This window comes from Pipistrellus hanaki, assembly GCF_964339955.1.
Source record: "Pipistrellus hanaki genome assembly, chromosome: 1".
Taxonomy (NCBI): Eukaryota; Metazoa; Chordata; class Mammalia; order Chiroptera; family Vespertilionidae; genus Pipistrellus; species Pipistrellus hanaki.
This window is the reverse complement of record NC_140503.1, coordinates 156,553,985-157,022,151: the sequence shown is the minus strand read 5'-3', so window position 1 is coordinate 157,022,151 and position 468,167 is coordinate 156,553,985. Positions and strand designations below refer to the sequence as shown.

General features: G+C 40.4%; 4 protein-coding genes, 1 long non-coding RNA gene and 1 pseudogene across 12 annotated transcripts; 2 read left to right on the top strand and 4 right to left on the bottom strand.

Moving 5' to 3' along the window:
• Positions 1 to 13,750: 13,750 nt before the first annotated feature.
• LOC311611639 (transgelin-2-like) lies at positions 13,751 to 14,666 on the bottom strand (annotated as a pseudogene). The gene has a single exon. The product of its transcript is annotated as a transgelin-2-like (transcript).
• Positions 14,667 to 33,134: 18,468 nt separating this feature from the next.
• HERC3 (HECT and RLD domain containing E3 ubiquitin protein ligase 3) lies at positions 33,135 to 121,166 on the top strand. 3 transcript variants are annotated; one of them, XM_084881762.1, is made up of 26 exons: positions 33,139 to 33,254; positions 35,493 to 35,553; positions 40,071 to 40,325; positions 60,356 to 60,515; positions 64,605 to 64,681; positions 65,821 to 66,042; positions 66,937 to 67,028; positions 68,690 to 68,820; positions 69,630 to 69,790; positions 71,849 to 71,925; positions 78,184 to 78,308; positions 79,913 to 79,972; positions 82,848 to 82,959; positions 83,566 to 83,755; positions 85,803 to 85,966; positions 86,092 to 86,205; positions 93,809 to 93,832; positions 93,921 to 94,010; positions 95,270 to 95,440; positions 97,055 to 97,198; positions 98,806 to 98,972; positions 101,886 to 101,952; positions 102,411 to 102,493; positions 118,037 to 118,220; positions 118,410 to 118,512; positions 119,475 to 121,166. In XM_084881762.1, the coding sequence occupies exons 3-26, from the start codon at positions 40,100 to 40,102 to the stop codon at positions 119,681 to 119,683; spliced, it is 3,153 nt and encodes a 1,050-aa protein (XP_084737888.1). In that variant the 5' UTR covers positions 33,139 to 33,254; positions 35,493 to 35,553; positions 40,071 to 40,099; the 3' UTR covers positions 119,684 to 121,166. The 3 variants fall into 3 exon arrangements, 2 of the variants coding, with proteins under 2 accessions (XP_084737889.1, XP_084737888.1); XR_014794851.1 differs by lacking the exon at positions 93,809 to 93,832 and having other exon boundaries at positions 33,135 to 33,254; positions 93,876 to 94,010; XM_084881763.1 differs by lacking the exons at positions 93,809 to 93,832; positions 95,270 to 95,440; positions 97,055 to 97,198; ... (4 more) ...; positions 118,410 to 118,512; positions 119,475 to 121,166 and having other exon boundaries at positions 33,135 to 33,254; positions 93,873 to 93,962.
• On the bottom strand, positions 108,706 to 109,634 carry NAP1L5 (nucleosome assembly protein 1 like 5; the record flags this gene model as incomplete). Its single annotated transcript, XM_084865636.1, has 2 exons — positions 108,946 to 109,634; positions 108,706 to 108,858 (listed from the first exon to the last, which is right to left on the bottom strand). Exons 1-2 carry the CDS (start codon positions 109,243 to 109,245, stop codon positions 108,706 to 108,708), a joined length of 453 nt encoding a protein of 150 aa, XP_084721762.1. The 5' UTR covers positions 109,246 to 109,634.
• An 11,138-nt stretch (positions 121,167 to 132,304) lies between the features above and the next one.
• Positions 132,305 to 370,309, bottom strand: FAM13A (family with sequence similarity 13 member A). 5 transcript variants are annotated; one of them, XM_084881811.1, is made up of 24 exons: positions 370,079 to 370,309; positions 359,245 to 359,434; positions 344,997 to 345,206; positions 329,411 to 329,588; positions 300,718 to 300,871; positions 277,885 to 277,968; positions 257,157 to 257,317; positions 208,811 to 208,852; positions 197,561 to 197,602; positions 193,042 to 193,221; positions 187,807 to 187,993; positions 174,921 to 174,997; positions 174,494 to 174,533; positions 164,103 to 164,250; positions 155,470 to 155,683; positions 154,868 to 155,006; positions 153,699 to 153,780; positions 152,113 to 152,333; positions 151,281 to 151,364; positions 144,136 to 144,231; positions 142,256 to 142,339; positions 136,919 to 137,115; positions 136,185 to 136,286; positions 132,305 to 133,378 (listed from the first exon to the last, which is right to left on the bottom strand). In XM_084881811.1, exons 1-24 carry the CDS (start codon positions 370,103 to 370,105, stop codon positions 133,252 to 133,254), a joined length of 3,066 nt encoding a protein of 1,021 aa, XP_084737937.1. In that variant the 5' UTR covers positions 370,106 to 370,309; the 3' UTR covers positions 132,305 to 133,251. The 5 variants fall into 5 exon arrangements, with proteins under 5 accessions (XP_084737937.1, XP_084737938.1, XP_084737939.1 ...); XM_084881812.1 differs by lacking the exon at positions 208,811 to 208,852; XM_084881813.1 differs by lacking the exons at positions 257,157 to 257,317; positions 277,885 to 277,968; positions 300,718 to 300,871; ... (2 more) ...; positions 359,245 to 359,434; positions 370,079 to 370,309 and adding an exon at positions 225,976 to 226,335.
• Positions 370,310 to 386,010: 15,701 nt separating this feature from the next.
• Positions 386,011 to 396,888, bottom strand: LOC311621903. The gene is made up of 3 exons (XR_014794888.1): positions 396,529 to 396,888; positions 390,948 to 391,140; positions 386,011 to 387,617 (listed from the first exon to the last, which is right to left on the bottom strand). It is a non-coding gene; the product is annotated as an uncharacterized lncRNA (long non-coding RNA).
• A 369-nt stretch (positions 396,889 to 397,257) lies between these two features.
• TIGD2 (tigger transposable element derived 2) lies at positions 397,258 to 406,434 on the top strand. The gene is made up of 2 exons (XM_084882120.1): positions 397,258 to 397,627; positions 397,791 to 406,434. The coding sequence occupies exon 2, from the start codon at positions 398,715 to 398,717 to the stop codon at positions 400,293 to 400,295; it is 1,581 nt and encodes a 526-aa protein (XP_084738246.1). The 5' UTR covers positions 397,258 to 397,627; positions 397,791 to 398,714; the 3' UTR covers positions 400,296 to 406,434.
• Positions 406,435 to 468,167: the final 61,733 nt, after the last annotated feature.

The following is a 468,167-nucleotide window of genomic DNA, read 5'->3' as shown; positions in this document are numbered from 1 at the left end:
TTGGGGATTTGTGAAAATAACTTACTTAAATTACTATACCATGCAAAATCCTGATTTTATAAGTTAAGTTAAGGGGATAAAACTGATGTTACCTGGGGCTTCAGCAAATACTTTGGTGGTGCTCATTTTCCAAGGTATTCCTCCAGATCATGCGTCCTAGCTTAGCAAGTGACCATTTGAGAAGCAACATTACGAAAGTCTACCCCTCTCTCAGACCCAGCTGGTCACCAGTTCTTACAATTTGCTTCTTCATAAGCCCTCTAACATTCACCCACTTTGATCTTAATACTCATTGTTCTAATCTAGGCCTCAGTAATTCAAAACTGTGCTTAGCCACACCCGTGTGGCTCCATGGTTGAGAGTTAACCTACGAACCAGAAGTCACAGTTCAATTCCTGGTCAGGGCACCTGAAGGGGGTTCTAGCCGGATCCCCAGTAGGAGGCGTGCAGGAGGCAGCCTATCAATGATTCTCTATCATTGTTTCTCCCATCCTCTCTGAAATCAATAAAAATAAATAAGTAAAACTGTGCTTAACTTAATATAGCCCTAACTTCCTTGTCGTTAACTTTTTTCCTCCTTTAAATCCATTTGAAAAGTGTTGTTGTTTTTTTATCTTTCTCACTGACAACTTTGTCAAAAATTTCACTGAAAAAAAATATTATGCTTAATTTATTATTATTCTTAAAAGATTTAATTTTTAAGAGCAGTTTTAGATTCACAGCAAGAATGAGAGGAAAGTACAAAAATTTCCCATGTATCCTTTACATGCACAGCCTCCCTCACTATCAACTTCCGCAGCCAGAGTCCTACCTACATTTGTTGCAATTGATGAAGTTACAGGAATACATCAAAATCACCCCAAGAACCAAGTTTACATTAGGGACAAATGTATAATGGCAAATATCCACCATTATAATCACCATTATACAGTCATACAGAAGGGTAGTTTCACTGCCCTAAGAATCCTCTGTGTGCTACCAATTTTATGTTTGATTTTAAAGATCTGTGTGTTTTCAGTTTCAACCAAGTTTTTTTTTTTTTTTTTTTTTTTTTTTTAGCTTTTATCTCTTTTTTTTATTTCATCCCTTTTATCCCTCTTTCCACTCCCCACACTCTTTCTTCCCCATTCCTTCCTGCGGGTGGGTAAATATGATCCATATAATCTGGCAGCGCTTTTCAAACTTGAATGTACATTTGAGTCACCTGGGAATCTTGTAAAACTGCAAATTCTGACTCAGGACGCTGAATAGGTGCTGGGACTCCTCATTTCTTACAAGCTTCCAGCTGCTGTTGCTGAGTTTCAGACCATCCTCTCAAAGGGATGAGCTGGGACATTTGGCGAGGTGTGGACACATTGTGACAACTGGGTAAGTGCTACTGGTGGAGGCCAGGAATGTGGTTGAACATCTCTCCATGCACAGACAGGCCCTTATAACAATTATTTGGCCCAAATGTCAAGACTGAGAACCCTGCTCTAGAATAATCTTGAGCATTATAAATACCCAGTGGGTATCGCCTGTGAATATGACAGTTTTTGGTTTTTTTCTAGTAAAATTCTTCAGGTTGCTCCCAGTCCTTTTCCTTTTTCTTAGCCAGTTCCTGTGACTGAAAGGGTTCTTATACTTTTAAAAGTCTACCAGCCCTCAAGTTATATCCTCTTCCAATTTATTAAACGAAAATCATGAATAGAATTGTTCATAACATTGACATGCTTTGGGAAGCTGCATAATGCTGGAAAACGATTTAAAAAAATTAAGGCAGCAAGTTTACAGACTGGAAATGACTTTTGCATTACTTGTATTTAGGCTAGTGCAACAATTTTCAGGCTTTTTCATCTCATGGCACAAATAAACTAATTACTAAAATTCTGCAGCACACTAAAAAATATATTTTTTACTGATCTGACAAAAAAAAAAATAGGTATAATTTTGATTCATTCACACCAGACAGCTATTGTTGTGTTGGCCATTTGTCATTTTTTAATTTGACAACCTAAGGGAAAAGAGGTCAGTGCGGCACTGGCTGGGTTTCTCATCATCCTGATACTCTAAGGTTGTGGAAAACAATAAAATTTATATGATTACATATAAAAGAAATAAAATTTCTTTTGAGAGCCAAATTTTTAAAACTTAAACTTCTTCTAATGCCACTTCTTCAAAATACACTCGCCCAGGCCATGGTATTTTGTGGAAGAGCCACACTCAAGAGGCCAAAGAGCTGCATGTGGCTCACGAGCTGCAGTTTGCCGACCATGGGTCTATGCCATAGACTCTATGGTATAAAAGGAAATGAACCTTAAAAGGGAACTTTCCTTGTATTTATTTATTTATTTATTTATTTATTTATTTATAATATATTTTATTGATTTTTTACAGAGAGGAAGGGAGAGAGATAGAGAGCTAGAAACGTTGATGAGAGAGAAGCATCGACCAGCTGCCTTTTGCACACCCCCCACCGGGGATGTGCCCGCAACCAACGTACATGCCCTTGACCGGAATCGAACCTGGGACCTTTTAGTCCACTGACCGACGCTCTACCGCTGAGCCAAACCGGTTTCGGCCTTTCCTTGTATTTAGATGAAGAAAATAGAAAGTTCTTTACTCTGATTATAGAAAGCTGTGTTTTTCATGCTTGGAGAGATTGGGGAATTTGATAACTCTAACCTGATTTCACTCTCCAGTAACATAGTTTGCACAATAGAATTGAAAATATGATGATTTTACCAGAATCATGGTTAAATAAAAGGAAATGAAACGAAGGCCTGCATGTTTTTATTTAAGCTGTGGTCACAATTCTGAGTTTTTGAAAGTCTGTTTTTTCCTAATTGTCACAGCCTGTTTGGCATCTTTGGCTACTTCATAGCTCAACATTGAACTTCCTACCAAGCACTACCTGGCCTGCCAGCACCAGGGGCACAGCCCTGCGATTCATTCTGTTCTGGTTTCTTCTTGAATTTAAAGAAATTCAAAACTCAAAGTCTTTTCCGGTCTGATTATCATTTTGAGCATAATAGGTTAGGGTGGAGGTGCTGATTTAGATCTGTCTTCTAAATTCCTTTTTTGTATAAATTTATATTTTAAACGGATATAAAATTATAAAAATAGAACAAAGGATGATTCTTATCTAGATTCCCTAAGTTGACAGTTTTCTATAGCTAGACTTAAAAAAACTGTTTGTGCCCTAGCTGGTTTGGCTCAGTGGATAGAGTGTCAGCCTGTGGACTGACACTCTATCCCAGGTTTGATTCTGGTCAGGGGCACATGCCCAGGTTGTGGGCTAGATCTCCAGTAGAGGGCAGGCAGGAGGCAGCAGATCAATGATTCTCATCATGGATGTTTCCATCTCTCTCTCCCTCTCTCCCTTCCTCTCTGAAATCAATAAAAAAAAAATATTAAAAAAAAACAACTGTTTTCAAGTAAATTGCAGACATGAGGTTAAAGAACTTCAAAACGAAACAAAAAAAATGGTATTATATCACCATTGTACAATTATCAAAATCAGAAAGTTAATATTGTTACGATGTTATTGTAAAATCTACAGATTTAAATTTTATCAGTTGTTCCATTAATGTTCTTTTTTCCTTTTGCCTTTTATTTTAAAATTCAATTTATGGGGGTAATTTGTTAATAACATTACACATATTTCAGGTGTACACATTTATAATACAACATCTGTATACTCCTTGTGTACTCACCACCCCAAGCCTCCTCTTCTTCCATCCATTAATGTGGCAAAAGAAAAAGCGTTTCTTCTCCAGAATTCAACCAGGATCCAACATTGTTTATAGTTGTCATGTCTTATTTGTCTCTTTTAATATGAGTGGGTTTTTTTTTTTTTTTTTATGCATACAGGCCAGTTACATCACAGCAAGTTCATCACTCTGTTTCACTGTCTAATGTTTCCTCATGAAAAAAATACAGGTTATGCATTTTTGCTAGGAATATCAGAGTGTTGTTGTGTCCTTCTCAGTGCATCATACCAAGAAGAATTACTGGTGATGATAGCTCTAAACATTTTATTAATGTGGTGCCTGCAAGTTGTCTCCATTGTAAACCTCTATTTTTCTCTATGTAAATATTAAATATTGCATGGGTCTGAGGTTATATTTAAGGCTAAACAAAAGAGAGAGCAAGTCCACCTAAGTGATCTAAAGGGAAACTGTTTAGCTCTGCTTTTTGACTTTCCTAGAGATTACATATAAAAAACTAGTGCTTTAGCTGCAAAGTTATTAATGAAAACAAGATGTAACTCTAAATATTCAAGTAAATGGGAGGTCTTAATTCAGCAGTTCCTCAGAGGGAGAAAGCTTGAATAACATCAGAACGATTGTTACGATGCTCTATGTATTTGGCTCACTGTTGGATCATTCTTCAAAAACCCTCTGACAGGAAGGTAATATCCTATGCTATTAGTCATACTTTACAATCAAAAGAACAGGTTTATGTTTGTGTTAAAGCGATGAGTCCTAACTTCCAGTCTCTTCCTTCAACTCACATATGCTTTAAGAGAGAACTGTGCTGAAATTGTACAGGTGGTTTTATGCATGTTTATTTTTTTTCTGGAGTTATAAATCTAGTCCAATAAATAGAATGTTTGAAAACTATTCTTTCAAATGGTTCTATGTCATAGTAAAGGAATAATGCAGATTTTTTAGCTTAATTGCCTTTTTTCTTTTTCTTTACTGAGGTATAGTTGACAAATAAAAATGACATATGTTGCCCTCACAGGTTTGGCTCAGTGGATAGAGTGTCAGACTGCAACCTGGGTTCAATTCTGGTCAAGGGCATGTACTTCGGTTGCAGGCCCTAGTTGGGACCCATACAGAAGGCAGTCGATGTGTCTCTCTCACATCAGTGTTTCTCTCTGTCTCTCCCTTTCCTTTCCACTTTCTCTAAAAATCAATGGAAAAATATCCTCAAATGAGGGTTAACAACAAAAAATTGCATATATTTAAAGCATATAAAATGACTCAGCTGCAACATGGAACGAGACTGGAACCCCAGCTGCACCTTTCTCAGGACTGGATTAAGGAATATGGAACTTCACAATCTGAGGACTGTAACTCCATGCAAACAAAGCATTTTATCACATCTCAGCTCCTATGGGGGCTTCTGAAAATGCTTAGTTCAGTGGTCCCTCATGGTTCAGGGTTCGGGTTCTGGAGAAGGTCACACACAAATGAAAGAGACTAGAAAAGTATTAATTTGGAAATATTGGGGGCCAGGTGGGAGCCCACCTCTAGTGGGAGGACTACACCCCACACTGGCCTTGCTATCCCTTTTATTAAGACTATGGGATGCACCCATATCCTTTAGGCAGGAAATTCCAATAATAGCCAATCAGCAAGAATTTCCATAAGACTAACAGATGGATGCTGCTTCAGCTACCAATGTCTCAACTAAACAATGAGTGATTAGTTCCAGCCTTCAGAGCATTTAAGATTGACCAGCCTTCCAGATTCCCTGTCCACATCTCTCAATTAGTGGGACAATGCCAGCAAGCGGGGACCCAAGTACCCCACTCCCTCGAGCAATGGGGAAATGTGGCCCACTAATTTCTCCAGTAATGGATGGCTATACCATGTATATTTAAGCATTCAGCAGTTGATAGACATGGGATTGTTTTCAAGTTTGGGCTATTATGAATAATGTTCTCATAAACATTTGTGTTAAAATTTTATATACCTGCACATATGTTTTTATTTAGCTTGGGTATGTACCTAGAAATAGAATTGGTCTGTCATATGGTACCTCTGTGTTTAACCTTTGAGGAACTTTCACATTTTTTCTAAAGCTGTTCTGCCCTTTTAAAATCCCACCAGAAGTGTATGAGGGTTTCCATTTTCCCACTTCCTTTATTATCTTTCTCTTTGGTTATAGACATCCTAGTGAGTGTGATGTGGTATTTCCATGTGGTTTGATTTGCATTTTCCTCATAACTAATGATGTTGAGCATCTTTTTGTCATGTATTCATTGTGTAATCTTCTTTGGAGAACTATCTGTTTAAATTTTTGGGACATCTTTAAATTGGGTTCTTTTGTATTTTTATTATTGAGTTGTAGAGGGTTTTTTTATTTTTATTTATTATTATTATTTTTTTTAATATTCTGGATATATTAGAGGCCCAGTGCACAAAATTCAGGCACTGGGGGCAGGATGTGGGGGTTGGGGGGTCATCAGCCTGGCCTACATCCTCTTGCAGTCTGGGAGCCTCATGATTGACAGCCCTGCAGGGGGAGGCCCCGCCCACCCACCACAGCCTACTAGTCAGTGGCCTGGGCCTCCTTCTCCAGAGCAATCATGGAGCGATGGCAGGGGGACATGGACCCGCCTTGGTTTGCCTGGCACCAGTGGGTGTCATAGTATGGTCGTCCGGATTATTGTTCCCCTGTTCGGGCCTTCGGTCTATTTACATATTACACTTTTAATATTAATAGAAGATATGTGATTTGCAAATATTTTCTCTTTCTATGGGTTGTCTTTTCACTTTTTAAAAACGATATATATTTTATTGATTTTTTTTTTTTACAGAGAGGGAAGAAGAGGAATAAAGTTAGAAACATGGATGAGAAAGAAACAGATCAGCTGCCTCCTGCACACCCCCTACTGGGTATGTGCTCATAACCAAGGTACATGCCCTTGGCTGGATTTAAAACTGAGACCTTTCAGTCTGCAGGTCAATGCTCTATCCACTGAGCCAAACCAGTTAGGGCATGTCTTTTCAGTTTTAAATAATATGCTTTGGAGAACGAAATTTCTTCTATTTTCTTCTTTGGTTGATTATGTTTTTGGTCTCCTAATAAGAAACTATCACCTAATCCATGTTCACAAAAACTTACATCTATGTTTTCTGTTGAGTTTCATAGTTTTAGCTCTTACATTTAAGTCTTGGAACAATTTTAGTTAAAATTTTTTATATGGCGTCCAACTTTATTCCTTTGCAATTGAATATATGGTTGTTCCAATACCATTTGTTGAAAAGACTATCATTTACCCACATTGAACTGTCTTGAAATCCTAGTTGGAAGTCAATTGATTATAAATGTGAGGGTTTTGTTTTTTTTTCTGGACTCTCAATTCTACTTCATTGATCTACATGTATATACCTATGCCAGAACCACATTTGCCTTTGGGGATTGGACAACTCCGGATCAAGCAGGACTGTGCACGAGTCCAGGACTACAAAAGGAGGCGAAGGGCAAGGTAGGGAGGAAGGGTTTTCTTTTTCTTGTGTTTTCTTTGGTTCCTCTGTGGGTATTCTTGCTGCATCCCCAATTTCATTCTGAGTAGAAGGGAACATGTCTGTGTCCAGTACAGTTCCCACTTCTCCTTATTTTGTAGATGTTGTTTTTAACATTTCCATCTCTACAATCACACCTTTCCAGAGCAGCTGCTAGGCAGGGGAAAGGAGGCAAAACCGAAGCCTGGGCAGGTGGTTGCGAACCATTATGGCTTCTTTTCCCTTCCAGCCACTGGCATTCCTAAAGTGTTTCACGGGCATGCGCAGTGTGGGAAGTGGATAGAGAAATAATCAGTTTCAAGTTTCATGTATTTACGGTGGAATTGTATGCAGAGTTATTTTTTGTTTTCTCCAGACAGAAAACAACTCTGAGAAACAGCCTGACAAATGTGGATTTGAGTGAAGTGTTTCATGACCTTGTGGAAGAAAAACTAATTTCTTAGTAATGAAACAATCTCATTTTAAAAAATATATATATTTTATTGATTTTTTAACAGAGAGGAAAAGAGAGGGATAGAGAGTTAGAAACATCAATGAGAGAGACTCATCAATCAGTTGCCCCTTGCACACCCCCCAAAGGGGATGTGCCCACAACCAAGGTACATGCCCTTGACCAGAATCGAACCCGGGATCTTTCAGTCCACAGGCCGTCACTCTATCCACTGAGCCAAACCGGTTTCGGCTGAAACAATCTTTTTTTTTTTTTTTTTAAATATATTTTATTGATATTTTTACAGAGAGGAAGAGAGAGGGATAGAGAGCTGGAAACATCAATGAGAGGGAATCATCCATCAGCTGCCTCCTGCACACCCCCTACCAGGGACGTGCCCGCAACCAATACATATGCCCTTGACCGGAATCGAACCTGGGACCCTTCAGTCCGCAGGCGGATGCTCCATCTATTGAGCCAAACCAGCTTCGGCTGAAACAATCTCTTAAAGTCATAGGGCTATATATCTTATAAAATGTTTTAAAATGCACTGATATGATGGATTTTATTTAAAAATATGTATATAATATATGTATATAAAAAGCCAGTTACTGTAATGCCAAAATGACCATAATGATTGGTTGCTATAATGCCCACTAGGGCCAGCAAAATGCCCGGTCAGGGGGTGAGGCAGGGCTAACCTCCCATGGCTCCTCCCCCACAGCCAGCCCACTCCTGATTGGACTCTCCCATGCCATGGATCAGCCAGCCCCACCATGATAGGCCCACAGCCCCTCCACACACCTGACCCCACCCCCGATCAGCCTCCCCACACCAATCAGGGGCAGGGCCCACCAGCCAATTGCCCACAACCCCTCCCCACAGCTGGCCTGGCACTGATTGGGCCCTTATTAGGGTAGGCCAGCTGGCCAACTTCCTGCCATCTCCTCCTCCTGACAGGCCCAGCTCTGATCCACCCTGATTGGGGCCGGGCCAGCTGGACCCCACCCATGCATGAATTTATGCACTGGGCTTCTAGTATATATAATTGATTTCGGAGTAGAAGGGAGAGGAAGAGAGAAACAGAAACATCACTGGTGAGAGAGAATCATTGATTGGCTGCCTCCTGCACGCCCCACACTGGTGATAGAGCCTGAAACCCAGGCATGTGCCCTGACTGGGAATTGAACCATGACCTCTTCTTTCTTAGGTTCATGCTCAATCACTCATCCTCACTAGCTGGGATGATGGTTTTAATTTTACTATTTCTGGGTTTTTGACACTATTATGAGTTGAATTGTGTCCCTCCAAAATTCATATGTTGAAGACTTAACCCATAATACCTCTAGATGTGACTATATTTGGAAGTAGGATTAAAGAGACAATTAAGTTAAAAGTAGGTCATTAGAATGGGCACTAATCCAATGTGAATGGAATTTTTACAAGAAGAAATTAGGCCAGAAGCATGTACTGAGTGAGGACCATGTGAATAAACAGGGAGAAGACAGCCATCTACAGCCTCAGAAGAAACCAATTTCCCCAACACCTTGATTTCAGACTTCTAACCTCCAGAATTGTAAGAAAATAAATATTTGTTATTTAGGCTACTTGATCTTCAGTATTTTGTTATGGCAGCCCTAATACAATTGGCTTCAAAATATGTGCTAAAGGAATTTCCAATTGGATACACTTGATTTAGATAATATCATACAGCACCAAAGAAGAAATCCTCCAAAATGATCTATTTTGACAATGTAGCTTTCCTGATAATATCAATTATATTCTACGAAGGAATAGGAACTCAGAAATTGAGAGTTATGGCCCTTATTCAGTTGGTGGCAGTTAGTGAAGTGTATGTGGCCTTAAGCTATTGTCTAACTAAAAATTGGTTTGTCAATATGTAAAATTGTTATAATTATATTCTTTTCCTTCATGAAGCCTATAACTAAGTTACATAAGTGGGGAAATTTTAATCATAAACCCTTTATTCAAAATAAAGTTGGTAATTTGATTCTGTTATCCGAAAAATTATATTTTGGTGATACTTCTTCTTGGGTATCAGATGCCAAAAGTATGGGAAAATATTATATAGAGAGAAAAAGAACAGGAAGAGTATTCAGTGGATTGTAATTAAAATGTTATTTGTTGAGTGTTGCACTCTACCGGAGTGAAAGAAATGTGTATGTTATAAAAACTAATTAAGACTGCCTTTTGCTCACAGAGAGAAACAGCTGGGCTTTAGCATTTTCATGTATTCGAGTCAGTATTCACTGAGAAAAAGAAAATCCATGGCCAGTTGGAGAAGAAAATGAAAATTTAGCTTACCAGTCATTAAAAACATTCTTTATGTGCACATCTATATAATAAAAGCCTAAGCGACTGTTACAGCAGAACTGGTCCCTATGATGTACACTGACCACCAGAGGGCAAACACTCAATGCAGGAGCTGCCCCCTGGTGGTCAGTGTGCTCCCACAGTGGGAGCGCTGCTTAGCTGTTTGGGCTAATGGCTGGCAAGTGCAGGTAGCAGGAGCCTCTCCTGACTCCGCGGCAGCACTAAGAAGTGAGCTGAGCAGTAAGGAACAGCAAGCAAGCAGGTGGACATTCCCCAAGGGGTCCTGGACTGCTAGAGTGCACAGGCCAGGCTGAGGGACACCCTCCCCCGCTTCCAGTGCATGAATTTTGTGCACTGGGCCTCTAGTGGAAAATAAATTCATCAGGTTTATAATCCAGGCACTTCCAGTTTTTATAAAGCTTAATCTCTTGATTAGATGACATTTTTAGTTGGATATTTTAAACCTAAAATTAGAAAGTTGCGCAATGTAACCATTTATTCACACTGCTACCAGACAGTGTGAATAAATGGGAATCCATAAACGAAGGACATGTGCCTACTCTGACTTCTGAAATCCTGGAATTCTGGGATATGATGATAGGATGGTGACCCAAATAAATTAGAGCTATTTTCACCCCCATATCTTTGCATTGATTTGAAATTTAACAAGTCTGAGAATTTGAGAAAAGGAAAATCCTCACACCAGGTCCATTGATAACCCCAAAGGAAGTTGTCATGCCTTAATGTGCCCTTTCCAAAACAAATCGGCAGGAATAAGGAGAAAGTAATGATTTTAAAGGACACCTGATTTGCAGCCCTAACAGCCTTTTCTAGCTGCCAGTGAAAAGACCTATGATGTTCTAGAAAAGACAAATACCTCAAACTCCCCATAAAAAAATAGTAGGATTTCTGAGTCTACCACCAGGATCTAAAATGAAATTTCCACCACCTATGAAACAAGAAAACACAATTAGCAAATGAAAATAGCCCTAGCCGGTTTGGCTCAGGGGATAGAGCCTGCGAACTTAAGGGTCCCGGGTTCAATTCCACTCAAGGGCACATGCCTGGGTTGCAGCTCAATCCCCAGTAGGGGGTATGCAGGAGGCAACTGATCAATAATTCTCATCATTGATGTTTCTAGCTCTCTCTCCCTCTCCTTTCCTCTCCCTGAAATCAATAAAAGTATAGTTTTTAAAAAGAAAAGAAAATGAAAATAGTTGATAGACCACCTATATATCATATTTTCAGAAACAGAATGATACTTCCTAACTGAAAGTAGGAATAAAGATCTTTCATCTTCCTTCTCTGCCATGTCAGAATGCACAGGCACTACTTTTCTGAGGAGCCAGGTTACAGATTTCCCTATCCCCGCCTGCTCTACCCACCAAAATCAATCAATGTCTACCTGAGGATTGAAATTCCCTTAAAGTCACTGGGTAGGATCTCAGAAGGAACCAAAGTGGTCCATTGCATTCTGGGATGTGCAGAGTAGGTAAAAGTAGGTTTCCAGTTGTATGAGAAACACAGTTTATTCTGGTATTATTATTTATTATTGTATTATTTTCCATATAAACAACTGTAGACATATTTGTCCTCACCCTGTATAAATCCTACCACACCTCCAACTCCAGAGCTCAGTAAGAAGAAGGGACATGAATAACAAGGTCCTTGTGGCAGTGCCCACTGAGGGCTGCAGCTTTATGGACATTACATCTTCTCAGACTCTTAGGGCTCCGGAAACTGAGAGAAAGAGAACATACCATCTTATTCCTTCAGAGTTGCTGTAGATGAAATTCTTCTGGTTGCTTAGAAAGGAGTCCAAGTCAGGATTTCTGAACCTCGGCATTATTGACATTTGGGGTCAGGTAATTCTTCGTTGTGGGTTTCTGGCATGTTTGTTTAGCAGCATCTCTGTCACTCAGGAAGTTTTGTAGCTTCTCTGATAACTACTTATTAGATGCTGGGAATCCCCTTCTCCTCAAGTTGTTTGTGACCATCAAAAATGTCTCTCAGGATAAAGCAAATGTCCCTCAGGCCAAAGTCACTCCTGATTGAGAACCACTGAAAGAAGACAATCAAGCCATAGTTGAATAGAATGCTGTTGTTTTTGTTTGTTTTTATTGATTTCAGAGAGGAAGGGAGAGGCAGAGAGAGATAGAAACATCAATAATGAGACAGAATCATTGATTGATTACCTCCTGCATGCCCCACACTGGGAATTTAACCCTGACCTCCTGGTTCATAGGTCGATGCTTATCCAGTGAGCCATGCCAGCCAGGCTGAAGAAGAGATTGTAGAGCAGAGAAAAATGACTAAGTATATAGATCAAAATGAATCACTGAGCTCTAGGCAAAATCTGTAATCACTGACATTTATTGCAAGCTCATTATATGCCAGATACTGTTCTAAGTGCTTCACCGCATTATCTCATTTAACCTCAGGCCACCCTGTGAGGTAGGTACTATTATGGTCTCCATTTTACAATTGAAGACATGGAGACAGAAAGGTAAGACAGGGGCCCACTATGAAGGCAAATTAAATAAAATCTGATTCAATTCCAGAAAAATCTAACTCCAGAGGCAGCTTTCTAACCGTCAAGCAATAAACTTGTACACTTCTGTAGACATCTATAAATTACAGGGCACTTTCCCAAGTTCATTGTGCCTTTCATCCTGATTCGCCTATATCCCATGATGCTTTCTTCTACATGTGTAGCCCCAGGCAGGTGAAAAGTCCATTTTGACCAAAGCAGACAGTGCACTGCAGCACCAGACTTATCAGCTGGGGCCTGGTATTCATTTAATGCGTCCAGGCTAGAATATAAAATAACTAAGTTGAACCACAGCCTTCCTTTACGTCCCTTCACATTGGCCTATACCCCTGGCTTCTGCCTCATTTCCTTTGTTTAAAAAAATATTTTTATTGATTTCAGAGAGGAAGGAAGAGGGAGAGCCAGAAAAACATCAATGATGAAAAAGAATCATGGATGGGCTGCCTCCTGCACACCCCACACTGGGGATCTAGCCTGGGCAATGTGCCCTGACCAGGAATTGAATCTCAACTTCTGGTTCATAAGATGATGCTCAACCATTGAGCCATTTTCTTCTTAAGTGTTTTTGGATAACCTGAATCGCATCCATTTGGCTGAGATCTTCTTTTTTACTCAAAAAAAAAAAAAAAAAAAAAAAAAAAAAAAAAAAAAAAAGGGAGATTCTTTATTCAAAATCAGCACTCACATTCTTCCCCCCAGAGGGGGCAGCCCTCCATCCCCTCCCCCCTTGTCCCACCCCTTAGCCATAGCGAGGGGAATGGAAAATGAGAAGCCATGAGGGCCTCTGCCAGGGCAGGCTGCCTCCAGTGTGTGGTGAGCCCAGTCCAGCTGTGGCAGGGTGGCAGCTGCCACGGACCCCTCCCTATAAGTTAAGTCTCTGCAGCCACAGCTGTGGGAGGCATATCTGTGGAAGGAAGGCCCAAAGGCAGCATCGCTGTCTCCAGCCATGGAATGGATTGAGAGGTCAGGGCAGGAGAGGTATGAAGGAGGAGGAAGACGCCCTAAATGTTGGTCCTGGGGGGAAAAGAAGAGGCCAGTTGGTCCAGTTTCTGTGTGATTGGAGAAGCGAATGTATTAGTAAGCACATGGGGAGAGGCTGCCATTGGGCACCCCCAGAGGAGATACGCCAGGCCAGGCCCTCTCCCTGGCAGAGAGGAGCCTGAGGGCTGCAGGGGCTCTTGGGAATTTAATTTATATATATATATATATACCATCCAAGGAAGGACAGGTGCAGGGCTGGGAGCGGATCAGAGGATCTGGCGTGGCATCCCATAGCCGGTCATGCCAGCCTAAGACGCCCCACGGCTGGTGCCCATCTGCAACCCAACCACGTTCTTATCCTCTTGCGGTTACTTGTCTGAGAAGCTCCGGGGGTTCTCCTTGGATTTCCTAGGAAACCAGTTGGGATCCCCAGAGAAAAGGCCATCATCCTAGACTACTGCCAGCCCACCCAGGTTCACCAGCATCCGCTAGGCGCAGGCCATGCTCTTTCCTTCCCAGAGGCCCACCATCTGGAAGATGTCGGTGGTATTGATGCCCCGCTGCTTGCAGGAACGGAGAGATCTGCTCCATCTGCTTGAAGGCCACGGTGGAGGCCTGGATCTTCTTCACCGGGGCCTGCCCCTCCGGGTACAGCCCGTGAATGAGCTCACACAGCACCGTGCCCTCCTGAGCCAGTTCTGAAATTTCTCCCACCACATCCTGGCGGCACTGGGTGGTGATCCATTGGATCAGGATCTGCTCCAGGTCTGCATCGTACTGCTTCTCAGTCTTCTGCTGCACCTCCCAGCTCAGGCCGTGGGTGGGTCCCCTGTTGGCCATTGTGAAGGGTGGTGGAGGCTGTGGGGAGTGTCGAGTGGGCAGGAGAGCGGGGCTGCAGGGTGAATCTTGTCTGAGATCTTTTTTTTTTTTTTAAATATATTTTTTAGTTGATTTTTTTACAGAGAGGAATAGAGAGTTAGAAACATCGATGAGAGAGAATCATCGATCAGCTGCCTCCTGCACACCCCCTACTGGGGATGTGCCTGCAACCAAGGTACATGCCCTTGACCAGAATCGAACCTGGGACCTTTCAGTCCGCAGGCCAACGCTCTATCCACTGAGCCAAACCTGTTTTGACTTGGCTGAGATCTTGATCAAACTAGGAACACCTGCCCTGTGATTACTTTCTAATCCCTGTGCCCCCTTGCGATGTCTGATAGTGTCTCTCTTGTAGGACCACCTGCCATCTCTAGAACTCTGACTCGCGGAAAGCCTGAAATTGTTATGCCTCTTGGTACACAGTGTTTGGGGTTAATACTGCCTTACCCTCAAGGGAGAGCCCTGTAACACAGCCGGTTCCTCCGGTCCCTTCCACCCACCTTCTTGTTTTGTTTTTGTCATTTTAAAGTGTTATTTTGATCTTCCCAATAATTTATGTAGGAAGCGTGATACATATAATCCGATTTGAGCAAAGTAGCTAAATAACTTAATGCCACAGCACTAATAAGTGACAACGTGAGTACTTAAACCTACGTCGTGAAACCAGAGATCTTTAGGCCTTGAAAGGCCTTTAAAAGTCACCTAATCCGACCAAGTACATGGAACTTGGATCTCCTCCATCACATCGCGGGCAAGTAGCTCCCAGCCTGTGTTTGACTGCCTTTCCTCACAGAAGAGATCGGTTTCATCGTTGGCTAGTTTTAACAGTCACTTATTTAATAGTTCTCGCATTTTTTAATTCATTAAACAAGTATTTCAGGGCGTAATATATGTGCCAGCAGGTGCTAAGTGGATATGGAGGTAATTTCTCGGAGTAACTAAGTTAAAGATAGAAAGTGGAAAGTTTTACGAGAGAGATACTGATAAAGTGCTATGGAAACTGTCAGAAACTTCTTCCTTCTACTGACCCAAAACCTGTCTTACCGTGTAGCTTCTAAAATTTGGCCTCAATTCTATTCTTCCCAGTCATAAAGAACCAATTACTCCTTTTCCTTACAGTCAGGGTGTCATCTTTCAGTTACTTCTCATAAACAATTTCTCAGGTCCCTTTCTTCTTCTGATTACTCCTCTCTGAACCCATTTCAATTTGTTTATAGTTCCCTGAAAGGGTTTCCTGCAGCTGAATTGAACTCAATGTGGTATGGTCAGAAGAGAAGAGAGGTGGATTACTCTTTCCTCATTCTAGATAAAGTAATTCTATAGGACATTAAAACTCCATTTGCTTTTAGGTGACCACATTCATCACTCTATTGTCTCAAATTGACCTTACTATCCTATATCCTTTTTATATAATAAAAGTCTAATATGCTAAGTGTCTGGTCATCCATTCAACCAATCAAAGTATAATATGTTAATGATATGCTAAGGTTGCTCAACACTTGCTATGATATGCACTGACCACCAGGGGGCAGATGCTCTGACTGCTGGTTAGCTTGCTGCTGGGTCCAGCAGCTGAGATCGGAACTGAGAGAGACATGCCAGACATGCCCTGGAGCCCTCCCGTGACCCCTCTCCAGCTGGTCAACCTCCTGCGTCCCTCCCCAGGCCTGATCATGCACCAGTGGAGTCCCTCAGCCTGGCCTGTGCCCTCTTGCAATCTGGGCTGAGGGAACCCTCCTGAGTGCATGAATTTTGTGCACCAAGCCTTTAGTTAATTAACTGAAACCCATGTCCCAGACATTCAGAAGATAGTGTTGTGACAGGACCTCACTCTTCAATGTCTTATCCTGACAGATTATTATAATATTGCTCATATGGCAGACCACTTACTACTTAAAATTAATTATTATTCTAAAACTGTGGTAAAATAAACAAAATAAAATTAACCATTTAAAAATCTACAGTTCAATGGCATTAAATATATTTTACATTGTTGTGCAACCATCACCACCATCTATCTCCAGAATCTTTTCATCTTCCCAAACAAACTGTGCCAACTAAACACTGACTCCCCTGTGCAGCCCCTGGCAATCACCATTCTACTTGTGGTCCTTATGAATTTGACTACTGTAGGTACTTTATATAAGTGGGATCATATAATAATTGTCTTTTTTTAACTGTCTTATTTCACTTAATATAAATGTGTTCAAAGTTAATCCATGTTATCACATGTGTTAGAATTTCCTTCATTTTTAAGGCTGAATAATAAGATTCCATTATACATATAACCCACATTTAATTTATCCATTCATCAGAGGAACAGTTGGGTTACTTCTACCTTTTGCTATTGTACATAGTGTGCTAAGAACATGAATGTATACATGTCTTTTTGAGACTGCTTTCATTCTTTTGGGAATATACCAAGAAGTGGAATTGCTGGATCATATGGAATAATTATTTTTGATACTTAAATCATATTTTTAAAAATGTTTTGCTTGGCTATCCAATAGACTTTTTATTTGTTGGCTTGATTTAGTTTTAGATCTCAGTTGGACAAGACATAAAACTTCAGCTTGGGTACATTTAACTGAGTTTGAAGTCTTTCTGATCAAATCTGATTTACAATGATAGCTAGTGTCAAATTTTGAAAAGCCTTTATTGCAATGGTAAGGACACTGGATGCCAATTACCTGAAAGATAGTGAAGTCTAGATACTTTTTGGCAGAACACCAATGAAGATATACTTTTGTATTTCTTCTGTATAGGATTTCTCCTTGTTGCACACTAATCCATATTCTAGTAGAGTTGGGCATGCAAATAACAATGTGAGTATGCTAAAAACCATGTTGCCACCAAGTTTAAAAGCTGAATACTGATTTGGTCTCAATGGCATTTGAGGGCTGCTCCTGAGCTTGTTAGATCTGACGAGCATCAACAGCTGACACCCAGATGATGTCATTTGCTCTCTCGTTTGCTCCCCTGCCTACTAAAAGCCAGTGTTGCAAAGCTTCAGTGCCCTTAAGTGTCAATTCGCCAAAACAATAGAATTTAGGAGCCTTAAGCAATAGCAAAGAACCTCTATTTATGTGAACATCTTACAACTTCTCCTTCCTGGTGTACCAATTTACAGCACCAAACATTCTTTACATTAGACATTCAGTAAAACAGTTCTTTGTTTTATATAAGTCTCAGGTGTGTAGGAGACATTAACTTATCACTGTCACCTTATGCATAAATTTGAAGTGTGAATCTTTTAACTATATCTTCCATCTGTTTAATACATCATTTAAATTACTGAATATCCTTTTAAAAAATATTTTTATTGATTTCAGAGAGGAAGGAAGAGGAGAGAGAGAGATAGAAACATCAATGATGAGAGAGAATCAATGATTGGCTGCCTCCTGCACGACCCCCACTGGGGATCGAGCCCGAAACCCAGGCATGTGCCCTTGACTGGAATCGAACCTGGGACCCTTTAGTTTGCAGGCCCATGTTTTATCCACTGAGCCAAACTGGGTAGGGCTGAATATCCTTTTATAAGAGATAAATCACAAGGGTTTTTTGTTTGTTTGTTTGTTTGTTTGTTTTTCTGCCCTGGGCCCAGAAGGGTGATGTGGCTGGGTTTTCACAGGCCTTACTATGTCTGCCGTTTTTAATTCTCAGTCTGTTGACTATAATTTTGCTGCTTATATGTACCTGTGCTTATATCCGATCCTTGGCACCCAGCCTCCTGGACAGAAATAAAACTGGATTGTTGGGTATATTTTGAAAGTATGTCAGAACTGGTGAATGGGAGATCCTTATGCTGCAGCATGCTGTACAGCTTAATCTTAGCATCCTCATCTTACAGTAGTTTGGGAAAATACCTGAATTTAATTGCCAACAGACTTTACTATAAAAAGGGGACTTATCTGAGGACAATAAATGGAAAGAATGATTAACTTATCTTTCAACACTGAATGAGATAAACCCCTAGCTGCTGTTCTCTATTTTGTTATTGAATGTTCTATATAATTAGGATGTCATAATTTAATACTCAGAGTTTGTAATAATCAATTCCAGTACTGTCACTACAATATTACATTCTGCAAATGTCATTTTGTTGTGTCCAATACCAGTTTTTAGTAAGGTATATCCAAGACACATAGTAGAAAAAATTGGTAAATTATTCAAGTTCTTTTCACTGTGATTTTTGAAATGATATATCCTCATAGAATGAGACCATATATTGGAAGTAGCTTTTTTTTATTGAAAAAAAAAGGTTCAAGTTGTGTTGATAAAGATTGCATTCATATTTAATACTTGCTTTACCTCTGGAGATACCATTTTGAGCATTAACCAGAGCACCTCTACTCTTAATGAACTCTGTAGTTTATTACATATTTTTCAACTACTTAAAATAAGCCTATGCAGTTCTAAGGAGGAAGATAAATGAGATATGATATAAGAGCAATATTGGAAAAGTGTTTTATATATAAACACTTTCAGGAATTCTACCTGGAGACCAGTTCAATTGTTCGCTATGACATGTGCTGGGTCTCCCAAAGCTGCTGCTTGGCGCTGGAGCTCACAGGAAGTGGGACCATGTAAGAACTGCCTGGGGCTCCAGCAGCCTCTATGTCACTCAGCCACAATCCCCACTGTTTGTTTGTTTTTAAATTCTTTATTGTTGAAAGTATTACATATGTCCCCCACTGGTTTATACAGCCTGAAGTTATGGGGACTTTCCCCCAGCTCTGGAACCCTGGGCTAGGGTCTGGTGTCAGGCTGGGACCCTTTGGTTCTCACAGGAGACCTCTGAAGCCAAGGTATCCCTCCTGACTGAAAAACAGGCCACATATGGGTGTCGGACCAGCCTGTTCCCATGCCTCTGCCCCTCCTACCAGTCTTGATATTCTCTCTTCTTACTTATCTGGTTGTAGGACTTCCATTCAGCCAGATTTCAGGCAGTTCTGAATGATTGTTCTGTATTTTAGTTGTAATTTTGATGTGGTTGTGGGCAGTAGTGAGTACCTGTGTGTACCTATGCCTTAATCTAAGTTCTCAGTTGAGGTTAAATTTTCCTTTTTTTTTTTTTTTTTTTTTTTTTTTTTTTACTAATACATAGTAATTTATCACCATTAAGTATATTATCTCTCTGAGGGTGGGGAGGGGGGGAGAAAAACTGATTCACACTGCTCTCTAGACTATAATTTCAGTATATACCATACAAATATTTAATTAAATTATAGTTATTATAGAAATGCATGTCTTTAAATTATAGCATGTACATAAAGAAATGACTAGGGCATGATTAAAACATATTTACAAATAAACTACTTAATTTAAAAAAAAATTGTAAGTTTATTTGAGCCAGGGAGCAAGATCTCAAATGTTCCTGAATTTTTGAATGCTATCTGTCCTCTCCAAATTATGACTAACTAGGTTCAGAAAAGACTAGAAAGTCAACTGAAAAATTGCTCACATACTAGTAAAACTGTTTGGCTCTTTAAAGAACTGTGCATTAAATTTTGGACAGATTCTCTATTAAACTTTAATACATTTCTTATAGTATATACAGTAATACATTTCTAAATTAATTGCCATACTCCCATTTATTAAAAAATTTCACTCCACAGGAAAAGAAAAGTCTCACTAGATGTGAATTTTACACTAAGCTAGATCAATCCCAATACCAGTAAATGGATATTATTAAACTAGAGGCCCAGTGCACAAAATTTCATGCACTGTGGGTGGGCGGGGGGAGTCCCTCAGCCCGACCTGTGCCCTCTCTCAGCTGGGACCCCTTGGGGGATGTCTGACTGCCGGCTTAGGCCCACTTCCCACAGGGAGAAGGCCTAAGCCGGCAGTCAGACATCCCTCTTGCAGTCCAGAACCCCTTGCTCCTTACTGCCCGCCTGTAGTGGAAGTGAGAGAGGCTCTCCACCATCACCACTGTGCTCCTCAGCTATGAGCCCGTCTTCTGGCTGAGTGGTACTCCTCCTGTGGGAATGTACTGACCACCAGGAGGCAACTCCTGCATTGAGCATCCGCCCCCTGGTGGTCAGTGTGTATCACAGTGACAGGTTGTTCTGCCACTTAGTGGATTTGCATATTAGGGTTTTATTATATAGGAAAGCTTGGGGTAATGCAAACTGGGGAAAAAAACTTGTAGTGTGCTGCCTTTGAGCAGGCCTGGCTTGCATACTGTGACAGGGCAATTCTCAGCATGCTTTGTATGATGCCAATATGCAGGTTTTTATCTCTAGAAGCTATGACAACCAGGGTTTAACCAACAAGCAGTTAACATGGCATTGTCTGGTTATGTGATTGCCTTGTGTTAGGGAAAATATTTAGTAGAATGAAGATGCTTGTGGACATTTGTCAAACTGAATATAATTTAAACAGTTCAGTCATAATTGTTGTGTACTGCACCGTAGTGAGATACGCTGTTTTCCGCGTTCCTTGCACCGTAGTGAGATACGCTGTTTTCCGCGTTCCATTGCATTCCCGCATAAGTTAAGACTCCCTTGAGAACAGTAGGTCCTGATTGCTGTAGGTTTAGTGCAACATAGAAGTCCACATCTTACATCAGATCATCTGGGAAAGAAAATAGCAACGAATAGTTCTGAGTTCCTTCTCTTTGTGTTTGATTTGAACTATATTTGTATGAAATATAATGAACACAAGTTGATGTGAAAAGATACTTCTTTTTTATAAAATGTGTTCACAGGGTAAAATATAGATCAAAATATGCAGGTGAATTAATTTGTTTCTTATGATTGGACATAATTTTAGTTATTTGAGAATACTGATTTTTTAAATTTGCAACCACTGAAACATGTATTTGTGTCACCAATAGTGTACATAATTAAACACTGAGGAAATAATCGAGGTTCTCTGATGGAATGGTCTTGTTTTAACATTGCCTCACCCTATTGAAAATGAATAGAAGACAATCTACTATTTTAAATGATTAAAAGCTAACTAATATAATTTCAATCTTTTTAAAGAAAGGCTTTGTGGTTTTGTGTTTTTTTTTTTAACATATTTTATATTTTATTGATTTTTTACAAAGAGGAAGAGAGAGGGATGGAGAGTTAGAAACATCGATGAGAGAGAATCATCAATCAGCTGCCTCGTGCATACCTCCTACTGGGGATGTGCCCGCAACCAAGGTACATGTCCTTGACCGGAATCAAACCCAGGATCTTTCAGTCCACAGGCCGATGCTCTATCCAGAGTCAAACTGGTTTTGGCAAGGGTTTGTGTTTTTAAGATCATCTTATACCAAATATTTAATTTTAAAAATTTATCTTTATTGTTGAAAATATTACAGGTGTCCCTAACCCCAATTGATCATGTCCACCCTGCATCTGTGGCCGCCCCCCCCACCCCCACCCCACCCCCGCCTCTTCCAAGCTACTATACTATTGTCTGCATCCATGGGTTATGCATATAATGGTATAAGTTCCCTGGTTAATGTCTCCCTACCCACCCACCCCTGCCTTCCCTCTGAGATTCATCAATGTGTTCCATGCCTCTATGCCTTTGGATCTATTTTGTTCATCAATTTATTTTGTCCATTATATTCCAAATATGAGTGAGACCAAATGGTACTTGTCTTTCTCTGACTGGTTTATTTTTCTTAACATAATACTCCCCAGGTCCCTCCATTCGGTCTTAAAGGGTAAGAGATCCTTCTTTGTTACTGTTTCATAGTATTTCATGGTATAAATGTATCACAGCTTTTTTATCCATTCATCTATGGGCACTTGGGCTGTTTCCAGATCTTAGCTATTATAAATTGTGCTGTTATGAACATAGGGGTGCATATATTCTTTCTGATTTTGATTCAGGTTTCTTAGGATATGTTCCTAGAAGTGGGTCACTGGGTCAAATAGCAGTTCCATGTTTACTTTTTTGAGGAAACTCCACTGTTTTCCATAATGGTTGCACCAGTCTGGATTCCCACCAGCAGTGTAGTAGGATTCCTTTTTTCCACATCCTCGCCAGCACTTGTCATTTGTTAATGTGTTGATTGTAACCATTCTGACAGATGTGAGGTGATACCTCACTGTCATTTTAATTTGCATCTTTCTGAAAATTAGCAACTTTGAGCATATTTTCATGTCTCTTGGCCATCAGTATGTCCACTTTGGAGAAGTGTCTGTTTGGCCCATTTTTTAATTGAATTGTTTGTCTTCATCTGGTTAATTTCTGTGAGTTCCTTGTATATTTTGGAAATTAACTCCTTATTTTTCTCCTTTGTTTCCTTTGCTCTAGATGTTTTGACAAACATATTGCTATGAGAGATGTCTGAGATTTTGCTGCCTATGGTTTCTCCTAGGATTTTTGTGTTTTCACAATTTACATTAAAGTCTTTTATCCATTTTGAGTTTATTATTGTGCATGGTATAAATTGGTGGCCTAATTTCTTTCTTTCTTTCTTTTTTTTTTTTTTTTGCATGTACCTGTCCAATTTTCCCAAGACTATTTATTGAAGAGACTGCCTTGACTCCATTGTATGCTCTTGCCTGCTCTGTCAAATATTAATTGAGCATAAGGGATTGGGTTGATTTCTGGGGTCTGTGTTCTGTTCCATTTATCTATATGCCTGTTCTTGTGCCAGTACCAGGCTGTTTTGATTACAGTGGCTTTGTAGTATAACTTGATGTCTGGCATTGTGATCCCTCCAACTTTGTTCTTCTTTTTCAAGATTGCTGCAGCTATTACTGCAGAGATTTTTATTAGTTCCATACACATTTTTAGAGTGTTTAATCTAGTTCTGTGAAATATGCCGTTGGTATTTTAATAGGGATTGCATTGAACCTATAGATTGCTTTGGAAAGTATGGACATTTTAATGATATTAATCAACCCATATTGATTAGATCTTCCTCTATCTCCTTTTTGAACACCCTGTAGTTTCCTGAGTACAGGTTTTTAACCTTCTTGGTTAAGTTTATTCATAGGTATTTTAATTCTTTGTTGCAGTGGTAAATGGGATTGTTTAAGTTCTCTTTCTGAGAATTCATTATTGGTGTATAAAAATGCCATTAGATTCTTGGATTTGGTAAGTGTTTGAGGCAAAAATTCATAATAAAGAGGAGGAGGCGTGCAGAGGTTCATCCCTGGATAAAAGAGTTCATGACTGCTAAGACTTGTATTCAGACTTATGTGAGTACATGCTCCATTTTTGTGGAGACAACTTATAACTTTGGCCAAATTCTCAAAAGGATAGACGATTATAAGAGAAAGTTAAGAATTATGCCCAAATGGTATGGGGGTATCTGAGTGTGGAGGAGAAAAAGCAAAGGACAAGAGGTAGCAAGAAGAGTAACACATGGAAACTCCACTGCCATTATTTTGCTGCAGCTCAGTGCTGCTAATTCCTGCTTCTCTTTTCTTTTACTGGATCCATTTCAGAGCTTCTTCTGTTTTCAGAACCAGTCTGCAAAGATGCTGCAGAGTTTGTTCTGGTGGAGATTTATTTTATTTGCTGACATTGTGTTCTCTAAAAGATTTTGTTTTGGTGTTTAATTTATATTTATTTATATTTCATCAACATTTCTTAAAGGATTTTTCTAAATATTACAAATACTAATATCCCCACAAAGTAGATATTAAAACAACTCAGTAAATACTTATCATCAGTGATCTCTTTTCAAAGAATAGATGAGACTTAGGAAACTTAAGTAGCCTTTATTAGCAGTAACTATTTTGCAGTTTAGTTTCTTCTGGAGGCTCTGAGAGAGAAGATATTCTCTTGGCCTCTCCTTGCTCCTGATGGTTGCTTGGTACTCCATGGCTTGTAGATACATCACTCCAATCTCTGCTTCTGTCTTCCAAAGGCATTTCCTCTGTTTGTCTCTATGTATTCACATGGCTTTCTTATAAAGATATAAGTTGCTCAAATTTGGGCCCTCCTAGTCCAGTATGACCTCATCTTAATGAATCTATATCTATAAAGACCCTATTTCAAGTAAAACCATACAAGAGAACTCAAAGTGTGTGCCTCTCCTCCTCCTCCTTCTTCTTTGTTATTCCTTACCCGATTTTTTAGAGATACTGGAGAGATAGACGGAAAGAGAGAAAGAAACATCAATGTGAAAGAGACAGATACACTGGTTGCCTCCTGCACACACCCCGAATAAGATGCCCTTGACCAGGAATCAAACCTGTGACCCTTTGGTCCAAGGGTTGACGCTCTAGTCACCGAGTCAAACTGGCCATGGCTGGATGACACACATTCTGATACTCTGTCTGCTTTTTATTTTGCTAAAGAACTTGGTGAACTATCAACTCATTGTTATTGGCTATGCATATGTACTGAAGATGAATATGATTAACAACAGTTTCAGTTTGTACAGAACTTCCTTTCTGAAACTTTATTTTTGGCAGGTGTGTGGGAGGACTGGGGAAACACATGACATCAAACAGAGCTTCAGCAAAGGACCAACAACCCAAACCATGCATTTTTACTCACTTAGATATTTTTTGATGTGAATATTTAGAAACATCTTACCTAGGACTAATTTTTAGATGTGTGCCCCAGGGTTTTTTATTTTACTAGATTTTTTTGTTTTGTTTTATTTTTGTTTATATCCCACATGATCTAGTCATGATTTAAGTTGGCTTACAAAATTAAGCAACAGTAAAAAAGAAAAATGAAAACTAAAATAAAAAAACCTTGTAGAGAGCGCCTGGGAAGGCACATTGAGCATTTCTTTAATTATTATCAGCTGAGTCCAGTGGCACTGTCAGAGCCATGTCTTGGAAATGCACCGTGCCAGAGGCAGGTACATCGTCAGCCTGACCCTTAGCTCAGGTGCCAGGGGGTGGGTTTCATTATCTAAGTTCAGCCATGTGCAAGAAATGGACGCAATTATCTGGCCTTAGCCAGGAGTGATGATTACAAAGAAGCCACAAGAATGAAAAATTATAGCTTGATCTTTAACCATGACTATAGCTTGATCTTTAACCATGATTTCTCATAATTTCCTTTGTTTTAAACTCTAGTAAAACTTCCTGGAATTATACTGTATAAAATAAGCACGCTGCACCAGCTCTGGGTCACTGTCTCTCCATCAGAGGACAGCTATCCCACCCAGTCCTAGCTTTTCCTAATGTTTCTGTGCCTGTCTCTTTCATTTTCTCAATCCCCCGTTGCCCCTACTCCTGACTCATGCCTGCTCTCCAGTCGCAGTGGTTGCAGTCCAGACAGAAATACTTAATACAACCCCATTAAGGGGACGGTGTGTATATTTAACTGGTGCCATCTTTTGTTAAGGAAAACTGGCAACCCATCACAAAGCTTTAAGAGTCTGCATTTGGCCTGACCAAGCTATTCCAGTGTTGGGAATTTATCTTAAGGCAATAATCAAGGGTGAGGGAAAATATTTAGCTATGTTCATTATGTGTAGCTTTGTTGCATTATTGTTTATAATTGTAAAGAATGGAAATAATCTAACCATGCGATAGTGGGAGAATTGCTTAGATTATAGTATACTCATTTTGTGGGTACATGCAATTGCTTAAAATGATGTAGTACAGTATTTAATTCTATTGAAGATGTTTTACATATTCCTAAATCCTGAAAGCATCGTGTAAAAATACTATGTATAAAATGAGCCATCTTTGGAAATGCATAGACATGCAATGGGAAGTGCCAAAATATTAAAAACTAAAAAAGGGTGGTGAAAGAACAGGTCATTTTTCTTTTTGAGTTCTACGTATTTTATACTTTTAATGTAGCGTATATTTATTATGTTTGCAAAGAGAAACATGTTTTTTTTTTTTTAAGTAGGTAAGAAAATGAGTATAATGGAAAAATGATAGGAAAATGAAAATTAACTTTGAAATGAGGTTACTTCTCAAAAGGCATGCAGAAAGATTCTGTACAGATGGGACATACATTTTACTCTAGGCTTATCATACTCTCAACAATAACAATGGAAAGAGGGAAACAGAATCAGCAATGGTATCTATGATATAAGATAAGACACTGTAGTATCTCAAGTATCTATAAGATAAAAACAACATGTTGGTCAATACAATGGCCAATATCACTAGGCTTTTACCTGTGAGGAGGATGAAAACAAAATGCTGAAAGCCAAGGAAGTTAAATACCAATTACTTCCCCTTTATATAAATGGTAGCCATAAAGTTTGGAAATACAAACAATACTATTTTATTTTTTTACAGATTTATATTAAGTAATTTATGTTCCATTCTACACCAACTTTACAGATAGAACCCCCTTGACTACTTACTTCTTCTGGAGTATGCTGAAGATTGTGGATGGAAAATAAAAAGGTCCTATGGAAATAACCTCCCAGGGTAATCTGATCGTAAAGTCCTAGCTGGGCAGGTCAGGGTGGATAGTCACGCTCCACGCATATAACTTCTTTACTAAAAGGCTTATCTTTACCCTAACCAGCCCGGTCATTGTTTTTGTGCCCCTAGATTAGCACACCATTGAAATGCCCCCTTTCAGATTTCTCCTTCAAGTGTGCAAGATGTAATTGATCACTGCTCACTTTCTCAAACCTTCATTTATTTTTTTCTTACAGTCCCTCCCTAATCTTAAATGCATACAAGAAACTGCAAACTGTTATTCTCCAACGCACTTTCTCAGTCTGTTGAGATTTTGCTTTCAAGCATATCCTCTGTTTGATTAAAATAAGCTCTTATAATTGGGTTGATGAACACACAATACAGTGTATGGATGATCTGTTGTAGAATTGTGCACCTGAAATCTGTATAATTTTGTGAGCCAGTGTTACCCCAATAAATTCAATAAAAAGGGAAAAAGACAAGCTCATAAAAATTCTCTATAAGTTTGGCTGTTTCTTACATCAACAAGGTACAGATTTAGTAAAAGTGAGAGGAAGAAACCAACCAAGGCAGCATAATAAAAAGGCTTCTGCTAGAATTAAAGGAAATGGTATATTAATGTACCACACATTGCAACATGAACTATGCCTTGCTACAAGGGAAAACACATTTAACTAATATAATGTCATCCAACATATCATTTATTGCAGTGTTAAAACAACAAACCATTTATTATGCATGTTTTTCTAGAATTTATGGCCAACCTATAAAGCTGTCTAATATTGTTATATGTATGCCTTTTTGTTTGGGTGTGTTTTTGTTGTTTTAATCCTCACCAAAGGATATTTTTTCATTAAGTTATTTTAGAGAGAGTGAAAGGGAAGGAGGGCGAGAGACAAATCAATATGAGAGACACACATCAATTGATTGCCTCCTGCATGTGCCCCAAATCGGGCTGGGGATCGAACCTACAACTCAGAAACTCAGGTATATACCCTTGATTGGGAATATATCCCAAGACTCTTCAGTACGTGCGCTTGTGAAATCTGGCCAGGGCATGTATGCCCTTTTGAAACTCCATAGGCTCACTTTAGTTTTTCTATGTTATAATAAAACTAGAGGTCTGATGCATGAAATTCGTGCAAGAGACTCAGCCCTCGCAGCTGTGGTGGCTTGCCTTGGCCTTCGTCTGGAAGGTCTTCTGGAATGACATCTGGTCTAATTAGCGTATTGCCCTTTTATTATTATAGATTCCTTAAATTTCATTCGACCCAGACTTAATCAAACTTCAAAAAAAGGGTTTATTTTTCATTATGATTTTATTTTGATTTGACACAAGTAAACTAAAGAATTTGGTCTTTTTTACACCTAGAAAGGAAAAACCACTGCTTGATTTTTGGCAGTTAAAATACGGGCGTGCTGTGCAGCTACACAGAAGCAGACATGCTCTTTGCTGCATTCCCTGAGCATTGTTGTCAGTACAGTCACAGTGATAGGTTGGATGCTATTTACAAGAGTGTAAGTTTTGGGACCTTGTGAAAAGAGGAAGTTTCATGGAAGATGTCACTTCCCAAGGCTTTATTGTTTGCATTCTTCAGGGACAAACCAATGCTCACGCTAAAGGCTTTCTTAAGAAATGCCCAATCATCCAATCTTATTAACGTGAATTAATTTTAACTTATATTATTCTAGTGAGTTTCTTATACATAAGCATTTGTGCTTCAGTCAAATGACTTGAAAGAAAAAAAAAAAAGCAAACAAACAATGAATAGTTTCAAGAAAAACAAAGGAATAGTCAGAATAACTGTTAGCTCTTTACAGTCAGGAATGATGCTTCTTGTCCAGCAACACTACATATAGGAGACATTCAGTAAATACTTAATGGTCAGTTTATTGATGGCAATATTGATTTACCACATCTTTTTTCTAAGGTATGTTCTCATTATTAAGTTAATGGTGTGTACTATCGGACAGTTTTCAATAATCTTATGTCATTTAGCCTGGGTATATATAGGCCTCTTGGATAAACTGTATTAACCAAACATACAGAAAAATGTGAAAAAAAATGTTTTCAACCAATTTTTCCCTTGAGTACTGACTAGACTGACAAAGTGAATGTTTAGTTTGGGGGGCGGGTTCGGGAGTGACCAAGAAACAGCTTTGTCAATACATAGCTTCACAGGGTGCACACATGTTATCTGCCAAGTAATCAGTGTTTTCCCTTCCTAGAGCTGAGGACACTGATTGAAAAGTACACCTGAGAGACAGAAGCTGGCTTCCCTCTGGCACCTGGGACCCAGGCTTTCATTGCAGAGGGAGGCCCCGCTCACCCACTGCAGTCCACAGGTTGGTGGCCTGGGCCTCTCTCTGTGGGGCAATCATGGGGTGATGGCTGGGCCCCGACCAATTGCATTGCACCCACTCTTTCTGGCCTGGCACCAGTGGGTGTGATAGCGTGGTCCCGGATGGTCATCCCGATGGTCATCAGGATGGTTGTTCCACTGTTCAGCTGTTCGGTTGATTTGCATATTATGCTTTTATTATATAGAATGCATGTTTTTATTTCATAAAATTCATCATAATTAGCAACTATCAAGTCCTTGGTATGATTATTTGGTTAATGCTCCCCTCCCCCTTCAAGGTAACAGGAACTGTGTTTTGCTCACCAATGTATTGCAAGTCCTGGCATTATAACAGATAGTTAATACCGTGTTTCCCTGAAAATAAGACATCCTCCGAAAATAAGACCTACTTACAGGTTTCCTTCTGAGTGAAATATAAGGCATCCCCCCCGAAAATAAGACACACCCCCCCCCCCCCCCCCCACAGGCTAAACATGAGAGATTTGGTCCACTGATTCTGAAAGAAATGGAGTCACAAGAAATTCACCAGGAAATTCAGGAATTGGATTGTTATGATGATGTTCCAGAAGATGATGACATGACTGTCATTGAATAAATGAGTAAATTCTTGATACTATAGGATTCACAGTTTGTCTGGTTTGTGTTGACAACTACCGTACTACCGTATACAGGTAATAAATTTCCTTTATTTTCATTTAACAATAAATGTGTACCGTATTCTTCTTTATGGAAAAATAAGACATCCCCTGAAAATAAGACCTAGTGCATCCCAAAGATGCACTAGGTCTTATTTTCAGGGGATAATAATCTATGCAAAATTAATATAAAACACTGTCTTATTTTTTGGGAAACAGGGTATGTAGTATATTTGTTAGGGAACATAGGAAAAGTCAGAAAGAAATGGATGAAAGACAGTACTATAGAAATGGAAAGAAAAAGTAAACCATGGCCTTTTCAAAATAGTTTAAGTCTTTGCTATTGTGATTAGTATTGGTGCTGAGGCCATTTATAACTTTTTTAGTAAATGGAGAAGGATATGTTGCTGAGGAAATTGCCATTTTATGTTGGCTCGAGTAAAAAAATAAAGTACTGTAGGTATCTTCACTGATCAAATATAAGCAACTTCCCAGAGTTCTGGTTGTTTGGTAAGGAAGCTTATGGAACCTGACTTTGTAATTTAGACATCATTCTTACCTCACCTATCTCTGGGCTTGCGCCTTTGATAACCATCCTTTCCCTCAAGATGAAATTCCATTTGAGAAACACCTGATCTACGGGTCAGATATGTTTACCCAAATGCTGATTGATTACAAACCTCATATTGGACACATGAAAATAGAATCTACTTTTCTCCTTCTCAAGTTTCCCCTTCCTACCAAGACTTCTCTTTGGCTATTCCTCCAGATCTTTTTGGTGATACCAGCTTTATCTATCATCTATCTATCTATCTATCTATCTATCTATCTATCTATCTATCTATCATTTCCCATAAGTTACAACTGTTTATTATTAAGGTACATTCAGGGAAGTGGTCATACAACTGTATGCTGGGTAGATTTCTATCTACTGGAGTTGGTTTATGATTTATTCGGTATAAAATTGAGTCAGGGAGTAAAATGACTTGCAAAATGCTTTGTCCAGTCCTAAGATTCGATGACTTCAGGGATGAGACTCCATTTCTACTTAAAATGTTGATCCTGGAGATGTGTGGATGATACCAGCTTTAAACTGAGAGTATGTCTGTAAATCAAGATTAATTTTAGAATGTAATGAGTACAAAGCATTTATTTGAGCAAAAGGAGATGCAGCCTGTAAGACATAGGTTCAGACAGCAACCTAAACTGTGTTCCACTGAGACAAAGGGGAGGCCATCCTATATAATAAAGACTTAATATGCAAATTGTCCCCTTGACCAGTAGTTCCACCACTCACTATGATGTGTGCTGACCACCAGGGAACTTGGTGGGTATTGGCTATGCAGCGCTGGCAGCGGGCATCAGTGGAGGCACTGCCAGCCTTGATGGACCCCGATGAGAGCGGGACCACAGCAGGATGGTGGAACAGAAGGGTGGGTGGCGCCAAGCCAAGGTGGGTGCGTGTGAGCTGGGGTCCATTGCCCCACAGATGGTGACCAGTGGCAGTGGTAGGGGGTGGGGCTGTCAACTGGTTCGGAGGCACTAAGGGAGCTGGGCAGGGGGCCTGATGACTCAGGTGGAGGGGGGCACATGGGGGCCCAGGTGCTGCCTAGGGCCCAGAGGTCAACTGGGACCTGCCCTTCTGTGCCAGATGCTCACACTTAGATCGCTGGCCAGGCCTAGGGACTGCACTCGTGCACGGATTTCATGCATTGGGCCTCTAGTCTGTTACAAAGTTTCTGCCCAAGTCACAATTTTATGCAAATAAGACTTCCAACTTGTGCAGTTCTGATTGGTTGGTATAGCTGTCACCAAGGATCCCATTTGTATACTAGTTGTTCTGTTTAGATGAAGCAGGTCTTAACCCATTGGTATAAAGAGGAAACCAGGGTTTATCTACAGTGGTTGACTCAGGGTACAGGAGCAGAGTATATTGTGAGAAGCATAGAGTTCAGTATGAAGATCTTCCCACAGGGTGAGGAGCCTGTGTTAGTAAATGGCTAGACTCTTACTCATAAAATGTGGACCCTCAGGTGACCATGAGGAGTCCCATTAGTTCACATCACAAGAATCTTTCTTCTGAGGATCCACATGCCTGTGTGAGAGACCTGGGTCTTGTGAAACTGCCATCCTTCTGGAGTATAAGGAATTGTGGAATCTCGTCCCCAGTGTTTATAAAGGTGTCTAATGTGTTTAAAACTTCAAAAGCTGTAATTATTTTCTTAGATGACCTTAGCTACTTGATAACAGATTTTGCCCTCATCTTCCTTACCTCAGGAGCATTTGGTAACTTTATATCATTGAGAGTTCATATGCCAGCCAACAGTGCTCCAACCCCAAGATACACCATTCCTTAAAACCTTTTTCTGCTCAAAGCCAATTAGATTCTCAGAGCAGGTGACTGCTGACCTGACCTGATTTGAATATCTTTGTGAAGAGTCTGGCCTCAAAGGATCCGGTTCAAAAGCCAGGTTACAGAAATTCTTTCATTAAGAAAAGTCATTCCTTGGGGCTAAAGTAGTGCTTGTCCAGTGTTCTGCTTCTGTGTTTCAAATGGAATGGTTGCGGAGGATCAGCAGACACATCACCTTGGTGAGTCTTCACCCGCCCCCCCCCCCCCCGAAAAAAAGGGTTTCTGTGGCAGGGATCCCCCTAGGTTTCAGGACGAGAAGCTAGCTCTGAAATTCAGTGCCAGGAAGGCACTGAATGAGTGGGTTTTAGGCCACATTGGTGTCTTTATTTAAGATCTACTAAGTGACTTTTTTTGTGCTCCCCAGCGGCCACTCTCCACCCCTCCCTCCCAGATCCCTCCTTGCTTCTGCAGCACCTCTCTCCTCTTGGACCCTCAACCCTCCCGGAGGGCCCCCGAGGCTGCTCGCGACCTCCTTGCAGCCTTCCACAGCTCAACTCCGCGCTTGGGCTGCGCGCTTCCCTTCAGGCCCCCGAAGGCTAGTGAAACAGCAGCCTGCTGCCCCGCTGAATACAACACTCACTCAGCGGCTGCCCCTTAGCTTTCCCCGCGCCCACCTCTGCACCAACGAGACACGGACCGCAGATCTAAAAAAAAAAACACAAAAAAACACCGCTGATCAGCCAGCTCGTTCCCCTCCACTGACATGCAATCCTGTTCCCGCGCCAAAGCTGTGCGTCCAGCCATCGCGTCTTGGCCGACCCACGCCGCGGTCCCCCAAGCGGGCCCGCCGGTCCTGTCACCTCGGACCGCCCCGCCCCGCCTCCTCCCACCAGGGCCTGGGCCTCTTCCCCCCACCCCTCCGCCCGTCCTGCCCTCGGAGCTCCCCGCCCCGCCCTCGGCTCCGCGTCCGCGGTCGCCATTGGTGGCGGCCCCCGCCCCGAGGGCGCCCATTGGTCAGGCGGGATGTCACTCACCCGGCGCATTCCGCCACCCGCAGGCTCGCGGGGAAACTTCCTTATTATTGTGACGCCGGGAGCGGAGACACCCGGAGTCCGGCCGGAGGGACTGTCACAGTCGGAATCCCCGAGCGGCGGTGCAGCGCCTGCCAAGGTGCGCGGGGCGGGGGCCGGGGTTCCCGGGAGGAGGGCCCCGCGCCGCCGCCCCCGCGTTCCACGGGGCGCGTCTGTCAGCGCGCAGCGCCCGGCGGGGCTGCGGCGGCGGCAGCGGCGGAGCTTCCCCCGCGCCCCGGGGCCGGCCGGGCGCGCGGGCGGAGGGGCCGGGCGTCTGCAGGGCCCGCGGGGCGCCCCCTCGCCCTCTGATCCAAAGAACCCCCGCGCCCGGAGAGGCCGGAAGCTGCGCGATTAGAACCGGGAGCGCGCCCAACCCGGCCCCGACAGTTCGCGGGTCTGGGAGGCATTGCGACGCGGCAGGTCCAAGAGGAGGATCCTCCCCTTCCTCCTCGCCTGTCCCCCCGATTTAAATTCCGGGGCTCGGGAGACGGACGCTGCCCGGCCCGATGGCAGCGGGGGAGGCCTCCGCGTCGGAGGAGGGAACCCCCGCGGCCGGGAGGAGCTGGCGCCGGGGACGCGGGGCTCGGCGTCCGCGGTGACAGCGCCCGTGAGGCCGCGGCGCCCGCCCGGCACCTCCCACCTCGCGGGGGCCGTGCCCGCCTCCGGGGCGGGGTTGGGCGCGGGTGTGTGTGTGTGTGTGTGTGTGTGTGTGGACACGTGCGCGCGGGAGGGTGTGTGTGTGTGGACACGTACGTGTGCGGGGTGTGGGAGCCGGGAGGTCGGGGGCGGGGGCCGCTCTGAGTTATGGGCCGATGTGCTGCGAAGTGGGAGCATCCGGACGCAGAGCGGGGGTAGCCCCGAACCCGAGGAGCCCGGGGGTGCGGTGGGGACGGCACCCGGGCACCCACAGCACCTGTGCCTTGGTTTGGAGTCAATGCACCGTGTGCCCTGAGGAATATGCATTTGAACGTGGCTTTCCGCAGCTCGCCGTTTCTGGCTGCCTCCTGATTTTCATGCTACTGTAGCTTTGAGATCAGCTCCCGTGAGGAAGCCCCTTGAATTCGGAGCAAAGCCTCCCAGGATTCTGCTTGCAATCGTTCCACGCGAAACGCTTTCGGAAAGAGCTCTTGCATTGTGTGTGTGTGTGTGTGTGTGTGTGTGTGTGTGTGTGTTTTCTGGCTCTTTCCACAAATAGGAAGCTATTTCCGGAACCTTTCATTTGGTGATTTGATAACATCAAGTGAGCTGATTTTTAACTCCAGACGGAGAAGGAAGAAAAATGAAACAAAATGAGGATTAACAGTCTTTTTAAATGAAGTGACTAGATAGGGATCTTGTTTTAGCAATCAGACTACTGTGTCCCTCTCTCTTAGTACCTTCCTTTACTCTGGGGCTGGGGGGCTGGGGAATGTCATTAAAATAAGAAAAGGGGAGTAATCTAGGAACCCCCGCCCCCTTAGAGCAAAATAGATTAATTACACATCGTTGTTTGACCACATTGAGATAGGAACCTTCTGCAGGAAACTTCAGAAATCAGGGAGGAAGGTTTGAAACCTCTTTGGAAAAATACCTCTTTTGGCTTGGAGAAAAACCGGATTGATTAACATGCAGTTTTTGCTTATTCAAAAAGTATGCAGTTGGGCTTGTATTATTATTATTATTATTTTTTTAAACAAACACAATCTAAAATGTTCCAAATGGTGTGCTTGGAACCACTGGTTCTGGCATTTCATTCTGAGAAACAGACTTCTTAAGATTTGCATAATAATTTAAAATTTTTAATACATAGGGTTGCACCCCCCACTGGAGATATAAGATAGTTTTGCATCAGGTTAAGCAATAAAAGTAATATTCTCCAAAGGGAATGGAATTTTCTACTTACGATAGAAATAAAGTTATGATGACAGTATCTTAAAATCATGAGGGACTTTTTCTTTTGAGAGACTAAAGGTGCCCCCCAGTCTCATCCTGTTTTCTGTGAGAGAGGATGCCTGAAAGTCTTCAAAACCAGTTGTGCAAAATAAGCTATAATGTGTGTGGTACAGGGAAAACATGGGAGAAAATAGACAAAATTGAATTGTAGTTTCAGAATTTCTCTTTTTAACCTAAATGGGAGATTTAAAAATAATCTCATTTTTATTTTAGTATCTGCTACAAGTGCCAGGAATTTTTAAAGGTGCTACCTATGTCTCTAGTTCACTTTTAGAGATGATAGCTTCATAAGGCTCTTGTTCGTATTAAACAGTCTTGAGGTACCATGGGGAATATTTGTTTTCAATAACGTGAGGGTATTTTTGTAAAGTTTCATACTAATGCTTTTTATTTCCTTAACTTGCAGATCTGCAGGGTGAGGGGTAACCATCTGGCTCCTTGTCCAAATGCCAAGTGTGTGACCTGTGGTGAGTTACTTGATTCCTCTGACCCTCAGTTTCCTCATCTTGTACATTGAGATAATATCTACTTTATAGAATTAATAAGAGGATTCAAAAAGATCCTTATATAATAAAAATAATATGCAAATTGACCATCACTCCAACTCACAAAGATGGCTGCCCCCATGTGGACACAAGATGGCTGGCAGGGGCGGGCAGTTGTGGGTGATCAGGCCAGCAGGGGAGAGCAGTTGGGAGGGACCCAGACCTTCAAGGGAGAGCAGTTAGAAGTGTTAGGGCTAGCAGAAAAGAGTAGTTGGGGGAGACCAGGCCTACAAGGGAGGGCAGTTGGGGGGACCAGACTGGCATAGAAGAGCAGTTGGGGGGGACCAGGCCTATAGGGGAGGGAAGTTGGGGGACCAGGCCTGCAGGGGAGGGCAGTTGGGGGACCAGGCCTGCAGGGGAGGGTAGTTGGTAGGGACCAGGCCTACCGGAGTGGGCAGTTGGGGATGACCAGGTTGTCAGGGAGGGCAGTTAGGTCAACCAAGCCTGCAGGGGAGGCAGTTGTGGGGGACCAAGCCTGCTGGGGAGGGCAGTTGAGGGTGACCAGGCTGGTAGGGGAGGACAGTTGGGAGGGACCAGGCCTGCAAGGGAGGGCAGTTGGAGGTGACCAGGCCGGCAGAGAAGGGCAGTTAAGGGAACCAGGTTTGCAGTGGAGGTAAGTTAGGGCAACCAAGTCTGCAGGGGACATAAGTTGGGGGGACCAGACCTGCAGGGGAGGCAGTTGGAGGGAACAGGCCTTCAGGGGAGGGCAGTTGGGGGCAACCAGGCTGGCAGGGGAGGACAGTTGGGGGTAACCAGGTCCGCAGGGAAGAACAGTTAGAGGCAATTGGGCCAGCAGGGGAGCAGTTAGACGTCAATCAGGCTGGCAGGGGAGTGGTTAGGGGGTGATCAGGCTGGCAGGCAGAAGCCATTAGGGGCAGCAGGCAGGCAGGCAGGCAGGTGAGTGGTTGGGAGCCAGCAGTCCTGGATTGTGAGAGTGATATCCGACTGCCCGTTTAGGTCCAATTCCAGCAGGATTGGACCTAAACGGGCAGTCAGACATCCCTCAAGTCCCAGATTGGAGAGGGTGCAGGCTGTGCTAAGGGACACCCCCAGGCCCCCTTGCATGAATTTGGTGCACCAGGCCTCTAGTAATTTATATAAAGAACTAGAGTTACTAAAGTTGCCTAGAGAGGGACCTTAATAAATCCTTAATGACTTTCTTTTGCTGTGATGTGGTGAAGAGAACTGGGTGAGCCCAGGAGGTAGGAGACCTAGTTTCTAGTCTCTTCTTCATCCACTTATTTCTCAGAGGACCAAGGTTACTTGGCCATGGAAGGCCCCAGCTGCCATTAAAATAAAGTTCGGAATGTAAGTTTCTTACTTAAAGGTTAGGTTAAGTGGACACTTAAGGTATCCTTAATAAGGTGATCTCTTTGATGCTATCCCTCTGCCCTTTTTAGACATGTTCTACATTTAGAAATAGAACTTGCTGGGATATATGTTTTTGTGTGTGAACCAGTAAGTGAACTAGTTTTTTGTTTAAAATATATTCTTATTGATTTCAGAGAGGAAGGGAGAGGGAGAGAGAATGATGAGAGACAATCGTTGACTGGCTGCTTCCTGCATGCCCCACACTGGGGATTGAGCTCACAACCCGGGCATGTGGCCTGACTGGGAATTGAAGTGTGACCTCCTGGTTCATAGGTCAACGCTCAGTCACTGAGCCACTCTGGTTGGGCGTGAACTAGTTTTATTATAAGTCAGGGTAGACATGGGAAAAAGTCTGGCTAACTCTGTTGAGATTGCTTCAGTTACCCTTTCCATCTCTGGCTAGCTTAGGTCTAGTTACCTATAAGTTGGAATCCTACTTTTGTCTCTTAACTACTTGTTTACATGTTCTTGGGCAAGTGACCTAACCTTGCTAACCCTTGAGGTTATTGTAAAGGGTAAATTAAGTAATCTGTGTAAAGTTTTTAGCACAGACTTAGATGAACAGTAGGCTTGCAGTAATAATAGATATTTTTCTTTATTCAGCAACTGTTTATTGAGCTCTTACTATATGCTTAGTAGGCTCTATTCTAGACTTTAGGGATAGAGAAATGAACAAAAGTGAATGAGAAAAACATGGATGGGAATACCCAGGATAGCAAATGCCAGGTGAAGAACATTGCTAAAACCGGATTTTTAAATTTATGGACACCATTAGCTACTAGATATGGTGGTTTCTATCAGAGGGTACTTTTAGGTGAAAGCTGTGTTACTGGCTGGTTTCTCTTCGGTGCACTGAACTCTTCTCCTGAAGGATGATTTTCTTGCCTTCTGCTGTAGTTTTGGCAAAGTGTCTCAATGACCTAGACCAGATATTCTATTAGAATTAATAATCCATTTGTAGGAATACAGCTTATTTGTGGTTGTCGTTTAGCTACTTCTCTTAGTAAGCAATTTTTATTTGACTGCTTGACGATTCCCTTACTGTAACTCAGGTGGGAAGGATTTTGAACAATAGTCCTATTTGTCTTTTGTTATAAGTGGTTTCCATTAGTCAGTTAAAGGTGAGGCCATACTTCAGGCTTGCAATTGTCCAAAGCTCTCAGAGTGTAGCTGATCCTCAAGGGCTGATTCATGCTGAACAAATTTGTAAGAAGCTGATAGATCCAGGATGTTGAATTAATTATAAGAAGTAGAAATGCCAAGAAGCCTGAGATGCTGTGGTCATCTGGTCACGGTGTTCTTTCTACAGAGTAGGATCTGCCTTGGAAAACAAGTTATTTAATGTTGCTTAATTACTCATGGAATCTAAGCAAGGCAAGTGGCGAGGTGAATTTAATGACTATAGTACTTCAGTTCTGTGCTTGGGGTACATTTTATACAGCAAAGTTATCAGCAAAAAATATAAAAATGTGGAAAATGTGGCAGACAAAAAGACCACTTTTGAGAGTCAGAACAAGAACTCTGAGCATTATCTTATTTGACTTCAACTGGGAACATGTGCACAGGATGACTGAAATTTTTCATCTCTTTGCACATGTCTGGGAATGATTGCAAAAATGTTCTGAGCACGGATTTTGGGGTTACAAACCAATTTTAGTGAGTAGGCAAATTCACAAGAATGGGATTGCAAATAATGAAGAACAACTGTACTTAGAGCAAGTGAAGGAGGTGGTGCTGGACATTTTTGTTTAGTATGAATAAAGCTGCTGTGAGCATTGTTTATAGATTTTTTAAAAAATACATTTTTTATTGATTTCAGAGAGAAAGGAAGAGGGAGAGAGAGATGGAAACATCCATGATGAGAGAGAATCATGGATCGGATGCCTCCCACAAGTCCCCCACTGGGGATCGAGCCCACAACCCAGGCATGTGCCCTTGACCGGAATCAAATGTAGGAACCTTCAGTTCGCAGGCCAACACTCCATCCACTGAGCCAAACCAGCTAGGGCTATAGATTTTTATATTATTGATTTTTAGAGAGGAAGGGAGAGAGACAGATAAACATTGATATGAGAGAAACATGATTGGTTGTCTCCTGCATGTTTTTCAACTGATGATCGACCAAAGCCTGGGAATTGAACCCAACACCTTTTGGAGTATGGGACCACACTCCAACCAACTGAGCCACTCCTGGCTAGGGCTGTTAATAGATTTTTGTGTAGACAAATAATCATAGCTTCTTAATACCATATTTTTAGACACATTGTACTTGGCTGGTTAAGGGGATGGCTTCATGGTACTGCTGCCTAATCTCATTCGTTATCTCCTAATTCTGGTTGGTTTCCTTCTTAGAGGGTAACTTTATTTTCAGGTTTCCAGGAATCCTGTATTGTATACTGACCAATCTGCAAGTATTTTTGTGGTCTTTGCTCCTGTAGGTGACATATAAATCTACTTGGGTGGCATTGTAGCCCACTGGATAAGATTGTGGACATTGGCTTAAGATTCATAGCCTGGTTCTAGCTCCTTTTGGCTGTGTATCCTTAGGCATGCTTGTTAATCTCTCTGAACCTGGCTTTCTCTGAAAATGAGGCTAAAAATAATACTTATGGTACAGGGTTGGTGTGAAGGTGAAATTAGATAATGAAATAATATGCTTATTAGTACAGTGAATGATGTATAGTAAGTACTGTGATGTTACTTATATAACTACTAGAGGCCCAGGGCACAAAACACCCCCAATAGGGGGTGTGCAGGAGGCAGCTGATCGATGTTTCTCTCTCATCGATGTTTCTGACTCTCTATCCCTCTCCCTTCCTCTCTGTAAAAAATCAATAAAATATATTAAAAAAAATCTTACTAAAACACAAAAATAGCATTATTATTATTATTATTATTATTATTATTATAACATGACTATTTTTTAACACTATTAGTAACTGCTCTTCCAAGATGCAAGGTATCTGAAGAATATTAGAGGTTATTTTTAAAAATTGATTACATCTGTTACTCAATGCGATTTCCTCTGACCTATTTTCTAAAACCTTTTTTACAAAATGTTTTTCTAGGCTACATGAGTCCCTGAAGGATAAGAACAATGTTATGTTGGGGATATTGGTCTCTGGGCCAGCCTGGAATCAGCACTAACCTACAAGGCATTGTGGCCGAGCCGCAGGTGTGCGGGTTTATATCGGACAGAAGTGTCAAGGAGGTGGCCTGTGGAGGAAACCACTCCGTGTTCCTGCTGGAGGACGGGGAGGTGTACACCTGCGGCCTGAACACCAAGGGGCAGCTGGGCCATGAGAGGGAAGGGAACAAGCCAGGTGAGTGCGCCTTGTCTGCCGTGATGGCTGGCGAGGAAGGCTGGGAATGGGAGCGTGCTGGTGGGGGATTCTCAGGGAGGCTCTGAATGGTGTAGGACCGCTGTCGGCAAACTGCGGCTCTCGAGCCACATGCGGCTCTTTGGCCCCTTTACCCTGTTTCCCTGAAAATAAGACAGTGTCTTATATTAATTTTTGCTCCCAAAGATGCGCTAGGTCTTATTTTCAGGGGATGTCTTATTTTTCCATGAAGAAGAATACGGTACACATTTATTGTTAAATGGAAATAAAGGAAATTTATTACCTGTATACGGTACGGTAGTACGGTAGTTGTCAACACAAACCAGACAAACTGTGAATCCTACAGTATCAAGAATTTACTCATTTATTCAATGACAATCATGTCATCATCTTCTGGAACATCATCATAACAATCCAATTCCTGAATTTCCTGGTGAATTTCTTGTGACTCCATTTCTTTCAGAATCAGTGGACCAAATCTCTCATGTTTAGCCTGGAGGGGGGTCTTATTTTCGGGGGGACGCCTTATATTTCACTCAGAAGGAAACCTGTAAGTAGGTCTTATTTTCGGAGGATGTCTTATTTTCAGGGAAACACTGTAGTGTGGCTCTTCTACAAAATACCACAGTCTGGGTGAGTCTATTTTGAAGAAGTGGCGTTAGAAGAAGTTTAAGTTTAAAAAATTTGGCTCTCAAAGAAATTTCAATAGTTGTACTGTTGATATGTGGCTCTGTTGACTAATGTGTTTGCCGACCACTGGTGTAGGATTTTCTGTGTGGAACTTTTGTGTCTAATTCAAGCCTTTTGATGGAAAACCAGACATTTCCTTTCCGTCTTTTTGTTGTTGTTGATGTTAATCCTCACCCAAGGATATTTTTCCATGGATTTTTAGAGAGAGTGGAAGGGGAAAGGGAGAGACAGAGAGAGAAACATCAATGTGAAAAAGATAACATTGATTGGTTGCCTCCTGCGTGTGCCCTGACTAGGGCTGGGCATCTAGTTGCAATCGGTATGTGTCCTTGACTGGGATCAAACCCGGGACCCTTTAGTCCGCTGGCTGACACTCTACCCCTGAGCCAAACCAGCTAGGGCTCCTTTTCATCTTATTGGACAACCCATGTTGTTTCAGTTACCAGGGGAGGGAAGTTGACTAGTTCATTTAGAGTTAGAGAAATAGGTTTTTCTCCCATAATTGAATGCTAACACAATGTGATTGTTTTGTGAATAGGTAATCCTCATACAATCAATATCAGAAGCATTTCCCTCTAATTTTTCCTTCAAAGTGCCTATTCCTTTATTTATTTCTGCAACATGTTTTTGTTAAGCAATTTGGGCTAAGCACTATGCTTGGTGTTGTGAGTAGAAAGTGAATGAGAGAGTAATGATTTGGCTCCAGGAAGAATGTGTGAGGTAAGCTGGAGAACATGCTGGGGGGATTAAAGGAGAGGGATTCATTTCGCCTTCATAGGTCAATCAAATAGGAAGCAGGAGTAGGACTTCAGCAAGTGTGTGTATGTTTGTTGCACACACCTGGGTGTACCCAGCGATTAACGGCATGGGTATGAGGGTGCAGTCCTTGTTCAGGGAATGTTGAGTAGTTTGGTGAGACAGTTGGTGGAGGGTGAGAGAGGAGAAGTTGGGAAGGTAGAGGGCTGATTAGATTCCTTAAGTTTAAAGGTCTTTCATGTATTGATAACAGGTGCTATGTGTATTTGAAGTCCTTTCTCCTTCCACTTTTTCTGTCTAAAGGATCTAAGTTTGACCTTCAGTGTGTGCTTATATAGCATAGATCTGTCTATAAGGTACTTTCTTAGTCTTGGATTTCAGCTACATTTAGAGGAGTGGTGATACATGAATGAGTCTCCTTTTGGTGAGAAATTGTAAGATAGAGTCTTAAATTATGACCATGCTATATTTTTCATATTAGCATGGCATGTGTCATTTTCTTTGTTACTTGCTGATTTTTTTACTTACTCCAAATCAAATGAAGATACTGAAGCTTCACTAAAGGATAGTCTTACTGTTTTTTTTTTTCTAGATGATTTTACTCTTTTATGTTTATTTAGGCAAGTCATTTTGGTGTCAGGATGAGCTAATTTTTTCTGTAACACTGGCTCCCCCTTCTCTCATATTTATTTCCTCCCATAACAAGTGGCTACATTCTGCAGTTGCACTGCCCAAAGTCAGTGTTAACATTTCATCAGTTTCATGCTGCCCACTGGATAAAGACCCGCAGGGCTGCCCTTGGGTAGAATCATTAAGTATGTGAAGTATGATTTACGGGCTTTCCCCCCATTTTTGCCTCTCGGTTCCCTCTTGGGAACCCTCCCTGCCATGCACTACCGGGCCTGCTCACCTGCAGCAGCACCCCGTGTCCTAAACAGTGGTTTCTGGACTTGTGGCCCTTGGGCTTTTGGAATTTCCAGGAAGTGATTTGTAGCGAGGTCCATATGTAGAATTTTATATATACAGTGCACCTGATACTACAGTTTTTCAAATGTGAGTACATCTTGTTTTTAACTGAAATAAAAATTCAGTTAACAGTGTCACAAATTCATAAATTGAGTTAGTAATTCCTATTCATTTTGTTTTACCAATTAATATAATACCGAACTGTAATGTAGAATTATTATGGAGGTGGCAGGGAGGTTTTTTACTTTTAAAAATGTTTTTCGTATTAGAAGGAAGTAAATGCCAAGGCCACCTTTTCTCTCCTGTTAAAACTCTCCGGTGTCTTACCGTAATCTCCTGCCAGGTGAGAGTCAGGGTCTTAACAGCTCATGCTTACAGAGGGGTCAGTGGCAGGTCACAGCCCAACATCATGCTCCTTCTTTTGGAAATATCTACATTCCCTCAGGGCTTACAGATCCTTTCGGCCCATTTCACATCAGCCACCCCTGAAGGACTTGTGTTCACCCTGACCAGCCTTTGAAGGGAGTGTTTTGGGGACCGGGAGGAGATCTTCCCATTACTCCTATAGAGACAACATGGTGAGGGTAAATTCTGGAGTCAGACAGACCTGGTGGAGACATTACTGTGTTCTGATTCTGTATTTTAGAGCCTCAATTCCCTTTCCTATAAAAAAGGGAGACTGGGTTCTAGTGTAGCTCTTGAAGTAGTTTCACATGATTAAAGAAGATCCACAAAGCTAACTGTGGCCTGTGAAGTCTGCCCTCCTGCCTGTTTTCTCTGTGACCGTGCCTCCTGTCGGGCCGCGTCCCAGCAGAGCTGGTCGCTCAGGATGACTCATGGCACACCTTTGCCTTAGAGTCTGGGGTGAGAAGGTTCAGCTTGGGATGGCAGGTGAGAAAGGACACAAAATCCTGGTAACCCCACAATGGCAAAGATCTGTGGAAGGCACTGTGGAGAATACATCTGAGTGCAATGTGGCATTCTGCCAGAGGAGCCTCCTGCCACCTGCTTCATGGAGCGAGTGGTGGGTGGTTCGTGGGCCTCCGGGAGTGAGGAGCAGTCACTCTGCTTCTGCCCGTACGTTGGGTCAGGCCAGTTCTCTCTGCAGTGAAGGCTGAGTGATTTCAAGAGACTTGAGCAAGAGGTATGACAAGAAGGCTTTTGGATTCGACCAAAGAATCCAGCCAATGTTTATAATATAAATTTCAAATAAACAAGTTTCTAGTGTATATTACAATAGATCCCAGAAATTTCTGTCGTTGGCAAAGTTTGCCTGTTAATTATAAACTCCACAGCAGCTTCAGAATAGTTCCTCTTTGAATGGAAAGATGACGTGGGTGAGCACCTCCCCCCCTGCTCTTTTTTTTAAAATATATTTTTATTGATTTCAGAGGGGAAGGGAGAGGGAGAGAGAGTGAAACAGCAATGATGAGAGAGAATCATTGAGTGGCTACCTCCTGCATGTCCCCCACTGGGGATCGAGCCCACAACCCATCCATGTGGCCTTGACCGGAATTGAACCCAGGTAATAGAACCTTCAGTCTACAGGCCGACACTCTATCCACTGAGCCAAACTGGTTAAGGCCCTCTCTTATGACTTTTTCATTGGTAGGTATGTTCTAAATCTGGGTACCATTTGGGTTTATTTTTAACGAGTGGGAGAAGAGAAAGCTTGTATTCTATATGTGCTTATTGAGAAGTGTGACCTGGAAAGCTGCTAGGCGTTAAGGTGGTGACAGACAGAGACCCTGTTTCAGGTAGCCTGCGCTGGCCTTGGCCCACAGAAATGCTGCCCCCAGGTAACCACTGTGGTGTTTGGGGAGGGAACTTGGTAGAAGGCCACTTCCGAAGAGGGCATGTTTCTGGGGATAGTGGGCAAGTCTGAGATTTCAAGTTGACATCATTGCCCAGACTGGAGCACTCTGCAGTATGAAGGATTAAAAAGAGTGAGGGGAAGGAAAGTGATGATATAGGCAATGTACCAGGACGGAATTCTTCTATTTGAACATGTGTCTTGACTCAGTCCTGCCAACTGTCACGTATGAGTTTATACTTATATTTTAATTTTTAATATATTTTTATTGATTTCAGAGAGGAAGGGAGAGGGAGATAAAAACATCAGTGATGAGAGAGAATCATTGATTAGCTGTCTCTTGCATGCCCCCTACTGGGGATTGAGCCCGCAACCTGGGCTTGTGCCCTTGACTGGAATTGAACTTGGTACCTTTCAGTCTGCAGGCTGATGCTCTATCCACTGAGCAAAACCAGCTAGGGCTGTACCGACATTTTATACGTGTGTTTAACTGGCACAGTTGCAAGGTACACAAATTCGTTTTTTGGAGGCATCCTGTACCTGTGACAGAGCAGTGATACAAAGCACTCCACAGTGCTTGTATGGTTGTCTACTTTTTTTTTCTTCTTGAAAACATGTAATAGTTTCCAATTGCTTTTACTGCTCCTAAGGCAGCTGTGCTTTCCTTGTACTCTCATTTCTCTCCTCAGTACTGCCCCTAGGTGACCAGCTTCCCTGTGTGGAGGAGAGAAGGCGTTTTAAGGGCACGTCCAATACTAAAACTCCTGGTTATGCAGGCACATATATTTTTCCATTGTGTCAGGCCACTTACGGTTCTTGCTGAGGTGTCTCCATGACTCATTCATTTGTGCTTTGGCAAAGGGCAAAGATGCCTGTAATTCCCAGAAACATTTTTCGTGGGCAGAATGCCAAACCCCATTTACACTCAATGTCCAGCTTTAAAAAAAAAAAAAGTGTTAGATTATAATTATTTTGAATATTCTTCTTCCACGTGACTTTTCTATCTTTATGCTCTCCCTTGTGTTGTGATACATTCTTAACCCTCCTTCCAAAATCAGGGATGGTTTCAGTGATTAGGACATTGTGTCATTATTTCTAATTTCTTTATACTTTTGCTCATGATTCACCTAATAACTTCCTAAAACATATACCTTCAGAGTTGCATTATAGGAAGACTTATGTGCCTTCTTTTAAAAATAAAGCGTGCAAACAAAATGTGATTTTTTTTCTAAATGATGACATTTTATAAGGGATTAATCTATCTTGGAATATTTTATTAAACTAAAATAGGAACTGGTTGCCTAAAGAGAAAATTGAAAACTTCTACCTCAGTTTACTGTGCTTCTCTTATTCCTACCCAGCCACGTTGTCAGTACTAGTTTTCAGCTAAATGGACAGTTTTTCTTTCCCAATATTTACTCAACTAGAGGCCTGGTGCACGAAATTCATGCATAGATAGGTCCCTAGGCCTGGCTGGCTGCAATCAGGGCCGATCAGGTTCTCCAACTCACCACCTTCTCCTTCCCTCACTCCCTCAATGTCCTGCTGCCACCACTGGTTGCCTGCCATGTTATATGCTGTCCTAGTGGTTAGCATACATCAAAGCAAGCAATCAACTCCTGTTCTCCCAGTCAAAATGTACACATTTTGCATAGTGTACAAAAACTCCCGAGGGGACACTGCATATTAGCCTTTTATATATATAGATTTTTAATATTGGGATTAGCATAAACTAATCCTCTGAATTATTATAAACCTCCTAACCTTTCTTCCTATCTTGAGTAGACAAGCACTGTAGTAGCTGCAATTATTTAGTTTAACCTAATTTGACTATGTTAAATTTTAAAAAATTTTGCATAGACATCTTAGGAAGCCTTTTCATAGCAAACCCCAAATTATAAGTAGACTAACATTTCCGTGTTAACCCTTTTGGATTCATATCTATGATTGGTTCCTTTTACTTTCTTTTGAGTTAGTTTCTTTCTTCAGGTAATTTAATCCAATTCACATTCACATTTTGCAGTCAGTCTAATCATTTCCATAATGCCCATCACCATATGTAACAGCTCTTCTGCAGTTTTGATAAGTGAGGTGTATAAAGCAGAACATCTCAAAAGCCTTAATTCTCAGAGCTGTGTTTGCTGCTAACCCTGGTAGAAGTAATATTTTGAACTAGCTTATCAGTTTGCTCTCCTGTCACTGAAGGACTCAGTAACTTTGTTATGTTAATCAGCTTTCTGCCAAAAAGCAAACTAGCTGAGCTGAAAGGAAATAGAAGGAATTCTATAATGACTTCCTGTTATTGAAGTGCTTATTTCCGTAACTCTGATATGAAAGGCAGAAGGTGCCACAGGAAGTGTTCAGATCTCAACACTGCACTTGTTAGGGGCCCTGTTCCTTCTTCATTAGGAGTGGCAGGTGGCTTGGGAGATTGTATATCCTTTCTGATAATGATAATAATGGTGGGAATCAAACTGGTTGGCTTTTTTGATAGCTGAGAGGACAGCTTTCTGGTCCGGAGGCCTGGGGATCAGAAGCAAATGTCATTTAATAATTTTATTTTCTGGTGTGCTTAATCAAGAGTTATAAGGAATTCTATATATGGTACTCAGCCTATTTCTCTAAAGATATTAGAAAATAAATACTTACTAATGAACAACTCCAATGTGAGGTATTGTTTGTGACTTTAAAAAATTTGCTGTATTTTAAGTAATTAACACAGTGGTTTGTATTGTGATACATTTGTTAATTGTAAATGTGGTTAACTGCATATACACATTATAAACTTTGTCTTAATGTGCTTAGCTTTTTTTCTTTATTGTTGACACTATTACAAATGTGCTTAGCATTTTTAAGCTAATTAATCCTTATGATAGCCCTGTAAAATAGGTCAGTATTATTACCCCAGATTTAGGTAAGGAGAAAAGGAAAAGGAGTTGAATTTGAGTCTTGCTTGGGTACTGACAGTTTGGTTTTAAAATTCTAGAATTATGCCCACAGACATATTTTTAACCTCCGGTTGATCGGCAGAATTAATAGAATTTTTTCATTCTTTACCTTATTGGTCCCAAGCAAAGTAACTTATATATATTGGGCACTTTGGAAAAATGGATTATCCCTGTAAGACACGCATACATATATCTTATCTCAGCACCATAGTAACATTGCCTCCAGCATTCTTGACCCAAATCGCAAAGATGGGAGAAACAAACGTCATAGTATGTGCACTACATGCTACTCTATGATGCTCCTGGTAGACTTGAAGTGGTTCGACAACAGGTGATTTGAGCTTGCCGTAGTCCAGAACATAGAGTGCAATCTGATCCCACCTGAATTCTGTGAACAGTCATTTCAGGCTTCCAGTTAGCGCTGATGGGCGAATCTTTGGACAGAGATGTAAATAAAGAGGTTTTCCTTCTTGCATTCTGCAGTTGCTTAAGAAGAGCTCACTCTGAAGTCTGAACCTATCTGATACTTACTTTTTTGTTTTTAAATGGGCCTGTATTAGTCAGTATGCCTTCGGCAGCAAGTAACAGAATATAGTGCTAAGGTAAAGATGGAATAAATAAGGAGTAAAACTTAGGACCTGATAATAAGAGGCCTAGAGAGAGACATTTCTAGGACTGGTTAAATCAGGGGCACATCACGCACCCAGGGGCTTCCTATCTTTCTGTTCTGCCATCTTCATTTCCTTGGGTTTGTCCCCTCCCGGACTCCAGGTAACTGTCACGGCTTCAGTCCTCGCATCCTCACACAACTGGGTTCAAAGGCAGACAGAAAGGGGAGCTTTAAAATGGGGGAAATTTTTCCCCAGGAACCCCCAGCATACAGCCTCTTTTGTCTCAGTGGCCAGGTCTGGGTTACAGGCCAACAGAGAGCAATCACTTCCATGTGTAAGTGAAATAAGAATGATCTGATTGGCTTGTCTCCTAGGTTTGGGGAGGGGCCCAGCACCCCTGACGGTTCTGGTGCGGGGCAGAAGTGGGCGAGAGCTGATGGGCAAGCAATGCATAGTGTCTTCCGCAAGACCGAGTTTGTAATTGGGTGCAAATTTGGGTCTTTGACACCTTCAAGTGGAATTATGGAATCTTATTTTTGTTCCATGCTATGATCTTTAGTTTATTGTATGAATTCGACATCTTCACATCTGCTTTTAAAACAAAACCAATGGCTGTTATCTTGAGGCAATGGCTTTCTCTAGTGCTTATTATACGATACGTGATGTCAAATTGTGTATTTCCTAAGAGTTAGTGTATTACTCATGTGTATATCTTAGTTTTAAGTACAACGTGGTAGGTACATAGTGTACAGATGCGCTGCATAAATAAAATGTCTCACAGTTTTTATTATCTTGTTACTTTGCCATGTTCTGTATGAGTTTGGGAGATGGCTTGGGTTGGGTAAACACAGATCAGAGTGATTTGATGTTTTTAAAAATTGCTGAATTTTTAGGATGGAGAATAAAAGAGTGACTTGAATGGTAAAAATTGCCATTTATCAGGCTTCACAGAATGGATTTGGTGTCATGCAGCAGAACTTCTCCAAAGAGAGCTCTGGTAGACTCAGCAACTTCAGTTCAGTGAATTCTGTCATTTTACCCATTTTTAGAAAGACTGCAAAAATCATGAGTTGCCTGAAAACATTTTCTTTAACAAGTGGTATCACCTTGTCCATGAGTCAGTCACTTATTATTAGTGGTCCGCCCTCCTCTCTCCCCCCCTCTTCCCCTTGTCATTTAACTATCAATCTTAAAATCATAAAATGAAGCAGACTATAAAGTATACCCTTTACAGTACCTCTCATCCCTTACTACCATACCTTTCCTCAGTACATTTCCAGGCGAATGTGACTATCCGTTTCTTTCTTTCTATATATATTTTTAATATGATTGATACAGATACCTTCCAATGATAGGAGACTTAATGTTTTTGCAGAATGTGGGTATGAATTATGTTTGAGGCAGTGATGGATGGATAGGAGTGGAATTTTATAGTGATGTGGAGATTTATTCTTCTTGTCAATTCTCTAGCTCATTGATATATAGTTGTAAGATTTTTCTGGGCCCCATTTAAACCCTGCTTATGTTCCCCAAGTGCTTCCCAACAAGGTACAGCCATTATGCTGTGTTGGGTTTTTTGATGCCAGAATCAGCTTGTTGTATTGAAAGTTTTAGTGCTGGCCAGGTAAACTCAGTTGGTTAGAGCATCATCCTCATATGCACCAAGGCTGCAGGTTAGATCCCTGGTCAGCCAATGGATGCTTGAACAAGTGGAACAACAAATCAGTGCTCTCGCTTGTGCTTGCTCGCGCTCGCGCTTGCTTACTCTCTCTCTCTCTCTCTCTCTCTCTCTCTCTCTCTCTCTCTCTCCCTCCCTCCCTCCCTCCCTCTCTCTCTCTCCCCTCCTATCTCTCAAATCAAGCAATCAAATAAAAAATTAAAAAAGAAAAAAGCTTTATTTTTTCTTTTGCTACTGACAGCTATTGAAATGGAAACATTGGACTCAGAGATTACAAAAGGAATATGATTGACCTCATTAAAATTTGAGAACTTTCCATGAGGTCTAGTCACAATAGCATCTCAGCCTTTTAACTTTTTTTTGTGGGGGGTGGGAGGGCTTATTTATACTGCCAGGAAGAGTTTAAGGCTCTTTTTTCCCCTCTTTTCAAAGGGGAGCTTGCAGAAAACCCGGTTTCCCACTTTAGATCCTTTAATCTGCATACTTTATCACGTGAAAGGAATCTTTTATTGATTTGGAATTCGTCTAGTGCTGTATGAATAGCGCCAGTCATGGTTAAATAGGTTGTACTGATAAAGCAGCTCTACCTTCTGTCTATACAGAACTCAGAGACTATTTGGGCATAAAGTTAAAATAGCGAGTGCAGGAAGGTGGAGGGGGGGGTTGGGGGGAGGGGGGGAGAGGGGGAGGCGGAGACCATTATTCCCTGAGGCGGCAAGTCCTGAGTTTTTCTCCAAGGAGGTGTAGGCAACACTGATCTCCTCCAGGCTGGCTGGAAACAAGAATGTTGGGAACTAGGAGAGAAAGGAAAGCTAGGAAAAGTGGAGATAGTCATGCTGAGCTCACCATGAGGCACACATTACATGCTCTTTCTCCTTCCTATGCAGGAAAGAAGAGTGCAGTGATTATGGAGTGTTTTTATTCACTGTGAGGGAGCAGATGATAGGGGTACCTCAAACCAGAGAGGTTGGAAATCTTCTGTGATGTCTTTATGGGTGTTAGCCCATGCTTTACTTATCTTTCTGTTCTTTATCCTTCACCAAGAGTATCTTTTGAAGCAGAAAAGCTTTAATGAATACCTTTAGTATTTGTAATACAGCAACATTAGCGGTGAACAATGAATATACTATAGCCATTCTGGTTATTTCGTGCTCTCCCATTGGTCACTGAGGGTAAAACTTAGATTGACAAGATGCCTGTTTTCTTTCTTACTATTCTAATCTATACATCTAAAAGCCTAAGTGACCATTAAGGCGGAATGACTGGAACAACCGGTTGCTATGATGTGCACTGACCACCAGGGGGCAGATGCTCAACACAGGAGCTGCCCCCGGCTTGCTGATGGGGCCTGCCGACCAACCCCCCAGTTCCCTCCCACCCCCACCCCTCACCTGGCAGATCCCAATTGCCTGATTGGGGATACCCCCCCCCTTCCCTGGGGAGGGTAGGGCAGAGTAAGGGCTGGCTCCCTCCTCAGGGCTGGCAGCCAACTTCCCATATCCTTCCCTCCCTCCCCCTGAACAGGGAACTGGGGTGGATGGTGCGGGAAGGAGGAGGCGGTGGGGAGGTGGGGAACCTGATAGGCCCTGATCACCAGCCAGACCTAGGGACCCCACCCATGCACAAATTTTGTGCACCAGACCTCTAATTTGTTATAAAGCATCTGCTACCCTCTCATATGGTAGGGTGTTTGTTTTTAGGTTTTGTAAATAGCTGCTTTTTATATTTCTAAACTAACAAAATGTGATTAAGAATGGGAAGGGGTGGACCAGTGCCTAGAGAGCAATGAGTGATATTTCTCTTTCTTTGCCCCCTCCTTCTCTCTCTCTCACCTGTGCAGATATAGGTTGAATGTGGGGAGGGTGCTAGTACATTTCACCCATGGTTGGGCAGGGTCACTAGACCTATACATAATTTCTTTTCCTTATCATTTTATGAACTTAAGAAACAAAGTAAATTTCACTGCCATCCCTTAGCTAAGTCACTTTATGGATTACCATTTAATTGCCTTGATTTAGGTATTTTGGGTCAGCCCACTGTTTCAAGTTTGTTCAATTTAAATGAACCATTCAGTTTGGCAGTGTTCCAGCCAAAGGGAGGATTGATCATGAGTGTCCAGCCAGGAGAGCTTTAGGCTTTACTGCCTGGAACTGAAACAAAGCTCTGTGATAGGAAAGGCTGGAGGGAGCCAAAAACTTCAATATAATGAATCCTTTGCTGTTTTAGTTTAAGTGGCTACTCTCTGTCCCTTGTTTAGGCCTAGCCAAGAAGGCCAGACCCACTAGTCAAGAAGAAGCCATGCTTTGGGTTTCTTTCACTTTTACTGTTATTCTCCTCCTTAATACATTCTTGACTCTGAATTTTGCTCTGTGTAATTTGCATATTTATATAAAATACTAGGGCACTTTGACTTTTCTTAGGCTCTTATGCAGAACTTATTTCTGGTCAAGATTGCATGGCTGCCCAGGTGAGTCAGACATATGATAATGAGGTATTTCCATCCTAGCTGGTTTGGTTTAGTGGATGAAGAGTCGGCCTGGAGACTGAAGGGTCCTAGGTTCGATTCCCATCAGGGGCACATACCTTGGTTGCATTTTAATTTTAAAAATGAGATAATATTATAATACTTCTTTGTAACATTTATTTCCTCTCAATGTCCCATGAATATTTTTCTATGATGATCATATTCATACTGAGCTATATTAGCTTTTTAAAATAAAGCTATTTCAACTTGTAGTGTATAATCCCAATTTCTATTTTCCCCCCCTGTTAATAGCAGTACATTGTACAGTATTTCTTTATGATACGTTTGTTGAAATTCAACTGTTGTATCAAAGACCACGCAAAACTCTAAAGCTTATGGAATATTGTAGAAATGTCTGCCTTAAAGTTTTTACTGATGGGTAGTATACTAACATTAGGTGTCTACTAGTTATTTTGTTAGAAGGTAAAGGTAGGATTTGTATCATAATTTTAATTTTTCAGTCCTTTCTTCATTTTTACTTAAAAGCTAACAAATGTGTTATCTCTCTATCCTTTAGTTTAATAAAAAACAAATTTTCCCCCATTTACCACAGTTTAAATGGTTAATCAAAAGTAGGGACTTTTTACACAGCCTCTTTGAAAAGAAGTGGATTAGCAAGTATTTTGTTGTGATTGCACATCAGCTTCCAGTATATATTTTGTGATTTGGTATAGAGAACTTTTTATTATCTTTTGGGTCATTCCATGGGTTTTGGCTGCCTTCCAAGGAGGCCGAAGTTAAAAATATCTGAGCTCTAAGGAAGTAGAATACTGCTATTGGTTAACTGTAGTATGTGGTAAAAATTGTGAGGGTTTGGTTTTTATTCTGGATGAGAACAAATGGTTATGAGGTAAACATATATAAATTGGTCTCTGCTCCTAGTTCTGGCACAGAGCTCCATAAAAACCCTCATAATTTACTAAGTGATAAGAGCACTTTATACACGCTATCTCTTGTTCTAATATTTGTTTTTTTTTACCCCAGTCCTGGCACAACTTCCTAAAAAAAACTTGTAAATTTCCTAAGTGATAAGAGCACTAAAAGCATCTTTTGTTCTAATGAGGTGGTTGGGTGGGCTCCTAGATGGGGGCTGGTCACCAGGAAGACCAAGCACTCTGGTGCTGTCATTGTATAGGAAAGGAAAGTTCTGTGAAGGATGAAGCAGCTATGGTAATGTCTGAGCTGACCTTTGAGGTAGTGTTTTCTGCCTGAGCATTAAGATTTCAGTCTTATTGGAAGTGTTTTGAATTATCAACTAGAGGGCATTGCTATTTAAAATTATATATACCACTGTATCCCCACCACAGAGGCCCCTTCTGCTCTTAGGATTCCCTGTACCAGAGGTGTCAGGTAGTTTCCTAATTTACAGTCTTTCTCTTTTAAAATCCTTTTAAGGCATCAGACTATGCATGGTTGTCAAATCTGAGTTCCTGAAAATAACTGAGTCACCGCATCTGGTTTTATTCTGACTAGTGGTATGCTAATGACTCAAAAAACACACAGATATTTCTTCCCTCCCATTGCCTGTGACAGGCCTCCATATGTTCAAATTCAGTATATTTGGTTTCTTGCATCTAAAAGCATACATGGTAAGTTTAGACTTATGACTTGAAGAATAAAATATCCTAAACAGGATTTTAGGAATCTTTGCGACAAGAATATTCATATAATTGGTGCCCCAGCAGAAGAAGAGAAAGAATGTGGTGCTGAAAATAATAATGACTGAAACATTTTCAAATTTGGCAGAAGACATAAACCTATAGATTCAAGAAGTCCAGTAAACCCAAGCAAGATAAGGTCAAAGAAATCCATACCCAGGCAGGTCAAAATCAAACTTGAAAATTAAAGACAAAGAAAATATTTGAAAGCAGCCAGAAAAAAAAATAACATATTTACCTACAAGGGGATGATTATTGAAATGACTGTGAATTCCATTCCCGAAACTATGGAGGCCATAAGTGGTACAGCATGCATATATATATGTTAATCCTCACCCCAGGGTATTTTCCCATTGATTTTTTTAGAGAGAGTGGAAGGGAGAGGAGAGATAGAGAGAAACATTGATGTGAGAGAGAGACATCAATTAGCTGCCTCCTGCACAAACCCCAACCAGGGTCTGGGAAACGTGCTACCAAGGTACATGCCCTTGACCAGAATTGAACCTGGGACCCTTCAGTCCAATGGCCGAAGCGCTGTCCACTGAGCCAAATCAGCTAGGGCAGTGGTACAGCATTTTTAAATTGCTAAAAAAAAGTAGTCAACGCAGAATTCTGTGTCAAGCAAACATTAGCTTTCATGAATGTCTGTGAAATAAAGACATTCCCAGGTGAAGAAAAAGCTAGAAAATTCATAGCCAACAAATTTATTCTAAATAATAGCTAAAGGAAGTTCTTTGGACAGAAGAAAGATGATACCAGAAGGACTATATTGGAACATCAGGAATGAAGGAAGAGCAGTGGAAATAGTAGAAGTCTGGGTAAATATAATAGTCTATTCTCTTCTTGAGTTCTGTAAAATACATCTCTGGTTGAAAGCAAAAATTATATCATTGATATGGAGTTTGCAATGTATATAGATGTAATATTTAAGATCACTATAACTTAAAGGGGGAAGGGTAAAGAGATCTATATGGATCTATATGGTGGTAAGGTTTCTACATCTTACTTGAATTGGTAAAGTATTGATTCTAAGTAGACTCTGAAAATATAAATATTTAGATTGTAATTCCTAGAGCAATCACTTAAGTATATAAAAAGATATAGTAAAACAACAATAAATTAAACTGAAATACTAGTAAATGTTTAGTTATTGCAGAAGGTAGGAATGAGGAGAAGAACAATGGAACAGATAACATAATAAAAAGATAAGTAAAAACTCAAACACACCAATAATTACATTAAACATAGTCTAAACAATCATCAAAATACAGAGATTATCATATTAGATTTTAAAAAATAACCCAGACATATGGTGTGTATAAGAAACTGACTTCAATAATAATAATATAGAAAAGTTAAAATACTCACACCTGGATATTTACTCCAGAGAAATGAAAACTTATTCTCACACAATAATCTATACACAAATGTTTATTGAATCCCTATAATTGCTAGAAGCAATACTTTGTGGTACATCCATAATACGATGGAATACAAAGAAATAAGTTATTGATACATGCAACAAATTTGATGAATCTGAATTTAAGTGAAAGAATCTAGTCTTGAAAGGTTAGATTCCATTTATGTAACAGTATTGAAAGTACAAAATTATCGTGATAGAAAACAAATTAGTGGTCACCAGGAGTTAGGGATGAGGAGACTTTTTAGGGAGAAGGCACTGTTCTGTATCTGATGGTGGCAATGGTTACTTGTGCTTACATTCATAGAGTAAATTGACTGTAGGATAAATAAAATGTTTTTAGAAAGCTGATTCTGGTTTGAGTTCCTTGGCACAGGAGCAAGATTGGATTCCTCTGACAGAGAGAACTCTTTAATTGGGGTGGGAGAAGGGGTCACTTTAAAGTGTGAGTTGTTACAGAGTTGAGACCTCACCAACCATAGCCCAGATCCTCCAAAACGTGTAGACAAAAATAAGAAAGCAGTTAAAATATTCTTAAGAACAGGACCCTTCAGATATAGAAGCAAAGAAAATGAGGGAGTGAGAGTGAGAGCTAGTTGTAGACCAGGGAATACCAGGAGGAAGGCCAGACACTCAGAAATTCTTTGTTGGGATCTGCAAGGGAACTTGGTTGTAATCTGTTTGAGTGGTTTGCTGAGATAGTTTATTTTCATCACCCCAAAGCTGTACCCCTCAGTCTGGGTTGAAAGGTACTTTGGAGGAAAATTGCCAAGGGAGAGCAGAGTGTAATAGCAGGAGGCAAGATGTGCACTAGCGTGAGAGTTCAGTGGGCAACAGAAAGCAGGGTGGGGTGAATGCGAGGACTTAGAATCAACAGAATAGCAGGGGAAAGTGCTGGATTTCCCACAGTATGGCTCTGTCTTCTGTGTTCTACTATTAAAGAAAAGTGTAATCTTTAGAGTAGACAATTTGGGGAAACTCAGAAAGGAGACATCTAAGTGAGGAAAGTAATCCCTTTTGTCAAGCCAGCTGTTGAAATTCAATTTATTTTAGAGTTTTTTATTAAAAATATGTTTTTATTAATTTCAGAGAGAAGGAAAGGGAGAGATAGAAACATCAATGATGAGATGGAATTATCTATCTGCTGTCTCCTTCATGCTCCCTACTGGGGATGGAGCCCACAACCCCCGACTGTGAATCAAACTGTGACCTCCTGGTTCATGAGTTGACACTCAACGGCTGAGCCACAACAGCTGGGCTGTTACAGTTTTATTAATTAAAAATTTTAATACTAAATATTGATCACTGATTTTGTATATCCTTGTATACTTCCCACCGAACTGCTCATATTGATATTTGCAAACTATTGGCTATATATTCTTATCTGAATAGTTGATAGGGGGAAAGAGTCAATTTCCCATTATCCATAATTAGACTATTCAATTCATACTTTCATCAATTTAAAATATGCTTAGTCCATTTTCAGGAGGGAAGATGATATAGCCTAGTGGGCAAATAAGCTTTGAAGTCAGAGATCTGGATCCATTCCTAGCACATTAGTTGTGAACCTTGGCCAAGTTACATACTTTTCTGAGCTGGGGCTTATAGAGCCCTTGCCTCACAGGGTTGTTGCAAGGATTAAGTAAATATTGGCATCATCCATCTACCCTCTAGCCTATATTGTCCTTCTCTATTACCACACTTTAGTTTACTACTAATTTGAAAATACATTAAAAATTATGGTTCAAAAGCGAAATAGAAATAATCCTAATAATACAAGTCTGATTGAACTGCTGATCTGCTCTATGCAGTATTTCACATTTGTCACTCTTCTGCTCTGTTACCATGGCTCAGCCAGAGTCGATAACATTGCTAAAGACTTCCAAAGACTAAAATGTTGCTTTGAGAGGACTAGAGAGGAAATCTGCTTTTATTCTCAAAAAATTGCCAGATATTTCTTGTGTGTTTAATGTGTGGGTTGAAGTTCTGTCATGATCTGCAAAATATAGTGTATAGTTTTGACATAATGAATCAGAAGACACTGCATGTGAAAATGTACATCTCAGCCTGAATGTTCCTAACTGGGGCAGAGGTGTAATCAGTGAGAGGTTGAATGAAGCATTCAGTGGCACAATGGCCTGGTTTACGGAGTAGATTCCAGAAGAGGGATTATAATTTCACTGTAACAGATCCCCAGTCTGAAATAGATGAGCTCTGGTTTTTGGCTAGGAAAAATAAGTAAAAAATAGTACAACCAGTAGTTTAAAATTTTCCACAAAGATTTGCACTACTGAACAGTTTCTCTGCCTTGGGACTGCAGGTTTTGTTGTGATGGTGGTTTGATGTCTCTTCTGGTGGTTGATCGTGATGATGGAACAGTATTGGTTTGCATATGGCTTGACCATACTGGGAAAAAATGGTACATGAATTTAGACATGCTCTTTTGAGGTTGCTTAGCTTAAGTATGATAAACAAGATCAAGAGGGATGCTATTGATGGATTTTGAGGCAAGGAAATAGATGTTAGATCAGATAGAGTGTCCTGCCAGGCAGAGGAGAAACTTAGTATTGTCATGTTATCTGTTTGCTAATGTCCAGGCAGGAAAGGCTCATGGTTGGCATAGGAGATCAGGTTGTAGGGCAGTCCTCAGTCATGACCGAGGTATCACCCAGGCCTGGGAGGCCATACAAACTGCCCAAGTCCTGGAACTGTGGTAGGAGGTGGAAATGTGGTTAGAGGAATAGAGTTAGAATCACTTGAGCTATTATACTTCACTTCAGTAGGCGTATCTTATATTTTTCCAAGGTAAAGGCAGGACTGTTCTTAGAGCATAGGGCAAGGCTGAGATGAGAGGAAGATTCTAATACCAGAAAGAGGTAAAAGAGGATGGGCAATGGGAACAACAGGAGTTTCAGCATTTTTTAGGAGAGTTTTCTGACATGAGCATATTTTTTTAAAGGTGTTTTTTTCAAGTAATATATTTATACAAACTATGCCTACGTCAAATAGCAGCTCCCTATTTCATTATCCTCACCCTTGAGTCTCACTCACAGAAGCTATTACTTTGACATTTAACTTTATATTTCTAAATAACATGCTTATAATGTAATTTTTTATATTTTTTTCAATGTTGGACATAATCTGGACTCTTTCTCCTGGGGAAGATTAGCATTCTCTTATATTTTCAACCCAACCTTTCCTCTTCCCTCATCCATGGATGCTTGCTTGTTTTCAAATAGTTGAGTTTTTAAAATCAATTAAGTTTTTACATTATATAATATAAATTATATTTATTTGGTTATGCCTTCATGTACCATGATTCCTACTTTTTTAAAATTATTATTATTGTTTAAAGTATTACATATGTCTCCTTTTCCCCCCATCGACCCCTCTCCAACCCCACCCACCCCCCAGGACAAGCCCCCACAGCCTCAGTGTCTGTGTCCATTGGTTATGGTCATATGCACACATACAAGCCCTTTGATTGATTTCTTACCCATCCTCCCCTGCCTTTCCTCCGAGATTTGACGGTCTGTTCCGTGTTACTCTGTCTCTGGGTCCATTTTTGTTCACCAGTTTATGTTGTTCATTATATTCCACAAATGAGTGAAATCACCTGACACTTATTTTTCTCCAACTAGCTTATTTCGCTTAGCATAATGCTCTCCAGGTCCATTTATGCTGTTGCAAATGGTAACAGTATTCCATTGTGTAGATGTACCACAGTTTTTAATCCCACTCATCTGCACGTAGGCTGTTTCCAAATCTTAGCTATTGTAAATTGTGCTGCTATGAACATAGGGGTGCATGTATCCTTTCTTGTTGATGTTTCTGATTTCTCCATGATTGTTTTTGCTTCCTGTAAAACATTTAGTGTTTTCTGGAATTGATCCCCCCCCCCCCCCCCCAGCATAGTAACGTCTATATTGTCTGACAGAATTGTAAAACTTAATATAAAACTCATAAGATTGTGTTTCCTTTTTCACCTTGCGAGATATTCTCCAACTCTGCCTCATAGGTATGCTACATAGCTATCTTGGAAATGATCCTTACCTCGCCTGTGTAAAAATTTTTTTGTTTTTTTTTTAAGTTGAATTTATTAAGGTGACATTGGTTTGCAAACTATACAGATTTCAAGTGTACAACTCAATAAAACACCATCTGCACACTGCATGGTGCGCCCACTGCCCCAAGCAAGGTCTCTTTCTGTCCCATTTCCCCTTCTTTGTCCACCTCCACCTAGCTCCCACCCTGCTTTCCCTGTGGCTGTCACCACACTGTTGTCTGTGTCTATTATATCCTAGAGGTCCGGTGCACGAAATTCTTGAATGGGGAGCGGGGAGAGTCCCTCAGCCTGGCCTGCACCCTCTCCAATCCGGAACCCCTTGGGGGATGTCCGACTGCCTCTCACAATCCGGGACTGCTAGCTCCTAACTGCTCGCCTGCCTGCCTGATGGCCCCTAACCACCTCTGCCTGCCTGCCTGATCGTCCCTAAGTGCTCCCCTACCAGCCTGATTGCCTCTAACTGTTCCCTTGCTGGCCTGATTGTCCCTAACTGCCTCTGCCTGCCTTGCCCCACACCCAGGACCCAGGATTCTCAGGCCAGTCACAGGCACTCGGAACCTGGGCTTTCCTCCCTCTGGCCGGCTGCAGGGGACCGTGGAGGGGCTGCTTCGCCCGGGCCACAGCCTGGCTGGTCCTCAATCCTCTCTCCCCAGTGTTGAGTGTCTGAGCCATTAGGGAGTGACCGCAAGATGCAATTTACATATTAGCTCTTTATTATATAGCTAATTTCCTCCCCTAATCCCTTTACCTTTCATCCAGTGCCCCCTCCCCTCTGACAACTATCAGTCTGTTCCATGCATCCATGCCTGTATTTCTATTTTTTAAAACCTAATTCCTGTTTCTGGGCTGTACATTTTCCTCCTTTGGTTTGGTCTCTTTCAGAGCAAATTGGAGCGTTGGCAGATCAGCATATTGTCCATGTGGCATGTGGCGAGTCCCACAGCCTGGCCCTCAGTGACCGGGGCCAGCTATTTTCTTGGGGTGCAGGGAGTGATGGTCAGCTGGGACTCATGACTACTGAGGACTCAGTGGCAGTGCCCAGGTAAGAATGTCATGGAAAGAAACCTGAGTTTTCAAATGTCAATTGTTGTGAATAGTATTTCCGGAGTTGCTTTGTTAGACATCTTGTTTTAGTTTCTGCTTTCTTCATTTAATTGCTTCTCCCTCGTGCCACTGCTGTACCTTATATTGTTATAGAACTTGTCATAAAAATTGTAATTATTTACAGAAGTGTGTATCTCAGGTTAAAAAATGTGAGTAGTTGGGAATGTACTCTATTTATTCTAGTAGCCTAATTGCTAACAGTGCTTGGAACTCGATACATTTTTTGAATTTAAAAAAAGCATCTTTTCAAGTAACCTTTCACATAATATTGCAAATCAAATACTCAATTAAGCACTTTAAGCTAGAGTCACAAGGCTGACCTGTTAGTCTAATAATAGGCCAAATTACCCAAGCATTAAGAACAGCTAAAATACTAAATATGCATAAGCTGTTTAATATAATAATATTAATACAGTGGTTTTGAGTCTCATAAATATTTACTTCTAAATATTAGATGATTTAGCTAAATATCTAATAGATGTTTCACCACTAAAAAATAATGCAAAATATGAAGTTACTTTCAAGTGGACTTTTTGTGGGTGACATGCTGGCTTGTTGAGGGTTTTTTTTTTTGTTTTTTTTTTAAATATGTTTTTATTGACTTTAGAGAGAGAGAAAAGGGGAGGGAGAAAGAGTTAGAAATATCAATGCATCAACAATCATCGGCTGCCTTCTGCTAGGGATTGAGCCTGCAACCTGGGCATGTGTCCTCACTGGGAATTAAACTAGCGACCTGTTGGTACATGGGTCGAAGCTCAACCACTGAGCCACACCGGCCGGGCTGTTGAGGGTTCTTAATAATCAAAGAGGCCACCAATTTATGTCCACCATTTAATTCCGGTTCCTTTATACAAATGTACACATACCCCTTTTGGGGTACTTGTCAGGTTCTTTGTAATTATTTATTCAATGACTATTTCTAGTACAAAGCTGGGAGCTCTTGATGGCAGGAGACCTGGAGTGTCACTTTAGCACCAAATTTACTTTTTTTTTTTTTTAAAAAAAAATATATTTTATTGATTTTTTTTCAGAGAGGAAGTGAGAGGGATAGAGAGTTAGAAACATCGATGAGAGAGAATCATCGATCAGCTGCCTCTTGCACACCCCCCACTGGGGATGTGCCCGCAACCAAGGTACATGCCCTTCACCGGAATCGAACCTGGGACCTTTCAGTCTGCAGGCCGATGCTCTATCCACTGAGCCAAACCGGTTTCGGCAAGCACCACTTTTCTCACGGGTGCCTAGCACATCCATTGCTCAGCACAAAACTCTTTAATAAATGGCCTCTCTTCAGACCTTGCCCAGTTATCGCCCCCTTTAAAGGACAACATATTCCTTCTTTCTTTTTGCCCCTTTTAGATTTTTGTCTTTTTAATCAAAAGCTGTTTTAAGGAAAAGAGGAACATGGAGGTAAGAATGATTTGATTCACTTCCTGATTTAGAATAGGTAATGTCACAGATTCATTACTTCCAAAAATTAATTTAATTTTGGAGGAAGAGGGAGAGTGATATAAGAAAAAAAGGGTGTTATATTTTAATGAAGTTGTGGAAAAGACAACATTAATAACAAAAGTATTTCATTTGTTGAAGATAAAGAATCAAAGGCTTTATAACTCAAGTAAAATAAATTTATTAATAACAATATTGTGGAAAGTAACATAGCTTTGAAGTCTAATAGCCTCAGATACTAATACTGGTTCTATTATTTATTAGGGGAATGACCTTGGCAAATAAACTTTCCTAAGCTTCAATTTCTTGATTTAAAAATGTAGTTATGTATTGTGAACCTTTACAGATTTATTTGGAGGGTAGATGAGATGAGTAGATAAAACACAATAGCCCGGCCAGCATTGCTTAGTGGTTGAGTGTTGACCTGTGAACCAGGAGGTCATGGTTCGATTCCCAGTCAGGACATATGCCCGGCTTGTGGGCTCGATTTCCTGTGGGTGGTGTGCAGGAGACAGCCAATCAATATTCTTTCTTACCATTGACGTTTCTGTCTCTCTCTCTCTCTTTATATATGTCCTCTGCTCTCTACCTCAAGGATATAATTTCCCTATTTATTTTTGTCCTTTGATCTGCTTCCCTTCTGTAACTATGCCTGTGACAAGGGAAATGTTGATCCATAAAGGAAGAATTGTTGAGAATTTGAATGGAAACTGGTCGGAAAAGGGACTATTGCTGTATAAATTTCTGAAACATTGGTCTCCTAGTCAGTAACTAATGCTCCAGTTTTTAAAAAAATAGTGGAGTTATAACAACTATTGACACATGCAGCAATTTAGATGAGTGTCCAGGGAATTATTCTGAGTGGAAGAAAAACCAATCCCAGAGGGTTACCCAGTGTATGATTCTATTTATATAATATTCTTGGAATGACTAAATTTTAGAGATGGAGGATAGATTAGTGGTTGCCAGGATCTAGGAATGGGGGAGGGAAGGAGTCGTTATAAAAGTACATCATCAGAGAATCCTTGTGGTGTTGGGACTGTTCAGTATTTTGACTATGGTGGTGGATACATGAACATACACAGGTGATAAAATTAATACACCCTCAGAAATGAATACAAGTAACTGGGCAATTTGAATAAGATTGGTAGATTGTATTAATCCCAGTATTCTGATAATGACAGTTTTGTAAAATGCCACCATTGGGGAAAGCTAGACAAATATATAAGGGATCTCTCTATTATTATCACTGCATGTGAATCTACAATTAACTCAGTATAAAAAATAGTTGGGTACTATTTGCTACTAAATGCATATGTGAACTCTATTTTAACTTCTTTATATCTGAAAAAATAAAACATTAACAAAATTGATAGCTACCAAACTAATATCCGCCCCTATCTATTTCCTAAAATACCCCACTCCCAAAGGCATGTCCATCTGACTTTTATTTCTATGGCATCACTTAATGAAGAGGAGTGTGGCAACTTGTGAACATTAAAATAGAGAGCAGGAGATATTCCCAGGCTTCCCAACTCTCTTGGCAGTGCAAGGTACCTTACATGGTTTTGTTTTTTTTCACCATTTAATTCTTACCCCTGTAAAACAGGTACTGTTCTTATCTGTCACAAGCAAGCAGAGGAATGCGATTTGAAAAGTAACCATATGAAATCAGGGTTTTGGAGGCATTGTCCTTATTATTTTTAAAAAATTGTGGTAAAAAAAAAAACACACAACATAAAATTTCCCGTCTTCACCACTTTTAATGTTCAGTAGTGTTAAGTATATTCACATGTGGCCAAAATTAAGTTCTGTACCCATTCAACAACAATTCCCCTTTTCTCCTCCCCTGAGCCTCTGGCAACCACAATTTTACTTTGTTTCTATGAATGTGGCTGCATAAGGTGCCTCATAAGTGGAATCACATTATACAGTATTAGTCTTTTTGTGACTGGCTTATTATGTAAGTTAGCATATGTCTTCAAGTTTCATCCATGTTGTAGCATGTGTCAGAATTTTTTTTTTCTTTTTAAGGCTGGTTAATATTCCATTTATATGCCATATTTTGTTTATTCATTCATCTGTTTATGGACTCTTGAGTTACTTCTACCTTTTTTGGCCATTGTAAAAATGCTACTGTGAGCGTGGGTGTACAAACATATCTTTGGGATCCTGCTTTCGATTCTTTTGGCTATTTACTCACAAGTGGGATTGCTGGATCATGGCATTGCCCTCATTTTGAAAGTCATTCAGACACTAACCATATTTCTTAGGGAATTCGCTCTGTAGCTTTACTCCATTTTGGAGTCCCTGAATTGGAGATGGCAGGTGGGAATTAACAGAGGGTGTGGTAATGGGTTTATGTGCAGGAGGTTTTTTTTTTTTGTGTGTGTGTGTGTGTGTGTTTTGAGGCAGGAGATAAGTGAAAGACCTAATAGAATTATATCATGCAAGATCATATATTTGATTTTTAAAAGTCTTTTAGGAAAGATGATGTTATTTATTAAAGCTATTTTTTTTAAGGTGGGAATATTGTTTGTGGATGTCCTTCTTAAAAATGAAGTCTTTTCTGTTTTAGGTTAATACAAAAGCTGAACCAGCAGACAATCTTACAAGTTTCCTGTGGCAACTGGCATTGCTTGGCTCTTGCAGCTGGTAATGTAACATTGAAATATATGCTCATGTTAAGTTACGTTTGCGACCAATTCTCCTTGCATTTTTGTGTGATGGTATCTAACTGGAACCGTTTTATCAGCTGGTTAGTGTTTATGTGTTCCTGTTGGACGGTGGCCGTTCTCAGGCACCCTTACTTTTCCCAGGTGAGAATGATGAAAAAGGTGGTCATCACAGCTGCCCCAGGTCTCTCCAGGGGAAGAGGAGCAGTAGACAGGATTGTACCCAAGTGTTCTTGAGCATATGAGCCTACAGAACTTGGGTTTTTCTTAGCTTCGCCTCACTCTCAAGCTCTGTTCCACTATTGCAGCGTTTTTCAACCGCCTGGTGTGCCGTAGGTGCAGACAAGACAAGAATTTTATAATTTTTCACTATTTTGTTTACTTAATATTTCATAATAAAGTAATTATAAAATACTTTCTTTGTGTTTATTTGATTCCTATTCAAGAGAATTACTTTATATATAGTCAATATAGGCACCGAGTTAAATTTTTTAACATTTTCTAATGGTGGTGTGCCTCGTGATTTTTTTCATGAAACAAGTGTGCCTTTGCCCAAAAAAGGTTGAAAAACACTGCACTATTGGTACCCCAATAAAAGAAGAAGAAAAAGTTAGAGAAACCTAAGCCAGCAAATAATACTGTATTCTCTGTTAGAATAAATTTGTAGGAAGTCTACAGTAACATTTCCTGTTCTGATACTCTGTGGTGTAATTCAGTTCATGCCGAACCTCTTGGAATCCTGGGTCTCGTGGTCTTGGGGTAATCAGATGTAGTTCATCTTGCTTAGTGGCTTTAAGCCTGGTAATTGGCCTACCTATTCAAAACTGAATTGTCTTAAACATTTGATAATTTATTTGCATAAATGTTAATAGCCTTTGAAGAATAAGGCTTAGCTTATCTCTCTGTGGTTAAGACAAGTGGGAGTTTTGACTAGGACAGCCTGACATCATGAAGTGACTCTGCTCCCTTGCTCTTGGGCAGGTTTGATGTATGTATGGGATCAACTAACAAATGATCCTACTGTGCAACTGTATTGTTCTAATGAGATTTTTTTTTTTTTTTTTTTGGATAGAACTTGTATCATTTCTGGTAATACTAGTTATCCTGTTCTTATTTCAGATGGTCAGTTCTTCACCTGGGGAAAGAACAGCCATGGGCAGCTGGGCCTGGGGAAGGAGTTTCCCTCCCAGGCCAGCCCGCAGAGGGTGCGGTCCCTGGAGGGGATCCCGCTGGCTCAGGTGGCTGCAGGAGGGGCCCACAGCTTTGCCCTGTCTCTCTCAGGAGCCGTTTTTGGCTGGGGGATGAATAATGCAGGGCAACTAGGGCTCAGTGATGAAGAAGGTAGGTAAACTCTTCATACACACCTCTTTGCTCAAAAACACATTTGTTTAACACGTGTGTCCTGGGGATCTACTAAGGGTAGTGAACATAGCAGATAAGATCTTGGCTTAGTGAAGATTACATGTACTGGGCGGGCACAAACCAGTAAGTACATAGCATGTCAGGGATGTGAGAGGGAAATGTCCTGTTTACTTTGGTGGTCAGGGAGGGCATCTCTGGTGAGAGGATATTGGAGCAGAGCCCTGTAGGAAGTCAGTAAGAAAAGTGGCATATGGCTATCTGGGCAAGGGAACAGGATGAGCAAAGGCTGTGATGCAGGAAGATACGTGGTGAGCTCCAAGAGAGTGAGCTGGGGGAAGAATAGCAGAGCTGGAGGTCAGATGGACAGTGTAGGTCAGTCATGTAGGGCCTGACAGGGCAGGTTCAGGATTTTGGCTTCTCTCAGTGAGGGTTTTGAGGAGAGGAGTGATTTGTCTTGACTCTGGCTATCGTGGCCCCCTGGGGAAAGCTGGAAGAGCAGTATGGAGGTAGTGGGAGAAAAGTCAGATTTTGTATCGACTTTGAAGATGGGACCAGTTGGATGTATGGTTTTAAATAAAGAAAGGAAAGGTTGGAAGGATAAAGTTACCATTTATGAAAAGAGGAAACCTCTATGTGTGGTGGGTTATGGGCAGGAGGTGGGCAGGCAGAGTTGGGGAGTGTGGGGAAACTGTGAATTGCATTTTAGATATATTAAACATGAGATGCCTGTTGGACATTCAAACGAAAATGCAGGCAGGAAGATAAATATGTGAGTCAGACATCCAGGGGGACCCAAAATTCATACTAAGATAGGATGTATATTTCATCTCAAGGGCAAATGGCAGTGACATTCTGATGTTTATCTTACTCCAGATCGAGAGTCCCCTTGCCATGTGAAACTTTTACGAACGCAAAAAGTTGTCTATATTAGTTGTGGAGAAGAACACACAGCAGTCCTCACAAAAGTAAGGGACTCTGGAGTATTCTGGAATAATGTGGTACTGGGTATGACATGGATGATTATCATTGATTAATTATTTTATTATTTTTTATCTTTACCCAAGGATATTTTTCCCATTTATTTCTAGAGAGAGTGGAAAGGTGGGGGGAGGGAAAGAAGGGAGAGAGAGAGAGAAACATTGACATGAGAGAGAGAAACTTCGACAGGAGAGAGATTCATCAATTAATTGTCCCCCACAGGAGTTCCTATTGGGTCTGGGGATCCTGCAGCTGAGGTGTGTGCCCTTGACTGGAAACTGAGCTTGAGACCTTTCAGTCCATAGGCCAACGCTCTAACCACTAAGCAACTGGCCAGGGCTGACTAAATTAAAAAAAAAATTTTTTTTTATAGTGTTTAGAGAGAATGGTGATGGTGCTTAAAATAGTTTTATGTAAATAAACTTAAAATATAGTATATGTAGCAACATTCTGTGTTTCTTTAAAATAAGTCATTTAAATATAGGGTGGGTAAGAGTAGGTTTACAGTTGTTCATATGGCAAATAGTACGATCTCTATATATAAAAGTTTAAGCGATCATGCTATCGTCCAACTGTTCGATTAGCTGGTAGGTATGATGTTCACTGACCACCAGGGGCAGATGTTCAATGCAGGAGTTGCAGAGCTGTGGTGACTTGGCAGCGGTGGTTCTCGGGTGATGCACCCCGGAACCAGAGAGGGGGGAGCCGGATTCCTCGTAGGGCCACACAATTACACCTTTGACTGTGGGTTATGTTGTTGCTGGAACACTGCTGCCCCAAATCTGGTTTACTGCCGAGCTGTGGTCACCGCAGACGCCTTGGTGCTGGCCCAGGTGCAGCCTTCCTGGGAGGGACCACGGGAGGTTGGCTCTAAGGCGTGTCCAGCTGTCTCGCCCAGACCTTCCCCACCAGCCTCCTTCTAATTAATTTCCTTTCAATGTGCATGAATCTGTGCACTGGGCCACTAGTAATAAATAATGATACAAGCGTAAACTCTATTTTGGCTATTCACAACTGTAAACCTACTTTTGTTCTACCCTACATCTAGAAAAGAGTAATGTAATTAACATTTTAAAATTATCAACCTATTTCTTTTGCTTTTAAAACAATCACATCTAGAGAGAGTGAAAACTATTTTCATATTGGATAAATACTATTATAGATTCACTTCAATAAAATACCTTAGCAATTGATCAAGTGTAGCTTTTATTTTTTTTATTTTATTTTATTTTTTTCAAGTGTAGCTTTTAAAATATTTGGTAACTCCTTACTTACCAGGGAGTTTGTAGAGCATTTAATTTTTTTATACATGAAGGATCATGCATTCATTTCATCTTTTTATTTGTTTCTTTTTTTTGTTTTGCTTCCTAACACATCATTGTACTTTTAAACAATTTTTAGAGTTTACAATTGGTACACATTCCCTTGAGCAGTGCTGTCTTTGTTCCATAAAGATATCTTAAGTTCCTTTATTAATATTTTATTTAATGAACGTCCCATAGAAGTGATCTTGGCCCACTATAAAGTGAGCATAGTGGTTTTGTTCAGGCCATTTGTGATATGAATTTTGTGATATGCAGAGGGTTTGAGAGGAGTGTGCTCAAACTCAGCAGTGCAGTGCAGTCATGTGATGTTTGTTCCTTGTTAGAGTGGAGGTGTGTTTACCTTTGGTGCTGGTTCCTGCGGGCAACTTGGACATGATTCCATGAATGATGAGGTTAATCCAAGAAGAGTTCTAGAGCTGATGGGCAGTGAAGTAACTCAGATTGCTTGTGGCAGGTGAGTGCTCGCTCCCAAGAGCTTCCTAGTATCTATCCCATCTATTTATGTAAATATATTTTTCTTGATTTCAGAGAAGGAGAGAGAGAGAGAGAAACATCAATGATGAGAGAGAACCACTGATCCATTGCCTCCTGCATGCTCCCTACTGAGAATCAAGCCTGCAACCTGGGCATGTGTCCTTGACCAGAATCGAACCTGGGACCCTTCAGTCCATAGGCCAATACTCAATCCACTGAGCCAAACCAGCTAGGGCCCTAGTAGCTATTTACACCCAGAAATGGATCTTGTCTTGTAGTGATGGAGAATGTGGTTAGACCTAATCATTATTATTTGAAGAAGTCATAGCTGCTGCACATCTAATGGTGAAAGTTTGGAGAGTTGGTTCTGAGCAGGGTGTGGTAAGGAAGGGCTTTAGATAAGCAGAGCAACTTGGGGACATTAGGGTTCTTTGGGGATAAAGAGTAGCAGGATGTGGGGAAGACATGAAGAAAGGAAAGTGAGAGTCTCAGAGAACTTGTAGGAAATTCTGCCTGATCCACCCGCCTTCTTCCCTCTCATTCTAAAGGCCAAATGCAGCAGGACACCCAGCTTTTCCCAAGACTTGCCATCTTCCCCGTGGCCACGAGCATCAGAAGGATAGGAATATGGGAAGCCAGCCACTGTGAAAAGAGCCACCTAGAAATATGGGGAGGCTTTCTAGGGGCATGCCTAGGAATTGCTGTACTCAACATGTGGACATTCAAAGTCAGAGTCTGAATGTATATCTGTATTCAGTAATTAATTTTAATTTAATTCTGTTTCCCCAGACAACACACCCTTGCCTTTGTGCCTTCTTCTGGACTCATCTATGCATTTGGTTGTGGAGCAAGAGGTCAACTAGGAACTGGACACACTTGTAATGTGAAGTGCCCGTCTCCTGTGAAGGGTTACTGGGCCGCCCATAGTGGTCAGCTTTCAGCCACTGCTGGTAAGAGTGATTTTCATTAGAATTTAATGATATTTAAATGATAAAAACAATTTTTTAGAGAACATGTTTTATTTTTTTCCTTGAGATCTTTTGAAGGAATGAATATGAGGTTTTTTTCTTTTAATATCAATCAACAAGTATTTGAGTACTAACTATATAGGTGAGACCCTGAAGAATAAAGCAGAAAATGTTCTTTTGGCCCCAAGAACCTTGGTAAACATTTTAATTATTATGAAAGTTAATGCTTATTGAATGCTTAACCAAGTTGCGTTACCATGCTAAGCACTTGGGATAACTTTAAAAACTAGTGGTTGTTATCCTCATGCCAGTGACGAAGAGACTGACTCTTAAGGAAGTTAAGTAACAGAGATTCTGGGGCAGGATTTAAATTCAGCTCTGCCTCATTCTAAAGCTTTTGCTCTTAATACTTGCATTGTGTTACTTTCCTTTATTATTTTGGTCATAAAATGACACAGTTTTTTTTATGCTATTGTCTCCTTTCCTTAAAAAAAGTTAAATAGCATAGTGTCCAGAATAAGGCAGTCAGTCAGTGTGAATAAATTCAGAGGCTGCAATGGAGCTTAATTTAATAATTAATTTTGAAGACTAAAGTGACACTTTCAGGATTATGGGAAACTTTCAGGACAGGGACTGAATCTTGTCCTCTTTGTAAACCTGGCTCAAACTTCTCACTCAGTAAATATTTGTGGAATGAATATATGAGTGTCTAAAAATGTAGAACTTAAAATATAAAATAAACAGGATTCCCCCCCCCCGCCCCCCAATGTTCCAAAAAGTGAAAGAATGGCTTAGTGTCCTTTTTGTCATTTGTAAATATCTTTTTCTCAAAATATTGTATTTATTATGCTAGGAATGTATGTTTCAAAAATATACTAACTTTAAATACTCAAGTGTTTTATAGGTTGAAACCTATAGTCTTGAACTTTAATTACAACTAACTAAGGTGCCTTTTCCTTATGTGATCATAAATTTGTGTTATGATGTTTGCCAAAATGATTTTATAACATAAGTAGGTACATTTCAACTTATTATGGTAAATGCTGTGGTTTTAGGAACTTTCATGGTAATGTGGGAACACAGAGAAAGGCATCGAGGAGTATTCCAGTTAGAGGAAGTTTGAGCTGTGTCTTTTTTTTTATTTTATTTTTTATTTTATTGATTTTTTACAGAGAGGAAGGGAGAGGGATAGAGAACTAGAAACATTGATGAGAGAGAAACATCGACCAGCTGCCTCCTGCACACTCTCTACTGGGGATGTGCCTGCAACCAATGTACTGGAATCGAACCTGGGGCCTTTCAGTCCACAGACTGATGCTCTATCTCCACTAAGCCAAACATTTGGCTTGAGCTATGTGTTGGCTTGAGCTATGTCTTATAGGATGGTTTGGAGTTAGCCAGGTGGGGGACTGTGAGGAAATGGGTGCTGCGTACCGGAATGGCACAGTTTCAGGAGCACTGTTCCGATTATGTTCTAGAAGACACCATTCATGGAAACAGAGTGTGTGCTGGTGGCAGTAAAAGGAAAAGGCATGGAGTGGTACTGTATGAGAAATAAAAGCAGCATGATGGCATTAGAGTATGACCACAGACACAGTGTGATGAGATACAAAGCAGGGAGTAGGGCATGTAGGTTCTTACACTGCAAGCTTCATCCTGAAGGGGCTGGGAGCACCACACTCAGACGCTGAATTATTTGTTAGGCAGATGTTACTGTTCATAGTCCTGACCGTTTTAAGTTGCAGGTCAGTGGCATGACAGAATTAGAATGAACATTAGAAATGAGGTCAGCATTACCTGGCACTTGGGGAGGGGATGGAGACAGGGTTAGAGGTGGAGGCTACCATTTGATATATTTATTTTTAATTGAAGTAGAAACAGTCCTGGGCAGAGAGCCAGGAGACAGTTTTTTTTTTCACTTCTCTGACATAATTAAACTGGATAGGAAACCATTGTGAAGGATATTTTGGAATATTAGAAAAGGGATCAAGGAAAAACTTTAATTATTGAAAAATATGCTGTTGAAAATTTTTTTGACAGATCGCTTTAAATATCATATTGTTAAGCAGATCTTCTCTGGAGGAGACCAAACTTTTGTACTTTGCTCCAAATATGAGGTAAAATTTTCTTTTGACTATTACTTTGGGGGTTGAATGATGGTGAACCAGTATTTATTTTAATAAATAATTAAATGGAAAAATAAATAATTACACAAGAACAATGTTTCTCTTTGTTTCTACCAGTTTATCTTATTAAAATAAGCAGACTAAACCCTGAAGAGGTTAGCTTCATTTTGCTTCCTTGAAGTGCCAATATTTTTTTCGGGTATTTTAGTCATAGAGTTCTAATTTATAATTTAAAATTATTTGTATCTATATCTGTTCCAAAAGAGATTTAAGGAAACCTAGATAGTTCATACTTACTTTGGCATTATTAGAGTTCCTGTTTCTTTGCTTCCCCCTGAAGTAGAGAAAATATTAGGTGTTTGAGAACTTAGTGGGTTTCTTTTTTTTCTTTCTTTCTTTTTTTTTTTTTTTTTTACATGATTGAATATATATTAAATATAGAAGAGAGATCCCAGCATTTAACTATCCTTTCTCATTTATGATCTGCTCATTGCACCACACTCAAATTTTCCTCATATTGTCTCCTGCATCACATTCGTGTGTAAGTCAGGAAGAAGGAGGTTCCAGTATCTTTCGTGGTTGAAGGTAGGAGAATATGGCCTAGAGAAGTGGTCGGCAAACTCATTAGTCAACAGAGCCAAATATCAACAGTACAACGGTTGAAATTTCGAGAGCCAGATTTTTTAAACTTAAACTTCTAACGCCAGTTCTTCAAAATAGACTTGCCCTGGCCGTGGTATTTTGTGGAAGAGCCACACTCAAGAGGCCAAAGAGCTGCATGTGGCTTGCGAGCCGCAGTTTGCCAACCACAGGCCTAGGTATCTGCAACAGTGCTTTAATTCGTTGCCCTCTTCCTGGATGAGGAAAATCATTCTGCAACCAGCACCAAAGAATTGCCCTCCATCCTCTCTTCTACTCTTGTGCTTTCTCTCCTCTCCTCTCTCTTGCCCACCCTGCATTGATCCTTATCCTGTCCTAGAGGAGCAAGGAAGGGGCATTGGTGAAGATAAAGGATTCCAAATTGGAAATTTTCCCCATTGGTCTGATATTTTGCCGTCTATAAATATGAAATGTTCTTACCTTATAATTAGTATAATTCTATGCTTTTGGTAGAAAAGGTTGTGGTGGAGCCCGAGGCTGCAGGTTGGGCAGCTAAAACTGATAATTAGATATTTTCCAGGTCAGCAGCCTGAAGAAGGTTCTGTTTAGTGGCACCATCTGGGGTGATTGGGAACTCTGACTTTAGACCTATTTTAGACCCAGCTTCAGTGCTTCACAGAGAAATGTTGAGCAGATGAAATTATTCTGTGTCTTCAAGATGCCAATAAAGTGAAGTATGAAAAAACACTGAATCTCTGCAGATTAATAACTTTTTATCCACAAGTAGTAGAGTTCAAAGTACTCATATTCCAAAAAAATTTACTTGAATAATATTATTCGAAATATTCAAAAATAGTTTTCCTGTGCAATTCAACATAAAACTTAGTTTCCTTCTTTTATAAATGTTACTAGAGACCTGATGCACAAAATTCATTCACTGGGGGTTGTGGTCCCTCAGCCCATCCTTTACCCTGTCCAATCTGGGACCCATGGAGGGATGTCCAACTGCCCATTTAGGCCTGATCCCGGTGGGATCTGCCTGATTGCCTCTAACCACTTCTACTGCCAGCCTGATCACCCCCTAACCACTCCACTGCCAGCCTGATCAATGCCTAACTGCTCACTAGCCGACCCGATTGCCCCTAACTGTCCTCCCCTGCTGGCCTGGTCATCCCTAACTGCCCTCCCCTGCAAACCTGGTCCCTCCCAACTGCCTTCCCCTGCAGGCCTGGTCCCCCCCAACTGCCCTCCCCTTCTGGCCTGCCCCCCTCCCCAACTGCCCTCCCCTGCAGGCCTGGGTCCCCCCCACTGTCCTGCTGGCCTAGTGCCCCCAAACTGTCCTCCCTTGCTAGCCTGGTCTCCCCCAACTGCCCTCTTCTGCCAGCCTGGTCATCCCCAACTGCCCACAACTGCCCTTTCCTGCCGGCCATCTTGTGTCCACATGGGGGCAGCCATCTTTGACCACGTGGGGGTGGCCATATTGTGTCTTGGAATGATAGTCAATTTATTATATAGGATAGAATCCTATATAATAAAGAGGTAATATGCAAGTTGACCATCACTCCAACACACAGGATGGCCGCCACAAGATAGCCAGCAGGGGAGGGCAGTTGTGGATGATCAGTCCTGCAAGGGAGGACAGTTGGGGGTGATGAGGCCCAGGGGAGGGCAGTTAGGAGTGACCAGGACAGTTGGGAGTGATCAGGCCTGCTGGGGAGGACAGTTAGGGGCAACCAGGTCAGCAGGGGAAGGCAGTTAGGGGCAATTGGGCTGGCAGGGGAGCAGTTAGGCATTGATCAGGCTGGCAGAGGAGGGGTTAGGGGGTGATCAGGCTGGCAGGCAGGCGAGTGGTTGGAAGCCAGCAGTCCTGGATTATGAGAGGGGTCCCAGATTGGAGAGGTTGCAGGCTGGGCTTCGGAACACCTGCCCCTCGTGTACAAATTTCATGCACCGGGCCTCTAGTCTTATATAACACGGTGGGGCAAAAGTAGGTCTACAGTTGTTTGGTGAAGGCCTGGAGAGGAAGAGAGAGTGAGGTGAAGGGGGTCATTGGGGAAAGAAAGGAGGACATTTATTTTTCAATAATAAAGATAAATAGAAAATAAAATAATATAATCCTATATAATAAAGAGCTAATATGCTAATTTGACCGAACAGACAAACGACCTTCTGAATGTCCTTCCAGATGAAGCCAAGGCTGCTAGGGCTGCAAGGGCTGAGCCCCTTCCTTGCACAAATTTTGTGCATCATGCCTCTAGTAAATTAATAAGTTAATTAAAATTAATAATACAAGAATAAACTGTGTTTCAAGTACTCACAACTGTAAACATGCTTTTGCCCCACCCTGTAATGTCCCTGAAGAATCTTTGCTCCTTCTCTTGTCCAGTCTCCAGTTCACCTATGCCAGTACCAACATTGGCCTTTGCAGTCCCCTTTCTTTATTCTGTTCTGTGTTCTTTTGCTATTTGCTTCAGGTTTTCTCCTACAGACCAGGTCTTGCAAATCTTATGTTTAGGTTCATTTTTCTTTGCCTAATTCAAGGAATCATAAATCCTGCCAAAGCCAGTTGTCTCACCACCACCAAAATGGGTTCTGAATCCAATTGTAGAGATGACATCTGCTGGTCTTGTACATTTTGGTTAGTTTTCCTTGAATTTCTGTTTTTGGTACTGTTCCCTTCTAGGGATGTCGATGACCATTTGTTTCCAGCAACTTCCTGGTGTGGATAGTTACTGGGATGTTCGTGATGGCAGCCTATCCTTAAGCAGCCAAAGAGGAAAAAAAGCTGTAGTTGAATTTTAAATTTACTGTAATTAACACTGATGTGGCTAGCAAAGAAAACATGGACGAGAAGGAAGTGAAGTAGGCTAGTGTTTTGAAGTAGGCTAGTGTTAAAAAAACAGGGAAGGTTAAAGTGTAAACACCTGTTAAGAGTGGCATGCATTAAAAATGTAAGATTGCAAGGAAAAGAAGAAAATAAAAATAGAGTATTACTTGGTTAAGGTGTTGATCTTTTTTACAACCTGAAACCTATACACTTTTAAGCCATTAACCATAGGTTTCTTTTTTAGATATGGAAACTGATCAAATTGTGTTTATCTTGCTACCATTATCACATGAAGAATCACTTAAAGAACCAATAAAAAGCATCTGTGTAGTAACAGGCTCCATTTTTGTGAAATGCTGACTCATTCATTTATACCAGGCCTGAGGTGGAAGAAGGGAGGGGAGGAGTTTTTTTATTTGATTCTAAGTCTTGGCAATTTAGTGAGTGTAAACCATAGCCATTTTTCCTCTCATCTTGTTCCCCGGATAGGACTGGAGAGGGAATGTGGTTGGGATTGTGTTTTGTGCGTGTGTGTGTGTGTGTGTGTGTGTGTATTTGTCTGTCTGTCTAAAAGCCTGCTGTCCTATATAATAAAATGCTAATATGCAAATCGACTGAACAGCAGAGCTACTGGTCGCTATGACATGCACTGACCACCAGGGGGCAGATGCTCAGCACAGGAGTTGCATCCTGATGGTCAGTGCGCTCCCACAGGGGGAGCATCGCTCAGCCAGACGCTGGGCTCACGGCTGAAGACCACAATGGTGGTGGAGGGAGACTCTCCTGCCTCTGCAGTAGTGCTAAGGATGTCTGACTGCTCTGGGCTGAGGGATCCTCCCCCGTTCGCCCTTCCCACCCCGAAATGCACGAATTTCGTGCAACAGGCCTCTAGTGTGACATAATCCTCTTTTCTTAGAAGAGTTAATCTCAACCTAAGTTACTCATTGAAATCACCTGGGGCCTTAAAAAAAACATGCTGATGCCCCTAGGGATCTGATTGAATTGTTGTAATGTGACTTGGCCGCCAGGATTTGTAATTGCTCTGGTGACCCAAGAGTAGCCAAAGTTGAGAAACACTGTCCTAGACCAACTTTTTCATTTTGGCCTGTATGTAATTAGAAGACATTGATTAGAAGAAAATTGATGCTTTTTCTTAGATCTTTAGGTAATTCTGAAATTGGACTTTACTTATGGCATCTGTAGTTTATTGGGTGGACATGTAGGAAAGAATGAGAAAATAATTCCATATCTATATTTTATGTATAAGTATGTGTTCAGCTTCACCCTTCAGTAGGGGAAGTAATTAAAATTTACATAACAGCAGTAGTTTAAAATCAGAGTGTGTATGTGCTCAAATGTCTACTTTGTCTTATGATTTTTCTCTATATAATTCAAGATGACTTGTCTGTGGCCATTTTAGTAAAATAATTATCAAGAACCAGATGATCAAAAACTTTGGCAGGCATCTCTGATTCGTTACATGACCTTCTCTTTTTCCCTTTTAATAGTATCTTAACTCATAATTATGGGAAAAAACAAGAAAATTTACTTTGAAAGTTGTATTTTTATGTGTAGATGCAAACTAGAAAAAAAATGATCATTTTATGAATTGGTGGATGAATGTTCTAATATTATTTTTTGCTCTTTTTTTTTTAAATCTATATAGTTTGTTAATTTTAGAGAAGAAGGGAGAGGGAGAGATAGAAATATCAATGATGAGAGAGAATCATTGATTGGCTGCCTCCTGCACGCCCCCACTGGAGATCAAGCCCACAACCCCAGGTGCCCTTGACCCAAGTCGAACGCAGGACCCTTCAGTCCGCAGGCTGACGCTCCATCCACAGAGCCAATCAGCTAGGGCACTTTTTGTTCTTTTTTACTGACAAGTATAGGAGGCATAAAGCACTTTCAACTTTTTCATAGTTCTACATCAAGAACAGGATTTGGGGGAAATTAGTTGAAAAAGGGAAATTTTTGAAAATAAAACTGCTTTTTTAAAAAAAACAAAACACACACACACACACACACACACACACACACACACACACAAATACCCTCACTGAATAAAGGATGTACAGTCCTGGGCAACATTTGGAATTTTTAAGTCCACTATTGACATGTCCTTTTGCCACCTTTATAAATTTATAGCTATAAACTTGGAGCAAGAAATTAAGAGGCATTCTTTATAGATTATTTGCAATATACATTATAAGAACTTTTTATAATGTATTATGTTGGAATTCAGTGAATAGTTATGGCACATGATTTATACCTTAAAAACCTTGATATTTCAGTGATTCAAAGCCAAGGGGCAAGAAGTCTGGAAAACCTGTTTTAATTTCTCTGGGAAACGAACTCTAAGGCTGAGATTTATGTTCAGACAGTTGTTTGGGGGAGTGCAATATAGAACATTTACTTGGATGAAGGAGTCAGGATTGGGCAGAGGGAGAAGTTGAACTGCCATCAGTATAACTGAGTCCCCGGCCAATCCTTGGGGAGCTCTGAGGTTGGGGTGGCCCTTCAGCCATTCCTGAGTTGAGGCAAAGGGGCTGGGCCTTGCTGTCACACCTCTAACGGCCACTGGATGGGAAAGGAGTGAAGCAATTTCTGGAGAGCAGCCCAGCTGTCAGCTGTCAGGAGCTTACCCTCAGCAGCTGGGGGGAGTGAGTTCCCCCATTCTGAAGGGTGGGGGGCATCTGGGCAGTGCACCCCAGCTCCTGTAGTAAGTGAAACACAGAATGGAGAAAATGTCAGGAGAAGCAGAAGGGAAAAGATCCATCCTACATAATTTCTCATTTTTACTGTTATATTTCATCTTCCAGAATTCTTCTCCTGCTGTTGACTTCAGGATTATGAACCAAGCACATTATACCAGTTTAATAAACGATGAAACCATAGCAGCTTGGAAACAAAAACTCTCAGAACACAACAATGCAAATACAATCAAGTATGTGATTGTTTGTTCTCATTTTACTTTTTCCAACGTGTGGTGGAATCTTCTATCTTAGTGATTTTCCCCACTTCCATATTGAGATTGTGAATATTAATGGTGTTTTACATTTTAGGGAACCAGTTTTGCACATATTTATTCAGGATTTGTGTTCTTACCCAAATAACATACTAGGTTGTTCCTTCTTCATTCTTTCAGAGATTGTGTTCCTCAACCTGCCTTGTTCAGATCTTACAAAATCCTGTTAAAGGTCTGAGTTGGCCTTTCTGTTAAGAAAACTTATTGTTTGACCCCAGGAGTTTCTTCATATGCATGTTCCAAAGCATCCTAAGTCTAAGACAGCTACCTTACCTCATCTGAATATCTTAGGATTCACAAAGATTAGTTGAGATGGTAATTCAGTGTCAAGTAGGGAAAAAATATAGTAAAAAGTATTGAGGCCTTTTGTCAAGTTTATTTTATTCTTAAAGGAGGATTTTTTTAGTAAACATTTTTATACATTTTTCATCAGTTTCTTTAGCATTTCTATTTTTTTGCAGAGACTCTTCTTGGGAAAGAATGAATCACATTTGCTGTACTAAGCAGTGGTCATTCCCGGAAATGTGTCTTCATACACCTGGCTTTATGCCATGGATTGTAGTGGAGCAGATGACCAGGGTCTGAACTTAGAGCACACTGTGGGGTCAGTGGGCATGCTCTAGGGCAGTTCTTGGCTGTCCTCAGAATCGGTGTCTCACAGAGGAGTTCAGGCTGGAAGGTAGCAGAGGAAACGGGACTAGATTCACTGTTGAAGGGCTGGGTGAGGGGACTGTAGCCTCACTTGGCTGGAACCATGATACTTTTCTAGTTTTCAGATCATTACCAGGTACAATAAGTTTTTTGTTTTTGTTTTTTGATAGTTTTGATGCTTTGTTTTAATTTTAATACTAGAGGCCTGGTGCAAGAAATTTGGGCACAGGGGGAGGAAGTCCCCTCAGCCCAGCCTGCACCCTCCAATCTGGGACCCGTCGGGGGATGTCCGACTGCCAGTTTAGGCCCTATCCTCTCAAAATCTGGGACCACTGGCTCTTAGCTGCTCACCTGCCTGCCTGATGGTCCCTAACTGCCCCCCCTCCCCCCCGCCCTGCCAGCCTGGTTGCCCCTTACTGCCCCCCCTACTAGCCTAGTGGCCCCTAACTGCCCCACCCTGCTGGCCTGGTCACCCCTAACTTCCCCCCACTGGCCTGGTCGCCCTTAATGCCCCTCCTCTCCCCCCCACGGGCCTGATTACCCCACATAGCCTACTGCTTGGTTGTTTGGTCATCCCTCACTAAGCCCCCTGCTGGTCATCCCATGCAGCTTGTTCGGTCGTCCATGTGCTTAGTCTTTTATATATATAGATGACTTATGGATAACTTAAGCTCTTTTTTGTTTTTAGATGTGACGCAATGTTGTTGTTTTTTAAGCAAATTGTATGCACATTTTCCAAGGCTTCACCTGAAACCCTAGAAAAAGCTACTATTAATGAAACCCTAGAATATATGTCTAATCTATTGCTGATGCTTAAATAACCACCTATTTGTAATTATTAAAGGCTTTCATCCCTTTTTCTCTCTGAACAGTGGTGTTGTTCAGATATTATCTTCTGCAGCCTGTTGGAATGGAAGTTTTCTTGAAAAAAAGTAAGTGAGTGACTTAGAGTCTTAAAAAAAAATTTCCACATGTGATAAAGGTACTCACTCAGCAAAGGCTGTGAAACACTTCTGTTCTCTTTGATAGTGGTTGGGCTTAATTCAGTGGATAAGCTAATGATTTATGCAGAAACTGGAATGCTGTGATAATGAAGGAAAGGCAATGCTGACTCATGCCTGGTTGGCAAAGAGGCCAATTACCAAAGAGAGAGGCTGTGTCTCAGAAAGAGTTGATGTAATCAAAAGTAAGATTTTGGCCTGACCTGTTTGGCTCAATGGTTAGGGTGTCGGCCTGTGGTCTGAAGGGTCGCAGGTTCGATTCCAGGTCAAGGGCATATACCTTGGTTGCAGAGCAGGAGGCAACCAATCAATGTGTCTCTCTCACATCAGTGATTTCCTCTCTCCTTCCTTTCTCTCACTTTCTTCCCCCTCCCTCCACCTTCCGCATGTTCTAAAAATCAGTGGAAAAAATACCCTCATTCCTTGAATGAGGATTACATGTGTACAACATTTATTCTTGAATTACATGCATGTGTACAACATTTATTCTTGAATTCTTAATTCTCTAAGTAATCTTGATTTCGTATCCCATATGATTTTTTTTTTTCTCATCAAGAGTGAGCTTAGGAAAAGGTCCAAGGAGATTTCAGGGCTTTGTGGACTCAGGTCCAGCCCAGCTCACCAGGAAATTACATTTGGGCTGAACCCGCTGGTGGTAAATAGAGTGTGGGTTTTGTTTTTTGTGTTTTTTGTTGTTGTTTGTTTTTTGTTGTTGTTGTTGTTTTTTTTTTTGTTTTTGTTTTTTTTTTTTGTTTTTGTTTTTTTTGGCCATGTCCCTTCTGCAGATATTCCCTTTAGGAACCTGATGCAGCAGAAGGATTTGTCATGGGTTTTTATTTTTGGTGATCCCAAACCCTTTCCATCTCTTCGTACTTTTGCCAATGAGAATCTCAGGAAGACTTTGACATAATTTTCTGTGTATGAATCCCACTCCCTCATCCCACTCAAATTATGAACCAACTGAGTTACAAGAGGTCACTTCAGAAACTCTTCAGTGAATTAGAAATTGCTAAATGATTTATTTGTATCATTAAGGCAGTTAGAGTGAGCTCATCCAATTCATTTCAGACTCAATTCTTAGCCTTTTCCTCCAGGGAAAAGTATTCTGGATTGTGCTGATTTTGGTCTTTTTTAGAACAGTGGTTCTCAACCAGGCTGGCTGATTTTGCTTCCCTGGGGTATCTGGAAATGTCTGGTGACATTTTTTGTTACAATGGGGTAGGTACTAGTATTCTACTGGCACCCAGTAGGCAAAGGCCAGGGGTGCTGCTGAGTAGCTCACAATCCCACCCACTCAACGAAGACTTTTCTAAAGTTAATAGTATCAAGGCTGAGAAACCTTGTTCTAGAAGGACAGCCCTATGAAGGTTAGGAATGGCTCTCAGAGAGATTTGTCAGGATATTCATTCTTCATATCATGGGTTCCATCAGGTTTGGGGTGAAGCTTTTCTTTTTAACTGACAGCAGTGCCGTTTCAGGAGTCCTGCTCCTACAGTTTATACGGAGTGGATTGATGGGGACAATTAAAATGAAGATCAGTTTTACAAAGCATATATGTAAAATCTTTTGTCTTTATACATATATATTTAAAAAAAATTTTTTTTCTTAACAGTGTAGCAAAATTACATCTAAGCATGTGGAAAGTGACATATGCGACATCAGAATGAATTTTTATGGTTTGGGCAGGTTTTTTCTTTTTTAGAACACCAACAAAAGACCCAACAAAGCCCAACCATCTCCTCTTGATTTGACAGTTTAGGTTCTAACACATATAACTATGGCTTAAAAACAAATGTGAGAAATTCTGCTTATATGTTTTTATAAATTAAAACATTGCTGTCAGAGGGTGTTAAGACTTTCTGAATGTGTCCATTACTCATAAACAGAAGCCTGTTTGGCAAATAGCTAGTCTTTTTGTGACTAATAGATGTGGTATGTTCAAGAATGGACATTTAATAGAGACATTCTTTAAGTCTAAAAGACTGAAAACTTTATTCAGGCTACTTTAAAATGCTCTTTATTCAAGGTTGGAAAAAAGATAAGTTGCTGGGAAGTTAAAAAGAGTAGCAGTGAAATTTAGTCAGTCCCTGGGTGTATGTAATTGTATCTTTCTCTTTTTAAAAAACATGTTTTCATTGATTTTAGAGGGAGAGAGAGAAAAACATCAGTGAGAGAGAAACATTACGAGGTTGCCTCCTGCACGCCCCCTACTAGGGATTGAGCCTCAGCAATCTGGTCATGTGCCCTAACCAAGAATCCAACTGGTGACCTCTTGGTATATGGGACAGTGCTGAATCCACTGAGCCATCCTGGCCAAGCTGTAATTGTATCTCTTTTGTTAACTAATAGAAACATTAGTGTTGTATTTGTTGTAGGTCTGATTTTAAGAAAGGCTTTAAACAAGGAGGTTATTACTTGGCACTTGTTGATGAGTGGGCCAGTTTGCAGAGGGGACTTTTTTTGCATTGGGCACAGCATCCACAGCTTGTTCAGTGCACCAGTTACAGAAAAAGGCAAAAACACAAGAGTTAATCAGGGAAATAACACAGCTCATAAACTTTGAGACAGTATCAAATTGAAATGATGATCCTTGTGCTTAGACTGAAGGAAAAAATGCTTGCCAATTTTAATAATATCCTGAAAAAGGGATTCCAGAGAGGTTTATTCTGTCTGACTTTACTATATTGTCTGCCAGGTCAAATTAAATGTTATCAGTATTGATAAACTATTTGTTTATCTATTTATAATTCCTGTCAGAGTGTTTGCTTTGTGTTGCTTACACCCTCTTTTGTTTTTGTTTGTTTAGAATTGATGAACATTTTAAAACAAGTCCAAAAATCCCCGGGATTGACCTGAACTCAACGAGGGTATTATTTGAGAAGTTAATGAACTCGCAACATTCTGTGATTCTAGAACAGGTATGTTCTTTACATTTAAAAATGCACTTTTTTCCCCCGTTGCAATATTTTAATTTTCAAGAAAAAGATGAACAGGCAAAGGTCGTGTATAAATCTTAATTCTAAAATAGTCAGTTTGGGATTTTGACCTACCGTCCACTTTCTTTTTGGCCTAAGCCCGTGGTTGGCAAACTTCGGCTAGAGAGCCTCATGCAGCTCCTTGGTCCCTTGAGTGTGGCTCTTCCACAAGATTCCACAGCCTGGGCAAGTCTATTTTGAAGAAGTAGCGTTAAAGAAGTTTAAGTTTAAAAAATTTGGCTCTCAAAAGAAATTTTAATCGTTGTACTGTTGATATTTGGCTCTGTTGACTAATGAGTTCGCCGACCACTGGCCTAAACCTTCCTAAGGAAATGCCCCTCCAGCGTGTAAGGTCTGCATGGGCAGACTCTTCGGCTTTTCTTTTCACTGATATATTCTGAACACCTAGATCAGTGCCTGGCTCGTAGGAGGTCCTCCGTGATACAGTGCGTGAGAGTTGAGAATCTATTAAATAGCATACGAATTAGAGATGGGGTAACTAGATCTCATGTATGCTTGAATTGCTCAAAGCTCTTTTCTCTCGTACAGATCTTAAACAGCTTTGAAAGTTGCCTGATTCCCCAGTTGTCAAGTTCACCACCAGATGTTGAAGCCATGCGAATCTATTTAATACTACCTGAGTTCCCCCTGCTCCAGGATTCCAAGTATTATATAACGTTGACTATTCCCCTGGCTATGGCCATTCTGAGGCTGGATACAAACCCTAGCAAAGTATTAGGTGAATTTGCTATATTCAGTACTAATGGTTTTGTGCTTTTTATTTTATTGGTGTGACCACTGGCTCTCGGTGGACTGAGATCCAAGAAGCTATCTGTTGCCATTTAACATCCTTAACATTTTAACCTTTTTCCTTTGCTGTTAATTTCTAACTAGCCGTGTTGGCTGTTTGAACAAATTGAACCATTAATTTTGGATATTTGAAATAATCCACACCACACTAATATTGACTTTTAGATATCCAGAAAGTTAGATTATCGAGCTTTATTTTTCCTTATCCTGTTCTTGCTAGTAGTTAGTAGTGCCTCAACATTTAATGTCTACCATTGCTTTTACTCCTGTACCGAACTCAGGGGATGGGAGTGAAATGAACAGTTTTGGTGATTCACAGGTCTCCAGAAAAGGAGAGGAAGAAAATGACCTAGTGGAGACTTACCAAATGTTTGTTTTGTTTTTCTTTTTTAGGGCATTTGAGTCCTCACTGAGATTTTTGCAGGCTACGGACACTTTGCTGAGATAAGAACCTTCCGTTCCTCAGTGAATTGGAGAGTGTCTCTCATGGGAGTAGCACCTGAGATGTTTTTATTATTAATCAAGTGCAGAAAGTCTGTCTACGGGCTTTTTCCTTTTTATTCCCCCTGGTAAATTTTTTTTAGGTGTTCACTGCAGCTCAGTAACTTCTGCGTTCCCTGAGAAATAGGATGTTACTTGAGGGTGATCTCCCCATGAGTAAGGAGACCTGTGTTCCTCGAGGTGGAGTACTGGCGTATATTGCTTCCACCTTTGCAGAAGATAAAAACAGAAATAATGAAAGCACTAGTAGTAATATGTTAGCCCTTAGTTATTTTTTAAGATCAAAAGCCTTTTGGAGTGTATTTCTCAGATGTGCTAATAGACTGTGAGGTAGAGAGATGGCATCTTGTGAAGGAGTATAGTACCTGACTTTTAAATTTTGAAGGTTTTTAATTTTATTTTTTCCAGGTAGGATGGCACAAAGCGATTGAAATCATTCAGTTTTACACTGAATTTGTTTTTAACTTCTACTTATAGAAATTTAAACTTAAAAAAAAATACCCTAAAGTAGAGAGAATGCTACAGGAAATCATCAATTAGTGATTATCAGCATTTTGCCCATTTTGTTTTATCTATTCCCCTACCACAACCTTTATATTTTTTGCTGGAGTATTATTTTTAAGTCTCAGATATCATATTATTTAATCTTATACATATTTCAGTATGGCTGAATTTATTACTGACAAAATAGAAGTTACTGATATCATTTTCTTGTCAGGTTATGAGAGCATTGTTTGGTGAAAAGCAGAAATTGTAGTTTTTCAACTAATTATGTCTCTTGAAGGGAAGGAATGGTTGTCATACTGATGCTGTCCTGGAATGTGTGGTCATTGGCATCCCTGATCCAGGATTTAGATGTGGTGGATGAGAAGGGGGTTGAAAGGACTAAGATAGATGACTGCTCCTGCCCAAAATATGTACCTTAGCATCCTGTCCACATGTACCCTTGGGAGTGAAATTTTAGATTAGCCTTCTAATGAGTTTTTGAGGTGGAAAAAATCAGATCAAGCTTTACAAAAAAGGCTCTAGGGATTCTTGCATAGCTGCTGCTCACTCTAGAAGTGCTTTAGTGGATTCCTAAAAAAAAAAAAAAAAAAAAAACCCTACAAAAACCACATGTTTTTATTGATTTTAGAGAGAGAGGAAGGAAGAGGTAGAGAGAAACATTGATGAGAGAGAAACCTTGATCGGCAGCCTCTTGCATGCCCTCTACTGGAAATTGAGCCAGAAACCCAGTCTTGTGCCCTGACTGGGATTTGAATTGGTGACCTCTTGGTATATGGGCTGACGCTCAACCAACTGAGTCACACCAGTGATGACTAATGGATACTTTTAAAGTCAGTTTTAGGAAACTATTTTAGAATGATGTTCCCTTTCTAGCTGGACTGGTTTTTAGCTAGTAGGCAGAAGACGTAAACACTTAAGACATAAATATCAGATTATATGTTGAAATATGTTTTTTTTTCTTTCTAAAGATAACTGGTGGTCTCAGGTATGCCCGAAATATTTCAAGAAGCTGGTAAACCTCTATAAAGATGCAGTTGTTTATCTACTTCAAGGAAGAAAGACATTCTTAATTCCTGTACTGTTTAACAGTTATATTACAGCAGCTCTCAAGCTCTTGGAAAAGTTATATAAGGTAAATGTTGAGCGTGGGGATAAGGCTGAATACATGGGAGGGTCAAATGTCCTACTGAGATGTTCGGTGGGAAGCCACTGTCCACTTGTCTTGGTGTTAGTTGTCTTTATTTTGTTCTACGTCAGGTAAACCTTAAAGTGAAGCATGTGGAATATGATGCATTTTACATTCCTGAGATTTCCAGTCTTGTGGACATTCAGGAAGACTACCTCATGTGGTTCTTGCATCAAGCAGGCACGGTAAGAATTCATGTAAAGCATATCTTACAGCTTTAGTCTTTTCTCGGAGTACAAATAAGGCTAATGAAAGCATACCCGAGCCCTTTAAATGTGTCCTTGACTTTGGTGTTCCTGTCATACCTGTGTTTTATCCACTGACTTTTGCATTCTTGAAAGTTTGAAGTCCTTTGAGTAATCTCAAATGATCATAAAGAGTTATTGTTTGGGTAGTCACACAGAAATGGTATAAATTTTAATTAGTTGTCAACATGAAAAAATATATCAAGGTATCTAAAGTAGTCAGACTCATAGGATCAGAAAGTAGAATTGTGGGGAAGGGAAGTGGGTAGTTGTATTATAATGGGTATAGAGTTTCTGTTTTGCAAGTTGAAAGCATTTTGGAGATCATTGCTCAATAATGCAAATATAATTAATATTACTGAACTGTATATTTTAAAATGACACAGTAAACTTTGTTGTATGTATATATCACAATTTAAAAATGTCAAGAAATATTAAATGAATTTTTAGCTTTTCTTGGAACTCAGGAGATCTGGCAACATGACCTTCTTCCCAGATGGCACTAATTGGCTGGTGTTCAATAGTGATTCTTTAGACGAGGCTTCTGTGTGCCACAATCCCCACTGCAGCTTGGCTTTGACATTGAGTAAAGGACATTTGCTAATTATCATCTTCTAATAGCTATCCTACTTCTGTCATCTTACTCAGCTGCTTGAACCCTCTAGGCCACTCTGATTTAGGATTATGTGAATGAAAAGGTCACATATCCCTGACCCAGTGCTCACCATATGTTAGACATGCCACCCAAGGAACTTCGTTCAGGTTCCTGCCTGCCACCCTTGACGTGGCAAGAACTGCTTAGTTTTTTTGTGTGTGTTTTCTTTTTAATATATTTTATTGATTTTTTTACAGAGTGGAAGGGAGAGGGATAGAGAACTAGAACTAGAACTGATGAGAGAGAAATATCGACCAGCTGCCTCCTGCATACCCTCTACCGGGGATGTGCCCACAACCAAGGTACATGCCCTTGACCGGAATTGAACCTGGGACCTTTCAGTCCGCAGACCGACGCTCTATCCACTGAGCCAAACCGGTTTCGGCAAGAACTGCTGAGTTTGAATGTAATGTTTTGAGGTATATGCAAGGCTTTTTAGATCCCCCATCTGTGGTGTATGTGTAAATTTGAGTTATGTCAGAAAACAGAATGATAATTTAGTTATAATATTTAGTGAAGCCCTGCACAGCAGATACATTTGAGGTGAGTTCTTGCCAGTTTAACAGATTTATCACCAACATGTTGGCAATATTTTCCTAGTAGGGTTTTTGGAGGTCAATAATGGCCTCCAAAAGCAAGGTATTTAAGTAGGTTTAATTTACTAAGCAAGATTATTTTCCTTACCAAATAATAGATGATGAATGTTAGACGTATATTTTTAATAAGATTTTATAATTACCTTAAAAATACTTTTCAATAACAGTGGAGTAGAGTATCCTAAATAGGTTTACAAGAGGACTGTAACAGGGAGGCTAACAATGAGCTCTGCTTTCACCAATTTAGAAATTGTAAAAGGGTTAAATTTTTTGTTTCATCCATCTGTATCAGGTTATTATTCATTTAAAATGGAATGTTAAGAGATGAAAGAAGCCTTATGAGTTATTTAGATCAACTGCTTTGTTTTTAGGTGAGGAAATGGAGGAGACTCCTGAGAGTTAAAACAATTTTCCCAACAATTTAATTAGCCATAAAAGCCAATTCTTCTGACTTCTAATCTGTACCCTTTCTTGACTTAATGCTGAGTAGGATAATTCTAAAGAACCCTGATTTTTTTTTGCCACTGAAAAAAAAGTTACTGCTGTTAAATTCTAGATTATCATGATTGTGATCTCTGAATGGAAGTTAAATGAGCAACTTTATAACTTTTTAATAGTTTTTTCTCTTAACATTTAATAAGCAAATATAGTCTTGAATACCAAAAGCTCATCTCCTCTTCAGTAATTAAGGGAGTTATTATAGAAAGGCAGAAAATAAGGTGAAATTACTATGTGAACTTTTGTAACTTTTGTGGAATTTGAGAAAGCTGTATAAAGTGCAATAGTTTTAGAAATTGAAGTTTACATTCTTTTATATCTTGGGTTTTAACCTGAATTGCTAAAGCCATCCTATATAATAAAAGCCTACTATGCAGATTGACTGACCAGCAGAATAATGGGCAGAATGACCGGTTGCTCTGATGCGTACTGACCACCAGCAGTGGTGGCAGGGGGTGGGGTCAGCAAGTGGGCGACGGCAGGCCAGCCACGGTGGGTGCCAGCGGGGGGGCTCCCCTGATCGTCCTGCCCAGTTGCCCTCCAGAGGGAGGTGACTGGCGGTGGCAGCAGGGGACTGGGCCAACAAGTAGGTGGCACCAAGGCAGCCAAGATGGGTGCCATTGGGGCCTTCCCAATCACCCCACCAATCGCCCTGCAGATCGGCCCTGGTCACCAGCCAGGCCTAGGGACACTACCCCTGTACGAATTTCGTGTACCTGGCCTCTAGTTTTATATATAAAGTTACATGTTTTTTTACCACTGTTTTGGTATGTAATTGACATACGGTATTACATTAGTTGAGGTGTACAACATAATGGTTCATTGTGTGTATACACTATGAAATTATGACCATAAATCTAGTTACCGTCTGTCACCATGTACAGTTACAGATGTTTTTTTCTTGTGATGAGAACTTTTAAGATTTACCATTTTAGCAACTTTAAAATGTGTAGTATAGTAGTATTATTATGTAAGTCACCAGGCTATACATTAGCTCCTCAGAACTTATACCGTTTGACCTATATCTCCCATCTTCCCAATCCTTAGCTCCTGGAAACCACTCTTCTTTTTCTGTGAGATTGGCTATTTTTTTTTTTTTTTAATTCCTCATACAAGTGATACCATATAGTATTTGTCTTTCTCTGGCTTATTTCACTTAGCATAATGCCCTTCAAATTCACCCATGCTGCTACAAATGCCAAGATTTCCTTGTGTTTTTTTGTTTTTGTTTGTTTGTTTGTTTGTTTGTTGGTTTGTTTTTAATGGGGGAATAATAATCCATTGTATATATACACAATAACTATTTTTTTGTGTGTGTTAAATTTTTTTAGCTTAGTAGTAGCTGAGGCAGTAGAGCATGTAGTTCAGAGGACATACTTAGGTTGAAAACAGATGGGTTCTAGTCTCCACTCTGGCCCATTACTTATGCAACCTTAAGCACGTTACTTAATTTCTATAGGCCTACCATCCTCATTTGTAATGAGAATTATAACGGTAATGTGAGACTTAAATTGAGGAAAGCATGCATGGAAAAGCGTTATTTGGCAGTGCTTTACTTGGCCCTCAACTATTTTTTGGTAAGCTGTTCTTGGCACCTACAGTATACAGTGTGCTTGCTAGTCACCAGGGAGGGAGAGATGTACAGGACGTGGTAGCTGCCTCTATGGATGTTCAGTCCAGAGGCAACGGTGAAAAAGGGATTACAGAGGGATGTATAACACATGTGCACAAATGGACATTCTGAAGTGTCTGATTTTTGTTCATTTTAAAAGAGTTGGTAGTGGCTTGTTTATTTCCATTAATAAACTGCCATCATCCACTTGAAAAGTAAGTACCACAGAATGAGTGACTTTGTGGCACCCATAGAGGCAACACAGGTGAGAAAGTTAGTGATACGAAGTAAATGCTTCAAAAATAAAACTAGAGTCAACTTGACATCTTGCCATATGTGTTACAAGGAAGCAGTGTTTGTCTCTGAGTACCGGTATTATGCATGGTCAGACAAGGCAGATGTTTTCGCCTCAGCATCAGAGGTGGCAGGGTGCCAGATTTGCCCACGGTGGGTATGGAACCTGTGTTGCAGGCAGACCTCACAGCACAGGCTCCTGTGTTTCCGTCTTGGCACAACAGGTGTTTGTGCAATGTCTCCTGTCCCCAGTCACCATCACATTTGGGAAATGTTGGCTTGGAATTTAAAAAAATAAAAGAAAAAGATATTCCCAGTTCTTCAGTTCTGTACCATATACTTGTTCATTGCTCCTATTTCATATACTTGAAAAAGGTCACAATGCAACCCCATTTCAAGTTTAAACACTTGAAATGTGATTCGCTGGTACTTTGCTAGTTTTTCAGGTTTGTGAGGTTCATTTTGGGGGAGTAGACAGTCTAGGGCAGGCAACCCCTCAGAGGGGGTCACAAGTCAGTTCATATGTATCCTTCTAAATTAGGGAAAGTAGCCTTGAAGTTAAATCCTAACATGGCTGTTTCAGTATTTACTTCATGTCATATGGAAATGACAGCACTAATACCATTTCTAAAATATTCAGCATTCACATGTGAAATTATTATATTGCATATACTAACACTTATAGACTTATAAAAAGCTAGTAGATGTATAAAAGACCTTAATATAGGGCTGGTGCTTATGTAGACAGAATAGCCTTGCCTTCTTCACCTTCCTGAGAGTTGGCACTGTGGTCCTCTCCTGCGGGAGGGTCTTCTGAACCACTCCATGGCCTTAGCTCTGGTTCCTAACTGAGGAAGTGTTGGGTTTATTTCCAGCAGACCCACTCAACTGAGAGCATGGTGACCCTGCCCGAAATTTAACTCCTCTCCTTCTCCAGAACAGAGATCAGCCTCCTTCCAAATCTGGGCTCTGTCAGGGGGTGGGGAGGGGTCAGGCAAGAAGTGAAGGGAGGGAATAAGAGCTGCAGAAGCAGGGGCTTGTGGTGGGGCTTGCAGGGAGAGGGTGGTACAGAGTCAGAGAACTGGAGTGGGACTAGAGAGACAAGAAATGCTGACAAAGCTGTTGATTGATGAAACTGAGTGGGGGCAAAGGTAGGTTTACATTTTGTATGGAAAATAATAAATAATATAACAATTATGAACTGTGTTTCATGTACTCATAACTGTAAACCTATTGTTGTCCCACTAGTTTTTTTGCACTAGTATATTGCACTAGTTTTTAAAAATTCTAGGTATACTGGGGTGCTTTCATGCCACTGTTGCTACTGTTGCTTCTCCCATAGTCACTTTTACATTTGAAGTGTTCAAAACTTCATCTTGTTTTATAGACAAACACACATTAAAGGCCTTCCTTTTTTTTTTTTTTTTTTTGAATAAGCAAATCATGTTTCTGTTACCAATTGGGGTTACCAGTTGGGACCTCTGTTCTTTTCGTCAACACAGAAAAGATTTTAATGAAAATGAAAGTAAAGCAAAATGGGGTTTATTGAAGATAACAGGAGCAGGCCAGTCAAGAGAGCGAATGGCCCTGAACTCCTGGGTTAAAAGAGGGATTTTCTGAGTGGAGACTTCCATTTGCATTCAGGAATGGTTGACAGAAACTATATTTCTTCTGGGCCGGTCCTTATCCATAATTCATACAGAAAAACTCATGGGGGTGTGGGGTCAAAATTGAAATGCAGACTTGATTATAATTAGTCCAGGACCCTAGTAAGGCTGCATTGAGGTCATGTTGGTTTCTGAGCTTGTGCCAGGAGCTGCCTGGCTCTGAACCTTCCTGCTGGCTGGCTGCTGGGCCGCCCATGGACAGGCAGTATGGCTGGACCCCAGGGCAGGCCCCACCCCAGCTGCTCAGGTCTGACTTCCTGATTAACACTTAGAATAAAATAATCTTTCTGAGATAAAGATTCTAAAATTCTGAATATTGGCACCAATTTATTTTATTTTACTTTATTTTATTATTATTTTTAAAAATTATTTATTTTACTTTGTTTTATTTTTACTATATTTTATTATTATTTTTACTTTATTTTATTATTATTGATTTTTTACAGAGAGGAAGGGAGAGGGATAGAGAGTTAGAAACATTGGTCAGCTGCCTCCTGCACACTCCCTATTGGGTATGTGCCTGTAATCAACGTACATGCCCTCGACCGGAATCAAACCTGGGACCCTGAGTCCCTAGGCCGACGCTCTATCCACTGAGCCAAACTGGACAGGGCTATTGGCACCAGTTTAAAATCTGCTTCCCTGGATGCTTACACTTTTCATAGGTACTTAGAGTAATTTTTTAGAGTGCAGTTTTATTGTGTGTGTGTTTTTTTTATTTTAGTGATTTCAGTTCCTAAATTCAGAGTAATTAGATATGTAGGCATGAGAGTGAGTCAGTTGGCCTGGATTATGTATGCATGCTTTCATACCTGTCTCACTGGTATGAATTGTCTCTTCGATTAGTGTTCCTCAGTCTAGGGAAGTGTTCCAAGATTCATTAAGGGACCTGTTTCTAAAGGATTAACAGGATGGATTTTAATAAAATTGCTTTTAAATGATTTAATTGGAATATACACAAACACAAAAGGAAGTAGGTATACACTTCTTACTCATATAGCATTTAAATAAAACCTAATCAAATTTATGACGAATTAAATGCAAACAAACTCTAAAATGAATAAAACGTGGGTAGTCTAACTGAAACCACCCCCCAATGCAGTTGTTGGTGCTTGAGTTCTGAGATGTGTCCCATTCACCCGGGGTGACTCATCTCTCTGTCTTCCTTTTAGCTGCTATTAAACCTTCATCCACACAGAGAGCCAGGGAGGCTCTGGCACTTTCCTGGGTGCAAATGAATAACTTACCAAGGAAGACTGCTTTTCTTCTTTCTTATTATTCTTGGACAATTAAGAATAACATTGCACCATGCAATCATTAAAATAAATGTAAATTATATGGTGACACACCAATCTAAAGAAGTCATTAAGAATGTGTTTTCATTGATTTTGTTTAGGATATTATTTATAAAAAAAACTACAAAATTTAAAAAATCCATATGGCATTCTCAGATCTCTGAGAATAAATCCATAGTTTTCCGTTTGAGAAATACTACAGGTCAACATGATCAATATTGTTGATACTTTTGTTTGTTTCTGTTAAGTTTATGAATAATGTTTGTCATATAACCTAACGAAAATTTCCAGAAGAGATGCCTGCCCCCCATTAATAAACTAGCATACCTCTTAGATATGTTTGTGTGTTTAAGTTTACTGTTATTCCCCTGCTCAAAAGCTTATTAAAATTTTATTTACCTATTGATGGAGTGTCTTCTGTAGGCCAAGCATCAGTTTAAGTGCCGAGTCAGGGACAGCTTTAAATATTTGGTTACTCTTCAGAGTAACGGTGTGTGTGTGTGTGTGTGTGTGTGTGTGTGTGTATGTGTATGTGTGTGTGTAAGGAAGAGATGTAACATGCTTACAAATAAATGAAATTTGCATTAACTTTACCCAGTAAAAGTAACCTCTGATATCAAGGTTTTAAAATTAGATTTATTTTATGAAAGAAAATTCTATTAATGCTGTGAATTATGGAGTTAGTGAAATGGCCTGAAATGGTCCTTTAAAAAATTTTAAAGATTGTTTTTAGTTTCTCAGTTTGTGTCCATCAAAACATTTGGTCTGTTCTATTAAAATCCAGTCAGCCATTCAAATGGGGTTAGTTCCATGGTCAAATAGTCAGATAGTTTATATGTTTTGTTATTTGTATTTCACATTTGTAGGGGGCAAAAAGTTCAGGTTTTGCATTTCAAGTAAGAGTCTTTTTATTTTTCTTTACACAGAAGGCTAGACCATCTGTAATACAGGTAAATGATTCTTTTTAAATTTACTTGTATATTTTTCCAGCAGCATTCTCTGTGGATACTACAGTTTTGTCAATAATGTTTCATTTAGGATGCTGTAACACTTTGTTCCTACCCTTTCATCTTTGATGCCCAAGCCAAGACCAAAATGTTACAGACAGATGCTGAACTACAGATGCAGGTATCATATTTTAAAGATTATTTCCTCTTATTATGTGTTTCTTTCACCCTACACATTCTGTTGAAATTTTTACTAATAGGAGAAAGTATATTTGGATGCGTTCTATTCTAACTTTTAGCACTATTGGAATTTTTTTTTTTAGGAATTTTATTTTGAATACAACACATATAAGTGAGTACACATTTACATAGATCAGGGGTTTGCAAGTGTTTTCATAAAGGACCACATAGTAAATTAAATTTTTGATCTTTATAGACCATATTTTCTATCTCAGCTCTGTCACAGAACAAAAAGTAAACAAAAAAAAATTAGACACTATGTGAATGAATGAGCATGCAGTATTCCAGTAGATCTTCATGTACACTGAAACTTAAAATCTGTATAATTTTCACATGTGGTGAAGTATTCTTCAGATCTTTTTTCCAGAATTTAAAAATGTAGAAACCACTATGAGCTCAAGAGCTTTACAAAAACAGGCATCAGGCTGGACTTGGTCCAGTCGTCCACTGACCCCTGATAGAGATAGATAATTAATTTTCAAGTACACATATTTATTATAAAATATAATTGGTTTTGACATGCCTACCAAGTTGTTATTTGCAAATTAGAAATTCAAATCTACCAGTTTCTACTTGTCAGTAGATATCTAACTTCACTCATCTCTCCCTTCGTCTCTCAGTCTTTCTGTCTGTTTCTCTTCTAACCTTATTTTTTCTCCCTCCCTTCCTTCCTTCCTTCCTTTCCTTCCTTCCTTCCTTCCTTCCTTCCTTCCTTCCTTCCTTCCTTCCTTCCTTCTTTCCTTCCTTCCTTCCTTCCTTCCTTCCTTCCTTCCTTCCACAGTTGAAAGGTTTTCCAAAGAAAATGGACATTTTTTTCAAAGAATAAAAACTATTTAAAAGTGGTTACTAGGTTTCTTGTTCTGCCATTCTGAAAGTCATAGTTTTTACCCACTCTCCATCATGTTTCTTTTATTACAGTATAATTTCAGTCTTATTTAGGCCTAAATCATTTTCCTGGGACTGGGTACAGATTAAACTGTTTCAGTTAACCTTTCTGGGTTCAGATTAGAAAGATACGTGTGTTTTATAAACATAGTAACCTAGACAATTTAACTGGAAAAGTTAGTAAGAGGAAAGTAAAAAAGAACAAATGGAGATGCAGTCAGCATGCTTCCCATCTACTCCGGACAGAAAGGCACAGCTGGCTGCTGCCCCCACTCACAGGTGCTCTCTAACTGTGTTCTCGATGTGCCATTCCAGGTGGCGGTCAATGGAGCCAACCTGCAGAATGTCTTCATGCTTCTCACCTTGGAGCCTCTGCTGGCCAGAAGCCCCTTCCTGGTTCTTCACGTTCGCAGGAACAACCTCGTTGGCGATGCCCTGAGAGAGCTGAGCATTCATTCTGACATCGATCTGAAAAAGCCTCTCAAAGTGAGCCCTTCAATGTATTTCTCTAAATACCTTCCTAATTTTTCTTTCAACAGTCCTGAAGTAGCAATGGTCTTACTATTGATATTAAAATTGTGGACTGTAGCCATTCATTATTTCTTTCATTTATTTTACAAGAATTTAATCATCTCCTGTCAAGACACCACATAGCACATATCAGCATAACATCAGATAAAAATGCCGGTGGATTACTTGAGAGGTTGTAAGGCTTTATTTGTCTGCTGACTTCAGTGTGCCTGTTCCAGCTCTACTAAAAACAAGCAAACAACAGCAAAACTAAAAAAGCTTCAGCTAGGTATAAAACGATCAAGCCAGCATGTAGGAAGTCTGTGGGTATCAAGGATTTAAGAGAAAGAAGGTAAAAAGGAGAGTATAGAAAGGTGGTGAAATCATCTGGGAAGCTGTTGGCCTATTATAGGCACTGTTAGGACCCTAATATTACTGAATTAAGGAAATGTCTCTCCTCAAAGACTGTGCATGTTGGTGTTAGTACTTACTGTATTCCCAGGGCTTAGCATAGTGCTTGGTACATAATTTGTGTTAATAAGTATTTAGAAAATCATTTGAAATTTTAAGTAATTTGTCTTTTCCTTCAGAAGACTTCCCTATATCTATTAACAATCCTCTTGTAAACTCCCAGTTTTTGAAATACAGTAAGGAAGAAACTCACGGTCTTCATGATATTGTCACCCTTTCCAAAATGTCCAGTGAATAGTATCTGCCCCATCCATTTGCCTGGGAGTTATAGACCTTCTGGGTTAGATTTTTGATCTATCAGGAGCTTCTTTTTGCCCGCTGTTTCCCATCAGTAGTTCAGATAAGACACTTCTTGCTCTGTAGCATGCTTGAGTTGTCTTCTGCTGCCATCTGTCCCCACCTTTACTCTTGTCCTGTTGTAGGCAACCTTGAAGACAACCACAGGATAAGCTTTCTCAAATGCTGTTTTGGTTCTGTGCCTGAGCCCTTACCTATAAAATGGTGATGATAATAGTAATACTGATGCATAAGACTGTTCTGAGGATTAGGTTCATAGAGTTTAAGTGCTGGCATACAGTAACTCGCAATAACTCTCGCTCACCAGTTTGCTGTAGTTGTTACTATGGTGACCATTATGGGTCCAGCATCCCCCATGTGGGCCTGTTTGTAGACCCTCACAGAACTCAGTTCTGTACCACTTAGAATGCCCTTCTCCTTTCCATATTCAGCTTCTTCTTTTGCTCAGGTTAATCATTGCTTTTCTCTATGTGCCAGAACATTTACCTCTCAATGTATTTTACTCTTTGAAAATAAAGTATATTCTATAATGGATTCTTTTATGTTTACCTTACTTCCCTAAATAGATGGTAAACTTTCTGTGGACATATGGTGAACTTCTAACCTTTTTTGTATTCCTTGAAGTACCTAGTAAAAATTCTTTCTGTGTGTCTGCAAGTACCTTGAATAATCAGTGGATACACCTTGCAGTTTTCATTGCATCATTGTATTCTGTGTTATATCTTCCTTCCTTTGTCCTGACTTTGGAAAGAATTTGCTAAAAAAAAAAAAGTAGAATACCAAAGATTCTTTTAAGTATTAATTTGCTTTCATTGTTTTAAGGTAATCTTTGATGGTGAAGAAGCAGTGGATGCTGGTGGTGTCACAAAGGAGTTCTTTCTTTTACTGTTAAAAGAACTTTTGAATCCCATCTATGGAATGTTTACCTACTATCAAGATTCAAAACTCTTGTGGTTTTCAGATACAGTAAGTTAGTGATATTATAGTTAAACAGAAGGATGTAATTAAATGTTTATTTTAGTTGTGAGACCAGTTCCAATTAAAAAGGGAAGCATGACAAAATAATTTAAAATGTCTAAATAATGTATTTAGTCTTTATTTTTTTTACACATTGGCCCTATTTCCATTTCTAGTTTTTAGAGAGAGAGGGAGAGTGATAAAGAGAGAGAATCATCGATGAGAGAGGAACATCATCAATCGGTTGCCTTCTGCACATCCCCCCACTGGGGATTGAGTCTGTCACGTGGGCATGTGCCCTGACCAGGAATCAAACTGGCTCGATGCTCAGCTGCTGAGCCACACTGGTTGAGCCAAACGTGTCTTATTTTAATAACAGTGATAGTATGTGTATGAATACTATCATAATACACGTAGATACACTCACACACACACACACACGCACAAACACAACACACTCACACACACACACACACACACACACACACACTTTAATTTGAAAATTCAGTAAAAGAGCTAAGTTTTAAGGAGCATTTTAATTCCATCCAGGCTGTAATTGAGTTCTTTTTCTACCAGTTTTCTCCCTGGATCTGCACTGTCTTAAAAAGTAGCTATTAGCCACATGTGGCCATTGAAATTTAAGTTTTATTTAATTAAAATTAAATAGTACCAGAGATTAATTTTCTCAGTTGGAGTAGCCACATTTCCAGTGGCTACCACATTGGACAGTACAGAATAAACACTTTTCATCGTTGCAAAAAGTACTGTTGCACAGAATTGCTCTAAGTGAGTATAGTGATGCGCTGCATAATGACATTTCTGTCAGTGATGGATCACATATGTGACAGTGGCCCCCTAAGATTATAATGAAGCTAAAAAATTCCTATTGTCTATGACATCATAGCCATTGTAGTGTAGTACAACACATTGCTTACATTTGTGGTGATGCTGGGGTGAGCACACCTGTGCTGCAAACCCTATAAAAGTATAGCATATACAATCATGTACAGTGCATATTACTTGCTAACAATAATAAAAGATCATGTTATTGGTTTATGTAGTTCCTGCACTGTACATTTTATCATTATTTTAGAATGTACTCTTTCTACTTATAAAAAAATTTGCAGCAAAACAGTATGCTGTGTTCCTCAGGCAGCAGATTCATACATCTCATTTACTGTGTTTCTCGATTGCACACTACTTTCTCTTGTGATTGATTTAATTTCATGTTGTTTTGTATAGTAATTGGCTGTGCGGGCTTGTAGCCCAGATGTGTACTAGGCTCTGCCTTCTAGGTTTGTGTAAGTGCACGCTGTGGTGTCCACACAAGGACAGCATCACCTGAGGCATTTCTCAGAATGAATCTCCATCATTAAGTGGCGAAGGATGTATAAGCTGTTCTATCTCCAGATGAGCTGTAAATACTTACCTTTGTTTACATCGTATCTTTTGGGGATAATCAAATTTTTGTCAGGGGAGTTTTCTCTGCTCTAAAAGATAACTAAATATTAAGAAAGCCTTTATTCTTTTATACTGAAAATATTTTACAAATAGCAGATTGTTTTGAGGGCTGGAAACACTGAATTTCTTGTTAACATTTGCATATATTCTGAAAGTGTTTTGTAGAGCACAACTGGTTTCACCTGATTGGCATAACCTGCGGACTAGCCATCTATAACTCCACCGTGGTCGATCTCCACTTCCCACTGGCTCTCTATAAGAAGCTACTGAATGTAAATCCTGGCTTGGAGGACTTAAAGGAGCTTTCACCCACTGAAGGAAGGTACAGAGCTAAAAGACAGACAGATTGGTGTAGGAGACTGCTCTGGCTGCCTCTGGCTGCCTCTGGTTGCCTCTGGCAGTGTGGACTAAAGGTTGAAAATACCACAGGTGGCACAAGTGTGAGTGTGTGGAACTACCCTGTTTCCCCGAAAATAAAAAAGTGTCTTATATTAATTTTTGCTCCCAAAGATGCGCTAGGTCTTATTTTCAGGGGATGTCTTATTTTTCCATGAAGAAGAATACGGTACACATTTATTGTTAAATGAAAATAAAGGAAATTTATTACCTGTATATGGCACGGTAGTACGGTAGTTGTCAACACAAACCAGACAAACTGTGAATCCTACAGTATCAAGAATTTACTCATTTATTCAATGACAATCATGTCATCATCTTCTGGAACATCATCATAACAATCCAATTCCTGAATTTCTTGTGATTCCATTTCTTTCAGAATCAGTGGACCAAATCTCTCATGTTTAGCAATAGCATTCTGAGACAGAGCCTGGGGGGAGGGGGCTTATTTTGGGGGGATGCCTTATATTTCACTCAGAAGGAAACCTGTAAGTAGGTCTTATTTTCGGAGGATGTCTTATTTTTGGGGAAACACGGTATATGGTTGTGTGTCCTTTGTCTTAAGGTTTAGCTACACAGCTATTTGCTTACCGTCTATCACTCTATGGGCAAAGGAAAAAAATTTTTAAAAACCTGCAGTTCTTCCCTGCATAGGTTTCTCTTTCCTATGTGTCTCCTTTACTCTCACACTACTGGTCACCCCATATGTGGGGTTTTTCCTCCACACCACCGAACAGTTCTCCATGACACCAGCTGGGTGTCCTATAGTTTACGTGGGGATAGTGTCAGATCCCACAGGTTAAGGCAGTGGTTCTCAACCTTTCTAATGCCGCGACCCTTTAATACAGTTCCTCATGTTATGGTGACCCCCAACCATAACATTATTTTTGTTGCTACTTCACATCTGTAATTTTGCTACTGTTATGAATCATAATGTAAATATCTGTGTTTTCCTATGGTTTTAGGCGACCCTGCTAGCGATTTCCCTAACTGCCCTTCCCTGCTGGCCTAATCACCCCCAACTACCCTCCCCTGCTGTTGGTGGCCATCTTGTGGTGGCCATCTTGTGTCCAGATGGAGGCAGCCATCTTTGAACACATGGGGGCAGCCACCTTTGTATGTTGGAGTGATGGTCAATTTGTATATCACTCTTTTATTAGTAAGATTATCTCCTGGAGCCTTTAAAAAAGTTTGAGCTATAATTCACATGCCATATAATTCACTCAGAGTATACAATCCAGTGACTGTCACCACAATTGTAGAATATTTTCATCACCTAAAAAAAACAACTTCTACTTCTTACTCATCATCATCTCCAGTCTCCTCCTTCGAGACAATGATAATCTTTTTATTTCTGTAGGTTTACCTATTCTGGATATTTCATATAAATGGAATCATATAATTTATGGTTCTTTGTTCTGGCTTTTTTTCATACAGTATGTTTTCAGGGTTCATCCATATTGTAGTATATCAGTGTTTCATTTCTTTTCATTGCCAAATAATATTTCATTGTGTGAATATACTAATTTTGTTTATTCAGTTGATGAGACATTTGGCTTACTTCTATTTTTTGGATATTTTGGATAATGCTGCTTTGGACATTCTTGTCCAAGTTTTTATGTAGATATAAGTTTTTATTTCTCAGGTATATAACTAGGAGTTGAATTGTTGGGTCACAAGGCAGCTCTGTGTTTAGCTCTTTGAGGAACTGCCAGACAGTTTCTAAAGTAGTGGAGCCATGTTTTATGTTCTTTTCTTTCTGACTGTTAAAACTCCTTTATTCTGAGTTTCTCTGTTAATTTTAGGTAGCGTACAGTTAAGTATATAAAACAGCACCATAGCCTTAGCTTTCTGTAAGCAGTGCAATCCTTCTGGCATTATCAGGAAGGAGCACCCCTTCTACAGAGAAAGAGAACCGACTTGAAGATGGAGATGGGAGAAGGCAGTCTCTGAGGTACCCCTCTAAAATGAGACTGTCGTACCACCGGTCCAGGATACCAATAATGAGAATCCATAACCGATGGCAGGGGTGGATTCTCAGTATAGGCCACAGAGAGTGGAAAAGAAACTTTGGGAGGAATATGAAAAAATGACAGAGGAGAGCAAGGCAGGGTTAATTTTTAGTGACTGAAAGAGAAGGCTGGAGAGTGATAGAACTGTGTGCCATGATCTATACCAAATGCTGGGAATTTTCTTCCTGGCAACTCTTCATGGAACTGCCAGACTCAGAGCTCACTAAAGAAGAAAGTGTGAATGAGTTTTAGCTACAAGAATGTATTCTCTTGAAAACTAGGATATGACCATTGTTGGTATAAATGTATTTTTATGCATATTGGAGTGTGCTTTAGTGGCATATAGTAGAGTGTCTACCATACAGAGCCCCTTGCATTAACAAGTAAGACATTGAGATTCCTAATGGATGAGGTGACTTTGCAGCTATTTAAGAAAATTTAAGAAGGATTACTCTGCTAAAGAATGTGAACGAAAGGACCACTCAGCACCATCTCCCCCAGTCTCTACTTCCAAGCAATATCAGGGTTAAAAGAACCTACACAAGTGTCAGATATAATTCATTTGCATTTCTTCATTAATCGAGTAGTATTTGTCACTAGGAAAAGAGAACAATTAATGTTTTACAAGTCTATTGCCATAATTCTTTCAAGATATGGTAACATGATTTTCTGTTGGTCTGGATTTATGTTTATTCTAGAATCTTCTTTTATAGTTTTTTCTTACAAACAGTCTTCACATGTGATTGAGATAAAAACACTATTGCCTTGTCTGATTTTCCTCTATTGTTTTTTCTCTATTGATTTTTTTTCTCTATTGTTCTGATTAGGAGTCTTCAAGAACTTTTAGATTATCCTGGGGAAGATATTGAGGAGACTTTCTGCCTCAACTTTACAGTAAGGATCTCCAGCTTACTTATGAGTGTGTCTGTCTCTTTCATCATGCTTATACATCATAACTAACATTAGATTTTCCTCCAAATCAAATAACAATTCAGGGAGTTCTCTGTACCAAATTATTTAGTCATAGTATCTTAACTTCAGTAAATGTGTTAAATAAATGAATGAATAATTAAATCTCTGTCCTTAAAAAAATAACTGAAGCATTAATCCTCTTTATTTCAGATATATTTCTTTTCTAGAGTTCATATCATTTCTCTTTTATTGCATTTATTGGCAACTCCACGTCTTAAAAGAGACCTTTTAAGGTGCCAGTGTTTTCTGACTCAGGTTCTCTCTCCCCCAAGAATTTTCTGTGGTAAAAAGTAGTCACTAAGCTACATTTGTTCCTAAAGCTTCTTTCCCTTACAAGTGGTAAACAAAATTGAAACATTTCTTTTCCCCCTTAAATACAGATTTGTCGAGAAAGCTATGGAGTGATTGAACAGAAGAAGCTGATACCTGAGGGAGACAAAGTGACTGTGTGCAAGGATAACAGGTAAGTTCCACCTGGGACCTCTGCAGACGTTGCTGCTTTCCTTTTCTGCACTTAAAAAAAAAAATTTTATTTTATTGATTTTTTACAGAGAGGAAGGGAAAGGGATAGAGAGCTAGAAACATCGATGAGAGAGAAATATCGACCAGCTGCCTCCTGCACACCCCTTACTGGGATGTGCCCACAACCAAGGTACATGCCCTTGACCAGAATCGAACCTGGGACCTTTCAGTCCGCAGATGCTCTATCCACTGAGCCAAACCGGTTCCGGCGACTTTTCTGCACTTTTAAGACCAAGATTGAAGTAAAGTTTAATCCCTTTTTTTAGAAGAAGGGGAGAGAGCAAAAAATTGCAGATGTTAATGAATTTTTAATAATAGAGGAAGCACAGGACCTGAATTCAGGAGATACCTGTTTCAATTCTAGATCTCCATCTTACTAGCTTTGACCTTGAACAAATCATGTGAACTGTTTGATCTTAGTTTCTCATCTGAAAAATAGGGTTATAATAACTGCCCCTCCTATCTCATGGGATGCTTGTGAGGCTAAAGTGAGCTAATTGATAGGAAAACATTTTGGAATGAAGGAGCTCTCGGCATCTAGCGCAGGGTTCCAGTATCCAGCAGTGCTGGGCACACACACAAATGCTTGAAAAATGTGTATTGAATAAATGAATGTTAAGGAGATGCTTACTATTACTGTTGTTTTATTGCTGAAGAATTTGTATTATAGATTTTAAGTTAATTAATTTCCCCCCTTATAATAATTAAAGTACATAAAATTATTTTTCTGGGTGACTTACCATCTCTGTCTTATCTCTTTCAAGGAGAAAATTCTCAATTTTGTTTGTATTAGATTATGAGTGAGGTCACTGGCAGTCTGCATATTACTTTAGTTTACAAACTCTACTGTGTGCCAGGTATGTTGGTGGGTATAGGAAATAAGTAACTTTTATCTTTGAGAAGTTCAAGATCAGTCAAGAAGGGTCAATGTTAGTGAAGGATTGCAGTAGATTACTGTGCATGTGATCGGGTAATAGGCCACTTGCCACCGAAGCAGGGGGAGAGGCTACAACATTTACATTGAACGTTGAAGAATGTGAGTGGGGGGAAATATTTTAGGCATAGGGAATAATGTGAGTCAGGACTCAAGTTTGACACATGGTAGAGAATGATGAGAACTTACGTAGGGGATGGGATCTTATTGTGTGGATGGAGAGTGGGTGCTGCGATAGATTAGGAATTTGGACTGGGACATGGTCGGTCAGCTTTAGGAAAATATCATATTGAAATAGATCACATATATGGAAACCCATGAAGAGGCTGTTGAGGTAGCTCAGGTAAGGGGTAGTGAGGACCAGAGTGCAGGTACCCGGAGGACAGAGTCAGCTATGAGAGAGAAACATACAGAGTCGATGTTTCTAGCTCTCTATCTCTCTCCCTTCCTCTCTGTAAAAAAATCAATAAAATATATTTTTAAAAAAATAAAAAACTTCCTGGAAACAAATGAAAATGAATACACAACAACCCAAAATCTATGGGACACAGCAAAAGCAGTTCTGAGAGAGAAGTTCATAACACTATAGGCCTACTAAAAAAAAACCACACACACACACACACACACAAAACAAAACAGTTAATTACCTTTTGTGAATTTCTACCTTAATAAGAAAAAAGTGTCCACGTGTGTGAATGAGTAAATGCATCTGTGTACACATTGAATGTAAACTCTCAGGCAGGGAGAGCTGCTGTGCCCCATTAGGCCGTGAGCATCGGCATACTACCATTCTCTGCAGAATTCTCTTAGAGCCCGAGTTAAATGTGTGATGCACACTGCCTTTCTGCCGGTTATTTTGCGTGTCGTTTACTAATTTCAGCCTATAACAGATTAAAAAGGGTTGACGTATGGTAGTGTTTGACCTGCCTTAGGAGGGTATCCTGCTAGATGCTATCATGCACGTTTTATGGCTTTCTGAGGAACTATCCAATAGGCACTGCAGGAAACAGAGGGTAAAGAGCAACCCAGTTAGGAAGTGGTGGAAATTTCTGCCTGTGTAAAGGGGATTATAAACATGCCTGTGTCCTGGGGAAAGTGGCCAACAGTATTCATGTTTGGTAGTGAGAAAACCCTACAGCTGAAGCCCTGTAAGTGGAAGAAAGATTGCTCCCAGAGCACGCAGCTGGGAGTCCGAGTGCTCGACCTCCCTGGAGCCCTTCTTCACTTAGTGCTGCCCTTTTAGGACACGTTTTTCTGCCCCAAACCGGGTTGCAGTATTTCCCCTTTCTAAAGTAGTCCGCTATGTTCTTTATGCATTCGCGATTGAGACAAAATGATTTTCATTTGATTCATATGAACTCTATTATATTAAGACTATTAAACTCTTTGCCAGCCATATTTATTGCAGATTTTATTTCCGGTTTGTTGTTTGCTTTTGAAAATGTGTTGTTTTCAAGTCTTTTATAATTTATTAATTTTTGTGTCGTGAAGTCTTTCTTTCCCTGTCTAGAAACTGATAAAATACCTAATGTACTTTACTCAGTTAAAAATTTGTTTGAATTTATATTCTAAGGCAAAACCTGAATTGTATCCATATTGCTAGTTTTCTTAGCTGTTCTTACAGGTGAACATTCAGGTAATTATATTAATTTGCAAATCTAGTTTGGGTTTTCATTTGAAGTGTGATAAATTAAAAGTTAATTTGGGAAGAATGGACACTTCTGTGATATTTAATCTTACCATCCTGAGGCATATTCTGATCCTAGCTGGTGTTGCTCAGTGGTTAGAGGACTGAAGTGTCATGTGTTCGATTCTGGTCAAGGCATGTACCTAGGCTGTGGGCTCGATCCCCAGCCCAGGTCAGGGCGCATGCAGGAGGCAACTAATCAATGCGTCTCTCCCTGTATCTCTTCCCCCTCTTTTCCACACTTCTAAAAAGCAATGGAAAAAATATCCTCAGGTGAGGAATAACAATAACAAAAAGGCCCATTCTGTTTTTTTTTTCTTTTCATATAGGTTATACATATTTTTATTAGAGGTTTTTATAAACATTTGATTTCTTATTCTATTGTGAAAGAAAGCCTTTTCTATATATTTTGAGATTAGTGCCTAGAAATAGTTATTGATTTTTGTATATTTATCTGGTAACTGATCAGACTTACACACACACACACACACACACACACACACAATACCCCCCTCCCCCCACCCCTACTCGCTTGGACCGGCCCTAAAGGAGATTAATATTGCCTTAAGGTTTTACTCAACTATTGCCATTAGTATCAGGTCAGAGCTGCCTTCCCTTCTCTAAGGTAAAGCAGTCAAATTTTGCTTCTGTGTAATTTTATCCTTTATGGGATATGGCAGAAAGTGCATCTTGAGTTATAAAAATTTTTGTAAGGCTTTAAATTAGTTTTACTTCATTCAGAATGTTGAAATACCTTTTTTTATATATTCACTAGGTGCCCAGTGCACAAATTTGTGCACCTTGAAAGGAACTGTGGGCTATGAATCTGCAGTGGGCAAAGAGGCGGGCCTCGCCCATCCTCTGTGCCCCCACTCGGCCCCTCCCACCGTGGCCCCTGGTCCCCTGTCTGCCTGCAGCTCTGCTCCTGCTGCAGCTGCTCGTACCCGCTAACAGTTCAGAGCGATTTGGAGTGGCCCCAGCACCGGGTGCAAGCAGAGCTGGCACTGTCAGTGTGTGTGAGCGGTGACTGCTGTCCCAATTGCCCCTTAGGAGCAGGGGGGGGGTGAAGGCCTCAGGGATGATTGGGGCCAGCAGCTGCTGCTCACACCCACAGATGGCACCCAGTGGGCACAAACAGCAGCTCTGGTGCCGGCTGCAGGTGTGAGTGGGGCCATTGCTGGCAAGTGGGTGCGAGAGGCGGCTGCCAGCCCTGATAGCCCCTCAGGGGGAGGGGGAGATGGAGAAGCCCTGAGGGGCAATCAGGGCCTGCCAGCCCCCACTCGCACCCGCTGATGGCAGCAGGTGCTAGTGGCAGCTCCGGCGCTGGCAGCGGGTGCAAGTGGGGCTGGCATCGGCATCGGCATCAGGTGTGAGTGTCGGGCGGGACGGGCACGTGAGAGCAAAGAATTTTCAGAGGCTCTCCCCGATGGCAGTGACTAGTATCTGGCCTTGATCTGGTGCCCCCACTCCCCTTGCTCTACCATCCCGCTGCTGCCAATTCCCGCCATGTATCACACTTGCCCCTTGGTGGTCAGTGAACAATCGGTCATAGTGACCCGTTGTTCGGTTGTTCCACGGTTTGGTCTATTTGCATATTAGGGTTTTACATATATAGATAGATGTCACAGTCTTTTATCCTTTTTGGGAAGCAATCAAAACCTGATTTTATATTGTAAACCAAACTTGTATTGGATTTCTTGTGTTTCTGTATTAAAGACTAACCTTGTTTTCTAACAATAAGGAATCATAAACAAGAATGTAATGGTGTTCATTTCCTCTCCTTCTGTAACTAGAGAGAGAATGAGGATTGAATTTATAATCACGTCTCTGTCTTTTATATAATAATAATTGATATATCTTGGGTACTTTCAGACACTGGTCTGTGGGGGTTGTATGTATTAACTCATTGTTGTCCATAATAACCATGAGAGGGGGAGTATTGATATCCCCTTTTATAGATGAGAAGAAAATGAACACAGATTAAATGAGTTGCCCAAGGTTCATTGCTAAAAGGACTCAGAGCTGGGATTTGATGGCAGGCATTCAGAGTACCAAATCCTTTTCTTGTTTGAAAATACTGTTTTATTAACATCACAGTGGTAAACAACTTTATGCTTAAATTCAAATACACACAATTCAAAGCCACAAAAGAAGCTAAGAGTCTTTACATTGAATGTGTCCTTCTGAATGCACTCTATCCTCAAGCAGTAAACTTTGATTTTGCACCATTTTATATTTCATATGTCAGATTTACATACAAAATAATGAAGGCACAGCTAATATAAGCAAACGAACTTTTCTACTTTTGAGCTGAGGGTGGGGACACACATTTAGATTGGTACTTTAAGTATGTATGTTTTCCCAAACATCAGCTTCATTGAAGAGTTCTAAAAGCTACATTTTAAAAGCTACATGACAGCCCTAGCTGGTTTGGCTCAGTGAATGGAGCATTGGCCTGCGGATTGAAGGGCCCCAGCTTCGATTCTGATAAAGGGCACATGCCTGCGTTCAATCCCCGGTAGGGGACATGCAGGAGGCAACCAATCAATGATTCTCTCTTATCATTGATGTTTCTATCTCTCCCTCTCCCTCCCTGAAATCAATAAAAATATTAAAATAAATAAATAAAAGCTACATGACAAAAAGATTTCACAAGGATCAAACTATGTAACACTATATGCACGTGCTTTACAGAATTTGCTACATTCTGCATTTCTTCAAGTAAATATTTCTGAAATACTAGGTAGAGGATTTAGTACTTAAAACATTTTTTATACCGTTGTAAATAGACATTATCTATTTATAAATAGACATTATCATGTTTATGTGTTCCTTAATCAAGGAACACATAAACATGAGAATGCAAGTAGTGAACACATGTTGGCAGTATTACATACAGGTTATACACTCGCCTTCTCAGAACGATTTATTTCCCTAAATCCAAACATTCCGAACCTCTTTCAAATGTGAAGTGGCTGTTCCCAGGCCTCATTGGCAGTGCCATCACTGGTCTCCACCACAGGCTTCCTGGATGCCATCCCTCCTTTCTGACCTGGAAAGCTGAGGTCTGGGTTACAAAAACAAAGTCTTGTGGATGAGTGTTTTCCTTGGACTCTGCTTTTTTCTGCAGTGGAGGATTTCAGGACTAAGGAGATGGGAGAATTGAGCCCTGAGGACAGTTCCCTCTTGGCCGGGAGTCCCATGTGGAGTGTGATGAAGGGTGTGATGACTGGGGGTTTCCCAGTAGTTCTTCACATCCACTTGACACCCTCCATAAGCCTTTAGTTCCCGCCCTCACAAAAGAGATCATGAGAAGAATAATTTTTAATTGAACTCGTTTTCTCCAATGCCCTTTGAGTCATTTATTGGGTTCAAAATGAAAATCAAATTTGAAGCGGGCTGGACAGGATCAGATTGTTTTAATTTAATAGAGTTTTCGGAATGTCAGAATTGATTCATATTGTATTTTGGTCCCAAAACCTGAGCCTTTCCAAGTTCACCAATATTCCAAAGGAAAAAAATCAGGATTTCTTTAGCTGTCATTCTCCTCTGCCTGTTCCTGGGCGTCATGGGGCACCGTGGAGTTGGGAGCCTCATTTTTGGCCTCTATAGGTGGCTCCTCCTCTTCCTCCTCCTCCTCCTCCTCCTCCTCCTCCTCCTCCTCCTCCTCCTCCTCCTCCTCTTCCTCCTCCTCCTCCTCCTCCTCCTCCTCCTCCTCCTCCTCCTCCTCCTCCTCCGACGCCACCACCATCTCCTCCTCCTCGGACGCCGCCACCACCTCCTCCTCCTCCCTCGCCGCCTCTCCCTCCACGGTCCATGCATAGCCCTGCAGCTCACCACAAAGCTCTCGGATCTCGGCAAGCACAGGCTTGTAGATTTCCTTATACTTTTGTTCCAGGGCCTGGGATTCCTTATCAAATCTGGCCTTTATCTTATCGCAGCGCTTCTGCAGTTTTTTGAGGGCCAGGACTCTGCATTTCACCGCGTTAGGCAGGCTCTCCAGAGAAGCATGTGTAGGCTTTGGCGCATTCTGTGCAGGGGTCTCCGGCCCCTCTGCACCGCACTTGGCCATGACTCCGCGGCACGCAGCCGCCCCCCTTGCCGCGCCGCCGGGTCCTCCAGCCGCAGCCCCGCCGTCCGCACAGCGCGGGGCCCTGGACTGGCTCCCTGGCGTCAGCTGATGGTCGTCCCTCTTCCCCCAACGTTCTGCGACAGCTTTTTCCTGTTGCCAACGCTATTCTGTCTTCTCCCTGGTGTTAAAACTGACGTCAGATCCCGTTACCTGGTTACCCTGTCCCCGCAGTTTGCATCTCAGTCCCACTCAAATCCATCAGTCTGTCAATATGTTATCTTGGGCTTGCCTGATCTCCCTGTGGTTGGTGTGGGTCTGCCTTTTAGCTTCTCTTGGCTTACTCATGGAGTCGGCTTTGATTGGGGTTGCAGGCTTCATCCCTAGTTGGCGGCTTGCAGGAGGCAGCAGATCAGTGATTATTATTGTTGTTTCTCACCCTCTCTCCCTCTCCAAAATGAATAAAAATATATTTTAAAACAAAAGACCAAAAAAACCACACTGCTGCCAGAGAAAGGGGGTGGGGTGGGGGGAGAAGGGGGTTCTAATAAATTGTGACAAGATTTGACTTTGTTGAGCACACAGCGAGACATACAAATCTTGTAACATGGAAACCCATACCTGAAACCTATATGATCATATTGACCAGTGTCACCCCAGTAAATTGAATTTAAAAAACAAACCACATCACAGTACTCGTCTTCTGGTGCATGCATCTTTTTGTGTCACCCGCCTGGGTCAAAGGATGTTTATGTTTTTGGTTTTGTTTTCTTCCATTATTTTTTTTTATTAAATTATTATCTGTGTACATATCTTACCATTGCCCCCCTCCCCCCCCATACATACTCTCTCTCCCCAGAGTTTTGTGTCCATTGGTTGTACTTATATGCATGTATACAAGTCCTTTGGTTGATCTCTTATCTCCCCCAGACCTCCCTCCCCTCCCCACTGTAATTTGACAGTCTGCTTGTTGCTTTACTGTCTCTATATCTTTTGGTTCATCAATTTATAATGATCTTTATTATCCATAAATGAGTGAGGTCATGTGTTGTTTCTCTTTCATTGACTGGCTTATTTCACTCAGCATGATGTTCTCCAATTCCATCCAGGTTGCTGCAAATGATGAGAATTCCTTTTTTATGGCAGCATAGTATTCCATTGTGTAGATGTACCATTGTTTTTTTTATTCAATCATCTGCTGATGGGCACCTAGGCTGTTTCCAAATCCTAGCTATTGTAGATTGTGCTTCTATGAACATACGGGTGCATATATCCTTTCAGATTGTTGTTTCTAGATTCTTGGGATATATTCCTGCGAGTGGGATTACTGGGTCAAATGGGAGTTCCATTTTCAGTTTTTTGAGGAAACTCCATACTGTTCTCCACAGTGGCTGCACCAGTCTACATTCCCACCAGCAGTGCACGAGGGTTCCTTTTTCTCTGCAACCTCGCCAACACTTGTCTGTTGATTTGTTGATGTTAGCCATTCTGACAGGTGTGAGATGGTACCGCATTGTTGTTTTGATTTGCATCTCTTGGATAATTAGTGACTTTGAGCATGTTTTCATGTGCCTCTTGGCCTTCCTTCTGTCTTCTTTTGAAAATATTCTATTTAGGTCCATTGCCCATTTTTTAATGGGGTCATTTATCTTCCTTTTATTAAGTTGTATAAGCTGTCTGTAGATGTTGGAGATTAAACCTTTATCAGTGGTAACATTTGCAAATATGTTCTCCCATACAGTGGGCTTTCTTGTTATTTTGTTGATGGTTTCTTTTGCTGTAAAAAAGCTTTTTATTTTTATGTAGTCCCATTTTTTTATTTTCTCTTTAGCTTCTATTTCCTAGGGGTAGTATCAGTGAAGAAGTTCTTTTGGCATACGTCTGAGATTTTGCTGCCTGTGGATGCTTCTAGTATTTTTATGGTTTCCCGTCTGATGTTTAAGTCCTGTATCCATTTTGAGTTTATTTTGGTGAATGGTGTAAGTTGGTGATCAGTTTCATTCTTTTGCATGTATCTGTCCAATTTTCCCAACACCATTTATTGAAGAGACTGTCTTGACTCCATTGTATATTCGTGCCTCCTTTGTCAAATATTAATTGAGCATAGTGATTTGGGTTGATATCTGGGTTCTCGATTCTATTCCATTGATATATGTCTGTTCTTGTGCCAGTATCAGGCTGTTTTGAGAACAGTGGTTTTGTAATACAGCTTGAAGTCTGGTATTGAGATCCCTCCTACTTTACTCTTCTTTCTCAGGATTGCTCTGGCTATTCGGGGTCTTTTATTGTTCCAAATGAACTTTTGGAGAGTTCTTTCTAGGTCAGTGAAATATGCCATTGGTATTTTAATGGGGAGTGCATTGAACATATAGATTGCTTTGGGAAGTATGGACATTTTGATGATGTTGATTCTACCAATCCATGAACATGGTATGTTCTTCCATCTGTTTACATCTTCCTCTATCTCTTTTTTCAGTGTCGTGTAGTTTTCTGCATATAGATCCTTTACTTCCTTAGTTAAGTTTATTCCTAGGTATCTTAATTTTTTTGGTGCGATGGTAAATGGGATTGATTTTTCAGTCTCTGTTTCTGTAAGTTCACTATTGGTGTATAGAAATGCCATAGATTTCTTGGCATTAATTTTGTCTTCTGCTACATTGCCAAATTTATTTATTAAGTCAATTAGCTTTTGGATGGAGTCTTTTGTTTTTTTTATGTACAATATCATGTCATCTGCAAATAAAGATAACTTTACTTCTTCTTTTCCAATTTGGATGCCTTTTATTTCCTCTTCTTGTCTAATTGCAATGGCTAGCACTTCCAGTACTATGTCAAACAGGAGTGGTGAGAGTGGACATCCCTGTCTTGTTCCTGTTCTTAGAGGGAATGGTTTTAGTTTTTGCCCATTGAGTATGATGTTGGCTGTGGGCTTATCATATATAGCTTTTATTATGTTGAGGTATGATACTTGTACTCCCACCTTGTTGAGAGTTTTTATCAGGAAAGGGTGTTGGATTTTATCAAATGCTTTTTCTGCATCAATTGATATGACTATGATTTTTATCTTTCAATTTGTTTATGTGATGTATCACGTTTATTGATTTGCGGATATTATACCATCCTTGCATTCCTGGAATAAATCCTACTTGGTCATGGTGTATGATCTTTCTGATGTTCTGCTGGAGCCGATTTGCTAGAATTTTGTTGAGGATTTTGGCATCTATTTTCATGAAGGATATTGGCCTGTAATTCTCTTTTGTTGAGTTGTCTTTATCTGGTTTTGGTATTAGGGTGATGCTGGCTTCATAGAAGGAGTTTGGAAGTGTTCATTCCTCTTGAATTTTTTGGAATAGCCTGAGGAGGATAGGTTTTAATTCTTCCTTGAATGTTTGGTAAAACTCTCTTGTGAAGCCATCTGGTCCTGGGCTTTTGTTTGCTGGAAGCTTTTTGATGACTGTTTCAATTTCTTCCCAAGTCACTGGTCTATTGAGATTTTTAGATTCTTCCTGATTGAGTTTTGGAAGGTTGTATTTTTCTAGGAATATGTCCATTTCCTCCAGGTTGTTCAGTTTGTTGGAATAGAGTTGTTCGTAGTATTTTGTAACAATCCTTTGTATTTTGGCAGGGTCTGTTGTTATTTCACCTCTTTCATTTATGATTTTGTTTATTTGAGTCCTCTCTCTTTGTTTCTTGGTTAGCCTGGCTAGAGGTTCATCAATCTTGTTTATCCTTTCAAAGAACTAGCTCTTGGTTTTGTTGATCTTATGTATTGTTTCTTTGGTCTCTATGTTGTTTATCTCCGCTCTGATTTTTATTATTTCCTTCCTTCTGCTTATACTGGGCTTTCCTTGTTGCTCTTTTTCTAAATCTTTGAATTGTAGAGTTAGATAATTTGTTACCATCTTTTCTTGTTTTGTTTTTTTTTTTTTTTGTTTTGTTTTTTTGCAATAAGCTTGTAGGGATATGAACTTCCCTCTCAAAACTGCTTTTGCTGTGTCCCATAGATTTTGGATTGTTGTGTTTTCATTGTCATTTGTTTCCAGGATGTTTTTAATTTCTTCCTTGATTTCTCTGATACCCAGTCCTTGTTTAATAGCATGCTGTTTAGTCTCCATGTGTTTTATTTCTTTGGATTATTTTTATTGTAGTTAATTTCCAGTTTTATGCCACTATGATCTGAGAAGATGCTTGATATGATTACTATCTTCTTGAATTTGAAGAGACTTTGCCTATGTCCCAACATGTAGTCTATCTTTGAAAATGACCCATGTGCACTTGAGAAGAATGTATATTCTGTGGCTTTGGGGTGGAATGCTCTGAAGATGTCGATTAATTCCTTCTGGTCTAGTGAGTCATTTAGGATTGATATTTCTTTGCTGATTTTTTGTTTAGATGATTTGTCCAAAGGTGATAGTGGGGTATTAAAATCTCCTACTATGATTGTATTGCTATTAATCTCTCCCTTAATGTCCTCCAGCAGGTTTTATTTATTTATTTATTTATTTTTTATGTATTAGGGTGCTCCCATATTGGGTGCATATATATATTTACCAGGGTTATTTCTTCTTGTTGGATTGCTCCCTTTAATATTATGAGGTGACCTTCATTATCTCTTGTTATGTTCTTCACTCTGAGATATAATTTGTCAGATATAAGTATTGCTACCCCAGCTCTTTTTTCATTTCCATTCGCCTGGAAAACCTTTTCCCACCCCTTCACCCTCAGTCTGTGTGTGTCTACAAGTGGGTTTCTTGTAGACAGCAGATATATGGGTCTTGTTTTCTTATCAAATCTGTTACCCTATGTCTTTTGATTGGAGTATTTAATGCATTTACATTTAACATTATTGATAGGTACTCATTTGACGCCATTTTTATTCTATACCCCTGTGTTCCTTCTTTGCTTCATATTTCTTTATTTTTACAGTAGACCCTTTAACATTTCTTGCATTGTTGGTTTGGTGGAGATAAATTCCTTTAATCTTTTTTTTTGTCTGTGAAGCTCCTGATTTCACCTTTAATTTTGATTGATAGCCTTACTGGGTACAGTATTCTTGGATTCAGACCCTTCCTTTGCATGACTTTGTATATTTCATTCCATTCTCTTGACCTGATGAGTTTTTGTTGAGAAATTAGTTGCTAGTCTGATGGGGATTCCTTTATATGTAACTTTCTCTCTCTCTGGCTGCTTTTAAGATTCTTACTTTGTCGTTGGTGTTTGCCAATTTAATTATGATGTGCCTTGGCGTCGCTCTTTTGGGATTCATTTTGCTCGGGACTGCGAGCATCTTGGATTTGTGTGGGTTTTTTCTTCTCTATCTCAGGAAAGTTTTCTGTCATTATTTCTTGAAATACGTTTTCCATGTTTTCCTCAGTTTCCTTTCCTTCTGGAATCCCTATTATTCTAATATTGTTTTGTTTTGTATTGTTCCAAAGTTCCCTTAGGCTCTCCTCCTGCTTTTTAATTTTTTCCCCCCAGAAGCTGCTCTAATTGGGTATTTTTTTTTCCATCTTCTAGCTCACTAATGCGGTCCTCTGCTTCTTCTAGTCTACTCTTGATGCTTTCTATTAAGTTCTTTACAGTAGTGATGTCATTTTTCATTTCTTCTTGGTTCTTCTTCATTTCCTCTTTGTTCTTACTTTTATTGTCAAATTTGTCTTCCATTCTTTTTAGCCATCTTATGATCATTACTCTGAATTCTTGCTCTGGTAGGTTGCTTGCCTCTAACTCATTTACTTCCTTTTCTGGTGATGCCTGCTTTTCTTTCATATGCGAGCTGTTTCTTTGTCTCCCCATGATCTCTCTTTTCAGGATGTCTGGTTATGTAGTTCTCTCTCTTCTGCTTTGATTTAAAGATACAAAATACAACACAACCAGGTACAACACACAAGGCACTGAACAGAAATGTGCTTGCGATATTAATAACCTCCAATAAAGGTGACTAGAACCCAGCTAACAGAAACATACAATCAAACAAAAAGAATAAGCAAACCAATCTAACAAAAAAGCATAAAACTTCAACATTCAACTACAAAGGAATAGAGAGAGAGAGAGAGAGAGAAAGAGAGAGAGAGAGAGAGAGAGAGAGAGAGAGGGGGGGGGGAGACTGTTTTTTTGTTTGTTTGTGTTTTAGTACAGTGACAAGGGAGGTGTGAATGGGCTTGGAGCAGTGGGTTGGAATTTAGATATACACAAGTAGGGTGAAATTTTAGGAGGGGGTAAACAGAAAGAATAGGGAAAATCTGGAGCAGGAAAGGGTTAAGATAAACAAGACACCAAAGGGAAAAGGTTAGGAAGAGAGTGATGGCATAAAGGTAGGGTTGAGATAGAATAAAGCGTTGGAGAAGGAAAGATAAATATAGACTGTAGAACAGTAATCCTGAAGTTAAAAAAAAAAAAAAGCAAATAATATGACACTTAAAAAAATAAATAAATAAACAAAAGAAAATAAGATAAAAAAGGTAAAATAGTAGTAGTAATAATGTTGATTACATATAAAATGTAATAATTAAAAAGGTAAAATCAAGTGAGGAAAAAAGGAAAAAAATAGTTTCTTGAGTAAACGTTACAAATAATGAAAAAAAGAAAAAATTAGACAACAAAAATTAAACAATTAAAAAATAAAAATAAAAAATTAAATAAAATTTGCAGTAATGAAGGTCATTCACTTCCTCTATCGTTCTGTTTGGCTCGCCTGTTTCCCAGTCCGGGCAGTATTGCAGTTCCCTGCATTTCACTGCTCCTCAGTGTTGTAGGCCGGTCCTGATTTTTAAGCAGGTCTTGCTTTGATTTTTTTCATTACACTAGGGTCAGTTTGTGATTTAGCCTCTGGGTGGCACTGTTTCTGGGTTGACTTCCAGAGCTTTAAAGCCTTCTACTTGTAAACGCCGCACCTGTCCTCCTGTTTCTGCTCGCGGGCTTCTGTCTTCGCTGGGAGCACTCACCCTCTCCCTGTGAAGTCGACCTTTTCGCTGTGCGGTGGGGCGCTCTTGTGAGTCCAACTGTTCGTGCTGCTGGGGATCAGCATTCTGGGGCTCACAGCTGCTTGGTGGTCGCTGTGGCTGTGGATATCCAGGCCTCTGACACGATCCAAATTCCCTTCAAGATGGCGAAATTTCCCCCGCCCCAGCCCGTAGGTAGCTCCTGGAGGGGACCCAGCCCCGCTGCCATGGGTGCCTCCCTGTCAGGGGCACCCTGATCAGCGGCCCCCCAGTTTCTTCTGGTGTTCGGCTGTCTCTAGGCTTGCTAATAAACACTCACAGCACAGGACCTTCAGCTGCTCGCTCTTTCTGCTTCGGGACAAGGCTCAGAATCCGCCTATCTATTCTTCCGCCATTTTCCAAGGGTAGTCGGATGTTTATGTTTTAACTTATTTGGGCTATTGGCCACTTTTCCCCCTAGGTGTTTAGAGGCCTCATTTCACAGTGTACCTTCTCACTAGGGAGAGAAGGAAAGAACTCTCACCTGCCACCGCCTGCTCGGGAAAGCCAGCCCCTGGTCTGCATTAGCAGCCAGCTTGCCGTCTCTCAGTAACTCCTGGAACAGTCAGCCCCAAATGGCCAGCACTGGGCAGCTCCTTCCAACTTAGGACCAATCAGAAAAAAAGCAAAACGTTGCTAAGAGAGTAGATCTTACACATTTCTTATCCCAAGGGGAGAGACAATTTGTAACGATGTATGGCAGTGGATATTATCTAGAATGATTATGGAATCATCATGTTGTATATCTGAAGCTAAAGTTAAATGTTGATTATACCTTAACACCCCTCTTCCCCAAAACAAAGAAGAAGCAACACATGCTTCTCTGACCGATCATATAGGATGCCCGCTTCTAGTTAGCCCAGCACAGCCTCTCCATGCCGGCAGCCTCCGGCCAGGGCGCAGCTGAAGCCTCCTCTTTTTCCACTCTGAAGCTCTTCCACCTTCGGCCTGCTTTTGAGTCTCTGCCAAAACATAAATGACTCCTTTGCTATAGCAACTTCTGAATAAACTTGGCTTTTCACGATTTTTGTTTATTTCTATGTGCTTCCCATTGTTATTTCATACCTCTTCTTCCCACTAGCTGAGTATGAGGTTCCTGTTTCCCCACATCTTTACCCATCACAGCCATATTCTCTGTCTTTTCAGCTTATGCCGGTCCAGTGGGTGAAATGGGAATTCACTGTTGTTTATTCGCTTGACTGGTTATTATTAGTGAGATGGAGTCACTGTATGACAAGTTCTTTGCAGAGGTGATTAAGAGATTTATAGAAAGGAGTTACGATCTCATCTGTGAGCTTCTTGTGTATAGTAAAAGTGAGAAGAGAAATTTCTGGGGGCATTTTATATATGTCTGTGAAGGAAAAAAGGGAGTTATGACACTACCTTTAAGATATAAGAGGATACAAATATCAGACAGTTTAGCTTTGTTTTTGAAGAGGGGAAGCAGTGAGAACCATCATCCTAGATTTTTTTCTTTTAGCAGAAAATGTCTTTTTTTTTTTTTTCTAAAATAAATTTTAAGCATAAACAAGTTTTCTAAAATAAATTTTCACCATAAACAAGATGAAAACTGGAGTGAGTGCCTCAGGCAAAACGAAGTTAGTAGTATGGCTCCACCTACACGTCCTACCACCAGGTCACCTGACACTCGGGCGGAACCCTGGGGCTGGACACTCACCTTCCTCAGGAGCCTGCTGCTGTGAGAATCGAGAGGAACTCCGTTTTCATCACTCCCCACCTCCGTGTGAAAGGGGAACTGGGTAAGTCCTACAGACTTGGGGCTGACACATGCTGTTTCTGTGGCTTTCTGGCAGGCAGGAGTTTGTGGATGCTTACGTGAACTACATCTTCCAGCTCTCCGTTCACGAGTGGTACACAGCGTTTTCCAGTGGCTTCCTCAAGGTGTGTGGTGGCAAAGTGCTTGAGCTCTTCCAGCCTTCGGAACTAAGAGCCATGATGGTGGGGAACAGCAACTACAACTGGGAGGAGCTGGAGGAGGTGAGCATTTTCCTCTCCAGTGGCCGGGGGACTGTGCCCAGAGCTCGGTCTCCTTCCAGGGGCAGGGTTTGGAGGCCTCCTGTGTCTTAGAGGTTGGTTCTCACTCCTAAATGCATGTGGTACATACAGTGCCCACCACAACCTTCTCTTCTCTAAGATACAGTTTTTCCTTCTTGTCTTTTGGGGCAGACTGCCATCTACAAGGGAGATTACTCAGCCACACATCCCACTGTGAAACTATTTTGGGAAACTTTTCATGAGTTTCCACTGGAAAAGAAGAAGAAGTTTCTCTGTAAGTATCAGGGTTCTCAGTATGTTACTCGTCAGGTGTTAGTTTTGGGTGTGGTGTAGGACACACTCCCCAAGTAAGATTCTCTTTCAAATATGGCAAACAGTTAATAAATGTTTATACTTTTGTCTTGATATCTCAGGCACAATATATTAATTCCTAGTTGTTGCTCTGAAAACATTTGCTTTTCTTATATTAGTGATTCCTTTAAGTATCACGTTGATGAAATCGAATCGTTTGGATTAATTTGCCAAATCTGTCTAGCCGTTTGAAAATATTACAAAGTGTCTATTGCCTTTGTAACTCGGGAGGTGTGATGTATATTAGCTTTTCAATCGTGGTATAATTCACGTACCATACAATTCACCCATGCAAAGCGTACAACTCAGTGGTTCTTCAGTGTGTTCACTGGGTTGTGAAACGATCCATTTTAGAACATGTTCGTCACTGCAAGGGGGAACCCACGCTCAGTAGCAATCGCCCCCCATTTCCTCCTCTCCCTCCACCTCAGCCATCTGTTTCCTGTCTGTGGAGGTGGCTTTTCTGGACATCTCATGTAAAGGGAATGATACAGCCTATGGTCCTCTCTGACTTCCTGGCTGACCCTGGAGAAGGGGAATACATGTGGAAAGGAACATGAGCTCTGGTTTACGTGAACAAACGCAGCCTTTAAAAAATAGTTGACATCTTAGCGTCAATGTATAGTTAAGGACAGAAATTAGCCAGTGAATAGCATAGAATTCTTACTCATAGAAAACCAAAAAGGAGGATTTGAAAGGTCCTTTCTTTTGCTTTCTATGCATGAGCATTTGTTAATATTAGTGATGTGCACGTTGGCACATAAAAGCAGCGGTACTTCTCCCCCGAGCCACAGGGTGTCACTCTTTCCTCTCTGCTCCCTGGAGGGCGGCCGAGAGCGGCTCCCCGTTGGCGGAGCTAGTCACGCCGGTTCCCTTTCTCCGCAGTGTTCCTGACGGGCAGCGATCGGATCCCCATCTATGGCATGGCGAGCCTGCAGATCGTCATCCAGTCCACGGCCAGCGGGGAGGAGTACTTGCCTGTGGCCCACACTTGCTATAACCTCCTCGATCTCCCCAAATACAGCAGCAAAGAGATCCTGAGGGCGCGGCTGACCCAGGCCTTGGACAACTACGAGGGCTTCAGTTTGGCCTGAGGCCCCGGCTTGCCCCAGATCCCCCTCCTTCCTCAGTGTGCACATGGAGGCCTATACAGAAAACCATGGGGAGTGAGCTCTATTTTTTTATTGCATACGTGTGTGGGGACTTTTGAATCCTGAACCTGGTTGATGTGTTTCTGGGGTTGTATGCACTCAGAAACCTTCTTGAGAAGTCGGGGGTCGGGGGATGGGTGAAAAATTGGCTGTTGTATGAGAGGGTGTTTTTGTTTTTTAACCAGATGACGGAGTGCTCCTTGCACTCGTGAATATGTTGCACTCTGCTGGATGCAATGGCAGCGGTTCTTAAATTCTCATTCCCCAAATGTCTCTCTCAGCTCTGGTCTTTCCTTACAGTGCTTCCTCTTCCTTCTCTTAACGTCTCATTCCTTCGCACGAGTGATTTTAACTTATCTGTCCTTTCATACTGGCACACACAGACTGTCTCCGCTCCCTGGCTTGTCGCAGCCCTATTCTAAGGACTAGGAGGAAAGGGCTACTTCAGAAACTCCCACTTCCCACTCACTGAGTGCGGGTCCATTACTTGGCTGAACTCTTGAGAATTCAAGGGAGCCTTTATGAACACATTTTGCTTAAAAACAAAAAAAAAGTTTTTGAGGGATTAGCAATCTCCTCATGGCTCTCCCTGTCCTGGGCCTCCTTAAAGATGTGCAGAGTAGTTTAGAGTGGCAGCTGAGCTTAATTTATTTTGTTGCTCAGCCAAATTCCTTCTGACAGGAAGGTGAGGTGATTAAGTGTTTTTTTTTAGAGTATCTTCTCTAAGAAAAGTAAAAATAATGAATTCCTTGTTCTGTCCTCTACCACTGTCTATTTCCTCCCTCCTGTCTTTTTCCTTTTCCTACCCTTCCCTTACTACTTTTTCTTTCACTTCATCTCATTGTTACCCAACTTAATGCTCCCTTCCTCTCCTCTCCTAATGGATGCCTGTGGTCTATTTTTTTATTCCTATTTAAATTGCAAAATTTCTATTCAGATTTTTTTTTCCCCCTCTTCCCTAATTGCTAAGACTTAAGGATGTTCTTTATGCTGGAACTTTTGTTTATTGCATTCGAAATGTTTGTTTACAGTGGGATTGGGGGGACGATTGCGTTGAAAGCAGATATATGTATCTCAAACATCATGACATGTTCAACCTTCTTCCGTGTGGGACAGGAAAATTCTACATGGTCAAAGAATCCATGTGAACCTGATTTTAAATGCCTAATCACTAGAGAAAGACTTATTTATATAAAATGAAGTATTTATGAATCTTGATATAGCATCAAATCTCAATGAAGGATTGTAGATTTTTGATTTTGTTTTTCTGTTTTTAAAATGTATTCCAATTGCTAAATTGGTAGTTTTTTTCAGTCTTTATAATACAAGGTTAAAAAGAAGATATACAGTTATATGAAATGTTTATTTTCTATGTGTGTGCATATAGTTCAATATTATGCAATAAATTTGGTGTTTTAACTTAAAACTATTTCTTATTGTACTTGCAGAATGGGTGGCTTGCTTTCAGTAGAAACACTAAGTCATCTACCCAAATGATCTAATAGCAGGTGCCAGAGAAACAGAAAAAAGCAGTGCTGGGGCCAGGGTGGGCAGAGGACACTGAGGGCGAATAGCATTTCTGAGGGCTGGGAGGGATGAGAGCTCTCCCCATGCAGGGGAAGGCCTGCGCAAAGGCTTGTGTATGGGGCCGTGTCTAGGGAAGCACAGGAATAATCTGGAGACAGCATCGGAGGAAACAGGAAAACAACGGGAAGGAAGACTGGGGAGAAAGAAGGTATGTTCGGGGTCAAGGAACAGGGCTAAACATTGGAGCGTTAGTTGACAGTAAAGTAGGATTTGTTAAACTGTTCATCACCCTGGGGTGAGGCTGGAGGCAGTGACCTGACTTGAGCTTGATTTTAAGAAGAAAGATGTGGCAAGAGAGACAGTTAGGAAATGGAGTGGGAAGAGCAGGACAGAAAGAGCACCTGAGAGCAGTGAAGGTGGCGGCCGTGCAAACAACAGAAATGGGGATGTTCGGTAGATTTAGATTTAAAAACCAATTATACTGTATCATTTTGCCAGATTTAAGAGATGGTTTAAAGAGGTGGTCAAAAGAATAGTAGGTTCTCATTATTAAGTTCCATTCAACAAACATGTAATAGTATAAGTAACTGCTAATTTTGAGGGGCGCAAAAAGCCGGATGCATTTAATTTTGAATGGAACTAGCCAAGTTATTTTAAGTTTCTGGGCCTTGGAATCCTCAAACGTGAAGTAAGGGGATTGGACCAGATAATTTCTAAGGTCCCTTTGAGCTCTACATTTACAACCCGGAGAACAGTGCCTGCTCACAGAGATGCCCAATAAATAATCCTGAACATCTGTGGCGTGAGTGATGTTCTGTGCTGCTGCCAAAACACTGATTTTCCTGGGGTATTTTCTCTTTTCCCTTCATCATCTACTGTTTTAGAAGACTCTTCATCATCTCTGGATTCACCTGCCCACCTTCCTTCCCTCTGCAAATATTTTGGCGTTTCTTCACTGTTTCAGTCATCAACTAATTTAATGAAACTGCTTGGCAGCTGAACGTGTAACCCAGGCAGTTCAGTAAATTCTGATCACTGCATCTCCTCCCCATGCAAGCCTTCTCATGACATACTGCTTCTCTATGGATCCTGGAGATAAGGGGTTGGAAAACTATAGCCCATAAGCTATAGTTTAACATTATTTAAAGGGTTGACCATTTTTTTTTTTTAAAGGAAGGGTAGGGTCAAGGGCAGGGGTGGGCTAAAGGGGATTATGGGAGGGGGGCATATGTAATACAACAATAAGGATTATTAATTAAAATACATACATAAAAAGGACAGATATGTGACAAAACCAACAGGCAGCACAGCCGCTGTGGACACTGCAGATCTCACCAGCTTCCACCCCAAAGCTGTTAGTGTTCACGGCCATTGACCACCTGAGTCTCCCTTCCTACCTCAGCCCCCTCTGGCTCTTGCTGGATATCAGGAACTGCACCACCAGCCAGTCCAGACTTCTGCAGCTATGCATGTGTTAGAAGATATCAGCCTAGATTCCCACGCTGGCCCCACTGCCAAGCATGCCCGTGGGGCTGTCCCTCAGCTAGGTATCGCATGCCACCAACCTCACACCTGCTACTGGCCTCCATCGCCATGCACATCCCCCAAGGAGACTGTGTAGCAATGGGAGGGAGCCCTGTACCTGCTTTTGGATCGGGATCAGGCCCTGTCTTCTGTCACTGGCCTGTAACTTTGTGCTTACCCACAGCTAGTCCTTCCCGCTCACCCCTGGCCTGATCCCCATTACCAGCCCCAACTCCCAAGTGCCTGTGGCCACACCCGGCAGCCACAGTGGTGCACACCAACAGCCAGAGCCCCTGCAGCTGCTGGGGGCCCACAGTTGGCCTCAGCCCTGCACTGCTGTCCACTTCTGCGTGTGTCTCTGCTACTGGATGTTGCTACTTCATAGGCACCTGTAGCTGGCCCCACGGCTAAGTGTGTGCACGTCACTGGCTCTGGTCAGCCACCCCTTCTCCATTCTGGTCCCTAGCTGCTGGGCCTGGAAGTGCTGTTAAAGACCCCCAACAGCTAGTGCAGCCTCTAAGGACTCCTCACAGTGCTTATCAAGGAGCACATAGTTGATGTTGTACCCTCCAGCGACCTGAATCAGTGATGACATCCCTCCCACCCCGGTCCTGGCCCCATTGCTACCATATGTTCCTTCACTTGGTGCCGTTCACCACTAGGTCCGGGGTCCTGGGGAGCAGTGACAGTCTTCACTTACCAAGGTCAGTTCATAGAGCCTAGTGAGGTGACCCCTTCAAATGCACAGACACTTAGCACCGTGTACAGGAACCATGAAGAAGCAGAGCAACATTCCCACCCACGGAATAAAGGGAATCTCCAGGACTTGGCTCCAAAGAAATGGAGATCCGGGGATTTTCTGACAATAATTCAAAAATAATTGTTCTAAAGATGATCAGAGAACTAGTAGAGAATACGAACAATTTAATAGTACCTGGAAAATAATACAAGAACAGAATGAGAAATACAAAAAAAAAAACAAAAACAAAAAAAACACACAAAAGAGATGCAAACTTTGGAGCCAAAGGATACAATGGCTAAGCCGGCCTGTGTGTCTCAATGGTTGAGCTTTGACCCATGAACCAGGAGGTCCTGGTTCCGTTCCTGGTCAGAGCACATGGTGCAGGCTTGATTCCAGGTGGGGGCCTGTGGAAGGCAGACAATAATTCTCATCATTGACGTTTCTCTCGCTCTCCCCCTTCCTCTCTGAAATCAGTAGAAGTATACCTTAAAATAAAATTAAAATTAAAAACCTCTAGTTTGTGTTAAAAAAAAATACAATGATGGAAAAATTCAATGGAGAGCTTCACAAGACTTGAACAAGCAAAAGAATCAGTGAACTTTAAGATAGATCACTTGAAATTATCCACTTGGAGTGAAAAAAAAAATGAAAAGGAGAATAAAAAAGACCAACAGGACTTATGGGACACCATTAAGAAAAACAATGAGGAGATCATTGGAGTCACAGAGAAGCAAGGAGAAAGGGCTAGAAAGCTTATCTAAGTAAATAATGGCTGAGAACATCTCAAACCTGGGAGAGATTTGAGTATAAAAGGCACAAAGCCAAGGAGGAGCTGGTCATCGGGAGGAAGAGAGTAGGCCCGCGTGTCTTCAGAAAAGAGGGAAATTCTCCCGAGGATTAGTAGATGGAGGAGTTCCCTGAGGGAAGTGACATAGAAGTGACCGGGCTTTTGGTGAAGGGGTTAGTTAACAGCACGAGAGCAGAGCCTTGTGAAAGATGTGGCAACTGTTGGTTTTGGACCACAAGCCTCTGCTGTGGGATGCTAACCCAGGCTGGCTCAAACGTAGGTAGGACCTGAGTCAGGTGTGGGCCGGTGTTTCTATCTGGGCTGCCATTTGCCTGTGCCCAGAATATGCAACTGAAGAGCAACTAGAGGAGGGGGCCGCCCCATTGAGGGCAGACTCTTTGGATCTGCATTAATAACAGCCTGTCCCCCCGGTTAGCGAATCCTCCCGTAAGTAATGGAGCATGCCCTCCTGAATCTGTGGCTGGTGCAGAGAAAATCAGTCCAGACGTCACCTTTTATTTTTTTCGTTCGTGTGTGGCTGGATACTTGGCTGGGTGCACAGTCACATGGTCTTCGGAAGCTGATCTCCCGGTGCCTAATTCCAGGGGAGTTGGATGCAGTCTATGCTATTTATTGATTCAGATCCCACTGGTGGTGTTGAGCTTCCTGAAAAATGTAAGAATTAAAACACAGACACACTGCTCAGATGGAGGCGAACACCAACAGACTAGCCTCTCACCTTTTCTTTAGGGTTAGAAGAAAAAGAAAGCCAAATGACACCCCCAGCAATAACCTCCGTTCCCCACGGGGTCGTGAGGGGCCAGAGCTCTTGAGGGCAAAGGTCAACAGCAAGCGCCAACTAGGGACTGGCTCGCAGTCCCAGCAGGACACGTTGACATTGCCAAAGGCTTCTTGTTGTTAAAAACGGGTTTCCTGACCTTTCGTGCCTGGGCACCGGCACAGCTCAGATGTTTGTGCAGCAGGCTCAAGGACTCTCAAGTTCAAGTCCCTGGCAGACTGGAGAGGAGACCTGGGATTTCAGAATTTCTAAGGAAGGGGGCAGGGCCTCATTCAAGGAGACTCAAGTCATTGGAACCTGAAGCTTGCCCAGTAGCTGGCCTAAGCAGTGACACCTTCAGTCCCTGTTCCTCCTCCCCCCCATCCCTGGGGGGGAAGGGAGGGGAGAAGGGGACTAACGAGGGACCCCAGGTACTCTCCCAGTCTCAGCCTTGCCCACAAACTTGATGTGCTTTAGCATGCTAATTAGGAGCTTTGTAAAAGCAGAGCAAAGCTCTCCTCCCTAGGGTAAGCCTTGTTTTTAGTTGCTTAAAAATATAACCCGAGACAGAAATTTCAGGACACCAAGTGACCCAGAAATCAGCTCAGAGGTTATTCTGTTCCCTCACGCCCCAGAACACAGGCATTCCCACAGGGCCTCAGCGGCGGGTGCCGGTAGCTCGTTCTTGTTACGTGTGCGAGCAGATCTGGACCTCCCACGATGCTTTTGGGGAGAAGCAGAGGTCTTTCTGAGAAAGCTGCACACAGGTTTTGATGCAACCATTACTATTAATAGTCACCATTTCGCCACCCCCCCCCCCCCCCCACTCCCTGGAGAGAATGGGTCAGTGTTCTCATAAAGCCTTGCTTACCCTGTCAGCACTAATTTGTTCTTAAAATGTGGGAGGTGCATTCTGACTTACACAAAGAATTGAAAGGTGATGGTGAGGGAAACAAAGGGTTCAGCATTCTGGAGAAAGGGGCTGCACATAGATGATTTAAAAAAAAATGTATTTTATTGATTTTTTACAGAGGGGAAGAGAGAGGGACAGAGAGTTAGAAACATCGATGATGAAAGAGAATCATTGATTAGCTGCCTCTTGCACACCCCCTACTGGGGATGTGTCCGCAACCAAGGTACATGCCCTTGACCGGAATCGAACCTGGGACCTTTCAGTCCGCAGGCCGATGCTCTATCCACTGAGCCAAACCGGTTTCGGCTGATGATTAAAGAGTCCAAGGACGAAATATAATTTTGAAAGGCACTGGGGGTACGAGGAGCTTCAGCTAAAAGAAAATGAAGACTCTCCTCCTTCACTCAGGACCCTGCTTTTATTCACACGATTTATCCTAAGGCAAGGTGGAAATATACACTTCAAAGGGTAAGGTATCCAAGGGCAGAATACAGAAGCATTATCAGTTTGGGGAACAGCCTACAGCTGTTCAGGCGTTTGGCCAACAGGAGGCAATAAAATGCCCTGAGCTGTCTGGCAGCTAACAATCCTATTCAGGTTTGGGGGAAGTGCCGTTTCCAACAGGTAAACTACATACGTGTGGCTCAGCCACTGCTGAGCCCCCAAGCTTCACCAACCTCTTGGTGAAACTCTTGTAATTAATACATGCTGGAATTGGTTCTCAGCAAAAACACTTCCTTTTCTGCAGTCATTCAAAATGGCTTGTTGGACTTGGGTATAGAAAGAATCTTTTGTCTTAAAAACAGATACCAACCAGACTACTATCATTTATTGACTTATTCTGTGCTCACTTTATGCTCATCCAAGTAATAACCCCATAAGGTAGGGACTATCATTGCTTCCATATTTTTTCAGATAAACGGAGAGTTAGAGAGAGGCAGTAAGGTAGAACTTAGCCATCTGACTGCAGGCTGGACTTAGGCATCACCAGTATTTGGCCTCTGTTGGTGTTCTGTGGGCCTCTGGTAATTCAGGACTGGAGAGAAGCTCATTCCCACAGATACCCAGGATTCAGTCTGCACTGTCTACTGAGTGTGAGGTCCTTGACCAGCAGGAAGAAGACTGCCAGCCGCTTAGCCCCAAGGGCCACCTATCCATTCACAGCCATTTGCTACCAGACAGGTATATAGCCTTCACCCTCTCTTCCCCTTCCTTCCCTCCCTTTGTCTAATCTTGCCCAGTAATTTAAAAAATGTTTAAGAAGTAGCAATTACCAAACCATCAGCATGTCTTACCAGGGGGCACCACTGCTGTTGAACCAGCAGCACGAAAGGATTCCCAAGCATCTTTGAACGGCTTTTGAGAAATTAAATGAAAATGTAAACACACAATATTTTGATTTTCGAAATCCATAGTCAGATGTGATGACACACGTCGCAGGGGCCCCACGGAGACGCAGAGGGCTGAGCGGCCGGAGACTCAGTCCTGGAGGCTGCCCTGAGGGCTTCACTCGGGGCCGCACCGCCCACGGCAGGTGCCGCAAATGCAGTGTCACCCCGGGGAGCAGCCTTGTTGCTGGAGACGCGAGAACCAAGCTGTCAACAGCCCCGGCGCCTGCCAAACCCCGTTTCTCGGCCTGCCAACCAGGGTTCTAAAAAGGCATTTGGGAATTTTGGCTTCTGGCTTTTGCTGAATATGAAATTCCACCATGCATACAGAGCCTTGTTAAGCTGACCCAGCGTGGGGATAACGGATATATTCTGTCTGACAAGATTCAGAATCCATTAGAAGTGGTTATCGTGAGCCCCTTGAACGTAATAAAAAGCACTGCCTCTTCTCCCCCTCCCGAGCAGGCCCCATTCTGAAACTCCCACCAGGGAGTCCGCAGTCACAGACGATTAGAATCGGCAGCAGAGCCTGTGCTGGGGCTCCGGGGCTCCCTGGCTTTGTCCCGGGCTGTGGGGCGTCGTGAGGACCCTCCCAGGAGCAGGAGCAATGATGATCTATGAAAACGGAGGGTCGTGATAGGGTGGCTGCCACTTCTGCCTACATTTCATTCCTCTGGACCCAGTGTTTCAAGAGCGAAGTTTCTCAGATGCAGCAGGACGGCCCTGAGTTGCGCCATCATTCGCACCCCTGATTCCTGTACCCTGAAGTCAGGCATCCGTGTGGGTCCTGGTGGCAGTGAGAACGAGGTCCTTAGTCCAACCCTCTCAAACGTATTTCTAACACTTACTTGTGTCACCTCCGGCATAGGTAACGTGTGCAGTGTAAGGGACGCCTGCAGGCCTGCCGCCTCGGAGGCGCAGGGCCTTGGGTGAGGCGGACGGAGCTTCGGCTGCTCCAGGCTCTCCTGAGGGAGCCGGGCCGTGACAGCTGACGCGAAGGGTGAGTGGAGTGCTCCCGCCTCACACCTGCCAGGTGCCTTTTCTCCCGAGTGCCTGGTCCGGCGGCCTCATGGCGTCAGAGCAACGAATGGCTAATGACTCACCCCTGATGGCAGAACAGAGCACGCACAAAGCACTTGCATGCATATATGCATAACCACGGACACGGACAACAGGGTGCTGAAGGCCTGGGGGGGGGGGGTGAGCTAGAAGGGGACCAATGGGGAAGTGGGGGGCACGTACAACACTTTCAATAATAAGGATTTAAAACACAAATAATGCCGAAACTGGTTTGGCTCAGCGGATAGAGCGTCGGCCTGTGGACTGAAAGGTCCCAGGTTTGATTCCGGTCAAGGGCATGTACCTTGGTTTCGGGCACATCCCCAGTAGGGGGTGTGCAGGAGGCAGCTGATCAATGTTTCTCTCTTGTTGGTGTTTCTAACTATCTATCCCTCTCTTCCTCTCTGTGAAAAATCAATAAAGTATATTTTTTAAAAAAAAAACACCACAAATAAAAATAAACTGTGCAAATGTCCTTACACATTCTCCCCCCTCACTACCTGGGTTTCTGCACCTCTTCAGCTCCGTCCATGAAATTTTTTTCCAACTCTATTTTTATTGATTTCAGAAAGGAAGGGAGAGAGAGAAACATCAATGATGAGACAGAATCATTGATCGGCTGCCTCCTGCATGTCCCGATTGGGAATCAAGCCCACAACCCAGGCATGTGCCCTTGACCAGAATCGAACCGGGGACCCTTCCATTGCAGGCTGACACTCTATCCACTGAGCCAAACTGGCCAGGGCCTGTGAGTTCTTCTAAAGGCAGCTGAGCAGATGGCACAGCCCATTTTCCGACCTACGGCTACAGGCGTGCCCCGCCTGTACCCAGTCTGCCTCGCCTTCTGCTGCCCTCGCAGGAGACAGAACAGAGACTCCTCGGGAAGGTTCTGAGGAGCTCACAGGCGCAGCTCGATCCCTCCCCGAAGGGGAAGGTCAGACCCCACGGCAGGCTGTGCGTCACCTGTTCCAGAGGCCGTCAGAAACGCCAGGACGTTCACAGTTCAAAATATTTTATTTAAGTTCATACAAAATACAGTCGTGTACAAAAGCGTACCTCACATTTCCATCCAGCTTCCATTTTCAAAAAGGACAATTCCGATTTCCAATGCTTGCTACCTGCGTGTCCCCCGTGATGCAGGGCCAGTGCTCACAGCCTGACAGAATATGCTCTTCAGTGCGTTTGAGGGGCAGGTGGGGGAAACGAGGCCGGCGGGGAGTAAAAGGGGAGGGAAGCATGTTCTGGGTTTCGGGGAACACCTGGGCTTCAGAGGAAACACTGCTCCAGCATGTTAGCACAGCTCTGCCCCTCCCTACTGACTTACCAAACGGATCCTGGACAAGAACAGGGAGGGAGTGCCTGTGGGTCTTGGTGCAGAAGCCGCCGCTCCCACCTGGGAGAATGGGGGGATGGGGGTGGTGGTGGCGGGAGGGGGCACCAGGAGGCCGAGGGCAGGGAGACCCCTATTGGAGGCACACAGAATGTAGACCACAACCAGCTTCTCACAGAGCAGTTCAGTTTAGGGCACTCAGGTATTAACGCAGCATCAGAAGCAGGAAGGAGTAACCCTTACGAAAAATGGCATCTTCACTGTCAGATTAAGAAGCACTAAGAAATGTAGCAACACATTTAAAAATTAGATTTTCCTTGTAAATCTGTGAGCAGGTCTAGTTTTTGGGCCCAATTCTGTCTACTGAGAACTAGGCAGCCCCAGAAGGAACCAAAGTAATGGGCCCCGGGGCCACCCTTGGATTCTGATAAAAAACAAAACTTAATGTTCACCTCCTGATATTCAACCACAGGGACAAACGCCCAGCCCTCGCGGGCTCCACAATGCCGGCCTCGGGTCCCCTCGGTGCCACATGTCTGAGCGAGCACAGCCCCCGGCGTTCGTCCGTCTGTCCGTCCGTCCTGGGCTCTGACCGCCTCACCGCAGCAGCCGCCCCGGCCACAGGCTCTGCCCTGCGCCCCGGCGCACAGGCTGAGGCGAAGCAAAAGGCTGCAGAGAGCGGGGACCCTGCTGAGCCCTGCTCCGGCCCTGCTAACCCCGAGTGCCACCTCCTAACTACAATTTCCCTCTGGATCCGAGATCACAGACGCGGCCGGCTTTCTACCAGCTCAAGGAGACATGGTCCCGGCTGTCCCGACAACGCCTAAGCAGGCCCTTCAGACTAAACCTTGCACGTACATGACCGACGAGTGCAATCTGAACCGAGCGGTTCAAAGATGAAACGCAGTAATGAGTCCGTACTTCCCGTAAACACCCATCTCGGTGTTCACTCCAGGCTAAGCCCGATAAAAGCAAAGGCTTGTGAAAATTACAAGCCTCTTCCATCTCTGATTCTTACAACTGCGCAATCAAGTTTACTCATGCTTCACCTTCGCTCGCTGTTAATAAGTAACCCTTGACATTTGTTTTGTGGGCACGCAGTGCCAAGCACACACACTCGCAGGAGAGCAAAGAGAAAAAACATAGCCCCGGGTGGCCTGTGTGGAGCCAATTAAGATGCTGTCTCCAGGGCCCTGAGACCCGGGGCGGCCGAAGTGGTTGCTGTGGAAACAAGGTTCGCCTCAGCATCCCTGGCAGCTGGAACCTACTGACAGGACTTCAGATAGGATCTAGTGCAAACAGGGCTCACTCCCTCCCTCCCCCCTTTATTCTGGGTTCCATTCCACAAAGGATATCGATGATCGGAATCTTCAAAGGAAAACACGCCATTCCACACACAATTTATTTTACTATAACTTGGTGGTGTTTTTTTTTTTATTGAATCATACAAATCTGAATGGGGTTTCCTGAATAAATCTTTCACATAATTTACCTTTGGCAGAAACAATAGATTTTGATACATTTACAAGCTTCTCACGTATATAACATTTCCTCTTTATAAATTCCTTTCCACGCTAGTATTTTCAAAAACAATACTCTCAAACAGATGTGCTTTAACACTCAGCTGGCCACGATGTGATTTATATCATAGCTTATTTAAGAAGACAGTCATTTACAAAGGGCGGACTAGGCATATATTCATGTACTTCTCTTAAAAAATACAATTTTTGGTCATGTGAGAGTGATTCATTTTCTGATTTCAAAAATAGAAAACGTCCTAAAGTGCGTCATTTTATTCATAATATAACTCCTTGAAATTACAGCAATCTGCGATGTAAACAGTAGAGCGGGGAATACCAAACTATACTTTCCTTTGCATTTACATTTACAGGGTTAGGTACCGTCTTTAAGGGTGCGGATGGGACACATTGCTCACGCTATACATCCAATCAGACCAGTTTCTCAAGAACCCATTTCCTGAAACTGACAAGTGGCCAATGGAGTTTTATGATTTCTTCTTTTTAAAAACACACACACCACACACACGATGGTACCACACAGAAGTGAGCGGCCCGTGGTCCTGTTCAGCCTGTACCATCGTCTTCAAAAGGCAGAGCTCTGGAGCGCCCCCTCCCGGCGCCCAGCGGCAGCGGCTGTGTGCGGACCCCGCCCCCACTGCGGCCCACAGAGCGGACCCAGGACGCACAGAACCAGACAGAACCCACTTTCCCTGGTGCGGACAGGAAAGCGTAAAGAGAAACAACAAACCATCGGGGTGTCAGCACACTGGAGAGATGAATGACTGGGTGTCTGCAGCCCCCGGTCCCTCCGTGACGTCTAATATAGACAGCTTTGTGACACAGTCTGAAAAACATGATCATCGTAACCGGCTACACATCATCATCGGTTCTGTCAGACATGATCTTGAAATAGTGTGATTCAGAGTCTGCCGCGGGCTGAGGTCCAAGGGTTACATTTACCCCCGAGGGAGGGGATTTTAGTGCAGGTTTACTTAAAAAAAAAAAAAAAAAAAAATTAAACTGGTAAGTACTCAGGTGGCTGAGAACACGGGGGCGCGCTCTCTCTCTCTCTCTCTCTCTCTCTCGCCTCATGCACTGCAGCTAAGAATGAAACAAGGCCCTTTGCATTTGGATAACGCCCACACGATACCGAGCCCCGCAAGGGAGCCCCATACAGCACGCTGGCCGCGCTTCGCCTCTGAGGCTCCCACTGGAGACGGGTGAGTGCAGTCACCGTTCCGGAAAGGCTCCTCTAGGCTCCTCACCCTGTGACCGGATTTAAAGCGGGCCTCGGCTAGCTCCGGCTCTCCTCCCTCGGGACTCGGCGATGACCCAGCCCCTGGGCCGCGGGGGACGCCTCGAAGCCCACGGCCAGGGAGGCCTGCTCTGCAGACGCCGCTTCCCTCTCCCTGAGCGCGGAGAACAGTTCACAGGAGCAGGGAGGGCGCCGCGGGCGGAGGCGGCAGAGGGGGCGCCCGTGCACGGTGCTCACTTCCAGGGTCCGGGGAGCACAGGGGGCTGCCCAGCGAGTTCGCTCCAGGAAGTCCTGAGCTGGGTGGCGTCCCAGTGAGAGTTCGTTCTGTCGTCCATGGAAGGACAGGGCGCCTCCTCTGCGGATGCGGGTGCCTCCAGGTGGGGATGCATCCGGCTCCTGTGGGAAAAGCTCCCGCCACGGTGTCCGCGGGCGCGTGGACGCAGGGTCCTGACTTTCCCCCACAGAAGCCCCACGGCAGGACCAGGGCGGCCTTCTTCCGGCGGGTGGCTTCTGCGGCCGGCGATGGAGACCGGAGCCCATCCCAGGGCCTGGGGCAGAGGGCTCCGTGCTGTTCAGGTCCAGCTCCGAGGCGGCCGGGCCTCCCAATGTCTGCAGAGGTGCTCCTGACCCTGCGGGGGAGGCAGGCCCACCGGCCCCGCCAGCCCCGCAGCTCCAGGGGGCTGCCCCCTCACAGGGCCTTGGAGTCGGCGTCCCTCTTGCTGATGAGCACCTCCAGGAGCCTCAGTTTCGCCTTGATGTGCTTATACTCGCTGTACTCTTCGGCCATAGGAGTGCGGTCTTCCTTCTGGACGCTTCTAATGGGGACAAACGAAAGGGGGCTGAGGACCCGGGGCTGACCCCTGGAGGGCGCTGTTCGGCAGGTGCAGCATCAGTAGGTGGAAACGTGCAGTCTATCCACCCGCCCCCGGAATCCGTGTGGCCAAGGTCACCGGGGATCAAGCCTGGGGTTGGGCTTAGACAAGCAGAGAAGGACAAGAATCTGGTATTTTGCCGGAACCGGTTTGGCTCAGTGGACAGAGCGTCGGTCTGAGGACTGAAAGGTCCCGGGTTCGAATCCAGTTAAGGGCCTGTACATTGGTTGTGGGCACATCCCCAGTAGGGGGTGTGCAGGAGGCAGCTGGTCGATGTTTCTCTCTAGTTGATGTTTCTAGCTCTCTATCCCTCTCTCTTCCTCTCTGTAAAAAAAAAAATCAATAAAATATATATATATAAAAAAAAAAGAATCTGGCATTTTGTAGGGTGATACGAAGGACTAAGAAATCTCCTCTTTTCTGCTGCTGGTATTATGTATGGTATCCATACACTGAAATTTTTTATTTCTATGTAATGCTTTCTCACTTTTATATAGTTCATCGAATAAACCATTACATTCCCAATTAGCAATCGGTACATCCATAATTTATGCATTTATTTTTAACTAATTATTTTAATACTAGAGGCCCGATGCACGCAATTCGTGCAAGGGGCTTGGCCTTTGCAGCCATGGCGGCTGCCCCGGTCTTTAGAAGGTCACCCAGAAGCTCGTTCAGCTGTTCAGTCTAATTAGTATATGAGGCTTTTATTATTATAGGTTAAGTCTTGGAATTCAACAATTGAGTCATGTAATACTAAAAAGCCTTTACCGTTGACGAGTAATTCTGTATGCATTCTCTTATGTGCACAAGTGTTCCCGGGGAGCGTATTTGCACAGTTAGGCCTGTGCTGAGGGGCTCTGCCTCCAGGGTGTGATATAACCCGCAGGAGGCAGCGGTGCGGGCCCTCACCCACATCGCACACAGGCTGAGCGCGGGCGGGGGAGTCGGTCCCGAGGCACAGCCACAGCTCCCAGCCCCGGGCGGTGCCGCCCGCTTCTCAGTTCACCTGGAAATGCACGTGCCAGGCGTTCAAACACCAGGCTTCCTTCTCTTTTTATTAGAGAACACGGGAAAGGCAGTGGCATGGACCTTATTTTACTTTGTTCAATGGACTAAAAATAAACGTACTCGTCGCTGGCCCGCCTTGTTCAGGGAGATGGTTCTAGATGGCGTCATGGCACAGGGCGGTGACGGAACAGGGTGTGGGCAGAGCCCCGGCCGCTGGGCCCTCTGAGGGGCTTCCATCTCCTCAGACACAAAAGGAGGCACCAGATTTTATGACATCGGAAGTCCCTGAGAGTTCTCAACTTCCATGATGATCGTTTGTTTCCATCCATTATACTTCCTGGTTACTTGGGAAGTTTAAACAATTATATGTAGTTAGTGCCTCATGGATATTTGCACAAAATGTGACTATAATTATATGGGGGGGGGGGGGGAAGGAAACAGACAAACCAAAAATGTGCCTAGAAAGAAGATTGGGAAGAAACACATCAGAACATTAATCCTGGCTTGTCTTTGGGTATTAGTATTACTTCGGAGATGGTTTCTTTAATCTGATCACCTATATTTCCTAAATACCCTGCAACACACGGAGGAAGAAAAGCAAATATTTAGGTATAAAATTGATAAATCTCAAGAAAGTCATTACAGGGCAAATCCTAAACATAAACGTATACAGTGACCTGAATAGACGGGAACACAACACGTCCTAAAGGCCAGAGTTCATTTTTGTGGTCCTTTCACTTCCCAACACTTTTGAGAAGCCTGAAAGGGGACTTCATGAGAAACACCATCTATTCTGTTCAGATAATCTGGACGAAAATAAAATCAATTCCAAAGGATGAAGCTTCACTCCAGTGTCAGAGACGCAGATCCCTCCCCTGCCCTGGCCCTGCCGCCCGCCGTGGCCGGAGCCGCACCTGCTGTGCGCGGTCACTGGCACAGGGAGGACCCGCTGTGCGCGGTCACTGGCACAGGGAGGACCCGCTGTGCGCGGTCACTGGCACAGGGAGGACGGCGGCTCAGCTCGGCGCCACCTGCGGATCCCACGGGCCCGAAACTCGCTGGAGAGAAGCGCCCTGTCGATCAGGCGGGGGAACTGCTCCTTGGATATTTTTCCTTCACATTTTACTTTTAAAATGTGCTTTAAGCCAGCCAATCCTCCGTTCCCTATTTCTCCTTCTAGTTTTTTTTTTCTTTTTCTTTTCCTTTTTTAAAATATATTTTATTGATATTTTACAGAGAGGAAAAGAGAGATAGAGAGCTAGAAACGTCAATGAGAGGGAAACGTCAACCAGCTGCCTCTTGCACACCCCCTACCAGGGATGTGCCCGCAACCAATGTACATGCCCTTGACTGGAATTGAACCTGGGACCTTTCAGTCTGCAGACCGAAGCTCTACCGCTGAGCCACACCGGTTTTGGCTCCTTCTAGTTTCTTAAGAACAAAACACAAAAATGAGCCAGTGCTGCCAACTGGAAACGTGGCTCCCAGCGGCTCGGGCTAGATGACTGTGTGATGTGACAGGTTTGCTCTGGCTGCGGGAGCCTGGGCTCTCCCCAAGGAGCACTGCTCCCTTAAGCACCAGGCGAACCTCACCATCCCCCGGCCGACCCCAGAGGGGCCTGGGCACACTCCTCCCCGGACCGGGCTACAGGGAGACAGATGCGGAGAGGCCCGCAGCCCCGACAGGAAAGGAAGAGGACACGTGGGCAGGGGGTGGGGAGGGAAGCACATGCGCTACCTTCCATTCTGTCTGAAGAAATTGTCCTCAAATTCTCGAAGTTTCTTTCGGATCCTCTTCTTTTCTTCTCTCATTTCCTGAAGCTGTTCCAAGAGTTCTGGTCTGAGAGGGGGCAAAAAATTTAAGAAAATCGAGTTGAATCTAAATTGTCATAAATGCAATGAATGTGCAACTCGGTGTGGCGGGGGGTGGGGTGGGGGGGCGTTGTGGACACGGGGGGAAGCACATAGCACAAACACTGTTGAGGGAGCAGAGGGTCAGTGGGAATGGCTGCTTTCTATGCCCTGAAACACGGGCCACAGCTCTGGCTCCTGCTACTTATAAAACCCCAGGGTGCCTTGTCACATTTTGGTTTGAGAGAGGGAGAGGACTCATGTGCTCAGTGAGTGCACAGGATGGGCTGGGAGGACAGAGCTGTTTAGAGAGCCTGCCCGGTTGTGTAAGTAAGATCTCAGATGCTCCCTCAAATAACACAGGATAAAGCATCTGCAGAAACGGAGCCAGAAATTAAAAATAAAAAGCCACTGTTTTAGCCACACAGACCCCCCCCCCCCTCCAGGTGAGTCACTGGGGTTTTGTCGGCCAATGTCAGTATAAAGACTAGAATAATATTTAGAAAAATTATCTTCACCCAAATGTCTTACCAACCCCCCCCCCCCCAAAAAAAACAACAAAAAACAAAAAACAAAAAACAAAAAAAACCCACAAAAAAAACAAAAAAAATGACGACATACATCGAAGCAGCATGCAAGTTTGAAAGCCCGGAGTCCTGGCTGCATTTCGATGGCATTTTGTCATCCATCGGGGAAATAAACCCATCGGCGCCTTCTTCAAACTGGTCGAGGAAGCAATGAGCGCTGAACTCGGTGTTCAGAGTGACCGTGAAGTCTGGCTTGGCGTTGGCATCGTCTTCTGAACCCTCCTCTTCCTCCTGGAGACACACAGCAACCCAGCCAAAGTCTGGTTACTTTTCCTGGCACTCTTTCATCACAAGCATCACTGACCAGCCTGATCTATCCAGACACCATAAGGTTTCCTCTATATCTACCCTCAGCAGCACCTCCGCACCCTTACGTATGTGTTATCGAACAGCTATCAATATATGTACACGACCAGTAACACAAACTAAACACAGCTACTCGATAGGGAAAAAAACACTATAAAAATGAGTTTACACCACATTTAACATTTTAAGGCTGAGGTAGGAAGCAACAACCATCATACCTTATATCCTCAATCAAATGAAGCAAAATAATCTGAAGATTCTAAGACAATATAGGATAAAGCCCACCACTGGCAACCAGTTTTCAGAATTCTATTACTTGCATATCTCAGGACATATTGTTTATTAAGCGATGAACATTCTTAGAAATAGAACAATATAGCCTTTCTGTTTAAGGACTGGGATTATATGTATTTGTGGTTGCCTGGTACACAAAATCTTAGGGTGTGTTTGAGATCAAAACATTTATCTTCCACGATTTGAATCCTAAACCTCCTAAGTTCTTTCAAGGCATGTCCAAGAATCATGACTGTATTTTTTGGCATCCAAGATTCTAAGAAAAGTATCATATTCTCTGTCTGTCTTGATGATAATGCACTTAGAAAAACAATACAGTCATATTAGCATTTCTTAGTGTCAATTTTAAAGCTATGTTAAGCATAGGTAAGAAATTATATCATAATCTGAAAAAAAGACAAATTTTTTTTTTAATTACAGTTTACATTCAAATATTATTTTGTATTAGTTTCGTGTATAGCACAGTGAAAGAAAGATTTTAAAAAGAAGTAATTTACTGCCAAAATCTACAATCAGACCAGGAGAAAACATCCTAACATCTTAAAAAAGGAAACAATTGGTTAGGACTGTGGTCGGCAAACTGCGGCTCGCAAGCCACATGTGGCTCTTTGGCCTCTTGAGTGTGGCTCTTCCACAAAATACCACGGCCTGGGCGAGTCTGTTTTGAAGAAGTGGCGTTAGAAGAAGTTTAAGTTGAAAAAATTTGGCTCTCAAAAGAAATTTAAATCGTTGTACTGTTGATATTTGGCTCTGTTGACTAATGAGTTTGCTGACCACTGGCTTAGGAGTACAGCTTCATGAACAAAAGGAAGTACAACATCAGTTGTTCCAGTTAAAGCAGCAAATCTACCTCAGGAGGCAGGAACAGTTAGAAGGAATCAATACCCAGGTAATCTATGAGCAATAGATAGGCAGAGGTTGACCATGATTAGCACTGGCCCCTTACAAACAAATCATGGGAACTAACCATCTCATCTTACTTGGTGGGATTGGTGTAATGTCTGGATTTCAGTGAAGAACGAAGTGAGCTGGTTGTACAAGTGTGGAGAGTGATGACACAGTGGTGACGTGATTCTGGAGAGAGAGCCTGGAGCAGGCTCTTTACCTGACTCTGCCTGACTCAGCATTTCCCGTCCCGGGATAAAGACCCAAAAGGCTATTTACAAAATGTGTAGGTAACGCAAGGCAGGTGGGGACATCTGGTATGTTGGAATACAAACTCTATAGTCCATTTCGTAAGGCTGGAATAGAAGGACAAAAGTAGCTAACTGGAAAAATTCAAGATCCTGCAATCAGGTGAGGGGAAAAGCTGGACACACAGACAATACGGAGTCGGTGGGAAGGAAGCTGGGGTTGCATAAATCAACCGCAAGGCAGGCCTCCCCCAGGGCCTCTCTATTGGGCTGATCTTATCCCCTAGGGGCCCTTGGAAACGTCTGGAGACATTTATAGTGGTCACATGGGGATAGAGACGGAGACGGGGGGTCGGGGAGAGGGTTGTAGTGCACTATTGACGTTTAGTGAGGAGAGGACAGCCCCCCCACACAAACTTATCTGGCCCCAAATGTGTCCAGTGCTGAAGTCGAGAGAGCCTACTATTACAGTATCTTCCTGATACGGTGACAGTCACACCGTCACAGACGTGTGGAACCAAAGGGCCCATTGAGGTCATCCCCCCACAAAGGTCTGGGCTAGTCCTTCACCCTCTGCCTCGTGGTTAAACCATATCTAGAAGGGTGTGTAGCCCTGGGCATCAGCTTTTAGGAAGGATACATATAGACTGATGTGTGTGTGAAGGATACAGACTGATGTGTGTGTGAAGGAGACAGACTGATGTGTGTGTGAAGGAGACAGACTGATGTGTGTGTGAAGGAGACAGACTGATGTGTGTGTGAAGGAGACAGACTGATGTGTGTGTGAAGGAGACAGATTGATGTGTGTGAGGAGACAGATAGACTGATGTGTGTGTGAAGGAGACAGACTGATGTGTGTGTGAAGGAGACAGATTGATGTGTGTGAGGAGACAGATAGACTGATGTGTGTGTGAAGGAGACAGACTGATGTGTGTGTGAAGGAGACAGACTGATGTGTGTGTGAAGGAGACAGACTGATGTGAGTATGAAGGAGACAGACTGATGTGTGTGTGAAGGAGACAGACTGATGTGTGTGTGAAGGAGACAGGCTGATGTGTGTGTGAAGGAGACAGACTGATGTGTGTGTGAAGGAGACAGACTGATTTGTGTGTGAAGGAGACAGACTGATGTGTGTGTGAAGGAGACAGATTGATGTGTGTGAGAAGGAGACAGATAGACTGATGTGTGTATAGAGCAGAGCCACCAGGCTGCCGGCAGGTCTGGCACCCACGTCATATGAGAAACAGTAAGAAGCCCGTGGAGAGATGCTCACAGGTATGGGTGGGAGAGGGCAGGGAGGTGGCTAATGAGGAAGTGCTCTCACAAAGGAAGTGCCGTGCGTGCTCCATGTCGTTCCAGAGGGCACAGCCATGCCTCCTAAGTAGAAAGTGACACATCTATAATAACTATGGAGGCGACTTCTTGTTATAGTCACGAACTGTATTACTGTATAGTTATTAAGCTTATGGTACATTCTAAAATTATCTAATACATGTATTTTATAAGTAATACAAGACAGGACAAGTTTCAGTTACTATTGATGTTTAGCCCAGGAATGAGTGAGCTTCCTCTCCCTGCTGCTGCAAGCCTGTCAGGCTGGGAGGACTCTGCTCAGGGCCAGTGTCTCCATTCTGTCAGCTAAGTTTTAGAGGAGAGTTTTGTGTTGGACAGGAGAACGGACGAGATGCCCTCTAGGACTTGGGGCTGGAAGACTGAGGGCCTCAGAGCTTGAGTTGGCTCTATTTCATATACATTGGTTTCCTCCCGGAAACATGAAAACAAGGGATGGTTTAAAAAACAACAACAACGCTTATATACAATCTTCTTATTGGTACACATACCCAACTCTAAATTGTTTCAGAATTGTCAAGAATCCGGATACATGCTAACAAGCCTGGCCAGTTGGAACAAAAGACAGCACTATTTACAAAAGCAATGCGATCATTGCAAAATTATCTGAAATTCTGACCACCATGTGGCCCGGCAGAAGAGCCATGGCCAAAATATACTTGTGAAAAAAATTAACCAAGATAAACAGTAAGATCTGAAAGAATGTCCTCTTTTTAGGAAGAGCGTCATTAGTATGACTTCCAATTGTTTAACGAGGCAATTATTACCTGTCAGAGTTTGGATGTGTTGAAGAACACATTTTAATCTAGTAACAGTTCTATCACATGATTCTCAGAGAAATACATTAACTTTCGTACATATAATTGTCCAAATTTCTTCAATGATGGTGACTTAATTCTTGTGTGAGATTACCAGCTAGACAAAATGTGTCTTCTTTCTAGTCTTGTTGTAAGAAAATTGTCTAATTTTTAAGATACAATAGAGCATAGTCACCTAAATTTCACAGTTAGAGAATTTTTATAAAACACATTCCATCTAAAACAATATGAACAGTCAGCACCATCATTGCCTAATGAGGTGTGTGAAGCATTTAAGACCCTTAAAAGGTAAGAAAAGAAACAGAGTAGATAAAAGGGAGAATGTAGCTGGCACCTTACCTCCGCTTATAAAGGTGAGAATCAGGGAAGAGAAGGGAGCCGTTCTCAATTGGCATCCCTTTGTGGGAACGGGGCCCCATATTCTGAAATAATAATTCCTAAGGACAGTATATACATTACCACCCCAGGCTTGACAGAAATAGGACAAGTGAAACGCTTAAAACTCACTTCTACTTTGGGTTTTACTTCCCCTTCCAACTTTAACATTCACGGATGAAAAAAAAAAAAAAGGTTGGCATTGACTTTTCATCTCTAGATCCCTATATAGGGCCACCCGGTGTGTTCACTTATCTAGAAACAAGGACATGCAAGAGGCTGGTCCAAATGCGGGCCACTGAGGTCCTTACAGGGACACCGGTCTGAGCACAGATGGGACCTCCCATTCCTCAGAGGGAGCCCCTGAGAACAAGGATTATTTGTCCAAATCCATAATTGCTGGGGAAGTAAATCTGAACATATGTCCTAGCGACTGCTGGCCCCAGCACGACATTCCCTGATTAGGGAGAGATTATAAAATTAAGCCCAAGGACACAGTGTGGCAGGGGAGAGGGGAGAGGGAGAAAGAGTGGGTGGAAGTGAACCAGCAAATCTGCCATCGGCAACTGTGATATTCGCCTATAAAATGTTCATTTGTTGTATTGCATGCTACACATACTGTCTTCGCTAATTTTGGTTTTTCTAAAAACTCAGTAAATGAGATTTTAAAGAAAGTTATGCACTGAGCTAACGTAATATGATTTTGAACTCGGATCGCTGGATTCAAAGTCCAGAGTGCTAACCATTACACCATGGAACCAACTTGATTTTGAAATATAGAAAAACTATTCTTTAGGTAGGGGGAAAACCCAAAATGAAAAACAGCGTGCAAATGAAAGAATCATCCCTGAAAACACAACAACAACAAACAAACATCAATAAAAAGTGGGGGAATGAAATGAAACTAAGGAGATTGGCTATTACAGGATACAAAGGAGAAAAGGATTGCTCCAAGCGGGCTCTGTGCAGATGCTGAGGGAATGCCACCGGAACCCATCACCGGAGGCCCAACCACACCCCCTTCCATTCATTCGCAGGAGACAGGGAGGGAGCGGAGGCGGGTTTGGCAGGAGGTTAGCAGCTGGAGGTCCTCACCTTTGACTCCTTGAAGAAGAAAGCAGTCTCGCCCTCGATGATTGGCTGCAGCAAAGGGCTCCTCCGCTTGCTGGAAGGGGAGCCCTGCGACAGGCGTTGACAAGGAGGTTACATTGCGAACCCCTTCCCTTTCCCGCCAGCTCTCCACCTCCTCAGCCTCACCAGGATTCATTGCTGCCTTTTTTTTTTTAAATTAAATTATTGTATGTGTACAAATCTTACCATTGCTTCCCCCCCCCCCCCGACTCCCATATATGCCCTCCCTCCCCAGAGTTTTGTGTCCATTGGTTATACTTATATGCATGATGATTGGATCAAAAAACTATGGTACATCTACACAATGGAATACTATGCTGCCATAAAAAAGAAGGAATTCGTATCATTTGCAGTGACCTGGATGGAATTGGAGAACATCATCGCTGCCTTTAAATGATGTGCTCTAACTCCTTCCCACCAAAAATCCCCCCGGAAACCCAGCAACAACCAACGTTCTTTCCAAGTTGCTTCTTCACTCCAGAGCCCCACACCGCCCCCCCCCCCCCCCCCAAACCGAGGAGCTCCCGGGAGAGCAAGAACAGCGCTCAAGTACCTTAACCAAAGGCTCAGAGGAAACCCCAGCAGACCACCCACCTGCCTCCCCGCCCCCTTCCTCCCCATCCCACCTGCACTTAGCAGCTTCCCTAGAATAGCATCAGCTCCTGACGTGATACAAAGGTCCTCTGACGTCCCCACTGTCCACTCACCCTATTCAGACACTGAGGGTTCCTAACTGAAGGATGAAACCGATTCCTTAGATTTGATCCCTGGGTTGGTGAGCTAGTAAATCATTCTGCAGGGCATTCCTAGAAAAGGCGCTTTCTGCAAACACACCAGCCTGCAGCCTCTGGACCCGCCCTCACTCCCGGGAGCAGGTGCCCTGTGAAAAGGCACGAAGACCCCAGCTGGGGGGGGAGGGGGAAGGGGGGGCCCGGGGGGAAGGGGCCTGGAAACGCACAGGGGGCTGCGGCCGGAATGGGAGCGCAGCGGCCGGGGAGTATGCACTCCCACACCAGGAGGCAGTGTCTGCTGATTCAAAAGCCCAGAAGACGGCACAGGAAGCCTTCAGGTGCCTGGACAGAGGCAAGTGAAACAGAGGCAACCGAGTCCCCAGGAGGGGGACATGGGTTCACGGGGCACTCACAGGGGGAGGGGGGAAAGCCCAGACTGCAGGGTGGGGTGGCCAGCCTGAAAGGCTCTCCCAGAGCTGCTGCTCCCGCTCCAGACAAAACCAAAACTCAGAGGCAAAAGCGGCCAAGTCCACGGATGGTGGCGTCTGAGAGCACCTGCCGTCACTGGCCTCGCCCCCTTCCCGCCTCACACTTCTCCACGAGGGAGTCCTCAGAGAGAGAAGGCCCGCTGAGCGGAGTTCCTTAGCAGACTTCTCCTGGGCAGGAGCCCGGTATCCTCTGAGAGGGCAGAGCAGGCTGTTCATAGACGGCCCTGGGACCAGAGGCACTCCTGGTGCGGGGAGGCCTGAGAAAGCACAGCCTGTCCCCCTGGTGCTCAGTCTCGGGCAGGGTGTGTGTGTGTGGGGGGGAGTTGGCCCAGCACATGTTGTGGGGATATTCCTGGCCAAATCATGACTCTCAAAAGAAAAGAAAAAAATCTATCATCTTCAGGTTTGCTCATTTTTTAATTTTTATTTATTTATTTATTTTTTTACCAATGTAGTCTCAGAACTCTTTGACAAATTCTTCATTCCTCAAGCTTACAGGCCATCGATATTAATGGCACATTCAACCCTTAAAGCCTATTCTTTAATGAGAAGGCAGGCTAGGGCCCTCCGATTAGCCAGGGCCTGTCCAACCAGGTCACCCACAGCAGAGAGATAGTGGACTCACCATGATGGGCACGGTGTTGGCTCGGGACAGGATCTGTTTGACCAGCCGGTACCGGTCATAGAGAGGCTTCATGACCTGACGCTCGTTCTTGGTGACCTGCAGAGCAAGAACAAGAGCGCTGAGAAGCCAGGCTACCAGCTGTCCCAGCACGCTCTGGGCCTGGAGAAAGTACAGATGACTCACAGTACAGTTGGTTTGGCAGAACTCAGATCAAGAGCCACCTCCTCTCACAAAAGTTATTTAAACTGACAACATTATTCAGTTGGTGTTTAAAATAACCACTTTAGCTACAGATCACTCTGGAAATCACTGGTTGAAACGCCTGCCCCCTGGTGGTCAGTGCACATCATAGCGAGCTGTTAAGCAGCTTTAGCATATTATTAGCCTACTATGTTTTGATTGGTCGAACAGCTGACCAGTCAACCATTCACTTAGCATATTAGGCTTTTATTATGTAAGATAATAACTATAGTTTATTGACATTTCTGTTTCTTCTTTAAACTACAAGCTCCTTGAGAGCAGGAGCTTGTGTTTTCTGTCCCTGACAACTATTTCAGTGTATGTCATAATAGAAATAGTCCATAAATATTGAAGAATGAGTGAACAAATATTCCAAACATAATTAGTAAGCCCAATTCATTGATATGCATGCATTTCCCCTGTTTACTTAAATGGTGAATGAGATGAAGTATCTTTGTTTCAAGATTGCTATTTGTCTTCTGTGTTTTATTTCCATTGCACACATAGTAAGGAAAAGAGTCAGAGAGGTAAAGAAAGGCAAGTCGTATTAGCTTTGACCATTTCTTTTCTTGGCTTTTTGGCCTTTCAGCTTTGAATTATCCTTCCTTATTTTTCTTATTTGCCTTCTTCAAAGTGATCAACAATAAGTGAACTTTGGATAAACTTCACAAATAGGATAGGATCCTATCAGTATGCAATAGCATTTTATGGATTTATTTTCTATCATCAGCAACAAATTATTTTATCTCTTTCTATTATCACAGCATTAAGTTGAGATGATGGCATTTTCCTGCTTCAACCATATTAAAATAAGTTTTTAAAAAAAATATATTTTATTGATTTGTTACAGAGAGGAAGAGAGAGGGACAGAGAGCTAGAAACATCGATGAGAGAGAATCATCGATCAGCTGCCTTCTGCACACCCCCTACTGGGGATGTGCCCAAAGGTACATGCCCTTGACCGGAATCGAACCCGGGACCCTTCAGTCCGCAGGCTGACGCTCTATCCACTGAGCCAAACTGGATTCGGCAAAAGAAGTTTTTAAATTGCTATTAATTTTTTAAAAGGACTGTCAAAAGTAGAAGGAAATGCAGAAGTTATTTTGTAAAAAAAAAAAAAAAGAAAAGAAAAGAAAAGATAACAACCACACATTAAAAATCTGAGGATCAAACAACAGGCTTTACTACCATTATACGCCCACCACACGGCTAGAATGAAAAGACAGTGTCAAGCGCCAGCAAGAATGCTGGACAACTGGAAAGGGTAGGACACTTGGGGAACCATTTGGCAGTATCTACTGAAGCTGCACATATGACCCAATTCCATTCTAAGTACATACTAAACACATATGGCCATAAGTTCACCAAAAGACACACAGACAAGTGAGACTACATCAAACGAAAACCCGTATGCACCTCTTATTGTAACCTCCAAACTGGAAATCCTTCATATGTCCAACAACAGAAGAACAAATAAGGTATGTTTTCAAAATTGAATACCACACAGCAGTATGGATAAATGAACCACAGCTATATGCAACATCTTGGATTAACCTCACAAAAATAAAGCTGAGTAAAATAAGTCAGACACCAAAGACTACATACTGTCAGCTTCCACTTTTATGAAGTTCAAAAATAAGTGAATACAATCTACAGAGTTAAAAGTCAAGAGAGTTGTTTTCCTTGGGCAGGAAGGCAGGCTATGGACAGGAAGGGACATCAGGGACAGCTAATGGGAGGTTGGTAACATATTGTGTCTTAATCTGGATGCTGGTCACCCGGATTTGTTTACATCAAGACACATAATCTGGGCTCGTTTTGGTATTTATGTTATCCTTCAAGGGAACTTAAAATAACAGACACAAGGAAGCCTGAAGAACAGAAATGGAGTGACTAGTACAAATTTCACTTGCAAGATGACAAAATTTAGGACTGGACCACATGAAATCGTGTTTTTTGTTGTTTTCTTGATACGAGATGTATCCATTTAATGTGTTGCATGTAAGTTAAGGCTTATCTTCACTGTCAACACATGATGTGGTGTGATCTAATGTGCAAGATAAACAATAGATGGCTTAGTGACCAAAAGACACACCGAATATAAAAAGAAGCCAGCAGGTTCCCATTGTGGACTAGCTGCTGGCAGAAACATCTCTGATTTAAAGAATAAGGCTTAGCTGGTAAAATCAGACAGAGAGAGCAAATTGCACCAAGGCCAATTTCTGTTCTAATTCTTTGTTCAAAATCCAAATTTTCTAGTTTAGTAGATGAAGAGGCTCACCAACCTAATGCTTTGGCTCATGATGCTGACATTTAGATTTTCTATGAATTGCTCATGTTTAGAATTAATGACCCTCAGGAACTAATACCTATAAGTGATCTAATATAATTCAATTTTTGACTATGGAAAGCTGAAACTCATCATGACTCCACCAAAGTTAATACTGGCACATGATGAAAGTATCTGACCATCAAAAACATAAAAATCTTTAAGTTTGAGGTGTAGAAAACATACATACAACTTGAATTACACCAGAATTATTTTCAGAGTATATACCTGAAGCCACAGGGCTGTTCATACTAAAAGTTAATGCAGCTTTCACCTGTCACATGCGATTGTCTGTGCTGGATTTGTGAGCAGAGCCAAAGCCAACCGAGAGTCAGATAAACAAAGCAGGGCTTTGGCTGGACTGTCAATAAAGGCCCGGTGGATGTGAAGTGGGCCATGGGAAAACCGTTCGGAGGCCGACACTCTTACTCTTGAGTCATCAGTCATCAGGGATTCCCCTACTGACCAAGAATAGGCCTCTGAATGAGTGCATGGGTATTTCTGAGTCATAAAACTGCGAGCAGGAGAAGACACGAGTTGGATTCTTATGACTGCTGCATTCTTGGCCCGTGGATTGGAAAATGACAACTCTCTCTTCTTCACTGTCAGGTGAAGACAGTGGGCGAATTGTGCAAAGATCAGATAATCCCAAACAGCAAAGGAGAGTACGTATATATAGCTTTATAATGTGCATTTAATTTTGAACATGATGTTTGGTGTCCCAAGGTTTTAAAACATAAGATTAACATATACTGATGAGGAAGAGACTCCAGAACCCAGGAGCTCTGGGCAAGCGACCCGTTCTCTCCCTGTCCTCTGTCCCCACGCAGGGGTCTATGCATAAGGCAGAGCAGGGAGCTGCAGCCATCTGCCCTGCTTCCTTCTGTGACATCGCCTACCTGAGATCCTTCAATACTGAAAGGGCCACTTTCGTAATAATTTGTAGGGAATATGGTGTCAGTGGGTGAACGAGTGTGTTTTGTTACATGTCTGTCAGCCTACAGAGTGCCCCGTTTAAGCAAACAGCCTTCTTTACAATGTATAGAATTGGCAGGTAATTATTTTGGCCTGTGACTTGGAGTTAGTGTCCCTTTACTAGTAAATCAGAATCCGCAGACTTAGCACACACCCATGAACTAGGAGCACCTGCTTTTCTAAAAAATCCTAGAGTTTGGAATGATAGTTCAGCACTGGGAGTACATGCATTTTTTTTTAAAGAGCATTGCCCAAATGTTATTTACAATCCAGGGTCCATGGCAACACCACGGATCTGAGAATGAAAAGTTCCCTCTGATTTGTGGACTGGCCAGGCATCAAATGGACTCTGCCTCCGCTGAGGTCGGAGCACTGTGTTCCAGAGCGAGGCGGAGAGCCGGACCCTGGACCAGGAACAAGTGACAAACTCCCAGAGCACAGGCTCCTGCCTCAGGAGATGCTAGAATGTGACCCAGAACGGTGTTCTTCCTTCATCAGAGAGAATGATGAAAGAAAGGGAAACAGAAAGACAGGGCCAAACACTAGTATTTCAGCTGAAACCAGTTTGGCTCAGTGGATAGAGCGTCAGCCTGCAGACTAAAAGGTCCTAGGTTCGATTCCGGTCAAGGTCATGTACCTTGGTTGCAGGCACATCCCCAGTAGGGGGTGTGCAGGAGGCAGCTGATCGATGTTTCTAACTCTCTATCCCTCTCTTCCTCTCTCTATATATAAAAAAATCAATAAAATATATTAAAAAACAAATAAAATAAAATAAAAAACAAAAAAACCTAATAGTTCACATTGCCAATTATAAGAGTGCTAAAAATGTGCACTCTTTCTCCTCACTCAGTCACTAAGAAGTAGGCCACAGGGCGCGGAGCATGTAATTGTAACAGAAGTGAAAGCTATCTTTTACTGGGCAAGGCCCTCTCCCCCCAGCAGAGGCACTCTGCCCAACTTCCTCAGGGCCAGACACCCTACAGGTAAATGTGTGCCTGTCATGTCCCTTTGTCTGCTGACAGCCTGCTGCACAGACAGGGCCTCTGAGAAGTTACCTCCGTAGTCCGAAGTCACAGAGCTGGTCTCAGCAGGGCTGGGCTCTGAATCTCGGTCTGCTGAGCCTCAGAGCAACTCAGCAACAGGTGCCACGTCCGCCCACCCCCAACTCCAACCTCCTAAACTGGCTGAAGGTTAAGTTTAGAATGCAGCGGAGAGATCTCAGGGGCCCAGGGAAGGAAGTCTTTAGTCCATGCCACAACATGAATCCATGCAATGAAAAGAAGTAACACACACACACAAGTCTTGCCTCCTTCGCCCCTAGGGACTGCCTGGTGGCCAGGACAAGGCACTCAGAGGTTCGAGCCCATCGCTAGCGGTTCAGTTTCTGAATTCTCCAGAAGAGAAGGACAAAGATTCACCATGTATGTGAGCTCCGGTGCAGGTACTACTTGGCTCAGTGGCTTTTGAAGATCCAAAACAAAACTTGGCTTGGATAAAACACACACACAACCTGGCTGGAAACATGACCGTCATCCCAGAGCGCCAGTATTTTTCCACGGCAGGGCAGGCCAGCAAAATCAATCACCATCAGCCCAGCTTCTTTTCCAAACCTAAACCTGATAAATTCGGAACCTAAATACCACGGCAGATGCGTTTTACAGACAGCTTATTGGGCAAACGCTGTGGCAGGGCTTGTGCTACTGGCTGAGGATTGGCTTCACAAAACCCTGAGTCCCGGCCCTCACGGACCTCTACTGCATTATTCTGGAAGCTTCTTTTCTTAAAAGAACCTATCTCAGGTGAAAAGACTGACTCCATTATATAGCTATGCTGAAACTGGGAAAGAGATGCATGCTTTTTGGCTATATAAAAAGCCTTCTGAGAACATAAACTTCACTAGAGACCCGGTGCATGAAATTTGTGCAGGGGAGGGTCCCTCAGCTGAGCCTGCACCCTCTCTAATCCTGGAGCCCTCCGGGGATGTCTGATTGCAGTTTAAACTGCCAATTGGACATCACTCTCGCAATCTGGGATTGCAGCCTACTAACCACTCACCTGCCTGATCGCCCCTAACCACTCTACCTGCCAGCTTGATCACCCCTGCCTCTTCTTGCCGGCCTGGTCACTTCTAACTGCCCCCCTGCCAGCCTGATCGCCCCCTAATTGCCCCCTTCCCTGCCTGGACACCCCCTAAGTGCCCCCCCCCCCTTCTGCCGGCCTGCCTGATTGCTCTTAACCACTCTACTTGGCTACCTGATCACTAATTGCCTCTGCTTGCTGGCCTGATTGCTCCCCAACTGCCCCCCTGAGGGACTGGTCGCCCCCTAACTGGCATCCTACCAGCCTGGTTGTCCCTAACTGCCCCACCCCCCTGTGGGCCTGGTCACCACTAATTGCCCCCCTGCTGGCCTGGTTACCCCCTAACTGCTTTCCTGCTAGCCTGACAACCCCTCCCCTCATAAATGTCCCCCTGCTGGCCTGGTTGACCCTAACTTCCCCCTGCCTGCCTGGTCCCCTCCCTAAGTACTCTCCTGTTGGCTGGTCACCCCCTAATTATCCAGAAGGAAGTCGCACTTCTGGAAGATGTCTGGTCGACTCGGTCTAATTAGCATATTACCCTTTTACTAGTATAGATGCTTTTTCAAATAAGAGTTGATTTTACTGGGTTCTTTTTTTTTTTTTTTTTTAAATATATTTTATTGATTTTTTTACAGAGAGGAAGGAAGAGAGATAGAAAGCTAGAAACGTTGATGAGAGAGAAATATCGTCCAGCTGCCTCTTGCACACCCCCTACCGGGATGTGCCTGCAACTAAGGTACATGCCCTTGACCGGAATCGAACCTGAGACCTTTAAGTCCGCAGGCTGACGCTTTACCACTGAGCCAAACCGGCTTCGGCGATTTTACTGGGTTCTTGATGACATACTGAACAGGTTACTAAGAGTAACTGACATGGACACCTGACCACAGGTTCCCTAAGGAAGAGAGAAGCCTAGCACGCTCCTGTCTTCCCCGGACTAACGTGAACTCGTGCTGAAGAACACACGGCCTCACATGCTCCTTGTTACGAAAAGGCAGAGCCGTGCTTTGGATGCCTCACACTTTTTGGTTCTGGGTGGCAGCTGCAACTTCTCCATGGACAAACCCTGGTTGCAACTGCTCTGCCGAGAGATCAACTTTGAGGGCACATGATTCCAGTTTAGCCCACTGATTTATGGATAAGAATGCCCGGAGCCAGTACCAGCTCCTGGAGGCAGACCCCGGGACAGTGAAGCTTCCTCATCCCAGGGCTCTGTACACCAGTGCATACCTCCCCTCGCCTCCCCACCTTCTCCTCTTGAAGCATGACGCCATGGACTACATTTGAGTTGCAAACTAATTTTTCTTCGGAACGCAATTAAATTCAGCATCTACAAGGCAGTGAAACTCTTATCACAGGTTTAGCCTTTGGAAAGCTTGGTTCGGAAAGCTTGGTTCCGGTGAAAACAGAGGGAACCTCAACAGCAGGGGACCTCATTTGCAAAAGACCAAGCACGGAAGATCCGTGTCTAAAGCCAGAGGATCTAGCCCGGCCAGAAAGAGAAGTCCGGGCACACACATACCGGCCGTCCGTGAATGCTTTCATAATGCAGCAGAGCTTTCTGCAGGGCCACTTTCTCGTTAGCAATCTGGTCTTTGGTCATGTCCTGTTCAAACACAAGGAGATGTCAATGAGCAGGGGAAACATGTGTGAGTATTCCAACTTCTTGTTCTTCTTCTTCTTCAGTTCAACAATAAAAAAAAAAAAAAAAAAAAAAAAAGGAGGAGAAAAAAGAATCCTCACACAACAGGTCCTCCTTGCTCTATCCAAGCTCACTTAGGAATTAGCTATTCCTGACCTCTTGATAGAAATAAGATAGCACAACAGAAACGCCATCAACTTCCTTGTGGCAGCAGAGGCATGTTGAGTCCTGAACCAAGCAAGACAGTGAGGTACACGAGGCTTCACGGAATGGCCCAGGCGATGTCTACAGTGACAGACAACACACTCCCAAAGGGGTGATGATGCCTCAAATGCTCCTGAAGTGCTTCTACCTAAGGGTCACCAAATGGTGTAGGAACCTAAATAAGCTCCTTCTGCCATCTGTACAGTGGAGCTTTCTGCTTCCAATTTGAAGTCAAAAACCAAATTAGCTACAGTTAAAGCACTCGCGGTTGTGTCATCAGCTTCTCTAAACATCTAAGAGTGTGGAAGACGAGGGGGTGGGAGGTTTCAAAAGGTGTCCCACCACCACTCTTCCCCTGGGCTCTGTGTGGCCTGTCCTATGCTTCTACCATGCTGACTGGAACAGCTTGCTGGCCCGATTGCCCCCCGATGGCCTCCCCGAAGGCCTGGTCGCCCCCCAACTGCTTAGGGTGAGCAGTCAGCTCGGGGCCTTCCCCGAATCACTGCACCTTAATGTCCTCAGGACGGCTGCTCTCCGCCCGCTTCTCCTGCAGCTTCCGCTGGATGGAGTCCAGCGTGGCTTCCACGTTGGGCTTGATGGCTTTCTCTATCACCTCTTGCTTCTTCTCATCTTCTCTCTCCAGTTGGGAACCGAAACTCCTGGGGAGTGTGTTGCTTCGCTGCCGCAGCCTGGGGGTTAGGTCCTCTTCAGATATCTTCAGTTTTGACTCTGGTTGAAAAAAAATTGGGCGTGGAGATATATGAGATTTGATGTCTGTGATGTTAATAACTACTTAGCCCCGTCTCTCTCTCTCTCCTCACCCCCCACACACCCCGGCCAGAAAGTATATAATTATAACGTTAGTTGAAACCCCAAGGTTATTATATACAACCCGAGAAAAGGATGATGTCTTCCTGGGCGATCTGGAAAGCTTCCCTAACCTTCATTCCTGAGGAAGCCCTAGGTCTTCTATTGAATATCTGTGCTTCAGCCGCACCAACCTGCTGCTGTTCTCGGAATGGGGCAGGTGCTCTCCTACACTACTGCCTTAGTGTTTAAAGGTGCTTACAGATCCAGTGCCCAACCGCTGGCCAACTTTTTGTGTGTGACTCATGTCCCTCATTTTGGAATTATTTTTTATTTTGTATTGTATTTAGTTGTTATATGTCTGTCTCCTAAAGACACCAAGCTCCTTAAGGGACAGGGGCCATCCTTTTCATACTCATTTCTGTGTCTACGTCTTCTAATACCACAGCAAATAAAGCCTTGGATTAAACAGATACTTAATGAGTATTGAATTGAAACCATCACCGTTTTATTAGCGATTTGGGAAAATGAAGAAATGCTACAGAATTCACATCTTAGCAAACCTGGGATACCCTGTGATTAAGACCATGGGAAGACATGGAGAAGGTGTCTCCTAATTTCTTTCTTAAAAAAAAATAAAAATAAAAATAAATATATATATATATATATGTATATATATATATGTATATGTATACACACACACACATATATATGTGTGTATATATATATATATATATATATATATATATATATATATATATAATTCATTTTTTATAGAGAGAAAGGGAGAGGGATAGAGTTAGAAACATTGATCAGCTGTGTCCTGGACATCCCCCACTGGGGATGTGCCCACAACCAAGGTATATGCCCTTGACCAGAATCAAACCTGTGACCCTTCAGTCCGCAGGCCAACACTCTATCCACTAGGGCAAACCAGCTAGGGCAGTGTCCCCTGATTTCTGAGAGCACTGGAACTTGTCTTTCTGGCATATTTTATTTTAAAAAAATTTTTTAAATTAATTTCAGAGAGGAAGAGAGAGGGGGAGAGAGACAGAAACATCAATGATGAGAGAGAATTGTTGATCAGCAGCCGCCTACTGGGGATAGAGCCTGCAACCCTTGACGACAATCGAACCTGGAACCCTTCAGTCTGCAGGCCGATGCCCTAGCCACTGAGCCAAACAAGCTAGGTCTCTTTCTGGCATATTTAGCAGTGGCAGTAGGCATGCGGTTCTGTACCTGGCTTGTTTTATAGAAATCACGCCATAGGTCTAGAGCTTTACCTACCTTTTAGTTGTTTCCGGAATTTGGCAAGGTCGTTTGTCCACTTCAGAACCTCAGGATTTGCTGCTTTGTCGCTGTGGGAGGGCTGAGAAAAGGAAAACTATGGTGAAGGTCTTGGAATTGGAGCAGGAAAAAGAAGTGTTTGATGGTCAGTTTGTTTTCAGCAGGAAGGAAACATGAGTCTCATTGGAATAAGAAATTAACCAGGACCAAGCAGGGCAAACTTCACAAGCTTAATTCCAGCATCCTTCTTTACATCTGGTTATTTTTGATGCTTTTAAAGAATTCCTCAGAGGTCAAATGCTGACTATTTATGGTCACGGACTTGTATAAGGCCCATGGATGGCTCTGTTTCCATCACTTTTAGGCTAACAGAATAGAAAGCAAAGGAGTGTATGATATTTTACCCTGCAACCACCTTGAAAAATGCCTTTTTGATCTTCTTAAGGGAAATAACAAGAGCTTAGAGTAGAATGAGGAAAGTACTAATGAAATTTTAGAAGGTAATCTTGAATTATGTTATAGCCAAACAAAAGACACCATTTAACGATTTTTCCCATTCTGGCTAAATACTGGTAAGTTTACAGAACGTAAACTGAAGGGTTCAAGTTATCCTCTACAGTAAAAAAGTAATATGCAAATTGACCCTAATGGCAGAACGACTGGTCACTATGACTCCAACCGATCACCAGGAGACAGATGCTCAACGCAGGAGCTGCCCCCTGGTGGTCAGTGTGCTCCCACAGGGGAGCGCCGCTGCTCAGCCAGAAGCTGCGCTAACAGCTGTGAGCACAGAGGCAGTGGTGGGAGCCTCTCCCACCTCAGTGGCAGCGAGAGGGATGACTGACTGCCAACTTAGGCCTGTTCCCCTGGGGAGCAGGCCTACACTGGCAGGTGGACGTCTCTCTAGGGGTCCTGGACTGTGAGAGGGCGCAGGCTGGGCTGAGAGACCTCCTTCGTGCACGAATTTTCATGCATCGGGCCTCCAGTTTATAAGAATACATTTGTGTGACGAAAATGCTGATACATGAAGTTTGAGGTGTCTGAGAGCTCACTAGCTAGTCTCTGTTGCCTTTTTGCTTTGAGACTCCCTAGATGCCTCGCTTAACCTTTACCACTTCCCTGCATTGCTGACACGTTGGCATGTCACATCAGAGAGCGGAGGCACTTACTCTGTACTTCCTCTCTTCTTCGAATCTGTCCTCAAACTTCCGGATCTTCTTTTTAAGGCTCTGAATCCTTCGCGTGAGCTGGGCAGGTGTCAGGTCCTCGTGCTCATCATCGTAGGACCCCAGGGAGCAGCTCCGTTGCCTGTGAGGGGCACCTTGGGTCAGCTCCCCAGCAGTGAGTCACTGCCTGCTGGGAAGGGCTGGGGGGTGAGGAGGGGGCATGGAGGGGGAGGGTGTGAGCCGCCTCCGTGCTCTCTGATAAAATAAACCGGGCTACGAATTTATGTTGCGACTTTGGGCTCTCTATGTCCCACCTATTAAATGGGTCTAAACTCCTCTGATTCACATTAATAATTAGCAATGTTAGGACTTCCAAGTTAAATTTGAGAGAGCTTTGGAAAGGAGGGGCCAGCGGAAATTCAGTATGCGGTGTTGCAGCTGGGCCACAGTTCAACTGAGAAACCACGATGAAGCCTGTGTCCTGGGAGGGAGAATGTTAAATATACCCCTTCACAGACTTACAACGTAATGAAGAGAGATTACTGCCCATCCACCATGACTATCTTAATGATGGTGCGTTTGCCGGTCAACAAAAGGAAACCTACCTCATGAAAGAGTGGGAGTTTGGGGGAGAAGGAGGCACTTCCGTGTCGTCCAGGTATTCCCTACTCTGCCCATAATTGTAGAACCGGGGAGAGATCATGGGGTCGCTATCTTCGTCCAGAAGCTGACGAATGAGACGGCCGGCGGGTGGGGAGAGGGGCGCATCGTCAGAGTCCCCGTTCTCCTGCTGCCAGGAGGACAAAGCAGGCATGGGATCTGGAAAATAAGGAGGGTTAAGAGGTCAAAATCATTCTTAAAACACACACACACACACACACACACACACACACACACATTTTTATTGATTTCAGAGAGGAAGAGACAGGGAGAGATATAGAAACATCAGTGATGAGAGAATCATTGGTCAGCTGCCTCCTGCACACCCTCCATGGGGATCAAGCCCACAACCCAGGCATGTGCCCTGACCGGGAATCAAACCATGACGTCTAGGTTCATAGGTCGATACTCAATCACTGAGCCATGCCAGCTGGGCCCAAATCATTCTTTAAAGCACTACTGTTTGCCAAGTTTTCTGAAAGCATTAGGAGGCAATGAAGTTAGGAGGCACAGAATGGTTTCTCATTTTAGGTTTAAGGTTCTGACTAGACAAACTATATCCCAACCGGAATCACCCAATAGTCTGAGAGCCATCCAGACTATTATCTCCATTCCCCCTGGCTTTCCAAAGAGAATTTGCTAGGACTGCCCTTAGGGATAGCCTTAAAGGAGCAATGGTGTCTGTCCCAACTCCCCGCTGCAGGTCACTGGCGGGAACTTTCCACACGTTCTTACAGAAAAGAAATGCATCAGAGAGGAAGAGGCATCTTGGCTATCGTCTTTCTTTAATGTCCAGCTAAGGCATCACAGTGATTGTGAGCGAGCCCATGATTTAAGAGCTTGTGCCTTCCACTGAGGTTTAGGTAAGCTGTTTTGTGTGCTTCTGCTTTGTGGTTGGGGTAGCATGTTTAAGATGCATGTTTCAACTGCTTTTCAGTCGAAATTTCAGAAGCAGCTCAAGAATATAGTTAAAGTAGGATATACAAATTAATTTTTTTTTAAAGGAGAGAAAAGGATAAATCTGTACAAATTATCTTAGATGATCTTTAAGGAAAAGACATACTCAGTACAAAAATCCCGATTTACGATTTTGGGAGTGAACAGGATGACATTCATTTGTACTTAACTGCAAGATCCACCTCAATATATTTCTTTCCTTATTAAAAAAAAAAAACAATCCTATCTAACATATGTTAAAGGTAGATCTCAGATGATGTGGGGTATTTCGTTTCTAATACTCTAGTCTAGGCCTTAAAAAAAGTTATGCTTTAAATACATCTGTAGATCACTGTGATTTACACAAGGCTAGGATTTGGCCATGATTTTAGATTCTGGCACAGAATGGATTCCCACAGTCTGACTCATGGAACAATTGCTCCTTCAGCTATCAAAGTATTTATAACATCTACAAAATTATCTTCAACAAGTGCTACTCAGCATTTTATTTTGAAAGATCATATTATAATCATAGAACATTACAGCTTGTTGAAACTTCATCCATATCTACTCTAGAGATTATTCAACTGGCTGCACATTAGGGGCACACAGGGTGGTAGAAGTTAACTCCTAACACACAGGTCCTCACACCACACAATTAAACAGAATTTTTAGATGAGGGCCCAGATATGTAAGACACACACACACACACACACACACACACACACACACACACTTAAAAGCTGCACAAGTGACACCAAATGCAGTCAGTTTTGAGAATCACTGATTCAACCCAACAGATTACAGATAAGGAAACTGAAACCCAAAGAGGTTAAGAGCAAATACCTAATCAATGATAACAGCTGGGACTAGAAACTAAATCTCCTGACTCTAGGACAGTGCTTCAATTTAGAACGTGCCAGGTGCTTCAATAACAAGGATGCCTGTATGAAACTGTTGAAGACCCTACTGTGTCGTAAGAGAGATAAGCACATTACCGGAAAAAAAAAATAAATTAACCTCATGTGGAATGAGGTCCCTAGTTTTATCAAGATTTAAAGAGACCCAACTTATCTGGGAACTCAGATGATAATATAAATATTTGGGGGGGAAATGCAAGTGTTGAAGACAGACTTTTGCCTAGTGAGTCTTGAAAGGTGGCAGAGGATCTGTTGGTACATTTACTTGGCTGAAGCTGAGACACACAGACGTGGTTTCATCATTTGTACTAAAGCTATCAGCTGGCTCCTCTTCAGTGGCAGGGCTCAGATGGGAGCAGCTCAGAGCTGCCAACGTCAAAGTAAAAAATGGACTGAGAGGTCAGAGGGGGAGAGGGAGAGTGGAAAGTAATCCCTAAAAAATAATAAAAATGTAGTATTAAGGAAAATGGAACTATTAAGCTGACCAGACTGCATCTTTTCTTTCATGATAGGTCATAAACAGCAGTAATATCTGCAAGGCCTAAAATTGATGGAGCTGGGACAGGGAAAGAGTTAAGATGGCTGGAACAGCAACGAAGCAGACAATAACCTCTCTTCAGAAAGGCCAAGGAGCAAAACCGCCAGAGGGAGGCCAAGGTGGCTTAGCCGGACAGAGGGGGGCGGCAAACAAAGTCTGCTGTTGATATTGGCGTAGGGGTGTGCATTTCCACTCAGCAACACTTACGAGTAGTTTGAAAAGGCTAAGATCCCGAAGCCTTTTAAACTGTCTGAATCTTAGCAGAGTATCTCTTAAAAAGCGTTCTAGCTAATTTTTGATTTAAATTTTCAGGTATGCGGTCTCTGTTTGCAAAATGAGTGTGTGTAAACCATTAACCAAATATGTCTCCAGTAAGTGATATATTGTGATGCTGAATTAACTATAAATTACTAATCATGGAATGTAATTATGCTTATCTGATGCTTTGTGGCTCACATGGAGCCACATATCTTATTTCCTTTTGGTTAGCATGGCTGAGTTTTCTGGCTCCATTCTTTTTTTTTTTTTTTTTTTTTTAATTAGTTAGTGTTTATTTTATTTATTTATTTTGCTTGTTTATCCTCACTGGAGGACATTTTTTTCTATTGATTTTTAGGGAGAGTAGGAGAGAGAGAGGAAAAGACAGAGAGAAACATTGATGTGAGAGAAACATATCCATTGGTTGCCTCCTGCATGAGCCCTGACCAGGGCCTGAGTTGGGAAGGAGCCTGCAACTGAGGTACGTGCCCTTGACTAGAACCGAACCCAGGACGCTTTGGTCTTCAGGCTGATGCTCTATGCACTGAGCCAAACTGGCTAGGGCTGTGGCTCCATTCTTGACCAACCCACTTCACTAACAAGAAAACCAAATGTGTTATTTTCCTAAGGCCAACAGTGGTATATACGAAATTCACAGCTGAAGAAATTCTAGCTTATGGATGACATTTTCTCTTAAAGCATACAGTTAGGGTAGAAGAATTCATTTATTTCAAAATGAGAAATGGAAAAACCATTATGAGTTTCATCCTTAACAAAATAAAAAAGGGATTTTTAATCACTCGTCTGCATATAGAACAGGGGTGAAGTTTCTCACTTGTGTTTATATATCTCCTTTTTCTCTCTTTACTTTTATACTATACAGTCTTATAATTTAAGGCTCCTATTCAAAAGAGTTATATAATTACAGGTAATATACAGTACAATACATTCAATATAATGAAAGAATCTATAAAACCAACTGTTCCTGTTTTATTTTGAAATGATCTCAAAATACAAGGCTATCCCCATGTTTTGATCGTTGGCACTCACATATAAAAATGAGAAAGAAAAACACAAAACAAAACCTGAACAGTGTGGCACATGAGAGATTCGGTCCCGAGGACTCCCAACGGCTGGTTTGGGAAATGTTTTGCATCTTAATCGGTAATTTTAGAGCAACAACACAGACAAAGATATTGTAAGAAATACTGCAAGAAAACGGTTCAAGGAGAAAACAGAAAAGTTTTCAGGCTTCAAATTGGAAGTTCCTCCCGAAGGACGGCAGAAAACAAATAAACGTGTTTTCCTACCCATGTGGGGCAGTGGTTTTTATTTTAGCCGTGTGTCTTGTCGCAAAGAACTCTGGACATAAGTATCGCGTGTATCTCTATTAAAAATTAATCCACCAGGTCAGCTGACATCACGGCGGGTCAGAGATAAGGAGGGAAGAGCTGTATGCTTACTAGCTAAGTGGTAAAAAAGACGGGCTCCTGGGGAAATCCCAATTCAGACAGCACAGCACGCGCGGAAATAGAGGAAACCCAGTGCCCAGAGAGGAAACCGAGTGCTAACCTAATGTGGCCATTGGGGCATAGCTCCTCCCAGTGTAGCTGGCTGGATTCATTTATGATAATAAAGAAAACTGAGATGATTGACTTCTAGGAAATCTTCACAGAATTAAGGGAGCTGTTGTTCTCTACATCTAATTTCCAACGCTGTATTATTTGGAGTCATTACTACTTGGCATAGCGTTACCATATAACTTTCAAATGCCAGAAGGTATTGCACATCCCAGACACAGAGAGAGGTCAGCCCCAATGGAGGGGGATCTTTACTGGGGGAATTCTTTTGTAAAGTTTTCCTTGGCATTTCAAAATTTAATCTTCGAACATTGGTAGTTCTATTCCATTGTTCGAACAATCTAGCAAACTTTCAGAGTTAAAAGGGACCTTAGTCATCAACTTTATCAATCCAAATTTAATTCTTCAACTTCATATATCTACACTGCTCCTATTTGCCAATTTAATAAGCAGGCCTGCAATAGCTTCATTTAAATCATTAATGAAGGTGTGAACCAGAACAGGGCTGAGGACTTACTGACTTTGATTCATCCATCTGCACACTGAAGCAGAGTTGCTTCACCAGTTACTAATTGTCTATTCTACCTGACTGTCTTCTGTCCCTTCCACATTTCTGACAAGGCTGCCACTAGTCCCAGTTAAAGAAAGGACCAGCATTCTTCAAATGCCCCATTGCCCTAACACAAAAAAAGAAAGGAAGAAAGAAAAGAAGGAAGGAAGGACGAGAAAGGAAATAAGGAAGATAGAAAAAGATAGAAAGAGGAAGGAAGGAAGGAAGAAAAGAAAGAAGGAAGGAAGGAAGGAGGAAGGAAGGAAGAAGAAAGGAAGGAAAGAAGGAAAGAGGAAGGAAGGAAGGAAGGAGGAAAGGAAGGAAGTTGGTGTGACATAATTAGTCCCTGGTAAATCTGTGAGGGACCTAGTAATTACTGACTTCTGTGTTCAGAGCCATCCATGATTACTATGTAGAAATGGGCTCTGGTTTCAAAGAGGGCAAAGTTTAGCTGCTTTTTCCTAAAACTGAACTTGGAAATGTTTATGAAAGATAGTAATGATATCAGCTAACATTCACATAGTGCTTTCTAAGTGCCCACACTGTGATGAGCACTTTGCATATAATAGCTCACTTAACCCTTGAACAAACTTACTTAGTAGATACTATTATATCTATTATTTATTATTATTGACTGTTATAAGTATTTAAAGATGGAGGAGTTAGGCCAAAACTGAGGCATGTTTACTAACAACACTGGTTAAGTAGAGGAGCCAGGATTTGAACCCAGGATGAGCCTGGCTCTTCACTGTTATGGTCTACTGACTGCCAGGATACAATGCTTAGAAAGAGGGATCAGAGTGGAAGTCAGGAGACTTTGTTATCTTGAACCATCATTTTGATTCTTTTGGTCTCAACTTTCTTATCTATATAATGAGAAGGTTCAACTGGAAGGTCTTGAAGATCCCTTGCTGCTTTTATACCATTTTTTCAGATTTTTCTTTCCAAAGTTACTTTCGATAAGCAGTAGTGGTGAATAAGACATATGGCATATTCTATGCCCTTTAAAAATGTTCTTTTAAAATTAATTTCACCAGCACAAATCTAATAGAGTAGCTGAATATTCAGATTTCAATGCTTTCACAAATGGATTCCCTCAAATCCACATGAACTGGCTGATTAGGAGCATTCTAATTATGCAACTTTAATGAGCTTTAAACAACAACAACAAAATACTATATCTAATTTATGTACTTATTTAATTTTGGAGAGTGGAAATAATAATAGTGATGATGATGATGATGATATGTAGATAGATCAATTAATGTGCCCTAATACACAGCTGTATATGGGGAAAGGGGAAAGTATATATTATTTATCTGCCAACAACCACGATTAGACTCTGATCCTACCTTCCCTTTGAGAGGGTTCCACAATTCTACATGGAGGAGAGAGTGTGAGTTATGGTGTGGGGATGGGAAACAAGCAAACCAAACAGAGGGGTTACTCCAAGGGAGGCTTGAGGCTGGTGGTGGAGACTGATGGATGGATATTGGCTTATCTGATTTTGGTAGCTATTACTTCCGCTTCCATAATTTTGTTGCACTGATTTCACATTCATGGTTAAAATTAGTGCAAAGTTTATTCCTTACTGGAAAAATCACCATTTTGTTTGTTTCTTATTGAAGCTATAAGAAAGATGATATTTTAGTGATTGAACTTACTGCTCTCATCTTAACTATACTTCATGAAAAAAATCCTTTGCTTTAACTATAGTACTTATAACTATGTTACCGTTACTATATAACTTGAAATTTAAAATAAATATATGATTAAAATGGCCACTGAAAGCTGTTACCAAATGGTCAAAACAGCCTTGAAATGAGCCTATGTAGATTTTTAAGATATGCAAGTTCAATGATAAATGCAGGAAATGATTTTTTTTAAAAAGTTAAAGCATGTCATCTCATAAACTAATGAATAACACAATTTACATTCCTAAGCCTATTAAAAATTTTCCCCAATAAGCTTTTTCTTTATTTTATTTAGTTTTCCAATACAAAATAAAAATGTTGGGGCCTTCATATTACTATTGTTTATTTGGAACAAAGTTCTTAATATTAAGTTGTGAAATAATTTTGAGGAAACTATAAGTTAACTTTTAACCACTCTGGGGAACATTTTCAGCTTTTTATTTGCCTCTTAAACTATGTTGGAAGAGATTATAAATTTATGATTAACCAAGATAGAAATAATCAAACAGCCCATTTTAGGAGGAAGAGGAAGAACTTACCTGCCTCTTTACTGAGTAAATCATTGAGGCAATGTGGTTAATTTGAATTCTGAGCAAAATACTAGTTCTTATTAGAGCTTTATGTTAATGTTATGGGGAGACCATATTACTCAAACCCAAATACAGCATTTGTTTTGACTACTGCTTTTTTCTTTTATTTGGGCACAAGTGGCTATTATGGTACTATTTGGGGGCGGGGTGAGGGGAGAGAAGAGTGGTGTTTACAATGTCTGAATTAAAAACATACCAGGTTATTTCAAACCACACAAAACAAAAGAAGAACAACAAAATACTACCAGGAATGTATCACTTAAAAACAAAACAGAAATCCTGCATTTCGAAATTTCCCCACCAGTGAATGTATCATGAGCTGGGAAGATCTCACAAGAAATCTCGGTCCTACAGCCTAACTATGTGCAAACAACTAGAATGTGTTTTTTAGATTGAAAAAGAGGGAAAACTGGAATAAAAAACAGCTTTTGCTTCATTTAGCCCCGGGTGCCAGGAGCATAATGGAACTGCTATTGTTTACCTTGTGGCCTTTTTAAGTTCACCATTTGGTAGCTCATCTGAGATCATTACCACAACGAGTACTTTTTGGTTAAAAAAAACGAAATAAAATAAAAAAGGAGGGGAGGAGAAGAAGAAACAAGGAAACCCCGGCACTTTTAAAAAGGTCGCTTCCCCACAGCCCTGCTTCTCTGCTAGGTCACTGCGGGAAGGCGTGTGCTGCCCTGCGCATAACAGCCTGACTTCCCCCTCTGCAGCCTCACACGCATGCCTTCCGAGGCAGAGGGGCATCTGTTCCCGACACGCACGGATCTGTGTTTGGCTGCGAACACACGGAGAGCGAGAGAGAGCTGCAGCTTGGAACTGTGCCAGCATCCTTCCTGAAACACGGCTCTGACGCCGCGAGGACACCCTCTCCTTCCTTACGAGTACATCTCCAACGTTCTCACCAAAAACCTCTAGAGAAAACCGTCGGAAACACTGTACGAGAGGCATTCAAGAAGAAACGCTTTTATTCAGTTGTTCCAATTTGGAACACTAATACATTTTTAGATTTGCTAATCTGGATTTTAAAACGTCTATAATAACCAGCTCAGAAACGCAACAAAGCAAACCAAAGCAGCCCTGCAGAACGGGAAGGAGATTGCATGAAGAAGGTGGATGGCCGGCACGCAGTGGGGGGGACAAAGGGTGACCCCGAGATGAAATCCTAAATGCCTACCGGCTCCTTGGGGCTCTGCGTGGGACTCTCAGAGGGAAGACCGCCCACACAGCAGCACTCCAGGGAGCGGGGGAAAAAAACACACACGTAAGGGCTGCAGGGTGACACTGTGATAAAGGGCAAGCACATTTTCCTCCTTAGAGGGCAGCAACTCCGGGCAGCACCCAGCCCCACACATCCTATGCCAGGAAAGGATGTTTCTGTCCTTTAGACCCGCAGCCACTTACTTCTGCACGCCGCGCTGTCCCTCCCCCCCACAGGAGCCTCCCGTGTGCACTTATTCCATGTGCTTCTCCCTCCTTGAATCACCCAGGTGTCCCGCAGCGACCTACCTGCCCAGCTCTTGTCCTCACACAAGGCGGTCAGGTCCAGCTGGGGCCCTTCCAAGGCGAAGCTCTCCTGCGGGGCGTCGGCGTCGGGAGCCCTCTGCAGCTTGGTGTCGGGGATGCTGGGGTGCTCCTGGATCTTCATGGCGGGGCTCTGCAACAACAACACAGCGTCCGTCCCTCAGTCCCTTTGGCTCACCGAGACCCAGCAACGCCCGCTGCAGCAATCCCACTGGGTCCGGAGGGAACCTCTCAGGCCACGGCTGCTGCTGCCGCCGCGGAGGCACCTGGCGCAGAGACCAACATCACAGCCGGGAGCCCCTGGGGGGTGTTAGCCGGTCCCTCGCGAGCACAAAGCAGCCGTCCACCTGCCTGCGCTCCTGCAACTTTTCTTCTGCAGGAGAGACGAGCTCCTCTCCCGGGCTGCTCCTCCTGACAACTGCAGGCACGGCTGGCTGTCTGGAGGATCCCGGATTGGGGCCAGAAACCAGGGTGAGGAGTTTGTGTTTCCTTAAAGCAGCACGGCTCTGCAGACTGTAAACAACCACCCCCTACCGCAGCAGCTGCAGAGGCTGTGGGAGCTGCACGGTGGCTTCTGCCGGCAGGCTTCTTTGCCCTGTGGGTCAGCAGTCCCGAGAGGCCGGGGGGCGGCCAGGCTGTGGACACGGCCCGCCCCGCAGGCTCAGATCAGGTCAGCGGGGCGCGCGGCAAGCGTATCCCCCGGTTTCCTGCGGCTGCTTTCTCTGCGAGTGTGAGGAGGGCAGACTATTTATGGAGGAGCTCCGGGTAGTAAAGAATCATTGCGCAAAGGCAAACAGCACAGAGGTTTGGCACCTTATCTCAGCGAGCAGTGAGGAATATGGACTCTGGAAAGGAGCCAGAATTATTCAGGGAGCACAACTTTTTTTTTTTTTTTTTTTTTTTTAGCAAAAAGCCAAGAGCTGGCCAAGTCAGCGATGATGCATAATTTATAGCTGACAAATATGTAGCTGCCACTTGTTTTCCTTCTATTAATCTACTCTGAGTATTAAGTACTCGGCTACCCTTGGCTCTGCTTACTGGAAAGCAACTGTACCAGGCTGGACTATCTGGGGGAAGGGACACCCTCCCCCAGAGGCTGCTATTTCAGCTAAGAGATTTTTTATGTCCTGAAAAGTGCACTGAAATGAATTCTTTTTATTTTTTACCCTGATCTTTGGGTATCTTGCAAGCCCAAACAGTGTCCCTCTCCTCTCTTTCATAAAATTATAAACAGAAGTGTTTACCCACCAACATAGGTCTCAAGTAGCACTTAACCTGGACTGAAGATTTTCTTGGCAAAAAACTGGAAATACAATACTTTAGCAAATACGTATACCATCAATATATGAAAAAGACAACAAAAAACAAAAAACATCCACAAAAACAACAAAAAAACATCTGGAAGTCATAAATGATTCCATAATGAGAAATGTTCTTATGCTTAAAATAAAGTACCACTAACATTTCCAGCTCCTTTTAATAGCTATTCAACCTACTTTAATACCATCAGGGGAATAGCCAGAAGCTTTTACAACGACCATGGAATGATGCTCAAAGGACCGGCGTTCTCTTCACATTTGGGATAAAATGAAATCTCATCGCTCACTTTATGGTGAGCTACTGAAGTCCGATAGAAGTGCCAAGTGAACCTTGGACTTAAAGACACTTCAAAAATGCTGCCTGTGTAGTGTGTGTGTGTGGTGGTGATGGGGGAGGGAGGGGGTAAGAGAACCCAGATTATGCATTAATACTACAAGAATTACTTGTTCCTTGAGCTGCATCCTAAGTAACCAGGGCTGAGTGACTAATCTGGTGTTCAGCTTTTTCGAAGTTACAGGGCCCATCGGCCACCAATTGTGTGGTGTGCGTGTTAGAATCTGCACACAGCAAATAAATATTTTCTTGATTAAGATTTATGACAGCTGCTGCACTTAGAGTCATAAAAAGGTAGGACTACAGGAAGTGTGATTCTGTGCTGGAAGCCTGGCATTTTCTTCACATGCACAGTGACCGAGCCCCCCGGCTGGGCAGCAGGGAACAGACTGGGGCTCTGCTCTCGGCAGACCTGGGTTTGCCGGGTGACAGCCGGTCACTGGCTTGGTGCCTGGCAGGGCCACCTCACTTCCCTCAGCCTCCATTTCCTGATCTCTGCAACCTGGCCATCACCCCAATCTGGCCAGGCTCCTTTTCAGGTCTGAGAGGAGGTCTGACAGGCCTCCAGCAGGGAGCTGGGAGCACAAGACACACCAGTGGGAGCCATCATTCTTCATTACTCCTGGGCACCCTGTAGTAATGAAGGAGGAGGAGTAAAACATTGGCACGTCTCCAAGTGCCAGAGAGAGGAGCTGGGGAAGAGTCTACACCTCATGCTCTGAGATGACAGGTGCTTCAAGAAAGGGGGAGCAGAATTTTAGGTGCACTTTCAAAAAATTAGAGAACAGAACCACTTGTGTCCCCGCCAGGTGCCAGCACCAGGAGGGGTTGGGGAGGGGGGGCAGGTACAAAGGCAGGCGGGCAGCAGGGTAAACCTGCGCTCACAACCAAAGAGGTTCCTGGTGGCCAGCCCTGGGGATCAGAGGGGGACGGCAGATGCTGAAGGTGTTGGGTGAGCAGAGGGTGGACTAAGAAAGGCGTGTATACCAGGCTACGTTTGGGTTTTATGCTGTCGGAGATAATGGAGAGCCGTCGAAGGATTTTAAACACAGAGTAATGGTGGCAGAATGTGTGCTGCTCTGCGGATGGGAACAGATGCTGGTGGGGAGGGTCCAGGCCTGTGAGTGGGGCTGTGCAGGCCACCAGGGTTCCGTCTCCGAACGAGTCCCTGGCTTTGGTCCCCACAGGGCACTGTCGTGCTTGACATCATACAAGCAAAATCCTGAGATTCCACACATATACACATTAATGTGAAAATGCATCATTTTATGATTGCTACACCTGAATTAGCACCAAATTAAAAGTAAGAAAATTAAAATATTTTTCTTTATTTTCTTTTCCCAAAAACATATGAATTTTTATTCATTCCTTTCAGCAGCATGGTTTGGGGCACCCACTCTAGGCTGGGCTCTGTGTAAGACATGCAAGCTTCCTGCTCCGAGAGAGCTGGCATTCAGGGGAACAGGTTCAAGTACGTGCAGGCCATTTTGATGTAATACACTAACGGACCACCTTGTGAACTAGTGAGCTGCCCGCCCTTTAGAGTTCAAATACAGCCTGAGAGTCAGGCATGTGGGAGAGGGAGTGAGTACCACCCAGGGTGGGAAGCTAAAATTGATAACCTCTGTAAGATTCTTCTCTTCTAACGAAGGAATCACATCAAAATTGTATTACTCTATTCAATAATACTATATGTCACAAACTACATATGTATGCCAGGGCTGTGCATTACATGTCAGCTGCATACGAAGAAAATTTACTCATTCATTTAAGAAATAATTTTTGAGAACCTACTGTGTGCTAGATAGTACCTAATATGTGCTAAACTTCAGTGGACAAAATAAGACCTCTGTCCTAATGAACCATACAGGACAGCTGATCAGGAAAAAAAAAAAAAAAGTCAGGTAGCGATATGGACTATGGAGAAAAATAAAGCAGGGTAAGAAAGCTGGAGAGAGGGGTCAAGGTCTGTTATTTTATATTAGTGGCCAGGTGCATAGGACTCATGAACTAGAGGGAAGGGGGTGGGGTGGGGAGGAAGAGGGAAGGAGGTGTGGCCTGCGGGGATCAGCCTGCTATGGGAGCACCACTCATCCCGGTCAGCTGAGCGGTGCTCCCACTACGGTAGCACACTGACCACCAGGGGGCAGCTCCTGCATTGAGTGTCCGCCCCCTGGTGGTCAGTGAGCGTCATAACGACTGGTCGACCATTGTTCTGGTCATTCTGCCTTTTGGTCCCTGGGCTTTTATTACATAGGATTGGGTGGCTAGGGAAGTCCTTTCCAATATGAGCAGAGACCAAGGAAACAAGTGAGCATGCCATCTATGGGAAGAGCACTCCAGGAAGAGGGAAAGCAAGTGCAAAGGTCCCGAGGCATGATTGTTTTGTAGCCTTTGAGGACTAGCAAAGAAGTCATTATACCTGGACTCAAGGTCACCCCATTTGCACATGTAGTATGTGCCCTGTACCACATGTAATGGGATATCATTCCTAATGGAGACCTATGTCAACTTACAGGAGCTTTTGGACTTCCTGGCTGATTTCCTACACACCAGGGGAGAGGTCCCTCCTGCACAGCCCCGCGCCAGCCCCCCAGCCATGGATACACTTGGCCCGGCAATCCCTCACCAGCACACGCGCATGCTCAGCCTGTCCTGCCGGGCTCTGACCATCCCTGAGGCCGCTCTTTCACTTGCCTATTGCCCGCAGAGTCCCGATTCCCAGGTTCTGGCTCCACTGGTCTCTGAACCTGCCACGGCTGTGTGGCCGGAGGCTGCAGAGTGGACTCCTGGTGTGGGTGCGGGGCTTATGCACAAGGGACCAGCAATGCTGCTCGGGGGCTGCCCCGGGGAAGCTGGGCTCTGTAGCAATAGACTAGCAGAAAGCAACTCTCCCTTCAGACGCTAGTCAGCCTCAGCTGGGGGAGGCACCTCGCCAGACTGTTCCACTCCGCTAGCCTTACAATGCATCCTGCACTTGTCTACTTGCTTGTCTGTTTCTCCTACCAGGTAATTACTGTTAAAATGTTAGGCACATTCTCAAGTACCAAAACATTTTTTAGTTTCAACTTTTGTTCTTTATACGTCCTATAGCCTCAGTTAAATGAGGGAGTGCATAAAGTCAATTTCACAATTATCAACTGAGATGTCACACATTAAACTCTTGTCAAAATGTGTGCCACATGAAAACACACTGAGTATTCATGTACTGAAATAAACAAACTGGCTCTTAGGAGAGGCAGTTTGGCAGATAGGGGATAGGTTTTAGAGTCAGAGAAGCGAGTTTAAATACCAGCTTAGGAGCTGTAAGATCTTTAGTGGGTAAACCTCTTTGTACTTTAGCTTCTTTTCTCTACTATAGGAAGAAGACTTCGTCAAGTTGTTGTGATGATTAAATAAAGAAAAATGTATAAAAACAGTCATTCCAGAGTAACTGTAAAATAAATGTTATTTGCATTTATACACTATCTTCCTTTTGCATTCATTCACTTGGCACGTGTTTATTGAACACATACTATGTCCTAGGCACAGGGATGACAAGAACTAACAAGATAATGGTCACAGGAATAAAAAAAAAAATTGTAACAATGTGGTGATGGATATTAACTACACTTACTGTGGGGATCATCTCACAATATATACAAATGTCAAAGCATATTGCAGACCTGAAACTAATATAATGTTAAATGGTAATTATACCTCAGCTTAAAGATCTGATCATAGAATTTAGCGTGGAAGGCAGAGATTGGACACATAAGTGCCAAGAATCATGCATGTGCTAAGAGAAATACCCAGAATGCTAACAAACAAATAATGAGAGAGCTCACCTTGCTGGGGCCTCAGTACCATTCCTCATAAGGGTCCAGGAACCACTGACTACGTCTGTCTGTCTGTCTGGGCTGGGCTTTTTCTATCCCCGGACTTTATTGATCCTGCCCCTTCTCTGGCTTCAAACAGTTGGAAAATCCCCCTCCGCTCCCCCCTCCCTCCTGCACAGGACACGGATAAGAAGCCTGAGTGAGAGCTTAGCAGAGCCAGGAACGACGAGGTCAGGGAGTGCACTGAATAATGCAGTTTGCACAGGAAGGCACCACACACTGTTAATAGAAGGACCACATGGAACCATAAATATTTACTGTTTGGCCTGACAAGAGAGGAAAATGGACATAACAAATTTTCAAAATCCGTGTGAGCCGCTTCAGTCATCTTTCAAGACTGGATGGAACCAGAAATAAATCTAAACAAATAAAGCCTCTCAGTTTTTCTGGTTCTAGTATTGTAACCAATAACAAAATCCTAAAGCTTCCACAAAATACAGTGAAGCTGAAATAACAGAGCCGTCCATTTCATAAATACTTGTTAACTGGGCCTATTTCAGAATCTATCTCAGACTTTCTCGGGGAAAAATGAAGTCTGCACTTAAGATCGTGTGATCAATATTAATTCTCAGCCTTGCCTTCTCTCCTTTCTCCCTCTCCTCTCTTCTTTATGCTTCTTTTTTTTTTTGAAGCAGGATTATTTATTATGAATGTCTTGTTTGTTATCGAAGGTATGCTCCTAAGCTCTCCTAAGCAGTAGGCTTAGAATGCATGAAGAATGTAAAAGTATCTTTGAATAATTTAATCTTCATTAACCTTATACTACTGACATAATACCTCCCCTAGATAATGTAATGTCCTTCCATGTAGTTAATAATTCTTACATAGTTTGATTTTTGACAAAGTGAAGTTTGCTTTTTGACAAAGTGACTTAAATATAAATTTATAGTTTTACTATTATGGATTTTGTACTGAAGCATAATATGTTTCCACAATAGAAAATAACTTACGGGAAGGAATCAAATAGAAGCGTGAGGTATAAACTCCATTTAAACAGAAGTCTGAAAATCTGTATTTTCAGGGGTAATTTTTAGAACACAGAATTTGCTAATTTTAAGGATGACTTCTTTCCTGGATCCTTTCAGTGGTTAATTTAGTTTAAAAATGAAAGACAATAATGTGATGAAGGCCTGGGGTGGGGCAGGGGCTCGGTGGAGGGGGGCAAAAAGAAGGGGGGGGGATAGGACATCTGTAATACTGTCAACAAAAAATATATATATAAAATAGCCGAAACCAGTTTGGCTCAGCGTCGGCCTGGGGACCGAAAGGTCCCAGGTTTGATTCCAGTCAAGGGCATGTACCTTGGTTGGGGGTACATCCCCAGTAGTAGGTGTGCAGAAGGCAGCTGATCAATGTTTCTCTCTCATCGATGTTTCTAGCTATTTATCCCTCTCCCTTCCTATCTGTAAAAAAAAAATCAATAAAAATATATTTTAAAAAATTATAAAATAAAAAAATAAATAAAATAAATAAACAAAAGAACATACCCAAATAAGTCATACTTACAGTGTCGGCATTTTGAAGTGACTCAACTTTGTGTTTCATTATCAATATGTCACTAAACAGATTTTAGTACAAACCATTTAAGAAACTCAGATAAACCATTTAAGAAACTGGGTAGCTCATTTGGTTAGAGCCTTGTCCCAACACACCAAGGTTGTGGGTTCGATCCCTGGTGAGAGAACATACAAGCAGCAACCAATGCATGCATAAATAAGTGGAGCAACAAATTGATGTTTCCCTTTCTCTCTCTCTCATCTCTCTCCCTCTAAAATCAATCAATAAAATTTTTAAAAAGAAGAAACTCAGATGAAATAGAAAATTTTATTAATATAATAAATATATAACTCTCATTCACCATTTGAGATTGCAGCAGACTCTTTCTGCATAAGATTAGTAGCATAACTATAAGAAATTGAAAAGATAAAAAATACAAGGATCAGCCCATTTTTACTTTTCAACACATTCGTTGAAACAAAACCACATTTAAGGCTGCAAAATGATTACTTAAAAAATATAGTTGCAGTTGCATCTGCATTTGCCTTGGAGAAGCAGACTCTGAGACAAGCCTCTCTTTATAGAGCAATTGAGGCTGAAGGTTAGGGCTCCTCATTCTAATGGAAATAAATACCGATCAAAACAAGAGACAAACCACCTTTCCCTAACAGGTGTCACTTGCTTTATCTTGCATGAAAGTGAGAGTTTATAAGGTGAATTTAATAGATAATAATATTAACGAAGACAAATTTGCCTTAATGGGCCTGGCTGGTGTGGCAGTTTGTTGAGAGTCATCCCATGCACCTAAAGGTTGCTGGTTCAATTCTCTGTCAGTGTATGTACAAGACAACTGATTGATGTTTTCCTCTCACATTGTTGTTTCTCTCTCTCTCTCTCTCTCTCTCTCACACACACACACACACAAATCAATAAAACCTATTTTTTAAAATTTGCCTTAATGGAAAATTAAACTGGAAACACTGTTATCTCGATTTTGGCATCTCAATCTGATACTATAGGAGACCTGAAATAAAATATTGGCTCAACAGAATTTGAGGAGCATTTACCAAAGTCTAGAATAGATTTATTTTTCATCGCTGAAATTTAGAAATTATTGTGGTATCACCAGAAAACTACATTAACTATTTCAGCTGTATAATGTTCTAGAAAGTGTCACATATATTAGAAAGTAAACGATTACATTACAAACAAGGGAAAGAGGTTTTAAAATGGAAGATGGAGCTTTCACAGTCCTTCAATAATGATGTATTTCCGTCAGTGCAAGAGGCATGTGCCTCCATGGGTAGAATGACAATCCCACACCTTGTGGGGTGATGTCTTTTTTCCTCCTCTGGTTATTTGTGAAAGGTGACACAAGAGCTTAATCTAGATTTTAACTCACTGCATACTTTTATCTCCTAGCTAAATTATGATGATGAGCATGATTATTAATAGTGAATGCTTAAGGAGTGCCAACAGTGGGCTAGGTGCTGATTACTAACTGCACATGGGTAGCACATATAAAAATAGGTCCTGGCACGTAAAAAAGGATTTGAGATTCTCTCCCCATGATGCAGCCACGGCCACAGGAGCCAGCCACAGAAATACCAAGGCAAATGGAGTCCAGGGTGAGTTAAGTTTGTGTGCCAGTTGGGATTTATGAGTTAATGTTATGAAGTTGACATCCATAAAGGTTGACGTGTGATGGCCCTGCACCCTTTGAGCGCATAAAGAATAATAGGCACACGAGGGAAGAACTGAGAAGACCTCTCCAGGAGGCTGGCAAAGCAATTTTCTTTAAAATAACGTTAACTGGCATGATAAGTAGGTGCTTGCTGTGATCAGAGGAAGAGAGCAGAGGAAGGATAAATCCAGAAGAAAACAAAACAACGATATCCTGGGGAAACTATGCTCTGAAAAAAGGTACTTAGGGACAAGAAAAGAATGTCAGCTTGCTGCGTGGGTCCCAAGGAAGGCAGCTGGAAAGAAGAGACGAAAGAGATGGCACAGAAAGAGGCCATTTGTGAAGTCAGAAAGAGGAAGCATTCCCCCACTCTTAGTGGACTGGGTTAATTTAGAAGTACCCATGACAAGAACAACTAGAGGAATATGAGGAGCCCACAGCCATTAGTTTCCAGCATTTTTATGGCAACTTTTACAGGAATGTGCATTTTTCTATGAAGGGTCCACAGCTTTTAGATTTGTAACCTGCTAGATTATAAAACTCTATGGAGGCAGGGGCTGCAGCTGCTATTGAATCTCAGCTCCTAGCCCAGTACCTGCACATAGTAGGGCTTCATATAAGTTCTTGAATAAACCCATCACTGAATTAGGTCCGTGCCCAACAAAGATTAGGAATCATTGGGTTAGAGAGAGAGTTCTATGTATAATTAATATATCAAGGGTAGATTCCAGGTTGAGAAAAGCTTTAACTCTGGCCAAAAAGAAAACACAGTAAGAAGGAAGGTGGAGTTGGAAGCACGAGGCAGTAGCAGATGGCATACACACACAAATGAAAAATGAAGCTGAGCACATGGAATGAAGGCCAGAGTTGGGAGCAAGGGACCCACATACTCAGGCCGGCCTGGCGATGCCCTCCGAGGACAGCAGGGAAGCCAGGCAAGTCACCAAAACTTTAAGACATAGACAACATATGGAGTGAGATATTTTTTCCATCTTGTTTACTTAAAATAAGACACAAAACCCAGAAAATGAATGGGATTTAATAACTCAAACTGATTTTGTGTTAATCTGAAAGTTAACGACATAATCCTCGTGAGAGAGCCACTAAAACTCACTGGCTATTTCAATCACGCAACAATGCATAAAATCATGGAAAACCCAACCAGTGGCGTTGATGTTTTGTTTTATTTTTAATATATATATTTTTTTAATTCATTTCAGAGAGGAAGGGAGAGGGAGAGAGAAATAGAAACATTAATGATGAGAGAAAATCATGGATCCACTGCCTCCTGCACACTCCTCACAGGGATTGAGCCCACAACCTGGGCATGTGCCCAGACTGGGACCTCCCAGTTCACAGGTCAATGCTCAACCACTGGGCCATGCCAGCCAGGCAATGTTCTATTTTATTTTTAAGAAAAAACCTAAAGAAAAATCTCCAATATTGAAGTTTATTGTGCAAGTAAAAATCAAAGAATTGAAAAAAGTGAAAGAATAGCGTTCTTACATTTTCTCAAGTAATATTTATGTCCTCATATTTATCTTTCCACAGTTCTGTCCCTTAATCTTATTACCCCTTACTGACAGGCTAACAACGCTTCCCTGTACGCTCAGGAATATACGAACAGTTCGTCACAGTCATAGTCTCACTTGTTAGCTACTCACCTCAAAATGCTGGCTGTGGCCACTGTCTTCATTTTCTTTGCTAAAAACAATAACAAAAAAGTGTCATGAAGTCTCAATCTGTTTTATATCAATGTTTTTTCACCCAGTGAAATTATAATTTACTTTAAAAGTAGGCTGAGTAGCTCTAAATACAATTCCTATAAAATTCAAACCCAAAAGAAAACAACAAAGTAATAAAAATAAAACAAAAGTAGAAATACAAACATGAATATGGCATTTGGTTTTAATAGCAGCAGGGCAGATTTTTTATTCTAAGTATTTCCATTGCTATAAAATACTGTTGGTAAACATACAGTCCATTAATTCTATTCATTTTAGTTCTTACAATGCACATTGCATTAAGTAAAAACAAAACAAAACACCTATTCAAACTCATAAAAATATGAGCAGAAAATTCTAAAATTACCTGTCATTGGACATCAGTTCAATATTATCAGGTCTAGCCCTCTCATGAGATGGTTTGGAGTTGAGACTTTCCATATTCTGTAACAAAACAAATCATTGGTTGCCCAATAGAAATGGTAAGAAATATACAGCAGCATACTCCGTAATCTTTCTGTTTTAAAGAAGAGTAGTACATAATATGTAGATATAACTAATTCTTGCCCTTGCATTTCTATGTTTGTTAAAACTAGTAAAATTATGACAGTTTATTATTATACACTGCTTGCATAAAAGTGCATATTAAATTTTATCATTTCTTTAACAAAGATATCTGACAGCATCATAGGAATGGACATTTTGCCCTATAATGTGCTTGTTAGGTACTCTCCACATTTTATAACTAAACATAGCAAAACCCAGGTTGTCAGAATATGAGGATGGCATTAGAACTAGAATAGAGGAATATGACCTTGAAACTGATCAGAAACTGATGGAACACTCACTCTTTATTTAACAACTTTATCACACATATTGCCAATAGGGTAATATATACCTACGCTGTAAAATATCCATAAAAAGAAATAGGGTTATCTTAAGAACCTTTCTGCAATGTTTAATGTTAATCTTTATATCTGCTAAGATAACAAATACAAATGGGAAACTTCCTTTGAATGGCATGTAGTATTTCATGCTGACCAGGAGGGCTTAATGCTTATCAGGAAGGATATCTGCAAGATTTTTTGACTGCCTCTGTGAATACCAGCCAATGCTTTCTACAAACAATTCGGATGACTGAGCACAGAATAAGTAAGCATTCCCCATGAAGGAAGAATATAAATAATCAAACGAACACGTTTACATTTAGCAGAGTCAAAAACATAGCTGCTGCCGAAACCGGTTTGGCTCAGTGGATAGAGCATCAGCCTGTGGACTGAAAGGTCCCAGGCTCGATTCGAGTCAAGGGCACATTGGTTGCGGGCACATCCCCAGTGGGAGGTGTGCAGGAGGCACTGATCGATGTTTCTAGCTCTCTATTCCTCTCACTTCCTCTATGTTAAAAAAAAAAAAAAATATATATATATATATATATATATATATATATATATATATTTTTTTTTTTTTTTTAAATAGCTGCCTTAGAGACATGAATTCGAATACCACTAAACTCAAAGATTCTTATCTGAAATGAAGGTCATGAAGCATAATTCACCTATTCTGTGTCATTGAAACAACAACCAACACATGTATTAAAGCAACATGTATTCACCTACGTATTGATAACCTTCCATTATGAAAAATTCTTTACAAAGTAAATGTGATTAAGGATTACAATAATCCCATGAAACTGACTATATTGAAAATCTCCAAAACAATAACAACATATAATTAGGATAGAAAATGAATATTTGACTTGGTAAATGGATGAATTATTTTCCTTTTATGTGGATTTGGCCAGCTTGTCTTCAATTCTTAAAGTTTAAAATCGTAGGCTTCATCAAAGAATAGAAACAAAGGGAAACAGCATAATATAATAGTTATAATGGTGGCTCTGGAGTCAGAATGTTTGGGTTTGAAGCCTAGCTTTATCATTTACCAAATATATGACCCTACTTGACCCTCAATTTGCCCATCTGGAAAATGGAGATGTAACCTTACTCGACACAGGGGTGGCCAGGAGATTAAATGATATAATACAGTTAAAGTGCTATTAATAGAATAATACCTAATATACTTAATGAATATTAGTTGTTGTTCTTGATGATATTATTATTCTTTCTTAAACTATGAAATCCCCAAGGACAATATTTTACTACTATTTGTCCACAGTTAAGAAGATGTCCCAGGAACTGAAAAGACATAGTGTTGGTGTTTGCTACTGAACAAGGATTTACATGCTTAGATAACTGACATCGTTAGATAATTTTAGAATAAATCTGAAAACTGTAAAAAAATGACAACAATTATATTCCCATTTTTATACCTCTAAAGCTTAAGTAGTTTAGGTTATAAGAAGCCTCTTCAAAATGGCTCTCATTTAACCAAAGCAGAATTGCTCTTCTTACCTGGATGTGATCTTCCTGATAAAGAGTGATGTATCTATGACAAAGAATCTTTGTTCGTTCTCATAGATAATCTTTAATAGATTATCAAAATCTTTAGTGTAAGATCTAGTGCAATAGTATTAGGTTTTCCTAAAGTTCTGAAACATGAATTCTTAGAGAAAGCATAACCAGATCATTTTAGAACAGTGTTAATGACATACATTTATAATGATATGCAAATGACTATTTCCAAAGACATACAAATCAATAGGTTAAGGCTAAGAAATATTCAGAAGGGGAGAACAGGAGATAAACCATAATAGCATTACATAAATATAAAGATACTTCCATTAGATGATGTCAGAAGATTGATTTTTTTCCTACAAAGATAATATACAGAAAGAACCGAGATATAACTGAATAGGTTTTGAGAAATATATATATATATATATATATTATATATATATATATATGAAAGTATAGATAGGTGTGTTATACAATAGGAAGCTTTACAAAAAGCAGTTGAAAATGTGAGAAAGTTTAGCTGATCTCTAGGGATAAAACAACTAGAAACTTCTTCAGCTCCCTCCCCCTCTCCACTTTTTAAAAAGTGTTTGGTCCAAATGTTTAAGAACTCCCCAAGGACCTGAGTTTTTATAGATGTAACTGACAAATGGTGACTTTCCATATTGTTCAGTAGTCCTCCCCCTAAAGCTTCATAAGAATTCCAGCTTTCATGCCGTCCTCCGCACATTTGAGACTGCTGAATATTCATGGTCTGCTTTTACAAAGCAGCATGCAAGTACACAGTGTTCCTTTGCTAAGGTGGTTGGATTGCCCTCCTATACCTTTTGGAAACAGGAACATGTGAAGAATGTGTTACAACTGGCAGCCTACCTCAGTTTTTTTTTTTTTTTTTTCTTCTTTTTTTTCAGAAAGAAACAAACAAGAGTAGTAAAGATCTATGAATGCATTAATACCTATTTCCCTGGGAGCAAAATGTTTTATAAATTCTGACTTCCATTCTTGCCTAGGATTTAGGGAGGTCAAATTAAGATAAGAGATAATCTCCCAATTTCTCCACTTCCCTGAGGTGGGGAAAGGGAAGAAAGTATTGTACAGGTCAAAATAAAGGCTGAAATATAGAATGTTTTCCTTGTATGAGAAATACACTACAGGACTTTGTTTTATGAGAAAATACTGGCTCAATGCCTTTTGAAGGTGTTGAACTGTCTTATGTATAAAACTTCTCTATGTGTGATGAGACTAGTTCATTAATATTTTCATTTATTAAAGTTAATAGAATTTTTATAAAAAATGTTTTATTGCATTAACTTTTAATATTCCTTCTAAAGTTGTAATCTTTTAAGAAATAGCAAAGAACAGAGTATGACTTTATAATTATAATGAAACTGCTTCTTGAGTTGTATATTTTTTTTTAAGTCAGGTAAAGCCTCACTTACAATGCGGAAAATTTTGCCTCATCTAAGTCCTACGAGTGACTTTCAGAACACACACATTTGCTATGACATAATTTATATGGACAATTTTTGAGTGTCAGAAGGAAGTGTTACTTAAGAACTACACTTTTAAATTATAATAGAACCCCAAATTAAAAAAGAGAAAGAGCCTCTAAAACAGCTTTAGGCTGTGGACTTTATTTTCAATTCTTACCCCCAGTTCTGTTTTGGCCTTGAAGCTAAGGCTCAAAACCTGTTTGACCACTGAAGCACATGAAACCACTTGGAGCAAAAACAAATTTGTCTTCTAAAACTGTAAAATGCTGACAAAGCCTTTATAGAGGACACCAAGAAAAAAAAAAAAAGAAAGCCTTTTCTCAATATACAAACAGCTCAGTCTGAAGGCTGCATGGAATGCTGCTAGTCAAAACAGGCTCATTATTCTAACCTTGAGCTCTAGGAGGAGAATATTTGATTTTTCTCATTAATGGCAGATTTGAATCTCTTTGTGTACCCTTTGTACACTTTATTACCTAAAACTGTACAAATTAACCCATATTAAAAAATAACTACCGGCACTGAAAGAGATGCCTCTGGAAGAGCTTGCCAGCTGTCCACCCAATTCCACCTTTTTTTTTTTTTTAAAAAATAAATATATTTTATTGAATTTTTATAGAGAGGAAGGGAGAAGGATAGAAAGCTAGAAGCAATGATGAGAGAGAAACATGGACCAGCTGCCTCCTGCACACCCCCTACTGGGGATGTGCCCGCAACCAATGTACATGCCCTTGACCGGAATGGAACCTAGGACCCTTCAGTCTGCAGGCCGACGCTCTATCCACTGAGTCAAACCGGATTTGGACTGCACAGCCACATGCCTGGCAAGAACACATCCTCTGGCTCCTCCACGGGGCGGGGGGGGGGGGGGGGGGGGGGATGGCCAAGTGACCGACTGGCCTCCAGCCCGGTATGAGAAGCAATGTGTGTGGTTCCCAGACGTGGTCCTTAAACTAACCCACCAGGTATAAGCCTTAACATTCACTCTCTTGCTCCCTGTGAGCTGGAATGGAGATGAAAACCACCAGAGTGCCGGGAAGGGAAGCTACCTGCTGAAGAAGGCAGATAGGGAGCTGGCCTGTGGCCCTAAAAACTGTATGGAGCAAGCCCTCCACTCCTGCTCTAGACTTCCACAGGAGACACAGCTTGTACTAAGTCCACGACATCGTGTTTTGGGTCTTTCTGTTATACAAGTTACCCTAAACAATATGGCAACCATTCACTCACTCTTCCCCCCAGCACATTTTTAGTGAGTGTCTAACCATCTGGGCATGGGGGTGCAATGCTGAGCCAGACAGACACTAGCCTTGTCACCATGACACTTATATTTTACTGTAGCTTGTTAACATTGTTTATATTACCTTGATTTCTGTAATAGGTTCTACCTGAATACAAATGTAAATTACTAACTGACAAAGAAAATGAATCCTAGATGTGTGTGTAAACATGATGAGATTAAAAAGTTAGAAGCTGTGGTACACTTATGCAATGGAATACTACTTGGCCATGAAAAAGAAGGAAATCATATCTATCTTGTATTGTTTCCAGCTACTGCATTAATTTTCTTCATTTCCTCCTACACTCTCGTTAACCCAGGCTCTTCCTCCCTTTTCCAACCAAAATAGCTCCCAGCAAGGCAGATGTATGTTAGTTGGATGTTATATGTGAAATTATCGTGTACCTGCTATTCCAAAATCTCTCTTCTGATTTTTTCTTGACTCAAATTTATAAGGCTCCTGCCCCCATACTGCACTGGAATTGCTAGCTGCTTCCTCTTAAACTCTTTTGCTTGTATCTTTTCCTCCACCCATCCTCTACACATTGGTAGGTCCCAGGGCACAGTCCTTGGACCCTTCTCTTTGCTCCTTCCCTAGGGGCCAGCTAGGGCTATCTCAAAGCTTTAAATACCAGCCAAAGACTTCCAAACTTATTTTATTCCTCCCCTAAACTCCAGATTCATGTATGTAACTGCCTACTTGACTGATTTATTAATAAACATCTCAAGGTCAACATATCTAAATGGAATTATTGTTGTCCCCCCCTCATTTACCTTCCAATAGTTTCTCTATCTTAAAAAATGGCACTCCATCCTTCTAGCTACTCCAAAAGTCTTGGAGTCGTCTTGCACCCCTCCCTGCTTCTTCACATCCAAATACAACCCATTAGATAATGCTCTTGGTTCTACTCCAATATATATTCTTACTGGCCAGTGTTTCTAAGTAGTTAGAGCATCAGTTCTTACTACCTCCATTGCGGTCATCCTGGCAAAAACTGAGTATTATCTCTTCCTTTGATGATGCCAATTATTCTGCGTTAGTTCTTGTCCATCTTTCACCACCTCTGGGCTATTCTTTCCACAGTTGCCAGAGTGATTCTTTCAAAAGGTACATCAGAAAACAACTTTCCTCCCTGTAATTGTTCCTCATCTCACTCCAGGTAAACGCCAAAGACCTAAAATTGTCTGTCAAGCCTAAGTGGTCATGCTTTGTCTCTGATTTCATCTCCTATAATGCTTCTCCCTCAACTCTGCTCCGACCATCGCAGCCTCTTGCTTATCCTCAAAAGGATAAGCCTTATTGCCCCGTCTGTCTGGGTAGTCTCTCTATCTATCCTGATGGCAAACTCCCTCACCTCCTTCAGGTCCCTGCACCAGTATGATTCTCAGGGAAGCCTGACCTGAGTACCTTAATCCACACAACACAAATCCTTATCTCCCACCCTTCCTACTTTATTATTCAACTTCGTTTCTCCCCACAGCATGTATTGCCTTCTGACTATTTCCTTGTTTCTTCTCCATCTCATTCTTTGAAAATGCCAACTTCAGGAGAGCAGAAAGTATGTCTCTTTGATCACCTAGATTTTGCTTGTCAAATAGCTTTGTGTTGTATGCTTGAAGGAATGAATAATTTTAAGTCTGTGGTTCATAATTTTGGCTTCTTTACATTATGTTGACACCAGAGAATCACTGTCCTATAGTTTTTTGTTTTTTTGTTGTAGTTTTTTTTTTGTGTTAATTCTCACCTGAGATTTTTTCCTATTGATTTTTAGAAAGAGTGGAGGGAGGCAGGGAGGGACAGGGACAGAGAGACAGAGAGACAACACATTGATTGGTTGCCTCCAGCACACGCCCTGACTGGATGAAATTGCAATCCAGGTACATGCCCTTGACCAGGAATAGAACCTGTGACCCTTTGGTTCTATCAGCATGGCTGATGCTCTAACTACTTAGAAACACTGGCCAGGGCAGCCATGTAGTTTTGACAGGAGTTCTTGCTGAGCTGTGCTGCACTGAAGACAAGAGTTGAAAGTTTCTGCGTTTGGTAGATGATTGTTTGCAGTAGCAGGTAAAGCGGTTTGAAGATGGGAGAAGGCACAGACTGGAAGCTTGGAGATATACTGGTGGCTGTTTCGAGGTTCTAGGCTAATTATAATTAGGGCTTCGGCTATGTAATGGCAATACAAAGAGAAAAGGGTGACATGCATCACATTTTTATAGCACAGTCAACAATATTTGACAAATGATTGAAAAGTTGGAAGGATTAAAAATAAGGAAAAGGAAAGGACTTCAAAAATGACTAAGGATGATGACCTGATAAACTCAGATGGGTATCTTGCGTGAAAAGAGATCAAAGAGAAAAAGACAAGTCTGGTTTTAACATGTTGACTCTGAAGCACTTTCTAGGGTGGACTGCAGAGAGCATCAGTTAAGTGTAGATTTGGGCCCTGGCCGACGTGGCTCAGGTGGTTGGAGCGTCCTCCTATGCAGTGAGGTCCTGCGTCCATTCCCGGTCAGGACACATGTCTAGGTTGCCGTTTGACCCTCGGTTGGGGTGTGTTCAGGAGGCAACTGATCGTTGTATCTCTCTCCCATTGATGTTTCTCTCTTTCTGCCTCCCTTCCGTCCTCTCTAAAATCAATAATTTTTAAAAAAAAAATGTTCATTTTGGGTGAAAAATGTTGATTTGAAAGTCATTTGTAAAAGGTGACATTTGGCACCATGGAAATGGAGAAGCTCTCAGATAAAATGCTGATGGAAGAGAGATAAGAGACAGAAATCTGGGTAACGTTTACATCCACTTCTGCTTTGTGGGGCATTAGCCAGTGAAGGATACAGCAAAGAAGAAACCAGTCATTGTGGTAAGAGGACAAAGCAAGGTCACCAACACAGAGGCCAAGGGAGAGAGAGTTCTGAGAACAAGGGACGAAGTGTCAAAAGCACCACAGGCCTTAGGGAGGCCAAGGTCAAGCATATGTCACAGCACAAAAGTGTGAAAAGGCCAGCTCCAACCGCAGATCGGTCCAAGAAAGCAATTTCTTCAGAGAAGGGAGTAGAATCCTGACTACAGGGCTTGAAAGTGTGAAAAGAACTGAAAATAACAAGTATGGACTGTTCAAAATAATTTGATGGTAAAATGAAGGAATGAGATTGGAGATCAGAGCCAAGGAAACAGAAAGGAACTTAAATATGTACTGTTTTCAGTTTTTCCTCTTTGTTTTGACCATATTTCATTGCATTTAAAAAACATACAACGAGAATATTAATATCCCCGATTTTACAGATGAGGGAACTAAATAACTGAGTAGCACATTCACTTGTACAGCTATTACATGAGAAACAAAGCAGCAGAGGTAGGATTATTGAATAAAATGCATGACTGAGTTATGGCTTTTGATTCAAACTGTTACTAGGCCAACAGAAATGAGCCAGAGAAGAAAGCAATGAAGTGTGTGTGTGTGCGTGTGTGTACAGATACATGGGGGTGGGTGCAGAGATGGATGTAGAAAATAGAATTTCTAAAGATACTTCTTAACTTTAGAATTTAGAAAGACCACTTTATCATCTGGCCAGGTAAAAATATAAAATGAGTGAAAATGTAGAGAAAGTTTGGAGCAGGAGGAGGAAACTTGCTGAAACACCAGCCAGCTGTCTTAACTCTTCAAGTTAAACCAGGAGACAAGTTTCCAAGAGAGACTGAAGGATACAGGCATGAGCTAGGGGTTAAGGAGAGAAAAAGGTTGAGACTGTGGCAGAAGCGATAAGGCAGAGCACTTTGATGTCATTCAGGGCCACTAACTTCCGAGCTCTGCAATGTCTGTGGGTTCTGTTCTCTGCAGCCCACGGCAGCCTTGGAAGGTGAAAGGGCAAAGGGGAAAGTGCCCAGACTGTTCCCACTTCAGAGATTCCAAATCTGCAAGATGCCTTTTTTTAGGTTACAGCATATTGTCCTCTTTGGCTGTGGAGTGGGCTGTGAGATCACTGTGAAATGATGACTCACAGGCTTCAGTTACTCTCCTCTCATTTTCTTTGGAAAATAGCTTTTGCTCCAATCTCTCCACCAAAATTGCTCTTTTATTAAGTGTTCTCCAGTTTGCTAATTCTAATAATGGTCCTATTCAGCCTTCTATTTGATCCATCATCTGACCCTCTTTTCACTTAGCTTCCTAGACAACGAATCACCTAGTTTTTCTTCTCCTTTGCTGATGGCTCCTTTTTAAGTCTTTTCTGCTGCTATCTTTTTATCTCTCCATGCACCTCTCAATGTTGGTACGCCTCAGGCTCACAGTCCCCGAGGCCACTTCTCTTTTCTGTCCACACTGCTCCCTTGGTTGCTCACTCAGGATACTGGCTTTAAATAGTCTCTATCTGCTAATGACTCCCACCCACACTGTATCTCCTGCCAGGATATCCTCCCTCAACTAAGGCCCAGAAACCCAGTTGCCTCCTGCCTCTGAGATATCTGATGGGCAGTTCAATCCTAACATGTCCAAAATTGAGCCCTGGATTATCCCCCAAACTCTGTCTTCTCATTTCAGTAGACTGGCAACACAGATCTTCTGGTTGTTCAAGCCCAAAACACTGGAGCCTCTTTGACCTCTGTTACTTTCATACCCCACAGGTAATGTCAATTGTACCTTCAAAATGTATCCAGAACCCATCTCCTACTTCATGCCTCCTGCAAAGCAGCACTTCAGGAGGGACCACTCACGGTTTAGTTGATGTGAACAGTGCCCCCTGGGAGTATTGCACTGTACGGCCTGCAGGTTATACGTGCCGGCTCTGGTATCACCTGTGTTGAAGCCACAATCACCTCAAACCTTCCTGCCACCGTTACTCTGCTTTTGTCCACTTATTGTCTATTCTCAAGGTAGTAGTCACATCAAATGTGAGTGAGTCCGATCACTATTCCACCGAGGCCCTCAGTGGATTCTCACCTCACCCAGAGTAAAGGCAGAGCTTTGCAATGATCTCTGAGGCCTTACTTCCTCTGCCCTCTCTCCTGGTACCTCTCTCACTTTGCTCACTCTCTTTCAGCCATGATGGTGTCTTTGTGGTTTCTTGAACATTCTGGATGCAGTACTGCCTCGGGGCCTTTGTCACCTGCCATTATAATACATCCTTCTAAGGCTTGCGTCCTCACTTCCTCTAGGTCTTCATACTCAAACTAGTGGCCCAGTGCACGAAATTCATGCATGTTAAAAAGGAATTAATTAGAGGAAATGTTTTAATATTGCTATTTGCCCTTTCTCTATAATTGAAGTGTCAGAGATGAAAGAAAGTTAGTAAAATGTATATGAAAATCTTCCTACTGTTAGAGTCTGGGGCGCACCGTGGGACACAGAGTCAAGTCCCTGCCCACCCACTCATATCTCAAAATCACATGAGACCCAGACCCAGCTGGCCCCACCCACAATGGGCAAGATCCAGACCTGACCAACTCCACCCCTGTCAAGTCCCGCCAGTGTGTGTGTGTGTGTGTGTGTGTGTGTGTGTGGTGGGCGGGGGGCGCGTAGCCTCAGGTCCCTGCTGATTGCTCATTATGGGAACCCTGCCTCCGCTGTGGGTGCAGTCATCTTGTGTTACTATGGAAACCCCATCTCCACTGTAGGCACAGCTATCTTGTGATGGCATGATGATTAATTTTCATATTACCTCTTTATTATATAAGGTTCAAATTCTTGGGATATCTAATTGACCATGCTATTTAAAACTGCACTCCTTGCCCCCTCACAATTCCTATCCCCATTTCCTGCTTTATTTTTCTTCCCAGTAGTTATCACTATCTAACATAGCCTATGTCTTACTTGTTTCTTGATTATTGTCTGTTTCCCCTATTAGAAGGTTGGGGTCGATAAGGGCAGCAATTTTTGCCCATTTCTCTCACTGTTGTATCCCCAGGATACTTCCTGGCATATAATTACGCACAATACTTCCTCCCCATCTATGGAAACAAGTGTTTAGTCAGGGTGCAAAGAACTTGACATGGAGTAGAAAAGGACTGTGAAGGAGGGTTGGATAAAGTAAAATTAGAAGATTAAAAATAGAGGGAAGTTTAGATCACAACCTAACTTTCAGGATGTGGTCTAAATACATGTACTGGTCACTGTTATATTCTCTGGCTCTTAGTTTTGTGGTTACCTGTGAAGATGAGATTTAAAAATTTATGGAATATGAGAGTTAGGAAAGATCTTAGAGAATATCCCCTCCTTATAGATGAGGAAAAATTTTCTAAGTTGCATGGGTGTTTTAAGTTATTCATTGCAACAAAGACACGGTCCACTTTGCTCACTTATGTGACAGGCACAATTCTGGAATGTGGAAACTGGCAACTAAGGTGGGAACATAAATAAGACCAACATGAAATTAGGTTTTTCCATCCAAATGTCTTTAAACAAAGACTATGTCCATAATTTTTATCAATCAAATACATATTCAAAGGAATAAGTGTATTTTTCCACTTTTATTAGCTATTACAACCTAGATAATTTAAGACACTATCCCTAGTGAAAAGAAGATTATTGATGGGTTCAGTTCAGTGAAAAGGGATTCAAACAGAGAATTATATGCTTTTCAAAGAAGCCAAGAATCAGACTTTTAGTCACTGTAATTCTCTTTGGCAGATAAGCAAAGAAAGAGCTAATGAAGTTATTATGATTTAAAAATTTTTTTACTGTTCCCCAAAATATGAATTAAGTCAATATTCAGTAACATTTATTGGGTCATGAATGGTTCCAGGGCTTATACTTGTTATTTGAAGAACCGTGTTGATGAGGTCTGAGGTAAATGAATGCTCTCTGTCCTTTCCAGCTGATCAGTTTATTTCTAGAAATATAGTATCAAGACATTTTGGGAGAAAATAGAATAAACATGCTTTCCCTGGATTTGCATTTATGTATATTTTACTTAGGGCAAAATTTGAAATCTTCTGTGAGCATGTGCAGAAACTGACAATGAAAAAAATAGGTGGCCCATAAGTGTTTCTAGATGTATATACCCAGCACAGAGCTAACAGCTGGGCAGACATAAAGGAGACCAGGAGGATTTACATACTGAACGGTGGGGATGTTCTTTACCTATTTTTATTAGACACCAGTCCATGCTATGCTATAAAATCTATCTTCACTTTACATCTTTTTGAAAAATTTGTCTTAAATAAAGAGAATTAGAAGATAGACTTTTGGTTCTCACTTTCCAGAGAAACTGAATACACAAAAAAGAATGATATATATTCATTGCTAAACCATATAATGTTTTAGTTATTGACTGAACTAAAGGTTCAGGTCTGAGGAAACTGTGTAGGAGATTAATTTTTTTTGGGGGGGTTGATTAATTTGGAAGAAAATACTTGATAGAATATAGATTTGAAAATAAATTTCTGAACATGAAGAAAGTTGATCTTCTTTCCCTTTGTATCTTCCTTTCACCTGGCTTTAAGTTCATTCATTAAAACTTGTTTTTTAGCCGGGACCGGTTTGGCTCAATGGATAGAGCATCGGCTTGGGGACTGAAAGGTCCCGGGTTCGATTCCGGTCAAGGGCATATACCTTGGTTGCGGGCATATACCCAGTAGGGGGTGTGCAAGAGGCAGCTGATCGATGACTCTCTCATTGATGTTTCTGACTCTCTATCTCTCTCCCTTCCTCTCTGTACAAAATCAATAAAATATATTTTTTTAAAAAAAACAAACTTGTTTTTTACATATTCATATGGACAAGAACAAACAGAACGGGGAAAACAAGGACAAATGCAAACTACTGACAATCCTGTCCCCAAAAGAAAAGTTAAAAATGCTCAAAAGAATAAGACAAAGGCCGGATCAATTTGAATAAAATGGAACTCAAATTCGTTCTCTCTGGTTCCTTTAGCAAAATAAAATCTTTCCCAGCCTTTTTATATTTACAAAAATGAAATGCAAGTGTGTATAGCAGGTAGCTCTAAGGTCTCTTTCAGAACTCATAATTTATAATTTTGTAAAATTCAAGATTGAAATTATTATTCATTTATTACAAAGCAAGGAAAAGAGATGTGATATTGGCCGCAAGTAAAAATTGTATAAAATTATTCACTTACCACAAGAACGTCTTGATTTTCATTGAGATCAGAAAGTCTGGAACTGGATTTCTGACGTTTGAGTTTGCTCCTTTCTCCAACAGAACCAGAAGTATTTTCATGTAAATTTTCTGCTTCCTGAGCATTCAAAATACAATCATCAAGGTTGCTGAGTCCAGAAGGAATATTTTCTTTGTTGAGGAGTCCCCTAGAATTGAAAGAAAATTATCTTAATTGTATCTCAAAGGGAAAAGGGGGCATTTTAATGACACTGCCACTGCCTCACACAGGAGTCAGAAGAGTACTAGAGATTCCAGTTTGCATCTTTGATCAAAACCTGAGCAGAGTGCCACTACTGAAACCTTTTGGTGCCAAATAAATCACATTAAGAGAGAAATTATTCCTAGAGGCAATTGGCAAGAGCTGTGTTTCTAGCAAATGAACAACTTTTCTATTTGTACCAAAAGTGATTTGTATTCAAACAGGAAGATTAGTGTAAGCTAACAAAATAATTCTGCCCACCCTCCCATATGTATGTATACATACACATACACACACACACACACAAACACACTCTCACAAACACATCCCTTACACATTGATACAATGTATGAAAAAAAAATCTGAAAGGGAAATATGTGTTTCTCTAGAATGGGACATGATGGTTTTCCCAAATGATAAAGACATTTTAGAGGAGTAAAATGTATTAATATATAAATCTGACCATGTTAGATAATCTTGGTAGAAATAGCAAAATAGAAACTATGAAATACAGATAATTTAAAAAATAATATATTTTTATTGTTGAAAGTATACAGATGTCCTCCTTTCCCCCTTCATTAACTCCCTCTATCCTGCTCCTGGCCCCTCCCCAGGCCTTTACAGCACTATTGTCTGTGTCTATGGCTATGCATATCATTTCTATGGTTAATCTCTTCCCCACCACCACCCTTCCCTCTGAGGTTCATCAGTCTGTTGCATACTTCCATGTCTCTGGACCTATTTTATTCATTAGTTTATTTTGATCATTAGATTCCACATATGAGTGAGATCATGTGATACTTGTCTTTCTCTGACTTATTTTACTTAGCACAATACTCTCCAGGTCCCCCCATGCTGTCTCAAAGGGTAAGAAATCCTTCTTTTTCACAGCTGCACAGTATTATGCACTCATCTACTGAGGAGCACTTTGGCTTGAGTACAAATAACTTAAAATATATATATATATGATTTTCTACAGAGAGGAAGGGAAAGGGAGGGAGAATTAGAAACGTCGATAAGAGAGAAAAATCAATCAACTGCACACCCCCTACTAGGGATATGCCCACAACTAAGGTACATGCTCTTGACTGGAATTGAACCTGAGACCCTCGAGTCCGCAGGCCAATGCTCTATTTACTGAGCCAAACCGGTTAAGGCCAAATAGTTTTTAATTGAAATATAAATTTATTACGTCCCAGTGCAAGGAATTCCAGAATGTAAGCTTGTAACTGGAGGTCCTTCATGACTTAGCTGTGGATGTATATACGAACGAATGTCATAATTACATAATTTAATTCATTTAATGTTCTTGAAATTATTTTAATAATTTCAAACACTCACTTTTAAGAGGTTTTCACAAAATTAAATTACTTAGCAAAATGTTTGTCTTTTATTACATCACAAAACAAATTAAACCATCCATGTAGCACCATGCTTTGGTAAGATACAAATGAATGAGATTTTAAGTATGACCCTAAAAGTACTCCCCTAAACACCTAAAGCTATATCTTAAAATAAATGAGCTTTAAAAAGTAAAAATACATGACCATATTTTACTATCAGTTCAATCATATCCAAAAATTAAAGATAACATTAAATATCTATTTTGCACTCTAAATTCCTATCTGTCTTAGATGGGATATAATGGAACAAAATTATGAATTAATATAACCATAATATTTTCACGGTTATACAATCTTGGGTAATTTTTTTTAACATTCCATATTTAATTTATTCTTATTTTATACTTTTCATGTAAAGATGTATAGAATTAGTAAAATCATATAAAAGTTATGTGCAACCTTTATAGGAAAAATCCTCATATGAAATAATTGAAGACATCAGGAAAAGCTGAGAGTGAAAGGAGTTTTGAGACAGAAAAGGCAGTTTTAGGGAAAGGGGGGGTTTCATGGGAGAGGCTCTAGATTGTTTGTAAGAATGTTACAAGATAAGGGGAAGAGGAGGAGGAGGAGGTACAGTTGGGCTTTGAACTTTGGAACTGATACCATGAGGAATAGGAGGCAGCAGACAATTAGGAAAGCATGGGGGACATAAAATAAGGAAGGAGCTAATAAGAAAATGGGATGAACAAAGAGCTTCTGCATTTATAATCCCGTAGACAAAGAGATCAGAAGACTGTTTTTTCCCATTTTGGAGTGAGGGGGAGCAGGTGTTCTCCATTTGGGGACCCCTGCCCCTTAAAATCTTTTAGTCCACGAATTTTATTCTTCAAACTTCGTAGGACAAGAACCCACAATGAGAGTTCGAGCTTGCCATTCCAAGTATCAATAGAGACTAACATGCCAGCACATAAACTTACACAAACATTCTTCAAGTCTCTCCCCTCCATGCACTGAGAGCAGTGCCTTCTATGGATGGCTGGATGAGTTTGTTCTGAAATTCAAAACTGTTCATTGTAGCAATAAATTCTGTCTTGTCATTAAAAAAAAAAATCCTCACCTGAGGATATTTTTCCACTGATTTTAATTATTTTTATTATTATTATTTTAAATATTTTATTGATTTTTTACAGAGAGGAAGGGAGAGAGATAGAGAGCCAGAAACATTGATGAGAGAGAAACATCGATCAGCTGCCTCTTGCACACCCCCCACTGGGGATGTGCCCACAACCAAAGTACATGCCCTTGACCGGAATCGAACCTGGGACCTTTCAGTTCGCAGACCAAGGCTCTATCCACTGAGCCAAACCAGTTTTGGCTCCATTGATTTTTAGAAAGAGTGGAAGAGAGAGGGAGAGACAGAGAGAAATATCAATGTGAGAGCAACACCCTTAATCGGAACTGAACCCAGAATTCTTGGGTCCACTGAGGCAAAACGGCTGGGGCTTTTCTTGTCATTCTTAATGCTTTCCCTAAACTCATGGGATAAACATCCAGTTATAATTTTTTAATGGGGGGGGGACGGGAGTGATATGTTTTAAAGATGTTATCGACTAACTAAACTACATTCTCCAAATTCCTATGTTGAAACCTTAATCCCCAAAGGGGCTGTATTTGGAGATAGGATCTTTAAGGAGGTCATTAAGGTTACATAGGGTTGCAAAGGTGGGGGCTTAACCAGAACAGGTGTCCTTAGAACAGGGGTCTTCAAACTACAGCCCGCGGGCCACATGCAGCCCCCAGGGGAGTCTGATCCTGCCAGCCAGGTTTTTTGGGCAGTGAGCGCAGCCAAGGTGTTATAGTAGGAATTAGTAGTTCATATAGTCCGGCCCTCCAGCTCTCTGAGGGACCGTGATCTGGCCCCCACTTTAAAAAGTTTGAGGACCCCTGCCTTAAAAGAAGAGGGAGAGTCATCAGGAGAGCACCCACATGGAGGAGAGTCTGTGTGAGGACACAGTGAGACAGCACCGTCTGCAAGTCAAGGGGAGAGGTCTCACCCAAAGCAGCCCTGTCAGCACCTTGATCTCGGACTCTCAGAACTGTGAGAAGCTAAACTTCTGTTGTTTAAGCCCCACAGTCTGGTAGCCCTTGCTGACTAATACCAAAGATGAAAATTATTTTTAGAGATTAAAAGACAAGGTTTATTTTATAAGCTTTTGAATAGTGAATGAATGGCTGCAATAAATCCTACCTAAATAAATACATGAAAATCTGATTGTGCAGTTGTGCTCCCGTGGAATTCCTGCTCTCCTCAAGGCAAAGTCTTCGCTGAGGTTAGTCAACGCCTCTCCCCACAGGACCTGTGTGAGTGTGAGGAGCACGGTGCACAACTCCTCCGGCCACAATATGGACAGACTTCAACCATGCTGGACATCACTTACTTTTGACTTGAATTAGATCTCTGTGGCCTCTCACTTTCACTATCTACATCTTATTTCTTGTGTGTTTTTTTTTGTTTGTTTTGTTTTGTTTTTGTTCAGAGTTTCCTTCTTACCCTTATGCACACATTTAATGTACTAGCAATACTGAGCATATTACTTCCCTAATATAACATGATTTTTAATTTGCAGTAGAAATTTAATATTTATATAATAAAAATTTTTACAGTTCATTTGTGTTTTATTTTTATTTTTTTAAATATATATATTTTATTTTTTTAGAGAGTAAGGGAGAGAGATAGGGAGTTAGAAACATTCATGAGAAAGAATCATTGATCAGCTGCCTCCTGCACACTCCCTACTGGGAATGTGCCTGCAACCAAGGTACATGCCCTTTACCGGAATCAAACCTGGGATCCTTGAGTCCACAGGCTGATGCTTTATTCACTGAACCAAACTGGTTAGGGCATCATTTGTGTTTTAGATTAAAACTATTTTCACTTAAGTAATGCTTTGCTTTCGAAAAATATTTATTATGAAATTTTCAAACATATAGAAAAATAAATAAACTATTGCACTGAACTTCCATATACCCATCAGAAAGATTCATGATTATTCAATGACTGTTCAAACCTATTTATCAAACCTATTAATGGAGAATAAAGTTTCTTGTAATACTATTCTTGAAATTCATGCTGTGAGAATGCCTTAAAATTAGTCATTATAATAATAAAAACCTCAAGCATTTCCACTTTTGATTAGACTTAAGCTCAGCCTTATACTAAAACATAATCAACTGTCAGAGTACGAGAAAGATAGTTTAGTATTTAATAGGTCAATATAGTAGAAAAATCTGTTGGTTCATAAGGTAATCTAACAGCCAACTGCATGTCTAACAAGAAAACACCACATATAGCAATTTACACTTCCAATTCTTGAGGATCCCTTAAAATAAGATATTCGCGAGGAAACCGTGAAATGTATTTAGATAGAGGTGGCTTCCTACAACATATCAAACATGGAGACTAAACTGAAATGTTTTCTCAAGCACCTCTAAATTCCCAAATGTTAGCTAAGCTTAGAAGGGTCAAGGCAAAAACTTCTTAAAGTTTTAACGTAAATACTGAAATGGGAATGACTATGACACAGCAACTAACTCAGGTGTTTATTTTTAAAAGAACAGAAAACACAAACAAGAATCAGCAAGGCCAACTCACATGTCTCTGCCGCGTCGAACTTCATCCTGCTCCCTGGACTGGCGGCGGCGCTGCCTGGCGGATGAGGTGGAAGGGGCTGGGGATGCTCCAGGTTCTGAGTCCTCTGAGCCTTGGCCCCCAGAGCTACTAACATCAAAAAGATGCTGCTCCACAGCTGACCGGATAGTTCTTTCTAAGAGTCTGGTGGGGAAAAAGAAAAGAAAAGAAAAAATAAGAATACAGTGATTCAAGCAATCAAGTTTATCAATAGTTGCCTTTAAAAATATGTGCCCAGCCCAGCTGGTGTAGCATGTGGCTCAGTGGCCTATGAACCAGGAGGTTACTGTTTGATTCCCAGTCAGGGCACATGCCCTGGTTTTGGGTTCGATCCCTGATGTGGGGAGTGCAGGAGGCAGCCGATTAATTGATGCTTCTCTCTCTTCTCTCCTGATCCCTTCCTCTCTGAAATCAATGAAAATATAGTTTAAAAAAATATGGCCATAAATATGAAAATATTGGTATTCCAATGGAAGAGCTACTACAAGTTCATAAGCAACAACATGTGTGAGGCATTCATCCCATGAATATTTGCGTTGTGAGTTAAGAACTACACTGAACAAATTCCACCAACTGGATAACTGTGTCTCTCATTTTTGAGTCCAGGATTCCTGAAATGCTCACAGCAAGTCTAGCAACAGAGGCATTCAGGAAATAAGGGTCATTTAATATAAGACAGAATGAGGAAATGTTTTTTTTTTCCTCATAGAATAATAATGGAACTATTCTTACACAGGTGAGTTTCTTCCAGATTTCATACCAGTTTTTCAGAGGAAGAGAAGATGATTTACAAAGCAATACTGGCACAAATAATTTTGTCTGTTATTTACTTGAAATTCCTTTGAGGTAAAATTATATAGGAAGCAATGCTATTAAAATAAAAAAGAATACCTCACTGTGACAACAATTACTCATAACAGAACAGCAAAATCTTTCTGAATCTCTAATCAACTATGAGGTATATAATTGAAGCTGTATTTATACAAACACCCCAGTAGAACTGAAGACAGAATAGATTTCTTTTGTTCAACCTGAGAAAGACAGTGAAGCACAGGGGCTGAAAAGAGCATCTGATAAGATAAGGCATCATTTTTAAAGCTACTACGTAATCTCTGAACGTGTCTAAACTTTTCATCATCACACTCATTCTGAATAAGCTGACATTAAAATCTCTAAACTTATGGTCCTCAAAACATGTTTTTCTTCACTTGGAGAAAAGAATCACATCCAAACTCATCAAACTGTATACATTACACATGTGTAGTTTTGTTTTTGTTTTTTAAATATATTTTATTGATTTTTTACAGAGAAGAAGGGAGAGAGATAGAGAGTTAGAAACGTCGATGAGAGAGAAACATCGACCAGCTGCCTCTTGCACACCCCCTACTGGGGACGTGCCGGCAACCAATGTACATGCCCTTGACCGAAATCGAACCTGGGACCTTTCAGTCCACAGATCGACGCTCTACCACTGAGCCAAACCAGTTTCGGCAATACATGTGTAGTTTTGGATATCAATATCTCAATAAAGCTGTTAAAATTTTTAAAAAGAACCATATATATTTTTTGAATGTTCAGATTCAGACATACATTCATTCTAATGGATTTTGAAAACTTTACATTCATTCTAATAAAATGGATTTTAAGAATTTTAGATTTTTCATGTATAGTTTTATAATAGTCTCATAGAAATTTCTTTAAAACTATTTGAAGACAATGAGCAAGTATAGTTTAACTTGGACATCAGAATTTTTATATTTAGAACTCCACTTCCCAATGATTCAAGATTACCTAATAACAGTACATAGGAATGTGAGCACATTAATATAGGGTATCCCAGAAAAATGAATGCACACACTTTGAATAATTATAAAGGTAGTGTTTATCAAAATAGATTTCATTTTCAAAATTGAGTGATCAGCTGTTAAAGTGTACACACAGTTTTTTGGGACACCCTGAATATTCCTATAGACCAACCCCCACACCTTTCCAATCTATACAAGACATACAAGAAATAAAGGGTATCAGGAAACAAAAAGGCAAAAAAAAAAAAAAAATGTCAATTTTAGGATAACTCCAGAATCTCTTTAGACTTCACAAAGGTAAGAAAGGTTAATCTTGCCCTTTGATTTGATTGCTCTCTTACCTAACAAAAAAGAAAAAAATCCAAATTCATCCTATTAAGTCTAAATTCACACCAGTTAATACCGTGTTTCCCCAAAAATAAGACATCCTCTGAAAATAAGACCTACTTACAGGTTTCCTTCTGAGTGAAATATAAGTCACCCCCCCCCCGAAAAAAAGGCCCCCCTAGGCTAAACATGAGAGATTTGGTCCACTGATTCTGAAAGAAATGGAGTCACAAGAAATTCACCAGGAAATTCAGGAATTGGATTGTTATGATGATGATGTTCCAGAAGATGATGACATGATTGTCATTGAATAAATGAGTAAATTCTCTTTTTTTTTTTCAGAGTCATATTTTTTATTGTGAACATATATATATACTACAAATTCTGAAATTCTACTGTATGAATTTAACCAATACATATCTCATAAATAAGTACTGAATAGGATGTCAGGATTTTTCATAGCAGAATCATTCACTATATTAAACACAAAATATGTAAAATACTCACTACAGGTGAGTATATGAATTGTGGTAAATTTGCATACAATAGTGAAAAAAAGTGAACTGTAGCTCATGCAAAAATGAAAATATTAGTAGACTAATGTTCAGTGAAATAAACCCCATAAAAGTTTGGACAGAACACTTTCAAGTGGTCAGTGCTATGGAATAACATTTTTTTTTAAATTAAATTATTATCTGTGTACATATTTAACATTGCCCCCCCCCTCCCATACATACCTTCCCTCCCCAGAGTTTTGTGTCCATTGGTTGTACTTATATGCATGTATACTAAATGAGTAAATTCTTGATACTGTAGGATTCACAGTGTGTCTGGTTTGTCTTGACAACTACCGTACTACTGTACCATATACAGGTAATAAATTTCCTTTATTTTCATTTAACAATAAATGGTACCGTATTCTTCTTCATGGAAAAATAAGACATCCCCTGAAAATAAGACCTAGCACATCTTTGGGAGCAAAAATTAATATAAGACACTGTCTTATTTTTGGGGAAACAGGGTACTTCTAATTCTCTCTCCCTCCTTATCACATCACATCTTCCTTTCTTCCTCCACCTGATCCCCGCTGATGGAAGATGCTCCAAAAAGGCACACCCATGTCCCAGTAAGGAAGAAAGAGGTGAGTGCAATGGAAAAATCTTTGGGAAAGGGACTATTTACAAATTTTTAGTGATTAACATATGCCAGGCATCTTTCTAGGTGATAGGAATACAGCCACAATCCGAGGTAAGACAGATAATAAGCAGACCATGAAATTTCAAATAGTGATGAGTCTTCTACAATAGAGGACAGGGTTGGAGAGTGACTGTGGGTAATCAGGGATGATTTCTTTAAAAAAAATGTATTTTATTGATTTTTTTTTCACAGAGAGGAAAGGAGAGGGATAGAAAGTTAGAAACATTGATCAGCTGACTCCTTCACCCCCCCACCCCCCTCCACTGGGGATGTGCCCGCAACCAAGGTACATGCCCTTGACCGGAATCAAACGTGGGACCCCTCAGTCCACAGGCCAAATGCTCTATACACTGAGTCAAACCAGTTAGGGCAGGGATGACTTCCTGAATAAGATGACATTTGAACAAAGAGGTGAATGATAAGAAGCACATGGCCAGGCTGAGGACAGCCAGCGCAAGGGCTCTGAGGCAGCTATATGCTTGGTCCATTCCAGAAACAGAAGGTCATGTGCTTGAAGCGTAATGAACAATGCATGCGGCTGGACACGTAGGCAGAAGGCAGATAACAGGAGTTTAGATTTCAGTTACATGCAATTGGTAGCCTCAGGAGGAAAAAGACACGTGGTGGGTAAAATGAACAGGGCACTGCCGTCCTGTGGAAAAGGACGTGTTTTCACTAATTTGTTTTATTTTCTATGTCCCTGGGAGTCTGAGCCCAGGGCTCACTCGACTTTACGCACCTAACACTGTGCTTGGCTTATTGCAGACACGCAATAAATGTGGGCCGACTAAAATTAACGAAGGAAGAAGTAAAGGCACGGTGCACTGGCATCCTCTGTTGCAAGATATCTCCCAAAGCAAACTGATTGCCTTGCAAATATTGACGGGACATTACTTAGACTGAAATAAATATAAGTCTCCCATGTTGTAATGGTAGAGCTGTCTCTAGTCACATATCCACACAGGAGCTCAAATAACGACACTTCTTACTTAGTGTCCTCTGTGTAGTTTTCAAAATCATTTGCTTGCTTATTACCGTATTTTCTATATTAATCTTCCAATACTATCCAACATTAGAATTTCCTTTTTCCCTGTTTAATGAGAGGTAAGCGGGGTGGGGGCTGGGAGGGGTAGCACCCAATTCCAGGAACTTACTCTCCTGTTGCCGAAACACTGCTGACTTGGGGTACACGGGCACTGTGGAAGGAAGCAAAGAGAAAGTCAGGTTAGACGGAGGACCAGAGACTGGGGACCAAACATCCAAAGGGGATCTCAGGCTTAACGTGTGAGCCAGGCCCTGAGGGACCCTCGCACGATGTTTACCATCCCCTGATGGATGCCGATTTTTACTTGTTTCTAAATTAGAGATGGCCCTGGGTATTTATCCTGAAGTGTTTTTTTTTTGTTGTTGTTGTTTTTTACTTCCTCTCTCCGTTTTAAAGATGTCCATGACAAGACAATTTCACAAGTGACCTTTGAAAATCTCTCACCCCACTGCCACGGTCTCAGTCCATGGTCTTTTTATCCCCCCCAACGCAATATTAATGCAATTGTTGCTGACTGCCTTGCTGCTTACTAACGCTACCCATTCTCTGTCTCCCCAGCCCAAATCTTCCCTTACTTGTCCATCTCTTCCAGACCTGAAGACAGAAGCATCTTTCTAAAACTGCTCTGAACATGCAGAGAGCAGCAGGCACCCTTGGGAACAGAGGACAAGGAACCCACAAGTCTGTTTCTAAACCATTTTTTCTAAGCCACCTTCCCTTCCTGAATTCCTCAAGATAGACAATGCATCAAGCTTTACAATGTTTCACCCAATTTACAGCTCTTCGGTGGAACATTTCCAAACTTCCTCTACTTTCCTATTTTCTCTAAAGCCCGAACTCCTTTAAAAGTCTTAAAAAGTAGTCACTGTAAAGTGGGAGGTGAGATGACCGGTGAAGAACACTATCTGATTAGCACCTTCCTAACTTCGCCCTCCTGCCTGCACTCTGTGTCCACATAACCACAGTGAGGCGGGGCTGGCACCTATTTTAACCGTATCCATATCAACACATTCACATTCTGCCCTCTAGGGCTTAGCTAGCTACTAAGTCAATATTCGAAAGTATCAATGCTTAAAAAAAAAAAAAAAAAGAGAGAGAGAGAGAGAGAGAGAGAGAGAGAGAGAGAGAGAGAGAGAGAGAGATCAGAATAAATATTTAGTGCACGTCAAACTACAGTTTTTGCCTAATCTCTTCTCTCTCATTTTCTTCCTTCCTTGTAGAAGACATCTGGAGAAAATAAAAGGTGTGAATGACCAATATTGACGGTTGCCTTTCAAGCACTCCAAACACGCTAATTTTTATGGTATAATTTTCAACTTATGAACATGCCGCTTTGGAAACATCTTTTGAGGTTTAAAGAAATGTGTATATTTCTTCACGTAAAAGATTTGTGTAGAGCTCATCTCCTGCAGCTCATAATCTAAGTGCTTCGATGGACTTTATGATGTTTCTCATTTTCTTTCATTAGACTCCCTACCACCACCAGCAGCAGCAGCTGCCTCCTGCACACCTAGCATAGAACTCATTATCTCAGAGGTGATCAACAGACACCCACTCTAGCTAGAGAATTTCCTTTGGTTAAAGCTGCAGCTCTTTGTCATGGCCACAGACCATAATCAAATCCCAGAAAATCCACCTAAAACAATCTATTGTGCACATAGGAAACTGATGAGAAGAATCTTAATTAATAAATGAATCAATGAAAAAACATATAAATACATACACCCTAACAATCAGTATTTACTGTTTCAGACACTGTGCTAAGTAGCTTTACAAAGATTTTCTCATTTTTTCTTTACAATAACCCTATGAGGTACGTTCTATTGTTTTCTTTCCCATATTTTCAGGTGAAGAGGTTAGAAAGGCTAAGTAATTTGCTCACAGTCATGAGCTAAGAAGTAAATTATTTGGGATTTGAACCAAGAAAACTGTTAGCTCAGAGTCTGAGCTCTTAATCGCTACAGCAGACTTTTAATCACTCACTTACTAGGAGAGAAACTCACCAGAGTCATCCTTGTATATGGAGCCCTGCGTTCAGGTATTTTATTTTGCTTTTCATCACAACCATTCTCTCTCTGCCTCACAATGCCTGTTATTCACTGTGGCTTCCAGGTTATATAACCAGCAACAAATCCTTTGCTGGTCTGTCCTTAACTGGAACAGACATTCCTGCTTTTGATGCTTTGTGGCTTACACTCTGCAAATTCAACACTGTATAATTAACTCCTGTACTCCACTTTTCAGTGCAGTTATACAACCTTGGTTTTGGGAGCAGGGACCAATGTAAATACTGAGAGGAGAAAGAATGTAGACCTGCTAGATGCTCAAAACATCCCCAACACATACAGGTATAATTAGCCAATTAGAGGCGCCCCCCCCCCCCACACACACACGCCATCTCAGAAGTAAGAGGTAGATCTCCTCTCCTTCCTTATACACACTTTTGACCTGAACTTATTTTTGCTTATTAAAGCACACACTGATTATTTTTGTGTTTCTTTGGGAATGGGGGCACAAAAAGAAAGGCAATGGAGAAAGGGATAATAAGATGGTAACAAGCAGGACATGGTTCTGAGGTTACTAACTCTCTAAGTAAGTGCTTCTCAAACTCTAATGTGTATCAGAATCACCTGGGATCTTGTTCATACAGATTTCGGTTCAGTAGGTCCAGGTGTGGGGAAGGGAAAGCCGAGATTCTGCATTTCTAACCAATCCCCCATGATTCTGATGCTCTTGATTTATGGAATACATTGATTAGCAAGGGTCTAAATGCCTCAACTAAAAATTCTTCAAAATTTCAATTCCTTAGATACCACAATAGCTACTTTTAAACATTCTAATATAAGTAATGAAGGTATGGTTTGGAAAACTTATGCTAAGCTGAGTGAATAAAAGGCAACACATAAAATTCCCCTCTCAGCTTTATGAAAACTACCTGAACCATCTAAATAAATCTCAAAAAGCTTGTATCAGCCCAGCCAGTGTGGCATAGTGGTTGAGTGTCAACCTTTGAACCAGGAGGTCCTGGTTTGATTCTAAATCAAGGGCACATGCCTGGGTTGCGGCCTAGATCCCCAATAGGGGGCGTGCAGAAGACAGCTGATCAATGATTCTCATCATGGATGTTTCTATCTCTCTCTCCCACTCTCTCTTCCTCTCTGAAATCAATAAAAATATAGATTAAAAAACTGTTTAAAGCCTTTATCAGAATGCAAAATGAATGGATAAATCAATAATAAAATAATTCATTTTTACTAGCATAACATTATTAAATCAAATTTATGAAAACTTTGATTATTTCTTTAATAGTCTTTTGGAGTTTTTGCATACTTAATATGTCCATAGTTTCATATTTTTCTAATAGAATTTCTCTAAAGAAAGTACTCTGAGAACATTTTCCATTGGGAATCAGAAAAGAGAAGTTCTGGTCTTTGTTTTGCATTAAATAGCTGAAATCATAGAATACTGGTTAGCTTGGCTGCACTGAATTGGTTTCTCCATACAGAAAAAGTGAGGGTTGGCTACCGGTCTCTGAGGTTTTCTTTCAGTTTGAAAAGTTTATTGCCCTATCATTTAAATCATTACAAAAGGGATACCAAAATGGCTTTGGTTAGGGAGACCACGATTGCAAATAGCATTTACAATTACTGCTCCCTCCGTAGTTCCTGTGGGATGTGTTTAACATTTCACCATAAGATTTCTAAGAATATTTAATGTCAGAAATAGGGTCTATTTCCATAGCTACAACTGGCTTCTGGAGGTAATTCTAAAATACCAACAAAAAGGTGATAAGCAAGTTAGCTACATGAAAGGTAGAGGTTTCCTTCATCTGCATGCATGTAGTTTGTTTTTTAATCCTCTGCAATCAGCTAAGAATATATTTTTCCAGAGCCCTTGACTCATTTACTAAAAAAAGTTCTTACTTATGCAATAGGAAACATTTAAATATGGAAGAGTTCATTTCTTAATGTTGATAAAGCAAGTATTCAAAACTGAAAGAAATAAGCTTATGTGCAGACTCCAGTATTATGGTCATTTTCATTACCCAAGCCTGCTGTAAGTGATGCAACTGAATTTTCTATTGCTATGATCATTTAAAATAGATTCTAAGCCTACTCTGAAATATATTTTATGAAATATATTTAGGCTTTATCTCTATTAGCAAAACCCAAACTGCATTTCTATGAGCTGATTATGCTCAGTAATACTGATATGTAAAATTTGCATGTGATAAAATGCACAGATGCTGCTGACAAGTGATTCTTTAAAATTAGATCTCTTGACTTGAAATAAAGACATTTACATATAAAAAGAAAAAAGTTTCAAATCTACTGAAACCAGACATAAAACAGCATGTGTTCTTTTTTTCTATGTTTACTCTTTTATATGTGTATAAAACCCTACCCGTAATAAAAAATTGTTTTTTTAAAATATATTTTATTAATTTTGTACAGAGAGGAAGGGAGAGAGATAGAGAGCTAGAAACATCGATGAGAGAGAGAGTCATCGATCAGCTGCTTCTTGCACACCCCCTACTGGGGATGTGCCCGCAACCAAGGTACATGCCCTTGACTGGAATCGAACCCGGGTCCTTTCAGTCCCCAAGCCGACACTCTATCCATTGAGCCAAACCGGTTTCAGCTAAAAAATTGTTTTAATAGGAACCATTAGGTCTAACAGAATTATCTTTTTTCTCTAGAAAATAGTGTCTACAATTACTCAATTTTATCTATTAATTTATTTTCATTTTTAAAAAATCTCACACAATGACATGTTTTTTATTGATTATAGAGAGAGGGAGGAAGGGAGAGGAAGAGAGAGAGAAAGAAAAACATTGATTGGTTGCCTCTCACATGGATCCCGACCGGAAATGGAACCTGAAACCTGGGTATGTGCCCTGAATGGAAATCAAACCCATGACCCTTCAGTGTACAGGACCACTCTCCAACCAATTGAGACACATTGACCAGGGCTTATGAGATTTTTTATAATGAGCAAGAATTTAAAATACAATTATTTGATTAAGCTTCAGGATAAAGACTATGTTAACTCATCATTAAAATGACAACTCTTAATTTGCCTATATAATAGAATACACTATTTTTAGTATTATTTTTAAAAATATATCTTTATAAATATATCTTTATTATTGACTTCAGAGAGGAAGGGAGAGGGAAAGAGAGATAGAGACATCAATGATGAAAGAGAATCACTGATCTTTTGCCCATTGTTTTCTTCTAAGAGTTTTCACTCTTACATTTAGGTCTTTGATGCAATTTGAGTTAATTTTTTTGCATATGGTACTGGCTAAGGGTCCAACTTCATGCCTTTGCATATGGATACCCAGTTTTCTCAGCACTATTTGTTCGAAAGACTATCCTATGGCAATTTTTGAAAATACACACCCCCACCCCTTAGGAGACTCAGAATCTTGGCCAGTAAAACCTATATGCCTTTAAAGAGCTCCACATACTTCATACCATAAAGAGCTATAATTAAAAGAAATTTAATTATAAATTAAATGTGTTTATTTTATCACAAAAAAAAGAAGAAGGAGAAAGAAGCTCACAGACAGCAGTGATGTGCCTCCTTGGTTTAGAAACACTGAGCTAATGAAAAAGGACAAGAAAAACAAATATTTTAAATTTACAGTTATTTGTTTCTAAAGACACCCACATATCTAGCTGACTTTATCATCTGGGGGGGGGGGGGGAGGGGAGAAGCAAGAAGATAAGTATATAGCCTGCTTGTTTGTTCCACTTGTTAGTCAGGAGCTCCAAACACGCTTATAAACAAACTAGAGGCCCGGTGCACAAAATTCGTGCACGGGGGATGTGCTCCTCAGCCCAGCCTGCACCATCTCCAATCTGGGATCCTTCTCACAATCCAGGTCTGTTGGCTCCAAACTGCTTACCTGCCTGCCTTCCTGATTGCCTTTAACTGCTTCTGCTTGCCAGCCTGATCACCCCTTAACCACTCTCATACCAGCCTGATTGATGCCTAACAGCTCCCCTGCCAGACTGTTTACCCCTAACTGCCCTCCCCTGCAGGCCTGGTCCCCCCACAACTGCTCTCCCCTGCAAGCCTGGCTTCCCCCGCAACTACCAGTCCCTGCAGGCCTGGTCACTCCCAACTTCCCTCCTCTGCCAGCCTGGTCACCCTTAAGTTCCCTTCCCTGCAGGCTTGATCACCCCCAACTGTCCTCCATTGCAGGCCTGTCCCTCCCAACTGTCTTTCCCTGCTGGCCATCTTGTGGTGGCCATCATGTGTGGAGTGATGGTCAATTTGCATACTACTCTTTTATTAGATATGATATTATGTCTGATATGCTATGTTTTCCCAAAATACCCCATCTAAAAATGATAGTTCATAAATGATAATTCATAAAATACAGAGCATGCTTAAGAAGAAAAATAAACCATTAAAATTTACTAAAGTATGACCAAAAAAATCATAAACCTATAAACTCTAGCACAAGTTGTTTGGAAAGGAAATCCCCAAAAAAACTACCTAAAAATAATCTAAAATTTTTTTTTCCCATATGTCAAAGTAGGAGAGGTATGATATAACTCCTAGATTTCATCAAATGTCAGGTAATATCTTAATCTGAATTTATTCCTTCAACAGAAATCCTACCCTTAAAAGACCTTCATAAAATTGATGATTGCTAGATTCTAGGAATAAAAAAAAAAAAAATTAACACAATCCTAAAGAATGGGTTTGTATGCCAAACAACTAATTTAGAAATAGATTGATTTGATGTTCCGGATTCAGAAAAATTAGAAAACATAAAATAATGAAAATGATCCTAAGTAACTCCAAATCTGCTAAAATAGTAATTTGGCTTCAATTAGTACCATCTTAAAACATGACTGAATTTGATAAAGGCTCTCAGTTTTAAGGTTTCAGTGGAGAACAGAATGAGAAAGGGAAAGCAGAGGAAGATAGTTGCTAGAAGATGGGTATTAGGTAAGCAAGGAGGCACCATCTGAAGGCCAGGTGAGCTGGTTAGAGCCCAGTGGACCAGACTGGTTATAGGAAGGTAGCCCCTGAAGCACATCTGTAGGATTTTGATAAAGCACAGGAAAGTCAGGTTGGAGGTGTACAGGCTATACATATAAGCCAAGAAATTGGAAAGAAGGAATTCAATGGTCGAATTCTGATGGGATGGGATAAGGATAGGGTCTGAGCCTGCCCATAAGAAACATGAAGGTAGTGTAGGTGAGGTGGGAGCAGGCAGAGATGGGAGAAATAGAAAGTGGAGATTAAGAATCCAGTGGGAATAACCACCGAAATCAAAACCTGGGTTTGTAGACACTGAAGACTAGCAATGGATCCCAGCTAGATCTGACTGCATGCCAGGCAAAATAAATCAGACCATAACAGGCTGAACATGGCATAGAACACCTACAGCAAAAGTTGCGTTGATGCCAATCTGAGCAATTGAGGTAGGGGCTCCTTTTCTGGGATTCCAGCCTAGACTATGAAAGAGGCCAGGTGTGGACATCCTAGCCAAGAACGCTCCTCACCTTAAGTTGGCCTGTTCATATTTATTTTGTGGCAATCTCACTAAGGATTTGGCATAACCTGTCCTTCCCTTTCATTTCCTTAATAACCTCAACAGGGCGGGTAATCTCTAATGAGCATCTGGGGAACAATGACAGCTACTGTTTAAGCTACTGTAGCTGCAATACACTTGCCACATGGGACAGCGGCAGGTGTACATTTGTGGCTACTATTTCTTTCCTTTAAAAAAGAACAAATGGCTCAGTGGTGAGTTAGGTAAGGTTGGGAAGTACTGAAATTAGAGAACACACAGTTCTTAACATAGAAGATATTTATTCCACAATAAGGAGATATGTCTATTTATAACAGCCCTGCCTTACTATGGAAAAGACGAAAAGTGCTCTAAGCCAGTTTGATTCAATGGATAGAGCGTCAGCCTGCAGATCATAGGGTCTAGGGTTTGATTACGGTCAAGGGCATGTACCTTGGTTTCAGGCTCCTCCCCAGCCATGGCCCTGGTCGGGGTGTGTGCAGGAGGCAACCAACTGACGTGTTTCTCTCACATCAATGTTTCTCTCGGTCTTTCCTTCTCTCTTCCACTCTCCCTAAAAGTCAATGGAAACATATCCTCAGATGAGGAGGAGGAGGAGGAGGAGGAGGAGGAGGAGGAGGAGGAGGAGGAGGAAGAGGAGGAGGAGGAGGAGGAGAAGAAGAAGAAGAAAAAGAATGAAAGAAAGAAAAGATTAAAGGCAACTTAAGTGTGCAGTAGACTAACATATGGTTCAGCCATGACTGTTAAAAGAGAACTGCAATCACGAAAGTGAAATTCTATAAGGTGAAAAGTAGAGCAAGGTAACAACTGAAACTCCTCTCTGGCTCCCTGTCCTGCATCCCACCCCCTCTCCCAGCCACAGGAGGGTCTGGAGCTTCCGCTAGTACACTCACTGCATGCTTCCAGCTCGATCCTCCAGCCTGGCCATTTTCAACTGCTGTGCCACAAGAATTTTTAAATATGCAATATCTGATTGTTTCGGCCTCTTTTCCCTTAGATTGTAAAAAAAAAATAAAATAAAAAATGACAATAGTCAACACAACAATAGCTGTCCGATGTGAATGAATCAAAAATTATACCTTTTCTTTTGTTAGATCAGCAAAAAAAATTTTTTTTTTTGTATGCCACAGAATTATAGTAATTAGTTTGTGTGGCATGAGATGACAAAGGTTAAAATCCTTACCCCAAAACAGATTCTGTCTTGTTGTTAAGCATTCATTTGCTCTTATGAGAGGTAGTACAAAAGCACACTAATTTATAAATTAAATTATCAGTGGACAAGTTATGTTTCTAGTCCAAAATTCTAGAAGTACTTAATCATAATTAACAATCATGTTTTCTTTTTTCTACTTGAATTCTTTCTGTTAGAAAAATTAATCTCTAACCAGCCATGCAAATAATTTAGGGGGGAAAAGGGATTTTTGTTTTACTAATATGTTCTTCCAGCTTCATGTCAAGTGCATAATAAACAAAAGCTAAATTAACCTGTACCAATCTAATTCTGACATAATTTCTAAGACTATTACAATGTTATTCAGAAAAAATTGCATGTGAAATTTTAATTTCAAGACAAATAATTATGATTTTTGCACTTATAAAATAGCTCCAATAAGTTTAAATTTTTCTCATGTGAAAAGAATTCCTGCTGGTAACTTCCTGTTTTGTTTTGTTTGCTTTTTTCCAACTTGACCTCTACTGTAAATGTGGGTTAGTATACATATTCATTCTTTTTTCTAATTTTTATCATATTTTAGTCTTTATGACTCTTAACAATATTAATTTTCTTTACACTCTTTTACCTTCATTTTGCTAGTATAGAATTTCTTTTTCAAGACTGCACTGTTAGTCTAGGTAATTACAAAAATTATCACATTATAAGACACAATTCTCTGTCCTTGAGGATTTATGAGTTGTAAGCCCATTTCTCCCACCTGCTTTTTACAATAGTGGTTAAAAAAATAAAATTTAAGACTATGTAAAACATAGGTTGATGTTATCTAGAGCAGCGTTTTTCAACCGCTGTTCCGCGGCACACTAGTGTGCCGCGAGATGTTGCCTGGTGTGCCGAAGGTGCAGACAAGACAAGAATTTTATAATTTTTCACTATTTTGTTTACTTAATATTTCATAATAAAGTAATTATAAAATACTTTCTTTGTGTTTATTTGATTCCTATTCAAGAGAATTACTTTATATATAGTCAATATAGGCACAGAGTTAAATTTTTTAACATTTTCTAATGGTGGTGTGCCTCATGATTTTTTTCATGAAACAAGTGTGCCTTTGCCCAAAAAAAGGTTGAAAAACACTGATCTAGAGTAATAAATACAAGACAGTCAGAGAACAAATAGTTCTCATTAGTTGGCAAGATCCTGTGTTTTAATCTTCTATATTATGTAAAACTTAATTTCCATTAATATATGATAATCATGTTTGATATTACTGTATTTACATAATGAATACCAGCGTCACCATGTGCTCAGCAACATCATCTCGTGTGTTGACAGTAACTGCACAGTTGAGATAGCTCATGAACCAGAATATGCTGACTTGGTTGGCAGGAAACCAGAAGGAATCGAATGGACCACCATGTTGTCTCAGACAGAAACCTCAAATGTCCCCTCTCTTGCCACAAAGTGATCCCACAGTAAGCTTCAAGTCAGTAAAGGCCAGAACACCATGGAAAGCCGTTACTTGGCTAAGCCTGAAGTCCTAAGACATATTCCGGAACTATTGGTGCTTGAATTAATGTGGAAATCTAATGATTGCCACCATCAGATTAAAAAACAAATATACAAACTATGTACCACATATACTGAACAGTTCTTTAAAAAAAAAAGCGAACATTTTTTTAAAAAACTTCAGCAATTTAAAAAATATATATATTATTGATTTTTTTTTTTTTTTTTTTTTACAGAGAGGAATAGAGAGTTTAAACATTGATGAGAGGGAAACAATGATCAGCTGCCTCCTGTACACCTCCCACTGGGGATGTGCCCGAAACCAAGGTACATGCCCATGACTCGAATCGAACCTGGGATCTTTCAGTCTGCAGGCCAACGCTCTATCCACTGAGCCAAACTGGTCAGGGCAAAACTTTAGCAATTTTAACTTTCATTAATATGATAATATTATTTTCAAATATATTTTCTAAGCCTCTGAAGTAGATAGGTAGTGAGGAAAGAAATGCAGTAAGAAAAACTTGGCTCTAGGCTATACCCAAGTTGAACGATTCACTAAAAATCACATGAATATGCAAAACAAACGTTTTTAGTCTGGAGAGATGTGATCCACCCCAACATTCTGTAAACTTACCTGCTTTAAATGGTGATATTTTAGCATTAAAAGCTTTAGAAAATAATCCCGAATTCCATAACCTTACTGAATGTTTACTTCCTCATGCCACTGCCTACACAGGAAATGATTTAACACAACCCAAAGCTTCTTCAGCAAGTAAGCCTTGTGCTCCCACTCCTCCCAGCTTCTACGTTCAGAAGAAAAAAATTTTAAATTTAGGTTACCGTCTAATTATCAGGCAGTTTTTGAAGTTAAAATGGCTACTTTAACATTTCTGCATGCAAAACAAAATATCTTATTTTAGTGTTTTCAACTATATTAAAATTTGTTAAACCAAAGAGGGGAAAACCAGAGCATGAACAACATGGCAAGAAGTTCCAAAAAGCTCAGTCTGGCCACAATGTAGAATATTCTATGGAAAAGAATGAAAATGGACAAAGAGACCCAAAGAAGCCTCAACCCTCCTCCATCCCCTGTAATAGACCAACAAAAATCAAATAAGTACCTCAAATAGAAAGGTGACATGGGTCTTTCATCCTCCTGTGAACTAAAAGAAAATACGTTTTGAATTAATATAATTTCTATTAATATTTTATATTATATCGACTTTACTTAAAACTGTCCTGTCACAAATTTTGTTTTGACACATCAGAGCAGGGGTGGGGAACATACAGCCCATGAGCTGTGTAAGGTCCTCAAAATCATTTGGTCTGGGTGAGTTCATTAAATGTTTGATCAAATTCAGCAGGCCAATTTTCAGGTTGGTAATTTTGTGTGGCCCTTGAAGGCTGTTATAAATATCCCAATGGCCCTTAGCAGAGAAAGGTTCCCCACCACTGCCTTAGAGCTAAACTCACGATGCACTGAGGTGAGTAAAAGACACTTTGCCTTGGACCTAACCAAAGTCAATGACTTCTTCATGGGAGACCATCAAGGGCGGTTTCTTTCAAAATTAGCTGAAGGCAAAATGATTCAACATGGAACTTTCAAGAGGAAGATAAGCCGGTCAGAGAAAGATAAATATCACACAATCTCACTCTTTGTGGAATATAACGAACAACATGAACTGATGAACAAAAACTGAACCAGAGTTATAGAAGCATCGAATAGACTGTCCAATCTATGAGGGAAGGCAGGGGAGGGGGAGGGTAAGAGGTCAACCAAAGGGCTTGTATGCATGCATATTAGCATAACCAATGGGCACAGATGGGGGAGAAAAGGGGGTAGAGAGGGGGTGACGGGGAGAAGTCAATGGGGGAAAATGGAGACTTATGTAATACTTTAAACAATAAAGAACTTTTTTAAAAAAGAGGAAGCTTTTTATTACCTTATTCTACAACCCCAATCCAAGTATTCATATATTGTATCTAAATTCTTAAATGATTACATACTCAGTTATCTAAATAAAGCTACTTTTAGCTCAGTAACATGATGATGAAAGAATCAGCTCTCAAAAATATTCCTGTTAAGGTGTGAGCCACTTCAAAAAACGATGGCCCAGTAAAGAAAAGCGCAGCAGCAAACAGCACTCCTGCTCTCTGTCTTCTGCATTGCTCTAAGTATTAACGCGTGTAGATAATATGAGAGAACATAATGAAATCATAAAAAGTTTAAGTTTCCCAAACAACAGAGAAGCAATATGAAGCTTAATATAGAGTATTCAATTTTAAAAATGCAAACTAGATACCATAATAAAATTACTTTTTCCCCCTTTCTTTAACACGATTTTCTTCTTTCTGAGAAATGACCTCAAAACAAAGGATGAGTCTCTGTGCCCTGCAGTGTCTCCTGGAGTAGTCTTCCAGCTTCTCTGAGTATGCACTCATATAAAATTAGGTTTGCTTTTCTTTTTAAAAAATGTGTATTTTTTTTTTTTTTACTTCAGAGAGGAAGGGAGAGGGAGAGAGAAATAGAAACATCAACGATGAAAGAGAATCACTGATCGGCCGCCTCCTGCACGCCCCACACTGGAGATGGAGTCTTCAACCTGGGCATGTGCCTGATGGTAATCAACCTTGACCTCCTGGCTCACAGGTAGATGCTCAACCATGGAGCCACGCCCTACGGGCAGGTTTGCTTTTGTTATCGCTTCACAAGCTTGTTTCACCCTTGAGCAGGGACACACTCATCTTCTCTGTGTTGTGCCAATTGTAGCACATGTGCTGCCGAAGGGAGCACTAAAATTAGTTTTTAAGCAGCCACTCCCCTCAATATATAACTGAGTATTATGTACATCATTAAGCAAAGAAAAAGTAGAAATGTAAAGTATTAGCTAAAAATAACTAATTAGAAGCTCTAATATTTTTTTTCTTGTACCCCTATTGTGAAATCTTATACACCACTTGGGGTGTATACTACCTTTGGGGAGACAACTACTTAACTTTTGTTTTCTCTTTCTTTCCCTCGCCTATTTTTAAATATGTTTAAGCATCATTAATGAAAAGGGAAGTTTGCTTCAATTGGTAACATTACACTGGCAATCACCAAAATCTTATTACAAAGCTATTCATACACACACACACACACACACACACACACACACCACCCTAAAAGCTGGAAATGTCTTAAGATTTTATTTTTTTAAATATAATTTTATTGATTTCAGAAAGGAAGGGAGAGAGGGAGAGAGATAGAAATATCAATGATGAGAGAGAATCATTGATAGACTGCCTCCTACACACCCTACACTGGGGATTGAGCCCGCAACCCAGGCATGTGACTCTGACAGAACCCTTCAGTCCGCAGGCTGAGGCTCTATCATCCACTGAGCCAAACTGGCTGGGGCTTAACATTTTAGTTGGAAGATGGCACAAAGCATGAAATACTATTTTTCATTCTCTTAAGATTTTGGTATCCAATTTCAATATCACTTAGCTGTTCTAATGTTTATGTTGCCAAAGATTTTAATGTTTGTAAGCGATTGTGCCAATTCTTCCCAGGGGGAGGGTAAAGGGTGAGTCGCCTTATTATCAACTCTAATGTGGTCGGGCTTGTAGAATGAAGTTGCAGAGCTGGAAAGATAGAGGCAACTAAACCTGAGGTGCGTGCAGGTGTCTTGGGAAGAAACCCCCAGGAGCAGTGCTATCACAGGAAGTGGTAAGCCAAACTGATACAAGGAGCTTACACATTTGACTTTAAAATATTCCTTGAAAAAAAGAAGGAATTCTTATCATTTGCAGCAACCTGGAGGGAATTGGAGAACATCATGCTGAGTGAAATAAGCCAGTCAATGAAAGAAAAACACCACATGATCTCACTCACTTATGGATAATAAGGAACATTATAAACTGATGAACAAAAAGATAGATACAGACAGTAAAGCAACAGACTGTCAAATTACAGCGGGGAGGGTAAGGAGATATGGGGGAGATAAGAGATCAACCGAAGGACTTGTATACATGCATATAAGCATAACCAATGGACGCAAAACTCTGGGGAGGGAGGGCATGTATGGGAGTGGGGAGGGATGGTAAGATATGTACACATATAATACCTTAATAAAAAAGTGAGAGAGAAAAAATATTCCTTGAAAGTACTTAAAATATATTATAAACATATTAGAATTAAGTTTATTTCGTAATCAAGGATTCGGTGTCAAAAAGTACTAATCATGCTGAAGCCGGTTTGGCTCAGTGGTAGAGCGTCGGTCTGTGGACTGAAAGGTCCCAGGTTCGATTCTGGTCAAGGGCATGTACATTGGTTGTGGGCACATCCCCAGAAGGGGGTGTGCAAGAGGCAGCTGGTCAATGTTTCTCTCTCATCGATGTTTCTAGCTCTCTAGCTCTCTCCCTTCCTCTCTGTAAAAAAATCAATAAAATATATATATTAAAAAAAAGTACTAATTATAACCAACAGGATGCAAAAAGGCTGCAATTAAAAACGTGTAATGATTTTATTTGAGAAAAATTGCCTCCATGTGTTATAAAATGGACACCGTACTTAGTATTTCTTTGCCCAGAACAGATCATTAACTCTAACACATGTCAAATTATAATAAAAATTAACATGGGTACTTTGGTGAACATTTAATTATCAATATGGTTGGCTTGCTTAGAATTTAGAAGTGCTTTTGGTAGATGACTTACAGTGAGATGATGCAGCGTTCTGAGCACAGCTATTCATGTGTTTTGGCTAAATTTCTTTGTAGCAAACAAAGACAATCAAAATCAGTCAATCCTTTCTTCCTTCACACCTTCTCCCCCTCAATCAGCAGCAGTCAACAAGGCACAATCCACTCTAAGAACAACAATATAATTTGAAAAGAAATGAGGATGGCACAGCCGACTTGGCTGACCTATGAACTAGGAGGTTGTGGTCCGATCCCCAGACAGGGTACACGCTCAGATTACGGGCTTGATCCCGGGAGTGGGGCTTGCAGGAGTCAGTCCATCAATGATTCTCATTGATGTTTCTATCTCTGTCTCCTTTTCCCTTCCTCTCTGAAATAAACAAATATATATATACATTTTTTTTTTAAAAAAACGAAGAGCCCAGCTGGCATGGCTCAGTGGTTGATAGTTGACCTATGAACCAGGAGGTCATGGTTCAAATTCCGGTTAGGGCACATACATGCCCAGGTTACAGGCTCAATCCCCAGAGTGGGGTGCACAGGAGGCAGCCAATCAACCTTCTCTCTCATCATTGATGTTTCTAGCTCTCTCTCCCTCTCCCTTCCTCTCTGAAATCAATAAAAATTTTTATTTTTTAAAAATTAAGAAAATGAGGATAAGTAACCAATTCTTACAGTTAATTGGCATAGTCCTCTTTCCCCTCTCATAAAAGTACTCATGTCTGAAGTTTAGTAATGTAATCTTGATAAACACATAAATTCTGAAACAACGAAAGCACTGAATTCAAATGGATTAAATCAATTAATTGTAAAACACTGATTTATTTAAAAAGCAATTTTAAGGAAAAATGGCCAAGGGCAACTCTTCCAAATAGGTTTGAGAAAATAAGCTTTTCCACAAAACTTACATATGAGAAGGCAAAACATCTGACATGAACACCATGCAAAATGGGTGTAATGCTATTATTACAGGCCCCAGACATCTATTATGGAGATTATTCATGCCTGTTTATGGTTTTGTGTTACTCTCCCAGGTATGCCCAATTATATGAAATCAGTCCTATTTTTGCCTAAATTTTAAATTGAGAATTAATTCCAATTCACTTTTAATTTTTTTTTTTTAAAGTGCATGCAATGTAGAGGAAAGAAGGAATGTGTGTCATGAAATTAAGCCAGTGACAAACTGTAACAACTTGGAATTCATTCCATTTCCTCTGGTTGCTAGTATGAACCCCATATTTTAATCGTATCCTGTTTGCTGACTCTGAAAAAGGGCCCAGCTTAAGTAGCTAATTCACTTGCTTTTATTTAAAAAAAAAATTTCAAACATATACCGAGAGATGTGGGCAATCAACTCATGTATGTCAGGCACGCAGGTGCTTACTGTCCTCAGACTGTGGTATTACACTGTCTCCAAACAACTGCCGGTGGGAAGGACATTTATCAAACCCATCCAAGTAATAGTCCAAATTTAAGAAGCTACAAAAGAGGATGATGATAACGCAGATATTGGGGTTTCAGTAGGGTCCTATCTAACTTGTTTTTCAACAGGGCACAACACTGGTGAGTGCAGAGAAATGAATGACAAATAGATGACTCTTCACGAGCTGGAATAATTTCTAGATGGAAGCCCACAGAAGTCAATGCCTATCGGTTTAATTACACAGCAGCTAACTGAAATCATGAAAATCATGATGTTTTTCTATGTCTAAGGAAAACCAAGTACTGTTGGGAGAATTCCCAGAGTGAGGTGTTAGGACTGGACTTTCAGTTACTGGGTCAAAAGCACCATTCCATTCAATTCCCTTTTGAAACATTTCAATTAGTCCAACTTTCTAACTGGTTAATGTGGCTGGCTACCAAAATAATTAACATAATCTGCATATTTAGTTACACACTTCACGTTTTCAAGTGATTTGATCTGCAAGAAATAGTTTGTGTTCCTCGAGAACAGAAAAATAAATAACTGCTAAGGATTCGATTCTATTCATTGAAAAAAACTAGGAAAACCATCTATGGGGGCTTAAAAGAAAAACAAAGAGCAAAACGGGAGAGAGGAAATGAAGGACACCTGAAAGGATAAAATTAACAGTACTAAGTAAACATTTTTATGGAATTCCGGTATTTTTTTTTTTTTTTCATGTTGCAACAGAATGTGCTAAGAATTTTCTTAGAGAACGATCAGGTGAGTGAAGTTAATTAGCACATTTTCTTCCCTCCCTCTCTCTCTTTTGCAAAACACCAAGTGCCACACTTACTGGAGCATTTTTAAAAAATATATTTTTTTATTTATTTCAAAGAGAAAGGGAGAGAGAGAGAAAAACATCAATAATCAGAGAGAATCACTCATTGGCTGCCTTCTCCATGCCCTTTACTGGGGATTGAGCCAGCAACCCTAGCATGTGCCCTTGACCAGAATCGAACCTGGGACCTTTCAGTCTGCAGGCCACTGCTCTATCCACTGAGCCAAACCAGCTAGTGCTTACCAGAGCATTTTTTATGTATGCACAGTCTCAGGCAAGGCCATGCCCCGCTACAGCTGGGGAGTGATGTAGCAGGATGTTCTGCTACAGGTTTTTGGTTTGGCCCCATTTAGGAGCATGGAAAAAAAGAATCTCTCTGTGTTTTTTTGTGTTTTTTTTTTTTTAAACAAATGTAAAAGTTTTCAGATTGGTAGGTAGCTAAGAGTTTGCTGCTGTACTATAGGGGAATATTTTCATATATATACTTCCTTATTGTAAACCCAAGCAGTTTTGTTTACCATTTATTATTTGTATATTGTGACTAAAATTGCAACACTGAGCGAGTAGGAAGAAAAACAAACTACTGAAGTTCAAGAGCAAATGGATTTTCCTGACTAAAGGGTAAGTGTGAAGGGCTGAAGCTTACCCTGTTATTATTCACAGGACAGGCATTTTAGCCAACACTAAGAGGTATTATCTCAGAGGCAAAACAGACAAAACAAGAATTCCAAAAATTTAGAATGCCCCCTCCCCCGATCATATAGAAAAATGCTTTTATGACTTTCTTTTTTTCCATGCTACCTTCTTAAATGCCTAGTGGAAATTTGAAACATATTATTAGAGTTCACTTGTGTTCCTTCAAAAAGATATGCTGAACCCCTAACCCATATGTCAGAAAGTGACCGCATTTGGAGATAGGATGTTTACAGAAGTGATTAAGTTAAAATGAAGTTATTAGAGGGGCAATGTGGACACAGAGACAGGCACACAGGGAGAACCTCACGTGAAGATGGGAGTTATGCCGCCACACGCCATGCTGGAGAGAGGCCGTGTCAACACATTGACTTGGGACTTCTGGCCTCCGGGACGGGCGGGCGGGGGAGGGGGGGGGGCAGACAGACAACTTCCTATTGTTCTACGTCCTGGTTTGTGATACCTGACAGCAGCCCTGGGAAACCAATACATCTGCTAATTATTTTTCTAAATTCAGAAATAAGAATCTGCCTAACAAAGGTGTCTCCATCTTACAAAAAGGTTGTGCTCTGAAAATGCATTTATAGGAATGTTATGGCTAGGATCAAGTTCCCAGACTGACATAGGGGTTTGATTTCCAGGCCTAAACTATCCTCTCATTCTAATGCTCTATCCTCCATAAGTAGTCCAGATACTACATTATTAAAGACTTTTGGCCATGACCCAAAACATTTTATATCATGAGATTACAAATAAACTTAAAGTGGACATACAGTTCATAAAATTATTCTTACTTTGTTTGGATACATTTGTTTTGTTATTTTTTTAATGTAAAATTATATAAAATATGGGTCACAACCTGCTAAACTAGTTTTATGACCATTAATAGGTCACAACCCACACTGAAAAACATGTCTAAAACACTATGTCACACATTCTTCTCCCTGCTTGATGCATAGAATGCACACTCAGAATATTTTTAAATCGAGATCCCACAGGACAGAGAGAAAACACCTTTTCCTTTTCTGCTCCACTTCCAGAATCAGCTCTGGGCCCAGGAAGGACAGATTTTGTTGAGTGTGGATGGCAGAGAAAAGCACAGAGAAGAGGTGGGTCCAGATACGCTCAGCAGTGCACATGGGGATGGAGTTCTGGAAGGCCATGGGGAGCTAACAGTCTCTGAACTATTCTTATCCTGGTTGTAAGAAGGAATGGTGTCAAGGAGACACAGGGACAAAGGAACGCTCTCTTTGGGCTCCTCCTTACTGTACGACTGTGGCACCCTATATTACCTGCATTCTATCTTTTAGATTCACAGGAACATCTCATTGTATTTCAATCTCATCCACCCAGCTAAATGCCATCTTTGATGACCTTCTGATTGACAGCCTGAACGCTAAGAAATCGGAGGGGGTTGAGGGTATGTGTGTGCATGGGGGGGGGGGGGGAAGAGGGTCTGTAAGCAGGGAGGGGGCGGATGCTTTATCAAGGGAACCATAACCACCTACTGATTACAGGACATACCCAAGAGGTTCACCAGGGGATCACTCTTCACAGGGGACCCTGGCTGAAGACATGTTTAGAGTCAAGGAACAGAATTTTCATTCCTGTCACCTCTGAGTCACGGTGATGAACCAATTGCCCTCCTTAAGGAAGTTTATCTCTTCCCCCCACCTCTGGTAAACCACCAAGTTGTACTGATTTTATCTCAAAAAAAGACTAGTCACTGGAATTGTACCTTTCCTTCCCATTTCCACTATCTTAGTCTTTCATAGGGTCAACACTCTCTCTTTCCCTACTACCCACAGCAGTTTATCTTTAATACTCTCAGGATCCATCCTTCACACTTACTAGGAAGAGTCAGTCCTGCTTCCCCATTGGGGTAAAGTCCAAATATCTAAACCTAGCATACAAGGTATCCCCCAATCTAAGCCCAACATAACTCTCTAGATCTCTCAGTGCAATTTCTTAACTCTCCCGATGTGTTCATGCTGCTCCCTCTCTCTAAAACGCTTCCTCCACCTGATAAATACTTATCTCTTAGTTTTCAAGTCACCTAATCCAGGAAGCCATCTCCGGGACCGTGGGGCGGGGCCTCTCTTCCTCCAGGCTCTGAGGCCGTGAGCCAGTGCTGAGCACGTGACACAGAAATTCCTGAGTTCAGACGCTCGCCTCGCTGCCTGGTTTTGTCTTTCTCTTTGTACAACCTGCACCTAGCAAAGTACCCAGAACACCCCAGGTGCTCAATAAATGGCTGTTGAATAAAATCAGTGTCGTCAAGACTTTGCTGAATGTTAACACTAGTGTTTGACTAAATAGTTTGAAAACACACTTTATAATTTATGAAATTAATTTTTCCAGTAGAAGCATTCTCACATATCCGTGTGTTAATTATTTTAAGTAACCTTGTTCCCTTCTATTCAGAACAATGAAATTTCAACTGTGCCATGGGTTTTCTCCAATCTTCCTTAAGAAAGAAAGAAGAAAAAAGAAAGGAAGGAAGGAAAGAAAGAAGAAAGGAAGGAAGGAAGACAATAAATAGCCCTGGCTGGGTGCTCAGTTGGTTGGAGCATCATCCAGATGCACCAAGGTTGTATGTTTGATTCCCCATCAGGGCACATACAAGAACCAACCAATGATTGCATAAATAAGTGGAGCAACAAATCAGTATCTCTCTCTCTCGAGCTAATAAATAGAATGTTAAAAAGATAATGTCTTTTCTTCACTTGCACAATTAGAGGTGTGAGTTCTTCCATTATGCCAACAATGTAGACACTGTACTTTCTGGGGTGAACAGTGAACCCAGAAAAGGATATGTTCAGACAAAGTAATGTTTGACTATGTGCTTGCCACAAACTGTATTTGTTTGTTCTGGCTTGAGAGCAGAGACAGAAAATTATTTCACCTCACTGCAAACACAAAGGTTGCATGGGGCTCAAAGAAATTTTTGGTTTAGTTACAAAACTATTATCAAGGCAGCTGAAATCTTTCATCTGTCAATGAGATGCTTGTTCAGAAAAGTGATGTTTATCCTTATTACTATAGTCATATAAAGATTGTCATAGGGAGGCAATATTTTGGAATGTACATTACAATAACTTCCTTTTAGAGGAGATTGATATTAGTTGATGAGAAAATATTTTTAGAATATTAGTAAATAAGTTAAAATAGTTTCTAATCTTTAGTTACTGAAACAAAAATTCAAAGAACTGGGGATACCTACAGAAGGGAAGAAGAGTAAATTGTTTTTACTAACTTCTTTTAATAATTACCTTAATTATAATATACTTTTAAAATATGTTCTTTATTTATTTCAGAGAGGACGGGAGAGCGAGAAAGAGACAGAAACATCAATGATGGAAGGGAATCATTGATAGGCTGTCTCCTGCATGCCCCCTACTGGGGATCGAGCTCACAACACAGGCCTATGCCCTGACGGGGAATCTTACTGTAACCTCCTGGTTCATGGGTTGATGCTCAGCCACTGAGCAACACCAGCTAGGCAATCATGTTTTTAATGGATTGCTAATATAGCTTTTATTATCAGAAAAATTTCCCAAACTGTTAACTCTGAATGTGGATTTTTTTGAAGGTGATAAACTGCACAGAAAGGAATGAAAATTACCCTATCATCTTCCCCCTAGCAATCTGCCTGCTGCCAGTGGAGGGCTCTGCACAGAAAAATGACTCAGGACTTGTTTCTACATTGATTCTGTGCTGGTTTTTAGGATGAAGAGCCACTGGTGAGGGTATGAAGGCTTCATATACCTGCACTCCGGCTCTGTGAGCTTCACTCATTTGTGGAACATAATGAACAACATAAACTGATGTACAAAAATAGATCCAGAGGGAAAAAATACTTCCTAATATATAAAAAGCCAGGGGCCGTCACAACCCAAACAACTGGATGGACGACCGAACAGCAGGCTGTGTGGGGCAGTTGGGGTGACCAGGCTGGCAGGGGGAGCAGTTGGGGGTGACCAAGCCAGCATGGGGGGCAGTGAGGAGCAACCTGGCTGGCGGGGGATGGGAAGTTAGGTGCTACTAGGCTGGCAGAGGGGGACAGTTGGGGAAGACCAGGCCATTAGGAGGGGGCAGTAAGGGGCAACCAGGCTGTGGTGGTGGTGGGGGTAGTTAGAGGTAACCAGGCCGGCAGTTGGGGGCAATCAGGCATGCAGGCAGGTGAGCAGTTAGGAGCCAGCAGTCCCGGATTGTGAGAGGGATGTCCAACTGCTGGTTTAGGCCCTATCCCAATATTATATATTAGAATATAATAGAAGTCATCCTATTATTTGCAGATTTTCAATATTTTCTACAACTTTTTTGATATTATACTATTTTAGTATATGTCTGGTAATATTATTATATGTAAAGTATTTTTTCTTGAAATATTAATGTTTATTGCTTGTAATTTATTTTATTTAAAATAATTTTTCTTGGAATATTAATGTTTATTGCATGTAAATGGCTAATTATTTTGTATCTACAATCTGGTAATAGATTTATTTTGTATATTGTAAAAAAACAAAAACAAGTGTAAAAATAACAAAATCAAAAGTAAGGCAACATACTACTCTACATCTGAGTAGTTTTATTTTTTACAAAGAACTATCATATTCTTTAACAACAAAGTTTCCTCCATAAGTAACTATGTTGGGAATTATCATCCCATTTTACCGATAAAGAAAATGATCTGCCCAAATTCAAGTGGGAGGCAGTGTCTGGATATGGTTTTTAGTGGCAAGTTTACTACCTTCCTGTTGCTTTCCCCACTGTTTGGTGCTGAACGTCCAACACCTCTACTTTTCCAATAGTTTAAACAGGGGGATCTCCATAAAACTGAAAAATATCCCCACTTTATTCAGTTCAAACTACCATCTTTTTTTTTTTTTTTTTTGGAGTATTGAGGAAACATCTAAACTCCAGAGAAACTGCAACCACAATATGAGAATAGAGCTCACAAAGATCTTATTTGTTCTCAATGAATGCCTGTTACTACCAAACACTGGCCATAGGCAGTGGATGATAAAGTCTAAGTTACACAACCCCATAAATTAACCCCGGTTTGAAGTGAAGCAGCTTTTACCTCCCACTCAGACTGTGTTTGTGGAGGGAGAGAGAGGAGTGCATACTACTCAGATGTAGAGTAGTATGTTGCCTTACTTTTGATTTTGTTATTTTTACACTTGTTTTTGTTTTTTTACAATATACAGACAAATTGAAGGTGCCACCACCACAAGCAGCAGAGGGCTCTCTCACACTGCACAGAAGACACACGAGCAGGACCATTACCACCTGGCTTGTTCCCTAGTTAACTTCCACATCATCCCCAGGTAATCAATGTTTACCTGGTTTGCAAAAGGATGCTAAAGACCAATACTTAGAAAGACCAGATGAATTCTGCTGTAACAAATGTTCGTGGAATTTTCCTATGCTGGATCAATAACACATGCTAATTAACCCCGATGCTGAAAGTCTTCTTAAAAGAGCCACTGCAATTCGGAATTACATGAATTTCACCATCATAAAATTAACATCATTAACATGTTCAATATCATCATTGTCCGAAGGAAGCAATAAAAGAAGAGAATTACATAGAGATTATTAATGTAAGTTTCCCACAATGATAAATAAGCCAAGGAAAGAAGCAGACAGTGACACATGAAAGTAGATGATAATACAATAAAACCAAAGGAATCCAAATTAACCATCAGTGCTCTTAACTTCATCCTCCACCATTACTCTTTGTGGATAGAAATTGAGTTAACAGGTATTGGAAAGTTGATCTAGCAAATCAAATTACTCTTGTGAACGTTGAGTGTTTTGTCATAGTCAAAGACAAAGAATTAAGACTTTGTTAGTCTACTGAAGTCTAGTGATAAATAAATTAGAGATCCTTACATACAGATCCACAATATCTAAGGAAAATAATCCAATGAATATGAATCATAGAAAGAGCCTGAGTATAAATAGTCTGGAATCTGATAAAACATGTTATCTCATTAATGACAGAAGGTCTATTTAGTCACCTAAAGAAATAAAAACTTTTATTTCAATTCTTAATATCGTTTCTCCACTTACTTCTGTATTATTTTATTTCTTTTGGAGTGCTTATTTTGATGGCAAGAATATCCATCTAATGCTACACAATGTGTTGAGTTTTAAAATTAAGTATAGGAAATATGTGTAGCCCTAGCTGGTTTGGCTCAGTGGATATAGTGTTGGCCTGTGGACCGAAGGGTCCCAGATTCAATTCCTGTCAGGGCACATGCCTGGGTTGTGAGCTCGATCCCCAGTGGGGGGGTGTGCAGGAGGCAGCCAATCAATGATTCCCTCTCATCATTGATGTTTTTATCTCTCTCTTCGTCTCCTTTCCTCTTTGAAATAAATAAAAATGTATTTTAAAAGAGAGAGGGGGGAGGGAAGTAATTGGGATAATTTCACCATCTCAGTGATCTATAATAATAAAAGTGTAATATGCTAATTAGACCGAATGTTGTTCCGGACAAAGCCGGGGCTTCAAGGGAAGTAGCAGCCAGGGGAAGGAAGGCCTGCTCTTGCATGCACATTGCATGGATTTTGTGCATCGGGCCTCTAGTATCGAATAAGATCCCATCTTTAATTGAAGCCATTTGAAGTGAAATGTAACAACTGAATTCTTTACTAGAGTCACATTCTAAATATTCAGCTTCTGCAGTTTTTTCTAAAGATCATGAGTTTCTAAAGAGTCAACTTCATCCTAGAAAGTCTGCAAATTACGTTAAGTAATAAACAGAGAGCAAAATACACTAAAGGGGGAACCAAAGTATTGTCTTTCATTCTGAGCTTTCAACCTCATCTGTTATTCTCATCTCAGTTACAGATTAGCAGTAACAAATTTATCTTCTACGTACTTTCACAATATGCTTAGAATGGCTAAAAAAGTCACTCTTGGAAATTGCAAGCTAAGTAGGCATTAGGGTACAAACATGCCCTCCACTAAGATCATGCTTATATGAGGTTAAACAAAATACAGGGCAATGTTATCCACGTAGGCACATCTCTATTATTATGCTAATCGTACTGTCCACCACATGTACTGTAATTGTCTGGTAATGTGTCTGCATTCTGACCAGCATGTGACCTCTTTGAAGCAGAGCTTTTGTCCTTTCTTTCTTTTTTTTAAATACATTTTTATTGATTTCAGAGAGGAAGGGAGAGGAAGAAATAGAAAAATCAATGATGAGAATCATTGATTGGCTGCCTCCTGCATGCCCCTTACTGGGGATTGAGCCTGCAAACCAGGCATGTGTCCTTGACTAGAATGGAACCCCAGGACCCTTCAGTCTACAGGCCAACGCTCTATCCATTGAGCCAACCCAGCTAGGCAGAGCTTGTGTCTTAATTACCTTAGCATCACCGTTAGTACAGAGTAGTGTTTGGTTGTAGAGAAAAATGTTAAACAGCATTCTCAGGATGCTTCCCTTTAATAGATAACACTCACCATCTAGTAAAATGAAAGCACCAATTATGAAAACAAACAAAACACCTCACATAAGGTAATGATACACAGTTCGCTATTTGGGTATGTTGAGTAGTTTACTGTTAGATTGTTATATATACCTGCTGTCAATGGTATGTTTTTATACCAACTATGATCATTAACCAGAGTTTAGATCAGTATTTCTCTGAATGTGGGGACCATTTTGATCAGATTTGCTTTTGGGAAGCTTGTTAAAATGTTGATAATTTCCCTGCCACACCCAGATTCGGATACAGTGAGCCCAGGGAAGGAGGGCAGCAGGATGAAGTTAATTTTAAAAATAAGTTACTCCAGTGATTTTCATGCACCTAAAGTGTGAAAGGCATTGGTCTGTCTACTCAATAAAAATAGTGAGCATAAATTTCCTTAGCTGGTATCTAACGCTGTCCTTTCACTCGTCCACTTGTCCACTTTTAATCCAGGTTTTCCCCATTTAGGCTCTTTTTTTTTTAATATTTTATTGATTTTTTACAGAGAGGAAGGGAGAGAAATAAAGAGTTAGAAACATCAACGAGAGAGAGTCATCAATCAGCTGCCTCTTGCACGCCCCATATTGGGGATGTGCCCACAATCAAGGTACATTCCCTTCACCAGAATCAAACCTGGGACCCTTCAGTCCGCAGGCCGACGCTCTATCCACTGAGCCAAACTGGTTTTGGCCTCCCATTTAGGCTCTTACACAGAACAGAGCTGAGCTCTCATCCCAGCAGCCAGCAGGCACACCAAAAGGCTCTGCAACCTGCAGGCTTCAGGCGGTGTACCCGTGGGGGCGGCTGGCAACAATCATTACCAGAGAGTCACCGAGACCCTTAGCCAAAGACACTGAACCAAGAGCAGGAATGCTTTCTGCATCTGCGCTTAAGTTCTCAAGAGATCCTTATCGAAGAGAACCACACACACCAGGTCCTTGCCTTCAGGAGGTTCATAATCAAAGGCAGGCAGAGGCCAGAAATGAACATTGCAGGGTAATCAATCCAATTAACCTCTCAGATTACGCAAACAGAGAATGTGCTGGTCACCATTTTGGAATGCAGATTCAAATTATACCTCTGACATGGGTTGATTGATAAGAACTAACGATGCAAAATAACTTTGGAGAAAATTCCATTTTAGCTTTTATCATCTTAGCTCCTTAAACAGTGTTTTAGCAGTATAAAGATCTATTTCTTTCTTAACTAAGATGACCAGATTTTAACATTGGTAAAGCAGGACACACTGACTGGGGGGAGGGGGGTTCTTGATTAAAAATTTGGTCTATATGGAGCCGTTCCCTAGCTTGTCATGCATTCTTTCCAAAAATCGGGACTTTTTTAAAATGCCGCGGACACAGGACAAATTGTTAAAAATCGGGACTGTCGCACCAAAAGCAGGACATCTGGTCACCTTATTAACTGTTATTATATCATCAAGTAGCTTATCACAGCGCTCCATAATAGCCGATATTCTTGCCTAGAATATGACTTGCTTAAGACCCTTAAGAACTGACATCATTACAAGAAAAACTAATCCCCAAACTTTAAAGTTGGAAACCAAATCAAGAGTCCAAAAAAGTGTACATTAGTTTTAGTCTCTTGCGGGCTTCAAGTATGTGGGTTAATATGGAAAAAATTCCGATCTACCTATAAACCTATTCATGCTTTTTTAGGTTAATTTTTGTAGAGAAGGAATTTTGGGGACCCCTCCATCAAGTTCCCGTTACAGTGCACCTGTCATTACAGGGGAAGAGAAACAAGTGCACAGGTTTATCTCACGGCATACATCGGCAGGACCCATTCTGTAAATAAACACAATTTTTGTTTACCTTATTTTGATGATTAAAACATGAACATTCTGCCATAGCCAGTTTGGCTCAGTGGTTGGAGCATCCGACCCATAGACTGAAGGGTCTTGGGTACGATTCCAGTCAAAGGCACATACCTCGGTTACAAGCTCGATCCCCAGCCCTTGTCGGGCACATGCAGGAGACAACAAACCTATGTCTCCCTCATATCTCTGTCTTCACCCCTCCCTTCCACTCTCTCTGAAAATCGACAGAAAAAAATGTCCTCGTTGAGGATTATAACAATAACAAAACCACATGAACATTTAGTAAAATATTGATGGTGTGGTTTTTAAAATGAAATTCACTTTTGTCCTGATTTTTTTCAATCTTGTAAACTGGGTTTATTACTTGATTCAAAAAAATAATTTTCATTAAAAAAAACAAACCATCCACTATAGTTTTCTTAAAGGAGGTAATTAGATGGGATTGATCACCACTGCAGGAAAAGCAGTTGAAGTTGAGATATGATAATATGACTGGCAGAAGTCATTTTAAAAATTATGAAATGTGACCTTGGGCTTCCTCCACGCCTCAGTTTTCTTGTTGTGAAACTGAAGGATTAGACCCCGACATCACACCGGTGACTTCCAGCTCTAACATTCTAGGACATCATTCACTTACTGGTTCACCAGCAGTTTTCTTTCTTACAAACCCCTGGGTTTAAATCTACATTTCTTTGCTCCACCCCAACCTACATAATTCCTTACAATCATTAACGAACAAAACAGTCTTGTGTTCAAATGTTCTTATGTTGTAATTTTTAAAAAGATGTCATTTGTGTACTAAATCTATCTATAATTATTCACAGGGAAATATTATCCTTAACACTTACATTCATGTATCATATTCTACTTTTTGATAGAAAATCCTTGCCTAGACCAGAACTCCAGAAGAGAGGGGTTCTAAGATGCATTTTAGAAAGGTTTGTAGCCTTTAAAACGAGCTTGGTTCTTATCACAGCTTCACAACATTGCTAAGAAGCTGATTCCGTTTTCTCACAAACCTGCTCAATATATTCTTCAGTTTTTCTTTACATTTCATAGATATATTCTCACATTTACTTTTATTCAAGGGAAAAAAAATAACCTGACGATTAATAATCAAGTGAAAAAGATAATAAATCGGGCATAAGTGTCAGTAAAAGAAGCAGTATAATATTTATTCTTTTCTGGACTTAATGAAGAACAGTATGTACCATGGACTCCACAGTTTGCAGCACGTTACTAGAAGATGTCAAGTGTTGGCAAAGTTATATGGTTGGCTTCTACTCAGAAAATACAGAACAGAATGAAACAAACAAACAAACAGGAAAGAATACTACCTTTGCAGAGGCATGATTTCACAAGCCATTCTTGTACATAGATTTGCAAGGGACCCTCACAAGTGTCTCCTCCACGCCAGTAAGCCAAGTGTGGTCGTCTGTCCAGGGAACGTCCTCTCACAGTGGCCAGGCTGGGCTTGGGCGGGAGGCTGCGCCTCACAGCTGAAGCAACTTGCTCTGCAGCCAGCGAGAATACTGCTGCTCTCAGCCTCCAAACTTCTCCAAGCAATGCTATTTTATCGACTGCCTCTCTACATTTACACTGCAGTCCACTTTGACCTTTTGTTCCAAGGAAGCAGCTGAACCATCCAGCCAATCAGAGGAGCAGCTGCTGCAATGCTTAATCTGCTGCTTCTGCGGCTGCTGTTGCTCCTCCTCCTCCTCCTCTGTCTCCCCTGCCTCCTCCTCTTCTGCCTCCTCCTCCTCCTCCTCTTTCTCCTCGAACTTCTCCTCCACCTCCTTCTCTTCCCCTTCCTCCTCCTCCAGCCGCTGCTCCTGCTCCTCAGTGGGCTTGCTTAATTCTGGTAACTTGAAACTTTCTCCTTAGCAGTTCCACAGACAAGCTTGTCGTTTTGGGGCTAGCAACCAATAACTGCAGCAAGAGTTCCTTACTTCTCGATGTTACAGAGACTGCCAACAAGGAAATCCATTTGTCAAGGACAGACACTGCCTCTAACAAAAGGTTTCTGTGACAGAAGGCAACAGCTATGCTCCATCCCCTTTCCTCCCTTTGGAAGAAAAACCAACAAAAAACCAAACAAACCACTAACATCGGAGGCATGATACTTTTCTAGAAGGAAGGCATGCTTTTAGATCCTTGCCCTGCCCACATTTATTTCCTGCTGATGTTTGTTTACACTGTGGTGGCTAGTAGTCACTGGTGACATCACCCAAGTCACGTAGTCCTCGCTCCTGGGGAAAATGTATGTCCTAAGGCTGCCCACATTCTCAAAGGATCAAAGCCTCTACTTCCATGGAAGTTATTTAAACTTATTTCTGCATTTTATCCTTTTAAAAATCAATGTGTTTATTTACGCAGTCATTTTCCTCTAAGAACATCAGGCTTTTTTGGTTATCTATTTTCTTTCTATATTTATCTATCTACCTATCAATATAGTAACACCAAATCAATTTTTCTATAAGATCTTCCAAATGCTTGTTAATTATCCAGCTCTCCTTATAGCATGGAATGGTAAAGTGTTATATTTTTAGCAACACAACTGCTAATCCACAGATTTCAAACAATGCAAGAACAATAATAGCAACACGTTTTAAGGAGATTTCTTTCAAATCATGAGAACTGCAAGGAGTTACAGAAGGTCCAGAGCATCGCCGTTAGGAGAATGGACAGAGAGCCAGAGCCCATGATGCTCAGAAACGGTGGGGGCTTGTGGTCTAAAAAGATATCCTCCTCCCCTGTAGTTTTTCCAGGTTTTTTAAGACCACTCATAATTCTGAATTTAGAACACACAGTCCCATTGTAGGTGTCTACTTTCCTTTGCTATACATGTTCACATTTCGATAGAATATCAGTAACTAAAACAATGCTTTTAAAACAATGGAAGTTGAATTAAATACAGGACTTATTTTAATTGAAATTGTAAATGGAGTCTTTAAAAAAAAATTCTTGATTTGGAAATTCTAATTTGATTCTCCAGTAACAATAACTTAGCTCTGAATATCTGCTTAAGTGTTTTATTTTTCATAATGCCTTTACAACTTAACACTTTAAGTAACTGCTAGAGTTAGAAAATCACTATTATATCTTCCACAACAGAATCAAGAAGAAAACAGGAAATCTGAAAGACATAACTACTAACAAAATAGAATCATAATTAAAAAAAAAAAAACAACAACAATTCACAACAAACAAAAGTCTTGGACCAGATGGTTTCATGGGTGAATTTTACTAAAAATTCAAAAGATTTAATCCTTCTCAAACTATTATAAAAAGTTGAAGAGGAGAAAAGGCTTCCAAGCTCATCTTATGAGGCCAGTATTACTTTGATTTCAAAACCAGACAAAGACATTACAAAAAATAATAAAAAATAAATAAATTATAGGGTAATATCCCTGATGAACATAGATGCAAAAATCTTCAATAAAATATTAGCAAACTGAATCCAGCAATACCTTAAAAAGATCATATACCATGATCAAATGGGATTTATTCTGGGATGCAAGGTTAATTCAATATCCACAAATCAAGTAATATGATATACCACATATACAAAATGAAGGATAAAAATCATATGACTATATTAATAGAGGCAGAAAATGCATCTGACAAAGTCCATCATTCATCTAAGATTAAAACAAAAAACAAAAAAACAAACCTCTCAGCAAAGTCAGATTAGAGAGAATATATCTCAAAACAATATAGGCCATATGTGACAAACACACAGTTAGTATAATACTCAATGGTGAAAAATTAAAAGTGTTTTCCTTAAGATCAGGAACAAGACAAGGATATCCACTTTCATCCTTAATTCAAAATAGTCCTATAAGTCCTAGCCACAACAATTAGACAAATAAAAGGCATACAAATATAAAAGAAAGAAGTAAAAGTATCATTATTTGCAGATGACATGATACTATAATATAACAAAGAACTACTAAAACTGATAAATCAAATAAGTGAAGTAGTAGGATTCAAAATTAATATTAAGAAATTAGTTGCATTTTTATTCACCAATAATGAGATACCATTTACAACTGCATAAAAAATACCTAGGAATAAATGTAACCAGGAGATAAAACATCTATGCTCAGAAAATTATAAAACACTGAAGAAAGAAATTCAAGAAGATATAAATAAATGGAAACATATACTATGCTCATGGAAAGGAAGAACAGGCATTGTTTAAATGTTCATACAATCCAAAGTAGTGTATAGATTAAATTCAATACCTATCAAAATACCAATGGCATTTTTCACAGAATTAAAACAAATAATCCTAAAATTGATATAAACCACAAAAAAAATCCCAGTAGGTTGGAGGTATCATGCTACCTGACATCAAACTATACTATGACATTATGCTGATCAAAACAGCAGGGTACTGGCATAAAAACAGACATATAGATTAACAGGACAGAATAGAGAATTCATAAGTAAATGACTATATGGTAAATTAATTTATGACACAGGAGGCAAGAACATACAATGGGGTGAAGACAGTCTCTTTAATAAATGGTGTTGGGAAAACTAAACAGACTGGTAGGCAGAGGTGGTTAGGGGTGATCAGGCTGGCAGGGGAGCAGTTAGGGGCATCAGGTTGGCAGGCAGAGGTGGTTAGGGGTGATCAGGCAAGTAGGCAGAGGCAGTTAGGGGTGATCAAGTTGGCAGGCAGAGACGGTTAGGGGCAATCAGGCTGGCAGGAGAGCCGTTAGGGGCATCAGGTCAGCAGGCAGAGGTGGTTAGGGGTGATCAGGCAGGCAGGCAAGTGGTTAGGAACCAGTGGTCCCAGATTGAGAGAGGGATATCCACAGGGATTGGGCCTAAATTGGCAGTTGGACATCCCCTGATGGGTCCTGGATTGGACAGGGTGCAGGCCGGGCTGAGGGACCCCCCCCCCCCCCCCCCGCACGAATTTCATGCACCAGGCCTCTAGTATACAATAATAAACTCAAAATGGATTAAAGACTTATATGTAAGATCAGGAAGCACAAAACTCCTAAAGCAAACATAGGCAGTAAACTCTTTGACACTGCTTTTAGTAATTCTCTTTCCTTTCCTTTCCTTTTCTTTCTTTCTTTCTTTCTTTCTTTCTTTCTTTCTTTCTTTCTTTCTTTTAAAATGTATCCTCAGGCAAAGGCATCAACAGGAAAAAATAAATGGGACTATATTAAACTAAAAAGTTTTTGCATGGCAAAGGAAACTATCAACAAAATAAAAGGACAACTTACTGAATGGGAGAAGATATTCACTAATCATACATTTAATAAAGGGTTAATATACAAATATATATGAACTCATACAGCTTAACACCAAAAACAAACAAACAAACAAACACAAAGAAACAAAAAACACATCAAATAAATCCCAATAATCCAATTAAAAATGGACAGAGGACTGGAATAGACCTTTCTCCAAATAGGACATATAGATGGCCAACAGACATATAAAAAGAAGCTGCTCAATTTACTAATCATCACAGAAATGCAAATTAAAATTACAATGAGATATCACATCACAACTGTCACAATGGCTATTATCAATAAATTAAATAACAATAAACTTTGCCCAGGATGTGGAGAAAAGGGAACCCTTGTGCACTGCTTGTGGGATTGCAAATGGATGAAGCCACTATGGAAAACAGGAGGGTCCTCAAAAAATTAAAAATAGAACTGCCATTAGAAATTCCATTTCTTAGTATTTATCTGAAGAAATTCAAAACACTAATTCTAAAAGATACATATATCACTATGTTCACTGTAGCATTATTTACAATAGCCAAGATATGGAAGCAACCTAAGTGTTCACTGATAGATGATTGGATAAAGAATATATATATATATATATATATATATATATATATATACAGCATATATGTAATACATAATACAATATATACAGCATATATGTAATGCATATGTAATACATATGTAATACATAACAGAATATTATTCAGCAATAAAAAGGAATGCAATTTTACCATTAAAACAACATGGGTGGACCTAGAGGGTATTATGCTCTATGAAATAAGTCAGACAGAAAAATATATAAATACCTTGATTTCACTTTTATGTAGATTCTAAAAACAAAATAAATAAACACAACAGAAACAGACTCACTGGTACCAAGAATAAACTCATGAATAACTCAGTTCTGCTAAAGGGAAAAGAGTGGGTGGGCTGGGTGGAAAAGGTGAAGGGATTTAGAATTACAATTGGCAGTTATGAAACATGAGGATGTAAAGTACAGCATCGGGGAAATAGTCACTATTACTGTTGTACCTATATCTGGTGCCAGATTGGGTACCATACTTATGGGGGGATCACTTAGTAAGGTATGTAAATGTATAACCACTATGCTGTATACCTGAAACTAATATAATATTGAATGTCAACTGTAATTGAAGAATTAAAAAAACACGCAAAGATTTCAAAAAAGAAAATCACTATATCTATTCTATTGATGAGCAAATCTGTTATGTATTAGCATATTAAGTCATTTGTCAAAATCACATAAAAAATTAGTGGCAGAATAGAAACTGGGTTTAGACATTCTCAGGTTCTGCTATACATCTATAGGACTTTTAGAAATAGTTCAAATTTAGATAGTTTTAGAAATAATTAAAATTCAAATGCCAGAGATAATGCTTTATTTTTTCTGATTTTTTTTTTTTTTGAAAACACCTCCATACTATATGGCTAAAATATGAGTTCAACAATATAGGACCCAGCATTTTAAAAAAATGTTAAATTGAACTACAATTCATATTTAATATATATTGAGGTGAACTATCGATGAGCAGGGGCATTCCAATGTTCACACCTGATTACATATACATTACCTGAAAAATTAAGTCTTCCTGTCCACATTCCTCTAACATGCCATATTATCAGTGAGATGTCAATGGTTATTTTTTTTTTTAAATCACCAAATACTACAACTCAGGAATTACCTGCCTTTTCAAGTCTCTCTGGTTTATTTATAACTAGAGGCCTAGTTCATGAAATTCATTCAAGGGTGTGTGTGTGTGTGTCTCTTAGCCTGGCCTGCACCCGCTCACAATCTTATCTCCACAGGGGATGCCCAACTGCTGGTTTAGGCCCTGTCCCTTTTGCAATCCAGGACCATTGATTCCTAACCATTTGCCTGCCTGCCTGCTTCATCATCCCTAACCATTCCCCTGCTTGCCTGATCACCTCCTAACCACTTGCCTGCCTGCCTGATGGCCCCTAACTGCCTCTGCCTGGCTTCGTCCAGAAGGTCGTAGGAAGGACGTCCAGAAGGTCGTTTGGTTGTCTGGTCTAATTAGCATATTATGTTTTTATCATTATAGATAATTTCTCTCTCTTTACTCGCTCTCTTGTCTATTTTATGGGCATTACTTGATGATCATTTATTAATTTGTACCTGGATTTTGGCTTCTCCTTTCTGCTGTGCCCACTGCCTTGATCACTTAAATACCTTTATTATTTCTAAAATCCTCACATCAGTTTCTCACAGTCAGGTAGCAAGAGCACCATTCCCTGAACCATGCCAGCTCTACCTGCTCAAACACTGATACTCTCCCTGCATTTCCTGGGCACTAAGCCCCTTCCCGTGCCTCCCTGTTACTTCTGCCTCCCCCCTTTCCCTTAGCTCCTCCGCCTTAGCACCCTTTGCAGCTCCAACTGTTTTCTACATCTGCAGAGGTAACCTACCCCCACACCCGCTGGCATGCAGCTTTAAAAAAGGCACATCCTGGCCTCCTCAGCATTTAGTTTTTCCTAAAATGGGTGCACTCGCATCCTCCGCTGCTTCACCCTCTGTAAATGGGCCAGCTGGTTTCTCCACCACCAGGCAGCTGAACATTGCAGAAGGAAGTCACATAACCCTGGCAACTCATTAGACTGAAAACGCAGGCTGTTTAACCTTGTCATGAACTCAATACTGTGTAGCAACCTTTTTAGTTATCTTTAACCGTTGTTTTTTTTTTTTTTTTTTTTTTTTCAGTGCATTCCCACACAAACCGCTGCAAATCTTCCTCAGTGCTGCTAAACTAAACCTCTCTCTCAGTCACTGATCACCTCACCTCCTACATTTACTGAAAAAGGCCAGATCACAAAATAAGAGTGAGTGCCCCTGCTCTCCTTGGCTACAGTTAGGGGTTTAAATGTACCCCCTAAACCTACACACACACACACACACACACACACACACACACACACACACACACACCTTGCCTCATTCTTTTTTACTTCTTTCTAGTCTAGGAGGAAAGGTCCTCACTCATAGGACCCAAACCTTTTATCTACTGTGAAAATTAATAAACAGAAACCACATTTAATTGGGAGTTGGGAGTGTCTGTAGGGAGGGCTCTCACTCCTTAACAAAAGTATTTTCCATCTTCATCTGGGACATTATTTAAAATTTATTTTTATTGAATTTTTATTGATTTTAGAGGGAAAGGGAGAGGGAAAGGGAAGGAGGGATACTGGTAGGTAGAGAGTTGTTGTTCTACTTGTTTATACATTCACTGGTCGATTCTAGTAAGTGCTCTGACTGGGATTGAACCCACTACACCTTGGTTGTTATCAGGACAATGTTCTAACCAACTGAGCTACCAGGCCAGGGATAAGACTTTTTTTTTTTAATTCTACTGCTCCACCAGCTGCTGAACTCTCTCATTCATTCCTCTAGGAAACAAGTCTCCTCTCCTTTGTTCTTGGGACTTGCACTTGGTTGCAATGAGATGAAATGTCCCGAATGACAATTCTTTGTTGTTCCCCGATAAACCCATTTTGCTGGGAAAAGCCCTGGCTGTTTGTTTAAGGTAAACAGCATGCGCTAGATCTCATCATTTTCTCCTCGCTTTGGAAGAAGCCTGGTATCTACTACATCTTAACATGTCTCCCCTCTGATAGCCATCCAAAGAAGTGGCCCTCAGCCTTATAAAGTTTCCCTATCCTCGGGCGATGAAGCGCTATTTCCCTCTCCTGCCAGCAACAATAACTCAGTTCTGTATAGCTACTTACCTTTTTTCTTTTTCCAAAATGCCTTTACTTCTTAATACTTTATTAACTGCTTGAGTTAGAAAATCATGATTACAGATCATAATATCTATTCTATTGACGAGTGAATTCAGTACTAGACTTTCCGAAAGCCTACCTTTGCTGTTCCCACTTCCTCATAAATTACTGACTCTTCTACCCCATGCCGACAAACTTTAGCCTTCACCACTTGTCTGAAACTTTTAGGTCTTTTCTTAGCCTGCCTTCTACTCTTACTTTTTCAGAAACACCCACCTTCCGTTTTCTGAGTGTCTTTGGCTCTCTGTGATCTTCCCTGGAAACTCCCTAAACGCCCCTGATGGCTCCACTCTCCTTTTATTTCATTTGTCTTCCTTTTGCCCCCTCCCTGCCTCACCTTCCACCCATTCAATATAGACACTCTATTAAAGCTCAGTAAATTCAATATAGGCACTCTATTAAAGCTCAATATTAAAGTTCAATAAAAGCTCTAATTAGGCTCCTGGGGGTTGCATCCTGCTCCTGCCACCAGCAGGATAAATGTGGGCAGGCTGTATGAGCAGCTCTGAAATTGTTCTGGGAAATAAATGAGATCAAGCATGTGAAACATGTAAAATGGGGCCCAGTAAATGAGTGTGCAATAATTATTAGTATTATGACCCTAATCAACACGGTCAAAGACTCATATTACCTAATCCCCAAATTTCTCCTCCTTCTGACCCTTCTTGTTAAATAATGTTATTCTCTTTATGAATCAGATTCATCGCATGAGTCACCTTTCCTCTTTCCTCTTCTCTCTTTAAGCAAATCTGTGGGCTGTCCTGTCATGTGTCTTTAATCAGTCGGCCTTAGTCAGCTCCAATATTATGATAACCTTCAAATGATCTTTCTCCCTCTATTCACCCTATCTCCAATACATACATTTCACTACGAGAGTAAATTTACCTACTGTGATTATAATATGGTCACTCACTCCTTTGCTTAAAAACTTCAGTAGCTTCCAACTGTTTCTAAAGTGAACCCCAATTCTTTGTTATATGATGATTAATTAATCCCCTCCATCAATTAACCCCTATTTATCCTCCAGTTCAGTTGCTTCTATCTCCTAAGGAAACCACTCCAGGCATACCTGTACATTATTTCAAACCCACTCTGAACTTTTCTACTCAAACATTTTGTTCATGCTGTTCCCTCTGTCTGGAATATTTTCCCATTACATTTCCTCTTGGCAAAATTCTATGCATAACTCAGGTTTAGGCCAAGTCGGAAGAAAGCTTTTTCTCCTTTTAACTTATAAAATCCTTTGCATCTCTTGTGATATTTATCTATTTTCCCCACAGTTTCATTATATGAACCTATATGTCATCGCTATTGAAATGTAAGTTCTCAAGGACAAGAACAGTATCTTTTCTGCAGCCATTACAATGAACACTCAGTAAGTGCTGAATGAGTTAACTGATAAATCAACCACTCTTTCAGAGATCCAGGCATAACTCTTGATTAGACTTGAGTTTATCAAGCAATATTTCTACCCACTTTTAAACATTTCCCATTGTAAGCCCACATTATGATAAAGTAGATGCCTCGTGTAGATTCAAATGAAGGATACCAATAATCGCCTAAAGAAATAAACTACTGATGTGAAACCACAGATATGTAAAATAGTAGGGTTCTTTCCAAAACATTTTAAAATCGTTCAAGTGTTTACATCATCCACTTTCTGCTAAGTTGCCTGTTTCCTTTTCTATGCTACAGCAGGCTTACAGATTTCTAATTTTCTTACATAACTTCTGCAGCAGATTCCAAGTAGTTTGGTAACATGTGCGCCTGACCTTGTGCTATCAAGAGCAACAGCTCCAAAAATGCTTTGGCCACATCGATTTTAATTTCAACATCGATTTGAAGCAACCGATGAAATAGATCATTTCTTGGCCACATTAATTTGTTTTCATATATTGTTTTATAATCAGGTCGATGTCTTTCCTAAGTCAAAACAATATATTAAAATTATTTCTTTTTTGTTTGATAAGAAGGTACTTCTCGTGCAAGATCTCTTCCTTGTGATTTTTATCAATCTTTGTAAATACATGAAGGAGCAATGCATTCCATAAGATACAGGGTATTCATAAATGGTAATAACTAAATCTGAGACGACATTTTTATAATCATGAAGCCAAGGTCTGTGTGGTGCATATAATCTAGAAACTTTGGTGCTGCTGTAAGGCTCCTGATCAAACCTTAGTGGACTTTAGGGTTCATCGTTAGACATCATCATCATCGTCATCATCGTCATCCGAAACAACAAATATCAAAACAAACAACAACAACAACAACAAAGGGCAAAGGAATGGGAGGGTATATGGAAGGCAACTAGTATTTATTGAGAATCTGTGCTCATTTAAATAGATGTGAAAATGAAGAGTTAATTAACTTGAGCATTCAGCTAGTAAAAGGCTAACATGAAGTCAGGCTCTGAAATGCCTTTAAGTTGCCACATAGAAAAGTTTTTAGAGATAAATACTATTCTTATCCATTGATAACATATATACATTTTCTATTGAAAATAGAGTCCTTTCTTTTGGTCTGAGGTTTATAGTAAGATGAATGTATACTAGTATGTTTTAAATAAACTCCAGTCTTATAATGGGCTGTCTGAACCAAAGACATATGCTGGACCAGAACAAAGTACTTTGCTATTCTGAGACCACATGTGTGTGTGCATGCATGTGTGCAGTGGTAGAAGACAGTTATAGTTGCAGCAGAGGAAGGAAGTAGCTGGGATAAAGTATTAAGGGAGAGAGGAAGGTGGAGTGAAAAAAGATGGAAAACAACTTTTAAGTTGTATTATTAATCATATTTCTCTTATTAAGAAATTAATACATAAAAATGGCAGATAAGCTGTGTTTATAATGTTAAAAAAAAAAACCCACCTGTACAGTATATCTTAAAGAATAATTATAAAACCTTATAATGAATTGTCTTTGCCTTAATTGGTTTGGCTCAGTGGATAGAGCGTCGACCTGTGGACTGAAAAGTCCCAGGTTCTATTCTGGTCAAGGGCATGTACCTGGGTTGCAGGCACATCCCCAGTAGGAGGTGTGCAGGAGGCAGCTGATTGATGTTTCTCGCTCATCGATGTTTCTAAATCTCCCTCTTCCTTCCTCTCTGTAAAAAATCAATAAAATATATTTTTTAAAAAGAATTTGTCTTAGAAAGTAGAACAGTGATATTCAGAACAGGCTCATATTAACAGGAATAAGAAATTTCTAGTTAGATACACTTCTTCAGTAACAGCAAAATAAATATGCTGGTTTCATTTAAGACCAAAATAAAAAAAACAACAACCTAATAAGATCAAGTTAATTAAAACATTTCCTCCGTTATTGATTAGGCTTCTCATATATATTAGAAGATTGCTGAATACACTCTCATGAAGATAGAAATTATATAATCATTTTTTCCAGAGAAACACTTCTTTAATTCTGATGGTGGCTCTCACTTTTAAAACTGTGTGTGGGCTTACTTCAGTAAACTCTATCTGACTAGCCTTCCTGGACTCTTGAATGGCTCACAGGGTGCATTTATTCAGATTCTAAAACCCTGAAGAGCTGCCAGAGAGGACAGAGGAGACCGCTGCTGACAGCGAGTCAAGGTTAAGGGCCTGGACAGCTGGGGATGCATCTCTCAGGGTTCCCTTCCTCACCCCACTGACGGCTTTGATTTCACTAACCGGTTCCAACATTTCCAATATAGAAAATGAGATTCAAAACAGTCACCGCAAAGACTGAGTCATGGTTTCAAATCAAACGACTATGAATTATAACTTATGGTACGTGAAGGCACAGTTATATAGATATTCATGCAGAGGCTGTCTTTTTATAAAGTAAATTTCTTATAACAATTGTGACTTACTTCTCCATAAAAATAAAAAAAAAAGGTTAAAAATAAATTCTTTGAGACAACTTACATAATTGTTCCCCAACTTTCTGGGCCAGGGAAAATCCATCATTTTGCCAGATGGAATCTCAGTCCATGATCACTGCCAAAGAGTAAGTGCTCGAGCACATTTTCCTGGAATGGGACTCCCCGGGCATGACTTTCTCCAAATCTCCCTCGGGAGTCCAGATAATGGTGTTTCTGTTCTCATAAAACAAGTCATGTCCCGTACAACAGCTGCTGCCACACCTGACATCAGCTGCCTTAAACTGTCCCAGTGACTTTTCACCCTCTTAATGCTATTTTCTGGCAGAGGAGAAGCAGGCTTCAGTGGGCTTCCTTAGAGAAATGTCAGAATTGTTTGTGTGATATGGTAACTGACTGGCTGTTTCCGTATCCATAAAACAGGAAATAAACTACATATTTCTGAGACATGAAATACTAAGCATGAGCACAAAATCAATATCAACACATTGTCTGGTAGAATTGATTTACTTCAACACAAGGCTGAAAGCTTTGCTTTAAAGCAACCCAATATTACAATAAGTGAAAACATATTTAAAAGCAAAATAAAAGGAAGCAGTGATTGTGCGATCAATAGGACACAATAAAAAAAACAAAACAAAAAACAAAACAAAAAACAAAAACAAAAACAAAACAAAAAACACGTCAGGGATTAAAAATGGCAGCAGAGTAAGTGGATGCTGCAGGGACATGCCCCCAAGGAACAAACTGGAATTACTACTAAAATACAGAAAAACTTCCTGAATGATCAATGGAATAACTTGCAGGAGAGAACCCTGATACCTGAGGACCAAAAGTGGAGATCGAACAGAGACTCAATGTTCACATCCCAATCCCCGTGTGTACCTTATCTCACCTGGGAAAAGGGATTGTAGTGTGATTAAATTATGGATTTCGTGATGAGATTACCCGTGATTACTCCAGCCCACCCAATGCTATCCCTATCACAAGTGTCCCAATAAGAAGGAAGCCAGAAGGTCTAAGACAGGAGATGGGCAGTGGAAGCAGAGCTGTGGTGATGCACTTTGAATATGGAGCAAGAGACGAGGACCCATCAAATGCAGGCAGACCTGGAAACTGGGTCAGATTGAGGAAAGGGGCATTTCCCTGGAGCAGACACCCTGATTTTAGTCCTCTAAGTCCCCTTTTGGACTTTTGACCTCCAGAACTATAAGACAATAAATGGATTGTTTTCAGAAGAAAAAAGAAAATCTCAGTAGCAATGCCTTGAAGTGTCAATATAACTAGTGGGTTTTAAGTTATATGAATTTCCAAAAAAAATCCTTAAAAATCCAATCTTTGAGCCCAGCCGTTGTGGCTCAGTGGTTGAGCATCAATCAACCCATGGACCAAGAGGCCACCAGTTAGATTCCCGGTCCAGGCACATGCCTGGGTTTTGGGTTCGATCCCCAATGAGGGACATGCAGAAGGCAGCCAATCAATGATTCCCTCTCATCATTGATGTTTCTATCTCTCTCTCTCCCTCTCCCTTCCTCTCAGAAAACAAAAATATATATATTTAAAAATTCAATGTATTTGAAATATGCTATGTATATTTTACCACAATAAAAAATATGGGATTATGCAGCATGTACAATTTTATAACATTTTCTTTTCATTTAATAACAAGTAAATTTCTATGACATTTCTATTTCTCAAAAATATTTTTTGTTCTTGTCTTATATTTTTATCCATGATAATAAATCATTTGGTTCAAGTTGTGACTGTCTAAATTCTCCATTTTTAAAGGATCTTTTTTCTTTGTAATAAAAAATTATCTGTGAGATAATTTAAGACTGAAAATTTAGACTCCAGATGTATTTATATACATATACACATACATATATTTATGTATGTGTGTGTGTATACACACATTATATATATATAATATATACATTATATATATAATAGCTTAATTCATCTCAGGGAGGAAAGGAGAGGGAGAGAGATACAGAAACATCAATGATGAGAGAGAATCACTGATCGGCTGCCTCCTGCCCCTGGGGATGGAGCCCACAACCTGGGCATGTGGCCCAACTGGGAATAGAACCCTGACCTCCTGGTTCATAGGCTGACGCTCAACTGAGCCACACTGACTTGGAAGTCCTTTAAAAAGGGATAATCGTTTGGGTGAAATGCTGCTGAGAGAGAGAAAGATGAGAACAGCAGATGGACCTTTAGATTTGGCAAGATGGGAGATAGCTGATGTCCTTAACAAGAACAATTTCAATGGTGTGTGCTTTAAAGAAAGAATGGAAGAAAAAGGATAGGAGGCCAGCAAGTATATATAATCCTTTACCAGAGATTCTTCTCTAAAGGAAAAGAGGGCTATTGTTTCTAAGGATTTATTTATTTATTTATTTATTTATTTATTTATTTATTTATTTATTTTAATACCGAGAGCTATATAGCATGATTCTAACTGATAGGCAGGAACTAGAAGGGAGAAATTGATGTCATGAAGGAGGGAGGTAATTACTGAAACGTAATCCTTGAATGTGTGAGAGGTAATGGGATTCATAGTAGGAGCACAAGGGTTGACCCCAGAGAGGTACAGATTTAGCTCAACTATTGTAATAGGGGAGAAGGAAGAATGTAAAACTGCAGATATGGGCACGATGGTAGATTTGGGAGGTATTTGAGAGGTAGAGGGATAACAGCAGGGTTTGTTTGTGTGTTTTTTCTGTTGTAAAATAAGATAAAATCTTTTGATTGCAGTGATAATTTATAGATCTAAGTCATGTTCATTTCTCTATTAAACTGAAATTCATCTTTTCAGAAAACAAAGGGGGTGAGAGAAGAGAAGAGCTAGGATGCTAACTTACTTTTGTTTTTGCTTTTCTAAAATCTGGCTCAGATTTTTTATAAGGGGACCAAAAAGACAATTCAATGTGAAAAGCATTGTTTTTTAAGAAAATGTGGCTGTGACAACCAGATATCCACATGCAAAATAAGAATGTCGAACCTGTACCTCATATGCACATATAAAAAGTAACTCAAAATGGATCAGATACCTAAATTTAAGAACAAAACTGTAAAACTCTTAGAAAAAAAATACCAGTTGTAAATCTTCATGACCTTGGATTAGGCAATGGCTCTTAGAACATCAAAATCATAAACAACTAAAAATAGATGAACTGACTTCATCAAAATTAAAAACTTTTGTGTTTTAGAGGATATTAAAAAAGAGAAAGACAACCTGTAGGATATGAGAAAATATTAGAAAATCATATTTCTGATAAGGGTTAGTATTTAAAATATACACTGAATGGCCAGATTATTATGATCTCTGAATGCATAATAATCTGACCATTAAGTGTATAACCTATATAATAAAAGGCTAATATGCAAATTGTCCCCTCGACCAGGAGTTTGACAAGCAGGCAGGCCGGCCAACAGCCCATGTCCCCTCCCCCTGGCCAGGCTGGTCGGACCCTACCTATGCACAAATTCATGCACCAGGGTCTCTAAAACACACACACACACACACACACACACACACACACACACACGAGAATAATATTCAGCCATAAAAAATAATGATACCATTATAGACTTTAACATGGATGAACCTTTAAGACAAATGCTAAGTGAAAGAAGGCAAACACACACACAAGGACGTATTGCATATTTATATTTATATGAAACTATAGGCCTGGTGCACAAAAATTTGTGCACTGGAGGGGGGTCCCCTCAGCACGGCCTGCCCCCTCTCACAGTCTGGGAGCCCTCAGGGGATGTCCTACTGGTTGCAGGGAGCGACTGGCCAATCAGGGGAAGGCACCTGTCCCCATCACCCCCTCGCTGCTGCTGCCTCTGGCCTCCCTCTCCCACCGACCCGGCTGATCAGGGGAAGGTGACGCCCCATCACACCTCTGCTGCTGCCACTGCTGGCTTCCGCAGCTGCCTGAGATTCAGCCCTCACAGCCACTGCGGCTTGGCTTGCCTGAGCCTCAGGCAGCTGCTGCGGCTTTGTCCGGAGGGCCTCTGGAAGACACTGTCTCTAATTAGCACATTACCCTTTTATTAGTATGGATGACACTAGAGATCTTCATAGACAAAATGAAATTAACTGGCTCCATTGACAAAGTGGGACAAGGGCACTCAGATAAAGGGGTCAACATTAGTAAGGATACAGAGGGATGAAACTTCTGGGATATATTTGAAATAAAGTGGTTGTGATGTAGCCTGGGTATAGGATAAAGAACCACAGAAAAGTAAGTTAGGGAGATAGATTGGGGTAATTTCTATAGGCTTGAATCTTCTGAAATCTATTCAATGAGAAATCCTCTTTGCTTTTACAGCAACTCTATTATGCTTTTAAAACTTCTGTACTACATATTTTTGTTAACTATCTATAAATCTGTCTCATTTAATGGACAGGGAGATCCCCAATGATTAGAAATCATGCCTTAATTTACTCTGGCTTCTCAGGGCCCAGTGCAAAATATGTCATACATAGAATGTGCCCACTAGGAGTTTGTTGACTTTGAATTACTAAAATGAATTCAGTTAAGACCACAGAATCCAGGGAGATGCTGGTAATCTACTAGAAATGACCTGCAAGTATGATAATAAACTTCCTTACCCTTACTGACCTTCTCTCTCTTGAACCTGATGCTGCAAAGAGACTTAAAAAATTTGTTCTTTTAAATTAAAGTTTGGAACCCTGGCTGGGTAGTTCAGTTGGTTAGAGCATCATCCCGATATGCCAAGATTCTAGGTTTGATCCCCAGTCAAGGCACATAAAAGCAGCAACCAATGAATGCATAAATAAGTGGAACAACAAATTGATGTTTTGCTCTCTCCTTCTTTTGTTCTAAAAATCAGTACAATAAAATTTTAAAATAATAATTGAAGTTTGAATCCTAGTATAATTTGAATAGTTAGAGCAATTGTATTGTGTGGTAGATTTTGGTAGAAAGGGCAAAGAACTATTAGTTCTTTGTTGATCAAAATACTTGAAAGAATCAAGAGACTTTCACTTTAAAATGTTAGAATCAAAGGAGCCTGAAGTGAAATACTAAAAAAAAAATAATTTTAATAAATATTCAGCTTTGATAAAATACTTTCTCTAAAAAGACCTTGGGGTATTTATCATGGGAAGCAGTGGTGGTTAAGAAGAGATTAGAAAACTATCTATAGAGATAGAGTTAGATATTTTTTCTAATCCAGTCAGGGGCCTTGGGGCCTTTTCAAACCTTTTAATTTTCTATAAATCTTTATTATGAAGGTCATACAGTGGGAACACTTCAGAAAACAGTAGCTCTGTAAGGGAACCGTGTGGTGAGGCTTACCATTAATTTTTTCATGAGGCAGTTTTAAATTCTTTTTCTCATCTGGGAGTTAGTGCAGTAAACTCTACAGTGTCAGTAGCACATTTATAATACTTGGTAATTTTCCCAATTATATTGTGCATGGTATAGTTAATTGTCTTGTAGCTAAGAATCCTAATTGTATTTCAGCTTCCCAAGTCAGTTAAAAATGGTGAAACTTGGCTCCAAGCAGCAGAGCGTGAAGCACTAGAGGGAACAAACAAAAGCCATGTTCAGGAAGTAATTGGAGTGCCCTTGGTGAAGTGCAAACACAGGATAGTTCCGACTACTTTCTCTTGCTGGCAGGACTTCAGAAATGAATTAAGTCATTTAGTTGCAGGAGTTAATAGATTAGATAGCTTGAAGGACAATGGGTACAGTTAATATTGCTGAATACTGCTTCATTATTAACATAATTGAAAGCCCGAATCTTGTACCATAATACTGTTGTAATATGTGGCTAAAATATGAAGTGTTGTTTGGCACACATCACAGGACAGACACTTTCTGCCATGGGCATAGAGTCGTACAGAGATGTTAGGAGCCTCATAAAACAATATATTTCTCCTCTGTAAATAAGCATGTTACCGATAGGACTGCAGCGGAAAGGTCAGAACCCCTACGGGGAGGTGGAACAGAGAGTAAGTGGAGACTATCAGAGGGCAGAGCTGTCCTGACTTCTGTGGCACCTCTAAGGGTGGACAGCACAGGGTTTACTTACATGGGCACTTTCCAAGGACCACAAGAGAGAAAAGTGATACATGTAATTTTAAAATGTTAAATTACATGTATCACTGGCCAGGTAGCTCAGCTAGTTAGAGGTCATCCTGATAACACCAAGATTTCAGGTTCAATCTCTGGTCAGGGCACTTACAAAACTCAACCAATCAAGGCATAAGTGGAACAACAAATTGATCTCTCTTTTCTCTATCTCTCCCTTCCTCCTTCCCTCTTTTCTTCCCTCCCTCCCTCCCTCTCTCTCTCCCGCTTTCTTTTTTCCTCTCCCCCTCTTCCTCTCTCTCTCTAAATTAAATAAATAAATAGATAGATAAATATAATTTTAGAATCAGACTTCAACCTCTAGAGATCTAGGTCAGCTAGATAAATATAATAGACTTTAAACCCAAATTTAGCACAACTAATAATATCACAACAATAATGACTATGGCAACAGCAGCAAAGTATAGGCCTCCTAAGTATTATTGTGGATTCAAAACTAAACAAACCAACAAAAATGAGGAAAAAAACAGCAAAAAACCACACACAGTCCCTCTCTTCTTTAGGAAGTCACAGGCTGAAGAAAGAAACATAAACATACAAAAGGATGAAGTAACTCAAGGTAGAAGACAGACAGGAAATACAATAATTGTAAAATAAGCAGAAAGGCATATATTAATTTTAGCCTGTCAACTAAATATGCAACCTTGAATAATTCATCTAACTCAATAACTATTTGTGAAATGAATAACCTTTTCAGAGTCATGGTTTCTTTATCCAAGGTTACTTTTCAGATCTGAATTTTTTTCATAGGGCTATCTGACAAAACTATGATACAGCCGAAACCGGTTTGGCTCAGTGGTAGAGCGTCGGTCTGCGGACTGAAGGGTCCCAGGTTCGATTCTGGTCAAGGGCATGTACATTGGTTGCGGGCACATCCCTGGTAGGGGGTGTGCAAGAGGCAGCTGGTCGATGATTCTCTCTCATCGACGTTTCTAGCTCTCTATCTCTCTCTCCTCCTATCTGTAAAAAATCAATAAAATATAAATAAATAAAATAAAAAAAGCAATCTTTAAAAAAAAACAAACAAAAAACTATGATACAGACAAAAAATGTTACATGTGAAGTTATTATAATTTTTTCTAGTATTACAAAGATATAATTGACAAATACAAATTGTACATATGATACGATCTATGTTTATACTGTGAAATGATTACCACAATCAGGCAAATTAACACATTCATCACCTCACATAGTTACAATTTTTTTTGTGTGTGTGTGGTGAGAACATTAAGATCTATTCTCTTAGCAAATTTCAAATATAAAATGCAGTATTGTTAACTGTAGTCATCACGTCGTACATTAGAACCCCAGAAGTTATTCATCTTATAACTGAAAATTTGCACCCTTTGACCAACACCTTTTCCCTTGATCCCACTATCCCTGGCAACCACTCTGCTTTAATAAGTTCAACATTTTTAGATACCACATATATGATCATATGGTATTTATCTTTCTGTGTAAGGCTTACTTCAATTAGCATAATGTCCACCATATGGTGGTGTGTTATGTATACATTATATCATATATACAATAAATATATACATATATGGTTGTGTATATATATACATATTATATACACAAGAAATATGTACATATACACACAATATACACCACAATGGAATATTATTTACATCACATTTTCTTTATCCATTCACTCATTCATTCACAGATCCTTAAATGGTTCCATACCTTGGCTATTACAAACAATGCAGCAGTGAACATGAGGGTGCAGATATCTCTTTAAGACACTGATTTCATTTCCTTTATACATATCGACATAGAAGTGAAATTGCTAGAACACATAGTAGTTCTATTTTAACTTTTTTGAGTAAACTCTACACTGATTTCCATAATGCCTGTACCAAGTTACATTCCCACCAACCATGTTCAAGGGTCCCTTTTTCTCCACATCTTCACCAACCCTTAACTCTTGCTTTTTGAAAACCACCATCTTAACAGGGGTGAGATGACACCTCATTGAGGTTTCAATTTGGACTTCCCTGATGAATAGAGATGTTGAGCATGTATTCATATGCATGCTGGAGATCCCCATGTCTTCTATGAAAAAATATCTATTCAGGCCCCTTGCCAACTATTGAACTGGAATATTGCCTTTGGCTATTGAATTATATGAATTTCTTATATATTTTGTATATTAACCCCTTATCAGGTATATAGATTGCAAGTATTTTCTTATTCCATAAACTTCCTTTTCAATTTGCTGATGGTTTCTTCTGCTGCACAGAACCTTGTAGTCCCTCCCCACTTGTTGATTTTTGTGGTTTTTTTTGCCAGTGATTTCGTGTCAAATAATAAAAAAAAAATCATTGCCAAGACCAATGTTGAGGAGCTTTTCCCAAATGTTTTCCTCTAGGAGTGGTACAGCTTCCGGTCTTACGTGGAGGTCTTTAATCCATTTTGAGCTAATTTTTGAGTATGATGTAAGATAGGGGTCCAGCTTCATTCTTTTGCGTGTGGAAATCCAGTTTTTCCACCATTTATTGAAGAGACTATTCTTTCTCCACTGTGCATTCTTGGTGTCCTTGCCAAAGATCAGTTGACTGTATATGCATGGGTTTATTTCTAGAATTAGGAGTTAAAGTTGTTCCTATATCTTGGTCCCAGCTTGTGTGAAGATTCAGAGCCAACTCATGTGAGGAAAATGAATCCAATAGGTTAGTGGAGTGCATAAAATGTAGCAGTTATCTAATCACAAGGTGATGGAGGCCTAAATTGGGGTTGCCATCATTGCTGGGGGTGGGAGAGGAGACGGGAATGTTGGAGATACTGAAAAGGAAATACTGACAAGATTTAGTAACTGATTATCTAAAAGGTTTGAGTGTAGTGGTTGACAGAATGAAACTTAGCCAAGTTGAGAGGGAAAGATGAGAAAATGAGTTGTGTTTGGGTGCGGTGACTTTATGGCAAAGCTAATGTAGAGATGAGTAGCAGGAACCAGAAACTCAGAACCCAGTTTAGGTGGTTTCACTGAGACAGTGATTTGAAAATCATCCTTCTGAAACTATTGGGTCGGCAGCTAAGTAATTGCGGGTTTCACACATATATGGCTTCAGTTGAATTTTTAGGTTTGCAGGCGTAGTACAAATGTAAAACACATTTTGTTATTTGATAGTTGGCTATTCAGCTGTTAATCAGTAAAAAAAGTTTTTTGATCTGTTTTGTAGTTTTCGTTTGGCGTTCGTTGAAAAATGGAAAATCAAAAGGAACATTTTCGTCATATTTTGCTTTTTTATTTCCGCAAAGGGAAAAACGCATCGCAAACTCATAAAAAGTTATGTGCTGTTTATGGTGACGAAGTCTTAAAAGAACGGCAGTGTCAAAATTTGTTTGCCAAATTTCGTTCTGGTGATTTTTCACTCAAAGATGAAAAACGCTCTGGTTGTCCAGTTGAAGTTGATGACGCCCTAATCAAAGCAATAATCAATTCGGACTGTCACAGTACAACACGTGAGATTGCAGAGAAGCTTCATGTATCACATACATGCATTGAAAATCACTTAAAACAACTTGGCTATGTTCAAAAACTCGATACATGGGTTCCTCACGAACTGAAAGAATCACAGTTAACGCAACGCATTAGCAGCTGCGATTTGCTAAAGAAACGTAATGAAAATGATCCATTTTTAAAACGACTGATAACTGGCGATGAAAAATGGGTTGTTTACAACAATATCAAGCGGAAAAGATCGTGGAGCAGGCCAGGTGAACCAACTCAAACAACATCAAAAGCTGATATTCATCAAAGGAAGGTTTTGTTATCAGTTTGGTGGGATTACAAAGGAATTGTCTACTTTGAACTCTTACCACCCAACCGAACGATCAATTCTGATGTCTACATTGAACAACTAACGAAATTAAACAATGCAGTTGAAGAAAAGCGGCCCGAATTGACAAATCGAAAAGGTGTTGTATTCCATCATGACAATGCAAGGCCACACACATCTTTGGTCACTCGGCAAAAATTAATGGAGCTTGGTTGGGATGTTTTGCCACATCCACCATATAGTCCTGACCTTGCACCATCTGATTACTTTTTGTTTCGATCTTTACAAAACTCCTTGAATGGTAAAAATTTCAATAATGATGATGATGTCAAATCGTACCTGATTCAGTTTTTTGCTAATAAAAACCAGAAGTTTTTTGAACGTGGGATTATGATGCTGCCTGAAAGATGGCAAAAGGTCATTGATAAAAATGGGCAATACATTACAGAATAAAGTTATTTAGTTCCATGAAAAAATTGTCTTTGATTTTCTTTAAAAAATCCGCAATTACTTAGTTGCCGACCCAATAGATTAGCTGTGGAAGAGACAGCTGACAGAGGGGGAGCCAGAGGTCAAGGAAGGAGACTTGGAGGTCACTGGATTTAGAGGGGGAAAGGAAAGGAACACCACAATAGGAAGAAACAATAAAGGAAACGGAAAATTTTCCGGAATGCACGAAGCACCATAATACATTCATGATGATGAAAATTGTTCTTTCAAAAGTGAAAAAGTTTACAAAATATATCCCTATGCAAATACATTGGAAGAAGTCTGGACAAATATATAACCAAACCTACAATAACAGTTACCTCTAGAGGAGAGAGGAACGAATTAGAATTGTAGAGCAAGAGACTCAAGTGGAACTTCAGTCTCATCAGGAATGCTTGAAATTTTTCTAAGAAGCATGTATTGCCTATGTAATTCAAAAGTACTAAAAAATGGAACAAATGGACAAGAAAGCACTGTTAGGATAGAACAATCCTTTCACTTTCAGGCAGAACATGCTCTTCCAGGGAAAGATTTGTCTCTAATGCACACTGGAAAGTGATTTATTGTAGTTTCCCTCACCTACCTAACCAATTAAGAACACTTCTGCAACATAAGCAAAGATATTTTATCTCTATATTCTTCATATTATTTCAGGTAAATAATTATCATAGGTACAGCTATTTATTCAGCCTTATTACAGAAAATAAAAAGCATTTTAATCACTCTTAATTGCTTTATGTTTTTATGTAGGAGCCAAGTACAAACTTCCATTGTTAGTATGCCTATAGGACACTCATCTGTAGGAAAGGAGACCATGAACTTGGGTGGAAACAGAAACATGCTAGGTAAGTTTTTCACTTATGAATAATGGACCTCTGACTTTTAGGTGACACTCCCAAGCTGTTGGAGATTTTTCTGTATCTATGACTCCTTTAAATACCGATCACTTCCATAACTTTAGATGACAGGACAGTAAACCACAACTTGGAATCTTTCCAGGATGACAAAACAGAGAGTTCTTCCCCCTCTTCTTCTCTCTCCTATAAATCATCTTTCTTCAGGGCCTGACCTTTATTTCTGCCACCATGTTCTGTTACTGGTACATTCGATGAAAAGAAGGAACAAATTCTCTTAAATGTAACAAACACAACGTTTTCTGCAGATAGCATTTACTTATAACAATGGTTGTGCTTTAGCAATTTGCAATCAAGTGACGTCTTGCTAAAGCATATCTATTTCTTCTTACCCCAACTTTTTTGGTAAAGTTTTAAACAATGTTATTGAGGGGTATTTTGCATATCACAAAATTTAACTTTTCAAGTGTACAGTATGATGATTTTTTTAGTAATTTTACTAGTCGTATAACTATCACCATGAATGGGGTTCAGAACATTTTTCCTGACCCCAATAAGGTCCTTCAGAATATTTACAGTTAATCTCTGCCCCTTCCTGGCCCCACCCCCAGCCTATCACAACTCTGTTTCTATAAATTTGCCTTTTCTAGACATTTCGTATAAAATGGAATTGTGTGTAATATATAGTTTCTCAAATCTTGAATCTGACTTTATAGAACAAAACTAGAAGTTTTCCTTTGGCTTTAAGAAAATCACACATTGAAGGAAATATTTACCTTTCAAATTAAACATTACAATAAATACTGTTTAACATCTAAAAGACTAAGAATATTAACCCTGTTCTCTCTTTAAGTTCTAACATTTAGAAATTCTAAAAGCAATATTATGTTACAGTGCTAGAAACATGAAAAGAATGATGATTGATCTTTTCCACATGTTGAAACAGAAAATAAGAGAGCCACCTCTGAAGTTTCAAATTATTTTAACATGCTGCACTTCACATATAACACAAAGCTTGTCCTTTCACTCATTTAGGATGAAATGTAACTTTCCCTTCAAGAAAAAACTTTAAATGGCCTGTTGGTTAACATACTAGTTAATACCTATAGCTTTTATATTATTTTCTTCCTCTGTATTTTTACAAGGAAAAACATAAGCACATCATGTGTAACAAGAGGGACCGGACCAGCCTTGCTTATGGGATGCACCTGTCCAACAACCTCATCTCTGTCAGAGCCTCGGACCCACCAGACCTGTACATGGTCCTTACACCTTGGAGAAGAGCAAGGGTTCACTCTTTTAAAGTAGGCATGTGTGATGAAAATTTATGCTTTTCAGCCTCTGGTGAATTTTAGTAAGCACGCATCTTAATTTCAGAAAATAATTCTTAACAGTATTTTAGGAATTGCTGTTGTCAGTTTTAGATGATGCATATGGATTAGCTAATGCTTTTGATGAATGGACATATCACTAAGTACTCTGTCTTTGGTTCAGAATTTAGTATAAAATAGATCACTAAGCTCTACCAAAATCAAAAGACATTATCCTTAAGCTTTTCTCATGAAGCCACTCTAACTGTAAGAGATTCTATGAAGAGTAGAAAAATTATTTTTAATATAATTATGTCTTCGATGCCAGTTTTAAACAATTACAGAAACATAGGAAAAATATTATTCATCTAAATAAATAATGTCTCAAGATATAAATTAGCCAATAAGCAATAAGTGATACTTAGTTCCTCTTTAGCCTCTCAAAACATCACATTTGATAATGTGTTACTCCTCTATTTTTTGTTTTTACTGCCACTATCTGAAGAGCAGAAAAATAATAAGCACTTGCTGATAACAATTTATAATTCTATTACATTTCAGGAAGAAATGGAACTATGTGTAAGAATTGAAACTAAGAAGAAAAAAATCAAAGTGATTCAATCTGGGGGGAAATACTGAACAAGATCTAAACTCTAAAAATTCTAAGTTATCAAAAACACAGGCAAAAACCACTTCCGAAAAGCCCTAGAAATCAACCTTTTAACCTGTTTTTGAAAAGTCATAGGACATTTCATCACTCTGGAAATCTCAGTACCAATGGTTCTTTCTTTGTTTTATCTCTGTTGTTAACTGATATGGTAACTGCTGAAAACCAAAATGTTCCCTGTGAATGTGACATACTAATTTTAATAAGTACAAACAGAACTTTATTTTTTGTTTTATAAAGTCAATCAAACTTACACGATCATAGCTCAAACAAAAAAAACTAGTAGATTTTGCTGAGTTGTGTTTTGTTATTTTTTTAGGAAAAGCCCAGCTTACTGCTTCTTGTCAATTCCTTGAAAAAAGTTGGTAAGCCAAAGTAAATATTGTATTAGAGAATAGGGGCATGACAATAGACTCAGTACACACTGCCAGCCTTTGTTTTTAAGACGAGGAAAACTAATACACTGCTAAAGAGAAAAGTGGCAGCTTCCCTAAAGAAAAGATTGAGAGAAAGGTGTGTGTGTGCACACGGAAAACATACACTATTTTTATCTATTTAAAATTTATAAATTAACCAATAACTTATTCCGGAAAATAACTGCAAATGAAAATACCTTTGAATGCTCATTTTTGAAATGAAGTGCTTAATAGCTATTCTGTTACGTCAAAAATATATAAAGGATTTAAAACATTTTCAGTTACATTTAATTATCTCCACTTGTCTTTTGACAATTTGCCTCACATTCTATTCTAGGTATACAAGAAGTGAAAATCTCTGAACAGATACTACAGATGTGAATAGAGACAGGAAGTTGAAGGCATGCCTGCTTAATGGCGGGTGGCAGGTTTTGACAAGGACCACATTGTTCCATTTAAACCTGTAAGGCTGAGGAGTGTGAAGGAGTCAGTCCTTCAAGGCTGTCCTTTAAAAAAACTTGGAAATTGTACAAGAAATTCATATGTGCTCGTAAGCATTTGTTTTACCTGGCATATGCTGACCAGAGGAACAAAGTGTGGTTAGAGCAACGTTAGCTGGGCCGTCTCTCCATAATCTCACTTGAGTTATCTCACAAGTACGAATTCATTCTCTAACCGTGGCATTCTTCTCTTGTTACTTTTAGAAGCAGGAAAAGTGTTTATTTTTTTCTGACTCGATGAATAAAAATAACTGATACAAACAACAAATTTGAATTTTTCTTTCATTATTTGACTTCAGGCATTCTTAGCATAATTCTTTACAAATTTGGGAAGATAACATCTACACCAGCTCCAGTTAGCCAGCCACTTGACCCTGGCTCTTAACCCAGAGAAGGAAAAGTTAAAAAGGCACAGTGTTTTGTACCGGTGCCCCTCTTTCTTTTCTCAAGTGTTCCTCACTGACCCCGGCTAGCTCTACTGATCACGCCCTTCCTTCTGGGAACAGCTGGACCAGTGGTCGGCAAACTCATTAGTCAACGGAGCCAAATATCAACAGTACAACGATTGAAATTTCTTTTGAGAGCCCAATTTCTTAAACTTAACTTCTTCTAACACCACTTCTTCAAAATAGACTCACCCAGGCCTTGGTATTTTGTGGAAGAGCCACACTCAAGGGGCCAAAGAGCTGCATGTGGCTCACCAGCCGGTTTGCAGACCCCAGGGCTAGTCCCTAGACTTCACTGTACAACACGGGGCGGGAGCCTGCTCATTCACAGAGGCTACCATGTGGACGCACCTCATTGCGCACAAGGTGCCCACCTGCCTTCCACAGGGGGTCACTGCCTGGTCTCTGGATTCTGCCCTAGAGGTCCTTGTACAGTTATCTCCTGGCCTGTATCATCAGCTTCCATCTCTCCATAAACTCAACTTGCTATGCTTACTGATGTGCGAACATTTCATTCATTAAAATATTATAATACCTCGGGCCCTGATCGGTTTGGCTCAGTGGATAGAGCGTCGGCCTGTGGGCTGAAGGTTTCCAGGTTCGATTCCGTTCAAGGGCATGTACCTTGGTTGCGGGCACATTCCTAGTAGGGGGTGTGTAGAAGGCAGCTGATTGATGTTTCTAACTCTCTATCCCTCTCCCTTACTCTCCGTAAAAAAATCAATAAACTATATTAAAAAAAAAATAACATATTATAATATCCCAAATGAAGCAAAACCAAGGAAAACCGAATCCTTTCTGGATGGAGTCCACTCCTCTAAGCAACAGCCTTTCCTTCCCCTCCCGCAAAAAAGGCGCACACACAAGCCGCGTATCCTTGTCCTCAGTGATGACAATACCTTCCCGGAGGCTGTTTCCCTGGATTGTCTCATGCCTCTTCGCGGCTCTCCCAGCACCTCTTACTCTTCTCTTTGATTTTCCCTTCTGCACAGTTTGCCACAGGATCTTTCATAAAACACAATTCTGTCTCTATCATCTTCCCATTTACATTCCTGCAATCACTCCCCATCATTTTCAAGAGAAAAATCTAAACTTCTTAATAAGGGGTACATGATGTTACCTGTTTAGCTTCGTCTCTTAAACCACCCTTAGCTTCTCCTTCATTCTGCATTCAGACGTCCCGAATCCACTGCTGAACCTGCTGCTCTCCTGGACGTCCTCCTCACTGCCCTGCGTGTCCTTGCACGTGTCTTTGTGTGTGTGTGTGTGTGTGTGTTTCCTCTCCAGGAGCACCCTTATCTTGATTTCCCTGCCCACTAAACTTCTACATAACCTTACTTCAAAGTCCTCTTCTTTCAGAAACCTTCTCTGATCCTCATCTCCCCAGATGGTCTGTCTCCTTCCTCTGTCCTCACACAGGCCCTGTGAACTATAGTTGAAGCTTCTTAGGGAGAGCACCAGAACCATATTTCCCAGTGCTTCGTACACAACAGAGACAGTAAATGTGTATTCAGTGATAATTGTTTAATTTTTCTTCACTTGTCCTCCGTTCCCATAAATGCAGTATTTACGTCTTCCATTCGCTGAATCCCCAGGTAGCACCTAGCAAGTACGACATAACTAGATCTTAACGAAGATAAACAACTGTTGAAGGAACCAACAGGATAACTACCTCCGAACTCTCGCTCTTCCACCAGCTCTGCATGTAGTTGCAAGATTACTTTTCCTGATCTACCAGCTTACCAAGGTTTCCATCAGGGATCCCTCCCCAGCTAAAACTCTCAGTGGCGTCCTATGACCTGTAGGATGAAGCCAACCTTCATTCTTTTGGGTAGAAATGGTCTTTCTTTGATCTTTACAGATTCTCTCCTCCTCCCACTTGTTATCTTAATTCAGGTCTTTCCTACCTACTCAAACTAAAATTGTCATTTAGTCGCGAACCTGATTTAGTTTCTCAGTGCCGCCATGTATTAAAGCTAAAATGTCCTTCTTCATGGGCCTTTTCCTATTTTTTTTCCTAAATGTCTTGCTTTGCCTCCCTCACTAGAAGGTAAGGACCAAGACTACATAAAAAAAACTGTTAAGACTTAATAAATGAATTTGGCAATGTGGCAGGATACAAAATTAACACCCAGAAATCTATGGCTTTTTAAAAATACATCAATAATGAACTTACAGAAAGAGAAATTAAAAAAAAAAAAAATCTCAACTGATACAGTTCCTAGGGCAATGGAAACTAAGGAGAAAATAAACAAATGGGACCACATCAAAATAAAAAGCTTCTGCACAGCAAAAGAAACCATCAACAAGCAGAAACTGGTTTGGCTCAGTGGATAGAGCGTCAGCCTGCAGACTGAAAGGTCCCGGGTTTGATTCCGGTCAAGGGCATGTACTTGGTTGTGGGCACATCCTCAGTGGGGGGTGTGCAAGAGGCAGCTGATTGATGATTCTCTCTCATCGATGTTTCTAACTCTATCCTTCTATCTTCCTCTCTGTAAAAAACCAATAAAATATATTAAAATAAAAAGAAAGAAACCATCAACAAAACAACAAGAAAGCCCACTGCATGGGAAAACATATTTACCAATGCTATCTCAGATAAAGGTTTACTCTACAAACTTTATAGGGAGCTCACACAACTTAACAAAAGAATGATAAACAATCCAATCAAAAAAATGGGCAAAGGACCTAAATAGACACTTTTTGAAAGAGCACATACAGAAGGACAAGAGACATATGAAAACATGCTCAAAGCCACTAATCATCCGAGAGATGAAATCAAAATGACAATGAGGTACCATTTCACACCTGTCAGAATGGCTATCATCAACAAATCAACAAGCATCAAGTGCTGGTGAGGATGTGGAGAAAAAGAAACCCTCCTGCACTGCTGGTGGGAATGCAGACTGGTGCAGCCACTGTGGAAAACAGTATGATGTTTCCTCAAAAAATTAAAAATGGAAGACCCAGTAATCCCACTTCTGGGAATATATCCCAAGAAACCAGAAACACCAGTCAGAAAGGCTATATGCACCCCTATGTTCACAGCAGCACAATTCACCATAGCTAAGATTTGGAAATAGCCTAAGTGCCCATCAGAAGACAAGTGGATTAGAAAACTGTGTTACATCTACACAATGGAATACTACGTTGTTGTAAAAAAGAAGGAATTCTTACCATTTGCAACAGCACAGGTGGAACTAGAGAGCATTATGCTAAGCAAAATAAGCCAGTCAGAGAAAGATAAATACCACGTGATTTCACTTATTTCTGGAATATAATGAACAACATAAACTGATGAACAAAAATAGATCCGGAGACATAGAAGCATTGAACAGACTGTACAACCTATGAGGGAAAGCAGGGGGTAAGGGGGTTAGAGATCAACCAAAGGACTTGTATGCATTCATATGAGCACAACCAATGGATACAGACAGTAGGGTGGTGAGGGCTTGTGCTTGGAGGAGAGGTCAATGGGGAAAAACAGGAGACTAATGTAATACTTTAACAATAAAGAATTAAAAAAAAATCCCATTTACCAGTGCAACAAAAAATTTTAAGATACCTAGGAATAAACTTACTGGTAACTAAGGAGGTAAAAGACCTGTACTTGGAAAACTACAGGACATTGAAAAAGGAGATAGAGGAAGACATAAACAAATGGAAGAATACTGGAATAGTGTGTTCATGGATTGGTAGAAGCAACATCATTAAAATGTCCATACTACCCAAAGCAACCTATAGATTCAATGCAATCCCCATTAAGGTACCAGCAGAATATTTCACAGATCTAGAACAAACTGTCCAAAAATTCATATGGAGAAAAAATTCTTAAGGAATAGAATGTAAGGGCCATAAACACAAAGGCCTGGTTGACTTAGTTCATTGCTTCATCCCCTGTCCTAGAACCAGAAGGTTAAGTGCTAAACATTGTTCAAGGAAGGAAAGACTGAATGTAAAAGTAATTCCAATGAGCATTCAAGGTCTCCGATGGCTTGGCCTCACTCTACTGTCCCAGCCTTATTTTCAGCTGTTTCACAAACACCCACCGTGCCTCCTAACTAGGCCCATCTATAAGATCCTTATCTTCATTTTCTTCCAATTTAAATTATCTTCCTCTTTTAAATCAAGCTAAAACTCCACCTCTTCTATAAGGCAGTCCAAAGTGGTAATCTCACCCGGCTGATGTGGCTCAGTGATTAAGCGTCAAACTATGACCCAGGAGGTCACGGTTCGATTCCCAGTCAGGGCACATGCCCAGGTTGTGGACTCAGAGGCAACTGATCAATGATTCTCTCTCATCATTGATGTTTCCAGTTCTCTCTCCCTCTCCCATCCCCTCTGAAATCAATAAAAATATATTTAGAAAAACCAACAAAGTGGTAATCTCTTTGACTATATCATTCATCTATTCAATGCCTTAAATATCTTTTAATTCTTTAGAGCTGTCTTATAATGATTTTTTTTTTTAATTTCAGAAATAGGTTTTAAGTTATAATAAAAAAATTCTTAAAAGGAAATATTCTTTATGCTATGAGTAAATAAGATTCAAAGTCCAATTTATTTAATTATTTTAAATTGCATGCTTTTGGTTTTAAGTATACCAAAGAAGTTTGCTTTGTGCAATGTAATGGTTGAAAGGAAACATTCAAAATTTGTGAGAGTTGGTTCTAGTAACAATTCTGATGTCCACTTTAACTGAAGATAATAATGACTGACCATACTATGAAAAGGCATCCCAAAAGTAACTCTTCCACCTTTTAACTGTGAGCCCAAGATGGCTTCAGTTGATTACATAATTTGTTTTAATATTATAATCAATACTATTAGAATATTCTCAAAACTTCAAGTCAATTTTAAATAGTTTTACTGATCTGTATCTTGCTGACCCCAGTGGTAGATAAATACAAACATACCTATACTCAGAGCAGAGAATGCAATATGTAGCATGTAAGTAAAAGAGATATGCCAACCTGGTTGTCTTGGCCCCACAAGTGTCCTCTGCTGAATTCATGTCACCCCAGCCAGGGTTTCTACGACTTAGCCGCAGGGTGACCTCAGCAACACCATCACGTCGCTCTGGCCATGGCACCCTGTGGACCTGAAGAGATCCCTCACTCTTGGACTTTGGGATCTAGAAAATAAAATTTAAAAGAGAGAGAGAGAGGAATTAAAAATAAAAAAATAAAAAGAACCTTCAAATTAAGTTACTGCAAAATATTTATTATAATTTATTAATAATCACATGCATTAACACTCCAACCTAGATATGAATTTTATAAACCTAGGTATGGAATTAAAAATACATTTAAAAATTCTTATATAGCAGTGGGCACAGTGAAGGGGAATGTCTGAACCATATATGGCCAGACCCCTCTCTCCTGGATTCTGATACAAATCTTCCTCAGGCCTAATACTCCTTAGAATAACCATTCTATGTAATGAAGATTTTAAGAGTATATCAGACTGCAACCTGGAGTGAAGAAAATAACAAAAAGAAAGAGGCAGAAAAATAAAAGGTTGAAAATCACTGAAATAAAGAATGCCAATGTCAGAAAGGTATCTAGAAATATTTACTATCAAGAACAAGCTTCACACCAGTTTGTTAATTATTTCTATTGGAATTCTCTTAACACAAGCACCAAATATCTGGTGTACTGACTTCTCATAGCTGAAGTTATATGCTCCCTCCAACCTCAAGCTCTCTTATTCTAAACTGTAAAGAAAGTGAATACAACCAATATTCTTTTCCTAAAAATGTATATAAATCATGTCAGAATTTCAGGAATATTTCAAACCCTTGGATCAACTTTATTTGTTACACTGGAAACTTCTCCTCATACCTAGAACTTTTCTTATGCTGGTTTTTCCACTTGCAATGCTATCAATTTATCACTGGCCACTCATCAACTGTGTAAGATCAAACCAAATCCTAAATTCCCTTGAAGTTGAGATAAGAATCCACTACCCAAAAAGCTTCTTCAACAAACTCAGGTCTTAACCAGCTTTCCCAACTCTGAATTCCTGCAGCCCTATCTACACTTGATTACATGTCATCTGATACCTTAAGTTTAGTTCATAATTATGCTGCCTAACATTTCTAGATTATATTACCTCAACCAGATCCTCATGTTCTACCTATTTCTCTTCTTCCATCCCTTTTCCCCTCTTCCTCTTCTCTGTGTTATTTTTTTTAAAACATTTTTACCATAAAGTATAGCAATGTTTTGAACCCACTAATACTTATTCTCAGACAACACATATTTCAATTACAAGATATTCCCAAATCACTCACTGGCCAAGAGGCTGAAACAATTATGTACGTAAGTATATGAAAATTCCTATCTCTAAGAGGATTACATAAAAATAATTTAGCACGCTGGCCTGTGTGACTCAGTTGGAGCATCAACCCATGCACCAGAAGGTTGTGGGTTGATTCCAGGTCAGGTACAACCTAGGTTGCAGGTGTGACCCCAGTCAGAGGCAACTGATTAATGTATCTCTCTCCCATTAATGTTTCTTTCTCACCCCTCCCCCTCGACTCTTTCTCTCAGTCCTCCCTCTCTAAAATCTATTAAAAAATAATTCAGCAAAGACTTACATTTAACATAAAGCAAATACGCAGTAAAAGCTAGTTTTCATTAATATTGTTGTCACATAAAATCTACCCAAATCTGATGATTACCAATTAATAGTTTGGTTGAATAGCTCTACAGGGTATTCATAACTCATGAAAACCAACAAAAGAAAGTACATTATTTTTTAGAAATTATAAACTATATTGTTGTTAGAGATATTTGCCAAGATTACTTCTAAAAGAAATATTAACAGCAAGAGAATGTGAAAAGTACAAATATATGCTATTATGTAGTTTATAAAGGGACTACTTTTGCTGTGATTATTTTTCATAAGAATAGACATGCAAAATTAATTAAAATACCAAAAAAGCAGTATAATTTTAAACTAGTGTAGCTAAAAAAATTCACCTCCAGACTGTTTTCTCAATTTTAAAACAAACAGTACAGCAGTTGTTTGGCTACATTTCATAGTATTAAAATAAGGACTTGACATTTTAGGTTCAATGAAAACTTCTGGGTTCTAAACTTAATTCAACAATTTATGTAAAAGAAAACTATTTTTAAAAAAAATATATTTTTATTGATTTTAGAGAGGAAGGGAGAGGGGAGAGAGAGAGAGAGAAACATCAATGATGTCAGTTTACATCAGTCTGAGGGTATTTCTGGGATGATTTCTTTTGTTTTGTTAATCATCTCCTGAGGATATTGTTTCCATTGACTTTTAGAGAGAAATGGAAAGGAGAGGAAGAAAAAGAAACATAGAGGTGAGAGAGACACATTGATTAGTTGGTATGTGCCCTTGACTGGAATAAAACCTGACCTTTCAGTCCATGGCCCAACGCTCTATCCACTGAACCAACTGGCTAGAGCTGAAAACTTAATTTCTATAGAAATAACATAGAAGTCATTGTTATTAACCATGAATTTACAATATAAACTCATTATTAATATATATATCAAAGTAGTACAAAGAATTGAGCTTATGCACAGAACCTGAAAATGTCACATGAAGCTTATATTGGAATTTTTGAAATTTGTTAGGAAAAAATAGCTCAGAAACTTTGAGACTATTAGAAGTGTGGGATATATATATACTTATATTTTTAAGGGACTGTACATTTTTAAAGGTAACTAATGAAATATTCTTGAAGAGGCACCTTGAAGACTATACACTTTCACTATAGATATTACTATAGAGAAAGTAAACAGTGATTTTAAAACCTGCTGTTTTTCTGATGTAATTAATTTGAGTACAAATGTGTTAACTTTGAGAAAAAGGAAGAGATCACTTATTTTACTGTATGTGGAACTGAGCTTTTTAGGAACGCGTGATCTTAGCCTTGGCCTTAGAAAGCAGGCGGCGGGGATAGTTTTATTTCTATGCTCCTGGGCGTCCATTTCAGATTGTTTCAGTTGAGCGGTGAACTCTGAGCGGTGCTCACGGCCCCTTTCACCACAGAACTCTCTGAGGAGGAGGAGGAGCAGGACACCAGGCAGCCAAGCCCCAGGGGACAGGGAACCTGTTATTAGTGTGGTTTTCAGCAGTGGTTCTCACTTGCAGGCAATTTTGTGTATAGATGTTTTTGGTCCTCATGACGGGAGTGAGGGTGTGTGCTATTGGAATCCAGTGGGCGGAGGTCAGGGATGTGACTAAATATCCTACAATGCACAGGCCAGCTTACCAGGAAAAGAAGTTATTTCGTCTAAAATGTTAGTAGAGCTAAAGTGGAAAAACCCTGCTTTAGAGGAAATGGTAAGACGAAACCTGTATCGAGGCCACTCCTCCCTTGTTATACTTTTCATTTCGTTCCATCTGCCTTTCCTTGCCATTGACATGTTAAGATGTCATGGGTCAAGATCAACTTTAGCAGCAAAGGGTCACGCAAGGCACGTAGGCCTGCCTTGTGTAGGCGAGTGTGACTCGTGCATCATGAGGTTCCGCTGAGCTCCGATGGGCGGGGACTCCAGCTATGGCCAAAAGCCTGACTGTGACGAACTGAGTGAGTGTGTCTGGAGAGGCCACCTGCAGTCTCTCATACTGTGTGGCTGCAGCAGGAAAATGGCCACCAGTTTGGGATTCTGACTCGGTGGCCAGCTCCCTCTTTCCACTGGAGATATCCCCTTATTCACACAACATTTGGCTTCTTATTTTAGCGATTTCTTCACGATAACTTGGATACCTGAGGGTGAAAACTATAAAAGCCCCCAAACCACCTATGAAAAACATTTTGCTCAGAAGAATTCTGCACTGGCTATTTGAGATAAGGATCTAAGCACATTCTCTCTGTGTAATTTATGTGTACAACTAAAATACTAAAAATTCCAGAAACTTAAAAAGAGTGCATTCCATGCATGTCTTTGCAGGTATGGAATAGTCTGACTGAGAAGTTCAGTGATCCTAGTATTTGAGATGCCACGGGAATGGAAACAAAAGAATAACTTTTGAGAATATAAAATCAGGAAATATTCTCTTAGATGCTGTAATAAACAAACATTTAGGGAGCATTTACTCTGTGCTAGGCATGTTTTCAAGGGATTTACATAGATGAATTCTCACAGGAACCCAAAGAGACAGGGAGTATTATTATTACCTATCATTTCACAGATGAGAAAACCGAGAGATAAAGAGTTTGAGTTATTTGTCCCAGGGAGTAAGTGGCAAGAGTTACAATTACAATCCAGATAACCAACCCTCAGTACCTGTGCTTACACTAGTCTCTATATTTGGTTTCAGGTTAAGTATTAGAATTGCAAGAAGAAAATACAATTTTGGATAAAAGTCACATTACAGCCCATAATGCAACCCATTTTCTGCATTCTCTCTTTTTGTTTGCATTAATAGTTAAAATTTTCCTTAAATTTATTTCTCTGGTGTCTGCTAAACTATTCTAGTAAAATAATCTAAGGGGGGAAATAAGATATGAGGTGAAAATTATATGGAAAGTGTGTTTATCATACTTTTATTAGTAATAGGCAAAAATGTAAGCATTGTAAATAGCCAAATTACCACAATGGGTAATTCTGGCCCCTCTATATGATGAAGGATTGTTCAGCCATTAAAATGTCTATAAGGTTTTTAAGGAGACTGTGAAATCATTTTGCCAAGACATATAATATGGTTTGAGCTCAGTTAGCAATAAAAATGCATATAGATAGCTATATTCCTTCAATATAATTTGGATCATCCCCATTCTTCAAACTGACATGAATAAATTTCAAAGGCCAACACCCAAATTCTGTTATGGTCAACACTACCAATGTTTTCAGATGGTCTGATCTTTAAAAATCGAACAAAGAATCCAGTCCCTGAAAAATATATTGGTGATAGGAGGCTCTCATTTTCCTCGATACCTGAATGTGACTAAAATTTTAAAAAGTCATAAGAAATTACGTGCCCTGACTTCATCTGTATCCATATAAGCCTGTCACATGAGGGCATAACAGTAAGCCTTGGCTGCAGGCCCTCTGTCTCCTGCGCGGCTGCAGGCAGGAGCCGTCTGCCCTGCAGCATAGAACACGGGAGTGGCAGGTGCATCCGAGGCAGGAGGGGCGGTTTTCTGGCTGGGGACCTGCAATTCGTGGCTCTCTTTCCTTTGTGTAGGTGAGCTGGGTTTCCCACGTATTACGTTTATTCCCAGAAAAGTAATGTGCACATGGATCAACTGCAGGAAATTATTATAATAATTTACTATGCTATTATAAAATAGTAAATAATACTTTTTAAAGATTATTATAATTAGGACAATTTTAAAAGCTTACGTATAACAACCTAATGTTTTGGTCTTAGAAATCACCTTAAACACTGGTCAGTTACTGTGCTTGCATTTTGAAATGACAAAATCTACTCTTTTCATCATCGAAATACCTTGAGAGATGATTAGAATAGGGCAAAAATTTATATTCAGGGCTCATATGCTAAAGAAAGATTGTGATAGAAAGAAGAAAGCAGAGACGTTAATTTTTAACATTTAGACTTTCTAAATAAAGTTTATTAGACGCCCTCATATGCTTGACCTTTTCTCTCCTCCACTTGTCATTTGTATGGAAGAGGGCAAAGCCTCTTGCTTCCCTTCATACTCATTAAACTCAGAATCTTCATAAGAAGAAATGGTGAAATAACAAAGCACCCAAAGAGAGAGATTTAGCTCTCATAGATTTTTAAAGTTAGGCCTTTCCAGCTTAAAACTTTAAAAAACCCTCTAACTCAGACAGCATGGCTCAGTGGTTGAGCATGGACCTATGAACCAGGAGGTCACAGCTCGATTCCTGATCAATGATTCTCTCTCATCATTGATATTTCTATCTCTCTTTTCCTCTCCCTTTCTGAAATAAATAATTTGACCAATCTATATGTGCTAACCACAGTGCTACTCAATGCTCCAGGTTTTGTTTTGTTTTTCTAAGAAAATTATTAACATGATTTGGGGAATTTTGGAATTAGTTTTTTGCACATCCCTTTCTCTTTCTCACTCTTTTTTTTTTTTTTCCCTTATAAAAATGGGTCATTGTTAAAGTTATAACTTACTAAGATCTCATCTTTTTAAAAAAATGCATTTTATTGATTTTTTACAGAGAGGAAGGGAGAAGGATAGTTAAAATCATCAATGTGAGATAAACATTGATCAGCTGCAACCAAGGTACATGCCCTTGACAGGAATCAAACCTGGGACCCTTACAGTCCGCAGGCTGACGCTCTAGCCATTGAGCCAAACCGGTTAAGGCTGAGATCTCATCTTAACCTAAGTGAGAGTGAATCTGTGTGTTAGCATAAAGTCAGTTTACTGGTAACTTAGTCTGCTAGAAAAATTACTCATATGTGAAAAGAAAGAAAATTCACAATTTAAAAAAAGTTCATCTTGAAATACACTGGTAAGCTATGAAACCAATACAGGTTCACAGTGTAGCCCAAGCAACCAACAGGCCCCTCAGCATTTGGTTTTTCTCCTCCCTTTCCTTCCTACATCCTCTACAAAAGTGGGTGCCGGCACAGCGGAAATTTTTATCTGTTTTGTTAATTGCTGTGGCCCTGCAATCTAGAACGGCACCTAGCAAACACAGGCGAACCATTAAACATTTGTATAATGAATGATAAAATGACAGAACTAAATGATATCATCTACCTTCCTCGCGGAAAGACTGAAATGTTAATAAATTATCAGTTGATACCATAAAAAACATTGATTCTATGTGTATTATTTTTATTTTAGAACTTTTTCAATATTCAGTTGTAGAATGTGTAAGTCTGTTTGAAAAGTAGCTATGGTACAGAAATGGAAAGAATCTAAATTTAAAGAGCATAGGAATTATTATTTTTTTAAATATATTTTTATTGATTTCAGAGAGGAAGGGAGAGAGAGAGAGAATCATAACATCAGTGATGGGAGAGAATCATTGCTCAGCTGCCTCCTGCATGCCATCTACTGGGGATCAAGCCTGCAACTCGAGCATGTGCCCTTGACTTGATCGAACCCAGGACTCTTCAATCTGCAGGCCAATGTGCTATCCACTGAGCCAAACTGGCTAAAGCTAAAGAGTATAGGAATTATTATTATTTTTTAGTTTTATTGATTATAGTATCACATAATTATCTTCATCCCCACATTCCTATCCCAAACCCCTCCCCAAAAGAGTATAGGAATTATTAATGCAAAAGTAGGTACAAGAAATGACATTTATAGGACCATGCAGTCCCAAGTAGAACCATCTGTTCTGGGACTTGGGCTCAAGAAAGTCTCACCTTTTAAAAGATGTTCAGCGATAAATCTGTACATGGCAGTGAGGTGAGGCCTGTTATGTTAATATACACACAGTTCCAACTGCTATTTCACAGTTATGCATTTGAGTCCCTGACTTCAGAAAACAATTCAGGCAAAAAGTCATTGTGTAAACTGAGCAGTTTCGGAATTTAGAAATAAAACTTTCACAAGTTTTCTTTCTATTTTTTTTCTCTCAAAGATGATGGAGTAGGTAGAGGCTGCATTCACCTCCTCCCATGACCATAATAAAATTACAACTAAATTATAGAACCATCAACCTGGATAACCATCTGAAGACTAGCTGAACAGAAGGCCTATGACTAAGGATATATGGTAGAAGCCACATCGAGACTGGTAGGAGGGGCAGAGATGCAAAACTGGCTGGCCCTGCACCCACATGTGGTGGTTGAGAATCCAGAGGGATAGCTTAGCTACAGAAACACACCCCTCCTCCCCTGAGGAGGACCAAGGGGTTTCAACCCTATGCCAGGTTTCCCAGCTTGGAGGACCAGTGCCAAGAAGAGGGGCCCACGTAGTATCTGGTTGGAAAATCTGCAGGGATTCTATCTGCCATGGTAAGAAGGAAGGCTGCTGCAAGCCCAGAAACCCTCTAAGAGGGCAATGCACAAAGTCTCATTGCAGGCACCCACCCTGGGTTCCAACAGAGGGACAGCAGCGGGAGGTTGTGGCTTTGGGGAACCGGCTTGAGGGACAGCCTCCAATATCCACTGTATTGACTTCTGCTGTGCCACGCAGGGATGCCCTCTTTCCTGGGTTGAGCACTACCCTATCCCCACAAAACATTAGCCCTGAGAGCTACACTAGCCTGGCTGCGATGACTCTCTGAGGCCCTGCCCTACCCAACTTGCACGTGGCTGGGCTTAAACTCTGCCAGAGCCAACCAGCCTGGGCCTGCATTGCAGATTTTCTAAAAAAAAAAAAAAAACTCTTGAGGAATTCCAGGCAACCTTGGTGGTGCCAGAGACACACAGGGAGAGACTGAGTCCTGTGGCTTTGGGATGAGGGCTATTTTCTCTACGTGCCTCACCAGCACCACTGCTCCTGTGGTGGGCCCTGCAGCAATAGCCTGGGGCTGCACTAGGTCCACACTGGCATCTCTAGTGTCCAGCCCTACCTACCTGGAATGGCTCTGGGCTCTGCTGGTGCTGGTCAACTTGAGCCCATGTTGTTGCAGTCTTTCTTTATTTTAAAACTATTTTTTTAAATATATATTTTTATTGATTTCAGAGAGGAAGGGAGAGAGAGAATAGAAACATCAATGATGAGAGAGAATAATTGATCGGCTACCTCCTGCATGCCCCCTCCTGGGGACTGAGCCCACAAACGGGGCATGTGTCCTTGAGCGGAATAGAACTTGGGGCCCTTCAGTTGGAAGGCCAACGCTCTATCCATTGAGCCATCCAGCTTCAGCTGTTGCAGTCTTTCTTTAAAAAATTCCCAGGAATGCCAGGCAAGTTCAGGAGGGTGCCAGGCACACACAAAGAGACTAAGTTGTTTAAGTTTAGGGTGAAGGCTGTTTCCTGCACTCCATGTGGGCACCACAGTTCCTGTGCTCTGCCCTCCCTCCATACGACCAAATCTTAAGATTCCCTGAGACCCTGCCACCATCCCCCCTCAGCTACCCTCACAAAGATTCACAAGCCCCTGAGAGTTAATGGCTGGACTCAGTGTATCCTGAGACTTTTGTCAAATGGCCTCAAACCCAGCACTGACAATGAGTTTGAATCTCTATTGCCTCTAGATGGTGACTCCCTGAGACCCTGAGTCATGCAACTCACCTACTGCTAGAGGCTGTTTTAGTGGCTGAACCTAAAAGGCAGCTGGCAGGTGGCAGTGGGCCTTAGGGTGCCTTGGGGCTCTTGATGACTTGCCCCAAGCCTGGAACTGGTGGTAGCCAGCACTGATATGCCGCTGGGCCCCTCCCACACACACCCAGCACAGACAGCTACCATACCAACTGTGAATCACTTCTTAGCAAGAATATACAATGAGGTAAAGGCAGTCTATTCAATAAATGGTGCTGGGAAAACTGGACAGATATATGAAAAAAAATGAAATTAGACCAGCTTCTTATACCATATACAAAAATACACTAAAAATGGATTAAATAATTAAATGTAAGACTCAAATCCATAGCACTCTTAAAAGAAAACACAGACAGCAAACTCTCTGACATTTCTTTTAGCAATATTTCTTCTGAAATATCTCTTTTGACAAGGGAAACAAAAGAAAAAAATAAACAAATGGGATTAGATCAAATCTATTTTTTTTGCACAGCAAAGGAAACCATCAACAAAATGAAAAGACAACCCACTAAATTGGAGAACATATTCAACAATGATACATCTGATAGGGGGATAGGCAAAAGTCATACAGAACTTATACTATTAAACACCAAAATAACAGCAACAACAACTAAACAACACACAAAAAAACAATCTGGTTAAAAACGGGCAGAGGACATGAATAGGACACTTCTCCAAAGAGGACATACATATGGCCAATAGACACTTGGAAAGATGTCAGTGTCATGAGGCATCAGAGAAATGCAAGTCAGAAGCACAATAAGGGCTTCCCAGAAAGATGGTGGCCCCAGCCCCACACCAGCCCACCCAGCTACTAGGGTGCCAGTGCCAGGAAGAGTAGTCCCCATAACTTCAGGCTGTAAAAACCAGTGGTGATTGTGGCTAAGAGGGGCCCCTTTCTCCCCAGAGATGACGTCTGCTGCTGAGATATCCCTTCCGATTTTTAGACATGTGGGTGTGAGCCATTCTGCATCTCTACCCCTCATTACCAGTCTCCATGTTGCTTCTTCTTTATGTCCTTAGTTGTAGGACTTCTGTTCATCTAGATTTCAGGTGATTCTGAATGATGGCTGTTCTGTAGTTTAGTTGTAATTTTAATGTGGATGTGAGTTTTCCTATGCCACCATCTTTCTGGGACCAACGTGAAAGTGAGAAGCGAAGTATAATGAACTATAGAATCCAGAGCAAAGGAAATGACTAGTGTAGTTTAGGGAGGCACCGTAATCCCTGTAGCCCTGACGGAAAGCAGATAGCGACACGTGAGGCCAGGAGAGCCACTATTCAGTTGTGTGAAGTTGTAAACTGAAGGATCCTGGGTCTCCAGTAATCTTGTACAGCCTCATTTCCAGCGCTGGCCTGACATACAGGTTTTATTTGAGAGAGGTGTATTTCTACCTGTTTAAGCCAATGTTGTTTGGGGGTTATTTATAATGCAGGAAAACCTAACCCAAACTGATACAAGATTTTGTCCAAATACTACTACTTATCAGTGAGTCTTCTCTGACACTATCACCAACAGCAATATTCTCCCCTATGCACCACTCCCCATTTGCTTGATCCTGTTTTATTTATCCACAGTGTACCAAGTATCATCGGACACACTGTATATTTACTTACGCTTCTTTATTTGTAGTCTCTTCCCTCAAAACAGATATAAGGCCCATGAGGGCAGGAACTTTGGTGTGTGTTACAAACGTGGTAAGATGGAGGGAGGACCAAGGAAGGGCCTGCCACACCCTTAAAAGAAAATCCAACAGCTTATTTTTATGGAGCAAAATATAGACACATGGTGACACGCAGCTGCCAGGGAAATTAGGGAAAGTGGCCTAATATCTGTGCATCAGCGCACCCAGACAAGGAAGAGAGGGAGACTAGATATTGGGAAGCCGCCAGCAGTCTTGATCGTAGACCTAAGGGAAATGAAGGAATGTCTGAAAGGATGTGTGGGGAGGACGTTCCAGACAGAGAGAAGAGCACAGCAGAGGTCCTGAGGGGGAGGCATGACTTGCAAGTCTGATAAGCAGCAAGGAGGCCACTGTGGGTGGAACCAAGAGAGTGAGAAACACAGTGGCAGGAGATGAGGCCAGAGAAGGAGCAGAGGGCCCAGGTCACGTAGACGTGCAGGCATTTTAAAGGCTTTGGACTTTACCCCGAGGAAAACAGAAAACTTCTGGAAAGTGTTGAGCAAAGGGGTAACGTGTTTTTCATTTTAAAAGGATCTTTGCTGCTGCATCGAGAGAAGATTGTAGAAAGGTCAGAGTGATGTAAGGAGACCAACTAGGAGACCTCATTGAGACGCTCGTGGCTTGGAGCACGGAGATTGTGAGATCACATTTTGGATATATTTTGAAGGTAAAATCAACAAAATTTGCTGAGGTTTGGGGCAGGTGGGAGTCAAGAATGACTCTAGCTCTGGTTGGTCATCTCAGTGGTTAGAGCCACCGACTATGGACTGAGGGGTCTTAGATTTGATTCCCAGGCAAGGGTATGTATGCGGTTGCAGGTTCAACCCCCACCCCAGCTTTGGTGCATGCGGGAGGCAACCAATAGATGTGTCTCTCATAATAGATATTTCTCTCTCTCTCTCTCTCTCTCTCTGTCTCTCTCTCTCTCTCTCCCTCTCTCTTTCTCTCTCTCTCTCTCTCTCCCCTCTCTCCCTTTCACTCTCTCTAAAAATCAATGGGAAAAATACCCTCAGGTAAGGATTAAAAATAAAATAAAAAAATAAGATAATCAAGAATGACTCTAAAGTTTTTGGCCTGCACATGGAAAGTATGGAATTGCCATCATGGGATTAGAAAAAAAATAGCAGGAGATAGATTTTGGTGTGTGAATCGGGAATTACTGGCTTGGACATGCTAACCTTGAGATGTACATAACAGACAAGTGAAGGTGTCACACAGGCAGCTGGATATTAGAGTTGGTGTTTAGAGGCTTGAACTGAAAATGCAAATTCGGGAGTCATCTATATGTAGATGGTATTTACAAGCCAAGCAATTGGGAGAGATCACCTAGTGAGTAAATCTAGATAGAGAAGGAAAGGGGACTAAGCACTGAACCCCGGGGTACTCCATAGTTAGAGGGAGAAGACTCAGAGACACTGAGGAGTGGACAGGGAGGTAGAGGGAAAACTCAGACAGTGTCTTGAAAAACAAGGGAAAGAATTCCAACAAGAAGGAATGAATGCAGTTACCATATAACCCAGCAATTACAAAACATATGCCCACAGGACATTTGTACATAAATGTCTATAGCAGCATTATTTATTATAGCCAAAAAGCAGCAACAACTCAGATGTCTATTAACTGATTCATGGTTAAGCAAAAGGAATGAAGTTCTAAAATATGCTATAAAATAGATGAATCTGCCCTAGCCAGTTTGGCTCAGTGGATAGAACGTCTGCCTGCGGACTGAAGGGTCCAGGGTTTGATTCTGATCAAGGGCACATGCCCGGGTTGTGGGCTCGATCCCCCGTAGGGGGCATGCAGGAGGCAGCAGGTCAATGATTCTCTCTCATCATTGATGTTTCTATCTCTCCCTTCCTCTCTGAAATCAATAAAAGCATATTAAAAAAAATAAAATCAAGAGTTCAATTAAAAAATAAAATAGCTGAATCTTGGAAATATTATGCTATGTGAAAGAAGGCAGACACAAAAAGAAACGTACTGTATTATTCCACTTCTATGAAATGCTCAGAATACACAAATATACTGAATCTGGTAACATGGTGACACTTCACAAGAGCTTTTTTTATTCTGTCGTGGAATTGATTAGAGTGGGTTCCAGAGAGAACAGAGAAGAGGATGTGAAAACAGCAAGTTTATATAATTCTTTTGAGGAGTATTGTTGTAAGGAATAACAGAGGAAATGGGTGATTACTGAAGGGGGCTGTGAAGTCACAGGAGAGTTTTTTTTAAATTTTGGAAATAAGATAGGAAATATTATAGCATATTTCCTTGCTAATGGAAGTGATTCAGTAGACAGATGAAAAGCTGATGGCAGGAGAGGGAGCAGAGTTCCTGAGGGGGTCAGAGCTACGGGAGCTGGTGCACTGTGGACGCCTGATCTTGGACAGGAGCCAGCACAGCACCTCTCCTGTGACCGGAAGGAAGTTGAGGATATGACATGGGGGCAGGCAGTGGATGGATGCCAGGGAGGGAACAGGTGGACGTTCTCTCCTGATGCTCAGTGAAATAGAAAGTAAGATCATTACTGAGAGTGAAGGGTGAAAAGGGGGATGTTGGAAGTCGAGGATCAAGGAGAAAGTTTGAAACAGTTGTTTGAAAGAGAGGAAGAATGAAAGGATTGGGATATCAGACTGCCAGCAATATGAAGGCCCATTTGAGATCAGTAATCATGTAGACTGAGACATCAAGTCCAAAGTTAGTGGTAGGAGGAAATAACAAAGGTCAGGGTGGTTATAAGTGAAACAGAGAATAAAAATCAATAGAAAATATCAATGAAATGAATAACTAGATTTTTTTTAAAGATAAATAAAATAGGGAAATAAAAACTTTTAACTAGATCCAGATGAAAAAAGAGAGGACTTAAATAAACAAAATCTAAAATGAAAAAGGAGACATTTCAACTGATACTATAGAAAACAAAGGACCATAAGAGACTACTAGAACAATAACACACCAACAAATTGGACAATCAAGAAGTGGATAAATTCCTAGAAACATACAACCTACCAAATTGAATCATAAATAGAAAATTTGGACAGACCAATTACTAGTAAGGAGATTGAAACTGTAATCAAAATCCTCACAACAAAAGTCCAGACTTTGGTGTCTTCTACCAAATGTGTAAAGAAGAATGAATACCAATTCAATTCTTCCAAAATAAATAGAAGATAGATCACTTCCAAATTCATAAAACCCTGATATCAAAACCAGGCAAAGACACTACTAAAAAAAAAGGCTAATATCCCTGGCAAACATACATGCAAAAATATTAGCAAATTGAATTCAACAATACATCAAAATATATTCCTTTTTCTAAGCACTAATCAAGTGGGTTCCTCAAAGTTCCTATAAGACATGAAAACATGTTTGTTTTTAATATATCTTATTGATTTTTTTTTACAGAGAGGAAGAGAAAGGAATAGAGAGTTAGAAACATTGATGAGAGAGAGTCATTGATTGATCAGCTGTCTCTTGCACACCCCCTACTGGAGTTGTGCCCGCAACCAAGGTACATGCCCTTGACCGGAATCGAACTGGGGACCTTTCAGTCTGCAGGCCGATGCTCTATCCACTCCTGAGGCAAACCGGTTTTGACAAAATATGTTTTGATAATGTCATTCATGGGCTCTTAAAAATTATCTGATTTTTCTAAGCATAAATATGGGGGAGGGACTAATGCAGCCTAGGTTTCTCCAAAAGCGAAAGTTTACTTTGCAAGATTCTATATTGTTCAGCAATAGTTTTCTTCTGGAAAACTTCTAGAAATCATTCGTCTGTGACTGCGAATAGTAATTACCACTATTGCCGAGACTGGTTTGGCTCAATGGATAGAGCGTCGGCTTGGGGACTGAAAGATACCGGGTTCAATTCCGGTCAAGGGCATGTACCTTGGTTGCGGGCATATCCCCAGTAGGGGGTGTGCAAGAGGCAGCTGATTGATGACTCTCTCATCGATGTTTCTAGCTCTCTATCTCTCTCCCTTCCTCTCTGTACAAAATCAATAAAATGTATTTAAAAAAAAAAGTAATTACCACTGTTATGTTTGCATATCTATGATAAATCCATAAGCAAAGTACCATTTTTGGGGTGGGGGCCCCTCCCACATCAGTAACAGTGAAGGAATACTGCACTAAAAGATAAAGGGAATGTTTTGGTGAGCAGGACAGCACATTTGTATCTGCATGTATTTCTCAATGTGTGTTTTGAGCATGGCTGCCAAAAAATGATTAGAGGGATAAAATAAATGCTATTTATAATCCAAGTTGGTTTTTTTTAGATGTAGTCCTTACTATAAACAAGAAAAACTGATGAAATGGTTTGCATTGCTTTTGCCAAACTCAAACTAATGAGCCCTCTCCGCAAAGCTGCCTGGAAATCATAAGGCTTGGTGTCTGTGAGGCCTCTTCTACGTTGAAAGGGGTCTCCCCTGCTAGGATGCTGCTCGATTAACAAAGTGGAGGTGTTACTACTAATTCCTTGACTTTAGTAAAATACACATTCTCAATGGATTAAGAATCATTTCCTTTGTTATAAATCGAAGCAAATATTTTATTTTGCAGCATATTTATGGGGAAGCAACTGGCTTTGAACTCAATTTCTCCCTGTTGCCAGCATTATAATGTTGGGAAATTCCCTTAACTTCTCTAAGGCTCACATGCCTCGTCTGTATAATTAAAAACCTACGCCTTATATAAGACGTGATGGGAGTTAAATGAGATCATTCTTGTTCCATTAGTTCTTGGAATAGAATAAGCACATAACAAATAATAGAAGTGAGAGCCGTTAGTTTTAATAATTAATAAAAATAATAAAGGACTTCAAAGCTTGGAAAGATATGTCACTCCTCCAAACTAACCGAGTGGCTTAATCTTAAATAGCATTCTTCAAATGTGACAGTGCAATTCAATAAGGATTTGTTGAACAAGTACGACATGCTGGGCCTCGGAATGGTCTAAAGTTTTAAAGAAGTGATGGTCTAGCACCGTGGTCGGCAAACTGCGGCTCGAGAGCCACATGGGGCTCTTTGGCCCCTTGAGTGTGGCTCTTCCACAAAATTCCATGGTCTGGGCGAGTCTATTTTGAAGAAGTGGAATTAGAAGAAGTTTAAGTTTAAAAAATTTGGCTCTCAAAAGAAATTTCAATCATTGTACTGTTGATATTTGGCTCTGTCGACTAATGAGTTTGCCGACCTCTGGTCTAGCAGGGAGACAGACACATGGACTTCTATCTCCAGTCTGGTAGGCATAACATTTAACTACTGTATACTTTTTTTCTCATTTTCAGTTAAAAGCAGCCCTATTAAATAGGTACTTGTTATTTCTATTTTACAGATGAGAGAACAGAGATACAGTATTTAGGAAAATCTCTCCAGGTCACCCAATTAGTATGTAATGAGTTGAGGATTTGAATTTCTGGCAATCCTACCCAGAAACTAGCAACCTTAACATTTATTATACTACACTGCCTCTTATATATTTTTAAAACATTCAATAGCAACAAATGTTTATTGAGCACTTAGCACCTATGAGGCACTAAGAATACAGTGGAGAATAAATCACACCTGATTTCTGTACTCTGGAGCCTGGAGTCTAGTGAGGAAGACAAATATTAATTCTATAACTACATGACTACATACAAATGAACTATCATAAATGTTAGGAAAATTGTAAGTAAGAAATGTATAATGTATGCAGTGTTACTGAAGAATATACATAAGCCACACAATCCTACCAGAGGGAGATAAAGGTGAAGAGGAAAGGCCTTCCAGATAATGAGAAAAGGAGCAAAAGTAAAAAACAAGAAACCTGGAATGATCGGGACTGGAGGGGAACAGAGAGGTAGTAGCCAAGAGATCAGGTTGGAGGGTTGGGTTGGGGCCAGACTGTTAAGGGCAATGTGTACTGTGCTAAAGGGTTTGACCTTTGCTCAGTATTCAATGGGGGAACAAAGTATTTTATAATAATCATTCTGGCCATGGTTTGGCGGAAAGACTAGGGTGACATAAATATGTTTTTGACTAAAACTCCCTCAAACACGGATCTTTATCAATAATACTGGGTGTCCCCCCAAAATGTACATGCACTTTAACAACTGATAGCTCAATTTTGAAAATGAAATGTCTTTTAATAAACCCTGCATTTATATTTATTCAGTGTGTGTATACATTTTTGGGGGGGACACACTATATATGCCAGAGATTACATTCATATTTTTTTCATCTTCTCACTTTGATATTCATTCACTGGAGCTTGAGTAACGAACAATTTTGATTGCCTTCCAGAGCTCATACTCCTCCTTCTTCTGTGCCAATGGGTTCCCAACAAGGTAACTCCTTTCAGGACCCTAAGGGGCAAATCACGTGATCTTGACCAGGCTAACTAGTGTGTTCTCCTATGTTCTAGCCACAAGTCAATCTAAGGAACTTTCCTGGGAATGATAGTACAAAGGTTCTCTCTTGTTCTAGTGAATGTGGTCGCTCTGGAAGAGAATTCTCTACAGGTCTCCTATGTTTCTGTATGTCTTGGAAACAGAGAAATTGATTGCCTTTGCTCTGTATTATCTTTTTAAGAAAATACTGGCTGTTGTTACTGCTGTAAGTAATCAAGTGTTCTTTGTCTCAGACCCAAGAGTCTCATGTCTTTGGCTATAACACATGAATCTGTGGCAGATTAACTTGTCAGCTTGCAAATAGGGTAAAATTTCAGACCCTTTACAGTTCTCAGTCATTAGCACACAGCCCTGGGAGCCTATGGGCAGCCATCTTGATAATGTGGCCCTAACATGAAGCTGGCACTATGGGATTCAAAAACATGGTAAGAAATTAGATCCGTGGTAGACATCATTAAGTTAGGCTCAAGGTGTTTATGTTCCAAACCTCTTTAGACATCTATTTTATGTTCTCTTCAGTATCATCTATTCCAATTATTTTCTGCATATGCAGTCTACAACGTATTGGGTATGAAATGGTGCATGACTATGCCCTTGAGCTAGCAGGACTGGTGATTATTGCCTTATAATCTCTTGTAAAAAGTGTCATGGCACTGTGTAATGGAATTATCACTTTTTTTCAGCTTGTGCCTGAATCAAGAAGAGGCTTTCCAATCTAAGGAAGAGAAATATAATCCTTTCCATTGCCCAAGAGCAGAGACAACAGATGGGAGAGGGAACACACATGGGGACAGATGACTTAGACAAGAGAAACACTGCCAGAGCCAATGGACATAGGCCATCTCTGGATTTCCAGTTTACATTTCTAGTTATGTAGGAATCAGAAATACTTAGCTGCTGAAGGCAAATGCAGCTATAACTACAGATGTCCGAGAAAGACAGCCAGGGAGGTCCAATGAAGTCACACTGATACCAAGGACACATATCATTTTCATAGCTCCCCAAGTCACTCTAGAAAGGATTCACCAAGTAGATTGTAAAGGTGTTCTCAGCATTATCTTTCAAAGATCAACTGGAGAGAAAAAGCTCTTGAGAGAAAATCTTGGTGAAAGAGTTAGTGCCTTATAATCTCTGATAGCTCATACGCTCTGTGTTTGCCTCATTTCTGGGATTTGAAATTACAAAAATTTAATCACCACAAAACTAATTGATAATGGTAGAATTATTATAAATAGCATTATTATTATTCCAAATAGTTGGAAGCAGAGCCTAGTTTGCTTATGTAAACTTAAACTTGTTCATATAAGGCCACAAAGAACCTAAAGTTATAAACCAAGGCGTAACCAATGAAGTAATTTTTCTATTGAATGTTTGGTTATGAGCCATAAAGCAAGACTGACAGAGATCAATAAATGCATACTAATTATTGATTTTGTATATGCTTGAAATACTCCAAATGGCATTAAATTCACAAAAGTAATAAATTCCTTCAGACAATTTTAGTGATAGGTTTCAAGAGTGCCTTTTATTTAAGAAGTAATTCGCTTAGGGTCTCTTTACCTAAAAATAGTTATACCAATGCAAAAGGAGCTAATAAGCAAATGTTACCCAAAAATTTTCCTCAAATCCTTCATTTTATTTCAATGCATTTATTTGATGAGTATATATATTTTTAAAATATTTTTTATTGATTTTACACAGAGAGCAAGGAAAAGGGATATAGAGCTAGAAACGTCAATGAAAGAAACATCGACCAGCTTTTCGGCTGATGAGTATATTCTTGACACTGATTTATATTAATTACACAGTAAAAATTTCTACTATACATGTGAATTAACTAGATTTAAGTTTGCACATACAAATATTTCATTGAAAAAATACAAAAAATAGTTGGAAGGAAAGGAAAGCATGATAGTTAAAATAATTTTCCAGAAAAACTCAAGGTGGGATAGGTTTCAAAAGGAAAGATGTTTTATTTATTTTAAAAATAAACTGTAAAGTCTTACCAAAAGACACTTAAGCAATGATTCAGCACTTCACTTGACTTGTTTTTACAAAAAAGCCATAACTATTCTTATAGTAACTACTGATTAAACTCGGAGACTAGAATTCTTTTAAATTTTGCTTATAACAAACTCAAGAAAGTTTGGAAAACATTTGTCTTAGAATTAGAAAAAAACATTAGTTCCATAAGTGTCACAGGGCCAGATAGGAATATTAAATGCAGCCAGTAAATAGGAGAAGTTCTAAAGAGAAAATTAAAGATTGGAAAGGGGCTCTCAAATAAATGCAATCACTTTTCTGATTGGATAAACAAATGATCACATTCTCATAACATATTATGTGTTAAAGGAGTTTTTCTTTTCACTGGTAAAAACAATTATGTGCATTTTGGATTTTTCTTAAGGAAAAAATTTTATACACTGGAGCCTTCATTCTGTCATATGATGATAGTTCTTGTTTTTTCTTGTTAAAATGGACTGAAATACTTCCATTGATCACGTGTTGTATTTATAATTTTGAAAATATATTACTTTTTAAGTTTATTTTTTTTGTTGGTACTATTGTTACAAATGTCGCCATCCCACCCACCACCCCCGCTTTGCCCATCTCTACCTAGCCCCAACATACTTTCCCTCTGGCTATCACACACCGTAGTCTGTGTCTGTGTGTTATGTATATATGTTTTTTTTGGCTAATCACTTCACCTTCTTGTATCCATTCCTCCCCCCTACAGTTGTCAGTAATTATAGAAAATTATTTAATAAATTATGATAAATTTTAAGTAAAAAATTGTATTTTATAATTACAAAAAAAATCAATGAAGGAATTTCTATTTTGAGAAAAAAAATTATAGTTAGACATTTTATTTTACTCCTTATAATAACCTAGGACAGATTTACTTCACTTAACCATTTCCTATGCTGTAAGCTGGAAACAATACTGCTTGAACAGAAATAATACACTAGTAAGAATATCATGTTCTGGCCCTAGCCAGTTTGGCTCTGTAAATAGAGCGTTGGTCTGTGGACCAGAGTGTCCCGGGTTTGATTCCGGTCAAAGGCACATACCTTGGTTGCAAGCTCCTCCCTGGCCAGGGCCCTGGTCAGGGCATGTGCAGGAGGCAACCAATTGATGTGTTTTACATTGATGTTTCACTCTGTCTTTCCCTCTGTCTCCCACTCTCTCCAAAAGATCAATGGAAAAATACCATAGAGTGAGGATTAACAACAAACAAATGAATGAAAAATCACTTTCTGTTAAATAACTGGAGTGTCAGGATAATTTTTGGATGAATATAACCTTCGACTAAATGATCTAAATAAAAAGTACCTTTTATACCACCAGGTCCAGGAAAACAAAAAAGGCTGAGGGGAAGTACAAGTAACACATCAGAGAAACACAAGAACACACAGAGCCGTGCTAAACGGTTCATGTGGAAGCCTAATGATCAGACATAACTTACCTTGGTTTTTGGAGATGGTTTTTGCACATCTCTTTCTAAGTCTTTTGGTAGAAGGATGGGTATGGAGTTCTTACAACTGGCCTCCTATAAAAGAAGCATAAAAAGAAACACTAGAGACCAAAGAACATTACCCAAACCAGGAATTACAATGCAGTAAAAAATAACTTTTCAGGGAAACAGAAGGCATTCTGGGTTCAGTTGTTCACATCAGAAGCTAAGGAGATTGTAGTGAGGAGTAAAAAATGTTTCCTTTCTTATTTGTCACATACAACAGTGAAGATGATGATGGAGTAGCTGTAGTACATACAGGACATACATATTCAGAGTTGTCCATTAAAAATCTCATCTTGTCCTGGCCGGTATGGTTCAGTTAGTTGGGTGTAATACCACTTACTGAAAGGTTGCCAGTTCAAATCCCTGTCAGGGCATATGCTCCAGATATAGGCTCAATTACCAGTGTGTGTGCATGCAGGAGAAAACAGATAGATGTCTCCCTCTTATAGGGATGTTTCTCTCTAAAAATCAATTAAAATATATCTATATCTATATATATCTATATCTATATCTCTATATCTCTATATCTCTATCTCTATCTCTATCTCTATATCTATATAATTGATTTCAAAGAGGAAGGGAGAGGGAGAGAGAAAAATAAAAACATCCAATGATGAGAGAGAATCATTGATCGGCTGCCTCTTGCACACCCCCTCCTGGGAATGGAGCCTGCAACCCGAACACGTGCCCTTGACCTGGGACTCTTTGATCCGCAGGCCAGTGCTCTATGTTTCTCTGAGCCAAACCAGCTAGGGCTAAAAAAATCTTTAAAAAAAAAAAATCACATCTATACTATCATGTCACACATCTATCGATAGCTTCCTCTTCTTTAGAGAACTGGATAGTTAATTCTCCAACATAACCACCAAACTTAGAGTTGTCAACTTTTCCCACAGTATTTCATAAATTGGTTCTGTTTCTGTAAATATTTATCTTTTTTAAAAAAATATATTTTATTGATTTTTAACAGAGAGGAAGGGAGAGCCAGAAACGTTGATGAGAGAGAAACATCGGCCAGCAGCCTCTTGCACACCCCCCACCGGGGACGTACCCGCAACCAATGTACATGCCTTTGACCCGAATCGAACCTGGGACCTTCAGTCCGCAGACCGACGCTCTACCACTGAGCCAAACCGGCTTCGGCTGTAAATATTTATCTTAAGCAAATATCTTTAGATAGTTCAGCAAACTATTATTGAAGGGTGATAGTTTCATAGCAATATACTAATTGAGGAATAACTGAGTACTTGTTTCCAAAATTATGACACCTTTGAGTCCTTAGTTCACACCAAAATAGTACTTTAAAAAATAACAGCAGAAATTACAAGGAGGCAGCCTACTTGGTGTTGGATAGATTTACTATTTATTTCTACAAGATAAAACAATAATGTTATTTTCTTTTTTTGTTTGTTTTTTAATATATTTTATCGATTCTTTACAAAGAGGAAGGGAGAGAGATAGAGAGCTATAAATGTTGATGAGAGAGAAACATCGACCAGCTGCCTCTTGAACATCCCCCACGGGGATGTGGCCGCAACCAATGTACATGCCCTCGACCGGAATCAAACCCGGGACCCTTCAGTCCGCAGATCAACGCTCTACTATTGAGCCTAACCAGTTTCGGCAATAATGTCATTTTCTTATGAAATAGTGATATAAGAGCTTGAAGAGTAATTAACTTGTATATGTTTCCCCTGGATGATTCTAAATACATAAAAGATTACATACAATTATAAAGCAAAGGAGACAATAAGTCAAATTTCTTTCACTTTATAATTTTCACCTGTCTCCTATATCTTCTCCAATCATACCTATAATTCAATCATCTAAATTATGTGTTTTCATTTCAGTTTACTTTAGAGTTAATAGAATATATATATATATATATATATATATATATATATATATATATACATACATACACACACACACACACACACACACACCTGTATTTTCTGGCATATAAGATGACTTTGAAATGAAAAAAAGTCAACCGAAAATCGGGGGCAAAAGACCAAAAATTACCTGCAGATCTTGACGGCAAAGTAAGTCTTTTCTTTGAAGTGGGGGGTAGTCTTATACAGCGAATGTAGGCCTAAACCTATGTTTTAACTGTAAAATTAGGGGGTCGTCTTATATGCCGGAAAATATGGTGTGTGTGTGTGTGTGTGTGTGGGTGTGTGTGTGTGTGTGTATAATTTTTTTTAATTGATTTCAGGGAGGAAGGGAAAGGGAAAGAGAGAAACATTAATGATGAGAGAGAATGACTGATTGGCTGCTTCCTGCATAACCCCTACTGGGATCCAGCCCACAGCTCAGGCATGTGCCCTTGACCAGAATCAAACCTAGGACCCTTCAGTCCACATACTGATGCTCTATCCACCAAGCCAAACCAGCTAGGGCTAGGTTATATTTTTAATTGTAGTCTACATACTTTATATATTACTAAAACTTGCTGGAATTATATTTATTTATTTATAAAGGTAACAGTATATCATTAGGATAAAATGTTCCTAATGAAAATAAAAATACTACTTACTACTAACAAATATTTACTGAATCATAGGGTATATCAGGCACTGTCCTAAAGAATTAATTCATAATGTCATTTCCCCCAATAGCCTTATGAGTTAGGTACTATTATTATCATTGCCCTTTTAAATATAACACAATGAATGCTTACAGAAATTAAGTAACTTGCCAATCATCACAGAGATGGTTCTGTATAACTTTTAAGATCTAAGCTCTCATCTTAATATGTGCCTTCTCATCCAATACACCTGACTCTTAAGTCAACAGGTTGTAGAGTTATAGCATTTTAAAGCCAAAACAATTGTTAAAGATTAAAATGTGGTCAATCCCACCCTCTTCCCAATTTTACAGATGAGGGACTTGGATCCTGAGGCGATGTGCCCAAGCTCACACAGACAGTGCTGGAGCTGAGCCTCAGGCCTGGACCACAGAGCTGTACACAGCACCTGTTCTCAGCTCCGTGCCAGGGAACAATATTCCCAGACTCAGTGGGGATTCAAGAACCTGTTCTGCTGGCGGGTAGCTGTGGTGCTGCCAACACTCTCGACCGCCTGTGACCTCACGTACAACCCAAGGGAACACTTGTGAGATCTCCAAATAAGTGTGCATTCCAGTCCTACCCTTTCCCACCAGTCACAACACCTTCTGGTGGAGAGCTACTTACTGGAAATAGTGAATGAACCCATTCCCAGTCTGACTCACTGTGAGAAGGATAAACAACATCCAGCATGACATTTAGAAGATCAAAGTGATTAACTGCACAATCCGTTGCATAATTTGACTACATTTGAACAATATAATTACACTTAATCTTCTACCCGCTTTTAAAACGACTAGTATGTAAATCTTGGAATGTCATGAGAAGGAAGAAAAGACGACTCTTACGGGAAATTAATAGGAATAGCTGACCTTTGTTTTTGACTGAGTGTTTACAAACACCTATAATTCTTTCTTCCTTCACACAAACTAAAAGTGGTAGTATTTCTTTAATACTCCTATTTCCCCTCCTTGTCCCTGTGAATTAAAAAGTATAAGGCTGATAGTCCACTATTCCCTAACACTCTGAAAGCTTTTTCTGTAAACTTTTATCTGAAAGTGCCACCTACATCAATGTTTATTTCTTGTTTTATGACTTTAAATTCAGACAACAGAGACAAAGTGAAGTTTAGTAGTTAGAGGATTAACTAGGGGTCAAGAGATCTGGCTTCTTATCCAAGATCTCTAACTAACCAGCTGTGGGAAATCAGGCAAGCATCATAACCTCTTGGACCTCTCCCTCAGTTCCCAGATCCGTAAAACAAAGGGATGAGATTGGTTAGATGAGCTCCAAGAATCCTGCCTAGTCCTTCAGTTTCAGGATTCTATGATTCTCCTGGGAAGAAGCAACATTTGTTGATAAAAAGGTAACCCCCAGGGCTGCTGAAATACTGGCCTGAATCTGTGCACTGAGCAGTGGGCAGGGGACCAGAGCCACAGACATGGGGAACGTTTTCCTGCAGGGCCACTGTTACTCAGATTTCTGGAGAAAAATAACTCAACTAGTAGTTTAATAAGTAACTGGTAATAACAATGTACTCTTTCAAAACAGATATATTATGAAGTGAGAAATATTTTTAAGATAAAACTTTAAGGCTGGGTCTTTAAAAAGCCACTTAAAGGTATATGCCTAAGAGAATTAAAAACGTATGTCCACACAAAAACTCATAGCAGCATTATTCATAATAACCAAAAAAAGTGAAAACAACCCAAATGTCCATCAAAAGATGAATGGATCAGCAAAATATGGTATATCCACATAATGAAGTGATATTAAGCTATAAAAAGGAATGGAGTACTGATATCTGCTAATCAAATACAAAAGGACACAAAATGTGTGATTCCACTTGTATAAAATCTCCAGAACAGGCAAATAGGAACAGGGAGTAGGTCAGTGGCTGCCAGGAGCCAGGAGGCGTGGCGAGTTGAGTGATTCCACTGGAGAGTGACTGAAGGCTCCAGTCTGTATGGGTATTTTTAAAATATATATTTTATTGATTTTTTAGAGAGGAAGGGAAAGGGATAGAGTTAGAAACATCTATGAGAGAGAAACATGCTGCACATCCCCCACTGGGGATGCGCCCGAAACCAAGGTACATGCCCTTGACCGGAATTGAACCTGGGACTTAAGTCCACAGGCCGATGCTCTATTTACTGAGCCAAACCGATTAGGGCTGTATGGTTATTTTTTTCTTTTTTGAGGGGGGTGGGGAGTGGTTTGGTGATAAAAATGTTTTGTAGATAGGTAATGATAATGGTTGTATAACTTTGTGAACACAGGAAGAACCAATAAATTGTACACTGTACCAGTGGTCACCAATTGGTGGTCCATGGGCCACTGGTGGTCCATGAGGTGAGGTCCGAAAGGTTGGTGACTGCTGCAAACAGCTGAATTCTTTGGTATGTGAATTATATCTAAACATTTAAAAAGCCATTTAAAGCAAGTCCCTCTACTCCCAGGGCAAAGGAAAGAGACTTTGGGTTTGAACTCTTCCCTTAGAACAGGTATTTTCAACTTTTTTCATCTCATGGCACATATAAACTAATTACTGAAAGTATAATGCACACCAAAAAATAATTTTTTTTGCCAACCCGACAAAAAAAGAAAGGTATAATTTTGATTTATTTACACCGGACAGCTATTGTTGTGTTAGCTGTTGTCATTTTTTTAATTTGACAATCTAAGGGAAAAAAGTCAGCGCCCTGACTAAATAGTCAGGTATTTTGTGTTTTAAAATTTTTTGTGGCATGCCAGTTGAAAAATCACTGACTTAGAAGAACTAAGAAGCATAAAGGGGGAGTGTTTTGCACTTGTAATCATTATGCTATTTATGGACATGAAAACTGACTTAGGTATTAGCTGAGCCCTATTACATGTGTCATTCCAATACTGGTCATTGGAGAATTGAATGCTGAACAAATCAGACATGAATATATCATATTCATAGTTAAGCATTTGGTTCACTTAAATGAGACTTTGACGGATTGCTCGCTCTAATGACTTTCATGCAGCAATCAATTGCTTAAACCAACTGTGTTACTTCAATATGAAAACGCAATTAAAAAACACAATAGGGAAGGAAAAATACCTTGTTCATTGTGGCATTGTTGGCCTTACTAATCAACCACTAATGACATTTAAAATAAATAGAAAAGCCCTTTGTTCCCGTAGCCTAGCACTTGGTTCCCACAGGTATTCAGAGGTTGGTTCCCTCACGTCATCCCAGTTTCTGTCCAGTTTTACTAGAGAAGGCTCCCTCCTGGAACAACTTACCTAAATCGCCACTGCTCTCCCCTCCCATTTGATGCTCTCCACCTCCCTACCTTTTAAAATATTTTTTCAGCAGAAACCTGTTTGGCTCAGTGGATAGAGCGTCAACCTATGGACTGAAAGGTCCCGGGTTCGATTCCTGTCAGGGGCATGTACCTTGGTTGAGGGCACATCCGCAGTAGGGGATGATTCTCTCTCATTGATGTTTCTAACTCTCTATCCCTCTCTCTTCCTCTCTGTAAAAAATCAATAGAAAATATATTTAAAAAAAATAAAAAATATTTTCCTAGCCTTCGGCAATATCTGGCTTTAATACTTACTGGTTTTAATTCTTTATTGTTCATCTCAGCCTACTCTCAGAGGATTTGGTCAGTCCTGCTCATGAACAGCATTTGGCATGTACTAGGAGTTTGATTGTTACAGTGAATGAGTAAACCAAATGAATGAATAATATTCCTTTTCTAACCTTTCACAATCCCCTCTGCATTCCAGCTTTTACTTCCTTCCTTAATCAGCTTACATGTCGTGATCCTTTATTCCTTTGCTAATACCCTTAATTTCCTTCCTCTACTATTGCATTCATTTTGCAAAAGTATAACCTTGAATCCAGCTATATATGCCTTCTCTGAGCTGGGAACGAAGCAGCTGAAAGTGGCTGGGAAAAAAAATTATAGAAGTGGTTGAATGTTTCATGTTGTATTTATCGTGAATTTGATTGAATGAAACTTCTATCACAGGGAGTGCATTAGTGGTTGCCAGAGCCAGGAGGAGTGGGCAGTGGGGAATCCTGCTACAGTTCTTTAGTAACTTGACATGCCACTCTCCCAGATGGCATTTCATATCTTCTCTTTCCTCAAACCCCTTTTTCTTCCATTCTCACTTCATACAGTCACTGGAAAAACAGAAGCATTCAATCCACTCACTGTCCCCCCACCAAATATAAAACCTCATTGCAACCACTGCATCCTCTCTGCCTTCTCTCTGTTAGAGTGAAAGGTGAGAATCTGATCCTATCAAACAGCCATCTCCTGCCTGATCATCCCAGATCTTATCTCCTCTTACCTGCTCAAGAAGTTCACCCCTTCCATGATCTCCTCCCACTCCCTCTCCACTACATCATTCCCATTAACCACAAGCATGCTGTTAACATAGAAACATTCAAACTTGTAAAGAGTTGTTGGTAAGTTTATTTGAGCCAAATTGTGGACAATTGTCAGGGAGCAGAACCTCAATGGATTGAGATAATGCTCCAGAGGATGGTAGGTTACCTCTATATTTATACATTGCAATCAAAGGAAGGGACGTAGGTGGGTTACAGGAAATCCATTGGTGATAGACTAGAGAGGCAGGAGAAAGCGGGGAAACTCCTGGGATTGGATAAAAAACAAAATGATACACACAAAACCAGATACTTAGATGGGTACAGGAACAATGACCATGATAATTTGTGTTCTCTGTCCTGGCACCCAGGCACATTAGGTTGTGCCCCAAGAGGTCCAGAAAAAGGGAAGTTACAAGTCACCCAGACATTTCAAGGGTGTGTTATCATAGATGCAAAAAGATAGATAGGGTCAGTTAAGGTAAAGGTTGACCTTGTCAGTATAGATACTGGCCTAGGATATAGCTGCTCACCATAACCGCTTTCAGTTAAAGTTTAATTTCAGACCGTCCTTTGTGGTTACTTTAGGTCTCTTGAGTTTGCAAGACCACCATGCAGGTCTTCCCTGAGCTTGTCAGGTCAGCCTGTGGCCCCTTTCATCCACAATGCTCTGTAATTATTTCTTTTTTGTTTATTTTTAAACAGAACTTTTTTTCATTTCACTTCTCTCACTAGTTATGGTCCCACTTTTTTGCTTTTCTGTATAGTAAACTCTTTGTTGTTGTTATTACTCGACAGAAAGTGTTGGAAACAGTCACAGCTTAGTCACCATCTAACTTGGGTTTTCAGCAACATTTAACCCACGTGACTCCTCAAATTTGAACTACTCTCATTTCTATTAGCCTGCTACACCACCACTGGTAGGGGGGCAAGATGGGGATTGCCTACCTCATTGACCAACTGCACATAGCATCCTTGGTTACTGGTGAATTTTCTTTATCCTCTACTAAATACAAGTGCTAGGAAGGCAAACAGTTGATCTCCTTTCTTTACTACTATAACTACAATGCCAGAGAAGACTGCGAGTCTTCTCAATCCCAGGAGTTTCCCTGTTGTGTAGAAGGAGCTCAGTAAACTGTGGAGTAAATGAATGAAATGAAGTTGGAGTGACACAAGGGTTGATAGAGAGAAGTCTTTTTCCCAAATGACACAATGATCTCATTGCACTTCCATGGCTTTTAAATACATTCAGTATGGTGATGACTCCCAAACTTGTGCCCCTATCCCTGACATTTCTTCTGAGCTACTTATATTTAATTGCTTACTTATCAATTCCACTTGGTCTGATAAGCACCTAAATTTAGTATGTCCAAACCTGAGCTTTTGATTTACCAGCAACACTTCTGCCAGTCCTTGAATTTCATCCCCAGATTACCAGAGGGCACCCAGTGGCTAAAGCCAATGTTTTAGGTGTCTACCTAATTCCTCCCTTTACCATCATCAAACCCAGTCAGCACTCTCCCAAATAAACTGGAATTCATTCCTTCATTATTACTGGCTAACTCATTAATAACCAACATTGTTCACCTAAATTGCTTTAATTATCCTGCCGCCTGCAAGTTTTGTATATGTCACAGATGACATCAATCTTCTATCAATTAATTCATAAAATGAAATCTAAATTCCTTAGATGATTTACACAGCTCTGTATGATCGAGCTCTTGTCTACTTCTCTAAGGTCATGTGACACAAAAAATGCTCTCTATTACATTTTTTTCCATTTCATTTATTATATTATTTAGCTTCAGAATTTATGTGGATCTTTTTTATGATTTATATCTCTGTTGAATTTCTGATTTTGTTCATTTATTGTTTTCCCAACTTTGTTGAATTGTGTTATATCTTGTAGCTTGCTGATCTTCTTAAAAATTAATTTGAATTATTTGTCAGGCAATTCATAGATCTCCATTTCTTTGAGGGACAATCACTAAAAATGCTTCGGGTTTTTTGGTGATGCCACTTGTTGCCTTGCACTGATGTTTGCACTCAATTGTTGTAAGGATCAGCAAACACTATGGTGATCTTCAGTGGTGAAGGTTGTGGGAGTCCACAATGGCAGTGAGGGCTGCTAGGGTCCTTTTGCTCTCCTTCACCACCAAGTCACAGCCAAGGGGATCTTTTTGGGGCCAAGCTGTGCTGGCCTGGGGAATGGGGTGATGCAGGTACAATGCTTCCTATACTTATCGATGTGGCCTTCATTGGCTTTTGTGTTCCACTGGGTTGCTGGAGCTCATTAATGTACTCTGGAGCTTTCCCAGAGCTATTTGCATCCATTAATGATTGTCGATTCGTTTTCGGGGGGGGGGGGGGGGGAGGGGAGGAGAAAGGGTTGGGGCCTCCTAGCCTGCCATCTTGCTGATGTGTTTAGATTTGCTTTATACTCTGTGAACTATCTAGTGTCCCTTCTTTTTCTAAAATATATACTTTTATTTATCTCAAGAGGAAAAGGGAGAGGGAGAAAGAGATAGAAACATCAATGATGAGAGAGAATCACTGATTGGCTGTCTCCTGCATGTCCCACACTGGGGATCGAGCCTGCAACTTAGGCATGTGCTCTGACCGAGAATCAAACCGTAACCTCCTGGTTCATAAGTTGATGCTAAACCATGGAACCATGCTGGCCAGGCCCCAAATCCTTTCAAAAAATTATTTTACTTTTCTTTCCTTTCTAGTTAGTTTAATTTTAGCCACGATTGCTTTTTATTTTCGACCGAAGTAAAAATAAGCTACATAAATATTTATTATAGTGTCACCTACAGTGTAGTCACTCAGTAGAAAACTATGGGGTTAAATCTAATATTAATAATGATGTTGATAATACAACTAATAATACTGGATGTCACTTATATAGCACTTATTACATGTGTGGTATTTTTTGAGTGCTTATTATACCTTTATCCATTTGATCCTCCCAATAGCCCTATACAATATGTACTTTCACTATATAAATTTCTCATTTATAAAAACTGAGGTACAGAAAGTACAAGCAGCTTGTCCAAGGTGACACACCCAATAAATGTCAGAGCTGGAACTTGAAACCAGATAGATAGTCTACCTCCAGAAGCTTGCTCTTAACAAAATAACATCTTTCTGGAAGAATCCTTCCTAGTTAATTAAATCATGAATTAGAACATCTAACCTTCCATATTGTATTATAGGTTAGATGACCTGTAAAGTAAACTAAAACAGGAAGTAATTTAAAAAAATCTATACTAATAAAAGGGCAATATGCAAATTGGTCAGGATGCCCTCAGAGTAACAACCGAACAGCAGGCTGCATAAGGTGACTAGGCAGGCAGGGGGGTTAGTGAGGAATGACCAAATGACTGAATAGCAGGCTGTATGAGGCGACCAGGCTGGCAGGGGAGGGGGAGTGAGGGGTGACCAGGCAGGCAGAGGGGGCAGTGAAGGGTGAACAGGCTGGCAGCAGGGGGCAGTGAGGGGCGACCAGACTGGCAGAGGAGCAGTTAGGGGTGACCAGGCCAGCAGGGGGGCAGTTGGGGGTGACCAGGCTGGCGGGGTGGGGGGAGAAGTTGGGGGCAACCAGGTTGGCCAGGGGGGTTGTTGGGGGCGACTAGGCTGGCCAGAGGCCAGTTAGGGGTGATCAGGCAGGCAGGCAGGCAGGCAGGCAGGTGAGCAGTTAGAAGCCAGCAGTCCTGGGATGTCTGATGGCCATCGGATATACCCCGAGAGGTCCCGGATTGGAGTGGGTGCAGGTTGGGCTGAGGGGACTCCCCCATGCACAAATTTTATGCACAGGCCTCTAGTGATACATATAAATGGCATCGACTCAAATTGTTTTTACAGTAAAATCCTCAAATGTTCATTTATTTCCTAGTCTTTTGATGTGGGCCTCTGTTTGGGAATGGCCATAAGTTTGGAATTCCATACTTTCTTCTTTGTATAAACCACAATCATAATATATCATTTATTAGGAGCGAAAATTTGAAGATTTTAATTTTTATTGAGTTCTTCCAATCTACGCAACATAGCTTTGGTAACAGAGATCATTCTTTCCATACACTATACCATGTCCTAAAGTCTCTGTGTCCTCTCCCTAGGTACCAGGAAGACTACATTTCCAGCTCCCTTACAGTTGGGTTAGGAGTCATATTATTGAATCTTCTAATTAGAATGAGAGCAGAAGTTTTATAAGCCACTTGCAGATATAATCACAGAAATATCCCACATTTATTCTCAAGCCCCCTTTTTTCCTGTTGAGGCAATCTTGTAGGATGGTTGGGGAAAAAACAAAATACGGCTGCTCAACCCATTGGACTGTGAAGTAAATGAGAAATAAATTTTGATTGCGCCAAGCCATTAAGATATCAGCGCCTGTTACAGAAGCTTCTATTAATTAGTTTGGCACCATTTTCCTAGAAATAACTATAATGTTGTATTCACACTGCGTTTCTTTAATTAAATTATATAGGTACCATTAAAAATGACAAATAGTCTTGGAAAGAAACATAATTGACTCTTCGTGAGCATACAGTAAAACTGATAATGAACAAGTACATGAGAATAGCCTATTAGTCACAAGCGTTCAGAGTTGCCATAAACAGCAGTCAGTATGCTTTACATGAAAAGAAGAGAATTGGCATATTAGGTGGGGTTCTGTTACATTTTTTAAATGTGATATAATAGTTTATATGGTAAATGAATTTTACTCTACAGAAATAAGGCTGAACTTTGTGATCAAACTTGCCATATATGGATAGATGAGCATGTCCCTAAAACTAATCACCAGGGAAGTCTATTCTAATATTTTGCTTTTACTCAGAAGATTTAAAAATACCTGTTTTGAGAGTTTGTTATGAGACAAAATTACTATGACTTTCCTAAAATAAGTTACAGAGTTACCTTTTATTTACACACGCATGGTATAATTCAATGGACATTTTTGAATAAATATAAAGGAACTAGAATAAATGTGTTAGAAGGTGCAACAATGTATGTTACTCCACAACTTTTAGAGAAAATCCAATGTTTAAGTAAATATGAGATATTGTTCAATACAATAGAAAACTAAAGTAACTCACCCAAGGCAGAATGTAAAGCAAGCTCTAACAGAAGGAGAAAGAAAGCTCCTCCAAGATAGCAGGAGACTGAGATTAACTGTACCTGGAGAATGAGAGAGGGCTCATAAAGGGAGAAGGATTTGAGATGTCTTAAATAGAACCTCAACCAGTAGTAGACCCTAAAGCAGAGAATGAGGACAAGTAGTTTATCTGGACGATCATCAGGGGAATTGGTAATAATCCTGAGGGAGACAGACAAGAAGCGGTCTCATTATTAAGTTACTAGAACTTTTGCAGTGATCCTGAAGCATCCACTTGGGGTAAAGTTCTGGAAAACAATATAAAGCACACACCCAGAATTATTACTACTTCCACCCCCAAAAAAATTATAAGAGAAAATCACACAAGTAGTAGAAAAGAGCTAGTTGGGTTGCATAGGCTCAGGAAATAAGTTACAGAAGCAAAAGAAGGTCCCTTAGTGCTTAGGAGAGGGAAAGGCAGAGGGGAAAAGAAAAGGGAGAGTGAAAATGTGCTGGGAGTGCTCCTGAAACGGAACCACCCCAGGATTATTTTAACCAATGAATAACAAAGCTGGGGATGTATACCCTATTCTTTCCAGGTACATCTGGTCCACAGAAGTATAACTTTTATTCTTAGGAGGCCAAATGAAGGAAATAGCAGAAATTCAGTTCTAAAGCAACTACCAGGGATCTTTGAAAATCCTAAATATTTAGTTATTTACTTAGTATCTCTATTTGCCAAATACATGCACTAATGATTTCAAGTAGGCAAGCTCTGGGGTGTGAGTTTCAAAGTACTGTCATCTCATTGTAAACATTTTAAGGCTAAGTAGCATAATGATGTTTTCATAACTAGAGCAATTTAGTCTGTCTTCTGTTACATATTTCCCATAATAAAAAAGAAGGAAATTAACACCTGACAGATATATCTATTCCAATGGTTCCTGAGCAGATATAACTTCCTAGTGTTTATCTGCAAACACTCTATAAAACAAAAACATCTGGGGAAAAGAAATTAACAGCAATCTGAATTATAAATATGTGGGTGTGATCTAAAATTTGGACCATAAAAGTGCTCCAAGTTAAGTGATAATCTTTGTTTATTTTTATTTAATTTTGGGGGGATGACATTGGTCAGTAAAATTATTCAGGTTTTAGGCACACAATTCTATAATACAGTACATCATCTGTATATTGTATTGTGTGTTTACCACCTAAGGTAATAACCTTTAATACTACTTTTATTACTTACTGGTAATCTTATCAGTTTCCATTATTAAAAAATACCTATGCAAGCAAATGACATTCTATCATGCTAATTTATCTTTGTTTTTCTTATCATTTAATATTTTTTAACCTTCAAACTCAGAACTAATCTAAAAAGCATACCTCACTATCCAAAGAAAGGTCTGATATGAAATAATAAGCAAGTAAATTTCAATTTAGCATGACCTCTGTGTTCCTAGATTTCAAAATAAAAACACGTAGATTTCGGTGGGCAGGAGTCAGTTATTCACCCATTTAAGTCCCCATACACACAAAGAGACAATGCAGCCAAATCACAAAGTATCAAACAATGACATAAAAACTCAAACATTTTTATGACTCCTACTATGACTCCACTGTTATTGAGTTTGGAATATTCTTGAGGGGCTATAGAAAGGGTTGGGGGTAGTGAAAGTATACAGGATTAGAGTCAGAAGAACACAACTCAAGTACTTCCTTGACACTAAATTTCAAAAATACATACGGACATGCATATAAGTACAACCAATGGGCACAAAACTCTGGGGAGGGAGGGTATGTATGGGAGGAGGGGGGGCAATGTTAAAATATGTACACAGATAATAATTTAATTAAAAAATGTGAAAAAAATTAAAAATGGGAAAAAATAAAAAAATAAAAAATAAAAACAAAAATACATACTGAATGAAGAAATGTATAAATGCTCATAGCACAAATATCTTAAAGCTAAGATTTTGATTATTTCTATACTTAATTAGCCTAATTAGTACTCTGAGTTCAAAAACTAGCTCTGCTATTTACAGCTGTTGACCCTGAAGAATATACTCCTTAAATTTCCTCAACTGCAAAGTGGATTTAGATCACCTACTTCCCTGAGTTACTATGAGAAATGAGGGAAAGTGCATAAAAGAACTCAGCACAATATCTGGCATAAAGCTTCCCCTCTCTCTGTCCCTCTGTTCTCTCACTGATTCTGTGTGTTGTGCACTGTAAGTTACCTTAACCATCTCCTTTCCAATGATTTTCTCTTCTCTTCCAGTCATTCATTCTCATAAACACAACCTAACTCTCGTCACTCCACATCACGAATCCCTGATGAAAGCATCCCATCTCTGTTCATAGCCTCCTACTTTTTTAACTTGCTTGCTCATCTACTCCCTTTTTAAACATTCTCTAACCTAAGTGGGGTCTCTACAACCTCCTATTGTGTTGCTCTTCCATATCCTAACTTACCTTCAGTTCTTCTTACCAATTTCCCTATCACTCCCATGGCTCAACTGTCTAGTCTCTGTCCAGCAGTTTGAGTAATCCTTTTAATACACAAGTCAGATCTTGGCACTCTTCTGTTCAATACTGTCTTTTAAAATACAACCAGAATAGCCGAAACCGATTTGGCTCAGTGGATAGAGCGTCTGCCTACAGACTGAAAGGTCCCGGGTTCGATTCCGATCAAGGGCATGTACCTTGGTTGTGGGCACATCCCCAGTAGGGGGTGTGCAAGAGGCAGCTGATCGATGATTCTCGCTCATCGATGTTTCTAACTCTCTATCCCTCTCTCTTCTTCTCTTAAAAAAATCAATAAAATATATTTAAAATACAATCAGAATAAAAGTTAAAGTCCTTACAATGACTTTTAAGACTATATGTGATCTGGTCACTTGTTGCCTCTGTGACCTCATATCTCTTAACTTTCTTGATCACTGTAATTCAACCACACTGGCCTTCAACTCTGCTCATCAAAGAAACCAAGGACACTCCTATCTCAAGGCCTTTACACTGTTCTCCCTGCCTGAGTGCTCTCCTCCTAAGTTTCTTCATGGCTTGCTCTGTCACTTCCTTGAAGTCTCTGCTCAAATGTCCCCTTGTCAATGAAGCATTTGAATCATCCTCTTTAAATGGGCAAATGCTGTTCCCCTAGTACCTTACCAATACTGTTTCTCTCCTTCCCTGCTTTTTCTCCACAGAACATTTCACCATCTGACATATTACATATATTCTTAATTATTTACTGCCTATTGCTTATTGTATCCTCATTAGAATATACGCTTCATAAGGGCAGACTTTTGTCTATTGCTCTCTTTTATCCTCAGCAACTTACTGAAATCCTAGTGATTTATTTCAGAGTCACTGAAATATCCCATTCTTTCATAAAAATTTCACGTAAAGGTGTTTTGTGTGTTTTTTATTAATGGTTCATTTTCTAAAAGCAGATTTAGATAGACATTAAATACTAACATCACATTCTTCTGTCTATTGAGAGTGCAGATTCTTTCCAATGCTTAAAAGGATAATTAATCTAATCATGCCCTGAAAACTAGAATCTAAATGGCAAAAAATGTCTAGAAGCAGAAACTTTTCTGTCATGAGTAATACACCTCACTGTCAATTTTATTTTTCTCCTTTTGATTCTCTGTCTTTTTTCTGTAATCAAGCCTGATGTTTAAGGTAAAGAGAAGTAGGATGTCATACGGAAATATAAAGGTGATGTGACCCTAATGATTGATTTATGTTAAAAATTTATTGAAGACTCGCTATTATTTCTTTTAAATGTAACAGAAATGGTTAAATTAGTTACTGATACTTTCCCTCTTTTAAAAACAAGGAAATCAAAGGTAAAGGAGAAATTAAGTATTTTGCCCAGAGTTACACAAATTGGAAGTTCTAACCCATTCTGCCAATTTCCAGATGGAGTTCAGACCTCTGTGCTCTAAAACTTATTTATATAACTACTGAAGTATCTTTGACCAGATCATTTCAAATAAGTCAATGACTTCATTAGTTACTCTTCAACCAATATTAACAGCCAAAAAAACAAAAAATGCTTTTATATTTCTAGAGTACTTAACTGGCTTTGAAAATCTTCTTACTACAATGAACAGTTTAAATCTCACAGTAACTCTATAGGATTTTCACTATCTATAATAATAAAAGCATAATATGCTAATTAGGCTAGACATCCTTCCAGATGAAACCAGGGCTGCAAGTGAAGCACTGGTCACAGGTGCCTGCCAGTGGCCCCTGATTGCCCCAATGGTGGCCCCACAGATCAGCCCTGATCACCAGCCAGGCCTAGGGACCCCACCTGTGCAAGAATTTCATGCACTGGGCCTCTAGTTTTAGATAACAGAAAAGAAAAACAGAGATATTATAAATTATCCAGTCATACTGCTAAGAGCACATTACACAGACATAAGCCTTCTTATCCTAATATTAGTGCTCTTTGTAGAACTGTTAAAGACTTTAGAAGTATTTAATACCTGTTCTTAAGTATGGCAATCAGGAAGTAGTCAGTGAACTATCATGTTTCTAATTTCATGAAATTACTTTAAAAACATTCATTAATATTGCTTTCATGCTATGTACCAACCATGATCATAGACATTATTGTTAATAAGATTAATAAAATCCAGTCATTGATTTCATGGAATTTTTGATGCCAAGCACTATACTAACTAGATTGACAAACATGAGACTTAAATTACATGGTTTCTACAATTACATCAATCAATGACTGCTAGTATATCAAATGTATGGGTGGTAGTGGTAGGAAAGAAGTGTGAATAAGTAGGGTGGTTCCAATCATGAAAAGCCTTGCCTGTCATGCTAAGATTCAGATTTTATAATATAGGGATAGGTGAAGATCAAGAACCGCTGAATAATTTTGATATGGGAAGTGACATGTTCATATCTCCATAAGCAATAACTCAGGCAGCAGAAGAGAGAAGATGAGACAATCCATAGGACGGGAAGGTGCAAGTGATGGTTAGGCAGTTAGGTACATATGTATAATCTGCCAGGGAGAGTTCTGGATTAAAGATCTAGGAAGAGCCTAGGAAATAACAATGTTTAATTCTGAGAAGAAAAAGTCCTCAAAGGAGACTAAAGACAGATCAGAGAAGCAGAAAGAGACAAGAACCATTCACTATACATGACAGGTAAAGGGCCTGAATTCCAAGTAAAGGAGTCTAATTGCAAATTGTCAGCAAAAGGGTGGGAAGCAAAACAACAATAGCAAAAGATTTGCTTACTTAAGTCAGGAATAAGTTATGATCAGACTTGTTTTTAGGAACATAATTCTATCACTGGTAGAAAGAAGGTGGGAAGGGATAAACGTGGAAGTGGGAAAACAGTGTGAAATTGTGTGGCTATGAAAAGGGCCTAATGGGAGTAGATGGACACAAGACACTAACTTCCAGAGATAAGTCTAACGTAGAATATGAGTCCCAATGGGAAAGAAAAAGGACAGGAATTAAGGATAAAAGTAAAGATTATAGCTTGGTAGGCCAGGGCTGGCAAACAAAGGTTAGAGAAAGGAGAACACACAAAATTTGGGAGATGTTTTTGGTATGAAAAATTTGAGTGACCAACATAGCTTTCAAAAAAATAATTATTTTTTTACTTTGTTAATCCTCACTCGAGGAGATTTTTTTCCATTGATTTTTAGAGAGGGTGGAAGGGAGAGTGGTGGGGAGCGGGGTGGAGAGAGAATATCGATGTGAGAGAGACACATCGATTGGTTGCCTCTCCCACCCACACACCCTTCTGGGGCTGGGGATCAAACCTACACCCAGGTACATGCCCTTGACTGTGAATAAAACCCATGACCCTCTGGTGCACAGGCCGATACTCTAACCACACAGTCCTCAGGCCAGGGTATAGCTTTTTATAGGTAATGGGGGGGGGGGGGAATGGCTGTATTGCTCTCCTGCTAAATTGGGCCTAGAATTATGATTTAGAAGTCATCAGCTGTAGAAAAACTCAAGTACAACAGTCAACCAGACAAATATACATTTAATTAGGATAAATGAGGACCAGGAGATTGTCAGGACTGTCAGGAGAGTTAGAGTGTGGTACTCAAAATCAGACGTAACACTGAAGATATTGGTTGTACCCACACCAAGTGCAGTGACACATATATTCTTTGTTCTGGATACTACCGTTATATTCAGTGAATGAACCTGCAGTTATTTTTGGCAATCACATCACACTGACAGTTCATACTCTGCTAAAAGTTAACTAAAATCTGTGGATGATTTTCAGGTTAGCTATTATTATTTGGGTCTCTTCTTGGCTCTATTGGTGCAAATCAATTTACAAACCTAAGTACACTACTTTCCAATTATGACAGACTTTCCCCTTCTTTAGTTGCCAACCTCTGTATCCTGATGCATTCATTCCTCCAAGACAAAAGATGGTGGCAGCAGCCCCAAGCATGAGAACATCCAAAAGCAGATGGGAGAGGTGGGCATTCTGACTCAGGGACCTACTCTCTTCTCTCTTTCCTAAATTAAAATTACTTTATGTACAGTAAAATATATAAATTTTAAGTGCACAGTTGAATGAGTTTTGACAAATGCATACACCCTCATAGCACACATCCCTATTGAGATAAATACCGGTAGAACGTTTTTTGTAACCACAGAGAGTTCCCTAGAGCACTTGGCTGGTTAATCATCACCACTGCCACCACCCCTAACTCCACCCAGAGGCAACTACAGCTCTTATCTCATAAACCATTCTTGTGTTTTGTTTTGTTTTGTTATCAAAGATGAAAAATTTCCCCAAAGGCCCTCTGCCCCAGCACACTTTACCTTAAAGCTACCTCTTGGATATAAGGTACAATGTCTCTTCTGACCTTTAGTCAATCAGTGACTAGAGAGTGATTATAATACCACTCTTTTTAGACCATTTATGATTCATCCATCCCTTGGGTCAGAGGTCCAAATAGCTTCAAATAAAACCGTGTTGTGTGTGTGTTTTGAAGCTAGAGGGAAATAGCAGTAGGTGTGTGCGCAAACACATGCACCACACACATCCCATGTTGTTACTCAATAAATGTAGACATCCAACATCTGACTTCTATTCTTCCAACTTTTTTTTAAAAGTATCCTTATTGTTGAAAGTATTACAGATGTACCCCCTTTTTCCTCCCATTGACTCCCTCTACCCCACTCCCGCCACGCTAGCTTTATTGCACGTGCAAATATGTTCATTTAAGTCAATGATTAAAGTACTGATGACACAAACAAATGTAGAAACCCTCCCTGAAGTTAATACCGACCCACATTCCAATGCTGTGGTCAAAGTTCTCGATCCAAGTCCAAATACAATCCAATTTATACTTGTCTGTGCCCCAAATCTCCATTTAGCTCACAAAAAATATCATGAAAAATGTCATTCAACACTGCCTCTGTTTCCTGTCCTGGGGTTAAACAAAGGTGTGTCAGGGGGCACTTTTAGTACTTTTCCCATAAAAAATACTTTTCCCCATTTTATACCTCAGTCTGAGCTCCAACATTTATCTCTGTCACTTTTGTATATTTTTTTTCACTTGCTTTGTTCCTGTTTCCTTTTATTTTTTTTGGTATACATTCTCTAAAAGCTGAACTCATGAGAATGATCAAAATAACATTTTTAGTTGCCCTTTCATTTTTATTTCTTTTCAGTCTGTTAATGATTTCATTGGGAGCCTCCCAATTCCTTTTTCATCTAGCCTCTCTTGGTTTACATCTGTTGCTACCTAGGAGACAGAAGCAGCTAGATAGATAGGGGCGAAACCCACCTGGGCTGGGAAGGGAGGGCAGTTTTAAAATCTATGAAAGGACCAATCAGGAACTAAGAAGCATATATACAAAAAGGCGTGCATGCTTCCACGCATGGACTATAACGGGCTTTCTTTCTTTCTTTCTTTCTTTTAATATATATTTTATTGATTTTTTACAGAGAGGAAGAGAGAGGGATAGAGAGTTAAAACATCGATGAGAGAGAATCAGCTGCCTCTTGCACACCCCCCCCCCCCCCCCCCCCTGACTGGGGATGTGTCTGAAACCAAGGTACAAGCCCTTAACCGGAATCGGAATCGAACCTGGGACCTTTCAGTCCGCAGGCTGACACTCTATCCACTGAGCCAAACTGGTTTCGGCTATAACAGGTTTTCATTATCTTGGATGTTGAACTACTCCCGACTGTCACATGGAAAGGAAGCTCTGGACACTGGCCTGCTCCTGGAGCCCCAGCTGCACCTTTCCCAGGACTGCTTCTCTCAATAAACATCAATCCGCTGTTTTTGTCTGTGACTTCCTTCTCTGCTTTCTCTAAACAACAAACGAACTCAAACTCCACATCCCATGTTTTGGTTTCACTATGATCTTAGGAAATTAAAAATCCTGCTTTATAAACAATGGCCAGTTTTACAAAGCAAGCTGTGGCTAGCATATTCTTCATTTGTAGGGGCCCTAAAATGGCACTGGCACATCCTGTTAAAATAATTCCCATAACTTCTATTTCATCCTTATTGGCTACAATTCAATCCATAAGATCTAATTCCCCTGTTGCATTATCCACCCCTTCAGAAACAAGATTCTGAGCAAGATCAGTTAAAATAAAATTAAAAAGGCTGAAACTGGTTTGGCTCAATGGATAGAGCGTCGGCTTGGGGACTGAAGGGTCCCGGGTTTGATTCCGGTCACGGGCATGTACCTTGGTTGCGGGCACATCCCCGGTGGGGGGTGAGCAAGAGGCAGCTGATCGATGACTCTCTCTCATTGATGTTTCTAACTCTCTAGCTCTCTCCCTTCCTCTCTGTACAAAATCAATAAAATATATTTAAAAAATAAAATAAAATAAAATAAAATAAAATAAAATAAAAAAGTATCAAATGTTCTTCCTTAGCAGAATGATGCTTCCAGAATATAGACATGTCGTTTCTAATCGTGACATCTGTCTGCCTCTAGACCAGATCTGAATTTGCATCAGGAGAGGAGCAGTCATATTCATCAACCTAAGGTATTTGGCTCCCAGAGTATATCAGTTTATGCATCTTAATCTGTACTCTCAAGCTAAATTCTCCACCATGCTTAAACCTACAAACTCAGGGATTTCCAAGCAAGGGCACTCTTCCATGTATCTCAATATATAATCTCCTGTTAACACAGTCCAGAGATTATCTATATCTCAGCAAGCTTTTGTTGCTTATCTATTTTCATTATATTTAAAGATTATCTTATTATTTTATCAGCCCTATTAAAGAGGTATGAATATTAAAAAGCATCAAGTTATAGCTGGAAGAAAGTCAATTACTTTTTAACATTTTAAAAAGAGACCCTTTGCTAACTACTACAGGAAATGAAAGAACAAATTTAAGGTAAATTATTTTCTATCTAAAAAATAATTTTCTTTCTTTCTTTCTTTCTTTCTTTCTTTCTTTCTTTCTTTCTTTCTTTCTTCCTTCCTTCCTTCCTTCCTTCCTTCCTTCCTTCCTTCCTTCCTTCCTTTCTTTCTTTCTTTTTGTAGAAGTGATATAACTACAGCTTTTTCTTCTGAATCACTGACATTTTCTCACTTTCCATATTACCTCCACCTTAGGTTACACCTGATATTCTCCTAAGTATTTCATTTTATCTGAGCATTGTTCTTCCCTTCCCTCAAATTTCAGCTTAAAGTTCTCTTGATTAGGTTGGCAAGATTCCTACTAAATGAATTTCTCTCAGATGTACTCTATCTGTTACAGGGAGTCTGTTGTATTAATAGCATAAGCCCCAGTTAAGAAAACCTAGTTTTAGTCTTCTTGTGCTGTTTTGATAGGGCAGTTGCCTACCACTGTGATAGGGTGCTATCTGATACCCATTACCTTTTATTTCTTCTTCAAAGTCATGCCTCAAATGGAAGAAGAGATGAAAACACCCACACCAAGTACCTCTTAATCATCCCTTATCATTGAATCAACCAGAATAGAATAGGTCTGTAAATTTGATAAGTTTCAGGAAACCTCCTGAGGGAATCTTCTGTGATCATTTCTATCATGAAAAAGAAATGCAATGCCTTCCTTCTTTTCCCTCATCTGGAAAATTTGGTTTGAATGTTTATTCTCTGACTCTCAGTTGTAAATCTTAATGACCTACATGCATTTACCTAAAGTGTAAAGAATATGCTATAAATTATCAGCCAATGTATAAAAACATTTAGGTAGTACTTCTTTTTAGGTTTTCAAAATACTCTCCTTTACTGATGATAATTACCAATGACTACATATATGGGAGTTAAAATCTGAGGTTGAACTTAAAAGTGTGCCAGACACATGAGTGACAAAATGACATAAAAATACTTACTGTCTGAATGGATTTTGCAATTTACTCAGTAAGCTAGTACTCCTGAACACAGACATAGCATGTATCGTATCTTCCCTGTAACATCAGACTTCCATAAAAAGGAAGTACACCCAATCAATCCCAGCACTGGGCTCACATAAGTGCTTTTGAGATGATTTTATAGCATCAAAGAAACATCAATTCACAATTATTCTTCAATCTTAGAAGAATAGATGTCACTTAACAAACATTTCATACAGAAAATAGGTTTCATAAGAAGAATGAAATAAACATAGGAATTATAACCTGAAGTTATATCCAAATGGAATTTTCATGAAAAACAATGATGTAAATAAAATGTCTTCCACTCAACATACAGCAATCCTGAAAAACTAAATATCAAACTTACTTTTACGATGATAAGCTTTGTTGGGTTTTCACAACTCTGGTTATCACTTCCTGTGTGCTCTACTTCAAACAGGGTATTGTAATTTTCTAGTATTGTAGCCATTATCTTGTTGCAGAGGTCTTGTTCTTTCATGCATTCAAGCCCAGGTGGCACACTGAAAATAAGGGGAAAGTTTTGAGAGGAATTACTATGGAAACACAAAAAATGCCAGCACAGCTGACTGAGGCTTATATGTTGACATCTCCTCAATGATGGAGCAACTTTATAAGGACACCTGGGATTTTCAGAAAGCTATATAGGGCCACATAAGATATTATGACACTTGCTGATTACCAAGATCTGAGTCAATAGCTTGTGCTGAATAAGAAAAGTACCAGTTGTTTGGAAAGAAGGTATAGGTTAACATGGGTGCGACAATGCTTTGCATATGTTAGAAATTGCTATAAGGTAAGATTTATCTAAAAGTTAAAGCAACAAAGAACAGTGTTATAACAAAAAGAATGGGTATTTTATCATGGCAATAATAGTCAGCCACACAAATAACAGCAAAACAATCTTTAAGGATTTCTTAGATAATGTACAAAAAATGAAAGGAAAATATGCTGTCTTCATTTGGGTATTTAAAAAAATTTAGTAATTTAAAATAAGGTGAAAAAGAAAACTAGGGGTGACCAGGCCAGCAGGGGTGGGCAGTGAGGGGCAAACAGGCAGGTGGGGAAGGGGAGAAGTTAGGGGCCATCAGGCAGGCATGCAGGTAAGCAGTTAGGAGCCAATGGTCCCAGATTGTGAGAGGTATGTCTGACTGCTGGTTTAGGGGATTGGGCATCCCCTGAGGGGTCCTGGATTGGAGAGGGTACAGGCTGGGCTGAGAGAACCCCCCCCCTCTTCACTCCCTGTGCGCAAATTTCATGCACTGGGCCTCTAGTAATAACATATCCTTGAAATGTCTGGGTAACTTATAACTTTCCTTTTTCCGGACCCCTTGGGGCACAACCTAATGTGCCGGGGCGCCAGGACAGTTACCACAAATTCCTTCATTGTTATCATGTTAATTTTTCCTGCACCCACCTAAGTATTTGTCTATCATTTTACTTTTTATCCAATCTTAGGGGTTTCCCACTTTGTTTTCTCCTACCTCTCTAATTTATCACCAGTGGATTTCATGTAACTCACCTACATCCCTTCCTTTGATTGCAATGTGTAAAAATAGATGAGAAACTGCCATTCCCTGGAGCACTATCCCAATCCAGTGAGATATTGCTTCCTGGCAATTGTCAATAGTTTGGCTCAAATAAACTCACCAACAACTCTTTACAGGCTTGGATATTTTTTACGTTAACAAGTGAATGAGCTTGAAAGCAGATTCTTCCCCCAAATCAAGCCTCCATTGAAAACACAGTCCAGCTGATACTTTACTTTCAGCACTGTGAGACCAAGAGCAGATGACACAGCTAAGTGGTATGTGACATAGCAAATGTTTCTTATTTTAAGCCATTAAATTTGTATTGATTTCTTCACAATAATTGAAAACTAATACAGAGTTTGGTTCCTGGAAGTGGAGGGCTGTTGTTAACAAATATCTAAAATAAAAAACAACATGGAGGCTCCTCAAAAAATTAAATATGGAATTGCTTTATGACCCAGTGATTCCACTTCTGGGTATATATATATCCAAAGAAACCCAAAACACTAATTTGAAAGACTATAAGTACCCTTATATTTATTGCAGCATTATTTAAAATAACCAACATATGGAATTGACTCAAGTGCCCATCAGTAGATGAGTGTTAAAAATGTTGTGGTACATGCTGAAACCGGTTCGGCTCAGTGGTAGAGCGTCGGTCTGCGGACTGAAGGGTCCTGGGTTCGATTCCAGTCAAGGGCATGTACCTGAGTTGTGGGCACATCCCCAGTAGGGGGTGTGCAAGAGGCAGCTGGTCAATGTTTCTCTCTCATCGACATTTCTAGCTCTCTATATCTCTCCCTTCCTCTCTGTAAAAAATCAATAAAATATATATTTTTTAAAAATGTTGTGGTACATATACAGAACAGAATACTACTTTGCTATAAAAAAAGAATGAAATCTGGCCTAACCAGTGTGGCTCAATGACCCATGAACCAAGAGGTTACTGGTTTAATTCCCGGTCAGAGCACATGCCCAGGTTATGTGCTCGATCCCCAGTATGAGGCATGCAGAAAGCAGCCAATCGATGATTCTCTCTCATCACAGATGTTTTTATCTCTCTCTTCCTCTCCTTCCTCTCTGAAATCAATGAAAATATATTTTTTTAAAAGAAACACAACTTAAAAAAAAAAAAGAAGTGCTTTCAAACTATACTAGTAAGTATGCATACCAAGTTTTTTATTATGTAGAGTAAGCATTTAAAGGTAACAATGCTGGTCTATCCAGAATTTTCAATTGGCTAAAATGCTCTAGTTATTTTCACAAAAGCTGCTAATCTTTCTAATTGCTATGTCTTTCTAGTCCTTATCTCTCTTGAGAATCAGAGTTTAAGACTAAGCATTAATTTACTGTAAATATCAATTAGCTAAATTTTCTGCCATTTTTATACCTATGATATGTTAAAAAGAAATAACATCTCTGTAGTCTTCTTCAATCTTTTATCTCTAACTTTGCTAGTCAACATAATCTTCTCAGCTTTTTTTTTTTTGGACTATTTTATATACACAAAGTCTTCTATGTCTTAATCTAAGTCATTAACAAAAGGTTTATGTAGGTAAAGAATGATGAGGTTCTTCACTTGTGACCTCTCTTTGTACTGTCTCCATTTGGTTCAATATAATCAGAATATGATTGTAGGATTGAATGTACCTAATTGCATTATCACTTTGCATAAGATCACATTGCCCAATCTTGTTCACATTCATTCCATGCAAATATTATGTCCTTAACTTCTTATTATTTTGCAATTTAAAAATGCAGACATGTTGAAACAAACTCCCTTAGGTTGTTTTTTGCAAAATTAAAATCTATTATTGAAACCAATCACTGGAGTTCAGACTGAATAACCATTTTAAAAGGTAAATGTTGCCAAATGTATACTGCCTACCTCTGAGTCTACAGTGATCGACCTATATTCATTTATATGTTATAAATAAAAATTTAGTATAGATGAAAAGCTGGAAGATTTTTTTTTTAAAAGCTCCTAATGTTTCTTGGAATTAATGTGGGGCGGTAGAAACAAAAATTTCCAGAATTGTTTATGTATCTGGCTGCACCGTAGGCAATGTTTTCCTTCTTAAGAACTACCAACGGTGGTGTTTCCAAGTATTCAATTTATATTGATATTATGTATGTTAGGTTTCACTCCTTCCCCCCTCACATTGTGGCTTTTATAAATATTGCCACTAATTAATCCAAGTGATGAGTTGGTATGTTTCCCTAAAAAGTACCAGTAGAAGATAAAACTTCCTAAATGAAGCTTCCAGATTACCCAACAATTACCCAACCATGTCTATATAATAATCAATATTCTGGACACACAGAAAATTTTTACATAATTTTGATATTTTTTAAAATATCCAAATATTTGACATCAAGTTGTCAACTGGATGAATAAGTGATTACAAAAAATTCACATTGGGTTTGGCTCAGTGGTAGAGCGTCAGTCTACGGACTGAAAGGTCCCAGGTTCGATTCCGGTCAGGGGCATGTACGTTGGTTGCGGGCACATCCCCGATAGGAGGTGTGCAGGAGGCAGGTGGTCGTTGTTTCTCTCTCATAGATGTTTCTAACTCTCTATCCCATTCTCTTCCTCTCTGTAAAAAAGTCAATAAAATATATATTTTTTAAAAAATTCACATTGGATAATTGGATATGTTCCAATGTATTTTAGATACATGCTTTCAACCAAAATTGTGAAAAATAATGGATTATTATTCTTAGCAGTAGTAATTAAACCTGCAATGATAAAAATCAGATAGAAATTTATATACTTAAGAACATGAAGATTAGGATATCTTTATTGTAATTTTCTGAAAAAGGATTTGTATGATAAAGAATTTTCTAAAGGAGAACAAAATGATGGCCTATGAAAAATGGAAGGATAAGAGGAAGAATTCAGCGTTTGTACCACTGTCTGGAGAGAAAACAGAAGATGTGGGGAAAAACCTGGAATCAGAGAGCCCCCAACATCAGGGATTTAACTACAATCTAAGTCAGGGGTCTTCAAACTACGGCCCCCAGGCCACATGCGGCCCGCAGAGGAGTCTGATCCGGCCCGCCAGGTTTTTTGGGCAGTGAGCGCAGCCGAGGTGTTACAGTAGGAATTAGTAGTTCATATAGTCCGGCCCTCCAGCTCTCTGAGGGACCGTGATCTGGCCCCCACTTTAAAAAGTTTGAGGACCCCTGATGGGCTGCTGAAGGGAGGCTCCAGAGCGGTGGAAGCAAGGGTTTCCTGGGTGTATCACCAAGGAGTTGCTGCTATTTGAGTATGAGTGTGTATGCATTCATATATATGTGTAGAGATATATCAATTATAAAAGTCAGCTAACTGCGCAAATTTTTATTTTATGACATAATCAGAAGTCAGTGAAATATTTATCAGGTATGCACCATTCACTCAGAGTAGACACCAATCTTTCTGTTCACTGAAATGTGAATGGATAATATTCCCAAACTAAAAAGAACCTAAATGTTCATCAAGAGAAATTATAAACCACTAGAGGCCTGGTGCATGACATTTGTGATGGCGGGGAGGGGAAGAGTCCCTCAACCCAGCCTGCATCCTCTTGCAATCTGGAACCCCTCGGGGGATATCCAATTGCAGGTTTAGGCCCGATCCCACCGGCAGACGGACATCCCTCTCGTAATTCAGGACTGCTGGCTCCTAACTGCTTGCCTGCCTGCCTGCCTGCCTCATTGCCCCTAACCACTCTGCCTGCCTGCCTCATAGCCTCTAACCACTTGCCTGCCTGCTTCATGGCCCCTAACCACTCTACCTGTCTGATCGCCCCTAACTGCTCACTTGCCTGCCTGCCTGATTGCCCCTAACCACCTCTGCCTCAGCCCCCACCATCCTGGCTTTGTCCGTAAGGATGTCCAGAATGACATCCTCTGGAAGTTCATTTGGCTGTCTGGTCTAATTAGCATATTACGCTTTTATTATGATAGATAAAGGAATATTAATAACATACAACACTGGTACACAGGTTAATATTTGCTAACATAGAAAGATATTCATAGTATGTAATTTAAATGATAAAGTTAGTAACAGAATAGCAAGTAAAAATATTTCTTTTGTGGACATTTCTAAAGCAATATTCAGAAAAATATGAATGGCAAAGGTCACTGGGTAAATTTTATTTTGTATTTCTGCCCATTTGGTATTATTTTAGTTACTTACAAGGAACAAGGGCTTTTTATTAATGAAACTAATAATGTTACTTGGAAATTTCTTGAAGTGATGAAAGTATATGCTTCTAAGAAGCTTAATCTGATAACAGAACATTACCTCACCCAGACCAAACAAACAACTTTTAATAAGATGCTCACTGTTCTAGCAACATGTTGGCCACCCGCAGGGAGATTATTAGTACATGAGCAGTTTCATTTGAAACCTTCTTAGTAAAGATGAGATAATTTCACCTCAGTGTTACCTCTAGCAAAACAATTTTCATTAGTAAAAAGGCATCACTAAACATCAAACTGTATGCGTCACATAAGTAATTTGTATGAGAAGTAAACAAAACGATACTATGTGAAAGGTAAGGAAGCCCCTTCTACTTGTGAGTAATAAATGACCCTCCTACGTGTGACTATTTTGGAAAATATTTGCTCTGTATACTCTTAGGTCAACTAAATTAAAACCAGTTCCCTGATAGCACTGAAAATTAATTTTATGCTAAAATTTTGTTACATATATGGCTAATCTTAATCAAATATGTCTCTATTATGTGATGCTGATGTGTGAGTGCATTCTTTCTACCTCTATAAAATGGTTTCAATTTCCCTAGAGTAATAATGAGACCAGGGTCTCATTTCCAATGTTTTTTAAAAAATACATATTTTATAGCTTCTTGTTTATATGTTTAAGGAACTACAGAGTCTCTTAGTTGGTCCTAAAAGTTATAAATATGGTAAAATACTTACATCATTTGAAACATACCATACGAATATCAGGGGTATTTCAAGCTTGCAAACAATCACATTTATTTAATAGGTACAAGTGGTAAATGAGTCATCTGATGGGTGAGCTAATGAATAAATGAATGCTTAGTATAAACTGTCTGGTGTACAGTACACTCCTCAGGCAGGTACCATTGAACAATAACACCAATGAAAAAGCAGCTGTAAACAACTCTCAATGTGCCAGAAAACTCAAGAGGTTTGACTTCCATTCAACACAAATAAAAACTTCCTTGAACAGTTAACAAGGAATTAAAGTAGTTGCAATCTGCCTACCGAGGTTGGGCAACAGGATAGAGTGAGAGAGTGAATTTGCATATCTTTCATATGACTGAAAACAACCAGAATAGCTAATTTAATGAATATGTAAACTGTTACTGATCCAACAAATATTTACTAAGCACTTCTTTTCTTTGCTGGTGGGAAGTGCTTCCGACAATACCAAGACTAAGGGCAGGAGAGTCCCTGCCCTAAAGGAATTTATGTAATGGGGTGAGGAAAAAGAAAATTATATAATATCATAACTAATAGAATATACCATAATAAAGGTACAGACTAGTTTAAGATAGGTCAAAAGAGGTAAGAATTATGTATGTTTTTTTGGGGGGGTGGGGAGTTAGCCTTCTGTTTGGATGCTTAAAATATATTATTATTATTATTGTTATTATTATTATTAGGAAAGGTCTCTTACAGGAGGTATTTGATACAAGACTTAAAGACTCGGTAATACAATCTCTTCACAGAGCAGACCAACCTACTGGTTGTGAATCATGAAATGAACATGCATTCTGCTCTTTCAACAAAATATTTCACAGAATAGCCACTCAGTGTATATCCTATATAATAAAAAGGCTAATATGCAAATTGTCCCCTCAACCAGGAGTTCGACCAGCAGGTAGGCTAGCCAACTGCCCATGTCCCCTCCCCCTGACCAGGCTGGCCAGACCCCACCCATGTACGAATTCATGCACTGGGCCTATATATATCCTACCTAACAAAAGACTAATATGCCATGCCCACCAACCAATCAGAGCGAGTATGCAAATTAACCCCAACCAAGATGGCTGCCACCACAGAGAGCAAGAGAGAGGCTTGGGTTTCCCCGGCAATGGAGGAAGCCAAGCTTTCCACACACCCTAGCGGGCCCAGGCTTCCACTCAAGGGTACAAAGTTTCAATTATAGAAGATAAATCCCAAGAAAAATGGCAGCAGCCATGGGGCCAGAGAGAACAGGCTAGGGTTGCCCCTGGCGACAGAGGAAGCCAAGCTTTCCACCTGCTCAGGCAGGCCTAGGCCTCCACTCCAGCTACAAAGTTTCAATTATAGAAGGTGAATAAACCCCAACCGAAATAGCTGCTGCCACCAAGTGAGCATAAGACTTGACTTCACTCCAGGCTACAAAGTTTCAATTGTAGAAGGTAAATAAATTCCAGATACCAGGGCCTCTGCTTGGGTCTCCAGGGGGCATGGCCGGCCTGCAAACCACCACAGGTCCCTAGCTCAGGGCACCCCACACCCCAAGAGAACCCCCAACCTGATCCGGGACACCCTTCAGGGCAAACCAGCTGGCCCCCACCCATGCACCAGGCCTCTAACCTATCTAATAAAAGAGTAATATGCAGGTTGACCATCACTCCAACACACAATAGCTGCCCCCATGTGGTCAAAGATCCTGCCCCCATGTGAACACAAGATGGCCACCACAAGATGGTCAGCAGGGGAGGGCAGTTGGGGGGGGACCAGGCCTGCAAGGGAGGACAGTTGGGGGCAATCAAGCCTGCAGGGGAGGGCAGTTAGGGGTGACCAGGCTGGCAGAGGAGGGAAGTTGGGGACAAACAGGTTGGCAGGGGAGCAGTTAGGTATCAATCAGGGTGGCAGGGGAGTGGTTAGGGGGTGATCAGGTGGGCAGGCAGAAGTGGTTAGGGGCAATCAGGAAGTCAGGCAGGTGAGCAGTTTGGAGCCAGCAGTCCTGGATTGTGAGAGGGACTGCCCATTTAGGTCTGATCCTACCTGGAGGGGTCCCAGATTGGAGAAGGTGCAGGCTGGGCTTTGAGACACATCCCCGTGCACAAAATTCGTGCACCCGGCCTCTATTATGATGATGTCTGAACCCTCTATGGGTTCAGACATCATCATAATCTGGCCACTCAGTGTATTTGCATTCTTACACCCTCTTCTGACATAATGGGAAAACAAACACACAGCTCAACTCTACATCCTTCACATCTTTTTTCTTTTATAACTGAACAGGCACTACTTAGGACATTTTAGACTTTTGCCTTACATAGTAAATGCTACAGTGTAAGCAGCCATCACATTCCAGGTCTCCCATGTGATGAGCCTTCAGTGGAATGAGACAGTATAGGGACTTGGACCTGAGAATGGAAAAATACCACCAGGTAGAATGTTGGATAAGCTGACCACGAGAAATGTCACCATGCCTCTACTCTGTGCTCAAGAAAAAAAAAAAAAAAAAAAAGCAGAATTTTATCTCTCTACTAACCACCTGTTTTTCCTACCCTGATATGGACAATTCGACAAGCCCGCTTTTTTCAAAAAGCCAACCTCTTTGTGCGAGCCCACTTCCCGCAGTTCCATGGTTGGCAAACTGTGGCTCGCAAGCCACATGCAGCTCTTTGGCCCCTTGAGTGTGGCTCTTCCACAAAATACCATGGCCTGGGCGAGTCTATTTTTGAAGAAGTGGCATTAGTAAGTTTAAAAAATTTGGCTCTCAAAAGAAATTTCAATTATTATACTGTTGACATTTGGCTCTGTTGACTAATGAGTTTGCCGACCACTTCCCCCAATTATAAAAGCAGCCAAGCTGAGCCAGCCCCCAAGCAGGTTCAGAGGACCTTCCTGTACATCCTTTGTGCTCAAGCATAAGCTCAGTAAAATCTGCCTGGAAACTTCTCTGAGGTTTCCTATTGATTTCCTACTGGGGAACCCAAGAACCCCAAGGCTGGTAACAGTAAGACCAGTGATTTTCAGTGAGAGACACACATAAAAAGGAAAGACCTCAGTGAGTTATGCATGAACAACAAGGTGATCCCAATGGAGTCTGGGTTTGCTTCTAACCCCTGAACGTTCCTCCTCTGTAACCGTGAGGGCAGGCGGCCTGTCCCTCTTGGTCACCCAGTGTGCATCTGGTGCACAGTACAGGGACAGGGACACAGGATGTACTCAATAAGGAGCAATCTCATTCCCTTCCAAAATTGTACTCTTCAGCAATTACCTTTATGGGAGCTTTCTCCAACACATATCATGCGTGATCATCTTTGTGGGATGATGTCTAAGTGGTGTGTCTTACTTTGGCTCATCATAGAAATGAGAGACATTTACATGGGCCTTGAAACATGGCAAAGAACAGTGGGAAGAAAAATTAGTGGGAATTTTAATTTTAGAAAAAAACAAAGAAAATCCAATTAAAGTCCAGTTATTCCCACGGAAGGAGGTGAGTCATTGGGGAGAAAGGGAAGAAAAATTCGTTTGGAGACTGTACATCGGTTGATAGTTGGTTGTTAGCAGGAGTTTATACATGTTTTTTTGTTTGTTTGTTTGTTTGTTTTTTTCTGGAATCTTGACCCTAAACAGTGCCTAGTGCTGCCACATGGACCAAAGTGAGTGACCAAGGTCACGGTGGTGTTTACTTTTCACAATGACAGTCCACTGCATACTTACTCTCCCTGTTTATTCCTTCTCACAGTGGACCTGCCATCATGCCCGTGCTTATGAAGGGTTTCCTGACTCAAAGAGGGAGGCTGTCTGGGCACAGTGGCCAAGAAGGGCGGATAATCTAAATGGAGTATTTGCATTATCTCTGACACAATGCACATATAGAACATACCTTTCTAAAGTTTCAACTTTGCACCACCTATGTTCTGAGCAATTAGGGGTTGGGGTGGACAACCTCTGTTTCCCAACATAACAAGTATAAAACTACTAGCATCGGTAGCAAGGTAAACTTGGTTCTTTAAAAAAGCTCTCCCAATGTTCTCTTGGCCCCGGCCAAGAATCAAGTTTTGATACAGTAAGGATTCAACAGTCACTCCACAACAAAACATGTTTTGAGTATAGGACACTTGGCAGTCGTCCTCAACCTTTTTTTTTGTCCTATCGGCATGGGGGTATACACTGTTATTTTTTAATAGCAAGGGAATCACTGACTCAATCTCCAAGACTATTTTTGAGATTTCTAACCTTTCTTCCACTTCTTTTCATCACATCTCTTACTTCACGTTCCTGCCCTTTTCACCTTACGGAGCATAATGGGTATTTACACTCCAGAATATAAGAGCTAAATAATTGCCTTAATTTTCCCCCTCAAAGAATCAAGTGGTGTTTATGTTACCTCTGCATCCTCTATTATTTATTTATTTAATAGAAACCCCCTATGACACTATTAGGGACTCTGGGTTCACATAAAGAAGTAAAACTATCCTCTTCCATCAAAGGAGCATACATTTTAACTATGGGGACATGAAATATTTGTGAGGAAATAAAATAAAAATGTCATCAATACAAAAGGGGTGCCAAGAAGGTCACATAACTGTTTGCTGTTAATTACTAGTGACAGTAATAACTAACATTCAAAGACACATCATTCCACATTAGCTCATTAGATTTTTATCCTTACAGCAAATCTCTGGTAATTTTCATAATTTGCATGTTAAATATGGGAAATTGGGAATCAGAAACCTTACATGATTTACCCAGGTGGCATAGTTTTGAAATGTCAAGAAATGTAAGTTGACCAATGGATACAAGAAATGGGGAGGGGGGGGAGTTGAAGGCATATGCAGGGGGGGGGGGGGGTGTAGGGGAGGCTGGGAGGAGGCCAAGGGGGAAAAAAGAAGACATATGTACTACTATTTGTAATCCTTCAAACAACAAAAAGAAAAAAAGAAATGTGCATTGGACAATGCCACTCTCCTGCTTAAAACCTCCCAGCTACTTTCCATTTTGCTGAGAACTATGTCTAAGCTTTTCACTCCAGTTGACAACGTTCTACACAATCTGGCCTGGCTTCCCTTTACATTATCATTCCCTCCCATTTTCCAGAAACACAGACCTATTCTCTTGTTTCTGGAACATATCTCATCTTTGAGGCTTTGCAGGAGGTTTTTCCTCTACCTCGGGGGAAAATTTAAGTAAAAAGTAACAGTTACTGAGTACTTATCCTGTACAAGTGCTTTACATGTCTTAACGTACCTAAGACTCCCATCTCCGTGAGGTAAATACTACTACTAAGCCCGATTTATAGAAGAAGAGACTCAGAAAGGCTAAGAGAACCGTCTCCACGGCATCACAGCCAGAAAGTGGCAGAGCTGGAATCTGAATCACGGCCATCCAGCGCCAGTCTGATCTGAAGCATCTTCTAACCTAACTTATGCTTCTGCTGCTCTTGACTGGGCTGACTTCCTGTACTTGAGATCTCAAGGTCAATGTCACCTCTACAGAAAGGCTTAAGGCAAAGTCATCATTCGGGGACTCTGTCCCCAGCCGAGAAACGGTGCCTTTCACTGGGCGGGCACTAAATAATAAGTATTTGTGGAATGCATGAGGATTTAAAAAAGTTTGTCATGATTACTATAATTTTGGAACTGTAAGGCACCTTCAAAATACTTTATTTCAACTTTTTTTTATACCTGACGAGGCCTAGTGGGGAGACAGTGAGGTCCCTGAAGGAACCAGACAGGCAGTGGGAAAGCGAGGACTTGGGGCCAGTGCTCCTGACAGCCAGCTGTCTATCTGTTCATCTTATTTTGCCCCCGACTTTGAGGAACTTTCAATAGTGTGTTTTTAATCAAATTTTGATGACAGGAACCACATTTTATGCATAATTAAGGGAAAAAATATGAAACTAAAACTTATGAATACAGAAAAACTGCTCATTTTCGGTATAGGTTTATGCATTTGAGTGGATGGATAACATAGTAAATGACTGAATGGCTAAAAGGGATAAGGAGTTTACTAGTATTTTATTCCTCTTTAAGGTCATTTTCAAAAAGGAAAGGTTGCTAAGTTGCAAACAAATTATAACTTTTGTTTCTCTACTATAATATTAATCTAACTTAAAATAAATAACAATCTTTAAATTCATAGCTTACCCAATTTTCCCATCATCTAGACTGTATGGTATAACTAAGCAAAGCTCAAGCTAAACATTATCTACCAGGCTTTGTACATCCAAGGTTATCAGTACATTCATCTACCTGAATATGACCCCACCATGCCTTAGGGTGCACAGGAACTTCCCTAATAAGGAAAGCATGGCCGCCTTTCATTTCTTTGGGCAAAGCTGTGCTTATCTGGAGAGAACTAGGATATGCACCTGACTGATCCCACAGCATTAAGGGGCGAAGTCATCACAGAGCTAAAGATGAACTACCACCTAACTGAGCCACCTTGGCTTCTCTAAGATAATTTTATTTGAAATAGGGCCATTTTATCCGTTAAACAGATGAAGGATAGCCTAGGGCTGATGACTTTTCATGAGATAATGAAGTTGCTTAAGATCTCAAAACTCCAAAACACAAAAACAACCCAAAACACTGCAAAATTAAAAATTGGTAAATACATGTTTATGTCAATTATCCAATTATAACTGAACAGAAATCAGTTTTTAAAATAAATTGTAATTAGTATGGCGTGTGGTTGTATTTTAACGTTTGATGTGATATGGTATGAGACAGTCAAAAGCAAGAAAATTTAAGAAGATAAAAATAAAAAAATGATCTAGAAAAAGCAATTCACTTAAATAAATCCAAAGTATATTTGTTGTTTCTATTTAAAAATACATCTATCAACAAAATTAATTCATGGCTCATGGAAATTACATTGTTTTATATTAGGAATGAATATCATCCTATCTAATAAAAGAGTAATATGCAAATTAACCATCACTCTGCTACACCCACCAGCCATGCCCACTAGCCAATCAGTGAGTATGCAAACAAACCCAACTAAGATGGCTACAGCCACAGAGACCAGGAGGGAGGCTTGGGTTTCCCAAGCAATGGAGGAAGTAAAGCTTTCTGCCTGCCCTTGCTGGCCTAGGCCTCCACTCAAGGCTACAAAGTTTCAATGATAGAACGTAAACAAATCCAAACAGAAATGGGTTAGTCATTATGCTGGAAAGAGCGGGAGGCTAGGGTTGTCCCCGGCAATGGAGGAGCCAAGCTTTTCACACATCCTGGCTGGCCCAGGCCTCCATTACAGGCTACAAAGTTTCAATTATAGAAGGTAAATAAACCCCAACAGAAATGGCTGCTGCCACAGAGCGAGCAGGAGGCTTGGCTCTGTTCTAGGCTACAAAGTTTCAATTTTAGAAGGTAAATAAATTCCAGACACCAGGGCCTCCAATTGGATCACTGGGAGGCATGGTCAGTCTGCAAACTACTACAGGACCTTCGGTCAGGCTGCCCCATACCCCAAGAGAACCCCCAACCTGATCCGGGACACCCTTTAGGGCAAATCAGCTGGCCCCCACCCATGCACCAGGCCTCTAGCCTATCTAATAAAAGAGTAATATGTAGATTGACCATCACTCCAACACACAAGATCAAGATAGCTGCCCCCATGTGGTCAAAGATCCTGCCCCCATGTAGACACAAGTTGGCCACCACAATATGGCCAGCAGGGGAGGGCAGTTGGGAGGCACCAGGCCTGCAAGGGAGGGCAGTTAGAGGTGACTAGGCTGGCAGAGGAGGGAAGTTGGGGGCAAACAGGTTGGCATGGGAGCAGTTAGACATCCATCAGGCTGGCATAGGAGTGGTTAGGGGGTGATCAGGCTGGCAAGCAGAAGCAGTTAGGGGCAGTCAGGAAGGCAGCAGGCCAGCCTGGATTGTGAGAGGGGTCCCAGATTGGAGAGGGTGCAGACTGAGCTGAAAGACACCCCGCCCCGCCCCGCCCCGCCCCCGTGCATGAATTTCAATCACCAGGCCTCTAGTATATTATATCTAGGAAGTAACACCTAACCTCATAAATGTCCCTGAACGTCTGTCTTCCAAGGCATATGCTTGTTTCCTATTTTAAGGACAATTTGCTGTTGCAATACTGTCACTGACGTGAAGCCCCAGGATTGTAAGTTTACAAACTAACATACCTGCATTTCCTCCCTTCTGTTCTCTAATGGAAAACTTAGAGGAGGTATGACAAATGTAACAATGGCTGTATGTGATGGTAAAAAGCTGAGAAGCTTTAACAAGTGAAGTCAGCCATAATTTATATTAATATATCTAAGAATGAGTACTAATTCTGGAAACAGATGTTTCTTTTCTAATCCCAGAGGTAGTTATTTTTCCCATATAATATGCTTTTCATAATATTTTCTTAATGGGTATTATTCAGAAGACTGTTCTTCTGGAAACAGAGTAAAGTGTCATTATGTGTCTGTAGTTATTATTCAAATGATCTCTACTTCCCCAAATCCAGGATAGTTTTCTCAGACCTCTTTCTCCTTGATCCCTCTCCACAGTCCACCCCTTCCTGAAATTCCATTTTCTTTGGCTTTGGTGATGCTACATTAGTTTCACTCCTCTGATCTTTCCAGCTGCCTTTTCCCATCACTTAGCTACAGATGCTCCCCAGGATGTCACTGTTCTTGGAGAGTTTGCCTATTTTGTCTTCAAAAAGGAAATCAGACCTTGGGTGGAATGGGTAGGGATTAGGAAGGAGAGGAGGAGGGGGAGAAAATGGGAGATACCTGTAATACTATCCATAAAAAAAATAAAAAAAATAAAAAAAAGCAAATCAGAATGAATGACTTTTAAACTCTAGCTCAGCCCCCAGGTTTTCTCTTATTTTATTATGGTTGTCTATTTCCACAGCCCTAAGGAATAGTTCTGGGGAAGACTAGCTGAGGCTACAGAAGAAATTACACGCCAAATCACTGAAAGCAGTATCCTTGGATATAGATATCGGAAGCAAGAGACAGACATGATCTGTTTTAAATAGGTAATTCTAGTAATAATGAGAATTTAGATTGAAGTGAATAAAAGAGAAAACTAGTTAAGAAGTTATCAAAATCAGCCAAAGAAGAGATACAGAGAACATGGGCAGGTGGTAATAGAGTGCATTAAAATGGAAAAAGAGCTGAAACCGGTTTGACTCAGTGGATAGAGCATTGGCCTGCGGACTGAAAGGTCCCAGGTTCTGCATGTAGAGTGGCTGCAGGCACATCCCCAGTAGGGGTTGTGCAGGAGATAGCTGATCAATGTTTCTCTTTCATCGATGTTTCTAACTCTCTACCCCTCCCCCTTCCTCTCTGTAAAATAAATAAATAAATAAATAAATAAATAAATAAATAAATAAATAAATAAAATACATTTAAAAAAAAAAAAAAGGAAAAAGAGTGCTCCATGTTAGCTAAGTGTGAATGAAGCACAAGCCACCTCACAGGCATAAACCCTCAAATAGTCACGTGATTGGGATCTCTATGATAAACCCCATTGCAAGTTATCACAATTGTAATTCAGTAATTTTTAAGGAATTTCCCTCTTATCTCAAAGAGTATGCGCTCCCTAAAGGTATGAACCATGTTGTTTGGTCAACATCTGGCACACTGCCTGCTAGAATATAGGATGTACCCAATAAAGGAATAAATACAAATGATAGAAAACTAAAGTCAGCCAAGACCGGTTTGGCTCAATGGATAGAGCGTCGGCTTGGGGACTGAAGGGACCAGGGTTCGATTCCGGTCAAGGGCATGTACCTTCGTTGCAGGCATATCCCCAGTACGGGGTGTGCAAGAGGCAGCTGATCGATGACTCTCTCTCATCGATATTTCTAGCTTTCTATCTCTCTCCCTTCCTCTCTGTACAAAATCAATAAAATATATTAAAAAAAACACTAAAGTCACATAAAAATATTAATGCTGAAAAGAAATTCATATATTATCTAATAGCAAATAGATGATTAGAAAAATTAAGGGACTTGCTTAAAGTACACAAAGTTGGTAAATAACAGAGGAGGGAGTGGAATTATGCTTCTGCAAGACTCAGTCTCTATAGTAACCTCCTGGGAGAAAATAGAGGAAGGCAGATATAGGGGTGTAAGATAATTCTGGAGATTATATAAGTATATATATACACTCCCACAATAATGTTGAGAATATAAATTTGCCACTGGATTTTGTCAACAGCTAAGCCACATGCCTCAATGTATATATTTATACATATATTTTGTAGATATGTCTAAGTTTTCTATTTGTCATTACTGGATGATGATGCAGAGAGTTTAAAAGGCCAATAGCTATTTTCAAGTTTATGCTTAAGTGAGGCACTACTTCTTATGTTGAAATTTTATAGCTAGCAATCATTTTGCATTAGTAAACTGATTTTGCTTTCACTTGAATTTTCTTTCAGAGGCATGGAAAATGAGAAAAGCAGAATCATCAGAATTTGCATGTGCTTTTTCTTTCACCCCTAAAGAGAAGTAGTATTCATTTTAAATGTTTTCTTAAATTTTTAAAATTTATAATTAAAATGAACTATGCATGCATAGATTAATCCCACAACTAACCCTTGACTGAAGAGATAGAATAAATGCAGTATATAACAACATCTTAGAAAATTGTGATCCTGTGGAAACACAGCAGAACAAGAGTCAGAAGACATCCTGCCTGGCTGGTGTGGCTCATTGGTTGAGCATCGACCTATGAACCAGAGGTCACGGTTTGATTCCTGGTCAAGGCATTGCCCAAGCTGCAGGCTCAGTCCCCAGTGTGGGGCATGCAGGAGGCAACTGATCAATGATTCTCTCATTATCAATGTTTCTATCTCTATCCTTCTCCCTTCCTCTCTGAAATTAAAAAAAAAAAAAAAAAAAAAAGACACCCTAGTTTTAGTATTCCTGCTTACTGGTGATGTACCTCATGGCCAATCACTGACACCACCCACCCACCAGTCACCTCAGGAGCCTTCTCTCTTCCTATTTAATAAAAGAGTAATATGCAAATTGACCATCACTCCAACATACAAGATGGCTGCCTCATGTGGTTAAAGATGGCTGCCTCCATGTGGACATGGGGGCTGGCAGGGGAGGGCAGTTGTGGGCGATCAGGACAGCAGGAGAGGGCAGTTGAGAGGGACCAGGTCTGCAAGGGAGGGCAGTTGGGGGGAACCAGGCCATCAGAAGAGAGCAGTTAGGGGTGACCAGGTCTGCAGGGAAGAGCAGTTGGGACCCAGGCCTGCTGGGGAGGTCAGTTGGGGGAAACCAGGCCTGCGGGGGAGGGCAGTTGGGGGAAACCAGGCCTGCGGGGGAGGGCAGTTGGGGGGGACCAGGCCTACAGGGAAGGGCAGCTGGGCGGGGAGGGTGGTGGTGGGGGACCAGGCCTGCAGGGGAGGGCAGTTAGGGGTGATCAGGCTGGCAAGGGAGGGCAGTTGGGGGTGACCAGGCCTACAGGGGAAGACAGTTAGGGGTGACCAGGCCTGCAGGGGACGGCAATTAGGGGCAATCAGGTTGGCTTGGGAGCAGTTAGGCATTAATCAGGCTGGCAGGGGAGTGGATTGGCGGTGATCAGGATGGCAGGCAGAAGTGGTTAGGGGCAATCAGGAGAAGGCAGGCAGGCAGGTGAGCAGTTGGAAGCTAGTAGTCCTGGATTGTGAGATCAGGCCTAAACTGTTAGTCAGACATCCCTCTTGGTGTCCCAGATTGGAGAGGATGCAGGCTGTGCTGAGGGACACCTTCTCCCCCGTGCATGAATTTTGTGCACTGGACCTCTAGTATAGAAAAAACAAGATCATGAATGTATGTTTGAAGGGAAACATGCAATTTCATTGTTAAAGCATTACTTAATAGACAAGTGTTGATGTCCTCTGGTTGGGCATTTCTCTTTAATAAATACTAGACTGACTTAAAGAACCCTGAATTTATGCTGCACTGTATATTTCTCCAGATGACCATTAGTTGCCAGGAAGATGCTATTGCTTAATTATTGCATTCCCACAGAGACTGAAGGAGTACAGGGATTATTTTTCAAAGTATAAGAAATCTTTGACTCTGGCCTCCATCAGAAATGCTCAACCACTAAGCCTGGTTATTCTCTAGAGAGGTATATTCTAGAGAAGAGTTCACACACTTTAATAACATTGCCTCACACTGATAGGGTAAGAGACCTGCAAAATATCCACACTTGGTCCTTACTCACATGAACCCTGACCTAAAACGTACTGACCTAAGGTTACTAGGGGAAAAAACCCACTGCTCCTTGCAATAAAATAAAGTATTCACATAAGAAATATATATAAATTATACTGTACATTTTCAATACTATTAGTTACTAATTTCATATATTACAAATAATCAATTGCTTTGCTGAGGAACCATTTGAAGATCTATTGCCACCTCTTGAGTGAAACCAAGATCAAAAAACATTCTGATTATTTTTGTTTGAAAAAACCAATGCTTGAGCCATCATTGTTACCATTAGTCAGAATAATAAATTTACCCTGCCCACAGAATATTGAGAGGAACTCTATGCATTGTTCATATAAAATTATAAATCATCATAATTACAGGGGAAAAATAGATATCCAATGAAGAATTTATTGTATCATCTTGTACATTCAATTTCAAACTTATGTTCTTAGCTGATGATGTACTTGAGTTTACTATAAAATTGAACTATATAAAATCACAATATTTGGCCACTTTGAACTAAAAAAAATAGCAGTTTTATATGGTTTCAGCTAATATTTTTATCCATCTGACCAAGGGTCAATGACAATGCAGAAATTTTCTTGCACTAATCTTTTTTCATTCTCTAAAAGCAATGGTTTATTCTCTTGCCTAGTTCAAAGTTTCAATTGAAACAGACCAAAATAAATGTTATCAGTTCTATTCTAGCTCTGTAATCCTAAAAACTGATGCTTTACACACTTTAGTTTTTTGGGTTTTTTTTACCTATAAAAGTATGAAAGAACCAACTATTCTTATGTATTCACCATGAGAAATAGATGATTGAATAATACATTTTTTATATACACACAGAATTTAATGTCCACAGTAAAAAGTCCTGGCTATACTATCTAGTAAAAAAATAATATTCAAATTGACCATCACTTCAACACACAAGATGGCTGCCCCATATGGACACAAGATGGACACCACAAGATGGCCAGCAGGGGAAGGCAGTTGGGAGGGACCAGGCTTGCAAGGGAGGGCAGTTGTGGGCGATCAGGCAAGCAGAGGAGGGCTGTTGGGAGGGACCAGGCCTGCAAGGGAGGGCAGTTGGGGCAATCAAGCCTGAAGGGGAGGGCTGTTAAGCATGACCAGGCTGGTAGAGGAAGGAAGTTGGGGGCGACTGGGCCTACAGGGAGGGAAGTTGGGGGGAACTTAGGCCTGCAGGGGAGAGTAGTTGGGGGAAACCAGGCCTGCAGGGGATGGCAGTTAAGGATGACCAGGTCTGCAGAGGAGAGTAGTTAGGGGCAAACAGGCTGGCAAGGGAGCAGTTAGGCATTAACCAAGCTGTCAGGGGAGTGATTAGGGGGTGATCAGGCTGGCAGGCAGAAGCAGTTAGGGGCAATCAGGAAGGCACGCAGGTGAGCAGTTGGGAGCCAGCAGTCCTGGATTGTGAGAAGGATGTTTGACTGCACGATCCTATTGAGATCAGGCCTAAACGGGATTGTGAGAGGGATGTTCAACTGCCTGATCCTACTGAGATTGGGCCTAAACGGGCAGTCGGACATCCCTTGAGGAGTCCCAAATTGGAGAGGGTGCAGGCTGGGCTGAGGGACACACACTCCCATGTATGAATTTTGTGCACTGGGCCTCTAGTGAGGAAATAAAAAATGACATAAACTAAAGGATGTAAAGGTATAAATAAAACATGATGTAAACTAACAAAAAACATTTCTAGAATCTTTATAAAGAGGTAATATGTAAATTAGGCTGGGATGTCGTAATGGGACGACTGGACAGGAGGAGGTTGCGCGGTTGCTCGCGCAGGTGAGGCCCAGAGTGGCGACAGAGACAGAAACAGGGGTCCTGCCCAAGCTGGCGTGGCAGTTCAGGCGGCCTGGAGTGGACACGGGCAGGGGAGCTGAGGTGGGGGAGAGGGGTGCCTGGGGCTGGCCGAGCCGCCATGCCAGACACAGGCATGGGGGCAAGCGGAGCCTCGGGCAGAAGTCAGGTGCAGAGCAGACACAGAAAGGGGAGCAGGGGGCCTTGGGGTGGAAATCAGGCGCAGGTCCCGGCCGCCCAGGGCGGTGATCCGGCCTGACTCCTGTGGCTGCCCACGGGGAGCCTCCTCACATGCTGGGCCTCTAGTGTTTTATAAAAATGTAGGATTAAAAAGTTACATAAAACATGATATTGATAACATTTTAATAAAGAGTATAGCCGAATCCGGTTTGACTCAGTGGATAGAGCGTCGGCCTGCGGACTGAAAGGTCCCAGGTTCGATTCCGGTCAAGGGCATGTACCTATTGGGGATGTGCAGGAGGCAGCTGATCAATGTTTCTCTCTCATCGATGTTTCTAACTCTCTGTTCCTCTCTCTTCATCTCTGTAAAAAATCAATAAAATATATATTTAAAAAAAGAAAAAGAAAAGAATATATACATGGGAAAAGACAAAGGAAATAAAAATTTAAAATAATTATTTCTAAGTAATAGAATTAGTGGGTGATTTTTCACTCTATACAATCTTTCATGTTTTTTCAAGCTCCTATAATTTTAAGAAACAAAAATACATAAGCAAAAACTGGAAAAATGGGATGCTTTGTCATTTTACTGAACAAATGGCTCAATATTAAGTGTTTTAACTATACCTGACAAACCTAAAATCTAATGGGAATTTTTATATTTAGAAAAATATCTGAAGTTCTGAGATAATATCATATATGCACATAATTATCCAGGAAAATCCTGAAAAAGAAGAGTTAAATGGAAGAATACAGCTCATGACATTAAAATTAAAAGGGTATTGCCCTGCTTGGTGTGGTATCATCTCATGCACCGTGAGGTCGCCGGTTCCACTCCCCGGCAGCGCACAGGCCAGATGTGGGCTCTATCCCCAGTAGGGGGCATGCAGGAGGCAGCCGATTGATATTAATCTCTCCTGCTGATGTTTCTCTCTTCCTCTTCTTTCGTCTCTCTCTGAAATCAATAATAAAAACATATTTTAAAAAATAAAGAAAGAAAAGAGTATGATACTAGCACCAGACAAGCAAATAGATCAGTATGGTAGAATAGAGCTCAGAGAAGACTAAAATATATTTAAGAATTTGATGTGATGATAAAGTGACATTTTGAGCCACTTGGCAAAGTATGAATTACTTTGTTTGGTTATCAAGCTAATTATTTCAGTAAAAAATTACATCTTTAAATCATATCTTTCATAAAGATATCTTATTCCAAAGTAAATTTCACTAGAATTCATTATCTAACTATTCAAAAATTTAAATATGACATGAAATATAAGAGACTATGTAATAACTTTTAGATCCCATATCATACCTTTTCTAAATAATTTTCATATATTTTCAATATTTAAATATTAAAATATGAAACTGCAAAAATAAGTAGATAATATAAATAAATATTATTCTTAAACCCTTGTGGAAGAAGGCTTTTTAAGGGTAATATTAAACCCAAACAACATAAATTGATACACAGAATTAATAAAATCTTTAAACTTTTGTGGCAAAAAGTATGAATTACAAGTTCAAATTTAAATGATAAGCTGTGAGAAATATTTTCAATGTATAATAAAAAGAACTCTTAATAATTCATTACAAAAAAAAAGCAACAACAAAAAAACAGCACCATCTTAGAAAAACTGAGAATAGAAAAGGCAATTACAAAAGAAAAACTATATGGGAAAACAGGCTTTAAAATATGATAAACCTCACAGTAATCAAATAAGGGGAAAAAATTAAATTTGCTTATTATATTGGCAAATATGAAAAATAGTAATGCCAGCACTGGAGGAGGTGTGGGAAAGGGGACACATACTCAGATTGCTGCTTACAAACTGGTGTCACTTTTCCATGAAGGAAAAATCTGATGGTATGAATATTCTTTGACTAAGCAAGTCTACTTCTAAAAGTACATCCAAAGAAAAGAATTAGTGAAGGGTGAAAAATGTATGTCCAAGAACAGTTACTGCAAAGCTGTTTATAGGGATAAGAGTGGTGATTAAGAGCTTGAAGCCGAGGAGCCAGGCTGTCTGGATTCAGAATGCTGGCCCTAACCTCTTCCTTGCCATGTGACTGTGAGCAAGTTAAACTTTCTGTGCTTCAGCTTCTTCTTGTGCAGAGAAAAGAAATGAAAAGCACTTAGAACATTGCCCAGAACCTAATAAGCACTCAATAAATATTACCTATTATTACTGCTGAGAAAAAAACACACACAAAAGAAATGCCATTTATGGGGGATAGCTTAAATAAAGAATATTGATCAAAAGATCACAATGCTATGCTGTCACTAGAAATAATGACATAGAATTATACTATGGAAAAATGCCATAATAGATGACATTAAGTTTTAAAATCAAGGTAATGATGCAGTATTACTTTATAGCCCCATCTTTAATCAAATATAAATATATATGTGCCCATGCAGTGAAAAGAATATGGAAGCACATAAACTTAAAGTGTGAATAGTAACTGAATCTAGGTAATAGAATTATGGATGATTTTTTTTATTCTAATATATTTTTATTGATTTCAGAGAGGAAAGGAGAGAGATGGAAACATCAATAATGTGGAAGAATCATTGATCAGCTGCCTCCTGTAGGCCCCCTACTGGGGATTGAGCCTGCAACCCTGGCAATGTGACCTAGACTGGAATCGAATCCGGAACCCTACAGTCTGCAATCTGATGATCTATCCACTGAGCCAAACCAGCTAGGGTAATGATTTTCATTTTCATCTTTATTCTTGTGCTTTTTGCTTTGAAAAAAATTTTTTTTTACAATGAACATGTTACTTTTGTAATAAACTTAATATGGAATTTTTTTAAAGGGCAATTGAAAAATCATTATCATAGTTACCAGTGACAGGGGAATTGATAACACAGAGCACAGGAGATTAAGTAACCACTGGAAAGGGCTGGCACAGGTTTCAACAGAGAAAAGGCAAACTTTCAGATCACTCATCCTATATAATAAAAGCCATATATGCTAAATGCCTGATCATCCATTCAACCAATCAAAGCGTAACATGCTAATGATATGCTAAGGCTGCTCAACCACTTCCTATGACATACACTGACCACCAGGGAAATGACGCTCCCACCAGTAGGTGAGCTTGCTGATGGGGTCCAGCCAATCGGGACTGAGTGAGATGGGCCAGACATGCCCTGGAGCCCTACTGTGGTCTCTCCCTGGCTGGGCAACCTCCTGTATCCTTCCCCGGCCCTGATCATGCACTAGTGGGGTCCCTCAGCTTGCTCTTCACCCTGTTGCAATCCAAGAGCCATCAGGGGATGTTGGAGAGCTGGTTTCAGCCTGATCCCGCAGGCCAGACCAAGGGAACCCACTGATGCATGAATTCGTGCACAGGGTCTCTAGTTCTTTAATATGCCAGAAATATGTTATGGAGGATGACAGTATAAAAACAATTGTGTTAAAAATTAAATGAACAACCTGTATTTTATGAATAGATTTGTTAACAGATTATAAATATACTAGAGGCCCAGTGAATGAAAATTCATGCATTGGAGGGAGGGGTCTCTCAGCCCGGCCTGCCCCCTCTCACAGTCTGGGAGCCCTCAGGGGTGGGAGGTGACCTGGTGATCAGGGGAAGGCAACACCCCATCATACCTCTGCTGTTGCCACTGCCAGCAGCACAAGCCTCGGCCAGCCCTGGTTACCTGAGCCTCAGGTGGCCCTGGGTGGCTGGGCAGCTGCCTTCCGAGGCTTGCCTGCACCTTGGGCTGGCCCTGGGCAACTGGGGAGCTGAAGGGACTGAGGAACTCCAGAGGCGGGAGTGCTCGGTATTATTGTGGGAGGAGGAATACTGGGCAGCATGGGTGAGGAAAGGAGGCAGGTAGGATGCAGACAAGCGATTTCACAAAAGAACCCAATGAAACACAGCAGTCTGCTTGACAGCTGTCTGGTTTGGCAGCCTGGAACTGAGCAGATGGACGCCACGGGCGGAGAGAGAAGAGATACGCCTACGTTCCCTACGTTCCCCTGACTCCTGTTTCTCTTCACCAGAAGGATTTAACTGTTCTCCCATCCAGGTTGCATATCTAGCCCCTCTGGCAGCCTGTCAGGAATTGAGATCCTAGTATGGCGTCCAAAGTCACTGGGGAAGCCAGAAACTCTGGTCAGGTGGCTGGTTGACTCAGCTGCAAGGCAGCAGCCAAGGAGAAGGAGCCAGCATTCCCAAGGCAGGTGGAAGTTCAGTTCCTGGTAGCACATGAGTCTGAGAGGTAGGTGATTCCAGGGCAATTTTAGGAAGTCATACATATGCTTCTGTTACAAGTACTAAGTTGAGGAAGTTGGTTACAGGCTCCTCCCTGGCCCTGGCCCTGACCCTGGTTAGATCTCGTGAAGGAGGCAACCAATCAATGTGTTTCTCTCACATTGACATTTCTCTCTGTGTTTTCCTCTCTCTTCCACTGTGCCTAAAAATCAATGAGGAAAATATCCTTGAGGATTAACAACAATAACAACAAAACAAATAAACAAACAAACAAAAACACACACACACACATACAGAAACAGAAACTGAGATATTACAAAATTCTTTAGAATAAAATGATATAGAAAATATATAGTTTACAGTCTAAAGTTTGATGAATTTTTCATAGAAAAATACTTATTACTATGCCACAGTATATACTACAAAAACATCATTATATTATTATTTTATACTATAAAACATCATTATATTATTATTTTATACTATAAAAACATCATTATACTATTGCCATAATATATTATAAAAAGTGTAAATTCCTCCGTGATGCAGGTCCACCTCTAGGACATCATTCTAAATCAGTAGTTCTCAACCTTTCTAATGCCAATGGTCTTAGGCTCTACAGCAGCAAGTTGCTGTCTTTTATAGTCTTACCATGACGCGACCCACAGGTCGAGAACCGCTGCTGTAGAGTCTAAGACAATAGGAAAACAAAGATATTTACATTACGATTCATTAACAGCAGCAAAATTACAGCTATGAAGTAGCAACGAAAATAATTTTATGGTCAGGGGTCACCACAACATGAGGAACTATACTAAAGGGTTGCAGCAATAGATTGAAAACCACTATTCTAAAGAAATAGCTGCATGTGTACATAGAGTCACACTCAAGAGGTTCACTGCAACTGGTTTGTTTTTCTCCATTTTTTAATTGATGGTTAAATTGTTTTGTTTTTCAATTATAGTTTACTTTTTATATTATTTTGTATTGGTTTCAGGCGTACAGCATAGTGGTTAGACAATCATATACTTTATAAAGTGTTCTCCCTGTATTTCCAATACCCACCTGGCACTATATAGAGTACCTATTTTTTTTTAATGACAATAACATCAGTGCTCATCAATAGTTAAATAAACTAAAGCAAATTTCACACTATTTAATATTTTAAAAAGAATGAAGTATAAATTATATTGATATTAAAAGTTCAAGTTCTACCATAAAAACAATCAAGCTTCACAACCTATGCACCAGGGTCTAATTTATATTTAAAAATAGATTATCGCTGTGTTCAGAAAGAAGGCTGGAAGGATATATATCTATAATATAATGGTTACTGATTTTATTTCTAGGGAGGAGGTTGGAATGGGAGGGACTGATGGAGGATATTTTATTTTCATTCTACATAACTTTCTATTGTTTGAATATTTTAAAATGATATTACCCAATCATATAAATTTAATAAAACTGTAACTGGATATACATTTGAAACCCTCATAATTAAGAGCCACCTAGAGCCCAGCCAGTGTGTTTCAGTGGTTGAGCATCAACCTATGATCCAGGAAGTCATGGTTCAATTCCCAGTCAGGGCACATGCCCAGGTTGCTGTCTCGGTCTCCAATGGGGGAAAGGGTGCAGAAGGTAGCCAATCAATGATTCTCTCTCATCATTGATATTTCTATCACTCACTCTCTCTCATAAATCAATAAAACTTTAAAAATTAATTAAATAAATATTTTTAAAAGAAGAAGAGTCACCTAGAAGCCTGGAATCCAGAACACCAAACAATCATATATTGTTTGTGTATTTCCTTTCATTTATATGGTCATATATTCCATAGACATTATTTTGTATCTAAAATGCTATATTCTTTTACAAATTATTTTATGAGGATGTTCTCATATCTATTAGAAATAAATCTTCCTCATCTATTGACTAGACAATGTATTCACATTAGTTATTAAGAAAAGTATTGCCTTCATTTGTCTGTTAGTGATTCGTGGTGAGGCTTGTCCTTAAACAGCAGCTTTCCACTGACCATCTTTATAACATACTGTATACGGACTAACTGTGGTCACTAGAGTTGAAGTGTCTACTTTTCCTTAATGTAGTTAGAGGAACTTCAAGAAAAAAAAATAACCACTTCGACCTCTTTAGGATCAATTAGATAAATGAGACAGTAGAGTACTTTCTAAGTGCTCAATAAACACCATCTGTTATAATTATTATAGCCTATTTCAATGAGAAAAGGACCTGGTAGTGACATCTACATCTGTAAGTTTAGAAATACATACCAATTAATAGATCAGAGCAATAAGAATATACTTAATGTATATTTAAAAATGGTTAAAATGGTAAATTTTGTTATACAGTATATGTATGTGTGTGTGTTTTAATCCTCATCCGAGGATATTTTTCCCACTGAATTTTAGAGAGAGTGGAAGGGAGGGAAGAGAGAGAAACTATGATGTGAAAGAGGCACATCGATTGGTTGCCTCCTAGTTGCATCCTGACAAGGAATGGGGATCAAACCTGAAACCCAGGGATGTGCCTTTGACTGGGAATCTATCCAATGATGCTGATATTCTAACCTGTTGTGTACATTTTATCACAAGAAAAAAAGTTTCTTTTTAAATACATTTTATTGATTTCACAGAAAAAGGGAGAAGGATAGAGAGAAAGAAACATCAATGATGAGAGAGAATCACTGATTGGCTGCCTCCTGCACACCCTCTACTGGGGATCGAACCCACAACCCAGGCATGTGCCCTTGGCTGGAATTGAACCTGGGACCCTTAAGTCCACAGGCTATACACTGAGCCAAACTGGCTAGGGGAAAAAAAAAATTAAGCTATAATCATTAGCAGACTCTACAATAAAAACTCATCACTTATTTGATATTTTGACTAACTGAAGCAGATTATCAGAAATTCCAGATCAAGCCCAATTCAGTAAGCCAGTAATGATATGTGCATCTGTGTGTTATTAAATAAGCATTCTATTTTATTTACAATTTGCTTTCACCTCTTCTAGAACCTAGGGTTTCAAAAATTGCTGAGTAATATTTTCTACTTACTCTGCAGAAAACGTAAAAAGAAATACACTTTTTTTTTTTTTTTTTTTTTTTTTACTACCATAGAGCTCCTGACTAAGATAAGAATTAGTGGAGCCTGTGTTTGAGACATTTATGTGCGAGACTCTAACATATCCTATGAAATGCTGTTATTTAAAATTTAAATATCTAAGGTTACAAAGGGGATCATTATTAAGGCAGAACTCTCCCCCCTGGTAGGCTGCGTAGGTCCTGAAGCCTGCAGCCACTAGGACCTGAGCCAGAGTTTATATTTAGACAGTGGTTCTCCCGATGTAAAATTACTAGTTCTGGGCAGCTGAATGGTTCTACAGACTAATGGAGTGGATAAGCAGATACACTATTAAGAAAAAAACAAAAACTTCCTGAGAATTTCTGAGAGCTTTTAAAGTGTGAGAAGTGACCTCTCTCTTTCTCTCTCCTTCTAACTAGAAGGAATGTGTTTTATATCAGCAGGGATTAATAGGCGAGTGAAAAGCAAAGTCTCTGGATTGTAAGATCATGTTTCATACTTTAAAGAGATTTAAGGAATAAGAGGGAAAATAAAATATAAAGCTTTACAAAACGTCTTGTGGCTAGTGATGGAGCACCCACCACAGAAACTAGTTTATTTCTAGGCTAGCTTATTCCGAGAAAATAAATACATGTAGCTGAGGTTACACTTTTCTGTCATAGACATATTCTGCTTGTAATTTTCCATCCATTAGCAACATTTTGAACTTTATCACTATTCAAGAAATTATGCACTACATCGTTTTCCTTCCCTTTCTGCTAATCAGTGTTTCAGATTAGATTTTTTTTTTAAATTACTTTTTTAGTGAAAGTAAAGCTTATTTACAGAATTTTAAATAAGGCTGGTTGAAGTATTACAAATAATCGTTTCATAGAGGGTATTATCTGCTTCCTTAAAAATTGGTACAAACAATGAGGCTAAAATGCCCAATAGCAAAATGGAACTTCTCCAACAGAAGTTGGTTGACTTTCTGGTTTGAAATCGTATGCGTGTACATTCCAGTCATTTCAGGCAAGGCTAAAAGAAAAGGGATATGTGATAATACTTAAAGAAAACTCCACTAACTTACTGAAAGCAATTGGGCCCAAACACAGTGGCGAGATTGTGGACGTTCATGCGATTCTGCACATGGTGCTGGGCGACCTTTGTCAAGAACTGGCAGAGGTACTTGAGGAGGCAGTAGTGCGTGTCTGGCAGCTCTTTTATTAAGGCTCTTAAGCTATTCTCCTGAGCATCATCTCTGTCATCTGAAAATAAAAATAAAAAGTGTACTCAGGCATATTTCACAGTGACAATAACAAAAACACACAGGTATTTAAATTCTAACACTTTATTAAAAAAAAAAATTCCTAAAGACTGAGATAGGCCCTCAAAAAGGGCACTGTTGGCCTTAGCCGGTTTGGCTCAGTGGATAGAGCATCGGCCTGTGGACCAAAGTCCCAGATTCGATTTTGATTAAGGGCATGTATCTTGGCTGCAGGTTCCTCCCCAGCCAGGGCTCTGGTAGGGTGTCTTGCAGGAGGCAACCAATCACCATGTGTTTCTCTCACATGTGTTTCTCTCTGTCTTTCCTACTCTCTTCCACTCTCCCTACAATCAATGGAATCCTTGGGTGAGGACTAGCAAAACAAAATAAAATAAAAAGAAGGGCACTCACGTTTGCTTTTCCTATACTCCTTAAGCGTTAAACTTTTTGTAATGTTAAAAAATTCCTAACTTATTCAAGACATGCTGAAAACCAAGAGTTTTAGTCACTGCGTGAAATGGGCTCCTTTAAGTGAAAAGATGCAAGCTCTTGACGTAAGAAGAAAAATCGTATGCTGAGGTTGCTAAGATCTACTGGTAGAGTAAGAACAAATCTTGTATTCCTGAAATTGTGAAGAAGTGAAAAGGAATTCATGCTAGTATTCCCTTGCACCTCAGACCCCAAACGTGATGGCCACAGTACATTAAGTGCTTAGCTAAGATGGGAAAGCATTAAATGTCTTCAGGGTAGAAGACATGAACAGAAAACATGTCCCAGCGGACAACAACAACAGTGCTGCACCAGAAAGCATTGAGCCTACAGACTTTAGCGGGGGGCCCACCCCTGTAATGAGTAGCAGTAAGCCATTTCTGAAAGAAAGGAAACATTACACAGAAATGAGTCTGGACTGAAAAATACAAAAATTACTGGAGAAAGAGAGAGAGAGGCCAAATTCACAGAACTTTCATTACAGTATAGCATTATGATTGGCCTATTTTATTATTTGTTATTACTGTTGTTAATATCTTACTGTGCCTTATTTATAAATTTACCATAGGTATGGATGTATAGGAAAAAGCATAGTTGTATAGGGTTTGGTACTATCTGCAGGTTTCAGGAATCCACTGGGGAGGAGGGAGGGTTGAATGTATCCTCCTCGAAAATGGGGAGACTAGACTGCTGTACCTATGTGACCTTAGAGTTTACTAGATTCTGTTTTCTTATTTGCAAATGGTAATATTAACCATCTTATAGGGTTGTGATGGGGATTAAATGAAATGATACTTGTAAAGTACTTAAAAGTGACTGATGCATCTAAATGCTATAAGTATTAATAACTCCTTTTATTTAACCTCTCTTGAGGTGTGGTTTTTATGACTGCACTGAGGTTGAAATGAAATGCCTTTAATAGGAGCCCATTTCATCTTTATGAATGTGAGAATAAGTGATGCTACTGAAGAGCAATTCTAGGAATGTGTAGATTTCCATCTTTGTTAGAACCGTTTTGGAGAACATTCTATTTACAACCAGAATTATTATTATTATTTCTTACTGACCACAAACAATATAGTCCAATAAACTAATTTTTAGGGTGAAATACATTTATTGATATTAGAGGCTTTTCATATTAGCTTAATTTAATTTTAAAAATGAAATCATATTTAAATACTTTGATAATCCATTGCTTTCATGACATTCTTTCCCACTGCACAAAGATCTTGACTTGCAGTCAAGACTTACTTGACTAGCAGCAAGAAAGGGAAATATTAAGTTTGGAGGTGATTAAAAACTAATTAAGGACTAACCATTTCTCATACCTGTATATTAGAGCGATAAATAACTATGAAGAGAAAATGTAGTTCTATTTTGCCCCCTTTTTTTTTTACAGTGATGAGTCCAAAGTGAGTCTCAATGTTTTCATGGGTGTGTTTTCTCTGTTTAAAACTGTGGTTTACACCATCCTGACTTCCTTGTTCATCATTTTCCTGCTTCCATTGTGATTGTATATTTGGAATTGGAATAAAAATTACAATGTTTTAATTCATGGATCTGGAAAGTTTAAGAAAACTTTGCAGATGGAATAATAGTTAATAATCAAAATAGCCATCATTTTCCTTAACATCAACCTTTACCTAGGACAAGCACTAACTACCACTTTTAGGGAAAAGTGCCACTTCAAATTATTCAAGTTTTCTTGAAAGATTTCATTCATTCTTGGCTAAATTTGACCCATTTCTCAAGCAAAGAGACAAACATCCAACTAGCAGCACATACACAGTACCCAGAGAAAATTAGTCAGCACGTAAAGAGGACTGTACCATAAGAACTTCTGTTCCAGAGTAAGCAGCAACCAGTCAACCCTGTGACAAGTATTTGCTCTCGTTAAGAGAGATTATAAGCATAATCAGTAATGCTGGACCCACATCACATGACGACACCTAACTCTAATCTGGACATTTATCCTAGGGATTGTCACGTGCTTTGACTTTTCACTGGCCATGAAGTCACACTGTACTTACAATTTTAGCCTCAAGGAGAAAAACAAAACAAAACTGAATGTTAATCTCTACCATTATATATCTCAAAGCCATGAGAAAGTCAGTCATGAAAAGCAGCAAAATACTTAGCCTCATGGCGCCAGATTTATTGAAGTAGCCTTTTATTTCCTGATTAAGCCTCACCAAAGGACTTATGAAACTTGCTAATCGATTAGACAGAACAATGAGCTGTTGTTGACTGGGGAGATAAAGAGAGTGCATAAGCCCAAGGATGTGGACAGCCCCAAGAAACTAAGGAGACGCCAGCAAGGACACAGGGATCTCAGTCATACAACCACATGGCACTGAAGACTGCTAATGACCTGAATGAGCCTGTCGGGTAAGAACTCAGGCTGACATACACCTTAGTTTTAGTCGTGTGAGACCTGGAACAGAGAAACTAGCTGAGCCTTCACATTAGTGGGATAATAAATGTCTGCTTGCTGTTTTAAGTCACTAAGTTTGTGGTAAAGTGGTAACAGGAATTTAATACACCCCACTTAGAGACGAGACTGAAACAGAGATGAAAACTTGTCCATGTCCACACAACCACCACAGAGCTCAACTGCAGTTCAAATCCGGGCAATCTGACCGCAGAGCACACGAGTTAATCAATGTACTCTGACAGAATTAGCTGTTTTATACATGTCAATATTTTTTAAATGTTTTCTGAATTGACAAATAAATAAGCAAAATTGATGAATAATGGGTAGGAATCCTAATTCATTATAGCTTCTTAGGTCCTGGGATGTGTGTGTGGGGAGCAACATTTTAATAAACGCCTACAAGAATGTTGGCACAGATTCGATTCCAATCAAGGACATGTATCTTGGTTTCAGGCACATCCCAGTAGGGGGTGTGCAGGAGGCAGCTGACAGATGTTTCTCATTGATGTTCCTAACTCTCTATCTCACTCCCTTCCTGTCTGTGAAAAATCAATAAAATATATTTTAAAAAAGAAAGAATGTTGGGCAAAATATGTTTTCTAAAATATATACATATATATGTATATGAACAGGGAATATGCTAATTAGCTGGGCATCACAACCGCTCAGGAGGAGCTGCGAGTGCAGATGGGTGGGAGGGGACTGCATGCCACCTGCAGCCCCAGGGGCAGCGGGGAGGCTGGAGCTGGAGGCAGGCCAGAGTGGAGACACAACACACAGGAGCGCCTGTCCCCACCCCAGTGGACACAACACGGCGGCCAGTGCTGCCAGGGTCAGGCGCGGGTCCCGGCCCCCCAGCAGGCTGCCCCCTTGCATGGTGGGAAGCGGGAGTCTCCTCACGAGATTTCAATTGCGCGCTGGGCCTCCAGTGTGAGAATAAAAATGTGAATTACATTTCTTTCTAAATATGCATTTGCAGGAGAATGGGGAAAAACAATCACAAACTGCCTCTGCATTTCATTCTCCAGAAGTAAAATCACTTCTTTAGAGTAATGAGAAGCTTAATAATCAGGTCTTACAACTAATTGTACTTTTCCGTGTAAAACTAATGGAATTTGTACTTTTCCATGTTTTTATAGCTCTCTCGCAACCCTTGCCCATGACAAAGTTCTTTCTCAGAGGCCTCACACAAATTTCTCAAAGGGCGAGATGATAAAGTGACTAATAAAAATTAATTACAGTCTTTTCTTAGACACTATTAATGAAACTACCAATCTTACCATTCCGATTAGATTCTGTAAGATGCGGAAGTATGTGTATTGCTAAATTAGCCGGTATCCACACTCAACTCCTGCTCCCAGAATGAATCTACATGCTGACCCGCACAATTAGTATTTGCTCAAAGTAACATGTAGGCAAAGGCCTGCAGGCTGAACAGAAAATCAGTGAGGCTTTACATTTCAGTCCAGTAACAAAAACTAACTCCTGATGATACATAGATAGTAGATCAGCTAAATCTGTTCTGAGGGCATTTCCTGAGTGCTGAATGCTTGTCAGAGGAAACAGTTGGTACAGATAAAAATATAAGAAACAGATTAAATGGTCTATCTAAATCTCCAAACTGGAAGATCAAATCTAGGTTAGCTGTTAGACAAGCATTTAACAGCTGAAGAACGTGCTTATGTGGGATGCCAGTACACAGGAGAACAGGAAACACAATCACAGCACACAGAAAGGGGAGCCTCTGAATATATAACACGCTAATCTTGAACAATAAGGCACCATCCCAGCTAAATAAAATTTAGCTGCTTGGCTTTCCCTAGGAATCTAGCCCTATATTAAATGGGGGGTGGGGGAGAGATTACACACATCTTACTGAGTAGTTAACAGGGAAAACATGTCACCACTTATCCTTCCCTGAGATTCAGCTGACATTGCTCAAGCTGTAAGTGGACTGATTTGGTGTCCTTTGAGTTAAACCATGAAGCCCAGAGTTATTTAAGTCTATTTTGAAGGTCTCTTCTTTCTCCATTAAGTCTTCAAATTTGTTTAGGGACTCAATGCAAAAATTGGTTATGTCCATGGGTTCAGAAAAGTAGGTGTTTACAATGCAGCTGAATGGAATTAGGACAGATTTATGGGTGGTTAGCAAACTAATTATTTGACATACGTTCAATTTGATATTTTTTAAGCAAATTTTCAATATTTCTTTTAAGTGAGTTGACCTATTAATACAACTTGGATACCTTTTATAATATGGAATGCTTCACGAATTTGCATGTCATCCTTGCACAGGGTCCATGCTAATCTTCTCTATACCCTTCCAATTTTAGTGTATGTGCTGCCGAAGCGAGCACAAATTGCATATTAAAAAAAAAAATCCATTTGTTGCCTGTACTCTCTTACAGCTCAATCCAAAGAAGATACTCCTCACATAAAAGCATGAATGAAAAGTGCAGACTTTACTGAGGATTTCACTCAGTTCATAATAATTAATTGCTAACTTCCCTAATAGACCTATCTCTTGACCTTGAAGCGGTTTGTTCTCCTCTCTTTTCCTCTGCAGGCCCATAATCTTCTTGCTACTACAAAGTTCTATTGCCTAAAATACAAAACACAGATAACAACAGGTGTTGGCTGGATGCAGAGAAATTAAAAACTCTCATTCATTATTAATGGCAATGTAAAATAGTTCAATTACTTTGGAAAATTGTTCCTTAAATGTTAAGCATAAAGTTACCATTTGACCCAGCAAATCCATTCCTAGGCAGTTACTCAAGAGAAATGAAAGCACATATCCACATAAGAATTTGTAGGTCAGTGTTCATAACAGCACAGCTAGTCAAAAGGTTATGTCCATATAAGACCATGTAAATAAATGTTTATGACAGCATTATTCATAATAGCCAAAAGGTGAAAGAGGCCCAAAGTCTATCAATGAATGAATGGATAACTAAAGTGTGGTACAGTCATGCAAGGGAATATTAACCAGCCATAAAAAGGAAGGAAGTGCTGATATATGTTCCAACAAGAATGGACCTTGTAACTTATACTAAGTGAAAGAATCCAGTCACAAGAAAACCACATGGCATGTGATTCCATTTATAGGAAATGTCCATAATAGGCAACCTAGACAGACAGATTGCCCAGGGCTGGGGAAAGTGGAGGGGTGGAGGGGAGAAGGAGGAAGGAATGGGGAGTGTCTGCTAATACACTTCCAGTTTGTTTATGAAGTGATAAAAATGTTCTAAAACCAGATGTGGTGATAGTTGCACTCTGTGAATACGTTAAGAATCACTAAATCATACACTTTTAAAAGGGGCAACTTTATGATGTGTAAATTACATCTCAATAAACCTCTTAAAAGGAAATTCTGTTTGCTTTAAAATCAAGTATAGGCGAAAAAAGTCAGAGAAGTTACAGCCAAAGGTAATTTTATCTACTTTTCTCCTAATAAATCACTGAAATGACAATAAAATATTTTAAAAGATATAATCTGTCAAGAATAAAGAGAACTAAAAAGAGGACAGTAAATGAAAGACTTCAACAAATTTACATGCACACATGCACACAAGCGCACAGACACACACACACACACACACACACTTCAAGACCAGCTCTAATGCGGAACTTTGCTTAGCCATGCTTCTCTTTCAGGATTTGCATAAGCCCACTCATTACTTATAACTACCTGACAGCATCAAAGGAAAAAAAAAAGATTTATATATGTGCTCTGTACAGAAAAGATCATCTAGTTACCAGGATTTACAATCTTAGAGATCACAGAGTATCATAAACACAAATAAGGTTTTTCCTGTCACGTGGATCGGACAAAAGCAGAGCCAACAGAAATGTCATCAAAATGTATGGAGTCACATGTGAAAACCTGGGCTTCCTGGTACCATACTCGAAACTCATTCCAGTTCAGGTTTCACAATCTGAATGATTGGCACCTTGGGCAAAAATGCCAAAGGCCACCTTTTAATTCTATTCTACATTTAGATCTTTATCCAGAAGAAAAGAATAGTTTATAAAATGCCTAAAAGACACAAACTGAAAATGGAAAGGGCTTAAACTTGGAGTTTAATATAATAATTCTGTTTTTCACAGACACAGAAATTTGTGAAGGTTGAATAATTTCAAAAGAAAAGGAACTTCTTAGTAAGGAGAAATTAACCTAGGGTAGGAAATATGTCCTGTACTTCCTATGGAGCTCATACTATCCAAAGAGTGACAACATAATGAGTATTATAAGTAGCCAAAACCTGCAAGGTAAAAACCACTCAGCTGATTGCAAACAATGCAAGTGTCATCAGGATATGCAGTAAGGATAAAAGACAAGCTTGACAAACTTTCTGAGTGAATTCCTCACATAATGAAGAAAAGCAGAACTCAAGGCTCAAGTACAAGTCAGCTTATTAAATTAGATTTCTTTACAATTGGACATTGTACTCATGAAAATGGCCCTATTATTAGGGTGCTTTTCTTAAGAAAAACAGTTACTGTTTAAATTATCAAACACTCATAAACTAAAACTCACAGGCACTTTATTCTCACGTATGATTTGCACAGCTATTATAAAATCCTGTTCCATTTAAAATCAAGTATAGGGCTGGGGAGGCAAAGGAAAATGTCCATTTAAAAGAGTGATCACATATTCTTCCCAAGATTCCATTATAATGACAATAAAATAATGTTCAAAAAGCATAAACATGCAAGGGCAAACAAAAACAGCAGAGAAGACAGAAGTAGGTGAGATTGCGAAGACATTTGGAAGTGAATGCAAGTGACTGAAGAGAGACTGTTCCAAAGCCTGGCAATCTCCAGGGAGCTTACCGCCACGCATGCATTTGGGCAAGTGTATTATGATCAGGTAGGAGTGCTGAGGCTTAGTCCCTGGGTATCACAGGATTCCTTGGTACCTGAGGCAGCTAAGGGCTATAGTGAAGAACCAGTTGGAAAAAAATGAGAAAATCTAGTGAAAATCCACTAGGAAATAATGGGCCTATACCACATTAGGGCCGGTGCTGGGATCAAGAGATTATATAAATAAAATACTTGGTAGGTTTTAAACTATATAAATAAAACATCTGCTAGACATTAAACTAAACAGTGGGTAATCTATTGTCACTGCAAGTAATAAATTCTCAAAGAGAACCAATGTTAAAACACAAACTAAAAACATAAAAAAATTAATTATACAAATTAAGAAAACACACCCCAGTAAAATTATTCCCACGGATTTTAGAATCATTATTTACTCTTAGCTGTGCTAGCCATTAAAGATTTCAAAGACAAAACATCAATTCTGTAATAATAATTTCTATCCCAGAGACCACCTAAGTAGCATCCTCTGTAGGCTCTTTACTAATTTTACTTGTACACTTACCAAATTGTGATACATTTTTGTAATATTTTCCCCCATTTTAAAAAATATCTTTTATTGTTTAAAGTATTACATATAGTAGTACATATATCTCCATTTTTCCCCCCATTGACCTTCCCCCATCCTCCCCTACCCTCTGTCGCATGTCCTCATCCGACCCCCACAGTGTCCTGTGTCCCTTGGTATGCTTATATGCATGCATACAAGTCCTTTGGTTGATCTATTTCCCTCCCTCCCTCCCCAACACTCCCCAGCCTTCCTGCTGTAATTTGACAGTCTGTTCAGTGCTTTACTGCCTCTGTATCTATCTTTTTATTCATCAGGTTATAGTGTTCTTTATTTTCCATAAATGAGTGAGATCATGTGTTATTTTTCTTTCATTGCCTGGCTTATTTCACTTAACATAATGGTCTCTAGGTCCATCATGCTGCTGCAAATGGTAAGAATTCCTTCTTTTTTATAGCAGTGTAGTATTCCATTGTGTAGATGTACCATAGTTTTCTGATCCAGTCATCTGCTGATGAACATTTAGGCTGTTTCCAAATCTTAGCTATGGTGAATTGTGCTGCTATGAACATAGGGGTGCATATATCCTTTCTGATTGGTGTTTCTGTTTTTTGGGGGATATATTCCTAGAGGTGGGATCACTGGGACAAATGGGAGTTCCATTTTTAGTTTTTGTTCACAGTGGCTTTTTTTAGTTTCTCTTCCTGCAAGTTAATTATTGGTGAATAGAAATGTCATTGATTTCTTGGCATTAATTTTGTATCCTGCTACATTGCTGAATTCATTTATTAAGTCTATTAGTTTTTTTATGGAATCTTTTGTTTTTCTTTTTGTTTTTTTATGTACAATATCATGTCATCTGCAAATAAGGACAGCTTTACTTCTTCTTTTCCAATTTGGATGCCTTTTATTTCTTCTTCTTTTTAAAAAAAAATATATTTTATTGATTTTGTACAGAGAGGTAGGGAGAGAGATACAGAGTTAGAAACATCAATGAGAGAGAGTCATCGATCAGCTGCCTCTTGCACACCCCTTACTGGGGATATGCCCGCAACCAAGGTACATGCCCTTGACCGGAATCGAACCCGGGACCCTTCAGTCCCCAAGCGACGCTCTATCCATTGAGCCAAACCGGTCTTGGCGATTTCTTCTTCTTGTCTAGTTATAATGGCTAATACTTCCAGTACTATGTCAAACAGAAGTGGTAAGAGTGGGCATCCCTGTCATGTTCCTGTTCTTAGGGGAAATGGTTTTAGTTTTTGCCCATTGAGTATAATGTTAGCTGTGGATTAATCATATATGGCTTTTATTATATTGAAATATTGTCTTTCTATTCCCACCTTGTTGAGAGTTTTTTGTTTTGTTTTGTTTTGTTTTGTTTTGTTTTGTTTTTTTAAATCAAGAAAGGGTTTGGATTTTGTGAAATGCTTTTTCTACATCAATTGATCTGTGATTTTTATCTTTCACTTATTTAAGTGATGTGTTATGTTTACTGACTTGTGGATATTGTGCCATCCTGCATTCCTGGGATAAATCCTACTTGGACATGGTGTATGATCTTTCTGATGTACTGCTGGAGCCGATTTGCTAGAATTTTGTTGAGGATTTTGGCATCTATGTTCATGAGGGATATTGGCCTGTAATTCTCTTTCATTGAGTTGTCTTTATCTGGTTTTGATATTAGGGTGATGTTGGCTTTATAGAATGAGCTTGGTATTGTTCCTTCCTCTTGAATTTTTTTGAATAGCCTGAGGAGGATAGGTTTAAGTTCTTCCTTGAATGGTTGGTATAACTCTCCTGTGAAGCCATCTGGCCCTGGGCTTTTGTTAGCTGGAAGCTTTTTAATGACTGCTTCAATTTTTTCCATAGTTATTGGCCTATTGAGCTGTTTAGATTCTTTCTGATTGAGTTTTGGAAAGTTATATTTTCCTAGGAATATGTCCATTTTCTCCAGGAATAGAGTTGTTTGAAGTATTTTTTAAACAATCCTTTGTATTTCTGTGGGGTCTGTTGTTATTTCACCTCTTTCATTTCTGATTTTGTTTATTTGGGTCCCCTCTCTTTGCTTCTTGGTGAACCTGGCTAGCAGTTCATCAATCTTATTTATCTTTTCAAAGAACCAGCTCTTGGTTTGTTGATCTTTTGTATTTTTTTTTTTTGTCTCTATATAGTTTATCTTTACATTTTTTGTAATATTTTTATTGATTTCAAAGAGGAAGGGAGAGATAGAAACATAATTGATGAGATGAGATCAGCTACTTCCTGCATGCCCCATACTGGGGATTGAGTACTGGGGATTGAGCTTGAAACACAGTCATATACCCTGACTGGGAGCTGGGACCTGCTGGTTCCGAAGGGGTGTGTCATACGTTTTTAAAAGCACAGTGTTATGCACTGAATTCTGTCCTTACAAAATTCACAGGTTAAAGCCCTACTCACCCCCAGTATGACTGTGTTTGGAAATAGGGCCTATCAGAAGACAATTAAGGTTACATGAGGGCATAGAAGTAGGGCTCTGAGAAGGGAAAGAGAGACAGTAGGAGAACATGCACACAGAGAAAATGCCAAGTGAAGGCACAGTGAGAAGGCACCATCTGCAAGCCAAGGAGCGAGATCTTACTAGGAACCACCCTGCCAGCACCTTGAGTCATGAACTTCGAGCCTCCAGAACTGTGAGGAAATAAACTTCTCTTGGCTAAGCCCTCCAGTCTGGCATTCTATTATGGCAGCCCAAGCTGACTAATGCACAATATATGCTGGGGAAAGTGTGGGCATTGCAGCGAGGCAGTTCCCAATTTGCCAGAAAGTAATTAACTTTCCCTCACTGAGCTTCACTTTCCTTATCCACTGAAATGCAACTGACCCTTGCATAACACGGGTTTGAACTACATGAGTCCTTTATATGTGTGTTCTCCTCCCAACCGCCATGTTAATACTATAAAAGTATTTTCTTTTCCTTATAATTTTTAAAAAAATATATTTTATTGATTTTGTACAGAGAGGAAGAGAGAGGGATAGAGAGAAAAACATCGATTAGAGAAAGTCATCGATCAGCTGCCTCTTGCACATCCCCTACTGGGAATATGCCCGCAATCAAGGTACATGCCCTTGACCGGAATTGAACCCGGGACCTTTCAGTCCCCAAGCCGACGCTCTATCCATTGAGCCAAACCGGTTTCGGCTCTTATAATTTTCTTAATAACATTTTCTTTTGTCTTGCTATCTTTATTATAAGAATACAGTATATAATACATATAAATACAAAATATGTTAACTGACTGCTTATGCGATTGGTAAGGCTTCCAGTCAACAGTGGGCTATTAGTCATTAAGTTTTGGGGAAGTCGGAAGCTATACATGGAGCCCTAATCAGGTAGCGCAGTTGGTTGGAGTGTCCTCCCAATATGCCAAGGTTGCAGGTTCGATCTATGGTCAGAGCACATACAAGAAGCAATCAATGAAGGCATAAATGATTGGAACAACAAATCGATGCTTCTCTCTCTCTCTTTCTCTCTCTCTCTTTCTCTCTCATATCAATAAATACTTTAAACACACACACACACACACACACACAAAACAAAACAAATAAAAAACAAACAAACACCTGCATGTGAATTTCCTACTGTGCAGGGGGTTGGTGCCCCTAACCCTGCATTGGTCAAGGCTAACTGTATTTGTAGTAGTAGTTGTAATGGGTTTAGAGGTCAGACATACATAAAGCATCTAGGCGCAATCTTGGCACAGAATAGGCACTTAAAGCACGATGAAAGATATATAAACTAGTTTACTGTCATCTCTTTATAGCTCTAATATTCAGAATGCTAAGTATGAAGACTGATGAGTTTATGTAGATGACTATGAAATTCACATCGTCAGCTTTAATCCCCCGTCTCCTAAGCACCGACATTCATTTTATTCATCATGGCCCCATAATAACTTTCCCTCTTCATTTCCATTATTTGTATTAACTGAGCAATTGTCTGGATGCCACATCAGGATCTCTCTTCTTTCTTAAATAAAAACAGCTGGACCTAACCAGTTGGTTCAGTGGATATAGCATCGGCCTGCGGACTGAAGGGCCCCAGGTTCTATTCCAGTCAAGGGCAAGTACCTTGGTTGCGGGCACATCCCTGGTTGGGGGGCGTGAAGAAGGCAGCTGATGGATGTTTCTCTCTCATAGAAGTTTCTAACTCTATCCCGCTCCCTTCCTCTCTATAAAAAAAAAGTCAATAAACAAACAAACAAAAAACAGCTGGATCACTGAGATAAACATTTATACTTAAAATTGTTTTTGTTAAAATGAAAAAATGCAATAAAAGAAAAATTAGATTGAAAACAAAAAGGACCCCACAAAGAGCATACATCTGATCTTACCAAGCTAATAGCATGCGTCTTTGGGCTAAGTCCCAAATTCACCTGAAGGAAGGGAAGGAGCATTAGTCAGCCACAGAAGGTTCCTAGAAAGTGGGAGACTGCTTCTTCCTTTCAGGACAAAAGATCAGGTCTGACAGGCTGAAGTATTTTAAAAATAAAGGCCCCACCCTAGGTACAGATAGAAAAGATTTGAATTCCTGAAGAATAATAGCTGCCTTGGGGCTTGTCAAAGTAGAGTCTGCATCAGCCCTCCTTGGTGCTAATTCAACCTGGTTTCAAAACTCCCTAATTTATTAATTTCCACTCACGACAGTCGGAAAAAACCCCTTTGCCAGGGTGGGCCTTCCATATCCAATTATGGGAAAGGAATATTTGCATTTATATTACAGATTTTTCAGTAGGGAACATTCACAGTAAGGGATTTCTAGTTAATCCTAAATTAAATTAATTCTATCCTAAAGTCTTTTTATTGTTTACAATTCCCCAACCACACCTGAGACTATAAAAAGAGAAAACATATATTACTGGCCCACCAAAATAAGAATAAAGGATCAAAGGCATGGAATATAGCCAAACTGAGATCATTAACTTAAAAGCCTCAATTAAGGAAGGTGAGTCCTTGCAATCAGAGATAAGTTTCACATGAAAACAGAAAAAGATGATCTCTTAACCAGAAATTGTCCACACCAAGCCTGTGACAGGAGCAAAACATTTTTTTTTTTAATTTAATATATTTTATTGATTTTTTTACAGAGTGGAAGAGAGAGGGATAGACAGAAACATCGATGAGAGAGAATCATTGATCAGCTGCCTCCTGCACACCCACACTGGGGATGTGCGCACAACCAAGGTACATGCCCTTGACCGGAATTGAACCTGGGACCTTTCAGTCCACAGGCCAACGCTCTATCCACTGAGCCAAACCAGTTTCGGCAGGAGCAAAACATTCTTACAGAAATCACATTTTAGGTAGTTTTCGATAAATACCTGGTGTGCAGAGATCCGGGTTGCTAACTAAAAACGTAATAATAATCTCTGATTGATACCAGACAGCTCCCAAAACTGGTAATCTGTTAGAAAGTGAAAATGTAAATGTGCTCTTCCTCAGAGGGCCCAGTTGTCTACAAAACCAAAGGCTGCCCCAAAGCAGGGATGCTGGGGCAGCATCCAGACTCTCTTCAGCTCAAATGTCTGAACAATACTTAGTTGAGGCTCCAGAATTCCATGCTCTTTAGCATGGAAAATAGGATCTTGATCTAAGTATTTTAAGCTATTCAATTAGGAGGTAGCTTGCTCTCTATATAGAATATAATCTGAAGGTTCGTAACAACATTAAAAAAAGAAATCTGGCATTGAGATGTGACAGAATATCTGGAAAGCTAAGCTGTTATGATGAGGACAAACATGAGAGCAGGGTAGTCTTTACTCAGGAAATTAGAGCAAAAATAGTTCATTAGATATCAATGTGTAGTAGAAAAGGGGAGATGAGAACACTGTAACTGCTTTCAGAGAGTCTGTAATCAGCATTAGAGTGACCAGATGCACCCTCTGTCAGAGTAACTCCTTATTATCTACCTGGATTAGTAAAGAGAGATGTTTATTTTTACAGAGGTTACACAATCTGATACCTTATTCCCTTTACTCAGTAGGTTAGTACACAACTAGCAGGTATCCCATTTATACTTTATGAAGCATCTCAGATTTAGCTTCAGAGGTTTTCAAGGAATGAGAGAATACTAGTAAAATAAAAAATTATGCCCTGGCCGGTGTGGCTCAGTTGGCTGGGCGTCATTAGTGCCAGTCCGATCCCAGTCAGGGCACATGCCTGGCTGTGGGCTGGATCCTTGGTAGGAGCAAGTATGGGAGGTAGACGATGGAAGTTTCTCTCTCTCTTTCTCTCCCTTCCTTTCTCTCTCAAAATCACTAAACTCATCCATAGGTAAGAACAAAAAAAAAAAAAAAAGTTTCTTCATTTTGTAAAATTACTTCATACCACGATCATAAATCAATTTTACCTCACAGAATTAATATAGTTATCTTAGGATTCAATCTTGTTTATGAGAAAAAAGAAGTGACCTGTCACTTTCAAAGTTCACTAACCAAATACAATTCACTTATTATTTCCTACACAGATTTAACGCCGCATTCTCACTCCTATAGCAATTGTTAGTCAGAAAAGAATTCTTTGGCCCCAAAGCATAAGGGCTTCTTATTATTATGTTACTGAAGTATTCCTATACCAAAAATCTTAGGAATTCCACTTAGTAGTGGTATTCATGGTCAGTTTAGTATTATTTTAGGGTAGAAGATGGGGGCCTAGAGTAAAATAGCAAGATGGTGATTATAGAGGGATGACAAGTATGTAAAAGCTCATTTTAATATTTCCAGTTTAACTATTTAAAATTAAAATATGTAATATCTAAAAGTTTTGTTTCTAAAAATATATATTTTTATTGATTCCAGAAAGGAAGGGAGAAGGAGAGAGAGAGAGAAACATCAATGATAAGAGAGAATAATTGATAGGCTGCCTTCTGCACACACACACACACACACCCATCAAGCCAGCAACCCCAAGCGCATGTGTCCTTGACCAGAATCGAACCTGGGACCCTTCTGTGGGCAGGCCAAAGATGTTACGCTCTGAGCCAAATCGGCCAGTGCTAAAAGTTTAGTTTTAACTGGAAAGCGGAGTTAATTCATGGAAGGATTCACTGCACTGACCCTGGAAGAGCCGAAGGAACCGGGGCCGCGCGGCGGCGGGGATCACGCTCTCGGGCAGCTCCCGCAGGAAGAGCTTCAGCAGACTGGCCGCGGCGCACACGTCGCCGTCCTCCCGCAGCTCCACCGGGGCGCCGCTCTCGAACTTGAGGCGCAGCTGCTCCACCACCTTCATGTTGCCGTTCACCCTGAAAAGGCCTTCCTGGGTGAGCCCTGCAGCGGTGAGGCGCACACACAGGAAATGAACAGAGGTCGCTTACCGATACAAGCTCTATAGGTCAATAACAACAAAAAACAAATAGCTCTCGGGACAGGATCCTTTGAATACTATTGTATATAATAACCAAGTTCCATATTTTGTAAAAAATGTTTTCCTAAAATAATGCATTCTCTGTTTACAACATACCAACAAAAAGAGCATACGTAACTGTTATAAAAGCTGACCTCTAAAAATGATGCTAGGACATATATAACCACAGAACATACACGGTTCTACAAAGAAATGTCACTCATATAATCTTAGAGAACATAACAGAAACTAACCCTGGGCCCCAATGATGGCTAAGCATTTTGAGAACAACTATTAAAAAAAAAAAATAGCATGTATGTAAGAAACTTCGCAACTCAGACTATTTTGTAATAATTTCATTAAGAAGTAGTATTTCCTTAGTAATCACTAAATTTAAGGTATAAGACTCTATGAGACTATAAAGTAGTGTAAGACAAGATCTTGCCTTTAGCTAACTGGCAATATTAGTCTTGGCTAGGATCAACCAAATGCTTCATGGAGGAAACCTTTGGCTTCTTTGCATACAAAGGAGGTGGAAGGGCTGGGGCTGACATGTGAAACTAATGCAGTTTAAGTTTTATGGCCCCTCCTTTGTTTGGGTCCTAATTTTGTATTATTTTTCTTAAGGGGGTCCCAAAAGAATTAAGCCACAACACACAAAACCTTGATTTATCCATGACAAAAAGAACAACCATATGAATTAGGAAGCAGAGACAAGACAGAATAAAGAAAGGTAGGCAGATAAAAATGTGGAATGTTTAGGTCAAACAGTGATGGGGTAATAAATGGAAGAAACGGGATAAGGCCATGAATGCCAAGTTCAAGACTGCAGACTTTATCACTGGAACACATTTTCAAGTGGGGGGTGGGGTGGGGAGCACAGGAGGGGAACAGGATATAATCAAGGTTTAAGAAAGACCTAGCTAACAAGTATGGAATGCAGAGGGCAGAGAACTTGCCTTCTGGAAACTATATTCAACTGTCAGGCAATCAGACAGAACTTATGGTGGGAAGGCAGTGAAAAGGAGAGTATAAAGGTGATTGGTAACTTAGTACAAAAGGGAAGTAAGGGAAGAGTAAGAGTTGAAAGGTAAGGTTTGAAAACGAGAAATCTAGAGGAAAAAAACACTGTCAAGAATAAGGTGAAGTGGGGTAAAGGGTGATGGCTAGTTTAGGCAGAATGACTTTCAGCTCAGTGTACCGCGTTTGAGGAGATGACTCAGCACATAAGCAAGTGAGCCAGACCATGAAGGAATGTGAGAAATGTCAGAAACAATCATTCTAAGAAAGAGTAACCCAAGGACTTAACTTGCCACTCTTCTTTGAGAACCCAATCGTGAACTTTAGCAATGACATAGCATTGACTCCTATTGGAATTATTAAGATTGAAGGGCTTGTTTATATCAGCCCTTACTTCTTTCTCTTACCTGCTAAATTGTCTTGCTCTTTCTTTTTTGTTGTTGTTAAAATATATTTTATTGATTTCGGAGAAGGAGAGAGGGAGAGATAGAAACATGAGACACGAGAGAGAATCATCCACCAGCAGCCTCCTGCATGTCCCCACACTGGGGGTCAAGTCTATAACTTCAACATGTGACCTGGAATTGAACTGTGACCTCCTTGTTCAAAGGCTGACACTCAATCACTGAATCAGAGCAGCTGGGCTTATTAATTAAAAAAAAATTTTTTTTTATTGTGATGAAAAACATATAACATACAATTTTCCCATCTTTTTTCCCAATTATTCTTCACATTCAGTATTATTCTGTATTAGTTTCAGGTGTACAACATAGTGGTTATACAATCATATACTTTACAGAGTAGTCCCCCTGATATTTCAAATACCCCACTGGCCCTTACATAGCTATTGTAATATTATTTATTTACTTATATATTTTAATAAATTCTTTATTGATTAAATTATTACATATGTCTTCTTTTTTCCATTGACCTCTCCCTATGTCCATTTCTCAGCACATGACCTTACCCCCCTAGTGTCTGTGTCCACTGGTAATGCTTATATGGATGCATACAAGTGATTTGATTGATCTCTTACCTGCCCCCCCTCCCCCCGCCATCCTATACCTTCCCACTGAGGCTTGACAGTTAGTTCTATGCTTCTCTGTCTCTGGATCCATTTTTGTTCATCAGTTTATGTTGTTCACAATATTCCACAAATGAGTGAGATCATGCGATATTTATCTTTCTCTGACTGGCTTATTTCGCTTAGCATAATGATCTCCAGGTCAATCCATGCTGTTGCAAATGGTAAGAGTTCCTTCTTTTCTACAGCAGCGTAGTATTCCATTGTGTAGATGTACCATGTACATTAGCCTTCTAATCCACTCATCTGCTGATGGGCACTTAGGCTGTTTCCAAATCATAGCTATTGTAAATTGTGCTGCTATGAACATAGGGTGCATTTTTCCTTTCTGATTGGTGTTTCTTATTTCTTGGAATAAATTTCTAGAAGTGGGATCACTGGGTCAAATGGGAGTTCCATTTTTAGTTTTTTGAGGAAACTCCATGCTGTTTCCCACAGTGGCTGCATGAGTCTTCATTCCCACCAGCAGTGCAGGAGGGTTCCTTTTCCTTCGCATCTTTGACAGCACTTGTCATTTGTTGATTTATTGATGATAGGCATTCTGACAGGTGTGAGATGGTACCTCATTATTATTTTGATTTGCATCTCTCAGATGATTAGTGACTTTGAGCATGTTTTCATATGTCCCTTGGCCTTCTGTATGTCCACTTTGGGGAAGGGTCTATTTAAATCCATTGCCCATTTTTTGATTGGGTTGTTTAACTTCCTTTTGTAAGTTGTATGACTTCCCAATAAATTGTGGAGATTAAACCCTTGTCAGAAATAATACTGGCATATATGTCCTCCCATGCAGTGGGCTTTCTTATTGTTTTGTTGATGGTTTCTTTGCTGTTCAGAAGCTTTTTATTTTGATGCTGTCCCATTTGTTCATTTTCTCCTTAGTCTCTATTGTCCTAGGAACTGTATCGGTGAAGATATTGCTAAGACATATGTCTGATATTTTGCTGCCCGTGGCTTCCTCTAAGATTTTTATGGTTTTTCCTTATGTTTAAGTCCTTTATCCATTTTGAGTTTTTTTTTTTGTTGTTTTTTTGTTTTGTATGATGTAAGCTGGTGGTCTAGCTTCATTTCTTTTGCATGTAACGGTCCAATTTTTCAAACACCATTTATTGAAGAGACTGTCTTGACTCCATTGTATGCTCTTGCCTTCTTTGTCAAATATTAATTGAGCATAACGACTTGGATCAATTTCTGAGTTCTCTGATCTGTTCCATTGGTCTATATGTCTGTTCTTGTTCCAGTACCAGGCAGTTTTGAGGACAGTGGCTCTGTAATATGGCTTGCCATCTGGAATTATGATCCCTCCTACTTTTTTCTTTTTTCTCAAGATTGTTGCAGCTATTCGGAGTCTTTTTAATTTTATATGAATTTTTGGAGAATTTGTTCTAGGCCATTGATAACTTAATGGGGATTACAATAAATCTATAGATTGCTTTGGGTAGTATGATCATTTTAATAATGTTGATTCTACCAATCCATGAACATGGTATATTTTTCCATTTCTTTATGTCTTCCTCTATCTTTTTTTTCCAATGTCTTAAAGTTTTCTTTTCTTTTCTTTTTTTAAATATTTTTTTATTGATTTTTCACAAAGAGAAAGAGAGAGGGATAGAGAGTTAGAAACATCGATGAGAGAGAATCATCGATCAGCTGCCTCTTGCACACCCCCCACTGGGGATGTGCCCGCAACCAAGGTACATGCCCTTGACCGGAATCGAACCCGGGACCTTTCAGTCTGCAGGCCGACGCTCTATCCACTGAGCCAAGCCGGTCCCGGCCAATGTCTTAAAGTTTTCTGAGAACAGATCTTTTACCTTCTTAGTTAAGTTTATTCCTAGGTAACTTTTTTTTTTTTTCTTTTCTTTTTGGTGCAATGGTAAATGGGATTGTTTTTGTTTCTCTTTCTGTGAATTCATTATTGGTGTGTAAAAAAGCTATAGATTTCTGGGTATTAATTGTATACCCTGCTACATTGCCAATTCATTTAACTCTAATAGTGTTTTTGATGGAGTCTTTAGGGTTTTCTTTGTATCATGTAATGTGCGAATAATGACAATTTTACTTCTTCTTTTCCAATTTGGATGTCTTTTATTTCTTCTTTTTTTCTAATTGCTATGGCTAGCACTTCCAGTACTATGTCGAATAGTAGTGGTGAGAAAGGGCATCCCTATCTTTGCCCATTGAATAAGATGTTGGCTGTAGGTTTGTAATATAAAGCTTTTATTATGTTGAGATATGATCCCTCTATTCCCACTTTGCAGAGTTTTTAACAAGAAAGGGTGTTGGATTTTGTCCAATGTTTTTTCTGCATCAATCCATGACTATGTAATTTTTATCTCTGAGTTTATTTATGTGGTATATTACATTTATTAATTTGCAGATATTGAAGCTTACTTGCATTCCCAGAATAAATCCCACTTGGTCATGGTGTATGATCTCTCTAATGTAATGCTCAATCCAATTTGCTAGAATTTTGTTGAGGATTTTAGCTTCTATATTCATCAGAGATATTGGCCTATAATTTCCTTTCTTTGTGGTGTCTTTATCTGGTTTTGGGATTAAGGTAATGCTGGCTTCACAAAGAGCTTGGAAATGTTCCTTCCTCTTGAATACTTTGGAATAGTCTGAGGAGAATAGGTTTTTAGCTCTTCTTTGAATGTTTGGCAAAACTCCCCTGTGAAGCAGTCTGGTCTAGGGCTTTTGTTTGCTAGAAGATTTTTTATTACTGATTCAATTTCCTCCACAGTTATCAACCTCTTCAGATTTTTTATTTTTATTTTTACAGATTGAGTTTTGAAAGGTCATATTTTTCTAGGAATATGTCCCTTTTTTTTAGGTTGACCAGTTTTTTGGAATAAAGTTGTTAATAGTGTGTGTGTGTGTGTGTGTGTGTGTGTGTGTATATATATATATATATATATATATATATATATATATATATATATATATATATTTTTTTTTTTTTTTTTTTTTTTTTTTAACCATCCTTTGTATTTCTGTGGGGTCTGTTGTTATTTCGACTTTCATTTCTGATTTTATTTGGAACCTCTCTCTTTGCTTCGTGGTGAGCCTGGTTAGAGGAGGATCCTCAATCTTATTTATCCTTTCAAAGAACCAGCTCTTGGTTTGATTTTTTTTTTTTTTTTTTTTTTTTTTTGTCTCTATGCCATTTATTTCTGCTCTGATCTTTATTATTTTCTTCCTTCTGCTCACTCTGGACTTTTCTTGCTGCTTTCTAATTCTTTGAGTTGTGAAGTTATATAATTTATTACAAGTTTCTCTTGTGTTTTTGTTGCTATTGTTCTTTTGGTTTTTTGTGTGTTTTCTTTTTAAATATATTTTATTGATTTTTCACAGAGAGGAAGAGAGAGGGATAGAGAGCTAGAAACGTCAATGAGAGAGAAACATTGACCAGATGCCTCTTGCACACCCCCTACTGGGGATGTGCCCGCAACCAACGTGCATGCCCTTGACCGGAATCGAACCTGGGACTTTTCAGTCCACAGACCCACGCTCTACTGCTGAGCCAAACCGGTTTCGGCGTTTTGTTTGTTTTTTAAGGATGGGCTGTAATGATATGAACTTCCCTCTCTGGATTGCTTTCACTGTGTCTCATAGATTTTGGATTATTGTGTTTTTATTGTCATTTGTTTCCAGGATGTTTAAAATTTATTCTTTGATCTCTTTCAGTAACCCAATCATTGTTTACCAGCATGCTCTTTAGTCTCCAACTGCATGAATTTGTTTGTTTTCATTGTAATTGATTACTAATATTATGCCATTATGATCTGAGAATTGCTTAATATGCTTTCAATATTCTTGAATTTGGAGAGACTTTGTCTGTGTTCTAATATGTGATCTAACTTTGAGAATGTCCCATGTCCCATGTGCACTTGAGAAGAATATATATTCTATATATTTGGGGGTGAAATGTTTTGCAGCTGTCCATTAAGTCCATCTGATCCAGTGAATCATTTAGGATTGCTGTTTCTTTGCTGATTTTTTTTGTCTACAAAGTCCCCTACCATGATTGTATTGTTGTTGATCTCTCCCTTGATATAGTCCAGAAGTTTTTTTATATATTTGGTTGCTTCTGATTTGGGTGCCTATATGTTTACCAGAGTTATATCCTCTTGTTGTATCAGTTCTTTAGTATTATGAAGTGGCCTTCCTTATTTTTTGTTATGGCCTTCACTTTGAGGTCTATTTTGTCAGATATGAATTTTGCTACCCAGCTTTTTATCATTTCCATTTGCCTAGAAAATATTTTTCCATCCCTTCACTTTTAGTCTCTGTGAGTCCCTTGTTCTGAGGTGGGTCTCTTGTAGATAGCATATATATGGGCCATTCAGCCACTCTGTCTTTTGATTGGAGCATTTAGTCCATTTACATTTAAGGTTATTATTGATAGCTACTTGTTTGTAGTTATTTTTATTCATTATGCCTGTGTTCCTTCTTCACTTCCTATTTCTTCTTTTTATAGCAGACCATTTAACATTTATTGCATTGCTGAATTGGTAGTGATAAACTGCCTTAGTTGTTTGTTTGGTTTTTTTGTTTTGTTTTTTGTTGTCTTTTTTTTGTCAGAGAAGCTCCTGATTTCCCCTTCAATTTTGAATGATAACCTTGCTTGATAGAGTATTCTTGAATTCAGTCCCTTGCCTTGCATCACTGTGAATACTTCATTCCATTCCCTTCTGGCCTGTTGTGTTTCTGTTGAGAAATCATTTGATAATCTAATGGGAGTCCTTTGTAATAACTTTCTGTTTCTCTCTTGCAGCCTTTAAGATTCTCTGTTGTTAATGTTTGCCATTGTAATTAAGATGTGTCTTAGTGTGTGTCTTTGTGGGTTCATCTTGTTTGAGACTCCGTGCTTGTGACTTTTTTCTTCTCCAGATCAGGGATGTTTTCTGTCACTATTTCTTCATATAGGTTTTCTAGTCCTTGCTCCTCTTCTTGTCATTCTGGCACCCACATTATCCATATGTTACTTTGCTTCATGTTGTCCCAAAGCTCCCGTAGGCTCTCCTCCTGTTTCTATTTTTCCCCCCCTCCAACTGTGTTTTTCTGCCCTATCTTCTAATTCACTAACTCTGCTTCTTATAGTCTACGGTTTAAACCTTCCACCATGGTTTTGTTGTAGCTGTATTGCTTTTTATTTCCGCTTGATTCTTACATTATTGGTTTTCTCATCCAGCCTCTTCAGAAACTGTATGACCCTTACTCTGAATTCTTTATCTGACATGTTACATACCTCTGTTTCACTTAGTTCATTTTCCTCACAAACTCCTTTCATTTGGGGGCTCTTTCTTTATCTCATTTTTGCTCTCACAGAAGGGTCCAAGCACCAAAGCGTGCAGTGGCTGGGGCCGATGTTGCAGGCTTGGCAGGTAGTAAGTGCAGTCTGAGGCTGGCCAGTGGGACACACAGTGCCCAGGGAATACACAGTGGTCTGGTGGGTGGGGGACACATTCTGGGACACATAGGAGCCCATGTCCAGAGAGGATGGAATTCTGGTGTCTGTGGATTTACAGCTGAGGTAGCAGGTCTTTGATCAGAGTGCCTGTAGGGTCCGGGGTGTTGTCTGAGAACAGTCTGGGTGGTAGTGAGGCTGGGCCTCTTCAAGATGGCATCATTTCTGTCAGAGCTGGCCCCCCAGGGTATTATTTCAGCCAGCCCCCAAAAGCCCTGCAGGATCTAGCTCTCTCTCTCGCTCTCTCTCTCTCTCTCTCTCTCTCTCTCTCTCTCTCTCTCACACACACACACACACACACACACCACATCCACACACTCCTCTTTTTCTCCCTCACTCACTAATACTCTCTTCCTCACTGCTGTCCTGCCAGCTGCCATCTTCCCTGCCTCTAATAAATTTTTTCTGTCTTACTCTTTCTAAAGAAAAAGGATCTTTAGAGCTCGCATCCTTGTGTTAAAGGGGCATTTTCCAAACTGGTTTATTTTGTATCTCTGGTTGGATCCCTTTGTGACAAACAGATGGGAAGTTTTCATTTTAAGGTCGTTGTACTTAGTTTTCCTGAAATAGACCTGAAATTGTCTTTTTAAAACAATTCCATATGAACCTCAGAAGCTGCTGTGGGATGTGGTTAGGTCTTTTTCCTTTGCTGTTCTCCCTTTGTGTTACAAAAATAAAAAACAAAACACAACGAGGGGAGAATAGAAGAAGGGAGAAAAAGAATGCTAATTTATTTGTAATTTGATAACACATTTTCTGAATCCTTTATGACAACAAATATTAATGAGTACTTTGCACTAGGCTAGGTACTAAAGAAATCCACTCTGAGAAAGAGAATACATTACCATTCTCTTTATAAAATTTGAAGTCTAGTGAGATGTTTATATTTTTGTATTTACATACGTATTATTTTGCTCTGAAGAACGTAAATATCAAATGATGACATAAAGTTTAGCTCCAAGTTTTACAAAATTTGTGAAACCAGAGAGGATGTTAAGAATACTTAACAACTAGTAAGGTCAGGGCATAATCAGAGGAGATACCAGTCACTCTGTGTGGTAGGCAGCTTCTCAAAGGGCCCCAATGATCCCCACCACTTGGTATCCACATCCATGTGTAATCTCCTCTTGAGTGTGGGCTGAACCTAGTAATTTGATTTTAACCAAAACAATGTAGCAAAGCAATGTGATTGGGTTCTAATCTCATTTCTGAATTTAGGTTATAAAAGACTTGCTTGTGTTTCCTCTCTCTCTCTCTCTCTCTCTCTCTCTCTCTCTCTCTCTCTCTCTCTCTCTCTCTCTGAATTCTCTTACTTGCTCACTCTGATAAATTGCTGCTATTTATTTTGATTGCTGCCTTATGGAGAGGTCCACGTGGCAAGGAACTGAGGGCAGTTTCTGGACAATAGCCTGCGAGGAGGACCTGAAAACCTCAGGTCTATAGCCCACAAGGAACTAAATCCTGCCAATAGCCATGTGAATAAGCTTGGAAGTGAACATTTCCCCAGTCAAGTCCTGAAAGGCCTGTAGCTGCAGCCAACATCACAACTCTTAGAAGAGACCCTAAGACAAAAGAAACAGTTGTGCTGGAATCCCGTTAGGCAATAAACATTATTATTTTACTCTGCTACATTTGGGGGTAATCTATTATTCAGTATCAGACAAAAGGAATGGCATATCATATTAGTTAATGCTGCAAAATATCAGTTACTATTGGAAGACTTTAGCATGTCATTTTGAAAGCATTCCAGGTCTGTTTCCTCTACTCCACAAAGCTTCATCTGTAACACAAAAATGTATACTGGCACCAAGCAGAGCACTCTAATAAAGGAGAATACTATTCCTATTCCAGGCCCAAATCCTGAAAATTTAGAATTCTGCATCATAGACCTGTATTTACTCAGCTCCTGGGCTTATTTTTGGCCTAGCGAATGCCCCCTGGGTCAGATTTCACAGATTTCACTTCCAACAAGGTTTTGTGACCCTTCCCTCAGATAAATATACTTCCAGTTACTCCAAAATAACCATCAGTTCTAAGAACTGGCTTTGGTTTTCAAGGTTTCTGATCCCACTAGACATTACTAATGAAGACAAGTTATAAATGGAAGGAATGTAAGTTAAAATGATTTTCAACCATTCGTTTCTGTCTCTATTCATTTGCACAACTTGTCCCTCAGGAACATCTCTCACCCAAACAACTTTTAGAATACTCAATAATTTTCAAGCAGAAGTTTATCTCTGGTCATGGCTATATCCACTCTGGAAGGGTGGGAAGGGAACAGACAAAACAGTTTTTTTTAAAAAAAACAAAACTGTTTTTGAACTTATATCTAATGCCCATATGAGGCTTACCAGACTAAATAATCTCTAAATTTTCCTACTCTAAATTTTTAGGAAATGATAATTACAACTTAAATGTTCAGAAGAAGGAGCTATCTGGAAGACTTTGTGGCATTATTCTCATACATTTCTGAAATTTTGTTAAATTTCATTTCAGGAGATATGGATTAAGCATCATGGAACATCAATTTAATAATGATCATACAACCTAATTAACATCTATCTACACCACTGACAATTACTTTTTTGTACAATTGCAATATTTATTATAAAATAGTGTGAACATATCATCATTAGAAACTAAATATGCCAGAAGTCAGAATTTGCCTAATTGGAACACTTTGGCCCAGGAAGCAATATAACAATATGTAAGCATATTCTGACATCTGGTGGTGAGTGCAGAATCATACACTACTTAAAATGACATTGCACAGTGTCTTCATGCTAAAGGGAAGGCATCTAGTAACACTGTCAGCAAAACTAGTTATTTTAAAATAGTTTAAAGATGATATACCTTATAACTTATAAGATTTTCCTTTGAATCTAAAAAAAAAAAAAAGAAAAGAAAAATGTGTTTTTTAAAGTAAAAAAGTGTGTTTGATATAGGCCTTAATAAACCTCTTCTGTCCCAAATTCCTTTATAGTAAGAGTTCCCCTCATGTCAAGTTGTTAAATGTCTGTATCTAATTAAACAGCAAACTATGACCACAGTATATACCACTGGTTAAATTATCATGACTAATCTCCTTATATCTCATACCTGATATAGAGTGTCTACTCACCGCTGTAAAATGAATACTTGTTGACTTGAAAAAGGCTACAAAATAACTAAATAAAAAGTACCATGCCCTTAAACATATACCACCCTTCAAACTTACATAGGCTTTTTGGTTTACTAACATGATAATTTCAAATGCAATAAAGATTCCTGGTTGTCTAAATATTAGTGAACTATACAACCTTTTGAAATGATTGGGTAGATAACCTCTCCTAGCTGGCCCAGTCAAGATTCTGATTCAGTAGACCAGAGGTACCACCCTTGCAAGAGAAACCAGTAGTGATTCTACTTCACATCCCTAGTTAAGAATGACTGATTTTGCCCACTAAAACATTTAGTTTGAATTACCTGAATATACCCTATTAGAGAGTAACTAAGGACATGCTAAGGGAAAGAAGAAAACAAATCTCTAATTCAAATTTTACCCAAATTTTCTTATTTTGGTGATGGGAATATAAACTGGATCAAATCTTCTAGTATTAATTATAAATGCACATATCCTTTGACTCAGAAGTCCACTTCTAGAAAGTTAGTCTATGAGTATACTCACAGTGCTTGAAATGACACACTTAAAAAAGAATAAAGCACATAGCTAAAGAAAAATAATGAAATGTAAGTGTAAAGAAATTTCCATATATGCAAAAAAAAAGTTTTTAAGTCACTGAATCTTTGAAGACAGCAAAAGACTGGCAAGAATCAGTGCCCAAACATGGCGGCCCACAGGACTGCAGGGAGGAAGAGAGTGTGACACAGTAAAGCAGTGAAAGAGGTGTCAGTGGATGTGTGTAGTTTGTGTGTGGGTGAGTGAGGGACAGATATCTCAGGAGTCACAGGGACAGGCAGATCAGCTGTCAAAGAAGGGGAATCCCAGCTATGCCATGAGCACCCCTAGGACAGCTTGGCTTTGGCAGAGAACCCACACCATCTTGAAGAGGGGAGCAATGGAGGCCAGGAGTACTGCAACACCAACACCCAGACCGACTGAGCAGAGCACCCATGGACCTGAGCAAGGAGCTTCTTGCCAGCCATAACCCACATGGAATCACCATGGTGCCCTAACAGTGAGCAGCATAGTACCACAACATGGGTCCTAGTTGTCTGCAGTGAGAGCACACTAGAGAGATCACCGAGTTGTGCCTCCTAGCCAGAGCCCACACCCAGTGTTCCAGGATCCTGTGCTTCAGGTCCCCATGCTGTGAGTGCAAGCCACAGGAACCCCACTCCCTACTCCCCACTGCATGCCTGATCCCAATACAGAACCACAGCCGGGTGCATATTACACCCCTGCCCAGACAGAGCCCTTGCCCGGCAAGCACCCTGCCCTCGGCACAGACAGACCCTTTGGCTGGTACTCACCCTGCACCCCCAACAGACACAGACACAGCCACAGCCCAGTGTGTGCTATGCCCCAGCCCAGACTGAGCCTTTGGTCTATGTGTGGTCTGTGTGTATTCTGCACCCATCACAAGCAGAGCTGCCACCTGGTACATAGCCTAACCTCCAGCTGGGGTCAGAACTGCTGGTGCAACTTGGTGTGCTTAGCCAGAGGTCACAGGACCACACTGCAAGAGCACTGCCAGAGGGACCTAGGGTACATCCAGCCTTAGCAGCTGGATCTGCACAACAAAATGCATGCCAGGGGGCTCTGAGGCCTCACAGAGTCATACACCAGAGAAACTGTACACCCGTCTTTGCCAACGCTGAGAAACAGATAATGGAGGGACCAGAACCATGTGAGAAGGGGGAACAATTCAGAGGTGAGGCAATAAAGGTGTGAAACTCAAGGCAGACCCAGCCGCTGGTGTTAGAAAGTCCAGGACCATTGGACTGTTAGGGGCTTCAACCCTTCAGATCCCAAGCAGGGAGCCCAGGGCCAGAAAGAGCAGCAAAATGGGGAGACAAAGAAATAACCCCCAAAGGAAAGAAAAGGAGGCATCGCTTTTTAAAAAAGGAACTAAATGAAATAGAGTAATGCAATATGTCAGAAAAAGAATTCAAAATAAGAGCCATACAGTTCATAAAGCAGATGATGAGAAAACCAACAACTTATGTAAGAATAAAGAGGAAATAAAAAGCAATACAGCTACAATAATAAAAACAAAATGGAAGATTTCAACTGAAGACTAGAAGAAGTGAAGGACTAAATTAGTGAATTAGAAGAAAGGACAAAAAAATCACACCCAATATGAACAGCAATTGGAGAAAAAAATTAGAAAGCAAGAGTTGCGACCCACAGATTGAGAGCCACTGTTGTAGAGCCTAAGACCATCGGAAAACACAGATATTTACATTACAATTCATTCACAGTAGCAAAATTACAGTTATGAAGTAGCAACAAAAATAATTTTATGGTTGGGGGTCACCACAACATGAGGAACTGTATTAAAGGGTCGCAGCATTAGTGGTTAAGAACCACAGCTATAGAGGAACAAATGCAAGGTGCTTCTCAAGCATTTGCAATGAAGGATTCTTCTTTGCAGGGGGAGCGGCCTTGTAATCATGGGAAGATATGGGGGCTGAAGCAAATTGCAAAAGTACAGAATTTCTTTGAACTTTCAAGTTTAACTTTTAAAACTCCTCACAAACTTTACACTCTATTTTGTAATTCATCTTGTTTTAGGTACAGAAAGGCTTTTTCAGTATAGAAAATGATGAAAATTCCAAGATCTCCCTTGAAATATTTCCCTCCCAAATCTTTTAGAGTGTATTGATATTTATTATATAGTTTGCCATTCTCTTATCATACTGCTATAGTTTAAAGGCATGAATGTAGGGAATATAAAGTAATTTTTTTTCAAATTATCCAGGCTTTACATAAAATTATATCTATAAGGCAATATAGCTCTCAAAAATGAAGAGATATAATTTATCTTTTTATCATGCAATGTAATATGTTACTCTTCAATGGTTTTACATGCTTAATTTTATCACTTCAAAAGTAGTTAACACCCCATAATAGGCTACAAATACTACTTCTATTATTTATTTATTTATCTTTACTAAATAAATGAGCTTAGGAAGGCAATAAAGGTATCCAATGAATTCATGATTGACCTCAGTTGACAAAAACCAAAGTGAGTTCTCTTTTCTTTTAAAATGTATTGACTATCAATTGAACTATTAGTATCAAAACAGTGTGTTTCAGCACTTAAAACTAGATATCATTCTACAGTAGAAACCTCAATAATTAAAGTGATTGCTTATAGTAATTACTTAATGCTGTATGTGAAAACTGTGGAAACCATCGTGAAAATAAGACTTGACTTACCATTCTTTGTCAAGTACTCCACGATATTCCCTACTATCACCGGAATGCCATTCTCAGTGAGTCCCTGCTGTTGAAGGTCTTGGAGGCTGACACCAAATAACTTTTTATAGGTAGAATTCTTCTGCTCACTTAGTGGCACTGCCACTATCTTTTTCATGTCTTCTTTCAGCCGAACTGTGGCTTTACTTTGCTTAAAAGAGCGTAAGAAAAAAGAGCAGTCAGTCATTTTTACCACAGGAGGTTGCATGGTTACAACACAAACACCTGAATTAAAATGTAACCGTTTGAAAACAGATAGCAGTAGTCTTCACTTGTTTTTACTCCAACTCAAAATCTCTAACATCTCTCATGTGTTGCTCAGTGTTACAAATGGCTCAGTGTTACCACCGACATCACGGTTAAAAGGAGTGAAAAATAATGAGAAACCTAAAGCCACAACGTAACTGTAGCTAAGGGAGGGAGCAATACAGGGCAGTAGCTAAGATATATTACTACAGTAACCCAGGGTTGTGACTGGTTAAAAGGCAAATAAAACGTGCACGAAGACTGAAACTTCATGCAGATCCTGAAACAATAAAAGGTTTCTAAAGATAAAAATTTATCTAGATGTCATTTAAGGCAGCTTTAATTTGCAATGTTAGGATAGATATGTATATAAAAATATGGAGTAAACATTTATTTCTCTGACTTGATTATACCTGTGAAGTTCTCAGCAATATTTTGTCATATAAAATCAACTCAATTCTCTTTGAGGTTCAAAATGCCACGTCTCTGAAACAGTATCATTTTAGGTAGTCACAATTTTAAAAATTCCAGCAAAACTGCTCATGTTATAGATATAAAATACAAGTTACATTCAATTAATTTAAGTTACCAACACAACAAAAATAATTCATACAAATGTATTTTTTTCCTTTTAGTAGAGATAAATTTTAACATGATTTAATATAACTAAGTGATCTTTTAAAAGCATGTGCATCTATAAGTCTACACACTGGAAAAAAAAAGATGGCAAAATGCAAACAATTTTACTTGGGGACAGATAGCAAATTGGAGGAAACTCACTTTTTAAGAATGAATGGTAGCAACTAATGAAAGTATTATAAGGGCAAGATTCTGTAGCTATGAGATTCTAAAAGTAGAAATATTACTTCCATTTTAGAGTTGAAGAAGCAAAGATCAGAGTGTTAAGTAATTTGGTAAAAGTCACAGAAATAGAAAGAGTTTCATCCTATTCTAAGTCCATGTTCCTCTCCCTAATTTAGAGTTACATTAATGTTATAGGGCAGTTGGTGTATAATTATAATAACTCTAGAGGCCTGGTACATGAAATTTGTGCATTGGGGAGAAGGGTCCCCTCAGGCCAGCCTGCACCCTCTTCAATATGGGACCCCCTGGGGGATATCTGACTGCTGGTCGGATATCTGGCAGTTGGACATCACTCTAACAATCCAGGACCACTGCTTCATAACTGCTCACCTGCCTGCCAGCCTGATCACCCCTAACCACCTCTACCTGCCAGCCTGATTGCCCCTAACTGCCTCTGCCTGTGACCTGATCGCTGCCACTGCCCCCTTCTGGCCTGGTCACCCCCAAATGCCCTCCCCTACCAGCCCAGTCACCCCTCCCCTGCTGGTCTGGTCGCCCCACACAGCCTGGTGGTTATTACTGTTACTGTGATGGCATCCTGGACAATTTTCATATTCCTCTATTATTAGTATAGATTAGGGGTGTCGAACTCAATCAGAGAAGGGGCCAAAATCTAAAATCCAGCCTAAATCGCAGGCCGAATGGTTTACTGAACAGTCATAAACTGACAATGTCATAAACTGACAGCGGAGTGCAGTGATGACAGCGCGGTGCGGGCCACATTGCAAGGCCTGGCGGGCTGGATTTGGCCCGCGGGCCTTGTGTTTGACACATGTGGTATAGATAGTACGATAAATGGTGTATATGACCCAAGACCATTACACAAAGTTAATTCTACAACCCTGATTTTGAGTTGGCTCACTGTAATCTAAATTTGATTTTGAATCTTATACTCTGAAGAACCAGATCAACTTTCCTTGAAATATCTACATCTTTTAAGAGGTCATATTTGAAAGCCAGATTTCCCTTGTGAAAATTAAACAAATATAAAGTTATAATATTCACTTAGTATATATTAATATTATAAATATGGGATAGTGTTAGCTACAATAGAGCAGTAGTAGAGTGAGAACTATTTTCTCAGTTATCAAGGAAATTATGCATTTATTAATCAAGCCAAATTTGTAACAGCTAACAATATTTTTTCTTGTGGGTTTAAAAATACGTTAATCTCCCTCAACTGACCACACAAAAATTTTCAGTTGATCAGGTATATCTGGTGAGTAAGCAGCCAAAAAGTAATCAGTATTACTGAAACTCTGAATATTAGTCTCAAATGTAGAATTAAAAACAGCTAACAGCCGTGGCTGTTATGGTTCAGTGGATAGAGTATGGGCCCAAGGACTGAGGATCCAGGGTTTGATTCTAGTCAAGGGAATTCACCTCCATTGCAGGCATGATCCCAGCCCTGCTTGGGAATTACATGCAGAGGCAACCAATCAATGTCACACATAAATGTGTCTCTCCACTTCTTCTACTCGCTCAAAAAAGAAAGAGAATTACAGGTCAAGTTCCCTCATGAACATAGATGCCAAAATTCTCAACAAAATTCTAGCAAATCGGATCCAGAAGTACATCAGAAAGATCATAGACCATGACCAAGTAGCATTTATCCTGGGGATGCAAGGATTTTACAATATCTGCAAATTAATAAATGTGATACATCACATAAACTAATTGAGAGATAAAAATCACAGTCAAATCAATTGATGCAGAAAAAGCATTTGAAAAAAATCCATCACTCTTTCTTGATAAAAACCCTCAGCAAAGTGGGAATAGAGGGAGCATATGTCAATATAATAAAAGCCTTATAGGACAAACCTACAGCCAACATCATACTCAATAGGCAAAACTAAAACCACTTCACCTAAGAACAGGAACAAGACAGGGATGCCCACTTTCACCACTCTTGTTCGACATAGTACTGGAAGTATTAGCCATTGCAATTAGACAAAAAAGGGGAATAAAAGGTATCCAAATTAGAAAAGAAGACATAAAACTGTCATTATTCATAGATGACATGATATTGTACATAGAAAACCCTAAAGACTCCATAAAAAATTATTAGACTTAATAAATGAATTTGGCAATGTAGCAGGGTACAAAATTAGCGCCAAGAAATCTATGGCACTTTTATACACCAATAGTGAACTTACAAAAAGAGAGGTTAAAAAACACACACACTCCCATTTACCATTGCACCTAAAAATTAAGATACTAGGAATAAACTTAACTAAGGAGGTAAAATACTTATACTTGGAAAATTACAGGACACTGAAAAAAGAGATAGAGGAAAACAGAAACAGATGTAAGAACATACCGTGTTCATGAATTGGTAAAATCAACATCATTAAAATGTCCATACTACCCAAAGCAATCTATAGATTCAATGCACTCCCCATTAAAATTCAATGCTTATTTCACAGATCTAGAATGAACTCTCCAAAAATTCTTCTGGAATAAAAAAAGAGCCAGAGCCCGAGTAGCTGCAGCAATCCTGAGAAACTAGAACAAAGTAGGTGGGATCTCAATACCAGATACCAATTTGTATTACAAAGCCACTGTTCTCAAAACTGGCTGGTACTGGCACAAGAACAGATATATAGACCAATGGAATAGAACAGAGAACCCACAACTCAACCCAAACCACTATGCTCAATTAATATTTGACAAAAGATGCAAGAGCATACAATGCAGTCAAGACAGTCTCTTCAATAAAATTGGACAGATAAATGGGAAAAAAAAATGAAACTAGACCACCAACTTACACCATACACAAAAACAATCTCAAACTGGATAAAGGACTTAAACATCGGATGGGAAACCATGAAAATACTAGAGGAATCCACAGGAAGCAAAATATCAGACATATGTTAAATAAATATCTTTACCTATACAGCTCCTAGGGCAATGGAAACTAAAGAGAAAATAAATAAATGGAACTACATAAAAATAAAAAGCTTCTGCACAGCAAAGAAACCATCAAAAAACCAACAAGAAAGTACACTGTATGGGAGAACATATGCCAATGTTATCTCCCATAAGGGTTTAATCTCCAACATTTACGGGGAACTCATACAACCTAACAAAAGGAAGATAAACAACCCAATCAAAAAATGGGCAACAGATCTAAATAGATACTTTTTGAAAGAGGACATAAGGAAGGCAACAGACATATAAAAACATGCTCAAAGTCACTAATCATCCAAGAGATGCAAATTAAAACAACAATGAGGTACCATCTCACACCTGTCAGAATGGCTATCATCAACAAATCAACAAACAACAAGTGCTGGTGAGGATGTGGAGAAAAAGGAACCCTCGTGCCCTGCTGGTGGGAATGCAGACTGGTGCAGCCACTGTGGAGAACAGTATGGAGTTTCCTTAAAAAACTAAAAATGGAACTCCCATTTGATCCAGTGATTCCACTTATAGAAACATATCCAAAGAAACTAGAAACACCAATCAGAAAGGATATATGCACCCCTATGTTCATAGCAGCACAATTTACAATAGCTAAGATTTGGAAAGAGCCTAAGTGCCCATCAGCAGATGAGTGGATTAAAAATCTGTGGTACATCTACACAATGGAATACCATTCTACCTAAGAAAAGAGTAATGTGCAAATTAACCATCGCTCCGTTACACTCACAAGCCATGCCCACCAACCATGTCCACCAGCCAATAAGAGCAAGTATGCAAATAAACCAATCCAAGATGGCTACAGCCACAGAGAGCAGGAGGGAGGCTTGGGTTTCCCAGGCAATGGAGGAAGCAAAGCTTTCCGCCTGCCTTAGCCAGCCTAAGTCTCCAATCAAGGTTGCAAAATTTCAATTATCGAAGGTAAACATATCCAAACAGAAGCAGCTGCTGCCATGGAGCAAGCAGAAAGCTTGGCTTTGCTCCAGGCTACAAAGTTTCAATTGTAGAAGGTAAATAATTCTAGATACCAGGGTCTCTGCTTGGGTTGCCAGGGAGCGTGGCTGGCCTGCAAACCACCACAGACCTCTCGCTCAGGGCGCTCTACGCCCCAAGGGAACCCTCACTCTGATCCAGGACACCCTTCAGGGCAAACCAGCTGGCCTCCACCCATACACCAGGCTTCTATCCTATCTAATAAAAGAGTAATATGCAGATTGACCATCACTCCAACACACAAGATGGTTTCCCCCATGTGGACACAAGATGGCCACCACAAGATGGCCAGCAGGGGAAGGCAGTTGGGAGGGACCAGGCCTGAAGGGGAGGGCAATTAGGGGCAAACAGGCTGGCAGGGGAGCAGTTAGGCATTAATCAGGCTGGCAGGAGAATGGTTAGGGGGTGATCAGGCTGGCAGGCAGAAGCGGTTAGGGGCAATCAAGAAGGCAGGCAGGTAAGCAATTGGGAGCCCGCAGTCTTGGATTGTGAGAAGCCTGATCTGCCTGTTTAGGCCTGATCATACCAGGATCAGGCCTAAATGGGCAGTTGGACATCCCTTGACGATTCCTAGATTAGAGAGGGTGCAGGCTGGGCTGAGGGGCATACCCTCCCCCTCCCCCCATGCACGAATTTTGTGCACTGGGCCTCTATTGTTGCTATAAAAAGGAAGGAACTCCTACCATTTGCAACAGCATGGATGGACTTGGAGAGCATTATGCTAAGTGAAATAAGCCAGGAGAAAGATAAATATCAGACGATCTCACTCATGCCTTTATTTATTTATTTATTTATTTATTTATTTTAATCAAAATCATTTAGAAAGCTAAGATAATGCACGCACTATGACTGTACAAGTATTTGATGATTTGGGACCACCCAGTCTCCTTGCCACTCTTTTTCCAGTAATAAATCCTGACTGCTTTTTTGGGATTGACTCCACCCTGGTCGTGAGCAGCTTTGATGAGATTGCCACTCAAAACGACCATCCTGCCTTTAGCAACGGTTGGGTTCGGGGTTTCCATCAGGCTAATCAGACAGACCCCCTTTCTCCTGCAGGCCGCTGAATCTTTTTTTTTATTTATATATATATATATATCTTTATTGATTTTATTAGAATGAGATAGAAACATCAATGAGAGAGACACATTGATCGGCTGCCTCCTGCAAGCCCTCAACTGGGGATCAAGACTGCCACCAGGACATGTGCCCTGGCTGGGAATCGAACCAGGAACCTCTTGGTTCATGGGTGGAAACTCAACCACTGAACCACACCAGCCGGGCAAGGCCACTGAATCTTGAGAGGACTATCACAAGGCCAGAAAACTGGTTGGAGCTAACTAACTCCAACTACAGTGCCCACAGGATGGGTACATTAACTAAGCATTAGATTAACTCTTGCCATTTAAATCACTGGTGATGCTATTTAGTCTTTTAGCTGCCCTTTCTGACCCTGGTTCTCCACCTATGCTTCCAGTGGCAATCCTCTCTATTTCCGTTCAGTAACACACACCACACACACATACACCATCACCAGCACTACCACCACCACCACCTAACCACCACCAACTGATAAAAGTGAAAGGAGTTAAAAGGCAATTGAATTAGGTAGGTAGGGAAAGGGGTGGAAGAAGGAAGAATGCTGGAGCTAGCTGAAACAAACAAAAAATGTGTTTTGCATCAAAGAGGAGAGGCAGGAAAAACAGGATGGATAGCAGAAAAACAGGGTGTTTTGAAACAAGTTTGTTTTTCTTGTAAGTGCAAAACAAAATGTTGCAAAGAGGCCAGGAACCAATCAGAGAACGGCCCAGCAGACAGACCAAGAACGGGCCTTTAGCTGGTGTAAGGGGAGCAGAATGCTCTGGGGGGCAACCCATCGGACTCTGCCCCCTGAGTGGGAGCCCGTGTTTGTTTGCAATAAACTCCTGCTTGTTTGAATGCCGCTGGTCCCAGGCTTCATTCTTGGATTCCATGAGACAAGATGCCGGGAAATATTCCTGCTCACCAGTTTTGGATCTAAAGTAGTTATTTGTTTGTTTGTTTTTTAATGAAGAATAATCAAGCAGATAAAAATCCAGAGCTTTAGAAAAAAGAAAATCAGAATGGCAGCAATGGCTGACTTTTATGGAGTGTTTACTGACTATGTCATTCACAGCTTCAGATGCTTTCACTCATTAGATCCTAATAAAGAAATACTAGCAAGGGAAGGTACGATTGTGATGCCCATTTTACAAAGGCACAGAGGAGCCAGGAAATGTGCTCCAGGTTGCAGCAAGGATGTGGTGTAGCCAGGAGTCACTGGCAGGCAATCTGAGGGCAGAGGCCCTTGCTCCAAGCAGGAAGGGGCTTGGGGGGAGGGGAGGGGGTGCAGAATTCAAAAGCACGTGCTGGGGAGTCCAGCGTGCTTGCTAGAACTGAGAAACTTCCTCCTCTTGTAGAGAAGGAAGGTTATTTACATGTTTCTTGGTCTCCTTTAAAATGCATTATATATCAAGATTTCTGATACTCGATCCCGAATAGAGGACACTTCTATCCATCCAATAAACAGAATGAATTGCAGAAGCCTGGAAGTTTTATAACAGCTTACATTCACTGAATGCTGACTTTGTGCCAGACTGTATCAAGCGCTTTAAATTTATCATATCTAAATCTTCAAACAACCTTTTTTTTTTATTTTATTTTATTTTATTTATTTTACCCAGAGAGGAATTGAGAGGGACAGAGAGTTAGAAACGTCGATGAGAGAGAAACACCCACCAGCTGCCCCTTGCACATCCCCCACTGGGGATGTGCCCGCAACCAAGGTACATGCCCCTGACCGGAATCGAACCTGGGACCTTTCAGTCCGCAGGCCGACGCTCTATCCACTGAGCCAAACCGGTCCCGGCTAAATCTTCAAACAACCTTATCAGTAGACACACTTACTATTCCCAGTTGGACAGGAAAGCTAAGGCGCAAAGAAAAGAAAACTTGCCTACGTTGACAAGACTAGAAATTTCTAGAGCTAGAATGTAGCCCTCGGCGCCCTAGCTCCACTGCCTCTCAGCCATGACATACCCATGGCATTTCCTGCGCCTTCAGCGTTGGTGGTTCTGGGAGGGCCCACGGGGCACAGTGCGACGTGCAGCTCTGTCTGCACAGCCCGACACAAGATCCATTTTACACGACTGGCACCAGTGGTCTGTTTCCTGAAGGCAATCCTCCAAGAACTCACTGTAAGTACCACGAATTTAAGGTACTTCGAAGGACAATCAGATTACACGGCTGGGTAAATTCAGTGCATGCTTTAAAATGCTCTGGAACTGGTCTAGGACTCAAATGTCTAACCAGGAATGTGTGGAATCGAAAGCCAACCCACCACCAGATAAAAGGGGGGCAAGGAAAGCACTAACTGAGCCTAAGACCTCTGGTTCCGGAAAGCAATGAAACGTTTCTAAATTTTAGAAGAGCTGCCACGTGGATCAGAGGACATGACCAGAAAGCGAATGGTGGTTATCTGGAGACAGATTTTAAGACAGATAACGAAGAAGTAACAGTCACTTCCAAAGATGAAATACAGGCACGCCTCAGGGAGGCTGCGGGTACTGTTCGCGACAACCACCACAATAAAGCAAGGCGTCGTCTCTTTGAGGGTGGAGGGTCTTGCCTTCCATTAAAAAAAAAAAAAAAAAAAAAAAAAAGGCCACATCTGTGAAGCACATTGAAGTGAAGAGCAATAGAATGAGATATGACTGTCGGTTTCCTCAGAATGTGGTCAAGTTCCTAGAGACAAAAGATGTTTCCTGGTAAAGAACCTACCTTTCTTTGTACATCTGAGAAGCGATATAAGTAAAGTTGGTGACACACTCTAGTTTCACTAACAGCACTACCAATGTATATTGAGGGAAACAAATGAGGAAGAGAAAGTTGGTTAGTCGATGGATACAGGAAATGAGTATCTTTAAACCAGTCTGTGTCCCACTTCAAAATTGTATACACACATACACACACATGCATGTACACACACATACACACTCCACACATAGTTGGTGCTCTACTCTTTTGTCTGAGACTATCTTCAGCAGCAGGATACCAGAGAAGCTGCTACACATAAGATATGTTTACCAAGTAGAAAGTCCCAAACTAAGACAAATGTATGAGCCCATATGCATGCATTTATACATGCGACTTCTCACTTTTCTGCCACAGACTTTCTGAAAAGATTTTTTTATCATCTATCTTTATTGCAGAAATACTGTTACAATTCCTCCTACAGTAAAACACTCATATAAATCACATCAGAGTGGATAATCTTTTGAACAATATGATTTTTATGTCAACCTTAAGTGAAATCTTGCACATGCGTTGGATAGAAATGAAGGGATATATGGAGTTTCTTACACGGGTCAGTGTGATTACAGTCCAGAAAAGATCAACGTATGCAGCAGGGCAAGAAGGAAGGATCCAATGAGACAATCAGAAACGACTGCCGACCTCGTGACAAGACGCCAATCTGCTGCCTCACTCTGCACTTTTCTGGCCCTTAGTGTTTCTTTTACAAAGCTGGAAAAACGCAGACCAGTGTCCGTAGTTAAAGCTCAGTTACTTTACCCATACACACAAACAACAGATTTTGAAGGGAACTCTTTGAAGTGATATAGAGATGACCATCTGGGTACTAAAAGCCTTAGAGCAAAAAGGAAGTCTGAAAAGTTCTAAGCATGAAGGAGTCACCCAGCAGTTTACTGAGAAAATTCAATCTGTGGGGCTGGTGCACCATCTGGTGACCATTCAGGGCCTAGGTATCAAAATTTGCCAGGATATTTCTGGATATTTTAGGATGCCATCACAACCTACAACAATTTGCAGGCCTTTCTGAAAATTAAAAAAAGAAAAAAAAAAGAAAAAGGATTTGACCTAATTGTGACGATACACAGGTAGCAGTTCAAGTGACAATAAAGAGTATTTCTCACATATGAGTATCTCTAAGGAATAAAATGCCCCTCCCCAAACACCACAAACTTGAAATATAAATACAACTATTTATGCACTTTTCACATTTCCAAATAAAAAATTTAATGATAGAACTCTGTAAATCATAATTAACACAACGTGGTTACTGCAAAAAATTGTGTGTACACACCAACAGAAATGCGTTGGGGATTCATGCATTTCAGCCATAGAAATATACCATTTCCCGCCCCCCATGGATTTTTTTAATCAGGGTTACTTGTTGATGCTACTGTATTATAACAACTAGAAGTTTCCCAGTTGACTACAGAGTCACATTTACTCAACCAAGTTTTCTCACCACCACTTTCAGCAACCATGCTGAAACAGAAATCCCAGAATTACTAAATGAAAACAAGAAAGGGAATACAAAGATGTCGCACGCATCCTCAGAGGGAATAAGTTAATGTTTATTTTAATTCTTTCTCAATCTAGACACAAGACGTACCCCGTAACGACAACTGAGAATTCAGGTTGAACTCTTTCAGAACAAAACAGCCTAAGACGCTTGAGAGTGCTCTACCTTGCCATCAAGCTGACTTAACCAAATAAAACACAGCGTGCAATTTCCTTCACCTTTTTAGGAAAGGGAAAGAGGACGAGAATGCTGAATGCCCCAAATACTGCTTAACAGACAGGAACTGAAGCAACCACTCTGCCCCCACCTCCGAGGAAGGAGAACAGAGTCACACAAACACCTCCACAGAACCAGGAGGGCAGAGGCCTCTCCAGCTCCTGGAGCCCGGCGGGTCCAGGGGAGACGGGGGCGGCCAGTACTCACACAGATGGCAAGAGCTCCTGCCCCCATCCTTGCAGAAGTGTCTCTTGTAGGACGGACGAAGCCCAGATGCGAACATCAAAATGAGAGCAAAAAAATACTGAAATTCCATCCAGTGGGCATGCTTTGATTTGAAAACCGGCTCCCAATCCTGAGGCCCCGCCGTGAGCGCAGAGCAGCTCCTAACATTTTCGGAAGTGTGGTTTTGCTTCTCTTTCGGTTAAACCCACATGGCTGGGAGGGAGGACCGCCTGCAAGTTGAAATTTGATCCATAGCCTCTAGCATTGGCAAGGAGAGAGAGTCATGTGACTGGGTCTTAAGTCCTGACATCTTTTCTTAAACCTGACTTGCTAGATGCCACCCAGGCAGGCTCCTTCCCTTTGTAAAATGCTGATTAGCTGGTGGTATGCATTAATAGAACTAACAATTGCAGACAGCGGAAAGCACCAACTTGCTTCCTTGTCGAGACTCGTTTCTAAGAAAAATCCACACGTTTACACTCAGGTTTCCATCTGCAGGCATATTCCTTCCTCTTCGGAGGCAGATTTCACTTCCCTCCACTCTATGCTGTAAGACGTGTCCTACGTGAAAATGTTCTATTTTGTGTAGCTGTTACTTGACTGCTTCTAATTAGTTTCAAATTGTCTTATTCACATACAATCACTGGTGATAAGCATAAAACAACATGCTTCCAGACACCCATAATTCCACATATGTGATTTTGGCTGGAAAACTGGCTTCTTTCAGGAACTTCCTCCTCCACAAGCTGTGTCATAGAAAATACGACAGATTTTTAAGTTCTAAATATTTGAACTAGTAGCTAAAATATCCATTTCATATAAGCCAGAAAGAAACTGTTCTATTTTTATATACTTTTTTGCTACTTTCCTGTATAAGCCTTTTTTTGCTGGCACACTTAAGACTATTTATGCTGACCAATAGCACATGTGAATTTTCACTTGACCCAACTTTAAAAGACTTAAATTGCCACAATAACAAAGACGTAATAAATTTGTTTTTTAAGGGCAGGCGGTGGAAGGAAAAGGGAAAACCAAAGTTGGCTCCCACTTAAATACTTCTCTTCAAATCTAATATTCCTCACGAATCTCTAGCCAACCAACACAGCCTACAGCAGAGCCAAGAGAGCAAATTGTGTTGAGCAAGCCAGGGAACACGAGTCCATTTTATTTCTCTACGTACACACAAAATATTCTCAGGCTCTGCTTCCACAAGGTCGAAAGACACAATCCCAAGGCCATACGAATGGACGTCTTCTTCTCCATTAAAAAAAGTAGGGGGGTGCCCTAGCCAGTTTGGCTCAGTGGATAGAGTGCTTGGCCTGAACCCTGAAGGATCTCAGGTTCAATTCCGGTCAGGGGCATGTACCTCGACTGCAGGCCCAGGCTGTGGCAGATGGCAACCTATCTATATGTCTCTCTCTCTCTGTCTCTCCCTCTCCCTTCCACTTCTCTAAAAAAATAAAATAAAATAAAATAAAATCAATGGAAAAATATTCTCAGGTGAAAAGTAACAACAGCAAAACAAGTAGGGGGTGGCCCAGCCAACGTGACTCAGTTGGTTGAATGTCCCCAGTGCACTGAAAGGTTGCCAGTTCGATTCCTGGTCAGGGCTCATGCCCAGGTTGAAGGCTCACCCCAATGGTGGTGATGGTAGTGGGAGTAGAAGGCAATCCATGGATGTTTCTCTCTTTCATCGATATTTCTCTATGTCTCTCCCTCTTCCTTCCTCTCTCTCTCAAAATTAGTAAAAACATTTAAAAAATATATATATATATATATTTTATTGATTTTTTACAGAGAGGAAGAGAGAGGGATAGAGAGTTAGAAACATCGATGAGAGAGAATCATCAATCAGCTGCCTCTTGCACACCCCCTACTGGGAATGTGCCCACAACCAACGTACTGCCCTTGACCGGAATTGAACCTGGGACCTTTCAGTCCGCAGGCCGACACTCTATCCACTGAGCCAAACCGGTTTCGGTAAAACATTTTTTTTTTTTTAAAGTAGGGGGTGGGTGGAGGTGGAAGTAGTAGTATTAGGGGGATAAATGGTGGTGAACAAAATAAAATTAAAAAGAAAAAATGTAAAAATTTTTTCTATTTCATCCTTAATACAAATTTTATCACTTCTGTTTCCTATTCACCCATTAAAAAACCAGGCTGATTACTAAAGAAAATGATCATAAAACAAACTTTTTCTAATACTTTAAAATTTTGTCCTCCTTTTCTGATTATATATTAATAAATACTAGCAGCCTGGTGCAGCGATTTTGTGCACAGGAAGGTCACTCAGCTTGGCCTGCACCCTCTTACAATCTGGGACACCCCCCCCCCCTCCCCCACGCACACACACACCCCTGCTGGGATCAGTTCAAAACCGGCAGTCCAACATCCCCTGAAGGATGTAGCAGAGAGCAAAGTGGCAGGTGGCTGGGGAGAGCCCAAGACCAGGCCAGGCGCTGTTCCCACTCACCCTGGCACCACCGCCCCAGCTGCGCTGGCCAGCCATGAGCCCAGCCTCTGGCGCCTGTCAGTCAGCTGAGAATCGCTTCTGCTCTGGGAGCACACTGACCACCAGGGGGCAGCTCCTGCATTGAGCGTCTGCTCCCTGGTGGTCAGTGCATGTCATAGCGACCAATTGAACAGTTGCTTAGGGTTTTATATAGATTGCCAGTTCACGATGAAAAGTAAAAGCCTAGCTTCCACCTTAGAGAAGAAGGGCAGTGTCCCAGGGAATGATGAAGTAACCATGGGGAAGGGAGTTAAATCTCTGAATGACCTTGTAGAATACAGCTGCCTTACAAGCCTAGACCAGCTGAACGTTTCCATGGAAAGGAAATAAAGCTCGATTTGCTACTGTATTTGAAGGTCCTGAGTATGCACCTGTATAAACCAAGTTTGTCTTTATCCTATTTGTAAAGCAAATTTTTCATTTCCTACTCATTTGTTATACTATCTATACCATCTAATAAATTAATATACACACACTTACATACATACATACATACATATATGTACACACCAGGGTATTTTTCAGGCTAATATATCCTATTTTGTTTTCCCCCACCCCCAGTTTTATATCACTACCATAATATTTTAATAACTATATGTTTACAATTAACTTAAATATCTGATAAAGATAACCTCTCATTACCCATCTTTTCAATGTTACTGCTATTCTTTCCAATCAATTCTTCATGATAAATTTCAAAAACATTCAGTAATGTTAGAACAAGTTAGAACACCAAAAATTATACCTCTTGCAATTGTTCCTAAAAGGTATATGTACATCTTATTTTTGTTTTGTATATTATTACTACACAAGTATGACATAAGGAGGAAAAATCATTCTAATTTTCATAATTTATTATATACTATTAGAAAGTAAAATTAATACTGTGCCTAACCAATGTTTATCCTTAGTTATTCTTCTCTGTGATGGCTAGATTTCACTTGTAAAAAGAAACCTTGAGTAGACCATTTCATAAAGATTACTAAAAGACACTGTTTACTTCAAACGATGTTTATTTCTCCATGGAATACACCTGAAATTAGAGTTATCAAATCTTTTCCTGACCCCAGAATGAATGCAAGGGATATTGGAGTCCAATTAATCCCAGAAAGTTCTCTGAGCTATTACATGTATACCAGAGGTCCAGTGCATGAAATTCGTGCATGGGAGGACTGTGTCCCTCAGCCTAGCCTGCACCCTCTCCAATCTGGGACCCCTCAGGGGATGTATGACTGCTGGCTTAGGAACAATCATAAAGGAATAGAGCGATCCCACAGGGTTAGGGCCTAAACTGGCAGTCAGACATCCTTCTCACAAACCAGGACTGCTTGCTCTTAACTACTGACCTGCCTACCTGCCTGATCATCCCTAACTGCCTTTGCCTGCTGGCCTGATCACCCCCAACTGCCCTCCCCTGCTGGCCTGATTGCCCCCTAACTGCTCTCCCCTGCTGGCCTGATCACTTCTAGCTGCTTGCTCCCCTGCTGGCCTGATCGCTCCTAAGCACCTCTGCCTCGGCTCCCATCACATGGCTTTGTCCAGAAGGAAGTTGGATGTCCAGTCAATGTGGTCTAATTAGCATATTACCCTTTTATTAGTATAGATATTCCTGAATAATGACTTACAAAGAATCTTAACATGTGAAAACCACAGTCAAGAAATGTACTATTAGCTATTGCTTTTCCCTCAGAAGGAAAAAAGGAAAATTTTAAAAGTACTTTTCTGAAAGCCCACTATGGGGGGCTAATTCTGTAACTACTCCCAGAAATGCTTCAATACCATGGTAGGACAAGGGATGTCCTATTTTCAAGAAAACCCCTGGGCACCCTGGAAGAAGGTGTCAAGGTGACTTCCCAACTGATGGTCAGGCCCCTGAGATGCTGTCATTTAAGTCACCCTCTGACCTGGGAAGCCTTATGGAGGAGGAGAAAGAGCCAGGTTATCCTCTAGCCTCCAAAAAAACAAAAAAATACTTCAAAGTCAATTCCTCTGATATTAGTTGGCAGAGCTACCAGTTTGCAAAAGACAAATTCTCCTTAGCTGGAGTAGCTACTATGAAAATTTTTAAAAAAGCAAGAGCCTATAGATATATTTTGGTTAGCCATGTAGCAGGGACCAGAAAGTATCATGGGGGTGGCGAGGTAACAACATGAACCACCTGAGTGAGACCCACTACTACCATAGCCTGCTACTGGGAATGGGACACTGGCTTTTTCTTCCAAACTCAGTCTCTACTCCAGCTCTAGCCTTACCTATCCCAGACATTATTTTTCTTTATTGATTAAGGTATTATATATGTGCCCTTATCCCCCTTTGTCTCCTCACCCCCCTGGTGTTTGTGTCCATTGGCTAGGCTTACATGCATGCATACAAATCCTTTGGTTGAACTATTTTTCAATGAGAACCCCAGCCTGGCCCAGAATGAATAACATCCAACCAGAGAGGATATCAGAAGTCAGTTAGTCAGCAACTACTTAGTGTTTATATATACTCTTTCTTGACCTGTCAGGGAGTCCAGATATTTTTGGTTTTGAATCACTGATAGTAAATGCAATTGAGAGATTACTTGCTCTAGGCCAGTGGTCAGAAAACTCACTAGTCAACAGAGCCAAATATCAACAGTACAATGACTTAAATTTCTTTTGAGAGCCAAATTTTTTAAACTTAAACTTCTTCTAATGCCACTTCTTCAAAATAGACTCGCCCAGGCCATGGTATTTTGTGGAAGAGCCACACTCAAGGGGCCAAAGAGCTGCATGTGGCTCGCGAGCCACCGTTTGCCGACCACTGCTCTAGGCCATTGGTCAGCAAACTACAGATATATGCCAAATCTGATCATCAGAGGCCGTAACCTGCTACTGTTGGTCGAACCATTTGTTTACATAATGTGTATGGCTGCTTTGGCACTACAGTAGCCGAGTTGAGTAGCTGCAAAGATGGAACCTATGGCCTGCAAAGTCTGAGAAATACTCACCATCTGAGCCTTTATGGAGAACGTTTTCAGACCATGGATCTAGGCTACTCAGTAACATTATTGGGCATGAGAGTTGAAGACTAGTCTATGTGTTTTGGTTCCTTGGAAAAATAGAAGAAAATAGGTCATCCTTGGGTTGGTTAATCTGTTTTGTTAGAATTGCCCCATTACCTGGGATTGGGGCTATTTTTACTTTCTCCTAATTATTTTCTGAAGGAGTTCCCTATAAAGGTCCAGATTAAATCTCATGAGCCCATCTCTGTTCTGAATTCTAGATGCATTCCCATCCCACTTAAGCAGGAAAAATTACCTCACTCTTAGGAGAAGATCGATTGTTCTGTAGCCATGGAAACAAATAGCCAGCATAACTCATTTTGAAACCTGGTCAGTCAGCAACTTGCCTTAATAAGCCAATTGGTTTTGCAAGTCAGTCCATTGTAACAACACATCGAATCTGGCCAATTAAGAATGTGCTTACTGCGCCTGGCTAGCATAGCTCAGTGGTTGAACCTTCACCTATGAACCAGGAGGTCATGGTTCAATTACAGTCAGAGCATTTGCCCCGGTTAGTTACGAGTTTGATCCCCAGTGGAGGGGGAGGGTAAGGAGGCAGCCAATCAATGATTCTCATCGTTGATGTTTCTATCTCATTCTCTTTGAAATCAATAAAAATATATTTTAAAAGAATGTGCTCACTGCAATGAACTTGTATCTGAGTGCCAATCTATCAATAGCCATCTCTCTCCTTCAAATGTCAATACTCCTGAAAGCCTGTCAACTCAAGTGTCCCACTTCCCAAAGACCTATAAACACAGCAGTCTGCTCTGCTCGGAAAGACTGTGCCTGACTAGCAGAGCTTTCCCTTACTATAATGGTCAGTAAATTCCACTTTGTCTTCTTTACTCCAGGTACTAATGGTCTCATTATTCTTTGACATAACCTATAGTTTACACACCCCAATTCTATGGGTCAGTATTTAAGCCCCTTGTTTGACGTATATTACTATTACTTCCTCACTAACTGGCTATTTCTGGCCCCATCTTAAGTCTCAGCATGGCCTTGGCTGAGACTGGACTGCTCAATTCCAATGCCTATCTCCCCCTGGAAGCCAAAGCCGGGGATATCCACTATGCCAGTCTTAGCAGAAGGAGAGAATCCCAGGATCCTAAGAACTGGGGAAGAGGGATGATTTTGGATAGGAAGTACTATATCTGTGATGTGATGATCACCCTAATCTCAGGCCTGGGAAACAAGAGAACAGCTGCCTTTTCTTTTGAAAACAATTTTAGCTATTTTCCCAATAAGTTTGCTAAGACCATCATTTAATTTTTTAATTTCACAAGCACTCATACAATGCACAATGTTAAAGTTCTAAGAATTATGGCTTAGGAGGGTGTTGGGAGAAGGATGTATTACTTGAGCTATGAAGTACATGTAAAACAAAAAAAAACTCAGACACAATTTGAAAATTTTGTGAAGGTATTGTTTGGCCATTTTGTCTTGTTTGCATAGTGATTTGAAAGGCCACTTACCTAGGTTGGAATGAGTATTGCTCAGCAATCAACACAGACACTTTAATACCTATTCACAGTTTATGATTACCTCCTGGGCCCTGAAAGCACTAGAGTCTTAATCTTTCCATTAGCAAATATAATCCACTAAACTGTATATAATCAAGTTTGAAATGTGTGTCATTAGCACTTGAAAATTCAAAGGCTGGAAAAAACGTGATGAGTGGAAGTGGCTGGAGCTAGAGCTGCAAGAGGGCAAGTGTTGAGCTGACTTAGGAGTCATGGGTTAGGATGGAGAGGAAAGAGAGGGCATTCTAATGCAGGTCTGCATGATGAGCACAGAGACAGACATCTGCACGAAAAGCAAGGGGCTCTCAACGGCAAAATAAAGAAGTCAGGAACGGCTGCAGGTTCCTAAGTGGAATGAACAGCTTAATAAAACTAGTGACAAATTAACCTGGAAGTCTGACTAGAATGGGAAGGAGCCTTATTACAGATGAGTGGACCATGTTTACAATAAGCCAGCTGAGATGAAGATGTCTTTGAATTTAGAGAGCGAAAGACACATCACATAAATTTTATAGAAAGAACTCAAGACTGATAACTGACTTTATTATTTTTTTTTAATATATATTTTATTGATTTTTTTTTACAGAGAGAAAGAGATAGAGAGTTAGAAATATAGATGAAAGAGAAACATTGATCGGCTGCATCCTACACATTCCCCCCTGGGGATGTGCCCGCAACCAAGGTACATGCCCTTGACCAGAATCGAACCTGGGACCTTTCAGTCCGCAGGCCGATGCTCTATCCACTGAGCCAAACCGGTTTCGGCTAATAACTGACTTTAAATAAGAGGCAAATGAGGTGCCATCCTAGTCAAGGTAAGAGAAGCGTCAAGGGTGATTCTAAAGTTTATTTTCCAGGTCACTGATGTGGTGCCTAGTAAACAGGAAACTTTAAACTACAGTCTGCCTGGGAAACTTCTGATTTATGCTTGCCAACTTAATGTAATTATTAATAGTGTCAGCTTTCACTCTTAAGTGTTCTGGAAAGCTGAGTCTAAAGAAGGTACACCAGCAAAGACTACTGTCAGAGTATCAGAAGGACTCCCTCTATCAGGATCCTAAACACCCAAGATCAGCAAAAGATCTCATTGGAAAGATATTTTAATTCCTCTCTGCTCCCTGCCAGAATCCAGGCTTTATTCCTCCACCTCTACCTCCATGCAGGGTCCTGTGGGGTCATGAGAGGAGGACTTGAGAAACCACCCCAAAACACTCCCTTCCCCAGCGACTTTTCTGGCAACCACATTCTTAAGTTGTACCAGGAAATGTCTATCTACCAAGGGAGTTTTTGTCTACCTCTGTCATGTGCTGAATTTTCTTCCATAATCCCAACATTTGGACAACATTGAGATGCCTTCATTAGTGATTCAGTCATGAAGGGGGAAAAATGCTGCATAAATCCAGAACCATTAGAAATGCGAGGCTTTTTCTCTTTTTGTTTTTCATTCATAAAATTGTATTACTTAAATGATTTTGCCTTTGTCAAAGGAAGCTTTCAAGAACTATAATTTTTAGATTTGTATTTTCTTAGTAAATGTGAGTTAAGTATTTTTTAAATGATTATAAAAATAATTGTCCCAATCTTAGCCAGTTGGCTCAGTTGATTGGAGTGTCATTATATGCACCAAAAGGTTGCAGGCTCAATTCCTTGCACATATAGGAGGCAACTGATGAATGTTTCTCTCTCACATGCCCTCTTCTCTCCCCTCTCGCTGTAAAAATTAATAAAAACATATCTTAGATTGAGGATTAAAAGGAAAGCATTATCCCAGGTTGGACTATGTATTATATGGTTACTCGGTTAATAGTAGAAATTAATTAGTTGATCAATAGAACATATTTGAGCAGAAAGTTGCACTTGGTTTTAGGCACACACTAGAAATCAGTAACAGTGGGAGAACATTTCAGTAGTGTGTATACATGAGGATCATTTCATGTACAGCTCAAAGGTGGCTTCAGTTTCCCTTGGCTTCTTTAATCACCACAGCCTATTCATTCTACCTCTGAAGAGCTTTTCAAATAAATTTCCTCCCTGTTCCCACAGCCATTTTTAAAATTAAACACACACACACACACACACTTTAAATGCTGGACATCATCAGCAGTCGTTAGGTACAACTACACCACTACATTTCTGAAGCAGATTTGATGATGTTACTTTTCTGATTATTCTCCATAGAATAATCTATAGATGGGTTTTGAGGGATCAATGGTCATCCATGTACTCGTATTTGAATCCTGAGTATATGCATACTGAAGTGAGCATCTACCTTTTCTGTTGTTGCTGTTAATCCTCACCCAAGAATATTTTCTCCTTTGCTTTTTAGAGAGAGTGGAAAGGAGGTGGGGAGAGACACACCAATTGGCACACACTCAGACTGGGGCTGTGGATCGAGCCTGCAATCGAGGTATGAGCCCTTGACCGGATTTGAACCCATATCCCTTCAGTCCATGGGCTGATGCCTTACTTACTGAGCCAAACCAGCTAGGGCTTTAGAAATCTTTTCTTTAAATAAACACTGCTGGCCGAAGCCGGTTTGGCTCAGTGGTAGAGCGTCGGTCTGAGGACTGAAGGGTCCCAGGTTCGATTCTGGTCAAAGGGCATGTACATTGGTTGCGGGCACATCCCCAGTAGGGGGTGTGCAAGAGGCAGCTTGTTGATGTTTCTTTCTCATTGACGTTTCTGGCTCTCTATCTCTCTCCCTTCCTCTCTGTAAAAAATCAATAAAATATATTTTAAATAAACACTGCTGGCCTGTAGACTAAATCCCAAACTCCCTAGCATGGCTTCAAGATTTTTCAAAACCAAATTCCATATTAGCTTTCCTTACATATATACCTTAAATTATAGCCACCATTCTCATGGCAGACTGGATAATGCCTCCTCAAAAATATCCACGTCCTAATCCCCAGAATTTGTAAATATTTTACCTTGCAATGGCAAAAAAGAATATACAGATGTGATTAAATTAAACAAATATCAGATGGGGAGATCATCTTGGATTATCTGGGCCCAATATGATCACATGGATCCTGACAAGGCAGGAGGTCAGAGGTCAGAGGTCAGAGGCCTGTGAGAGATTTGAAGATGCAAGATACTTACTGGCTTGAAGACAGAGGAAGAGGGGATAAACCAAAGAATAAAGGTGCCCTCTAGAGGCTGGAAAAAGCAGCATCCCCCAAAGCATTAAGAAGAGCCTTGATTTTAGCCCAGTAAAATGGATTTCAGACTTCTGAACTCCAGAACAGTAAGTTAATAACATTATATTGTTTTAAATCAGTTTGTGGTAATTCGTTACAACAGCAATGGAAGACTAATACATTTTTGTTCCACAAATTAAATAAGATATGCATTTTCCCATTTCAGAACCTTTGTTCCTGATCTTGTATTTGCCAGAAATAACATCTCCTTTTTCTACTTGGGGAACTCATACATATACTTGAATGCTGAGCACCAATGCCACTAGCATTTCTAACTAATGTCACTCCACTGTGTGTACAAATGCCTCATTTAAACCACGAGTATAACATTTACACGTGGCACTGTTATTTGCAAATCTATATTTCCAGATTGATAACTCCTTGAGGGACAGGGCAATATCTTATTCTACGTCCTTGCAAGCTTCATAACACAGTCTCTGTACAACTAATGCATTAAATGTTTGGTGATAAGCCTTGGGTTGCTCCTGGAAGCACTTTGAGACTCAAAAGTTAGGACAGCCAAAACCAGTTTGGCTCAGCGGTAGAGCGTCGATCTGCGGACTGAAAGGCCCCAGGTTCGATTCCGGCCAAGGGCATGTACATTGGTTGCGGCACATCCCTGGTAGGGGGTGTGCAAGAGGCAGCTGGTCTCTCATCGATGTTTCCAGCTCTCTATCTCTCTTCCTTCCTCTCTGTAAGAAAATCAATAAAATATATATATTTTTTTAAAAAGTTGGGACAAAAAATAGAAATTATATGAGTGTCATCAGAAAAAGAGTTGAAAAGGATGAGCATGGATATGCTTTCTAAGGGATTTCAGAGAAAAAAGTTCAGAGACTTGGAAAAGAAAAAAGGAATCAGAATGATAAATGTGGGGTAGACATAAAATAAAAACAGGTAAACATGGTTGCAAGGTGCTAACTTCCAGTTTTAAGATTAATAAGTCCTGGGATGTAATGTACGGAATGGTGACCATAGTCAACAATACTGAATTATATATTTGAAAGTTGCTAAGAGAGTAAATCTTAAAAGTTCTCATCACAAGAAAAAAATCTATGCGAGTTGATGGATGTTAACTAGACTTATTGTGGTAATCATTTCACAGTATGACATATAACGAATCATTGTGTCATATACCTTTAACTTGTACAACATTGTAGGTCAAGTATATTTCAATAAAAGGAGAAGAAAAAAAAACAAATATAAAGAGAAATTAGTAAAAAAAAAAAAAAAAAAAAAAAAAAAAAAGCTTATTGTAAACAGTGCTCATTGGAAGATATATTTATGGTCCTTAATACCTGAATCCTTTATTTTCAAACTCTTTATCAAGAAGGTTCCACCAAATTTCTTCTAATATTACTGCTGAATAAAGGTTAAGTTGAAATTGGTAAAGCAATTACGTTTGATATTTTAAATAAGAATCTCACCAATTTTTTTTTTTTTTTTTTTTTTTTTTTTTACTTTTTAGCATCTAAGAAAATTTTTTTTTCCTGGCACAGTGCTTGACCCATTACAAGACTGTGATAAATAATATGGTTTACACTCTTTAAAAAATTCAGAAAGGAAAAGTAAACCTAAACAAAGGTCATCAGCAAATAAGGAAATATTTTATTAACTGAATAATAATTCTGAGAACTAGAATTAAGAGATGTTTGCAAACCTAACCTTCCAAACCCACATTGTGAAGGTGTACAGGAGCAGTCACTAACATGTTTATTGCCCAGGCTTTCGCACAGGTTTTCATTTAGTTATAACAACAACTTCCCCATGTACACATCAGCCCTGACTGAGGCCCAAGAGACATTCAGACTTACACAGCCAATAACGGACAAAGCTAGGTTTCACACCCCTGCTTCTCTAAGACCTGTGTTTTCACGAGTGCATTAAACTAAGATCAGTTTGGAACACACCTGATTTCCAATTGTGACTAGGCTAACTGTAAGGACATGTTATGAACATCACTGTCAATTACAAGGTGTAAATAGTAAATCAACATTCCAATTAAAAAAAATATTACTAGAACAGAAGAGGTAACACAAGAGCATATTAAAAAATATATTAATTATGAAGCACTTTTATCTTTATTAACTCATTCGATCAGCACTAAAAAAGCTAGGATATGTCATCATTCCCATTTTATAAATGAGAAAACATGTGAAACTCAGAAAAATCAAATTACTTGCTAAATTACACACAGCTGGATAGATGAACAAACAGAATAGAAACTCAAAACTTCACTGATTTATTAGCAATCTCAAACATTTATTAAGAGAATACATTACCATTTATACACAACACTATGTTCCTCTCCAGTAGACTTTTAAAAATGGATATGATTTATAATCCTAAAAGCCTTAAAACTCATGAGTTGCAATATGCTAGGCTACCATGGACTGTTAGGAAAGATGGAGGGGGCATTGCTATAGGATTGCTGTGCATTTATGTAGCATTGTAATAACATTACTATAGCTGCACAGTAATAGTAAACCTAAATAGTTTAATATTTAGGCATAAATTGCTGCTAAATGTCTATTTTATAGGTAACAATGTTTGTTGCCTTTCACTGGGGTATGAAATTTCCTGGCCAAGTAATTAACTACTGCAAGCTGTGGTAAATCAAGTTCCTAGTCATTTACATCAGAGTCTCAAACTATGCAAGAAGGAGAGAATCCTTCATCTCAAAAAAAGTTTAAAAATTTAAAAATGGAAGGTTAGAGTCCTAATACTTCATGTGAAAGATATATCAGAAAACTCTCTTCTGTGACTATAACAGTAATAAATGAACTAAAATAACCAACTGGTTAAAAAAAAAAGAATATAAATAAAAAAGGTCAGTGTATAATTAACTCCCATGTTATAGTAAGAGATACTATTGTTAAATAAATCAGATTTTTCTTTCTTTCTAACATTATTGGAAACAAGCTACCAGTTGAAGTAAGAAAGTTTTAAAAGTCCAGTCAGCTTCAAAATGATGGATTTAATAATCCTATCAATTCACCCTTACCAAACACCCATGCAATTGCACATCAATTTTAGTACACCGTTGACAGGGACTTGCCAATTGTTGGCTAGTTCCACCAGTACAGCCCCAAAGGAAAAGAATGGGGTAGAAGACAAGGGAGAGGGGAAAAACAAAACTGTTAATACTGCAAGCATTAAGTGTGTGTGTATGTGGGGGAGGGGGAGAATGGGTACCTACCTGTCTCAAAGCAAAAGAGAAAAATATGAAAATCCAAGGAAAAGGAGATACTTAACTACTACCATCTTTCAAAATTGAGATGTCAGGGTTTAAGTTGAGAGATACAATAAATAGAAATAACAGAAGGGTAAACCACCCTCTCCAACCTTTGTGTCTTTTACATCTAATAAAAGAGAACAAGGAAAAACTAAAATATATTTCAGACACATTTCCAAAAGGATGATTATTTGAAGACTGTCTTTTGCATTAAATTCCCATTTATACCTCTACCTTCCCCTTCAGATACTTATGATGGGGCTAAAAGTCTGCCGGAAATAGTATATGGGATATGCTGTGGTTAGGATTAAAGGAAAGAAAGACTGTGTGCATCTGTTCTGGGTTGATTGAGAATTCTGAGTAGACAAGGTGAATCTCCTTATAATTACAAAAAACAGGTTTATCATACACTCTTTCAAAAACTGTACATCATTAAATGTGTATGAATTGATCCAGCCTTTCCCACCACAGTTGTCTTTTAGCTATCTATGTCTCCTTTCAAAGCCTCCAATTTTAGGAGGCTAAGAGAATGCAAGTTGTTTCCATCTAATAAAAATAGTAGGAAATAAGAAAGTCATAAGCTAGTTTTTACTTAGTGCTTAGTGCAGAATTATCTGGTACCCCGCAAAGCAATTTATATATACTATTTGGTTCATCCTTACAACAACATCAAAATCAGTATAATTTTTATTCCCACTTTCCATATGTGAAAGATTTATATAACTAGCCAGAAATTCCATGGTTAGTAGGTGGAGTCACAAGTGCAAACCTGAGATTGTGTCTCCAGAACCCATAAGGTTTATCTCTAAGATGTACCTAAATCTTATTGTTTACATGCTACCAAAGCAATAACTATGCTATTGTTTTCTTTTTACATGGTTTCAAAACAATAACTATCATATAAGAAAGAGAGTTATTAAAACATTAAAATTTTTAAAAGAATACCATCATTGGATAATAAAAAGTACTGAAATTCAAAATGAATTAGGTATATAGCAATGAAGCACAAAGTCAATAATAAAATGGCCATATTCAGTTCTTCTGTTAGATAAAAGGAAACTAAATTTGCACCTGATCATAATTTTTCTTTATCATTAAAGATAGCCAGAATTTATCACATGAATCCTTAAGTGATAATATATCCTAAGCAGCATTTTCAACATCAGTTGGAATAAACACAGATACTTCTTAGATGGTTATTTCTTTTTGTTGTTATTTTTAACCTTCACCTGGGGATATTTTTCCCCCACTGATTTCTAGAGAAAGTGGAAGGGAGAGGGAGAGACAAAAAGAAACATCAATGTGAGGAAGACACACTGAATGGCAGTCTCCCACACACCTGCAACTGAGGTATGTTGCACCCTGTCCAATCTGGGACCCCTTGAGGGATGTCTAACTAACCATTTAGGCCCCATCCTAGGATGGGGCCTAAACAGGTAGTAGGACATCCCTCTTACAATGTAGGGCTGCTGGCTCCCAACTATTCACTTACCTGCCTGCCTGATTGCCCTTAACTGCTTCTGCCTGCCAGCCTGATCACCCCCTAACCACTCCCCTGCCAGCTTGATCGATCCCGAACTGCTCTGCCACCGGCCCAATTGCCTTTAACTGCCCTCCCCTGCTGGATTGGTCACCCCTAACTGTCCTCCCCTGCAAGCCTGGTCATCCCCAACTGCCCTCCCCTGCTGGCCCAGTAATCCCTAACTGCCCTCCCTTGCCAGCCTGGTCGCCTCTAACTGTCCTCCCCTGCAGGCCTGATCACCCCTAACTGTCCTCTCCTGCAGGCCTGGTCCCCCCCAACTGCCCTCCCTGCAGGTCTGGTCCTCCCCAACTGCCCTCCCCTGGTTGTGTCCAACTGCTCTCCCCTGCAGGCCTGGTTACCCCTAACTGCCCTCCTCTGCTGGCCTGATCGCCCATAACTACCCTCCCCTGCCAGCCATCTTGTGTCCACATGGCGGTAGGATCTTTGACCACATGGGGGCAGCCGTCTTATGTGTTGGAGTGACAGTCAATTTGCATATTACTCTTTTATTAGATAGGATAGGCAATCAGTAAATAAACCCTAAATGCTGATTCAACATCAACTGCTGAATATATAAAATGTGAGGTATCCATCCTATATAATAAAAGACTAATATGCAAATTGTCCCCTCAACCGGGAGTTCGACCAGGGGGCGGGACTGGCCCACCAATCACCCATGGCACCTCCTCTTAACTGGCTCCGTTCCTGATTGGCCCCCCACCCCAATCAGGGGTGGGGCCAGACAGCCAATTTCCTGTGCCCCCTCGGCCTGGTGGCCTGGCCCAATTGGCCAACTGTACCCCACCCATGCACAAATTCATGCACCAGGCTTCTAGTATAATAATATTACTCAGCAATGACAGGAAATGATATACTGATACATGGTACAAATTGATGAACCATGAAAACATTATATTAAGTAAAAGAAGCTGGTCATGAAGTCACATACTCTATGATTTCATTTATATGAAATAACTAGAATAGGCAAATCTATGGAATCAGTTGCCAGAGGTGGAAAGCAGGAAAGAGGTTTGTGGGAAGCGGGGAATTGGGAATAGGGAATGGGGAGTGGGATAACATGGGATTTCTTTTTTGGAAGGTGAAAGTTCTAAAATGGATCAAAGCTGAGCTTGAGAAATACTGTGAGGACTTTTTAACCTAGAAAGATTGAAGCCAGGTGTTAATAACTCTTCTTTAAGCATAAGGCAGAATTGCATCATGATTTATCTACCCAGATAACTTAGGGATCAATCAATCACTTCAAGGCTGAATGAGCTAATCTATCAATGATTATTTAAACTTTTTTGAATCGTTGGTCCTTTGAGAAAGTGTTGAAAGCTCAGAACAAGATAGTCAAGATATCTTGAGGAATTTAAATAATTTCATAGGCATTAGAGGAGGTTTTCCGTGAAGATAAAAATGAGGTCACTCTAGTTTAGTCGGTGTGCTGAGTTTCCACCCATGAACCAGGAGGTCACAGGTTCAATTCCTGTTCGTACTACATGCATGGGTTGCTGCAACCAGCATAGCTAGGGTTCAGGATCTGAAGAAGGGGCCGCGCACAAATGAAAACACTAGACAAGAAATATGAATTTAGAAGGCATGGGAGCCAGGTGGAAACCTCTCTCTAGAGGAGAAGCTCACTCAAACCATGGACCTGTCAGCTTTTATTCACTTGAATACACATTTGCCCTTTAGGAATGCACACAGGTGTATCAAAGGTAAAGTTTGGTAAACAGTAAAAGGATTATCAGGTTAGGGGATTGCCTCCAGCCATGGAGCCCACAGCAGGGCAATATTATGCTGATTTTCAGCCCTGCTGAATATCAAAGTCCATTGGCCTTCCAATGGGTCTTTTTGCATAATATGCTAATTACTGTTGGTTTTAGCCTCCTGCATTTCCCCCTTTTTGTTTTCTTAATAAATCTAGAAAGTTGAATGCTGTTTGCAGGTCTTGAGTTCTTTTAAGACTTTTCATTCTACATCTGCAAACTAGAATTAAAAATGCAAGAACAAGAATGAGAAAGACAATAGTGGTTATGCTAAAAAGCAACTGTAGGGAGATTCAATGAAAAGAATTGAGTTCTTTTATGTCCTTTTTAAATCACTGCCAGGCATTTAAGGAACTAATTTTTAGTAGGCTTCTTTCTGGGCCATCAGTTCTTTATGGGTTCTCATCCCAATCACTGTTCCCTGTGACATGACAGCAATGATATTTGGTTCTGGATGGTGGACAAATGGTAGGCAATGACAATGCAGGTCTGACCTTCTTTGGCTTTTCCAGGGCAACCTGCACCATTGCACAACTGATCACTGCTAGCATGGCAAGGCTTCTTTACCATCCTGGACTGTTATCTTCAGCATATTGCTTGTGGCTACTGCTATCTATGGCTGAAGTAGTTGATTGTCTGCAGTTGCAGGTACAGTTTCAGGCTCCATGTGCAAGGTCCTCTCTCAGATTCATGTTGCAGGAATCCACACAGGCTTGGAGGAGTTTTCTGGAAATACACAAGCATATCCTTGACAAAATGGTTGGGGCCCTTCCATAAGCCAGACTCGAGATCTTTCCATTTAACCAGACCATTTTCCTTTGGCTTATTTTGACACCAGTGTAATTCCATGGGTGTCTTGCCATCAGCATTTAAAGTAATTAAAAAATTTTAAAGTAATTAAAGCTTGGTGTAGTTTACTTACAGCATATTTCTACACTATTCCCCCTTTTTGTTTTGCAGTTGGAAATTGAGCCACTGATGTTGGTGTTCTGTAATTGCCTGTCCTTGGGAATTGTATGGTATTCCTGTAATGTGCTGAATTTTCCACTTTTTACAAAATTTCTGGAAATGACACCTGCTTAAATAGTATAAATACACTCTGGTCACTGAGCCATTTTAATAAAGTAGTCTCAATTCTAGTTACCAGGTCAGCAGCATAGGCAGAATTAGTAATATTAAGAGGCTTTTGGAAATCCTGCAATGCAGCCTTGATAGCTTCTAATTCAATTATTTGCACAGAAATATGACTGGTCTGGATAACTTGGTCAACATTTCATGATAAGCAGCTTTACTATTAGTAAAAACAGTTAATGCTTTAGGAATAGGTTTCTGCTTAGTATTCTTTGGTATAATAATAGGGGTGTAATATAAAAACTTGTAGTAATTTATTTTTCAGTAGGTGACAACTAAGTTCCCCCAAATAGTCACTTATTTCAATTTGCCAGTTTAAATCAGTCTGAAATAAGGTTTATTTTCTAACTTCGTTTGTCCTTGGGTGTTGACAGTAAATGACACTAATTGGATTTCTGCTATCAGTCTTTTTGAGTATATAGACATAAGCTTTGTTTATGGAGGCAAACTTTTTTCCTTCTCATCACATACATAACCTTCACAAATTTCATACTTCAAAATTAGCCTTCAAACCTTCTTTCTATGTGCTTCAAAAATACATAACCCTGCCTTAGAACTTCTATTAAGTACTTCTACTCTAATATTCTTTTTTGTCATTAACTTGCATATAACTTCAGCAACTTGTATAGACCTTTATCCTCCTTTTCCTTAAAATGTATATCCTGCCTTCTATTATTAAAACCATACAATATTTAAACCTTAACTTTCCAATGATAATTAAAAGTAAAGTAAACAGCCAGCATTTTTTAGATTGACATTTATTGACACACTTTTTGTAATTATTCTAAAAGACATCACTTAAATTTAAACTGGTTTTTATATTACAAATTTGGTTCAGAACAAAGAATTAATCCTCCTTTTAATCAGGCCAATAAAATATTATATCCTAGGTTGAAATTTTACCACACATAAGGACTACAATAGATTTTGAACTTCTAATTTCTCCAGGGAAAATACGAGATTCATTTTCTCAAAATGAATTTCTATACTTTATGCATTTTGTTATCACAACCACATAATTTCTCCCAACTTAATTTGAACTTTAAACTCTTAGAAGCCTCGAATTTTAGGTGGTATGTTAAATACTTAGCATTTCTCAGATTAGTAATATACTTATATTTTTAAGAATATATTTCAAATAAAACACAAGACATATTCAATTAATAGATTCAAATCTATTCTCTAGATTTTTTATATGAGGTAAACTCAGATTAATATTTCAGTATTTTGTCATTTTAAAATACCTAGATATTTAATAGTTTTATTATTTAATTTAGTAAATTCCAAAATTTTAAGTTATCAAAGACTTTGGAAACTTGTGTAGTCATATATAATTACTACTGAAAAAGATTTACCATATACCTTTCATTTTAATTATGTATATTTTGCCTTAACAACTTTGAGACTTTAAAGCCAATTATTATTATGCAAGGCATTTTATTTGGCAAATTCTGTAACAGAGATAAGTTACTGACTTTCAGTGGCATTATTGTTAACCTTGGATTGTGGTCCATTATTATTCAAGAACTACCCATTATTATGGAACACTAATCTTGTTGCTCAAACACAGCCTGTATGTTTTCTTTATGTCATTTTTGGCATCTTTTAAAGAAAAATAGTTTTGGGTTTATTCTATAACATTCATGAACAGATGGGGCTTAGGCAGAGAGGCCACCCAAAATCTGGCAGGGAACACTTTCTCTTAAGCTAGCCTTTTTCTCTTCATGGATATAGAAATCCCAGACGCATCCCTAAATTGTGAGAAGTATCTCATCTATCCAAATTTCAAATGACAGACTGAGAAATAAAATCATGGCGAAAATGAGGATTTTAATAACACTCCTGGGAGTGGGTATCCATTTTACAGGATCACCAAAAGATCTAGTAATTCATGGGCTGGGGCCTTTTATGGTTACTTCCATTTGTCTAGGGAATTTTCCTAGAAACTGTGTTATCAGCCATGTGTATTGCTCATATTCTCTCTCTCCCCACCCACACATTCTGTTTGCTCTGGGGAAATTTAGTAATAGCCTGGCCATCTACTGTTTTTTTCTACTTAATTAAATTAAAGGCATGCTTAATAGACTAACAATAAATAGATTAAACCAAACAACAAAGACAGATAAAACAACAATCAACAGACGAGCACCCATAACACATAGACGAAACTTAGTCAGAGTTCTTTTCATGGATCTTTCAGATGTCTTATATTTCCTGGGACTTACAGCCAGAATGCAACCTAGTTCTAAGCCTGTTGTTCACAGATCTTATCATATTCTGCTCTCCATACCATTGACTGGCATCTAAAGTCGTTTTAGTTAAAATCTGCCTATCACAAGACATCATATGGTAATTTCCAGAGGAAGTATTAAGAAGTCCTTTTGTAAAAGAACTTTTAGCCCCATTTTCTCTAGCTGTTGAAACTTCCCACACTAGAGGCAGAGGATCTGGGGTCTTAGATGTTACAGACTTTTTAAAAAATATATATTTTATTGATTTTTTACAGAGAGGAAGGGAGAGAGATAGAGAGCTAGAAACGTCAATGAGAGAGAAACATCCACCAGCTGCCTCCTGCACACCCCCTACCGGGGATGTGCCTGCAACCAATGTACATGCCCTTGACCGGAATCGAACCTGGGACCTTTCAGTCTGTAGGCCGATGCTCTACCACTGAGCCAAACCGGCTTTGGCAGATGTTACAGACTTTTGACCCCCAATATTAAGTGGGCATAATGCACTTCTAACAAGAGACCACATAGTTAAAGATAACAAAGGCACTTTCTTTCCTTGAGTCTGATTTAAGAGAGTACCTTTTGAAACTTTAATTCCTTTATCCTTGAGCTAAAAATTTACAATGATGTTTTTGCCTTTTACTCTTCCCCAATATAACCTGGCTGAAATGAAAGATGGTCCCCGTCCACTTACAGTTCGTAACTCCAAAGCTGGTACAGGTTCTGTGCACAGTGAACTTCTCCACCTTTCTGGTGAATTCCCACTTTTCCTTTTTCACTCAGGCGAATCTTGTTCTCCGGATTCCTATTCGGGCACCAGAATGCCGCATCCAGCACAGCTAAGGTTCAGGATCTGAAGAAGCGGCCGCCGCGCACAAATAAAAACTCTAGACAAGAAAAATTAATTTAGAAGGCATGGGGAGCTAGGTGGAAACCTCTCTTTAGAGGAGAAGCTCACTCAAATCCTGGACACGTCAGCTTTTATTCACTTGAATACACATTTGCCCTTTAGGAATGCACACAGGTGTATCAAAGGTAAAGTTTGGTAAACAGTAAAAGGATTATCAGGTTAGGGGATTGCCTCAGCCAAGGAGCCCACAGCAGGGCAATATTATGCTGATTTTCAGCCCTGCTGAAAATCAAAGTCCATTGGCCTTCCAATGGGTCATTTTGCATAATATGCTAGTTACTATTAGTTTTAGCTTCCAGCAGGGGTTGTGGGCTCAATCCCCAGTAGGGGTCATGCAGGAGGTAGCTGATGGGTGATGTTTCTATCATCCCTCTCTCTTCCTTACTCTCCAAAAATCAATAAAAAACAGGTTAAAAATTAAGTTGCCCAAAAGCCAAATTGTCCCATTATATGACAGCACCTTTAGGAATGCACACAGAATAGATTCCTCACTTTCTTTAAACCTCTCTAAAATCACTTTACCCAAACCTTTAATAAGCTCCACCTGATGCCCTCTTTTTTTGAGACACTCCATGGTTTTCCAAGGGAAAGCTATCCCCTGCTGCAATAACAATCCCAATTTTGGCAACATGTGTGTTCCTGGTGGTATTTGACTCATGGGAATAAACGATATCACAAAATATTTATACTATGTTTTTAATAAGAGCATGTATAAAATGATGTCTATTTTGACTTCACATTCTCAATATATACACACAGAGTGGTCAAATTATTATGATCTCTGAATGCTTAAAAATCTGGCCACTCAGTGTACTTCTCTTAAGTAACTCATTTATTTTATATCAAAGATACTATAAATTGTGCACCTGATCAGTTTTCCCCTTTGCATTGGCTGATAGAAGGCTCAGGGCAAGTAGGTGGTTGATCTCCAGCAAAAGCCTAGAATACTTTTTTTTTTTTAATATATTTTTTTATTGATTTTATACAGAGAGGAAGGGAGAGAGATAGAGAGTTAGAAACATTGATGAGAGGCAAGAGATGCCTCTTGCACACCCCCTACTGGGGATATGCCCGCAACCAAGATACATGCCCCTGACCGGAATCGAACCCGGGACCCTTCAGTCCCCAAGCCGACGCTCTATCCATTGAGCCAAACCGGTCCCGGCAAAAGCCTAGAATACTTTTGGTACCACTTTGAGATACAAATACACTGAGATTATTATGTGTTCAGAGGTCATAATAACCTGGCCACTTGGTGTATATTTCCACACATACACACAAATTATAATTACTCTGCTACAAAAAAGACAGTGGATACACACCAAAACAGTAGTTGTCTCTGAATGTTGGTGTTATTTTCCTTTTCTGCACTTCATATTTTCCTTCAAATATTGTATGTAATTTAAGAAGGGGAGAGGAGGGAGAAGAAAAACTCCCTCCCCAAAGAATACATTATGCGTGAAGAATCTCATTCAAAATAGTAGTCAAATAATAAGGTTTTCAAACTTTAGCATGTTAGAATCCATTGGGACACTCACTAAAAAGATTCCTGGGTTTCATCCCTTGAGTGCACTCCGGAATTTCTATGTTGGACCCCAGATCATTCTGACCCATAAAGTTAGAGGAGCAACCTTGAGAAATGCAGCTTCTTGGACAAACTGGAACTTGAAGGATGTACAGGTTAACAGAGGAAGAAGAGGACTTTCCAGGCTAACAGGAAAGCACGAAGAGCCTACAAGCATGATGCTGCAGGTGCTGGGCACGGGGACAGCAAGTGGTCTGACGCACAGCGGGCTCTCAGGAAGCCGGAGTTGACCAAACTGATGGGCTGAGGGCTGCTTTAGAGAACAGCTGGGAACTTGGCAGGTTCGGAAAGGTAAGGCAGGTATCTACATTTCATTCAAGTTTCCCACCTGCACTGCTGACATCTATCAGGAACAAACTGGTTCCTTCCACACCATTTTTTAGGAACTAAGTTTAACTTTTTCTTAAACATTTCCAACAGCGATTTTTATTTTTTCAACCGTTTTAAGTCTTTTCTATTCTCGAAAGAACTCCTTTTATCTTTGTTTATGCTGCCAGTCAATTGAAAACCTACTGCCAGCCACCAATGAAACACAGAAAACAAGTTTAAAAGTCCCTTCTGGGCACCTACATGACTCAAGTGTATAAGACTTCAATCACTATCTTCCAATATCCTGTTATCATTTTAGAAAATATAAGGGATTTTCCAATGAATAATCTTATCTTTCTTATCTTTCAATTGTCTGCAGGAATTTTTAAGTGGATAACAGTTTCTAACTTTAACCATTTTAAAAGGTATTTTTTTAATATTAAAAAATGAATAGTTGGTACTCTTGTCTGCAATGCACAAAGTAACTGTCTCCTTTTCATTAAAGGAGATTTTTAAGAACAAGCTTTCATTATGTTGATGTCAGCTGCTTGCCCTAAATTACACATCCTGTTTTCCCTAAAATATACGCACCTACATCCCCCCCTCCCCCCCCCCGCAAATCTAAGTATTTTAGTTGGAAAATGCCCCTTATATTTATATGTTCTTTAAATGCAGGTGAAAACAAATGTATGTTGGTGTCGGGTTTTTTTTTTTTTTTTGTGTGTGTGTGTGTGTGAAAATCATTCATTTTCCAAGTAAATGGAACCCCCAAAACAAAACAAAAAACAATTAAGAATTTAAAATTAAGAATTTAGAGATGTCCTATTCTATTACAAAACTATTGTGAATAAAGAATGATACTAGCCAAAGCCAGTTTGGCTCAGTGGTAGAGCATCAGTCTGTGGACTGAAAGGTCCCAGGTTCGATTCCGGGCAAGGGCATGTACCTTGGTTGCGGGCACATCCCCGGTAGGGGGTGTGCAAGAGGCAGCTGGTCGATGTTTCTCTCTCATCGACATTTCTAGCTCTCTATCTCTCTTTCTCCCTTCCTCTCTGTAAAAAATCAATAAAATATATTTTTTTTTAAAAAAAGAATGATACTAAAAGTGAGGCTACATAATGTATTTGTATTGACATTTTCTCAGCAGAAAGGGGAATTTGGAGATTGTAATCATGAGAAACATAAGTTACTTTCAGTTGATTGGGAGTAGTTTTCAGGAAACCCACATTTCAATGAACTCAACTCTCAGCCTGATAAATGCTGTTTCAGACTTAACGTGCTCTCACTACTAGAAAGCCTCTCTGGTAGGTTAATGCCAAAAATACCTTGATTATGATCATGTAGGCAGAGCATGGTGCTTTAAAGCCTCAGAGACTTGGTTCAATCTCATTCTGCCACCTCCATTTGATCAATTCATATACTTTTTTTTTTTTTAAAGGCTTTGTCTTCTTGTACATAAATAGAGGTATCATCTACCTCATAGCACTGTTGAAAGGATTAAAAAGAAAGAAATACTGGTGGCTGAATTGCCCAAGGAGTGAAATGTCTTTTGATTAGAGAATAGACCAAAGCAAATGATAAGGGGGCAGATAGAAGAAACATAAAGAATACAAATTGCTCTGCACAAGAAAAAGAATCTTAAGATGCACAAGCAGCTGAGAGAAGGAAGGAGGAAGGAGACCTGATATAAAATGCTGGGAGAAAGGAAAGACCATCACCTAAAGAGAAAGAAGCTCTCTGTGGCTAACCAGCCTCTTCTTAAAACAAAGATGCCCCCAAATTCTAGTTCAACACCCCCCCCCCCCCCCCCCCCCCCCCCCCCCCCCCCCCCCCCCCCCCCCCCCGCCCAATCTTGTACCCTAATAGAAATTTGCCACATTGTGACCCCACCCCCGCTCTCCAACAGAAAGGGAAGTTTGTTGGCTAAAACTACCTTGTGTAAAGACACAGCTGTCTTGGGTAAAGTCTTGTTAAATGTTTGGTAACACAACTGCCTCGCATGAAATGGTATTTTGAGGAATCAAGAAAGGTGGGCTGTGCTCCAAACTGGAACTTTCGCAGAGTGAGGTAAGGGAAGGGCGATAAGAGACAAGACACCAGCAGGCTGGGAAATCCAGCAAAAACAGAGAAACAACGCAAGTGGATATCTGGAAGAAAATGAAACCTCAAAGATATTGGGAAACAGAGATAAGAAGCAGGGTTATTTTATTTATACATCATGGGCCAGAGTGACCTCAGTAGGCTGGAAGGGTAGGGCAGAAAGGCAGGCTGCTAACATCTGGTTACCAGCCTTTGGTGGGTAGTCAGTCAACAGCTCCCTTCCCTTATGGAGGAGATACATTGATTGCATTAGATACAACAGTTTTCAGGTTTCTTACAAATATCAAGGCAGAGGCACACTTCAAAAAGTGATATAAAGGTAGCATGAAGTTGTATTTTACCCAAAATAGTCAACTAAGGCTGCAGAAACTGGAGTATATGGGGAGGCGGGAGAGGAAATTTAACCAGAAACAAACAAACAAACAAACAAGCACCCCCCCAAAAAAACATAAAACAGGCCATTTGTCAAAACCCACTTCACAGCATAGCTAGGCGATCAGAGAATTTTCCAAAATGCCTAATCAGAGAAAGTTGTGATTTTGAGGAAGGCAATTGAGCCAATTTGGGCGGGAGAGTTAGTTACCAGGCTTAGAATCAACATCTCTTTTCTGCAGTATAGAATGCTCCTGACAGTTTCCCTTTGAAACATTCACTTTGGTCTTCGCAGATAAATGACGAAATTACTGTGCTGTGTTAACGACAACGGTTAGTCCTTTATGTTCCGATGCTAGAGAAACTTGGGTGAAACTTTTCCACCTCTTCAAAAAAAAAAAAAAAAAAAAAAAAAGAGGAAAAGGAGAGGCTCACCGTGGTTCTTGGGTAAACGGTGCCGCAGGACGAGGGGGCAGCCGCTCCCTTCTCCCGGGAAGGCTCAGAGGCCCCGCGGGCAACTGCGTCCTTGAGAACCGAGAAGGGGGCGCTCGCTGTTGGGATGACTAGTGCACAGGTGCCTGCTTGGCATTCGCTCCATTTAAAATGCCAAAATGAAAACGTGTGGCAGCTTCACACGTTCCAAACAAATCCAGGGACTCTTTGTCAAACCGAACCCCCTAATTACTACTGAGAAGCAAGCGGAGTAAAGGGCGGCAGGAAAGTCACCAGGGAGCAGTTGACAAGCCTCCCAGGTGCAGTGCGTTATGCACAAGGTCCGCTTCCACAGGGACCACGGCTTCAACCTTAGCGCATCCCGCCAGCGTAGAGGCTCACGGCCAGCTCGACCGTCCCCCACACCCCCACGCTGCGCCCCAGCCACCCAGGACTTGGTCGGGTGGGTGGTGCAGAGTGTAAGCCCCAGCTCCTCTTCCGAACCTGTTCCCCCGCTCCCCACCCACCGGGAGCCAGCCTCCCTGCACCCCCGCCCCGCGTTCCTACCTGGCCTCACGACCTTCGCTCCGGCAAGTTCTGCGGGGCCAGCGAGCGCCCGGAGCCCCGGCGCCTCGGCCTGTTTGTAAACACGCTCCACGTGCGCTCGCCCTGCCCCGTCCGCATCCGGCTCTGGGCGCCTGAGGAGGATGCTCGGCTTTCTCCGGAGCCCGCCCAGGGTGCAAACCGGCTTCCACCAGAACGTGGAGGAAGCCTGGCTTAACGAGCCGACCGCCTGGGAGGAGGGCCGAAGTACGGTGAGCCTCTACCGCCGCCTGCTGGTCCGCGAGGCACTTGGCGGGCTGGAGGAGCCGGGCCACCAGCGGAACCCACGCGGCACCCAGAGTCGCTGCAGCCGCCGGCCCGCTCGCCCGCTGGTCAGCGACCTTACCCCAGGCCCTGCCCCCCGGCCCCGGCCCCGCCCCCCGCTGTCGGCGACACCTCCCAGGCCACGCCCTCGGCCCAGGCCCCAGCCCCTTTCCGCCCCCGCCCGCTGCCAGAGACTCCGCCCCCGGCCCGGCCCGGCCCCTCCCGCTGTCAGCCACCCCTCTCGGGCCACGCCCCTCTCCCGCCCCCGCCCACTGACAGAAACTCCGCCCCTGCCCCGCCCCCGGCCCCGCCCCGGCCCGCCCGCTGTCAGCGACCGCACCCCCTGTCCCCGCCTCGGCCCGCCCCCGCCCCGCCCACTGCTAGCGACCCGCGCGCTCGCCCGCCCAGGCCCCGCCTGCTCGGCGACACAACGTTCCTGCGGGGGCGCGCGCGTGCACCCTAATCCCGCGCCTTCCGGCTCCGGCGACGCTCGCCCCGGGCTGCCGCTGCCGCCGCCGCCGCCGCCGCGCCACCCGTGTCCGCCTCCCTCCAGAGACTCCATTTGCTCTCGGCGCTGCGCAGGCAGCGGGGAGCGATGCCCCCGGCGCGAGGACGGGCGTCCCCCGGGCCGAGCAGCCGCCCGCTCGCCCGCGGGCTGCGGCGGTGACACCCGCTCGCCGGCGGCCACGCGCGGACCCCGCTCCCTCCGCCGAGCAGAGACGTCCCGCGCGCTCCAGCTCGCCCTGCGGACGGACGCCCGCGCCGGCACCGCTGCACACTGACCTCTTAATTTCAGGAGGTAGGCAATTCAGGTCCCGCTCTCCGTCACTTTAGATAACGCCTTTTAAAGCGTTATTGGCCATCACATTAGTGAGAGACGCTAATTTTTTCAACATAGTTTCAGGATAATGCTACAGACCCTGATGTTGGAAACAAAATGTTTTTTTGGTATTTTCCTTTAGGTTTCTGAGGCTCCGAATACCTCTACAGAACGGCAGTACTTCTGTTGGCCCACCGAAGAAAATTCTTCACCAGGATCATTGTATAACATCATCACCGAGCCTTCCGCCCCATACCCTCTACCATGAGTCCTGGTTTCCACCGGCGAAGTTTTTTTGATTATTTCTGTAATCATGTGACGCCACCTATTGTCTTACCCTTTTCCCTTTCTGGTTGTTCAATACATTAGGTATAAGTTTGTGTCCTCATAATGTACAGTTTTCTGCCCATCTACCTTTGCCTTATTTGCGCTGCTCACTTCTGCCCAGCCTGCCTTACCATGCTTGCTTATGATTTCCATAACCTCTCACTTGCATAACCTGTAACAGTCCTAGCCTGGAAGAGGCAGCATTCCATACAGCGTGCTGCTTGAGAAAGAACAGTCAGGGCATGAGTGTTCCCATTACATTTTCCCACAGGTCAAGTATGCAAGTCCTGTCTTAAACTATTTCTTCGCCAGCACATTTCCCAAAATAACCCACCTGAGCCTTAGTCTTTTGTAATAACCTCAGCTGTAATGATGGCAAGAAGAACTGACTACGCAATAAGACTGTGAGAGAACTTGCTGATACAGCATTGGTTGTAATCTCCTTCGAGACTGTAGTGCATGAAAAACAAAAAAAAACCAAAAAACTTAAACTAAATGAGGGGAAAGAAAGAAGCTAGGGTTCATTGGAGCTAGTCCTTGTTGAGGGATTTTGTAAGTTTTAAAACAGCAAAGGGAGTCATATAGGCCTTGCCTAGAAATTGGCCAGCACACTTATCCATCTAGGTCCGAGGGAGACCGGACAGGGATATTTAAAGCCCAATTTTCTAGTCTCATTTTGTTCAAGTCAAGGTCGGTAAATATCTTGTTCTAGTAATTGCCTAATACATTAGACATTAAAATGTTGGGGAAACGTAAACGTGTGGTGTTGACAATTAAGGACAAGCTTGACATTATTAAGAAACTTGAGGAAGGCATCTCTTTCAAAAAACTCTCTGTGGTGTACGGAATTGGTGAATCCACCGTTCGCGATATTAAAAAGAATAAGGATAGAATAATAAGCTATGCAAGCAACTCAGATCCTACAAGCGGGGTATCCAGACGTAAATCTATGAAGTCATCCACATACGAGGAACTTGATAGAGTTATGATAGAGTGGTTTAACCAACAGAAAACAGATGGGATTCCAGTGTCTGGAGCAATTTGCGCAAAACAAGCCAAGTTCTTTTTTGATGCGTTAGGGATGGAAGGTGATTTCAGTGCATCGTCTGGCTGGCTAACTCGGTTTAAGCAGCGCCATGGTATTCCCAAGGCTGCTAGTCAAGGAACAAAACTGAAAGGAGATGAAACGGCCGCCAGCGAATTTTGTGGCAACTTTCAGGAATTTATTGAAAGAGAGAATCTACAACCAGAGCAGATTTATGGTGCTGACCAAACGGGGCTGTTCTGGAAATGTTTACCGTCCAGGACATTAGTTCTTGAAACTAAACAAAATACTTCTGGTTATAGGTCAAGCAGAGAGAGGATCATTATTATGTGTTGTGCAAATGCCACAGGTTTACACAAACTGAACCTTTGTGTTGTGGGGAAAGCAAAGAGACCCCGTGCATTCAAAGGAGCTGACCTTTCCAACTTTCCTGTCACTTACTTCAGCCAGAAAAGCGCGTGGATAGAACATTCAGTGTTCAGGCAGTGGTTTGAAAAATACTTTGTGCCGCAGGTGCAGAAGCATTTGAAATCCAAAGGGCTTCTGGAAAAAGCAGTGCTGCTTTTGGATTTTCCTCCAGCACATCCACAGGAAGAATCGCTGAGCTCCGATGATGGCAGAATAACTGTGAAGTATCTGCCACCGAACGTCACCAGTCTAATTCAACCGATGAACCAGGGAGTTCTAGCCATGGTAAAAAGATACTACCGAGCAGGGCTTCTCCAAAAATACATGGATGAAGGAACTGATCCAAAAATGTTTTGGAAGAACTTGACGGTGTTGGATGCAATTTATGAAGTATCCAGAGCTTGGAACATGGTGAAGTCAAGCACCATAGCCAGGGCTTGGAAAAAGCTTTTACCTGGCAATGAAGAGAATTCGGGCCTGAGCATGGATGAAGGAGCCATTTTCGCAGCTAATTTAGCAACGGTTTTACAGAACACAGAAGACTGTGAACACGTTGACATTGAGAATATTGACCAGTGGTTTGACTCTCAGAGTAGTGACTCCAGCTGCCGGGTGCTAAGTGACAGTGAAGGTGTGGAGGACCAGTCCAAGCCTGCTGAGCAAAAGCCTCCCAGCAAGACCAGGAAGACAGACGTGCATCCAGAGAAGCACATTAGCCATAAAGCTGCACTTGAATGGACTGAAAATTTACTGGATTATCTAGAACAACAAGATGACATGCTTCTGTCTGACAAGCTGGTATTACGGAGGCTGCGCACGATAATAAGGAGAAAGCAGAAGATCCACCATCACAAGAGTCGTCAATAAATGCTCTGAAGGGTTTTGGAGTATTTGCGTCTTTGTGACTTTATCTGCAGTGGGACTTAATTATCGTGCTTGAAGTGTTGTGGACTTGAAGGCCAAATACATTTTATAAATGACTTTAGGATTAGATGCCATTTTGGATTTACTTAAATTACTGCTCTTTAACGTCCATTCTAGCAAGTGAGCATTGACACGTAACTTGTCTGTCTTTTATTTCTAATCTGTGTTCTAATTAGATAGGTGGTTGGCAAACTGCGGCTCGCGAGCCACATGCGGCTCTTTGGCCCCTTGAGTGTGGCTCTTCCACAAAATACCAGGAACCTTGGCGAGTCTGTTTTGAAGAAGTGGCGTTAGAAGAAGTTTAAGTTTGAAAAATTTGGCTCTCAAAGAAATTTCAATCGTTGTGCTGTTGGTATTTGGCTCTGTTGACTAATGAGTTTGCCGACCACTAAATTAGATCATAAGGTTCCTGAGGCCAGGGATCTTGTGACTTTTGTGCCTGAATTTCGTTGTGTCTAATGAGGACCATGCACACTATAGGCAATCAATAAATCTGACTTAAAATCAATTTTTATGACTTTCTATGAACTTCAGTTTCCAAATTGAAATATGTACCCAGCTGATGTGTCTCGGTGGTTGAATATTGTTTGATCTACAAAACAGGAGGTCAGGGCTTGATTCCGGTCAGGGCACAAGCCCGGGTTGCAGGCTCGATCTCCATTGGGGGCATGCAGGAGGCAGCCGATCAATGAGTCTCTCATCACTGATGTTTCTGTCTCTCCATTTCCTTTCCTTTCTGAAATCAATGAAAAAATATTTTAAAAAATACTAAAAGAAATACGTTAGGGGTAACTTTCCATTTCTATGATTTTCCAACCTGCTAAAAATTTTAGAACTCATCAAAGATTATGCTTGCAGTGTTTCACAGTGAAAGCAGAAAACTAAAGGAAAAATAGTCTAAAGCCTTAAGTATGACATTCTAAACCAACAGTACGTGGGCACCTAACGATTCAGACTGGCCGTTTCTGAGAATAACGAAGGAAGAAGAAGTAGGTTAAGATGTCCCCACGGTTTGCACTGTACTGTTATTCCACTGACAGTAGGGAGAATTTCTTCATAGTAGAAAAAAATAGATTTCAATTCCCAAACCATATGATGAGAAGAGGTAAGGGTTACATTTTACCATCTGTCATTTTGATCTTTCCTTAGTATAGATATCTCAATAGTTTTTAATAAGCTATTGGATATTTATGTAACACTTTTAAGCTTACAGAGTATGCCATTTTTCTTTCATAGAGCCTTTTTTTTTTTTTTTTGGTGAGAAATACTGAGAATATAAGCCTCATAATTTGTGGACCCACCCCATGAACAACGGACTGACATTAGATGGAACATGTGAAAGGCACTGTAGAACAGCATCAGCTGCTGGGTGATCATGGCAAGTTACTTAATCTCTGTAAAGCAGGGGAAATACCTTCCCTGGAGAGTTTTTGGGAGGAGTAAATGAGTTAATATCTGGGCTTAGATCAGGTCATGACTCAGAATAAGTCGATGCTGAGTGTTGGCTACTGTTATTGGGTTGCAGAAATTAAGAGTTTCAGAAATATGCTGAACAGATCTAGTGTGTGTCTCAACCGTGATGTTGTTGCCTTGGGAAAAGTCTTTAGATGGGGAAGTGAGATCAAAGAGATTCAAGTAACTGTTGAAATACAATAATATTTATTTCAGTGAAAAATGAAATGTTAATCCAATTTAGAAATCACTTTCTGACCATATGCTGCTAGACACAATAAAGTATGCAGGTACATATAAGACATCTTCAGTTGAATTTTAAAAGAAAATAAGAATAGAATGGTAATTTCTTTGCTCCTGCTAATAAAATAGATATAAACTTTGTTCTTAAAGTCTATGTTACTAATATTGGCATAATTCACTTAAGTAATAAAATACCTTTAGGTATGATAGCAGTAAGCAGGACACGTGAAATATTTTATCAAACTAAAGAAACACAATCAGGAAAATGAGATAAAAAGAAATGTTATAGTAATCAGGCCCAGCCATATAGGCACAACTTGGAGATACTGGGGGTTTAGTTCCAGACCACCCCAATAAAGTAAGTTATAATGTTTCTGCTAGTGGAGGGTTCTTCCTTTAGTTTGTAAAAAACAAAAACACAAGCAATATCTATGAAGCGCAGTAAAATGAGGTATGTCTGTATGAATACAGCTGTGCTTTTCACAGAACTTTCTGCTTTTTTCAAAACCTCACTTCAATCATGACATTGAAGGGATTGGATGTTGTGTTTTATCACAAGCGCTGTGTTCTAGTTCCATAAATAATTGTAATGCAAGAATTTTTCCTCTTCCAGGTATTGTATTATACGAGTATACAACTCATATCCTCTAGGAAGGTGAATCATGCTATCTTAGGTTACCTCATGCTCCTTATATGTATCTTAGTTTGAGAAGCACAGAAATAATGTGCTCTCATTTAACTTTGTGCACCTTAAAGATGATTACCACAGATTCTGGTAATTGGTTACCATTTATAAAAGTGCTTTTTTTTTTTTTCCAGCGTGCACAAACTTTTATTTACAAAAGTCCAAGGTATATATGATAGAGGCTTTTTACACAGTAGTTAAAACAGGATTGTTTTATGTGTTTTTTTACTTCCAGAAAGTACAAAAAAACATTTAGTAATATATTTTTGCTATTTTTATACAAAGTGACAGGCCATGCACCTTTTCTTTTTAAATTTTAAAATCCTTTGCTAAGTGCATATACGAGATTCCTCTCTCCAGTGTTAAGGCAAGTGGGATGGGGCTGTTGCTTGGCAGACTCTGGCTCTGGGGAGCAAGCACTCCTTCCAGAGAGGGGAAGGGGCCAGGTGCTGCTGGGCATCCTGCTTTGACCCCCAGAAAGGGGCTGACTTCAGCGGATTTCCTGTCGCTTGCGTTGCAGTTGCAGCCACTTGCTGGCTTGTCAGATGATTATGTTCCCAACCCCATCACTAGTACGACTGCTTCTCTAAGATCCCAGGATCCAGGTCCTGCCTCCGGGACCCTGAGGTGTCTAGAGGGTCAAACAGGGTTAGAACTCATGACCCGTGAGCCCCCACCTGCAGAAATGCCTCCTGAGCAGCCATGGGGGTGAGAAATAATCCAGAATTCTCCAAGGACAGGTCCTCACGTTGTCCTGGGGGAACCATTACTCTAAATGCGTATTTTTTTATTTTTATTTTTTAGTATTTGAAAGATGAGCAGATCTCAGACCAAATGGAAACTGTTTGGCAACTAAGTACACTTGAAAAAAAAAATACCAAACATAGCATGATATTTACTATTTCATGCTAAAATCTCAGAGTAATACAGGGGTTGGCTGGGAAACTTTGAGTGCTCAATAAATATAATAGAGTTGGCAGGACCCAGAACAGTAATCTCAGTCAATCCAAGCAGATTATAACACTGGTGCCCTTGTCCTGGGAGGACCATGGTGGGCTAAAAGGCACAGATGACATGAAACAGGACACTGCTACTTCGGTCACAGGCTCAGAGGCACTCTGAACCCAATCCAAAGTATTACAAGTCAAAGCTAGGACCTGCACTCCAAATTTAGCCCTCCTCAAGGTGGGCTGTGTCCACCTATCACCTTAGTATTTTCACAAAGTTGACCTTCTCTCATTTAAATATACAGTACACTTTACATTCTAAGCTATGATATCTTCAACATCACAGCTCTTTGTGCCAATTGTGGTTTTGTTCTTGTTCAACTTGACTATCTGTAAACTAAAATCACCTTGCCTACCTCATTTTCATGGTTTGAGAAACACAAGCAGGAGTAAGGTTGTTGAAGGCTAAAACACTGGCATGCGAACACCAGCTTCTCTGCTTTCTCCCTAGATAACCTCGGCAGCTTTCTGGACTGCTCTGAATCTCAGGTCCTTTAAATGTAAAAGGGTTGCAGATTAAATAGACACACTCCAAGCACTTATAAACACCAACTATTAAGCAACCCCATTCAACGAGAACTCTTGGTCTCCAGGCTTGGCCTGGAAAATGTGTCACAGCCCTCTCTACCAGTGACTCTGAGCAGACCTCCAGGGGCCTCGGGCACCCTTGTTGAGGTCTGGGGCATTGCTTCATCACTGGAAATGTTGGCTGGAGTGTCTGTATACATGAGAGGGCAGTTTCGAGTCCCCCAGGTTCCTAGGGCTACAGTGTATGTTGTCAATCAACACTGGTCCCTCCATAAAAAAAACAAAACAAAAAACAGATGGGGCCTCCTCTAGCTGCAGTTTCTCTTTGGGCTCAAAGAGAAAGGGGTTCTTCCAAGCAGCTGAAGGCCCACTTGTGTTCATATCCCTGAAGCAGAAATGCAGACCGCCTGTGCAAATGCAGTGGGTAAATGGAGGCACAGACTCCAAACTGGGAATCTAATTGCTTGTCCAAACCATCTAATTGCTTGTCCAAACTGGGACACTTGGACAAGCGATTCGATGGTTTTGCTACCCGTGACCCAGAGCAGGGGTTGGATCTGCTCAAGGTCATACAGTCATCCGGGGCCAAGAAAGGAGTAAAATTTGCTTCTCCCAGCTCCAGACAATGGGGCCGCTGACCGAGGGCATGGCTCCCTTCAGACACCGAGCCTCCCAGGGCTAGAATGCAATCTTTTTTTTTTTTTTTATGTATTTTATTGATTTTTTTACAGAGAGGATAGAGTTAGAAACATCAATGAGAGAGAATCATCCATCAGCTGCCTCTTGCACACCCACTACAGGGAATGTGCCCGCAACCAAGGTACATGCCCTTGACCAGAATCGAACCTGGGACCTTTCAGCCCACAGGCAGACGCTCTATCCACTGAGCCAAACCGGTTTCGGAAAGAATGCAGTCTTGATCCATCTTCATCCCAGAGCCCGGCACCTGCCCCCTCAGACCAGGTGGGGAGTCCCTTATTGAAATCCCGTCTCTGAGAGGACACGGATTGCTCCCCGTTCATGTGCTGACTATTGGCTGCATGCCAGGCACCATCCTGGGTGTTCCCCAAATCAATGTCTGTTGGTGATCCCCAACACCAATCCTGTGACCTACAGTACTTCACCCATTTCAGCGGGAGCCCCCAACGGAGCCGGCAGAGACTCAACGGAGCATTCCTGTCTGAGACAAGGACAGAGATCTCAACCCTTGCAGGGAGCTGTGGGCCCGGCTGCAGGAGTCCATGAGGCACTTAGCCAAGGCCTTCCTTAAAATTACTTTTAGCATCCAGAAATGTGCTGGCTATAATTCCAGAGATTGCATCTACTAGTGTTATTCCCCAGGCAGCTAATTATCACCGTAAATCAGGCTCCGAAAATCCTTGAATGAAGCTCCGTGCAACTGACAGGCACAGTCATTATGAAGGCCTGGGGCAGAAGGGTGGATCTAGCTGTGTCTCCACAGATCATGAGAGCAGCCAACATCTTTTCCTCATATAAATCTCTCTGCTTGTCCTAGCCGGTTTGGCTCAGTTGATAGAGTGTTGGCCTGTGGACTGAAGGGTCCCGGGTTGGATTCTAGTCACAGGCACGTGCTTCAGTTGCAGGCTTCTAGCCCTGGCTGGGATGTGTTGGGAGGCTATCAATTGATATCTCTCATATCAATGTTTCTCTCCACCTCTTCCTCTGCCGCTCTCTCGTAAATCAATGGGAAAATATCCTCAGGTGAAAAGAGAAATCTGTGTGTGTTTGTGTGTGTGTGTATGTGTGTGTGTGTGGTGGGGGCAGGGTTGTTGGGCATGGTGCCAGCGTCCCAGCTTTTCCCTGTTTCTCCTCATCCAGATCGCCCCAAGCTCCAAGCCTGCCTGGCTTACAGCCCCATGCCAGGAACATATTTGTGTAGTATAATTTGAAAAAACAGAAACAAAAAGTGTTATTAATGCATAATGAAATGTATAAGGTTGTGATTTATGAATATCCCTAGAACTTTGAACATTGATCTTTGGGGATTTTAATTGTGACTAATAAAATCTCAGGGGGATATGATGTATTAGAGTTACTATACAAATATTAAAGACATCAGTGAGATTTTGTAACATTCAACCTGTGTGTTTTTTTAAGTCAAAAAGAAATATTGACTGCAAGACTCAGCCTCATTAACCTATAAAATAACCTCTGACAAAAGTACTTTTTTTTTCTTCAAGGGAAATCTTCACAGCTATACTTGTAATCAAATCACATCTAATTTCTTCCGAGACGAATAGAAATGATACCTAATTCTTTCCTATATTTCAGGATATGTTGATCTTCTGGAACTTATTTACAAAGAAAACACAATTACTTTTGAACCTAAAACAAGACCAAGTGAACTGAAGGCAGTTTTTCTCATCTACTGAAGCAATTAATTTTTTTGAAAGTTATATAATAGAACAAAGTTTTATATAAAGATACTTCTTTGTTTCTTAATAAGAAGTATCTGTGGTTATGCACATAAGCTTGATGTGTTAACTTAAGATGACAGAGAACCCAGATTTTTAAAAATTCGGTTTGGCTTCAAAAATAAACTTAAAAGTTGAATTTGAAACCAGACTACGAATGGGTCCAGGGTGCCTGTTGCTACTTGAGCCAATTAAGCAGAGACAGGTTTGAATTGTATATGAGTTTTTTCTTTTCCAATATTGCTGGCAGTATGGGAGAGCAGCAGATCATCCACAAAAATCTGCTCTATGGAATAAAAATGGGTGTTACAGGCATGGAGAAATAGCCAAAAGGAATAAGAATGGATATACAAAAGCCATAAAAATGGGTATAATGGTTACAGATTACAGGCAATGCAAAGGGTAGCACTTCCAGACTCTCTTGTCTCAGCAACAAGGTTCTTCATCTTTCTATGATGGTAGGCAGTTTTTGGATAAAGACAGCGTGCCCCTCACCCAGGTCCCAGAAGGGCCCTGAGCACAGGAACACTGTCCTCATGGAGTTGGGTGTGCCACCTTCCTGGCACATGGATGTGTTTACCAACTTGGAAGCTCCCTGAACCCCAGGGTTTAGGCTTTTATAAGGGAAGTTTCATCCTGTAGGTACAATTATTGGAATCATTTTGTCCTTGATGATTAATCTCCAACCCCTCTACCCTCTCTAAGTTCCAAGCTTCTGATCAAAGCAATCAGCTCCCACCTGAAGGAGCCCAACAAGAGTTATCTCATTAGAACAATTATCACCCTTATCACTCAGCAAATTCCAGTGTAACCTAGAGCAGTGGTCAACCAACTGCGGCCCTGGAGCCACGTGAGGCTCTTTGGCCCCTTGAGTGTGGCTCTTCCACAAAATACCACGGCCTGGGCAAGTCTATTTTGAAGAAGTGGCGTTAGAAGAAGTTTAAGTTTAAAAAATTTGGCTCTCAAAAGAAATTTCAATCGTTGTACTGTTGATATTTGGCTCTGTTGACTAGTGAGTTTGCTGATCACTGACCTAGAGGAAAACAAATGGAGAATAAGAAGACATCGGAAGGAAGAAGTAAAAGTGTAAATGTTTGAAGAAGTAAGAATAGAAGAGGAAGCGGGGAATGGAAATGAAGAAAGAGATGAGCAGGTCCCTGTCCGGTGAGGGAGCATCTTGAAGGAGGATATACCCCTTAGTGATTGTCATCATCTTAACCTTATTTGTTAACACTCTTTTTTTTAAAAAAAAAATATATTTTATTGATATTTTACAAAGAGGAAGGGAGAGAGATAGAGAGCTATAAACGTCGATGAGAGAGAAACATCGACCAGCTGCCTCTTGCACACCCCCTACCGGGATTTGCCCACAACCAACATACATGCCCCTGACTGGAATCGAACCTGGGACCTTTCAGTCTGCAGACTGACGCTCTACCACTGAGCCAAACCAGCTTCGGCTGTTAATACTCTTAAGTGATGTGGGCCCACCTAGCAGAGCTGTGTGTGATAAAAGCAAGTTGTTCAAAAACACGGCCGGGGTTGTTGGGAGATTGTTTGGCTTCCTGTTTTTTGGCTTCTGTTCTCCAGTTAAACCAGTTTATTCTTATCTTGGGCACTACCGGACACTCTGAACCGAGATTTGGTTCTAGAAGGCTCTTGTTGGAGGCTCATTTTAACTATCTCGGTCCTTTTTTGCTGCTATTTCAGTAAATGTGACCACACCTTCTTTTGTGGCTGACAGTTTCCTTTTCTTCTTTCCTCTTGCTACTTGAATGATTCGTTTGTTTCACAAATACTTTTTTTGAATACTTATAACTGTACCCTAACAAGTGAACTCCAGGACAGCAGGGACCTTAAATGCTTTGGCAATTTTTATATATCCAGAATCTGAATAGCCCAGACACAAATGAGCTCAATAAATATTGGCTGACGGAATGAGTCAATACCATACTGAACAGTATATAGTTAATTAAGATAAAAAATGTTATTTTCAGGAATTTTACAATAAAGGAGTGGGAGAGCATCATTTATAGTAATTGCAGTAAATATTGTTGAATAAAATCAGAGAGCTAGGAGAAAATTTCCATACCGTTAGAACCACAAAAGACTGTATCATCATTGACAGGGAATTAGAAATAAATGTGTAGGACCAGAGGGACAGTGAGAAAACTTTCCTGCCTTGACCATGGCATTGGGTGGGCGGAATAGAAATATTTTTCCTGAGAATTTGTAGCATGAACTGACTTCACATAGGTTTGCAGTATGAATTTACTCTGTGTGGTCCCCAGACCATCAAACTGAGAATTTAATTTAAGGTAGTTGGGCTTGCAAGAGATTGGTAGGCGTACACCCAAATCCTCCCTGAAGGACTGCAACTTCAACACAGGACTCAACAAATGTCCATGGATGAAGGTGCAAAGAGCGAGCTCACAAGGCACCATGAGTGGCAGCCAGCAGAAACAACTGAAGCAGTATTAGATGTGCTCAGACTCTACTTACTGAAATTATTGGTATAGAATGCAAGCATAGCGAGATTTGGTTTACATAAAGAAAGGCTTTAAAAGAGGAACAAGGGACAGGAAACAACAACAACAAAAAAGATCAAACAGATTAGAAAAGGAGCGAGGTAGAACTTGGAAAAATAAAATAGAGTGATCAATATAGTCATTGCAATTAAGTCACTGTGACCCTTTTCAGAGCAGTGTGATTGGAAGGATGGGGTCAGAATCCAAACAATTGAAGAATTAATGGCAATAAATGAATTGTGGGACAGGAGGGACGGTATATATTTTTATGTGCTTTTCTGTATTCAGGTGATAGTTTACCATTTTAAAATATTTAATAGAAGATAATGTGAAGTGAAAAATTAAGAATGGTAAGAGCAGACTATTTCTGAAAGCTTTCAGTAGTAACTACAGTGATGGTGATAAAGAAAAAGCGGGAATCCCTTTTCCCATCAGTGCATTTCATTATTCCCAGATACAATTCCATTTCTTTCTCTTGGACTAAAGGAAAAGGGGAGATGGCAGAAAGGGAGGCAGAGTTGAAAGATGAGGGGAAAAGAATAGGAATAAGAACAAAGCAGAACTGAAGGAGGGTAAGGAGGAAAGGAAAACCCAAATGGCTCCACCTCATGATCCCCTTGTCCCTGAGCAGCATGTCATGGCAATGGAGAAAAAAGGTGCAATGGAGAAATGGAGAAAAAAGGAGAAATGGAGAGCATGTGCAGCACATTCTAACAAATCACCTTGAAAAGTAACACTATATTAAAACAACTTTTTTACTGTAAATCATAAATTTTACTTACAAAAATTTTAACAATAACCTAATCCTAACTTCCTATTCAACTAGGGGAACTGGATTTGAATCAAACCAAACATGTCAAGCTTCATTTTGCAAACTTCAAACATCACTTCGTCTTAAAAATAAAAAAGTGTAAAGTAGGACATTTAGTTTTCAGCTTGAATTATTTTTCCTCAAAAAACAACAACACATAGTGTAGGCCTCTCAGAGAGCCAGGGGGAGGGGATAAAGCCCACTGTTGGAGTTCATAGATCTGTAGAAACTTAATTCATCTATTTAGTTTGTAGTGCAAAGAGTTAGCCATCTATTCTGTCCACTACTTTGAAGTAGTTCAAAGTCAGGTAATGTTGAAAAAGCACAGTGCAATTTTTAGACAAAACAGGTAGGTATGTCCATTTTAGCTCTTCAAATTAGGAAGTCAGAACATTTTCAAATAAACAGTCTAATTATGTTTCTCACTTCTACTGATTGTTCTCTCATCTTATTTTATAGAGTACTTTAGAATGACTATCACATTTTCCGTATATCATGCTTCTGCTTGAAAATTGGCCTCACTTGCGATGTTATATTCATTGAGTCTTTATAATACAGGTGCCATATTCCAGCCAGTAGTGGCTGGTGTAACTCAGTTGGTTAAGTGTCATCCCATGGACCAAAGTGTGGCCAGTTCTATTCCAAATCAGGGCACATACACAGGTTGGGAGTTTGATCCCAGGTTGGGGTGGGTGCAGGAGGCAACCAAGCAACCAATAGATGTTTTTCTCAAACATTGATTTTCTCTCTCTCTCTCTCTCTCTCTCTCTCTTTCTCTCTCTCTCTCTCTCTCTCTCTCTCTCTCTCTCTCTCTCTCTCTCTCCTCTCTCCCTCTCTCTCTCTCTCTCTCTCTCTCTCTCTCTCTCTCTCTCTCTCTCTCTCTCTTCCCCCTCTCCCTTTCTCTCTCTATAAAAATCAATAAAAACATTAAATAAATAAATAAATGCAGGTGTGTGGTAGTTTATTGAGTACTAGAATCAAGAGTTTAGACGGGGAAGCCTGGCTTTAGGTTTAGCTTGTGTCAAAGACTAACCATGTTCCTAGGATCTGTCTTTGGAATCAGCATTCTCTGTAGTCAGCTTTAGGCCCAGGCTGGCTCCTCTCATCACAGAAACTTATTGTGGAGCTCTAAGACCCATGCACTCAGACCATCAAATCCACCCCCAGTATCTGTCTTCTCTTCCCTTATTGGTTCTGTTAACTTCTGTGTGTCTGGAGGCCAGAACGTGGCCAGTGGGCTGGGTCCCACTGCCTGGCTGAACTCAGTCAGGGCCCACAGCTCCCAAGCCTTGAACGGGATTGTTCTTTCTAAACCACATGTTGAGAATGGGAGAAAGGTGGTTTTCAAATAAAACTGAGCTACCATTCCCTCGTATTTTAGGAGGAAGAAGGCTGCTTATTGGCAAAAGAAAGATGGTTTGGGCAACAATTGGTCAACGTTAGCTCTAGGAAAAAATATTGAAGAGTAAAATTTGGCATTTTCCTTCATTTTTAGATCCTCCATTTTCACACCCTTTCTTCTCATTTTCAGTTTATATTTTACTCATGCATAGCCTAAAGTTTATAAAGCAAGGGTCATTGCTAATGTATATTTGGCTTCCATCTACAATGGCTAACATATTGCCAGTCAGTGAAAAATCAATAAGCACTAAGAATTGGGTTTTCACATTATGTCAGTTTATATTGACCCTTAAATTTTAAAAGAAAATAGTATTTATTTAATGTAAAGGTGTAGGTAGAGTAACAAAAATTGAAGTAAAAAATATTACTCAATAGAAAGTGTTAGAAAACAAGAAAGTTTTCATTACTCATCAATTACAGATTTATATGATCTTTTCATGCTCATTCTTATACCTTAAAATAGAAAGTAGATATTTGAAATCTAATGTCATTGACCAGAATTTTATTTTTACATAAACAAGTTTAAAAGGTGACAAATATAATAAAAGTATGGAAGCGTAATTTACTATTTACTTGTGTATTTTGATCAAGACACAATGGGCAATTTCTCCCTTTTATTTGCTATTTTCCTGTTACTTATTTACTCAGCAATTATTGATTACCTCTTATATTCCAGACACATTTTTAGGACATGTGAATATAAGATCAATGCTTTATTATGTCACTCACAATGGAATTCCAATTATATATCACAATAGAAATAATATTGTTTGGATGGATTATAATTAAAGAGGAACCATATGTATGTAAATGAATATAAAATTACTTTTTATGTAACAAGGATAATATTCAGGCTTCCATGAGAAAGAACTAATTTTATTTAGACACATGAAATTTTAATCTGAAAGGACAGTTTCTCTGTTTGGACCTAGAATTGTGCTCAAGGTTTTCTTCATCATCAACCTTTACCCTTAGTGGAGATTGCTCAAACCACTAGTTGGCATAAAGAGTATGTGGAGCATCCAAAGAGTTTCCTAAAATGCGGAACAGGTAATTTAAGGGAAAGAGAATTCTAACCCTGCTATTATATATTGTTCAAGCTCAACTATTAAAAATAAAAATTCACATATGTGAAACCATCTTATATTTAATACAAATGAGAAGTCGGATATATAGTTCTTTTGGTTAATTTATTTTTCACCCCTTTGGATATTTGAGGCTACAGAATCAGGTCCTGAGAAAACTAGATATCAATGAAATTCCTATGAGAAGATGTCTAGAAGACTGCGTCAGATATAGCAAGACAACATCTGATTGGCAGGTGGCCACTTTGGGTTTTCTTATGATTGGCCAGAATCCTAAACATTTCACATTATTCTGGCTTCACATAATCCTTGTGCTGCAGAGAGGCAGCAGAGCAAGGTTATGAAGAATATGGACAAAGGATTCTGCCTGCCTGGATTTGAATTTCTGCTCTGCCATATGCTAGCTGTATGATCTTACTCGCCATGTCTGTTTTCTCATCTATGAAATGAGGATAAAATATGACCTACCTCAAGGATTGGTATGAGCATTAACTGGATAAATATAAGTGCTTAGAACAGTGTTTCCCAAACTTCTCTCATGATGAGAATCACCTGGTGGAGTTGTTAAAATACAGATTCCTGAATCCCAACGAAGAAGTGCTAAACTAGAATTTTTGGGAACATATAGGTAAAACTGTATAGTTAACTAGTGCTCTAAGACAGCACTAGTTAAGTATACAATTTTACTAGTTAAGTATACAATTTCACCTATATGTTTCCAAAAATTCTAGTTTAACACTTCTTCGTTGGGATTCAGGAATCTGTATTTTAACAACTCCACCAGGTGATTCTCATCATGAGAGAAGTTTGGGAAACACTGGCTTAGAACAATGTCTGGGTCATAGTATATAGTGTGTGTTTGGTTAAATACACACACACACAGTAATTTTTCACAGTATACAGTCAAACTGGGGTTATATTATATAACTATAAAATAATATTTTATTATTTGACTTAGCTTTTTTACTGAGGACTATTAAAATTTAGCTGAGACCGGTTTGGCTCAATGGATAGAGCGTTGGCTTGGGGACTGAAGGGTCCCGGGTTCGATTCCAGTCAAGGGCATGTACCTTGGTTGCGGGCATATCCCCAGTAGGGGGTGTGCAAGAGGCAGCTGATCGATGACTCTCTCTCATCGATGTTTCTAGCTCTCTATCTCTCTCCCTTCCTCTCTGTACAAAATCAATAAAATATATTTTAAAATTTAAAGGATACGACTGGATAGCTAACATACAAGTGAACTTCCTAACTTTTCCATGTAAAATGCCTGTCAGAATCATTCGGTGTACTTGTATTTAGTAGATATTTTAGAATGTCATATTTGTGTGTATTCCTCAATAAATCCACAAAGGGTATAAGAATCCACAAGTAGCATAAAAATAAAAGGGAATAAAAGGTCTTATTTCTGGTGACCACTCTCCAGTAGTGTTCATTTTTTACTTCTGAACACACCTTGGCAATGGGAACACAAAGAACACAAGGAAGTGCTTCCACGTAGCGCCAAGGGATGACCCAGCATGCTTAGGAAATTGCTGAACGGAAGCAGAAGAATGTCATGAGACGCTTGGGACTCTGTCCTTCATGGCCAGAGACACAAACTTCGGAAGCATGTGGCATTTCTTAACCAGGACAATGCTGTCATTCTAGAATGCATTTAAGAATGTGCAGATAATTTAAACTTACACAGTTATTTGCTAGTTACATTTCAATAAAACTGGGTGGGGGGAAAGAATGTGCAGGTGCTTCTGGCATATAATAGGCTTGGAATAGAAATGCTAAATGTCTTGCAAACAGTGGGAGATTCCTGCAGAATAAAAAAAAAAAAAATGGAAACACTCAAAATAGCACCTGGTCTTCCTGCATGGATGATCACAAAGAATTCTCTAAGAGAAACAACTCTGGCCTGGGACAAAGGAGACCTATGTTGTGACCCAGGTTTAACCCTCCATTGTCTGCATGACCTTGTGGGAGTCCCGGAACCATTCTGGGTATGTTTCCTCTGGTAGATATAATGTTAGAAGTCCCTTTCACCACGATTTCTTTGACTTAAAAGTCTAAAGATAATTGCTTTGGTTTCTTGTTTAACAGTAACTTAACTTTTCAGCAATATTTCCAGTTGACAGGATGACATGATGTCAATCCATTTGAAGCCACATCTGTGCAAATATTGTCCTGTAATATTCCAATGTTTAGTTTTTTGTGTCCTTTTTTTAATCCTCACCTGAGGATAATTTCCCATTGATTTTTAGAGAGAGTGGAAGGGAGGGGGACAGTAAGCGAGAGAGAAATATCAATGTGAGGGAGAAATGTGGGTTGGTTGCCTCCTGTACAAACCTGCAACTGTGCCCTTGACTGGAATTGAACCCAGGACCCTTCAGTCTGTGGGCTGACATTCTATCCACTGAGCCAAACAAGCTACTTATAAAAAAAGTGCAAGTAGCCTGGCTGGTGTGGCTCAGTGGTTGAGCATTGACCTAAGAATCAGGAGATCTGGTTTGATTCCCAGTCAGGGCACATGCCCCGCTTGTGGGCTCTATCCCAGTGTGGACCGTGCAGGAGGCAGCTGATCAATTATTTTCTGTCATCATTGATGTTTCTATCTCTCTCTGCCTTTCTTTTGAAATCAATAAAAAAAATATTTTTTTAAAAGTGAAAGTACAGCCAAGACCGGTTTGGCTCAATGGATGGAGCGTCGGCTTGGGGACTGAAGGGTCCCGGGTTCGATTCCGGTCAGGGGCATGTACCTTGGTTGCAGGCATATCCCCAGTGGGGGGTGTGCAAGAGGCAGCTGATCGATGTCTCTCTCTCATCGATGTTTCTAACTCTCTGTCTCTATCCCTTTCTCTCTGTACAAAATCAATAAAATATATTTAAAAAAATAAAAAAATAAAAAAAATAAAAGTGAAAGTACACTTTTATATAAAAATTTATCAGCAAATATTGACTATATTTAGAGTTGATCTATTTTACTACTTGTGTCCCGAACATACTAATAACTGTAACTTGCCTGGAATTGTTATGTAAAATTTGTAACTTCTCATAAAGGGTTAACTGATGTATAGCGTATCCTGTACACTTACATCGTGAGAACCTAAACCTTAGTTCTTTTTTTTATTATAAAACTACTAATTTTTTATTGTATAACTAGATTCTTATTCTATATAAGTATTTATTAAATATTGATGTTAAAGTAATAAGAAAGAAATCCAGTATAACATATTCAGTGATGAACAATTTCCCACATAATATTTTTTTCTCTTAAGAAAAGCAGTCTGTTGTCAGTATCATGAAAGTTCCTATGTGAAAAACGAGTTCATGTATGCTTTTGAGACCAGGTTCCTTGCAAAAATGTTTTATTCATCTGAGTCCGGAGAGGTACTGAAAGTGTTCTGCACACGGGCATCCAATCCGTTCTGACAGATTCAATCCTCTGCCCTACTTTGCAGTTCATTTTGTGACCCGGAATAAATTGCATAAAAGCCATTACTGAATAAAAATTGTCAAACTTCAGATCTAAAATAGATTTCTAGAAAAAAAACAAAAAACCTCTTTAAATTATTGAGCTCCTGATCACAACAATGAGGTCAACTTTTGTGGCAAATGAATTAAAATAAATAAAATAATTTCTTCAACTTCCAGTGGCTCTTTTTATTCATGTTATGTTTTAAATATACACTTACAGCAAGAAATAAAAGGATACATGGGAGGGCTTTTTATTTGTTGTGTTTACCTTGTAGGAAAATAAGTTACTTTTATTTGAAATAAAATGTCACTTCAAAAATCTTGAAAATTTTTAAATAATTGTATTTGTCATAGCAATAGTTATTGCTAATATATTATCGGTCATCTTTATCTAGAAAAATGAAATGGTTTTATTTTTAAAATTTTCTCTCAGGAAACAAAAATATATTCCAGTGGTATGCTGGTATCTCAGCTTTTAAAGTATTTTTATATGACAGATATGAACATGTGGCTGTTCATTTATATTATAAACTGAATTCATGTTGAAAACATAATTACAGTTTTAAAAAGCAATTAATTTTTCAATTTTAAACTGATTGTCTGTTATAAAACTTCGGCTAATAATAAAGGTAAAAATTAAGAAAAATATCTATTATAGCCTCTTTATATCTTAGCTAATGTTTTGGTATCTATAATAATAAAAGTGTAATATGCTAATTAGGCCAGATGTCCTTCAGGATGACCTTCAGGACAAAGCTGGGGCTGTGAGGGAAGCCTGGGTCCCGGGTGTCGGTGCCGGCACTATCTTGGTAAACATTCTGTGTGTACTTGAAAATAATGTATATCCTGCTGTTGGGTGGAATGCTTTAAAATCTTAATTAAATTGTATGACAGTATTGTTCATATTTTCTATATCTTTACTGGTTCTCTGTCTACTGTTCTATCAATAATTGAGAGGCATACTAAAATCTAGAACAATAATTCTGGATTTTTTAAGTGTATCTTTCCAGTTCTATCTGTTTGCTTCGTGTGTATTGAAGTTCCATTATTAGATATGTAAGTGTTTGGCATTGTTATGTGTGATCTTGATGAATTAACCCTGTAATCCATAGGAAATGACATTTTATCTCTGATATTATTTTCTGCTTCTGAATTTGCTTTCTCTGATGTTAATATACTCCAACTTTCTTTTGATTAGTGTTGGTATAGACTCTTTTCCCATACTTTTATTTTTTATTTAATTATGTATTTGTATCTGAAGTGGGTTTCTTATTTATATCATAATTGCATCTTGTTTTTAAATTCAATCTGACCATTTCTGTTATTTAATTGGGTTACTTAGATAAATTGTGTGTGTGTGTGTGTGTGTGTGTGTGTGTGTGTGTGTATAAAGTTTTGCTATTTTTGTCTCCTGTTTTTTTATTTTTTTGCTTTTCCTGACTTTTTGGAGATTATATAATTTCTGAATCTGTTTCATGTCATTGATTGTTAATTATCTATAGTTCTTTGGTTTTTAGTTTTAGTTGTTTATATGGTATACTAGTGGCCCTGTGCATAAATTCGTGCACGGGGGATGACCCTCAGCCATTGGGTCCTAATCACTTGCCTGCTTGTCTGCCTGATTACCTCTAACAGCTTCTGCTGCCAGCCTGATTGACCCTAACCACTCACCTGCTGGCCTGATTGATTCCTAACTGCTTCCCTGCCAGCCTGATCACCCCCAATTGCCCTTCCCCGCTGGCCTGATTTTCCCCAACTGCCCTCCCCTGCTGGCCAGAGTGCCCCAACTGCCCTCCCCTACCAGCCTGATTGCTCCCAACTGCCCTCCCCTGTCATGACCCACCTGCTCCACCAGGACCCGCCTCCACTGTGTGTGGTCATCTTGTGGTGGCCATCTTTGTGGTGACCATCTCTGTGGTGGCCATCGTGTGATGACATCATGTTTAAGGGCTACCTAGGCTTTTATTAGTATAGATATTTTTAACTTACCTTCAAATGATGTTATATCACTTCATGTATAGTATAAGAACATATAGTTTACTTCCATTTCCTCCTTCTCTACCTTTGCACTTATTGTTGTAACATATTTTACTTTCGCATATGTTCTAAACCACATGCTACATTGTCATTAGTTTTGTTTAATTACAAATTTTATAGTAAAATTTTTAAAGAAAAACATTACATGTTTAACTATGAATTTACCATTTCTAATACTCTTTATTCCTTTGTATAGATTTATATTTTTATTTGGTATCATTTTCTCTCTGACAAAAGTTCATCTTTTTTTTTTTAAAAAAGTAATTTTTTATTGATTTCAGAGAAAGGTAGAGAGAGAAAGGGATAGAAACATCAATGATGAGAGAGAATTATTGATCAGCTGCCTCCTGCATGCTCCCTACTGGGGATTGAGCCCACACCTGGGCATGTGCCCTGACTGGGATTCAAACCTGTGACCTCTTGGTGCATGGGTTGATGCTCAACCACGGAGTCACACTGGCCAGGCCCAAAGAACATCCTTTATCATTACTTGTGATATGGAGCCTGTGGCTAATGAAATCGTTTGGCTTTTGTATGACTGAAAACTGTGTTGCCTTCATTTTTGAAAGATATTTTGGGAGCTATGATATTTTAAGTTGACTTTTTTTTTTTTTCTTTTACTACCTTAAGATTTTGCTGTACTCTCTTCTCACTTTCATTGTTTCTGATGATAATATGATGTCATCTATACATTTGTTCCTCTGTATGTAATGAGCCTTTTCCTCCGGTTGGCCGGATCCCCTTTTTATCACAGGTTTGGAGAAGTTTGGTTATAATGTGCCTTGATATAATTTTGTTCATGCTTCTTGTGCTTGGGTTTTGTTGAGCTCCTTGTATCTAAAGTTATTACAACAAACTGTTTTCTTCAGAGAGAGGTGCTGGTGTCAAAAACTCTTATAGATAAAATTTAAAAAGTTCTAAAATAAATGGTGCTTTAAAATGATTAACTTTATTAAATAACTACAAGTTTACTCCAGACTTGTGTTTTAAAACTGTGTTATCTTTGGGTGACGATCACATAAACCTGCTGCTCCGTGTAGAAATCTGTGGGGAAGCAGGGGAACAGTTCGCAGCAGTGTGTTTTAGTTAAAAGGTGAATTACAAAGGGTTTTAAAAAAATATATATTTTATTGATTTTTTACAGAGAGGAAAAGAGAGGGATAGAGAGTTAGAAACATCGATGAGAGAGAATCATCAATCAGCTGCCTCTTGCACACCCCCTACTGGGGATGTGCCCACAACCAAAGTACATGCCCTTGACCAGAATCGAACCCGGGACCTTTCAGTCCTCAGGCAGATGCTCTATCCACTGAGCCAAACAGGTTTTGGCAGGATGGATTTTTTAAGAAGCGGTAGCCAGATTTTGTGGAGTGTTTTGAAAAAGAAGGCTGCAGCACTTAGCTACTTAGCAGGCATTTCTGCTTTAGATGAACGAGTTGAACAAGTATCCACAAAGCGATGGAGAAAGTAGTTCAACTTCAAGTGACAAAATTCTTCAATTTCTGAGAGTATGAGCCTTTGGAAAAAAATATATTGATTGCAACAGGAAATCTTGAAACGTTCCCACTGTTGCCTGGGCTTGAGAGTAAAGAAGGATATTCATAAGACTTCAGCTTTATGGAAACTACTTGGAAGGCCCACAGAACAAAACTGAATAGTGTTTCTCTCTCAACATAAAAGTGAGAGACCCTCTCCCTGCATCTTCTGCTGAGCCTAAGAACCTGACTGAGGGGAGAAAGGGATTCTGTGAGTTGCAGTCTGATCATGCAGCTAAGATTGCTTTATGGGTCTTGCCGCTAGACAAGTTGTGGGTTTCCCTGAGGGAGGAGTATGCTGCCATTCACAGGAGAGCAGCAAACATTGCACTGCAGTTTTCCACTCATTACAAATCGGAGCAAGCTTTGACTTGTTCAACAATCATCATGAGAAAAAGGGTGAAAATTATCTCAGTTTGGTTGAAAATGAAATACATTTGTGTTTATCTCAAGTTTGGTCCAGAATTAGGTAACTGTGCAGGAGAAAAACAAGTATGAGTTTCAAGCTATTTTATTCTTTTTATTTAAACTTTTATTAATGAAACGGAAAACTAAAGTCAGACAACTGCATTGTTTTTGCATCTGATCTGACTACATGCCAGTGAAACGATTCTTTAGGAGGAGGTAGGAGAGAGCTGTCAATATATCAGTTCCATTGAAAATGGAATACTGGAATATCTAATAAATATTGGTAAATGAAATAAAAAAGAGAACAAATTAAATATTAAAAATAAGAAGAATCTATCCCTCAAATATCAGGGACCTCCTTCAATGTAGCCTATTTGCAATCAAGATCAATCATATTGCACAACCCTCAAAGTAAAAAACAGACGGAACTCATGGATAATTTTCACAGCTTCATTGTAAAGTCCAGGATCAAAAGGATGGTTATCTTCTCTAAACTGGACATGAGATGAGCTGTTACTCTTCCAACCACTTCCACGATCCTAGAGATTTCTTCATCAGGGAGCTCTATCAACTCAATGGTTGCACTTTTCCTCCTCCATCTGAAAGAATAAACATTTTCCCCCGTGGGATGAATCCTTCCCAGCCTCCCTATGAGGCAGACAGGCCAGTCGGTGGCCTAAGCTAGCATGCTGGTGTTGATGCGTGATTTGGGCAACTCCATCCCTTCCACCATAATTGCAGATGGAGATTGGCTGTTGGTAGGAAATCAATGATGGAATGAAAAACCAAGCTATTTTATTCTTTATTTCTAGTTTCAAAAATAAAAAAATATGTACACATAAATATTATATAATGAAAGAGCAATACAGTAGGTCCTCTGGTTACATTGGAGATCTGTTCCTACAGCTTGATGTAATGTGATTTTTGCCATTAGTCAGAAAGCACCTACTTCACTCACATGGAGCGCATACACAGCAGTAATGAAGTAAAACAGTAAATAAAATTTTAAAGAAAGGTAACAATTCCTGACCTTTACTTGTGGTAAATAAATAATAAAAAACACAAAGTACATATGTACATATGTTGAAATGACAGAACTTTTTTTTTTTTAATAAATAAATGGGAGATGGGGGACTAACCATGAAACAATGTACGGGTGAGAACGACGTAACCCAAGGACTGCCTGCATGCAAATTGACTCTAATGGGCAGAAGGACCAGGAACAATCGGTTGCTATGACGCACACTGACCACCAGGGGCAGATGCTAACACAGGAGCTGTCCCTGATGGTGAGTGTGCTCCCACACGGGGAGCTCCGCGTAGTCACAAGCCGGGCTGATGGCTGTGAGTGCAGCGTTGGTGACAGGAGCCTCTCTCACCTTCTTCGCATCGTGAAGAATGTCCAACTGGTGGTCCCCCAAGGGCTTCTGGGCTTCCAGAGGGCACAGATGGACTTCCCCTGAGGGGTCCTGGACTGAGAGAGGGTGCAGGTCGGGTTGAAGCCTCCCCACCCAATCCAGTGCATGAATTTTCATGCACTGAGCCTCTAGTACATATATAAAAGAGAATTTAAAAAGTCATATATATTTTTTTAAATAACAGGAATGTCTTGTCATTTTTTTTTTTGGAAAAAAAATTATATATATATATATATATATATATATATATATATATATATACACTTCAGAGAGGAAGAGAGAGGGAGAGAGAGGTAGAAACATCAATGATAAGAGAGAATCATTGATTGGCTGCCTCCTGCATGCCCCACACTTGGGATGGAGCCTGCATCCTGGGCATGTGCCCTGACCGGAAATCAAACTATGACCTCCTGTTCCATAGTTGACACTCCACCACTGAGCCACACCACCTGTGCAAAAGCTAGTATTTGTGCATAACTTTATAATTGCTAGCCCTATAGGACTATACTTGGGTCTGAGCATGTTACTCAGGAAAAAATTTACTTTTTCAAGGTTTTGTATTAAAATCTATCTTTTTTTCATTTTAATTTCTTCATTGGTTAAGGTATTACATATTTGTCCTCATCCCCCTTCTCCCCACTCATGCCCTCACCCCCCTGTTGTTTGTGTCCACTGGTTAGGCTTACATGCATGCATACAAGTCCTTTGGTTGGTCTCTCCCCCTTACCCCATCCCCCTCCCCCACCTTCCCTCTGAGGTTTGACAGTCTAATCGATGCTTCCCTGTCTCTGGATCTGTTTTTGTTCATTAGTTTATGTTGTTCATTATTTCCCATAGATGAGTGAGGTCATGTGATATTTATCTTTCTTTGACTGGCTTATTTCATTTAGCACAGTGGTCAAGCCATATGCGGCTCCTGAGCCAAGGTTTGCCACTTTGTTGACTAGTGAGTTTGCCGACCACTGGGATAGGAGCTTAATCACAAGGAACAACAACAGCCTATAATTATTGGAATCGAGAGTCTAAGTCAATAGTCAGCAAACTCATTAGTCAACAGAGCGGCAAGCCACGCTCACAAGTCCCATGTGGCTCACCAGCCGCAGTTTGCCAACCACTGACTTAGCATAATGCTTTCCAGTTCCATCCATGTTGTTGCAAATGGTAGGAATTCCTTCTTTTTTAGTGCAGCTTAGTATTCCATTGTGTAGATGTACCACAGTTTTTCAATCCACTCATCTGCTGATGGGCACTTAGGCTGTTTCCAAATTTTAGCTATGGTAAATGGTGTGCTATGAACATAGGGGTGCATATAACCTTTCTGACTGGTGTTTCTAGCTTCTTGGGATATATTCCTAGAAGTGGTATTACTGGGACAAATGAGAGTTCCATTTTCAGTTTTTTGAGGAAACTCCATACTGTCCTCCACAGTGGCTGTACCAGTCTGCATTCTCACCAGCAGTGCACCAGGTTTCCTTTTTCTCACCAACATTTGTCCTTTATTGATTTGTTGATGATAGCCAATCTGACAGGTGTGAGATGGTACCTCGTTGTCATTTTGATTTGCATCTCTCAGATGATTAGTGACTTTGAGCATATTTTCATGTGTCTCTTGGATTTTCTTCTGTTTTCCTTTGAAAAGTTTCTATTTAGGTCCCTTGCCCATTTCTTGATTGGATTGTTTATCTTCTTTTTGTTGAGTTCCCTGTAAATGTTGGAGATTAAACCCTTATCAGTGATAACATTTGCAAATACGTTCTTCCATGTGGTGGTCTTTCTTGGCATATGTGTGAGATTTTGCTGCCTGTGGATTCCTCTAGTATTTTTTTTAATGGTTTCCCATCTTATGTTTAAGTCCTTTATACATGTTGAGTCCATTTTTGTGTATGGTGTAAGTTGGTGGTCTAGTTTCATTTTTTTGCATGTACCTGTTCAATTTTCCCAACATCATTTACTGAAGAGACTGTCTTGATTCCATTGTTTGTTCATGCCTCCTTTGTCAAATATTAATTGGGCATAGTGGTTTGGGTCAATTTCTGGGTTCTCTATTAACATTTATCTTAAGATATTTTTTTATTCATCTGCTTTTGGCATATGGTTTAGTAGATTTACTAATTGAATTGTCAATAATTTTCATGTTTAAATAAACCATCTATACCTCTGTTCCTATGTATGTAATGAGCCTTTAAATCAACTTAGAAATTTTACTTAAATCAAATCAACAAAGCCTACCTTAAGAAAAATTAAAGTTTAACAGAAAAATTTAAGGTTTGCCACATATATTCATAATTTATGAAATTATACATGTTACATACTTATAATATTTGAAAGGGGAAGTAAGATACTGTTTTTAAGAAAGGTAAGCTAAACCTAACTTCTTTTTTTCAAGGAAGTTGGAATAAGAAGTCATTTTAGTTTTAAATAAGGGGGGAAAAACCATATAGTTTATATTATTAACTACTTGTGAAGTCCATGTGTATTATGGACGCTTAGGTCTTGGATGTGGTGGCTCTGAGAATGTGCCTTGCAGACCTCCAACCACAGGGAACTTAACTGAGCAAACGCCCCGGCTGCTGTGCTCTGAACCGATCACCGTGTTGGTGCTAAGGCCACTCTGCCCATAATGTGCTCCCTGCTGGTGACTGAGTGCAGCAGGTAGACTGAGGCAAACCCACACCTGGTGTCAGCAAACTCGTCTTGGGCCAATTTTGGTTCAAAGGCTCTGACAGCCTTGCTGACCCCTCCTTGGACATAAGGGGATCTAAACCACTTCCACCCATCTTCCCTTCTTCTCTTCTTGACATGGGTCATCGGTGCTTCCTGGTCTGATGGCTCTCCCAGTCTTCTCAGCCTCCTTGCCCATATCTTTCAAAGATGATTCTGTAATAAAATCCTTGCTTGTTTAAACCCGTGTTGGTGTCTTGGAAGGACTTGGACTCACACATTTAGATATGGTTTAAAAATCAAATAGGAAATAAAAAATTTAAAAAGGCTAAATTTCCTCTGCCTACACTACCAACTTAGTGACTGTTAGTGTCTTTTGTGAGCAGAGAGGGCCATACCCCAAAACTAGGCCAATACGTTTGTAAAAAAAAATAATTTTAATAATAAATGGAAATACTCTACAACGGGGTTGGAGCTGCCATCCCAGAGAAACCACCTTGCACATTTAATGCTGCAAACCTCTGGAATGATTAAGCAGAGCAAGATAACCTTTGGACTGAGCCTAAAGCAACACTGTGTCCCAAAGTACTGTGTGCATGGAGAACAAGGAAGCAGATATTATGACTGCGGGACTGCTGATTACAGACTACCAAATAAAAACATCGATTACAATTAGTATCACTATGCTAGCTTATCTGCACCAATAGCAATGCCTTCCTTCTGTTGATGTCATTGTTGTCCTTCCCTTTCTCCTGCTTGGAACACTATTTGCGTTTCTGCCTGTGTCAGGGCTTCCTGAATAGCTGTTTTTCTTCTTCTTCTTCTTCTTCTTCTTCTTCTTCTTCTTCTTCTTCTTCTTCTTCTTCTTCTTCTTCTTCTTCTTCTTCTTCTTCTTCTTCTTCTTCTTCTTCTTCCTCCTCCTCCTCCTCCTCCTCCTCCTCCTCCTCCTCCTCCTCCTCCTCCTCTTCTTCTTCTTCTTCTTCTTCTTCTTCTTCTTCTTCTTCTTAACTAAAATAAGTGCTTGTTGCCTCTCACTTTGGCCTTTTACTTATAGGTAAACAAGTTATTAATAAAAGTCACGGAAAAAGATCATTCCTACTTCTGTGACAATTACTGACAGCTGTTGCATTGTTATATCTGTAGTTTACCCATCCCATTAACATTTTGCCACTTGTAGATATAAGAATATTTATGTGGGGGTTCCCTGAGACTTGAAAATCATTTCAAAACTCCCTCCGGGGTAAAAGATTGCAAATGAATATGCTAGACTTCTTCTGAAGTGCTTCAACTGAACCCATTTCATTTCTTGATCCTCTGGGTATTATATTTTGTGTTGAATCAGAAATATTCTGCTCCCTCTTTGCAGCTAAAAGTAGCTGAGTTTAATTCTTGCCAACACAGAAGCCCATCCTAAAAGCTATTTCCTGTCTGTTTCCGTCTACCTCCCGTTTTATATGATTCATGAGAGTCTAGCTGCCCTGCAGAGTTAAAAGGCTGCATTATAATCCCAGAGGGATTATCAATTTTTACAAAGTTATTATGAAAACATTTGTGTATAGGATAATATAGGACTACTGCTCACAAACTTAGAAAATAAAAAAAATATTTGGGTTTTAAACGTGGGGAAAAATAATCCTTGCTATAACTGGCAGTCAACATTAGGACCAGGAAGAAGCAAAGCATTGTATTTAAGAATATTCTGCATTGGAATAAATCTGCCTGATCACTGAGTAACTGTATGGAGTCTGGCAAGCCACATTATCCCTCAGTTTATTTATCTGTGAACATAGAAATAGTAATACCTGCTGAGAAGAATTAAATGCAAGAAAGTGCTCACTACTGTGCCTGACGGTGTTATCACTCAATAAAGTGTAGTTCTAACCATTAGGAAAGATGAGTTGACGTGATTTTCATCTCAGTGGTATTATATAAAGTCATTTTGCATCTTGCACTTAGATCAATTCTTTTTAGAAAATTAATTTGTATTGCTAGCAAAGAAATATGGGAAACTATGAAAAAAAATCAAGTTGCTGAAGCTACCACAGTTTAGCATGCACATTTTCTTTTTCTGTTTTGTTATTTACGTATTTTTATTAAAACATTGGGGTGTCATTGGTTAATAAAATTAGATAGGTTTTAATTCTAGGATCTATCCTCTGTATATTGCATTGTGTGCTCACCATCCAAAGTCAAATCTCCTTCCTTCACCCTATACCTGCTTCCTCTACTCCCTCAGCCCCCTTCACCTCCCCTCAGCCCCCTTCACCACCTCTCTACCCCCTTCTCCTCCCCTCAGCCTCCTTCACCACCCCTCAGCCCTCTTCACCTCCATTCAGCCTCCATCACCACCCCTCAGCCCCCTTCACCATCCCTCTACCCCCTTCACATCCACTCAGCCCCCTTCACCTCCCCTCAGCCACCTTCGCAACCCCTCTACCCCCTTCACCTCCCCTCAGCCTCCTTCACCATCCCTCAGCCCCCTTCACTATCCCTCTACCCCCTTCACCTCCACTCAGCCTCCTTCACCACCCCTCAGCCCCCTTCACTACCCCTCAGCCCCCTTCACCACCCTTCAGCTCTCTTCCTCTATGGTAACCGCCATACTGTCACCTGTGTTGAAGAGCAAGTACATTGTCATTTAATGCCCCTGCTTGAAGTCCCTCTCTCACAGCAGCTCTCCATGGTGCCCTTAAGCCTGAGCTCCTGCATTCCTCTTCTCCAGAGAATAAGTGCTAGAGGGGAGAGAAGGGATAGGAGACTGTGGGAGAGACCAGAAGTAGCTGCTTCCTTGACTGGGTAGGAGAGGAGACCTGGCCATCCAAACATGTTGTTGATACATCTTATTAATTTCAGAGAGAAAGGGAGAGGAGAGAGAAAGAAAGATCAAGGATGAGAGAGAGCCAAAACTGCTTTGGCTCAGTGGATAGAGCGTCGGTCTGCAGACTGGAAGGTCCCAGGTTCGATTCCGGTCAAGGGCATGTACATAGGTTGCGGACACATCCCCAGTAGGGGGTGTGCAGGAGACAGCTGATCGATGGTTCTCTCATCGATGTTTCTAGCTCTCTATCCTTCTCCCTTCCTCTCTGTTATAAAATCAATAAAATATATTAAAAAAAAAAAAAAAAAAAAAAAAGGATGAGAATCACTGACTGGCTGCCTCCTGCACGCACCTCACTGGGGATTGAGCCTGCAACCTGGGCATGTGCTCTGATCATGAATCGAGTTCTGACCTCCTGGTTCATAGGTTGATACTCAACCACTGAGCCACACCAGCAGGGAAACAACCAAACATTTTGGATACAATCTTTCAGCCAGCCCCCCATTTTTAGACCCTGCCCTTCTGAAGTAGTTGGAGCCTCTACTGCCGAGCCTACAGGTACACAAGGTATTTTGATTCACATCATTCAAAAAATAACACTTAAAATGAGGTAATGTATTGCATAATGCTTTGATTAATTCAGGGTTTTTTTTGCCTCATTTAATCATTTCAATAACATAGGCATTGTTATTACCCTAATTTTACTGATGAGTAAATTAGGGCTTATAGGGGCTGAATAACTTCTTCAGGTTTTATAGTGGAGGGACAGGACTTGGTAATTTTTTTCACCTCTGAACTCTGAGGCAGGGGGGTGGAGGGGATCACTGCTTATTTAACTCAAATGCTTAACAGAATATGATCACAATGGCCAACCATTAAATAGCTCTGCATTGCTTCTACAATAAAGTTCATAACTTTTAGAACAGACAAAATGTTAGGGGCCATCAGGTGAGGAATGGGAAATAATATTTTGAACTTGCTACTGAGTCATCCAAAATAGATGATTATGCTGACAGTCAACTCACAACATTTTCTGGACATGTAGGTAAAAATGTTTGTCAAAGCATGTCTGGCCTAATATTTGGTGATGGAAGATGATTGGACTTTGGGTGGTGGGCACACGGTGCAATGCACAGATGTTGTAACATAGAAATCCATACCTGAAACCTAGATGATCCTATTAACCAAGGTCACCTAATAAACTTAATTACAAAAATATATGGACTCAAGAATCACACTGGTCTAACATTGCTGTTTACTTGATAGAGACTTAGAGAAATAGTTCTTAGAATTTTTAAAAATAGTGCCTAGTTTTTTTTATTTTTTTTTTAAATATCTTTATTGATTTCAGAGAAGAAAAGAGAGGGATAGAAACATCAGTGATGAGAGAGAATCATCCATTGGTTGCCTTCTGCAAGCCCCCAACTGGGGAACAAGCCTACAAACAGACATGTGCCCTGACAGGGTATAGAACCATGACCTCCTGGTTCATAGGTCAACACTCAGCCACTGAGCCGCAACAGGCAGGCAATGGTGCTCAGTTTTATTTCAACTTTATAATGCCACAGATTTATCCATGCTAATGAAAATCTTTTTGTATACTGGCAATCTATTATAAGTCTACTTATCTAAAAATGCTAAATTTACCAATGATAATAATCCTTTATATAAAAGACTACTATGCAAATAGACTGAATGGTGGAACAACCAGAACAACCAAACAACCAAACAACCTGTTGCTATGACGTGCGTTGACCACCAAGGGGTGTGCATGGAACTTGGCAGGTCTTGGCTGTGGTGGGATGGTGGAGCAGGTGAGTGGGGGCACCAGACCAAAGCAGGGCACCAATTGCTGTCATTGGGGCAAGCCTCTGGTGGTTACTGAAAATTCTTTCTCCCATGCTCCACAGTCTCACATGGTGTTTGCACCTGCTGCCAGCACAACCCCACTTGCACCCACTGTCAGTGCCTGGTGCCAACCCCACTTGCCCCTGAGGGCTTTTCCACCTCCCCCTGCTCCTGAGGGGCAATCAGAGCAGCAGCTGCTGCTTGCACCTGCTGATGGCACCAGCCCCACTTGCACCCATGGCTAGTGCCTTCAGGGAGTACAAATGGAGCTGGTGCCTTCAGCACGTGGGAATGGTGGTGGCAGGAGCAGGGCTGCCAGCAGACAGGGGACTGGGGGCCGCAGCAGGAGGGGCCAAGTGGAGGAGCGGAGGATGGGCTGAGACCTACCCCTGTGCCTACCATGGCCTTGTGGCCCACAGTTCCTTTTAAGGTGCATGAATTCGTGCACTGGGCGCCTAGTCCTAAATAATAAAAACCTAATATGCTAAGTGTCCAGTAGTCCAGTTGTCTGTTCAACCAATCAAAGTGTAATATGCTAATGAAATGCTAAAGCCGCTCAACCACTCACTATGATGGACACTGACCACCAAGGAGCAGACAATAGACCAGTCAACCAGTTGCTATGACATGCACTGATCACCAGGGGCAGACACGCTGACCAGTAGGTTAGCTTGCTGCTGGGACCAGGCTGATTGGAACTGAATGAGATAGACTGGACATGCCCTAGAGTCCTCCCGCAGTCCTTTCCAGCTGGCCAACTTCCCGTGTCCCTCCCTGGCACTGATTGTGCACCAGTGAGGTCCCTTGGCCTGGCATGTACCCTCTGGCAATCTGGGATCTCTTGGGGAATGTCAGAGAGCCAGTTTTGGTCTGATCCCACAGGCCAGGCTGATGCACAAATTTTTGCACCAGGCCTCTAGTTTAATCATAATTGTATTTCTCATTTAAAAAAACATTCCCCCTCCCTGTTACCCCTTCTGATCCAACATTAATTTAAGAATACTTCAGTTTATATTTTTAGACTACGTCTGCTACCAGTCAGAGAAAAGTGAAAGACTCAAAACCTCAAATGATTTCTGGACCACTTATTCTATCTTATGAACACATTTTTATATGCTGGCCTTTATTTCTAATTGTCAGAAAACTCTTTTATGAACAAAGGCATCATTTATCAAAAAAATATTTTATCTACATAAAGACTTACATAATAAGCCTTTAATGTGGTTACTTCATGCCTCAACATTAATAAATAGAAAGTTTTTTCCTCATATAGCACAAAATGGTATTTCTTTGGGATTAAATAATAAAGCTATTTCACTCAGGAAATCACTAACTGACTTACCTAGAAATGTATTCATGTTACAATACATTTTATAATATTTTATTAATAGGTCTACATGTTTAAAACAATCAGCAATAAAATAATAAAATACTTATAATGAGCTATAAAAATAAACAGAGTATAACATTAAGTATTTCCTTTAAAATATAATTCATTGCTTCTAGGCCTTTTGGCTATGATCAGTGTAGAATATAATTTGGAAAGCACCTGTGGGTTTAAAATATGGCTTATCTAAAAATATCTCTTATTATGTGCATTAAACTAGAAAAATATTGTGACCATCTTCATGAGGTTGACATGTTCCAGTTTCTAAAACTGATCTCTGTCATCAATGTCCAGCCTTCACAGCAATGCTCATGGAGAGGTCTCCCTCTGTGCCTGTGGCACGGGCCCTGCATGCAAAACTTCACTGCCTTCCACCTGGCGTTACTTTCTACACTCGATCTTAGCCATCAGGCCAAGAAGCGAGGGACTTTTTTTTCAAACATGAATTAATTACAGTGGCTTATAAAGCATGTCTGAATGAATAATCATAATATTACAGTGGAAAGTGATATACCATTGACCACAGGAACAACAATGAAATTAAAAGATTAGTAAAGTTAAATTTAACCCGAGCTTGTCTTAAATGACAACACAGCAGTTTGGCAGTGCATCTGTGTACAAAACACAGGAACCAGACACAAACTGCTGATTACAAGGAGAAGACATGCAACTCAGCACATCGGGGACTCTCAGTTCCAGTCGCGGTTACAACCTTTGGGCGCACTGGCTAAAAACTGACTTTAACATGATCAGCATGAAGGCTTTCTATAACCTAACGTATTTTTGTTTTGTTATAAAACAATGGCCCAATCAAAACTCTTAAACAAGCTAAAAGCTCAACAGAGCTGTAATTGCAATTTTAAGATAGGATACATTTTTTAAAGTATTGAGGCTATACTGATACACCCATTTTTAAGACCACTTAAAAGGAATATTTAAATCAATAAACAGTAATGCTTGTATGTTAAAAGTATATAACCATTTAAAAGATAATTTTGTTTTACCAAGAATACTAGATAGAAACTTTTGGCCAAACGGACTGCATTCTCTAGGATAATAAAAATCCTGTAGAAACAAAATCCACTTCGTATTTTTAGGAAACATATTTCTTCACCGTTGTAACATATACATGTTGTTGTTTTCTAATTGAAAAATATAGTGTATATTTATGATTAGAGATTCTATGAAAATTATATATCAAATAACCTATATTAACATACCAATAACTTGATGATCTAATTCTTAGGTGTTTGACATTCATATTTCTATATGACAACCTTTATAAGAATTATCTTTTAATATCTTTAATATAAAATAGCTGGTCAGACATTTTTCTTAATAAGATTTGCTCAAAGAGCCATAAGGAATAAAATCTATTACTAAATGTGCCAATATAGCCTTAAAAATAACTTTTTACTTAGTCCTTCAACTTTTTTTATTTCACATTTTTTATCTCTAATGTGCACAAAAGACTATTTTTTTGTTTGTTTTTTGTTGTTGTTAATCCTCACCCAAGGATATTTCTTCCATTGATTTTTTAGAAAGAGTGGAAGGGAGAAAGAGAAAGTGGAAGGGAGAAAGGGAGGGAGGAAGTGGAGGGAGAGACAGAGAGAGAGGAAGAGAGAGAGATGTGAGAGAAACATGTCAATTGGTTGCCTCCAACACAAGCCCTGACTGGAGCCAGGGATTGAACCTGCAACCCAGGTATGTGCCCTTGACCAATAATTGAACCCGTGACCCTTCAGTGTACAGAAGGACGCTCTAACCATTGAGCCACCGGCCCAGCAAGACTATATATTTGTTTTTTAGTCACTTCATGGTGATACGTCTTCCTTCACTACTAAGGTACAAAAACAGTGACCATTCATAGTGATCAACAAGCAGCACAGCTTTTGCAGCCAGACTCCCTGCGTTCAAATCCTAGTTTTGTCGCTTAATAGTTGTATGGTTTTGATCAAGTTCCTTAATCTCTTTGTGCCTCAGTTCTCTCAACTAAAAAAATGGGGATGATAATTTTTACTTTGCAGAGTTATGGAAGGGATTACATGTATCAGTACAGGTCAGACATTTAGAACAGTGTCCAGAAACTAGTAAAATCTAAAATAAATTCAAGCTATTATGAATATGAATATTTATTACTACAACATTTTATTGCCAAGATACTAACTCAGCCTGCTTAGGAAAAATCCATCTTAATCAGTATTTCTAAATTTCCTGATGTTCCGATTAGCTGTATCTTGTTTATACAAGTGATGACAGCCCTGTCTGACATTTCTTTCACTGCCTGGTCCCTGACAAAACTTTGCAGGGGGAGGTATATTATTAGGAGCTGCATTCTGTTCCCCCAAAAAGATGCATTAAAATTCTAACTGCCCCCACCCCCTATCTCAGAGAATTACCTTATTTGGAAGTAGGGTCTTTGAGATTTAATGAGGTTAAGAAGAGTTCATGACAGTGGACCCTGATCCAATATGACTTATGAAAAGGAGAAATCTGGGGCACAGAAACACAGAAGGAAGAAGATGTGAAGAAGGCCATTTGACTGGATTGATGCATCTGTAAGCCAAGAGATGCCAAGGATAGCTGAGAAACACGAGAAGCCAGAAGAGGTAAGGAAAGATTCTGGCCCTGGAAATCCATAGCTGATTTTTACTGTCTAGCTTCCAGGACAGTGAGACAATAAACTTCCATTGGTTTAAGATGCCTGAGCTTTTGGTACTTTGTTACAGAAGCCCTCGGAAATGCATACAGTATCATATAGATTTATCCACTTTCTGATTACTGTTCCTGGCGTCAAACTAAAAACTGAGGAGGCAACAGGTGAATCATTTCTCCCTCCTTGTTCTTTCTGGAAGATCATACACTATGGACTTGAAGAAATGAATGCTTCATTTCTAGGTGTAAATGAGTGGATAAAATTATTTTTAATCAGTGAATGAAAAAGTAGCTGATGGGAGACTTACCAAGGTCACAAGGTGTTAGGGCTTAATTACGAGCCCCTCCCCCCCATTCTATATCTTCTTTCTAATATACTTTTCAAGTATATGTTAATATCTTTTTTTTTTAAACCACCACTGCTGTTTTCTAAAATCATCTATTTTTATATTCTGATAAATGAATGCACTTCTAAATTAAGCTGTCTTTAGCTGCATAAGTGCCCCCCACAGTCATAGAAGTGCACAGTGGTGGTTTTAGCATGGAGTTAACAGGTCAGGTCATTCAACTACGATATTTTCTCAGAGGAGGAAACTGAGAGGTCAGGAGAGGTTAAGGGACTTAGACTTCCAAGGCACAGTCTCACGGCTGTATTTATTACAGCCTTCCTTTCTGCATCACATCATCAGGGATTTAAACACAATTTAACTCACACTTAAAATATCAGCTTTTCGGGATCTTTTTTATGTCCTTTTCATAATGAGCAGCATCCTAGTAGTGGCCCACTAAAGTGATGACTGTTCGTTGGGAAGGATGCTTACTTTCCAGTGACCTTGGCTGTGGTTGTATATAGGATTTACCCTTCTTGCTATCGGCATAACATCTTGCATCCAGGGCATGTGAAGTCTATACTGTTTTCCAAAGCAAAAGCTTTCATTAGGGTGGCTAAGGCAGATGGGATATTTTTAAATGAGACATTAAGTGGAGACTGCCCCTGGGTTTTAGAGGCACATTGACATTTTTAGTACAACCTCGTTTCCTTCCATAGTTGACTTTGGAAGTTTGGGGTGAGGAGGTCATGAGAAAGATCAACAAACCAAAATAAAAAGAGAATCTAAGAAAAACCACCAAGATTTAAAAACAGAGAGAAGGCATAACATCTTTAATAAATGACTTTGTCTAGAGCAATTAGCTTGCAGATTTTCCTTGGTAATTAATACAAGTTTAATTAATATTTATTTATCTACAGTAATTAAAGATGTTTCTTCAAATAAATATTATCAAACTAGAGGCCCAGTGCATGAGATTCATGCACTGTGGGGGAGGGGGGGTCCCCTCAGCCCAGCCTGTGCCCTCTCATAGTCTGGGACCCCTCAGGAGACATCTATCTGCTGGCTTAGGCCTGATCCCTTCAGACATCCCTCTTAGTCTGGGGTCTCACAGTTCACGACCCCTCCTTAATGCCTGCCTGCAACTGAGGCAGGAGAGGCTCCCGCCATCACCGCTGCACTTGCCAGCCATGAGCCTGGCTTCTGGCTGAGCAGCACTCCCCCTGTGGGAGCGCACTGACCACCAGGGGGCAGCTCCTGTGTTGAGCATCTGCCCCCTGGTGATCAGTGTGCATCATAGCAACCGGTCATTCTGCCGCTTGGTCGATTTGCATATTACACTTTTATTATATACTAGAGGCCCAATGCACAGATTGGTGCACTGGTGGGGTCCCTCAGCCTGGTCTGTGGAGATCAGGCCCAAACCAGCTTTCCGACATCCCCTGAGGGGTCTGGGATTTGTGAGAGGGTGCAGACCAGGCCAAGGGATCCCACTAGTGCATGATTGGAGTCGAGGAAGGACCATGGGAAGGCTCTAGGGCACATATGTCAAACACAAGGCCCGCGGGCCAAATCCAGCCCGCCAGGCCTTGCAATGTGGCCCGCACCGCGCTGTCATCACTGCACTCCGCTGTCAGTTTATGACATTGTCAGTTTATGACTGTTCAGTAAACCATTCGGCCTGCGATTTAGGCTGGATTTTAGATTTTGGCCCCTTCTCTGATTGAGTTCGACACCCCTACTCTAGGGCATGTCTGGCTTGTCTTGCCCTGTCCAGATTGTCCAGACCCCAGCAGCAAGCTAACCTGCTGGTTGGAATCTCTGCCCCCTGGTGGTCAGTGAGCATCATAGCAACTGGTCAAACAGTTGGCCACTTAGCATATTAGGCTTTTATTATATAGGATGATTTACTTTCAGCCAGAAATTGTGCTAAGCACTTTACAGGTGTTGTCCTTTTTAATGCAAAAATAAAAATACCTGTAAGAAACTATAATTATTGTTATTATTTTGCAGTAATGAAAATGAAGTTTAGAGAGTTTATAAACTTGCCTAATGTTGAACTGTGAGCAGATAGTAGGGCCAAGACAAACTTAGATTTATATATAATAACTTCAATGGGCATTTCCATTTATTGTCTAATCCTAGGATTGCTAGGATTTCTGACTGGGCATCTTTCCTATCTTCCTGGCAGGTCACATATGGGTCCTCCTGCTGATTAAGCATTTGGATCATCCTCTTTACCTGGGGTCAGCTTTTCATATATTCCCTTCTTCCTGCAGCCCTAGAGATTTGGTCTGCTTGCTTTTCTTTTTTCCAGCTGTCACTACCGATTCTCCATCCTGTGATTCATCTTCTACAAGAATTCTGGAGTAGAATACAGATTCTCTCTTCTCCTCTCCCTGTTATTTGTAATTAAAAAAACAAAACAAAAAACTTCCAATTTTTAATGCAAATTTCACTAGCAACTTTAAGTTGTAATATAATATTAACAATTGTTATTATGCTCCACTAGTAAATGGTTACTTTGCTATTATTGTTAAATTTACTGTTCCCAATTATTTTTGAATATGTTCTTAGACACTTTTATGGCAATGAATAAAATTTTAGTTTGACTCATAATAGAAATTTCTTAAAATTGTCCTTTCTGTAGGCTTGCAACTGTCCTGATTTATCTTGCTATAGCTTATATGTGCAACACAATAAAATATACTATTGAAGATCACATATATCAAGATTTACATTTTAATGTAAGCTAATAAGCTAAAAGAGAAAGACCTGAATATTAGTATATTTATTGAGTTTGTAATGTTCTAAATACTTCCTATATAAAAAGTAATGATGATTACATTTTACTGTTAGAGAAATTAAAGCACAGAATGTGTCAATGAATACTATCTACAATAGTAAGTGTTGGACCAAGGTTCAAACCAAGGACTGGCACTAGCTGGTTTGGCTCAGTGGATAGAGCATCAGCTTGTGGATCAAAGGGTCCCAGGTTTGATTCTGGTCAAGGGCACAGGCTGTGTATGGAGCCTCTTGATCTCCAGTAGGGGGAATGCAGAAGGTAGCCAATAAATGATTATCTCTCATCATTGATGTTTCTATCTCTCCCTCTCCCTTCCTCTCTGAAATCAATAAAAAATATATTAAAAAAACAAACAAACAAAGCAAAACCAAACCCAAGTTTGTAAGAACAGATGCATTAATCGACTTCTAGCAAATGTAATATATAGGTCAAAATCATGACTGTCAAGTAGAGAACAAATTCCATTTTCTATATATATATATTTAAAAATATATATTTTATTGATTTTTTTATATAGAGAGACATTGAGAGGGATAGAGAGTTAGAAACATCGATGAGAGAGTAACATCAACCAGCTGCCTCCTGCACAACCCCCGCTGGGAATGTGCCCGCAACCAAGGTACATGCCCTTGACCGGAATCGAACCTGGGACTTTTCAGTCTGCAGGCCGACACTCTATCCACCGAGCCAAACAGGTTTTGGCCCATTTTCTATATTTTTACCCTTCACTTCCCTTGAATTTTAATGTGTCTTCACATTTGTAGTATTGCTTTATACCTCTTTGAAAAATGGATCTCAATTTACTCAAAAAGTCTACTGTTAAATAATCAAGAAAATGCTCTGTAAATGTGAATTTTAAAATGTACTCACTGTGAGGCTAGTTGGCTAGCTAATTCTTTTTAAAAAAATAAATCTTTATGTTCAGATTATTACGATTGTTCCTCCTTCCTCTCCTCCCCCCATAGTTCCCCTCCAGCTGGTTCCCACCCCACCCTCTGCCTTTACCCGCACCCCCCCATCCTCCTCCATAGGTGTACGATTTTTGTCCAGTCTCTTCCCACACCCCCTACTTCCCTTTCTCCCCAAGAATTGTCAGACTACTCCTTTTCTATGCCCCTGATTCTATTATATTTACCAACTTATTCTGTTCATCAGATTTTTTTATTCACTTGATTTTTAGATTCACTTGTTGATAGCTATGTATTTGTAGTCAGTTTGTTGTTTATAATTTTATCTTTATCTTTTTCTTCTTCTTCCTCTTCTTAAAGAACATCTTTCAGCATTTCATATAATACTGGTTTGGTGGTGATGAACTCCTTTAGCATTTTCTTATCTATGAAGCTCTTTATCTGCCCTTCAATTCTGAATGATAGCTTTGCTGGGTAATCTTGGTTGTAGGTTCTTGCTGTTCAACACTTTGAATATTTCTTGCCACTCCCTTCTGGCCTGAATAGTTTCTATTGAAAAATCAGCTGATAGTCATATAGGTACTCCCTTGTAGGTAACTAACTGTTTTTCTCTTGCTGCTTGTAAGATTCTCTGTCTTTTCCTCTTGGCATTTTAATTATGATGTGTCTTGGTGTAGTCCTCTTTGGATTCCTTTTGTTTGGGTTTATGTGTGGTTCCTGGACTTGTAAGTCTATTTCTTTCACTAGGTGGGGGAAGTTTTCTGTCATCATTTCTTCAAATAGGTTTCCAGTATCTTGCTCTCTCTTCTGACACCCCCATAATTCTGATGTTGGTACACTTGAAGTTGTCCCAAAGGCTCCTTACACTATCTTCATTTTTTTGGATTCTTTTTTCCTTTTGCTTTTCCAGTTGGGTGTTTTTTGCTTCTTTGTATTTCAAATCTTTGACTTGATTCTTGCGATCCTCTAGTCTGCTGTTTGATCTCTGTATATTATTTTTTATTTCAGTCAGTGTATGCTTAATTTCTAGTTGGTCCTTTTTCATATCCTTGGGGGTCTCACTAAATTTTTAAGCCTTTTCTATAAAATTCTTGAAAAACCTTATAACTGTGGTTTTGAACTCTATATCCTGTAGTTTGCTTTCCTCCATTACTTTCATTTGTGACCTGTTTCTTTGTCTCCACATTTTGGCTGCTTCCCTAAGTTGACAGAGTGACTTTGTTTGCTAGGTGTCCTGTAGGGCCCAGTGGCTCAGCCTACCCAGTTACTTGAGGTGGACACTCTTGGTGAACCCCTTTGTGGGCTGTGTACACAGTCTTGTTGTAGTTAAGCCTTGATTATTGTTGGCATCACTGGGAAGAATTGACCTCCAGGCCAATTGGCTCTGAAGATCAGCTGTGTCTACAATGGGAGAACTTCTGTGCTGGAGACACCCTTATGAGATCAGACTTGCTTCAGTGGGGCTTTGGTGCTTACTGAGTCTGCCCCTTGAGTAGTGTGTCCCTTATGGATCTGAGGAGTTGTAATCTGGATGGTCCTACTCTGACCCTGGGTACACTGGCTCTTGGATCTTTAAGGAGGTGCTAATTTAGCCTCTGCCTTTAGGCCACCCAGCAGGAGCTATGGATAGATCTGCAGATTCCTCTTTTTTGTTTGGGGTTTGGAAGTGCCCAGATGAGGCCCAGCTGTAAAGCAATGCAAGCTGCTGTGGGTCTTCTTTTGGATGTCTGGGTCTCTGACTCAGCTGTAGTTTGTTAGGTAATTTTAGATTTTAAAGGATCAGGCCATTCCTATGCAAAAGCCTCTGTGCACAGTTTGGATGGGGCAGAGTTTCAGGGCAGAGCAAACAGCAATGGCTTCCCATCAGCCCTGCCCGAAGAGGCCCCCGTGTCTCAGTGTCCCTTGGTAATCATTGCAAGCACCTCTGAGAGAAAGTTGCCCTTGAGTTCCGCCCACTGCCAGATAGTCCAGTTTCTCCCCATATGATTCTAGGTCTCCAGAGTCTCATTTGGAATTGGAGTTTAGAGCAGTCAGGAGCTTGTGTCTCCCTCCAGCTTGGAAAAGCCAGCTGCATACTCAGTTGTCAGCCCTCTCCGCATGTGTACCACTGTACCTCTGCACTTTATTTCTGCAGCTCCTCTAGATCTCAGTGTGCTTTTCTCTTCCATTCCAGTTGTAGAATTTCCACTTAGCCAGCCTTCTTGTGGTTCTGGATGGTGTCCGTTTTGTCTTTTAGTTGTAGTTTTACAATTGTTGTGCCAGGCAGCAAGTTCAGGTGTTTATCTGTGCTGCCATCTTGGTTTCTCCACTAGCTAATTCTTTTGATGTTAAAATTAGCATCTTTAAATTTAAACTATTTAAAAAATTTGCAACAGTCGTCTGGATCCCTCAATAACATAAAGTATGATAAAACTGAAGTTATACCATCAATTTTCCAATCCTCCTCTTATAAACTTTACCAGGTGAAACCTCCTTTCCATAGTTAAATGTTGTGTTTTTTGTTTGTTTGTTTGTTTTTTTGCAAGTATTAAACCCTTAAAAAACATCAAGCATCCTGAATAAACTAATTATTTCTATAGAGATTTGTTTTCTCTTTTGGTGGAAAAGAACAAAACGTCCCTCCCCCGTAAACCCCCTCCCCCAAGAAAAAAAAAAAAAGGCATTGATTTTACATCTAATAGTTGTGTATAAATGTGTTTTCTAAACTGTGCCTAGTTATTTTAACAGACTGGTTCTCAGAAAATTTTTTTCTAATGAGAAGTTAAAATGAAGATTATTTATCAACAATAGCACGTTCATTTTATAATAAAGATACATCATACTGCATAAAATATCTGCCCACTCATAGTCATAAACTTCCCTGAAAAACTTCTATGAACTTGTTAAAAAGGTGACATTGGTCTAACAGCCTTATCTTTTATCCCATTTATTAGATCTTTTAAAGGATTTTTTTGGAAAATGTTTTAAAATAGAACAGAACATAAAATAAGTAAATGGGAACATTGTAAAGGTTGTTAAAAACAACCAAAGAGCAATGATGCTACTGAACCTTCTTTTTTATTTTGCAAAAAGATGATCTTATCAATATCCGTTCTTGATGTATTTTTCTTCTATGTCTTTAGTCAGTTCAGATTCAAAAAGCTGACTTTCAGAGAGATGAACTGATAAAGCTTTGTCTCTAGCATTATTTGTCTTGCTAATCCTTGCTTGAAAAACAACAAAAAACCCACACAAAAATTTAACTGTGAAAAGAAGTTTCACCTGGTAAAGTTTATAATATTTTTTTCAATTGATTTTTAGAGAGAGTTGAAGGGAGAGAGAAGGAGGTGGAGAGACAATGAAAGAGAAACATTGGTGTGAGAAAGACACATTGATTGATTGCCTCCCACATGCGTCTTGACCAAGGTGGGGATCAAGCCTGTAACTGAGGTATATTCCCTTGACTAGAATCGAACCTGAGACTCTTCAGTCAGAGGCCTGGTGCTCTAACTACTGAGAAAACTGGCTAGGGCATGTAGCATTTTTAAAAGACTTTAAGTCATAATACAGGTTACCTCTGTGGAATGTTTACATATTTGCCAGCATCCAGAGTTGTGCTGACCACATTTCAAGTTCATAATAACCACCATTGCAATAAATTCTGATAGCACTGATCCAGAGGGTCAGAAATGACAGTAAACATTTTAATTGTTAGATAGATTTCAATATCCAACCAGATATTTGGTAACATATAAAAGTAACTATGAGTCATTTTCCCCAAGCATGGCAAATTCAGAGAAGATAAAAATAACTTAAAAATTCATTCAACAAATGTTGACTGAAGCTCATCACCATGCTAGGCATCAGCTAGGTAAAGATGAATAAAGTATGATTTTTTGACCTTGAGGCGATGATAGTCTTGTAGATGGGTTGGGTAAACATCCAATCACCGTACACTATTGTTTTGTTATAATGATACTAGAGGCCCGGTGCACAAAATTAGTGTATTGGGGGGGAGGGGTCCCTCAGCCCAGCCTGCACCCTGTCCAATCTGGGACACCTAAATTGGCAGTTGGACATCCCTCTCACAATCCAGGATTGCTGGCCCCAACTGCTCACCTGCCTGCCTTCCTGATTGCCCCTAACTGCTTCTGCCTGCCAGCCTGATCACCCCCTAACCACTCCTCTGCCAGCCTCATTGATGCCTAATTGCTCCCCTGCCAGCCTGTTTTCCCCTAACTGCTCTTCCCTGCAGGCCTGGTCACCCCTAACTTCCCTCCCCTGCAGCCTGGTCATCCCTAACTACCCTCCCCTGCAGGTTTGATCGCCCCCAACTTCCCTTCCTTGCAAGCCTGGTCCCTCCCAACTGCCCTCCCCTGCTGGCTATCTAGTGGCAGACATTTTGTGTCCACATGGGGGCAGAATCTTTTACCACATGGGGGCAGCCATCTTGTGCGTTGGAGTGATGGTCAATTTGCATATTACTCATTTATTAGATAGGATAGAGGCCTGGTGCATGGGTGGGGGCCAGCTGGTTTGCCCTGAAGGGTGTCCCAGATGAGGGTGGGGGTTTTCTTGGGGCATGGGGTGGCCTGGGCGAAGGGCCTGTGATTGTTTGCAAGCCAGCCACGCCCCCCAGTGACGCAAGCGGAGGCCCTGGTATCTGGAATTTATTTATCTTCTACAATTGAAACTTTGTAGTCTTAAGCAGAGGCCTGGGCCAGCCAGGGTGTGCAGAAAGCTTGGCTTCCTCCATTGCCAGGGGCAACTCAAGCCTCCTGCTCTCTGCAGCTCCATAGCTGCCGCCATTTCTGTTGGAATTTATTTATATTCTATAATTAAAACTTTGTACCCTTGAGTGGAGGCCTTCATTGCCGGGAAAACCCAAGCCTCCCTTCTGTGAGCTCTGTGACTCCAGCCATCTTGGTTGGGGCTAATCTGCATTCTCGCTCTGATTGGCTGGTGGGCGTGGCTAGTGGGTGTAGTAGAATAGTTAATTTGCATATTACTCTTTTATTAGATAGGATTATGTACTAAACAAAAAAGACATTAGCTCTGGAGGAATTGAGGAAGACCTCAATAGGAGATGATAGTTGAGTTATTACGTTAACAAAGCTATTTTTTTTAAGGTCATGCAATTGAAATAGGAAATAAAAGGCTCTGTCTTTGCTGATATCTGAATAAGTAAGTTTGGTGTACTGAGTCAGTACACCCCAGTAACATTGTATAGCATGCCCTGGAAATATATGTCTACTTAATACTATTCTAAAGGTATATACCATATTTTATGGGTATAACTTGGCCTAGTGTATCTATTTTTTTTTTTTTTTTTGAAATACTGGAATAACAATGGGAGCTGCTGTAACACCCAGGATAACAAGCAGGAAGTGATGAAACAGTGAGGAACATGGGCACTCCTGAGCTTCTGCTGCCAGACCATGATTGATGGTGTAACATGGAGAATGTCTCAGAGCTGCAGAGTGGGCACCTTCATCCTCAGGATGACTGAAGATTTTATTTTTATTTTTTAAAATACATTTTTTATTGATTTTTTTACAGAGAGGAAGAAAGAGGGATAGAGAGCTAGAAACATCGATGAGAGAGAAACATCGATTAGCTGCCTCTTGCACCTTCCCCACTGGGGTTGTGCCCACAACCAAGGTACATGCCCTTGACCAGAATCGAACCTGGGACTTTTCAGTCTGCAGGCCAACACTCTATCCACTGAGCCAAACCAGTTTTGGCAAGACTAAGGTTTTTAATGACCCTCCAGATACCCACAGCTTGAGAAAGATGCTGAATGCCCAAGAGCATGCGGGACTAGAAGAATGAGAGAGTGGAGGGCTCAAGTGGAGGACACTGAGGGCTTCTGTCTCTGAAGACCTTCCAGCATGGATGTTATGGGACAGGAGAGACAGGGTACATGGAGTCCTGGACTGTGGCTGGGGGTACGGACAGGATCCAAACAGAGACTATCCTTTAACTATACTGGCTAAGCCCTCTCATTCCTTCCCCAAGTAAGAAAGATTGGAAATTAATTATAGGGACACTGTAGTCTCATGTATATAAATATGTATAAGCTCATTAGGATTCAATTAGAGAAGCAAATCCATGAGGGTATGTATCTATAACAATCAGAGATTTGCTACATTTGTGGGAGCTGGAAAACAGTATCTGTAAAGTTGCCATCCTCATGTTTGATACTAGAGTTTAAAGTCCACAGGGTACCCCTGACCATGTAGCTCAGTTGGTTAGAGCATCATGCTGATACCCCAAGGTTGTGAGTTCGAGCTCTGGTCAGGGTACATATCAGAAGAAGCCAATGAATGCATAAATAAGTGAAACAAGTTTATGTTTTTCTAGAACTGTCTCTCTCTCAAATCAATAAAATAAAATAAAATAAAATAATTTTTTTAAGTCCATAGGGTAGGAGGGAAGAGAAGACGGAAGGAATCATAAGCATGAGCAGGAGCCCACAAACAGAGACTGAAACCCGTGTCAGGTCTGTCTCTGACCTTGAGGGTATGGGTGTCTTGCGGAAGCTGGGACCCATTAGCATGGAGCCAAGCACACAAGCAATCCCAGGATTTGGAGGAGCTGAAGGAGGGTCCTGCAGAAGGTAAAGCAGGGGCAGGTTTGGCAGCTGCATCTCACCCAAGAGGAGAGAAAGAAATGAAAGACAATGTGTGTGAGCGATGGAATGGCTGCTGCTGCATCTTGACTCTTAAATTTCACACGAGAATCTCTCTGGGGGCTCACCCTAACCCGAAACATACAGGAAAGAGAGTTCTTAGGAATGGAGGTCAGCCTAGCCAAGGGACACATGGCAAAGCCAAAACAGTCTCCTTGCAGAATGGTGTTTCTGTCATATGCAACAAATTTTGTTAACTTCATATAGCCATGTGTTAAAACAACCAAAGACAGTGTTAGGTATTTACATAAAGAGATACCTCAATGGAGTGGATTCTGACCAGTCTAGATAAGAGTCTGGTGCCCCAAGAGGGCAAAACCAGACAAGGATCACTTAAAAGAATTCTGTCTGGCTGAAACTGGACTGAGTGTTGGCCTGCGGACTGAAAGGTCCCAGGTTTGATTCCAGTCAAGGGCATGTACCTTGGTTGCGAGCACATCCCCAGTGGGGGGTGTGCATAAGGCAGCTGACCAATGTTTCTAACTCTCTAGCCCTCTCCCTTTCTCTCTGTAAAAAATCAATAAAAAATACATTTTTTTTTTAAAGAGTTTTATCTAGGTGAGGAAAGGCCTATGTAATGAACTTTCACAGCCACATAGCCTTGACTACCACCTTCTTGGAAGTTGAAATCACAAATCTGATGTGGATTTCTTAATAAATATGCAAAACAAAATATGATTAAATAGCCCAGCTGGTGTGGCTCAGTGGTTGAGTGTTGAACCAAGAGGTCCCGGGTTTGATTCCCAGTCAGGGCACATGCCTTGGGTTTCAGGCTCAATCCCTAGTAAGGGGCATGCAGGAGGCAGCTGATCCATGTTTCTCTCTCATCGATGCTTCCATCTTTCTATCCCTCTTCCTTCCTCTCTCTCTAAACAAACAAACAAACAAACAAAAATTAATTTAAAGGCATATTTAAAAATGACTAAATAAACTTCTTAAATATGTATTGATGTGTACCCACAAGGTTGAGAAACTCCTCTATGCATGGAAATAAATATGCACATAAATAGATCTCATGAAACCCAAACTAAGTGTATTCCTTATTCAACTTCTGTTTGGCAGGATCTCAACATGCCTAAGTACCCTGAACGTGATGAACATGAGGGGAAGTGGGAATTGAAAGAGACAGTGGTCTTAACTGGTTGTGGTTTAATTTTCTCAGTTTGTACATTTTACAAAACCATTTAAACATGTGAAACCATTGGTAAGCCTCCTTGGGACCACAAAAAGAAAGTATACAGAAGCTTGAGATTTTTTTAGATACAGGGTAAATCTTTCTCCAGATCATGCTTTATTATGACCAACTAAGTGGTCCCTGAGATCACTACCCACACTCCTCAGCCCAGTTATTAGCACATACTCACCTCTTAGTAAATGTTTGCTGAAGGATGAATAAAATAAAGGAGGGAAGAGAGAGAGTGAAGAAGAAGGAGGGGAAGAAAGGGAGATAGAGAAGAAAAAGGAAGGAAGGAAGATCAAAGGAAAGAAAGAAGGGGAGGAAAGAAGGAAGAGACAGAGAGAGAGATGAAGAAGAGAAATGTACAACGTTACTGAATCAAGGCAAAACAAATCCTGGACTAGAATCCAGGTTATCTCATCGGTTCCTTTAGAAATAAAATAAAACCACACATGTATTTTGTAGGCCTATCCTTGGTAATACGTGATTATAAAATTATTAGAAATATTTTATATCAGAAAATGTTCATTACAGCATGATCTAGAAAAGCAGTACTTGTGAGGGAAAAACGAATATTTTGTTCTTAAAAAATACCTTATTCAGTGAACATTTTCATGTATTTGTAAGTTCTTGAAGATATATTTTTGAAATTTTGATGTCTATTATTTCCTTGTTTAGTGATCAAAATGTAAACTACATTGGGGGGCAGAAATGATTAATTTATAGCCCTTTTTACCCAGGAGCTCATGGCTAGAAATCAGTGGTCTATAAACTGAAGAAATAGCAACGTTTTCTAGTAATTTCTAGCATTTTCTTCAATTAAGACTATACGCCATAAAACACAATGGCATTAGCCTGTGATACACATTTTCATATCAAGTTAGTAGTGTTGCCAATATTGCAAAATATCTTTCTAGTATTTACTAATTTAAGATTGTAGTAATTATTAGACTTTCCAATAGATTTTGTTCATTAGGAAACACACTTGCCATTTTAAATGGTGTTTTGGTAATTGTATTTCAGTATAGTTTCCTTTCTAGGCTTAGTATTTTATTTTATGCATTAAAGACCATCATTATGAAAAGAAGTCCATAGGTTGCCAGAGAGTGCCATGGGCACCAAGAGGATTAAGAAACCCTGCCTTCTGCAAGGACAAAATGTCTCCCTTCATTAGAGTATTTTTTTCTGATTAGTATTCCAGAGATGCTAATGGGAAATAATGGTGCTTACAGGCATAGTACACAAGGTGGCAGCACATCATAGTTCAATTTCCCCAAATCAAATTCCATCATTCCTGGCCGTATCTAGATGCTAAGTGTAAATTATAATATAATTAAGAATGTAATGCATTTTCAAAAATTGCTGTGGACACTTTTCAGCGTTCTGGTTCATAGTGTATGCTCTTTTTGTATGTGAGATATATAGCACAGATAAAAAAGTTTCTCAGTTGGAGAAATACAACAAGAAATTAAATTAAATTACTTGGGAGGGGGGTAGGAGGAGAGGGTAAAGAGGGAGGAAAACAGAGTACATCTGTAACAATGTCAACAATAAAAATAAAACAAACACACACACAAACAAAATCCAAAAAACTCTCCCCAAACAAACCACCTGTATGAAGAAAAAAAAGACTTTTCCTGCTGTAGGCATAGTGGTCTCATTTATGCAAGTATGGTCTATGTGCCCAAAGGGGAATTGATGATGAATTACATAAAACTTGCTCCATTTATAATCGCATGGTTGCTCTAATTTAAATTTGTTAAAAAAATTTTTTTAAGTGAAAAAAGAAGGAAGGGGAGGTGGAAGTGACAAGATGGTGGAGTAGAATGTAAAACGTCTCTAATCTCTCATTCCTCCCATGAAGACACCGTCCGGTTCTCCATCTCTTGAGCAGGAACTGTGCTCCTGACTTGCTTTGGCCAGGACAGTGGCAGAAGCTTCTGACCTGCAGCTGTAGGACACCTTGAGGGCTTCTTTCCCTGTCTGCTTCCAGCACTAGGAACTGGCTCTTTCACATCTGCTCTGTCTCAGAGAGCACACCCTGCCAGTCTGCTGGAAGGAAGGGAGAGTCATATAGCATAGACCTGGGGAGGATAGCTGAATTGCCCGGCCACATAAACCCCAGAAAGCATGAGGCCTCACCAACAGTCGGTCTGTCTCTGCCAAAGGAGAGGGGCCATGGAGGCCAGAAGAATCATGCGCCTAAGCCTCGGACCTCTGCCCGACTCCAGTTGTGTGAGCAACGAACGCTTGCTATTTTCAGCCACTGAGTTTTGGGGAAGTGCTTTATGCAGCACTGATTACAGACTAAGTAACTGTTACAATCTAATCTTTCTTACTAACTAATATTTTTTACTACACACAAACGCTTGGCCAATCTTTTAACAAAAGGTAGGAACTGTGAAGTACCTGTCCCCATTGACATCATCCATTGCCTAAGATACGTTGGCTCATGTGACATGTACTGAATGTTTCTAGTCAATCTAGTTTTGACTTTGGATATAGGAAGTGAGGTTAAAAAAGAAATTAAGTATGGGTATGGGGAGCAATATGTTATAGATAAATGTTTGTGTTTTCCCCCAAAATCTACATGTTGAAGCCCCAATCCCCAGTGTAGGCTATACTTAGAGATGGGGCCTCTAAGGTAATTAAGGTTAAATAAGGTCATAAGGGTGGCCCCTGACAGGAATAATGTCTCCATAAGAATAGACACCAGTGTGCGTATTTGCACTTGCTCTCGACACTCCCTTCCCTGCCTACAAAGAGGTCATGTGAGCTTGCAGCAAGGCCATAGACTCCTAGAAGCAGCAGAGGCCTCAGATAAAACCCACCTTTCTGGCACCTTGACCTTGTACTTCCCAGAACAGTGAGAAAGAAATCCTTATCGTGTAATCACAGTCTGTAGTATTTTGCTATGGCGGCCCAAATTGACAAGTGCAGAATGGAGAGGCAGAATAATGAAAAAATAATAGCTAACAATTATCCTGTCCCAGCATTCTAAAGACTTAACAAATTTAATTTTATTTATCCCCCTATACCAACCCAGGGAGATAGATCCTATTAATACAATAGCAAATTCATTTTATTTACCAATGAGGAAACTAAGACCAAGAAAGGCAGAGTGGGTGACCAAGATCTCATGGCTAGTAAGTGGCTGAGCCAGGGCATCTGAATCAAAGACGTCTGGAAACTATGCTCTTCACGGTACTTTATACTGCCAAGAAGGATGAGCAGTGGCAGAAGCAGACAGGGGGAGAACAGAGGGAGGAGATGATTTATGTGGTGAGCTCAGTGCTGGTGATCAGGACTGCCGCTGTGTCTCAGTGCAGCTTTTCCGGACTGAGAGTTTATTCCTGAGGGATATCCTCCAAGCTGGCGAGTCCCTGGAGGCCCAATTCAGTATGAGACCTTGGCTATGAAGATCTGCAAGGACTCTTAACTATTTTCTTCATTCTTTCTTTTATTATTTTCATAAATTAAAGCGCTAAGCTTTTTCAGGACGCCTGGCGGTCTTCCCTCTGCCCCTCCATGAGGGCTGGCTTTGGGTAGAAACATGATTATGACTTCATACTACATGCTGCGTGGTCTGGTCCATGGTACAACTGCCATGTATGGCATGCTGTTCTGTTGAAGATATAAATAGTCATGCTTTACTATAATAAAACAGAATTCTATGTATGCTTGTAGGCCTGCATGGATAAGAAGGTATTTAAAGGCATTGGAAAGCATTGCTGCATATTGAATACACACAGGATGAATTTACAAATTGCTCGCGTTATTACGTTTAGCTACAAGGTGGAAGATTAACTTGATGATGACTAAGCCTCCCATTATTAGCTACAAAGGACATCTGAAATCTGAAAAAAGAGTTTTCCTCAGGCTTCTTCCTGGATAGAGAATGAGTTGCTACTGTCTTTGGATAAACAAGTAGGTTTTATAAAATTGTGCAGCACTCTGACTAGCTGGAGAAGACTCACAGAGCCCATTAGCCCCCACCCCACAAGAGCCCCCCAGCCCCAGAGCATGCAGAAGAGAAGCCAGACAATGTCCATTCCCACTGAGATGTGGGAGGAAGGGCTGAGGACTGAGAGCCGCTGTGCCTGAGAGCGGGTCCCTATTTTTAGGGAGAGAGTGGATGCTGTCATGAGGCTGCAGAGTGACCTGATAATATGGCAAAGATTCAGCAGGTCAGCAGCACCAGCACAGGCCCCCCACTTGAAATGGGGGTGAGGACATCCCTTTAATCTGTGCATCCGCCTCTCATCATTCCTCTCCTGCTTCCTGTCCTGGCTCCCCACTTTAGGCATCACCTCCACCTCAGTCTGGCCAGACTGAGGTGGAGGTGATGCCTAAAGTGGGGAGACTGGGAACTGGCTGTGTAAGAGAACAGTTTCCTCTAGTTACACTAGTCTCTGATGCCTCCGCAGCTGAGGCGGCCAGGACAGGAAGCAGGAGAGGCGGATGCACAGATTAAAGGGATGTCCTCACCCCCATTTCAAGACATTATGTAAGCTCCTTTCTACCAAGCACTCAGGCGGCTGCACATCACAATTACCCGCTTATGCTGCAACACGTCGCTGTTGTTACAGATTCTCTCTGATATCTACCCTACACGGTATCAACAGAGTCTGGTCAGAGGAAATGGAGCGTGGAAATAGCTGTTTGCACATCTAAGTCAACATTTTTCAAAAGGTACTAATATACTTACATGGACATGAAAAAGCATTTTTAAAAAAAATGCAATTAGAAGACACTAAATAGTCCATACATTTGTCTAGTTACCTATTATTACTCAATAAATCACTCAAAACTAAGTTGGTTAAGACAACAATATAGGTATTCCCCACCTGCTTTTCAGAAGTTGGCTTTACTCCACTTTGCTTTGTGAAAAAACTTCATTAATACCTGTTTTTCCTAACAGACAGAACTCTGAAAGGAATTTCTACCTTTACAACAAAAGACAATAAAATGGCATTCTGTTTTTGTTTTTCAGGGAGCTCTTTAGCGGCAGGGGGCACCCCTCAGGGAGAGTGGTCCTGCGAGCTCTTTCCTCAGGAGCTACGCTCAGCATCTCAGCCTCCAGCCCCACAGATCTGAACTGCGTCTGTGAGCATCTTCGCGTCAACTCAATTTATGTTGTGCAGTTGTTAGCAAGATATATACGAAGGAATGTATCAAAGAAGCCTAAGAGAGCTCCTGAGGCTGTTATGTTATTCTTAGAGTAAAACAGGATGTCATTGTTTCTATCACGGCGAATGAAATAAAGACGTGGTGAGTGTGTTGAGCTTGCCTGCACCCACCAATTGTACTAGTATTTGCATGCATTGCGACAGAATTTTGAGATCTGCCAAAGTTACCATTGGTTTTACTAGTAGCAGAGTGGTCTTTTTAGTCAGCATCCTGCAATGGATAAAATGGTAAGTCTACTTGAGTGGATTGATGGGTGTATAAAACATAGTATGTAGTTATAATATCATTCCTGCTTTTACTGCACGCCAGTGTTATTTTAGGTTTTATGTGTTATTTGGTAAAATTTGATAGGTTGTTTTGTGGGGTCTGTGAATGCTCCTTTTCCCCATATAAATTGGTGGTAATAATGTCTTTACATCATTTCATAGGAGCACTCTAATTTTGGGTAGCAGGGAAAACCTGCTTTTATCATCACATGGTTGCTATGGGGCAGGAATTTAGAGGAGACACAGTTGGCATGGCTGCTCTCTGTCCTGCCATGTCCAGACCTCCAGCTGGAGGACTCAAAGGGCGAAGGGCTGGAATCACTGCAGGCCTGCCTTGAGCTGGAAGATATACAGTCATAGGCCACTTAACGATAGGGATGCGTTCTGAGAAATGTGTCTGTGAGGTGATCTGATAGTTTTGCAAACAGCACAGAGATGGTATAGCTCAGTGGTTGGCAAACTCATTAGTTAACAGAGCCAAATATCAACAGTACAATGATTGAAATTTCTTTTGAGAGCCCAATTTTTTAAACTTAAACTTCTTCTAACGCCACTTCTTCAAAATAGACTCACCCAGGCCATGGCATTTTGTGAAAGAGCCACACTCAAAGGGCCAAAGAGCTGCACGTGGCTTGTAAGCTGCAGTTTGCCAACCACTGGTATAGCCTACTATACACCTAGTCTATTTGGTGTCATATATGTGGTCTGTTTTTTACTGAAACATCAATGCATGTCTGTACTTCTGAGGTTGCTCTCTCATTTGGTGACATATGATGCAGGCAAGGTGGCTTCTGATGGAGAGGTTGTAAGTATAAGTCCGGTGGCATTGTAGAAAATTTATATCTGTCCGCTATGAGATATTGGCCAAACGGACTCTTTGCCATTAGGTCGAGAGATCTCTAAAATGGTAATAGCAGATCAACGTGGCGTACAGATGCTCACATACATCATCTCTGCTAACACCCACCTCAAAAACAAGCTATGATTTGGCTGACGGGTGCTTCTATTCCTTTCTCATTGAGAACTTTGACGCTTTTGATATGGGGAGGAATGGGCTGCCTAGAGTCCAGTGGCCACAATGCTGCGTCCAAAATAGAAAGCATTTTGACAGACCAAGAACTGATTTCTTGATGTTCTTCCAAGATGTAACCTTTAGTTGGATCTTATAGACTCAGTGGAACTAATGGGACAGGAGTAATAGTGTAGATATCCATTCAGCAAGTTCCAAGGTAACTACAGAAACTCTCGCGAAAAAGACCACTAGTTAGTAACTTTGCTTCTTGGAATCACTCCCTGGGTTAAGGCAGGACTTGTGATGTAAACATCCACAGGCTTAACACATGGAGCTAGATCCCTAGAGCAAGCATGTCAAACCCAAAGGCTAACCAGGACCAAATAAGCAAGGATTAAGTTTATGTGGGCCACAAAAAAACAGAAGCTTCAATTTTCATAGAAACGTAGGTTTGTTTCAATAGAGACATGCTGACTACAAAGGCACTGAATAACTATACAAATTAATAAGCACAATGCAAATAAACCCATTTTTCTTGTCCAAAAGTGAAATATTTCCTGTTGCGCATCCCAAACAAGTCAGTCCAAGACTAATGACTTGCCAATCGGCTGCTAAAATATCTGCTGCTAGCATTAGTGAGAGAAATGGTGAGCCTGCGCATAAGGCACATAAGGGAAATGAATGCAACACGATTATATTAATCAGTCATTAGTGAACATTGTAGTTCGTTATTAATATTGTAATTATGTATAACAGGATACTGTAAAAATTAAGTTATGAAATTTTTATTCAAATGTTTCTTACATACCGTTATATTGTCTGGGCCGCAAAAATATTCACTGTGGGCCGCAAGCTGCCTGCGGGCCGGGAGTTTGACACGTTTTGCCGTAGAGGCTTACTCCCCTGGACGGAGAAGGAAGCTAGAAGATGCCCGGGAAGGAGGTGTGTGTGATGGTCAGGTCTGTGACACCCGAGGGCCACAACCATAGCGTACATTTGACCTTTCACAGGGAATTAGGATTATAACTCTGTCCTCATGCCTTCAGGCCCGAGCCTCCTTCTCTTGCCACATTTACTCTGAAATTCGTGTACAAGATAGTTGAGGAGCTTTCAAAAGAAATAGCCCTCGAAACGGCAAAATTGCTTCCTTTTATGAGAGAGCACAGATAATGTAAAATTGGGACAGAAAAATCAGTTTTTGTTTCCTTCGGAGGTCTAATGACAAATTCTGAAATGACGTGGTAGCATAAATACACATGTTCTCTCTTCTTCCAGTGCCTTTGTCCCATCTCAAATTTGTCCAGGAGGAACTCTTTGACATTGCAAGTCCACTCTCAGACACATGGTTTCAAACTGTTCTTTTGTTCTCGAAACTGCCAATTATTTTGTCCCTGTGCGCTCGAGGCTTGGAGGGGAATGATTTTTTTACAACTATCAAGAGCAACGTGAATGAGCAGAGGCCTTCGTTTATTGGAAATAGGCAGCAAGAGTGGAACTCTCTGCGGCACATATTTCAGTGTTGTCACATAAAGTGGTGTTTCTTTTTATGAGCAAGTGGTTTATAAATGTCCACAGCTCCCCTAATCAGCCAGGTTTATAATAACACATTTGTTAGTGTTTAAATTTGTAATAGTCAGTGCCAAGCTCCAAGTATTATGCTCATGCTTCAAGTAAACTGTTGAATTAAAACCTAAACAAGAGTCCTAGAGCTTTAAAAGCAAAGCATTATGTTTGAAAACAAGGTTCAGTGGTCCTCCCTCATGTGAGGGGACATGTTCCATGACCCCCAGCGGATGCCTGAAATCACAGATGGCACCAAACCCTATACATACTTTTTTTCCTCTACAAACATACTTATGACAAACATTAATTTATAAAGTAGGCACAGTAAGAGATTAACAACACTTACTAAAAATAAAATGGGCCCTGGCTGGTGTGGCTCAGTTGGTTGAAAGTCATCCATGCAGCAGGAGGGGGCTGGTTGGATTCCCAGTCAGGGCACATGCCTGGGCTACAGGCTTGAACCCCTCGAGGGAATGTGCAGGAGGAGGCCGATCGATGTTGCACTCTCACACCGATGTTTCTCTCACTTCCTCTCCTTTCCTTTCTCTCTAAAAAAATCAGTAAATTATTCTTAAAAAAAAAGAAAGATTATAACAATACACTGTAATAAAAGTCATATGAATGTGCTGTCTCTCTCTCAAATCCCTTGTTGTACTGTGCTCATCTTTTCACTCAAAGGAAGCACTTTATGACTCCTCTTTGGCACATCCAAATTGCCAGCATCACTTGAAAATTGGAATAATTGCTAGCACCTTGCACTTTGGGCCCATTAGTAAGTAGTGGAAGGGTTACTTGAACCCAAGCACTGAGATAGCACAACAGTCATCTGATAATGGAGAGGGCTACTGAGTGTCTCATGGGTAAGGAGTGAGTACAGTGTGGATACAAACGGATGATTTGCGTCCCAGGCTGGATGGAGTGTGATGGCTCAAGATTCCATCATGCTACTCAGAAGGGTATGCATTTTAAAATATGAATTATTTGTTTCTGGAATTCTCCATTTAATATTTTCATACTGTGGTTGACTGAAGATAATGGAAACCAAGGAAAGTGAAACTGTGGATAAGGGGGAGTACTGTAATGAATTTTTAAAAATCCGTTAAGTATGGCCTCCTCATACCAAATAATAAAATCTTGCCTAATATGAATTTTGCATTCTGAAAAAAGTGTGAAAATACTAACCTAAAATCTTATTTTATGAATGACATCTCACACTAATTTGATGGAGGCCAATAATCCTCCATCAAAGTACAGATAATCCTAGGTTTGAGTTCCATTTCTGCCACTTAGGAGCTACCTGACTTCTCCTAGCCTCAACTATAACATAGGATAACATCACTCAGTCCATTTGTGTGTCACTTAAGTGATGTGGCATTTTAGTGAGAGAACATGAAAAAACACAGTGCCCAGTACCTGGTAGATGCTAATGAACTCAACTTGTCCTTTCTCCTCCCACCTCAGCAGCACACTCACACTCAATAGACACACCCACACGCAACAGACACATCCACACTCAATAGACACTCACACTCAACTGACACACTCACACTCAACAGACACACTCACACTCAATAGACACTCACACTCAACAGACACACTCACACTCAACAGACATACACTCAACTGACACACACTCAACTGACACATTCATACTCAACAGACACAGTCACACTCAACAGACACATTCACACTCAACTGACACACTCACACTCAACAGACACACTCACACTCAACAGACACATCCACACTCAACAGACACACTCATACTCAACACACACACACACAAGTGTTATCAGAAGCCAGGGGACTTGGCAAAGAAAAAGGGTGCCAATGTGGTGCCAATGATGTCACTTCAGCTCTGGCATTTTCTAAACAGGCTCAGTCAAACAGGGTAGAAAGAGAAAGCTTTTAATGAAATAGAAAAGCCTTTAGCACCCAGGGCTTTTGAAGTTTCTCTAGAATACCCATATAATACCAAGAGACCGAGCTTTCAACACTATTTTATCTAGTTCTTTAATCTGATAGTCTTAGCAAATTGTGAAATCTTGCCAATTCATTCTCTCCTCTAAAATAGGGTATTGCTGTGTGAGGAAAAAATGCATTTTACTTCTGAAATCCCTTTTGATTGTCCTAACATGTTACCTAACCGCATTATACGTTAGGCAGAATCACACTTTCTGCAGTGAAATGCTTCGGAATCAAACAGTTGTGTATTTAAATCCTGTTCCTTCACATTTTACCTGTGTGACCACTGTGAACAGAAGACATTACCTGTGTGACCACTGTGAACAAAAGACAATCTGTGAGCCTTGTTTTTTATTATCTGAAAAATTGGCTATCTACCTCATGGTGCTGTAAGGATTAAAGGAGATAAAATATGTAAAACGTTCATCTCATTGACTTTGACACAGTAAGTACTTGTTAATGTAAAATCAACAACATTGAATCCTGTAAAGAATTTTTGTGAGTTTATTTGAGCCAAACTGTCGACATGTACTGGGAAGCAGAACCTTAACGAATTGAGATACTGCTCCAGAGAATGAAGAGTTACATTCATAGATTAAGGAGGTGGGATAAAGCAATGTGGGGGAACCCCTGGGATTGGATAAAAAGTAAAATGATGGGCACATACTTAGGTGGGTGCAGGAACAAGTAACATGATAATGAAGGAATTTGTGGTATCTGTCCTGGCACCCAGCACATTTGGATGTGCCCCAGGAACTCCAGAAAAAGGGAAGTTACAAGTTACCAAGACATTTCAAGGGTGAGCTATTATAGATGCAAAAAAGCAGATAGGCTCAGTTAAGGCAAAGGTTGACCTTGTCCGTGAAGATACTGGCCTAGGACGTAACTGCCCACCATCACTGCTTTTAGTTAAAGTTTAATTTCAGACCATCCTTTGTGGTGACTTTAGGTATCTGAGTTTGCAAGACCACCATGCAGGCCTCCCCTGAGCTTGTCAGGTCAGCATGTGGCCCCTTTCATCCACATACTCAAGAAAGGGAGCTATTATTACTCTAAAGTATTCAGGATTTTAGTTTGAGTCAAAATTTCCACTTGGCTCATCTTGGCCAGTGCATTAGCTCCAAACTAAAGCAAGGAGACCATTCAGTGAATACTATGTGCTAGCTCTGAAAGATTCGTCTAAAATAAGAAATTAGAGGCGGAGAAAAAATGATCCTTCTTGTATGAGTATACTCTGCATACACAACAAAAGGGCCCTTACCACCAGCTTATCTAGACGCATTCAATTTCTAGACCATCCCAAGGTCAAGTTCAGAAAGTCAGTCGTGGGAAGTTAAGGTTGGAAGCTACATGGGAACAACAAGAAGAAATCAAGTACATGCACCTTTCTAAAAGCGGAAAGTACAAGAAGAGGCCTTTGTTAATCAGACAGGAAAATCATAGCCTGAAAATGCTGACAATGACATTTTAAGAGTCTCTATTCCTTAGTAATGAGTAAGAACGTGTGAAGGAGGGGAAAAATCTCTGAAGTTTTTTTTTTTTTTTAAATCAGCAAAGGAGCAAATATCTGTTATATGTGAGAGCTTCATCTTGCAAGGTTACTTCAGTTCACATTTCCTAAACAGGGACACCTCTGCAGAGGGAACATGAGGCACGCCCCTGGTGAAGCACTGTGGTGGTAATTTGTGACTCTGACAAATGCCATCTGATTGATGGACCCGCCCATCCCACTTTAGGCAGTCAGAGATATACTGAAGACAGAATCACCCCAATACAAGTTCACTTATAAAATACGAAAAGGAACAGAATCTCTCTTGTCCTCCAACTCTCCCCACCCCGCCATACTGTTCGAGGCTCAGGGGAGAAATGTCTCCGCACTGAGACGGGTCCGGTGCTGGGGGACAGAAAGGGGGGCCAGCAAGAACCCCAATAGTTTCCAGACACAGAGGCTCATGGAATCTTCATTAGCCTCAAGGAGAGATACTGATGCCTTCTATCCCTGCCCTGCCTTTTTCTTCTTGAGCAACCACTTCATTAAAAAAACAGCAACAACAACACACACACACATAAAAAAACAACAAACACGATTTCAGAGAGCAAGGGAAAGGGAGAGAAGGATACAAACATCAATGATGAGAGAGGATCATTGACCAGCTGTCTCCTTCATGCCCCATGTTGGGGATTGAGCCCAAACCCAAGCATGTGCCCTGACTGGGAATTGAACTGTGACTCCTGGTTCATAGGTCGATGCTCAACCACTGAGCCACACTAGCCTGGCCATCACTTCATTTTTTTTCTTTTCCATCTACCACCATCTCTCCACAAAATGTTTGGAGGTCTTAATAAGTCAGTCCTTTGCTTTGAGAAATTCCTCCTGCTTATCTGTCTACCCTTTTTCCCCCAGCCTCACCTTCTGCTACAATCTGAATCATAAATAAATAATCTCTCTGTCATTTTGACACCTGGAAATTCAAATGGTAAAACACCACCAAGGCTCAAACTGGGATTCCCCAAAGCTATAAATATGAACTCCATTGTCCCAGTCACAACAAACCCAACTGCCATGTTCTTAAACCTAAAGAAAGAAAATTAAGTAGCTGACCTGGGAGAATTCTGTCTCTCTCTGTAGATTTGCCTTTGTTTTGTTTCCCATCTTTGTTGACTGCTGAAGGATTACAGAAATCTTCATGCTGAGCATGGACACTCCTGCACCCACTCTCCCCACCTAGGCCAGAACACTGGGTCAAGGTACAGCAGAACATGGCAGATGGCCCAGAGATGATTGAGAACAGGAAGGCAACAACCTCAGAATCACAAAGTATACATGGAGGAAATAGAGACTTGAGAGGCTGTGCGAAATTGGCACAGAAGTGAACTTGGGTCACACAATGAATGGGGGAAAAAGGGATAATTGTCTCAAAATAAAAGCTCTTGTTTTGTTCTGTTAACCCTCATCTATTTTTCCATTGATTTTTAGAGTGAGTGGAAGTGAAAGACACACAGAGAGGAACATCTATATTAGAGAAACATAGATTGGTTGCCTCTCGCACATGCCCTGACCAGGGTTAGGGATAAGCCTGCAACCAAGGTAGTGAGAGCCTTTGACTGAAATCGAATCCAGTCCCTTCAGTCCATGGGCTGATGCTCTCTCTATCCACAGAGCCAAACCGGCTAGGGCAAAATAAAAGCTCTTTTTGTGACTTATTGAATCACAACTAAAAGTAGGGAGGATTTATGGCACATGTGTCAAACACAAGGCCTGCGGGCCAAATCCAGCCCGCCAGGCCTTGCAATGTGGCCCGCACCGCGCTGTCATCACTGCACTCCGCTGTCAGTTTATGACATTGTCAGTTTATGACTGTTCAGTAAACCATTCGGCCCGCTATTTAGGCTGGATTTTAGATTTTGGCCCCTTCTCTGATTGAGTTCGACACCCCTAAGTATAGGCTTTTGTTTGAGGAGCGTGTCTTTTTGGTTTTGTTTTATGTAATAGTCTCTTTAAAGATGAATAGGACTGCAGGATACATTACAAAGCAGGAAACCGTGTAAACATAAGTATTTTTGTGTACTCATTAAATAAGTTTCAGCAAGCTCAATAAAGTGACCTCTAAGCTATCATAATACACCCCAAAAGATCATCTCAGCCAAGGAGAGAGACTTGCTGAGCTCCACACAGATAACAAAAAAATTTTAGAAACAGATATAATTATATCCACTCATAATACAAATTGCTGTGTGAGTCAGGATGCACTGTGCCCTAAAGTACATTGGAATTCTGGAAAAAAGCTTGAGCAGGAATGGTTCAGGCTTTGCCTATCCATGATTTTGAGAGAGTTCCTGAATTTCTCTGGGTCTCACATCCTCATTAATAAAAGGAGGGGCTGGGCATTGATCCAGTAAAGGCACTCTGGAATTATTGTACTTCACTGTCAAGATTTTTAGAAAAAGCATCATAAAAGCACAATTAGCCTAACGTTTGGAAGTTAGGCCTGTCCCTTCATATTTCATCAAGGTATTCATTGACCCTGTTTGTAACAATTAGTAGTCAAACTCTCCAGAGGAGTGGTTATATTATGGGCTATGGACCTAGCCGGACCTGGGCTAGGTCTCATCCCTGCCACCCACTAGTAGTGTGAGAATGAACTGTGCCTTCCTGAGCCTGTTTCCTCATCAGTTCAATGTAGTACTTATCTCATAGGGTTGTAAGAAGAAAATGACATAAAGAGTTTAGCACAGCACCTGACACTCAGGGAGCACACAGTGAACGATATAAACTATATGCTGCATCTATAATACACAACGTGTATGTCTGAGAGAGTCAGCAGAGCATAACAGGTCAGTGCATGGCTCTGTGTTCTGGAGCTAGACTTCTTGGGTTCAAATTATCCCGTGTTATTTCTTAGCTATGTGGCCTCGGCAGATAACTTAAATTCTCAGTGGCTTGATTTATTCATTTGTAAATTGGGAATTAGGATAGCAATATTTATCAAATTGAGTTGTTTGTAAGGTGTAAAGTTAATATTAAAACAGAACAGTGTCAGGCTCAGAGGAAATATTATTAAATAAATTACTCAGATCATCTTTTATTTATTTGTTTTTTAAACATATTTTTATTGATTTCAAAGAGGGAGAGACACATCAATGATCAGAGAGAATCATTGATCAGTTGCCTCCAGCACACCCCACACTGGGGATTGAGCCCACAACCTGAGCATGTGGCCTGGCCAGGAATTGAACCATGACCTTCTGGTTCATAGGTTGACATTCAACCACTGAGTAACACTAGCTGGTCCCAGATCACCTTTTAATTAGAGGTTGAAGCCTAGAATATATGTAAACAAACAAACAAAAATTTTAAAGAACATTAGCAGCATAAAATATATTTACTTTAGTTACCTTCTGCTTAAAACCTTTCTGATAAGTAATTGTCTTTTACATAGCAATCAGATGGCAGTAGGATTGCGGGGCAGGGCAAGGATGTGTGCCTCTGTGCCAGGCAGAGGTAACTGGCTCTAAACTCCTGGCTGGAGCATTTTATCTTTGATGTGTATGTACTCTTGTGGGCATGACATTAGAAGCCATGAGATGAAATTTAGCTGCTTTTGTGTTACAAAAATACTAAGTAGAATATTAAATTGAATGAATTTTGTAACGTTTTACATACAGTCTTTGGGCTCAGGGCCTTTAACACGAACTTCTTCCCTTTTCCTCCAGCATGTCTTCAGAGAGGCTCTTGGTTTTCCCTTTACTTGAAAGTGCCCATGACTCACACAAGCCAACAGCGCTCTATACCTCATCAGCTCATCCAGTCTCATGGCTGAGTTAGAACAATGAGTTAGTTCTATTTGGTACAAAATAAGACTTCTGGGGAAGAATGTTACATTTATGTATCACTGATTAGTGAAACAAAATAGAAATTTTTTTTAACAGCTGGGATTTCAGAGATGGAAATTCATAATACTGATTAAAAATGGATTTTGTGACTTAATCATAGAAAGTTGTAGAAAGTGATGTCAGACTGCTGCAAAATCATTTTCATTAATGGATGATGAAATAAGGCATCATTTCTTAAATTACAGGAGTACCTGGGAAATTCCTGACTTATGGCCAAGAAGAAGATGTCACTCTGATGGTAATAAATGTGTGAAGACTCACTTTGCTAATGTATGTTCTCAGTGTGTTTTTGGGAGGGAAAAACTCAATCATAGTCAGTTACTTTGATCTCAATGGTACATTATCTGTATCATTCTGCCTCTGTCTTATTGAACACCCACATCACATAAAGCACTTTACCCAATGTTGGTTTTTATACCAAACTAGAGGCCCAGTGCACAAAATTTGTGCATGGATACGGTCCCTAGGCCTGACTTGCGATCAGGACCATCTTCCCCTGCCCCCCGCCCCCCCCAACTGCTACCCACCCCCAGTTCTTCATTTGCCATCAGGTGATCAGTGCCTGATGGCCAGGGGAAGGGACTGAGAGGTCAGCTGTTCCCACCTGTTCATAGGCCCTGCCCCTGCCATGGGTGGCCATCAGGTGATCAGAGCCTGCTGGCTGGGGAAAGGGATCAAGATGTGGTCAGTGCACCTCATAGTAACTGGTCCAACGGTTGTTCTGGTTGTTCTGCTGTTAGGGTCAATTTGCATATTTCCCCTTTTTTTTATATATAGGCTAGAGGCCTGGTGCATGAGTGGGGGCTGGCTGGCCTGCAATGAAGGGGGCCCCAGATTGGGGTGTGGGGGGGTCCTTGCTGGAGGGTGGGGCTGACCAGGGCGAGGGGCCATAGGGTTTTCAGGCTGGCCATGCCCCCAATCATGGTGGGGGGTCCCTGATGGGGGTGGGGCTGGCCTGGGTGAGGAGCCTCAGATAGTTTTCAGACCATCCATGCCCCCATCGGGGTAGGGGTCCCTGCTGGGGGGCGGGTCTGGCCTGGGCAAGGGCCGTGGGTGGTTTGCAGGCTGGCCATGCCCCCAGCTTTGTCAGGAAGGATGTCCAGAATGACGTCTGGTCTATCTGGTCTAATTAGCATATTACTCTTTTATTAGTATAGATGCTGAAACAGGCTTTGGAATCTCCCTGGGTCCTTCCTCCGCACTTGGATGCACACTCTCTCCAATAACTGGAAGGTTTTCAACATAACCTATTGCACCTTCCCAGACAAATGATTCTTCTATTATAAAGTTGCTACTTAAATCAAGATTTCTTGAGATGACTGCCAATCCATTTAACGTTCAAAAATCTTGAGAAAGCCTGTACAATTGAATCCTTTTTTTCTTCTTTACTATCAATCACCTAAAAATTCAGAGGGGTCTTGACATCATTCAAACTGTCAGATGCAGGAATAGCTTGATAGTTATTTCAAAAAATTTGAAAACTACCATGCTTGGCATTCAGTAGGTGCTCACAGAATGTTATTTGAATGAATAAATGAAAGCTTTACAGACCTACAAATGAATTTAGGGGGAACAGAAGAAAACAATTCCTGGAATAGGCTAAAGGTGCTATTTGAAATAGTAGAGAGGAATGCTCACCATTAATGGCTGTCATGAAACATGCTCTTCAAATCTGAAACATTTTAATAAAGAGGATATAACTAGTGTGCAAATAATTATTCACAAGTAGATAAAAATTAAAGAAAATAAAATTAGCTGCTTTTGCTATACAAGTGAAATAAATAGAGTATTATGCCAAGGCTCCCCAACTACCAACAGAGGATAAAATTCCAGGAATACTTTTAAGAAACTTTTCATTTCTATTAATCACCTCTCTGAATAAAAAAGAGAAGAAAATAGAAATTCCAGTATAGCTTTCTTAGCATTCCACACCAGAACTGTGTCTACAGTGCTGCTCTGAAGACGGGGGGGAAGGAATATACTAGAGCCTCAGTAGCAGACATAAGAGCTGACATTCTAGGCCAGTGGTCAGCAAACTTCGGCTCGCGGGCCACGTGTAGCTCTTTGGCCCCTTGAGTGTGGCTCTTCCACAAAATACCACAGCCTGGGTGAGTCTATTTTGAAGAAGTGGCTTTAGAAGAAGTTTAAGTTTAAAAAGTTTGGCTCTCAAAAGAAATTCCAATCATTGTACTGTTGCTATTTGGCTCTGTTGACTAATGAGTTTGCCAACCACTGCTCTAGGCCAATGATTTTCTAGCAGACCTCAGACATGTTACTCACCCATCCCAAGCCTCCACTTACATCTTTGTAAAATGGGAATACAGTGGTGCCTCGCATAACGAACGCATCGCACAGCGAACTTTGGACAGGTTTTTCATGAAACCATCGGCCAAAAAGCAGAAAATGGATGAAGATGTGCAAGATTCGGTAGACTCTACTTAGTCTGTCTTAAAATTAAAAATATGTGTGTTTTTTTTTTTAAAAAATTATGTTTTTATCTAAATAAAAATATGTCATCTTAGCATATTTTTTTTATGTCATCTTAGCATATTTTATGCTACAGAACGAATTATTTTTTTTAACATGTATTGTTATGGGAAAACGATTTTCACATAACGAACTTTTCGCATAACAAGCTTGCTCCTGGAACGAATTAAGTTCGTTGTGTGAGGCACCACTGTAATGTAAAAGGGTTAGTACATGCATTACCTAGCATATAATAGATTTTTTTAAAAAAAACATCTTATTTTAAACTAATTTTAGACTTATAGAAAAGTTGTAAAAGTAGTACAGAGGGTTATTGTATAAATAGGTTTTTAACAAATGTTAATTTCCTTCTCTTCCATCAACATAAATTTGGACTATGTTTTCTTATTTTAAAAATCAAGCAAGAGTTTCAAATATTTCCTTCCCTTTGATTTGGCCTCCCTGGTACATCCAATATATCCATATATCCATATGTATTTCAAATGAATAGACATTAGTTTTAGGGAAGTTTTATATTCACAGCAAAACTGAGCAGAAAGTACAGAGAAAATTTCCACATATTTCCCGTCCTCACACATGCACAGGCTCCCCAACTATCAATATTTCCCAGCGGAGTGGGACAATGGTTACAAATGACGAACCTCAATTAATATATCATTATCCTAGTTCACATCAGCCTTCACTCCTGGTGCTGTATATCCTATGAATTTTCACATGTATTCACCATTACATTATCATTCAGAGTAGCTATGCTGCCCTAAAAATCCTCTGTGCTCCACCCATCTGTCCTTTTCTCCTATCTGCCTTCTGACAACCACTGATCTTTTTTATTATTTCCTTAGGTTTGTCTTTTCCAGGCTGTCTTATAGCTGCTATCAGATAGTATGTAGTGTTTTCAGATGAGCTTCTTTCTCTTATTAATATGCATTTAGCTTTTCTCTATGTTTTCAGTTATTCTATAGCCCTACATGATGCTCCATTATATGGATATACCACAGTTTATTTATCCATTCACCTACCACAGGCATTTTGGTTGCTTCTAGGTCTTGACAAATATGAATAAGCTTCTATAAACATCCATTCACAATTATTGTGGAGATAAAAATTTCAACTCATTTGGGTAAATAGCAAGAAGCACAATTGCTGGGTTATAGAGTAAGAGTATGCTTAGCTATGTTAGAATCAGGCAAACTATCTTCCAAAGCGGCTGTATCATCTTGCATTCCTACCAGCAATGAATGAGAATTCTTGTTGTTCCCCATCTTCACCAGCATTTGGTGTTATCAGTGCTCTGGATTTTCAATTCTCTAACAGATGTGTGGTGGTGTATCACTGTTCAAAGCATATATTGTTTAAGTGCTTGAGCTCTCGGGAGGCCAAAATTAAAGCCCAGTGTGCCCCTGGACTCATCTGTATCTATCAAAGGATCAAATAAATAATTTAAGGGAGATTAAAGTTTCACTTTATGTTACTCAACAGTTACTTGAATACCAGCTTACGCTGGCCAAGAAAACGAGGTTCACAATGAATACCAACAACTGTCTCCTTCCACTAGTGTTTTAGAGTTAAGTTTAGCTATATAATATCAGATGGATTAATTTATTATCTAATATATTATTATATAGTGTAATATATCTATGTGTTCTGATCTAATATAGGATTATATATAGTCTAATCCATATATATATATGTGTGTGTGTATATACATATATATTATAGAAAGCATATATAGAATCTAATCTCTCTATAGCTATAGTCTAATCCTATATAATAAAAGGCTAATATGCAAATTGACCAAACAGCAGAACTACTGATTGCTATGATGTGCACTGACCATCAGGAGGCAGATGCTCAATGCAGGAGTTGCCCCCTGGTGGTTAGTGAGTTCCCATGGGGGAGTGCCACTCGGCCGTTAATTCTGAGCCAGACTCATGGCTGGCGAGTGCAGTGATGGCAGTGGTGGGAACCTCTCCCACAGAGAGTGGGCCTAAGCCATTACTCAGACATCCCCTGAGGGTTGCCAGACTGCGAGAGGGTGCAGGCCAGGCTGAGGGACTCCCCTGAGTGCATGAATTTTGTGCATTGGGCCTCTAGTATACATATAATACAGTCTAATAGATCTAAATTGCAAAGTATTCACTCAGTCAATCATTCAACAAACCTTTGTTGAACACCTATAATCTGTGGGGAATGTTGTAGGCTCTTGGGATGTGTCAGTGAAAAATTTAAAATCCCTGCCTAGTGGAGCTTGCATTCCAGCAGATGGAGACAGTGAACAATAAGCATAATCAAGAACTAAGTCATGTAATATGTTAGAAGGCAACAAATATTATTAAATAAAAGGAAAAGTGGACAGAATAAGGGGTCATGTGGATTGCAGTTTTTGAATAGAGGGGTCAGTGTAGGCCTCATTTGAGCAAAACCTTGAAGAAACTGAAAACAAGTTATTTTAATTTTTTTTTTTGTCTTGAACATATTTACTTTTTTAAAAAAAAAATCTTTATTGTTCATATTATTACAGATGTTCCTCTTTCCCCCCCCCCTCCATTGCTCCCCTCCACCAGGTTCCCATCCCACCCTCTGCCCTTTCCACACCCATCATTGTCCTCATCCATAGGTGCACAGCTTATGTTCAGTCTCTTCCCACATCCCCATCTCCTCTTTTCCCTGAGAATCATCAGTTCACTCCCCTTCCATACCTCTGATTCTATTATATTCACCAGTTAATATTGTTCATCAGATTTAAAAAATTTTTTTTTTGGTTTTTAGATTCACTTGTTGATAGTTACATATTTGTTGTTCATAGTTTTTATCTTTATTTATTTTCTCTTCCAAAAGAACCCCCTTCAGCAATTCATATAATTCTGGTTTGGTGGTGATGAACTCCTTTAGCTTTTTTTTTTTTTTACTGGTGAAGCTCTTTATCTGGCCTTCAATTCTGAGTGATAGCTTTGCTGGGTAGATTATTTTTGGCTGTAGATTTTTACTATTCATTACCTTGAATATTTCTTGCCATTCCTGTCTGGCCTGCATGGTTTCTGTTGAGAAATCAGCTGACAATCATATAGGTGCTTCTTTATAGGTAACTACCCGCTTTGCTCTTGCTGCTTTTAATATTCTCTGTCTTTTGCTCTTGGAATTTTAATTATGATTTGTCTTGGTGTGGTCTTCTTTGGATTCCTTTTGTTTGGAGTTCTGTGCACTTCCTGGACTTGTAAGTCTAATTCTTTCACCAGGTGGGGGAAGTTTTCTGTCACTATTTCTTTCAGTATGTTTTTGATATCTTGCTCTCTCTCATCTTCTGGGATCCCCATAATTCTGATGTTGGTTCGCTTGAAGTTGTCCCAGAGTTTTCTTACATTACCTTCAACTTTCTGGATTCTCTTGCCTTCTTGCTTCTGTGGAGGAGTGTCTTCTGGCTCTTTATGTTCCAAATCTTTGACTTGATTCTTGCGATCTTCCATTCTGTTTTTAGGACTCTGTATAATATTTTTTTTTATTTCAGAGAACGTATTCTTTATTTCTTGTTGATCCCCTATTATTTCTTGTTGCTCCCTTATTATTTCTAGTTGATCCCTTTTCATATCCTCATAGGTCTCATTTATTTTATCAGCCTTTTCTAGGAGATTCTTGAACAACCTTATAAGTGTGGTTTTGAACTCTATATTGATTTTTTACAGAGAGGAAGGGAGAGAGCTAGAGAGCTAGAAACGTCGATGAGAGAGAAACATCGACTAGCCGCCTCTTGCACACCCCCCACCAGGGATGTGCCCGCAACCAATGTACATGCTCTTGACCAGAATTGAGCCTGGGGTTCCTCAGACCAACGCTCTACCACTGAGCCAAACCGGCTTCGGCTGTCTCAGCATTTTCACAGCTTCCCTGATGGGGCGGAGTTTCAGGGTGGAGCCTACAGCCTTGGCTTCCGTCAGCCATGTCCTATGAGGCTCCTGAGTCTCAGTATTCCTCAGGGTCCTTCAGTACTCGCTGCAAGCACCTCTGAGAGTGAGGTGCCCTCAAGTTTCGCCTGCTACCAAACAGTCTAGTTTCTCCCCCAATGAGCCCAGAACTGGGGTTCAGTTCAGTTGGAAGTGGGATTGGAAGTGGGTTCAGAGCAATCTGGAGCTTTTGTCTCCTTCCTGCTAGGGCAATCCTGTGGCACAGCCAACCGTCCCTTCTCTGCACGCAATGTGCGCACCTCCAGGGGCTCTGCTTTTCGCCGCTCCCCTGGGATTCTGCCTCACAGCCCAGGCTCCCTCTGTTAGAGCCTGGGTCCCCAGGGTCTGGCCTAGAACTGGGGTTCAGCGCTGTCGGGTCTGGGGTTCAGCACAATCTGGAGCTTTTATCTCCTTCCCACTAGGGAATGCCAGCCGGGCACTCAGCCGCCCCTCCTCTCCCACTCCGTCCTCTCCGCGCGCGCCTTGTGTCTCTGTACCTTAGGCTTTTACAGATCCTCTGCTCTTCCTTCTGGTTTTCTCCTTGCTTCTCATTGTAGAATTTTTAGTCAGTCGACTTTCCTGTAGTTCTGGGTAATGTCCATTTTATATTTTAGTAGTATTTTATTGAAATTGTTGTGTGCAGCTGTGGTTAGGTGTTTACCTGAGCAGCCATCTTGGATCCTCTGAACCACAAGTTATTTTAATTTTATAAATTTGATCATGCTTAATAAAATACAACCCCTACTTGTATTGAATACTCTCTCACACATTAATTTTTCTAAGATGAGTTAATTATGTGTTTTCTCTTTAGTTAGATTCTCATCTACTTGAGGAAATGAACCAAGTCTTAGTTGTCTTTCTTTTCCAAGCCCCAGGGACGGTGCTTGGCACCATGTTTGGAGAATGTGAACAGAATTGTTTAATAAGTTGTGTTTAGAAAATGAAATATCTCACAAGAACTTTGGCAATGGGATTTTAACTATTGGAGTGAAAATCAACCACTGTCACTTTTCTTATACTTGTTTCTTTAACACTTTATATAAACCACATTTAGTGAATCCCCCAATTTTACCATTATCTCAGAATTGGGAGAAAAATTATCAGCAGAGTCGCAATATGCAGAAAGGGAAATGAAATAAATCCTACTTTTTTTCTTCAGTAATAACTATTAACTATATGTTCACATATGCAGCCTACAGAAGTGAATGTACAATAGTTAAGAAAAACTAAGCCATCTAACTTCTTAATAACATAGTTTAGACTACATGATTTTGGGTAGCAGGCATAATTCTTGGGTGTTTGGACAATTCTTATTCTCCCAAATTAGGCCCCATATAACTTCATCACAGCTGAAGGAGAGAAAGCGAAAGAATGAGAATTTCCAGGGAATAGTCAAAACATGACTATTTCAGAAAAGGAAATCAAACACCTTTGGAAGTAGGGTCGATAAATTAAACTTTAAGAAAATGCCATCAGAGAGATGCAAGAAAATAATCATCCCCTGCAGAACAGTTTCACACACACACACACACACACACACACACACACACACACACACCATGTTTATATATCAGTATCTGCATCTGGATCTGCCTCCCTGTCTATAGCTGGATCAAATATGGACATAAATAGATTTCTGTACCCACACATGCACAGGGTCCCCCACTATCAATGTTTTTCCTACTAGAGTGGTACAATTGTTACAA

Bases quoted from the DNA above. Each gene is read 5' to 3' on its own strand.
- HERC3 (XM_084881762.1), top strand. From the start codon at position 40,100: ATGTTATGTTGGGGATATTGGTCTCTGGGCCAGCCTGGAATCAGCACT. The intron at 79,973-82,847 runs GTAAGTGAGTGA...TTGTTTGTTTAG, and splicing joins GGAAGTTTTCTTGAAAAAAA to AATTGATGAACATTTTAAAA. The intron at 93,833-93,920 runs GTAAATGATTCT...TGTTTCATTTAG, and splicing joins CTAGACCATCTGTAATACAG to GATGCTGTAACACTTTGTTC.
- FAM13A (XM_084881811.1), bottom strand. From the start codon at position 370,105: ATGGGGGCAGGAGCTCTTGCCATCTGT. The intron at 277,969-300,717 runs GTAAGTTTGATA...CTTCTTTTATAG, and splicing joins CAAAGCTTATCATCGTAAAA to GAGGCCAGTTGTAAGAACTC. The intron at 151,365-152,112 runs GTGCAGTGATTC...GTGTTTGAACAG, and splicing joins GCCGTCCTGAGGACATTAAG to GACATGACCAAAGACCAGAT.
- TIGD2 (XM_084882120.1), top strand. From the start codon at position 398,715: ATGTTGGGGAAACGTAAACGTGTGGTGTTGACAATTAAGGACAAGCTT.